At 42.1% G+C, this 425,393-nt stretch overlaps 1 protein-coding gene and 1 long non-coding RNA gene across 6 annotated transcripts; both read right to left on the bottom strand.

The window, feature by feature from the left end:
* Nucleotides 1-20,499: 20,499 nt before the first annotated feature.
* On the bottom strand, nt 20,500-22,355 carry LOC133365356 (uncharacterized). Its single transcript, XR_009758179.1, has 2 exons — nt 22,245-22,355; nt 20,500-21,057 (listed from the first exon to the last, which is right to left on the bottom strand). It is a non-coding gene; the product is annotated as an uncharacterized LOC133365356 (long non-coding RNA).
* A 25,383-nt stretch (nt 22,356-47,738) lies between these two features.
* Nucleotides 47,739-300,400, bottom strand: CALCR (calcitonin receptor). Of its 5 annotated transcripts, none has more exons than XM_061587208.1 (14): nt 299,879-300,400; nt 213,544-213,638; nt 174,440-174,527; nt 167,143-167,296; nt 163,552-163,662; nt 145,881-145,993; nt 139,276-139,367; nt 135,413-135,524; nt 100,914-101,067; nt 95,296-95,356; nt 95,137-95,203; nt 79,901-80,119; nt 71,753-71,794; nt 47,739-51,860 (listed from the first exon to the last, which is right to left on the bottom strand). In XM_061587208.1, exons 2-14 carry the CDS (start codon nt 213,546-213,548, stop codon nt 51,639-51,641), a joined length of 1,440 nt encoding a protein of 479 aa, XP_061443192.1. In that variant the 5' UTR covers nt 213,549-213,638; nt 299,879-300,400; the 3' UTR covers nt 47,739-51,638. The 5 variants fall into 5 exon arrangements, with proteins under 5 accessions (XP_061443192.1, XP_061443190.1, XP_061443191.1 ...); XM_061587206.1 differs by having other exon boundaries at nt 135,398-135,524; nt 299,879-300,398; XM_061587207.1 differs by lacking the exon at nt 299,879-300,400 and adding an exon at nt 234,727-234,797 and having other exon boundaries at nt 135,398-135,524.
* Between the last annotated feature and the right edge of the window lie 124,993 nt (nt 300,401-425,393).

Genomic DNA, 425,393 nt, shown 5'->3' with positions numbered 1-425,393 from the left:
ATAATTCACTTTTTTGGGTCACTGCACATTCCGATTGTATTTCTGTCCATATCAAGAAGGCAGCTCTGTGTCCATCAGTAGTGCTTGTTTCAATATAATATGGTGACTCTCTTCAATTTCTATAAAGAATATATCATTTATTAAAATGCTGTGGGCCAGTGAATTATAAGCTCACCATGTGCATTAATGTTCCTCCTCCTGCAAGCAACAGAGCTGTTTTTCATAGGTAGAGAACTCACTTGGGACAGAGCTTATTAACCGTTTGTAATCAGCAGCATATGGAAATCTTCAGAGTCAGATTTTGGCAGAAGTAAGCATCCAATCACCAACTAAATGCCAGGTTTACTAGACTACTATAGACCACTGACTTTTACATTTTAGGGAAATGCTCAAATCTGTAATAACAGCTGCTTTATGTTTCTTAGTGTTTCCGTATATCTGTCCAGGTATGCTAGATGGAGCCAAAGGGATTTGGAATTCAACAGGTTCTAGCATATTGGGGTACGGAGTAGCATAATGGATTTTTAAAAAATATTTTTTATTTTCACAATTACCAAAATAAAAGAAAGCAAAATACAACAAATGAGTACTAGTGATGCAATACATCATATGTCAATGTTGGGCAAATCATACTTTGCCTGAAAAATTTGATAAGAGGCATCAACCTATAGCATCCTTCCACAACAGTCCACGTGTAGGTGGTGGCCAGGGTAGCGTACTGGTTAAGGCCATGAATTATGAACTTGACTGTCCTCTGTTTTTCCATTTCAGCTAAGCCCCCCCACACACACATTCAGTCAAGTTACTCTCCCATGGCTAGTCCAGTATCCATGATATGGGAATAATACTGGCTTACTTTGCTTAAGAATAATGACCGGTGAACTTCACATCATTGGCAAGCTGTTAGGCAGAGGACACATAGATTCAGACTGGGTGCCAATCTCTTTCAGGAGAGTGGGAGGGAGTGTCTGGACTTATCCTCTTCCCCTGATAGAGAGACATAGCTGGGGCTAATGGAGGCTTAAATGTGTTGCAGCAGAAAAAATTGCCTTAAGCAGTTTTTACTGAGAATCATCAGTTTTCCCTTCATAAAAGATTTCCTTGAAGTATGTGGGAACAGCAGGGGGAGGACCATAGTTCAGAGGTAGAGCATGCAGAACGTCTTAGGTTCAATCCCAGGCATCTCCAGGTAGGGCTGGGAATGTGCCCTGTCCATTTTGGTTTCTCTCCATTTCTCATGTTTCCAATCTTAAGTTCAGTTCTCCACATTTACTCATCAGTTTGTTTTTATTTACATTAAGTCCATATGAAAATTTGTCAGCATTTTAATGTGTGTTTCTCCCAATATACATATTTTTGTATGTAGCTTGGACCTTGAGATTGATAGACAAACGGTCAAGGAATACCTAATCACTTTGAATGAGTTCAAATTGGCAGGGCCCAATAAACTGCATCCTAGAGTATTGAAGGAACTGGCTGAAGAACTCTCAGAACCTGTCTCTATTATCTTTGCAAAAACATGGAGGACCGTTGAAGTGCCGGATGACTGGAGGAGAGCTAATGTTGTCCCTATCTTCAAAAAGGGCAAGAAGGAGGAACTGGGGAACTATAGACCAGTCAGCCTAACATCAATCCCTGGAAAAACTCTGGAGCAGATTATAAAGAAGTCAATCTGTAAGCACCTTGAAAGCAATGCAGTGATTACTAGGAGCCAACATGGATTTATGAAGAACAAATCCTGCCAAACTAATCTCATCTCATTTTTTGATTGGGTAACCTCCCTTGTAGACTGTGGGAATTCTGTGGACATAATATATCTCGACTTCAGCAAAGCTTTTGACAAAGTGCCCCATGATATTCTGATTAGCAAGCTAGCTAAATGTGGGCTGGATGGAACAACTATTAGATGGATCCACAGTTGGCTCCAGAATCATATTCAAAGAGTGCTTATCAATGGTTCCTTCTCAAACTGGGTGGAAATAATGAGTGGGGTGCCACAGGGCTCAGTCCTGGACCCAGTGCTCTTTAACATTTTTATTAACGACTTGGATAAGGAGGTACAAAGCATGCTTATCAAATTTGCAGATGATACAAAATTGGGGGGCATAGCTAATACCGTGGAAGACAGAAAGAAAATTCAAAAGGACCTGGAGAAGCTGGAGCATTGGGCTGAAAACAACAGAATGAAATTCAACAGGGATAAATGCAAAGTTCTACACTTAGGAAAAAGAAACCAAAGGCACAGTTATAAGATGGGGGATACTTGGCTCAGCAGTATGACATGTGAGAAGTATCTTGGAATTGTTGTTGATCACAAGCTGAATATGAGCCAACAGTGTGATGTGGCTGCAAAAAAGGCAAATGCTATATTAGGCTGCATTAAGAGTAGTTTCCAAATCGCATGAAGTACTAGTTCCCCTCTATTCAGCACTGGTTAGGCCTCATCTTGAATATTTCATCCTGTTCTGGTCTCCACACTTCAAGAAGGATGCAGACAAACTGGAACGGGTTCAGAGGAGGGCAACAAGGATGATCAGGGGACTGGAAACAAAGCCCTATGAGGAGAGACTGAAAGAACTGGGCATGTTTAGCCTGGAGAAGAGAAGACTGAGCGGAGATATGATAGCACTCTTCAAGTACATGAAAGGTTGTCACATAGAGGAGGGCCGGGATCTCTTCTTGATCGTCCCAGAGTGCAGGACATGGAATAATGGGCTCAAGTTGCAGGAAGCCAGATTTTGACTGGACATCAGGAAAAACTTCCTAACTGTTAGAGCCATACGACAATGGAACCAATTACCTAGAGAGGTAGTGGGCTCTCCGACACTGGAGGCATTCAAGAGGCAGCTGGGCAGCCATCTGTCGGGAATGCTTTGATTTGGAGTCCTGCATTGAGCAGGGGATTGGACTCAAAGGCCTTGTAGGCCCCTTCCAACTCTACTATTATATGATTCTGATTCTAGCTTTTGCTGAATATACATACATTTTGCAAGCAATTCCCTCTCATTGCTTGCATTTTTATGAGTATGCATGTATGCGCACTTTCCTTTAGTATATGCCTTTTTATATAGCCATGAGAATGGCTGTGTACGGTAGCCAGCAAGGATTTTTCGCATTCCACAATGTAACCCCCCATGCCATTCTGATGCTTCCCATAAACTCATTTCAAAACAAAACCTTACAAAACTTATTGTCCTGAACTCAGAAACGCTTGCTTAACAACCCTCTGAGTTTTCATGGCAATACACAAAATACTCAGAGAAAACATGTTACCAAATTCTTCTGAGCTACACAGGAGGTGGATTGCACTGTGAAGGCCCTAAGTATATGACTGAGTTCTAAAGAGCGTTGGCTCAGTCCAGTTGAGTGTGGGCACACAGCACCCATGCACCCAGGAACTCATCCAGGCAGAACAGAGTCCTGCTTTACCCATCCCTGGCCAAGTAGAGGTGTATGAGTATAGCCACCAGAAGGGACATTGCCACCATAGTCTCCATAAAGGGTACCTCCCCCATTAAATGAAACAAAGGTATTACTGATGATCTCCAAACTTGTTTTATTGCAAAATTTTTGCATTTTGCTAGTTTGTCCCCAAAATAAAACAAGTGTTAGAAAATGTCAGACAGGAATCAGTTAATATTTCAGTCTTCTAGAAAGTTCTTGATGACTAAAGGTCTATAAAAGTAAAAGTGTCCCCGAACTTATAGTGTGAGTCATTTCCGACTCTTAGGGTGACATCTTGCGACGTTTGCTAGGCAGACCGTATATATGGGGTGGGTTTGCCAGTTCCTTCCCTAGTCTTTCTTTACCACCCAGCATATGCCGGGTACTCATTTTACTGACCACGGATGGATGGAAGGCTGAGTGGACGTCGACCTCTTTTACCAGAGATTCGACTTCCTCCTTCCGTTGGAATCGAACTCCGGCCACAAATCATTGAGACAGGCTCAATGAGCAAAGCAGATTTACTACATGCAAAAGGAGAACATCCTAGTTTGATGAACATGTGGGGACTTACTTACAAGGAATCTCATATGAGAATACTTCAAGCAGGTTAGTTTACAAATCTAGGAGTATCCTGAGGCTGTAATGACAGTGCTAAGCCAAAACATACGTTTGTGCATTTCCAAAATATTTTCAGCCCCTTCCCCCATACTCCTCTTCTGAGTGATATATCAACCCCTTTGCAAAAAAGATGTACATCTGTTTGCAACAGGGCAAATGTTGGGGAGGGAGAATATGTGTGTGTCTCCATTGCTGAGGCAACATGGCTGGGCTGCCTTGACCCAATTCGTGCAGCTGATGAGTTGGGACAGAGTGTTGAAAGGAATACACACCTGAATGTGCATCTTCTTAAAAGTTGCACAGTGCAGACAGATGACATTGCACATGTGCACATCCATGTAAGGGGGGGGAGGGAGTTGCAAATGAATAGAAGAAACTGAAATCTGTAGCATACAACACATGCTCTAATTCCAGAATTAATTTCAGAATTAATCAGAGGATTTCAGGATTAATTTCTGAAATTTTCCAAATTAAACTAGAGTTCAGGAAGGATGGACCACAGGACAGAGTGAATCCATGGACCACAGTGGTTTAGAGGTAAATGTTGAGGTACAGAAGTTGATCATGGCAAGCCTCATAGTCATCTCCCCAAAATGAGTCCATAGCCATGCCTGCAAGGAGACTCCAAAATGCAGGCAGCTGTGTTGCAACATATGCTTCTTCATGGTCATTATCAGTGTGAGTAGTTTTGCTGGAAAATAATACTTTAGACCCATTTATGTAAGTAAAAATGATTTTGTTTTCACAGACATATTATGGTTTTATGCTGTATGAAAAATTCCTATGGAATAATATGGTATGTTCTCATGATTTTGTTTACAGCCCCTGACGAAGGCCAAACCACAGAGTGGCCGAAACATGTTGGGCATTTGTCATAATAAACATATTTTTTCAAGCATTTTGGGTCCCCCCCCCTTTTTATTCTTTCTCTTTAGTGTGTTTGCCTACTGGCTTTCTTAAAACTGAGTTGTGGCTCATTTCACTGTTTTTTACTTGTTCTCCCCCCCCCCCCGTGAGGATAAGAATAGATCATCTCTGTGAATTACTTTGACCATTGAGTTGATCCATGGTCCTGAGCTGCCAACATCCTTTGGTATGTTTAAGGTAAGCCAAGTATTCCAGCTGCTGCCAGAACTTCTTGTGGTTCTTTCTTCAAACTAGAATAAACTGTCAGTAGAAATATTTTCCTTTGAATTGTAGTTTTCAAAACATCACACACACACACACACACACACACACACACACTTTCAAGCTGTTTACAAAGTCCTTTTTTTCTGGGAACTGACTCTTCAGAGCCTGGATCTTTATTGGCATTGTGGCAGCCAGTGCATTTTGCAATAAATGCTGTATGTGAAAAAGGAATGATATATGTCTTTTTTTAAAGCAAAAAGAACAAATGTTGATCAGGTATATTTGGCAACATTGATGATCCCAGCAGCCTTATATGGGGCAGTGGGGCTATACCTTGGTTTCACCCTCTGAAGTTATAGATGGTGCACAAAATCTATACACATCTTTAAAACAAAAGGCTTATATCTAACCAACATTCCCCAATACTGAAAAAGCAGAGGTGGATTGGATCTGCACCTTGAGAATGTTATGGCATTTGTCTTCAACTGGTGAACTGAAATCTGCATGTGTATCACGCCCTGACCTAAACTGGGTTACACCAGTGACACCATTATTATTTTCTCTCTCAGTTTATCTGGGGTGATGGTGGTGAGACGTAAAGGAGGACAGAGTTCATTCATTTTTGTAAAATAGTGATGTAGAAGAAAATAGTTTGGCTGGTGTGACTTTTTCACTCCTCTGTGTTAAGCTGTACCTGCAAATGACTCTCTTCTATACAATGATTAAAAATATAGCAGCTCCTCCTTCTTCATGTCTGACAACCCTAAAGAGAGAAAAAAGACAAATAGGCATAGATAATTAAAATAAATTTGAGTGGGTTCCTATGGTGGAACTGGCTGGATTTTTTTAAGTGTGTCAACTTCTCATACCAAGGGTATATTTCTAGGGCTAGGCATCTCCCATTTTCCAGCTGCCTGTTTACTTTGATGAATGTGTATGTACATCTTTCCTTTGGTACATCAGATGAAATGGACTCCCTCTACTCTATAAAAAGAGAGTAGGTGTGGTGTAGTGGTTGGAGAGTTGGACTACGATCTGGGAGACCAGGGTTTGAATCCCCACACAGCCATGAAGCTCACTGGGTGACCTTGGGCCAGTCACTGCCTCTCAGCCTCAGAGGAAGGCAATGGTAAAGCACCTCTGAATACCGCTTACCATGAAAACCCTATTCGTAGGGTTGCCATAAGTCGGAATCGACTTGAAGGCAGTCCATTTCCATTTTTTCACTCTATAAAAACTTATTCCATCATAAAATTTGTTGGCCTTTATAAGGTGCCACTTTTTGTGACTCAGTCTGTCACCCAACAGACCTGGTGAATGACTAGAGAATAATTTCTTTTTTGTGAACCAGAATCTGTCACCCAGCTTCAGAACATAGGAAAAGCCCTGCTGAATCAAGCCAAAGGTCCATCTAGTCCAGCATCCTGTTCTCACAGTGGCCAACCAGATGCCTACAGGAAGCCTGTATCCATCAGTGGAGTCAGAACATAGTTGTCATGGCTAATAGCCATTGATAGCCTTACCCTCCATGAATTTGTTTAATCCTCTTTTAAAGCCATCCAAGTTGGTTGCCATATGTGGGACCAAATTCCATTGTTTAATTATGTGCTGTGTTAAGAAGTACTTCTTTTTGTCTGTCCTGAATCTTCCAACATTCAGCTTCATTGGATGGCCACATGTTCTTGTATTATATGAGAGAGGCCTATTCAGGCACCTAAAAAACATCAAGCCCCAAACAACACTTCATTCCCTCCTGTTAACTGCTCGCCACTGGGATGGATGTACTTGGTTTTCTGTTGGAAGTTTTATGTCACACAAATACTCAGACTGTGGATTCAAGAGCAGAACCACCAGGTGAGACCAGGGCAGTTGAGGTCCCATAGACAGTTGACCAAAAACACCTATTATAACTTGACTTTTTAAAAACCTCAGCCTCATTGACTTTTTTCCCATCCTCTGCTTCATTGATTGGAGGAATTCTGGGAAGAATCAAATCCAGGGTGTTTCTTTTGTCTGGCCCTCAGTTGCTCAAACTGGTGAGGTTCCACTTTGGGGTAACCTCCCACTTTTCTTGCTCTTCCATCTGAGACTCCATGTGCTTATCTCCCTCTTTGGAAATGAACAAAGGTGTATTTTTTACAACCAAATTAAATTCTAGAACCTCCTGGTCAAGTAACATCATGGGGCAGTTAGTGAACGTAATTTGCACTATTATACTACTTTCCCCCCTATTTTTGCTTTCTTTTCTTTTTTGTTTACTTTTAATGTCCTGTGAACTTTAGTTTCCTTAAGTGAATTCAGTTTGACTTTTTAATTGCCTCCAGTGTCTTATGGGTTTCCTCGTGGCCCACACATGCTATACCTGTCTTGGCACAGGTGGTGCGTGGGCAGAGCAGCTAAGAGTTCACAATGGACAGTAATGGAATCACAGTCTGACATTCAAATCCAAGGGTAGCACAAGAAGCAAGGTCAAAGGCAACCCAAAGTCAAAACACAGGAGTAGCATGCAAAGAAAGGTCAAGGCAGCCCAAAGTCAAAACATGGGGTGGGATGTCCAGTGAGCAGCTAGGTAGGCCAGGATGCACAAACTGAGAAGCTGACAGAAAGATGTTAATCCAGCACTCTGTGTCTGGAACCTCAGGCTTGAAAGTCTGAGCCTTCAGAGCCCTGCCACTCCACAGAGGCAGGCCATCTAGATTGCCTATGGTTTTGGTTGACTTATGAGGATCAGCTTACTCATGAGTATGCCTTCACTCTGAGGAGTCTTAGTTCCTCAGGTGTGCACACCTGTGCCTACCCTTTTAGGTGCCTACACTTCTTAGGACTTGGTGGCCACTTGGTTTCCACCTCTGATATCATGCAGGGGCTATCTCAGTCTTGAGGAGGAAGGTTGCCGTGTCCCCTCAGGAGCCCAGGATTCCCCTGCTCTCCCTCACAGTCCCTGACCTGGGCTGCTCCACCATGATATTTGCCTTGGGTATCTCCAGGTCATTCTCCAAAGGGGATTCCTTCACCGAGGGCATGAAAATACCAGGTGCTGTTATGAATGAGGAAGGTTTCCTTGCCAGACCACTTTTGTGGTATGCATGGAGTTTTCTGAAATGGATGTATTCTGGTGTCTCCTGTGGCCTGATTTAAACAACTGGGGTTGTGGCAGCTAACTACTATTTTTATGGGCTCTATGGCATCCCAGAAAAGAATAAGGGCTTGGGCATAATCCTGTGTCCCTTATTTTGCTACTGTCCAGTATTACAGTTCAGGATTAAAGGTGGGCCAGGGACCTGGATGGCCTTGTACTGTATTCTAATGTTGTATTTTAGGCAAAAGACCTTATACAACCTTTCCCAACCCGGTGCTCTCCAGATGTTTTGGATTAAAATTCCTGTCCGCCCTAGCCAGCTGGTTGGAGCTGATGGGTGTTGCAATCCACAACATCTGGAGACCTGCCAGCTTGGGGAAGGCTTCTCTAAAAAAATAAATCAAGAGTGATTTTGGATAAAATGTAGCAACCCGCATTTCTGAAAGTCATTTCGGCATGCTGACATGATCCTCCATGGCACACTCAAGGGCTTCAGTGTAGCCTAGGGTTGCCAGGTCCATGGCCTGAGACTGATCCTATATCTTTAGGAGAAAAGAAGGTCAACCAAGTGCAGATGTTCTTGCAGCCCTGTAACGGGAAAAACCACAAGGTGGAATTCTCCCTCCCCCTTGCACAACTTTTAAAGATACAGAATACCTCTTGGAGGCTGGGCCTGGCAACCAAGAGGTCTTCTGTATCTTTAAAAGTTGTGCAGGGGGAAGGGAGAATTCCACCTTGTGGTTTTTCCCATTACAGAGTTGCAAGAACACCTGCACTTGGCTGACTTTCTCTTCTCCTAAAGATACAGGATCAGTCTCAGGCCAAGAACCTGGCAACCCTAGACTGTAGCCTGTTCTTTTTTTCTTTCTAAAACCCTATCCCAGGGGAGGGAAACTATTTTGGCCTAGTGGACCAGATCATTATCTGTCCCCCACTATCACGTACCAACTTTGAAAGGGAGGCAAGACAACCCATCTGTCAATCACCTCATGTCAGTATGACATTGGATGATTGACAGGTGTAGCCCACCTGTCAAAATCCCTTGGACAGTCCCTTGCCAGCTGGTTGCAGGCACTTGGGGAACTGCAGCACCAGGGGCTTTGCTAGCCCAGTGCTGAGCATAGGGCTGGCAAAACTGCTTGCTACAGGGTTTGGCTGTTTGATCAAGTTCCCTATGAGGAACTTTCTTGTACAGCAGATCCAGGAGGGGTGAAGCTACTGCCCGTCAATTGATAGGCAGTGACTTCAACACTGCTTTCAGCAGGGATTAGTTGTGAGATTGAATTTTCCAAGGAGAATTCAGTCATGCAGTTGATCCAGCCATGACTCTACCTGGCTCATACCTGACATCACATATGCCATGCTGGGCCAAATTTGGCCTGTGGGCTGGAGGATCCCCACCCCTGCTTTGTCCTTTAAAATGATTGCCACAAGATAACATGCTGAGAAGGTAACTTGCTTCCTCGCTCTGGTGCTCTGACTTTGGCATTTGTGCTTTGTTAATCTGACTCAATGAGCATTAGAGTTGCTTAGAATTAAGTAGATGGCTCAAATGGATTCAAATGCCTGATTTGCATGTCCTCGTTTTGTCAGGACTAATTTTTGTATTAGCTGCATCTTAAAGAAGCAAATTATACGCATTATTAGAACCTTCTTCCTGAGTCCTAATGAATCACTGTCAGGGTTTGAATTGAGTTTTTAAAAAGCTGGATGCTATGCCAGCACGGAATTAACAGAACCTGCTGAAAGTCCAAAAGGAAAAGGAACGCACAATTCATGGTATCCTTCATTAGCAGTCAGGAGGGAGGGGGCACATACCTGGCTTCCTGTCACCGGTGTCACTGCGGCTTACCAGGAGGGGGAGGGGAGGTGGGAGGTGGCAGCAAGGTTGGCACAGTGCAAATGCACCAGTAGACCCAATCTGACACTTCTGCTGGCAGTGTGAGCCACACTGACTTTGTTGCCCCTCGCCTTCCAGTATGCAGAGTTAGGAGGCAGGTCTTCTAGGCCACAGGTTGAATTTGCTAGGCTGTCTCTAGTTCCAGCACCTCAAGTTCCTAGCATTTAACTATGGTCAAAGGAACTTGAAGGAGTTCATGTGTATCCTTCAAGCACAATGTAGAAGCACTGACTCTTTTCTCCAGGTACTTTGCTTACAGCTGCACGTTTGTGGGCAAACATGAGAGTTCCACACTACAGGAACAGCCAACGTGGTGCTCCCCAGATGTAAAATCCCCATCCTCTTTGACCATTGAACTTACTGGCAGGGGCTAATGAGAGTTGTAATCCAATAGCATCTGGAGGGCACCCTATCCTACATCATGCTGGAACATTTTGGAATTGCCTTTTTGAAAACGATTGATTTCTCTCAGGTGGATCTGAAACATCCCATAACTTCCACAGAACTTTAGCTCTTCAGTTCTCCGAGTAAATCATGTCTATCCAAGTGCAAGTAAATGAGAGAGAAAAACAGAAGAAGTAGTCTGAGATGTGCGGGGGGGGGTCGGTAGACACAGGTGCTTAAAAAAATCCATTTGAAAATGAAAAATAATAAATCATAATTATTTCATTCAGCAGCAATTCAGGTAGCTATCCTATCCTTCTGATCTGGGTATGATTGGAAGGTCCTTTTCAGAACGGCATCTGTAGTGTCTGTTCTTTTGAGGGCCTCCACCCGCCTTTTGGAAGGTCACAGCTCTGAATTATTATGTGTGATAGAAAGAGAAGCTGTTAGCACCACATCATCCTATGAAATGACAAATTTGCTCTGGGGAAAAAAAGTGGTTTAAATTTCTGCCTTGCTATTACATGTTCAAGAGCAAGGTAACCTGAAGACTGACAAATCTCTTTTATTTTGTTGCCTGAAAATGTACATCAGCTCACATTCAGAGAGAGAGAGAGAGAGACAGAGAGACAGAGACAGAGAACTATCTATGATAATATACCTTTTCTGATGATGTTGACATTCATCCCTCTCCTTTTCTTTCACTTCTAATTAGTTTACCAAAAGGAGAATCAGGTTTTAAATCAGCCCAGATTTGGCGTGGTTGTACATTTATCCACCATAATGAATAATTAAGCTCTACAAAGATTATTTTAATTCGCTGCCCTACTTGGGGCCCAGTAAAGCTTCCAGCCCCTCCTCAAGGTTTTAAAAAAAATTCCTGTGAGGCATTTGAAAAAGGCTTTGGCTGAGCTGGGCCCAAGCAGTTGTTCTCCTAGAGAGGTTTTGGGCAGGAGGTTGGTTTCATCCTCACAGCATAAACGGATTGCTATATTTGTGGCTCGGAAGGAATCCTCCAGTATTTTCCCTCGAAGCATGGTTCTCAGAATAACAGTCACGAAGCTCACTCAGGCCAGTCACTGTCTCTCAGCCTACCTCACAGGGTCATTGTGAGCTTAAAATGGAGAAGGGGAGGACTATGTATACCACCCCGAGCTCTTTGGAGGCTGATGGGAGTTGAAGTCCCATCTGCAAGGCACCAGGTTGGGGAAGGCTGTTTTACCCAGGGTACCTTGAAAAAGAGTACATGGCCCTTCCTAAGGTGATGTCATTGGTTTATTGTTTACTAAATAACCAGGCTTTCTCTGTAGTGGCACCCTGCCTATGGAATGCCTTCCCTTCTGAGAGGTAGCTTGTTGGAACACCAGTTGCTGGGAATTGCAAGTGGGGAGAGTACTGTTGCTGTCAGGTCCTTCTTGTGGACATCCCATAGGTATCCATATGGCCACTGTGAGAACATAATGCTGGAGTAGATGGGCCTTGGTTTGATCCAGCAGGGTTCTTCTCATGTAGCTAACATTGCCTTTATTTACTTTTTGATGCCCGCTGAAAACATTTCTCTTTGTCCAGGCTTAAGTTGGGGTTTGATGTAATACAGCCTGCTATTGAGTGAGGTTTCCACCTGTGACAATATTCAGACAGTCTTAAAATGTTTCTACGATGTTTTACAACTTTTTTAAAAATTGGTTTTGGTAAATGTGATTGATTTGTTCTGAAACTCACCCTGGTATTGCTAATTGATTGAAGGATGTGCTAAGAATTGAATAAATGAATGAATTTCTATATACACTCCCTTCCATTTTTTAAAAAAGAGATACTAAAATATCACACTATGAGATGGAATTTCATGGTATGAATGTTGGAAGTTGGAACTCATGGCATTAATATTATTAAGGCACATGAATGCCTGATCTCTACCTAGCAATGTCACAAAAATCCTTATTTTTTTACATCCATGCCTACTCTCTTCTCTCTCCACATTTTGTTTCCTTCTCATTTTCTTTTCCTCTTTGATCTGTTCCCTTTTTCATTTCTCTCACTGCTGTCATTTGTGTGTGTGTGTGTTGCTGCTGAATACAGCACATCACTTTGGTCTAAATACAATACAATCCTTGCACATAGAGAGATCTGCTGATTCTGAAGCAGAGAAGACGGTATTTTTTTTACAGCCCAGCTGTCTACAAAGTCTTTTTCCCCTGTCTGCAGCTTTAACAGCCTGGCTGGAAATGGTTCTATGTATCTCCTGTGATTCCTCCTTTTCCCCCTTTCTCTCTTTGAAAAGTTCGTGTTAGCTGTGATTTCAGAAGGGTTGCACTGAGGCTGAAGGACCATGCTCTCTTTTCTCAGTAGCATCACACACAATGTGGTAGTTTGAAGAAGATTGTGCTATAAGGATTGGAATAAAGTACTGCACTTAAAAGAGTTCTGAAGATGCGTTTTCAACTGACTCCGGGTGCTAAGCGTGCTTTGCTTTGATATTGGCATTGCATCTGGATTTTCTTTCAGGAAGGAAGATTTTTTTGTGGGGGATGCTAATCTAGCAAGCATTCTGCAGGTTTCTGTCTCATCTTTTGCATTATTGGATTCCAGATCTCCCTCTAAAATACTATTTCTCCCATGGGCAGAAAAAAAGCAGGTGATCACTAGACCTGCCATTGGTAAGAGCGAAGCAACTGCCTCAGGTGGCAGGGGTGGGGGTGGGGTGGGGAGCAGTGACAAGGTGTTGGAGAACAGAGCTATGTGGGCCACCAAGCCTGGCCTGTGCCTCCCATACCAGATTGCTACTCTCAGGAAGTTGCAGTACCAGTACCAGTATTGAATAAGATTCGACTGTCTGTCTAATCTGCTTCTGCACATGGAATAGGGGTATGCAATCTTGTGTCAGGTGGGAAAGGTCTTAGACTAGCCCTGCTATTGATTATGATCCAGCACAGACATCACACCCACACCATACATGTAAAGTACATATTTATAGTCGACTGCCCCTACTCAGAGTAGACCCATTGAAATTAAGGCACCAAAGTTACTCATGTCTATTAATTTCAGTGGGTCTACTCTGAGTAGGATTGGCATTGAATACTATTTGCGGCTTCCCCCTGAAGAATCCTGGGTACTGTAGTTTATCTCTCACTAAGGATAGGCAAATCTGTCCATTTTGGTTTCTCTTTTTCCAGTCTTCAGTTCATTTCTCTGCATTTCCACAAGTCTGCATTTTTTTTTGTTAAAATCCTCATTATTTTCCTAATATGCATATTCTCCAGCCAAGTAGTGTGTATATAAAATGCATAAATGCATATACTAGGGTAAAGTGTGCATAGAAATGCATATATTAGTGAAAATAACACGCAAAATGCATTATATTATGGGATATTGCTTTGCAAAATGTTTATATTATGCAAAACTGCACACACAAACATGTATATTGGAAGAAATTTGTACTAAAATGCTGATGAATTTCCCCCCCAATCACAAACTGAATTTAAGATCGGAAAATGAGAGAACTGAAATTGACAGATTCGCCCATCCATGGTGAGGGACTGAGCTTAATTTATTGTTGTGAGTTGGCTGTAGGTGGTGCATTTTCTATTTCTCTTTCCATTAATCATTTCTCCCATGCTCTGCAGCCCCCTTGGCTGCCTTCACCTCTAATCTTAAAAGCCCCAGGGGAGGAGTTGATCTCATGGCATCTTCCCCAGGGATTTAGATGAAGCATGGAAGATGGGTAGGATGGCTACCAATTGCCTGAGACTGGGGCGCTTCACTGATTTGTTTTTAAAGGGAAGTTCTTCCATTAAAAAACAAAACTGCACTGATTTCTTTTTTTTAAGTGAAGTTTTTTTTACATTTAAGTAACAACAAATCTTCCTGCATTTATTGAAAAGCCCAGTTTATTACATCATAGGTTTTTCATGAAGGGTCAGCACTTGGGAAGGCTGCAGAATGGAGGCCAGAAATTTGCAGAAACGAAAGAAAATGTACTCACAACACCCCTTGATCTCAAACATGACAAAAAAAACCCCATGAGGATTTCACAATATTACCCTTCTCTTTGATATTTTTGAATGCAATTTTCACTGAGGGCGAATGGTTGGTGGGAGCAGAAATACAGGAGGCATTTTTGGCACAGCTCTGTGTTAAACATCTGAATTACAAAAGACAAAACTCTTTGCCCCAAAAAGATTTCAAGTGAAGATTTCGAACAACAACAGCATGGTTCGTGATACTATTGTGTGTTTTTACTTGCATTAAGTATATCAGGCTGCAATCCAATACATGTCTACTGAGAAGTAAGCTCCATTGGATTCAATGGGACTTACTCCCAGGTAAGTGTGTATTGGATTGCAGCCTAAGTCATCACCCATTAGATTGTACCCTTTTCAATATAAGGAGAAGCCCATCCTGATTATTTTTAGATGACTCTGTATATGTGTGTGTGTGTGTGCGAGTGAGTGAATGGGCTAAACAAGATCAATCAATCACATTTTTCTGTCAAGGCAGGCATTGTCAATGATTCCTTAGCAGCTCTGCAGGAAATAGGATTTTAAAAAGAAAATGAAGCCTGCTACGTCTGTATATATTTATCAGCTGTGTTGTGGGCTCTCTTCAAGATGAATAAGTACCACATTGGTCATTCAGTTTAACAAGAAAAATGCAACTTAATAAATTGCAACCTCTCTTCCCTTGATTATTTCTTCTTGTTGCTGTGGGGAGACTAAAGTAATGACAACAGAAGATTTATGTAACTTTAAAGTTGACAATGAGGACATTGAACTTGTCAAGGATAATCAATACCTTGGCACAGTCATTAACCAAAATGGAGACAATAGTCAAGAAATCAGAAGAAGGCTAGGACTGGGGAGGGCAGCTATGAGAGAACTAGAAAAGGTCTTCAAATGCAAAGATGTACCACTGACCACCAAAGTCAGGATCATTCAGACCATGGTATTCCTGATTTCTATGTATGGATATGAAAAAAGTGGATAAGAGAAAAATCAACTCATCTGAAATGTGGTGTTGGAGGAGAGCTTTGCGGACACCATGGACTGCGAAAAAGACCAATTGGCTGTGGCTTCCTTTATGGAATCAATCCATCTCTTGTTTGGCCTTCCTCTTTTTCTACTCCCTCCTGTTTTCCCCAGCATTATTGTCTTTTCTAGTGAATCATGTCTTCTCATTATGTGTCCAAAGTAGGCTAACCTCAGTCTCAGGCCCTGAACCTGGCAACCCTAGCATGCGTGCATGTTATTGTTTTTTGTAGTATTGGAAGCATCACCTGGAATGTGATTCAAAGTCAGCTCCTGAGTTTATTTAAGAATTTGTAGCAGATTTCTCTATTAGTCAGGCATAAAAGAAATTTTTGAGGTATATAAGATGAATATGATATGGAGCTCTGTTTGACGAATGGCAAGCAGTGTAATGATTTCTGGTGTTCTTCTAAGCTGTGAATACAATATCTGAGGTGGAGGCAGCAGGGATGAGAATGCTTGCTCTGCCTCCATCCCTCTCTGCTTTGAAAGTTGAAAGATGACTTGTCTGTGAGGGGCTTCCTATACCCATGGAAAATCTGGTTTCTCCATTGCGTAGGGAGCCTACATGAAGCAGTCTCCTACTTCAGACAGTTGTCCTTTATGTCTCGGGAGAGTAACAGGGATGAATAATGGGGAGAATTTGCACACCTGACAGATGGAACGTCCACTGCTGTTGTGGATACTCTCTCCATATGGTGATATGTGGTGCATACTACAACTGGGTATGAGGTGTTCCTATGCAGAAGCAGCATCCCATGTGGATAAGGTAGCGAAACCCTTGGTTGATTGTTTCTGTTTCTATACTACTCACTAGGAGCCTGAGAAATGAGACACATTGCCTCTATGATCCACCACCCTGTGGTACATGTGGTTGAACGATCTGTCCGCACTTCATTCTACACCCTTGTGTATGCAGAGACCTGACATGCTCTCTGCAAAGTCCATTGCAGATTTCCCTGGGCGTCTCCCAGCTATTGGAGTCTCCCAAGAAGTTGATTCTGCCTGAGTAGGGTACTATTGACATTCCCACACTTGTGCCAATGGCAGCTTCTCTTCCTAGGGATGCTGAGATGGAGGGTGTGAGCATTGCTTTCAGTCTGACTGTTCTTTTACTCCTTTTGCTCCTCAGGCTCCTGCTATGGTATATATCAAATAATTATCTACATAAAAAAGGGTCATGTATCCATTAACTCTAATTCTCTCTCCTCCCTGTTCAATTTTTCATATATTTATTTGGCTGTACTGTCAGTAAATAAATCATGCAACAGTAAAAAAAAATCCTTCTAGTCCTGGTTTAGTCTTAAATCTTCTTGGATTTCATCACACAGAAATATGAAGGGACAATCTAATTGAGCTGAGGAGGGATTCTTTACAAAAAGAAATGCTGGAGGGGGGAGGAGAGAACCTTAATCAGATCAGAATGTTACAGCTCTACATGTGGTTGCTATAATTCCTGCATGAAGCAATGGCGTTACACCTATAGAACTGGATGAAGCTCAGTTGTCACCATATTTGCATTCGCTTATACCAGGAGTGGGGAATCTGTGGCCCTTCAACTGTTGCTGGACTCCAGTTCCCATCATTGGTCATGCTGATTGTGGCTGATGGGGACTGGAGTCCGGCAACAGCTGGAGGGTGACAGATTTACTACCCCCTGTGATTGTATGTGGCTGTCCGAGGCCCCCCAAGAAATTACTGGCAGTGACAACACAACAAAATAAGTTATGGCCTGCATTGGGTCTTTGCAGACACTTGAAGGTCTGCCTCCTGGTCTAAGGATCAGAGTTTGTGACTGCAGCAGAGCTTGGAAAAGATACTTTTTTGAACTACAACTCCCATCAGCCCAATCCAGTGGCCATGCTGGCTGGGGCTGATGGGAACTGTAGTTCAGAAAAGTAACTTTTCCAAGCTCTGCTACCATGTCAGTTCACTTTTCTGAGGGCTTCCTGTATATGGGTGTGGGGTGTAGGTGGTCTCTGTATGAGACAGTGAGTGTAGGGTAGTCATACCCACTTTGGCCATGCCCCTTATTGCTTTGGTCATGGCCACTACTGGCCTATGGCCCTCAGAGGGTCAGCCAATAGTGAATGAGGCCGTTGGGCCAAAAAAGATTAGTCACAGCTTCATATATCAACAAAGGTTGGCTGCTTTTGCATTGCAAAGTGCTTATGTCTATGTCTATGTGTGTGTTTACATCTACATCATACCTTTAAAGCACATGATGCCCCCCCAAAGAATCCTGGGAACTGTTGTTAAGGGTGCTGGGAACTGTAGCTCTGTGAGGGGTAAACTTCGGTTCCCAGGATTCTTTGGGGGAAGCCACGTGCCTTATATGTGCCTTAAATGTATGCTGTGGATACAGCCTCTGTGTGTACAGAGCACACGCATGCACGCTGAAGATGCTGAAAATATTAAGACAAATCTGTGCCAGTCAACGATTGCTCGTGAAGGGAGGGTAATAACTGGCCATCCCTGCGTTGTGTCAACAAAGAGAAGAGTATCCCCTCACTTTGACCATAGATATTGTAAGGCAGCAGTAGAGGCCAGGATGCCTGAGTCAGCACCATGCAGGTATGTGACCGCAGCTGACTGGCCACCAGCATACAGTGTGTGTTGAGTGTGTCTTCACTTCCACTGGGGACTGCTATCCAGTTACAGGCCTGCATCCTGCTGATCATAGGAACATAGGAAGCTTCCTTATACTGAGTCAGACCCTAAGTGCATTTAGCCCAGTATTGTCTTGTCTATGCTAACTAGCAATGGCTCTCACATGGAGGTCTTTCTCAGCCCTACCTGGAGATACCAGAGTTTGAACCGGATATGTTTTGCATATAAGACCACTACTTGGCTATGACCTTTTCCCAACTGGGAAGGGCATGGGGGGGGGCTTGTCCTTGTATGATGCTGAGCAATTGCATCACCACACAGCTCTCCAGTTCATCAGCTGCCTCAATGCCAACATATAGTGGAACTACTAGAGAGCACTATGCAACTCATCAACATTTTATAGACTGGATTTTTATGGTCAATCAGAAGAAAAGTGTACACAAAATAAGGCTCACGAAAACAACACACATTACATGCTACACACATTACTCAATGTCTACACTGAGAAAACCCAGTAAATGAAAAAAATCGAGGTGCAAGAGGCAAGTGATGTCAGTGTTCTTCACATTAAATACAACACAAAGGCCACAGAGTAAACTGAATTTGGAACACACTGAAAATTATTTCTCCTCTATCTCATGACATTATCACTTTTGCACAGTCAATGTGCTCTTTGTGGTTTGAACCAAAAAGTACTTTTAGCAACATACAGATATATCTGTCTTTTGCCTTGTTTTTGTTTCCCCTCACAAATGAATCAATTCTTCCACTGTAGCAGAACAAAGAAAAGCTGGGGCGAGGGATGGCTCTGAAAAAATGCACCTGTTGGCGAGGGGATGCAGAAGCAAACAAAATGACCTGGGAAAAAAAATCTTACTAACTCATTATGCCAGCAATCTATTTTTCCTCCCACAGTCTTCCATTTGCTTTAAGAAGGCTGCCCTAGGATGATTGTCAGTTTCAGAAAGCTGGCATCTACAGCCTAAACATCCCAACTGACCATTTTCCACATCTTGACGAAAATAAGTTTAGCACAAGCTTCACAATTTTCCATTTGAACTGTAAGCACATGATTTAGATGCTAATTGAGTCAGTTGCATTGACTTCCATATACGCAAATGCACCCATGCTCCCAGGATACATTTGATGGTCTTGGGTCAATAAAGTACCGCACAGATTTCAATGAACGACCGATGCTGTCCACATAGTGAGGAAGCAGCTGAATGCACCAACCTGGTTCCACAGGGACATGAACGTGGAAGTCTTTGAGGGTGAAGGAACTGTGCAGACTGGTGTGTCAGCAATGATAAGAAATGACCTAACAAGGGCAAAGTCTTTCATCTCCACCCCTTCAAGAGATTTAACTTCTTCAAGGAGAATGGATGCTGGCTGGTCTCCAGTTTCATCATAATTTGCTTTTTGACTGCAGAATAAACAGATCTAGTCTTAGTGCAAGCGTAACCTGTTTGCGGATATTCCTTTAAGAAATATGGACAGAGGGTATTTCTGCACGTGCTCAGGAGAGAGCTTGGAGTGTGGAGAAGCCACCATTATGGGCAGTGAGCCTAGAGATGATGTCAGGCTCAGTGCAGTTAGGAACTGGAGGTTAGACCCCAGAAGTGGCTCAATGGATGAGGCAGAGCTGCTGTACTACTTTCCCAGCAGATGGGTTGTTGTTGCTTATCAGGAGGAAGAGGGGTGAGGTGGCAGGAAGGGTTGCATGGTGCAAGCACATGAGCAGGAACATCTGGATGGGCTCTGCTGGTGTGCTTGCACTGCACCGACCTCCCCGCTGCCTCACCCCTTTTCCTCCCGGTAAGCAACAGCAACCTACCTGCTGAGAAGCTAGCAAAGCAGCTCCACCCCACCCAGTGAACTAGTTGGACTAGGGATGCCTGGCTGCCTCCATTCTGTAAAGCCATGAACCCCTGGGTAGGACCAGGGCCTGGAATTTCCCTTTTTCTTTATGGAGCTATCGGCAGCCATTTTTAAGCTTTGGAATTGCATCAAGTGAAACAATGGCATCTTTTCCTCTTTGGGGCCAGCTAGATCAGGTGAAGGAAACCTTTGAGCCTCCAGATGTTGCTGAACTACAACTCCCATCAGTCCCAGCAAGCATGGCCAATGACCAGGGCTGATGGGAGTTGTAGTTCAGCAACAGCTGGAGGGCCAGAGGTTCCCCACACCTGAGCTAGATTAAGATGCAAGAGCAAAAGAGAAATTCCAGAACTGAGAAGAGTGAACCCAGCAGAAAAGATTCTGTGGCAACAGTCTGGAAGGGAAAACTGAAAGAGGACAGCAATGTCTAATGTTTGATTATTTTATTAAGGTATTTACATAGAATCCATACATCCATATATGATCAAGACAGGATATTTCTTGATGTATAAGTGTTAGAAGTTGTTTGCCTTTGCATTAGTCCTTTGCTGTCTCTCCAGAGGCTTGATTGGAAAATATATAAAAGCAGAGTAAAATTTTGTAAAGGGTTACACCAGGTCGTGATTGCTGGGGCTGGTCTACGATATTTTGCTACTTGCAATGAAGGACAAGATGACACCTCTCTCATTCCACACAGAGATGCTGACCAGCCTGCCAGTGGATTTTTACTGCAACATGGCAAAGGGATGGCATCCTCAAGGCCAGCAGAGGTGCAGAGTAGGCCACAGGGCACACACAGCTCACTGTCTCCCAGCATCTGCCACCTGAAGCAGCTGCCTCACTTTGCCTATTGGTAGGGCTGGACATGTTGAAGCATTCTCTTCCCAGCGCAGATTTGGTACACGTGCTTCCACTCTTCAGAAATGGCAGAGGGTACAGGAAAGACAAAGGTCTGGTCTTATTAGGAACATCACTTCAGATTTCAGCTGAAAGGCAAGATTCAGAGCAAGATTCAAAGACTCACTTTTCAATATAGTCAAGTTGATATTTTGCTATGAGTGAAACCTAAATTACTGTACATCCTGTCCTCAAAGCAACTGCTACCTCTTTGTTATTCAAGTTTGTAGCCCTTAACACAGGAATGGGTGAAAATTTCGATTCAGTTCGCATTTCAAGCCGGATCTGTCAAAATAGCACTTTCCGAAATGATATGAGCTGAAACAACGCCATCCTTCAAAATTCACAGTTATTCAAATTTTGTGATGCAGTTCGCCAACCAATGTTTACAAAATGGATATATTTAGGATTGTTTGCATAAAAATGAATATATGAGTGAAAATAATATGCAAAAATGCATTATATGATGAGGAATGGCTTGCAAAACTGTGTACATTAGTCAAAACTGCCTACAAAATGTGTTTACTAGGAGAAATGTCCACTAAAACTGGTGAATTTTCATGAGGATTTATATTTGTTAATTGCAAATTGCTGCAGAAATGTGAAGAACTAAATTTAAGACTGGAAAAATGAGAAGCAGAGGGAACTGGAATTGACATATCTTTTCATCCCTATCTTAACATAAACTGGGCCCATACTAGGCGCAGAGTGAGTAAGAGCTGCTGCAATTAGATAAATCACCTAATACAATTCATCAGTCATATATTTATGGGTCATGAATTCTGACACTCAGAATTTCTGGGTTAAAGGATTATTGAAAATTTGGCCAGAAATCTCTAATTGCATCAGCAGGGGCTTCACAACTAAAAGTGTTGAGTGTCTTCTCCCTGTGTTCCTTAAATAATTGCTGGAAGGACCACCATATGTGGTTATGTGCACTGCTCAGTTGATTCCTGGATGTGCTGTTGTAAGGCTAGAAACAAAAGGTAAAAAACCAGGATGCTGAAAAGATATTTATTATGTACAAAAGTACTATATTAAAAATAAATAGAAAATATGGTTGAAAATACAACAGATATCTTGTGAAAAATCAATATCCAAAAGATGCTTGGAAATATATGATAGAAATTCAAAGCCCAACGCGTTTCAGCTTGTACAACCAAGCCTTCATCAGGGGCTAAAACAGAAAAGAATTTTTTATGTATATTTACAAACACACAGTTAAAAGTACAAACATCTTATTTAAATCATCTAAAATTATATGAAAAATACTTACACATATAAATTCTTCATCTGATTACTATAGCCAACTTTCATAAGTAGTTTTGTTATAACTTCTGTTATGTGAAGAACATTCCAAGTTAAATATAGCTCTATACCATATAATGAGTATGACCTTTTTGGGCACACCTGACTGTGATTAAGAATACCTGTTTTTTCTGTATAAACTAAATTAAAGGCAACAGGTTGAATTCCTCATTCAATCCATTTGGAATCATGGTATCTAGTTCTGAAATCCAATATAATTCTCTACGTAATAATATGTCTGTATTTCTTCCATGCACCTTTTCCAGAACCCAAAACCTGCACTCTGTTATAGAATAAGGACACTGATTGTAATGGTCTACAAGAGGGGCCCCTCTTCTGTTGTTCCTTAAGTTACTCCAATGTTCCCCTATCCTTATTTTTACCATTCTTGTAGTTTGCCCTATGTACAGTTTTTTACAGCCACACTGTATAACATAGATAACTCTATCTGTATTACACGTAGAAAAATGTCTAAGATGATATTTCCTCTGATTGGTAGGATTCACAAATTCTGTCAACCTGCTAGTGTTTTTACAAAAAATGCAGTGTCCACAGGGATGACCCAGGGGAGAAGTTGCACCTGGGAGTAAATTCTGCCTCAATTGTACCCCACCTTTGAAATCACTTTTTACTAAAATGTCCTTAAGATTCCTAGTTCTTTTATATGAAATTTTTGGAGGTTCCTGACACCCTTCAACATGCTCTACTATGTGCCAATGTTTTTTTATACTGTCCTGTAACTTATTGGTAATATGATCAAATGTTAATATACAATTTAAACGAGTAGATGTTTTTTGTAATGGTTTTTTTAACAGTTCTTCCCATTTTCTATTAGCTACTTTTTAAAAATTATTTTCAATAACAGAGAGTGGATATCCTCTATTCCATAGTTGTTTCTTTAAGGACAAGGATTGTAACATAAAATCTTCTTCTGTAGTGCAATTTCGTTTTATTCTAAGGAACTGTCCATGGGGTATATTCTCTCTAAGTACCTTGGGATGTGAGCTATCGTATTTCAAATACGTGTTTTTATCTGTTGGTTTCTTATAAGTCCTAGTATGTAGACAATTATTTACTTTTTTAATATCTAAATCCAGAAAATTAATCTGATCCAAATTATATTGATAATCAAACTGAATATTGATATTTATACTATTAATCCATTCTACAAATATACCAAGGGATTCCAAAGTGCCTCTCCAGATCAAAAAAACATCATCAATATATCTCCACCATCCTATTAGTTGTTCAAAATACTGATTGGGTTCCTTATTAATATCTTTTTTGAAATCTTCCATATAGAGATTTGCTATTTCTGGTGCCATGGGGCAACCCATGGCTACTCCTTTAATTTGCCAATAAAATTGTTTATCAAATTTAAAGTAATTTCTGCGCATAGCTATTTCTGCTAAATCATAAAGAAAATGAGTAGGAGGATAGTTGTCCATTCTTAAATCCAAAGTTGTCCGAATGATTTCTAAAGCTTCATTTTGTGGAATGTTAGTATACAATGACCTAACATCCATAGTAACCAGAAAGTCCAAATCATCTATATGGATGTGTTGCGTCTTATTAATAAAGTCAGAGGAATCCCTAATATAAGAAGGAATAAGTGGTATGAAGGGTTTTAGAAAAAAATCAACAAACTGAGATAAAGGTTCTAGAATTGACATTCACTGTCTGGGCCTCATGAAGAATGTGTACATAATCCATCCATGAAGAGGGAATTGTGTGCATTTCCCAGTCAGTGTACATAATCTCCAACAGGCTTTAGAAAATGTGTATATGTCAACAGAATTTTGTACACTCTCCAGCCATTATGCATAATCTCCAGTGGCCCTTGAGAAATGTACCTATCTTGATCACATTTTGTACATTCTCCAGTCAGTATGCAGAGTTTCCAAGAAACATTCCTTTTTCTTATTCAGAAGTGTGCATTCTGCGTCCCTTGGGTTGCTTCTGATCCACTGTCTAATCTTACATGGTCCACAATATACCATCCCACTGAGCAGCTGGAAGAAGTGGTGGGGCTCCAGATAAAAAATAAGATTTTTCTGCAGTTGAGTCCTATTTTCACCAGTCAGCTGAGTAGCACCTGGTAGATCACAGGGAGAGGAAAGTGTTAAGCTTCCCCTTTAAACCTTAGTAGAAAGCTTAATAGCATCATGGGATCCATCATTTTCAGAATTGCACATCTGTGTGGTCTGGGGAAAATAGCCTTGTGGGCCAACTTGGATCCTCCTCACTCCAATGAGTACACCAAACTGGCTCTCATTCTGATATGTCTATTCCTGGATCTGTTTTGCACTGTTGTTACATAGCATGAAATTGTTCATTGATTATTATAGATTGTTAAAATTGTATTTTATATTGTCTTATTGATATTTATTACATGGAAACAGCTTTGGGATAATTATGATAAAAAGCAATACAAAAGAGACTCAAATAAATAATAAACACCGTGTTCATTTTATTTTATTTTATTTTATTTGTGCCACAACTGCCCAGATTGGTGGGGTCTTGGGGATCTCAGAAAAAATGTGTTTGGGGGTGCAGATCCAGCTCTCAGGCTGGGCGTTAGCCACCCCTACTCTAGACATATATAGTAAAAAATTGATGTCTGTTTCTATGTTGGCCCCTGCTTTAGAAATGAAACAGTCCCTGGGGATCTGCTCCATTATCCAAGGGTGACAGCATGCAAGGGCCCAGGCAAACACTATTCAGAGAAGGCATTGCTAGTACATAAGCTAAAATCAATTACTACAGTGGTTTGCAATTTGGCTGTCAGGTAGGTTTGGGGCTGTCAAAAGTTCTAAGCTATGTTCAAACTGTTTTAACACCCTTCTGTAGGAGTGTTCTAAATTTCAAGACAGCTTGACAGAAAGATATTAACACATTTTAAAAATACTGCGAAGGTGGCAAGGAAAGGTTTTGCTTTGTGAATTTGTAATGTTAGGTCACACTCCTTGCATGGCATGAAAAGGGCAGAAGCAGATAATGTTAACAAATTAAGATTTACTCCATGTATTATGGAGATACAGCCCCCTGTTCTTTCAGCCTCTAATCCATAGTTCAGAAATGAAACTGTGGGCAGGAAATAGGGATGCTGAGAGCAAAATGACTTGATCTGCACTTCCTGGGCCATGTGCAGGTTGGGATGGACTTGTGTGAATCAACCCAGACTTCTTTGAACTGCTACTTACAATTCTATGAGGAGGTCTAAGCAGTGGAGACTAATGGCTCCAAAGTCAGTGGGGCAGGTTTCAGCACCTTGGACAACTCCTTAAAAGTTAGGACTAAAATCCTTAGGGGGATTCACTGCCCCATTGACATTGGAACCACCAGTTTCCACTGGTTCAGAGGGCTGTTTTTCCTCTTCCGTCCTTTTTAAATAAGGTTTCTCTAGCCACTTGAATCACCCAGAGAATGCAGTTGTAGCCATGCCACACATTCTTTGAAATCTAGGAGGGACAGGATGTGATGACATCCCCTCTCTCCCAGGCACTTTGTATAGTCAAAAACATGGATGCTCCCATGATTCAGGAGATGGTAGGCTCTCTTCTTCTGGAGATACTTTACCAGAGGCTGGATAGCAACAGCAGCCTGTAGGATGGGGCTGTGTTGCTCTCCTGGCTTCCCAATGCCAGTCACTGAGAGGGAGAAGGCACCTGGTTGGCCACTGTGAGAACAGGATGCTGGACTAGATGGGCCACTGGCCTGATCCAGCAGGCTCTTCTTATGTTCTTATGTTCTTAAGGTGAGGCAGCAGGATGTGGAAAGCAGTGGTAGAGACAATCTGATGCTCCCTCTGCTGCACCCACACCAAGTTCTCCGCTGCTTTGCTCCTCCCCCTCTCAGTGATTGGCAGCGGCATGGGGCATTGGTGAGCAATGTCATTCTGCTTGTGCTGTCCCACCAGCTGCTACTGTTCAACAGCCATCTGTCAGGGATGCTCTCCTTGCAAGATCCTGCACTGAGCAGGGGGTTGGACTAGATGACCACCAAGATCCCTTTCACTCTAAACATCTATGAATCAGTTATTTAGTTTATGCAAAGTAAGTATGTGTCTCTTTCCATTCATTGCATGAGATCTTGCTTATTGCAGAATATGTTTCAGGCAGAAGGAGAAGTCTGGAAGAGCAGAGTAGATCCTTGTGCAGCACAACAGATAATGTAGGGCCAATGCTGTCGGGCTTGTCTAGAGATCCAAAAAAGGACATTCCATTGAGGAGGTTCATGGTGCCAAATCCTCAAACACCATATGACAGCAAAATAACTATTGTGTTTGCCAATACTGAATACTGTAGCAGGCGGAGGACGCCCATATCCAATGTGATGTGACTTTCAATTCCAGTACATTTTCCAGTTTGCATCCATATTCTGCATCAGGAGGTTTAGATGATTTGGTAGTCAAACTCTGCAGAATGTTGCTGGAGGAAATTGGAATAAAATCTGTCCTAGCTTCGACTGTTTATTTATTCATTGAAAACATTTGTTGTGCCTTTTGACCATAAGGTCTCCAAAGTGGCTTGCAAAATAAAACATGAAAAAACAAATGGCACACAAATGGCACAAATTGTCCACAATGAAACTACACAAGAGTGAGCATCAGTATGATAAAATGAATACCTCTGAATGCCTGGAGAATATGCAAACTTTTAATCTGGTACCTAAATACAAATGGCATTGGTGCTTGGTTAATTATTCTGGGGTGGGAGTTTCACAACAAAGGCACCACCACAGAAAAGTCCCTGTTCCTGGTAGCCACCCGCATAACCGCTGAAATTGGGGGCATTCAACATGGTCTCTGCAAATTTGCAAGTTGGACAGGTTCACAGGGTGTCATGCACCACATTAAGTCAGATATTATTTTGCAAAATAAGTCTGAAGATTTTGTGAATGTACTCATGTGTACTGTTGTTCTTACTAACTATACTATTTTTAATATCATCAGTTATAATTTCTATGAATTTCAGAAGGGTGAATGAATCTTTCGAAAGGTGGCAGTACAAGATTGCCAGAGTCAGGAAAAGCTAGTTCCACTGGTGGATGGCTATAAACAGGACTTTGTTTTAAGTAAAACATCGGTTTAAAAGAAGACAAAATTCCTTGGGAGATGTAACCGCACCTTCCAGAACAGTGATGCCCTTTTGCCTAGACCCTAAAGGCACCAGGATAAGGACTGAGATTATGAAGATTGAGTCATCTAGCCAGAAGACACTTTGCAATCCTGAGATCTAGAAGCATTCAGGTGGGGGTCTGAAAAGGATGCTCCACCATCTCTCTTTGTGTTATTACATTGGCCACGTTGTTAGACACAGCAACACCACCTACAATATCCCATCTACAATATCCCTACGGAACATATGTGAATGTATTGTATGACTAAACTTCTTGAATAAATGAAATTAATAAATACTTTTGAAAAATGGTACCAAATGTGGTCTCTGTGCCTTTCCCCTCCAATCCCAGGTTGCATTTATGACAAGAGATCTCATGGAGATGCTCTGGTCCCAGTCTGTTGGGCCCAGAACCAACTGGTAGTGGAACTAAACTACTACAACAGTGAGTGGGTCTAAACCAGGATAAATCCAAGTACTGTGGCTTAGCTGGTATTTGATTTGGATGCAGTGGGGTAGCTCTGGATGTAGGACAAATAATTCTACTTGATTTGGCTGTTTTATTGAGTTCATTCATTGATTACAGGTTTGATTGCAAACCTAATTAAGATTTCCTAGATAACAATCTGTGAAGCCTCTAAATGCTTTTATGCCTGATTATGAGAACACTTTTTAAATAGAAAGAATAGAGGAGCATGAATCAAAACAAATTGCTTTGAAGAGCAGCTCAAACACCTTTGCTTCTCTGCATGCTATACCTGGGGTTTGCTATTATTATAGTTGTGGGCCTCTTGGTGTAGATGCAAGTATACATGGAAAACTATGCATGTGTGCCTTGTATGTCATCATCATCATTGGTGATCACTCGTGGCCGAGTAAGATTGTCTTCCAAGATAAGGTCTTTAACGGTGGGTCCGTAAGTGACTGTGGAGGCCAATTCTGGATCCACACAGCTTCCCACAGTGAGGACATAGGTTTCCAGATGAAAGATGGTCACGATGAGGATTTGCTTGACGTGCCTTCCACTTAGCTCGTTTGTCCCTTTCGCTGTGTACTCGTGCTTCTTCAAAGTCCATAGCACCTTTGATAATGGCCAACCTCCAATTTGGACGCTCAAGGGCCAAGGCTTCCCAGCTGTCGATGCTTATGTTACATTTTTTTAGATTAGCTTTGAGAACATCTTTAAACCTCTTTTGCTGTACACCGATATTTCATTTTCCATCCTTAAGTTGGGAGTAAAGTAGCTGCTTTTAACTTTCTCATTTTTTCCTTATTTGTTCTACAGTTTATTTGCTCATATTCAGAACAAAACAATAGGTGTGTCTGTGATTTTCAGTGGGACAAAACATCCTCCCATATCACCATCCTGATCTGGATTCCCCACTCCATCCCCCTCTGGCTGCTTTTTCTAAAGAAAAAGAGTTTTTAAAACTCTTTTAAAAATGTCCATAAAGGTAGTAGTTTAAGGTAGGAAAGTGGATGACAATTTAAACAGCACAATTTAAAAGTTCATTTTTCTGGTTGGATACTTTTTTCTGATTAACTGCTCAGAGATAGACGTAAAAGAAAAAAACTACTGGGCTAGATGTTGCCCATTACGTTTTGTACACTTCACTGGATTTCAGTCAGGAAATATTTAATACAGCATGTGCAACCAGATTGAATCAGGTTCTCAATCCACAAGAAAATCCTGCCCCGAGAGTGTAAATGGATGACACAAAGTTTTTAGAATTTGAACATGGCTTGCTGTTGTCAAAGCACTGCTACAAATTCCTCGACTTCTGAGTTTCAAATGAGATTGAAAATTTAATATAGAAAGCAAGAGATGAAACCAGAAAAGCAATTCATCATAAGAGATAGTCAACATTGTTATTAAACTGAAGCTATAGTACATCCCTGTTTAGTACATTTGTTTCCTTTATGAACAGTTCTTATGTTTCTGACATTATATTCAATACAATCCTGTTTGGCTATAAATTACTCAATCTTTAGTTGTTTTTTTGCTGATGAAAAGGAAGCCAAATCTATGTTGCTTTCTGAATACTATTTGAATAAATAGCTGTATAGGTCAAAGTGAAAACCAGTAAGGAGCATTTGTTTACTTTTTTACATACTATTAGAGCTAGAAAACTGAAGGTATCAAATCATCACCCTCCGTTTCTTATATGATGCTTTAGGACAGGGTGGGGAACCTCTGGCCTGCAGGTCTAATTAGGCCCGGCATGGGTCCTCATTTGGGCTGCCAGGCCATTTACTCCAAACCACACCAACATCACATGTGAATTCCTGATGGTTCCTTTGTAGGCAGGGCTTCCTGACAGCACTAAACAGCTGATCGGCACTGTCAGCAAGCCCTGCTTTGTCTATTTGCAGGTATGGTTGAAGAGGAGGCAAGACTTAGGATGAAATCAAAATGGTGGACCTCCACGCTTTAATAAGGAAAATAATATATCTAGATTCCAAAAAAGATTACATATTTCATCCCACATAGGAAGCTTCGTTATACTGAGTCAGACCATTGGTCCATCTAGCCTAGTATTGTCTACACATTGTCCGAGCCCTACCTAGAGATGCCAGGGATTGAACTTGGGACCTTCTGCATAGAAAGTAGATGCTGTATCATTGAGCTACAGCCGTTCCCCAAAGTCCATTGGAAAGTCCTGCTACATAGTAACAGGGTTTTGGCATACACTGCTTCACAGAAGGCTATTCTCAGTAGGATGGTAGTGTTCTCCCAGCACCAGCACTACTGCAGCTTATCTGAATGAAGCTGGGTCATGGAGGGGCAGCAGTGAGGTTGGGCTGCACAGGAACCCCACTGGAGTCAATTTAGTGCTCCCGCTGGAGCACCCACACAATCCCAACCTCACTCCCATTGTGCCCTTGTTGGGATGGCGACTCTGCAGTTCTGCCCCACAACATGGGTGCTACTGATTGGTGACATCAACTCCTACAGCATCCATCATCTATTAGGGTGGTTGGGGAGGGTTGTTGGTCTGATTTTCAGATTGCATAACTGGAAATCATCAGCACTTTCGGTTCTGATGGGACCAGTTGTTTGGTCATTGCTGCACATGCAGTCCTGATCCAGGAAGAAAATTATGAGCATATTTCATAGCTCTCCAGTCTCATCATTATCTCATCCACTGAATGCAAAGACTAATGCCTTGTGATCATTTGGAAGGTCATCAGAAAGGATGTCTCAATTTGAGACAGAGGAATGTTTTATTTATTTATTTTATTCATTATTAGATTTCTATTCCAGCCTTCCTCCTAGTAAGAGCCCAAGATCGAATGTTGGCCAGTAGTGTTAGAAAAAATGCTAAGCTTGGAGCAATAAAGTTGCTATCAAAGAGCAGGAGGACAAGTGGGTGAGTCACTGAGGGCTGAGAAAGATATCTGCAGGCTGGGCATCTCAGTGGAGCCAATTAAAGGTGCCTTCCATCGGCCAGAGGACTAAGGGCTGCTGGGTTGGATGTTCATGTCAACCTAAAGGCAGGGAGGTCCACCTGTCCATAGGAGATGATATTGCTGAAATTATGCAACATCAGGAGTTGGTACCTGGATTTGCTTGCTATTTTTTCATGCCCATTTCCCTATTTTAATATTTTATTTTATTTTATTTCCAGTATCTGTTAGATTGTGAGCCTGCAGGTAGGGAGTGACTTTGTCCTTTAAGTTCTGTATGGTCCTTAGAAAAATTTAGGTGCCTTATAAGTAGGGTTGCCATATTCCAGTTCCAGAAATCCAGGCAGGCTAGTTTGCAAATGATGTAAATTATTTGCTAATTATGCAAATTAAGCATATTAATAGTTGCATTGTCCAGTTGTTTTTTGTGCCTAGTAATTACCATCAAAACTGGGAGAGGATGTGAGGAATCTTTTTTAACTTACATTTTCAGCCTTAAATGCCTAGACTCTAGTTCCCAACACTTTAGAATATTTATTTATTTATTTATTTAGAGGATTTATATCCTGCCCTCAGGACAGCTTACAAAAACAATAAATACATAGTCAGTAAATTAAAAGCAATATTGTGTCCGACAGATGTCTTAGCAACAATTAGGAAATGTGAAATGAAAGCTACAACCTGTGACACAGATAAAAACCAAGATTTCAATATTATCAGTTCAGTCAATAATCTTAGCTAGTTATCTTCAAAGTGAGCAGTGCTGTCATAGAATCCTTTCCAACACCAAACTATACTCCTGCATAAGTTTGAAGTACTTGAAGACAACCACATTTATGCTTATGGTGAGCAGTATATTGAAGATCAGCAAGTAAACAGGAATGATGTATTCTATATTTAGAGCATTTAATGTGCTACTAGAAGGAACAGAACCTTGGTGTGCAAAGTATTTTGAGGATACAATGTATATGGAGCCCTGCCAGGAAAAAATTCAAATACTAAATTGGATGGGAGTTGTAGTCCAACAATATCTTGTGGTCCATAGGTTCCCAATCCTTGGTTCATGCTATAGGAAATTTATATTAAATATACACATATATATTCACTAAGAGGCAAAAAACCTTGCGGTTTAAGAACGTACCTATAGCCAACAGATATTTCTATCAAACTTTAAAAAGAGAAATTGGGCAGCTCTAGTGAATGCACCAGGGGAGCAGGAAACCTGACCTCCTCTCTGAGATATTGTACTGCCCTACAAATTTGTCAAAATACAAACACAATTTGGGTTGGTCTTTCACAGTCCAATCCACTTGCTGTGTAGCTTGGAAGAATTTGGTAACATGTGCCTCTGAGCATATGGTGAGTGGTAGCAACACCTGCAATCAGCCCAAATAACAGAAGCCAGACATGTTCTGTGCTGAAGCAAAAATATTAAAATAGTTGATATAGTTCAATGGATGGACATTGTCCGCAAAAACAGCCCAAAATAATTTAAAATAAGTAAATATAAATGAGGCAGAATGAATGACAAACTTAAAAATTTGCTAGTTGTAAACTGACTGTAAAAGGTGCAAAGATATCCTCACAATAGATCAAAACCATACGACAATCCATTTATCTTCTCCCTTGAGCAGTTAAGTGTGTTAAAAGTTTCAGGTGCCTTCGAAATGGCATGCAAAAATGCAATTAGCAATGATTTCTCTCTTACTGCAATTCCAGCCTTGAGAATTTTATTTTTTGAAGAACCAATATTTGCTAAGTCTGCAAGTCGGCAATATTGCTGCTGGCTTCCTTCCTTCTGATTATGACAGAAATTCTACTCCCGCAAATAACAGACTGCCTATGTTGCATCTACTCTTCATCTTACTTAATAGCTTTTGACAGTAAAAGGATGGATACGTTTTAACAGAATGGATTCGGATTTCCGCTGTAAATCATTGCAAAAGTTTCTGTCTGCTCTACTCATATCCTGAGCCTTTACACTTCAGGGAATCTTTCCTCTGATTTCAGCTCTTGTGGGGCAGCTGAAAAATGTGGATTGCTTACTGTTCAACAGGGATGGGGAACCTAAGGCCCAGGGGCCAAATACACCCCCTAGGCCTCTCCATCTGGCTTTCAGGACTCTCCCCAGGCCATACACGTGCTTGAGCTGCATCTCTCACCAGCCCAGCTTTACACCCTCCTCCAATATTTTTACCTGGCTGAAAGGTGTCCTTGAACTCTGATCATTCTTGCTTGCCTGGATGGAGGATAGGGAGGGGTGGAGAACAAGCCTACTGCAAAAGGAAAAATGCACATTTGTTGGTCTGCCCAGTTTTGCCTCTGGCCCCCCAATGGCATGTGGCCCCCAGAAGGCTGCCCAGAAGGAAATGTGGCCCTTGGACTAAAATGCTTCCTCACCCCGCTGTGCAGTGCTGAGGCAGCCATCACTTAGCATTTAAGACCTTTGAAACCATTGTTCAGAACTTGAGTCCAGGCTGATGATTTGACTACAATGACTCACCCTTGTAGGTGTGTCTACAGGAGTTGTACAGGAGGTGGAGCTTGTGGTTGGATTTGGGTTGGGCAATGTAATATTGGGCTTAAGCTACAGCTTCATCAATTTAAAACTTTATCATATTTCACATTAAATGTATAATACTGTCTTATGTAAGCTCAAGTCACAGTCATACTAATGATTTGACTACAATGACCCACCCTTGTAGGTGTGTCTATAGGAGTTGTACAGGAGGTGGTGCTAGTGGTTGGATTTGGGTTGGGCAATGTAATATCGGGCTTAAGCTATGGCTTCATCAATTTAAAACTTTGTCATCTTTTACAATAAACATGCAAAACTCTCTTATCACTCCTCACTACACAGTCATACTAATGATTTGACTACAATGATCCACCCTCGCATCTGTGGTCAGGAAATGTACACCCCCTGTGTGAAGATCCAGGAATTGCCCAATAATAATAAGCCCAATAATGTGTTGCCACACCCAATTCCTGGACCTCCCGCGCAGGGGGTGTGCATTTCCTGACCACAAAGGCGAGGGTGGGTCATTGTAGTCAAATCATTAGTATGACTGTGTGGTGGGGAGGTCAGATAAGAAAGGTAGGCAGGTCTTGTGTAAAGTAAATAAATGGAATAGAGTATATAAGTGGAGTGTTTGTGGTGTGTTGTTTCATTGATCACCATGAGTGAGCAGGATGAACAATACAACGGGTTCAGGCTGTCGTCCACCTTCCCAGCGACCAGTTCAGTGACCAGTTCTTGGTCTACAACAGCCCTGGGAAACTTGACCGCATCTATGGGGATGCATTCCTGGACTGGGACACCTCCCGCTGTAGCTACAGTGGCAAGCTCTACATGGCTGCCGGAAGTGAATTTGTACTTGCTTATCGTACTGATACTCCTGTGGGCACTCGCTACTTTGTTCAACTGGAGAAGAGTCAGGGGCATTACCACCTCCATGTTATCAGCAGTGGTGTTGGCATTTCCATCTACAACTTCTCTCACTATATCCATGAGGTCACACACTGACTCATTCAGTCTGCCTTCACACTGGACATCGAACGAGAGGCTACCATGGTCCGGATCGAGAGGATGCAGGGCTCCTGAAGCAACACCTACAGTCTGAAGACCATCGTGCCTGTGCAGTTTGTGCGTGCCTATCTGTACTCCAAGCGGGGTCCCGAGTTTGGGGGAGTGCGGGCATCGTAACTCCTCCGAATGCCTGCTGTGGGCCTGGATGAACTATAGCAGCCTCTTTGCCTCTGCCCTGAACTAGTCCCTGCATCAGATCGAGTACGACGACATGATCCGGCCAGAGGCCGGAAAGATGACTCCCAGCCATTTGAAAAAATGTAAACCTATTGTAAATTAAAACTCATTCTGTCTCTTGCAGTGTTTTTTTATATAAAAAAACCAACTGTATTTCTCTTCTACTGAGTACTCATGATATTTTTAAAAAACTATTAATACAGATTCAAATTTAAGGCTTATGCTCTTTCTGGCTACTGCAAGTAGGGATGGTATTTTTTGTGGAATCACAAATGCCTGGTTTGCTGAGACATACTGAAAACGTTGTATCTCCCTTCATCAGATGTTCTAAAATAAAAAGGGGATGGGGGGGAAGAAGGGACAAGCACCACCCCCTTGTTGCTGTTCTGATTGCTCTCCATGAGGTGGAGGCCAAGCAGGGTCCTAAAAGCTGCGAGAGTCTCCACAATAGGAGTGGAATGTACAACAGAAGTAAAACTCTGTATGGAACACTTCTGTAAAATAGTATTGCTGTATCTTTAGGGGACAACTTCCTGTTTGTTTAGGCTAGAAGAATATGAGCAGTGTGTTTACAGCTAGCAGAGAGCAATAGGCCTCCTTTTAAAAGGAGTTACTGGTCCTCCTCTATTTCTTACACATTTATATTTTGTGGGAGTATGGCATAATACAAAATGGTTGTTGTGTGGGTGTGATATAATGGTGGATGGTAGAGAAATTTGGTTCAGTTTGCATTTAAGTAGAATCTATGAAATCCACACTTTCTGAAACAATTGAGAAATGAAATGCAGCCATCCTTTGAAATTTGAAATTATCCGATTTTGCCATGGAGTTATCCATCCAACCAGTGTTTACAAAACTGCATATATTAGAAGAAAGTATGCATAAAATGTGTATATTAGTGAAAATAACATACAAAATGCATTAGGGGAAATTGCTTGCAAACTGTATGCACTGGTCAAAACTGCATGCAAATAGGTATTTATTAGGAGAAATATGCATTACAATGCTGAAGAATTTTCATGATTTTTTTTAATTGATTTTTTTTGCAGAAATATGGAGACCTGAATTTAAGATTGGAAAAATGAGAAACTAAGTGAACCAAAATTGACAGATCCTCCATCCCTAGATATAACAAAAAAATGGCTGCCACAACTAAAAGAGCAGGAAATGATCGGTTCTCCTTCTCCCTCCCCCACAGCCCCCTATCAATGGGGGTAAAGGCACCTTCATCTGCTGCTCCCACACTCAGTCACAGAGAAAAAACTTTTTGCACCTCTCCTCTGTTCAGAATGGAAGAGAAGGTGGGTGTCCAGTCCTGGCATCTAATAAAATGTGGGCATGTTTAAGAGGGCATGCTCAATGTTGGGGAGGCCAAGCTCGTACAAATAGGAACTGAGCAGAAAGAGCAAGCAATCTCTCGTACTTTGTGGATTTTTGGGAATATATTAACTAATAGGCAAAAAAGCCTTGTGGTTTAAGAATGTACCTATAGCCAACAGCTATTTCTATCAAACTTTAAAAAGCAGGGAAATTGGACATCTATAGTGAATGCACCAGGGGAGCAGGAGACCCAACCTCCTTTCTGAGATATTGTACCGCCCTGCAAATTTGTCAAAATACAAACAAAATTTGGGTTGGTCTTTCACAGTCCAATCCACTTCCTGTGTGGCTTGGAAGAATTTGGTAACATGTGCCTCTGACTTCTAGGTGAAACAGACCACATGGGATGGGGAGGGGAGGAGGAAGAGCAGGGGTGAGGGAGGAACGACAGAGGGGAGAAGGGAGAGGGAGGAGGGGAGGACAGGTTTGATCATTTGCATGTTTATTTTCAGTGGGATTTACTCCCATAAATCATGCTTAGGATCGGTAAAACTGAACATGAGGGAGGAAGGGAGACAGGGCTCGAGTGGCAGGGAGAGAGAAAGAAGGGAGGAGGAAAGGAGAGGAGAGAGTAAGGAGGGGAAAGGCAGGTCTGATCATTTGCATGCTTATTGAGTTCAATGGGATTTACTCCCATACAATCATGCTTAGGATAGGTAAAACTGACCATGGAGGAGGAGGAGGGGGAGAGGAGAGGAAAGGAGGAAGGGAGGGGAGGGGAGAGGGGAGTGGAAGGAGGGGGAAGGAAGGGATTGGAAGGGGAGGTGGGAGGGGCAAAGGAAGGGGGATGGATGGGGCAAAAGGGAGGTGATAGGAGGGAGGAGGGAGGGCAGGTTTGATTGTTTGTATGCATTTTGAGCTCAGTGGGATTTACTCCTATGAAATCATGCTTAGGAGGGGCAGAAAGGGGAGGAGGAGGAAGGGGGAAGGGAGGGGGAGAGGAGGAGATTGGGTGGGTGGGTACTGGGCAGAGGGGAAGCCCCTTTCATTTCCAAAAGGAAAACACTGTGAACAGTACCATTGTTTTTCAGTTTTCCCCTTTTTATTCCATAGCAGGCACATGTAGCCTCCCACCCAAATTTAAACCAAAGCTGTCACTGGCCACATCCACACCAGACCTTTATTCCACTTTAGACAGCCATGTCTTCACCCAAAGAATCCTGGGAAATGTAGTTAGTGAAGGGTGCTGAGAGTTACTAGGAGACATCCTGTTCCCCTCACAGAGCTTCAATCTGTCAGTTCACTGTTGACTGTTAAACCACTCTGGCCACTGGAGCATTGTCAGGAGAATAGTAGTCTCTTCTCAGCACGCTTCCCAAACTACATTTCCCAGGATTCTTTGGGGGAAGCTATGACTGTCTAAAGTGAAATAAAGGTCTGGTGTGGGTGTGGCCCCCTGATTAGCCAAGCCCAGCAGCTCTGAGTCTGGCTTTTAGACACTGACAGTTGGTTCTTACTGAGCATGCCTGGGCTTATGATTGACTCCAATGCTAAATTTCTTAAATTAATTAAAAATCAGCCTGGCTTTTAAACTGCAGAAGATGAAGGTCAGCATATCAGGCAAGGTCAGTAACAGAATTACAGGTACTCTGTGAACATGGCTGAGTTTTAATTAAATTCAATGAATTATGAGAACTCTGACAGAAAAAAGTCCAAAAGGGATCTGGTTTTTTCCTTTGTGTTTTTACACTTTGAATTCTGGATTCTCTCTGACTATTTTGTGTATCACCATGAAAATTGAGATGGTTGTTAAGCAAGCATTTCTGAGTTCAGGATTATAAATTTTGTAAGGTTTTGATTTGAAATGAGCTTATGGGAAACATCAGAATGGCACTGGGGGTATTTTCAATTTAACATTGCGGAATCCATGCTGGCTATAGTATACTACCACTCTTGTGGCTGTATAATTTACTGAGTACTTTCATGGGTGCCATAGGAGGTGCTCACAGACGTGCTAGTGCCCACAGACACCACACTGGCAATCCCTGGCCTAAAAGATAGTGATGAAGGTGCTTCAAGGATATGAATCAGGAGAGAGTTCCACAATTTGGGTGCCACCACTTTTGAAAAAGTCTTCTCTCTGTTAGCCACCTATTAAATGTCCCCCAAGATATGGAGTCATTTCCCACAAGCATTCTAAATGCATAGTCCAGATTTGGCCTTCAACTTTCTGTGCAGTTCATGTATCAAAAGCAACTCTTTTGTAAGGAACTGTGAAAGAATTTCTCTCAAATGAAATTATTTACAGATGATTCCTAATGCTGAATGCCCATGCCTAAAGCAAAGTACAGGCAGAAAATATAAATGGAGGGTTTGAAGTCATATCTATCTTTTTTCTAGCCTCCATTAGCTTGTGCCACAAATGTCTTCTTGTTCTGACAGTGCTTAGTCAGCCTGAGTCTGCGTTCTTTCCATCAAAATCACAAGTGTACCTCTAGGTGCATCAGCTTTTAGGCAGCTCAGGAGTGGATGGCGTGAAAACCAATGTGCTGTTTGTTGGTAGAGGCATCCGTCATGATCAACGTGATCAGAACAGGGAAATCTGTCTGGCTTTTGTGCCTTTGTCACAAACCATCAGGGTTACTAGTTAAGCAATACATACAGAGCCATTCAGGGAGATCCCTTGGTAAGCATATTGGGCATGTGCTCTGCATTTTAAATTAAAATCACTAATTTCCACTAGCGGTTGGCAGGGGTGGGGCGGTGCTGCTTACCTCAGTTTTCCCTATCCTGGAGTTGCTGCCAGTAACTGAGAGAAAGAAGGGAACGGGTGAGATGGTGAGGAGGTTGGTGCAGTGGCCCCAATGTTGGGAAGCCAGATAAACAGCACTGCCCCGTGGAGCATTTCTGGAGTGATGATGACGAAGAAGATACAGGATGGGACCCAGGGGAGGGGCCGAGTGGGTTGCGATCAGAAAGTGCTGAAGCAGAAGGCTTCAGCACTTTTGACAGTGACAGCTCCTTCCCCTTAGCTCCAGTTACATCAGAGGGAACGCCAGCTGATCAGGAGGTAGTCCCTTCTTTTCCCCTCTTTCTCTGAGCCACAGCCACCACACACACCTCCTCTAGAGGAGGAGCATCTCAATGAGGTGCCACAACTAAATGAGCAGTCGCCTCAGACATGTAGATAACTATGTCAGCAGGCTTAGCTGGCCCTCACTTTTCCAATTAGGAGAAGCGCTTATTTATGCATGCATTCCCGTCCTGTGACACCTTCCTCATGCATGCCCACCCAAACATATTTAAGGCTTGTAGGGGTGTGTGTCTAATTGCTGTGACAATATCTTAGCTTTGAGTAGTCATGCCTAGTTATGCTGTGCAGAAATGCAGAATTTTGTGTGACTTGTACGCTGATCAATGAAGTGCTCTAAACTGAAGTTTCTCACTGTACATACTGGAGAAACATACAAACAACGAGTCTGAGTCTGATTCCAATGAGCTTGGCCAGGACACCCTGTCCCTCTCTGCCAACTGCTAATCTCTCTTGCTCTCTCTGGAGCCTTGATCTTATTTACAAGGCTCTTCTTAAGTTTCTTTTTGTTTTGTTTATGGGTTAGTTACTGATGGAGGTTTGGCTGTTCTTTCTCCAGCCAATCTTACTCAGTTCCAGCCCGAGACATTTTGCTGTCTGAAATGAAAAACAAGATGATGCCCTCCAGGGGTGTAGTTGTCCAGGGTCTCAGGGGGTCTTAGACCCTTTGCATTTTGGGGAGCCAGGTCCCAGCAGGGTCCCTATGTCTCCAGCATCCTACAAGCCAATCAGCATGAAAGAGTGTGTTCGCCACTGAGAAGAGTCCCAGTGAGTGTCAATTGCAAGCAAGTCTTTATTAGTTCCTACTTTAAAAAGCCAAGACAAGTTGTGCAGAAGAAGAGACAGTGAATCCCAATGATAGCATCCCATTGACATCATTAAGCAGTTTGACAGCAGCAAGATATAAATGTATAGAAACTGAATTCAGTAACTGAAACAATATATCTGACAGTGAGAAAGGGCAGTCAAATAGTGACAGTGATACAGAAGCGAAGCAGTATTCAAGCCTAGCCAGATTATTCTATAATCATAGATGCTTGTATAATAAAATAATAATAATAATAATAATAATAATAATCTTAAAATGAGACATGACTGTGACTATTATGAAGGGACCCTGCACTTCTAAATTTGCCACTACTCTACTGGTGCCCTCCATTCCATGTATAAAAGTCAACTGGATTACCAGTTGAATCTTACTTCAACATTGTGATAGGACAGAGTCCTAGGACAGAATTCTTTACTGTACCTGAAGGCAGTAGTCTAGCTTGGGGGGTACAGGACAGGCTGTGTGGCACACAACTATTTCTTCCAAAATTTTGTTGCCACACCCAGCACTCCCACTCTCATTGTCTGCCACCTGAGGCAACTACTTTAGTCTGCCTAATGGTTGGGCTGGCCTGCATGATTTACTTTAGAAAGCAGAAGGTGTGGATAAGTCTGAGATTTTCTGTGGTCCATGGACTGTCAATAAGACCCATTCTTTTAGCTTGGGCTTTATCTGTAAACAAACATTTATAGGTAAATTAGTGAATGGTTTAAGGAAAGGATCCGTCCAATTAAATCATTTGAATGCACTGCTAATGCAATGGAGTAGCAAATTTTACTGTCAGAAATTAACATTCCCCACATCAACATTTTGATGGGATAAAAGTAGAGCCATGTATTAATAAGGATAAAACAATTATCTTATACTACATGTTATAATTAGTTTTAATAGACTGAATATCAGCCTCTGAAGCTCAGTAACCTTGGAAATTTATTCAGTGCAGATGTATTTTACCAGGCTGCCCTGTACTAGAATTACAAAACCCTTTGCTTTTGTAATATTGACATTCTGCACGACTAATCTGGAGCCCGGAGACACCTAATTAATGTCTATATCAGGTTTGTGTGTGTTTCATTATGCTCTTGGTTTATGAATGACTGTTGAAAATGTTCAGTGTTCCATGCCACTTAACAGGTACTCATTTAGGAACCATTATACATAACCTCAAAAAATATAGCAATGTATTTTTTTCTTTTGTTGCTTTATCCCACTCAACATATTCACCCTCTCAATTACATGTTATGCATCAGACAACTTAAGAACATAAGAACTGCCTGCTGGATCAGGCCAGTGGCCCATCTAGTCCAGCATCCTGTTCTCACAGTGGCCAGCCAGGTGCCTGGGGGAAGCCCGCAAGCAGGACCCGAGTGCAAGAACACTCTCCCCTCCTGAGGCTTCCGGCAACTGGTTTTCAGAAGCATGCTGCCTCTGACTAGGGTGGCAGAGCACAGCCATCACGGCTAGTAGCCATTGATAGCCCTGTCCTCCATGAATTTGTCTAATCTTCTTTTAAAGTCATCCAAGCTGGTGGCCATTACTGCATCTTGTGGGAGCAAATTCCATAGTTTAACTATGCGCTGAGTAAAGAAGTACTTCCTTTTGTCTGTCCTGAATCTTCCAACATTCAGCTTCTTTGAATGTCCACGAGTTCTAGTATTATGAGAGAGGGAGAAGAACTTTTCTCTATCCACTTTCTCAATGCCATGCATAATTTTATACACTTCTATCATGTCTCCTCTGACCCGCCTTTTCTCTAAACTGAAAAGCCCCAAATGCTGCAACCTTTCCTCATAAGGGAGTTGCTCCATCCCCTTGATCATTCTGGTTGCCCTCTTCTGAACCTTTTCCAACTCTATAATATCCTTTTTGAGATGAGGCGACCAGAACTGTACACAGTATTCCAAATGCGGCCACACCATAGATTTATACAACGGCATTATGATATCGGCTGTTTTATTTTCAATACCTTTCCTAATTATCGCTAGCATGGAATTTGCCTTTTTCACAGCTGCCGCACACTGGGTCGACATTTTCATCGTGCTGTCCACTACAACCCCGAGGTCTCTCTCCTGGTCGGTCACCGCCAGTTCAGACCCCATGAGCGTATATGTGAAATTCAGATTTTTTGCTCTAATATGCATAATTGTACACTTGTTTATATTGAATTGCATTTGCCATTTTTCCACCCATTCACTCAGTTTGGAGAGGTCTTTTTGGAGCTGTTCACAATCCCTTTTTGTTTTAACAACCCTGAACAATTTAGTGTCGTCAGCAAACTTGGCCACTTCACTGCTCACTCCTAATTCTAGGTCATTAATGAACAAGTTGAAAAGTACAGGTCCCAATACCGATCCTTGAGGGACTCCACTTTCTACAGCTCTCCATTGGGAGAACTGTCCATTTATTCCTACTCTCTGCTTTCTGCTTTTTAATCAATTCCTTATCCACAAGAGGACCTGTCCTCTTATTCCATGACTGCTAAGCTTCCTCAGAAGTCTTTGGTGAGGTACCTTGTCAAATGCTTTTTGAAAGTCTAAGTACACTATGTCCACTGGATCACCTCTATCTATATGCTTGTTGACACTCTCAAAGAATTCTAGTAGGTTACTGAGACAGGACTTTCCCTTGCAGAAGCCATGCTGGCTCTGCTTCAGCAAGGCTTGTTCTTCTATGTGCTTAGTTAATATAGCTTTAATCATACTTTCTACCAGTTTTCCAGGGACAGAAGTTAAGCTAACTGGCCAGTAATTTCCGGGATCCCCTCTGGATCCCTTTTTGAATATTGGCGTTACATTTGCCACTTTCCAGTCCTCAGGCACGGAGGAGGACCCGAGGGACAAGTTACATATTTTAGTTAGCAGATCAGCAATTTCATATTTGAGTTCTTTGAGAACTCTCGGGTTGATGCCATCCGGGCCTGGTGATTTGTCAGTTTTTATATTGTCCATTAAGCCTAGAACTTCCTCTCTCGTTACCACTGTTTGTCTCAGTTCCTCAGAATCCCTTCCTGCAAATGTTAGTTCAGGTTCAGGGATCTGCCCTATATCTTCCACTGTGAAGACAGATGCAAAGAATTCATTTAGCTTCTCTGCAATCTCCTTATCGTCCTTTAGTACACCTTTGACTCCCTTATCATCCAAGGGTCCAATCTCCTCCCTAGATGGTCTCCTGCTTTGAATGTATTTATAGAATTTTTTGTTGTTGGTTTTTATGTTCTTAGCAATGTGCTCCTCAAATTCTTTTTTAGCATCCCTTATTGTCTTCTTGCATTTCTTTTGCCAGAGTTTGTGTTCTTTTTTATTTTCTTCATTCGGACAAGACTTCCATTTTCTGAAGGAAGACTTTTTGCCTCTAAGAGCTTCCTTGACTTTGCTCGTTAACCATGCTGGCATCTTCTTGGCCCTGGCGGTACCTTTTCTGATCTGCGGTATGCACTCCAGTTGAGCTTCTAATATAGTGTTTTTAAACAACTTCCAAGCATTTTCGAGTGATGTGACCCTCTGGACTTTGTTTTTCAGCTTTCTTTTTACCAATCCCCTCATTTTTGTGAAGTTTCCTCTTTTGAAGTCAAATGTGACCGTGTTGGATTTTCTTGGCAATTGGCCATTTACATGTATGTTTAATTTAATAGCACTATGGTCACTGTTCCCAATCGGTTCAACAACACTTACATCTCGCACCAGGTCCCGGTCCCCACTGAGGATTAAGTCCAGGGTTGCCGTCCTTCTGGTCGGTTCCATGACCAAGTGGTCTAGGGAATAGTCATTTAGAATATCTAGAAATGTTGCTTCTTTGTCATGACTGGAACACATATGCAGCCAGTCTATGTCTGGGTAGTTGAAGTCACCCATTACTACCACATTTCCTAGTTTGGATGCTTCCCCAATTTCATATCTCATCTCAAGGTCTCCCTGAGCATTTTGATCAGGGGGACGATAGATCGTCCCCAGAATTAAATCCCTCCTGGGGCATGGTATCACCACCCACAATGATTCTGTGGAGGAGTCCACCTCTTTTGGGGTTTCGAGCTTGCTGGATTCAATGCCTTCTTTCATGTATAGAGCAACTCCGCCACCAATACGTCCTTTCCTGTCCTTCCGATATAGTTTATATCCAGGGATAACTGTATCCCACTGGTTTTCTCCATTCCACCAGTCTCCGTTATGCTCACTATATCAATGCTCTCCTCTAAGACCAAGCACTCCAACTTAGTATTTGGTAGCTATTTTTGAATTCTGAAAAATACAATAAAGCAAACCAGCCTAATGGAGGTTAATCAGTACAATCTATGATTAATATCTTTATATACTTTGTATTGCTTATTGGTATAAAGTCTGGTAATCCTGCCTCTATAATTTGCTAAATCTGAGCTATCTTCCATGAGTTCCTGCTCAATTTATGATAAAACCAAAATAGACCTGGAGGCCAATGGGGGCAGCCATTCCCCTTCCCCCAGCCAGGAACAACCCTGGCAGCTACCCAGATGGTTATCTTCGTAGAGTCCTGTATCATCTGAAAACGAGAGGTCTGGTTCAAATGTTCAGGATTAAGAATCAAAGATCAACTGTATCCTGTATTGTTCCATCTGAATGTTTGAAGGAGCCACGTCAACCAAGGAGGATCTCTATTTGTTGCTTATATCAACCTGAATATGGAGGGTTTTGGAGCGGAGGGAGGCAGGGACAGAATCACATCCAAATCTACTTTTGCCATTACTCCCTGTCTTTATCCTGGTAGTATGGTGGAGCAAAGAGAAAGTTATGCATATACGTATACATAGGATCTGTTGCTAGAAACCAGCCTTCCTGGTTTGTTTAGCAGCATTGGGATACTTGCCAGTTAATGCTGAGGTGGTGGAGCAATACAGAAGCTTGAACAGGACAGTCACAGAAAGGTGTATAACAGCAAGGAGGAACATGTAGCCTTCCAGATGTGGTGGGACTCCAACTCCCATCAGTCCCAGCCAGCATGGCCAATGGTGAGGGATGATGGGAGTTGTATTAGCTGTGTATTAACTGTGATTTCCCAAATGCATTGACATTTAGGGCACTTCCAGGTGACCTGTTTATTGAGCATTCATCTTGCAATGTTTGCCGGGAGATTAGATGAGTTTGGGTATTTAACGAGTATTCATTTTGATATGTTTGTGGGAGGGCTGGATGAGAAATTCACATCAGTTTGCATTTCAAGCCAAATCTATCAAATTCTCACTTTCCAAAACAAAATGAGAACTGAAACAGTGCCATCCTTCAAAATTCACACTTATTCAAATTTTGCAATGCAGTTTGCCAACTAAATATGTTTACAAAAATGCATGTTATGGGAAATTTTGCATAAAAATGAAAATATGAGTGAAAATAACATATACAAATGCATTATATGGTGAGAAATTGCTTGCAAAAATATGTACATTCGTCAAAACTGCCTACAAAAGTGGGTTTATTTGGAGAAATTTGGACTAAAATGCCAGAGAATTTTCATGAGGATTTTTTTTAAATTGCAGATTGCTGCAGAAATGTGGAGAATTGAATTGAACATTGGAAAAATGAGAATCTGAGAACCAAAATGGACAGACCTTTCCATCCCTAGTTTGAGGGAGGTTTGATGATGTTGTGTCAAGCAAATGTTATCTCACACTTTCCAGTGCACTTTTCCATCACTTTCCTCATCAGAAATCTTTTGGGGAAGTGGGACCTCCCAATCAACTATAAATGTGCAACCCAAATTTGCCAGTATGCGATTGAATCTCACTCCAAATTAGCGACGGCCTGTAAGTGCCCTTAGCCAGCCTTGTTGTGGCTTTGCCCTCTAATTTCTACAGGGCACTGAGATTTTAGAAAATGTCTCTAATGTGTTAGATTATATTGGGACTGAAACAGCCCTTTTCCTTTCCTCTGCCAATATTTATCCTCTCTAGGTTGGTGAATTGTATGCTCACAGAAATATGGCATGTTATTATAGGTTCCCCCCCCCGTAAAGAAAGGTATTAAGAAAAAGGAGGGGGTTACTTTGTACATAACAAAAATGGATCACCTTCAAGATACAGTAGGGCCCCGCTTTACAGCGCTTTGCTTTAAGGCGCTTCACTAATAAGGTGGTCTCAATTAGACGCAATTAGACTAAAGCCCCACTCATACGGCACTTGTTCAGCTTTTTCAGCAGTTTTCGGGCATCGCGCGCCATTCTATTCAATGAGTTCCACTTTACAGCAGTTTTTGCTTTACAGCAGGGGTCCGGAACATAACCCGCCATATGAGTGGGCCTTACTGTACAGAATTATGATCATCCCTGTCCGCCAACATAAGTTGCACAGGTCTGCAACTTTGAAAACTGCACTTTGCGAAGTAAGTGCTAGCAAAAACTTCATTTACATTGCATTAATGACTCATAATGTGTTGCTGCCCTCAACTATACTGCATTATTTTTAATTATCAGTACAAAATTTCAGATGGGCCCAACCTTATCTGAACTGAGTGGTCAGTCTCCTGAATAAACAGATTGGAACAACTTTCAACTAAAGTATTTTAATACAGACAGTTTATAATACTCCAATATACAAGAGAGAGAATGAAGGTCAGGTAGTTTGTTTAATCTTTTTTTAACTGGTTCATGGGTTACACACAGAGCACTTGCAGGCAAGAGTTCTGAAGTAAATCCTTATTAAAACTGTACTTATTCCTGTCATTTTAAAATCAAGATGTATTAGTCCAATAGAAGGCATTATGCACCCATTTGTGTTCAACCAAGTTATTCAAAGAGCAGAACTACCCTTTAGGATGACATGGGGGACCACTAAAAATGACATCCCTTGGGCAAAGTTCTCCCCATCTCTGAGATGTAGGATCACTTAGCCCGTGTTGTGATGTCATCATGCTGTACATTTTCCTGGCTCTTCTGTCATATTATTGGCCACTAAAAGTAGGAGCAAATATTATGGGGGAAAGAACTGAATTAGGGGACCTCATTTTCAGCAGCATCCCTACATTGTACATAATTACAAGTAAATATGGGGAAGCTTATGGAAGGAGTTTCCTGCCCATCCCCTGTGACCCTAAAAAAGCCCCTCAACAGAGTCAAGGGGACACCTCCTGAACAACATAAGATGGGGGGGATGAGGTGGAGACAGGAAACGCTTTTGTAAACTTCCTTATGTTAACTTCTCTTAGGATCCTAGCCTGATTTTGGGCAATGCTCTCATCTCCCAGCAGCAACACATTCCCATTGTTCAGAAGGTCTGTTCCTTTTCTTTCTTTTTTTTGGCACCAGGGCGTGTGTGGGTGTGCAGGTGGCTGTAAAAGAGAGGAGGGGATGGAAAAAGATATGTTGGGTATGCTTTAACTTGGATTCCTGCATTGAGCAGGGGGCTGGGCTTGATGGTCTTATAGGCCCCTTCCCACTCTACTTTTCTATGATTCTATGAAAATGTTCCTTCTGTAAAGTTCCTTGCATTTCCTTATCTTGCAATCTAAGCCAATGTGTAGTTCTGCTCTATGATGCAAGTTCAGTTCAATAACACTGAAACAGGCATTCCTATTATCCAACAACTGTTCAGATCCTGACTGTGTCCATATATGAACTATTGGGATTTGGTGTTCCATCAATGCATACCTGACCCACCTAGATGAAGGCTTCTTCAGTGTAGGTCTATTTTCCCCAAACTGCAGTTTATTTTCCACATCCTCAATATGATGCATTGATAATGAAGGACAGATGTATGTAAGCATGAAGTGTTTGATCTTAATATATAGTCTACAAGAATACATCCAGCATTTGAAGATTTACATGATGAAGAGTTTTGGCCACGGTAACCTACAGAAGTAACTTTTGTTATACGAAAGGTATATTATACAAAAAAAATCTTCAGATGTATATTTTGTAATATGAGTAAAATTCAATGAGTAGAACACGTTGGTGAATCACAAAGCTGAACATTATTGTCCTGTACAAAAATGTGGCAATATTATAAATTTCCATGGATATAATACACTGTGTACATAATTCTGTACAGATAAATTAAACAAGTATGTTATAGGACTTAGGTCTCTTATGCATTATGTACATTTCTGTTTCAATAGCCCAATTGTTTGTACTTAGAAATCTTGTACAACTGTTGATATGATAAAGCTCAATACATAAACATTGTCAGAAATTTTTAGTAAAGGAAATGTGTTTTTTTAAACTATCTCTTCATTTTGTTCACCAAATATAGCAAAAATAGGAATAAAGTTTCAAAAACATATTGTTTGTCAAAAAGACTTCCTATTACTCGATATAGTTCAAGCAAATCTGGTCTAATTCTGTAATGTACAGTGTAATTATGCATGTAATGAACTTGGCAGACTAGACTTTCTTCACCAAGCAAGCTACCAAATTAAAATTCAACCCCAGTGACCTGAATCTTTGCAGATGTGATGGATTCTGAGCACAAATATCCCAATGTAATAATTTTCTGCCTGCAAAGGCAGGAATGAATTTTAAAAATGTAAGCAGATCATTCATTACATATTATGTATGTATAACTAGCTGATAATTCACAGGAGAGGAACTATGAACTTTATGGACTTTATGGCTGCAATCCAGCCAAAGGTAAGCATTTTTACTGAACACAGAGGGGTTTATTTATGAGTAATCTGACAAAGGATTGTATTGTTATGCATATACTTCAATGTCTTCCCCTGAAATAAATGGGATTTAAATAACATTGGTTGGATTATAACCTATCTGATTTCTTTTACCTCAATACCTCTGCATAGTCTTCCTTTTTTTTCTTTCATTAGACAAAGAAAGGTGTAGTCTAACAAATGTCACACTTCCAGCTGTTCACAGCATGGTCTGTGCATGTTTGTGACTGTAAATTTGCAAAGTTCAGAAATATTTTTGTGAGCTTTTGCTTAAGCTAGTTCACAACAGCCTGGTATGTGAGTTCTATTCGTGACACAACACAGAAGTGAGTGTGACTCATAATGCCCTCCTATCACCTGTATAACATTTGTGATCGAAGGCCTGCCTGCCTGCATCTGTCCACCAGTACTTTGTCCGTGTGATCTGTCCACCTTAACTGAGATTGTACAGGAGAGCAATGCAACACATTCAGCATGGGTTGGAGGGCGGGTCACCTATTCCCATCCCTTGTGCAACCTGAATCCACAGGAAATTTTTCAACCACAAAACAATTGTGTTGGAGATCATGTGTACACAAAATGTGTGAAATGTCTCGTTTCTTTTATTCTCAGCATTAGATTCAGGCACAAATCACCCCATTTAAATAGCTTGGGGGGCACTTTTCTGCATCCAATACTATTTCACTAACATCAGTTTGAAGCACACATAGAAATATGTATATATAGGAAGCTGCCTTATACTGAGTCAGACCATTGGTCTATCTAGCTCAGTATTGTCTACCCTGGGGGTGGGGAATCTCAGGCCTGGTGGGGCAAATGTGTCCCTCTTGGCTTCTCTATCCAGCCCTTGGGACATTTCCAAGGCCACGCTCCTTTCCCAAGGCTCCTCATCAGCCCTGTTCCATGCCCTTCCCATAAGGGAGCTTCCTCAAACTGAGAGGGGAGACAGACTGTGTTTGCCATAATGGGGATGGCTGTTTGCACCTGCCCTAACCCACCCTCCAGCCCTAGGAAGCCTATGCAATGGAGCTGCACCCATAAGAACTCTTGATGGAAGTTTCTTGCCTTTTGGGTTGAGGCACAAAAGATGGGGAGGAGGCAGGAAGAGTTATTAAATGTCATTAGCTGTGGGGTTAGTTTTGGATGTGAAGTTATTAGATATTTTTACTTGACCTACTGGTGTGCTTAATGTTCACTTAAATTTTGATGAATGTTAAATGAACTGTTGAGAGAGCCAGTGTGGCATAGTGGTTAGAGTGTTGGACTACGACCTGGAAGACCAGGGTTTGAATCCCCACATAGCCATGAAGCTCACCGGGTGACCTTGGGTCAGTCACTGCCTCTCAGCCTCATGAAAACCCTATTCATAGGGTTGCCATAAGTCGGAATCGACTTGAAGGCAGTACATTTACATTTTTAAAATGAACTGTTAATTATTCATTTTTTAGTGTTATGTTTTAGTGATATACTTTTTTGATGTATCATTACTGTAGTAGAGTATTTAGACTGTTTTTATGTGAACTGCTTGCAGCATAGGTGTATTCGTGGAAAATGCTGTATGCAAATATATTTACTATGACTACGGTGGCTTTTGACTGACTTCAATGTGTCCTTGAACTGTGATAATGCCTCTTGCATGTCTGATGCTGAAGTGTGTGCATGTATGTGTAGAAACCTCTGACTTTTGCATGGCTGGAATGTAGCTGTAGAAAGGTAAGAGTCACATCCATTGTTCTGCCCACTTCTGTCTCTGGTTCTGCCCATTACTGGCATATGGCCCCCAGAAGGCTACCCATGATGGAATGTGGCCCATGGGCTGAGAAAGGGTCCCTGTCCCTTGGGTTGAAAAAGGTCTACTACACTAATTGGCAGTGACTCTTTAGAATTTCAGACAAGGTCCCTCCCAGCCTGACCTAGATATGCCTAGCATTAAACTTAAGGCCTTCTGAATGCAAAGTAGATGCTCTTAACACTGAGCTATAGCCCTTCCCCAAAGGAACCACATGGGTAGGGTAGATCATATGATTCCAACCTATGAAAACAGTGTTTGGTCCACAGGAAGAGAAATGCAGGCGTGGGACACACCATGAAATTCTCTTCCCTCCTATATGGTTCTTGCATTTGGATATTGTGTGTGTGTGTGCGTGCGTGCGCTCGTGTGTGTGTGCATGCGTGTCTGAGAAGCCACATTGAACTGGCTCCCACACACATGCAATAACGTATGAATAGGTTCTGAAAGATTAAGTATATAATGGTCAACTCTCCCTTTGGATTCTTTATCCTCAAGGTTTATGACGTCATTGACAAAATAAATGAGGATTTAGAAGCAGAGAAAAATGTTAACTTTAAGATTAAAAAGAGAAAAACCAATTTCAAGTACATTTCACAGTTTATTTGTAGAGAAAAAGTGTTCCCTATATCTGATTGCTGGACTGAAAAATATGGCTGACAATTTCCCAGTAAATGATTAGTATGAAGCAATCAGCATATGGAATGCTGAACAAAGTCTTTCAGGTCTGCATTCTGTTTCTTAGGTAATGTTTAATCTACTATTTTGGAATGCTTGTGACACAATCAATATTTTACCTTCATTTCTGTCCTGTGCTTGATATCAGAATACTGCTGAATGAAATCTTCTTGAGATAGCGAGGATTAAATACCATGGAATTATTCTTGTTGTTTTGCTCTAAGTGCAACAAAACAAAACAAAACAAAACAAAAACTTGAAGGCAGTGTTGGAGCTGACTGAAATTCAAAGAATAAAAGCTTTCTAAGACACTGACAAATAACTCATGTTTATGGTTCCCAAGCTGAGTGTAAAAAGAACATAACTAATGCAATAGCTGTTGACCATCTCCTTTTGCTTTTAGCTCAACTTGGAGAACAAAGATCCATTTGGAGAAGCATTTGCATCTCCCAGGTTGTCATGGGATGTCTGATTGATGTTTTTATTACTAGTGCATCCCTTATTTCATATGGCCAAGTTCTGGAACTAGTGAAATTCCATGGTTCTCATTGGCTAACTCCACCCTTGGACCTCTTCACCCTTGGATCCATCCACCACATCTCTGTCTCTGTCAGACTCTTGTTGACCTGTTGCCATCTGTTGTTTGCATATGGTGCATCCTGTCACTTGACTGAGCACACTCTTGCAATGGCTTCGAAGTCTTCTCCTTCTATTCTCCTTGTAAGTTCTCCATTTGTAAGCTAAGCGGACGTCTCTCCAGATTTTAATGCAACAAGTTCAGAGTCTTCTATATACTTCCCATTAAACTGTTCACTATTGGAGTCATGATGGTATAGATAAATTGGAACCTCTGTGATAGAAGTGGCTGTGTAGGAGGTAGATCGGGTAGAGCAATGTTCTCGACGCCTTTGACCCCACTGGGTTTTATACTGCATCCATTGCCTCTTCAAAGCTCCTTGGACCTGCAGGTAAAAGACAGAGTTTGGCTAGTGTAACAGAAGGCTAGGCTAGAAGGTCTGAACTGATTAAAACACCGTGGCTGATAAATCTCTTCCTGCTAAAATGCAGCTGGTATAGTGACTCCTTTTATTACTGCAAAATATAATTATGGAATCTTGACAAGCTTAACACATTGGGGAGGATAAAAAAAAACAGCAAGCAGAGTTCTATTCATGCACCAGGACTTTCCTACTTCCTTCCCAATGCGGCCCTTTACACTCCTAGAAAAATGCTCCTGATGGTCAGGGATTCTCCAGAATGGTGTGGGATGGGTTCTGGGAGCTGCAGAAGAGGGAATTGATACCCCCTTTTGTGTGAGCCCATTCATGCAAGGGGCTTTCTGGATTCAGGACATAGTATACATTTACAGCATTGCATAAACACACACTTTTTAAATGTTTAAATGAGTGTGTTTAGCTTTTCATAAACGGGGGTCTTTGTGCTGAAGATCAGGCTCTGCATCAGCCTGTGGCATTCTTGGGCAACTGTTAGAGGTCCTGCACTATGAATTCTCTGGATCTGCACTGAGGCCTCCTTGCCCTTGTGCACCAGAGGTAGGACTGGGTTGTTGCAAACACTTTTTGTGTGTGTGGCAATCACCATTTTGTTTTCTCCACAATGCACTGGATGTTGTGTTGGTCCAGTGAATTGTGGAGAAAATAAAATGGCATCCACAAGGAGACTCTCTCGCACAGGAGATTTCCAATTCTTTACAGTCAGAGGCACACTGAGGTCACTGTTACCAATGTCCCACCATATGTTGAAGATTCATCTTTGTGATGTAATCATGCATCTAGAATCCTTTTTTTAGTGGATTCATCTCCTTCTTCTGTTACTAAAATGAGGCCCAGCCAAATAATACTACATGAATAATATGCTTCAGGAGTCATTTATTCAGTGCAGAGTCAGCAAAGTCTCTATGGCTGCAATCTCATGCACACCTACCTGGGAGTAAGCCCCACTGAAAACAATGGGACATGTGTCTGAGTAAGCATGCATAGGATTGTGTTGTAAATAAATCAAACTGCATTATGCACATGCTAGCTTGTTATACATATAAAATATTTTCTTAGATTAAACTGCTATAGTTCCGAAAACAACAAGTAGGCAACCATGTTGCTGGGTATAAACAAAGGCTGGATATCAACAATACAAAAGTAGACATATACACAAGAATTAATTTGGTCCAGTCAGCAAGTTTAAAAAAATTGAAATGAAATAGTTCCGTTTTGGTTATTTGGATAATAAATGGAAATCAAAATGCACTGAATTTAAAGCTGATGATGGGGGCAACCCTGAAATGTATTCAACTTTTTATTCTTAATTTTTTGATCTTTTTTAAAAAATGTTTGTGGCTATAACAGTATTACCATTGCCACTTAGCATCGTTAATAGATTTTTTTTCTACAATTGATAATACATATGAGTCTAACCATTTGCTATAAAAATACAAAATGAAATTTTTGAAGAATGTTGAAAGGACAGAGTATGAGGAATATGAAAGGGATCCTAATTTTCATATATTCAAAGTGGGTTATATGCAGATTTCAAAATGTGTCACTGAATAATGGCCCCTTTAAAACCATAGCATCACACATTTTATTTAGTTTTAAGCTTCATGAATCATTTCTCCATTTATTCTGTGTCATTCATGTATTATTCTTTGATAGGGAAGATGAAGATATCAGTCTGTTTCCCCCAAAACAGACCTTCAATTTGTTGACCAGATTTTTCATGCTGGAATTGAATCCCAAAACAATGGATGATGGTCAAATGATCAGCTCACTGCATAAGACTAGCAATAACATTACCTTCCTAGTGTTATTGTTAGAAAGGCCTACATGACACAACTGGAATCAAATTGCACATTATAAACATTTTTTTAAAAAGCTTTAAAAAACTGGCTATTTTTATTTTGAAGAAAAAGCAGCTTCAGTGCCACCAATCCAGAATGTGCTCCTGATCTGGATCAGGGTGTCATGCCAGTTTCACCCCCACCCAACCACCCAGATGGTGTTGTTTACAGTGAACATCCATTCTGAATGCATGGGGGGGCAGGAGACATAATATAGGGATAACAACATGATGTACTCCTACACATGACTGCTCATAAGTAAATGACATGGAATCCAGTGGGACCTACTCCTAGGTAAGTATGTATAGGATCAGAGCCTTAGCCAACATTAGTTAGAGTAGACCCACTGACCTTGTGGACATAACTAGCCTACGTATATTAATTTCAGTGGGCCTAGTCTGTGTAGAACATAGTTGGATACGACTCTACTGTTTATATGGCATGTTTTGGAGAGATGGAATGCCAACTCTCCTATGTTAGATAATTGGCTATAAAAAACATGAGATATAATTCAGATGGTCAGGCTGACAAATTTGGTTAGAGTGTGTGAGGGAAGACACTATAATAAGCAATTTATTGAGAAGTGGAGTCTGTTAGTTTCTGGTGCCATAAACTCAAGATAACATTGACCTGTAACCTTTGTTAGGAATCCTATAGAATTGAATTGAAACTATATAAATGTAATAAATAAATAAATTATAATTGACAAGTATATCTACATATATTTTCTTTACAATGATTTGTAGGATAATAGTGTATTACAGAAAATTGTATTCTTTGGAAATTCTCAATAAAAACTGACAAAAAATGTTTCACACACATCATCATCATCACCATTAATTTAATACTACTACTACTATACTGCTTATTTGCCAAAATGTCTTTTAAGTGGTTTACGAGTGTAAACGTTATCTTAGGATTTCTTACAGAATGCATAGACCTTATAGTGTGATTATTCCATATGGGGAACCTTTGGTCCTCCAGATGTTGCTGAACTACAACTCCCATCAGCCCCAGCAAGCATTGCCATAGTCAGGAATGATGGGAGTTGTAGTTCAGTAACACGAGCTCTTTATAGGTATGCCTCCATAAGTGAATCTCCCCAAAGGACTGTAGTCTAGTCTGCAATGCTTTGTGCTAAAAGATCAGAGTTACAATACAGTGTTTTTAAATAACCTGTGCATATAAATCAGGGGCCACTAAGAGACAAAAATTTGTAGTAGACCTGCAATGGTTTCTGGCTCACAATTGTTTAACAAATCAAGAAAAAGACTCTCTGCTCCTCTGCCCCAAATGAAGGTGCTGAAATAAAGAAAGCTTGGGGAGAAACCAGGAATGGATTTTTATTTGAAAGGACTGGGATGTCAGTTCTAAAAATGAATTCTCTGTTTGAGCCATGTTCTCAAAGGCATCTTGTTCCTTAATCCTAGATATATGTCTCAATATATCTAGTACCTCAAGCCACTATTTTGCACATTACTCCAGTAGGTGGATCTTGAGGTTCTAGCAAAAAAATCTCAAATCTCAGTAGCTTATTATCTCCCCCTTATAGTCTCTGTATTCACAGATGTAAAAGGTAAAGGTGTCCCCGCACTTACAGTGTGAGTCGTTTCGGACTCTTAGGGTGACGTCTTACGACGTTTACTAGGCAGACCGTATATATGGGGTGGAATTGCCAGTTCCTTCCCCGGCCTTTCTTTCCCCCCCAGCATATGCCGGGTACTCCTTTTACCGACCATGGATGGATGGAAGACTGAGTGGACCTCGACCAGCGGCATCACTAGAGGGGTGCGGGGGGTGCGGACCGCACCAGGTGACACCATCAGAAGGGGTGACACCCAGAGCTGCCCCTAGGCACTGGCCCTGCAGCGGCCATCTTCCTTCTTGGGGACTCTCCCACTCTTTGGCTGCAGAGCAGTTTTTTCCCCCATCCTGCCTGGCCTGCCTGCTCAGCAGCTGTGAATTTTAGGCGGGAGGTTTGAATCCTCTGCCTGCTCTTGGGCTGCATGCCTGAGTGGCTTCCCAGGAGTAGGGTTACCAGGTGTCCAATTTTCAGCTGGAGTTTCCTGTTTTGGGGGGTCCCCTCCAGGTCCCCAGCTAACTTACCTTAATCTCCGGACTCTCAGCTTCAATAAAAAAAACCACTAAGTTTCTAGGTCATCTGGTTCCCGAGATATACACCAAAATGTCAGCCCCCCCCAGCTGCTGTTTAATCTGTTTTTTAACCGATCTGTATTGCTTGGAAAAGTTACTTTTTTAAACTACAGCTCCCATGAGCCCCAGCCAGCATGGCCACTGGATTGGGCTGATGGGAGTTATAGTTCCAAAAAATAACTTTTCCAAGCTCTGGCCTCTAATCCCGCCCTTTCAGGATTGTAGCCAATAAGGGGAGCCAGGCTTGTGATCTGTTGACCCAGGCAGAGCTTAGGCTTCATTACAACATGAAGATGGTGGTTTTGAGGTCTTCAGTTTGAGTAAGTAAGAATATGGGTTAAAGTTTTTTCTCTCTTGTGTGTAGCAGTCAGACCCTGGGCTGTTGGAGAGGGCAGTGCTTTCAAAACCTTTCCAATATGAAAGCTTTAATCCAATACTTGCTTTTCTGGGAGTAAAGGAATGCTGATCCCATGTACCTGGAGTAAACCCCATTGAATTCATTAGGACTTACTTTTGAGTCGACATGGTTAGGATTGTGTTGTAAATTAATGGGACTTCTGAGTAAACATAACAAAGAATTGTGTTTGTGTTGTAAATCTTTCCCTTCTTTTCCAATCCTATTTTTAAAACAATTAGGCAGTTCTGCCATGACCAACTGGTTTGACAACAAACTATTATGTGGGGTGTATTTTTACAAGTGTGTGTGTGTGGAGTCTTTCCAACAACCCTGTGAGTCTTTCCAACTTCATGTGAGAGGAGCTTTTCAAAGCTGAAACTTATAAAGAACTTATAAAGAACTATTTGTGATCTACAATGGGACAGTCAAGGCTTTATCTTCCGATATTATCAATTTAGATGTAGTTCTTAAACGTTTTTACTTCGAATTCTATTGTTTTCTTACCGAATTTTCACTTTAACCATATGAAACTATGTTGTTCATGCTCTGGTAACTTCGAGATTGGATTACTGTAATGCGCTCTAGAGAGGGCTGCCCTTGAAGACAGTTCGGAAGCTTCAGCTAATGCAGAATGCGGCAGCTAGACTATTGACGAGGACCAGTCGGTCTTCGCACATAACTCCTGTTCTGGCTCGCCTGCACTGGCTACCTATTTGCTTCCGGGCGAGATTCAAGGTGCTGGTTATGACCTATAAAGCCTTACATGGCATGGGACCGCAATACCTGGTGGAACGCCTCTCCCACTATGAACCTACCCGCTCACTTCGTTCAGCATCTAAGGCCCTCCTCTGGGTACCAACTCATCATGAAGCCCGGAGGGTGGTTACTAGATCTAGGGCCTTTTCTGTGGTGGCCCCCGAGTTGTGGAATAGCCTCCCCGAAGAGGTACACCTGGCGCCTACATTATTATCTTTCCGGCGCCAGGTAAAGACCTTCTTATGCTCCCAGGCATTTTAATCATTTTAATCTTTTTATCTTTTTAATCTTGTAATACTAATTCTTTTATCATCTTATATTTTGTTTAATTGTATTTTGTTTTCATTGTGTCTTATATGTTTTGTGATTTTATTATTATGATGTATGTATTTTATCCTATTTTGTTTACCGCCCTGAGAGCTACTTGCTATGGGCGGTATATAAATGTAACAAAATAAATAAATAAATAAATAAATAATAAATGTAAATACATTTAGGCTGTGCATATGATATTGTAATTTAAAGGTGTAATTTTAATTTTGCTAGTTGTTTATGTCACTACTATTGCCATTACATTCAGTGATATATGGGAATTATGATTTACGAGTAACATTAGTACAAAAAACATTACTAAGGATTCTGTATGGTCTGGTACGGGACGAGGTCCATGGGGGTGACACCATGAGTTACCGCACTGGGTGACACCAACCCTAGTGACGCCACTGACCTCGACCCCTTTTACCGGAGATTCGACTTCCTCCTTCTGTTGGAATCGAACTCTAGCCATGAGCAGAGTTTCGGCTGCATTACCACCACTTACCACTCTGCGCCACAGATGAGCTATGCACAAATGGCAGTCTACATAAACTAATACCACCACCAAGGTACTCTAAGATATACCCATACAGGGTGTGCAAGCACCTTTTTTGCATTAGGAATGTCCTTGGTATGTTTTGTCTTCTCACAGTCTCTGCAAGCAGTAGTTAGCTGTGTACAGTTGACAGGCTGCATAAATCTGACACTATCAAAATGATATCATAAGGTATGCAGGTACCATTTTTATATTTTAGATATCCTTTTGCCTTCATTCTCTTGTGTTTGGTCCTTTCAAAATGATATCAGAAAGGGAAAAGCCAGCCATCATAAATTCAATTTCAACGACAATGGGAGCAATGCTGTTAAGAGGGCTGTGTGGATAGTGTCACCATATAGTTTAGTCACCAGCACTGGACTTAGGTATAGATGGATGATGTCAGGAGTTTCCTGTTCTGTTGTTGTTAAGAGAGACAATACAGAACTTGTCTAGTTTCCTGTGTCCTTAAGCCTTCCATGACAAGGGGCGAACACAAACACAATTATGTTTTCCTGTTGATTAAAGCTGCAATCCTAGCACCAATTACGAGAGAGTAAGCCCCACTGAATTAAATAAGACTTACTTCTCGATATACACTGTTTGGCTTACGCCGTAAGGCATGAAATGTTTGGGTTATTCTTTCACTGTTCTAGACAAAGCTTTTTTGGGACGTAACATTTGAGAACAAATGAGGCTGAATCACTTGTTCCAAATGCAGATGTGTAACATTACCCTGTTTTTGAAACCATTTATTTTGGATCAATTTCACCTGATTCTGCCTTCCTGAAAAAGAGACCAGTAATAAGCAATAAATCACAGAGAAACTGAGCTTCCATTGCATTACCATTAATGCTCTTTCTGTGCCATGGTGTAATTTCCCCTACCAAAAAATACCTCTTTGATCTCTCTGAACTTGGCAAGAGCCATGTGGACAATTTCACTGGAAAGAACCAGAGCTGAAGATTAGGCTCTGGCTTTAGCTAACGATCTAAGGAATGGCTGGAGTCCCCATAGCAATTTTGGTAGAGGAAGTCAGAATTCTTCCAGGTTCTCCAAATCTGGGAGATTAACTGTGATTTCATGGATATGGGACTCTGCATTTCCAGGGTTTATTTATTTATTTTATTTATTGTATTTATATACCGCCTCATAGCCAAAGCTCTCTGGGTGGTTTACAGTACCTAAAAACACATATACAAATTTAAAACACATCTTTCAAAAACAATTTAAAACACAATTTAAACATTTAAAGCAATTTAAAAACACATGCTAAAATGCCTGGGAGAAAAGGAAAGTCTTGACCTGGCGCTGAAAAGATAACAGTGATGGTGCCAGGCACACCTCGTCAGGAAGATCATTCCATAATTTGGTGGCCACCACTGAGAAGGCCCTCTCCGTTCTTGCCACCCTCCCAGCTTCCCTCGGAGTAGGCACCCGGAGGAGGGCCTTAGATGTTGAGCATAGTATACGGGTGGGTTCGTATCGGGAGAGGCGTTCCAACAGGTATTATGGTCCCAAGACATGTAAGGCTTTATAGGTTAAAACCAGCACCTTGAATCGAGCTCAGATACATACAGGCAGCCAATGCAAGCGGGCCAGAATTGGTTTTATATGTTTGGACAGTCTGGTCCCTGTTACCAATCTGGCCGCTGCATTTTGCACAAGCAGCAGTTTCCGAACCATCTTCAAAGGCAGCCCCACGTAGAGTGCATTGCAGTAATCTAACCTGGAGGTTACCAGAGCATGGACAACTGAAGCCAGGTTATCCCTGTCCAGATAGGGGCGCAGCTGGGCCACCAACCGAAGTTGGTAGAAGGCACTCCGTGCCACCGAGGCTACTTGAGCCTCAAGTGACAGAGATGGTTCTAGGAGAACCCCCGAGCCACGAACCTGCTCCTTCAGGGGGAGTGAAACCCCATCCAGGATAGGTTGGACATTCACCATCCAGTCAGAAGAACCACCCACTAGCAGCATCTCTGTCTTGTCTGGATTGAGCCTCAGTTTATTAGCCCTCATCCAGTCCATTGTCGCAGCCAGGCACTGGTTCAGCACATTGACAGCCTCACCTGAAGAAGATGAAAAGGAGAAGTAGAGCTACGTGTCATCAATGTACTGATGGCAACGTACTCCAAAGCTCTGGATAACCGAACCCAACGGTTTCATGTAGATGTTGAACAGCATGGGGGACAGAACTGACCCCTGCGGAACCCCATACTGGAGAGTCCAGGGTGCCGAGCAATGTTCCCCAAGCACCACCTTCTGGAGGCAACCTGCCAAGTAGGAGTAGAACCACTGCAATGCAGTACCTCCCACTCCCAACTCAGCTAGTCTCCCCAGAAGGATACCATGGTCGATGGTATCGAAAGCCGCTGAGAGTTCAAGAAGAATCAACAGAGTCACACTCCCCCTGTCTCTCTCCCGACAAAGGTCATCATACAGGGCGACCAAGGCTGTTTCCATGCCAAAACCAGACCTGAAACCTGACTGAAATGGATCCAGATAGTCGGTCTCATCCAAGAGTGTCTGGAGCTGGCCCGCAACCACTCGTTCAAGGACCTTGCCCAGAAATGGAATATTTGCCACAGGTCTATAGTTATTAAGATTTTCTGGGTCCAAGGAGGGTCTCTTCAGGAGTAGTCTCAATACTGCTTCTTTCAGGCAGCCAGGCACCACCCCCTCTTGCAGAGAGGCATTAATCATTTCCCTGGCCCAGCCGGCTGTTCCATCCCTGCTAGCTTTACTAGCCAAGAAGTGCAAGGATCCAGCACAGAAGTGGTTGCATGAACCTGTCCAAGCACCTTGTCAACATCCTCAAGCTGTACCAACTGAAACTCATCCAAGAAATTGGGACAAGGCTGTGCTCTGGATACCTTGCTTGATTCACCTTGATTTAGGGTTGGCCTAAAACATTTTCCTACCTGAGGCAAAGGACAAGATGGTGCCTCCTTCCCATTGCATGTACAGAAGCTGACTAGACTGGTGACAGAATCTTAATGCATTGCTTGGGAACTTCCTGGGGACATCTAATTCGATACAGGATGTGACGAACCTTCTGCCTACTCCATCAGGACTCTCATATTCTTATTGGGGAAGAGTCGGAGCTCAAGGATGGAACATATACTTTGCATGCAGGAGGTCCCAGGTTCAATCCCTGGCATCACCAGCTAGGGATGGGAATGTTCCCTGACTGAAGCCCTGGGAGAGCTGCTGCCAGTCAGTGTAGACAAACCTGAGCTAGATGGACTAATGGACTGACTTCATGTGAAGCAATTTCTTAAGTAATTAAAAAATGGGCAGGGGGAAGACTGACACCTCCTTTGCAAGTTTACATATTCTGTTTGTTCTCAAACTCATTTGCTTTAGGACAATTCCATAGTAATCTCCCTAAAAAAACTGGGATGAAGCTAATTGCTTAGGTAGAAGTAATATCAAACTTTTCTCAGGTACTGATTCCAGCAAAATTAGCAGTGCCTGTACCACTGGAGCCAGTGTAGGCAGGATTTCCAAATGCCACACAGTGAGTTCTACATAAAACTGGGATGTGAATTCTGTGGTTCCTGGATCCTGGTCTTGACCTCAGGGAATAAGACATCAAAGCAGTTCCAATAAGAAAGATTAGAGATCATTATGAAACTATAGTGCAGTGCTAAGTTCTGTATCACTAGTTTGAAATCATTGTTATGTCTGCGTATTGGAAAAAGGTAATGCACATCTAAACATGGTCTTAACTGATAAACAGTAGAAGAGAAATGCTTCAAGTAAGCCATTTGCTGGATGAGGCTGTTTTACACACTATACCAGTGGTTCCCAACCTGGGGGCCAGGATCCCCAGGGGGGCCGCAAAGTAATCCAGAGGGGGCCGTGAACAGTAAAGAAATGAATTATTTATTATTTTTTAAAAAAAGTCTTCACTCCTTCTACACTGCCTGCTTTCCACTGCCGCTGCAGATGACACCTCCCCCTTGCTCCAAATGAGAGGGGAGGCCTTTTGCTGAAGCACCAGAGCGTCTTTCAGGCGCACTAAGGGCAGGCATCTGCCTATAAAATACATGGCAGATGCCAAAGGAGGCTGAGGGTGGAGCTACCAGGAAGAAGAGGGGATTACTATCACTGATTCCCGTCTCCTTGCACTGCCGCTACTGACAATGCCCTTACTTAGAATGAGAGGAGAGGGCTTCTTGTGAGCAAAAAGAAGCAAGGCTGCAAAGAAAGGCTGCTTTCCCCCTTCCTTCCTGACAGCCAGCCTGCCTCCTTGGGGGGAGGGGGTCACAAAACATTTTAAGCTTATAAAAGGGGTCCCGTACTCATAAAGATTGGGAACCACTGCACTATACATTTAACCCAAAGAAAGTAGGAAACTGTAGTATATATCCATTTTATGCTTTAAAACTGGACAGATCCAAATTTGGGGTGGGGACTTGATTCTTCATATTTCTAAGTGGACAGGAAGGTTGTACATTATTGTTCATTCTTTCTGGGCAGCTTTTATAACAGGGGTGGGGAACCTGGGGTCATCCAGTGAAGCTGCATGGTAAGAAGTTCAGGACAGACAAAAGGATGTACTTCTTCACACAACACATGATTCAACTATGGAATTTGCTAATACAAGATGTGGTGATGGCTGCTACCTTTGAGGGCTTTAAAAGGGGATCAGAGAAGTTCTTGGAGAATAAGGCTCTTAATGACCACTAGTCATGATGGCTATAGTGCTTCCAGTACCACAGCCAGTGCATGACTGAATGGGGAACACAAGCGCGAAAGGATTGTTGTGCTCATATCCTGCTTGTGGACTCCCCATTAAGCACTGTTTGGCCACTAGACAGACCCATGGTCTCATCCATCAGGGCTTATGCTCTTAACTTATGTATCTTCAAAAAGCTGAAAATCTCTGCTTAATTATAAAACTCACTGGCTGGCCTTGGTTGAGTCAACTGTGCCTAACCTTCTTTACAAGGTGAAGATGAATGAGGCTAAAAGTGCTGCAGGCAATTTTGTCTGCTTAAAAGTGTTATAGGAATTATTACTAGTAATACATTGGCTGGCATCCATGCTCTTGTTCTGTTAGTGCTATGATTTCCATTTGCATGACAGAACTCCTCCCCTCCCCTCTCCCCATGCGCAACCTGCACTCTCCCCAAATCTCCTCCAGAGGGTCGGGGGAAGCCCCAGAACCGATTTAGGGGGTACATGGGGAGGGAGAGGAAGTCTTCGAGCAGTTAGATGGAACAAGTGTGCTGAATACCACTGTGGCTCTCTAGGTGTTGTTTCTAACTCTCGTCAGGGGCCCAGCCAGCATGTCTGACAGTCAAAGATCTTGAGAGTTGTAGTCCTACAACACCTGAAGGGCCACAGCTTCCCTCTCTTCTGTCATATAAGATTTTAGAAAATAATAAAATCTACATATACCAACACCCATGTCAAAAATCGGTAAAGCTGGGATACTTGAATTCAGGGCTTTTTTCCCCTTTTGCTTTTTTTTGTGGTGGCACTTCCTGGCACAGAGCACTAGCACCTCTTTTTTGGCTGCCCATAGTAGCCATTGGGCGCTGCCACCCACAGCACCTTGATCAAGGTATGAGTACAGCTGCCTCATTTTTTACCAAAACCAAACCAAACCACTGCTTGAGTTTAATTCAAATAATTTACACCCTAATCATAAACACATTTACTCAGATGTTAACTACCTCAAAATGCCATTGACTTTCTGACTAAACCATGTCAGCCCCATTGATAGTAAGCTTAATGTAAAAGACAGTCTTATTTTTAAATTGTATTATTATTGTTGTTATTATTATTGTTATTAGCATTTATACACCACCTTTTTTCCAAGGAGCTCAAGGTGGCGTACATGGTTCTCCCCCTCCTCATTTAATCCCAATAACAACCTTGTGAGGTAGGTTTGGCTGAGAGGAAGTGACTGGCCCAAGGTCACCCAGTGAGCGGCAAGGCTCAGTGGGGATTTTTAGAAGGACAACTCAATTTTGGTTTCAGGCTTTCACCAAAAAATTAATAATATTCACTTTTTTAATATGCAGATTGAGGTAACAATCCTATACACACTTTACTGGGAATAAATGCCATTGAACTCAGTGGGACTTACTTCTCAGTAGACATGCATAAGCTTGCATTGTAAATAGGGTTGCCAGGTTCATGGCCTAAGACTGATCCTGTATCTTTAGGAGAAGAGAAAGTCAGCCAAGTGCAGGTGTTCTTGCAACACTGTAATGAGAAAAACCACAAGGTGGAATTCTCCCTCCACCCTGCACAACTTTTAAAGATACATAAGACCTCTCAGTTGCCAGGCCCGGCCTCCAAGAGGTCTTCTGTACCTTTCAAAGTTGTGCAGGGGGAATGGAGAATTCCACCTTGTGGTTTTTCCCATTACAGTGTTGCAAGAACACCTGCACTTGGCTGACTTTCTCTTCTCCTAAAGATACAGGATCAGTCTCAGGCCATGAACCTGGCAACCCTAATTGTAAACACCTGACTGGATTCTGACCAGTGAAAGGAAACATACAGATCCCAAATTGAAATGTTTTTAAAGGCTTAGGAAACACAGTTGTATGTATATTTAATATTTTTAAAATGTCTGTGGAAGATAATGTATTCATGAATAGCTATGATCTCGAAATTAGGCCTTTGGGTTTCTGTGTAAGAACAGATAATGAAAAAATTAACAGCTGAAACAGGAATTCCTGTCTCCTAACTTGTATCCTAATTAATACATTGGTAAAGCTTTAGAATGAAGACATACAGTATTTTTTCCTTACTAAGGATGTGTCATAGATGACTTCATCATTATACTTAGAAAACATCAACAAGCAATTTTATTTTTTTGTTTTTCCTCTCTCCTCTTCTTAGCTTTCATGTTATTAAAGCATCTTGTATAAATAAAAGATAAAATGCATCTCTTTATGTCAGACAGCTGTTTGTTGGGATGCCATGGCAAAGTGAGTCCAATACATACAACAGCCTGTAAAATGGCTGCAAGGCATCTTCCAATCACAGCGGTACTAGTGTAACGCTAGTGGAATAGTGACTGCTGGCGCTGATACATTGGCAAACTCCTCTGTCCCAAATGTAGCAATGCTATGGAAGGGCATTTTTGCCAAATTGCCAGTTGTGAGAAGCCTATTTATGCAGAATATAATACCCCTTTCTGAGAAGAAATGACTTTTTGTCATAGGGAGTCCACGGCAGCTTGAAAGAGCTCTTTGGTGATGCCTTGCTTCTGGGTAGGATACTTCTGTGAGAGCAGTCACACAAGACAACTTGCCACTGTGGTTTTGCACAGGCAAACTAGTCATCTGAGCCAGGGGTAGATAACTTTTTCAGTCCAAGGGCCACATTCCCTTCTGGGCAACCTTCCAAGTGTCACATGTCAGTTGTGAGTTGGGACATAGACAAAGTGGGCAGAACAACAAAGGTAAATCTTACCTTTGTACCATAGCCTAGTTTCTACACACACACACACACACAAATGCAACTCCATCCTCCATCCAGACAACTGAGAGGCATTATCAGTTGTTATGTGCCTTCAAGTCGACTAAAACTTATGGCGACCCTATGAATCAGCGACAGCCAACAGCATCTGTCGTGAACCACCCTGTTCAGATCTTGTAAGTTCAGGTCTGTGGCTTCCTTTAGGGAATCAATCTCTCTCTTGTTTGGTCTTCCTCTTTTTCTACTGTTTTTCCCAGCATTATTGTCTTTTCTAGTGAATCATGTCTTCTCATTATGTGTCCAAAGTATGATAACCTCAGTTTCATCATTTTAGCTTCTAGTGATAGTTCTGGTTTAATTTGTTCTAACACCCAATTATTGGTCTTTTTCACGGTCCATGGTATCCACAAAGCTCTCCTCCAACACCACATTTCAAATGAATTGATTTTTCTCTTATCTGCTTTTTTCCACTGCCCAACTTTCACATCCATACATAGAGATCAGGAATACCATGATCTGAATGATCCTGACTTTAGTGTTCAGTAATACATCTTTACATTTGAGGACCTTTTCTAGTTCTCTCACAGCTGCCTTCCCCAGTCCTAGCCTTCTTCTAATTTCTTGACTATTGTCTCCATTTTGGTTAATGACTGTGCCAAGGTATTGATAATCCTTGACAACTTCAATGTCCTCATTGTCAACTTTAAAGTTACATAAATCTTCTGTTGTCATTAGTCTTTCTGACATTCAGCTGTAGTCCTGCTTTTGTGCTTTCCTCTAACTTTCATCAGCATTTGTTTCAAATCATTACTGGTTTCTGCTAGTAGTATGGTATCGTCTGCATATCTTAAATTACTGATATTTCTCCCACCAATTTTCACACCTCCTTCATCTTGGTCCAATCCCGCTTTCCATATGATATGTTCTGTGTATAGATTAAATAAATAGGGTGATAGAATACACCCCTGTCTCACAACCTTTCTAATTGGGAACCAATCGGTTTCTCCATATTCTGTCCTTACAGTAGCCTCTTGTCCAGAGTATAGGTTGCACATCAGGACAGTCAGATGCTGTGGCACCCCCATTTCTTTTAAAGCATTCCATAGTTTTTCATGATCTACACATTCAAAGGCTTTGCTGTAATCTATAAAGCACAGGATGATTTTCTTCTGAAATTCCTTGGTCCGTTCTATTATCTAATGTATGTTTGCAATATGATCTCTAGTACCTCTTCCCTTTCTAAATCCAGCTTGGACATCTGGCATGTCTCACTCCATATATGGGTAAGAGCTTTTGTTGTAGAATCTTGAGCATTACTTTACTTGCATGGGATATTAAGGCAATAGTTCAATAATTACTGCATTCTCTGGGATCCCCTTTCTTTGGAATTGGGATGTATATGGAATGCTTCCAGTCTGTGGGCCATTGTTTAGTTTTCCATATTTATTGACAAATTTTTGTCAAAATTTGGACAGATTCAGTCTCAGTAGCTTGTAGCAACTCTATTGGAATGCCATCGGTCCCTGGTGATTTGTTTCTTCCAAGTATTTTAAGAACAGCTTTCACCTCACATTCTAACATTTCTGGTTCTTCATCATACAGTTTCTCCGTGAATGAATCTGTCATCCTGGCATCTCTTTTATACAGTTCTTCAGTGTATTGCTTCTATTTTCCTTTCCTTTCATCTCGGTCAGTCAGTGTGTTCCCCTGTTGATTATTCAACATCCCTACTCTTGGTTTAAATTTCCCTTTCATTTCTCTAATCTTTTGGAATAGGGCTCTTGTTCTTCCCTTTTTGTTGTCCTCTTCTATTTCTATACAATAACTATTGTAATAGTTCTCTTTGTCCCTATGTACCAGTTGCTGTATTGTTGCATTTAGGGTCTGGCTGTGTTTCTGTCTCCTTTTGCTTTTGCTTTCCTTCTCTCTTTAACCATTTGAAGAGTTTCTTCAGTCATCCATTGAGGTCTTTCTCTCTTTTGAACTAGAGTATTGTCTTTTTGCATTCTTCCCTGATATTGTCTCTGACTTCAGTCCATAGTTCTTCTGGTTCTCTGTCAACTAAGTTTAAAGCCCCAAACCTGTTCCTTACTTGATCTTTATATTCTTCTGGGATGTTATTTAAATTATATTTTGGCATTATGATTGCTTTGTTGTTCTTCTTTAGCTTTACTCTGATTTTTGATACGACCAGTTCATGATCTGTACCGCAGTCTGCTCCTGGTCTTGTTTTTGCAGAAAGTATGGAAATTCTCCATCTTCTGCTACCAATTATATAATCAATTTGATTCCTATATCGACCATTTGGTGATATAAATGTGTACAGTCGTCTTTTTGGTTGCTCAAAAAATGTGTTTGCAAGAAACAAATTATTGGCTTCACAGAATTCAATAAGTCTTTCTCCTGCTTTGTTTCTGTCTCCAAAGTCCCATTTCCCCACAATTCCTGGTTCTTCTCTATCCCCTACTTTTGCATTCCAGTCTCCAATAATCATCAGCACATCTTGTTTTGGTGTGTGACCAATTTATTCCTGTACTTCTGCATAAAATCTCTCCAATTCCTCTTCTGCTGAGTTTGCCGTTGGAGCATAGAGTTGGATGATAATTATGCTAATAGGTTTCCCATTTAATCTCATTGATATCACCTGCTCAGACCTTGCGTTGTAGCTCCTAATTGCTTCTGCTACATCACTTCTCATTATTAAAGCAACCCCGTTTCTTCTTAATTTCTCATTTCCTGCATAAAATACTTTGTAGTTGCCTGATTGAAAGTGTCCCATTCCCGTCCATTTTAATTCACTCACGCCAAGTATTGTAATGTTGATACGTTCCATTTCTTGCTTGACAATTTCTGACTTTCACTGGTTCACGCTTCTCACATTCCGTGTTCCTATTGTGTGCGTCATACAACTCCGGACTCTCCTTTCGCATCTGTGTGCATCAGCCTCTGGGCTTTCTTTCGGCTTTGACCCAGTTGTGTCATTAGTCACAGCACTGATCGCACTTGGCCTTTGTTCTTCCCCAGTAGCTCGGTGAGTGCCTTCTGACCTGGAAGGCTCATCTTCCTGCACTCTCTTGTGTTGCATTTTGGATACTCTGTTCATAGGGTTTTCATGGTAAGAGATATTCAGAGGTGGTTTACCATTGCCTTCCTCTAAGTTTGGATGCATCTTAGTCTGGTGTCTCAGCTTTGAGCATTCTGCCTTGGGTGCCCCTGCTAGGAGTCTAGCCTCTTGGTCTAGACTCCTAACGTCATTGCTCTCAGCTTCTTAGACGTTCTCAACCCCCCTCACCACATTATGGTGTGCATCCTGGAGGGGGGCATTATCAGAGTTCAAGCAAACATTCCAGTCAGGCAAAAACCGTCTGTAGGTGAAGGAGAGCCAATGAGGGATACTGGCTTGGGGGAGTGGGCATGGCCTGGGGAGAGTTCTAAGGGTAAGACAGAGAGGCCTGGGGGGCCACATTTGCCTCTTGGGCCTGAGGTTCCCTACCCCTAATTTGAGACATCGACACAGGAATCAGACCTCAGTAATGAGCCAAATAGTGGCCGTTCTTATAGCACAACTTACAGAATTCAGGATGGTAAAGTGAAGGGTCAATATTAAGCTTAATGGGTCGTGCCAGAGTTCTCAACTATTCAATGAGGTGTAGTGGTTAGAGTGTCAGACCAGGAACTAGGAGACAAATCCCTGCTCAAGCACAAAGCTCACTGGGTGACTGTCTCTCAGCCTAAATGACCCCACAGGATTGTTGTGGGGAGAAACTCTTGAGTTGGAGAACCATTTTTGTATACCACTTTGAGCTCCTTGAAGGAAAGGTGGGATATAAATGTAAAAATAAAATAAATATAGACTCTATCTGTAGACAATAGCGTCTATTGTCACATTTTGCCAAATGTGCAGAGGCCAGGGGTTGGAGGCCGTGGTTGCAATCCTGTTCAGCTACAAAGATTGGATGAATGCATGGATGGGGGAGTGTGAGAAAATAGTTTCCCCCAAGAGGAAATAGTCTTGCAAATTCATGAAGTTTTCCCCTCCCTTTTTCTCAAATTGCCTTCAAGATTTGCTTCTAACAGGTATTAAAGGGATGTTTGACATGTTCTCCCAAGATTTTAAAAATCATTATAGAAGAGGAATGCAAACATGAAATCATATAAAATACTGATCCGACAAGATGAGAGTATGAGAGAACATAGGTTCAATGATTAAAACAACAAAAACTTTACAGGGACTTCTGGAAGTAAAGAGATAACAGTGCTAGTTATTAAATGTGTGAATTAAAAGATATACAATTTGCATGTTAAGTTACTGGCCTATTACTGCTTGTCAGAATATATATGCCCTGGTTCCATTAATACAAGCAGACAAAGTTTGTAGGCCACTGCTGAGTTACATAAATGACATATAAATACATTTTTGGTGCCATGATTTTAGGATATTATATTTCATAGCTAGGACCCAAACAGTAACGCAACTATTTTCAGATATGGAAGGGGATGTTGGGCTTGTTTTTCTCAATGAATTTCCCCAAGCTGCCTACCACAAATCAAGTGATTTTTGAAATTTAAGTGAGTTTAAAAAATGACAAGCACACAATCTATTGAAAGAACAGAGTGTTTTCTCACCCCTTGCATTTGCCTGGAGTGAGGCCAGATGTTCTTTTATGATGAAGTTGGATAAACAATAAAGTTTGACACCAGCTGTGCTAATCAATGTGGCTTTTATTCAGATACCAGATTATTAGCATTACATTAAGACCCGTCATAGCCAGTAACACTTTACCTATATCAGTTATGGGGGCGGGGGCTCAGGTGAACCAGTCCAGCTACCCTCTGCAGGCTTTCACGGACTCTATACCAGCCTTTCCCAACCAGTGTGCCTCCAGATGTTGTTGGACCACAATTCCCATCTTTCCTGACCATTGGCAATGCTGGCTGAGGCTGATGGGAGTTGTGGTCCAACAACATCTGGAGGCACACTGGTTGGGAAAGGCTGGTCTATACCATTGATGTGTGTTGATTGATGTCTGCTGCCTCTGTGCCTCTGGATCTATGTGTTTAGAGCCAACAAATGGATGAGTCAGCTGACTAATACACCAGCTACAGCTGGTGTTAGGTCAGCTTATCTCCCTCTGCAGGACTTCACAGGAGGATTCTTACTTCAAAGTAGAAGCATACTTGTTGGATGAGTCATACTCTTCAAAGGATATGTGACTCACTTCCTCTAGTATTGTGGCAAATGACCTAATAGGGAAAGGATGTGTGATCTCCCATGAGAGAGTTCACAGCTTTACTTTTGTGCACTTGCAGACCTTCAGAAGGGGTATAAATGAGGCATTGAAAGGGACAATTGCTGGATTTATATATTATCCAGACAACATAATTCCTTTGACAATATAGATTGCCAGGAGTTCTAGTATTATGATAGATGGAGAAAAATGTTTCTCTGTCCTTTTTCTCTATGCCATAAACAATTTTATACATCTCTGTCATGACTCCTCTTAGATCCTATGATCCAGGTCAATCTTGCTGGACAGGGCCAATATCTTATGCATACCTGAAGTAGCTCTTTGGATCCCAGGCTATATTGTTGTATTAATTATGAATTTTAAAATTTTGTAAAACAATTTTGAGATTATTGTAGCATCTTTAGGAACTTTTCTTTGCCAGCTAACAGCACAGAAATAGAAGAATGTATGTATGTATGAATGAATATATACTCCAGATAGAATGGGACCCTACACAAACTGCTCCCTTAGCAAGAAGCTGTTGGCATAAGATCTCTGCATCAAGCTATTCATTCACTCTGATGTGTGATCCAGGGATTGAGGCACACACAATGTATCTAGACATTTGCTCTTGATGTTAGAGGTGCTGGTGAAACTTGTAAGCTTGAATCTTGGGAGCTTGTAATGCTTGCAAGCATTTCATGGTCCCCGGATTAATTTGGATTACAGTCCTATCTGGAGAATATTTTCTCCGCTACACATCCAGCCACCAAACCCCTTCTCTCCCACCCAACCTTCCACAATCCCTCTTCCCTTTAAACAGCACTTACCTGCTGGAACAGCAGCAATCATGGTGTTGCTCCAGCCACAGCAAGAAGACAGGAGAGAGATCCCTCTCTCTGTCCAGTATGCTGGTAGCATGCCAGGAAGAAATGCCCCAGTGACCCTTGGGAAATGTAGTTTTCTCAGCAGAGACTTCTGAACTTGGACTGTCTTGGAACATAAGCTGAGTTTTTTCTGATATTTTTTTGAGGAAGCAGCTTGGCTTATTGTCCAAGCAAATCTGACATGATCTGGGGGAAAGTCACCCATGTCTCCTTATTATATTCAGAGGGAACAGCAGTATTGTTAATTGTCATAACATAAAGTTCAGCTGTTTGTATGCTTACCTCTCCATTGAAGAAACAGAAAATAGTTGCCACAAGTAAACCCTAAGAAGAAAAGAGAAAATGATTCAGATGGTATCTGTCATTATCTATGTTGTGTTCATTTGTGGTGCAAAGTAATGATACAAAATGTAATACCTACTTCATTTCATGCTGTAATAGCTAAAAAATACTGTCCTACAATTACAGTTTCTCATTGTTGAAAGACAAAACAACAGTGATGCTTGCCAGGTATTCTCATTCTCTTTCTTTTTCCATATCAAAACCAAGATTGTTTGGCAGGCAATGGCATATCCTCAACTAAGAGGAGCGAGAAAGTGGGGATCTTTGTGAGAAAAGCTGGAAATTAGTGGTACATTTATTTATTTATTTATTGCACTTGTATACCGCCCCATAGCCGAAGCTCTCTGGGCGGTTTACAGCAATCATTGATCTAAAAGCTGCTACATATTTTCAAAAAAGGACAAGGGACACAAGGAATCTTATAGCCCCTAAATGACAATCAGATCTACTATGGCATAAAGCTTCCATTAGTGACAATGGCAACTTCTCTCCAGAAACAAATTGCAGCTTTGGGTTAGTGGGTATTTTTGTCAGGAATGCATTTGTATTAGGAAACCTTCCATTCCCATCATTCCATTGTTCTGATGGACACGGGAAAAGACTGTAGTCAGTGGAAGAGCATCTGCTTTGCACACAGGAGGTTCCAGGTTCAACTCCAGGCATCCCCAGGTAAGGCTATAGGAGACACCTCTGAGAAATCCTGGAAAGTCGCTGCCAAGTCAGTGTAGACAATAGTAAACTAGACGGACCAATGGTCTTACTCGGTATAAGGGACCTTTCTATGTTGTTCCTGTGATCTTTATTCCCCTTGAAACTATTTTAAAAGAAAAAGATCCCCCTCTTTGTAATGGCAAGCTATGTGTTTAATAAAACATGTAGTTCAGTCCTAACAGGGAAATCCTATTCACGTGGACTTGGAAGCAAACTGTACTATATTCAGTGGAACCTAGTTCCAAGTGTGCATAAGACTGCAGCCCTAGACTCTTTTCTAACACTAAATACAGGTATTTCTCATTTGTGCTCCTATCCCTGGTAACAAAGACACTTTGGGACATGCAGGGTCCTCCATTCCTGTTCCTATCCCTCTAAATTCTGTTATCATTTGCAGTTTTATAGCCATATTGTCTTTTGTAAGATGACAGTTGAGATCATGGCTTAAAGACAATGAGTTTGCTCAGATGGCCTTGAAATTAGATTTTTGTTAACAATTCTGCAGAGGATGCTGTTATGAGGTGAGAAAGGGAGCCTGATGTGAAATATCCATAAGTGATGTTATTTGTACAAGACAGAAAGTAACGGCAGTAAATGGCTAATAATAATAAAAGTAATGCTTGCACAATAAAGAAAGTTTGCTATTATACAGAAGAGGGTGAAAAGAGGCTTCTATTTATAGCTTCCTTTAAAAAGGTGAAATGGGATGGAACAGAGATCCGTAAATGGTTGACAGTTTGACCCTGACACTACTGTCCTCTGCTCAATCAATAATTATACTGAGAGATTTTTTTGCTGTTTACGTTGGGGAAGACGGCAAAGAAATGTCAGATGCCACCAGTGAGAAATAGCAGGACAGTTCCCATGAGCCAACCGCAGGACACATTTTAATGATATTTACCCCAGGGTAAAATAGTGTTATTCTACAGCAGTTGTCATCTGACCCCCACTTTCTGTTACAGTTCAGCTGCATTAACTTTGTAGAAGAGCCTCACACATTTCCAGAGAATGAGATTTAGTCATTATTTTCATTAAAGAAAAACCCTGTTCAGATGCCAATCTAAACACATGGGAGACAAGTGAGATTGTGTGCACCCAACATCTATGCTCTGTGTGTGTGTGTGCGTGAACCGCCAACCTCCGGGACAACATGGCCCCCGAGGGGGGTCCATTTGACCCTGAGGTGATTTTTCTCAAACTACACCTACCTGACCACCAACTGCCATCACCAGCAAAATCAGCTCATGGGTGACAGGACAGGGTTTAATCCTGCTTTTCCAAGTCTCCTCCCTCCCCCTTTAAGTCCCTGATTGTGGAGACTTAAGGGCAGTTCAAGGGATTTTGACAGATGGGTGTACCAGCTGCTAATCATATGACATCAAATAGTGTGACTGTCATAAAGGCAGCTTCCTATGTCTTAATTAATACTTATCATTATTTATCTTTAATGTAATCTAAATAAAGAAACAACAATTTTTTTTACTGTAATAGGTCATATAGACTGTTAGGCAAGGTAGAGGCTGTTAATCAAATCTGTAAGCAGTAAGGACACGAGCGCTAATTAGGGATGAGTGAATCTATCAATTTTGATTTTTCTGCTTCTCATTTTTCCGAACTTAAATTTAGCTCTCCACATTTCAACATCAGTTTATAATTTTTTTAATTCCTCATGAAAATTCATCAGCATTTTAGTGCAAATTTAGTGCAAATTTAGTGCAAATTTCTCCTAATATGCACATTTTTATATGCAATTTGTCTAATATTTTAAATTGAGACCTATCCCAGTCTGCGTCTGTGTTGGAATTGCTTTTTAATATGTTTTTAAACCTTTTTTAAAAAACAATATGTTTTTAACCTTTTTTTAAAGATGTCTTCAAAGCTTTTTTAACAAAATGTTTTAAAAGTTGTTTTGTTTTAATGTATTTTAAGGTCTGTTTTTATGATGTTTTAAAGTGTTTTTAGTGCTTTTGTTTGCCGCCCTGGGCTCCTGCTGGGAGGAAGGGTGGGATATAAATCAAATAATAAATAAATAAATAATATAAACAGTTTTGCAAAGTAATTTCCCTTGATATAAATGTATTTTATGTTATTTTCACTAATAAATGCATTTTTACACACACTTTATTCTAGTATATATATTTTTGTACACATAATGTATACACAATGCATGCATAACTATTTATAACGCTGCAATGCAATATACAGCTACCTGGGAGAAAGCCCCATTGATCACAGTGGGACTGACATCTGACAAAACATTTATAATAACAATAACAACAATAATAATATTAACACTAAGAACATCAAATACTAATAATGCTAATGCCAATAATACAAAACATTTATAATAACAATAACAACAATAATAATATTAACACTAAGAACATCAAATACTAATAATGCTAATGCCAATAATACTAATAATAATACTAATAATAAACCATATAAAATTAATTTACAAAGCAAAATACATAAACACAATAAAAGTCAAAAGAGTTACAAAGCAGTATAACATAAATAACAACCAACATAACACATACTCATACAACCACTCACCATCCATTCCATACAACCATGACCATCATTCACTATCTCAAATACATCAATCAACCACTCATACATCAACCACCCACACTCAGCAATTTTACAATAACCCGTATAGAATCACTACGAAGCATATCCATGTAAGATACTCTCCCCATCTCTGAAGCACTAAAGGACTCATGTCCACCTGGATACTCTGTGCAACACCACCACAGGCTGCAGGAATGGGGGGAGGAGGGGTTGCTGTGGTCTACAGAACTTCCATCTCTGTCACCAGCAAACCACTCTGTCTTGGAGCTGGCTGTGAGGGCCTTCACCTGGTGTATGGCCAAGGAGACAGTTAACGAGAGTTGCTGCTGGTGTACTGTCCACCTTGCTGCCCAGCAACTTCTCTGACTGAGCTGGCAGAGGCCACATTGGCTGTAGTATTGGAAGAGCCCAGAATGATAGTCCTAGGTGATCTCAATATCAATGCTGAGGCTGCCTCTAGTGTTCTGGCTCAGGACTTCATGGCCTCCATGATGACCATGGGGCTGTTTCAAGTTGTCACCAGTCCGACACATAGGATGGTACACCCTCAACTTGGTTTATTTGCTCCAGATGGAGGAAGGGATGTTCTGGAGATGGGAGGGTGGATGTCACCCCATTGTCCTTGTCAGACCACTTCCTGGAGCAGTTTAGACTTACGGCTCCCCTGCAGGGTGGTGGACAGATTAAAATGGTCCGCCCCTGGAGACTAATGGAATCCACTGGATTCCTGAATGCCCTGGGGAATTCCCAGTAGATAGAGCAGATGACTCTGTTGAAGCCCTGTGGAACAGCGAGAAGTGAGCTCCCTCTCCAGCATTGTGGAGTCCAGTTTGCACTTTGGTACACCAGTAAACAAAGGGCAATGAAACAGGCTAGACGAAGGCTAGAGTGGCAAAAGATGTGCTGTGAGACTGATCGGGCATGAGTAAAACATCGTAACTGTGCCTACTGTGTGGCAGTGAGGGTCCACTTTTCTGCCACCACTGCATCCTCAAATAGCCGTCCAGTGGAGTTTTTCCGTATTGTCAGGGGTCTGTTGACATCAACTCAAGGAAATGGAGTTTTAGACCCTTTGGAGGCCCACTGTGAATTGTTTGCAAGGCCCTTTGAGGGTAAAGTTGCTTGTCTCTGTAGCAATCTTGATGCCCCATGCACATCTACTATAGTTTCCAGTGAGGTGTCCAGTACAATGTCTGCTGCAACTTCTCAGGATCAGTTTCAGTTGATGCAGCCTGATGATATGGACAAAGTGGTTGCGATGATGCACACTAGCAATTAAAGCTTGCCGAGGAGGTATGACTGGGTGGATCCAGGTTGTGGTCAACACATCATTGCAGGAGGGAGTGGTTCCAGCCACCCTGAAAAAGGTGATGATCTGATCATTCCTGAAAAAGTCCACTCTGGACCCATTGGTTTATGACAACTATGCCCAGTTGCAAATACCCCCTTTTTAGGGAAGGTGATTGAGAGGATTGTGGCGTAGCAATTGCAAGTGCTCTAGGATGAAACAGATTATCCTGACCCATTCCAATCTGCATTCAGGCCTGGTTATCGGACTGAATTGGCCTTGATCACTATTGGGAGAAAGACAGGCTACATCTCTGTTATCTTTTTGGTCCCTACTGAAGACCTTTTTTTTTCAACAAGCCTTTTAATAGAGACCTTATCCCAGTCTCTGTTGGAATTGATTTATAAGGTGTTTTTAAAGCTTTTTTTTTTTAAAAAAGATGTTTTTAAAGATGTTGTGTTTTAATATATTTTAAAGTCTGTTATTAATAAATATTATAAATTAATAAATATTTTTATCACAAAATGCTATTTAAGTGGTTATTTTATCTCTATGTATGCTTTTCAAAATTATTTTATAATGAAATATGCATTTTAAAAACACATTTTGGGACATTCTTTTGAGCAAGAGTTGTATCACAAAATTTGGAGAAGTGCAAAATCCAAAGGGTAATTATGTTCCCATCTCATTAGTCTGGGAGTTGCAGATCAGATCAGTTTGCACCAGAATTCACAGAAACTGAATTCCTCAGGCATCCCTAAATGGAGCTAAAGGATATGAATTCAGTATAGCTCCTACTAGGTATGGGCTCCTACTGGGAGGAAGGGCAGGATATAAATCTAATTAAATAAATAAATAAATAAATATAGGGAGGTGGACCTCCAGTTTGAGAAAAGATACTCTCTTGGTCCCTATAGTACCATATTGGAAAAGAAATACCTGCTTCATTTTTGCCACTCATTTTTAGGTGCCCACAGACGCGATATGGCAATTTTGACCCATTTGTTTAACAAAACTATCTCATGCTAGCGAAGCATTTATGTGCTGAATGAACACTGAGACAGGTTCATCATAAATAATTTTTAAACTTAAACTGTAATTGTAATTTTTATTTTAATTTGTATTCTAATTTTGTTTTTAAATATGTTTTTATAATTGTATACTGTAATCCACACTTGTTCGTATTTTAAATGTGGTTTTATCTTGTTGTACACCGCCCTGAGAGCTTGTTGCTATAGGGCGATTTAAAAGTGCAATTAAATAAATAAAATAAAATAATACTTTGCCTGAAACAGCTATGTTATGAGGACAATCTTGTAAAGAGAGCAGGACAGTTAGAGATGAACTGACTCCCACTGTTCAGATCCACTTCTAGTATGGGAAACCTGGCAGGGGATACTTCATTGTGTTATTTTCCAGCTGAGAATGCTACTCTGCAGAGAAAATGCTATTATATATATTTTTTCCAATGACAACCAGCACCTTCTGCTTCAGCACCTTATGTGTTCCTATTTAACTATGGAGTGCATAAGGATAGCAAGTACTTTTGGGCATATTCACACAGAATTTCTGATCTATATACTCACTGTGGATTGGCACAGAGTAATGTAAAAGGAGATACGCCTGGCGCCAACGTTACTATCTTTCTGGCGCCAGGTTAAAACTTTTCTCTTCACCCAGGCTTTTTAACATGTTTGTATGTGCTGATATTGTTTTTAATTTTTTAACATTTTAAACTTTTAATGTGTTTATATTGCTATACGTTTATTGTATTTTTGATGTTTCTTGTCTTGTGAACTGCCCAGAGAGCTTCGGCTATGGGGCAGTCTATAAGTTTAATTAATTAATTAATTAATTAATTAATTAATTAAATAAAAGGGACAGAGAACTACTACAATTCTGATCACTCATTGGCCATGCTGGCTGGGGCTGATGGGAGTTGTAGTTCCCATCGCTGATGGGAGACCATCTTGGCTGGGGTTTGTGCGTCCTTACGCCTAACTCTCCCATCATGTAAGTAGGGATAATATCTGACATAAGTTGGTAGGCTATTGCAAAGTGACAAAACATGTTGATGATACGATTATTACACATGTCAACAAGTGTGGAAATCATAGAAATGGACAGAGGTAGAGTAGCGAGATAAGGTTTTCCTACCATCCCTATCAGAATCCTTTTTCCCAAGAGGTCTGGGGAACCTGTTGGGTGAGGGGAGTCTGCCTCTAGAGTTCCAAGGTGTGATGTGGGGCCTTCTCAGTGTTTCCTCATCTGGTGGGCAGGCGAGGGACACTGGGAAGACTGATGGTGTATTGTAAGAGTTCTCCAGATGTGCCAATGGCCTCTCCACTATGGCCCCTTAGGCTGGCAGAGGCACAATGAACTGTGCTCACCAGCTTTCTGCCAAAACATTCTTCTTTCACATCTGGATTTAAGGGAAGCACCTGTGCCATGTTGAGTGTATACAAAGATATTCTCTATTGCCATTCACCACTCACATCCCAGGTACATGTTGAGGTTTTAATTTTGACCTCTCCCCCAAGCATTTTGCATACTGTTTCCTGCCCTCCACATTCACATGTTCTTTTTCAGAATTACAAGTAGATGAAGTTAATATCTCACCTTTACTCTGAAGACTAGCATTTTAGAGAAGCACTGATGCCGCATAATAATCCCGCAAGGTACGCTATGCAGACAGATTGTCACTTGCCAGGAAGAGGGGTCCTAACTTAGCCTTCTCTCCTTTTAGCTAGATTTCCTCTAGGTAGAGATTTTCATGTGTGTGCAAACATTGAAGCATGCCACCTCCTTGCAATCTAAAGTGGTACATCTAACATGTGATGTTCTAAGTGCATATGATCCTATCTCTGATTATCCAGAATGTCTCACTTATTTCAATGGGGTTTACACACACCAGTAAATGTGCTTTGGATTGCAGCCTTACTATAGGAAAAGAGCCTAAGATATTTTAAGCATGGATCATTTATCCAGAAAACACCAACACCCAAATCAATTAAACTGGTGCAAAGTTGACTTACTTCAGCGGCACTAATCAATGAGCTAAAATCAGCTGTATTTTCTGGGAAAAGATTCCTGTGCCAAGTGGGAATGAGCAAATTTCAATTTCTCTCAATTTCTCATTTTTCTAGTTCACCACATTTCCACATCAGTTTGAATTTTTTGTAAAGCCCACATGAAAATTTGAAGCATTTTCATACATTATCCTAATATGTGCAATTTGTATGCAATTTTGCTTAATATATGCATTTTTGTAAGTTACTTTCACTAACATACATATTTTGTGTGCACTTTCCCTTTCCATATGATATTTGTAGGCATTTTTTGGTTGGTGAACTGCATTGCAAAATTCAGGGAAGTACAAATTTAAAAGGCTAGCTCTGTTTCAGTTCACTTATTAGTTCAGCAAGTACGAATTAGATTCCTAACAAGTTTCTCCCCTATCTCCACACACTGAAATAAAATAGAATAAAATAAAAAACATAGTCATAGTCCCATACCTGGTAATGCATTAATATATGCATGATGTAATCATATACTTCTCCAGCAAGTTTGTTTTCTGGCCTCCATGGAATAATGACAAATTGAATTCCCAATAAGGGCACAAGAATTAAAGTGGCTCTGACAGCTTTCATGTACATGTTAGATTCGGCCCGGTGAGTGTCTCTTAGCTTCGTTACCAGAACTCGGACAATGTTAAGCAAAAAGAAAAAATTGACCTGAAAGAACAAATGTAAATTAGAATAACAAAAAATTATTAATCATCATCATCATAGCTTAATTTTTACAAAAAGCAGAATTTGTAAAACTTTCAAAGATATCTCTATACTAGGGGCTCCGCCCCTGCTTACTTTGCTTGCTAATCCTGCCTACAGTTGCCAACCCCCCCTTCCCCCTGGGTTACCAAAGCCCCCCACCTCCCCATGGTTTGCCATAGCTCTCCCCCATTCCCCTCAGGTGTCGGCAGAGCTCATCTCCATCTTCTCCCCCCATCCCAGAGGGCGCCAGAACTTCTCTCCCCCTTTTCCCCACCACTACGACAGGGGTTGCCAGAACTCCCCTCCCCTTCTCCCCCACCCCAGGGGTCACCAGAACTCCTCTCCTTTCAGAAGGGCAGGAGTGGCTCACCTGTTGGAGTGGAGATGTAACAATAGCCTGCCATTGCCACTGGGAGGGCATGGGGTGAGGTCAGAGATGTGCATGCACACTAGTGGAGCCAATATGATGCTCCCACTGGTGTTCTTGTACAGTCTCAACTTCATGGCTCTCTCACTCCTCCAGGTAAGTGGTAGCGATGGAGCCTCCAGGAGCCTGTTGCTATGGGTCCAGCCCACTGGGCAAGCCACTCCTACAGGAGGGACTATCCTCCTCACTATAGTGGCCTCTTGCAGAAGCCACCTTGTGACAAAAGTAACAAAGAGGGAAGGAAAATAACCTGTTTTGGGGAGGATCTGTAGGTCAGTGGCAGAGCATATTCTCTCCATGCAGAAGGTCCCAGATTCAACCCACACCATCTCCATGTAGGGCTGGGAAAGGCCCCTGTCTGAAACCCTTGAGAGCCACTGCTGGATTGGTTCTCAAACGTCCGACTTTCCCCGTTTCTGTGGGGAATCCCTGTGTATTTGCTGTGGTCTCTGACAAGGCACATTTCCAGATGCATTCTGTCTGCTCTGCGCTGAGCACTAAAGAGGCCTGTTAAACCACTTCACCACTTCATCCACGTGGAGAATGTGCCCTGGAACGTACCCTACAGTTTCCTGTAACTGCACTTTGCAAGGAAAGTGCACTCTATGTGGGGATGTCACTGAAGTTGGTTTAGAAGCCACAACAGGTGCAAAACATAGTGGCTAGGTTGCATCCTACTACACACACATAACACCTGTGCTAAAAGAATGGCACCAACTGCCTATTCACACTGAGCCATGTATAAGGTTTGTTATGGACTTGTAAAACCCTAAACCACTTGGGATTAGGCTAGCTGAGAGAATTCCTCTTTCTGTGAAGATCTGCCCATTCACCAAGATCTTTGGAAGAGGCCCTCTTCGTTCTACCACATCTAGCAGAAATGCTAGAAGACAGCCTTCTCTGTGGTGGCACCCACCTTACAGAATGACTTCCCTTTGGAGGTGGGCAGACATCTACAGTGTTAATGTTTTAGCGCTGGTTAAAAACATGTCTGTTTATTCTGGCATTCTCAGGCCATTAATTCTTAGTACTAGTTTTTAATTACCCAATGAGTATATTTTAATTTTATATTTTAATTTGTTGCAGCTGTATGGTTTTATTGCATTTCTCTTATACAATTCATCATTCCGTATTTTATACATCATCCTGGTGAAAGGTGGTATGTAAGCCATTTAAAACAAACAATAATAAGGAAGATTAGGAAGGGCGAACAAGATCTCATTCAGAAAGCTTGTCTTGCATGATGGTTCTTTTTATTGAGGAACCCACAATAAGCTTTCCAGGTACTCCAGAATGCAGGCTGAAAAACACGGTGTACATAATTCTGAACTAGATGGACCAATTATCTGATTCAGTATAAGGCAGCCTCCTAGGTTCCATATTTGTTGTTATGTGCTTTCAAGTTGATTACGACTTATGGTGACCCTATGAATCAGTGACCTCCAATAGCATCTGTCGTGAACCACCCTGTTCAGATCTTGTAAGTTCAGGTTTGTGGCTTCCTTTATGGAATCAAATATGGAATCCATATAGAGTTCCCAGGACCAAACTCAGCACCTGGCCTGAAAGATATTATCAGCCTTCTTGGTTCATCCTGAATTGGATGCTCCTTAACTTCTCTCAGCTGATCCATGGGGAATAGCCAACAGCAGCAGACGACCATCTAGTTCAGAATGAATTATCCCTAGGGGATGAGGGTTTCTGATTTGGAAAGAGTGAATAGGAAGACTTGGTCACCGTCCCATGGGGAAAAGGCAGATGCAGCCTTCCTCAACCTGGCATCCTCCAGGTGTTGTTGAAGCACAATTCCCATCATGCCTGTCTATTGGCCATGCTGGCTAAGGTTGATCAGAATTGTAGTCTAAAGCATCTGAAGGGCACAAGGGTGAGGCAGGCAGCAACAGAGACATTTAGAGAGGGACATCATGTCTAGGTAAGTGCTTTCCCACCCACCATCTGCACTGCTAGTAAAAAGAGCTGCTGATAGAGGCATTATTGCTTCTGCTGGTAAGAATTCTTCTCTTACACCCTGTCCAATATTCAAACACACTAATTGTTCTCTTTCTTTCTGTTTATTTTTAAATGACCACTATTTTAAAAAAACAAAACTGTTCCTTTCTCTGCAGTGCACCATTTATCTGGTGTGTTTCTGAAGTATAAACTCAATCCTCTGCCAAAAGTGCCACAGCTATTCAACGATACACTAGAAATTAAAATACTATTATAGAAGCTAGAGAGCAAATGTACATATTTCACTCCCTTCAACACTGAAACAATGCTAACATGTGTGCATGTGCATGTATGTAACATTTTGTATTATCTTTAAGTTGCCTAAGAATACTGATAATCTGTGTTCTTTCAAAACGTTCTACTTTAGGGCCAAACTAATTGTGACACTAGCAGCTGAACAATTTTTTTTTACAATTAATTAGCAGATGTGGGTGAGGGAGGATCAAGACTGTAGGTGCATGGGGAGAGTGTGTGATGCAGACCTATTGAAGGGGCACCTCCTATGCTTCAGGCTCCACTGGGAAATAAACTCAAAACCAAGTCCCAAACGAGGACCCAACAAGCCAAGTGCAGCTATTCCTGGTTTACTGATGTGTAGCATTAAGTGCAGGATCAGGCCCCCAAATCCACATAGCCTTCTTAGACAGTACAATCACAACTTTTAAGCTGGTGCATCAGAAGATCTCCGACACCCCTTTCCCCTAAGTTTTGGAGTTTGGGGAGTGAAAGGTCCGGAGGCTCTGTTGCTGGCCCCTGCAATAGATATCCTGGGGACACCCCCAGATGGCCAGGCAGGACCAGCACCAGGCAAGTCTGGGCCCACGGCACAGTAGCCCAACCCCCCCATATAGGTGGTGTGGGGCTAATAAGCCCGTCCAGGCATCCCACCTACCTCTCCTGTCCCTGTGAATGATCTCTGTGTTGGTCATGCATACCTGCCATCAACCAAGATGGCAGCAGGGACATCAGACCCTTAGGGAAGCCCCCTCATCTTGATTGATGGCAGGCATGCATGCACAGCGCACACATCATTCACAGGCACAGGAGAGGTAGATGGGATGCTCAGGCGGGCTTATTGAAGGCCGCACTGTCTGTATTGGGGTGTTTGTGCCTGGGAGCTCCATCTCCGTGGCAGGGTTGGGAGCTGATGCTACTGCAGATCACGGGACAGGAGAGCTACCCTCCCACCCTAAGGAGGGGCCCCTCTGGGCTGCAGGGGCCCTCAGCCAGGGCCCAACCTGACTGCCTCTGTTGCGGGCCCTGTGGCCAGATCCTCCTAATTCCTTGTTCAAGAGGGTTGGGGAAACACTGAAGGTCTTTGCCAGGGCTCCTTGTGCCTCCCTATAAATGGGTGAATACCTATAGTGGAGCCAAGAGACAGCAGTGCAGCTTCCTTTTCCAAGAAGTCATTTTCCACGTCCACCCCCCAATTGCTTTCTCTGGGCTATTTCAGTGCCTGAACCTCAAGAGCCCTTCATTAGGCCCTGATGATGGCAGCACCTTCCTGGTCCGCCCTACTTCTGCCTGTACTGGCTGAAAGCAGCTGGTTTGGGGCTGCTTTAAAGGGACAGTCACAGCAAAAGCTGTTCTACCAAGGGCGATCCCTGGCAGATCTTCACAGAGAGATTTAACCCTTTCCTCCAGTGCCATGGTCCCAACAGATCTGGCATAGGGTTGTAGCTTTCATAGCATCAGATATTCCCATTCACACAACAACACATTTAGTCCCTAAGGGCCAAACTATATATTGTGTCATTCATGTTGTTGTTTTTTAAAGTATGCTTCAGCTGGCCACTTTATGCTGATGACAAAGCAACTGTGCAGGGACTTGATCCAGAATGCACTCTCTGTCTGGATAGGGGCCCTGTACTGGATTCCAGCTGTAAATCATCCCCAGATGCCATTTGTTCCTGCTTTTGTCGAGAGTAACAGTGGAGTGGACAGTTAATGACAAGCATTTTTGTGCTGCTGTAAAGGCCTGCTGTGTTGATGGAAAACCGCTAACATAAAAATCACGAAGACGATAAAACCCCTTCTCTCCCAACTGCTGCCAAGGTATCGCAGCTGCTTTGGGCATAAACGAATAAACAGAGCAGCTGAGAATTGGTGTTGTATCTCTGGAGATGTTGTGCTAAAGGTTCCATCATCATCAAGAACAGGAGAGGAGAGAGTGGGCAGCCTTGTTTCGTTCCTCTATGGTTTGTGAATTGTGGAGCATCTCTGCCATTTATCCTAATCACTGCTGTAGAAGATGTTGTGCCAATGGCTCTATTGCCAGAAGGAACAAGAAGGGTGACAGCTGGCATCCTTGTGTGGTGCCAGGACATACGTTGATAAAATTGTTCTTATATTGTTTTAAATTTTAAAATTGTTTTTAAAATATGTGTTTTAAATTGTATATTTGTTTTAATGTTTTTGATTGCTGTAAACCGCCCAGAGAGCTTCGGCTATGGGGCGGTATACAAGTGCAATAAATAAATAAATAAATATAGTGCAGTTTTACTTTGCATGGCACATTCAGTGGCAAATAGCAGCCCCCCTACTCCCAATGCACACTGGGAGCATATCTTGGATCAGTCCCCTGCAGGGCTGCTTTCCCTTCAAAATTGGTTTTGTGAGCTCAGCTCCTCGGATTGCTTAAGCTGAAACCACATGACTTTGGAGGCAACACAGACACTGTACCAATTAAAAAAAAAAGACATGTCTGCTTTGAGCCCAAGTACCATTATCTCTTCTTCAATGCCTTCTGAGCTCATCACCAATGTATTTTTGGAAAGGCAAAATTGTAATGAGCAAGCCAGATTATAAAGAAGAGGATCTCAAGCCAGCAATCATCACACTTGGTTTTTTCTTTTCTTTTCTTTTTCTTTTCAGATAGTGATTAGAGTTCCTTTAAAATATGATGGGTTTTACTTCTCATAGTAACTGAAGTATACAGCTTGGGAAAAAGTTCAAAAATAGGAAAAGGTTTGCATATCGTCAGCTAATCTTGGCCTTTATGATCCCAGAGGGGAGAGGGGGAAAATAGACTGGTGCAATGAATCTTGAGCTGCTTGCAGTTCTGGAGAGGCCAAGGGGCATGCAAGGTATTCCCATCCAGATGATAAAATTTAGTATGACATTAAGCACAGCAGCTTTCCCCCCCCCCCACAGACCGTTACATGGATAATGATCGCCATGTCATTTCCATTCTAGTTAAATGAATTGAGTCATTGAGGCCTGAACACAATAAGCAACCTATTTTTCCAAACAAATTATTATTATTATTATAAAAAGGCATTAACCTCTGTTGGGCAACTGAAAGCTAAATTAACTTTGTGAAGACAGATTGAAGCTACTTTGTTGCCATTTCCATCTTTGTTGCAATTTCATCACTAGAATATTTGTTCTTATATTACTCATGTCTGCAGGCAAACATTTAATACCAAGTCATCCCATTTTGAATCTTCTGGGATGTTGACATCTTGATCTTATAGATATTTATATGAAGCTACTGATAAGCATACAAACTAGCTTGTGAAGAAAATCCTGCACTTGGCCAGGAAGCCAGTTGCAATTCCGTTATGAAAGGTTACTATCAAAAGCTAGGCAGGAAAGAATGTACAGGCTCACAAACAGCTTGAGGATTCATGGTAGGCTGCTCAATAGTTTTGCATGGTGGCTGCAGTCTATGGTCATGGAGGACAGGGCTATCAATGGCTACTAGCCATGATGGCTGTGCTCTGCCACCCTAGTCAGAGGCAGCATGCTTCTGAAAACCAGTTGCTGGAAGCCTCAGGAGGGGAGAGTGTTCTTGCACTCGGGTCCTGCTTGCGGGCTTCCCCCAGGCACCTGGTTGGCCACTGTGAGAACAGGATGCTGGACTAGATGGGCCACTGGCCTGATCCAGCAGGCTCTTCTTATGTTCTTATGTTCTTATGTTCTTATGTTCTTATGTGATATGACGGCTAGCCATTCCTAGCCATTCTGTCCTTCTGCTAGGGAGATTGCTGGCTAATGTCTCAGGCGGTTGATGCTTTTCAATGAGTGAAGGAATGGAAAGGTGACTTACTTTTGCCTCTCCCACAGCTAAGGGGTGGGAGATGATCTAAGGTTGGGTCAGGAACCTCTGGCCATCCTAATATCGCCAGACTATAACTCCCGTTACACCGTTTAAGTCTAGCCTCATGCCTGCTTTCAGCAGTGAAACCGCCTTGGTTGCTCCGCTTGACAACCTTTATCAATAGAGAGGCGGATGAGTTTTGTCCTGTTGACTCTACTTTGTATGTGGCTTTTGCCACTGTTGACCACAGTGTCCTCCTTGGCCAGCTCTGTTGCAGTGGTTCCACTCCTACCTATAGGGCTATGTCCCAAGAGTAGTGTTGGGAGCCCATGGCGTTGGTGCTGTAGGGCTCCACAGGGTTCTGTCTTGTGCCCCAAGCTATTTAATATCAATATGAAACTGCTGGGGGCTGTCATCTGGGGACATGGAATGAGCTGTCATCAATATGCCAGCTTAATTTCTTCATTCCACCTGAATCAGCAGATGCAATGCAGGTGGTAGGTCAATGTCTGAATGAGAGCCAATAAACTGAACCTGAATACTGATAAGACAGAAGTATTATACGTGGGTGGTTCTTGGGTCCAGGAGCTAGGTAGATGGTCTGCTTTGGATGGAATAGGAACATATGAAGCTGCCTTATACTGAATTAGACAATTGGTTCATCTAGCTCAGTACTGTCTAACTGACTGGCACAGGTTCTCCAGGGTTTCAGGCAGGGAGTCTCTCCCACCCTTCCTGGAGGTGCTTGGGACCAAACCTGGGACCTTTCACATGCAGCTAAGGTCCTTCCCTGATAGTATTCCCCTTGAAAGAGCAGGTCTGTAGCTTGATTCTAAGCTGTCACAGGAAGAAGGCCAGATGCGCTTGGTGGCAAGGAGTGCCTCTGCCCAGCTTTGGCTGGTGAGCCAGCTACAGGGGTAGCTTAGTGTCAGTAACCTATGCTCAGATAACCTTATGTCTGGACTATTGCAATGAGCTTTACATGAGGCTATTCTTAAAGACAGTCTGGAAGCTGCAGCCAGTACAGAATGCCACTGCACAGCTGCTAATCTGGGCAGTGTACTGGGATATTTCACCTATATTTAGAGCACTGTCCTTGCAGCCTATCAATTATTGGGCCCAATTCAAGGTTCTGGTACTAATGTGCAAAGTCCTAAATGTCTTGGGGCCCAAGTACTTGATAAAGTGTCTTCCTCAATGCTGGCTGGCCCGTATGTTGAGATCAACTGTGGAGGCCCTGCTTGTGGTGTCTCCCCTGAGGATACTTGTGGGGCAATGACACTAGACAGGGCCTTCTCAGTGGTGGACCCCAGACTCTGGAAATCCCTCCATGGGCAAATATAGCTGTCCCATAATTGCTGGACTTTAGTTATTTATTCACCTGGGCCTTTGAGAATTAAATGCTCAGGGACCCAACAATTGTAAATGTTAGATTGTAGTTTTAAAAGTTTGTGGTTTTAGATTTTTAAACGTTACTGTGAAATATTTTGTGATGATGGTTTTAACAGTATTGTACACTGCTCTGGGCTCCCGATTGGGAGCAAGAGTGCAATAAAAATCTAATAAATAAAGTAACAAATAAAATTCTTGACCATTGCTATGTCATGAATTATATAGGGTTGTTCATAGGTGGATATTCTGTCCCAGATTTCAAAAGAAATGCCATTGGGTTGCTATGGGCAGCCAATACGCTGCTTGAAGCAGCAGCAAAGCTTTCCAACACTCTTGTTAAAAAAGAAAAATTCCTCGGCCATCTCACCTTTAAAGGCAACCTCATTCCCACCTGAAAATTCTTCAGTTCCCCACTGCTTCTTGAATATTAATCTAATCTTTGGGCCTGTTTTCACCCACCCCTTGAAAATGCCAAGAAGATCTGGGTGAAATACATTGGCCTAGCACAAGTGATACATCACCGCTTAATCCATATAATCTGCATTGTTTCAATGGCAAACCAAGAAGCGTGACAATCTCCCTGCCACCACCTGTGCTTTCCAGCCATCTGGAGTCACCAGGAACCCTGGTGCTGCCAACTACAACTATTCAAAAGAATGAGTCAGTTCCTTAAAAACATCAGAAGGGGCTTATGAATTGGAAGATAAAGATTTGTCAAGTTGCAAGGATTATAGAAAGAGCTGAAGGCAAAAGTATAAAGAAAAGCTAAGACAGCCGTGCAAATTCTGCTGAGGGGTTGGTGGTACGGGGTGGAAGTCGGATGGGAAGAGAGGAAGAAGTGCAATGCTGATATGTAAAAGGGTGTTAAAGGGAGGGGAGGGAACACTGGTTCAGATTATGCTCAGAGCATTGTGCAGAGAATTGCCTCCAGCTTGCCACACAAAGAGTTTCTTGACACAGTTTTGTTTCCAAGTTTGCATGGATTGCATTAGAAACACAGGAACATAGGAAGCTGCCTTATATTCTGCTAGCGTAGAATGTGGCTGCTAGGCTAGTAGATGGGGCAGCCCAATGGGGTCACGTGTCACTGGTCATGAAAGCATTGCACTGGCTGTCAGTGAGCTACCAGACCCAATTCAAGTTGTTTCTACTAGTATATATAGCCCTAATTGGCTTGGGACCCAAGTATTTAAAAGGGCGCCTTCTCCAGTATCAACCATCTCAGACCCTAGGATTGGCAGGTAAGGCCTTGTTGGAGACACCACTGCTAGGAGCTGCCCATTTAGAAGTGGCTCCCCAGTTGGGAAATATCTTTCCTGGTGAGGTGAGTCTGTCTCTATCGTTAGTGACTTTTGTCAGGAATTTGAAAACATTCCTGTTTACCTAGGCATTTCATGGCTGAAGGATACAGTTCCTGGCTTGCTGGAGATCACTAGATGAAATCATGTTTTTAACTATAGCAGTTTTTAGAATGCTTTAAACTGCTTTTAGAGCTTCTGCCTATTCCTGTGGAAGTCTTAAAAGAGCACCACAAAAATGACTGAATGTGCACAGGGTCCTTTCCACATGATCAGAACTCTTGCTTTTCCAGGAGTCCCAGCTACAATCCTGGTACTGCCCCCTCTTCACATTCATTCTGAATGTTGACAGAGACTTGAGGCTGATTTCTCTCTCTCTCATAATACTAGAACCAGGGGCCATTCAGCAAAGTTGAATGTTAGAAGAAGCAGGACAGACAAAATCCTTCTTCACAGAGCACATAGTTAACCTATGGAATTTGCTCCCATAGATATAATGATAGTTACCAACTTGGAAGGCTTTAAAAGACATTTACACAAATTCATAGAGGACAACAATAGCTGTTTGCCATGATGACTATGTTTCTGCCTCTACTGTTGCAGGTAGTGTGCTTCTCCATGTTAGTTGTTGGGGAATCACAAGTGAGGAGAATGCTCTTGCACTCAGATCCTGCTTGTGGGCTTCCCATATACGTTTGGTTGGCCACTGTGAGAACAAGATGTTGGACTAGCTGGGCCTTTGGCCTGATCCAGCAGGGAACTTCTTATGTTCTTAATGATATGAAAAACTATCAAGCTGTGTATTTCTCTTTTCTTGTTTGAACTACTAGCATATCAAGCTTTTACCTACAACATCAGGCACAGAAACAAAAGTTCAAAGTATCAGGATACTGTGCACTAGGGTTGGGATGAAAGATGGCCAAATACTGCAAATTGTAAACAAATGATTGCCTATTTGACTACAGTCAAATATTCCATGAAACCAAGAGTAGCCTTGTGGCCAAGAACATAGGAAAGCTTCAACTATTGTTGATATTGTTGGGTATGGAAATATTACTGACTTGATATAAAGTAGATATCGGTTTATTTCCCAATGTTATTTAAATGTTTCAAACATATATTCAAACATATATGGTAATATTTCCATACCCAACAATATCACCACAGAATATCCAAACACGCAAGCTGTCCTCACAGTGGTTCCAATGCATGGAATTCTCATCATGGAGGGGGAAGAGGAGGGGTGAGTTTATTTGCTCTCCTCAACCAAGAAAAGCCATCCTATTAGAAGATCACACAGTTCCAATTCTTGATGAGTTGTTACCAGAGCTTGAAAAAGTTACTTTTATGAACTACAACTCCCATCAGCCCCAGCCAGCATGGCCACTGGATTGGGCTGATGGAAGATGTAGTTCAATAAAGTAACTTTTCCAAGCTCTGGTTGTTACTTCTATATAGTGCCTGACCCGAGGCGAAACATTAAGGATTGAATGGATGTCTTCTCTAGAGAAGGGCAGGCACTTTGACAGACAATCCACCTGCAGTTGCACTGTAATAGACTCCTTTGTATTTGCTACAATCAGAAGCAGTGACTGTTTCAGGCTCACACATATCTTTAGTTGTGTTTTATAGCATTAAGTCTAAGACACCAGCTGTCAACCATGGAAGGATCACCCAGTTAGCGATGGAACCAAACTAGCCATTTGATGCAAATCTCAGGCTTGGTCTAAATGTGACATAGAGCACCCTTCCACAACAGATGGTGCCGGGAACTTTCGCCTGCTGCCTGAAGTGGTCCTGTACATTCTGTTGCCTCAAAACCCAACTGCCTCTCTCTGCTGCTAGACCAGGGCTGGCATGCAAGACTATGCAATTTTGGATGAACTGTGTGTTCATGTGATTATTTATTTCTTTGCAACATGATTATTTTGTTCATATTTGAAAAACCTCAAAGTCAGATACAAGGAGTTTTACAATATCAAAACATAAAAGAACCTAGGAACCTAGGAAGCAGCCTTATACTGAAATGTTTACTTTCCTCCACATGTGGCTAGGACTCTAACACCTAACAATATCTGGGACCAATTATCAGAGTTTCTAACCCTATTGGAACATCAATATCCCACTTCTAAGGTGATCCTCTGTGGGGATTTCAATGCCCGGTTAGGTTCTGGCTGCCCGGATGGCCCTTCTACAAATCACGGTCCAACCAGCCCTTTCCTTTTAGGGGCCAGGATCTCCCAAGATCAGATACTAAATAATCAAGGTTTGAGGCTGATGGAGTTAATCTTCGCACACCAGTTATTTTGCCTACACGGGTCATACTTAGATCAAACCAATGGCCCCATCACATATTTCTCTAATCATGGAGCCAGCGTGATAGATTTCATGCTGGTCTCAAACTCAGTAATCTCAAGGGTCCACAGTTTTCTGGTATTAGATAGAATTGAGAGCGACCATTTTCCATCGTTAACGATTTTAAAATTGAGTCATTCGCTGAACCTCCCGGCTTTACCGTCCTTGGTAGACCTTCAGGTAGCGGACCGCAGAGTACGCTGGTCTCCAAATTTACAACTTTCTACTCTACAATTACTCGAGAACACCAGTTTAACTGAAGTTAGGCAAGCAGTAATTGACTCGAAAATAGACCCTATTAAGGCCTATCAACAGATAACAGCTCTGCTCAAACCTACGCTAACTAAAAAAGCTTCTCTCAATACCGCGTGCTCTAGGAGGGAGACTTGGTTTGACAACGAATGCAAAGTAGCTAAACGTCAACTTATCAAATTTTCACGTAACACGATAAGGGCCCCAAACACCCTCAGACATAACCAACTTATCAAGATGCGCTCTTCATATAAAACACTAATCAGACAAAAAAAGGTGTTACATGCGAGAACCCAATGGCAGCAACTCCACCAAGCTTGGTTGGAGGGCAACGACCGTCTGTTCTGGTCTATGATCGCTTCTGGGTCCGAGTCCTACACCCAATTCGCATCTAGCCAAATCTCTCCCTCAGTGTGGCAGGAACATTTTTCAAAACTATACACCGTTACGGGTAAATCTAACATCTTACGCTCAATAGACACCGAGATCAATGATCCTTACTGGCCTCCAGTAACATCATCAAATGTCAGAACTCTCATTTCCTCACTAAAAAAGGGAAAGGCCCCGGGAGAAGATATGCTCCCACCTGAACTCTTTTTAGATCTCCCTGACTGGTGGGTCCCTATTCTAGCTAAACTTTTTACCAAGATCAATAATACAGGTATAATGCCAGAAGGCTGGAAACAAAGTATAGTTATCTCGATTTATAAAAAAAAGGGAAGAAAGACGATCCAAATAACTACCGGCCCATCAGTCTGTTAGATATAGGGGCAAAGCTATATAGCAAGTACCTTCCCCTAAAACTGGAAGAATGGGAAGCAGAAAACTCTATCATTTTTCCAGAACAAGTAGGATTTCGGAAAGGCCAATCGACCATAGACCACTGCGCTACTCTTTACGTTCTGGCTAGACAGTCTGTGATGGGCCCTACTAAACATCTTTATGCCGCTTTTGTAGATTTAGCTGCAGCGTTTGACTCAATTGACAGAGACCATCTATGGTCCAAGTTGGCTCGAACTAACATCGACAAACGTCTTCTTTACCTAATTAAGGAAATGTATTCTAACAACACTCTTAAAATTAGAGTAGGTAACTACTTGACTGTCCCGATAAAAGTCAAAAAAGGAGTCAAACAAGGTTGCCTATTGGCGCCCATTTTATTTAACCTATATTTGAATGATATAATACCCGAACTGCAAGGCCCAAATTTTTTTCCTCCATCTGCTGGAAATAAGAAGATTTCCACGTTACTTTATGCAGATGACATGACCCTCCTTTCTCTCACTCCTATTGGTCTAAGAAGGCTATTGGTAAATCTAAACTCCTTTTGTAAAAATGAGGGCCTTCAAATCAACTACAGGAAAACAAAGATAATGGTTTTCGGTAAAAATTTTCAAAAACACAAATGGTCCATTAGATCCCAGCCGATAGAGCAATGTCACTCTTTCAAGTATCTGGGAATTCACTTCCAAGACACTCTAGCTTGGAAAAGTCACATCTCCGCTATCAAATTAACGGCAGCTACTGCGATAGGGACACTACTCAAATTTTACAGGACGGCAGGGGGATATTTGGTGGCTCCCGCCCTAAAAATCTATCAAAGCAAGATCTTACCACAGATCATTTATGGGGCGGCAGTTTGGGGATGGTCAAGTTATACACTTTCCTCACTAGAAGTTATCCAAAATAACTTCCTTAGACACCTTTTACATCTGCCCCCCGGCACACCTGCAGCACTTTTGAGAGCCGAAACTGGCTTACCTCCGGTTTTGGCCCGAACACATGTACTCTTACTACGATATTGAGCAACCCTGGCACACTCGCCCTCAAGGAGTTTGGCAAGAAGCTGCCTTGAAGCGGTATTAACAGACCCCCATTGGATCCAAAAATTCCAGACGGTTTATTCGTATTATCATATTCCGACACACTCAATCTCGGCTCTTTATAGGTTTAATATCCAAGACCATATTGTGAGACACAGCGCGTGGTTAGACAGAATGACAATTTCAAACTCCAAATTTTCCAGGTGGTATCGCCTTTTTAAATACGATCATAAAATGGCAAATTATTTAATGAGTCAATTCCCGCTACAGTTACGATATGCCTTAACAGCACTGAGATTTCAAACAATGCCAAACGCTATGCTAACCGGACGTTATCAACAGTCCCTGTATGAACAGCGTTTCTGCATTTGTTGAACTGGAAAAGTGGAAGATCTCCCTCACTATCTATTTGAATGCCCGATATATATGCATCCTAGAACTAAGTTCCTGGACATATTAATAAATCGCTCAGGCCCCAGTAATGATGAGCAGCTTATTACTTTTCTCTTAGCAGATAATGATTATCGGATTTCATACTATGTGGCACATTATGCCATCGCAGCACAAAAACTGAGGGCTAAATATTTAAATACACAGCCATCCTAGAATTTTAAGCATTTTAATTATGGCCTGTCTATGACCTTTTGATAGGCTTTTATTCTAAAAGTTTATTGTTATATCTCTGTAACAAATACAAATTTTATATCTGTGTACCATAATAGATGTTCTTCTTTTTCTTAATATTTTAATTCTCGATTTTGTATGTATGTATGTTGCGATGGCCTAAGGCCGGCAATAAATGATGATGATGATGAATCAAACCCTTGGTCCACCTAGCTCAGTATTGTCTACACTGATCTCAAGCAGCTCTTAAGGGTTTCAGACAGGGTTCTCTCTCAGTCCTACCTGGAGATACCAGGGACTGAACCTGGGGCCCTCTGCGTGCAAAGCAGATGCTCTGCCACTGAGCTACATCCCTTATTTTAAACATATAAAATGCATCCTGCTCTTTCATCCAGTAGGCATGGCCGGCATGCCTAAAGGCACAATCCTAGGCATGTTTACTCAGTTGTAAATCCCACTGTTTTCAATGGGAGCTTACTCACAGGGAAGTGTGCATAGGATTATAGTCTAGTAATGTAACTCTATACACAGGATTGCACTACACAAGTTTGATTGTAACCAATTTTTACTCAGAAATAGTTTTAATATGTAATTAATTTAAATTGTTAGCTGCATTGGGTACCGTGCAGAAAGGAAGGATAAACATCTAAATAATAATAATAATGATGATGATGATGATGAAGATGATGATGATGATGAAATTGGGGCAAAATGACAAAAGTACAGTGCAATGCAATAACAAACGATTTTCTTACCAATAAAGCTGCCATCACAGGTCCATGAACAACATAGAGCAAGTGAGTGTCAACACTAATCCAACAGCTGGAAGGGGAAAAATAATTTATTAAAAGAAAACCGTACCTTCTTTTAAAAAAAAAGCTAAGTGAACTGTAAAGAACAGACATGATACTCACTTATCATTGAAGTATTTGGCTCTTGCCACAGCATGAATTGATGCTGGCACTAAAGGAAACCCTAGAACAAATAATTATATATATCAGATTTCATATTTTGGAATACATTCTATGTTAGGCTGAAAAAGACCTTTTGAAAAGCACATAAAATTTTGAATGACAGAGAATTACAAATCTAACTCACCATGTAAAGTGTAATAACCTTGTCATACAGAATACTTCCACAAGGTAGCTGCTGCATACCTTTAGAGGTACAAAACCTGTGGTCTTCCTGATGCTGTTAGACTGCAACTCTCATCAGCCCCAACCAGCATGGTCAATGGGCAGGCATGAAGGGAGTTGAAGTTCGACAATACTTGGAAGGCCACTGGTTCCCCATCCTTGCGTTAGGGCATATATTTGCATTTATCATACTAGAGGATATCCATCTAAATCCTCAAAGTAGTAACAAAGGAGAAGCAGAAGATGCTGACAGCCTTTAAGAGCATAGGAAGCTGCCTCGGACCAGGTCTCATTACTTGTCTATCTAGCTCAGTTGTGTCCACCACAACTGGCAGTAGCTCTTTCTCACCTTCTGTTCTAGATCCTTTTTCTTCAACTGAAGATACCAAGAGATTGAACCTTGGAACCTTCTGCTGCAAAACCATGTGCATTACCACTGAGCTTCCCTTTCAGTGCCCCACTACAAAAGCTGTGGGAGATTTTGCCTAGCTGACTGCAGTCTCTTTCAATGGCCTATTAAGGTAATTCAGCCACTGTCTGCAAATACGCTTCTAATGTTTGCTTTTCAGGAGAATCTTTACAAGCCAGCCTGGTAATGAATATGCCTTGTCAGTGCAAGAGATGTTAGTGCTGGCTAAGGTCCCTCATGGAGTTAAGTTCTTGACAGTACATCCATCCAGTTATGATTTCAAAGCATTTTGTTTTAACACCAGCCTGACAAATCCCCCCTATTAAATTAGTACAATTCAGGGTGCCTCAAGGAGTGAACCTTTTTTGCACTAAGACCGTTGCTTTGGTTGAGGCAAGTCTTCTAAAATGCTGAAATAGCATAAAATAAATGTCAGAGAATTCTGTCTGAGGGACTGCTTATAGAAATTGATTTTAATAACATTGGGGGGGTGAGATGTAGTGGAGCATGGCCACTGATTTCCACCTTTTTCAAACCTGCCATTTTAAAGGGAGCTCCTCACTCTAATGCCTGTAATAATGTCCATAGCTATATGCCTCGAAATACTGGTGAAGTCTTCTACACCTTAGAACACTTTTAAAGTTAGCTCACTGTCTCAAATGGTTTCCAAGGCAAAATACTGATCTTGTAAGTATGCATGTGCTTATTAGTCATATGACAAAAATATTATTATTACTAAGTTTTTTCTCCCTTTTTCATTGAGCACAGTTAGACTATGGCATTCACTACCATAAGATGCAGTTATGACCACCAACTTTGATGGATTAAAAAGGGAATTAGACAAATTAATGGAGGATAAGACTTTCAGTGACTATCAATCATGATGGCTTTGGACTATCTCCAGTACTGGAGGTGGTATGCCTCTGAATACCAGTTGCTGGAGAATAATAGTTTGAACAAACCAGCATTCCATGAGTTTAAGTGTCACAAGAAACTGTGGTTAGTTCTAAATTGAAAGCGGAAGCTTTCTATCACCTCTTGTCATTTGTAAAGAAGCAGAGAAGTGAGGGAGTATGTGAATCCAAGGCTCCTACATACTTGTTCCCATAATACTAAACCATGGTACTAAACAGTACTTCTCAATTGAGCCTATGTCTTGCCATATTCTTCAGGTTTAGATGATCAGCCCTGTGCTCTTTTTGCCTCAACTGAAAATAAATTCATCAGAATTGGCAATAGCAACTGGGTTGTTCTGAGGATGAAGACAGAAAATGAATCTAACAGTGAATCCTACACATGTCTACTCAGCCCACTGAGTTCAATTGGATCTGTTTCCAGGTAAGTGTATAAAAGACTGCAGTCTAATTTCACATTTAAAAAAAAAACATGGACAGAGTAACCTTTTACATTTTGTTTTAGTTAGATTAATGTATAAAAATTTCAAAACTACAACATGTTTTTGATGATAAAACCAACACATAGTTGAGGTATGTAGGTTTAGGATGATGGTTTGCAAATGATTTCAAAACTACCCAAACACCAGCATTCTGCTATGTTAATGTTTGTGATATGTCATTACTGTTGATGATATTGGAGCGACATTTGAAAATCTCATGGAAACAATCTGTATTCAGATTTCTTGAACAATAACAAGATAGCTCTTTTTGCAAGCAGTTCTAATTTCAGCCTCAAATAACACTGATAACTCTTGCCTTTTTGCTCCACCTGAGTGGTTTTACATCCACTGAACTGAAACTGTAATGTGCAAATGTGTCAGTATGACAAAAACAAAATAGGCAAGGGTTTGTTTGCAGGGGAAGTATGGCAGGAATCGGCTTTGCATTTTTAACAGTTCTCCTTACTAAAATTCAGATAGTTCATTTAGTTCATCCTCTGATTAGCATTCTCATGGATATTGATTCATGTTAAATTCATGGGGCTGGCACTCATTATAGCTATGCACCAGACACAGGATTAAGTCAGTTACTGTCTCAGGGGTTTCAGTCAAATATATCAGCCCCAAAGTAAAAAATAAATAAATAAGTAGCATGGCTCCCTTTGGTCATATAGTGCAATCCAGTCCATTTATTGGGATGCACAATCCATTCACTCTCTCATTGTGAGGGACCCATTTTGCCAAGTCAGCTGCAAATGATTCATGTGGGGCACAATACATAATCAATATGGGAGGGAGTTACTATAGCTGGGAGCTGTGGTAAATTCCAGAAGGATATTCTTTTGGCAATCTGTCTAAAAAGCAATGCATGTGATGGAAAGGCTCTCCTTGTATACCATTGCTTTCTTCACCCCATCCCAGGCATGATCTTTGGGAGTAACACACTGGGGCCATTTAAGAAGGACAAGGGGGTCATTCCTCCTGATGGTTCAGACCATATGCAATTATTCCTCAAGAGCATCTATATTTCTGGCCAACTCTACTGGTTCTGCATGCTGATTGACCACGGTCATGAAGTATACAGATTGCAAAAAGAATATCCTTCTGGAGATTACCACATAGTCCTGTATAATTGGTATGTTTGCCAAGGACACCAGTTCCTTTAGTTAATTAAAAAAAGGAGGAGGCAGAGTTTTTACAAAGGTCAATAGCATCATTTACGTTATTATGGCATATAAAAAGGAGCCACAGCAAATGCTTAAAAAATATGCAACCATACATTCTGTTGTTGTTGCAATTTTATTTATTTTTTATTTTACTAATAGCACAATCCAAACCCATGATTCACTGGGATGAGAGGATTTCACTTTGGCAGATCTTGGGGTTCCCGACTCAGCTGAGGCTATGGTGGCATAAATCCATCACCCCGGCTGAACTATAGGTATACTGGCATAAGTCCCTCACCCTGGCTCAGTGGAGCTCAGCCAGCAGCAGAACTTAAGCAGTGTTATGCACACCAGTGTAAGTCCCCCCAAAGCGGTGTTCCAGGGCCATGAGAGATGCACACCTATTCTAAACCCCTTTCATTTCAGTCATATGACCTAGCAATTCAGTGGGACTTAATTGGGAAAAAGGGTGGGGTAAGTCAAATTCTTCATAAACAGAGTTTGGAATAGGGGTACCTAACACCAGTGTAACTTATGCCTGCCTTCTATAGTTAGGATTCCTTTGTTAGACATTTATTTTTTAACTTTTTTTTTAATTAAAAAGCCCAAGGCAGCTAGCATCAACTATTAAAAAAAACCCAAATTATAAAAATAGTTTTAAAACATACACAAACAAGCCCAGCAAGTAAAAGTAAACACCAATGATACATTAATCTCGAAACTATGCCACAGCAAGTCTTAAAACCTTGCTGAGAATCTTACTCCTTGAAATTTCCTTGTATTTCCCACTGCACTACAGTCTGAATTGATACACATGGTAGAAAAACCTGGTATGCTAGGACTATTCAGCATAATAAAAGGACCAGGAAGAACTCATTGGGAATCATTCTACTAACTCTCTGCCCTTGTAGCTAATACTGGCCTACTTTATAAGGTTGTGTGAGGTCTACTGAGAGAATGGATGAGTGCTTTGAATGCTTAGGAAAGGTGCTACATTAAGCATGCATGAGAGTGCCAGGATAGTTAAACCAGAGAGGTCAAATGGCATTGCTGAATGTTCTAAATCAGCCTTTCTCAGCCTTTGGGTTCCCAGATGTTGATGGACTACAACTCCCATCAGCCCCAGCTGGCATGGCCAATGGTCAGGAATTATGGGAACTTTAGTCCAGCAACATCTGGGGACCCAAAAGTTGGGAAAGGCTGTTCTAAATGAAGGGTGAAGAAGCTGTGCTCCTCCAGCTGTTGTTGGACTACAGATCCCAATGTCCCTGATCATTGGCCATGCTGATTGGGGCTGATTTCAGCAACAGCTGGAGGGCTATAGTTTCTCCATGCCTGTTCTAAATATCAATAAAACCCAACCTGCAGAAAATGAGGATTGGGGCTGAAAAAGTGAAGGAAAGTGTAGGCGCATGATGTAGGCGCATCAATATTGTGCAACACCTTGCCCCGTGAAGCACAGGCAACCCACAGTTTGGAAATCTCTTGTCACTTGGTACAAGCATTTTTATTCTGGCAAGCTTTTGTGGGCTAGCTTTCTGCTTCTTTTTTAAATAGTTCTGCTCTGCTTTTCTTACATTTTAATGTTGTTCTTTTAATGGTTTTGTATGATATTGCAATTTTAAAGTTATTGTAAATCTCCCTGAGTAATGCATAGGCACCAGAAGGGATAGAAATGTCTATATAAATAAAATAAATGGATCTATAAGCAAGCATAGTCTTTGAGACTTTAATAACAGCTTCCCGGATGGCAATCAGCTGTAATGGGAAACAAATTAATCCACCTACATTGGAGGGCTAGATTGTAAGGGTGTGTGATTTGGTTCAAATGGTAAAATTCACAAATATAGTTAGAGTAAGGTAAGGAAGTCAGTGATTGCTTTACCGAGAAATGGAGTTTATTTGTTATATACTGGTGTAATAAAATACAAGATAATGTTGTACTACACTCACTGTTAGGAACACTGTGATCAACCATACATAAGACCTGGCTTTACTAGTACTGCAACAGAGTTTGTAAATATATTGTAAAATAATATGAGAAAAAGAAATTTCTATGTGACTAAACTAAATACCAGTTTTTAAGCAAGTACTCTTTGAGACTATAAAATGTGCTTAGGGCTGAAACAGCATAGCCCTAAAGCCTGGGTGCCTTAACTTCCAATTTTGGTGCCTTTTGGTGCATAAATGAATTTTTAAGTGCCTTGAGTCTTCTCTTAAATCAAACATTTTCTTTTTAAAAATTAGAATGTTGGTACTAAGGTTTATGATTCATCAAGAGCAGTGCCTAATAATTAACAGAAGAAACCATGCTGTGCTTTTCTGGGGATTTTCTCCTACAGATCGAGGTGGTAAGTGATTCAAAGCACGGTAACAAGAGGAAAGGAGCAATTGGTAAGAATGAGAGGGGCAAAATAGCACATACCCCAACCTAAGAGGTAATACCAATGCAAACGCTGCTCTTCAGCAAATACTGCCACCACAATGAGAGTATGGAGATAAATGCCTTCACATAGCATCCAGAAGTAGTTGCAGCCCATCATGTACTGGTGAAAAAACTGGAGGACTTTGCAGCTTACCTGTCAGACAAATGGAAAAGCATTAAACTGTAGGCAGACAGACGCTGGACAGACAAACACTATGCATACCTTAGGTAAGCAAGCAAACAAAAAAATTGCTGCTAAGATCCAAAAGGATTTTCCATGCCTAATATTTGTTGGAATCTTTCAACATTTATTTATTATTATCATTATTTTTACCCTGGCCTTTTTCCAAAACTGGAACTCACGAACATCTGCCACTGACTGTGAGCTACTAATAAATCAGACATATTGAGTACATGTACCTTCTAAATCACCAGGCATCAGGTACAAACAGCCAAAATTCCAAAAGCTACTATCAGCAACTCACATTTTGGAATATTCTTTTCCAGTCTGATATCAGAGTGAACAAATAAGAAGACCTAGAGCCCAGCTAAGTCTTGCTAGCTGGATCCTCCAGAAGGTCACGTTAACCTGCTTTTCTTGATTCTGCCTTGAGTAATTGTAAGCATTAAACGGTGCTGTGCTTCTATAGCTAGAATGAATTTCCAGTGGAACGTAAGATTGGTTTGGAGAAATGTACTGGTTTCCAAAGTAAACTCTCATGAAACCTACAGGCTTCTTTTTAAAACATCAAAGCTTCGGCTATGGGGAGTATATAAATACAATAAATAAATAAAATAAATAAATCAAGTAAGGCAAATTGTGGATTCCCATATTAACAAGTTTAAGTAATTGGGGTACACCTATAAATCATACCAGCAACAGAGGATACTGTGTTTTAGCTTGCATATTGTTTTGGAAAGTGCAAATTAGGTACATTTCCTTTTAAATGTGAACTGCATCAAATTTCTCCCCCATTCCTAGCTGAACTGTGGTCTTTGCATGATTTGTCTTTCTTGTGAATATACACACCTTTAGCCCTTCCCATGTTAGACGCAGATACTTATTTAGATGTGTTTAGGCATTCCCCTTAACACGTGAAGGGTTAAACCAGGGACGGGGTCAGGAACACACATGCAAGCACAGATGCAACCCAATATATCTGGGTGCAGCAGCTACATTTTAGATTTTTGAGCAATTATTGTGAAAGAGTTTTTAAAGCTAGATTGATTGCACATGCTTAGAAACCTCCCTACAAGTGGAAACCTTGGCTTATTAGGCTGGTTTTTTTTAATTGCCTGGACACTTTCTAAGCATGTTCCATTGAACACATCTTAAGAATCCCTTCAGACCTTCATGCTAATCATGTGAAGATCTAAAAAACAGCTGGCTGTTCAGGACATGGGGGGGGTGAAGGTGTGTGTGTTCACCCTGTCTCCACCCTCATGAAGAACATGGATTTCATTCTTGCAGCTTAATTCACAGTGTGGGAAGCCATTAAACGTGTGTACAGCTCTAGTCAGCCCTTGGCTTTAACTGAAGATCACTTTGATAAAGTGACAGAGAATTTTTTTTCTCCCTCTCTCATAATACTAGAACCTGGGGTCATCCAATGAATTATTATTCTTTATTGCTACGGTCGTAGACCAGAATGTCCATGTATAAGGCCATGAACAATTACAACAAAAGTACAAAGACACAACCATAATAAATAAAACAGTAGAAAACTATGGAACAATAAAACAGTTACATGGAGTAGCGGGAACAATCATAATAAAACAGTAAAAACTATGTAACAATAAAACAATTTTAAAACTATGGAGTAGCGGGAACATCTGAAGGGATAGATACCCTCCGAGCTGATTGGGCCACAAAAATATATTTAGCTACTAGCAAGATAGTATCCCTGCTAGCCGCTGACAGAAGATAAAAGAGTAAGCGGTCAAGCGGTTTTTAAGGAAATTTATTTATAATAGGAGTTATAAATTTAGAACGAATATCATCATATAGAGAACACTCAAAGACAACGTGGAATAAGGTTTCTATGACGTTAACACCACAACGGCAATAGCGATTAGCATAGGGAATGCGCTGGTATCTCCCTTCTAATAGGGCGGAGTTGAATCTAGCCTTCATAAAGGCTAGAAGATATTTAGGGATCGTGAGATATTCCAAATAGGGGACACTGAATAATGGCGCAAAACTTAAACCAAAGTGAATAGGGGAACAGGTCGAAGTAGCAGCTGTGATGGAACTTTGAAAGTCCATGTCACTGATACGAGTCAGGATTGAAAGCTTAGCTGACTTTGGGTCCTGAGACGCCAGATGTTCAATTGAAAGGCCAATACTTGCAAGATAGTTTGTAAATGTTTGGGCCCATTTTGAGATGAAAGGATCTTCCCAAAGTAAATGGAGGTAACCAGAAGAATATTCATATGACATTTTAAGCCAGAAATTTAGGGCAGCCATCCAGGCTTGGGACTTAAGCGAGGCTAGGCCGGGGTCATCCAATGAAGCCGAAAGGTAGGAGCTTCACAACAGATTAAAGGAAGTGTTTCTCCACACAGGTCATAGTTAAACTAAGGAATTTGCTACCACAAGATATGGGGTATCAGCTTAAATGGTTTTAAAAGAAGATTAGGCAAATGAGGGATGAGTCTTTCAATGACTACTACACACGGTGGCTATATATTTTCTTCAGATCAGAGGCAGCATGCATCTGAATACCAATTGCTGGAGAAAACAAGCGGGAGAGGGCTATTGCTCTCATGCCCTTCTATTGGGTTTCCTTATAAGCATCTGGTTCACCACTGTAGAAAACAAGGTGTTAGACAAGATAGTCCTTTGGTCTGGTCCAGCAGGGCTCTTTTCATATCCTTATGACATAAGTAGAGTCCTGGCAAGTCCCACCAACACAGCCCTGCTCCTTCTCACACTCCACACTGCTCCGGCACAGAGGGTATGGCTCTACCACTGAACTGTGTCTGACTGAGTAAAAGGGAGGGAATGGACTCTCATGTAGTTGGGAGGAGGACAATTGCACAGAATGTTGTTCCTTGGATCTGACTGGTCTCCACCACTACAGATAATGCAACTTTCTTGTCCTGATATAACAGCTCTCAAACTTTGCCACTTTGCCACGTCTCTTGTAGCCACAGTCCTATTCTGATAAAGACAGCCCTCCCTGCAATCAATGGTTCTGGGGTCTTTGATTTGCCTTACTGGTCATGTACACCTCCTGTCAACAGTAGTGCCAGTTTTTATCCATATATCAAGGTTGGTATTACCTTGGCTCAAGGCTTTTAAATACTGCAACCTTAGACCCTTTGAGCACGTCATAACTATGAGAACCTATTTCAATTCCAGACTTTTCCAGATGAAGAACTACTTGCAGATACTGGAGGAAACTTTTTTTTTTGTCCTTGTCTTTATATCTAATTGTCAGAAGCAAAACCAATAGAGAGCACCAAGACTTATAATTGCTGTCTTTGTTACATACAGTAAACATTTATCTGCTAAACCAAGGACTGGCAACCTGTGATCCTCGAGATGTTGTTGGATTTCAACTCCCATCAGTCTTAGCCAGAGCATGGAAAAGTTACTTTTTTAAACTACAACTCCCATCAGCTCCACCCAGCATAGCCACTGGATTGGGCTGATGGGAGTTGTAGTTCAAAAAATTAACATTTCCAAGCTCTGGTCTCAGCCAGTACGGCCAATGGTCAGGGATGATGAGAGTTGTCCAACAACAACATCTGGAGGGCCACAGGTTCCCCATATCTATGCTAAGCAGATAAATTACTGTGTGAAGTTTTTCCTGTGGTATGTGTTTTATTTATTTTTATTTATAAAGTTGTATACTGCTATTTCATTTTTAAAAAAACATCAAAGCGGTTTACAACAATAAAAAGCACACAGTAAAAACCATTAAAAATACAGTAAAAACAAAGGTCAACTACTGAAAAAGACAGCTTCTTAACTGCCTGCACAAGTCTGGCGGAAGAGAAAGGTTTTCAGCAGGTGTTTAAAGGTTAAAACAGAAAGCACCTGCTGAATCTGTGTTGGCAGAGCATTCCAGAGAACTGGGCCAACAACACTGAAGGCTCACTGTTGTGTTGATGTTAAATGAGCCTTGCCATCTTGCGGGACAAGATAATCTCAGCAATTAAGCTGGGATATAAGGGTTCAGGTGGTCCCTAAGGGACCCTGGACCTAAATTGTTTACAACTTTGTAAATTAATACAAGGACCTTGAACCTGGCTTGGTAGTAGATGGGCAACCAGGGCAGATGTTTTAACAGTGGTGTTACAAGTTGTTGGCCATGTTCACCCAACTACCCGCTGCATGTTACACCAACTGAAGCATCTGAAACAGGCTCAAGGGCAGCCCCACATAGAACGCATTGCAGTAATCCAGCCTCGAGGTTACCAATGCATGGACTACAGTGGTCAGGCTATCCCTGTCCAGGAATGAACAATCCTTTGTAATAGGATTTGCTTCACTAACTTTCCATTGTTACTGTAGATCTATATGTTTGCTGTAAAAAGAATGTTCTGTTCAGTTTCAGTCCATCCATTCATCCACATACCCTTTAGGGCTCATAAAACCTCACCTTAAAGAGATCATGTATTTTTAATAATTATTTTTCTATAAGCTGCTTTGGAAATAATGACAAAATGGCTGCCCATATGGTGTGTGTAAAGTTACATTCTGAAAAATCCTTGTACACAGAGAGATGAGACTCTTCATTTTTCTCTCTGCCACCTAATATGTTTTTTTAAAAATATTGCAGACAGACTGGGACCCACCAGGATTTAGCCTTCAAGCCTATTTTTGTCCCAAGATTGACCTTGAGATTAGTGATATGCATGAAGTTTGAAAATAACATGAGTTTCCACCACCTGTTATAGGCAGTTTGACTATCCTTACCCCAAAGTGCTTGCTCTATTGGTAAATAATAATGATACCATTTTGAATGAATGTCCTGGTTTTTCACATGAATGTCCTGGTTTTGCACCTCTTTATTTACTACATTTCTAATCAGATCTTCATTGCAAATGTAAATCTAGAGCATATTATAGATAAAATAGAAATCCATCCAGAAAAGGCAGATAAATTAAATCAAGCAATAATAAAATTTACATCTACTCTGTCAAAGGCCTGGGCCGACAGACAGAACTTCAGCTGGAGTTGAAAATGCAACAGATTAGGTGTCAAACATATCTCCGAGTGGGAGTTTCAAAGTGAGGATGCCACCACCAAGAAGGCTCTCCGAGCCTCAGCAACATAGCTGGCATTCATGAGATCAGGCCAGATTCACCAGTAAGCCAGTGCTGGCGCATCAGTCAGAACTTGATTACTTCTAATTCAGTCTTGATGAGAAATTGTGCATTTTAGCCTAATCTTAGTACTTCTAATACTGGAGATGGTAGTCGCTTGCTAAATGAAATCCAAGTCCTGTTGCCTGCCCCAGTGATCCCTGATTCAACAGGGAACCTATGCTGTCACTTTCTGGCATTAGGCAATGTGTTGCATCTTATTTATTACTTATTATTTGATTTATATCTGCCCTTCCTCCCAGCAGGAGCCCATGGTGGCAAACAAATGCACTAAAACTTTAAAAGATAATAGAAACAGACTTTAAAATACATTAAAACAAACATCTTTAAACAATTCGCAGACTGGGATAATGTCTCAACTTAAAAGTCTTGTTGAAAGAGGAAGGTCTTCAATAGGTGTCGAAAAGGTAACAGAGATGGCGCCTGTCTAATATTTAAGGGGAGGGAAGTCCACAAGGTAGGTGCTGCCACACTAAAGGTCTGTTTCCTATTTGTGCAGAACAGATCTCCTGATAAGATGGTATCTGCAGGAGGTCCTCACTTGCAGAGCACAGTGATCGATTGGGTACATAAGGGATAAGACGGCATTTCAGGTATTGTGGTCCCAAGCTGTATAGGGCTTTGTACATCAAAACTAGAACCTTGAACTTGGCCCGGTAGCAAATGGGCAGCCAGTGCAATTCTTTCAGCAGCAGGGCAACATGTTGGCGATACCCTGCCCCAGTGAGTAGTCTCGTTGCTGCATTTTGCACCAGCTGCAGCTTCTGGACCAACCTCAAGGGCAGCCCCACATAGAGTGCATTACATCTATCGAGCCTGGAGGTTACCAGTACATGGACAACAGTGGTCAGGCTATCCCAGTGCAGAAACGGCTGCAGCTGTCTTACCAGCTGAAGCTGGTAAAAGGCACTCCTAGCCACGGAGGTCACCTGGGCCTCTAGCGACAAAGATGGATCCAGGAGCACCCCTACACTACAGACCTGCTCTTTCAGAGGGAGTACAATCCCATCCAAAGCAGGCAACTGACCAGTTATCTGAACTCGGGAACCACCAACCCATAGTGCCTCCATCTTGCTAGGATTCAGACTCATCCAGCCCACCACAGAGTCCAGGTACCGGTCCAGGGCTTGCACAGCCTCTCCTGATTCAGATGTTACAGAGAAATAGAGCTGGGTATTGTCAGTGTACTGCTGACACCTCACCCCAAATCTCCTGATGATCGCTCCCAAGGGCTTCATAGGGATGTTAAAGAGTATTGGGGACAAGATGGTACCCTGCGGCACCCTACAGCACAACTGCCAGGGGGTTGAAAGACAATCACCCAATCCTATTATCTGAAAATGACCTTGGAGATAGGATCAGAACCACTCTAAAACACTGTCTCCAATACCCATCTCACCAAGTCGGCCCAGTATGTGTCGGGCCGATGACAACTTGAGACAGCCCCATGGTCGTCAGGGAGGCCATGAAGTCCCGAGCCGGAACACTAGAGGCAGCCTCAGCATGGACACTGAAATCGCCCAGCACTATCATTCTGGGCTCCTCCAACACCACAGCCGAGACGGCCTCTGTCAGCTCAGTCAGAGAAGCTGCCGGGGAGCAGCGTGGATGGTACACCAGCAGCAACCCTAGTTTCCTGTCTCCTTGGCCTGACACCAGGTGCAGGCCCTCACAACCAGCTCCAAAACAGAGTGGTTTCCTGGTGACAGAGATGGAAGTTCTGTAGACCACAGCAACTCCCCCCCCCTGCAGCCTGTGCTGGTGTTGCACTGAGTATCCAGGTAGGCAAAGCTGGGTCAGATAAACTCCTCCCAGCTCACCCACTCAGGTTTCAGTACTGCACACCAAATCGGCACCTTCATCCACGATCAAATCATGGATGAGTGTGGTCTTATTGTGTACCAATCTGACATTAAACAACACACACAGGCCAGTGGGCACAGCAGATGAGCAATGAGAAACCTATCCATGAGAGGAGTGGCAGCAAGGAACAAATCATAGATTGCCTTGCCCTCATCTTCTATGCTAATTCACCCCCCCATGGCTATACTTCCCTCTACCCATGATCACTGAAATTAGGGTGGCATCACCCATGTCCCTCCTTACTAAGACTCCTCCTAAACACCTGATATAGACCCAACAAGAGCCCACCAATAAAACCTACCTGAGCCAATTATCCCAGTAGCCTCTGCGAGAATTGAGAACAGTCAGACCCACTCAATATTTTTCAAACAGGTCACATCTACTCCCCCTCTGTCTCACACCCAGGAAGGGCCAGCCTTCAGCCAGTTACAGACTCTCACTCTGAAGACATCTGGCGACTTTCTCCTATCATTCAGTTCACTGCATAGGCTCTCACCCTGCACAGGAACTACACATGAGCCATACACTCTCCCCACTATCAATCTTCTCCAGATTGGTTAGGAAAGAAAGAAAGAAATAGAAGAGTATAGTGCCCTCATCTTTGGGACTCCCTAAGGGGCGACTCCCTTGTCTATTCTTGTCTATTCCAACCTGACAGTCCCCAAGTGGCATTGTGAGATTATGCATATGCTATATGAGCAAATGTACAATTCTAGGGGGGAAATAGTCTTTAAAAAATGTGGAGGAAGCTCATAAGTTGTGGCCTAAACATTATTTGAACAGATAACAAAAAGGAATATAATAATAAGAGATATCGAATAAATCTGCCTTTTGAGCATGAGCATGGCAAACTAATTCCCTCCCCACTAAGCATAAAACAATCTACCTCTACGCATTTTGGAATAAGGCAGGACGGGCATTCTAAGTCTTAAACTATGACTTAGAACCTGTTACTGAACTATAGTAACCTTCTTTGAACACCAAGACAGAAGAACAGCATGTAAGAAGAAAGCAAATATCTGCATGTTCCTTATGCACTGACAAACATGTTCAGTAAGGTACCTAAACCTTCCTCAGACTGTTTTCCTAAAGCAGGGGTCAATATATTCTATGACTTGACTTTCGTATGCTTAATAAGCCTCTCAGCTGGTGTTCAAGACACCCTCTTTCTGTTCTTATTGATCCCATGGCCTGTTGAGCATTGCAGTGATTGGCAGACACACAGAGCTTTGTACATATTGCTCTCCAGTCATGATGGGACTGTATTGAACCAAAGCATGCCTGTCTCTAAAAACTGTCGATAAAACTCAGCTCAACTCAACAGTGTCTTTCAGTATAAAACTATAGTTTCCTATGTTTGACTGACAGCAGAGTGTGCCAGAAAAACATTGCAAGAGAGATTTTAGGTCTAAGGACTCACTCTGTCATCTATCAATATGTGCAGATCATGAGATGATTGAAAAATGTGCTTCGTCATTCCATGGACCTACTGAGCACAGATGTACGATGGTCCCCTATATATTGGCAAAAGGGAGCAAATGAATTGCCAAAAAACAAAAGAAAAGAAAAAAGAGAGGATAGATTTCTATGGTATTTGCATATGTTGATTTACATGTATATATGCAAACAGAAATACAGCTCACTATAATGGGGAAGTTCAGGTGACCGATGAGCCTGCTCAGTGTGCTGACCAGGTGCTATTGATGGAAAACTTCAGTGCCCCCTTCTGTATCTTTAAACTGGACTTGGATTAGACAGCCTTTCAAATAGAGAACATCTTCAAAGAGAACATTGTTTTCTGACAGCTCTTCAAACAGAGGACTGTCCTCTGAAATGTAGGAGGCATGGCCATCATTAGGGATGGAAGGATCTGTCAATTTCAGTCCTCTCTGGTTCTCATTTTTCCAACATTTCTGCAGCAATTTGTGTTTTTTTTAAAAAAAATCCTCATGAAAATTCTCTAGCATTTTAGTGAGAATTTCTCCTAATAAATACATTTTTGTATGCAGTTTTGACTAATGTATAATTTTGCAAGCAATTTCTCCTAATCCAATTCATTTGTGTATGTTATTTTCACTTATATTCATTTTTATACACACTTTCTCCTAATATATGCATTTTTGCAAACATTGCTTAGTTGGTGAACTGCACCACACAGTTTGAATAAGTGCGAATTTTGAAGGAGCCCTGTGTTTCATTTCTCATGTTGTTTCAGAACATGCAAATTTGATAAATTCGGCTTCAAATGCCAACTGAATTGAATTTCTCCTCTATCCCTAGCCACCATACACAGATGTGGATGGCTGTCTAATGATTCAGGCCTCTCTCTCTCTCTCTCTCTCTGCCAAGCATGAGATAGCATATATCAATATCAGCTAGTGTGCAGCTTCTGGTTCTGAAAACTGTACCATGGAGCAGACCAAATGGATGCCAGTTGGGATATAGCCAGCTGCCAATAAGAAACAACTGTAATTGTGCACACCATATGAAATACCCCATGCAGGTGATCTGATCTTATCAAAATGTCAGCATCTCTCCTCCTTAAAGGCAGTGCATTGGAAGCTGGACTCATCCATTCAGACACCGCATCTGTATTAGTTAGAGCACTCTCATCCAGAAAGTGACACTGAGAATCGGCAATCAAGCAGTCCAGCTCTCAAATGATAGGAATTTGGGCCCAAGCCTTCACTCCCCCAGATTTGATGGTCTGTAGCCTACTAAGAACAGTAGCTAAGAAGGTTACACCCCTACAAAGGATAGGGAGACCAGGTGCCTGCAGAAAACTGAGCACTGAAAAAAGGTCCCATCCAATATTCTTAGATGCCCTCGTCAACATTTCCTTTGCTCTTGATAAAACAATATATGAGAAGAAAATGAGCTGCTCAAATCTGTTTTATTGAGTGCTCATGGAGAAAGCCTCACATAACGCTGGGTGCTTAAGGTGAACACAGAGATATTATCCCAACAGTGATCACCAGCTGCTTTTGTGTGGTGTACACGCTAGCATTCAGAAACAGATTTGAACCAGCATTGTTGTTGCCACTAGCTACCACAATGAGCAGTAAAAGAGAGGAGTAGCTGCATGGAGTAAGAAGTTATAGGAAAGAAGAGAGTTGAATACATCAAAGCAAATACAGAAAGAGGAAGGTTATCTGTAAGACAAGTGCAGCTTATCTGAGAGTCGTTGCCTGTGGGAGTATGCAAGAAAGCACAGAAAAGGGGACTGAGGAGTTACTGCTATTCCTTTTTCATCTCATCCTTTTTTCTATGAGCTCAGAGTGGCATAGATGGGTAACTGCACTTTACCTTCACAACAACCCAGTGAGGTAGGCTGACAGCCTGACTAAGCTATTCATGGCATGAGACTGAATGGGGATCTGAACCCAGGTCTCTAGATTCCCAGTCTAATGATACCAAACTAGCTCTCTCTGCAGAACCGGGTCACACTGGACTCTTCTTATTCTAAAGCATCTCCTAAAGCAGATCCTGATTTAATTGGGACTGAGTGGCCTGCAGACCCAGTACAATCTACGCCAAATCAGACTTTTTTCTTTCTTTTTTTTAAATGGATGGGTGAAATTTTTTACTTAGGTCTAATTGGTTTGTGATCCTGGGGGGGTCTTTGCTTGTGGCTTAGCTCACTTACTCATGTCATGCAGTAGGACTTGCTCTCAATGTTCTTTAGGAAGATAAACTCTCCACTTGTGACACAGAATCATTTGGATTCCATGGCCTGATGTATTCCTTGCTGACAGTTCAGTGTGATGGAATTTTCTGACTTTTCCAGCAGTGCAGTTCAGTGACTGTGCAGACACTGTGAGGTTATGAGATACTTAATTTCATTACATTTCCCGTAGAACCACATTTCTTACATATCATCTATATTTCTATATTCCCAGTCACATGCAGCAATCACTATTTGTTTTCTGATTTAAATTCTGCAGCCATCTTCTGAGTTAATTCCCATGCATCCACATCAGTTTATGGCCTTCTGAAAAGCTTAGCCTCTTGATGTGTAATAGGTTTGGCAAAGCCATTAGACAGGGCATGAGAGATGACCCTGGGTAATGCTTAAGGTCGCATCTCATCAATTTGAAAATATATTAGAAAATATTGACATGAAGAGTTCAGACCTAGCAATACATCAAGATGAATAGTGCTGAAAAAATATTGTTCAGAAGATGGTAAACCTCAGTCTTCACTGGCAAACATTTATAGATTTTTTTCATTTATACAGAAGTGGCTTGAATGTGAATTTTATTTTAATTATTACATGCAGTATGTTTTGTAGCCTGTTTGGGGTCTCATAGGTCCAGTTCACACAGCAGCAGCCATATGTTAAGGAGCCTCCCTCCAAGCGTCTGTAGCAGCAGCTCATGAGACCAATAGCTAAAGGCACTTATGGAGAACCTTCTTCCAGTCCTCCCAGTGTCAGAGCCTGCTGCCACCATGGCTCTCTCACTCACTTATATTTCCCAGTGTCAGAGCCTGCTGCCACCATGGCTCTCTCACTCACTTATATTTCCCAGTGTCAGAGCCTGCTGCCACCATGGCTCTCTCACTCACACTATATTTCAGCTTCTTCTAACTGCACAGAGGAGCAAGGACGTCACAGTAAAGAGAGGTCACTGTAGCAACCTCTCTGGCGTAGTGCTCAGAGGCCCAGAAAGATCTCCATAAATGTGCTGCAATCATGCATCATATATAAACCCTAACAGATGAATTCTGCTTTTAGGGTGGGACATTGTGACAGCAGCATTTTCAGCAATAGGCAGTTATGTTGCAGGCAGAACCAGGATGTCATGCTGGGCTGGGCAATGTAGGTTGGCTGTGCTCCTAGATACCCTCCACCATCACTGGATACCGTATACTGTTATTATGCAAAGCTAGTTGTATGGAGAAAAGTCTCAGTCAGAGGTTCCCAAAGTGTGGTCCACGAGCTTCATTCAGGTGGTCCATGGCATGCCCCCATTAAATATTCATATTGATTTTTAATTGTATTTTTATTGCTTCTTTTATTTCTTAAGTTGTAATTTATTGTATTACCTTTTGAATTCTATGGAATGCAAATGGGAATACAATATAAGAAATAAAAGAAGCGGTTAAAAACCATACAGCATCCACCACAGGGCATTACAATTGCTGCAGCAGGCAGAAAAATCATTACAAGGTCCGCCAAGATCAGTAGTAATTTTCAAGTGGTCTGTGAGGAAAAAAGAATGGGAACTACTAGTCTAGCTAGAACATTTATGGGATTCAAAGTGGAAAAAGCAGAATCCAGGAGAAAAAAATGCCTGGCGCAAAGCTGGTCCAGCACAAATCAAGTGTCTAGTACAGTAAAAAACAATATGGCATGATGCATTTGTTGACTGCAAATCCATTGAGCCTATATGTGTTATAGGAATCTTCTTTGTTCCAGTGGGATTTGGGCCTGGTCTACACATGCAGCAGAATGAAGTGGGAATGTGATAGAAATGTCTCAAGGTGGTAAAATGGACTGTATTTCTGTGTGGAGGATCACTTTTTTAAAAAAATTGTCATTATTTTAACAAAACACTCTGCACGCAAATGAGCAGAGACAGAACCCTTTCCCTTGCTATGCTAGCTCTTCATTGCATGAAGCTTGTTACATGGGAGAGCAATAGAAAGGGCATTTCTCCATGGGAAAGACCTTTGTATTACCACAGGGATCTCACCTCATTCTACCAGTTGCTGATAGCTATTTGCTTAATCACAGGTAAGTTACCTGGTGTAGACCAGGCTTTAAATCATATGTAAGCTACAAATAGCTGTCAGCTGGGGATGCAACTTTTAAGTGTATTTTTGAGGCATCTGTTTAAGTCCTAGACATTCATATATTCCTGTGGACACTTTAATGTATAATTTTGTGCACTGTTTACAGTTCTGGTCACTTATCTAAAAAATCAGCAGTGTTGCAGTTGAAATACAGCAGTTGAAAATTTGCTCCTCTGTTACTACTGAAAATGTCTCATCATTTCATTACATTTGTCATTTGAATTCAGGCCATAGGCATTAGGAGATTTTTCTCAGACAATATAATTCAGTCTTAAATGAGATTGTATTGGGTTTGGGTGGCTGAGCTCCCTCTGTTTATTAGATCACTGCTCTATGACAGCCTGCTTAAATTCCAAGTGACCATAACTTCCAATAAATAAGCAACAGACCTTTTCCAAAATAACACTAGGCTCAACAGTGCAGCTTTAAATCAGTTTTCTGTCAGGACATATTATACCTGCTCATATGTCATTACCAATTTTCAGATTTTTCACTAAAACCTATTTCAGTCAGCAAAGTGACATTCAAGGTCTCTTCCTAAGAGTGATGATTTGTTTTTTTTTATCCATGTTAAACATCTCTTCCCATGGGGAGACAGAATGTCTTAGGGCATTACAGCTATTCACAACATTATCCTGAAAATATAAGTCAAAATAGAATAGTACAGAATGATGCCTACACATTCTACAGCATAAAAACACAAAAAGAGTACTGCTGGAGCAGACCCAGGTCTTTCTAGTCCAGCATACTGTTTCCCACAGTAGCCAATCGGATGTCTATGGGAAGCCCAGAAGGAGGATATGGGGAGTAGCCTTTCCTGCTGTTGTTCCCCAGTGATTGGCATTCAGAGATACACTGTCTCTGATCTTCTTTGCTACTGGATAGAACTGCTAGGGAAAGCGATGACATTGAGAGCCATACATGTGAGCCAATAGGAGTCCAGTGGGATATAGATATCAAAAAATAAATAAATAGGAAATTGCCTATTTTTTGTCTAGCTGTTCAAATATTTATATTATAATCTGTCCTCACTATTTTTATGAAGTCCACAGTATCCTGTTATCGAGTTCCATCACTGATGTACCAAGGATAGGGAGCAATTTTGTGTGTGGGGTGTGTGTTTACATTTTTCATTCTCCAAGCAATTGTTGGATCAAATATTCAAGTATATGCAGGTGGTATAAGTAATCTTTATTCACACAAGGATTCCCATCCACACACTAGGGCCTGGGCAGATGTTGTGCACTTCTAAATATTTGACTTTTATTATTGCCCTTCTTGGCTTCTTAAATATTGCTTAAATATGACCAAGTGGATCCAGGGAGTGGTCAGTGCAGTCATGCGGGAGGGAGTGGTCATGTTTAACAATGCTGTTTAACATCTATATGGAGTCCTTGGGAGCAGTCATCAGGAGATTTGGGATGAGGTGTCAATAGTATGCTGATGATACCCAGCTATTTCTCTGTAATATCTGAACTGGGAGAGGCCGTGCAAGCCCTGGAGCTAGAGGAGGGCCAATAAACTGAGTCTTAATCCTAGCAAGATGGAGGTGCCATGGGCTGGTGGTTCTCGAGTTCGGATAATTGGTTAGTTGCCTGCTTTGGATGGGGTAGTACTCCCTTTGAAGAACAGGTTCATAGTCTGGGGGTGCTCCTGGATCCTTCTTTGTTGCGAGGTGACTCAGTGAATAGGAGTGCCTTTTACTGTGACCATTGCTGGAATGGGATAGCCTGGTCACTGTTGTCCATGTACTGGTAACCTCCAGGCTGGATTACTGTAATGCACTCTATGTGGGGCTGCCCTTGAGGTTGGTCTGGAAGGTGCAGCTGGTGCAAAATGCAGCAGCATGAATGCTTACTTGGGCAGGGTATCACCAACATGTCACCCTGCTGCTGAAAGAATTGCACTGATTGTCCATTAGCTACTGGGCTAAGTTCAAGTTTCTGGTTTTGGTATACAAAGCCCTATACAGCTTGGGACCACGATACCTGAAAGATGGTCTTACCCCTTATATACCCAGTTGATCACTGTGCTCTGTAGGTGAGGGCCTCCTCCACATACCATCTTATCAAGAGGTCCATTCCACACAACATAGGAAGCACACCTTTAGGGTTGTGGCACTTACCCTTTGGAATTCCCTCTCCTTAAATATCAGACAGGCACCATCTCTGTTATCTTTTCAGCACCTACTGGAGATCTTCCTCTTTCAATGAGCCTTTTAAGTACAGACCTTATCCCGTCTGTTTGGGAACTGCTTTTTAAGATGTTTTTAAAGATTTTTTTTTTAAAGATGGTTTAAGATGTTTTGTTTTTAAGATATTTTAAATATGTTTTGCTTTTAAGATGTTCTAAGAATTTTGTTTCTTGTTTTGCTTTTAAGATGTTCTAAGAATTTTGTTTCTTGTTTGCCATCCTGGGAGGAAGGGTGGGATAGAAATTTAATTAAATAACAACATCAACAATACAAGAAGAAATCTATGTCATGAAGAAAAAGATACCATGCAATTACATCCATGGTACCAAAGGTGAGACCTCTTTCACTTCCTGATGGCAAAGGCATGTAAGTTTATTTATTTATTTATTTAATTTAATTTAATTTATTTAATTTAATTTATATACCGCCCTAAGCCCGGAGGCTCTCTGGGCGGTGTACATAAAAAATGTAAGTGAAGGTTATTCTTAGAGTATGGCATGGGAGCAAAGAAAATAACGCTTGAAGTATTAAAGTCTGAAGCAGGTTGGAGGCACATGGCTGTGATTGCTACTCCTGCCCCCTATAACCTTGAACCTTGCTTTGGAGAGAGGTCTGAAGGTCTGACTGAGGTCTGAGCAAGGCCTGAACAGGATTTATAGGTGTGCTGGCTTGAACATGGTTACAAGGCCCCGTCAGCCTTTGTGCATAGAAGTAGAGATGGAAGAATTTTTTTACTGAGTTCACATTTAAAGGCAAACCCATCTAATTTGCACTTTTAAAAACCGTATATGAATTGAAACACAGCCATCCTTCAAAATTTGCACTTCTCCGAATTTTGCAATGTAGTTCTCCAGCCAAGCAAGGTGTACAAATATCCATATACATTATGCATAAAATGCATATATTAGTGAAAATAACATGCAAAATGCATTATTAGGGAAAATTTGCTTTGTAAAAATGTGTATATTAGGCAACAAGTAAATTAAAAAATGTGTATATTAGAAATTCTTTTGCATTAAAATGCTGATGAATTTCTATGCAGACTTTTTTTAAATTGGAAGCTGATGTGGAAATGTGGAGAACTGAAGATTGGAATAATGAAAAATTGCAAAAACTGAGAAAATGGACATATTCACTCATCCCTGCTTACAAGCCCCTCACTTCTTTCATACTTGGTGCTTTGTAATGCCTGAAAGGGGACTAAAGAATTTGTTTATAAAAGGGCATTAAGTTTCTCCACTGAAAAGAAGCCTATAGATGAAAGGGAAAAAAAGTTCACTTGAATTTTTCTGCCTCTTGACAGATGCTGTCACAACAGGAGAATTTTCAAATGTAGTTGTTTGGTATTCACAGCATAATAAATTAGCTCTGAGTCACTGAAAACTTCATTCATGTGGGAGGCTTTGATTTGAAATAACAGATGATATATTACTTTTAAGGCATGAATTACATTCCACACTTTGTTTACTCTTGGGTCAAGTGTTTCATTTTTTAATCTCAAAGAAGTAAATGACTGCTATCCCCCCCCCCCTGCTGAATATCATAAGGACAATTATGGCCAGCCTTCTTCCTATTCTGGCTTTTAGTAAAGCCAGCACAAGAAAATAACAAGATGAAGGCTGTAGGGCAGGGCCAGGGAACTTTTTTCAGCCCAAGGGCCATATTGCTACTTGGGCAACCTTGTAGGGGCCACATGCCAGTGGGGGCTGGGGCCAGGGGTAAATGTGGGCAGAGCAATGTATATGATTGTTAGCTTTGTACAGTAGGTTACATTCCAGCCAAACAAAAGTCAGTGGTCTCTATACCCCGCTCTCCCCATTTCTCCATCCGGGCAAGCATGAGGCATTATTACAGTTCAAGGACCATTCCGGCCAGGCAAAAGCACTCAAGGAGGCCACAAAGCAGGTGGGTGAGGATGTAGTCTAAAGAGAGGGAGGTGAGGTCCGGAGAGCCACAGGGGCCAGACAGAAAAGCCTGGTGGGCCACATTTGCTCCTGAGCCTCAGGTTCCCCACCCCTACCATATGTAAATACCAAAAATGGGGATGTGGTACAGCAACTTTGCCAAAACTAAGCAGGTCTAGGTATCAGTGCCTATATGGGAGATGACATGGGAACCCAAACTCCATGATGGAAGAATATAAATGTAATAGAAATAAATATGAAAATCTTATGCAAGAAATTGAGAAACAGGAATATTTGAGGAAAAGAGTAATAAAAATTAAAACCAAACAATGTTTGACAGAATATGCTGTCTGAGCTCGTTCAATTTAGAAGGAAGTCGATAAAGCACAGGGGTGATATGCTCCCTGTGCCGCGCTCCAGTTAACATTCTGGCTGCTGCATTTTGAAGCAACTGCAATTTCTGAACCGTTTTCAAAGGCAGCCCCACAGAGTGCGTTCCAGTAGTCAAGCTTCGATGTCACCAATGCATGTGTCACTGTGGCCAAGTCAACTGCCTCCAGGAACGGACGCAGCTGGTAGACCAGTTTGAGTTGGCCAAAAGTACTCCTGGCTACCACAGCCACCTGATATTCAAGCAGCAGGGCAGGATCCAGGAGAAGTCCCAAACTGCGAACCTGCTGCTTCAAGGGGAGTGCAACCCCATCCAGAACAGGTTGCAATCCCGTCCCTGATGCAGTTTTTCCCTTGACCAGCAGTACTTCTGTGTTGTCTGGATTAAGTTTCAGTTTGTTAGCCCACATCCAGCTCTTCACAGCCTCCAGGCACCGGTATACAATGAGCACTCCCCCCTGCAATCAGGTGGTAGGGAGAGATACAACTGAGTGCCATCAGCATATTGATAACATTGTACTCCAAATCTCCAGATGACCTCTCCCAGTGGTTTCATATAAATGTTAAAGAGCATGGGAGACAGAATGGAACCTTGCGGTACCCCACAGACCAATGGCCAGGGGGTCGAGCAGTAGTCTCCCAGCACACTTCTGGGTCCTGTCTGTCAGGTAGGACCGGAGCCACTGTAAAACATGTTAGCTCAATGCTTTTTGTGTAACAAAGCTCACTGGGAGGGAGTACCGGCAAGTCATTTTTTTTACTAAAAAAGTGATGTTAGTTGCAAAAGAAACACATGATATCAAACATTTAAGAGCACCTGAAGCTGATGAAAAGGACAGTAAGTAAGTCTGTCAACACAGTAGATATTTATTTATTGAAAAGCATTTATATACTGCCTAATATTTCAAAAATACATAGCAAGTGGATTTTTGTCTGAATCTATTTTAACAATCCCTCTATTCCATGCAACACTTCTTGTTTTCAGGAGACTCGGTCTGCACAAAAGATTAAGGGCAATCTATATGTTTCTTGGTAAGTTTTCAAAACTATATGAGATTCCAGAAGGCTAACTTGAACTATGTTCTCTGAACATGTAATTCTAATGAGAGGGGAACATTAAAACAGATGCAAATGGAAAGACTAATGATGGCAAATAGGAAGAAAGTGTTGTCTCAATCAAGAGGCAAGAACAAACACAATGGCAAGTGACAAGCCAGGTCAACTGTGCTGATCTTTGAAACCCTGATCACATATTGTGTTCATTGATGGAGCTTAATAAAGCTTTACAGATTCCTCAGATCTATTTAGGCTTCTAAGTTTCTGTCTGCCAGGTTGTTTCCTAAATTCCATGACTCACTTAATGACAGCATGGGAAGAACAAAGATGCTATCGTCATGCAGCATTGTTGATAATATGGATGAAGTAACAGAGATTCCTCTAGCAGAAAGAAGGTAGATGGGGAGGATGTGCTTAACCATTTCCCTGCTGGCCATTTGTCTTCTCACAATAACCTGCCTCGAGTTACATTTTTCTCTGCTGGGGTAAAGACGTGGAGATCTGTATCTTTTCCCTTGCAGGGTAGAACAGCAGAGAAGCAACTTGGATGATTCAGAGGGGGAAAACAGTTGGCAGGGAAAAGATTTACCTCCACAATCACCCATCGTCTGCTCCTCAATGCAATCTCCAATACCTGTTTTTCATTAAAATCAAAAGGCAAATAAGATAATATCTAATCCATATAAACTTTTGAAGGCTGAGGGCCACATTCCTTTCTGGGCAACCTTCCGGGGCCCACTTGTCAGTGGTGGCCAATGCCAAAAGACATTAATGTGAAGTTTAAGGGTTGTATGGGAAAACCATTTAACTCTTGATTGACTATTTATATTGTTCTAGATTTGTGCAATGCCTGGTTTATAATTGCTATTTTTTGTAATGTTGGTTTTCATTTTCCCTGGGTTTCTTTGGAGGAAGGTGAGGGACATAAATCTAATAAATAAATAAAATTAATTATCCCCATCCAGGTAGGGGCATAGCTGGGCCACCAATCTAAGCTGGTAGAATGCATTCAGGTGCCTCCAGTGACAACATGGATCTAAGAGAAACCCCAAGCTACAGCAATATGAAGACAAAAGGAAGAGACAACAAAGTGAACAGGAAGGAGAGGAAAAGGAGTTTGTTGTTGGCTTTTTATTATTCTTATCTTTGGCCCAGAGGAGATGGTAAGGTCCTCCCACAGCCTATACCAGTATGGCAGGGCACATCTCATTCACAAGAGGGGAGGGTGATGATCTAGTCTTTGCAGATAGAAAACTTGTAACAATTTTCTATCATTTAACTTCAATGTGAACACTAAAAATAAATCATAAAAAGGTTTACATTCAGACAAAGGTGGATTGTATGAAGACTAATGGATAATGAGATATAAAGGGAACTATCTTTTTATCTTTTCCTTGCAAAGAATTTACATAGCTAGATCAAAAGTACATTTATAATTGGAGAGCAGCAAATTCCTGCTGAGGCATGCCTCATTATCAACCTGGATTCAAAGATTAAAAAAAAAATCTATATGGTTTAAAAAATGGCCAGTGGTGGTAGAAGGCTCAGTGTAGCTAGCACTTTACAAAGAAATATAAAAATATATCACTTTTCTTCCTTAATCTACAGAACTGTTTAATATTTTAATTTATTCAGAAATGTAATTTTAATGTTGGGCTGGAAGATGTGCTTAACACTTGCATTGAAATCAAGAGAATATTAGTCAATGAGAAAACCTGTGTTTAAAGAGAGCAAGAATTTGATTGTCATCAATTTCAATAGTGTTCTAGAATGTTTTATGTTGGGTCTAGTGTCACTCAGGTTATTCTGAGCTATGATGTAGCGGGTAGCACATGTGTTAAATTTTCAGGGAACATAAAAAAGAGTTGAACTATGAACAACTCGAGGATTAGTACCACCACTGCCAATAACAAAATAAATAAAAAGCTCTCAGTAACCTGGAAAAAAAGGAAAACATAACTATCAATGAAAATGAAGGACTAAGTAAAGAAGTTTAAAATGATGGATAGCAGAGCTTCCAAGAACAATTTTTTGGGGGGGAGCTGGGAAAAGGCATAGCGAACAAAGTCTGCCAAAGTCATCTTAGGTTGCATTAACAGTTGGATAATTTCTAAGACTCGGGAATATCAGCAGTGTTCTAAGGCCTAATAAGGTTTCCTTTGGACAGTATTTAAAATCTGGGCTTGCACGAGAACAGGGCTTGCAAGAGAACCTATGGCCCTCCAGATGTTGCTGGACTATAACTATTATCATCTCTGACCATTGGCCATGCTGGGTGGAGCTGATGGAATCCAACAACATCTGGAGGGGCACAGGGCCATCCATGCCATTGATTTAGAGAAGAACTGCCAAGATTTGTTTTTATCAGAGAAATGTTTTATGGGACTAGTCAAAAGGACCACAATATCTTCTGGAACGCCTCTCCTGATATGAACCTACCTGGACCCTTAGATCTTTTTCTGAGGCCCTTCTCCAGGTCCTTCCTCTGAGGGAGATTCAGAGGGTGGTGACAAGGGAGAGGGCCTTTTCCATTGTGGCTCCTCATCTGTGGAATACACTCCCCAGTGAGGTTTACCTGGCACCTTCATTGACATCTTTTTGGTGTCAGGTAAAGTTTTACCTTCTTTCCTGGGCATTTGATGAATTGAGATGATGCTGTTTGTTATTAGTATGCTGCCAAAGCATCCTATGGCTATATGGAGGTGTTACTATTTAATTGTTTTGTTTTATAGTATTTGTTTTTGCTTTTAACATTGTTGTAAGTGGCTTAGAGACCTTTAGGTAACAAGCAACTAATAAATCTAATAAACAGTAATAAAGAATATTTTACCTAAAGAAAGGGAAAAATATGGAAAGGGGAATATTTTAACAAGTAAGGATGAGGGAGTGTCAAATGACAATGGAGTTACATTAATGATGATGGAATTACAAAAAATATAGCACGTTAGCTTAGGTTAAACATGTGAAAAAACTTCTCACCAGTTAAAGGGTGATAAGAATAGTTAGTTAATGCAATTTCCTTTGTTGAGAAGATGTGAAAGCAGAGACTGCATAGCAGAAGGGTATATATAATTAGCAGGAAGCCTTGTGGAAATTCCCCCTCCTCTCTGGCTGAACCTAAATTCTCAGCTGGAATCACTTTATTGCAAATGGGGACATATCAAAATAGCTCACAGAAGCCATGAGAGAGTGATAAGGTTAGTTCAGCTTATCTGAAGTACCACAGAGCCAGAAAATGCCTTTGCTGAAAAGTGCATGCTAGTTATATTTTCTTACTTGGGAACTATGAAGAGCAGGGTGGAGATATATATATATCTGATCCAGCTAAAGTCAGTTGCGTCTAAGTCCAATTGAAAACTATATGACTTAAACTAGTCAGAACTACATTTATTTCTGGCACGTCTTACCTGCCCTTCACCCTAAGGTCCCAGGGCAGGTTACATAAACTAAGATACAATAAAAAAACACCAGTCAGCAAACTATACAACAACAATAAAAAGCATAAAATAACTACAACTAAGGGCACCATTTACAGGGAGGACAATTAAAAATTCACATTTCGCTTCCAAAGGGCAGGGTAAATGCATGTGCCCTAAGTAGCCAATGAAAGAGGTAAAGTATTGGTGCCAGACACCTCTATTGGGATGGAGTTCCACAGTTTTGGAGCCACCAAAGGGAAGGCTCTGTCACAAGCTGCTGCCTCCCATGGACCTCTAAGGGCAACGACACTACCAACATTGCGCCTTGTTGGTTGAGCCCAATAGTGACACTGGCACATACTTGTGCTATGGTTATGACAGAACTTAGCTGCAGCTAACTAGGGCTGAAAACGTTCAAAGAATGTTAACTTTTTTATCTTTTTCTGGGAAAAATCTAGGTACTGTATCCTATAACCTGATATATTAGTACTATTTCTCAGACAGGAGCAAGGCCACGTCTTATTCTTGTGCACTGCAGGTTTCTGCTGATAGACTGCAGGTCAGCAGTATCTCAGAAAGACTCGCCTGAATTATTCAGGTGTTTGAAGTAGCGTTGGCTGCCCTTTAGGAATTGTAAAAAGCTCCTTGCAACATGTTCGGCTTTAGCTATGTCCAGGAAAAAAAAGAGGAACACTGCATAGTTTTTAAACCACTGAAGCAAAAACGCAGATCAGAGTGAGATATCCAGTTTACTTTGAAGGGGCTTAGGATTCAGCCTTGCTCCAGATAAAAAGGGTTTTTTAAAACATTCTCACAGGCCTTTGTGAGACAGCGTTGAGGAAGAAATAAAAATAACAAAAGTTTCTTGCTGAATTTCTATTGAAAAAGTGAACATTTATTTACTGAAAAAAGGCTACATATTTCTGTTCCTGCAGTACTGTCCTTCCCCTTTATTTTCCTTGTACTAATTTTAACTGCTCCCTCAGGTAACAGAGAAAAGTCAATTTCTCTTTTGTTCCATAAATCATACAAGAATTCCTCTTTGCACTCTAACATGACAAACTGTATCACTTTCTTCCTGTCCTCTCATTCTCATCTCTTCATCATCAGATGTGGGCTGCAAAGACTTATTGTAATGATTACCTTATTTGTTATAAATGTCCATATGCTATTTCTATAATAATTTTGCATGTAAAGTATATGGGATGACTAATATATTACTGCTGTTCTTTAGGAGGCAGGCAAGGGAACAGAAGGAAATCCTCAAATGATGCAATCCAGTATTTACTAGAAAATCCTGATATGTTTTAAGCTTAAGGACCTTCTTAATTGGCTAACAAAGCTATGTTTTAGGAATACAGGAAGATGCATTGTACCCATTCAGACTATTAGCCCATCTAGCCCAGTATTGTTTACTCTGACTGGCAGTTGTCCTACAGACCAGCGGTGGGGAAACTCCAGCCATGGGCCTAAGTATGCTTGTCAGGCCTCCATTTTTGGCTACCAGGTAGGGTTGCCAGGTCGGAGCCATCCAAAAACCTGAGAAAATGGGGGCGGGCCCTAGTGACGTCATGGGGCGGGCCCTGGTGACATCATGGGGCGGGCCCTAGTGACGTCACGGGGTGGGCCCTGGTGACGTCACGGGGCGGGCCCTGGTGATGTCACGGGGCGGGCCCTGGTGACATCATTAAACATGATACATTGTATCAACCGCAGTTGCTTGGAGCATACCATTCAAAAAAAAATTATCTGATCGGAGATTAAAATAGAAATCTTACCTAAAATAGGGTGTTCTGAAGTGACAAGGTCATTCTTTCTCACAAGCTTAGGGTGATGCAAAATGGAAATGGACTGCCTTCAAGTTGATCCCAGATAGGGTCTTCATGGTAAGCAGTATTCAGACAGAGGTGGTTTACTATTGCCTTCCTCTGAGTCTGAGAGGCAGTGACTGGCCCAAGGTCACCCAGTGAGCTTCATGGCTGTGTGGGGATTCAAACCCTGGTCTCCCAGGTCACAGTTCAACACCTTTAGGGAACATTTAATCTAGCTTACTTGCTCCTGGCAAGAAGGGTTTACATGCCCTCAGGCCAGGCCATTATTGGAAGAAAGGAGCTTAGTGTTGCAGAGATGTTAGATGGGAGCACAGATGGATGCCCCTGAAGGCAGCAACTGTAAACATGCTTATTAAGGAACTAAGCCCCATAGAACTCAATAGGACTTACTTCTGAGTAGATATGGTTGCAGCCATGTTAAACAAATTAAACCAGAACTATCACTAGAAGCTAAAATGATGAAACTGAGGTTATCATACTTTGGGCACATAATGAGAAGACGTGATTCACTAGAAAAGACAACAATGCTGGGAAAAACAGAAGGGAGTAGAAAAAGAGGAAGACCAAACAAGAGACGGATTGATTCCGTAAAGGAAGCCACAGACCTGAACTTACAAGATCTGAACAGGGTGGTTCATGACAGATGTTCTTGGAGGTTGCTGATTCATAGGGTCGCCAAAAGTCGTAATCGACTTGAAGGCACATAACAACGCCTTCTTGCCTGCACTATCTAAAAGTAACGTTTGTAGGGATGAGAGAGCTGTTTTATGGCACCAACTATCCCAAATAAAAGGCACAATTCAAACCATGTCTGCTGCTACATACATGCTTTAATCTGCTAGCCCATAAGAGACTCCCATGAAAGCACTATAGTCCAGGAGGCCTCCACCTTAGAAAGTGCCCCCACTACATTCCAGATCAGTTCCAGCCTTGGGAGGGGACAACTATATTAATAGGTTGCTCATTGCTATTGTTGAGTGGCAGATGCCTACACAAAAGGCATCAATGTGCCAATTTTACAGTAGCATTAAGTTACTACAAACAAATAATGCAGCAGAGTTACAACACCAGGACTGCACACTGCTGCACCCATGTTACTGCTCCCCATATTGGTGTCTCCAATAATCCCTTTAGCTGTTTAGCAGGCAGGTGGGTGTTCTCACTTGTAATCTGCATTTCAGAAGATCATTAGATCCAGAAGTGTAAGCTCCGAATATTGCATTAAGATCCACAGACTACAAAAAAAATTCATTCATTCTATACCACGATTCAATCCACAGCCTAATCAATTTGGACAGATACTGAGATGGAAGGGGTATTTAAAAGCCCAAGTCTGTGGGAAAATTCTGCTAACGTCTGTATGCTGTAGTCCTTTAATCCAAATACTCTCTTAGTGTCATGGATATTAACTGAACTTGCTAAGCAAGTTACAGCATGAAGTCTTTTCCCCTGCAAGAATGAGATTTTGTAGGAGGGGAGAAAAAATGACAGGAATTAAGAGATTTCGAGGGGCATGAAAAAAACTGTCATCTCCTACTGTAGCCAGGCTTATCTGTGCACTGATGAACACTCTTCTAGTTGACAGGGCCTTAAATGTAAAAGCTTCTCAAAGCAGCTGTGGCCTAATGAGCAGTTTTAGCAAACAGCAAGGAACCTGCTGGTTAAAATATTACGAAGAATTTTAATATGGGAAAGGCTTACAGGGAGCCATTATCTAATATCTACATTTCTTAAATTTGGTTAAGCTACTTGACTCTACCTTTCCATTTTGATTTTTGCTTTGTGAAACCCAGCGAGGTTTAAAAGCTTGCTGTTACCAAATGGAATTTCTGCCTGCCAAGGTTGAACAAATTTTAAGAATGGAGATGAGTGCATTACAAAAACAAAGTAAAATACAAGAACCAGTCATCATCATATTAAAAAAATACAACATTATACATTAAAAGGCCTGGGAAAATAAGAAAATGTAATATTGGCTACCAAGCAAACTTATCTGGAGAGGAAGATCTATAAAGAGGGTGTCACAACTAAGAAGGCACCCTCTCTGGTCACCACTTGCTTCACCTTGTCATTTCGTAGTAATATTGTGAATTTACAGTGTAGCTTTTTAAAACTTAGAATTCTGAACCCAGGAACAGATGTTGCAGTAGGTCAGTTTGAACAGTCATTTGAGACTTCATAAACCCATGTTTTATGAACCTGGGAATGAGCATCCATTTAAAAAAAAATGTTAATCTTTATTAAGTTAAAATCAGTACAATGTCCAATTCGTTTTTACCTTCATTTATCACAGCAGGGGAACTGGCTCTGAGGCTGCCATGCCGCATGGGCGCCATCTCGGCAGCGGTTGCTAGCCTCAGCCAGTTCCCCTGCTCCGGAAAGGAGCAGTGTGGCGCCGATGGGCGGGAGCGGCCGCGATGGGGCTGAGGAGTCTGTGCGTGCAGTCGTTCTGAATCCGGTTGCGGGAAGAAGGCCGCTGGTGGAAGGAGCCGGTTTGAGGCCGGGTCGTTTGTAGGCCGTCGCGCAGAGGGAGAGGGGGGGGGAGAGAGATTTGTCTTGAGTCTGCTATACTTAGTGAAGCTTGAGTCGCCTGTATTTAGTGAGCGGCCTGCCAGCCTCAGCCGGTTCCCCTGCTCCAGAAAGGAGCAGCGTGGCGCCGATGGGCGGGAGCAGCCACAATGGGGCTGAGGAGTCTGTGTGTGCGGTCGTTCCGAATCCGGTTGTGGGAAGAAGGCCGCTGGTGGAAGGAGCTGGTGGTTTGAGGCCGGGTCGTTTGTAGGCTGTCGCGCAGAGGGAGAGAGAGAGAGAGGGAGAGAGAGATTTGTCTTGAGTCTGCTATATTTAGTGAAGCTTGAGTCTGCTGTATTTAGTGAGTGGCCTGCCAGCCTCAGCCAGTTCCCCTGCTCCGGAAAGGATGGCCGGCCGCTTCACTAAATACAGCAGACTCAAGCTTCACTAAATACAGCAGACTCAAGACAAATCTCTCTCTCTCTCCCCCCCCCTCCCTCTGCGTGACGGCCTACAAACGACCCGGCCTCAAACCGGCTCCTTCCACCAGCGCTGCGGCCTTCTTCCCGCAACCGGATTCGGAACGACCGCACGCATAGACTCCTCAGCCCCATCGCAGCCGCTCCCGCCCATCGGCACCACGCTGCTCCTTTCCGGAGTAGGGGAACCGGCTGAGGCTGGCAGGCCGCTCACTAAATACAGCAGACTCAAGCTTCACTAAATATAGCAGACTCAAGACAAATCTCTCTCACCCCCCTCTCTCTCCCTCTGCGCGACGGCCTACAAACGACCCGGCCTCAAACCGGCTCCTTCCATCAGCGGCCTTCTTCCCCCAACCGGATTCGGAACGACCGCACGCACAGACTCCTCAGCCCCATCGCGGCCGCTCCCACCCATCGGCGCCACGCGGCTACGGCCTCCACTCACCACCCTCACTTCTGTGGCCGGCGGGAGCATCCAGGCTCTGCTGCACAGGGGGGGCCGCGGCGGTAACTCAACTCCTCCTCTCTCTCTGCAGTCCCTCCCTCAGTTACAAAGGGCGGGGCGGGAAGGCGGCCAGCCACAGCCTTCACGCATGCGTGTGTCAATCACGTATGCGTGGCTGAGCGGCACGCTCAAAAGCCGGAGATTAGCCTTTTTAAAGGAACTATGGCCGGAGACGGCCCCCTTTTGCTGGAGACTCCGGCAGAAAACCGGAGACCTGGCAAGCCTACTACCAGGACACTTTGGCCAAGCCACACCTACCTACATGTGACATCATATGTGATATTAGGTATGAGGCAGGTCAGATGCTGATTGATGGTACTTGCAAAGCTCCTCGCACAAGCACCGACAATCAGCTGATCATTGGGGCTTGGTTGTATATGTGTTATGTTGGTTGTTATTTATGTTATACTGCCTTGTAACTCTGACTTTTATATTGCGTTATGCATGCATTGTGTATACATTATGTGTACAAAAATATATACTAGAATAAAGTGTGTGTAAAAATGCATTTATTAGTGAAAATAACATAAAATACATTATATCAGGGGGAATTGTTTTGCAAACGTGTGTATATTATTTATTTATTTATTATTTGATTTATATCCCGCCCTTCCTCCCAGCAGGAGCCCAGGGCCGCAAACAAAAGCACTAAGACCACTTTAAAACATCATAAAAACAGACTTTAAAATACATTAAAACAAACATCTTTAAAAACATTTTTAAAAGCTTTGAAGACACCTTAAAAAAAGTAAAAAACATATATTTTTTAAAAAAGATTTAAAATCATATTAAAAAGTGATTCCAACACAGATGCAGATAAGGTCTCAACTTACAAGTCTTGTTGAAAGAGGAAGGTCTTCAATAGGCACTGAAAAGATAACAGTGAGTGCCTTCACTGCCCAGATGGAGGATGTTCATCCTGTTCTTGATGGGGTTACACTCCCCTTGAAGGAACAGGTTCATAGCTTGGGAGTTCTTTTCGATCCTTCCTTGTCTCTCGAGGCCCAGGTGGCCTCGGTGGCACGGAACGCTTTTTACCATCTTCGACTGGTAGCCCAGCTACGTCCCTACCTGGACAGTGATGACCTCGCCTCAGTTGTTCACGCTCTGGTAACTTCTAGGTTGGACTACTGCAATGCGCTCTACGTTGGGCTGCCCTTGAAGATAGTTCGGAAACTACAGCTAGTCCAGAATGCAGCGGCCAGACTACTGACGCGGACCAGAAGGTCCGCTCATATAACACCTGTTCTGGCCCGTCTGCACTGGCTTCCTATTTGTTTCCGGGCTAAATTCAAAGTGCTGGTTTTGACCTATAAAGCCCTACACGGCATGGGACCACAATACCTGGTGGAACGCCTCTCCCAATACGAACCTACCCGTACACTGCGCTCGACATCTAAGGCCCTCCTCCGAGTCCAATCCCATCGAGAAGCTCGGAGGGTGGTGACCAGAACCAGGGCCTTCTCGGTGGTGGCCCCCGAATTGTGGAATAGTCTCCCCGATGAGGTACGCCTGGCGCCGACGCTGCTATCTTTTCGGCGCCAGGTGAAAACCTTTTTATTCTCCCAGGCATTTTAAAATGTATTTTAATAATTGTTTTTATAGTGTATTTTAAACAGTATCTTATTATTGTTATATTTTGATGTTGCTTGGTTTTTGTTCCTTGTTGTTTTGATTTTTGATTTTGTTATATTTACTGTATTTATATATTTTGCTTGTTTTATCTTTTATGTACACCGCCCAGAGAGCCTTTTTGGCTTAGGGCGGTATATAAATAAAATAAAATAAAATAAAATAAATAAAAATAAATAAATAACAGAGATGGAGCCTGTCTAATATTTAAGGGGAGGGAGTTCCACAAGGTAGGTGCCGCCGCACAAAAGGTCCATTTCCTATGTTGTGCAGAACAGATCTCCTGATAAGATGGTATCTGCAGGAGGTCCTCACTTGCAAAGCGCAGTGATCAACTGGGTACAAAAGGGGTAAGATGGTCTTTCAGGTATCCTGGTCCTAAGCTGTATAGGGCTTTGTACACCAAAACTTGAACCTTGAACTTGGCCTGGTAGCAAATGGACAGCCAGTGCAATTCTTTCAGCAGCGGGGTGACATGTTGGCGATACCCTGCCCCAGTGAGCAGTCTCATCACCTCATTTCTGTGCATAGAGTTATGCAGGAATTGACATTTGCAAGCCACGATCATCAGCTGATAGTTGGGGCTTCTGAGCACATAACCCAGTGCTATGCAAAAATGGGTCATAATGACATCAGGTGATTGATAAGTGGGTGGCTACACCCACCTGTCAAACTTGGTCCACAGGGTGGGGAGATAAGAATGAGCCCACCAGGTGGGTCCAGTTTCCTACTCCTGCTCTAGAGTCCCAGGAAGAAGTGATTCACATCACCTGCTCCCTAGTCCTTTTAACTGGAGAGGCCAGGGATTGAACATGGGGCCTTCTGTAGGCCAAGCTATCCTATAAGCAAAGGTCCCCTCACATTAATTATGATGACCATTCTAGTGAGAGTATTAGAATGAAAAAGTTATGTGTCTGGGGCTTAATCTTATGATGCCACCCTCTGTCTTTTTTCTCTCTCCTTTTTGGAGACCAAATTCCTTCAGTTTTCTGATGCTTCTGGTTTAGTGCACCAATATGTGAAATATGGCACAGGCAAACAACATGTGATGATAGCAGGACAGACTGATGCTAATGACCAGTTGGCATCAGATGTCTTAAAATGTGCAAGATGGTAGTGTTGGCTGTGAAGAATACAGAATGGCATTTTCAAAAGAAATACAATGGGCGCTGGGCATGCATTTCTGCTGTGACTGTGCTGCTTTTGAATACAGGTGACACCGCACTTTAAGAAGGATGCAGACAAACTGAAACATGTTCAGAGGAGGGCAACAAGGATGATTAGGGGACTGGGAACAAAGTCCTATGAGGAGAGACTGAAAGAACTGGGCATGTTTAGCCTTGAGAAGAGAAGACTGAGGGGAGATAAGATAGCACTCTTCAAGTACTTGAAAGGTTGTCACACAGAGAAGGGCCAGGATCTCTTCTCGATCATCCCAGATCGGAATAACGGGCTCAAGTTACAGGAAGCCAGATTTTGACTGAACATCAGGAAAAACGTCCTAACTGTTAGAGCAGTATGACAATGGAATCCATTACCTAGGGAGGTAGTGGACTCTCCAACACTGGAGGCATTTAAGAGGCAGCTGGACAGCCATCTGTTGGGTATGCTTTAAGTTGGATTCCTACATTGAGCAGGGGGTTGGTCTCGATGGCTTTATAGGTCCCTTCCAACTCTACTATTCTATGACTCTATGACTAGACACAGTCTAACCATCACATAAGTTGGAGCATCTCTTTTAGTAAAAACTTTACATATATCCGGAAATAATTGCCTTCCTAGAGTGCTATTTACTGCCAGAAGCCTGACATAATTTTGCTTTATTGTGAATATTTATATCCCACTTTGTAGCCCCAAGAGGTTCTCAGAGCAATTTACAAAAGATTTTTACAAAGAAATCACATTTTACCTTATGCAAGAACTTTTTCTTCAAATATCAAAAGTATTTTGATCCGACTATTTGCATAAAATGGAAACATACGATAATGTGAACAAATGCAAGCTACTTTTAGATAAACCTCCAAGGGGAAAATGTATCCTGAAACAAAACATTTTCTATAGCCTAATAAATGCAGACATACCAATGAATTTAATATGAATCGCTGGCCTATGCATTAACAGAAGATGTACAAACATTCATTGGCCTAAACTAAAGGCTAAGAAAATGAGCCAAAAACAGCTCGATCCTAGAAGGCAGCGGTTCCCAAACCTTTTTTTACCATGAACCACTTGAAAACTGCTGAGGCTCTTGGCAGGCCACTTAATGATTTTTCTGGCTTTTGTAGCAATTATAATGCCTTGTGCTAGATGCTGCATGATTTTTAATTGTATTTTTATTGCTTTTGTTTCTTATATTTTGTATTTTATTATATTACAACTTGAATTACATAGAATTTAAACTAATACAATAAAATACAAGATAAGAAATAAAAGAAATAAAAATACAGTTGAAAGTCATTATGAATATTTAATGCAATGGATGTGCCATCTCCATTGTGGTCTTCAACCACAAATCCACAGACACACCATAGATCACCTGAATGAATCTAGTGAATCACTGGTGGTCTGCAGATGACATTTGGGAACCTCTGCTGTAAGGCACTGTGTCAAGGCAGCAGCAAATAGTATTGGCTTGCACAGAGTCCTAACCTTAACTCTGTGTATCAAGCTGCCACAAGAGGGTTTTATGAGCCATACATCAGCCTTTCCCAACCTTTGGTTCCCCAGATGTTGTTGAACTACAACTCCCATCAGCCCCAGCCAGCATGGCCAATAGTCAAGATAATGGGAACTGTAGTTCAGCAACATCTGGGGACCCAAAACCTGGGAAAGGCTGCCATAGATAGTGGCATCATATAAGCATTCATGTGCCCCAAAACACGGAAGGCAAGTAGGTCTGAAAGAACAGAATGCCTCTAGCCTACTTGCCTCGTAAACAACGCAACTACAAATGTTGCAGCACTCACTGTGTAGAATGTTTGAGACCTTGTCCCATTGCCATGCAACCCCTCTCCCTTTAGCATCTGACTTTTTTTTTTTTAGTTATATAGGGGTGTGCGTGAGAAATGCTGCTGCTATCTAAGCCTATGCCGGAATACCGGTACAATTCTCATCAGGCAAAAAAAAAAAAAGCATACCTCAAGGGTGGGAATGCACTGCATGCTGGGATGCCTGTCACATGAGTGGCTGCAGCTAGCAAAAAAAACTCCCATGATTTTCTGGGTTCCCATGCTTGCAAATGGATTATTCTTGGTATTATCTATCCCAAAAATTAGCACTAAACATGCGCTATATTCCACTAGAATTCCAGAACTAGCTTATACGTCATGTGAAAGATCAAATACAATGTGCAAATTACCAGGTAAGAAATCATCAAAATAATGGAATAAAGTGCAGTGTGAAAGCAGCCATTATGTTTTTAACTGAGCTGTTGTTGTGTACTTGGAAGTAGCTGGAAGAAAAAGTATTCCACATTCAGACAGACAGACAGACAAAAAAGTTCATATGGTATTTATGTTGCATTTGTAACTATATTCTATACTGCTACATCATGTAATAAATAGGGATTATGCTTTTCATACTATACTGTGGAAAAAAACAAATGGTGGGAGCCCCTGAACTTATCACACAATGCAGAACACCAAGCCACAAAAACCTAAAAATTACTGATCTTCTAGACTTTGGAATTAAGGGCATTACAAGGAAAGGATGTCTTTACTTCACTCACTTCTAAATGTGGTAGGTTAACCCTGCTGTGTTTGGGCATGCTCCTTCCTGTTTGTTCTGCTGAGTGGGGCCCTGGGCTTCTGTCCCAAAATCCTGCCCTGATGGCACCACAGCTTCTAAAGGCTTTATATCACTGCAGCATCTGTGCATGGACATCCGCTTGGGAAAGTAGGGCAGTTGCTGGGGATGGATAAATCTGCCTTAAGTTCAGTTGTCCACTTTTCCACAACAGTTTGCAATTTTTTTAGAAAAAAGTCCTCATGAAAATTCATCAGCATTTTAGTGAGAATTTCTCCTAATATCCCCATTTTTGTGTGCAATTTGGCAGAATATACACATCTCTGCAAAGCAATTTCCCTCAATATAATATTTTTGTATGTTCACTAGTATATGCGTTTTTGCTTTACTTGAGTATATGCATTTTTGTACATATTGCTTGGCTGTTTAATTGCTTTGCAAAATTCATTGTGAATTTTGAAGGATGGCTGTGTTTCAGCTTGCATATTGTTTCAGAAACTGTGAATTTGGTAAGTTTACTTTAAAAGGTGAACTCAGTCAAATTTCTCCCACATCTCTAGCAGTTGCCCCTTTGGATGAATCATAACCTCCAGCTTTCTTTCTTTCTTTCTTTCTTTCTTTCTTTCTTTCTTTCTTTCTTTCTTTCTTTCTTTCTTTCTTTCTTTCTTTCTTTCTTTCTTTCTTTCTTTCTTTCTTTCTTTCTTTCTTTCTTTCTTTCTTTCTTTCTTTCTTTCTTAAAAAAAACCAAGTTTCTTGCATTTGTAGAACCTGAGATATGAGAAGAAATGTGCAGGCACTATTCTTCTCATTTTTTTTTGTGAGAAACATTCTCCTCCCAGCTTTCAGTGTTTTACTTTGCCCACCTGCTGAGAAAATTCCTGCAGATGGCCATGCAGGACGGGTGCCAGGCATGAGTGGGCCCTTGGGCACCAGCCTGCCCTGGGCCTGCAACACCCCTCCCATACAGGCAGCACGGGGTTAATAAGCCCACCCCTGCTACCTCTCCTGTCATGTGAATGACATGTGCATGCAGCATACATGCCTACCATCAAGCAAGATGGCTGTGTTGGCATCAGCCCCTTAGGAAAGCCCCCACAGCCATCTTGGGTGATGGCAGGCATGAGCACACAGCATTCACGCTGAAGGAAGAGGTAGGTGGGGTGTGCAGGCGGGATTATTAAAGCCCACACTGTCTATTGGGTGGAGGTGCCTGGGAGGTCCCTCTCTACAATCTGCTGCAGAGTCGGATTGCAGGACCTAATGCTGCCATGGATCAAGGGACGGGAGCACCACTCTTCCACCATAAGGAGAGGCCCTACATGGGCCCCTCTGGGCCACAGGGGCCCTCAGCCAGGGCCCAACCTGGTCACCCTCTGGTGTCAGCCCTGTGGCCATGATCTCACAAGATTCGGTTTCAGAGTGGAACGACATGTTAGAAAGAATATGAGGCCAGTACCAAAAATGGCAACCGCATGTCAGGTCCTTCACCCATGTCCTTGTACCTTTTAGAACCAGCACCACCACCATCAATAAATGACATGGAGCACATCATCATGAAAATGCACATCATAATGACATTACATTGACATCAGGGGCTTGTGAGATATTCTGAAAGAGGAAACAGAAACTTGATATGGGTCTGCTGTTTTCAGGCCATTGCAAAAATGAAATATACCCTAAATAATCCAATGATCTTATTTTAAAGGAAGATTTTGTGATGGTAAGATATTTGTCCTCAGCTTCCAGATCCAGAGTTCAAAATCCTTCTATTCATAACAGATTCTCTATTAAGTAATGGGAAAAAAATAAATGTAATACTTACTGGATCCTTTCTTACCAGGTCTCGATCAGACACTACTGCAATGAGGTGGGCGAGTGTAAACACAGAGTTAAGAACATAAGAAAAAAACAGATTCTTGTGCAGTGTTATCCTTTGACAGCTGAGGCTCCTGAAAAATATGCACCACAAATTGTAAATTAGTGTTTTGATTACTGATGTTACTTTATAACAAGCACATGCTCTTTCTGAAGAATGCAATCTGGCAACAGGCCGTTGGAAAACACATGGCTGGCGTTGAAGCCATGGGAGCTAAACATTTTTTTACACCTGTTTAAAGCTACATGCTTTCCAGATCGCACTTAAAGCACCACTCAGCTTGCATTCGGTCCGAGCCATATTTTTTGTATTTTTGTATTTATACAAATTACAAATACCACATTTATCATCCTATAAGGAGATGTTCTTTGGAACACAGAGATGGAAATTACATAATGCCATAGGAACGGGTAATGAACTAAGCGAGGAATCTAAATCTGGAATTTCCCTGGATGTCAGGGAGATTTGCATTCATATCCTGCATGGTTTTGATTCCTTCTTGGATCCCACAAGAACAAGATACTTATTTCCTGCTTAATTGTGGCCAACATAATCAAGAAAGTGACTTGTTTTCAAGATTTCCACACTAGTTGAACTAATCACAAATTATTGTGCCATTTACTCACTAGACACACTGACCATAGAGAAGAGCAGTGTTATTGTAAGTTTGAACTAGCCCTCAGTAGTAGGGATACTAAAAAATATCCTAAACTTGTACTAGGATGCGGACAACATGGATACTTACATGGAATTTCACTTCCTATTTTGTTGCCCATTCACCCAGAGTTCCTTCTGAAGTTTACTGTCTACTTTGGATTTTGCTAGCCTAAATAGTTTGGGGTCGCCCACAAATTTAGCAATTCACTGCTCACTCCTGATTGCAGATCGTTCAATAAATTAAACAGAAGCAATCCTTGGGGGAACACACTGCGGTCTTCCTTCCATTATGAACATCTATTTCTCCCCTCTGTTTCCTGTACTTCAACCAATTATTAGCTGGTAAAAGCCTCTGAAGCTTTTGATATATTTCACCATAAACACCTCCGAAGTAATGACATATTGTCCTTTGTGGTGATGCCAAAAGACGTAACTGGTGACCACAAAAATATAACATCACCCTGAGAGGTTCTAGCAGAGAAGCTGGCCAAAAATAAAAATGCAAATAATGATTTTTGTTTTTGCTTCTATACTTTTCTCACCACAGCCTCAGAGATAAATGCAAATCACATGCTTTCACTGCTGGCTAGTTCTCTCTGCTTCTCCATACCGACTGAGAAAGGTCAAGATAGAGAGCAAGACAAGAGGGAGTTGGGGACAGAGAATGAGAAAGACTGAGTGTGTGTTAAAGGGATTTTAAAAAATCATTTAACCGTGAATCTTCCACCAAAGTTTCTGAGAGTGGGAGATGGAGGGCAGAAGGAGATATGAGCCAGTTTTTTTCAATGTCAATAATTAGCCCTCTACTTCCTGTTTCTGTAAATAGACTATCAGGACAGATACCTGTGCCCTTTCTTATTTCTACTCGTGTTACTGGTTTCTGTGTCTGTAATGACTGCAAAAAGATGAAGGGGAACATACTAGAAGTAGCTTGCTGGGTGGTGGTGGTGAGCAGTTAATACTAGCTCTAGGCAGATGGGTTGCTGTAACTTACTGGGAGAGAGAGGGGTGAGTGATAGGGAGGTTGGTGCAGTGGAAATGGACTGGCAGGAGCCAAGCCAGTACTCCTCCTCCTCGTCACCTCCCCCTGCTTCCAGTAAGCAACAGCTACCCACCTTACAGGAAGTTAGGGTAGCAGCTCCACTGAGCCCAGTGAGCCACTTGTGGAACATACAAGTATCCAGAATATTACTCTCACAAGCTAAAAGGGGAGAAGACAGCAAGTTTCATCAGAGGAGCAAACTCAGCAGGCAAGCAGCAAGCTAGCTTTTAGCCTAATGCTAATCATGTTTACTCAGAAGTCAGTCCCATATTTAGGACTGTATGCAGCAAAAGGATTTAAAAAAAACTCTCAAGAAGAAACAACTGCCAGGACAACCATGGATGGCTAAGCAGCCCCTGAACTCTGGAGTGAATTTTGCTCCCCTCAAATCACCAAAATGCTCTCCCCAAATTAGACACCTACCGGTGAGTTGGTAAATTTTGAGGAGCCATTTTCATTTAGCCCTAATGTGGAGTGGAAGAGAATTTTTTTAACACTGATAGAGTGGAGCACTATTACTGCATTACATTTTGTGCATGTACCAAATGGATGCATCTGCACATCACACATAACCTTTGTTTAGCAAAAGAGAAGAGGAAGGAACTACAGTAAGTCTATTTTGATCTGAAGCCGGTGTATTTTGATATGTAGGATTTTCTTGATTCTGCCAAAATAGAAATGAGTAAACTGACAGTTTGATTTGGATGAACAGGTTAGTTATTTCAGATCAAGTCATAAAATATGGCGTACGAGGGAGTAGGTAGTGGAGGAGTGTGCTATGCAGTATGCCATCGCTTATTTAAAATATACGCTCTGTTAATTAATCTGGAAAAATTAACATTGCTGTTTACATATTCCCAATTACTATTCACCTGTTCCCATTTTTGGTTTGCTTCAAATTAACTGATCTTGCTTATGCACCCTTTGTGTGAGTATGAACCTTAGCCTGCAGTAGTAATCTGCCAAGTCACATCATACAATCAATAGTGCAATTCCTGGGTAAAATATACACAAGATCACCTGTTTTAGGATATTTCCTTCTAAATATATGTTCACCACACTTTTTTCAGATAAGCAACAGAGGTAAAAGAATTGATCAACAGCTGCAATATTTCAGTTTGATTGAAGAGAACCTAATATAGTTTTTTACTTGGAACAACATCAGTGTCTTTCCTGTACTCCTACATCCACTTTTCGTAGCCAAAACATTTATCAGTGTGAGAACATGTACAGTATCATCTAAATTTACAGAGGAGTAAGATTTCTGTATTGGGAAAGCACTGATGTTTTAATGTTCAGTACAGTAAAACGTTTGCATTTGTGAGACAACAGCTGAGGGGATTTCCCTTACTGAGCACATGTTTATTTTATTATTCATTTGTTTTGTCACATAGTTTATAACAGGTAAGATAATTAATTTTGCTTGCCTAGACATACTTACCTGGAAGTAAGCTCTACTCAGCACAGTGGGACTTACCTCCAAGTAAACAGACACAGGATTGCACTGTAAATATACTTTGATAGATGCAGCAGCTTGCAGTCTTCAGTTACACAGAACAGAATATGTCTGACTTGAAGGATTCTACATGTGTAGGCACAGTGGGGCATCTGTGGGGAACTGGATAAAATGGCACTTGGATAAGATGATTTATAGGCCATTGTTGGCCAATGAGAGGCTAATGTTGCATTTAGAGTTGCCAGGTCCATGGCCTGAGACTGATCCTGTATCTTTAGGAGAAGAGAAGGTCAGCCAAGTGCAGGTGTTCTTGCAACCCTGTAATGAGAAAAACCACAAGGTGGAATTCTCCCTCCCCTGTGCACAACTTTTAAAGATACAAAAGACCTCTTGGAGGCCGGGCCTGGCAACCAAGAGGCCTTCTGTATCTTTAAAAGTTGTGCAGGGGGAAGGGAGAATTCCACCTTGTGGTTTTTCCCATTACAGAGTTGCAAAAACACCGGCACTTGGCTGACTTTCTCTTCTCCTAAAGATACAGGATCAGTCTCAGGCCATGAACCTGGCAACCCTAGTTGCATTGCATAGACCAGAGAAGAACTGGCGGCCATACCTGTGAATGAATATCTCAGTCAAGTCATTGAAGAAAAGAAAGCTCGAAGTAATACTTACTTGAAATAGAAAAGTATTCCCAAAGAAATCAACAGAGAGGTTATAGACAAAGCGTGTCCAACTATAGTCATATAGTAAAGTATGAATACCATCTGAAATTTAAAAAGAAGACTGAATGAAGAAACAACATATAGCAATATTTTTGCTTCTTTTGAGACACAGATGTTAGATATGTATAGCCTAGTATGAAAAGGGCTAAATTTGACCTTCCTCTGTGTGCGTTGAAGATTCAAATGTATTTGTTAGATTTGGTTAGCATAGCTACAAGACTGTATGTACTCAAGTTTCAGAAAGAACATGCCCCTTCAAACAACACATTTGTTTCTTTGCCTTATCCCATCACATATCGTTATGAAATTCTATATCTTTGGGAAGGAAAAGGGAAGAAAACACAAAAGTTTTGTATTACTAAAAAAAAAATCCATGCTGCATCCATGATGATGTGGACAGTGAGGCTGAGGAAAACACTTCCTTCTTCACTGTAGGTACTTTTGAGGGGGGGGGGAAGGTGCCTGTCAGTTGCCAGGATTCCCAGGAATGGATGATTGGTCTTGGAGGTATAAGGATGTTGAAAGTAAAATTATTTTTGTCAATCTTAAATTGCCACAAGATACCACACAGATAGGGTTGCCAGGTTCTTGGCCTGAGACTGATCCTGTATCTTTAGGAGAAGAGAAAGTCAGCCAAGTGCAGGTGTTCTTGCAACCCTGTAATGGGAAAAACCACAAGGTGGAATTCTCCCTTCCCCCTGCCCAACTTTTAAAGATACAGAAGACCTCTTGGTTGCCAGGTCCAGCCTCCAAGAGGTATTCTGTATCTTTAAAAGTTGTGCAAGGGGGAGGGAGAATTCCACCTTGTGGTTCTTCCCATTACAGAGTTGCAAGAACACCTGCACTTGTCTGACCTTCTCTCTTCCTAAAGATACAGGATCAGTCTCAGGCCATGGACCTGGCAACCCTACACACAGATGGTATTTAACATCCACCCATTTAAAACTAAATTCTAAACTGCAAGAAGACAAATGCTGGAGATGTCATACATAATGGAACAGATACCCTGTTTCAAATATTTATATTCAGCCGCTCATTTTTCTCTCAGCTGAGCTCAATTTTGGCTCCCAGAGCTGGTCTAAGGAGAAAATCACCTGAAGGGACAGAATGTAGACGGGTATGCAACAATTTCCTGAGTGGTTTAACACTCAGTCCTTCGTCCCAGAGAACTCAGACAATTGTAGCTCTATGAGGGGAATAGGGGTCTCGTAACAAATCTCAGCACCCTTCACAAACTACAGTTCCCAGCATACTTTGGTGAAACATGACTGTTTAAAGTGGAATAATAGTGGAATAATTCTGTGAATGCAGCCAGAGTCTAGCTCAGCCTTCACTTCTTCACTTCACTTCTTCCATGCTTCTAATTACTTAGTCTTTTTTTTTTAATTCTTCATATAACCACGTGGGAGTTGGGAGAATTTTTTTCAACCACTTTTGCTGAAAGAAAATAATTAAAAAGAACAGAATAAATGAAAGGAAGAAGCAGATATGTGTTTTTTATACAGGGAAGTTGATCCCCTCTAGATGAATGGCAACTGGTTTCAGATGCCTGGAATCTGTGCAAAACAGCATCTCACTATGTTATTTCTGTTTTATTCGTCCCTACATTTAAAATCAACAAAGGTCAGACTTCTTTCCATGAATTCTTTGCTTAATAGGTACCACCCCACTCACCCCAACCTTAGCCTATGATCTGAAATAGAAATTCTATGTAGAAGTTTTCTTGAATGCCTCTGAGAATAGAATATAATTACTTTTTGTTTCAAAGGGTTACAGGTTTCATCGTAATATTAAAGGTCATATTTTATCAATCTAATTAGACTTTTTCCACTGTATTACATAATGAGTAGACCACAGCTCAATCTAAATGCCACACACACTTAAAGGGGAATGCCACACACACTTAAAGGGGAATTCATCTAACCAACAACAGCCTGTAAATTCAAAGGATAAAGAAAAAGAAAAAAGGATTAGGAATAATATTAAAAATAAATAAATAAAAGTGCTATGCAGGCAACATTAAGCAAGGGAAGAGAGGTAAGAAGGAAAGTTAAGAACTCTTCTAATGAAATCAATGAAACTTAAAAGTGCTAAATTTTGACTGAAACAGGCCCTATATTTCATTTAAACTTGAAAATTCCCATAAGAGTACAAAGCTGCAAAAGTGGATCAGCCTCCACAAACTGTCATTTGACACCTTCCCTCCATCAATGGAGGGAAGGGTTCAGATGGAGGCCAGCTGAGGTGGCAAAGAAAAATAACCCATGTCATTTCTCTTTGCTGCCTCAGCTGGGCTCCATCTACATTATATATATATAGAAGCAGTATCATACCACTTTAAACAGTCATGGATTCCCTCAAAGAATTATGGGAACTGTTATATCTTTGAGAGCTACTAGTTCTGTAACCCACACACACATTCTTATTTTGCCCATTATGGACCTAGTCTTGCCATAATAATCTGAATTTATCAATGTTTTGTGTATTGCCATGAAAATTTAGACAGCTGTTAAAGCAAGCATTTCTGAGTTCAGGACTCTAAGTTTTGTAAGGTTTTGTTTTGAAATGAGCTTATGGGAAGCATCAGAATAGCATGAGGGGTATTTTCACTCTCGTGGCTGTATAATATATTGGCTGCTTAAGAAGTTCTTTGCTTGAGGTGGATGCTCTCTGACGCACAGTTCACTATGAATACTCTCCTAACCTTTTAAATAAAAATTTGTTGTTGTTGTTATGTGCCTCCAAGTCAACTACGACTTATGGCGACCGTATGAATCAGTGACCTCCAAGAGCATCTGTCATGAACCACCTTGTTCAGATGTAAGTTCAACTCTGTGGCTTCCTTTATGGAATCAATCCATCTCTTTTGGGCTTCCTCTTTTTCTACTCCCTTCTTCCCTTTTTCCAAGCATTATTGTCTTTTCATGTCTTCTCATTATGTGTCCAAAGTATGATAACCTCAGTTTCATCATTTTAGCTTCTAGTGATAGTTCTGGTTTAATTTGTTCTAACACCCAACAATTTGTCTTTTTCGCAGTCCATGGTATGCACAAAGCTCTCCTCCTACACCACATTTCAAATGAGTTGATTTTTCTCTTACCCACTTTTTTCACTGTCCAACTTTCACCTCCATACATAGAGATCGGAGATACCATGGTCTGAATGATCCTGACTTTAGTGTTTAGTGATACATCTTTACATTTGAGGACCTTTTCTAGTTCTCTCACAGCTGCCCTCCCCAGTCCTAGCCTTCTTCTAATTTCTTGACTATTGTCTCCATTTTGGTTAATGACTGTGCCAAGGTATTGATAGTCCTTGACAAGTTCAGTGTCCTCATTGTCAACTGTAAAGTTACATAAATCTTGTGTTGTCATTACTTTATTCTTTTTGACATTCAGCTGTAGTCCTGCTTTTGTGCTTTCCTCTTTAACTTTCATCAGCATTAGTTTCAAATCATTACTGGTTTCTGCTAGTAGTATGGTATCATCTGCATATCTTAAATTATTGATATTTCTCCCTCCAATTTTCACACCTCCCTCATCTTGGTCCAATCCTGCTTTCCGTATGATATGTTCTGCGTATAGATTAAATAAATAGGGTGATAAAATACACCCCTGTCTCACACCCTTTCCGATGGGGAACCAATCGGTTTCTCCATATTCTGTCCTTACAGTAGCCTCTTGTGCCAACCAGCAAATGCCAGCTATCCTGCCTCCTCACCTGCAGGATTACCTTGCAGTTTTAATGGGGGCCAGTAGTGGCTGCACCTACACTTTTTTAAAGAACAAAAGAACAGAATCACCACAAGCATTCCTGCTGCAAGGCTACTTGCAGCTCCATCCATTATCAGAGTGGTCCTGGGTCCTACTTACAGAGGACAGTCTATTTGAAGGGCTATCAGAAGATAGAGCAAGGCCAGTTTAAAGAACCATAAGAATTAGGGTTGCCAGGTTCAGTCCCTGAGACTGATCCTGTATCTTTAGCAGAAGAGAAAGTCAGCCAAGTGCAGGTGTTCTTGCAACTCTGTAATTAGAAAAACCACAAGGTGGAATTCTCCCTCCCCCCTGCCCAACTTTTAAAGATACAGAAGACCTCTTAGTTGCCAAGCCCAGCCTCCAAGAGGTCTACTGTATCTTTAAAAGTTGTGGAGGGAGGAGGGAGACGTCCACCTTGTGGTTTTTCCCATTACAGAGTTGCAAGAACACCTGCACTTGGCTGACCTTCTCTTCTCCTAAAGATACAGGATCAGTCTCAGGCCAAGAACCTGGCAACCCTAATAAGAATAGAGATCTGGGGCCTTCAGCTTGTTCATCAATTATTGGCATCTGGATAGCAGACTGAGCAGACACACAAGTAGGGATGGAAGGATTTGTCAGTTTTGGTTCTGCCAGCTTCCCATTTTTCCCAACAAATTCATTTCTGCAGCAATTTATTATTATTATTTTTAAAAATCCTCATATAAATTTAGCATTTTAGCACTGATTTCTCCTAATAAACATATTTTTGTATGCAGTTTTGACTAACCAAATTTTGTCAAGCAGTTTTGCTTAATATAATGCATCTGTGTATGTTATTTCCGTTAATAGTTTTGTTTTTATGCACACTTTCCCCTAAACTGAAGCTCAATCCAGACAAGACTGAGATGCTGCTGGTGAACGGCTTCCCTGATCGGATGGTGGATATACACCCTGTCCTGGATGGGGTTACACTCCCCCTAAAGGACGGGGTTCGTAGTCTGGGAGTCTTTTTAGATCCTTCCCTGTCACTTGAGGCCCAAGTGGCATCGGTGGCACGGAATGCTTTCTACCAGCTTTGGCTGGTGGCCCAGCTACGTCCCTATCTGAGCAGGGAGGACCTAACATCAGTCGTACATGCTCTGGTAACCTCACGACTGGATTACTGCAATGCGCTCTATGTAGGACTGCCTTTGAAGACAGTTCGGAAGCTACAGCTTGTCCAAAATGCGGCGGCCAGATTAATAACAGGGACCAGGCGGTCGGAACACATAACACCTGTTCTGGCTCGCTTGCACTGGCTGCCAATATGCTTCCGGGCTAGATTCAAAGTGTTGGTTCTAACCTATAAAGCCCTATACGGCGCGGGACCACAATACTTGTCAGAACGCCTCTCCCGATATGAACCTGCCCGTACACTACGCTCTACACTGAAGGCCCTCCTCCGAGTTCCGTCTCATAGGGAGGCTCGGAGGGTGGTGACAAGATCTAGGGCCTTCTCAGTGGTGGCCCCCGAATTGTGGAACAGTCTCCCCGAAGAGGTGTGTATGGCACCGACATTGTTGTCCTTTCGGCGCCAGGTTAAGACCTTCCTCTTTGCTATGGCGTTTTAATATGTAACTTGTTTTAGTTTTAAATTTTGTTGTAATTGTTTCTGATTTCTTGTTTTTACATATGTTTATGCTGTATTTTATTATGAGATTTTGAGATGTTTTTGTATTTTTATATTTTGTTGTACACCGCCCAGAGAGCTGATGCTAGTCGGGCGGTATAAAAATCTAATAAAATAAATAAATAATAATAAATAATATATGCATTGTTGTAAAAAGGGTTGCCAGGCTCAGGGCCTGAGAATGATTCTGTATCTTTGATAAGAGAAAATTCAGCCAAGTGCAGGTTTTCTTGCAACTCTGTAATGGGAAAAACCACAAGGTGGAATTCTCCGTTCCCCCTGCACAACTTTTAAAGATACAGAAGACCCCTTGGTTGCCAGGCCTTACTCAGAGTAGACCAATTGATGTAAATTGACATAACTAAGGGTCATTCATTTCAAAGGGTCTACTCTGAGTAGGACTTAGCTGAATACAACCCACACACTTTTATTACTTTCCCTCTGGGCATTAAAAATTGTTGCGGGGGGAGGGCATTGTGCTGGAGATTATTACAAAGAAACAAAACCATTCACTGGTATTGAACTGGAAGTACTTAATGCATGTGATGCATTTTTAATTTTATCATCAAGCCCAGATTGCAGAAAGGCAAATGGCACAATAATAAATGTTTCGATCTATGGAAGATTAAATTGTGTAAAAGCAGTTTATTTTAAGTGCAATCTTGATTATTTTCTCTGCAGTAGTGCTTCACTGGTGGGCAACCAGCTTCCAGTGTTGTCTCTCTATACCATTCTGCCCAAGATTCTCATTGCCTGGGACTCCATTTCTTCTAGGGCAGCCTTTCCCAACCAGTGTGCCTCCAGATGTTGTTGGACCACAGCTCCCATCAGCCTCAGCCAGCATTGCCAATGGTCAGGAAAGATGGGAATTGTGGTCCAACAACATCTGGAGGCACACTGGTTGGGAAAGGCTGTTCTAGGGGGATTTGCCTTTGACATCCACAATTAGTACTTCTTAGACTAATTTGATTTTAAACAATAGCTACCAGCGTGTAGAACCTATGAACTGGACACAGGTATTCCTGAGACGTAACTGCATGTCATCTGAAACATAGCTAAGGGACTGGCACCCTGTATCATAAATAGCAAATGTGTAGGATAGAAATGTGGACAGCAGCAGTAGGATGCATTACAAGTTAAATAGCCTACCTTACGCTTTTCATTTGTGAAAGAATTGCACCGCGTGTAGTTGGACCAAGTTCGATTACTTTCAGGATGCCGGAACCAGGTTCCAGTCTTCTCACAATATTTTGTTGCTATTTCTGTGAATTAAAAATGCAGAGAGTTTGTAATTTGTTTAAGAAGCCTAAGTCCATATACTAAAGCACATCAGTGTTTGCACATCTAAATAATTTTAGGGTGATATTTAACATAAATCCCTTTATTTATTTCATTTTTAACATGTCTTTTACCAAACAAGTGGTCCCAGGTTGGGATAAATCATGTACATAAACTAACAATACAATAGTTCCAATAAAAAAGAGATCAAAACATTATAAAACCAATCAGCATAATTTATGTTCCTGCTTAATACAAAAATCAGTGGTCTATGCCAGTGGTTCCAAAAACCTTTCCCCCATGGAGCACTTGAAAATTCCTGAGGGTCTTGGTGGACCACTGAATGATTTTTCTACCTGCGGTAGCAATTGTCATGAACTATGCCAGACGCTGTACAATTTCCATAGAATTCAGATTGTAATACAATATAAAAAATAAAAAGCAATAAAATACACTTAAAACCCAATCTGAATATTTAGTGTGATGGATGTGCTGTCTCCTATCTTCAACCTCAAATTGACAGACACGCTGTGGACCACATGAGTGAAACTCCCCAGGTCTATGCATCAAGAACGCATACCAATACTTTAGTTTTTATTAGACATTTTTGTATCCCACCCTTCCTCCAATCCAAAGCACAGGGCAGCTTCAAATTAGTCAGTAGTTAAAACAACAATCTAAAATAAGCATAACCATAAAATCACTACATTATACTAAAAATACAGCAGAACAGGAACAATAAGTACCTAACCCGGGCGGGCGGGCGGGCGGGGGGGGGACTTCAGACAAAAAGCCTGGCTAAAGAGGTAAGTTTTCAGTATTTGTACAAATCACAAACCAAATTGGGCTGATTCAGGCCAATTTGTATTCTGTCCAGATCAGGTTGAAGCAAACAAGGAAGCAAACAGCAGCAGAGCACTACTAATGACTGCTGCACTGGCTATTGCTTTGGTGATGTCAGTACTAGCTCGGTCCTTGCAATAGTGCTGTCAGGCACCAGCCTGATGCTATAAATTGTTGCATTTGTATAGCAGCTCACAGGACTGAGCTTTAGTTAATAGCCAATGATATTCCTATCCACCTCCAGATTTCTCCACATCAGTCTTCCCCAACCTGGGGTCCTGCAGATGTTGCTGAACTACAACTCCCACCATCCTTGTCCATTGGCCTTTTAGTCTGGGGCTGATGGGAGTTGCAGTCTAAAACATCTGAAGGGCACCAGGTTGGGGAAGAGGGGAAGATTGCTCTAGTTTTTCCCCTCAAGTTCAGTGATACACTCTTGACTATCATTGCAGTTCATCACATAAATTTTTGTACAAAGTGAGAGAAGGTGGTTGAGGAAATACAGAAAAGCATGATACAATACCGGCTGTGAAATCTATTGAAGTAACCAAGAGTTGCTTCTGCATAAAGGAACTTAGAATAATATAACTTTAAAAATCAGTAGTTTAAAAACCATAGTAACAAGCACTATAAAAAATTCTAAGGCAGATAGGTTCTATTTTTAAAAAAACTTGAAATTTGGGTTCCTTAGAAATCATGATATGAATATTGACTTTTGAGTATAACACATGTAATGCAGGTAGTGTATACATACGGAACACTAAGCACTCCATTTGATTCTCCAGTACTATTTTATTAAAATAGTCCTTAAATAGAAAATCATCTGCAGAATAGAGCAGAAATTCATCTAGTGTTATTTTGTTCTGTGTGGTCACAGAACAGGGCCCAGTGTTCTGGGCCCATCCATATCTAACCTCAAAATCCAAGTTTTCCATATTTGGTTGATGGACTCAAGATCAATACATGCTCTGTTTGTGCTTGGATTTATTTTTTAAAACCTGAATTGTAAGATCCATATGTGTGGGCATTATTATTATTATTTTGCCTAATTCGTTTCTGCACAAGTCACACTGCTAAGTTCACCCCTTTACGGTGATTGGTCCAGAGCAATACTTTGCTTTTTGTGTGTTTTTCTGTCTTGCATGTGAGAGAGGCATAATAAGAATCCAGGTGAACGTAAAGAGAAGCGTTCTAGTTTTTCTCCCTCATTCCCAACTTGGTGTAGAAGAACAACTGCACTGTTCCATTTTCCACATACAACAGCAATTGATAAATGTCTCTGCAGGCATGCCTGCATATATGCCAGTATCAGTTGCACACCCCACACATGTATATATCCATTCTCTTGTGTGGTGGTGGCCATTGCCTCATGTGGTATCCAACATGGCGGAGAAATGCAACTGGGATTGCCTCCTCCTCTTGCCCACAGGTCATATAACTGGTCATGAATCTACTACTTCAGTCAAGCTGACACTTTTTCTGGCTCCCTATTTCCACTGGCTGGCTGTTCGGGGAACCCTTTTGTAAATAACCAAGGAATACCAAGAATGGGGAACCTGCAGCAATCCAGAAGTTGTTGGACCTCATCTGCTCCAACCAGTGTGGCCAATTGTCAGGGATGATGGGAATTGGAGTCATCTGGAGGACCATCATGATGTAGCTAAAATGACACCATCCATGCACAAGAATGAGGTATCAGCAGGCTGGCAGGAACTCCAAGGGTTCAAGTACTGAAGCCTGAAACACTGAAGAGCCATTGCCAATCTGTGTAAGCAATAGTGAGCTAGATGGACCAGGTTCTGAGTCAATACAAGGAGCTTCCATCTGTCGGGAATGCTTTGATTTGGATTCCTGTATTGAGCAGGGGGTTGGACTCGATGGCCTTATAGGCAGAGCTTGGAAAAGTTACTTTTTTGAACTACAGCTCCCATCAACCCAATCCAGTGGCCATGCTGGCTGAGGCTGATGGGAATTGTAGGTCAAAAAAGTAACTTTTCCAAGCTCTGCTTATAGGCCCCTTCCAACTTTACTATTCTATGATTCTATGATTCCTATGAAAAGCAGGGACAGATTGACTTAAGTCTTGCATGGTCTACCTAGCAGATATAACTAATCTGTGTTATGTGATCCTGAACATTCACTCCTGCTGAAGAACATAAGCAATGTCTTACTGGATTTGACTACGGTCCACCTAGTCCAGTAATCTTTGCAAGACTCCCAGCAATTAACAGGATCAAGGCCAGGGATATGGAACCTGTGGCCCTCCAAATGTTATTGGACTGCAGCTCCCATCATCCCTGACCATTGACAAGGCTACCTGGGGATGATGGGAGCTGGAGTCCAACAACATCTGGAAGGCCATAGCAGGTTCCCTATTCCCTATTCCACCTAGGTGGTCCACCAGGGACTGGCTAGGGGTTCTTTGGTGGACCAGAGTCTACCTTCTGCCCAACCAAAGTAATGTATATACTGTAATAAATACTGTAAATATTTGAGATAATGCCTTTCCCCATATGAGCCTTCTTGCACTCTTAAGATTGCCTGGGAAAGCCCTGCTTCTGGTGCCTTCTCTACCTGACAGAAAATAGGGCCTTTTCTACCGCAGCATCACTCTTACAGGATTTTCTTCATCAAGATCTTCAAGGGGTTCCCTAAAGACTTAGTGAGCAAGAAAAGGTCTTCTTGTTCTAGAAGACTTGAAGGGAAAGTCTCTCTTTTCTGTCCTTTGCATATTTGATTCTGTGAGGGATGGTTTCTAATATTTTAAAAATGCTTTAGGGGTTTTTAATCTGTATAAATGCTGGCTGTTTGATAGCATTGTGACCTGTTTTATTGTTATGTGAGCTGTCTTGTGTACCTAAAATGGCAGAAAAGTGGTATATAAGCAGTATGGCACAATGGTTACAGTGCTAGACTAAAACTGGAAAAACCTAGGTTCAGATTGCCACTTGGCAAAGAAACGTACTCAGTGACTATGGGTCAGACATTCTCTCTTAGAATAACCTACCTTATAGGCATGCTGTGAGGGAAAGGAAAGCCATCTTGGAAGCAAGGTGGAATATAAATGTAATACATTTATAAATAAAATAAGGAAATGAAATGGATTGAGTTATTCTCCAGGGAAATAAGTGGGTAGGTGAGTGGAAGTGCAGGAATTTAATACATTTTTTACTTTGGGTTCCTTTCACTCTTGTAATCCTATGAATCTATGTAATTATACTTCAGCTGTTTACATAGGTTTGCTCATCATTACAGATCCCATAGATTTCAATGGGAATTATTAAAGAGCTGTGTTGGAAGGCCACACAACTATTATAGCAACCAGTTATCAGCATTCCAAGTTTTTGCGTAGAATTATTAGTTGTATCATTCTTCTTGAATGAATCTATCTATCTACCTATCTATCTATCTAAAAACTGGGTTTATTTTGTTTTGTAAGTTTGATCTCTGACCGTATCATCTACCTTAACAAAAGCAGAAAGCCGACGACTGAGGGAACGTGCTCTCTTTCTATGACCAGGAACACAACTTTATATAGAAACACTTGGAATAGGCACACTCTAAGCAATCCAAAGGAAAATGTCTTTTAGAATAACTACAGTTTCAGCCCAGCAGTTCTAGGGATCCAATGTTCAAAAGTGAATACGTGCCCAAACAAAATAGAAGGAAAGAACATTGTCTTTCAGCTGCCCATCAATTTAACTTGCAGATCATCTTAGACTTGCTCTCCTACTATCTTCTCCATTGCATCCGTTGCCAGATACTGTCTAAAGCTGGAAAGCATCTGAAGTCTTAAACTGAGATGAAAGGTGACTCTGCAATAGAACACAATGTACCAAAATTTCACCTAATGTCCTTGCACTGCTATCCAAGGAATCATTACATTAACAATATATATTTTTCTCCTCCAATGGCTGGAGAGATCTATTGCTTCAGCTGCTTAGAAAAATTCCAGTGACTCCGGCAGGGGTGGAGGGGTGGGGGCGGAGAGAAAATATTTGGTCTAGTAATTATAAAATCTAACCAATATATCTCTTTTTCCCAGAACCTATTCAGCAAGCCTGACTCATTGGCAATGAGCAAGAATAATCAATCAGGGGAAAGTTTCTGTGACAACCCTCTGCTTTGCAGCACCATAAGAAGGAGCTATAAGATGGCTTTAACTACCTCAGTATGGAAGATTTGTCCCAATACACTGTGCAGCAATAAATGGTCTGCTTCTAATATTGTTGTTTCTTTAATGGGAAGCAAGGTCATGGACCTAAACCAGGATGGCTCTAAGCCAGGACGAGGCAACACAGGGGCTGAGGGCTTCTCTACCTTGCTGAATGTTTCAGCCTGTTCATGCAGCCTTGCACTTTGGTTGTTTTTTGGGGGGGAGGGGCTACTGGGGAGAGATAATTTTCCTACCCCTGATCTAAGCTAACCTAAGCCATTTGTTGATAAGAGAATGGTCACTTCTAATCACCTCCCCACTCCTGTCAGACATTTAGGGTCACAGGTGAATGGATCACAATCCACAGAATTATACAACAAGCTTCATCCCTCCAGCTCCCCTTTGTTACGTTCTGTGAGCCATGTGCTGACAGTGTGGGCACAGAGTACAGCTGATGATTAAAAATTGAGAGCTGAGCCAGGGCAAACCTATTTACGTTGCAGCCTTCTTTGCAGACTGATAAACTATACCCCTGCTTCGTTAATGCTTTTGGGAGGTTCATTTAGTTGCACTGTCCACACCCCCTCCACTCAGCCCTAAAAAGAGGGTGGTCAAATGACTTTTATGTGGAGTGGCGAAACATGGTTAAACAGATTTTTTTACACCGTAATATTCTGGATGTGGTTTGGAATTCCTTATTCTCTAAAGCAGGGACGGGGTAATAGTAGCCTAAAGGCTGCATGTGGCTCTCTGCCCCAGAGTAGATAACATGGGGGGAGGGGTGGCAGAGAGAGAGAGAGAGAAGGGGTGACAGAAAGAGAGAAAAGGGGTGCCCACCCACTTTTGGCTCTGACACCATCCACCACTAGAGTAGGCCCCAGGCTATGGTCTGAAGGCATATGAGGCCAGCATCCTGCTAAAGCTAAGCAGGGTCAGGTCTGGTCACTGCCTGGATGGGAGACCTGGGAACCATACGTAAGCTGCCTTGGGTTTCTATCATGAAAAGAAAGGAGGGGTATAAATGTAATAAATAAATAGAGTTGGCTGCTTTCCACCATTGGTATTCGGCCCCTGACAAATTATATCCAAGATTTGGCCCTTGACAGGAAAAAAAGTTCCCCACTTCTGTTCTAAGTGATGTCTTGATTTCCAGTTGGGTTAAAATGTAAGAAACATGGCTTTGTAATGGCATTATGCCATATATATAATATTATTTATTTATTTATTACATTTTTATACCATATTTACTCCAAGGAGCTCAAAGTGGTGTACATGGCTCTCCCCCATTCCTCCAAGGTCACTCAGTGAGCTTCATGGCTGGGTTGGGATTCAAACCTGGTCTCCCACTACTCTACTCTAGCCAGTAGACCACACTAGCCTTGGCATAATATAATGGTATTGCCATTTAATGGTAGGTGCTAGTATTGGGACAGATGATTCTCCATGGTGGTTGTGCTAGAGCAAAAATCATTTAGAAAATAGTAACAAAGACAATTAATGAACTATTACATCTGCACATATAATTATATCCCCTAATTTGTTTAGATCCCCTAGATTTTTCATTCCATACTAGTGGTAACCAACATGGTGTCTTCTAACTCCCACCAGCCCCAGCCAGTGGAGCCAATTGTCAGGGATGATGGGAGCTATAGTCCAAAAACACCTGGAACACACCACATTGGCTTCCTCTGTCCTTTACAACAACAACTTTTATGGTATGTTTCAGGTTGTTTAAGATCAGCATTCTCCAATACTAGTTCTATAGCAGGGGAAACGGAATAGCTGAGGAAACCAAGGGGAATTCTTTCTTGATTCTGGCATATGTGTTGGCCAGGGGGCATGGGCTAATCAGCATGACTCACTCCCCTTTAAAACTTCAGTCATTAGACAACACTGATGCTCCAGTATGGACTGTTACAAATTTTAACTCTTTGACTGATCTTTACCTATATTTTAGTAATATTTTCTATTTGCTTTTTCAGTTGGTGTTGCTTAGCCAAAGACGTGGGGGCAGGCTCTACATATGAAGTAATGACTGCATGCAGTATTTCAAAAATTGTTTTAAGACATTGCTCTTTCTCGAACTCTTGAGAGCATCACCCTTGTGGACAGCTTGTAGTAGATGTGCAAGCTGTGATATTCTCCTTACTGAAAGAATTGTTTTGGAGCATCTTGATGTAGTTAAGTTGACTCATAAAACATTTGAAGAAAGGGAGGGTACATGTGGAAGAGAATGTTTCAAATAGTACATAATGTCTATAACATAGAGTAGTCCATAAAAACGAACATAATTAATGTCATAAAAAGGGAGGAAAGTATTTAAGACATAGGAACATAGAAAGCTGCCTTATACTGAGTCATACTGTTGGCCCATTTGGGTCAGTACACTGACTGCTAGCAGCTCTTCAGGAGTCATTCCCCAGCCCTACCAAGAGATGCTGAACCTGGGGCCTTCTGCATGGTAAGACCTTCCCCAAAACTGTGGAGCCATGTTCACAACAAAACCACATTATTCATATGATGCAAAAATAACATTGTTAAAGCAAATCTGCTAAGCTGTGTGGCAGTGAACAGATGAACAGAAAATGAATCTGTTATCAGAAAGTGAATCTGTGCAGCCCAGTACACTTTAGACCAGTGGTGCATAACATGTGGCCTTCCAGTTGTTGTTGGACTCCAAATTCCACCAGGTCCAGCCAGTTATATAGTTGTTCACTGCCTAAAGCAACCTTCCCCAACTTGGCACTGCTCTGATGAGACTACAACTCTGGGTTCCTTTTGGGAGGAAGAGCAGGATATAAATATAATAATACTAATACTACTAATATCTCCCATCAGCTCCAGCCAGCACGGCCAATGGTCAAGAATGATGGGAGTTATAAACCAAAAATCTGTAGGGCACAAGGCTGGGACCCCTGGCTTTGAATGATTCAATTAATCAGCTATACCACCAAACTCCAGACAGGTTCATCATGTAACAAAGGGCTGGCTGTGTTTTTTTCTTGTGGAAATAATTACACAAAATAGTGATGGCTTCCTAATCAATGGTATTTCAGGCTATTTCTGAAAGTCCGAATGCATTTTCTTTTTAACCTAGTGCCTAAGTCTTATTGAATTCTGTGAAACCAATAATTTGTTTCTTGCGAACACATTTTTTGAGCAACCGAAAAGAAGACTGTACATGTGGACATCACCAAATGGTCAATATAGAAATCAAATTGTTTATATAATTGGTAGCAGAAGATGGAGACGTTCCATACTTTCTGGGAAAACAAGACCAGGAGCAGACTGCGGTACAGATCATGAACTGGTCGTACTGAAAATCAGAGTAAAGCTAAAGAAGAACAACAAAGCAATCATAATGCCAAAATATAATTTAAATAACATCCCAGAAGAATATAAAGAACAAATAGGGAACAGATTTGAGGCTTTAAACTTAGTTGACAGAGAACCAGAAGAACTATGGACTGAAGTCAGAGACATTATCAGGGAAGAATGTAAAAACACAATACCTCTAGTTAAAAAGAGAGAAAGACCTCAATGGATGACTGAAGAAACTCTTCAAATGGTTAAAGAGAGAAGGAAAGTAAAAGCAAGAGGAGATAGAAACACAGTCAGAACCCTAAATGAAACAATACAGCGACTAGTACGTAGGGACAAAGAGAACTAATACAATAGTTATTGTATAGAAATAGAAGAGGACAACAAAAAGGGAAGAACAAGAGCCCTATTCCAAAAGATTAGAGAAATGAAAGGGAAATCTAAACCAAGAGTAGGGATGTTGAATAATCAACAGGGGAACACACTGAATGACCGAGATGAAATAAAAGATGGAAGCAGTACACTGAAGAACTCTGTAAAAGAGATGCAAGGATGACAGATTCATTCATGGAGGAACTGTATGATGAAGAACCAGAAATGTTAGAATGTGAAGTGAAAACTGCTCTTAAAATATTTGGAAGAAACAAATCACCAGGAACAGATGGCATACTAATAGGGTTGCTACAAGCTACTGAGACTGAATCTGTCCAAATTTTGACAAAAATCTGTCAAGAAATATGGAAAACTAAACAATGGCCCACAGACTCGAAGCGTTCAATATATATCCCAATTCCAAAGAAAGGGGATCCCAGGGAATGCAGTAATTATCGAACTATTGCCTTAATAGCCCATGCAAGTAAAGTAATGCTCAAGATTCTACAACAAAGGCTCTTACCATATATAGAGCAAGAAATGCCAGATGTCCAAGCTGGATTTCGAAAGGGAACAGGCACCAGAGATCGCAAACATACGAAGGATAATGGAACAGACCAAGGAATTTCAGAAGAAAATCACCCTGTGCTTTATAGATTACAGCAAAGCCTTTGTCTATAGATCATGAAAAACTATGGAATCAAGAAATGGGGGTGCCACAGCATCTGATTGTCCTGATGTGCAACCTATACTCTAGACAAGAGGCTACTGTAAGGACAGAATATGGAGAAACCGATTGGTTCCTTATCGGAAAGGGTGTGAGACAGGGGTGTATTTTATCACCCTATTTGTTTAATCTATATGCAGAACATATCATACAGAAAGCAGGATTGGACCAAGATGAAGGAGGTGTGAAAATTGGAGGGAGAAATATCAATAATTTGATATGCAGATGATACCATACTACTAGCAGAAACCAGTAATGATTATTTATTTATTTATTGCACTTGTATACCGCCCCATAGCCAAAGCTCTCTGGGCGGTTTACAGCAATCAAAAACATTAAAACAAATATAATAATAATAATAATAAATTTTATTTTTCAGCCGCCTATCTGTCCGGGTTAGGGACACTCTAGGCGACGAACAACAAGAATAAAAACAGTACATATAGATCAACATAATCAAATTTTAAGCTAAAAAACCATTCATTAATTCAGAACATAAATTAATCTGTCCCAATCTTGTAGGCCTGCCTGAACAGCCAGGTCTTCAAGGCTCGGCAATAGCTGGACAGGGAGGGAGCATGTCTGAGATCGAAAGGGAGAGAGTTCCAGAGGGTGGGGGCCACAACAGAGAATGCCCTCTCTTTGGTCTGTACCAGCCTAGCTGTTCTCACCGGTGGGACCGAGATAAGGTCTTGCGAGGCTGATCTCATCAGGCGGCACAATCGGTGATTCTGGAGGCGTTCCTTCAGATATACTGGGCCGAAACCATATAGGGTTTTAAAGGTCAACACCAACACCTTGAATTGGGCCCGGTAGACAACTGGTAGCCAGTGAAGATCTAATAACACTGGGGTGATATGATCCCAACGACGGCTATGCGTAATCAAGCGTGCCGCCGCGTTCTGTACCAGCTGTAATTTCTGGACCGTTTTCAAGGGTAACCCCACGTAGAGCGCATTGCAGTAGTCTAAGCGAGAGGAGACCAGGGCATGTATCACCTGAGGGAGCAGGTGAACAAGAAGATAGGGACGCAGTCTCCGTATCAGATGTAATTGATACCAAGCTGCCCAGCTCACTGCTGTAATCTGAGCCTCCATGGACAGCTGGGAGTCAAGTATGACCCCAAGACTGCGGACCTGGTCCTTCAGGGGTAAACTTACCCCATCAAGCATCAGGTCAGTAATTCCTAACTTCCTTTTATCTCCCACAAGTAATACCTCAGTCTTGTCGGGGTTCAGCTTCAGCCTATTCTCTCCCATCCATCCACTTACGGATTCTAGGCACTTGGACATGGTATTCACAGCCAACTCCGGTGAGGACTTAAAGGAGAGATAGAGCTGAGTGTCATCTGCGTACTGATGGCACTGCAACCCAAAACTCCTGATGATTGCTCCAAGCGGTTTCACATAGATGTTGAATAGCATGGAAGAGAGGATAGAACCCTGTGGAACTCCACAATGAAGAGGCCAAGGGTCTGAAACCTCATCTCCCAATGCCACCCGTTGCTGCCTATCTGAGAGATAGGAACGGAACCACTGCAAGACAGTGCCTCCTATTCCTAATACAATTTAAAACACATATTTTAAAAACAAATTAAAACCCAATTTTAACATTTAAAACAATATAAAAACAATTTAAAACACATGCTAAAACACATCCTAAAATGCCTGGGACAAGAGGAAATGAATGCTGATGAAAGTTAAAGAGGAAAGCACAAAAGCAGGACTACAGCTGAACGTCAGAAAGACTAAAGTAATAACAGAAGATTTATGTAACTTTAAAGTTGACAACAAAGACATTGAACTTGTCAAGGATCATCAATACCTTGGCACAGTCATTAACCAAAATGGAAACAATAGTCAAGAAATCAGAAGAAGGCTAGGACTGGGGAGGGCAGGTATGAGAGAACTAGAAAAGATCCTCAAATGCAAAGATGTATCACTGAACACTAAAGTCAGGATCATTCAGACCATGGTATTCCCAATCTCTATGTATGGATGTGAAAGCTGAACAGTGAAAAAAGCAGATAAGAGAAAAATCAACTCATTTGAAATGTGGTGTTAGAGGAGAGCTTTGCGGATACCATGGACTGTGAAAAAGACAAATAATTGGGCGTTAGAACAAATTAAACCAGAATTGTCACTAGAAGCTAAAATGATGAAACCGAGGTTATCATACTTTGGACACATAATGAGAAGACCTGATTCACTAGAAAAAACAATAATGCTGGGAAAAACAAAAGGGAGTAGAAAAAGAGGAAGGCCAAACAAGAGATGGATTGATTCCACAAAGGAAGCCACATATGTGATATGTATATTTTATATTCTGTTAATCAGTTTTTATTTCCACTGATGGGACCTGCACTCTGACCTTAGGGTGAAGGGCAGGATATAAATTCCAAGAATAAATAAATACACACTTGGGGAAAAATGTGCTATTGACATCCAAAATAGTGCTGACATATACCATTTTGAAGAAATGAAAGAAAATGGATGGCTAAATCAGGTATGCTTTGATGGGTAAGTGTGAATTATATCTCATTAATTGAGACTGACAATCACTCCTCACACAACTCAGACACCACTTTGGCTATACTTACAAAATAATCATTGTATAAATGCAGATTTTTGCTGGGGGGGATGTTTCTGTGTGAAAATGCCCCTTGCTCTCACCAATTTAACACAGTTTGTCTCCAAGCTATGCCTAGATTGGAGAATGCCTTGAAAATAGTAGTGAAAAGCAAGGAACCATAGAACCATCCCAAAATCTATATGATTTTTTAAAATTAAAAAGAAAAGAAAACCAGGAACAAATCAGAGTTGAAAACAATTACCTGAGCATCAATGTCTAATACATTTCTTCAGTACAGTGAAACCTACTCTTACAGCCACCATCAAGTGAGAGCTATCTCCATTAGTAAATGCAGTCACCACATGCTTCCCCGATTCACCCCCTTTTGATTAAAACTCCCAGGGAAGATCAGTCGCCTGTGAAGTCCATTTCTAGCTACATGCTAACTTGCCCAGCAACTGTAATGTGTGCCTGTGAAAACAGATAAACTGTCCTACAGAGAAGCAGCTCCAGTTGAAACAAGAGTTAATGAGCAGGTCAGAGAGCAGAGGGAACAGTGCCAAATACAGGAGGGCAGAGGGTGCACTGGAAGGTGGAGGGAGAGTGAAGATCGATGACTGTGGGACATTAAAAGTCACTGACAAAGGCTTTCGTTTCTAATAGCAGCACAGAGGGGCAAGGGAGGGGTGGCTGCATTTATTTATTTATTTATTTATTTAATATTTTACCCCTCAAATGTAGCTGGACCATGGACAGCTCCTAGGGAGTAACTTGCTCCAACAACGGGTGGGAGCAGACTGAGAACCAAACAGTGAGGGAGGTCCTCAGTGTGAGAACAAACAAGGAAAGGAAATACCAGACCAACGAGGCAAAAATAAAGCCCTGTTAATATGAACTTGTACAAAAATTACAGTACTATGATTAACAACTGGAATACGTGAAGCATTTAATTTTATCTGTTTGGCAGCTAATTAACAACTGGAACAAGCAGAGTACTTTATGGTGGAGTACTTTATGGATATAGCTCATCAACTTGTCATATTCATAGTATTGTAATTTTTTTACAAGTTCATATTAACAGCACTCTATTTTTGCCTCATTGGGAGCAGACTGAGGCCTTTTAAGCCTCTGTCTCCAGTCTGCCTCCGCCAGTTTCCAACCCCCTGAGAGAATTTCAGAGCCTTAAAGGGCCAACCCTTTGGCCTGAAGATGGGCATGCCTCCTCTGTTCCACAGCCTCCCTCCTGGTGTGCTCTCTGAGCTGGTGATGTGTGGTGGGAGGCATGCGGTTCTTCAGGCTCAGGGGAAGGTGCCTGTGAATCCAGGCTCTAGCCCTATGTGCTCTGGTGTTCTGGAAGATTCCTCTGGGAGTTCCTGTCCAACAGGCTCAGGTGCAACAGTCTCTCTATCTTCAGCAATCAGCTCTAAGCTCTGACCCAGATCCCCATCAGATGCCCCTACAGCCTCTGATTCTGTGTCCAGATTACTGCAGGATGCGGGGGTCATGACAGGTGCTTAGTGGGAACAAGTATAACAAAGAACAAGTTGGTTTGGACATTTAGTGTGATAAGAATGAGATACAGAGAACTTGGGGTTCACATGCTCCCCTCTCCTTCTCTAGTACATCCATGAGGAAATTTGGGGAAGATTTAGCTTTCATTTGTGATTAACTACAGCTCACTGTCTCTCCTAAACTTGGCAAAGTGGTTCATCTTAACTATGGTTGGTTTCAGACAAGTCATAGTTTATGAAGTTTGCCTTCTTTTTGCTAACCATAGTTAATACTAACCACAGTTCTGGGTTTGGGAGACACAGCAACCACTGCTTAACAAAAAATGGAAGCAAAAGCTTAAGAACTGCTCCTCATGGCTGAACTGAAGGAGGAGGGGAAAAGGAGGAGGAGTGCACGAGCCTGATACTCATTGCAGCTTGCGTTTGTCTTGTTAAACTATGGTTGTCACCCTTTTAGGAAATGTTTCCTGGTAAACTTTAGCTTCCCTGTTTTGATTTAGTTGTTAGCAGTATGTCCAAAATGCAGCTAAAATAGCCTTTAGGAGAAAACTTTCCCTGAAGCCTCTAACAACACGCTCAGTGATATCTTAATTAAAACCTAGATGCCTTTCAGTCTACTACTTCTTGATGTGAGCTGTTGATGTGGATTGGGCCCACCTTCTCCCCGATGACGTGGTGGAGTGCCACCCTGCGCTCCTGCTGGAGGAAAGGCAGGGGAAAAAATCAAATAATAAATAAATAGATAAATAAATAAATAAAAGGTTGAAACAGCAATGAAAGGTAGCAACACAGAAAGCAGCAATCTCAGATGCCTCAGATGCTTTAATTTGGATTCCTGCCTTGAGCAGGGGGTTGGACTTGATGGCCTTATAGGCCCCTTCCAACTCTACGATTCTATGATTCAAGGCCCTGCTGTGCCCCAGTTGAAAAGGGGGGACTTGACCCAAAATTAAATGGGACATCCAGGCAAAGGAGACCATCCATTTCTATTATAGAGGACTAACATGATAAAAGGTTAGCTTGAATGATGTTTTCACTGTTTTGGCTGATTATTTCTAATGAATATGTGCAGTGCTGGCCTCCTTGGACTCCTTTTCATTCATTTACCAGGCTTTCCAATTCCATGTTGTTCTTCAGGCTCCCAAAACAATCTTCCACTTGTCTAAAAGCAATTGCACAGGTAAATAGCATTCCATGAGTGGCCTCCTACATAAGTGGCTAAGACAGAAGTCAAAACTTTACTGCCTTATTCATTGCTTTGATGCAACCATTTCCTAAAATATCTCAGCAGCCTCCCAGCCCCATAATTACCTGTGCATTAGATGGGACAAAGGAAAGATAATAGAGGCACTGGGATGCATTCTCTAGTCACTGAAAAAGCTCACTACAGCTTTCAAATGGGAAAAATAAGGGTAAAGGAAGAATTTATAGCACTATAGTATTTCCATGTCTGCTGGCCAGTTTCTGCTAGAACTGTAAATCAGATGTGGGCAGTAGCAGTGTGGGCGAGTTTCTACTGCTCTCCTGGCTTCCCAAAACCCTGGCTCACTGTGTGACCAAGAGGGAGAGGGGCAAGTTGTGGGGAGCTTGGCAAGGTGGAGCCAATGAGATGCTCCTCCCACAACACAACACACCATGCCGAACTCCAAGCATCTTGCACCTCTTCCTCCCGGTCAGCAACAGCAACCTAAAGTGTTGAGAAGTCCCAGTCATAAGTGTGGGGAACCTTTGATCCTCCAGGTGTTGCTGAACTATAACTCCCATCAGCCCCAGCAAGCAAGGCCAATGGGTGGAGAGGATGGGAGTTGTAGTTCAGCAAACATCTGGAGAGCTAAAGGTTCCCCACACCTGTTGTAAACCTTCTTAGGGATATTTCACACACTGTGGATTTCCCATAAAGGCCACATTCACACCATACATTTAATCCACTATTATTCCACTTTAAACAGTCAAGGCTTCCCTCAAAGTAAGGTTCCCCCAAAATATCCTGGGAAGTGTTGTTCAAGAAAGGTTTTGAAAGTTGTTAGGAGACTCCTATTCTCACAGAGCTACAATTCTCAGTGATTTGATTTAACAATCAGTCCCTCTTCCCAGGAAACTCTGGGGAACTGTAGCTCTGCGAGTGGCACAGGAGTCTCCTGAGAGCTCTCAGAACCCCTCCCAAATCTCACTCCCCAGGAGTCTTTGGGAGAAGCCATGACTGTTTAAAGTGGAATAATAGCAGAATAAATGTATAGTGTGAATGTAGCCAAAGACAGCACCTTAGCACTCAAATACCTGTCGGATCACCTTCTCCTGCATCAATCTGTGAGTCCAGTCTGCAAGCCTTTTCAAAGGTGAAATGGTGAATGCCCTCCCCAGGGTGGGGAGGGCACTCTCATTGATGTCATTCAGACACTAGGCAAAAATACTTGTTTTCCCAGGCTTTTAAAAAGGGCTAATGTAAGCATTCTTTAATTTGAGGCATTTTTTAAAAAAACAACTACTGTCTGTTTTAGCTTGTGTAAGTTTACATACTTAATTTATTATTGTTTGTTATTGTACTTTTATTGTTTCTTACTACTCACTTAGGTGCCCCGACAACATAAGAGTATTGTGATGATGGTGTGGGTAGAAATTATGTAAATAGACGTCTGCAGCAAAATAAGCACACAGTTATCCTTCCTGAGATTCAGCTTCTTTGTAAGAAATGTGTAACTTTGGAGGAATTAGGAGCTAGCTTTATAAGAACTTGGAAAGGTCCTAATGTTAAATGGACTTTTACTGCATTCTGTTGTTTATGGCACTGTTGTGTGTACCATATGTAAGGACTGGACACATAATTTTTGGGTCTTGTTTTGGTGCTGGGATTTCTGGAGAGAAACTGCTACTTTACATGTATACAATGACAAAGAAGGATATCTTTTGGGCCTTTAATGGTTGTCTAAAAATGGGCTTTGGGGCAGCTTCAGTTTCTGCATGACAAGTTGAAGTTGCTGAAGTTCCCTGCTCCAGGGAGACTGTTGAATGTTGTAGGACTCCAACTCCCATCAGCCCAAGTCAAGATCGCCAATTGTCAGGGATGATGGGAGATGGAATCAAGCAACATCTGGAGGACACCATATTAGTTATTCCTACCCACCTCTATACATCTGCTAATTATCAAAACTAGCCATTTCCTGGTCATTTTATTCCTGCCCTTCCCCCTACCACCCTCCAGCTGGTGTTTCAGGCCATGGCAGTGAAGGTGTATGATGGTGTATAACTCATGGGATGGGAGGGTCCAGGGACTGTGCTGACTGAACAATCTGGCAGTAGCACTGAAAAAACATACAAACGTTTGTGCTGTGACGCCAACTTCACTATGGTAGATCAGGCTGATGGCTCTCTTAATTTACAGATCTCTCTCTCTCTCTCTCTCTCTCTCTCTCTCTCTCTCTCTCTCTCACACACACACACACACACACACACACACAACGTTTGATCATCTTTTTTGAGGGTTGCAAAATCTACCAGTCTGTTTGGCTACATGTATTTCTATGAATAATTCATAGAGCAATATGGGGAACTCTGTGGCTTAAAGTGGTTTTCTTCTTCATTTTTTTCTTCTGTTCTTCCAAGAACTTTGCAAAGCTGTCTTGGACCATAAAATACAGGAGAGAGACCCTGAGAGGAACAAGATATGTTTTATAGAAATGAACCAGCTCTTTAGCAGCTGCTATTCAGATCACTACATCTAAAAATGGAATTATTATAAACAGCAGACCAACATTTAAAAACAAACAGTGCCATTTACGTTTTGCTGGTTTCAAGGGAGAGCATGGAAAAGTCAGACAATACACTATACTATAAAGCAAAACATTTGGGGGAGCACAGAGTTGCTAGAGAGACCTCTCAGGAAAGCTACGAATAAATGTTAACTATTAGTTAATTTTCAAAAGTTGTAACACCACCATTTAAATAGGTGATAGTATTCCACCATTAGTTTCAAATAGGTGATAAGTGTTCAACTTTTATCTCCAAACTCTAAACAGATTTACTAAAGATAAAAAGAAACTCTACCAGTTGGATCAAAGTCTGGAAAATAATCAGGGCAATTTTGATCAGCAAATTCTCCAGCAGGTGTGTCATCCCAACATAGCCATCCATCCCATGTCCGGTTACAGAATAGCCCTAGGAATTCAGAAAGAAGAAAGCTGCATTATTTAGAAAAATCACACTGAACTCTTTTCCTGTTGTTTTATTCTCTTCTCTGCATTTTTTGCTTAGGAAAATATAAGTAAGATCCACAAAAACTGTTCGTACTGTTATTCTTTTTCAACTAGGAGATACTATATTGTCTATTGTTACGTCTAATATTATATCCTTCCCTTTCTCCAAAGAGGCCAGGATGGCATGGGAGGGGATTACCTAATTTTATCTGCACAACAATCTTGAAAGATAAGGCCATGCCATAAGCTCTGTGGCTGAGTCTGCTCCATCAGATGCAGATCCTGAGTTACAGGGATAGATACACATGTTGTGTATCTATAGCTGTAACTTAAAGGGAGACTGTAACTTAAAGGAAGCTGTAACATCAAAACAAATTCATCAAGAGGTTGTGGTATCACCTGTGGCTTGAACAAAGAGCTTTGTTTTTAACTACGTTATCTGTGTCCCGTGGGGGTGTAATTATCTGTTAATTTTGGTTCTCTAAGTTTCTAATTTTTCCAAACAAATTCAATTCTCCCCAGCAATTTGTGATTTTTTTCAAAAAAATCCTCAAGAAAATTCTTCAGCATTCTAGTGTGAATTTCCCCTAATAACCACATCTTTGTATGCAGTTTTACTAACGTATACATTTTTTGCAAGCAATTTACCCAAATAGAATGCATTTTTATGTTATTTTCACTAATTCAGTCACTTTGATGCACTCTTTCCCCTAATATATGCATTTCTGTAGTTAGTCAAATATTGATTGTTTGGAGAACTGTATTGCAAAATTCAGACAAGTACAAATTTTGTTTCAGAATGTGCGAATTTGAGATTTGGCTTTAAATGCAAATTGAATCAAATTTCTCCCCCATCTCTAGTGTCAAGTAGCTTGCCAATGCCAGGATGTCTGTGGTATCCTTTTGTGATTGAACAATTCAAGACAACTGAAGAACCTCCAAAGATGTAGAACAAAAAAGAGAAATTTGTCTCAAGGATGCCAAAACAAGGAAGTGCTTTGTTGTTGAATATGCCCATCAGATTTTGGCATGATTGCCTCTATCAAGTGCTTATTCTCTTATTTCTTTGCAAACTGGTCAAAAACCTCTTTTTCAAAAGAACTTGCAGGGCAAAAGCTTTCAGTGCCACAAAACTCTTTGTTGTTTTTACTGCAACTGATTAAGAGAGCTCCCCCTCTAGAAGTCCATAAAGAAGCACAGCAGTCAGATTAACAGCTGTTTGTAGATTTTAGGAGATGACAAAGGCTACTGAAACTTGGGGCAGCCATTAAGGAACTTCTCCACTTTTAGATAACCAAACATTACAAGACAAATATTATTATATTAATAACGTGTTGTTTTTTTAAAAAAAACCTATAGATGTGTTTAGGACTTTCCTTTTTCAAGTGCATTATTCTTATTTTGTGTGTGCATATACACAGCCGGCTCCAGGAATGCAGGGGCCCTTGGGCATTAGCCTGCTCCGGGCCCCTCTGCTTCCCTTCCGTGATCCTGCAGATCGCAAGATGAGCTTCCGAACCGCCCGCCATCAACCAAGATGGCGGCAGAGGCTTCAGTCCCTTACGGAAACCTCGGCCGCCATCTTTATTGATGGCAACCCTGCGCGAACAGCAGAGAAAGGTAGGTGAAGCGTGGGGGATGGCGGGCGGCTCGGAAGCTCATCTTGCGATCAGCGGGATCGCGGAAGGGGAGCGGAGGGCCCCCCAGGGGCTCCTAGAGCTGCGGGGCCCTCGGGCCAGTGCCCAACCTGACCGCCCTTTGGAACCGGCCCTGTGTATATAAATCCCCCTTAAAAATCTAGAAGTGCTAAAATCTTTCTTCAGGTTATTAATACATCCTAACAGCATTTCAATAACAGCATTGAAGTTTGGGCTCCAATAGCACCCTTCCCCAGAAAATAATATTTCTTTCCAACATATATTCTGTTTTCTCCCAGCTTTGGAATGTGTTTTGTATGAGATGGAAGAATCCCTTTATGGATTCAATGGAAATTAGCAGGAGAGTCCATGTTCAATGAACACGTGGCAAGGTGGGCTACACAAGAGGTTGTGTTCTTAATGCTGAAAACATTTGTCATTCTGGAAAATGAAAAGCACTTGCATTTTTCAAGCCACTATACAAAGTGGTTCACCCAGGGGAAATAAACAGTTGTTTCCCCCTTCCCCGGCCATTATTCTTGTTTTATGAAAAAGATAAACTATTTTTTATTTCTATATAATGTTATTTAGGGTATGTATCATCTTCACACTTGTTGCCTCATTAAAATAATCACTCTCTTCATAATCAACTCTTGTTTTCTCTCCAGTGAAATCTTTTCAGTTTGGTTCTCTGCTGCACACAGTCTTGACAATGGCATTTTGCAATTGACAAGGCTGTGCTAAAAATCACTTTCAGTTACACAGAATTCATTCTCTGTCTGTCTATCTATCTTTGGGTCCATCCATACCTAACTGCAAAATCTGTGTTTTCCATATTTGGTTATTATTATTATTATTATTTATTTATACCCCGCCTTTCAGCCAAAGGCCCTCAAGGCGGCTTACAAAACACACAAATATAAAAACACAATATAAAATACATCAATAAAACAATACAATTTACAAAATACAAGTAGCCTTGAGATTCATACATGTCCTGTTTGTGGTCGGATTATTGTGATTATCAAGATCCATATGTGTGGGCTTTTTTTTGGTCTCAATTGCTTTAGCATTGGCGACTCCCCTAAATCCACCCCTGTTCAGTGACTGGTCCATAACCGTCATTTGCTTTTCACGTGCTTTTTCAGAAGAGAGCAGAATCATATATATAGATTTTTAATTCCTATGCATGCACAGATTTGTGGATGTACTGTTGGGTGGGAAGGAGACAAGGGGCTTGGCATATGACGGAGGAACGCCCATGGACTGCCTATTGCAGGAAAGTCTGCAGCATTGCGTCTGAGCACACAGACGTTAATGGGATTATTGGTTTAGGAAAGCACATCGGTTTGTCGGTGGTATTTCTAATGCAGATTTGTGAACGCGAAAATCTGTACTAGCCTGCAATGTCATATGGACGATGGTAAATTACTGAGGACACAAAGCTATAACACTGCAGATTATACAGTTGTATGGACAGGCCCTTTGCTGGGGGACATAGGCAGGGCCCCCTATATCATCAGGCAGAGTGAGGCAACTGATACAGTAGATAGAGGGACAAAGGTGAGTGGGAGTGACAGCAGGGCAGAGCTGTGTTTGTCATGTGACTGGCTCTGCACTCTTCAGGTCTGTACCCAAGTGCACTGGGAGATGGTGTCCAGTTACAAAAAAAAAAGTTCAACTCTCAGGCCAGCCGCCTTCTGCATGTGGAATAGGGTGATGATTCTTGTGATGATTCACACAGGCTATTTCCCCCCATTTTTTCATAGAAATGAATTAAAGGAATTTAAAATCATTTTTCTCACCTTTTTTATTGTAAGGAGGCTCCCTGTTCATCCTCTCATAGCATTTGAACTGGGAATCTACTATCTTCTGGCGTGCCGCTGATTGCTCAGTTGCTATAGGCTCTAATGTGGGGTCAGTATAACTTACAGTAGAAGAGAGACTTGGAGCCATTCTCTGTGCAAAGAGGAAAATCTGTTAATGTATGTGACTAAAACCAGGAGAACACAATCAAAAACATGATGCCCATCATTCCAACTTTTATCTCCATGTATACTTAATGTTGCTATGGAGATTTTGATGTTCTGCTAGCAAAATCAAATAGTGCTTTCCCTCTAGAGCAGACAAAACACAGGACTGAATACGGACTTTGCAAAGGCTTTGATTGCAAGAGCTTTATCGCATATCCTTATGAAAGTAATCCATGTGCTAACTGATGCTGTGGGACTCATGTGGGAACTTGGTGCAGGCCCCTTCTTTTTTCAGTAGTGAGGAATAGTGGATTTCACACGATCGCATAATTCTATACTACTCTCTTCATTTTGAAAGAAAAGTCCACTGTGAGCCTCTAAATCTTCCCATTGGTAAAAATGGAATTCCCTAGAATGAATGACTGAATTATCTGAGCGACCAGCTTTCATATTCACTAAGACATACAGCATGCTGCGCACCAAAGCGGTTACTACTGTGAGGTTTTGTGGCAGGGCAGCCAATTGTGAATAATCCAGTTTATATTTTCTATCCATATAATGCATTTGTATAGTGTGTGTTGCACTTAATTTAAATGCTATGATTTAAAGCTCTGCTGCCCAATTAAATTGTAGACAAAGCCACCCTTGGATTGGAGATCTCAAGAGTCTCCACTGCTCTAGCATACCTCCCAAGGCCTTCTTGAACCAAAGCTCTCGCTATTTTCTTGTGATACTGTGCATGCACACATGTACTGGTAACAAACACTGAGACTGGAGAAAGGGGAGAAGACAGAGAAGAGGCAAGGACTCTGAGATCCAATTGCTAGGGGAACTGATATGGTTCTCCAATAACATTAATAAACAGCTCTAGCAGAAATGGCTGCCAGCCCTTAAGAGTTTCCACAAAGTGTACTGTAATTAGCTAAATGTGAGCATAGGAGTTTTTTCCTATCCCGTTAGTCATGTTCAATATAATTTGGGCTGAAAAGTTCTAGGACAACCACTTTTAATTACATAAGGTAAACTGGCTCCAATGTATGGTCCTCCAGGTGTTGTTGGACTCCAACTTCCATCAGCTCTAGCCAGCATAGCCAATAGTCAGGGATGATGGGAGCTGCAATCCAGCAACATCTAAGAACGTATGAAGATAAGAAGAACCTGCTGGATCAGGCCAATCTAGTTCATCCTGTTCTCATAGTGGCCAACCAACAACATCTGAAGGGCCACAGGTTCCCCACTCCTAAATAAGGAGAATAATCTCAGACCTACATACAGTCATACTTCAGCCACACTGGAGAGTTGCCTGAAAATGGAAATGGACTGCCTTCAAGTCGATTCTGACTTATGGCGAGCCTATGAATAGGGTTTTCATGGTAAGCTGCATTCAGAGGGGGTTTACCATTGCCTTCCTCTGAGGCTGAGAGGCAGTGACTGGCTCAAAGTCACCCAGTGAGTTTCATGGCTGTCTGGGGATTTGAACCCTGGTACCCCAGGTCATAGTCCAACACTCTAACCACTATACCACACTGGCTCTCAATATAAGAGATAAATGGGTATAGCAAGCACTGTAGCCTAGTGTTAAGCACCAGGAACTGATAAGCCTTTATTTTTGTAGTGTCTCACTTCAATCCATAGACCCCATCCAATTCAACAGAAAAGTAGATTAATGAGTGCAAACTCTGCACATGTGAATCATCTTCCTCCATTTAAATGCACAGGATGCCTTTGTTTTAAACATTATATTTTACTGAATGCATCTAGGTATTGCATGCTCTCAAGTGGCAATCCCCTGCAGACCTGCTAGAGAGGAAGTCCCACTGAAATCAGTAGGTCGTACTTCCAACCAACTAAGTAAATATGCATAGAATTGCACTGTTGAAGTACCAAGTTATTTCCTTCCTTTCCCCTCACCATATCAGGGCAACTTGTCCACCCAAGAGTTTTGTATGTGCATCTGAGCACATCTTTACTCGGCAGACACATTCGCTGCTGACTTGTCTGTACCACTCTATGTCTCTTCTGAGCAAAGTATGTTTTTGGTTGAAAATTATTGTCAAAATTTATGTGGTTCCTCAATGGCACCAATTCAAGACCCAATGACAAATATGCATTAAAATAACATTTGAAAGATCAGGTGATTTACTGTTTACTTCTATATTTTGGGTACTTACTTCTTCTTTTCTTTTTAATCATAAGCAGGTGAATCTATTTCCAGTATTAAGATATTATCTTTTACTATATTAGTCTTGGCTAAAATAGGGGGTTAGCTTTTCCATGAAATGTCCTGGAAATACAGTTATCTGTTCCTGTCATAAGCCATTCATTTCACCGCTGCAATTTTATAAAACATTTAATGATTTAAACAGAGGCTTGCAGTTGTGCAAATAGAAAACACGAAAACTTTATAGAGTTAAATACCAGCTTCTTCAGAAAGAAGACTTGTCATCATTCTATTAGCTACTCTGAATTCAATTTGACTTAATAAAGTTAGATGACCAGGATAATTTCTTGAGGATAGAAACATGAGCTGGAATCACATTAACCCTTGTATTTCCAGTCTTACATACAGCATTCATAACATTTATTCAAAGCCTAGAGAAACCTATGCAGGTTACAAGTGTTACAGCTTTCATTCATTAGGGATTTTTAATAAATTTTCATTCATTCATTTATCCATTTAGAAAATGTATGTCTCATTCTATTAGACAATACCTCCTGCAGCAGTTGACATTTTAAATCACCACAATAATTCATAAAACACCACAAGGCTTCATAAAAATACCACAATAAAACAGTAACATGCTGCACCATAAAAGCCAGGTAAAAACTTAAAAACTCAACATCAAAAAGGCCTGGGCAAATAAGGTTTTCACTGGTCACTAGAATACATCAAGGGTAGGCAAGCTTTCCTGGGAAGAGCATTTAAAAATAGGAGGAGCCACTACTGAAAAGACCCTGTCACAGCTCATCACCCATCTAACCTCTAAGGGATGGGAGACAAAAAGAACAGATCTTAATATAGTGAATAGCTACAATACGTTGAAGTATATGGCATGCTTAATACTGGTTCCCCCCCCAATAATTCATAATTTGGGATGGCGTGCCCACACACACACAGAACATTCTTTGCATTAGTTTGGGCTTTAATAAGACAAGGAGTCTTGTTCAAAGTAGAGTGCACAGCTTTAATATGCACATTAACATCTTATTTATTTATTTATTTATTATTTGATTTATATCCTGCCCTTCCTCCCAGCAGGAGCCCAGGGCGGCAATTGGATATCTTCTGTATCCAATACTCCACAGTGTTGTTGTCACATAATAATCACATATATCCACCTAATTTTCAGTGCCATTAGTAGAAGCTGGGATTAATATAACGAGGTCTGGTGACACATTAAAAACTAATATAGTTATTATGGCATAAGCTTTCATGGACTAGAGACTGCAAACCTATGCCCACTTTTCCTGGGATTAAATCACATTGAACTCAATTTCTGAGAAGACATCAGATTGCACCATTACTCTTTTGAGATATCATAAATCTATTTGCTGTTTTTGCTGTAACACACTAATTTAGCTCCTGGAATAAATATGCCATTCCCTAAATACATCATTAAGATACTGAGTGCAAATCTAAATCTGTGACTTCAGTTTGGAGCTTATATCAGTTTGGAATTTATATTACTCAGAATGCAATGTCTGCACTATGTGTAACCATAGAAGTGATATTAATATATGAAAAGGTAATAGATATCACAAAGTGATATTATTATTGCAATCAACACACACATTTTTAAAAGAATATTTTTTTTAAAAAAAGCTATACACATTTTAACATCAGGATGGATAGAATCTTGTATTTGTACTTAGATCCAAAGAACTACTTTAAGTGTGGCATGCCCAGTTGATTTTTCTTTTTTACATTTTCTTTGAATAGCAGACTCCCATGCTGTAGCCTAAATGGCCCTTGAAAGTTTCCCCAATTTCAAATGCTAGTATTTGAGAAACATAACCACAGAGCCACCCAGAACTATTTGTGCAGTTCTTTGGATGCTGGCCACATGATCTTAACTTTCACAGTATATGAGTACTCTTTGAAATAATGACCATCCAAGGCAATATTTTAAATGGAGGAATAAATGATGTTATTGTGTATAAGAAAGTGGAATACCTTGAGCATATAAACAATTATTCTTTATTAAAGAAGAAATGGATGATTTACAGCTTCATAATTGCTATGTTTGTTATGTGATGATGAAAGGGGTCAATAATAATCCTCCTGAAGAGAACAGATTAATTGATGTCCCATGTGGCAGTTTAGCAGCCGTACATATGATGTCACTCCTAAAAGTACAAGTAAATGATGTCATACATACGACCACCAAGCCATCACGCATTAAATGATTGTTATAAAAGGTACATTACTATGGAATAAAAAAGCAGATTTGTTTGAATGCTGGCAGCCTCTTTATACCTAAAAGATGGTAATAGTGTCTTTTAGACAGAAGCACATTTTGTTTGAATTAATATCAAGACTTGCTATTGTACACTCTCAAAATAATGCACAAATAACAAGCAACCAGTTAATAGCAGAAGGTCATAATCTCTATGACCAAGACTCTGGGGTGATGCAAACGCCATACACAAATCCCAGGAAAAATCCCCAAAATTACTTTATGTGATGGACAAGCATCTGAAAAGGCGCTTCCATCAATAATACAAGCATAACACAGAATATGAAATTGTTTCGTCTCCAATCCTTAAAAAAAATAGAAAAAATCTGAATCTAATCTAATTTCAAACAGAAGTCAAATCTCAAATACACAGTATTGTTTGGTATATTGTGTGCATCTCGTAACTCCCTCTCCTCTCCCCGTGTAATATTTAGCGTGGTTAACAGTGAGTGAATCCTGTTCATAGAGTCACAAGTTTCCCTGCCCTCCGCCCCCAGCCACTAACAATGTAGCACAGGAGTGGGGAATTCCATTCCACTGTGCGTGGGATTCATGTACTGAATGCTGTACAACACTACATCTGGGGGTTTATAGGAAACCCACCACAGGGAGATCGATCCCCGCCTAAAAGGAACATGTAGTTCAGCTCTGGCATTCAGTTCAATCAGTAACAAGAACTATTATTTTTCTCAAATCCATGTAGCCTCAGCAAATATGGATACAGTTGTCTCAGCAGAAATGAGGTAGAAAAAGATTAAATATTTTAAGAACATGGCAGTCATGTTAGACAAGGCTTCAACAGTTACGGACCTTGTCAATTTTTAAAAGAAGGATGAAGCTATAAAACTTTCAGACAGATATCTAAAAGTGAAATACTATTAAAAATGCTGCACAATAAATAAATAAATGCACAGGGCAAACCCGAACACACTTAACAGGGAGTAAGCCTCATTGAGCTCAATGGGGCATATCTCTGAGTAAACACAGTTAGGATTACACTGTAACTTTCCCAATGTTATACATCCTGATTGCTTTTTATGCTGTCAGTTTTTGTTCTTTATAAATGGGATTAATTAGATTTAACACTGTGTAGATAAAAATGACTTAATATAGCTTGGGCAATTTTACCACAACAAAAAGAGATCACATATGGGTATATCAAGTACTACTGACAAGTCTGAATTATCTTGCAGGGCTGGCTCCAAAGGGCAGCCAGGTGGGGCCCTGGCTAAGGGCCCCTGGGGCTATAGGGGCCCCTGAGGGGCCCCTCCATCCCCCTTCTGCAATTCGTGGCACGATCACTGCCGCAGATCACATACCTGCCATGAACCAAGATGGCGGCAGAAGCTTCAGCCCCTTAGGGAAACCTCGGCCAGCATCTTGGTTAAGGGCAGCGCTGCACATGCAACCGCACAACAGCTGAGAAAGGTAGGTTGAGCAAGGGAATGGCAGGGTCTCTGAAGCTCTCACCGTGCGATCCGTGGCAGCAATCCTGCCACGAATCGTGGAAGGGGAGTGCCGTGGCCTGGGGCAGGCTTGTGCCCAAGGGCCCTGGCATGTCTGGGGCCGGCCCTGTTTGCAAGTGATTCTAACCAATTAGTGCTAGCTATTTAAAATCCAGTATTCATTACCTTGTACTTAGTTCTCTGCCACCAGTCTGATGCATATGTTGCTTTATCTTGTGATTGGCCCAGGACTGGCTGGGAAAGGAAGGCTAAGAATGAATGAGGTTGTTGCACTAAAAATAAGTGGTCTGATTAAAGGAGATACTTTTCAGATTCATTTTATGTCCCAAAGCCAGTTCAGTACTGTAACTCATATAAGAAGCCATGACAGTCTGAATTTCAAACAGAAGGTATTTTTCTTCCAACTGAAAATATACAGGATTGAACCCGTGACCTTCTATGTGCAAGGTATGCTACTGCCTTTCCTTAAGGAAGAGGGGTTGGTGAACTGAAGGCTGCAATCATAATCCCACTTACCTGGGAGTAAACCTTATTGAATTCAATGGGACTTGGCTCTGATTAGACATGCTTAGGATTGTGTTGTTAATCACCCAAGTGTTAATTACTCCATCACTGCTGTATTACCGGTTCTTTATCAGTCCAGCATTTTGGAGACCAAGACAAAATGCTGCAAGAAGGTCTCATCAATATGACAGACATGTTGGCCTCCTTTGCACATTATAGTTAACCAAACTATGGCTTACCAGGACCATGCCAAGGTGCTGTTTTCCAGAGTGGATCTTGTGTCTGCTTTGCTCCTCCCAAGCCGTTTTAGCACAGCATAGCACGGCAACTAGTGCGTCATCCGAACCTGGGATCATGTTTAGGGTGCCTCTCCTTAGTCATAGCCTGTAACCATAGGGCAAACCTTGGCTCCAGCAGCTATAGTTCAGCTTACCGTGATGTGTGAACCAGGCCATTGTCTCACAAGTATTTCACAACAAAGGTAAGAAAATCAAAAGACACCCCAGTTTGTCTGTTCCTTTTTTGAATTTGTTAGTCTAACTTTGTAAAACAACAACAAAACTCGTACCAGACTTTTGGTGTAGGATATGAATTAGATATTCATCTATTTTACATCAACGTACATTTAATTCTAAAAGCTTCCTGTTAGTTTTTATGATGCCCATGGAAGTACTTGGATTACTTTTGTTTGTTTTTACTTACATTTAGTAGAATAATTAGTAAGAAGCAGCCATTGCTTTTTTTATCCATTGCAGATCCTTTCTGGAGCAATATATCTTTCCAGGCCTTACTGGGAATTGGAAAAAAATAACCTTCATTAGATTTTATTTTATCAAGACAATATGCTTATCGTAATACATAATGTTTTTAAAGTTTGTTTCTTAACCACTGTAAGCATGTTCAAATGTCACCAGGAATGGCTAACACTTTTCATCCTGCAGGCCACATTGAGCATTGGCAAGCCTTCCGAGGGCTGTATGCCAGCAGTGGGAATGGCAAATGCACATGTACTCAATTGCACGTAACACACCCATCAAACATCCAGCACACAGACCACAGTTCTCCTCCTAGTCCAGCACTGCAACAGGGAGTAAAACCTGCAACTTACCTTGCAAAGTTGCCTCTTCTTCTGGGTTGGGCATAAGGGGGCACTAATATTACAAGCATCTCAGTGGGCATACCATATAGAGCGATGTTCTTCAACCTTGTGTCCCTAGATGTTGTTGGACTAAACTCCCATCATCCTCAGCCATATTGGCCAATTGTCAAGGATGGGGAATTGTCATCCAGCAACATCTAGTGAAGAACACTGATGCAGAGAGTGGTTTTCTATTTGCCTTTGGTCTGTATAATTCCAAAGGAAACTTGCAGCTTGGCTCTGACCTGTTCCTGTTATTTATATTGCACTCATCATGTGGGCTTGGATTCTCAGTACAGTCACTGCTCAGGAAGCCATACATGAATCATATTAGGTTATAGCCCACCTTAGACTGCATCTTATACCCACTTACCCGAAACACAATAGGTCTTACTTTTTTGTAAGAGAGAAATGGGATTCCTCTGTTACTCACTTGACTCTAAGGTACATAGTTATCCTAAATGCATAGTTTGCAACCACATCAGAGGATTTAAAAATATAATGCTAGGCATGAGGGTGGGTAGGGGTGATATTCATCAGAGCATGTTGAAGAACATCCTCAACCTGCAATCCCAGTGAAAATCCCCCACGTTGCAATTAGCCAAAGGAGGGGGGGGGATCCCATTGAGCCGGTTTTTGTCAGGATTGTGGCTGGAGTGGGAAGGGTTAAACCACCCTCAAAATGTACCAGGGCCCCAATGAAAATCAGGCCCACCATGCCTAGGATTAAATAAAATCTCCTGATGTAGTTGCTAAAGTTGCTATTGGTGTAGTTAAGAGGTAGCTGTTGATGTAGTCAAAATAATGTCTAGTCTGACCCTTAAAGTGTCTGACTGTGCTATTCAAGTCTTCAACTGTGTCCAGTGTGGCTTAAACACAGAGTGGGAGCATCAGTGCATCAGTAACTTGTGCATCCACTTTTCGGCCACATGATCCAATGTTCATGGGTTGCAGCCTTAATCAACTTGATACCAAATAATACATTTTCATCTGCTCCTAAGTAAAATATGGTGCTACTTTTTTTCTTTTTTAAAAGCTGTGCTATACGTCATTTAAGATCACTGGTGCAATAAAATAGTCTAGTAATGTACATTTTTATGTCTTTAAAACACAGTAAGTTCCACATACTTAATTTTTAAAACTGTTAATGTTCCGTTATTAAGCCCTTAAGGATATTATTAAATTAAATTACAATAATATTTCAGAACACTTTTTATAACCAGTTCTGGGAGGTGGTCCAGCCAAAGGTAAGCACTGCTAAGCCTCAGTGATTTGTGGGACAGCTTTAAGCACATACATAAAACTTCCAGAGAAATCAAATGGTTTTTTTCTCTTGAAAAATAGAGTTCAACTTCGAATTGATGTGTCCCTAGCTACTACTTGTGAAATTCTTATATATTTTTGTAGCAGTGAAGCAGACAAACAAAACAAAAATGTCACTTATTCCTGAGTCAAATGTACTCAGCAATGTACACAGAGTTCCTGTATGCTTTGGATCTCTCATTCACTTCAGACATAGACGTTGAGCAAGGATGGGGAACCTGTGGCCTTCCAGATGTGGCTGGATTCCAGCTCCCATCAGCCCAGGCCAGCATGGCCAATGGTCAGGGATGATGGGTGTTAAGAGTGCAGCAAAATCTGGAGGGCCACGAGTGCCCCATCTCTGAAGTAGAGGAAAGCATAAAAGATGAGATGGAATGCAGAGGAATAAATATTGTCCATCCCTGAGCAGGAATTGAGATCAATAGAACCTGATGCTCTTAGTGTAGCCATCATGAGGTGGCAGCAGAAGTATGAAAGCTCATTGGTCATCACTGCCAGCAGCACCCAGCACATCAAGTAACACCTCACCTGCCACCAGTACTCTCCTCTCTTCATGGAAGTGAATGGTGGAGGGGCTCAGGCACTTGTATTCATATCAGACTATCAAAACCTGGACTGAAACTTACAGCACAATCCTGTAATCACCCTTTGCCAACCTGGTGCCATCTAGATGTTTGGGCTACAACACTAATCAGCCCCAGACAGCATGGCCATGGTAGCTTGGGATGATGGGAGCTGTAGTCCAAAACATGTGGAGGACACCAGGCTGGCAAAGGCCACTATACATGTTTACTGAGAAGTAAGTTCCTCTGCATGCAGCTGGGCTTCCTCCCTAGTAAGTTGTTGACTGTAACTCCAAAGTAGATGTGTCAAGTAACCCTGAATCTATTTGAGTGAGAACAAATATACATTTGGGTTTGGGTCATGCAGTTCCTTCTTTCCCAACACAACGAGGTACAGTCAAATGTCAGGCCTGTAGGAGGGTGCTTACACATGAACATCTCCCCTACCCTATGTGGTGCATGCTGTAAATTAGGAGTCACCAATTTTTTAGGGCACTAGGCACACTGAAATTTTGAGAAAGTACCATGAGTGCCACTCACAAAATGGTTGTCATAGGTGCGTGGCATAACACAAAATGTCTGCCACATCAAAAAGAGCATAAGAAGAGGCAGGGCCATAAATGGGAAAAAGACACTAGCACTAACCAGCATCACATTCACTTACAGAAAAAAGCACTTTGCACCTTTCCTCTATGAGGAGCAGATGGGGAAGGGTGTCCTATCCTGGGATTCAAGGAAGTGTAAGTATTTAATCGGGTGTGTTCAATGTAGGAGAGGCTGAGCCAGTGCCACCACGAACTGAGCAGGAAGAGCACACAGTCTCTCTTGCATTTTGGATTTTTGAGGGGACATTTAATGAGATCTTTCATGGTGCCATAGAGGGTACTGATAGGCGTATGGGCACCTGCAGGCACTGCATTGGCAACCCCTGCTTTAAATCAAGCTGCAAGGAAGCTGCCTCAGCATAGCAAGCTGCTGACCTGGAGTGACCTGTCACACTTACAACCATGCTGCCATCAAGATATCTTGCATAGCTATAATTCTCAGAGTGATATAATAATCAATCCCTCTTCCCAGGGAACTCTGAGAATTGTAGCTCTGTGAAGGGAAAAGGGTCTCGTGACAACTCTTAGTCCCTTCACAAACTACAGTTCCCAGAATTCTTGGGGAGGGGGAATTCATGACTGTTTAAAGCGGTATGATACTGCTTTAAAGATATAGTGCAGATGGAGCCTGTGCTTGGGTCTGGGTCATCAAAGAACTTGTCCTATAACAGGACAGCCACAGGGTGTCAAGAGGTTTGTCTCAAAGGTAGATTCAAAATAAAGATGACCATCTCAAATCTAGTAAAGAGCATAGTTTGAAAAAATAATTGCATTCATTTAGAACAACTTCCTGACATATAATTTACAACAACTTAGCAAAATTTGATCTTTGCCTGCAATGTTCGATACATTTTTAAAAATTAGATGGTGAATTTTAATCCTGGTGCAGCATATGTATTCTGCCTGCACAGTTCAAACATTAACGGGGCGGGCTCTGTCAGCAGCTGTAAAAAATATGTTTAATGGAGCGTTTAGCAAAGTGATGATTTTGTCCTAATTGAATCTAGGAATTGTTGCTGTCATGTTAAATCAAAGCTCTGAGAATATGCAGGTCTTAATTCCTAGTGGCTGGGCCCACATGGGTGACAACAACTAGACCTGTGATGTGTTGTTCCAGTTACATTTCTTGCTTTCATCTCTACTACATGATAGGGAAGAAGCTTGAGCTTTTTACTAGATATCAAAAGATTTCCTTAGCTCAATTTCCCAGAGACAGAATTAGAAAGCTAATTTTAAAATTGTATAGAGAAGTGGCAATCTTAAAGCCATGGTATTTTGGGGTTCTTTTTCACCTATATGAGTTGGGGAAGGACGGTAGTTGATTTTTACATTCATTTTAAATTGCCTGATTGTGTTGTGTTTTTACTAGGAAATGTTGAAAGTTTCATTTGTGCCCCTGTGTGTGTGTACATACCTGTGTCTGTGGGCATGCACATGGAAACAATGAGTGCTTGCAAATGGTCAGTGGATGCAGAAGGAGTGGCTGGCAGGGTTGCCCTACCTTCCGCCCCCCCTCCGACCACTTCAAAATTGCTGATACTTTTGGCAGACTGTAATACAGGCTGTCTGATTTTTAATTGTATTTTTATTGTTATTTTTATGTCTTATATTGTATTTTATTATATTACAGTTTGCATTCCCTAGAATTCAGATTGTAATACAATACAATAAATAAAAGCAATAAAAATACAGTTAAAAAGCAACATGAATTTTTAATGTGGATGTGCCACAGATCACCTGAATGAAGCTCATGGACTACTGGTGGTCCATGGACCACGGTTTGGGAACCCCTACCCTAGTCCTAGTGAATTGTTACGCTTGAACAGGGAATTCTAATCGCAAAGAGAGGGCATGAAGACACATGCATTAGCCATGCCCCAAATATCCCCATGTACGTTGGTTCTAGGGATGGGCGAATATGTCAGTTTTGGTTTCGTTCAGTTTCTCATTTTTATTATATTTATTTAAGGCATTTACATACCACTTAATCATTAGCATTTCTGTTAGCATTTTCTAATCTTAAATCTGGCTCTCCACATTTCCACATCAGTTCATGATATGTATTTAAAGTCCTCATGGAAATTAACCAGCATCTTAGTGCAAATTTCTCCAAATATATGCATTTTTCCAGGCAATTGTGCCTAATATATATGTATTTGCAACACAATTTTAACTAATATTTTAGTATGCTATTTTCACTGATATATGCATTTATATGCACACTTTACATTAGTATATGTATTTTTGTACATATTACTTGGCTGGAGAATTGCACTGAAAAAACTGAAGACCTGTAGTTTGGTTTGCATCTTGTTTTGGAAAGTGTGAATTAGCTAAGTTCACATTTAAATGCAAACTGAACTGCATTTCACCTCCATCCCTATCTGACTCTTCCACCCAACCTTTGCATGTGAAGCAGGAAGCTCTGAAGCGGGACTGTTGGGACATCCAGGTGGACATGCTTACAATCTTCCCCATGGCTTTGGAACCCTGATCACGCTGGATTTTCAGTTACAGAGAGGACTAAATATTCATTCAGTTCTTCCCGCTCAACAGCCCCACTCCTTTCTTCCCAAGTTTGCAGGGCTCCTGTCTGGGCAATCTTTTGCTGATGATGGCCACCAGATTATCTCTTCATGCCTTGCTCCCACATCTTCACCATCTATATCCATATGAAGCAAGGCAGCCCGCTGTACATGCCCCATGAGATTTAGAACTCTGCATGACCAAAGCTCCAGCCTGCTACCTGCCTGCTTCCTGCCAGGCTTCTATTTGCCTGCCTTTCTGCTTTATGGCTGTTGGCCCCAAGATACCTGCCTGTCCCTTTAGCCTGAGCACCTGACAATGAATCACTTTTTTGCTCTCAATTTTGATACGCCATGGCTAGAAACCAACTGATTTCTTCAGCATACATTCCAAATCTACAGATAGCATCAGAACAAAAACTAAACAAAAAACAAGCCTGAATGGAAAATTCAGTATTAGGCCATCTTTATACATTTCGTAAAATGCATGGTACTAATCTCTAGGGCCATGAATTATGAAAGGCACTGAAAAAACCTTAAAAATGAGTAATATGTGTATTTTCCAAAAGGCCTAAATTTAAAGCTGGAATAAATGTTCCCAGCAGTCCACATACTAGCTGAGGGTGTGGTTCAGTGCCATAGGCATCTTTGATCCTGTCTCCAACACCCCATGTTCGTATGCAGGCAGGATGAGTGATACATACTAAAGTGGCTGCTTCTGTTCACTAAAACAGAATGCAAATGCTGTAACAGCAGAGCTCCGGCTATGAATGTTGACTTTTTAAAAATGGCAACAGTGTGACCTCCCAAAATGGTTGACACATAAGTGACACAATCCTGACCCAGTGGGTTCAGTTACTTATTTGGTTTTCTTTTTTTAAAAAAAACAACAATCTAGTTGAGGGGTTCCAAACCTCCCCCCCCCATGGGCCACTTGAAAATTGCTGATGGTCTTGGTGGACCACTTAATGATTTTTCTTCCTGTTGCAGCAATTGCAATGTGCTGTGCTAGAAGCTGTATTATTTTAATTGTATTTTGATTGCTTCTTTTATTTCTTCTATTGTATTTTATTGTATTACAGTTTGCATTCCACAGAATTCAATATGAATACTTGATATGGTCATGCTGCAGACTGTCTGAATGATGCTTGCAGACCACAGTTTGGGAACCACTGATCTAGACAGATCCAAAGGTGGCAAATAATAATAATACCAAAAAAAGCAAAACATCACCCATCACAAGATAATAGGGAAAAGCAGTGTAAAATCCTTAAAAACAACAGCAACAACAAAATGAAACAGACCATAGACAAAATTTAAACCTTTAAAGTGCCGGTGCAAACAAGAAGTCTTGATGTGGCACCCAAAAGATAGTAATGTCAAAAACAACAAAGCGTCTCCAAGGGGGGGTGTTCCAAAGTCAGCAGGATACCACCACAAAAAAGCTCTTCACCTTCATGCAAGCACAATGCACTTCCACAAGCTATAGCTCAGTGGTAGAGCATCTGCTTTGCATGCAGAAGGCTTCAGACTCAATCCCTGGCATCTCCAGCTGGGGTTGGGAAAGACTCCCTGTGCGAAACCCTGGAGAGCCGCTGCCAGTCCGTGTAGACAATACGGAGCTAGATGGACCAATGGTCTAACTCATAATAAGGCAGCTTCCTCTGTTCCAAGCCTAGGGTAGCTTTTGCAGGAAAGCAATCATGTCACTCCCATATATGATACTTTGCAGCCATTTGTCTCACGCTTTTCATAATCTTCAGCATACTCGCCTTTCATTCAAACATGTGGCGACATTATGGAACATTCCTGAAGAATCAGCTCTGTTCTGCTCTACATTCCTTTGTTTTTGTTTTTTTAACCTTAACGCCTGGCTCTCCATCACCACTCATATCCTCAGAAATGGCCTCCACTGCTTGTAAACCCCCACAGAAGAAGCCAACCACTGCCAAGGTCAGTTACCACCACACTAATTGAGATGAGATGGGCAAGTATCTAGTAACACAGGGGCTTTTTTGGTTGTGGCATCCAGACCACACCTGGCCTCTTCACTGCATGCTTTAGGGAGGTAGTGAAGACAATTTTATAGAGATGGGATTTTTTTCCAGGATTTTGATTTGTTAGGTGTCTGCTGCTGTTATAATCTGTGTGTTGTTTTAATTGGTGCTGATGTAATGTTGACTTTTTTCCAAGCCAATTTCTTTTGTTATTTTGATTCTATGTAAGCTACCTTGGATACACTTGTTAAAAACAAAAAAGCAGGATATATACAGGCATCTGTGTTTGCCCATAAGTCCAGTTTCCATCCCATTTCCACATTAATTGCACATTTTAATCCACATGAAAATTCAAACTTAAATACATATTTTACACAATATTTTCTCTCAAATTTGCTTTTCTAAATGTATTTTGATACATTTTTTTTGAGCCAAGAACTGTGTCATAACATTTGGGGAAGTGCAAAATCCAATGTATAACTATATATTCATTGTACAGAGTATGGATTTTTCATATTCTGCCATGTTAACTTGAAAATAACCCCCATGCCATTCTGCTATTTCCCATAAGCTCATTTCAAAACAAAATCTTACAAAACATATAGTCCTGAACTCAGAAGCGCTTGCTGAACAATCCTCTAAGTTTTCATGGTGATACAAAAAACACTCAGAGAGAATCCAGAGTTAAGAAAATTAACATTGGAGTATATGATAAAACAGGCATGCTCAGTAAGAACCAACTGTCAATGTTCTAAAAGCCAGCCTAACAGCTGTTTGGCTTGGCTAATCAAGGAGCCACATGCCAGACATTTATTCCACTTTAAACAGTCATGGCTTCCCACAAAGAATCCTGGGAAGTGTAGTTTGTGAAGGATGTTGAGATTTGTTAGGAGACTCCTCTTCCCCTAACAGAGTTCCAGAAGCCACAATGGTTTAACAGTCAGCCCCTCCTCCCAGAGAATTCTGGGGATTGTAGCTCTGTGAGGGGAATAAGGCATCTTCTAATAACTTTAAAAATAAAACACACATTGACTACTAAATGGTCCCTAGCTCTTATTTGATTTTATATCTCAGGATATCCTTCTAGAATTGAAATGGGGCATGGAGGAAACATGCTGCAAGAGCTTTGAAGAGATTTTTGTTCAGCAGGAGAAGACAATGCCAACGTACTCATTTCTCACATCAGTGGTTGTGAGGCTAAGCCTCGACACAAGGGATGGGCAAATCTGCCTATTACACTTATCTCCAGTTCTTGTTTTTCCAGTCTTAACTTCAATTCTCCACAATTCTTCATTTCTCCACAAGTTTGCAATTTCTTCTTTAAAGTCCTTATGAAAATTCATAGGTACTTTTGTGATTTCTCTTTAATATGCACTTTTTAATGCAATTTCCCCTAATATTATGCACTTTGTTATTTTCTGTAATATATGCATTTATATGCTCACTTTAATCTAGCATATGCATTTTTGCATCTGTTACTTGGCTCTTGAACTGAACTGCATAATTTGGAGCAGTGCAAATTTCAAAGGATGGCTGTGTTTCAATTCCCATACTGTTTCTGAAAGTGAGTATTTGGTCAGTTCGCATTTAAACGGGAACTGAATCAAATTTCTCCTCCGTTCCTGCTTGATACTGAAAAAAACAGGAGGGTTTGGGGTCTGTTTCCTCTCCCCTCCAAGCAACTCTGAACCACAGGTCAATGCTGCCAGATCCCCTGGCCATTCCCAAGAGAAAAGGTGAACAGGGAGAACATGTGCTGCTGGGCACTACTGTCTAATGATACACAGAGAACCTACAAGCAGCTGTGGTTGCCCCATCTGTCTTTTCTGAGGGAAAGGCAGGGGGAGTGTGCCCTGCTGGGCCCACTTCCTGGAAGTGCATGCAGCATCTACGGGCAGCAGTGTCCACTGCTTCCCCCCATTTGGCTTCAGGGAGAAGCGAAGGGGAAGCATGCACGGCTGTGTGCTGCTTCCCAAAGGTTCATGGAGCACCTTGGGCATCAGAATGCCAGATTTCCACCCACTTAAGTTTTTCTGAGGGTTTCTGAGGTGGGAGGGTGGATGGGGGTACAAGCAGTTTTTCGTGACTCTACCTGAAGGCACAAGTGGTGCCTTCAAGCAACCACCACAACTACTCCATCTGCCCTACCTGCTCTTATTTGGGACAGTGATAATGGTGGTAGGGATCACTGTGAAACTGCATGGATGATCCTCTCCACTTCTGCTGTTTCAAAGTTTGGAGGAAAGGTGGCCACTCGTCACACTCACTAGTAGGCACTGTGGCAAGGGTATTTGTGGAAATTTCTTCAGGACACCATATATGGTGTTTTGCTCCCCTCCCCTCCTCAATTTATCTTCACAACAGCTTTTTGAGGTAGAGTTTGTAGAGACAGAGTGCCTGACCCAAGGTCACCTTCATTACTAGATGGGGTTTGAACCTGGGATTCCCTGGTCGTAATCTAACAAGCCAACCACTACACCATAAGTGAGTCAGTTTTCTTATTTTCCTGTTAAGTATGCTTCACAGAGAAACATGTCTTTGACGAGAAAAAGAAACAAACACCACCACAATGGGAACTTTACTGTCGCTCACTATGGCAAGAGCTTTGTCTCCCCTGATGGTAAAATGTATCAAATGATAACTTATCAGTCCATAAGAACATAAGAAGATCCTGCTGAATCAGGCCAATGACCCATCGAGTCCAGCATCCTGTTCTCACAGTAGCCAACCAGATGCCCATGGGAAGCCCGGAAACAGGACCTGAGTGCAAGAGCATGCTCCCCTCCTGCTGTTTCCAGCAACTGGTATTCAAAAGCATACTGCCTTCAACCATGGGGCAGTCATTCTGGCTTCTTGCTGCTTCTGCCTGCAGATCTGATTTCCTCCCATTTTCTCACTTATTTTGGTTCATTCTAGCACATGGCAGCCATTCATACAGGATAAATACATACATTTAATATCTGTTTTGTCTCAGACCATGCATTAAGTCCTGGCATGCTGTTTGCCCTTTATAAATGTTCAAATATCATAATAGCAGTAATCAAAAGGTTGCCACCTGTCCCAGGCATTTTAAAAGATAGCTATTTGTATCTCCATATGGCAATTTGTATGTAGCAATTTGCCGCCAATGGCCTGATGTTCAGGTTTGGCTAAATGAGAACTGATGAGATGTGGCAGCAAAGGCAGAAACCAGACTAATGAACATGACACACATCTGTCAAGCAACAACTAACCTTGCAAGGTGACAGGGCCAGCCCCAGACAGTTTGCTGCCTGAGGAGAAGGACAAGATGGTACCCCCTCCTAGGGATGGAAGGAACTGTCAATTTTGGTTCTTGGAGAACTGCATTCCAAAATTAGGATAAGGGCAAATTTCAGAAGATGGCTGTGTTGTGGTTCTCATGTTATTTCAGAAAGTGAATTGGACAGATTTTGCCTTCCAATGAGAAGAAAAATGGAAATGGACTGCCTTCAAGTCGATCCCGACGTATGGCTATCCTGTGAATAGGGTCTTCATGGTAAGCGGTATTCAGAGGGGGTTTACCATTGCCTCCCTCTGAGGCTAGTCCTCCCCAGCTGGCAAGGGCCTGCTCAGCTTGCCACAGCTGCACAAGCCAGCCCCTTCCTTGTCCGCAACTGCCAGCTGGGGGGCAACTGGGCTCCTTGGGACTATGCAGCTTGCCCACGGCTGCACAGGTGGCAGGGCACGTAACCCCTGAGCCACTTACTGTGGGGATGATCTTTAGCTGGTCCTTGACACCCAGGAGACACAAGCGGGGATTTGAACTCACAGACTCTGGACTCCCAGTCAGGCTCTTCTCCCCACTGTGCTATACCAGCTCTGAATCTAATTTGTTCTCCATCCCTACCTCCTCCCCATTCCATATTCAGAAACTGACTATATGGGCAATTGAGTCTTACTTCAACTCTGGTAATGGGATAGCGACATACAATATACAAGGTACAGAGTGTTCTATTGATAATTTCTCAAACATATGCGTTAATTAACATTCCAATTATGTTCATGTTCTATAAAGTTAAAGAATTTGCTCCCACAAAAAGCAGTGATGGTCACGAACTTGGTTGCCTTTAAAAGATGACTAGATAAATATATGTAGATTTCAGAAACCAGAAATGTTACAAGGAGGCTCACATCCTAATAACACTTGGACATAGATCCCATTGAAATCAGTGTGACCATTAGGACTGGGGAACCCCAAACATTAGTGACTTTATATAGTTACCTTAAAAAATCACATCCATATGAAACATGAGAAGACATGATTCACTAGAAAAGACAATAACACTGGGAAAAACAGAAGGGAGTAGAAAAAGAGGAAGGCCGAAACAAGAGATGGATTGATTCCATAAAGGAAGCCACAGATCTGAACTTACAAGATCTAAATAGGGTGGTTCATGACAGATGCTCTTGGAGGTCACTGATTCATAGCATCACCATAAGTCGTAATCGACTCAAAGGCACATAACTACAACAATGAAACAAATCATAATTCTGAATAAAACTAACTGCATACATGGCTTCTGATTGTGAAGCTGTGACACTGAACTTTATTAGTTTGAATTAAACACATGTATTTTGCTTATTTGTTTAAAGTAAAAAGTGCTGGGCCTGTTTGAAACTGTAGCACAGTAAACTGACAGTTAATTTACTTGTGTGTCTGTTAGGAGAAATGCTAATTTGCTGACTTGCATTATCATTGTTTGTTTAAAGCTGCGTTTGCAGAAATAAGGTCTCAGGCTTTTGTTGCGATGTCCAGCTGTACTGTAGAAAAGTATCAAACTTTGTTGCAGATACAAGGTTAAACTGAGCAAAATAAGTGTGAAAAACAAGTCCAAATATGGATCGTAGGAAGAGAGGGGATGTTACCAGAAGGAGATGGGCAGGGATAAAGTGATGTAATTATGATCATGATGATGGATGCATAATTAGTAAAACAAAGTTGATAAAAGACTTGGCTGTGCCTAGCTGAGTCAGAACTAGTTTGCTACTTCTCCACGTGCACGTGTTAACAATAAAGATACTCCTCCTCCATCTTTGTTTCGTCGTTTCTGAGACTCTATTGGGTGAGTATCTGGGAGCAGACCCCAGCCACTAGGACCCCTAAAAGGGGCTAGGGCGTTTTGTTTATAACAATTTGGCGACATTCCGCCGGGACTCATCTTGCTGGCATTCCTCTTTGCCTCAGGCGTGGTCTCTACAGGAGGTTGGGGAAAGTGCGCACCAGGCTATTTTCAGCCTGCCCAAGCCTGTGAGAGCGGATCGAGGAGACGAGGCATCGCCATAATGACTCCCTTTTAAAATCGAAACAAGGTTGGAGTGGAGCAGGGGATTGAACGTTCCAACGTTACTGGTTGGCAGTGGTAAGGAGCCCAGTGGGCTTAAATGTGAAGAGAGTGGTGTGTGAAAGTGTGTGTGTATGAGACAGGGCGTATCCGCAGCGGTTTACCCTGAAGTGAGTGTGGACCTCCAGTAGTGCGTTTCCCACACCTCGCGAGAGGTTGGGCCACGAACAGAGGGAAGCGGGTGTTGTAAGTCATCTGTCTGTTGTTTCGTCTCAGACATCTCCCCTGGTAGACAGAGAGGCTACCCGAGTGTCACACGTCGTCTGCAGAGGGCAGAGGGGACTGGGCACGGGAGAGATGGGGAAAGGTGCTTCGAAGCAGGATGGGACAGAGGGGACTAGACACAGGAAAGTCAAGAAAGGGTCTGGAAAGAGTCAGAAGAAAAAGGGCGATTGGAAAATGACCCCCCCTTGAATGTGTTTTGCAAAACTTTCTTAGATTTAGGATGAGTGTTATGTCTTCTGGAGGGCTGGTCCCGAATGAAGAACAATTGTTAATGTTTTGTGATGAAGAGTGGGTGGTGGGGCTGTGAGGATATCCAATCTTGCTAAGGCTAGGCAGTTGGAAGCCACCCTTTATAAAATGCTGCCAGATGAGGCAACCTCGTAGTGGTATGCACGCGGTTGGAGAACCGTCTGCCTAGACCCACCATCAGAATGTGCGCTGGCCATGGCGCTGGCTCAATGTAAAATTAATGAGGGGAAGAAATTGAAAATTAAGCCCCCAGTTCTTCAGGCGGAAGAAGAGGAATGTTTAGTTTCACCTACAGCCCCACCCGTGATTCCATTACCGCCACCTCAGGCTCCGGTGATTCCTTTACCAGCACCACCAGCACTACCACAGGCGGTCCAATTGCCACAAGCACAAGTAGTGCTACCAGCCCAAGTTCAGGCTGCGTCATCAGCCCAACTACAGGTGGTTCAACAACCACCAGCTCAGACTCCGCCAGCTCAGACCCAGCCCCCAACATACCAACAGTCGACTGTCCCGCAAAGTCAGTCTACTAGTTTTGGAACTCCGTCTGGAACTGCAGTAGGGTTCCAGGATTTAAGTCAATCTTTAGGGCGGATAAGACAAGAATATGATATTTTGGACCGTTATACCCATTCTGTACTACAAAGTCAGGATTTAGGAGCCTTGCCTCAAACAATACAACCACGCCTTCATATAATTGAGGAAGTTAGGAAGGAGAATGAGGGAATGACCCTACGAAGTGGCACCCAGACTTCCACTCCAAAAGATACAGATAGAGGCAACTCTGGATCGGAAGATATTTTGGCTGGCGGTACCTTTATGGGGCCAATGAGACAAATGCTTGATGGCCATGGACAGATTGCTTATGTGCATGTGCCTTTTACTACATCTGATTTGTTTAATTGGAAAAATCAGATGCCAGGTTTGAGAGAAAACCAAGATAAGCACTGCCAGTTGTGGGAGACTATTTTTGCCAGCCACCACCCCACTTGGGCAGACATACAGACATTAATGAACACCCTCCTCAGTCCGAAGGAGAAGTCACTGGTACTTTCCCAAGCTAATGCTCTCGCATAAGAAGAGCAGAGACAAGGTGGCAGCGTGCCCGGTTTGGCCCCAGCACGTGTTTTACCAACAGTAGAACCTCTTAGGTGGATTCAAACCCCAGGAGTAGCGGCCCCTGAAATTACCACGTATAAAAGGCTGATTTTATATGGACTTAAGCATGCCATCCCCAAGCCAATGAATGTGGCAAAATTATATGAAATTCATCAGGAGAAAGAGGAAACTCCCTCTTCCTTCCTTAACCGCCTTACCACAGCTATGCGGAGATTTACTACCCTTAATCCTGAGGCGGCTGAAAATCAACGGCTTTTAATTTTTTTGTTTATTGGCCAAAGTTCTCCAGACATCCGAAAGAAACTGCAGAAGGTGGAAGGAGTTATGGGGATGGGACTTGGGCAGATAATAGACATTGCGTTCAAGGTCTATGTAAATAGGGATGAGGCAAGTAAGAAGGAAGAAGAAAAGTTGATGAAAAAGCAATATAGTATGATTGAAAACCAATGCGATATGATTGCGGCAGTGGTTGGCGTAAATCAAAAAGGCAGAGAAAGAAAGTCAAGAAGGAGACTGAAAAAGGATCAGTGTGCCAGGTGCCTGAAGAAAGGCCATTGGGCAAAGGACTGTAGAAGTGAGAGGGTTCTTAGGACCCGTCAAGATGGATGTTGGGATGAAAGAGAGGTCCCTGTTTCTTGGGACAACTATAGGGAACCCAGGACAGTCTTAAGTTCTGATCCAAATCCACCTCATGCCCGGATTGCGGTTGCTAGATGGCAGGAGGAGGAATCAGAATGAAGGTGGACGGGATATGAGGGTGGCGATACAGGAGTGGCCTTTTCTATAATCCCACGAGCAATGTCCCGTCTACCCTTGACCCTCAGCAAAGAAACTAAAGATGTAAAGGGAATAGAAGGACAGCGCCGTCGAGTCCCTTTGTCCCAACCCATACAGGTACACCTTCCAGGCATAGAAGATAAACAACAGTATTTTACACATCAGTTTTTGGTTTCGGATGGCTGCCCCATTGCAATATTTGGAAGGGACCTTCTAGCAGAACTTCAGGCCCAGATCACTTTTAGAGGAAACACCTTGGAAGTGGTAATACCAAAGCAACAAGAATGTGCTTTTCAAATGATCTTAAGGGGGGAGCCAGAGGCCAAAGAGAAACAACAGTGGGAGGCCCCAGAAGGAATCCACCCTGATGTTTGGGCCAGGAAGAATAATCCTGCTCGTGCGGTTAACGCTGAACCAGTGAAGGTCAGGTGGAAGCCTGGGGTAGGCCCGACTCCAGTACGCCAATTCCCTTTGAAGTCAGAAGTACGTTTAAGCCTAAAGGAATTAGTGATGGACTTCATGCAATACGAATGGTTACATTAAACTAGAAGGACGAAGGTTGTCAACTAACAGGCGAATGGCGATCTGTGGTTTACCAGCACCAACGAATGTCAGAGAACTACAATCATTTTTGGGTTTGGCTGGCTTTTGCCGACAATGGATACCAAATTACAGTAGTTATGCCACTCCCTTGTATGAGCTACTGAAGAAGGAAACAAATTGGAAATGGACTAAAGAATGTTACCAAGCTTTTGAAAACATCAAACGAGCTTTGCAGAAAACACCAGCCTTAGCCTTACCAGATGGGCTTAAACCATACAGACTTTATGTTTCAGAAAACAAGGGAAATGCGAGTGGAGTCTTGACACAGCAGTGGGGCCCTGACCATCTACCTGTGGGCTACTACTCGTCTCAACTGGATCCTGTAGCAAGAGGATGGCCAGCATGCCTACGTATTGTGGCAGCCATAGGAATCCTTTTGAAGAAAGTTGAAAAGATCATGATGGGGGCCCCTGTGGAAGTACTGGGACCGCATGATTTGAGAAGAATCTTGGGAGAGAAAGCAGCTAAGGTTCTCAGTCCAAGTAGGCTTACCCAGGATGAACAGCAGCTGCTAGGACGATAAGGCTTACGCCTGAGAGCTTGTAACACTCTGAATCCAGCAACACTACTGCCTCAACCAGGAGAATTGGTGCATGATTGCATCCAGACACTGGAAAGCTCATTGAAACCCCGAGTAGATTTGACGGATCAGCCAATAACTGGGCGACACTTATATATAGATGGAAGCTCGAAGGTGATAGATGGACAACAGTATGCAGGCTACGCCGTGTGTGAGGACCTGAAGGCCATAAAGAGTGTCAAGTTATCAGCCACCTATTCAGCACAAATGGCAGAATTGGCTGCAGCCATAGATGCTTTAAAGGAATTGGACCAGCAGGAAGGGAATATATATACTGATTCCAAGTATGTATTCCAAATGGCACATGCCTTTGCTATGTTATGGAAGGAAAGAGGTTTCATCAAAAGTGATGGGCACAGAATTGAGCATCAACAGATGATAAAGGAATTTTTGGAATGTGTTCAACTACCAAAGAAAGTAGCTATTATCCATGTGAAGGCCCATGGGAAAGAAACAGATCCAGCTAGGTGAAAAGGAAATCACCAAGCGGATGAGGCAGCAAAGGAAGCAGCGTTGAGTGGACTACCATTGGAGAAGAATTTAATGAACATTATGATTCCATGGAAGGAGTTGACTCCTCAAATACTCTAAGAAAGAGGAAGATGTTGCAGTACAACATGGGGCTCAGAAGTTACCTAATGGTTGCTGGCAGTTACCTACAGGATTGATCTTCGTCCCAGGAGCGATGCTTCGAGCTCTTGTATTAGAGACTCATAAACAGACTCATCTTGGAGGCAACGCTTTAGGGGATCTTCTAATCAGATAAGTGGTTGCACCTGAATTATATGAAGAAATAAAGCGAGCAGTATATGGATGTACTATCTGTGCAGCAACTAATCCTGCTCCAAAGCCACCGCTAGCAATGGGAGGAAGACCATGGGCCTACTATCCTTTCCAGCGATTACAAATAGATTTTGTAGAATTGCCAAGATGTGCAGGGTACAAGTACTTGCTAGTTATAATAGATCAGTTGACAGGATGGATAGAGGCCTTTCCCACGCGAACGGCGACAGTAATTACAGTAGCAAAGATACTGTTGAAGGAAATATTTCCGAGATATTCCATGCCAAAGACATTTGAGTCAGACCAAGGCCCGCACTTTGTGAGTAAGATAATTTGTGCTGTAAGTGCGGCCTTGGGGTTCAAGTGGAACCTTCATATTCCATGGAGACCACAATCATCCGGTCAAATTGAACGTGCTAACCGAACGGTTAAAACTTTGTTGACCAAACTGTGCCAAGAGACTAAGTTGAATTGGGTGACAGCACTGCCATTGGTTTTGACCATCATGAGAAATACTTCAAGGGGAAAAATAGAACTGACTCTTTTTGAGTCACTGTTTGGCAGACCTCCCATTGAGCCTGGGCCCCAGACAGAGATTAATGGGGAATTGGGGAACAGACAGTTATTGGAGTATGTTACTGCCTTGCAGGGTGTTTTGTCCTCTATTCACAGGCACAATCATGAGTTTCAGAGGTTACCCCTGGATGTGGCGATCCATCAATATCAACCCAGTGATTGGGTACGAGTCCGGAAGTGGAAGCAAGAGCTCTTGCAGCCCACATGGGGACCGCCTGAGCAGATTATCCTGATTACCGAATCGGCAGTAAAGCTCGTAGGTCACAAGCGATGGGTCCACGTTAGCCAGATAAAGAGAGCAGAGCCTGTCATTACTGAGGAACCAGAGAAGGGAGTAGCCAAGGACTCCCCACCTGGAGAGGTGCAGGATCAGACACCTGAAGCCAAGTGGCTATCGGGAACCGTATCGGGTTTCAGCCTGAATCTTAAACTCAAGACAGAATAACTAGATTTCATGTCAAAATGGGTCGAACCCACACAAGTACCAACTTCTTTGGCTTTAAGCCTATGCTTGGTACTATCTTGTGTCTTGCTTCTTTATATGTGGTACATGTCTATTTCTTAGCTTCTTTTTCCGCGCAAGAAACGGGAATATGCAGTCGTCAAAGGCGCTCATTCCAGGAGAAAAGGAAAAATGTGTTTGTCGAACTTGCCCAGGAAGTAGCTAAAGGATTTAACCTTAGCAATTGTTGGGTCTGTGGCAATCCAAGAGGGTTTCCCCAGTGGCCATGGATGGCAATAACTCTCAACCCCAAGTGGTTATTAAGTAACCTTAGTGAGGTACACAATGGAACGGGAGTTTGGAAAACGAGTCACTGGTGGTATTTAAATTGGATTCCTACCGGCCAGTATTGTATTTCACAGAACTCTACCAAGGCAACGCATTGGCTCAGAAATAGTAAGTGTAATTGGACTCTCCAATATGCTACTCGATATTATCCAGGACCTGGAGAGACCACCACTCCTTGTGCCCTGTGGAGTAATGGAACACATGTGGCATTAAAGAATGGTACTTGGGCACCATGTATTCGGATGAAAAAGGATGGGACAAACGATTTATATTCATGTCGTACCCATTGGAATAATTTAACTCAAGAGGGACAGTTATGTGCCTGGTTCAAAAGTAGAATCAGTCCCTCAATAGAAAAGAATGGGTTTGGCACCATTTAAATGGGACAGTAGTGAGTGGATTCCAAAACTATTGGGCAGTCACTAACCATACAAAACCAGGGTGTGTCTGCAAATGGAAAAATGAAACAGGGTTATGGAGATGTATGGTAACCCAGGCTAGTTTAAGCCCTCTTGGAAATGAATCATACTACATCCCATATCAAATTAATAAATCTATGTTTAACAAAGAAGCACTTCCGGCATTAAAAGGCCATTATCGGATTTGTGGATCTATAGCCTACTCAATTTTACCAATTAATTGGACAGGCATATGTTATATTGGGATTATACAACCCCAATATGCAATAAAAGGTGGAGGTTTGAATCCCTTAATCCCAGTGTTTGATGAAGAACAGTTTGAAAGAAAGAAAAAGGCACTTGATCTTTCTCTGACAAAGGGCCAAGGGAATGATTGGGAAGATACTTGGCCTCCAGAACGTATCATTGCAACTTATGATCCTGCCTCATGGGCACATGATGGCACAGTGGGATACCGTGGCCCAATATATATTTTGAATCGCCTCATTAGACTTCAGGCGGTATTGGAGATAATAACCAATCAAACAGCTAAAGCCCTAACATTGCTTGCTGATCAATCAACACAAATGAGAGAGGCTATACTCCAAAACAGACTGGCCTTGGATTATTTATTAGCCAAAGAAGGAGGGGTCTGCGGACTCCTAAATCTGACAGAATGTTGTTTGAAAATTGATAACAATGGCAAAGTAGTAAAAGAAATTGCTACAAAAATTAAAGTACTTGCCCATGCCCCAGTGCATTTCCCCTGGAAAGGAATAAATCTTGGAAATTGGGGTACTTGGTTCAACTGGTTTGGAGGAATGAAGACAATGATTGTATTGGTTGTTCTGATTTTATTGGGATGTATGCTTTTGCCTTGCTTATTACCTGTAATCATGAATGGTATTCGTAGCATAGCAGATAATGCAGCTAAGAATAGTATGCAAATGTATGGCAAAATTATGTATCAACATATTATTCAAAATGAAGAAGCTATATGATATAAATATCAAAAAGCTTCTAAGGGGGGAATTGTGACACTGAACTTTATTAGTTTGAATTAAACAAATGTATTTTGCTTATTTGTTGTTTAAAGTAAAAAGTGCTGGGCCTGTTTGAAACTGTAGCACAGTAAACTGACAGTTAATTTACTTGTGTGTGTGTTAGGAGAAATGCTAATTTGCTGACTTGCATTATCATTGTTTGTTTAAAGCTGCGTTTGCAGAAATAAGGTCTCAGTCTTTTGTTGCGATGTCCAGCTGTACTGTAGAAAAGTATCAAACTTTGTTGTAGATACAAGGTTAAACTGAGCAAAATAAGTGTGAAAAACAAGTCCAAATATGGATCGTAGGAAGAGAGGGGATGTTACCAGAAGGAGATGGGCAGGGATAAAGTGATGTAATTATGATCATGATGATGGATGCATAATTAGTAAAACAAAGTTGATAAAAGACTTGGCTGTGCCTAGCTGAGTCAGAACTAGCTTGCTACTTCTCCACGTGCACGTGTTAACAATAAAGATACTCCTCCTCCATCTTTGTTTCATCGTTTCTGAGACTCTATTGGGTGAGTATCTGGGAGCAGACCCCAGCCACTAGGACCCCTAAAAGGGGCTAGGGCGTTTTGTTTATAACAAAGCCAGCATGAATTTTTTCCCAATAAATTATAGTGGCATCTCCAAGATATAAAAAAAAATCTCTTTTTAACTGGCAATGTTGAATCAGAACATAATATTCTATAATAGCTACAAGAGAATTATCCCTCCTCTTCCATTTCTGCTGCACACACTCACACACAAAGATGGACCACAAAAATGAAAATCAAACACAGCTTTTGGCTGCATTTGCACCTCACATTAAACAATGGTTTAATGCAACATGCAAAAGCAGGAATGAGTTACAGAGACCCTCAACCTGGCACACTCCTCTTCTCCTCTTTCCCTTCAACATAACCTAGAGTAGTAGTGCATAAGTTAGTCAACTGCAGTTTGTCATATTGTCTGGTGTAACATACTGTGGTTTACTAGAGTTGCTAGGTCAGAATCATCCCAAATCCTGAGATTTCAGGGACAGGCCCCAGTGATGTCATAGGGTGGGCCCCAGTAATGTCATCAAGTATCAACCACAGTTGCTTGGAGCATACCACTCAAACAAAAACAATTTCTCTAATTGGAAATTAAGATAGAAGTCTTAATTAAATGAGGATGTTCCCAGGTCCAGTCGAAGTGACGGGATCATTCCTTCTCACCTGCTTAGGGAGCCTGGGTAGGGAACATACAGTCTAGCCTACTTGCTTCTGGCAAGAAGGGTTTAAGTGCCCTCAGGCCAGGCCAGGCCAGGCCCCAAAAGGCCACAGTAGGAAGAAAGGAGCCTAGTGTTGTGGAGATGTTAGATGGAAGCACTCAGGAGAAAAAATGAATGTCCCTGAACGATGCAATTCTAAACACACTTGCTAAGGGACTAAGCCCCATAGAACTCAATAGGACTTACTTCTGAGTAGATATAGTTGGATTGTGCTGTTGGTAAAGCTTGACATGTGCTGATACAAAACAAGCCTCCCCTCTGAATAATGAAGTTTTGTAGGAGATACAGTAAATTGTTTTCTTTAGGGGTTTGGGGTGTTAATGGTTACTTTTTTGTTTTTAAATAATTGTTTTATTATGTTCATAATGTTGAAAAGTTGTTTTTGGTTATTATATTTATGTCACTGTTTTATTATTTTTTGTTATTAGGAAATTGTTTTTGCAATTGTTTTTGACATGTATTTTTGTTCACCTTGTTGTAAGCCGCCTTGAGCACAATTTTATGTGGAAAGGCGGCATACAAATAAAATGATGATGATGATGATGATGATGACTAGGGATCCTCTGCAAATATATCCATATCAAGGCAGGGTTGGCAACCCCCTGCCTGGAATGCCCTGCCTGCATTTTAATGTGACTACTCCAAACATCTTTATAGACTTGACCCTTCACTGCAGAAAGAGGTTTGAGAAATGAGTACGTTAAGAAGATTCTCAACCCTTTCCTGCCTACTCTGTGGGCTACTGTACTCACTTTGACAGCCAACCTAATTCCAGTGAATAATAATTGACAGAGACAAAACACATATGGTGTGGTCTACTTCCACAGGCAGTAACTTGGGAACAACAGCAAATGAAGCCATACTTCTTTGACACAGATCTGCAGACTGATGTGGACAGTCATGGCTTCCCCCAAAGAATCCTGGGAAGTGCAGTTTCTTCAGGGTGCTGAAAGTTGTTAGGAGACCCCTATTCTCCTCACAGAGTTAGAGTTCCCTGGGAAGAGGGATCATTTGTTAAACCACTCTAGAAACCATAGCTCTGTGAAGGGAATAGGGATCCCCTAATAACTCTCAGCACCTTTTAACAAATGACAGTTCCCAGGATTCTTGAGGGGAAGCCATAACTGTTTAAAGTGGTATAATACTGCTTTAATTGTATAGTGCTGATGGGGCCTTATTCTGCAGGATTTCTATCCCTCTCTTATGAAGGGGGGCATACACTGTCTCTGTCTCCAAATCAATCCCACTCAGGCAGCTGTCAGTTTGAAAGGGCCCAGAGAGTGGGAAGTGTACTAATTTGGAGAAGCCTCCTTATCAAAACACAGCACGAAGCTCTGCAGATCCCAGAGGGTTTTAAATCAGCCCAGAGTACGCAGTCTGATGATAATGTCACTTCAAATATAGAAACGGCTTGTGTCTACGTGAATGCTCCTGCTATCACTTCCTTGAAATGTGATTCTAGAAGTCTATCTCCGACATTGTTACCTGGCTGCTTTCCAGGGTTTGGTATGCGAGATAACAATATTCTTGCTCCTGAGAAGGTGAGATGCAATAGCCTTATGAACTATGGATTATGACAACACACTAATAAAGCAGCAGATACGACTCCCGACTGAATGGCACAGTGCAAGATAAACAGCTGCTTTCTCATCTGTGTGCAAATTTAAAACTCCCTTCGCTTTGGTATCCTGGGGGAGTAGACAACTCAAAACCTTTTACACTCCTGTCTTATTCAGGTGTTATAATGGTTACACGCGAGAGGGGACTGAGCCATGCTAAGCTGTCTGCGTGCACATTGCTAACGTCTGCAGGGAGTAAGCCTTTGCATGCACAGCTCTGGAAGAACACAACTGGAAAAACCCTGGATCCTGATATTATGGGTCCAGCTCCAGTTAATTTCCCTAATAACAGAGAAAGCCAAAACCTGGATAGATATGTGGCAGAGGGTTTTCTTGTCAGTATGTCTTCTAGAAACCCAGTGGTGGCTGGTGGCTCCATGTCAGTGGGGTAGTGGAATCTGCTCCAGGTTTTAGTCTGAACTTTCAAGGAGCTGTCCAAGGTACTGAAGCTGGAAGAACCCTGGATCTCAGTATTATGGGTCCAGCTTCAGTTAATTTCCCCAAGGGCTGAGAAACCCAAAATCTGGATAGACATTTGACAGAGGGTATAAAGCAATTGGATAGCTCCTTTAAAGTTCAGACTAAAGTTCAGCCACCAGCCACCACTGCAGTAACCTGATTTTATGTCAAGGAAATAATGGCATTGCAGCTGTCCATGTTGGTACCTTTCTCTCTACCTGCTTACTGGTCTCCTATCCCTTACTTCATCCATGGTCCCATGCCACTAAAACTAGGATCACAGCCTGCTTGTTTGGTTGTGTCCTTTGTGCTTTCCTCTTTGTGGCTGTTTGGAGACACATGCTGTTGTGGTGATTAGGCACAAGGAGAGTTTGTGGAGTGCAGGCCTGGGAGGGCACCTATGTCTGATCTGGCTATTTTGTGCTGGAGGCCAGCCCTACCGTTAGGAAGAATGTGGCAGATGTCTCAGGTGGTGGATGTTGAGGGGTGGGGAACGGTGGCAAGGTGCTGAAGGCTAGGACTGTGAGTGCCAAGTGGACTTCTCTGCTCTCAGGTGCAGTGGAGAACAATGAACCTTATTTAACGTATTGAAATAAGATTCAACTGTCAGTTCAGTCATAAGTACATAAGAAGAGCCTTCTCTTTGACACAGATCTGCAGACTGATGTGGACAGTCTAGTTCATCATCCTGTTCACAGAGTAGCCAACCAGTTACCCATGGGAAGCCCACAAGCAGGACCTGAGTGCAAGAGCACACTTCCTTCCTGCAGTTTCCAGCAACTGGTATTCAGAAGCATACTGTCTCCACCTAAGTCAGCTTTTGTATATGAAATAGAAGGGGATGTCATCTTGACCTTGGCCTGTCACTGGTGGGGATGTTGTCTCTGTGTGTTTGGTGAGGTGCTGGTGGTGGTTTATTCCTGGCGCTTGTGGGCAGGCTGTTTGTTTTCACTGAGGTTAACCCGAAGCATTATCACTCATTTACTCACTTGTTTTGTATTTGACTTTTTCATCATCAGGCCCTCAAAGCCATTTCCAACATTTCAAAACACAATTTTGACTTCTTTCCTCCTCAGTGTCTAAAACCTCTACCTCCCTTGCCATTCTGTAATTAAAGGAAACTTAACACCATTATCCTATCAGCTCCAGAGTATACTTCCAAAAATGTAGTTACATGTTCACAAATAGTTGGTACTCTTCAGTACCACTCATTGGTAGCTGCCTGAAGGCCGGCATCCCACAGCACAGCAGAATTATTTTATTTCCCCCTGGAATCAAGCAGGGAGCAATCGGGTGCTGATCTGATTCAGGCTTATTCCATTGGTGGCTCCAGAATGACAGTAGCCCAGATGATTCACTCTCTAATCTCAGGAAAACAGGAAGCTGTCTTACAGCAAGCCAGAGCACTGCACTGTCTTGCCTGATACTGTCCGCACCAGGAGTCACCCATCTTTTTCGGTTTATGGGCACATCTGCAAATCAAAGAAACTGTTGTGGGCACCACACACACTCAACCAAGCAGACATTGAAACCTATTTTGTTGGCTGCAAGAGAATGTTGATTGATTGATTGATTGATTATGTTTAGTACAGTCATAGGTAGTGGGATATTTCAATTTCAATTTATTGTTCACAGTCAGTTACAACAGAATGTGTCTTTCAAGTCTAATTTTTTTTTGGGGGGGGGGAAATCCTGCAAGTACCAGAGAAGACCACTGCAGGCAAATGTATGCTCATGGGTGCCATGTTGGCGACAGCCTAATCTACACTGAACCTCAGTGAATCCTCCAGGTTTTCAGGAAGGGGTATTTTCCATTCCTACCTGGAGATGCCAGGAATTGAACCTCAGACTTTCTGAATGCAAAGCATGTGCTCTGCTCATCCACTAAGGCACAGTTCTTCCCCTTATTCACTTTTTCCTACCAGGAGTGTAAGCCTCTTTTATCCAGGTGTTTCATTTTTGAAGTGTAGCCTTACATAGGTGAAAGGTGGTCCCAGCATTATTGGCAGAAAGCTGAATAGCATAATGTCTACTACATCCTTATCCCACTTTGCCATTCCTCGGCTTATTGGGATCTGTGCAAACAGTGGTACAGTTAGGTAATTTTAGTGTTTGGACTTTATGTTCTTATGACCCTGAGATGGGGATGTATATTCAGGGGTGTAGTTGTTCGGGGTCACCGGAGACTATAGACCCTTTGCTTTTTTGGGAGCTGAGGCCTAGCAGGGACCCTTTGTCTCCAGCATCTTACAAACCAATCTGCATGAAAGGGGAGAGTGTAAGCCATTGAGCAGAACCTTCTAGAAGCTATCACTGTCTTCTTCCTGCCAAAATTCCAAAAAAATACCCTCATCCTGTGTTGATTGCTCAACAGCACTCCAAACAAAATAAGAGACTGAAATCTCATTTTATTGTATAATTGTAGTAGGGTGTATAATTTTAGAAAGGGGTGTGGCTGTGAGAGGGCATGGCGTGACTATCATGATGGGACCCTGCACTTCTGAATTTGCCGCTGCATTGTGGGAATTACTTCATTTACTTCAAAATATAGTTAAGTCCATCAAGCTGTGCTTGGGGGCACTCTTGCTCATTCTGTAGAGTGGCGTTTGTTGAAAATACCATTCTGATGGAATCAGCTCTTTAAGCTGCTGCCAAACCAGACAATTAACACAATTCAGCAAAAAGCACTACACCCTCAACTTTCACAGGGTTGGGAAATTTCATATCCTAGAATTCGTACTACAAATGGTTTCTCTCAGTTTCTAATTTTTCCCCTCTTAAATTTAGTTCTCCACATTTCCACAGCAATTTGTATTTTTTTAAAATCCTCATGAAAATTCATCAACATTTTAGTGCAAATACCTCCTAATATAGACATTTTGATATGCAGTTTTGGTTAATATACACATTTTTGCAAGCAGTTTTCCCCAAGATCATGCCTTTTTGTATGTTATTTTCACTAAGGTATGCATTTTATGCACCCTCTACCCAAATATATGCATGCTGGAATTCACTATTAGGTTGGAAAACTTCATCACAAAATTCAGAGAAGTATGAATGAATGAATTATTTATTTCGATCATAGACCAGCAAGAGCAATACAAAACAATTCACTTGTAAAATAAATATTTACAAAATACAGCCTCAATTTGCAAAACTGTAACGTTAAAACTAGTTGTCAATAAAAACTAGTGGGACGTTTTAAAATCTTTGACTAAAACCCTCCTACAAGCAATAGCAGCTGCACAAAATTTCACCACCATGTCTGTGACCCCAGGGCAACGATCGGCAAGTATTCCAGGAGAGAAAGTTGAGCTGGGCTTTGGGAGTAGTGCTGGATTTCCTATAGTCCCAAGAGCGAGGGGAAAGGCGGCCTGACGTTGGTCTGATTGAAGGATTGCCTTGTCAGCTTAGTTCTATGATCTGGTTGACCTCACCAGTCAAATCCACATAGACAGCACCAGTTTGCGCTGGGGGGGTGACAAGCTTTGTTTTTTTTGTTGTCCAGCATGCTCAGGTGGGGCGATGAAGGTGTAGGGCCCAGTTCCTCAGGACCCAGGAATCTGGATTGTAGCCAGCCAGATCCAGACTGTAAAGGTCTGGCCGGATGGTTCAGCGGATATTCCTTTAGGGGCCTTGAGCACCCTGTCGCAATGTCAATCGGCTTTGTTGTTAGCGGTCGTAGGATAGTAGGGGCTGTGATGTTCCTATATTAATGTATATATGGTAAGTGTTGGTTGTTTAGAAGATACATGGTAAGTGGAGTGAAAGAGGAGGGGGAGTGAATGGGCAGTAGAATGCTAGATGATTGGCTGAGTGTTTAAAATGGCTGAACGTATAAAAGGAAGAGTGAGAGTGGAATCTGGGGGGAGAAGAGAAAGAGTGGGTTGTTTGGTGGGTTTGAGAGAGTGGTTTACCAGGAGAGAGTGGAGAAGGAGGGGGGTGGAGTTCGGATTAGTATTGAGTAAAACCATATGCTTATGTGCCTTAAGAAGAAATCTTGTTAATCTTCTTAGCTTTGTTATCTTTAATAAATACTTAATTTGGTTTACCAAAGGCCTGATCCTTGGCTGGGGTTTCACAGACCAGAAGGGAGGGTAAGGTAATGACCAAGGCTGAAGGGGAACTGTAACAAATGGTGGCAGCGGTGAAGAGAATAACAATACCAGTATTCAGAGTCTCTGGGAATACTAGTATTAGGACGTGACTGGTGGTTGCCTAGCAGGGGGATCTGTTGAGATCTGTGCTAGAGCGGGGAGAGAAACAATAAAAAAGGACAGTCTGGACTGGTGGAGTCCCTGGTGGTGCCTAGTGACAGGCAGTAGCCACGCGCAGGTAGGAACCTGACAGGGAGAGCCAGGGAAGGGCGTCACAGGGGCCTCAGCGCAAAGAGGAATCCTCATATGCCGTTTAGGCTGGCAGGTCGAAAACTCAGATTTCCTAGATGCTGGTGTCATTGAAGGGCATGGTGATTTCAAATCTCGCTCCAGAGGCTTCCTGGCATTGTCCTGCATGGAATGAACGAGTGTGTCTCTTAAGAGAGTGAGTCTGGAGGTTATTTCTTCCTGAGACAGTAAAGGTAGTAATAAGAATGAGTCTAGGAGGTCTTTTTCTTCCGGAAGTTGAACTGATTTGAAATCGTAGAGAGAATTGGAAAGCATACATTTTGAGCTGAGTCCGAGGCTCAGAGAGCTTTGGGTAGCCTGGGAGTTGTCTGGATGAATAGGTGAATTACTCAAGATGTTATTTTCAGAGAAATGCATATTGTTGTGGAACAGGTCAAATCGATTATGATTCTCGAATACTCTAGATATTAAAATTCCGGCGTGGAGAAATTTGTCTTTTTCTTTGTAGAGGAGTTGTACAGATGCCCAAGTCCGAAAGGTTATCACGGCTCAGGCGTACCAGTGATTGTTAAATAGATATTTGATATCAATGATGTCGGCGATAGTGCCACACCGGGGGGCAATCTTTTTTGCCAGGTGAAGGAAATGAGCTTTACGGTGATCAAAGGACCAGGCACCTGGAGGCTTCGGCAAATTAGAAAGGATTAGGCTTTGGCGGCTGAGAGACAATTTCCAAGCCTGGCTGGTTATGGGGTTTGGAGTAAATCTGGGCTTAATTTGGTCCTTAAGCTGGAAGGCAGAGCCTGAATCAATAGCGTGTTGCCTTTGGTCCTGAGGTCCGACTGGTGAGTATATGGAGGCTGCTTTTTGTTCTAGAAGGGCCGGGGGGCTGGCAGGTATTTGTTTTGTCAGCTGAGGGATAGGATGAAGGGGATCCGGCTCTGCCGTGTGTTCATAGACATGCTCCACGTTAAGAAGTTGTGTGGTCTTTCCCTTCTGGGAAGTTTTGAATGGAACCTGTTTTGATTTTTCGAGGAGGTCGAAGAGCCTATTGAAATTCAGTCCCTTGATGTTTGCGGCTGCTTTCAGTCTTTTCCCCTTTGGTTTGATGTTTTTGCTCTTTTTCTGGGTAATGGGTTTGTGTTTTCCTTTTTCACAATGTGGCTTTGGTGGATTCGTGGGCGCTCTTTCTGCCACTGGTGCAATGGATGTTGCTTGAAGGGGCTGAAAAGAGGAGAAGCCTTCATTGCTGGATCTTTTGCTTTGTTTGTGGAATTCAGCTATGACCACCAGCAGATTGTAGCATTCTGAGATAATTTTTTTTATTTTGGCAAGTTCAGTTACGAGCAGCGCCGACACATTTTCCATTTTGGGAGGGGTTGGTTTGTCCTGGAGTGATGGCCAGGAATATTTGTCATAGGGAGGAGAAGAAAGGGAATTGGAGATCTGGTTGTTCTTAATACAGTAGGGCCCCGCTAATATGGCGGGTTAGGGACCAGGCCCCCGACGTAAAGTGGAAATCACCGTAAAGCAGGGCCCCATAGACTATAATGGGCCACGTCATGCGAAAGTGACATCAAAATGGCACACGATGGGAAAAACCCACCGTATTAGCGGAACAAGCGCTGTAAGAGCAGGGCCTTTCCCTAATTGAAAACCGCCGCATGAACGAAGCACTGTAAAGCGGAGCCCTACTGTATATCCAGGCATTATAGGACTCAAGAGGCATTCCTGGAGTGCTGAGGGGTTTACTTGAGATTCAAGATAGGTGGCGTGGTTACTTATGGGTTGTTTTGAGGCAGTTTTTTCTGGATCAGTCTGGTTCTCAGGGAGGTTAGATGCCAGGAGGGCTGCTTGCGCGAGTTCTGTTGCAAGGTCTAACCCAAGGGGGGGACCTTTCTTCTGGGTGAAGAGCAAGACTGTCCCTGGTGTAATCCACGGACCAATCAAGGTTGGTGGGGGCTTCGATTTCTACATCGTTGGCCTTGCCTACAGTGTTCGAGATAGGGAGAGAGAGTTGACCACCGCCTCCCCCAGTCATCTCTTTCAGTGAGAAGTAGGAATAGATTTTCATTTGTTTTCCCTTGTTTTTCTTAGGTGAGGCAGTGGGGGGGGAGAATAGAAACCCCCAGCATCTTACTTGTGAAGCGGGTAAGGACCATATTGTATCCAAGGGTTTGTTGGGGGAGAGACCTAGACTCGTTTGTTGTAACAACTGGGTGTAGAAAAAAGCCTCCAAGTTAGTTCTGAGGCATGAGTTATGAGACGAGGTCGTTGTTACACCCGAATGGGCGATTTATGCTTCTTGCTCTGAGGCGGTTATCTCACCGTGAGGGGGGGAGGGAGTAGCTCAGCAGTTCTCCTGGTGTTTTCCTGATTTTCTCCTCCCTAGTTGATTCACTGTCAGCCTTTGTTGTTCCAGTAAATGGACAGGCAGTTGGGGCTGTTTCAGATAATTTACAGTCTCATAACAAGGCCAGGGCTCACCTTAGTTAGAAAGGAAAACTCAGCAGCACTCGGGAGCCATTTCAGATGCAGCCAGCTGCGCCGCCACCATCTTCCTCCCCAGAGAAGTATGAAGGAACATTGTCTTTCAGTTTGCATATTGGTCCAAGAAGTTTCTCATTAAAATGCAAACAAAAATTCTCCCCCCATCTCTAATCCTCATTATGTGATTCTTAATAATTTTCCAACTTATTTGTTTCTTCACATTTCTTCCACATGCAATAAAAATCCTCCCTTTTGTCCTGACATTCCAACATGTGGCTGAGTAACTTTTATTTACTTTTTGTTTATGACCACTTGGGTAACGTGTACACATTTTTATAGCAATTCTCCTGTACAGCTATATTCAAAGAGAATTTAAGTATGCTATTCCACAGCTTTCCCCATACACCCATTGGGATGTTTTTGCCTATATCATGACCCCATCTAACTATTTAGTCTTTGTTCTCAGTCCATGTTGTACTTCAATAATTTATAGATTTTTATAGTTTAAAATTTCTATAACATATTGCCTATGTTATTTTCAAAGAAATTATTAGGCATGCAAGGCACTTTTTCACACCGTCATTCTGGCTGATTCATAATAGTCAGATGTTTTACTCTTATGACACATTTGTGAAGTGGAAAAGGATTTGCAATACGCAATGGAGTGCAACAAGGGTCCAGTTTACATTCAAGACTCTGCTCAGCAGGTGTTGTCAGGATTTATGGCTGAACTCCAGTTTTACTATGGATTTAAATCCCATTTATTCTATGCTCCTGTCCATTTATACACTAATATTTATGACATAATCATTTCTTTATGGATGTTCTAACTATCCTTTACAAGCTATGCCTCTTGTAGGGGTGGGGTGGGGTGAAACGGAACATAGCAAGGGGAAGAAGAAGACAATACAAATTAAGGAAAATGCTGCCAACTGGAGCAGGCTGTCAGTGTATAATTAAAATCAAATGCAAATTAGCACCAAAAGTTGGACATTAACACTTCACTGCAGAAATCGTAAGTACTGTTATGGGAAAACCTATTGACTTTATTCTTGTTAAAGGCTGAAGGAGGGAAAGGAATTTACATTTAATAGCCTTTCCTTTTTTAAAGAATTTGGGTCTGATCCAGTGAAAGTTAAGTGCTTTTAAGTCCCACTGATTTTAGTGAAAGTTACGTACTCTCACCTATTTAAGGCTGCAGTCCTGTACCCACCTACCTAGGAGAAACCCCATTGAACTCAATGGGTTTACTTGAGTGGACGTAAATAGGACTACTGATATCATTTCCAAATGACTTTGAATTGCTCGGCTAAAAAAAGAGTGCTGTTACAGTAAATGAATCCATTGTTTTACCATTTTGGTTATGGTGCTAATGTTTTACTGATCACAGTTTGGGGAAATGAAAAATATAGCTGATGTTCTTGAGGGGGGTGGGAACATTTTTCAGTAGGAAAACATGGCCCCAGTTTGGAACGGGCCCCCGTGGCTGCTTTCTGTAAAAGACAGGTGGCAGACAGTTGTAGGCATGCACACACATCAAAGTGCATGTTTAACATGACATGCAGTCTGACCCAGATGCAGAAACAAATGCAAGGTAGGCCAAGTGCAGTTGTCACAGGTGCCCAGCTTTAAAAGAGATGTGTATGTACCATGTACCATGCTACAGTTTTGGCAAGTAGATAATGCAGGCCTGCAAACTGGAGCATTTTTTTTTTAAATCATCAAATTATATGGCTGCCATGTGAAAAAATACAAAGCATGCACACACTCTGATGGAGATTAATTAATTAATTTTTGCAAGCACACACAATGAATTAGCTTTCTCAAGCATTAACTTCTGTGTTGCAACTCATCTTTAACATAAGCTCTTTTCATTTGGAGTTTCCGTTGCAACTCATCTTTAAGCTCTTATAGGTTTGAGGTCTGTCTGCGATCCAACTATTACCTAAAGCATTACACAACAAGCAGAAAGCAGCCTACTTGCTACCTTCCAGGGCTCCATCGGCCACAGGCACCCAGTCATTTGTCCCTTTCATGAGAGAAAAAAAATACAGTATTAGGCTGTATTTGCTACAGATGAAAGAATCACAGGAAGGAAAAAAGAATATGCTGTAGCCACTTTATAAATCACCCTTCATTATGGATGGATACTTGCAGCTTTCAGGTGTGACATTTCATCTAATGTTTAATGGGTATGAAATGAAGGGTTTAATCTGGTCTTTCAAGTGCACTTGTTAACAGCACAAGACTTGCCAGAGATCTGTACTTTCTAATGTCCATTTTAAGCAACACAACCTACTTTCTGCTTGCTTTTGTTACTGCTAGGAGAAGAGGGAGGATAAAGTAGCTGTGTTTGCATGCAATGCTAAGTATGGTTTAGCAAAATGCAGACAAGCTAAGCATGAAGCCTGCACTCTTTCCGCTTTCCATATAATGCCAAGAGAAGGGCTTCTGCAGAGACTAGTTCACTTTCAAGGAATGTTGGCCTGCCATGCCAGATGAAACAGGAGTCCTTGTTTAAAACAGATTCTGGTTAACTCCTTGTTTTGAAGCAGGTTTATTATGAAACTTACCAGAGTTTCTTGCAAGCCAGGATTCCTGGCTCCTACAACATGGCAAGCTGAAACCAAAACCAGTCTCCAAAGAAGTCTGCCTCTTCTGTGCTGTGCTGTACCAGAAGTGAAGGGAGGGAGCAGCATTCGAGCCTGACACTTTGCTTGGGCTTGCTGCAGCTCATCCACATAGAGCTAAACCATGGTTTAGCATTAGAGTGAATGCAGTTAGTATATCCTCTACTCTTCTCCCAGAAGTAACAAAATCAAGCAAAGCCATTGCTTAGCATTACCTGCTAATGCAGCCAGACTCTAGGCAGATTGTAAAGATTATTTTAATGCAATTCAAAAATCCTAGCAGCTGATAGGGTCCTTCTCCAAAAAAAATTGCACACACATCTAAACTAATACAGGTGATTATCAGCACTTCCTCTGTTAGCAATAATATTTCAAGTGTAGCAGACAAGTCCAGAATGAAATTATCTGAAGTACTACTTGTATTTATGCTGTGGGCACACTAGTCTCTTCAAAAGCAGCAAGAATGGTTTTTCTGGCTGCATTTTGACATGACTCTGTCTTTGGCTAGATACACCTCCCTTCCTAACTGCTGACTTCAGACCTTTTAGGGCTGCCCAGGGCAAGGTGGTGGGCCAATCATCATCTCTGCCTGAGTCTACGCAAAGTGTTCCCATCGCCTACACTTGGAAGGCAAACAGGTTGATCTACCAATCAATTTCAAAATCTGTCTGAAACTGAATTTTAAAAACACACATTCGAGTTGATCCAACCAGGTAAAAAGGGGCAGAAGCTGATCCCAGTTTCAGAAAACAGACGTAGAGATGCACTGGAACCAGCACAACAGGAAATGTGTCTCTGAGTGTGCCTCCCTTAGCTCCAACATCCAAGCTGTGCCAACCTAGAAAAACAAGTAACTCTACAAATATCCTCTTTTGGGGGGAAAAACCATCTGCTCCACTTTTCAAGTTGCCATTAAAATTTCAGGAGCCCCACAAGTACCCCCAGAAAAAAACAAAAACAAAAAAACCCAACCCAACACACACAAAGCCAGAGAAAACCAGATGAATGCACAAAAAATGTTGCATAACCCAAAAGAGCTCACTGGATTCTGTCTTGGTGAGGAAAATAGAAATGTTGCCACCTAATGCAACAAGGCTGGGAGAGATCTGGCAAAATATAAATGCATGAAGAAGGTCTGAATGTGTGTAGCATCTGTAAATCAAATAGATTTGCTTTTTGAAAAGCATGTAAAATCATAAGTGAATGTGAATTTGTTTGAAGAAACCAGAGTTCAGCAACGTAAGAGTATAAGAACAGCCTGTAGAGCATGTAGAAGATCCCTAATCAAGTTCCTTCTCTGTTTTGCAGTTATAGGTAGCAGAATCATAGAGTTAGTAGAGACCTCAAAAGTCTAGCAATTCTGTTCAGATACAGAAGTGCTAGGAATTAGTCCAGGGCCTCTTTAAGCAAGACAAATCGAATGAAATCAGGACCCTGGGCAGCTCCCAGTGGCCCCTGCTGGCTGAACTTTGGAATCTTAGGATGATGAAAGAGATACATCCTCAGGCTATGATGGTGAAGAAAGGGGTGCTGGGGTCTACTTCCTGAAGGGGGTGACTTGTGAGCTGAATCTGATTCCCTCTCAGGCCATCCTGGGACCCATATGCAAGGGACATGACATGATCTCCCTATTGATACAGGAAACCCACCACAACAGCGTCCCTAACAGGTGGCCATCCTGCCTCTGCTTAAAAACCTTGAATGAAGGATAGTCTACCACATTGTGAGGCAGTCTTTTCCCACTGTCAACAGCTCATATCACCAGGAAGTTCTTCCTAAAGTTTAGCCTAAATCCTTTTTCTTGCAGTTTGAACCCATTGGTTCCTGTCTTAGCCTCTGGAGCAATAGAAAACAAATTTGCTCCATCATGTATGTGAAAGCCCTTCAAATATCTGAAGATGGTTGGAAAGATCTATATCTTGAGACCCTGGAGACCAAGAGTTGACAGTGTGCTAGTTCTCCCAATGGCCTGACTCTACATCAAATATCTCTAAATGTTTGAGTCAGCCTTTAGATGGCTATGAACTAGAAAGAAAAACTAGATTCGAATGCTAGCTTCCTGTTGAGATTAAGACCACATTCATTCCATACATTTATTCCACTATGATTCCACTTTAAATAATCATGGCTTCTCCCAAAGAATCCTGGGTAGTGAAGCGTGCTGAGAGTTGTTAGGAGACCACTATTCCCTTCACAGAACTACAATTCCCAGAGTTCCCTGGGAAGAGAGATTGACTGTTAAACTACTCTCAGCATCCTTCACAAACTACACTTCCCAGGATTTTGGGGGGAAGCCATGACTGTGTGAATCATAGTGGAATAAATGCATAGTGTGAATGAGGCCTCATTTGATACACCTGATACCAAAGAGAGGTAGCTTTGATATTAAGAAGTAACTAAGATTCTTCAAATCTTCCATTGTTACTACATCTTTAGGCTGTTAATCCTATTAAAAAGCTTGTGCAATGCTTCTGTGACCCTTCCCAAGGAAGTGGGGGATTCCCCCCTGCACCCCATTTTCAAAAAATTACAGATATGATATCCAGACAAGTTCTGACTCAACAAAACAATTCTAACTCCCTAGCAAAAAGCAATTTGGGAAAAACAATTTCTGTTTTACTCAGAGATTGTATTTTTTGATTGCTATGTTAAAAATAAAAAAAGGTTTCCAGCATCTGGCCATTTTCACAATGTGGATTTTTTATTTATTTTGATACACAAAAAAAGCCAGCTAAACAGCTAAAATTAATGTTCAAATAAATCAGTTTGATGAAAGCTTCTCTTATCCATACAATATTGTGGGAGATAATAGTTCAATTAAAAAAAGGAAATTGCTGTACTAATGTTTACCTTTGTTATGCACAAAGTCTGTGTCCCACACTGACTTACAGTTTACTTTTCTAGCAGCAGAAGAGCTTAGGGGTCAATTCTCTTAATTTCTTCCCAGTGTCGTGGTGCTTCAAGAGTATTACATAGAAACCAATCTCTTAGCTATCTTAAACTAATTAGCACAGTCACTTAATGGTGTGTAGCAATGAAGAATTAACCTTAGAAGCATTCTTAGAATTTCCTTGTCCAATTTTCAGGGAGCAGATTTGGGCTAAGCATTAGCAGAATCTTCCTAATAATATGAGCTGTACTGAGAGCAGAACAGATTGCCTTGGGAGGTGGAGCTGCTCCTTCCCAGGAGCTATTTAAGCAGAGGCTGGACTGCCTTTTGTCAGGGATGCTGTATTTGAAGACTCCAGCACTGAACAGCAGGGCTGGACTAAATGGCCTCCAGGTTCCTTTCAGCTCTAATACTCTCTTCTTCTTTGTCTATGAAAGGGAGTGGAAATGGGAAGAGATGCACCCCTGAAACTAGTTGGAATACCCTAGTTAGAATTCTGAGCATTTGAGTACTCCAAACAGCAACTGGCTTGCCCGTGCAGTAGGAAAGATCTTTCCCTGTGCAGGATAACTGATCTATGCTCACAAACCTGAACTATGCACAGGCAAAAATTGTTGTTGTTGTTGTTGTTGTTATGTGCCTTCAAGTCGATTACAACTTACGGCGACCCTATGAATCAGTGACCTCCACGAGCATCTGTCATGAACCACCCTGTTCAGATCTTGTAAGTTCAGGTATGTGGCTTCCTTGATGGAATCAATCCATCTCTTACAGGCAAAAATAATGGATCCATAAACCTGCTTTCCACATTTGTCAATTTGCAGAGGTTTTCTCAGCATGTGGAGAAGCTAACTGACATGCATGGTTGCTGTTAGAGACTAACTGAAGTGAAAGTGCAAATTGTTTTCAATTGCGTCTATCCAGTGTAACATAAACTTCAGAGTGGGCATCCATGAGTGCAAACAAGTGCTACTGTGAGGCATATTCTCATATGCACCAACACCATATTGTAACTATTTCTAGATCAGGGACTAGTTCAGCCTTCCCCAACTGGTACCCTCCAGATATTTTGGACTACAGCTCACATAATTTCTGACTACTGGCCATGCTGGCTAGAGCTGTTGGGAGTTGTAGTCTAAAACATCAGAACAGCACCAGGCCAGAGAAGGCTGGCCTAGGCTATTATTTTATATGGATGTTTCTAGCCTCCATAGCTGCGGTACATTTGAAAACACTATTGAAAAATGCAGAGCTTGGAAAAGTTACTTTTTTGAACTACAACTCCCATCAACCCAATCCAGTGGCCATGCTGGCTGGGGCTGATGGGAGTTGTAGTTCAAAAAAGTAACTTTTCCAAGCTCTGGAAAAATGCTAAAGGTTGGAAACAAGGAGGCAAATGAAACAAAGACCAATTTCACTGGATGTCAACTTCTACAATTACTCAGCTGATAAAATCAAGAATTTTCACGCACTTAATCAGTTTTCTCCCTCCCCCTCATTTCAGAACATTACTTTATTGTGAGAACATTCTTTGCGGTGATGCTGTTACTTTCCAAAGTTTGAGGAATAGCTTCTCAAGGATCCTGAAATCATATAACCCACTTTAGATAAGATTCGAACATGCCACATGTCTGCCATTGTTACATCAAGTTCCTATGTCAAGAATCCCTATTCAGAAAATTACCCCTTTGATCCAAAATTCTATATCCAGCTGTGCTAGACAGCCCAGTGGTGTGACTTTGGATCAAATATATCCCTAAATATTTGAATCCGTCTTCAGAAGACTGTGAAACAGAAAGAATGCTAGTATGGACTAGAATACTGCCTTCTCATTTTTTAACTTAAGACCCAGATAAAAGTGTTTGAAATACATACAGTATGTTCTGTCTGAAATATTCATATTTCAACATCTAGTATAAATTAATTAGAGAAGAATGTCAACAATGCATATTTTCATGGACATAATTTTAGAGCTGTTTGCCTTGACTGGAAACAAGGCTACCTTTAACTTCCATGAATAATCCAGAGCAGCCCTTCAGATATACCCCCCCCTTCGTAATTAGGGGATGTCACACCTTGAGAATGATTGCAGGGACACTATTATACCCACAACAAACAAAAATAATAGAAAGAAAAAAGAGATTATTTCCTTTAGGACCAAATCATATACCCATATTGGGTCAGCCTCTGGCAGCCCACATTGTTCCTTTGAAATCTCATCTTCACATCCCTCCCTCATTTTTTGGTTTTGATTGGAATCTGGACATGCAATAAGTCATATTCTTTGTCCTGAGTCACATGGAAGATTTCCCAGTGTTCAAAATATGCAGTCCAGAGACCAACGTTTACTTGCTTAGCAGTCAGGTTAGAAAAATGGATTTGAAGAGATAATCTGCTTGTCTCATGTCCATTTCACTCCATTGTTTTAAGAATAATTCTGTAACAGAGGATATTTTCTCATGCATTCTGATAGCTGTCACCAGCATCATATGGAATCAATCCATTAGATATAAAAGTATTTTTAAAATGCTATGGAAAGAATGGTTCAGCTATACAGAAGTCTCTATAGCCGAATTTGCACACTCATATCTTGGCTTGATATACATGAGCTCCATGCACCCAAACATAGCCCTTTTGCTGCTGTTTCACTATTTCCTTTACATGTGTGAGCAAACAAAATATGACACTGCAGTTAACCATAGCTTCCCGTTCCATACACGTTGGGAACTTATATTTAATGGGTTCTAAATAAGCTAGGATCTGGAAGCCAACTTTAAACCATGCTTCATATTCCTGCTTGCATGGAAGACATTCCTGCTTGCATGGAAGCATAGTTTCTCAGTTTGAACACAACACAGATCTGCGGTTAACTGTAGCTTCCTGCCTTGCTTCACACCACTCATCTGACGTGAGGAGCGAGGTAGCTCCATGTGGCTGCCTGAAGCTTGTGCATAGTTTGGCTAAGGTGGCCACTTATACATCCCCCAAACAGAGGATAAAAGAGGATATAGCACTGTATAGGCCAATTTATATGTATATATGCCGATTTAGAAATAATGATGATAATTTAAAAGAAATATATCTCACCACAGTTGGGAGGATTGTGACCTGTATGCCTGCTCAGTGAGCTGTCCTGGGGCTAACTATTGATGGGTGACCTGAAGGCCCCTTCTTATGGTTCTTTATCTTTATCAGCAGCTTGGACAGCTCCTTGAAGGTTTGGACTAAAACCTGGAGTGGATTCTACTGCCCCACTGACATAGAGTCAGCAGACAACACTGCCCTACTCTCCGTTTATTAAACCAAGATTTAACAGTGTTAATACGGCCTACATCTTTCCACCCGTTGTAATTTCACATTTGGTAGGAGTAGAAATTAAAAACATTTAGAAGTTTACAAACATTTAAAGCAGGGAAGGGGACTCCCCCCCACACACACATCACAGCAATATCTACCTCATCCTCTCTGATCCAACGTTGCTTCCCTGGTGGTATTAAAGTCACCAACCCAGGACACGTTAGATCGGTTCTACAGCTGGGAAGTCATAAACCTGGGGAAGAAGAAGAAAATCCAAGCCAAATAAATTATTAGTATTAGTATTAGTATTAGTATTAGTATTAGTATTAGTATTAGTATTAGTATTAGTATTAGTAGTAGTAGTAGTAGTAGTAGTAGTAGTAGCAGTAGCAGTAGCAGTAGTAGTAGTATTTGAATTATATCCCGCCCTTCCTCCCAGCGGGAGCCTAGGATGACAGATAATACAATAAATGTGTCAGATAATGTGTAAAAGGCCTTTATAAGCATGGCACAATGGATGGATGAAATGCACAGGAAAATGAACGAAGAGAAAAACAAAATATCTTTCAGATCACGATTGGCTATATCATCACAAACATATAAAATCCTTGCCATCTCCTGTCCTGTCACATCACAATATACAATAGCATAAGTAATCTCTGTAGCATGAAGCCTTGCTTCAAACATTTGTATGAAGTACAGTTTCTAAAATAATGAACATTCTCCTAAAAAGGTAGCTCGATGCTTGGAAATATTTTGAGGCACTCTAAGATGCTGGGTTGTTAAGACATATGTGAAACAGTTATGTTGTCCTCTTCCATTATTGAAGAGAGCAAAGCAGTGATCAATACATCAGCTAAAAGTGGCAAAAACTTCACACCCACTGATGTGTGAAAAACACACTCTTTGACAAGAAGATAACACAAAGCATCAAATGCACTAAGTCCACTGAACCATCCATTAAGTTTAAAGAATCCAGCCACATAACTACATAAAATGCAGGAGCAATTGTCCATCAAGTGAGAATTGTTGATTTTTCTCAACTTTCTTCTTTGATTCACAATGATACCAATTTTCTTGTAGCCTTTAAAAGATATGGCAATAATTACATTGATATGCTCCATTATTACGTACAACTTAATGTTACTCCTGTAGCAGAGTGAAGATAGCACAGGTAATTGTGCCTTGTTTAACAGAACTTGCATGGACTAATAACACTGGCTTGTCTGTCTTCCAGCCTGAACTTATGCTGCACTGTACTGATGAGCATACAGGTGGGGATTCTGTGGTTTTACCTGCAGGAATCATATAGTTTGAAAATCCTAATGGATCTCTCCAACATCTAATGAATCTCTCCACACTGAAGATCAATTCCAAAAATTATCCTCCTTTCACACCTTAGGACTTTTAGAAGTTAATCACCTCCCTGGCAGGCATATAAAGTCAGAGCACCCTAGCGAGGGAGCCTGCTCCACGAGCTAGAGGGAGCCCCAGCTGACGAAGCGTCAAGGCCCCAGCTGACAAAGCGTCAAGGCGAGTTAAGCAGCAGAGCGAGTTCGGCAGCAGGGCGAGGAGGCCAGGGCCCCCCACTCTGCCCGTCTGTTCCCTGACCTCAACTAAACCGCAGTCTCCAACCCATTGACGTAATAAACCTTAAACAAAACTATGCAGGTAAGAAGCCAGCAGGGGTGTGGGGGCTTTCCAGTGTTTTGCACCGCCTGCAGCTTGTACGACTATCTGCCTGTTGGACAGAAGTCGTGGGTATGCTCTCGGTGCAATGAGCTCCTGGCTCTCCAGGAACGACTTCATTTCCTTGAGGCCAAGGTGGCGGACCTGGAAAAGCTGAGAGAGGCAGAGAGGTGTGTGGAGGAGGCCTTCAGGGACGTTATAGCTGTGTCCCACTCCAACGATGATAGCTCTTCTGCTATCATGGACAACGATGGTCTCAGGGAAGGAGAGCATCCAACTGAGGAAGAGGGAAACGATCCCTTAGAAGGGACCCATTCCTTGGGGGATGAGCAGCTATCCTCTCGTGCCGAGGATATATCTCCAGGGGGTGGAGGGATCCTTGTAGTGGGTGATTCGATCATTAGGAACATACACAGTGGGATGTGTGATGGGCGTGTAGACCGCAAGGTGTTTTGCCTGCCTGGTGCGAAGGTTGCGGATATCGCCCGTCGTTTAGATAGTTTGGTAGACAGTGGTGGGGAGGAGTCAGTGGTCATGGTGCACGTTGGCACCAACGACATTGGGAAATGCAGCCGTGAGGTCCTGGAAGCAAAATTTAGGTTGCTAGGTAGGATGCTGAAAGCCAGGACCTCCAAGGTGGCTTTCTCTGAAATGCTACCGGTTCCACGCGCAGGACCAGCCAGACAGGCCCAGCTTCGCAGTCTCAATGCGTGGATGAGACGATGGTGTCGGGTGGAAGGGTTTGGATTTGTTAGGCACTGGGGAACATTTTGGGACAAGCCGGGCCTGTACAAAAGGGACGGGCTCCACTTGAACCAGAATGGAACCAGACTGCTGGCACTTAAAATTAAAAAGGTGGCAGAGCAGCTTTTAAACTGACTGAGGGGGGAAACCCAACAGGAGCTGAGAAAGGTCCGGTTCGGAATAAACCTCCCCCCTGGGATAAAAACCAAAGAAATGATGAAATTTTAAAAGGGGTAGGCCTAGAAGTAGGCATTGTGAGAGCAGGGGCACAGGATATAAATTCAGAAGAGCAAAATTACCACAGGCCTAACCACAAGTGCCAAAGACACTTGAAGAGAGACACTGCTTACAAGTGCCTGTACGCTAATGCTAGGAGCCTCCGAACCAAGATGGGAGAACTGGAGTGCTTGGTCTTAGAGGAGAGCATTGATATAGTGAGCATAACGGAGACCTGGTGGAATGGAGAAAACCAGTGGGATACGGTTATCCCTGGATATAAACTATATCGGAAGGACAGGGAAGGACGTATTGGTGGCGGAGTCGCTCTATACGTGAAAGAAGGCATTGAATCCAGCAAGCTCAAAACCCCAAAAGAGGCAGACTCCTCCACAGAATCGTTGTGGGTGGTGATACCATGCCCCAGGAGGGACTTAATACTGGGAACGATCTATCGTCCCCCTGATCAAAATGCTCAGGGAGACCTTGAGATGAGATATGAAATTGAGGAAGCATCCAAACTAGGAAATGTGGTAGTAATGGGTGACTTCAACTACCCGGACATAGACTGGCTGCATATGTGTTCCAGTCATGACAAAGAAGCAAAGTTTCTAGATATTCTAAATGACTATTCCCTAGACCAGTTGGTCATGGAACCGACCAGAGGGACGGCAACCCTGGACTTAATCCTCAGTGGGGACCGGGACCTGGTGCGAGATGTAAGTGTTGTTGAACCGATTGGGAGCAGTGACCACAGTGCTATTAAATTAAACATACATGTAAATGGCCAATTGCCAAGAAAATCCAACACGGTCACATTTGACTTCAGAAGAGGAAACTTCACAAAAATGAGGGGATTGGTAAAAAGAAAGCTGAAAAACAAAGTCCAGAGGGTCACATCACTCGAAAATGCTTGGAAGTTGTTTAAAAACACTATATTAGAAGCTCAACTGGAGTGCATACCGCAGATCAGAAAAGGTACCGCCAGGGCCAAGAAGATGCCAGCATGGTTAACGAGCAAAGTCAAGGAAGCTCTTAGAGGCAAAAAGTCTTCCTTCAAAAAATGGAAGTCTTGTCCGAATGAAGAAAATAAAAAAGAACACAAACTCTGGCAAAAGAAATGCAAGAAGACAATAAGGGATGCTAAAAAAGAATTTGAGGGATTTGATTGCTAAGAACATAAAAACCAACAACAAAAAATTCTATAAATACATTCAAAGCAGGAGACCATCTAGGGAGGCGATTGGACCCTTGGATGATAAGGGAGTCAAAGGTGTACTAAAGAACGATAAGGAGATTGCAGAGAAGCTAAATGAATTCTTTGCATCTGTCTTCACAGTGGAAGATATAGGGCAGATCCTTGAACCTGAACTAACATTTGCAGGAAGGGATTCTGAGGAACTGAGACAAATAGTGGTAACGAGAGAGGAAGTTCTAAGCTTAATGGACAATATAAAAACTGACAAATCACCGGGCCCGGATGGCATCCACCCGAGAGTTCTCAAAGAACTCAAATGTGAAATTGCTGATCTGCTAACTAAAATATGTAACTTGTCCCTTGGGTCCTCCTCCGTGCCTGAGGACTGGAAAGTGGCAAATGTAACGCCAATCTTCAAAAAGGGATCCAGAGGGGATCCTGGAAATTACAGGCCAGTTAGCTTAACTTCTGTCCCTGGGAAACTGGTAGAAAGTATTATTAAAGCTAGATTAACTAAGCACATAGAAGAACAAGCCTTGCTGAAGCAGAGCCAGCATGGCTTCTGCAAGGGAAAGTCCTGTCTCAGTAACCTATTAGAATTCTTTGAGAGTGTCAACAAGCATATAGATAGAGGTGATCCAGTGGACATAGTGTACTTAGACTTTCAAAAAGCGTTTGACAAGGTACCTCACCAAAGGCTTCTGAGGAAGCTTAGCAGTCATGGAATAAGAGGAGAGGTCCTCTTGTGGATAAGGAATTGGTTAAGAAGCAGAAAGCAGAGAGTAGGAATAAACGGACAGTTCTCCCAATGGAGGGCTGTAGAAAGTGGAGTCCCTCAAGGATCGGTATTGGGACCTGTACTTTTCAACTTGTTCATTAATGACCTAGAATTAGGAGTGAGCAGTGAAGTGGCCAAGTTTGCTGATGACACTAAATTGTTCAGGGTTGTTAAAACAAAAAGGGATTGCGAAGAGCTCCAAAAAGACCTCTCCAAACTGAGTGAATGGGCAGAAAAATGGCAAATGCAATTCAATATAAAAAAGTGTAAAATTATGCATATTGGAGCAAAAAATCTTAATTTCACATATACGCTCATGGGGTCTGAACTGGCGGTGACCGACCAGGAGAGAGACCTCGGGGTTGTAGTGGACAGCACGATGAAAATGTCAACCCAGTGTGCGGCAGCTGTGAAAAAGGCAAATTCCATGCTAGCGATAATTAGGAAAGGTATTGAAAATAAAACAGCCGATATCATAACGCTGTTGTATAAATCTATGGTGCGGCCGCATTTGGAATACTGTGTACAGTTCTGGTCGCCTCATCTCAAAAAGGATATTATAGAGTTGGAAAAGGTTCAGAAGAGGGCAACCAGAATGATCAAGGGGATGGAGCGACTCCCTTACAAGGAAAGGTTGCAGCATTTGGGGCTTTTTAGTTTAGAGAAAAGGCGGGTCAGAGGAGACATGATAGAAGTGTATAAAATTATGCATGGCATTGAGAAAGTGGATAGAGAAAAGTTCTTCTCCCTCTCTCATAATACTAGAACTCATGGACATTCAAAGAAGCTGAATGTTGGAAGATTCAGGACAGACAAAAGGAAGTACTTCTTTACTCAGCGCATAGTTAAACTATGGAATTTGCTCCCACAAGATGCAGTAATGGCCACCAGCTTGGACGGCTTTAAAAGAAGATTAGACAAATTCATGGAGGACAGGGCTATCAATGGCTACTAGCCATGATGGCTGTGCTCTGCCACCCTAGTCAGAGGCAGCATGCTTCTGAAAACCAGTTGCCGGAAGCCTCAGGAGGGGAGAGTGTTCTTGCACTCGGGTCCTGCTTGCGGGCTTCCCCCAGGCACCTGGTTGGCCACTGTGAGAACAGGATGCTGGACTAGATGGGCCACTGGCCTGATCCAGCAGGCTCTTCTTATGATCTTATGTTCTTATGCTTTCTTCTCCAGATGTGCTTAAATAAATGTGTTTAATGTTGTTAGCAATTTGCTTCTCAAATTCCTTCTTGTCTTAACATTTTGCCAGAGCTTACAGTCATCTTAATTTTCCTAATTTGGACAAGACTTCCATTTTTTAAAAAGTGGCTTTTTACAGCCTCCTTGACATTGATATTTAACCATGCTGGCTTCCCCTTGGACTTGTTCATACCCTTCCTAAAACATGCTAAACGTTTTTATCTGAGAGTAGTGTGTGTGTGTGTGTGAAATATAGACTAATAAATCAATCAATAGAGGAAGAAACTGTACAAAAAGATTATTGGAATTCCAATACAGAAGACAAGCCAGAATGCTTTCAGGGTGGTAGATGAGGCCTTTCTCAAACAAATCTCTGAAATCTCAAGGAGGCAAGAAGTAGTAGTGTTGGGGGACTTCAACTACCCGGATATCTGCTGGGAGACAAACTCTGCGAAGCACAAAACCTCCAACAAATTCCTGATGGGCCTTGCTGATAATTTCCTCTTTCAAAAAGTAGAAGGAACAAGGGGATCGGCAATCCTGAACCTGATCTTAACTAACACGGACGAATTGGTCATGGGAATTAAAGCGGTCGGTACCTTGAGGGAAAGTAACCACGTAATGCTGGAATTCGTGATTCTGGGGAAAGCCAAAGAAGAATATAGTCAAATATGGACCTTGGATTTCAGGAAAGCCGATTTTAGCAAGCTCAGGGAAATGACGGGTAGTATCCCGTGGCTAGATAGACTAAAGAAAAAAGGAGCCCAAGAAGCGTGGGAGTTCATGAAGAACGTATTACAAAAAGCGCAATCGCAAACAATTCCAAAGAGGAAGAAAAACGGAAGACATCAGAAAAAGCCAATGTGGCTACACGGAAGACTGGTGGAGGAGGTAAAAGTAAAAAAGAGCATGTATAAAGAATGGAAGGAAGGATGCATCACCAAGGAAGAGTACTGACGAGCGGCTCAGGCTTGCAGGAATAGCGTAAGGAAAGCTAAAACCCAGAATGAGCTGAGGCTGGCGAGGGAAGCGAGGAACAACAAAAAGGGGTTTTTCAGATATGTTCGAAGCAAGAGAAAGACCAAGCAAACGGTGGGACTGCTGCTCAGTGAGGATGGCAAAATGTTGACAGATAACGAGGAAAAAGCAGAACTTCTCAACACCTATTTTGCCTCCATTTTCTCCCAAAAAGGGAACAGTGTGCAACCTTGCATCAGTAGCAATCTCAGTAAGGGGTCGGGACTGCAGTTCGAGATTGATAAGGAGATAGGAAATACCTAGTTAACCTAAATGAGTTCAAATCTCCAGGGCCTGATGAACTGCGTCCCCGAATATTGAAGGAACTTGTGGATGTACTCTCGGAACCTCTTGCCATCATCTTTGAGAAATCATGGAGAACGGGAGAGGTGCCGGAGGATTGGAGACGGGAAAACGTCGTCCCGCTCTTTAAAAAGGGTAAAAAAGAAGATCCGGGGAATTACAGGCCGGTCAGTCTGACTTCAATACCGGGAAAGATATTAGAACGGATAATAAAAGAGTTCATTGGCAACTATCTAGATGACAATGCTGTGATTAGAAGGAGCCAGCATGGGTTTGTCAAGAAAAAATCCTGTCAAACTAATCTCATCTCTTTTTTTGATCGGGTCACTAGCTTAGTAGATGGTGGAAATGCTGTAGATGTCATCTATCTAGATTTCAGCAAAGCGTTTGACAAAGTCCCCCACGACCTTTTGATTAGCAAACTCGTCAAATGCAGACTACATGGAAATACTGTCAGGTGGATTCACAACTGGTTGGAAAACCGTACTCAAAGAGTGGTCGTTGGTGGCTCTGCTTCAGACTGGAAGGAGGTTTCGAGTGGAGTGGCACAGGGTTCTGTCCTGGGGCCAATACTCTTCAACATTTTTATCAATGACTTAGATGATGGGGTGAAGGGAAGCCTTATGAAGTTTGTGGATGATACGAAACTGGGAGGGATAGCTAACACAATGGAAGACAGGAATAAAATCCAAAGGGACCTGGATAGACTAGAAAATTGGGCTGAAATTAATAAAATGACATTCAATAAAGACAAATGCAAGATTCTGCATTTAGGCCACAAAAACAAAATGCACGGGTACAGGATGGGAAATACCCGGCTTAGCAGTAGTGCATGTGAGAAGGACCTTGGAATTGTAGTGGATCGCAAGTTGAACATGACCCAGCAGTGTGATGCTGCGGCAAAAAAGGCAAACACAGTTTTGGGATGCATAAACAGAGCTATAGTTTCCAGGTCGAGGGAAGTAATAGTCCCACTATATTCTGCATTAGTCAGGCCTCATCTGGAATACTGCATTCAGTTCTGGGTGCCTCATTTTAAGAAAAATATAGACAAGATGGAGCGGGCTCATAAGAGGGCGACAAGGATGATAGCCGGTATGGAGAACAAGTCTTATGAGGAAAGGTTGAAGGAACTTGGCATGTTCAGTCTGGTGAAGAGAAGGCTGAGGGGTGACATGATTGCACTCTTTAAGTACCTGAAGGGCTGTCACATAGAGGAGGATACAGATTTGTTCACTGCTGCCCCAGAGGGTAGGACTAGGTCTAATGGTTTTAAGTTGCAGGAGCGTAGATTCAGATTGGACATTAGAAGGAACTTCTTGACAGTAAGGGCAGTTCGGCAATGGAACCGACTGCCTAGGAGGTGGTGGGATCCCCTTTGCTGGATGTCTTCAAGCAGAGGCTGGACAGCTATCTGAGGGAGATGCTCTAGCTGTGGATTTCCTGCTGTGAGCAGGGGGTTGGACTCAATGGCCTACAAGGCCCCTTCCAACTCTATGATTCTATGATTCGGTAACCATGTTCACAAATTTAAAGCATCTCACCACAGTTTTCCATCAGAGGCTGGCAGCTTCAAATGAGCAAGCAAAAAAATTGTCTGCCTCAGTTTTCCCTTTAGATGCAAAGAGTTCCTATATCAGTTTCTCAGATATAGCAACTTTCCACAGCTATTCGCAACGGAATTCAATAGAGCAGCCTTTGCCAACCCGCTGCCCTCCAGATGTTGTTGAATTGCAGCTCCCATTAACTCCAGCTGATAAGAGCTGTAGTCCCAACAACATCTGGCAAAGGCTGCAATAGAGAGTTCATTAGAGGTCTTCCACTAACAAGCTATCTCTAGTCTCACTGTAGCAAGCATAAAAGTAATCAGATCTTTATTAAGCAAATTAATTCTTTTTGGTTGATCAAAGATGGATAGGAAGACTGATTTGTCCAGTTGTTTTGAGATAACTATTTTAGAGCAGTTTTAAATGGGACTGAGTCAAAATGCAAGGCACATTTCATTAACATCCCACCCCTCATGTAAAATATGTCCCCTTTGCTGTAATCTTTTTGGGGAGCCTTTTTCTAATGTGACCTGCTCTGTCACTTGAGTAGATTTTATATCCAGGAATAAGTATATCCCACTGATAATTACTGTTCACTGCTATTCCCACTGTATCTATGCACTTTATTTATTGATGGTGCCAAAGTGAATTTTCCTCCCACTGAAATAGCAGGAGTATAGGAAGGAGATTCCAATTGGGACCATTGTGGAGGCAAAGGGTTAAAGAAGGGTTAGTGAACCTTTTTGACTGGATGGGCCAGATCGCTGTCTTTCCCCATCCCTGCAGGTGAACTCTAGCAGGTGAGTGGGGCAACCCACCTGTCAATCTCCTAACATCATGGTGAAATCTAATGATGTCATCAGTGGGTTGTCCCCCCCATCAAAGTCCCTTGTGCAATGCTTCCCAAGTGCCTGACAGCCAGCAAAGCTCCGAGCACAGGGCTAGCAAAGCTGCTTTCTGCACGGATTGACTGCATGGCCAAGTTTCTCATGGGGAACCCAGTTATAGGGATCTGTTGGCCAGTGCCAGTTTGAAAGCATTCCGTTGACCTGACATGCTGGCATCAATTCAAGTTCATTCTGTATCCATTAGCCACTGCTTTTACCAGTCCAGTTTTTTCACTCTGAAAAAATATTGATATTAATGTTGATGTTTTTAAAGGAAATATTGATAAATTATCATTATCACAATCAATGATTTAGAGGAAGATTTTTTTTAAAAAAATCCATTTTCAAAAATAACCATGGAAATTTGCTACATTAAAATCTGATCCTCAATGATTGAGAAAAGCGAATTGAAAAATTTTGTACCAAATCCAAATGCAGCAGAATTCTAGCACATTCCTACCTGGTCATGCAGCCAATCCAGCTATGCCTCTATCTGTACCACATCTGATGTCATATATGACACCAGGCGTGGGAAAGGTGATAGTGGTTTGCAGAAAACAACCTTAGTCACAAGCCAAACTGTGATCCATGCCAGGGCAAATTTAACCCACAGGCTGGAGGTTCCTCACCCCTGGGTTAAAAGCTCACATCCATCCTCATCTCTCTCTCTCTCACACACACACACACACACGCACACACACACACACGCTGGTTATTTATTACACAAAAACAATTAAACAGCAATGTTTAGTTGCTCTTCTTTTGCAACTCTCTTTAGCACTCTATCCATATTAGAGCGTCCCTATTAGCTTTTCAAATCATACGAGTTGGATGAAACCTTAAAAGGCCATCTAGTCCAACCCCTCAGCGAAACAGGGAATCCACCTTGGTTGACTACAGCTTGTAAAGGTAATCTACTCAGCACCAACCTTCCATCTTTTCCATCTGGGAAAGAAAAATATGTCTCATATTTATGACAACTAGCAGCGAGTGACTATACAATTAGCAAATGCTGGCTTGACAATTTCACCCAAATCCAAGGTGTTTGTTCTAGAATTTCCTTCCAGAACATTTCCCCCTTATTTCAGAAAATCTTTTTTTTTCTATATTTTTTCCCTGAATTCAAATATCACTCTTGCAATGTACAGAACAGCCAGGGAACAATCATTCCACTTTCCCCCAAAGCCCAAGCAAAACCAGATATGTATTAAGTGTATTTTTCAGACCAGAAGGAGAACAATTTTTTGGTGTATAAATTGATTTTATGAAGTTGGATAAAAAAAAGATGCTTAGCTTGATAGATCAATCACAGAGAGAGACATTTACTGATTGTTGATGGCTGGCGGGAAACATACTGCATCTTGCAAAATGTGAATTACAATGTCTTTGTAATAGCAGGGCAAATACATCAGATATGAAACAGACATATCAAAGAGAGACAGAAAGATATCTTTTTCAAGGTATAGCATGTAAAAATGCAATCATTTCATAGCCATTGCATGGCATCTGTGCATGCACACCCACCATTTTCCACATGCATTTCCTGGGAATTATTTTTGGGGAATGGGCAGGCTGGTTATAGGAGACAGTCCCTCAGGTATCCTGCACTCAAGTACACTGGTGACACACAGCTCTATTTCTTCATAACATCTGAATCTGGAGAGACTGTGAAAGCTCTGAACCGCTGTCTGAATGCATTGGTGGGATGGATGAAGACCAATAAACTGTATTTGAATCCTGGGAAGAGAGAGGCTCTTTGGGTGGGAGGTTCCTGTGTCTGAATGGATCCATCTGTTCTAGATGGGGTCACACTCCCTCTGAAGGAGCAGTACATAGCTTGGGGCTACTCCTCGATACGTCTTTGTCACTAAAGGCCCAAGTGTTCTTTGTGGCTCGGAGTGCCTTTTACCAGCTTCACCTGGTTTCTCAGCTATAACCGTCCCTGGACAGGGGTAGTTTGACCACTGTTTTCATTATTTGGTGTTTTTATTGTATTATAATTGGTGTAAGTTGCATTTTTATGAAATTGCAGTATACAAATATTTTTATAAACAAAGTCATTTAGGGATTTAAAGGTAATCACCAACATGTTGAATTGTGTCCAGAAACAAATGGGCAAGCAGTGCAACTGCTTTAAAATGGGTGTAATATGCTCCAGTGGGTAACTACTAGCATTCTTACTGCCACATTGTGGACCAAATGAAGTTTCCAAAGACTCTTCAAATGGTAGCTCTATGTAGAGTCCATTGCAATCACCCAGTCTGTCAGCATGGCAATTGCAAATATTATTTTCTTCTACAAAAAAAGGCAGATACTTTGGTATCTATGACCTCTGTTCAACTGTGTTCCACCTGTCCCAGTCTGTATTTGAAGTCTGGATAATAGACAACATGCATTTTTAAAAAATGACAAGAAATATGAGTTGATGACATCTACTTCTAACTTGCTGTGAAGCTTATCTGTGTGGGAACCCAGAAATGGGTCTTCTCCAGATGCTTCCATGCTTCAAACAGGAATTTCCTCTCTACATGATGCAGGGGCGTCACTACCGGGATGCGGAGGGTGCGGCCCGCAGCCGGGTGTCACCATGAGGGGGGTGACACCCAGAGCCGCCCCGCCCCATTGCCCGGCAAGGCTGCTCCAACTCCTCCTCGGAGGTGGGCGGGTGGGCGAGACCGGGAGCAGCATCGGCGGGGCGAGGGAGGCGCTCTGGCATTCCCAGGCCTTCTCCGACTGGGTGCCCCTCCGGTGCGCACCCTCCCAGGGGCATGGATGGGGTGGCTGGCCTCGAGTGTGCGTGCACGTGCACACATGCAAGCCCAGCCACCTCGTCCATGCCCCTGGGAGGGTGCGCACCGGAGGTCCGCACCCCCCCCCGCACTCCCGCTAGTGGCGCCGCTGACATGACGTATCATCGTTGGCCCCAAACACAACTCAGAAAGGGAAAATGGTTTGTTCAAGTGGTATAATATTCTCCAGCCTAAACACTAGAAATCATTCTAGCAACATTCTTAAGTGCTCAAGCAGCCTGTAACAGCTAGACACCTGGCTGCTGTTGGTTAATCGTTATTGCCTGCCCAGCATTACCCACATGATGGTTATCATGTTTTTGTCAAGAAAGTGGTGTCCAACTAATGGTAATGCCTCAATCTCAAAGCTGTCAGTGATAGCCAACTGCGGAAAAATGGCTTGGTTACTTACAGCGACGGATCTTCTGTGTGGTCTTTTGCGCAGTCATATATAATGGGTCCTGCACTTGGACAAAGCAATATTTGGAGCTTTCTACAGCTGGAAAAATGAATTTTGGTGGGAAGCCCAGGCTCACACACAATACACATGATCAAAGCATTAACACCCTTGTTCTAGTTAAAAGAAGAGTTTAAAAGAGTTGCTACAGTAGCTTCCAAACAGGTGGGTCAGTATTCCTTACCAGGAGGGAGAGAGGTGAGGCTTCTAGAGAGGTCAGCGTGGTAAAAATGCATTAGCAACAATGCCAGATTGGCTCTGCTGGTGCATCTGCACCACATCCTCCTCCCTGTCATCTCTCTCTCCCCAGTAGGCCACAGCAACCCAACTACCAGGAAGTTAGCTTAGCAGCTCCACTCCACTCAATGAGCCTCTTCTGCACAAGGGCAAGAGCTTCATTTTCAGCCATCATTAGACCCTAAAGTCCTACAACAGGAAGCTTCTGTTGCAAACTTCATTGGGGATCTTAATTTGATATGGCATTGGGGGTGTTGGTAAGCCTGATTTCCCCCCCCCCGAAGAATTCTCAGAAAAGATTGGAAAGAAGGTTGCTCCTGGTAGGTGGTAAAACCAACAGGAAATTGGTGTTTTGACTGTTCTGGAGGGGGTCAGACTAATGGCTATCCCCTAAGTGCCTTTTATTGATCTTGGCTGGTTTATAGCTGTGCTCCTGGGAGACCTTGCCTTTGTGGTAACCAACCTGGCCAAATGTTCTCTATAGAACAAGACACTTCAAAGCTTCCAATTGTTCAAAAATGTAGCAGCACAATCACGATCAGGCACCAATCATTTGAACCACATTAATTCAGGACTGAGAGAAAGTGTAAATCTTTGTCAATTAGTTTCCAGGTGAGATTCAAGTTGTTGGTGCTACTCTTTGTGAAGAATCAGGAAAGAAATGTAAAATTCATATTTTGCTAAGTGGCATCTTGAGATAATAAGTAGAACTGCTTCCTGTCTACCAAAAAGCAACAAAACCTTAAAAATGATCTCTGTAACAGCAAGGTTACCATTTAGTTCTCTCCCCCTGTAATATCACCCTCAGGAGACCATGGATCTCCTCAGTTTCATCTGCTGCACACTTTCACTTCCAAATAAGCATTTTTTTCATTAAGTGTGAAAACAGTAGTTTTATTTAAGTTTAATCTGAAGCATAAGATGAAGGTCCATTGTCTCATGATGATGTTTCTCAAGCCTTTTTAACTTGGACTCTTATGAAGTTGTTTCACATTTTCTGGGACATCCCACCCCTCTTCTCAACGCAGCATCCACCATCAGTTCCGTAAAATAAATATTCCCTTCTAAGAACTAATAAATGCCTTAAGTCATTGCTGCCCTGGGATCCTATTGGGAGGAAGGGCAGGATATAAATCAAATAAATAAATAAATCAAATAAATAAAGTCATGATGAACCTTGTAGTTGTTCGGTTTATTTAATTCCTTAGCTCTTTTCCCTATCTTAGATGAAGCCTACATTCACATAACTGCATTTCATCACATTTGTCCATTGTTAGCTTTTTCACTCCTACACACACACACACCCTCTTTCCTTTTTGTTATTCTAATCCCTACATTCTTTCCCCTCCTGCTGTCAAAATTTATATTTCAGACTCTTTGAGGTCAAAATTTATATTTCAGACTCTTTGAGATAAATCTATGTTTATCTTGTATAGTACCCCGTAGCTGTTTTCAGACAATCAAACCTCAGTTTATTAAGCCACAAAAAGCACAAGTACTTTTACTGGTACATGTAGCCCCTTTCTACAAGCTGTGATTAAACCAGGAAGCCTAGAGGTTCCCATTTTATCTAAATCACCTTTCAGGTTTAATTTTGGCAAAGGGAGTAAGGAAAGGGCTCAATGTGCAAGCAAAATACTCAAGCATATCTAGACTTAATAAGCTCATATGTGATCATCTGCATTTGACAATCTGTCATGCACTAACTACAAATGATGGCACAATTAGGGTCCATATCAGACCCTTGGGGACCCTTGGAATTATGCTACTGATGGGCCCCCACCCATTCCCACATCTACAACTACACAGTATTTTTTTCTATAGCTGCCACCACTGGAACAAGACCACTCATCACCTCTCTGGATGCCACCTAGATGGCATTTTAGTGCTAGGTGGGGGGGTGCCACATTTAATTGGGTGCCAAGCTCAGCTCTCATCTGTGGTGGCTAATGACCAGCTTAATTTTCCTAAAATGCAATGCCCGGGTCTATAGTTCTATAAAATTTCATAGCTCTATATCACCCTTCCTCCCAGTAGGAGCCCAGGGTGGCAAACAAAAGCACTAAGAACACTCTAAAACATCATAAAAACAGACTTTCAAATATATTAAATATTATATTATATATATTAATATAAATATATATTATATATAACAATATATATTGTTTAAATATATATTATTTTAATAAACAAAACATCTTTAAAAACATCTTTTTTAAAAAAAAACTTTTAAAACTCTTAAAAAATAATTCCAACACAGACACAGACTGGGATAAGGTCTCTACTTAGAAGGCTTGTAGAAAGAGGAAGGCCAAAAAGATAACAGATGGCACCTGTTTAATATTTACGGGGAGGGAATTGCAAAGGGTAGGTGGCACTACACTAAAGGTCCGCTTCCTATGTTGTGCAGAACAGACCTCCTGATGAGATGGCATCTGCAGGCGGACCTCAACTGCAGAGCGCAGTGATCGACTGGGTATATAAGGGGTAAGACGATCTTTCAGGTATCCTGGTCCCAAGCTGTATAGGGCTTTGTACACCAAACCAGAATCTTAAACTTAGTCCAGTAGCTAATGTGCAGCCAATGCAATTTTCAGCAGCAGGGTGACATGTTGGCGTTACCCTGCCCCTCTGAGCAGCTGTGCTGCCGTATTTTGCACCAGCTGTAGCTTCTAGACCAACCTCAAGGGCAGCCCCGCATAGAGTGCATTACAGTAATTGAGCCTGGAGGTTACCAGTACATGGACAACAGTGGTCAGGCTAACCAGGTGTCTTATCAGCTGAAGCTGGTAAAAGGCAATCCTAGCCACTGAGGTCATCTGGGCCTCTAGCAACACAGATGGATTCAGGAGCACTCCCCAGATGATGGACCTGCCCTTTCAGAGGGAGTACGACCCCATCCAAAGCAGGCAATTGACCAATCATCTGAACTCACGAACCAACAACCCACAATGCCTCCATCTTGCTAGGATTCAGACTCAGTTTATTGGCCTCATCCAGGCCACCACCAAGTCCAGGCACTGGTCCAGGGCTTGCACGGCCTCTCCCAATTCAGATGTTACAGAAAAATAAAGCTGCATATTTTCAGCATACTGCTGGCACCTCACTCAAATCGCCTGGTGACTGTTCCCAAGGGCTTCATACAGATGTTAAACGCATGCGGGACAAGATGGTACCCTGAGGCACCCCACAACACAACTGCCAGTGGGCTGAAAGACAATCACCCAATGCTATTCTCTGAAAACAACCCTGAAGGTAGGATCGGAACCATTGTAAAACAGTGCCTCCAGTACCCATCTCACTAAGTTGGCTCAGAAGAATACCATGATCAATAGTATCAAAAACCACTGAGAGATCAAGTAAGAATAACAGCATTGCACTCCTCCTGTCCTTCTCCTGATCAAGGTCAACTATCAGGGCAACCAAGGCTGATTCAGTCCTATAACCAGGCCTGAACTCAGATTGGAATGGGCCAAGATAATATTTTTGATCCAAGAGTACTTGCAATTGCTGCAACACAACCCTCTCAATCACTTTCCCTAAAAAGAGGCAGTGGTTGTCACAAACCAATGGGTCCAGGCTGGGCTTTTTCAGGAGTGGTCAGATCACTGCCTCTTTCAGGGTGGCTGGGACCCTCCCTCCTGCAACAATGCATTGACCATACCCTGGATCCACTCGGTCAACCCCCTCAGTAAGCTTTAATAAGCCAAGTAGGGCAAAGGTTGAGAGGACACGTCGCTGGCCGCATCATCACAAGCACCTTGTCCATGTCAGCATGCTTTCATCACACTCTGCCTGTTGTGGGGTGGGGAGGCTGTAGCAAAATAAAATTTCAGCTTCTAGATAACTAAAGAAAACATTATTGCATGCCACTTAGAAATAAAAAATAATATTCAGCCATTTGATTTTTAATAATTGCTGCTATAGTAATGCAATTCTGATCCATTTGTCATTTCAATGCTAAACTTTTTATTCCCATTGTTGCCATTTGCCAGTAGACATGTTTAAGTTATGGTCAGTGACTGTCACAGCCATGTGAGACTTGCCATTTGGACCTCCAGAAGAAGTTTCACAACAATGCAAGACATCAAACTGTACTCCCTAGGGTTTATGGCTGGGATGGGAATCTTTTTTGGCTCCACAGGCCCCTCATCAGGATCTGTCTTACAGGCCAAATTCAACAAGCTGATGGGGTCTCCCTGCACTTCCCTTTTAATTCTCTGAGATCAGGGAATTAAAGGGGGTGGGACACGTGCAAAACAATTACACTCCCATTTGAGCAAACAGGGGCTCAGGACCTATCTTAAAGCCTTTGCAAAAGCCTCTTTGAAGTAGCTCTCATGTGTGAGCTATTTCAAATGGCGCTTTGGCACAGGGTTTTATTCCCTGCTGAGCTGATACTCTAATCCATCCCAAATCTGGGAATAGGATTGCACAGCCAATGCAGGATTAAACCTTGTCCTCCTGCCCATCAACAGATGTTACTAGTGTATAGATGTCACGGATGAGAGGGTGGATATGGCTTGGGGAAAATGGCCTCATGAGCTGAAGTGGCCCGCCTTGGGGGTCATGACTGGCCCAGAGGTTTCCTACCCCTTGTTTATGGCATGGGTCTTGCAGCAACAGCACCACCAGATTACATTTTTGCTCAATCCCTGCTGTGTTCCCCAAAGTACACTGACAGAAGTTCTTCTAGTTTTCAAGAGTTTTAATTAGTAAACAGGGGTTGAACTGCTGGCCGGAAGTGATTTGCACTTCAGTTAAAATGACAGATCTCTACTGGGGACAAATCAAGCTGGGGAATGAATGCAGTAGGAACAGGTGCAAGATTGTTCATTTTGCCCCTGTAAACCTACTATCCAAGGTTTTATGGCTTGAATTAAATCATTTGTGGAAATTAGCCATGCTAAAGAATGCCATATAACCCACAAAACTATGAAGCATTAGTAAAAGGACACAATGTGAAGCGCAAACTTCTGGAGGATTATGGTGAAATTAAATATTATCCTCACACCAGCTAATATATTAAGGTAATAGATGGAAGACATGTATCTCTCCCCACCCTGCAACTGGAATATGCATGTTTAAAAAGATTACAGTTATATACAGTGTTCAAAGAGAAATAGGATGGAGACATAAACACTTCTGTTTTATATGTAGTTATCGACATTGTTCAGCAGAAAGGTCATCGTACAAGCAGACTGGTGTACTGGGGGAAGAGAAGTGTGTTTTACTTAGCAGCTACGGTGTAATGTTGCAAATCATGATATAATATTGAAATCTGCATATGGATGCACTAGAATAGAGTTTGAATGCTTTGGAGGAATACAAGCTGGGCTGATGGGCAGAAGGACCTGCAAGACAGGGGAACAGGACAACTCCCAGAGGATCCATACATTTTTGGAAGGTGGGGCAGCTTCCAAAAATCCATTGGGAATCCTGAGGTCCTGCAAGGATTTAAGATGGACTGGAGTATTAGAGACATTTCACATCAGTTTTGTACTCTGATACCAATGTTTGATGGCAAAATACATGTAGCACAGTATCAATAAAAAGAAAAGGATTCCTATGTGCATAAAACTGAGTCTTGCCAGCAAGATACATTTCATTGGGGCCTTCAGTCTGTCTAGATCTTCACTTGCATGTAGGGATGGAAGGATCTGACAATTTTGGTTCTCTCAGTTCATCTGCCTTCCTTTCTTAAATTCAGTTCTCCACTTTTCTGCAGCAATTTGCAATTTTTTGGTAAATCCTCATGAAAATCCTTCAGCATTTTAGTGCGAATTTCTTTTAATACAGGGGTTCCCAAACTGTGGTCTGTAGACCACCAATAGTCTGTGAGCTTCATGACGGTGGTCTGCAGCGTGTTTTTCAAGAGCAGTAGTGGCTGCTCCATCATAATCTATGTCTAGGCTTTATACATGGCTAGTAAATCAATCAGTATTTCCCTTGGCTCTTTCCTGAACTTTGACCCAGCTCCAGCTGCAGTAGTCTGGATTGAAATCAGTTCTGGTGGGCCTACTAGTGCTTTCTTTCTTTTGGTGTTTATGCATGTGTGCCAAGAGTCTGTCCAGGCACAGAGACAGTCAGACGAGGGAGGGCTTCACAAACACTCCTCTTAATTTCTTGAAAAATGGAAATGACTGCCTTCAAATCGATTCCCACTTATGGGCGACCGTATGAATAGGGCTTTCATGGTAAGCGGTATTCAGAGGGGGTTTACCATTGCCTCCCTCTGAGGCTGAGAGGCAGTGACTGGCCCAAGGTCACCCAATGAGCTTCATGGCTGTGTGGGTATTCGAACCCTGGTCTCCCAGGTCGTAGTCCAACACCTTGACCACTACACCATACTGGCTCTTTTAATTTCTTTCCCTATCACAAATGCATCGTTCAAGCATTTTCAAGAGATTTTTAAAAAAACAAAAAACCGCAAATTGCTGCAGAAATCTGGAGAACTGAATTTAAGATCGGTAAAATGAGAAACTCAGAGAAATGAAATTGACGAATCCTTCCGTTCCCCAGTCCCAGGTAAGCGGGTAAAGCATGACCATTGCGTAATAGGTGAATGTTGCTAATGGGGAATAAAAGGAAGACGTTTTTAAGTCATTTATATATTCCACTTGGATGCTGCAGGACTGCAAAAGTGTACAACAAATATCCAAATTATTCATTTGTTGGCCATAATTGCCTTTCTTATCATCCTACATCCTACTTACATTGAAGTGTACTCAAAATAAATCTCTTTCTAATGATGTGATTAAAATTGCTTTCATTGGATGCTTCAGTTAGCACTGACTCCCAGGGTTAGGGGCACCTTATTGACAATACATTTAATATTTCTAGCTATGCACTGGCCTGTCAGATATATAAGTACAATATATGGAAGAATGTAAACTGAAGATGTACTGGCTGAGTTTCAGGACTTGCTGCCTCAGCAGATGTTTGCTAGCCTTTTCTGGTCATGATGGAAGGAAAAGAATCTCCTTCATGCCTTTGGGAAAGTTCAGACAGAAGGAGACACAATCCTAAGCTTGTTCCCTCTCCCTTTCCTTTTTTAACTAGAAGACTAATGTTGATTCGGTTGAAAGTTTGACATGATTCATGGCCCAATGATTCTAGCAAGATAATTATGTGCTTAAAAAAGTGTGGGAGATTGCAAGAAGAACCAGATAGTAACATAGTGTTCATGCACAGGCTGCTATTTCATCATACACACTAGTGAATACAAGCTAAACATTGTTATACAACCAGCTGAAAACCAGCTTCATATGCCCAAACTGGTACCCTATGCTAGGGATGGAAAGATTTGTCAATTTCGGTTCTCTCCATTTCTCATTTTTCAGGTCTTAAATTCAGTTCTCCATATTCTGCAACAATTTACATTTTTTAAAAATCCTAATGAAAATTCTCCAGCATTTTAGTGTGAATTTCTTCTAATAAACACATTTTAGTATGCAGGTTTGACTAATGCACACATTTTTGCAAGCAGTTTCTCCTAACGTAATGCATTTTGGGGTGTTATTTTCACTAATATATTTATTTTTATGCCCATTTTCCCCTAATATATGCATTTTTGTAAACACTGCTTGGTTGGAGAATTGCATTGCAAAATTCGGATAAGTGAGAATTTCAACGCACGGCTGTGTTTCGGTTCTCATATTGTTTCAGAAAGTGCAGATTTTATAGATTCAGCTTTAATTACAAACTGAATAGAATTTCTCTCCCCCCCCCATCTATGGTGAGTCACTACAGATCTTGGCCTCTCACAGGCAATCCACAAGTTATATTAATACCGCCTGGTGTTCCACCATACAGTGCAATCTTAATCGTGTCTACTCAAAACTATGTCCCATTGAGTTCAGTGTGGCCAAGGGTATAATTCTGGATAGGCCGAGGCAAGACCAGCCTACCTTGTTAAGAATAGGTCCTGCCTACATGGTGGTTATTATACTGATGTCTCAGTATGTAACCTTTTGCTTGCATTAGGTTAACAGAAAGCAATACACACACACACACCATTAGATAGACTACAGTAGGCTCCAGAACACCTCAGATTTCTTTTCATGAGGTCTGAGGATGTGGACAAGGTGCTTGCAGCCATTCAACCCACAACATGTATCCTCAACCCTTGCCCATCATGGCTAATTCAAACTAGCCAAGGGGGGACTGGTCAGATGGGTCCAGGGTGTGGTTAACAAGCTTTTGCATAGGATAGTGGTACTTGACATCTTGAAGAAAGTGGTAGTATGGCTGCTTCTAAAGAAGCCCTCTCTGGACCCTGAGGTACTTACCCCCTGGTCACAAATACCCTCCCTTCTTTGAAAGGTGCTTCAGAGGGTAGTGGCAGTCCAGCTGCACATACTCCTGGAAAAGAAAAGTCATCATTTTGTCCCATTTCAGTCGAGATTCAGGCCTGGTTTGGGGATGGAATTGGCCATAGTTGCCTTGAGCTGCTCAGTTTATCAAAGAAGTTCTATGACTCATTGGCAAACTTTCTATAATTTGGGGAGCATTTTCTGTAAAACTAAAAGAATGGGCCAAAATTCCCTTCCCAGTTTCCCCAAAATATTATCCCTCTGTAAAAACTGGTGATCAATTTTCTGCTTCTTTCATGGGGGTGGGAATCTCTCTGAATTTTTACAGGGGCATTGCCATTTACCTTACTGGGTCTTAGTGCAGTCGGCAGGAAGCTATGCACCAAGCTTTATACCACTTCCCAGAATGCCCTGGGAGCAGCATGATCTGACATGGTGTTGCTCCCAAGGCACTCCAAGAAGTGTGGCCAATGAGAAGCTGTGGAAATAATCTTGCACCAATATGAGCAGTGCAGGGCCTTTGCTACAGTTGCTACAGGGCCTTTGCTACAAGTTGAAAAACCCAAAAGGCAACGTGTGGTCACCTTGTAGGTTTAAGAGGGGGCTCCTTTGGTAGTTCCACCAACCTCAGAAGTGTGGGAAATGGCCCAGAAGAGGACTTTCTCTTGGCAGCCCTACATTGTGGAAATCCCTCCCTACAGAGATGTGTCTAGCACCTTCATTGCACATTTTTTGCCAAATGCTGAACATGAACTTCTTTATCCTGACCTTTGACAAGTATGATATTTTGTTTTGTGGGGCCCACCTCTTCTGCTGAATGTATACAGTTCTATTCCATGTTGAATGGTTTTATGTGTTTTACCATTGTAACTTTTTTTGTTTTACAATTGTATATTTTATTGTTGTAACCCACTCTGGGACCTTATGGTGAAGGGTGGGTAAGAAACCTTATAAATACAGTAAAATAAAAAAGAGTAAGCAGCAAGCCCCTCCCAGAAATTTCAGATACATTTCTTCTCCCTTCTCTTCTCAGAAAGGTTCCATTTTGCCCCCTGCCCACCCACACGCCCAAAGTATGGTTAAAAGAAAGAAAGAAATGTTGAAAGTTTTTGGCATGGTTGTAGTAAAACAAGGAAGAACATCCATAGCTTCCATCTGTCAGCAATACCCAAAGGGGAGATGGTTGCTTGTTCAGCGTTCTTTGTTTAACAACTTTCTTTAGAAAAATGTTCTGCATAACTTATTTTCTACATTAGCCATGGAGACTAATGCATCATCACAGACATATTGACAAAGGTTGTGAGTACCTCTTGAAACTGAGGTCAACTTGATTGGCAGGAACTGTTTCAAGTACTATAATGTCTTGACTGGGGGCTTGCTGTGGTTATTCACCCTTCCTCTTTAAACCACTCTTTTCTATCTTCTTCAGCAACTTTACATTAGCCATCTGGATAACAATAAACATCCAAGTCAGGAACTTATTATTGATTTCTGCAGATAAACAATGTATAGAGCTGCTTCATACTCCAAGTCATTGGTCCAATTAGCCCAACACTGTTAAGTCTGACCAGCAGTGGATCTTCAAGGTCCCAGGCAGCAGACATTCCTAGACATGCTCCCCAAGACATTTATTTAATTTATATCCCACCCTTCCTCCCAAAAGAAGCCCAGGGTGGCAAACCAAAACACTAAAAAACACTCTAAATCATCTTAAAAACAAAAGACTCTAAAACATATTACAACAAAACCTCTTTAAAAACATATTAAAACAAACACTTAAAATAAAAATAAAAAAGGAATTCCAACACAGACACATATTGGGATAAGGTCTCGTCTTAAAAGTCTTGTTGAAAGAGGAAGGTCTTCAAGCAGGCACTGAAAAGGTAACACAGATGGTGCCTGTCTAAGGGGAGGGAATTCCAAAGGGTTGGTGCCACAACACTAAAGGTCAGCTTCCTATGTTGTGTGGAACGAGCCTCCTGATAAGATAGTACCTGCAGGAGGCCCTCACCTGTAGAACACAGTGATCAACTGGGTATATAAGGGGTAAGACGATCTTTCAGGTATCCTGGTCCCAAGCTGCATAGGGCTTTGTACACCAAAACTAGAACCTTTTACCTGAAGATGCTGGGATGGCACATGGGAGATGCTCTACCCCTGAACTATGCTTCCTCTCTTCCTCTCAACAAAGTTTAAAGAGGAACAGACATGAGAGAAGTGATGAGCCAGAGAAATTGGAAACCACCTTCTTCATTATGTGAATGGAACCCAAGGCTCTAAGTGGCTATCTACATATAGCAGTTTACAGGTCACTCACGGAAGGTAAGGCACATCAGGCTTTTAACACAAAAAAACAGACCACAGCCGTTTAACCCCCTTTTCCAGCACAATTATGTCCCACCTGTGCCAGCAACGCAGCTGGGACTGCCCGGCTGCCTGATCTAATGGAGAAGGGCTCTGGCTCAGTGATAATCTGCTATGTATGTAGAAGGTCCCAGGTTCTGGTTCACCTTGATCCTGTTCATGAGCGGTCCCTCTTGAAATGCTTGTGGCATCCCTATCTGTAATCAAGCAAAAAAACGCCTACCCTTACCTTAAATCAACTTACAGATCAATCCATCTTTCATACTAACAGTGGGTAGAACATTCAGGTACCGCTACAGAACATCTAACTTTTGTCTCTCTCCCACATCTAAATATTCTACTTTAATAGTAGGAAAGTGTTCAATAACCACATTATGGCTCTATGAAGGTAGCAGGGCATTTTGGGAATTATTATGGTTTAGTGACTGATCACAGCAGGAAAGGAGTGTCTGGCCACATAACTACCTTTAGAAAAGGATGCACACTTTATATTTAAACTTTTGTCTGTTTGTTTATGTAAGTCAAATTCAATCTCCTAAAGATTACATATCTTAGAAGAATGTTTGCATTTCGATTCATGCTATGGTTTAGATGCAAATATTCTAAGAGACATAAATTTATGATAGAATGTGACTTACATAAGTAAACAAGCAAACAAAAGCAGAATTAGACTTACCTGCAATGCTTTTTTTTTTCCTAGCAGTACTCAGTGGTACAAAGTTCCAGCATCTTTTTTTAAGAGCAGCACGCCATGTTCCCATCTCTTAGGAGGACGTAGTGGGACTTACTATTGGAATAAGCATGCATAGGGTTGCACTGCTGACGTATATAGGGTGGAAGTGGAAAGGAAGCCCCACAATGCCTTAGTGTGTGTGTGAGTTACAGAAGAGATGTGTTCCTTCCCTGGGCTGCAGAATAAGGCTGGTGGGTGAAGCATTAGGAAGCATTGGGACAATAGTGACCATGAAGAGTGGCTTAGTGCTGGGTGGCAGTGCAGTGGGCTGAGGAGGTGTTGGCCTGGGAGTCCTTCCACTTTTGGGCCTGGTAGCAGTGCTTTCTGGCTGGGATGGGATCCGTTGGCCGGTTCAAAAGCATTCTGTCAGCCTAACAGGTTGGTATCAACTAGAATTTGTTCTTTGCCCACAAGCCACTGCTTTTACCTATCCCTTTTTCCCTCTAAAATTTTTTTTGAACAATGTTGCAACTCTTATCATGTTCCCTCCAGAGTCAGTTTGATTGGCAGCCAACATAGGTGCACCCTCAGCCCTGCTCCTCCTCACCCCTACCCACTGCCTTCTTGGGCGACAAGTAGTTGAAAAAGAGAAATATGGAGCAACAGTGGCAGTAGCATCACAGCAGCCATGAGAACCGTGCCATGTTGGTGCCCCCCACTGGGTGCCTCCCTTGCCCCACTGGTTCCATCTTCCGAGGCAGCCACAGCATGGTCCTAAGAGCCCCATGCAGTGTGGATGGGTGAAAGGTGGCAGAGGAGCATCGAAGATTGAGGGAATGCGCAGCCAGGTGTGTGTGAGTGTGTGTAGAAAGAGGTGTAGAGGGAGGGAGGGAGGCAATTGGCAGGGGCAAGACGCAAGAGGGGTTTGTGATGGTGACTAAAAGAGGGGGTTTGTGCACAGAGATGATAGGGCACAAGGGACTGTGGATGTCCCATCGAGCTAGGGGAGTTCTGTGGTTTGAGTACAGCAGCAAGCAGGAAATAAGACGTGGATTCCTGGAAATGTCAAGATGGGGGTGATTTAGATGTAGAGATGCTGGAGAGAAAGAGAGAGACTCTGGGGTGAATGTAGAAATGTTAATGCTTACACGGCATCTAACTTTCATTATTTTTTTATCATGTGCCAAGTTCTTTAGATATATGTAAATGGTAATGCATGAGCACATAAAATGACTGCTGTATTCAGCAGTGGCCAATTGCTTTTTGTAATGCAATAGGTGAAGCAGGAAGGCAACCCCCATCCATGTGTGCCCCAACAATTGGTATTCAATGATATACTAACTGAATACATAGAGGTTCCATTTAATTGTTATGGCTAATAGCCACTGATGGTGCTGTCCTCCATCACTTTATTTAATCCCCTGTGCAAGTAATCTAAGTGAATGACCATTGCCACACCATGTAAAATTAATTATGCTTAGTATAACTCTTAGTATAATTCTTTTGAATGTCCTGAATCTCCCGTCATTCAGTTTTATTTCACCCCAAGTACTAGAATTACAAAAGCATTAAAAAAATTCCTCTATCCACTGTCTCTGCACTACACATAATCTTAGTAATTTTTATCATCTTCCCGTCTGTGTTGTCTTAAAAAGCTCACGGGGTGACCTTGGGCCAGTCGCTGTCTCTCATTCTAGCCTACCTCACAGCGTTGTTCTGAGGATAAAATAGGAAGGGGGGAACCCATGTTACCACCTTGAGCTCCTTGGAGAAAAAATAGGATCGAAATGTAATGAGAAAGAAAGTCCCCAAATTCTTACTATTTTTAATAAAGGAAGGTTCACTCATCCCTTGATCAATTTAGTGGCACTTTTCTGCACCTTTTTCAGCTCTGCAATATCTTTTTTGATACTGTGCAGCCAGAACTGCATGCAAAAAATGTGAAGATAATGACACAACTCTGCTTTTCAGTCCATTTCCTAGTCACCTCTGGCATGGAATTTCCACTGCTGTTGTGGTCTGAATTGACACATTCATTATTCTTTCTGTCATGAACCCCATACAGGTTACTCAACAGCAGATGCATTTATTGTGCATGTTAGCTTTGGAGATTTTGCCCCAATGTGTGAATGACTTTACATTTGCTTGCATTTGATCTTATTTTCCATTTTGCCTATTCACCAAATTTAGAAATATCCTGTTTGAATTATTGCCAATCCTTTTGGTTTTACTTTTTTCTGGCTCTGGGTTCTTGAGCAAAGTACTGTGGTTGTGCCTCTTGTCAGACTATAGGCAGAACCAACTAAACAGCTATGGTAGTGCAAGGACCTTTAGCTGTGCAATGTAACTCCCCTGCCCTCCCTGACTTAGGGGAGTATGGGAGCACAGAGGGAGAGCAGAGGACAGGTAAGTCCCATTGCACAGCTAAAATAGTTATGCTATTGTTTTTGCTCAATACTGCACCAGAGTTCATAGAATCATAGAATAGTAGAGTTGGAAGGGACCTATAAGGCCATTTGGTCAAACCTCCTGCTCAATGCAGGAATCCAAATTAAAGCATCCCTGGCAGGTGGTTTTCCAGCTGCCTCTTGAATGCTTCCAATGTTGGAGAGCCCACCCCCACCCCCTAGGTAATCAGTTCTATTGTCATACCACTCTAACAGTTCGGAAGTTTTTCCTGATGCTCAGCTGAAAACTGGCTTCCTGCAACTTGAGCCCATTATTCCTTGTCCTGCACTCTGGGACGATCAAGAAGAGATCCTGGCCCTCCTCAGTGTGACAACCTTTCAAGTACTTGAAGAGTGCTATTATATCTCCCCTCAGTGTTCTCTTCTCAAGGCTCAACATGACCAGTTCTTTCAGTCTCTCCTGATAGGGCTTTCCCCTGATCATCCTCACTGCCCTCCTCTGAACTCATTCCAGTTTGTATGCATCCTTCTTAAAGTGCCATGTCCAGAACTGGATGCAGTACTCAAGATGAGGCCTAACCAGTGCCGAATAGAGGGGAACTAATACTTCACATGATTTGGAAACTATGCTTCTGTTAATGCATCCTAAAATAGCATTTGCCTTTTTTGCAGCCACATCACACTATCGGCTCATATTCAGCTTGGAATCAACAATGATACCAAGATCCTTCTCACATGTAGTATTGCTGATCCAAGTATCCCCCATCTTTTAACTTTGCATATGGTTTCTTTTTCCTAGTTCTACTAGCATAGAACTTTGCATTTATCTCTGTTAAATTTCATTCTGTTGTTTTCAGACCAATGCTCCAGCCTATTAAGATCCCTTTGAATTTTGTTTCTGCTAACTCTCACAATTTTGTATCATCTGCAAATGTGATAAACATTCCCTGCACCTCCTCATCCAAGTCATTAATAAAAATGTTGAAGAGCACTGGGCCCAGGACTGAGCCCTGTGGTACACTGCTTGCTACCTCCCCCCAGTTTGAGAAGGAATAATTGATAAGCACCCTTTGAGTACAATTCTGCATTTCTACATTTTCTTTAGCTATCCCCCAATAAACTGTTGTGAAGTAATGTAATCATCCCTTACAGAAGAGAGATTGACTGCCTTACCTTGTCCATACAGGCAAGGTCTGAGTACCAGCATCTCATTTATTTATTACTATTTAAACAAGCACTGCTTATCTATGGGTATGGGTAATGATAAAGTTCACTAAAATGGTTGCCATTCAGAGCCACATATATATTACTTTACACACACAGGACTGAATTGCAGGAGCAATGGCAAGTTAATTTTCTAACAAATGAATAGTCCCTCCTCTATATAATAAGTTACCACTCTACATACATCCAATTTATTCTCCTTTTTAAAAGAAATATATTCCTGTGCTAAACCAGGTGAAGCAATCAGTTAGAAGACTTGTCTAGTAGATTCAATTGCAGCCCGAAATTTCCTATTGAATTGCCTCAAAGCTCAGAGATTTGAAATTTAATCCTGTAAAATTGCTATGGGGAAATGTAATTCTACTAGCAGGTCACAGAAGTCTGAATCAGAATTGTCCTAACTTCCTATTATTCTAAATTGCTCATTTTCCAAAAAGAATTAGAAATTTTAATTAAGGAGATAGTTTCTGGGCGGCTGTTTTGCATATTTCAGCAAAGTTGTGTGTAAATAAATTATGTGTACTATTCTAGAATGAATATCACACTCCCAATTTCATAGTCAATGAAAATCTCCATAGAGAAGAATTCACTTTCTCATTTCCATAAGAAAAGTAATGATATTCCCATACCACAGTGCATTCAAGTTTGGAACATCATTCACGTTTATTCATCTTTTAACACATAAGGTGGATAGTTTGAAATAAAAAGTATTATATCAAGAAGCTGGAGCCAGATCCTTATCTGGCTTGCATCACTGCAGCTTTGTCCACAGTCCTAGCACTAAAGAAATTTGCATCCACAAACCAAAAAGCAATAAGAAAAATAACTTTCACCTGATTAAAACTGTTTGTGCCTTATGCAGTATTCAAAAGTACCTGCATTGGAACATTTAATACAGGACTCCTATCTCCACTTATGATCCAGTGGAGCAAATGCTAGAATCCAAAAATGACTTTTGGTGCACCAAATGTGGAATTTTAATTTCTTTCTTTCTAAACAGCAGAAACCTCATGCTACAACACAAACTATTTCTGAAAGCAACTTGTGTCTGGCATAGGGTGGCTGCTCTTGTAAGAAACCCAAATCTAAAGCCCCTTTGGCATAAACAGTCAGATGGATCCTGGTTAAAAACAACAAAACTCATGTAGTTATCACATTATCTGTGTAATGCTGCTTATAGAATCAGTCAAGACATGGCAGTACAGCCTGCTATTTCACCATTTATTTAATACCGGCAACCAGGGCTGGCATTACTGTTAGGCAGGGGGAGGTGCAGTGAGCTGCTGGAGGACAGACCTATGTGTGCCACGTGCCCTGCCCTGCCTTGCCCTAAGAGGGGACACAGTAGAGGTGTCCAAAATTATGCATGAGGCGGGGAAGGTGGACGAAGAAAAGTTTTTGTGCTTCTCTTACAACACTAGACCTCAGGGACATCCAATGAAGCTGAATGTTGGAAGATTCCGGACAGACAAAAGAAAGTGCTTCTTCACACAGCGTATTAGCTAAACTATGGAATTCACTCCCACAAGAAGCAGTGATGGCCACCAAGTCAGATTTGGTTCGACAAATTAATGGAAGATAAGACTATCAATGGCTACTAATAAGAATGGAAAGATCTACCAATTTCAGTTCTTTCGGTTTCCCATTTTTTCAATCTGAAATTCAGTTCTCCACATTTCTGCAGCAATTTGCAATTCTGAGGGGGGAAATCCTCATGAAAATTCTTGAATCTTACTTCAAACACAGGTGATGGGGCCACACCCATCAGTGTATCTGAGAGCTGCAGGGTAGTTTAATGGCATATAAGCACATAAGTGCATAAGAAGAACGCTGCTGGATTCAGCAAGCTATTCTCACAGTGGCCAATCAGATGCCTATGGGAAGCCTGCAAGCAGGACCTGTTTCTGAATGGTTTCCAGCAACAGGAAAGCACATTCAGACCCACACTGCCTCTAACAGAGGAGGTACAACATAGCAGTCATGGTTAGTAGCTAGAGATGAAGGAGAAATTTGATTCCATTCACATTTAAAGCTGAATATATCAAACGCACTGGAAAATGTGGGATGAATGAATAATGGGAAGACATATACACAGCTTGCAGGCAAATCAGGACAAATGCTCATTGTTCTATAATCACCCTGCAAACAAATCAGAACGCATGCTCAGAAGACCAAACACAGTCAAACTTCTGCATAAGCTTTGTGAAAGCAAATCAGGATGAATGCTCAATAAACATGTCTGGAGCAGGTTATATGCAGTTCATTGACACCGCTAAATGTATCAGATCTTTTCATGGTACCACAGAGCTCAAATCAATACTTTTCCAATGACATACTAAACACCTTCAAACTTCTTTCAGACTTGCAGAGGCCATGAGGAGCTAATATTTCTTTTTTTATATTTCCAAGTATATTGCCTACTTGGATATGCCTACAGGGAAAAAATGGTATGAAAATGTTTAATCCTTACTATCTGCTGCTGCTAATGCTTTAACAATAAAACATCAAAGGCTGAAAAAATTTACTAGCTGGACAAACATTATTTTAGATATGGCAATGGTCAGAGTCACAAACACATCCTGCAGCAACAAAGCAAGTATATTAAAATAAATAAAACTGCTGGTGATGGAATGTAGAATTATCCTTATTCCATCAGAGGATTTGTCAGCCAAAGGCTTTCCCCAAAACACCTGGGGTGTATGTGTCTGGACTCCAGAAAAGGGGTGGAACAGTGATGGAGAAAAAAACCTTCATCACTGTCCTTGAGGCTGCAGTCTTCTTCACACTTACCTGGGAGTAAGTCCAATTGAACTCAATGGGACTTGCATCTGAATAGATATGCATAGAATTGCACTATAAATCTGCTGACTCTTAGTCCAAGCTTATTTATTTTAAGGATATAAATTCCACCTATTGAGATAATTCCTTACAAAGAAAAAAAATTAAAAAGGAAGGCATTAAAAAGAAATAAAAATATCAATAACAACAAATCTACTGATGCTTGGTATGTTACCACCACTACCACAGAGAGAGACCCAGCTTTCTCTATGGAGACTATGGCAAGATTTGTGCATTTAAGCTCCATGTGTGGCCTGAGTCCCACATGAACTTATACAGCAGATGTGGGAAATCTTTGGTCCTCCAAATGTTGCTGAACTACAGCTCCCATCATACCACATCTGGAGGACCAAAGGTTCTATGGACTGTCATGCTAGTCCTCATTGGAATTTCTAGGTCAGCAATACAGCTAATGTGGTTCCCAAACTGTATTTATGATCATGAGAACTAGAAACTTGCCTTTTTAAAAAGAGTGTCAAATTCTCATGAGTCAAATTCTGTGCCAGGTGAAAGAATTTTCATTCAGGCATTGATCCCACAGAGGGATGGAATAAACACAATATCCGTACACACATTTTTCTTTTTCTGCCAATTGTTAACAAGGCAATTAGAGTTTTTTAATCTTGTCCTTATTCTCTACCTTGTTTTAATGGCCCATAAATAATATTTATTTCATCAATATTTGCCATCCATAATTTAACCTAACAGAGTAATTTAAGGATTTAGGGATTGCAGAAATGTTTTGTTGTTATGTGCCTTCAAGTAGATTACGACTTATGGTGACCCTATGAATCAGCAACCTCCAATAACATCTGTTATAAACCACCCTGTTCAGATCTTGTAAGTTCAGGTCTGTGGCTTCCTTTATGGAATCAATTCATCTCTTGTTTGGCCTTCCTCTTTTTCTACTCCCTTCTGTTTTCCCCAGCATTATTATCTTTTGTAATGAATCATGTCTTCTCATGATGTGTCCAACGTATGGTAACCTTAGTTTCATACTTTTAGCTTCTAATGACAGATAGATAGCCATTGTTTTTTGAAGAGGACTAATTAATTTTAACGTTGTTTGTTCGGTGTGTGTGTGCGTTACTGTTGGGTGAATGATTGTATGATTGCTTGTCTGTGTGAGTTTGTGTATTTTTAACATGTGCCTGGGAGAAAAGATTCCATCCTTCGTGGGGGGGCTTTCGGGGGCCCCAATTAACATAGTGACGGGTAATAGGAGGTATGGCGTTAGGAGGAGAACAGGCCAGGTAAGGGGAACTCGTCCCAGACAAATTGTGTCTGTGCCTTGTTCCGGTTCTCCTCATACCCACAGGATTGTTGGTTGTCCTATCAGCCAGCTCTCGGATCTCCAAGTGCTGCTTTTGAATGCCAGGTCGGTACATAATAAAACCTCACTTGTCCATGATTTAATTCTGGAGTAGGGTGCCGACCTGGCATGTATAACCGAAACCTGGGTGGCTGATCAGGGAGGAGTTGCTCTTTCCCAGCTTTGTCCACCCGGGTATTTGGTTCAGCACTGTGGTAGATCTGAGGGCCGGGGAGGGGGGGTCGCTGTGGTCTATAGGAGTTCTTTCCCTCTCACCAAGCACCCTGTCCAGATGGCGACTGGTCTGGAATGTCTCCACCTTGTATTGGGCCAGGGAGACAGACTAGGAATACTGTTGGTGTACCGTCCACCTTGGTGCCCAACAGCTTCCTTAGCTGAGCTGACAGAGATAGTCTCGGAGGTGCTCTTGAGATCCCCTAGACTTTTGGTACTGGGGGATTTCAATGTCCATGCCGAGGCTGTCTTATCTGGCGTAGCTCAGGACTTCATTGCCTCCATGACAACAATGGGGCTGTCTCAATTTTCTACCAGCCCAACGCATGTGTCGGGACATACTCTTGATTTGATCTTCGCCACTGGACATGGAGATGGTGATCTGGCGGTGGGGTGTTTTTCATCTACCCCATTGTCATGGACAGATCACCGCTTGCTGAGATTTAGACTTACAGCGGCTCTTTCCCTCTGCAAAGGTGGAGGATCTATTAAGTTGATCCGCTCCCGGAGCCGGATGGATCCCGCAGGTTTTCAGAGGGCTCTGGGAGATTTTCCGGCTGATAGGACTGGTGCTCCTGTCGAGGCCCTGGTCGCACTGTGGAATACGGAAATGACCCGGGCTATTGACACGATCGCTCCCGCACGCCCCCTCTGCTGTAGAGCTCATACAGCTCTGTGGTATACCCCGGAGCTGAGAGCAATGAAACATGAGAGGAGGAGGCTGGAGTGCAGATGGAGGAAAACTCCCAGTGGATACAATCATGCCTTGGTAAGTGCCACCAATAAGTTGTATACAAAAGCGGTAAGGACAGCAAAGAAGCTTTATTTTGCTGCCTCTATTAGATCATCCCTATGCCGCCCAGCGGAGCTTTTTAAAGTCGTGCGTGGGCTCTTACACTCTGGCCCCCATGATACTACGGAAACATCGGAAGCCCGCTGCAACGAAATTGCTGGACACTTTCAAGATAAGATCGCATGTATCTGCAGGGATCTTGACTCCGATGTTGCGACAGATGAATCCATTGAAGTGTCCGGAGCATGGCCTTGTCCTTCATTATTGGATGAGTTTCAGTTGGTGCAGCTCGAGGAAGTGGACAAGGTGCTTGGAATGGTTCGGGCAACCACGTCTGTTCTGGATCCTTGCCCATCTTGGCTAGTGAAAGCTAGCAGGGCTGGGACCACCGGTTGGGCCAAGGAAGTGGTTAATGCCTCCTTGAGGGAGGGAGTAGTCCCTGGTAGCCTCAAGGAGGCAGTAGTGAGACCTCTTTTAAAGAAACCCTCCTTGGACCCAGATAACTTGAACAACTATAGACCGGTGGCGAATGTCCCTTTTTTGGGCAAGGTTTTGGAACGGGTGGTTGCCGGCCAGCTCCAGGCGCACTTGGATGAAACCGATTATCTAGATCCATTTCAATCCGGTTTTAGGCCCGGTTTTGGCACCAAAACAGCCTTGGTCGCCCTGTATGATGACCTTTGTCGGGAGAGGGACAGGGGGAGTGTGACTCTGTTGATTCTCCTTGATCTCTCAGCGGCGTTTGATACCATCGACCATGGTATCCTTCTGGGGAGACTCGCGGAGTTGGGTGTCAGGGGCACTGCTTGGCAGTGGTTCCGCTCCTACTTCGCGGACCGTCACCAGAAGGTAGTGCTTGGGGAACATCACTCGACACCATGGACTCTCCATTGTGGAGTCCCTCAGGGGTCGGTCTTGTCCCCCATGCTTTTCAACATCTACATGCAGCCACTGGGTGCAGTCATCAGGAGTTTTGGAGTGTGTTGCCATCAATATGCTGATGACACGCAGCTCTATTTCTCCTTTTCATCTTCTTCAGGTGAGTCTGTTGATGTGCTGAACCGTTGCCTGACTGCGATAATGGACTGGATGAGAGCTAATAAACTGAGACTCAATCCAGACAAGACCAAGACACTGCTGGTGAACGCCTTCCCTGCTCAGATGGTGGATGTTCACCCTGTTCTGGATGGGGTTACACTCCCCCTGAAAGAACAGGTACGTAGTTTGGGGGTTCTTTTCGATTCTTCCTTGTCTCTCGAGGCCCAAGTGGCCTCGGTGGCACGGAATGCATTTTACCATCTTCATCTGGTAGCCCAACTATGCCCCTATCTGGACAGGGACGACCTCGCCTCCGTTGTTCATGCTCTGGTAACTTCAAGATTGGATTACTGTAATGCGCTCTACGTAGGGCTGCCCTTGAAGACAGTTCGGAAGCTTCAGCTGGTGCAAAACGCGGCTGCCAGACTATTGACGAGGACCAGTCGGTCTTCGCATATAACACCTATTCTGGCGTGTCTGCACTGGCTCCCTATTTGCTTCCAGGCGAGATTCAAGGTGCTGGTTTTGACCTATAAAGCCTTACATGGCGTGGGACCTCAATACCTTGTGGAACGCCTCTCTCGCTATGAACCTACCCGTTCACTTCGTTCAGAATCTAAGGCCCTCCTCTGGGTACCAGCTCATCGGGAAGCCCGGAGGGTGGTTACTAGATCTAGGGCCTTTTCTGTGGTGGCCCCTGAGTTGTGGAACAGCCTCCCCGAAGAGGTACGCCTGGTGCCTACACTTCTATCTTTCCGGCGCCAGGTAAAGACCTTTTTATGCTCCCAGGCATTTTAATCTTTTAATTTTCTTAATCTTTCTACTTTTAACATGTATCCTTCTTAATTTGTGTTGTATTTCGTTTTTGTTGTGCTTTCTGTTGTTTGTTTGTACATGTTTTTGTGATTTTTTACTATGATATATTGTATTTTATCTTGTTTGTTCACCGCCCTGAGAGCTATTCTGCTAAGGGCGGTATATAAATTGAAATAATAAATAAATAAATAAATAGTTCTGGTTTAATTTGTTCTAACATCCAATTATTTGTCTTTTTTGTGGTCCACGGTATCTGCAAAGCTCTGCTCCAACGCCACATTTCAAATGAGTTGATTTTTCTCTTATCCGCTTTTTTCACTGTCCATACAGAAATGTATGCTATTAATTATGTTTTAACTACCTTCATGGTTAGATGGCTAATGATTTTTAATTAGATTGTGGGAGATATGAATCGAATCAGAGGCTGTGGTACATCTTTGATGTATTCACTGAAACTGATTTATCAAGTAGTATTCTCTGGGACTTTATGTGGCAGTGTTTATTTGGGCAAAATTCTCACTAAAGTCCAAGGAAGATTCTCTTCCCCCCCTCCTAAGTAAGCAGACCTAGAAGGGAGAACACTAGCACCAAATTAAGCCAACTGCACTTCAAGGTAGGGGCCTACAGACACTGGGATTGATCCTGGGACCTTCTGCATGCAAAACACATGACACTTAATATCAGTCATGCGAATCAGGAGATGGAAAGTGTACTATGTGCTCAGGTTCTGCTTGCAGGCTTCCCATAGACATCTGGTTGGCCACTGTGAGAACAGAGTTCTGGACTAGATGGTGCCTTTGGCCTGATCCAGGATGGATCTTCTTAAAACAGATTCTCTACCATTGAGTTACAGCCCTTCCCCTTCAGCTTAAGGGGCAAAGGTAAGACCACTTGGCACACACAACTTTGTCCTACCACAGCTCACTGCCACTCCCACCAGCATCCGCTGCCTGAGGTAGCTACCTAACTCTGTCTAATGGTAGGGCTGGCCAGACAAAAAACCATTATCAATTTGCAAAACTGTCATGGCAGAAAAGACACCGTTTTCAGCATGGAAATTTACTGATGTCAACACTGAACATCTTTGCATTCTCTCTTTCTCAAGGGAGGATGAAAGGATCAATGTCCGATAGAGCAGCCTAGGGAAATATGTGCATCTCTTCACATTATCACTACATATTTCAAGGCACATTTTATGTGACTACTGAGCTATTTTCCATATGGCAGAAAGCTACTTTCAGCATGCAGTAGCACTTTATTGAAGAAACATTCTCCATCTACTGAGATCCAGTGTGCAAACTGCAGAATCATTTGACAACTTTGCAGAGCACTATAATATTCCTGTCTCAGTAATTTACACCTGATTAAATAATAACAACTTTGGCTATAGGACAGAGGAGAAATGTTACACATTAGAAAAATCCTGAACACTTTATTCTAGTGGGGGGGGGAACCCTACACTCACTAAAAAGTATCATAGCTAGGATATCTGTAACCTATTCTCAGGAGAAAATTATTCCTATTGGAGTGGGATGGGGGCTTGGTTCCAGACACATAAAATTCCCCAGATGGTGTTCCAGGCTTTGAAAAGCTGCTACAATCTGTTAGGCACCAACAATCTGTTGGGCAGGTGGATGCTCACAGTAGCACCTATCCAGGCCCCTTCCCTACCAACTAATGCTGAATTAATTAGATAGATAGATAGATAGATAGATAGATAGATAGATAGATAGATAGATAGATAGATAGATAGATAGATAGATAGATAGATAGATAGATAGATAGATAGATAGATAGATAGATAGATAGATAGATATAGATATAGATATAGATATAGATATAGATATATAGATATAGATATAGATATATAGATATAGATATTACATGGAGCCAGCTGTGGTGGTTCCAACAGCTTGGTCTTATCCATTAGTATTCCTTTCTCATCCTTATCCCAGAGGCTTTGAGCAGCTCGTGCATTTTACGATTTTGCATTTGGAAAAAATAAAAGGGAAAAAAATGCAAAGCAGGATCTTCTACAGAGAAGCTGCCAGATGGAATGGAGTTCTTGCTGGGATGGAAGGGCAGAAGCTCTAATAGCCACTGGTCATCTGGTTAGTGGGTGACATTTAGTAACACTCATCAGCATTTAAATTAATACGGTTCCTTGAATCCTATCAGTGTATTCAGTGTAGATGACAAATAACATAAATTGATTAAAAAATAAATTATTACTTTTTAGAAATAAATTCTAAAAAGGTGACCTTGAGTAAAAACTATTGGCAGGCAGGCATCTAGTGAAATTAGCATTTTAATTCTGGGGGAGAAAAAGAGAGGCTACAAGCAAGAGAAAAAGTGTTAATTATTTCTGCATGCACTATTGAAAGCCAAAGATCATCATGCTTCTGCCAGAGTCTTGAGTTTTTCTATTATATTTCTTACCCATAATGTATCCTTTCCAACAATAGCTCAGTGGCAGAACACATGCTTTGCATGCAGAAGTTCTCAGACTCAGTCACTGGCATTTCTAATTAAAAAGGATCAGGTGGCAGGTGATGGGAACTAAGACTTTTGCCTGAACTCCTGGGGAGCCACTGCCAGGTATATCCTAAATGGAGAAACAGGATGATGACCTGGCATAAGGCAGATTTCTACTGAAAAGAGACAATGGACCCAATTTGTTTTAGCAGTCCTGGAGGAATATAGGCCAACAAGAGGGGAGAAGACACATGAAGTGACAAAATAAGAACAAGTCCATGAAATAAAGCACAGCCAATCTTCCAGGTTTGATTGGAGAAATTCTCCATCTTATAAACAAGAGTTCTATTTGTTCAATGTTGGTATTATGTACAAAAATGTACATTGCTGAAGTCGGCTAACTCCACTCGTAATGTTTATCCTTTACCCAACCACTTTTATTGACTTGTTACAGTTCATTTCGTCTTCCTAACAAAGCCCTAGTAAAAACAAAAGGCAAAAGTAAATAAACCAATATGTGTCTTGAACTTTATCATATTTATGACCTGAGCTATGATCTGCTCTTGAATTACTTCAACTGTCTGGCCAATACATGAGAATATGACAGGATTCAACAAGTGATTATGCATATATGGGTGAGAGCAATGGGTTGTATTCAACTAAGTCCGACTCAAAGTAGACCCATCAAAATTAATGACCCTAAGTTAGTCATGCTTACTAACTTCAATGAGTCTACTCTGAGCAGGACTAGCACTGAATACCACCCCATGTGTATAGTCAAAGATTTGTTGAGTGTTTTCTTCACAGCAGTTCTTACAACCTTAAAGGCAAGTCATTATTCATTTTAAATGGGGACTTGTCTCTGGTTATGTGGCCTTCTATACCAAAAGAAGTATACACAGACATAGGACATAGAGAGGCGCCTTATACTGAGTCCATCTAGCTCAGTATTGTATACACTGTCTGGCAGCACCTCTCCACAGTTTCAGACCAGTGTCTCTCCCAGTACTACCTGGAGATACCAGGGACTGAACCTTTCTGTATGCAAAGCAGAGGCACTGCCACTGAGTTACAACCCTGCCCCTTAAAGCTCCAGTTGTGCATAGGCTTCTCTCTCACATCACATCATTTGACTGGAGCCTAAGATGTGACAATGCATCTGGCCATGATAGGCTGGAAGGATGTTCCAAATATACAAGGCTTAAGTGATCAATTGCAGGAGCTGCAGTAGGCGGGGTCAGTCACTCTAGGGTACGGCCTTTTCTGTAAACATGAAGCAAGGAGCACAATTTATTTTGTGTGATGCACCGAAGACTACTCATTTCAGGATGCATTGGTTATTCAGTAGCCACAGCGCATGTAGAATCCATAGACTGAAACGGCTAAGAGTTAATTTAGCCTTATATTTATTCAAATAACCACACCATACAGTAATGGGTTAAACATTATGGGCTTGATTCAGAATTGGGCTTGGCTAAACAAGTATTTTATTAAGCCAAGAAATAGCTTGGTTACTTCTGAGCCAAATTGAAATGATGTTGTACTCCACTAACATCACTGGGGTTGCTATGGAATCCCAATTCCCTGCAAATGACATTCCTGGCATGTGGGTCACAGCTGAAGCAGCATGCTAGGCATCAGCTAGATAAAGAAGTTCTTTGGCTGAAATTGTTATGTGGTCTTGAATGAGATGCTCCAGAGGTAGTTCTGATTTCATTAGGAGGAAATAAGAGATCACTGGAGACTTATAGCATGCTATACTATTTGATTTATTTACACTTATACAAGTTGAGCATAAGTGGAGGTCAGCAGCACAAACGCTCCTATTATGCAGCACCCCAAGATGCTTCAAGCCTTCAGATGACTCTCCATGCCTCTTTCTGCTTATTGGTATGTATGTGCCCCCCAAATACACCGATTCTTTCCTCCCTCTCACGCACACACAAACACAAAGAGCTCACACATTGCCCCCTCCTCTAACTACAGGGGACAGGAGGTATGTCACCTTCTAAGGTACCCTAATAGCCTTCTCCATTCAAAACATTCAAGAGAGATCTCCCAACTATTTGCTAAGCCATGGTGCCCTCCAGATGTTCAAAGACTCCTGCTCTCATTAGCCCCTGCTAGCATGGCCAATAGTCAGGGAGTGGGAGTTGTAGTTCAACAACATCCGGAGGATATCATGTTGGCTATACCTGTTCTAAGCATTAGCTCCCATTGAGGAAACATCAATTACCCAGCCTGAGCCACTAGCCAGCATTCTCCCTAATAAAAAAGAATGGAAGGAATGGATGAATACCAGCCATAATGTTATAAGCTGAGTTGGAGAAGAACTCTTTGCGTTATAATGCAGATGAGTGGAGAGCACTGAGAATTGGAAGCATTTGTATTCCAAACCAAGGAATTGGGGACTTCAGCTTAACTACATAAAAGCATAGCCCTATGTACATTTTATTTATTTTATATACTGTATTTATATATCGCTTAACACTAAGACAGTCTCTAAACAGTTTACAAAATAAGAAATACAATATGTATATATGATTGATGATATTTATGATGTGTTAAAATGTTTTTAGTGCTTTTGTTTGCCACCCTGGGCTCCTACTGGGAGAAAGGGTGGGATATAAATCTAATAAACAAACAAACAAACAAATAATAACAAGCAATGAAACTTTAAAACTACAATAAAATGTAAATGTACTGCCTTCAAGTCGATTCCGACTCATGGCTACCTAAAAAAGCTACAGTGACATGCAATATAAAACAACAAAATCTAAAAACAGCAAACTCATAGCAGCACATTTTGAAAACATTTTAAGAGTGAAGGATCCCTTCCCTCTTCAGCCTACCTCTTGCCAAGACACATCCTGATTCACAATATACAACACTTAATATACACTTCCACATTTCTCATTTACTGATCACATCCCTCACCCCCTGGAATATCTCCATCAACAACTGGCATAAGAAAGGGAACACTATGGGAGGATATGATATATTTTTAGCTGCCATTTGTTGCAAGTGAGCAGCTGGAAGTAAGGAGAGGATTTTGCTCCATGGGAACACCACCATATTCTCCACAGTGTTCAGTTTGGGAAACTCTAGTCCTGATTTCACAGAGCCTTCCTACGCCAAATATGCTCCGGAGGAGCCATTAGAATCTACAGACATTCATTGTTCCTGTGCATTCCTTATATTTAAGGTCTTAACACTTGCAGACAGACACTCTCTCTCAGCTGCCAGCAGGAAAGTGCTCCCAAATGAGACATTAATTTGTGCGTGTTGCCAAACAGAAAACATACACAGTCAGTAGAAATAACATGAACCACTGCAGCACAGAAGCACAGGAAAACATTTAAGCTGCTGCTTTTATTTTGCTTGACTTTTATGTTTTGTAAAAAACAAAACAAACACACCAACAACAACTCTCATTGACCCTAAGCCCTGTGTCATTTTGTTGTTGTTAAGAAAATAGGCTCTTGGGACTTCCTTTTCTATGTGTTCTCCACCACCCATAAAGCAATACTTATACCAACAAGACCAGGGGCAAAGTATGCCACCATGATGCCACTCATGATGTGGTCGCACCCACTTTGAACTTCTGAAATGGGCTCATGCCACCATGGGCTGTGGCTCAATGGCAGAGTATCTGCTTTGCCTTCAGCAAGTCCCAAGTCCAGTCCCCAACATCTCCAGATAGGGCTGGGAATGCCTGTGGTGTGAAACTCTGGAGAGCCATCGCCAGCCAGTCTGAACAGTATTGAACTAGATGGACCAATGGCCTCACTTGGTATAAGACAGCTTCTTATGTCCCTTTGGGCACAGCAAGCTCATGCCTAGGGGTCTTTTCCTCAAAGCTGTTCCCTCAGACAGAGGCTTCTTGGCAGTTGGAATTCTCACAGAAAGAGGCTTAATGGAGTTGCCTTCCTCCCTCACCAGAGTCTGTCTTGGGCTTTGCAAATAGCAACTCTTCCTCAAAAACACCTCTCCCCTCCCCTTATATCCGATCTGGAGCATAGCAAAATACAATCTTTGAGCCAAGAAGGAAGAACTACTTCTTCCACCCTTCTTCATGAAAACAACTAACTAGCACTCATGCCCCCCAAATTCAACCGCAAGATGGTGGCGTTGGCAGAGCAGGGCTACCCACTGTTGTGTGGGTGGCTCAGCTATGGCACCTGCATCTCCATCTTCCATGTCAAGCTCACTGACTCGGCCCTGCGCACCTTCAAGGCCTACCAGGGGCACAAGCCCCAGGGAGCAGCAGCTGAGCGAGGACACGGAGATGGAAGCAAGCCTATCTGGACACATTGGATTTGCCTTGCCCACTGCCAGAGCCCAGCCCGAAGCCCAGCCACCTCAATCCACGGAGCGTCCTGCCGCCAACGGCAGCAGCATCTCCTCTCCTCCTCCAGCACTCCTCGCCACCACTGCCGCCTGGCACAGGGCCTCTGGCTCAACAACAACAACAACAGCAGCAGCTGCTGCTGCGTCCGCCTCCTCCTCTAGGCAAGGCCCAGGCACCTGAGCCCAAGCTGCCACAGCCACCGCCCAACATGAACCACCACCAGCAACAGCAGCAGAAGCCCAGGGAGCAGCAGAAGCCCAGGGAGCAGCAGCTGAGAGAGCCCGAGGACATGAGGATGGAAGCAAGCCTATCTGGACACTGGGGAAAGTCACTGCTACCAAGGAATCTGTTTCAGCCTTCTTTGAAGGGTACGGACTGTTATACAACGATGGGCTTTATTGTATATTTGTTTTTCTCTTTCTTTTGCAGATTGAATTGATTTGAGATTTCAGCCTGTTTTGTGATATTTTGTGGTGTTATTTATTGATACTGTTGTAGTTATTATTATTATTATTATTATGTTCTGAATTGTTTTTATTTTATTGTTTTGTTCTTGCTGTGGAAGCCGCTTTGAGGTCACCTGGTGATGAAAAGCGGCATACAAATATAATAAATAAAGCCCCGAATCTATTGCAAATTTTCTTTGCAGACGTGGTGTCTTGTTTCCAATGGGGTAACTGGCTGAAGTGCTTTTACTGGCAACAGTGCTAGCGGCGGCAGCAGCGGCAGCTGTACACCATCAAGACTAGCTGGGAGGGAGGAGGACCAGAAGGGGAAGAGGAGGAGCAGCCAATTGACAGCAGTTGCACAGGGGCAGTAACCGTCAGGCCCTCAAGAGGCTCTGTTTCACGCTTAAGTTGAAGCCAGTCAGATTCTGAGGAGGAGGGTTACCTGCCCACTGGCCACCTGCAGCATACAAAGTTTGCGTTTGTATTTGTTGTTTCAAGCCAGCAGCCACTAGCAAATCTTCCCTCTTGTAGCAGGTGAGGCCACAGCAGTAAATGCAACTGATCCTGCCTCCAAGAGAGCGAGAGAGGTTGATAAAGCTTCCTACCATAACTAAAGGAAGCAGTGGATCAAAAAAGGTGAGTTGCACAACTGATTTTCAAGTCTCTTCTAAACATAGTGGCATTAGCCCCCAAATTCCACAAAGGCACATATGCAGTTGTGGCACTCTGATTTCTGAAAGCAAGCAGAAAGGGAATAATGAGGTAGGGGTGGAAAGATCTGTCACTTTCATCTCTGTCATTTTTCCATTCAATTTAATTCTCCACATTTCTGCAACAATTTCCATTTTCTCCTAATAAATACATATGTGTAAGCATTTTGACTAATGTACACATTTTTGCAAGCAATTTCTCCTACTACAATGCATTTTGTATGTTATTTTTACTAATATATTCATTTTATACACACTTCCCTTAATATCTGCATTTTGTAAACTTTTTTGTTGGAAAACTGCATTGCAACATTCGGATAAGTGCAATTTTGAAAGCTGGCTGTGTTTTGGTTTTCATACTGTTTTAGAAAGTGCGAATTACATAAATTTGGTTTTAAGTGCAACTGAATCAAATTCCTCCCCAATCCCTAGATGGAGGGTGGGAGAGGATATTCTTTATGACCCCAGTAAGCAGCTCAGCTCCTCATTTGGAATTCCTATAGCTGCAGTTATAAATTAATTCATCCTGCATAATGGGAAGCCACAGACAGAATACACTATAAAAACTCTGAAATATAATAAATCAAGTTTTACAAGAGTCAAGCCACATCAGAAAACTAATTTTAATGTGGAATATCCGAAACAGGCCAGACAACATGGCTTGCCAATGAATGGCATGCTCTCCGGTTGATCCAATTTCTTTACAGGCAATTACATCGTGTATCATCCTTGAGAAACACATTCAGCCACGGTCTGAATTATGTATGGCTCTGTCCTTTGGTTACTTAAGGAGACATGGCATGCTGTGGCACATAAATGAAAACCCTGGACTTTAGCTTAAAGCCATTTTTTATAGGGAAGCCTCAGCATAGAAGCTGCAGTGCTAGTGGCACACCAAGAAATGTTTTCCAGATGCTTTTTGTTCTGATATCTTTGCACAGTTGGAGGTTTTTCCCCCCACCTGGAGCCATCAGTCACATTCTGTTCCTTGGGGACATCTGCACAACAGAAGGCTGAAGGCCAGAGTTATCAATGTGAATAGTCAGAGTATGTGTTGATCGTTACAAGGAATAGATATCCTTACTTTTAAGTAGGGGTGTCCCGACCATGTACTTAGGAGTGCCCCGCCTAGACTACTTGTGAGCAGGACTGCAGTGAGCATCCTCTCAAGCCCGTTCCTTGGTAGGAAAAAGTGATCCAGAGAGTTCTGTGACTGCCCACCAACTCTGCCTTCCCATGCCCCAAGGTAGGTTTCTTGGCCTTGGAGAAGTATATAGGTGTGACACTTACCTTTTGCACAGAAGGCTACATTCCTGCCACGTAGGTCACAGATTTTACACCCACATACACATATCTCTCCATCATCAAGGCAAGCAAGAAGCATTATCACAGTTCAAGGGCACATTCTAGCAAGGCAAAGCAAACAAGGAGGGCTTAGAACAGGACCAGGCAGGGGTGTGGCCTGGGGAGAGTCTTGAGGGCCAGATAAAACAGCTTGTGGGCCACATTTGGCCCAAGGACCATATATGGAGTGAGAAATGTCAGACGTCCAAGCTGGATTTAGAAAGGGAAGAGGCACCAGAGATCATATCGCAAACAGATGTTGGATAATGGAACGGAGCAAGGAATTTCAGAAGAAAATCATGCTGTGTTTTATAGACTACAGCAAAGCCTTTGACTGTGTAGATCATGAAAAACTACGGAATGCTTTAAAAGAAATGGGGATGCCACAGCATCTGATTGTCCTGATGCGCAACCTATACTCTGCACAAGAGGCTACTGTAAGGGCAGAATATGGAGAAACCGATTGGTTCCCCATCGGAAAGGGTGTGAGACAGGGCTGTATTTTTTATCACCCTATTTATTTAATCTATATGCAGAACATATCATACGGAAAGCAGGAATGGACCTAGATGAAGGAGGTGTGAAAATTGGAGGGAGAAAAATCAATAATTTAAGATATGCAGACGATACCATACTACTAGCAGAAAAGAGTAATGATTTGAAATGAATGCTGATGAAAGTTAAAGAGGAAAGCACAAAAGCAGGACTATAGCTCAAAAAGACTAAAGTAATGACAACAGAAGATTTACGTAACTTTAAAGTTGACAATGAGGACATTGAACTTGTCAAGGATTATCAATACCTTATCACAGTCATTAACCAAAATGGAGACAATAGTCAAGAAATCAGAAGAAGGCTAGGACTCGGGAGGGCAGCTATGAGAGAACTAGAAAAGGTCCTCAAATGCAAAGATGTATCACTGAACACCAAAGTCAGGATCATTCAGACCATGGTATTCCCAATCTCTATGTATGGATGTGAAAGTTGGAGAGTGAAAAAAGTGGATAAGAGAAAAATCAACTCATTTGAAATGTGGTGTTGGAGGAGAGCTTTGCGCATACCATAGACTGCGAAAAAGACAAATAATTGGGTGTTCGAACAAATTAAACCAGAACTGTCACTAGAAGCTAAAATGATGAAAATGAGGTTATCATACTTCGGACACATAATGAGAAGACATGATTCACTAGAAAACATAATAATGCTTGGAAAAACAGAAGGGAGTAGAAAAAGAGGAAGGCCAAACAAGAGATGGATTGATTCCATAAAGGAAGCCACAGACCTGAACTTACAAGATCTGAACAGGGTGGTTCATGACAGATGCTCCTGGAGGTCGCTGATCCATACGGTCGCCATAAGTCGTGGTCTACTTGGAGGCACATAACAACAACAAAGTAAACAAAGCTAAAAGCGTAGAAGCTGCCAAGCTTGCCTAATTTGTATTTGCCTAATTGTGACATATGAACTCAAGAAGTGGAAAATTTTCTGCGGAAAAATTAAGCACTGGAAAACTTTCCGCCCCACATCACTGGGTGCTTCTAGGAACTGATGCTGGCAACATGCCCACAGTGTTCCATAACATTGTAATTGGAACAGACTCAAATTAGGAGGCAGGTTATGAAGCCTCACTTTCTGATATGATTGCCTAATTTGCTGTCACTAGGGAAAGGTTCAAGGGTGTGATGACCTTCCTTCTATCTAGATTATAAGCATACATGTTAGACTGCTAAGTCTTTGTGTTTGTCCACTTGGACAATAGTATACCATAAGACCACACAACTTCCATATCAGGCACCCAGCTATGGGTTGCTTTGTTAACTTTTTCCAGTTGGAACTTGGAGAAAGTGGCAAAGAAATAGTAATGAGAGGCAAGATGGATGACTTGGACAAATGGTCAAATTGCTAATATACTCATCTGTTACACTTTAACACTGGGCTCATAGTGTGTCTCAAGAACATGCTAGAACCCTTATTTCAATAGTACATCCGTCTTCACCATGAGTTGCCTCCATCCACCAGTGGCATGTGGCTTCCAGAGGTTGCCCACAAGGGAATGTGATCTTCAGGCTGAAAAGGGTTCTTCACCTTGGTCTAAAGAAATCAAAACTCAAGCAGACTGTAGCCCAGTTTGGACTGTCTAATTCTCCCCCTCCCCTGGTTAAAATCATGTAAGGAAAAGTAAGGATAAACACAGTAGCTCTGCTGCTCATTGCCCTCCATGAGTAGAAGGCAAATATTTACTGATGGGAACCTTGCTCTATTCCTGTGGGCTCCCAGCTCCATTTGGAAACTGGAAGAACAGAGTTCGAAATTGCACAGTGAGCAATTTACATGAGCAGAAAAGTTTTCTTACTTCAGAAGTTATCCTTCCAACTCATGGAAGGAGACAGTGACTGAGGGGCAGAACTAGCATATTCACCGCTACTCTCCTGCCCTGCATGTATGCATGAACAGCAATTGAAACAAAGGCCTCAATAAAATACAACACTAAACTATGGTTTAACATTACATGAATGAGTCTTGGGCTCTTCTTCTCACCCTTCCCACTCCTGACTTCCACTTCTCTTGATCCTATTCTTGAATTATACCCCAAGAAAACAGGCTATTAAAGTAGGTAGGTAGTGTGAAGTGTGTATTAGCTGAATGACAGGGAGTCAGAGACACTGTCTATTTTTAATCTGAGCCTAATTAAATTAACAGCTATTCAAATTTCTGCAAAGTGTTTCACAAAGCAGTAGGTAGTTAGGGAAAATAATAATGCTGAATGGATTTCCATAGAAACTGGCTATTATCCTATGCCTAGTGAAAACCCTACATCAAGTCAGAGAAGCTACGTTAGACAGCTGCTTTAGAAGAGTTTGCAGGCCTAGGGCTCCTCACTAGGTTTTTCTGCATGGCACTCCATATTATTATTATTACTATTATGTCCTTCACCATTAGGTCCCAGGCCGGGTTATAAAAATTTAAAATACAGTATTAAAAACTATTAAAACACATTACATTCACAAGAGAAGGGGGAGAGGTTCCGAAAACATACATCACAGGTGCCAAAGGCCAGGATTAAGAGCTGTGTCTTTAGCATTCACCAAGAACTGTATAGTGAAGGTGCCACATGCACCTCTGTAGGAACTTAGGGGCTGCCATAGACAAAGCCCTCTCCGGGGCCACCATCCCCCAAACTTCTGAGAGTGGCACAATTACCAAGAAGGGCCTCTCTGCGGATCTTAATACCTTAGACGGTCTGTAGGGAAGGAGACAGTCTCCGAGATATTTGGGGCCTAAGTTGTTTAGGGCTTTAAAGCACCTTGAATTGCGACCAGAAACTGGCAACCAATGCAACTGTATTAAAATAGGGGTTCTATGAGTTATAAAAACAACCCCAGCTAGTTATCTGGCCTCTGCATTTTGGACTGTGAGTCATCTTCAAGGGCAGCCATGTAGAGCACAATGCAAGAATCCAATTTGGAAGTTACCAGAGCATGCAGTTTCATTCATTGGTGATGACTTGTGGCTGAGTAAGATTGTCTTCCAAAATAAGGTCTTTAATGGTGGGTCCATAAGTGACTGTGGAGGCCAATTCTAGATCCACACAGCCTCCCACAGTGAGGACATAGGTTTCCAGATGGAAGACGGTCATGATGAGGATTTGCTTGACTTGCCTTCCGCTTAACTTGTTTGTCCCTTTCGCCCTGGACTTGTGCTTCTTCAAAGTCCATAGCACCTTTGATAATAGCCAACCTCCAATTGGGACGCTCATGGGCCAAAGCTTCCCAGGTCTCAATGCTCACGTTACATTTTTGTAGATTAGCTTTAAAAACATCTTTAAACCTCTTTTGCTGTCCACCAATATTCCATTTTCCATCCTTAACTTGGAAGGAAAGTACTTACTTTGAAAGATGGTGATCAGGCATTTGAACAACATGGCCAGTCCAGTGAACTTGATGTTGAAGGATCATTGTTTCAACACTGGTAGTCTTTGCTTCTTCCAAAATGCTAACATTAGTCCATCTGTCTTCCCAAGTTATTTGCAAAATTTTCCAGAGGTGGAAATCTTTCAAGAAGTTGGGAGTGGTGTTTACAAATTGTCCATGTTTCACAGGCGTACAGTACGGTCAGTATTACAATGGCTGTGTAAATAAGCATTTTGGTCTCCCTGCAAATATCCCAATCCTCAATCACTCTGTGCTTCATTCGGGAGAATGCAGCACTCGCAGAGCTCAGATGATGTTGAATTTCAGCATCAGTGTCAGCTTTTACAGGGAGATGGCTTCCAAGATAGGAAGTTATCAATGTTCTCCAGCGTCACACCATTCAGCTGGATTGATGGTGCTACAGAGGGACTAGTTCGCATCTGTTGATGAAGCACTTTGGTTTTTTTGATATTAAGCGAGAGCCCAAGCTTTCCATATGCTTCTGCAAAGACATTTAGGATAGTTTGAAGATCTTTCTCTGAATGTGCAGAGACTACATTATCATCAACATACTGAAGTTCTACAACAGAGGTTGACATTACCTTACTTTTTGCTTTCAGCCTACTAAGATTAAAAAGCTTTCCATATGTTTGATATATGATTTCCACACCATTAGGAAGTTTCCCTTCAATAAGGTGTAGAATGATAGCAATGAAGATAGCAAATAAGGTCGGAGCAATGACACATCCCTGTTTTACACCTGATCCGACTATGAATGGATCACTCAGAAAGCCATTGTTATCCAAAATTGTCGCTGCCATGTTGTCTTCAAGGAGTCGCAAAATATTCACAAATTTATCAGAGCATCCTGTTTTCAGAAGGATGGTCCAGAGAGCGATTCTATTCACAGTATCAAAGGCCTTAGTCAGATCAATAAATGCCATATATAAAGGTCGATTCTGCTCCCGGCATTTTTCTTGAAGCTGTCGTGCAGTGAAGATCATGTCCACTGTCCCCCTGGAAGGGCAGAAACCATTCTGGGATTCAGGGAGGATATCTTCTGAGATAGGTAGGAGGTGATTTGCAAGGATCCTTGCAAGGATTTTACCTGCAGTAGCAAGAAAAAAGATGCCTCAATAGTTCCCACAATCTGTTCTGTCACCCTTCTTAAAAAGAGTGATAATTATGGCATCCCTAAAATCTTCTGGGATCTCCTTCCTCATCCAGATTTTTTTTTGAGCTTATGAAGTTGTTGTGGAAGGTCAGGCCCACCCTCTTTAAAGACTTCAGCAGGAATCCCATCAGGTCCACTAGCTTTGTTATTCTTCATTTGATTAATGGCTTTACTGACTTCATCCAAATTAGGGGATACTGCAAGCTCGTCTCTAGTTTGTTGTTGTGGAATTTGAGAGATTTCACCAACCACAATAGAGTTACAATTAAGGAGGTCATGGTAATGCTCTTTCCAACACAGTGCAATAGACTCTTGATCCTTAGGAAGTTTGGTACCATCCATTGAACGTAAGGGATTTGTACCATAATTTGTTGGTCCGTAGATGGCCTTTGTGGCATTAAAAAGCCTCGTGCATCATGAGCATCTGCAAAATGCTGGATTTCTTGAGCTTTCTTTATCCACTGGGTGTTCTTAAGTTCTCTAGTTCTTCTTTGGACCTCAGCCTTTGCACTGGCATAGATTTTTTCTTATCATCGCAGTTAATGTCTTTCTGCCATATCTGGAAGGCTTTTCTTGTCAATGATATCTTCAATCTCACTATCATTCTCATAAAACCAATCCTGATGTTTCTTAGTTTGGTTTCTAATAGTTTGTTCACATGCTGCAATAATGGAAGTTTTCAGTTTCATCCAGTGTTCCTCAACATTTTCAGGGAGTTCTGTACATATTTCTTCAGAGTTGTTTGAAAGCAAGCTCACCTAATAGGATCTTGAAGGGCATGGATGTTCATTTTACGCCTTGGTTTTCTTTCTTGGAGTCCACGTTGAGGAACAATATTAAGGGCCATAGTGGAGCGACTTAATCGATGGTCTGTCCAGCAATCATTAGCACTCATCATGGCCCTAGTAAGTACAGCATGATGATTTCTGGCACAGACAATTATGTAATCTAGGAAATGCCAGTGTTTCGACCAAGAGTGCTTCCATGATGTTTTAAATTTATTTTACTTGCAAAAGAGTGTGTTTGTAATAACACGATTATGCTCTACATCTACACATTTAGTCAGAAGTACAATTCCATTCAGGTTACTATTGCCAGCTCCTTCTTTCCCAATGGTTTCTGGCCATAAATCAAAATCACACCCAACTCTTGGACTGAAATTGCCCAGGAGGATAATTTTATCCTGCTTAGGTATCGCTGATAAGATGGTGTCCAGCTGGGTATAAAAATTTTCCTTGATGTCTTCATCGACATCTAATGTTGGTGCATAAGCACTTAGAATAGTTGCCTGCTGGGTTTTGGCAAGTTTTAACCAGAGAGTTGAGAGTCGTTCATTAATGCCAGTAGGAACTTCTGACAAGAGCTTCACAAGATTATTTTTAATAGCAAAGCCTACTCCATGTATTCATTGTTCTTGTTCAGGTAGTCCTTTCCAGAAGAAGGTGTAACCTCCTTTTTCTTCCTATAATTGTCCTTCTCCTGCTCTTCGAGTTTCTTGGAGTGCTGCTATGTCAATATTAAAAGATCTCAATGCCCTTGCAATGATGGGAGTCCTTTTGTTCAGGACGTTCGCTATCTGTATTGTCCAGCAATGTTCGTATATTCCATGTTCCAAAATTCAATTGTCTTTTGCAACTGCTAAGTGATGACCCCATTGAATGTGGTAATCCAATCAGGGAGAGAGATGAGGTAGACTATGTTTAGGGCACCTTTTCTAGCCCCCTCCCCATATGGGGTGAACAGAGTGGATCCTGAATAGGACTGGTCATGGATATAGATGCCGAACTACTCAACTGCCTTGGTCCTTGAGCCAGGATGACTGAGTCTGTATACATCGCCCATGTGCCGGTCCATGACTAAGGGCTTCCAGATTTCACAGTTCTGCCTCCATTGCCATTCACCAATCACCATGGGACTTTTGTTTTAGTTGGAAGACTCCTGTGCATGAATTTGCTTTATGTGGGGAGATCAGTGCACAATGATCAACACACAATCTTGACAGAAAAAGGCTTTGATCCAACAGCATGGATACCACGGCAATTGGAAGTATTTTATCTGCTGCAGCCTTCATCCGCCCTCACAGCCATTGTAACATACACACTGTTATTCTCTGCCTGTTCTGCCATTGAGGACATTCTTGGATCATTCTTTGTGGCCATATCATCTCTGTTCAAAAGGAGACGTACACTGGCAAACTAGCTGGAGCTGAAATAGGCATTCCTAGCCACCGAGGCCACCTGAATCTCCAGTGACAATGTTGGACTGAGGAGTACCCCAAGCTATGAACCTGCTCCTTCCAGGGGAGTGCAGCCACACCCAGAACAGGCCATCTCCTGGACTCAAGAATCTGGGACACATAACACCTCTGTCTTTTCAGGATTCAGTTTTAGTTTGCTGGCCCACATCCAGCCCACCACTGCCTCCAGACATCTGTCTAGCACCGCAACCACCTCTCCTGATTCAGATGGAACAGAGATGTAGACTGAGTGTCATCCACATATTGGTGATGTTTCACTTCAAAACTCCCAGTGGCTTCATATAGTCATTAAATAGCATGAAGGACAGGATGGAACCTTGCGGGACACCACAGGACAGCTCCCATGATGTCAAACAGAACCTTCCATAACTACTTTCTGGAAACGTCCCTGGTGGTAGCAGTAGAACCACTGAAGTACAGTGCCTCCAACCCCCACCTCCCTGAGCTGCTACAGAAGGGTAGTGTGGTCATTGGTATCAAAAGCCACTGAGAGATCAAGGAGAACAAGCAGGGTTGCACTCCCCACATCTCTCTCTTGACAAAGGTCATCAACCAGGGTGACCAAGGCAGTTTCAGTGCCATGACTGGGTCTAAAGCCAGAATGAAATGGATCCAAATATTCAGTCGCATATTCAGGCATGTCTGAAGTTGGACAGCTGCTACCCTCTCAAGCACCTTGCCCCAAAAGGAACCAATCCCGAAAGAACAACCTCAAAGGGATGACACCCTTTGGTGCTTCCACATCAGGGTGGACCCACCAGAGCCAGCCCACCACTCGATAGCTGTAGGCCTTAAATAGTTCCCAGGAGGACTAATTGAAGCCAAGTGTGAACTGTGAACTGGATTTGGCTGCAAGTGGAAGGTCACCTCCTCATCCAGTGAAGGCTGCTAAGAGCCAAAGGGAGCAGATGGGAAAATCTCCCCTCCTCTCCCACTCACCAGCAGGGAGTCACCTGGTCAGCATTCCTGAAATCCTCAGCACATGGATGCTTCTTCCACAAAAGGGTGGCTTCCAAAGGCCACCATGCAGTGGTTCTCATGTGTAGTTGCTCTAAAAGGAAATTGAAATAATACATAACTAATGGTATAAAAATAGTATCTTCTTTCTTCCCATAACTGACTTTTCTAAGCAGCAGGCTGTCCTGTCCTGTCCACCAGCCAAACAGAAACCAGTATTAAGATTCTGCACTTCTCAAAAGGAAAGAAAACCCATGCCAATGGGCAGAATCAGCAATGCTACAAGGTTTGTGACAGATCCATCCCTTGATTCAAGCCAGTATTTCAGAATGCCCTGACTTAAGTTTTACTCAGAGTAGACCCACTGAAATTAATGGAGCTAAGTTCTTCATTGCTATTAATTTCAATGGATCTACTCCGTGTAGGTCTAACATTGGATGCAGCTCTAAATTACAGGCTCGCTAGTCCAACCTAGGGACTGGAAGAATGGGGTCTAGAAAGAATAGAAGCCTACTCGTGGCTCCATGCAGGAGAGAAATCTAAAAAGTAAGCTCTACACTTGTTAAGCATATTCTGCATCCAGATTCTAATTTTTAAGAAACCCAGGACCTTTGGCTGTAACAATGCTCCTAGAATTTTTCGTGTGAATATCCCCTTGAAACAGATAAGAGTGACAGAGGGATACAGTGTGAGAGTCCCACTGTCTTATACTAGTTCCATTCCATTCAAAGAGGACTTCCTAGTCACTAGCTCTTAGTGCAGATGTGGGCAACCTTTTGCCCTCCAGATGTTACTGAACTGCAACTCCCATCATTCCTGGCAATTGGCCATGTTTGCTGGGGCTCATGGGAGCTGTAGTCCAGCAACATCTGGAGGCCCAAAGGTTCTCTACGCCTGACCTATTGGATTGTCACAACAGCTTGAACTTGAGCAGAGTTACATTAAACATCCAGTTCTCAAAACATTCTGTTCATGTTCTGATGCAGCTCTCTAAGAATAAACCTGACATCCTCAAGAGCTCACCTGCCTTCTTTCAAGCACTTTTGGAGTCAGCAAGTTCCAGGAGACTAGCAAGTGTTAATCTGTAGCATCAGAAAAGACAAGAAGTGGCATGGCACCTTCTGCAACCAACTTGCACCTAAAGCCCTCTCCAGTTAATAAGTTTTTCAAGTCTTTTCTCCAGGCAATGTTTTTGTTGACAGGAAAAACAGCATATTCCCAGCACTCGGATCACAATGTTTTGTCACTAGGAAAAGGTTATTTTCTCCCATGCAGTTAGAGCAGCTATTGCCATTGTGACTGCTGTAAGGAATGTGGTTTGCCTGAATTTCACAGGCAAATAGTGATTGTAATATAACTAGGGATGGAAAGATTTGTCAATTTTGGTTCTCTCAGTTTCTCATTTTCTAATTTTAAATTCAGCTCTCCACATTTCTGCAGCAACTTGCAAATTTTTTTAAAAATCCTCATGAAAATTCTCCAGCATTTTAGTGCAATTTTTTCCTAATACATTTTTTTAGGTAGTTTTGACTAATGTATATATTTTTGCGAGCCACTTCTCTTCATATAATACATGTTTTCATGTTATTTTCACTCGTATGTTCATTTTTATGCACACTTTCCCCCAATATATGCACTTTTGTGAACGTTGTTGGTTGGCGAACTGCATCGAAACTTCGAATTAGTGTATGGCTGTGTTTCAGTTCTCATATTGCTTCAGAAAGTATGGATTTGATAGATTCAGCTTGAAATGAAAATTGAATTGAAATCCTCACCCATTCCTAGATATAACTTGTGATAAGTGGCATAAGTCCCACTCTCCCTTAACATACCATTTTGAACCTTTGCAGAATAATTGGGGACAAAATATTTCCAGGCTTTGTGCTCATCTGACCCACTAAAATGACAAAGGAACAAATGGCAGCAAGATTAAACATTGTAATGGTTTTTTATATGTTTTTATATTGCTGTACACCACTCTGATATTTTACGAGAGGGTAGCGTATACATCTATTTTTATAAATAAATAGAAACAGAAATAGAAGACTGGGGCACAATTCAACTGTTATTTATGCCGGTCTGAGGGGAGTTTGATATGGCGGACCTCTGGCTGAGTCGGCTGGGTCCTGGCTCAGCTGGGCTACGCTGGCATAATCCCCTCACCCCAGCTCAGCGCAGTGTAAGGGGAGCTGGTGCAAGTCAGCACCTGCAAAAGGGGCATTCTGGGGGGGCATCAGAGGAGGAGCCAGGGGGACTTTCGCAATATCCAGGTCCCATTCAGCTCCCTCCCACAGCCCTTCATCACGGCAGCTGGTACACCGGGGGAAAGGGGTGACAGAAGGAAACGTGTATTTTCTTTCCTTCCACCACACCCTGTCAGTGCAGCTAGTGTCCTCCCCTCCATGAGGCCTCCGAGTGGCAGCTGGATGTGGCAGCCCCTTCCACCAGCTCCGCCTCCACCAACTTTGCCAGCCTCCAAAAAGTTGGATTGCTCTGTAGCACAATCTAGCTTAGATAGAATCTTTCACCCTGTTGCTCTGCCTTACACAATGCAAGTGTTAACTCAAAAATATACAATATCCCTCCTGCAGGCTGAGGATATTACCATACATTTTTGCTGAATGTGTAATTCAGTCAGACAAGTGAAGTAAACCAATAGTAAAATTGTCCTCTTCTTCTAAGATTTCTGCTGGAATTGAACTTTGAACAAATTTTCATCTACTTGGAACTTTTCTGGAACATAATAATGGGTCTTCTAGATTAGACTGTGGGCCTATCTGGTCCAGCATCCTGTTTCCCACAGCAGCCAACCAGATACCTACAGGTGGCCTACAAGCAAGACATCAGGCCCTCTGCCACTGTGGTTCCCCAGCAACTTCTATTCAATGGTATTCTGCCACTAATCCTGGAGACAGTACATAGACTTCATGACTAGTAGCCACTACAGCCTTACTTTCCATGAATTTATTCCCTTTTAATTAATCCCATTTTAAAATTGCTCAATTTGCTGGTAATCACATCATATGGGATTAGGGTTGCCAGGTGTCCAGTTTTCACCCGGAGACTCTGAATTTTTGGATCCTCTCAGAGTCTCTGGGTGAGTAAACTTAATCTGGACACTCAGCTTTCATTTTTAAAAAAATAAGTTTGTAGGTGGTCTGGTTCACAAGATATACACCAAAACATCAGCCGCCACCTCCCCCCCCCAACTTCCATGAAATGATCTCTTAGCTGGCTGCTCTAACCCCTCCCTTTCAGGTTTGTAGCCAATAAGTGAAGTCAGAGTTGTGATTGACAAGGGGTTTCTGGACCTCCAGGCAGTACCTAGACCCCATTGCAAAGGTAGAAAACTATTATTTTTTCCTGTTTATCTGAAAAGCTTATAAATTGAGTAAGTATATAGCTTTCAGCAGTACCAAAAGTCTTTTTTTCCTCTTGTGTGCAGGAGTCAAACAAGTTTAAATTTACCTGGGCTGTGGAAGATGGCAGTGTTTTGAAAACCTTCCCAATATGAAGCTTTATCCAATACTTGCTTTTCTGGGAGTAAAGCTGCAATGTAAATCCCACATACCCAGAGTAAATCCCATTGAATTCAATAGGATTTACTTTTGAGTAGGATGGTTAGGATTGTGCTGTAAATTAATGGGGCTTTTGAGTGAACATAGTAAAGGACTGTGTTTGTGTTGTAAATCTTTCTCTCCCCGTTCAGTCCTATTTTTTAAAGCAATTAGGCAGGGCTTACATAGATATCATTGCTTTTATTATGTAGGAAACTAATACTGATTTTATTTGTTAAAAAATGTTCTGCAATGACCAACTCATTTTGCCAATAAACTATTATACGGGGTCTATGTATTTTTACATCTCCAGTGTGTGTGTGTATATGGAGTCTTCCCAACAACCCTGTGAGGTAGGATGGCTGACTGGAAAACAAGGCAGCTCACAACAAGAAATAAATCCGTTTAAAATCCAATAACCACAACAAGTATAAACAGTTGTAAAATAGCTTAAAGTGTCATGATTCTGAATTTGGGGTTGGGTTGAGTGTTCCTTATCACTTGAGGCTGTTGTTCTGTGCATACTTCCCTGTCTGAGTAAGCCTCTTTGAATACATTGGGACTTGTGTCTGAGTAAACAATCATAGGATTGCACTACAAATATCTTTACAGGTTGTGTAAATAATAAACATCTTTGTCAGTCATACTTATATAAATATTTATTTATACCAGGTCCCAATAAGTATTTGATTCTACTTCCTCTACATTTTAAGTGTACCCTTCTTCCCTGGGGTTGTCAGGGTTCCCCTGTTTCATCCTGAGGAGCAGATTAGATTTTAAAAAAAATAATTAAAACAATTTACATGCAGGCAAAGTTTATTAAGTAGATCCACACAATATATTTAAAGTATATCCAACTCACATTTAAAGTGCATGACTTCCCCTGAAGAATCCTGGGAAGTATAGTTTCCCCCTCACAGTTATTGTTCCCACTACCCTTAACAAACTACAGTTCCCATGATTCTGTAGTGGGATTCACGTCCTTCAAATGTGTGTTTAATGGCTTTAAATGAATGATGTGGATCTGCCCTAGGTATGCTGTTCATTCATTAGTGAACTGAAAAGAATAATTTTAAAAGATTTTTTTTTAAACAGGGGAAGATTTTTTTTAAAACAGGGTAGGGCATATGCTTTGCAAGCAAAGATCCAAACTTCAATTTCTGGAAAAGACTATTGCCTAGAATCCTCAACAGCCAATGCTAGTCCACGTCATCAGTACTGAACTAGATGATATCAAATATCCTGAGTAGGTATAAGGTAGATTCCTTTGTTCCTAAAAGCGGAAAGAGACCAAGGGCCACAGTGACTCCAAAATTTATTTCTGTATTTTATTTACAATATTGATATACCGCTTTATTGTAAAAAATCTCAAAGAGGTTTATGGAAAGAATTAAAACATTAAATTATTGGCAAAAACAGTTAAGGACAGGTATTTAAAAACATTCAAAATAATAAAACCAACAATGAGTTAAAAACAGATAAAAAGCACAATAGCTTCTACATGCCTGGGTAGGCTTGCAGGGCTGTGGAGTCAGAGTCGGAGTCGTAGAGTCGGAGTCAGAAGCAATCTTGGGTGAAGTCGGAGTTGGTAGAAATGTACCGACTCCAACTCCAGCTTCAAAATAAATTTTGATTGACAAATTTTTTAAAATATAAATTCACAATGTCAAAGAAGCTTCCCATGAAGTCAGCTGTAGTTGAGCATTTCACCATAACTCAAGATGGAAAACATTTTGTGTGCCAGTGTATGACACAGGACCCAGATGAAGACAAATGCTGTGATGCCAAGATCAGTGCATATTCAGGCAGCGATAAAAATGCTCCTATGAGAGCTTCCAATTTAAAAAGACATTTACAGCCCTTTCCAGGGCTGTGGAGTTGGAAGCAATTTTGGGTGGAGTCGGAGTCGGACAGTAGAAAAATAGAGAAGTCAGAGTCAGAGTCGAAGGTTTGGCATACTGACTCCTCAGCCCTGTAGGCTTGCCTAAACAAAAATGTTTTTAGCAAGTGCTGAAAACAGTACAATTAAGGTGTCTGCCTAATGTCAACAGGCAGGGAGTTCCACAGTATAGGTGCCGCCACACTAAAGGACTGATTTCTTACAAGAGCAGAACAAGTACTATGTGGCACTTGTAGCATGGAAAGTACACCTTGAACTTGGCCTAGTAGCAAATTGGCAACCAGTGCAGATTTCAGAGCAGAGGTATTATGTTGTGACAGGGTCTCACTCTTGTTAGCAATCTTGCCACAGCATTCTGCACTAACTGCAGCCTCCACATCAGGTTGTGCTGCATGGGGATTTCTGTGACCTTTGCTGACTGGCTGTCAGGATTTTTTCAGTTTTGGTTTTTGGTTAGGAATCCTGACTGGTTGTGGGATGCTGAGCTGTCTGCCTTACCCATAGGAATTTTGTTGCTGGGATGGTATTGCATTTAGAAAATCATCACTGTCTTTTGTTTTTCATTTTTTGTTTGCATTACATTTACCTTTAACCCCACCCCCTTGCATCCATAGAAGCAACAACAGCGGTTCCATGCGCTCAGCTCAACCCCCTTAAACCCAATGACGACGCACCTTGTTGTTTGCATGATAGTTTGTTTCTTGGCCAACAGTGGTAAAAGAAAATTCACATACTGGGAAGTGTGGCTGCAATTGTTGTTCCCAAGCTGCTGTCTGTGAAGGTAGATCAAACCATATGTGTTTTCTCTCTGTCAGTTATTACTCACTGGAATTGAGTTGGCTGTCAAAGTGAGTTTATAGCACAAGGTAGACAGAAAAGGGCAGAGAATCTTCTTACTCTTATTGATTTCTCAGACCTCTTGCGGACGTGAAGGGTTAAATCTGTAAAGCAGTTTGAAGCAGCCATGTTGAAAGGTAAGGGCAGGGCACTGCAGGCAGGGGGTTGCCAACCCTGCTTGGATATGGATATCTTTGCAGAGGATCCATACTCAAGCTTTACCAACAGCACAATCCAAACCACACCTACTCAGAAGTAAGTTCTATTGAGTTCTATGGGGCTTAGTAAGTGTTTAGAATTGCAGCCTTCAGGGGCATCCATCTTTTCTCCTGAGTGCTCCTATCTAACATCTCCACAACACTAGGCTCCTTTCTTTGCAGTGGCCTTCTGGTGACTGGGCAGGCCTGAGCAGCGGCATCACTAGCGGGAAAGCGGGGGGGGTACGGACCTCCAGCACATGCACGCACTCACCACGCACTTCAGGCTGGTGGTGGAAGGCTATCCCGGCTTCACCGCCAGTGGGCGGGTGCCTGCTGTCAGTCTCACCCGCCCGCCTCCGAGGAGGAGTTGGCTGTGCCGACCCGGAGCACTTCTCGGCTCCTTTGCCGGCCAGCAGCGTGGGGCGGGGCAGCTCTGGGTGTCACCCCCCTCAGGGTGTCACCCGGGTGCGGTCCGCACCCCAGTAGTGATGCCCCTGGGCCTGAGGGCACTTAAATCCTTCTTGCCAGAATCAAGTAGGCTCAATTAAATGTTCCCTACCCAGGCTCTATCTTTTAGCTAAGATTTCTATCTTGATTTCCAATCAGAGAAATGTTTTTGTTTGACTTGTATGCTCGAAGCAACTCCGGTTGATGTTTAATGTATCATGCTTAATGACACCACTTGGGCCTGCCCCTGTGACATCACTACAGCCCTTCCCCATGATATCACTACAACCTGCGCCATGACATCACTAGGGCCCGCCCCTGAAATCTCAGGCTCTGGGATGCTTCTGACCTGGCAACTCTTTGTGGGATACAAATTCCATAGCTCCTTGTGTGATGAAGTACTTCCTTTTGTCTCCCCTGGATCTCCCAACATTCATCTTCACTGCCAGATGAGAAGGAGAAAAACATCTTGCTATTCACTAATGCCACACCACACATCTACTATATATTTTGGAAAGTTGTTTGTTCACTATGCATTTGGACACTTCATAGTGTGGTGTAGTGGTTAGGGTACTGGACTGGGAGTTCAGGATTCAAATCCCCAGACAGCCATGAAGCTCACTGGGTGACCTTGGGCAAGTCACTGCCTCTCGGCCTCAGAGGGAGGCAATGGTATACCCCCTCTACACTTACCATGAAAACCCTATTCATAGGGTCGCCACAAGTCAGGATCGACTTGAAGGCAGTCCATGTCCATATTTAAGCTATTGTAACCAAATTTTGCATGATGGTTCCTGTGATCAAGGAGCAGGTTTTCATCTATGTTTGGATACAATTGGATGCCAAGGTGGTGGACTAAACCTTTCAAAACTGCACTGATTTTGACCACTTTTTTAAATTTTCACATAATGCTGAGTAGAAGGCTGCTAGTAATTTTATAATTTTTAATAAAATTTTATTAATTTTATGTAATTTTTTTGCATAGAAGTTGTAATCTTTCCTTGTGGGGACATTTCTGCAGCCCCCTGATCATTTTAAGTGCCTTTTTCTGCACCTTTACTATCTACCTATTCAAAGGACAAATCCATACATCTATACAAATATAAATTTAGTACAGTGTGTGAACAGCTCCACTACATAGAAGAATTTTTTAAAATAATTATATCTAACAACTAATAAAAATATATCTGTTTCTTTAAAATCTTAACAAAATGCCCATGTAAATGCCAGGAGTCAGACTTCTTCAGTCAATGCATCAACTTCCTACTAGTAGTCAACGATGGCGGTGTACTGCCTCTACCATCAGAGAAAGCATGCCTCTGAATACCAATTTCTGTGCAGCACAAGTGAGGAGAGGGTTGTTGTGCTCATGTCCTGCTTATGGGCATCTCATCGGCCACTGTGAGAAAAGGACGCTGGACTAGATGAGCTTTTGGTCTAATCTAGCAGGACTTTTCTTTAGCTTTCCACAGCAGAGCAGATATGCAGCATCACACTCTCAGAGTATCACTTTAAACTCTTACCATATTTAAACCATCTTACCCTACAATAGCTCGTATTACCATAGGAACAAAGCACAATCTCTTTACTTGATCCTCTAAATTACACAGCTCTTGCTTGTCTTTCAAGTGTTTGTTCCATTTTGCATTGAAGTACAACTACAGAGATCAGCATACATGGCCCCTTACACACATACACACACACGGGCGCGCTTCCTGCTGGAGTTCAACCTTGAACCAATTTACATCTGCTTAGGATCTTTTTTTTTCAGCTGTTATTCTCTCTGTCCTCCCAAGTCTTTGCTACTATTATTCATTTATAGCACAAAAGTATGCCTACTTGCATGGTGGCCCAGCTAGTAAACCTAAACACACAGCTAAGAGAGAATAGGAGCATATGAAGCTGTCTTATACAAAATCAAATCGTTTATCCATCTTGGTCAGTGTTGTCTACACTGACTGGCAGTGGCTCTCCTGGGTTTCAGACATGTGTCTCTCTCATTCCTACCTCGAGATGCCAGGGATTGAATCTAAGGCTTTCTGCATGCAACACAGATGCTCCACCACTGAGCTGTGGCCCTTTCACATTTTCAGTCCAGATCAATTCTCTTAAATACACATTCTGCCCTCCATTCTTCCGATGTGAGTCAGTCAGATTTTTATTGTCTGCACCCAATGGACATTACAATACCTTTATACAGTCCTACCATTAGGAGGGACTAAGTTCCCAATATTATAGTTTTATGGCTAACAGAGCAATCCAGCTTGTTGGAGGCCAGCAGCAGCGAAGCCGGCAGAAGCAGAGCTGGTGAAAAGGGCAGCCACATCCAGCTGCCGCTCAGAGGCCTTAGTGTTCTATATACCTTCTTCAAATGCCACGTTTTTAAAAAATCACCCTTATAAAAGTTCGTTTTTATTATGCATAAATGTAAATACAACCCATCAATCAATCAATAAAAATGGTCGGTGACTGGTTGGCTTTAAAGAGGATTGAACAAATTCATAAGGATAAGGCTATCAGTGACTACTAACCCTGATGGTTATGTTCTACCTCCACTGTCTGAGGCAGCATGCTTCTGAATACCAGTTGTTGGAAGCGCCAACACTGTTATCTTTTCTACGCCAGGTCAAGACTTTCCTCTTCTCCCAGGCATTTTAGCATGTGTTCTATATTGTTTTAAATTTTTAAATTGTGTTTTAAATTGTTTTTAAAAGATGTATTTTAAATTGTATTTGTTTTTAGTTATTGTAAACTGCCCAGAGAGCTTCGGCTATGGGGCGGTATACAAGTTTAATAAATAAATTAATTAATTAACTGACAAGGTACCTGCTATTACTTTCCTCTGTGTTGGGCATTTCATTGTTTCACAAGGATTATTATTATGGTTTGATAAAGACTTATTTTTCTATACCATTTTGGGATTGCTTCTTCTTTTGCTTCCTGTCACTTTCCTCTGCCAAGTGCACCAGCAGCCTTAGATAGCTTTGGCTAGACAGCTGATCAACTCTGAAGTCATTTGACACATCGTTTTTGCAAAGCTGAGAATCATTCCCATGCAGCAGAGAATGCTTAGAGGCAACATCCATGTGCACAGCTATCAATGTCAAGCCACCTTCTGTGTGGAAAGGAAGGTACAAATATGTCAGAAGTGATTCAGGGGATCAGCAAAACAATACAGAGTAGGTGATTTATGAGAATTTTTAAATATGGCATTTATTTCATACATAAAATATGGCTATCAAGTGCTTAAGGAAATATTGCCAAAGATGTGGAAATTAAAATCAGGCAACTAAACCAATGCTTATGTATCTCCATAAAAAAGCATGGACATCACACATTCCCAGGACAACTGCCAATAGGCCTTTTCTTTTTAAAAAAAAAAAAAAAAAACTCTATGGCATCTGAAAATGTGCAATATCTGTTTTACAGGTTAATTTCTGACAAAGTTCAGTCCAAGTAAATTTGAAGGGAAATGAAGTACACGGTAAGAAAGCCACAATCCAGAATCCAGAATATGGGAATCCACTTAAATCCAACTACCAGTTTGCAGAGCAGGCTACAAGTCTGAAAAACTTTATTTTGTCAACAAAGTTTATATTAAAAAACCTGATACAATATAATCAACATCCTACTGGTTTGGTAAGCTTCAATGTTTATGTTTGATCCTGAAATATTCTTCAAGTAAAGGTCTGCAATAATACAAGAAAACTATGAACAGTGTGTTAATATGTTGCCACCTACTGGCCATTTTATCACCCTCCTGCAAGAAGAAATTGCAAATTTGAGAGGGTTATATTTATTTATTTATTATCTTTATTTTTACCCCGCCCTATTTTCCAAACTGGAACTCAAGGCAGCTTCCAAATAAAATACATATAATTAAGGACATAAAAAGGTAAAGGTGTCCCCGCACTTATAGTGCAAGTCGTTTCCGACTCTTAGGGTGACGTCTTGCGACGTTTACAAGGCAGACCGTATATATGGGGTGGGATTGCCAGTTCCTTCCCCGGCCTTTCTTTACCCCCCAGCATATGCCGGGTACTCATTTTACCGACCACGGATGGATGGAAGGCTGAGTGGACCTCCACCCCTTTTACCAGAGATTCGACTTCCTCCTTTTGTTGGAATCGAACTCCGGCTGTGAGCAGAGCTTCGACTGCGTTACCGCCGCCTACCACTCTGCGCCACGGAGGATCATAATTAAGAACATACAATAGTCTAAAATAAATAGAATTAAACTATTTGCAATATTAAAACCGTTCAAACATACACTTAATAAATCATCTCAGTTTAAAATGGTACAGTTAAACTATAACAATGCAGCACCCTCTTCAAGCCATGACCTTAGCAACCTTCAGCTCCAAAGGCCTGTTGGATTAAAAAAGTCTTTACCTGCGGACGGAAGGATTGCAAAGAGGGGGCCATTCTTGCCTCCCTAGGGTTAGGGATGTGTGCGTGTGTATGTGTGTGTGCACGTACACACACACACACGTGTGTGCACACAAGCTTATATGTGTATAATTTTTTGTAAGTCTATTTGGTTTACTTACTCTGAGATTCCTGAGAGTCTGGAGTTAGCTATTATTTTCACAGCAGCTCTCTCACACATATCTATCTCTTTCCTCTCTCTTGCAGCAGTTCTTTATGCAAATTTATTCATGGATATATATATTCATTTAACTCCTTACTTTCTGTTCTGTGAAGTTCCTAAGAAGATTTTGATTTACATATTTAAAATAAAAACTATTTTTTCAGGGTCTAGCCATGAAGGCTAAATGAGAAGTCAGAAATGTATTATATGGGGGATGGGGTCATCTTTCTGTAAAATAAAATACATTTATAGCAGGCAGAATGTTACCCTCTACATGGGGCTTAATCATTCATATTGATCATAACTCAGTGACAAAGTACCCTTTATATATATATATATATGGGCTCTATATTTCATTAATAAGTTTGAATGCATCCATCCCATCTCCTGTACAGCAGAGTCACACAGAGAAAGGTAGCACTCCTAATGTGATTTTCCTTCTGCATCTGAACCAGAACCAGACTGGTCACATCCACACCATATATTTAAAAGGGGGGGGCAAAACTTCTGATGCCAAGGGAAAGGGGATTATCTGGCTGCAAAAGCTAGACAGGATAGAACTAGAGGGACGGAATATTGAAGGTACCCACTTGTTCACTGGAAGTTGTCTGAAATTTCTGGAAAGACAAACAGTAACTATTTTTTTATTTTTCTCTCTAAAGCTACAAGGAATAAATATTGCTGCTCAATTTAAATCTAGGTGTATATTCTCAGGATACCAAATACAGGGTGCAAAGAATGCCACATCAGTCTTAGACCTACGATTAAAGCAGGCATGTTTTGACAAAAAGATACAGGTAGATAGATAGCACCACATCTCAAATTTCAACCATCTGTTTCTACTACTTAATATCTGAGATTTATAGGTGCCCTTCAAGCATTCTCCCAGTCATGTGGTGTCCACTTAGCTGTAATGGTAAATGACCCAGCCAAGCAGGTAATGACCAACAGCATAGATCTTTTCCAGTGAGTTGGAATCCCCTCTCCTGGAGCACTGACCATTTCCCACCCATACGGCTGGGTCATGTAAACGTTATCAAAACCACATGGAAGTGGCTCATGGATAGGTAGCTATCCATTTTAAAAAGTTCATGAAACCTCAGAATACAGACCTAGAGTTACACATGTGAATGCTTTCCTGTGCCAAAAAGTCCTTGCACCTGGAAAGCCAGCCCTTCAAAAGATGCGTTCTAGATCATGCTAGTGTTTGATGTGCACAGAGCTTCTGACATGAAATAAGGTCAAACAAATGATCCTGCATGTGAATTCTGAAGAGGTATCACCAGGGACATCCTGGATGTACATTACTGGTTTCCACAAGAAAGAAAAAAAGATCGCAGTGAGGTTTGGACTCCTAACAGAACTCACTTGAGTACATTGGGTGACACCCTGATTACAACATGCTGAATGTACTACAGAATATTTTTATACCTAAACCAAAATTGCAACAACACTTAACCAGCCACACGTTATTCTTATTTCTAGTGGAATCATGGGGGGGGGGGTCGTTACAGAAGAACTAGTTTTCATGTCCAAAAATTGTTTCCTAAAGTTGGACAGCAGGGAGCACACATGTTTAATCTCACCTATACCCTCTTGATGACTGCAGCTGGGGGGAGAGGAGCCTATGGTGCCTATCTTGAGTTATATTAGTAGTCCCTAGTGCCACACATGTGGAACCACAACAAGCAGACCTTCTTGATACACCATGCAGATAAATGCAAAATCTGGCTTATGGCAGCTGATAGTTGCTTATCCTAGAAGTCTTTCATTATATGAAGCTGATGGCTTCCACACCCTCATCAGGCTGCCAGGAAACCAATGATCTGTGTTACTTTTTGTGTGCCACTGGCAACCATAGTAACTTAGACAGCATCTAGGATAAGACTTTGGAACCAAACCAGCAGCAAGAAGCCAACACAGTATTAATTCCAATGAAAAGGCCTCCTCTGCAACCCTTTCCTGCTGTGCTCTATGAAACTAAGAATCTAGTTCCAAACCAGTATATGATGTGATATATTATCAAGAGACACAAAATTAGGGTGAGCTTGTAGAAGACAAATAGAGGTAGTTAAGCAAGCTGAAATGTACCTGTGACATACACTCCTTCCTCCACCCTCATCAGCTTTCATGAACAGGGAAGAAAGTCACTATTGGTGGTCATATATTTTATTCTATAAGAAGCTTAAGAATTTGTGCTGCTATGAACTTCAAGGATCAAGGCAAATCAGTAACATTAAACCAATGTACATTATTCACAAACCCACATTCTTTCATTCATTATAGAACATTACCATACTAGTCTCTCTACTCATTGAAACGAAGTGTATCTAGTCTTATAAATGTAGCTTTTTGGAAGAAAGTGGGAACACCTTCCTACACCGAGAAGTGAGATTCTCAAAGGTGGGCCGACCAGTCCTAAAGTCCTGCTAAGTTGGCAGTCACCATACCTGCACAGGTGTTATGGTGTCACTACACTGGTGTAGAATCATAGAATAGTAGAGTGGGAAGGGACCTATAAGGCCATCAAGTCCAACCCCCTGCTCATTGCAGAAATCCAAGTTAAGGCATACCTGACAGGTGGCTGTGCAGCTGCCTCTTGAATGCCTCTAGTGTTGGAGAACCCACCACCTCCCTAGGTAATTGATTCCATTATTGTACTGCTCTGTTCAGGAATCCAGTGTACAGCATGCCCGTGCTAGTCTAGGTGGCTATCCAGCTGCCTCTTGAATGCCTCTAGTGTTGGAAAGCCCCTAGGTAATCGGTTCCATTGCCATACTGCTCTAACAGTTAGGAAATTTTTCCTGATGTTCTGCCGAAATCTGGCTTCCTGTATCTTGAGTCTATTATTCAATGTCCTGCACTCTGTGATAATCTAGAAGAGTTCCTGGCCCTTCTCTGGATGACAACCTTTCAAGTACGTGAACAGTGCTATCACATCTCCCCTCAGTCTTTTTTTCTCAAGGTTAAACATGCTTAGTTCTTTAAGTTTCTCCTCATAGGGATTTGTTTCCATTTCCCTCCTCTGAACCTATTCCTGGGTAGGTTCACTACATCTTCACATCTTTGAGTTTGATTGGTACAGGAAGATTTTAGAGCACCCCAGTCTCCACCCAGCAGACATGATAGCAATCACACCGTCCTCAGAGGTTTATGGAGTACTGGTGTGCAATAGGTCCTTTTCTGGGGTGGCACCCAGACTCTGGAACTTTCTGCCTTAGATGTGCACCAGGTGTCAACTCTACATATGTTTAGAAGGTATACTCTACATATGTTTAGAAGGTATACTAAGGAGTATTTTGATTGATTATTCACCCCTTTGTTTAGTCATTTTATATTGTCTACAGTTTTAGTGACTTTGATTGTTTTGATGCTATGGGTGATATTCAGTGCTGGTCCTACTCAAATTAGGGCTGTGAACACACTAGTCACCTACATCAAAGCGTTTCCATTAGCTACACCTGAATGGGGAATGGGTTGATCTGCTGATCAGTTGTGAAATCTCTTTGAAGCTGATTTTTTTTTAAGCTGAGCTGATCCCACCAGGTTTTACAGTAAAAAAAGAGGAGGGTTTGACTAGCGTCATGTGCCCGTTTTCAGAAGAGAAAGCTGAAGATGCACTGGAACTGGCAGAACAGTGAGTGTGTTTCTACCCTAGACCCACTGAAGTTAATAGACATGACTGATTTAGGTTCATGAATTTCATTGGGTCTACTCTGAGTAGGACTTAGTTGAATATAACTTTTTAAAAATTATGACATCGTTATTTTCTATTCTGTAACCTGCCCCAAGATCTTTTAGTGAAGGGCCAGTAATAATTTTTTTAAAAATAAAACTTAAGGACATGTTCACACTATTCACACACCAGTGTTTTTAATTTGCTTTTTAAAGATGTGATTTTAAATTTGTATATTTGTTTTTAATGTTTTTAATTGTTGTAAACCTCCCAGAGAGCTTCAGCTATGGGGCGGTATACAAATGCAATAAATAAATAAATAAAGTCACAGGGGGCCCATTCCCCCTCTAAATATTTAACTGGGCTAGGATGGGAATAATATTCATTCATGAACAGTTTTATTTTTAGGGGTTTGTGAGGAACATCGCAGAAAACTGAGGTGCTCCGCCTACATGTCTTGCTCTTATGAGACATTAAACATTTATTTCAATTGATCAAAAGAAGAGAAGAGGAAGCACTTCTCCTCTGTTAGGTGGGTTTATTAATTAAGAAAAGAGAAACGAAAGGTGTATCTGTTTATGATGGACTAAATGTTTCATGGAGGAACAAGATATTCAGGGGCTCTCCCCTGTACACATATGAACAAAGAATAGGACATTTTGCTTTGGTTTTATGGGTTTTATCCATTCTCCATTATTTGTTGCACTTTAATATATCTTCAGAATACCGCTAACTATTTCAGCTGTAAAGCCACCTGTAATTTCTATTTGCTTAAGTGCAGTTTTTATAGCTTTTTGTATTTACTGCATCCTTTTTAATTTCCTTCAATTTGAACAGTAAGGGACAGTTTTTAAAAGCCTCAAAGCCAATTACATCAGAAGTTCTCTCTTTCTTTTTGTAATGTCAGGATCCATGTTTTCGTATACACCTTTTACAGCAGCTAAATGCCTGTTCAAAATGGCACTTCTCAGAAGCAAAGCAATACCAAGCACTATATTTTTCTCTGTAGGGCCAAATTCTTTTTTCTTTATGTTGCAAATGTTGGCAGGAAAGCAGCTGAGCAACTAAGGTCAACTAAATTAGAAGCATTTAAGATCCTGTTTATTTATGGAATTGTAGCATTTAAGGGCCCTGCACCATTATAAGTTTACAAATAGAGCCTAACAGTAGCTTTAACTACTATTGGTGTAGCTGGCTGAGTTGCCTTCAATTAACCAGTGCAACTGGGCCAACAGCATCTGCAGTAAGAAAAATAATAATTTGGAATTATTATATGTACCACTGAATATTGCATTTAAAACAGACCAAGTTGCATCAATCTGGGGCAAACAGAGATATGACAAAAGTGATGTCATATTTAAAAAAAATCGAAACAGCAGTGTGTAGGATGATGCTGTGTTTAAAACCTCCCTACAATGTCATTTCCTTGAGCAAAGTAATCCCTCCCCCACGAAAGCTAGTGTTTTCTCTAGAGGGGGAAAAAGAACAGCACAATGTAGGTGAACAAGCAAATTGTCTACCAGTGGAGTGAAAGGCAACAATTATACTTGCTAAGCCTAGGCACAGACTTCTACATAATTAGAACAGTTTAAAACACAAATGAGGAACCTGTGGCCCTTCAGTGGCTGCCAGATTACATCTCCCATCATCCCTGAACATTGGCCATGCTGGTTGTGGCTGATGGGAGTTGGGGTCCCACAATACCTAAAGGGACCCAAGTCCCCCCTGCCCCACTTTAAAGAATAAAATATCAAAAGGGAGCATAAGACATGTCAGCCAACACTGTACAAGTTTGACGTGCGCAGTGCAACACACAACCCACCTTGCCTAAATATGCCTTCTAATGAAAATGCTACCACAAGTTACTTAGCTTATGCAGCCTAGACTCAGTTAATCAATTATTATTAATAACAGTGGGTGGTAATCAACATCGGTCCTATTCAGAGTAGACACATTAGCGTTAAAAGACTTGTCTAATTTAGGTTCATTTATTCCAGTGGGACCATTCTGAGTAGGACTTGGTTAAATACAACCCAATATTGTTGAAGATTCCTAGGCAGATTAGAACAATCTAAAAACACAGTACGAAAATCAGCAGAATCAAAATCAGTTATAATCAATAGCGTAGGTCCTAAAAACATATCTCTCAGGTATCAAAGGTGAGGGTAAAGAGGTGCTTCTTCAGCATATGATGAAAACCATACAATGAACATGCCAGACGCACCTCTGTGGGGAGGGAGTCAGTTCAGGGGGAGACAGAAAAGGACTTGCTTTCCAAGAAAAGAAAACCCCAGCAGTAAACCACAGGATAGAGTGTTCTGTTCAGTTAAGAAAATGTTGTACAACTATTACAGCTTGGCTGCCAAGAGAGGAGGATGTGTTGGATGTGGAAATCGCAATTCTGACCCACCTATCGATGCAAAATAATTTTGAAACGTTCCTCCTGCTCTTTTATAAACCTATATGTAAAGCTAAAGCCATCAAGAGGAATTTAAACGTGGACATGACCAGAAGGAGGGTGGGGCTTTTGTATCCTGTTGCAACAAGAGCCACATGTGTGATGATTACCCATCTGGTAGGCAGAGATTATTCAGTGCAAAGAGCTTCTGCTGACTCTTAAAGATCAAAAGAGCTCTTGGAGACCAGGGTTGCTGAGGCAGAGAAGCTATCTAGGGAAATGCTTTATACCAGGTCAGCTATTTGTCCATCTAGCCCTGTGTTGTCTGCTCTGACTGGCAGCAGCTCACTGGGTCTCAGGGAGAGGCCTTTCCCATCATTTGCTTTCTGATCCTTCTAACTGGAGATGGCAAGAACTGAACCTGGCACTTTCTGCAGGCAAGTCATATACTCTACCCCTGAGCTATGGCTCATCTGCCAAGAGGGCAGAGATGTCCTTAAGTAGAACTGTCACAGAAAATGTGAAAGCGCCTTCCTCTGTCCCTCCCCACAAAAATCAGACAGCATCTGTACTTTTGTTAAGCATGAGCATCTCAAGGTATAAGGTGGTTATGCTGAAAAGCCAGAAAACAATTGTTTAGAAGGGAATTGGGCCTACTCAGTGATGGGCTGCAATCCTTGCAAGCCAAAGCGCTATTCTTACATTAGCGTTGCACCACAGTTGCTGTCAAAAATCACTTTTATCTCCCTTCACTGCTGTGTTATTGGTAGTTCGCTAACCACTCTGCACACTTGCACAGACGAACAATGAAAGCACTCCTAACATTTTACTATACTAAAGGAGGGCAAGCTTTCTCCCCAGCTCTTAAAATTTTTAACGCTAAAATTATTCCCCAAATGATATATGGTGCTCAAGCAAATGTGAATACAAAATTTAATGACTTTGAGGTAGTCCAAACTATATTCTTAAGAACAATAATGGCAGTACCTAAATGTATACCTAATTGTATACTTCGACTAGAGGCAGGAGTTCAAACTATTAAGTCTAAAATTTGGCTACAGAGAATCAATTTATGGCTAAAAATTTTCAGTCCAGTAGGTTTATCCCACGATATTCTAATAGACAATTTTCAATCGCCATGGGCGAAATTGATAACTGATAAACTTGCAAAACTAGGATCTTCGATATACAGTGTTCAACAACTTGGTTTTCAGAATGCTCTAACAAAAATACGCCAACGTCTGAAAGATATTGACTTTCAACACCAATTACTGCTAATTAAAAAACAAAGGTACAACACTAGATGTTTTACTCCAATGCCATATTTGTCTAATTTAAATATTTTTAAGTACCGTAAGCCATTTACTCTGATCAGACTAAATGTGCTTCCTTCGGCTCGTCTTGAAGGTCGTTTTGCGACGCTTCCTTTCGCAGATCGGCACTGCCCTTGTGGTCAAGGAATGGTTGAAAATAATAGTCATGTTTTACTTCAATGTCCATTTTATAATGCTGCTAGACAACAATATATATCATCTTTTCAGAAAAATATACAACACAAACCATGGATAACTTTGGAAGAATACCTTTTGGAAGATCGTTCTCCAAAAATTTCATTAGCAATAGCAAAATTCTCTGCAGTGGCTATAGCTATCAGATCTGAAATTATAAATAAATCTTTAAAATATACTCAAATTTGATAATAACTATAAGTAAAATTTTATATTTGTATATTCTGATATTGTACCTAAATAATGACTTTGAGGAATAATATTTTATATATCCTGTATGGAATAACATATCTTTTAGATCCCACTCTATTGTAATATATGTAATACATGTTTGTATTGTTTTTATATGTTTATCTATGGCCAATGGGCCGCAATATTAAATTACTTACTTACTTACTTCCTCTGTCACACGAGTTAGACCTCAGGCCCAAGGAAGAAATGTGACCCTCAAAGACTATCCAGTCTTTAGGACTCTTTCCAAGCCATGTGTCCTCCCCAGGCTGTGTCCTCCCTTGCCCTGCTCTGCACTGGAATGTGTCTTTGAACTGCGATAACTGCATGGTCTCTCTCTCTGTGTGTGTGTGTGTGTGTGTGTGTGTGTGTGTGTGGTGTGTGTGGGGTGTGTGTGTGTGTGTGTGTGTGTGTGTGTGTGTGTGCGTGTATGCACACACACACACGTGCATGTGTGTGTGTGTGTGTTGAAATCTCTGACTTTTGCATGGCTGGATTTTTCCACCTGGCCCTGCCCACCACTGGCACATGCTCACCCATCTCTGGAAGGCTGCTGATGAGGGAATGTGACCCCCAGTCTGAAAAAAGGTTCTCCACTCCTGCTCTATCAGATAAAGAGTCTAGAAGAACCATCACCCCCATAAATTTAGAGTGGATCCATGAAAATCCTCTGTTAGCATTTGACCCAACTGTTGTTTTTTCACTGCTGGTGCAAAGAAGGCCTCACCTTCCTCAGGAACCTATCGCTCTCTTGTACTTTGCTTGTGCATACACAGGTGTTCCATGCTCCAAGGGTGGATCTGCTTCCCAATTTGAGAAGAACTGCTGTAGGGTGATCTTTGTTAGAGCGGAAGAATTGTCTGTCCTGCCTTACGGCAATGGTTGGACTAGATCAGTCTTATATGTAAGCACAAGCTTGGTAGCCGCAGGCAACAAGGAACTGTGTACAAGCAGGTAGACCCAGCATAGAAATGCAGCGGGCTGCTTCAGGAGGAATGTAACTCCCAGTAGTCTAGTAAAAACATTAGCAGGCCAGTAACTTTTGTGGGATTCTTCACAAGGCTTCACTAGATAGTTAAAGAGAGGGAAGACTATGATTCTAGGTGGGGGTAGCAAATGTGGTGCTCTCCAGATGTTGTGGACTACACTTCCCATCAGTCTCAGCCAGCATGGCCAAAAATCAGGGCTGGTGGGAGTTGTAGTCCACAACATATGGGGAGCACCAGGTTGAAGACCCCTGTTCTAGATTGCTAATTGCTCAGCTGCTATTTTTAAAAAAGACTGATAAGCATCAATTTTCTAGTTTCAGAAATAGGGTGTCTGAATGCCAGCACATGGAGCTTCAGCCCTAAGAGAACTTCTGCACTATGATGCTGGATTGTTATGGCTGTAGTAAGTAAGCTCCATCCTAAATTTTGCTGGGAAATCTTAGGATAAGTGTAGGAAGAGTTCTAATTATGGGTTCTGTTTTACTCATTAACAAAAAAAACCCACCAATGTAGGCAGATTCCATTTTAGTTTTCTCAACCCTACTTTACTTAACTCTCCTATCCTGTCCACCCAAACACAATGTTCACTTCAACTCAAGGAATTGCCTTCAAAAAGGAGACACAATGATCCCCCTAACATTTCGTCTAGAATCGGAGAAGAAACCAAAAGCATATATGAATCAAGCACAATGCACCAAGCACAGCGTCTTTCTGACAACATTCAAGAGAGCTTGTGTTGAAGGACTCTTCAGAGAAGGACACCTACCATATATAAATAGAAGTAGGAGGATGGAAAGTCTGAAATCCAGCCCATTAAAAATATTAGAACGCATTTCCAAGGCTTGAGATAACTATAATACATGCCTGAAATGCGTATTAAAAGAACTTCTTTAGAGTAATACATTACAAAAACATAAGCAACTAGAAAAACAAGCATGAACACAAATGACAAAATCAATAGCCATATACTTTTTGAAGCAGATAGGTTTTACAGCTACTATGGAAGATGATGGGGAAGAAGCAACCTGACACTTCTTTGGGGAAGATGTCCAAGACTTTGGGGCAACTGTGGTCAAGACCCTGGTCCTCACAGAAGAAGATGCTCTTACCTCCAAAAGTGAAATTACTTGGTCTAAAAAACAGAACAGCTACCAAGGGGACTCATACAGGGAAATGAGGTCTCAACTATAAGTAAGCCCCAGGCTGTGAAAGGAAGCACGAGTACTCTGAATTCATCCTGGAAGTAAACAACCAAAAACATGCTCTTGCCCTCCAATATCCAGCAAGCAGCTTTATATTGAACAAACTGTAGGTTCCATGTTGTCTTTAAAGGCAGGGGCCTATGTGGAGCACCCAACAGTAGTCAATCACAGAAGTTATGGAAAGATACCTTCACATGGCAAGATCCTTCCTTTCCAAGAAGATTTCATTTTGCTTAAGTTACTAATAGTTGCTTCAAAAGAGTATCTAGTACAGAAGTCTATAGCAACTCATCACTCATTCTATTCCAGCCTTCGCGACATGCTCCTTTGGGCCCAGCATGCCATTTTGTGTTTTACAGTGTGCTAGTTCTATCATCATCATCATCATCACCACCATCACCACCTGCCATGAAAATACCTACCAAAACAGTGCATACCACTCAGTGCTTGCAGAGAGAAATATCTTGCCAGCAGGGTAAAACTCATTTTAATATAAACTGTTAGCTTCTTTTAGCCTAACTGTTAGAGAGTCTTAACTGAGCACTTGCTTAATTGTAGGCCTAATCACGGTATGGCAGATGAGTTACATACAGATGCTGTAAAAATGCATACTTGCAGTAGTAACTGTATTATATTTAATAATTTATGTTCATACTCTCTCACATACTCCAGCAACCTTCTGCTGGTTGGCTGTCCCCCTCCTGCACCAACTCTCCAATTTATTTTAATTTATTATACAGCCACAAGAGTGGCTGTATTTATTTATTATATTTACACTCACCTTTCTTCCAAGGAGCTCAAGGTGGTGTACATTATTATTATTATTTATTTAATTTGTATCCCGCCCTTCCTCCCAGCAGGAGCCCAGGGCGGCAAACAAAGTGCTAAAAACACAATCTAAGACATCATAAAAACAGATCTTAAAATACATTGAAACCAAACAGCGTTAAAAACATTTTTTAAAAAAACAACTTTAAAAAAGGGTTAAAGACATTATTAAAAAAACATTAAGCAATTCTAACACAGATGCATATTGGGATAGGTTTCAACCTAAAAGGCTTGTTGAAAGGGGAAAGTCTTCAAAAGCCGCCAAAAAGATAGCAGAGATGGCACCTGCCTAATATTCAAAGGTTCATGATTCTCCTACCTCTCCATTTTATCCTCACAACAACCCTGTGAGGTAGGTTAGGCTGAGAGGCCATGACTGGCCCAAGGTCACCCAGCAAGCTTCATGGCCAAGCGGAGATTTGAATCCTGGTCTTCCAGGTCCTAGTCCAGCACTCTAACCACTACACCACACTGGTACTCAATTATTCCAGAATGTCTCTGCTAAACTCCTCTACCCTCTTCAACAGCTACAAACATCACACCTGTCTCCTGCGTCAACCTTGTTCCTCTAACCCTCACTTTTAATGCTCTCCTCTGTTTGACAGCATCTCTTTACTCACACCATCTTAAACTCTTTCCCTCTTCTGCCCCTCAAACTCACCTATCAACCCTTTGTTGCTGTCTCCCAGCCTTGTAGCTATACCTTCTCATCATTTGCTTCTTAGTCTCCATTTCTTCCTCAAAAATCCTGCTCAAGACCCAGCCCTTCAACACAGCTTTTCCAAAAACACTTCAGCTGCTCCTTAATTCATCCCCCCCCCGATGACAGCCCTTGCTAGAAGGCTAGGGCATGTGATTTCTGTCTTGTACAACACTTAGAAATTGGTTAGATCAAAATCAGAGATTCCCAAACTGTGGTCTGTGGACCACCAGTGGTTCAAGGGCTTCATTCAGGTGGTCCACAGCATGTCTGTGGATTTAGTGGCTGAAGATGGGAGACGGCACATCCATCACATTCAGTATTCATACTAATTTTTAACTGTATTTTAATTGCTTCTATTATTTCTTGTACCATTTGTGGACAAGGTGCTTGGACAGGTACGTGCAACCACTTCGGTACTGGATCCTTGCCCCTCCTGGCTGATAAAAACTAGTAGGAATGGAACAGGTAGCTGGGCCAAGGAAGTGATAAATGCCTCTTTACGAGAGGGAGTGGTCCCGGGCTGTCTGAAAGAGGCAGTGGTGAGACCACTCCTGAAAAAGCCTTCCTTGGACCCAGACAATTTTAACAGCTACAGGCCAGTGGCGAATGTTCCATTCCTGGGCAAGGTCTTGGAACGGGTGGTTGCTGGCCAGCTCCAGGCGCTATTGGATGAAACTGATTATCTAGATCCATTTCAATCGGGTTTTAGGCCCGGTTTTGGCACTGAGACAGCCTTGGTCGCCCTGTACGATGACCTATGTCGGGAAAAAGACAGAGGGAGTGTAACTCTGTTGATTCTCCTTGATCTCTCAGCGGCTTTTGATACCATCGACCATGGTATCCTTCTGGAGAGGCTCGCGGAGTTGGGAGTTGGAGGTACTGCTTGGCAGTGGTTCCGCTCCTATTTGGCGGGTCGTCTCCAGAAGGCAGTGCTTGGGGAACATTGCTCGACACCGCGGGCTCTCCAATATGGGGTCCCACAGGGGTCAGTTTTGTCCCCCCTGCTTTTTAATATCTACATGAAGCCGTTGGGAGAGGTCATCAGGAGTTTTGGAGTGCGTTGTCATCAGTATGCTGATGACACGCAGCTCTACTTCTCCTTTTCATCTTCTTCAGGTGAGGCTGTCAATTTGCTGAACCGTTGCCTGGCCTCGACAATGGACTGGATGAGAGTTAACAAACTGAAGCTCAATCCAGACAAGACTGAGATGCTGTTGGTGGACGGGTTCTCTGATCGGATGGTGGATATATACCCTGTCCTGGACGGGGTTACACTCCCCCTAAAGGACCGGGTTCGTAGTCTGGGAGTCTTTTTAGACTCTTCCCTCTCACTTGAGGCTCAAGTAGCCTCGGTGGTTAGGAATGCGTTTTACCAACTTCGGTTGGTAGCCCAGCTACGTCCCTATTTGAGTAAAGAGGACCTTACATCAGTGGTACATGCTCTGGTAACCTCACGTTTGGATTACTGTAATGCGCTTTACGTAGGGCTACCTTTGAAGACAGTTCGGAAGCTACAACTAGTGCAAAATGCAGCGGCCAGATTGCTGACAAGGACCAAGCGGTCCGAGCATATAACACCTGTTCTGGCCAGCTTGCACTGGTTGCCAATATGTTTCCGGGCTAGATTCAAAGTGTTGGTATTAACCTATAAAGCCTTATACGGTGCGGGACCACGATACCTTGCGGAACGCCTCTTCCGATATGAACCGGCCCGTGCACTACGTTCTGCTACGAAGGCCCTCCTCCGGGTTCCAACTCACAGGGAGGCCCGGAGGGTGATGACAAGATCTAGGGCCTTCTCAGTGGTGGCCCCCGAACTATGGAACAGTCTCCCTGAGGAAGTACGCCTGGCGCCGACTCTGCTCTCCTTCCGGCGCCAGGTCAAAACCTTCCTATTCTCTGAAGCATTTTAAGTTACACTGATTTAATTTTAAAAATGTTTATTGTGTTGGATTGTTGCTTGTATTTTAGTATTGTTTTGTTATTTATTGTATTTTTATGCTGTTTTATGTTCACCGCCCAGAGAGCTATTGCTAGTCGGGCGGTATATAAATTTAATAAATAAATAAATAAATAAATAAATAAATTGTATTACTATTCTATGGAATACAGTAAAATATAATATATAAGAAATAAAAGAAGAAATAAAAGTACAATTAAAAATCGTACAGCATCTAGCTCAGTGCATTACAATTGCTACAACAGGCAGAGAAATCATTAGGTGATCCGCCAAGACCATCAGTGATTTCCAAGTAGCCCACTTGGGGGGGGGGAGCTTCAAACCACTGCTCTAGACAAATGCTTAATATTTGCATGTTCTCAGTATTTCTACAATCAATCTTGGGTGGGGAGCCCCCAAATCTCAGCCAACTCTCTTAACACCTGTTTATTAATCATCTGAAATAATCCAAAGCCTCTAATGAAGTGCCTGAAACTTAATTAAACATATTGAGCTTCAGAAACTGACTAAGTGATGCAGAGAATTACATAGGTATTCAGCTCCATCTCTTCATCTGCAGAAGTGGAATGTGATGTGTATTCAGATCTTATTGTAGATTATTAGCTGGGGAGCAAGATTCAGCAGTACTGCTTCATTCATTATGGATAGATGGTAAACACAAGGAATTTCAACTTGCTTGGTCTCAAGATAATTGACTTGGAAGAGGAATGTTGCTAGGGTTATCCCCATAACATTATTAGCCTTCAGATCAGGTCCATAGTGACATCTTGCTGTGACCCTAAGCATATTTGCTTAGAAATAATTTCCATGAATATCAGCAGGATTTACATCAAGCAAGTATGGTTAAGATATAGTACATAATTCAGTTTTAAAAAAAACAAAACCCAACATAAATAAAAGGGTGTTTCTTGCATGGAAGTACTTATCTTTTCCACACTCCTGCCTACTTCCCCAAAAGAAACAATCCAACTATCCTGCTGTAAGCTATATGCTCGCTTATATCACCATGAATGCAGCCTCTCATTCATGCTTTGAAGATATGGAGGTTGAAGCAAGTTCAAAGGTTATTATCCCAGGATAGCCAGTTGTACAAACAGGCCCTGAATGAATGGTTGGTAATAAGAGTATTCTAACATAAATTGTTAACAATTATTGAGTTGTTTTATTACTTTTGGGAGCTGAAGAACAGACAATTGTCTAACCTCTATGAAGTTGTTCTCATGTGTTCTTATTCATGACAGCCACTACCTTGTACAACTCTGGATAGTGTGTCGGACCAAGGTCGAGGAGACCCATTTTCAAATCTCTGCTTAGCCATGAGACCTGACCATGTAATCAATTACTATTTCTCAGCTTAGCCTACCTTACAAGGCTGTTTTTTTGGAGGGATTCTCCTCAACTCTTTGGAAAATGGTCAGATAGAAACAATTTTATAAATACTGTCATAATCACTGAGGCATGGCAGCAAGAAGTGTAGGAAATATAATAATTCATAAGTGGTCAAATTTGTCTTAAGGCTACAATCCTACAGCCAGCAATTTGGGAATAAGTTCCATTGAACTCAGTGGGTGATCTTCTGTGTAGAGCTGCATAGGATTGCATAACAAATCTTAATTTCTGTGTAATATCTGGTAGAATTTTACTAATGTCACCCTCACAAACAAGTGAGGTCAGGGAGTTTCATCAAACATCACTGCAGGGTTACTCTGAAAACACTTGCTGGAAAAGGGAACAAAATTTATGTTTCTACAGTGACAATTAACAAGTTTAGGACTAATTGCTAACAACAACTTGATGCTCTAGTAAACTTAACATCCTCCATTAAATAATTTCATTAGCCACTGAATAATTGCAGAAACTTAGATATGGTAGTGCAGTCCAAGCTTCAGCTATGCTTTAGCCCTCACCCACTTCAATGCCACAGCCCCCTCCCTGCAGCTGATTTTAACTAGCAAAAAAGACGTTTGGAGATCTGATTGTGGTTTTTGTACCCACTTTGTATCTTATTTGGTCCTGTAATGATTCTTTCAGGCATGTTATTAGATTTAACCTGAAATACCTGCAGACTTCAGTCGTTCTAATCAAATAGTATGGCTTTAATATGGCACAACTGAATATGGCACAACATGGCCTTCTGGATCTGCTGCTTATCATGGAGAGTGGTGGTGGTGGAGTCTAATTTCTTGTGTCTTAAAATGGAAAATTCATTGTGGTGAACAGAGAAGGCAGTTCGCAGGTCATATGGCCTAACTCCAAGCATTATAGGCAGATAGCTGTTATCACCAAAGTGCACTTCACTGCTTTTCCTCCTTGGGCCTCACAGGAGAAAAGGGTTCAAAGACACATCCAGAAAATGAATCTCTCTCTTTCTCATTTTATTCCTCTTGGTGAGCTCTTAATGATGACTCCTTTTTTCTTGATCTTATATCTTTGAAACAGGGTGGCTAAATCCCAGCTCAGGGACTTGATGTGCCTCAAAACCCCACCAATTTTGGCAGCAGTGGTAAAAAGAAAATAAAAGTAATAAAATAGACACAACACTGGGATGGGCAAAGATGTTTAAACCACCCATCAGTTCTGGTGGGGATGCAAATCAGATCGATCAGTTCATGTTGCTTATCAGATTGATCATTTTATGTTTGTTGGAGGGTGGGCCGTGAGGGTGGGGGGTGCGCATGTGCGCACACACAAGTGTAGGGGTGGCCACACTCATTTATGACATACAGCCCCCAGGAAGATGGCTAAGGATGAATGCAGCCCTCAGGCCAAAAAAGGTTAGCTATCTCTACTTTAAAAGGTACAGATTTCCCTATCCCTGGAAACCCTTGGTGAGAAAAGCTGCAGTGTTACGTTTCTGGCTAACCTTAATTTTTAAAAAAGGTACAAGACTCCTGCAAGGAAAACAAAATGGCAGCCTTGCTTGCTCTGTTCCCTAACAGTTAGCATCCAAGGCACAGCAGGGGTCAAATCCACAGAGATTGGAGGCTTTAAAGCAACACCGCTCATGCATTCATGGCTTTCGTTCCTGCTTGCCTGCCAAGGCTTTCTGGCGGGAAAATTTTGTGTGAATGGTCTGAGGTAAATTATTTCATTTAAAATACTTTCTCCTTCAAATGACTCCATATCATTTAATTGTTCCAACTGCTATAGGCGAATTAGTCCATATTGTTCCACTGTTCCAGCTGCTATAGGCAAACTATATTTAAATCAAAGACCATTCTACTTTTTTCTTTTTTAAAAAAGGTTGTTTTTATGATCTTGTACATGCTTCCAAATAATTGCTTGGGGTTGTTAATGGACCCAAGCAGTTATTTGGTAGAATGTGTGGCAAGGTAATAAAAAAAACCTTCAAAAGAAAAAAAAAAGTAAAATGGTCTTTGCTTTAAATATACTTGGAACGTGCTTCCAAGTAATTGCTTGGGTCCATTAGCGGCCTGGTTATGAGGCAATGCAAGGCAGCTGCCTGACAGCCAAACTACACATTACGTTAAATGAGTCTTCACACTGGTATCTGTGTTGTTGCTTTTTGAAAATAGCAGAAGCTGGCGAGTGTGTACATTTGTATGAGCAGATGTGATCCAGAGGTTTCGGACTATGGTGCAGGTGAAAGTGAGATTTAAATGCTTAGCACCTATAATAGTTTTCCTTGTGAAGCAAATAATGGGGGATGGGGGAGGGGGAGGGGGATGGGGTGAGGGGGAGAGACACGTGGTATCAGGATGGTGACCTGGGGAAAAGGCTCATCCTCCCTCCCTTACAGTGTTCCATCCAAATTAGGTGACCCATAGTTTCTGTTTTAAAAAAGCAAATACATTTAATGTAACATGTAGTTTGGTACAGCAGGTTTGGGGTGCCACTGCTGTTGCCAGAGTGACAGCCTGCCTCACGGAATCTGACTGGAGTCCACACTGCAGGATTTGATCCCCTGCACAAGCTCCGCTGAACCAAAAGAGAGGTCAGCAAAAGTGCCACTGAGCTTGTGCGCAGCTTCCATTCATTTCTGTGGGAGCTGCATGGGAGAAGCTCCCAAGTAGCTTCTACTTGGTGGTTATTAGGATGAGGAGGTGCCATTTGGGGTTTCTGGCTTAGTAGCAAAATGCCTTGGCCTGCTGAAAAGTAAGTGAGAAAAAACAGTACCAAAACAAAATGGCGGAGGGAGGGGAGATGATGCAAAAAACAAGAGGATCACAAGACAGTGTGTGTGTATGTGTGTGCACCCCACTTGAAAAAGCATTACAAGCAAATATGGAAGGTAACTAGTGTAATTTACAGTGTAGGCTGGTCCATTAGGCAAATGCGGCACTGCCCCACTAACTCAGTCTTGATTCCTTCAACCCCTCCCATTTTCTTACTTACAACCAATCCAGAGGGCAGTCCTGGCTGTCTGCTTCCTCCTCCTTAGTCTCAATTTTGCCCTTATAGGACTCAGCAGGGAGGAGGCAAAACTAGAATTACTTGGCTTTGCCTGTCATTGGCTTTGGCTCCACCTACCGTTCAGCTCCAACCATCTCAATGGGCACCAGCCACCACTGCTTATTTAATATGGTTTCCATTTAGGAATGCAGAGTATGTTCTCGGATGTGTATAGAAGCTTCTACAGTAGGGCCCCGCTTTACAGCGCTTCGCTTTACAGCACTCCGCTAATACAGCGGTTGTGAATTGTAGAAAGGCCCCACTTTACAGCGCTTGTTCTGCTTTTATGGTGTTTTTTTGCCGCTGGGCGCCATTTTGGTCAATGTAAGTCAATGGGATCCGCTTTACAGCGGTTTTCGCTTTACAGCGGGGGTCCAGAACGTAACCCGCTGTATGAGTGGGGCCCTACTATATAGAAATCAACAAGAATCTGGACTTCCTTGGGTGGGGGAGAAAGAGTATAACCTTATAATTGCAATGGGGGGATCTTGAAGCATGCGGGGAAAACCAGAAAGGGCTGCAGCAGGCAGGGCATTCTATGGTCAGGTGGTAGATCGGGAACAAATCCCCATAATATCCTCTTCCTCTGCCACTGAACACAGCCTACCTCTATTTATGTAAAACCTTCTTCCCAGTCTGGGCTCTTCCTCCTTCACACACACACACCCCAAGCTCCACCATACTGTTGAACATTTGAATAAAAATTCCAAAGCCAGTATCAACTCACAGGGCAAAATGTAACCATTTGAAGAATGTTGGTTTTCTAGTCCTCAGTTTAGACATCTTACTTTGAAATTACCCACAAGGCAGACCTGCCAAGAGACCTCTTTATTGTATTTATTAAATTGATATCCTGCCTTGTCTCCCAGAAGGAGCCCATGGTGGCATTATTAGCATTTCTGTACAAAGTCAATAATTTTAAAGATAAATAAATCCCTGTGCCTTGTAGCTACTTATGCTGTTGCATTCTGTTTTTATTCTTAGTGCTGTTCTGTTGTGAGGTTCATTAAAAAAAACAACTTTTGCCTGCTTCATTGTGCCTTTTCACAGCAATGCAATTAGCAAATTTCATAAATAAAATAATTCTAGACCAGAGACCCATCTTGACGTATGCTACCTAAGATCACAGAAGACTTAAAGCCTCAGTTTGGATCAGCGTTAGGAGTGTTGCAGCAAAAACAAAGAGTCAAGTTGTATCTTAGACTAACAAATTAATGATGCCATAAGCTTTCATAGGTGCGAGTCCACTTCTTCAGATGCATGAAGTGTTATCCCAAGATAGAGGTTTATGTACACATGGTTGGAGGGAGGTTGTAAACAGTGAGGTCAGAAGGAAAGGAAATGCAGAAAGCACAGACATCATTAACAGTGATCATTAAGTCATAAACGGTGATCATTCACAAAACAGTTGATGATAACAAAGACATCCTGGCATTGGAAAGCTAATTAACACACAGTGTGATAAAACAAAAAGAAAACCCCTTTGCCCCAGTTCAAGCCACACATAATGGCATTGAACAGCTTGATGAACTGTAATTCAGTGGTTTACACTGCAGTTTAGATAGGTTACGATTTAGGAGTACTTAACTTGATAATGCAGCATTGCTATAGCTAAGCTGGTATGAACATAGTTAGTCCCTTGGACGACTGGCCACTCCAAGCTTCCACATGAGTTTATAAAGAGACATTAATATTCTCAAGAAGAGTTTTCTCACCTAGGATATTTATCTTAGGTATGCATTTTACTTCCTCCTCTCTGCCGTTTTGTCTCATCTAGTTAATGTAATATACCAGGCAGGAATAACCTCTTTCCCAAGATTATTTGGAAAGATAGTAACAAAGGGTTATCCCAGTTGGATCTCCCAGAAATATAATCATATTAGCAGCAGGCAGCACCATTTCTAAGGATCATCCTTTTGTACTCCTGCAGCCAGTGTGAATTTCAGAATTGAATTTCTTGCCAACAACAACAACAAGCAGAGAAAGCTTACTGAGGTGGACTTTCTCAGTAAGAACAAACAGAAATGGTAGATCCTTATGAAAAAGTTTGCATATCATCTACTGACAGTATTATATAACCAAATGTGTTTTATAGTTTGTGTCATTTTAAGCAAAGGTGCACTATGTTGCAGGAAGAAGATGAACAACTTGCTGTTACAAAAGTCAGGACAGATCACATTTTGCTAATGTGGTTTAACCTCAAAAAGTTTGGAAATAGAAATAAATATTAAGTGCATTATCACAGAGGAGAGATGATTTTCTTAAAATAGCTATGTTATTTAAGAATTCAGTTCTGTACATGAAACACTGAGCTTGTACAGCATTACCAGCTATAAAAAAACAAGAACATAGTAGAGATCAGTTATGCTGAAGTTACCAAGAGCCGTGGGGGGGAGGGGAAATCAAACGCAAAGAGAGCTCCAGGGGAATGCATCTCCACAAGTGAATCAGTGCTGGACAGATTTGCACAATCCTTCCAGATGCTTGTACACAACCATCTACACCACATTTTAGCCACATAAAAGGAAGACCCAGTCTCATTTCTGCAGAGAACAAATATTCCTGGTAATAGTAGCAGGCACTCTGCTACTGTTAATTGACGTGAATGTCAGCAAGTATGTTCAGAAAAATGTGACACTGACTACCGAGCACTGGCAGAGAGTCTATGCAATAGCACAAGTCGTTTGTATGTTATTTTCACCATAAGCAGCCATGTGGGTCTGATCCAGATAGAAAGGAAGAATACAAATTAAGTAAATAAAATTTAAAAATTAGTCATTCATTGTTGCACCATGTCCTTATCTATGTATTTTATATAAGAGTATAATACACAACTATTTGCATAGTTCTTGCCCCTTCTAAAGCAACACACACTTTCTTAGAAACCACCTAAAATGCCATAAAAGAAGGAAGCAGGGGTTGGGTTTAGGCAAACAACTGGAAGCTGGGATCACAAAAGGGGTTTTCCTTGTAATTTGAACATGTAACGAAACACACATGTGAAATGTATTCACCATACAAACACACCCAGACTGCTAAAAATATGTTGTTGTTGATTTAAAAAACATAGCATACTGATGCTTCTGTGGCTGAAATATATTACACAAGAATAATCTCAGACTTGAACATCAACCCATTGTGCAGCAACTTGGACACCACTCAAACGCCCTGTGCTTCTAGGGTGGAGATTGCTAGCAGCTATGCTCCACTCTACATACATGTCAGAAAAGTGACATTAAAACTGTAGAGTTGACTATTGCCTCCCATTAGCTAAGTTATGGTGCCCTCTCTGCAACCTGCCAACACAACCATTGCTTTTCCCACTGATATCTCTAGAGCAGCCTTTCCCAACCAGTGTGCCTCCAGATGTTGTTGGACCACAACTCCCATCTTTCCTGACCATTGGCAATGCTCACTGAGGCTGATGGGAGTTCTGGTCCAACAACATCTGGAGGCACACTGGTTGGGAAAGGCTGCTCTAGAGCCTTCTTAATGGAGCAGTTCTAACTCCTTCTTGTGTGAAATATTTAACGCAGTCCCGACTGTACCAGTTGCTTACTAATGTTTCCAGCTACATTCTTCAATAGTGTGGCATTGGTGGCAGGTTTCTGGGAGGATGGTTCCCATCCCTGTATTAAGCACTGCAGAAAAATCAAGCAGTTTCCAACATGATTGGCACATGTCTCCAAAGATCATCTCCCGAAACGGATCGGAGTTAACATAGACCCAGGGAAATCCTCACCCAAGTTGGACTCCACGGAGAGGTGCTGAAGAGCTGCAGACCAAATGCTCAGGGCATCAAGGACAAGGTCTAAGTTTCCTCAGCAAAATTTCTCCCCCATCCTTTGGATGAACCCAGGAGCACAGGTCAGCCAGGTTCAGCAGCTGGCCAAGGATTTACAACCCTAGCAAACTTAGAATTTCTCTCTCTCCTGTCTCTCAGAATTGGCCTTTGAACAGACTTCCCCAACCTGGTAGTCCATCTGGAGGGCACAGATCCCATCATCCTCGACCACTGGCCATGCTGATGGGAACTGTACTCCAAAAGATCTGGAGGGCACCATCAGGCTGGGGAAGGCTGGCTTAGAAGCAACCAATTAGCGGCACATTGATAAAAGTCCTCTTCCTCCTTCATATTTGCAGCTCCAGCTTTCTCAAGGGAAACATGTTTCCTGCTAAAGAGCCCTTTTACAATCAGGTAAACTGAGACAGAAGCCCGAACTTGAAGACTCCAATTTGCTCTACCGCCTTTTCCCTGATGACCAATTGTGGCTCCCCATCATCATCACCACCACCAGGCTTCCCAAGGTTCATTCCCATCCCCAAATAAAGGAAAACCTCCAAACTTGCCAGGACTCACAGTTCGCGTGGATCCGTCGCGATGGAGTTGGTCTTCTCGCGTTCGCCGCCGAAGCAAACGATCCTGCAAAACACACCTAGGAAGCCGAGAAAGGGATCATCGCCCGGGTGGAGTCCTTAAATCCCATATAAAAAAAGAGCAGCGAGGGATCAGCAGCAGCAGCAGCAACAGGAGCTGCTTGGCAATCGCCCTGTCACGGCGCCACCAGCCCCAAAGTCCGACAAGGGGCAGAGATCAAGCCCAGCGGAGGGCGGCTGTGCTAGAGCGGGGTCTTCCTGGAGTGCGCTGCGGAATCAACAGCCCTTCCAGGCTGCAGCCAGGCGCCTGCTGCACGCCCAGCATGATGGTTCACTCCGGACGGGCAGAAAGTCCCTGCGTGAGAGAGCGGGCAGCGTCCCCTCGCCCCGGTCCCGCTGAAGAATCCAAGCGGTGAGGGCTGGCTTGCGGCTTGGCTTAGCCTCGGCTTTAAAGGAGCCGCACGCTCGGCGGTAGGCTAGCGCCGCTGAATGGCCCAGAAGCTCGAGGAGCGGCCGTCACGGGGGCAAGAGGGGGCGGGGGTTCCCTAAGAGGGAGGGACGGAGGGACGGAGGGGGGCAGCGGCTGAGCGCGCTCGGCTGTGGCTGGGAAGCTCCCCAGCACGGCGCGATCTCCTTTTCCAAAAAGGCTGAGGGGAAGGCCGAAGAAAGGGCCTCTGAGCGTGTACGAAGTGTCTTTCCCTCCTCGCATCAGAAGTCATCACCGTGGCTCTCTCCAGAGCGGTGGAAAGACTGAGCTGCCTTTCCAGCTCCAGCAGGCTTGATTGACGCGAGGGGTCAGAGGCTTCTGCGTGCTCTAACAGCAGTTCTCTCCCCTGGGACGGAGTCCTTTTGAGCGCTTTGGTGTCACAGAGAATGGACTGGATGCCAACTTTAAGACAGAAGGGATGCATGCAGCGATCAAATTGAGGAGAGGCTCGAAATCTTTCCTGGGGAGGGAGTTTTCCACAAACAGAAGTTGGAGCTAGTGACGATCCCCGCCCCGTCAAAGACCCCCGTCCCGTTAAAAAGAACAAAAACGAAAGAAAAGCGTTGAGCCCAAACTTACAGGGCAGATCCTCCAGAACGACAAATGGAGAATGCATTTGGCCCCTTGGTCCTGTTGCTCATTCCACACAACCTGGGACTACAAGAAAGCACTTCCTGCTCCCTCCTTGTCAGACACATACCGATCAGCTGTCGCCCTTGCAGAGAGAAGATGTTTGATGACCACCCCTATTGGTTTTTATGAGTGTGTATCCACAATTCAGTATTTATGCAAAGCGTGGTGTAGTGGTTAAGGTGTTGGACTATGACCTGGGAGACCACGGTTTGAATCCCCACACAGCCATGAAGCTTACTGGGTGACCTTGGGCCAGTCACTGCCTCTCAGCCTCAGCGGAAGGCAATGGTAAACCCCCTCTGAATGCTGCTTACCATGAAAACCCTATTCATAGGGTTGCCATGAGTCAAAATCGACTTGGAGGCAGTCCATTTCCATTTCCATGCAAAGTTCTACATCTAAGAAAAAGAAACCAAGTGCACAGTTATAACATGGGGGATACTTGGATCAGCAATACTACATGCGAAAAGGATCTTGGGATTGTCACTGATAACAAGCAGAATATGAGCCAAAAGCGCAATGTGGCTGAAAAAAGGCAAATGCTATCATAGGGTGCATTAAGAGAAGTATAGTTTCCAAATTGGGTGAAGTACTAGTTTCCCTCTATTTGGCACTGGTTAGGCCTCATCTTGAGTACTGCGTCCAGTTCTGGACACCGTACTTTAAGAAGGATACAGACAAACTGGAACAGGTTCAGAGGAGGGCAACAGGATGATCAGGGTACTGGAAACCAAGCCCTATGAGGACAGACTGAAAGAAGTGGTCATGTTTAGCCTGGAGAAGAGAAGGCTGAGGGGACATATGATAGCACTCTTCAAGTATGTGAAAGTTGTCACACAGAGGAGGACCAGGATCTCTTCTCTATCGTCCCAGAGTGCAGGACACAGAATAATGGGCTCAAGCTACAGAAAGCCAGATTTTGGCTTAACAGTCAGGAAAAAGTTCCTAACTGTTAGAGCATTATGACAATGGAACAGATTACCTAGGGGCTTTCCAACACTAGAAGCATTCAAGAGGCATCTGGATATCCACCTAGACTAACACAGGCATGCTGTAAGCTGGATTCCAGAACTGAGCAGGGGGTTGGACTCGATGGCCTTACAGGCCCCTTCCAACTTTACTGTGTTATGATTCTATGAGGCAAAAAAAGAGTAAACACAGGAGAATATCATCACTAAGGCCTCTAAAGAAGCAGGTAGGCCTGAGTGTGGAGAAACAGCAACATGCTGGGGCCCAGCAGGGCAGCTAGGTAATTTTAGACCTCGGACTAAATGATCTGGCAGTGCTCCAACCTGGACACACCTTTAGAGGACCATATGTATTACTTGCACATGCACAATCAATATTTCTCTTCTTACTACCACAATTATTCAATGTGTTGCAATTATTTCCATTCCTGAAACAAGCAAGCAAGCAAACACCAGTTTGCCAATGTTGACCAAAAAAAGAAAGAAAGAAAAGAATGCAGTTTTGCATTTTAAACTCACTCAGATCATAGTACCATCATGGTCCATCGGCATTAAATAGGATTTGCTTTTGCTGCCCTTATGCTAAATGCACCACCATCAGGGCATAGGCACTATTTTGTCATAGAAAGGGATAACATATTTGAACATAAAAATAATAAAATGGAGCATTTGTCGCAACGTACATGTTTGGTTGGCTGCCCCTTGACTATAATTTAAGAGAGAGAGAGAGAGAGAGATGCAGTGATCAGCATCAGTCCCAGTGGGCCCCACATGCCCATGCAAGTCAAGTTGCAGACATGGGGCCTATCTGCCACTGCCCCCATAATGTGCCACTCTCTGGATGATCATTTGTCAGAGAGGAGGAGGCTGGACTGCACAACCCTGGACATCAGCCCCAAGGTCCAATTCCAGCTGCACCCATATTGGGACCTTGTACCTGGCCCGCTAGAGAATAGGGATGGGTGAAAAATTCGATTCAGTTCACATTATTACCTGAATCAATCAAATTTGCGCTTTCCAAAACAATATGAGAACTGAAACATAGCTATCCTTTGAAATGTGCACTTATTTGAATTTTGCAATGCAGTTTGCCAACCAAGCAATGTTTACAAAAATGCACATGTTAGGGGAAAGTGCATAATGATGAATATATGAGTGAAAATAACATACAAAATTGCATTGTATGATGAGAAAAAATGGCTTGCAGAAATGTGTACATTAGTCAAAAGTGGCTAGAAAAATATGTTTATTATAAGAAATTCACACTATAATGCTGGATAATTTTCATGAGGATTTTTTTAAAAAAATGCAAATAACCGCAGAAATGTGGAGAACTGAATTTAAGACTGGAAAAAGAAGAAACCGAGAGAACTGAAACTAACAGATCTTTCCATTCCTACTAGAGAATGTAGGGGTATATTTTTATGAACCGAGAGAGATGCCAAAGACTTGCACACCTCCACACATTATGAGAAAATGACAGGTTCAGAAAATTCTGTTCTTGCCGGGATAATATTGTCCTAGAAAAGAACTACTATTATGCTAAAAAAAAAATTAAATCAATTTTGCAATTATGCAGCACAATCCTATGCATGTATACTCAGAAATACATCCACTGTGTTCAATGGAGCTTACTCTCCAGTCAGTGTGTTTAGGTTGCAGCCTCAGTCTGGTCAGAGAAAGAAACAAAATCGCCTGTGGCAAGCAATACTTTCGAGAAGTTGCAAAGCTTTGATACATTTGGGGGGCATGAGGGGAGGAGTACAATTGCCACTTTTCAAGTCTGTCTGCTCAACTACTATATTTGTAAATTACATAATATTACAAAAACACCACAAGTCTCCTTTAAAGAAAAAAAACAGATCCCATAAAAGGTCATAGTGAAACGTCCTAGCACTCGAGGAAATTGATAGCACAAAATTATTATTACGTGACAGATTTTTAATTTAATTTTTGCACAACTTGCAGAATCTCAAGGCTTGTCTGCTTGCTTCCCTAGGCCCGAGGACATCCTCAGGAAGGGGTAGAGCAGTGGAACAGAAATGACCCTTTTAAAAAAAAATAGATATGTGTGTCTCATACATATTCATGTTCACTGTATTTGCTGACACAGTAACTAGAAGAATCAAGCTGTTCAAGTGTAATTTCTATTAAGATGCACTGAATGATAAATACTATGGTAAGCATTATGTAATTCAGAATTTTCAGAAATGTTCACCTTATTTCCAAATGTGGTGATGTCACCATCACACAGTTAGGTGCTGGACTGAACAGAGGAAAGGAATGATGAGTATTTTCTTATTAAAGGGAGGGGGGAGAATTTCCCAAGAGATCTGTTTCTGATTGCCTCAGGATCTGTAGGTATTTTCCAGTTGTGCTTCAGAAAGCTAAGGCTCTGGACCCATCTAAGTCTGTGTGTGGGTGTGTATGACAGCCTGACAAAAACCATGCACTGAAGGGGGTGGGAGAGATAGCATTCTACAACAGAATAAAAAACAGGAGCCAGAGAATGAGTTGAGGCATATGCATATAATTAATTAACCATTACAGATTATAAACACCATTTATTGGGAAGACTTTTGCCAAACGCCCTTTGAAATTTGGAAGCACTGTTGACAAGCATGGTTCATAAATTAAAACACACTTACATGGATATACTAACAAGCTATGAATATAACATTAACCTTTGCCTTTAAAAGCATATACTCCCATTCACGTTTACTTGAAAATGTGTCTCCATCAGTACTATGCATTTAAAGCATCATCACACCACTTTAAACAGTCATAGCTTCTCCCAAAAAAATCCTGAAACTAGTTTGTTAAGGGTGCTAAGAATTGTTTGGAGACCCCTATTTCCCTCACAAGACAGCTGGTATAGCACAGTGGAGAGCCTGGCTGGGAGTCCAGAGTTTGTAAGTTCAAATCCCTGCTTGTGTCTCCTGGGTGTCTAGGGCCAGCTAAAGAACACCCCCATAGCGAGTGGCTCAGGGGTTACGTGCCCTGCCACCTGTGCAGCCGTGGGCAAGCTGCATAGTCCCAAGGAGCCCAGTTGCCCCCCAGCTGGCAGTTGCGGACAAGGAAGGGGCTGGCTTGTGCAGCTGTGGCAAGCTGAGCAGGCCCTAGCCAACTGGGGAGGACTAGCCTCAGAGGGAGACAATGGTAAACTCCCTCTGAATACCACTTACCATGAAAACCCTATTCGTAGGGTAGCCATAAGTCGGGATTGACATGAAGGCAGTCCATTTTCATTTCCCTCACAGAGGTATAATTCACAGAGTGGTTTAAAAATCAATCCCTCTTCCCTGGGAAGTCTGAGAACTATAGAGAAGTCTGAGAATTATAACCCTTCACAATTCTTTGGGGGAAGCCATGACTGTTTAAAGTGGTATGATATTGCTTCAAATATATTGTGCAGATGATGCCTTTGTCAAAACTGTGGGGATTATTCCCAGGAAAATGTGTATAGGATTGCAGCTGTACAGTTCAATCCCATGCATGTTTACTCAGAAATACATGCCATTGGGTTCAATGGGATTACTCCCAAGGAAGTGTGTACAGATTTGCAGATTCAAAATTCTGTACAACAGTTGGAACAGATGTATCCATTCCGTTATTCCCACTTCAGCCTTTTCCTCATGCTAATTCTCATTCAGATTACCGCAAGACTCTTTCATATTACATAGAGACGTGTCTCACCAGTGTGTATGTAATGTGTTTATACATACTATTTATAGACCACGCTATAACAGACATACTCTGGGCTGTTTGCAAGATAAAAAGTAGAATAAGTTAAAATAATCACAGCTGCAATAAAAAAACCCACAATAAAATGCATCAAATAAACACCACTATAGAGTCAAGAAGACCTTTAAATACAGAGAACAGAGAAACACAATGGCTGTCTGGACTGGTGATCCATTTATTTATTTTATTTTATTTATATACCACCCTAAGCCCGAAGGCTCTCTGGGTGGTGTACAAAAAGATAAAACAAGCACAGTGTATAAATACAATAAATCAAGAAACAAAAACAAACAAACAATAAAAGAACCAAACAACGTCCAAAATACAAAATAATAGTGAAATACTGTTAAAATACACTTTAAAATGCCTGGGAGTATAAAAAGGTTTTCACCTGGTGCCGAAAAGATAGTAGCGTCGGCGCCAGGCGCACCTCATCAGGAAGACTGTTCCACAGTTCGGGGGCCACCACTGAAAAGGCCCTAGTTCTAGTCACCACCCTCCAAGCTTCTCGATGGGATGGCACTCGGAGGAGGGCCTTAGATGTTGAGCGCAGTGTACGGGTAGGTTCATATTGGGAGAGGCGTTCCACATTGTGCACAGGGCATTTTGGCCACATGCCCTCTCAGAGGTTCAGAGAAGTGTGGATGGCTTCCCACTTTTGAGGCCCCTAGCCATAATCAAAATTAAAATGACAACTCCTGAAAACAAAGTAACAGTGAGATATAATATTTTTTAATTTAACAAATGCTTTTCTATCCTTTTTTAGTTGAGAGTGTGCATCACATTTCAGTCCAATGTATATAAAAACAAGTTGTGAAACTTATCAAATGGCAAAAACTTAATAAGCATCTACATTTGGGGGGCCCCTTTGAGTTTGAGGCACTTAATACCAAATGGCCCTCCTGACAACCCCTCCCCCAACAGGCCCTGCTTGCCCATGTTGTTTGTTGTAATATTAACAGATGGATTGATAGCTATGATTCTGACTGTATATTACTTTTTGTCTAATCGGTTATTGTATTTAAAATAGTTGTGACCTGCACTGATATCACTTGTGATGAGAAGGTAAAAAGGTAAAGGTGTCCCCGCACTTATAGTGCGAGTCATTTCCGACTCTTAGGGTGATGTTTACTAGGCAGACCGTATATATGGGGTGGGATTGCCAGTTCCTTCCCTGGTCTTTCTTTACCCCCCAGCATATGCCGGGTACTCATTTTACCGACCACGGATGGATGGAAGGCTGAGTGGACCTCGACCCCTTTTACCAGAGATTCGACTTCCTCCTTCGGTTGGAATCGAACTCCGGCCGTGAGCAGAGCTTGGTGCCAGAAAAACACTAAAGTAGGTGCCATGTGGACTTCTTTGGGGAAGTCATTCCACAGCTGAGGGGCCGCTGTTGAAAAGACCCTCTCAAGCAAGGCCACCCACCATACCTCATTTGGTGGGGACCCTTGTTGATGGGTCTCTAATGATTACTTCAAGGCAGCTGTAGGTATATGTGGAAGGAAGTGAGCCTTTGGGTACCAAGATCCCAAACCATGAAGGTCTTTAAAAGTCAAAATTAATAGTTTAAATTGGGCTTGTGAATATGACAAGGTACTGGTAACTGTAGAGCTGAAGGGATGTTCACTCTGACCTCTGCCACCAGCCAGGAGACCTAAGGCCAATGGAAGACTATACCCTCTGCCTCCCAGCAAGGACATCATGGCAACCTGGCTCTATCCATCAACCAGTAAAGGAGCAGCTTGAGTGCTTGATTTTCCCCTTCCCTGCCCATTCCTTTTTTCCTTTTGTATTGTGTCTATTAGACTGTGACTGTGCCGGTAGGGTCTGCCTTACCTTTTAATATATGTACAGTGCTTAGAAAATGCTGGGCACTTTATTAATGCAGCCACAGGTACCATGTATTGCTGTAATGGATGCCCTTCACAGGAACATCTTGTTGATGAGAAAACAGTGCATACAATGAGACAGAGTCATGTGGTAACAAAGCATGAGTAGGGTCACTATTTTCAGGAGGGATTCAACCACATACCAGCAAACAAGGTTGAACAATTAAAGTTGATTATGCAACAAACCCATTTCCCCCCCATACTGGACCTTTTGTGATAAGGAAAGTGATAGGAAAATGCACTGGATAGTGTAGAGTAACACTTCCTATAACCTCCCTGCAACATTATATAAGATTGGTGGTGAAGCCCCTCTTGAAGAGGTCCTCCCTGGATCCAGAGAGGTTTTAGAAAACTACTGTCCAGTCTCTGATATTCCCTTTCTGGGCAAGGTGATAGAGGGTGGTGGCCAACCAGCTACAGGCATGCCTGGAGAAAGCAGATTGTCTAGTTCCATTCCAGTCTGATTTCTGGCCTGGTTTTGGCACAGAAACAGCCTTGCTGGCCCTGAATAATGACCTTTATCAGGAGAGAGACAGGAGTAATGTGATCCTGTTGGTTTTCCTTACTCGGTGGCTTTTAATACCACTAATCATGGTGTCCTTCTGGAGCAACTGAAGGGGAGGTGGGAGGTGGTGGTTCTGCTCATACCTTCAAGGGTGTGGTCAGAAAGTAGTACTAGGAGATTGTTGGTTGGCTTCATGGCTTTTGGGATGTGGGGTCCCACAGGGGTTCATTCTGTCTCCTATGCTATTTAACATCTATAAGAAACTGTTGAGAGATATCATCTGGGGATTCAGAGCACAGTACCATCAGTATGCCGATGACATGCAGCTCTGTTTCTTCATTTCATCTGAATCAGGAGAGGCTATGAAGATGTTGGACAGGTGTCTGGAGACAGTGATGGGCTAGATAGGGGGGCCAATAAATTGAGGCTGAATCCTGATAAGACAGAAGTGCTGTGAGTGGATGGTTCCCATGTCCAGGAATTAAGTGTATGGCCTGTTCTGGGAACATAGGAAGCTTCCTTATACCAAGTCAGACTATTGGTCTATCTAGCTCAGTATTGTCTACACTGACTGGCAGTAGCTCTCCAGAACTTTAGGCAGGAGTCTCTCTCAGCCCTACCTGGAGATGCTGGAGATTGAAACTGGGACCTTCTGTATGCAAGGTAGATGCTCTACCACTGAGCTATCTCCCTCAACCCCAATAAGGGAGGGGTTGTACTCCCCCTGAAAGGAACAGATTCATAGTCTGGGGCCACATTCACACCATACATTTATTCCACTATTAGTCCACTTTAAACAGTCATGGATTCCCCCAAAGAATCCTGGGAAGTGTAGTTTGTGAAGGGTTCTGAGAGTGGTTAGGAGACCTTGATTGCTCTCACAGAGAGACAATTCCCAGAATTCTCGGGGAAGAGGGACTGACTGTTAAATCACTCTGGGAATTGCCAATCTGTGAGGGACTGAGAGTGGTTAGGAGACCTTGATTGCTCTCACAGAGAGACAATTCCCAGAATTCTCGGGGAAGAGGGACTGACTGTTAAATCACTCTGGGAATTGCCAATCTGTGAGGGAAATAGGAGTCTCCTAACAGCTTTCAGCATCTTTCTCAAACGGCACTTCCCAGGATTCTTTGGGGGAAGCCATGACTATTTAGTGGAATAATAGTGGAATAAATCTACAGTGTGAATGTAGCCTGGGACTCCTGGGTTCCAACTTGTCAGTGGAGTCCTAAGTGGCTTCTGTAGCTTGGAGTGCTTATGCCCGGCTTAGGCTGATTTGCCAGTTATGGCCGTTCCTAGACCAGGATAGCCTGGCCTCAGTTGTCCATGCTTTGGAGACTTTCCGTGTGGACTACTGTAATGCACTATATGTGAGGCTGCCCTTGAAGACAGTCTGGAGGCTGAAGCTAGTGCAGAATGCAGCTGCTAGACTGGTAAGTAGAGCAGCCCAATGGTATCATGTGTCACTGGTCCTGAAAGTGCTGCACTTGCTGCCAGTGAGCTACCAGACCCAATTTGAAGTGTTAGTACTAGCATATAAAGTCCTAAATGGCTTGGGACCCAAGTACCTAAAAAAGTGCCTACTCCAGTCTCAACCATCTCAGACCCTACAATTGGTAGGTGAGGCCTGGTTGGTATTGAACTGTGACAGGTTCTTTTCAGTGGTGGCCCCCTGGTTGTGGAATGCCCTCCCCAGTGAGGTGCATCTGTCTCCCTCATTATTGACTTTCAGGAGGAACTTGAAAACATTCCTGTTTACCCAGGCATTTGATGGTTGAAGGAGACAGTTTCTAGAAACTTGGAGATCACTGGATGGAATAATGCTTTTATCTGTAACTGTTTTTAGAATGTTTTTTATCTGTAATTGTTTTTAAATTGCTTTTTCTTCTTGTTGTTGTTGTTAAAATATTGTGTTGATGTGTTTGCTGCCCTGGGTTACTTTGGAAGGAAGGGCAGGATATACATTCAATAAATAACAACAATGATGATTTGCATAAGATGGCTGCTGTGCTTCTTGTTCCTAATTTCCGTTCCCTAAAGTCAGTGACAGACAAGCAATATCAGCATGCAAAGTGGTGATGTGAAATTGCTTCCATGTTAGGGTTGGTTGCTTCATGGCCAAACCAATATTGGATACTGATGGTGGCTCAGGCAGTTGACAGCCTGCTGCCAGTAAGTGGAGCGTTGTAGTGGTAGTAGTCTCTGAGTGTTGGTAGAGGTGGTGATGGTGGCATCATGGCAGGTTTGCATGTGTGGCTAGCAGTAGCAATGGATCAGCCTCACCCATCTGCAGTGTTGGTGAATTCCTTCTCTGCCAATGTCCCATACGTCTTGTTTCCTTTGTGTGTATGTGTCATCCACCTTTTGTGTATCTCTCTGCCTCCTCTCTGTCTGTTTCTTGCACTTCTCTCTCTCTCTCTCTGATTTCTGCACATCTCTCTCTGTCTCCTGTGCTCTTGTATTCTCATTGTCACTAGCTGTCATTTTTGAGTGCGTAAGCATGCTTTTCCACAGTTACTCTGGCTGCCTTTTGCCATTTGCTGTAATTCACCACTGGCATGCATATACACTGGCTTGTTTGGGCATGTTGTCCCTCAGCTGCAGCACTTCCCCATCTGTAAAATGGGTAGATGCTTTGTAATACATATTTTCTGTATATACTGAGTGCCTTGGGCATATAAGGCATATGTGCGATCTGACCTTCAGGCTATGGTTTGTCTCACCCTCTTGATGTATTTGCTTTGCCTGTAGGTTATTTATGGCTTTTTGATTGTGACAGGTTTGTTGTCTGGACAGTGTTGTGATCTGGGGTGACCATGTGTAGATGGTGATGCTTGTTGGCAGTAGCTTAGTTGCATGTGTGATAGCATCTTTGGACCTGTGCCTGAACTTAGTAGGTCTTGTCCTTGGACTCACCTCTGAGACAGTAGGCCCTGCACAGATACAAGAACGTTGAATATGAAGAGCTGGCAACCACTGGTGCCATCTGCCCCTCCCTCACCCCTGAAAAATCAGTTTGTTTCCACACAGGGCTCCTCGAGATGACATATTTATTGAACATTCATTCTGATCTTCTTGCACAAAGCTTACACAGAGGTTAGATGATATTCAGTCTTTATTGAGTCACCCCAATCTCCAGACTCTCAGCTTTTATTTTTAAAAAAGTCAAGGTTTTTATTATTATTATTATTGTTATTATTATTATTATTATTATTATTATCACTACTACTACTACTACAAACCTAAAGTTCAGGCATACATGATTTGCTACCAGGCCAAGTTCAAGGTGTGCTTGGTATGTTACAGGTGCCACATAGTAGCTGTTCTGCTCTTGTAAGAAATCAATCCTTTAGTGTGGCAGCGCCTATGCTTTGGAACTCCCTGCCTATTAACATTAGGCAGGTGCCTTCATTGTACTCTTGTTGGCACCTGTTAAAAACATGTTTTTAGACAAGCCTACCCAGGCATGTAGAAGCTATTATGTTTTTTATTTGTTTTCAATTCATTATTGGTTTTATTATTTTGAATGCTTTTAAATACCTGTCTTTAACTGTTTTTACCAATAATTTCATTGTTTTAATTCCTTCTGTAAACCATTTTAAGGTTTTTTTTACAATAAAGCAGTGTATAAATGTTGTAAATAAAATACATAAATAAATGTCAGAGTCACTGTGGCCCTTGGGTCTCTTTCCTCTCTTAGGAACAAAGGAATCTGCTTTATACTGACTCTATCTTAATTTCCAATCAGAGAAATGTTTTTGTTTGAACGGTATGCTCCAAGCAACTGTGGTTGATGCTTAATGTATCATGCTTAATGACATCACTAGGGCTCACCCCCATGACATCACTAGGACCCACCTCCTATAACATCACTAGGGCCAGCCCCTGAAATCTCAGGGTTTGGGATGCTTCTGACATGGCAACCCTATGTATAACATTCCCACAAACAAATCAGAGTGAATGCTTAGTAGCTGGTATTGCCTAATCTCTCCACACAAAGTGGGATGAATGCTGGGGTTCTTCTGGGAGGAAGGATGGGATATACATTTAATAAACAAACAGATCACAGCTGGAAGCGATCTAGATGTTACAGTGGAATGGTAGAAAACCACAACAAAGGATGGAAAATTAATGTCACAGATTAATTTAGATCCCATGAAAAGTAATAATTGAATGAGGGCCTTTGAGCATCTGCAGGGAGCTTTCACCACCAGTCCCAAACAGTTTTGAGCTGCAGCACTTCTCTTAGAGAATAATCAGGGAACACAATTATCAGGGTCGGCCCTACCATTAGCTAGAATGAGACAGGAGATGCTGGGGTCAGCAATGGCAGCTCCTCAGCTATTCCTCCTGAATCCTCAGGTTGCTCCTTTCTGGTGGAGGACAGAGCTATGTGGTCACATACAGTAATTTGTCCTGCAACTCCTAAACTAGCCTGATTTTCTCAGGTGTGGTGGAGTAGACTGTTCTTTTGCCACCATTGAAGATTCCATTGCTCATCCAGTTAGCTTCTGCATGTGGAATGTGTGCGTGAGAGAGAGAGGGAGGGAGGGAGAGAAATCTTGTTTTTTGCCTCAGGCAACAAAATGTCTTTAGCTGGCCCTGACATTTATCTTACTAAGAACTGGTGTGAATAAGATTGTGAGCCAGGAACTACTCATTTGACTCTGACAAGGCATGAATTCACTAGGTGATTCTGCCTTAGCAAAGAAGGAAAGAAAGAAGGAAGGCTGTCCTAATCAAACTGTCCCACCCCTGAGAAACTGTTGGAGAATTTCTCCTCCCTTTGGAAGAATTTGGTGAAATGTTGTTCCATTCCCCCTCCCCCATTTTCTCTGCTCACAAATAGGGTGGATAATTTTGAGAGGTTGTTTGTGAACAGCTCTAGTTTGAAGCTCTACTTGAAGTTCTGGGATATGCACGGCTTGGAAATGTAGCAGTACGGCCACCACAAAACCTTTATAGGCACAAACAGTATTGAAAGTGGGTTTACATGTGACTGCCTCAACAGCATCATGAGCACAAATCATCATGAATGTGCAATAAAAAAGATGTCTGGAGGGGCCCATAGATTCAGAGCTCCTTGAGGCTGGGCCCTCTCCTCTTGCCCGCTGCTCAGAGCCATGCAAAGAAGGACAAGGAGGAAGACACAGCACTACTCTCTGTCCTCAACCTGAATTTATTGGTCTAGCTATTGGATTTATTGCTCGCCTTGTATCAACAATGATCCCAATAAAATAACACATTTGGAATGTTTACACTTTGATTTGTAAATTAGATTTTAGTTTGTGCACCTACAGTATGTTGTTTAGCAGGGGAATGTGATTATTAACCTTATTCCCACTGTACTGGATTAGGGGGCTGGATCTAGATTTGTGTGAGGACGATTTCACTTTTGCAGCCTCCCCCTCTGGCAGCAGACCCTCCCTAAAAGTAATTCACAGATTAGAGGGTAAAGAAGCACCCCAATGAGGTCTAAGAGGCCCCACCTAGCACTTGGTGGACAAACTGCCCTTCCTTGCATCCATTGCCCTTGAGCTTCCATGCACTCAAGGAGAGGTTGAATCCAGCCCAAGGGATTGATATTGGAAACATTATTTTAATGTGTTTTTTCTCCCCTTGAATGTTAAAAATAAATGAAACTTTCAAAACCATTTATCAGGAAAATCTGTACTTTAAAACTGATTCTGCAATATAATTGCTTGCATTCATCTATGTTGTCTTCCCCTACACCAATTATCTAATTTTATTCTGGGTTTCTTTGGCGGCCTTCCCAAACCCCTTGAGTAACCTTCACTAAAGATGTTTCATCAGCATATGCTGTCCCCTTGAAGTTTAGTGCAACTCTCCCCTTTACTCATTCATATTTTGAGCACTGATCAGCCTTTTCTGCAAACATACATTCTCGAAGGACAGTTTCCCAATCTCCTTTCTAGGACTCATGGTTTCCTTTATGTGACATTCCATTGCCTTAAACGGTATTTTGTGGACTGAAGTCTTTTTCTCAGATCCAATGCACACAGCCTTCTGCATAAATTCATTTTATATATGTATATATGAGGACCAATCTTTTCTTTTTAAAGAGGCTGTTTATGATCTGCTAGGGAATTTTGGCATTTTAAGTGTGTTTATGTTACAATTTAACTTCTGTTGATGCCACCTTGTTGGCACATTCTTGGAAGTTATATTCTGCTTCAGTTTGTTCTGTGATGAACGTTACGTTCATACTTTTATAAACTTTTGTTTTGGGATGGTCTGATGATAAGATACAAATAAATGAATCTGAATCTATGTAGATGTCCTGGATAGATCAGTGACAAACCTGGTGAGGCATGAGCAAGTTCTGGTGCTGGACCACACTCAGGACATGGGGCTGCATGCCTAGTTCCTGATGATTAATTAGGAGCTATGCATTTTTGGTTTTGCCTCCACACCAAAGAAGACTCATGACACAGTTATGGAATAATGTTATATTTATTTAAAATGTAACAATTCTATATTGAATCCTATTTCTGCCAATTACCAAATTAAATCTACTTCGAGCAGGTGAGGATACCTAGCTGAGAGGGATTTATCCCTCCAGTTCACTGGGCATGTCAGCCTCTACAGACCATGACTCCCTAGCAAAGTATGTGGGTGAAATTATCCCTCCATGCCAGAAGAGTCAATCACGTGTTTCCAACCTCTGCATCCTGGCCCCGCCATACAGGCGTTTACCCTGATGCGCAAGTTGGTCCCACAAGGACACCCCCAAGATCCCCACCAGCCACACATGACTGGCGGTTCCCTAGTGAGTGCCCTTTAATACAATGCCTCAGTCACCTATTTTTGTACCCCACCTTCCTCACCTGCCCAAATACCATGCCAGACAAAGCAAAACAACCCAAATCCTCCCTTTCAGCCAATCAAATCAAATCCCAGCAGTATGTAGGCAAAATGAAAGGGATGCTGAAATCAGCATCCCACCCAAAAAATTCCTACTCAGCCCCAACTGGAGACTAGCAAAGCCCATACTGACCGGGGGAAGGGTGCTGCAAGGCAAAAGAGAGGCAAGATTTGAGGGAGGACCTGGCTTATATGCCCTGCTCCCCCCTTACTCGGATTGGCCCCAGGGGCCCCACGTGACACAATTTTGAATCCTTCGGGAATGTTCCCGAGCCTTCTGCAAACGTGGGGTGGTGGCAAACACGCCCCTGCCTTGGCGGGAATGCCATTGTTTTGCCCTTCTTCCAATAGGACTCCAGGTCAGCTTACAATCATTGCAAAATAATATTGAAAGACTCTCAAATCACAGTTAAAACCATAAAAACACAATTCACATTAAAAAACCTGCAATACACGGTAGAACACTGCAGGTACATCATTCACGTTATGTGCCAAAGGCCTACAAAAATAAATAGGCTTTTAAATGATGCCTGAAAAACACTAGTGTTGAGCTGGATATCCACAGGAAGGATGTTCCACAACTAGGGATGGAAAGATCTGTCAATTTCGGTTCTCTTATTTTCTCATTTTTCCACCCTGAAATTCAGTTCTGCAGCAATTCACAATTTTTAAAAATAAATCTCATGAAAATTGTCCAGCGTTTTACTGCAAATTTCTCCTACAAAACACATTTCTGTATGCAGTTTTGACTAATGTGCACATTTGTACAAGCAGTGTCTCCTAATATGATGCATTTTGTATGTTATTTTTATTAATATATTCATTTAATCCACATTTTCCCCTAATAGATGCATTTTTGTAAACACTGGTTGGAAAACTGCATTATAAAATTTGGATAAGTGCAGATTTTGAAAGATGGCTGTGCATTGGTTCTCATATCGTTTCAAAAAATATGAATTTGTCAAATTTGGCTTTACATGCGAACCAAATTGAATTTCTCCCCATCCCTATCCACAACTGGTTCGCTGCCACACCTTCCTATTTGTGGGAGCCCCATGGGCCACACTTTGCAAGGAAATGGCAAGCAAGTCCTCCCCTGCAGATCTTCAGCTTGGGCTGGTTAGTGCTGTCAGGTTTAAAAGCACAAGTAACCTGGGTCGATGGGCGAATCCTATATCAACTGCTTGGTCTTTTCCTCTCTGATCTTTCCTACCTTCTGGATGTTTCTCTCTTTGTAATATTTACTTCTGAAAACTTTGCCAAATAAAGCCACAGGAGACTGAAGTGTTGAACCAACAACATTTACTCAGCATGGTATGACTCCTGCTACCCACCACAAATTCAAAAATGGCTGATGCAGTCAGGGATCATGGTTACTTGCAAGCTTCCACAACGCTTAGCAGCAAAAAAAACACAAAAAACAGCTTTCAAACTGGATTCAGGAGGGAGGGGCTAGGAGAACCATTTTGGATTGACTTAGAAATAAACCACATTGGTAGCTTAATTCCTAGCTAATCCGACATGAGTCAAGATGACCTCATGCATCACTGGTGTCACCAACTCTGCTATCCTTAGAAGGCTATTGATGCATGTCTTCAATTTCAAGCTTCTTCTAGCAGCTTTACACCAGTCACACGATTTGTGAGTTTGAGTTCTAACAAATAATTTTTAATTATTTCAGCTACATCTCTCCTTTCTTCCGATAAGCTCAAGGTGGTTTACATAATTCTCCCCTTCCACATTTTATCATTGCAACAACCCTGTGAGGTAAGCTAGGGTGAGACGGATAGAGAGTGACTGGCCCATGGTATCCTGTGAGCTTAATAAGGGGAGATTTGAACCTGGCTTTCCTTGGTCCTAGTCTGGCACTTTAATTACAACGTAACACTGGACTTTCATATGTTGATTTTATACTAGGTGCACAGTATGCTTCAAATGTATCAATCAAATGCATTATTCAAATACTTAACTTGCTTTTTCATTTGCCGTGTGAAGAAATAGTGCTGCTGACTTAAGTCTGTCATTCATCTTTCTTATGAGTTACAAAATGTCAATCTTTGGTTTCACTTTTCCAGACTGCTGAATTTCCTCCCAACACCAACTTTCCTGCTGATCCATCCCTACCTCCTACCCCAGTTTATAGTCAGTTTTTTATCCAGACATCCTGTGACATTTGCTGCTTCAGACTTAATGAAATCATGTCACAGAAGGCTGAAGCACGAAACAAACTTTACAAAGCATTGTGTAACTGTGAAGAAGACTGTTGCTTTGGTGTTCCCTAGAACTCCTCCCTTTCATGCATCCACTCAAAGAATGCTTTGGGTTCCTGCTGGCACTGCATTCACTTTCTGTGGGGCTTGGTTTCCTTCCATCCACTGACTGCTACAGAGAGACACACACATAGACATATCAGTCTTCTATAATTTGATCTGGGTGGCCATAACCTTGTTCACAGGGCTTGCTTTAGATGAAGATCAGTCTTATTGGGGACTTTTTGTGGGAAACTATGTAACAGAGGTATACAGAAGTCACTTTATCAGTCAAATGTACTACTTTAAGGTCAAATGGGGAGAAATCTTTCATGTATATTATTAACTTCAGTGTCCCCAATTTGCTTAACTCTGAAGATACCATAAATCAAGTTCTAGGTGGCTGCCATGTATACGTAGCCTACAGTCTAGCTTGTAGTCTGTACATAAATATGTGCAGTGCATTAATATGTGCATAGATTTGAGGACAAAATTTAAAATATTAATTCCAATATTTCTCCCCCCTGCCCAAAAATTATTAGTTCCTTTATTGCCTGTGACTGTTCGTACAGCTTGATGTCAAAGAGCTTCTTCATCTTTCAACATTGCATTTCATACAATACACTCAAGGCTCTGAGAAACTTCTGTATCCAGAGTTCCCTGTTACGTCTGAAGTGGGGAACTTGGGCTTACTGTCTCTTAAGAACACAGGACAATCAGCCAGGTTCATATGTAATGGGGAACTCTGGCTTAATGAAAACCAGGATCCACACACTGAAGCTGGTATGCAATGGGAGGAGAAAGGGAGTGGAATGGGTGGGCCTGGGCAGAGCAGGCGGTTACAGTGTTTATCCACATTCAAAGACCATGGTTTATGAAGTGTGGGTGACTGAACATGGCTAGCGTAAGAAGAGACCAACAGTTTACCTTTCCCCATCAGTTAGCTTGATTTTCTTAGCAGCAGTGTCTTGCTATGCACTGTAATTAATAATCTGGTTAGACATATCTAGTTCCTATTTCTGTTACAATTGACTTATTTGCTACACCCCACTGTGGACAAGAAAGTAACTTTCTAGGCTTTCCCTACATTTCATTTCAGCTTTGCAAAGAAATGATAGACTATATCTATTACATTTTATGTAAACCATTTCATGGTTTTCAAGTTAATTATTTATATCTGTGTAGATAATATATCTATCTCTCAATCTCTTATTTTGTTGTCATGTGCCTTCAAGTCAATTACAAATTATGGCGACCCTATGAATCAGTGACCTCCAAGAGCATCTATCATGAGCCACCCTGTTCAGATCTTGTAAATTCAGGTCTGTGGCTTCCTTTATGGAATCAATCCATCTCTTGTTTGGCCTTCCTCTTTTTCTGCTTCCTTCTGTTTTTCCCAGCATTATTCTTTTCTAGTGAATCATGTCTTCTCATTATGTGACCAAAGTATGATAACCTCAGTTTCATCATTTTAGCTTCTAGTGATAGTTCTGGTTTAATTTGTTCTAACACCCAATTATTTGTCTTTTTCTCAGTGATATATCTACGAATTTGGAGTAACACATTTGATTGAAATGGGCTCTAATCCATGAAAGATCATGCCACAATAAACAGTTTTGTACATTTGCTTTCTAGACTCTGTTTCTAAAGAATCCATTTGATCAAGTATGCAAAATAGAAAGGGAAAATTGCCCTTAGGAAAATTCCATGCCAGAGCAAAATATCAAGAGTCTATACTTATGACCACTTGTGGGGTTTGTACTGACTCTAGGATAGGGATAGAAGGATCTGTCAATTTCAATTCTCTCTGTTTCTTGTTTTTTCCAATCTTACACTCAGTTCTCCACATTTCTGCAGCAATTTGCATTTTTTAAAATAAGTCCTCATGAAAATTCAGCACTTTAGTGCAAATTTTTCCTAATAAACACATTTTGTATGCAGCTTTGGCCATTGTACCTATTTTTGCAAACAATTTATCCTAATACAATGTACTTTTAATGTTATTTCCATCAATATATTAATCTGTATGCACACCTTCCCCAAATATATGCATTTTTGTAAACATTGGTTGGAGCACAGCATTGCAAAATTTGGATGGGTAGGAATTTCGAGGATGGCTGTATTTCAGTTCTCATATTGCTTCAGAAAGTACAGATTTGATAGATTTGGCTTTCGAGGACGTGGACAAGGTGCTTGGACAGGTACGTGCAACCACTTCGGTACTTGATCCTTGCCCCTCTTGGCTTATAAAAACTAGCAAGGATGGAACAGCTGGCTGGGCCAAGGAAGTGATAAATGCCTCTTTACGAGAGGGAGTGGTCCCTGGCTGTCTGAAAGAAGCGGCGGTGAGACCACTCCTGAAAAAACCTTCCTTGGACCCAGAGGACTTTAACAACTATAGACCGGTAGCAAATGTTCCATTCTTGGGCAAGGTCTTGGAACGAGTGGTTGCTGACCAACTCCAGGCGCTATTGGATGAAACCGATTATCTAGATCCATTTCAGTCGGGTTTCAGACCTGGTTTTGGCACTGAGACGGCCTTGGTCGCCCTGTGTGATGACCTATATCAGGAGAGAGACAGAGGGAGTGTAACTCTGTTGATTCTCCTTGATCTCTCAGCGGCTTTTGATACCATCGACCATGGTATCCTTCTGGAGAGACTTGGGGAGTTGGGTGTTGGAGGCACTGCTTGGCAGTGGTTCCGCTCCTACTTGGCGGGCCGTCTCCAGAAGATAATACTTGGGGAACATTGCTCAACCCCGTGGGTTCTCCAATATGGGGTCCCACAGGGTTTGGTCTTGTCTCCCATGCTTTTTAATATCTATATGAAGCCGTTGGGTGCAGTCATCCGGAGTTTTGGAGTGCGTTGTCATCAGTACGCTGATGACACGCAGCTCTACTTCTCCTTTTCATCTTCTTCAGGTGAGGCAGTCAATGTCCTGAACCATTGCCTGGACGCGACAATGGACTGGATGAGAACTAACAAACTGAGACTCAATCCTGATAAGACTGAGATGCTGCTGATGGATGGTTTCTCTGGTCAGATGGTGGATACATACCCTGTCCTGGACGGGGTTACACTCCCCCTAAAGGATCAGGTTCGTAGTTTGGGAGTCGTTTTAGACTCTTCCCTATCACTCGAGGCCCATGTAGCCTCGGTGGCCCAGAATGCGTTCTACCAACTTCGATTGGTAGCCCAGCTACGTCCCTATCTGAGTAAGGAGGACCTTACATCAGTGGTTCATGCTCTGGTAACCTCACGTTTGGACTACTGCAACGCGCTCTACGTAGGGCTACCTCTGAAGACGGTTCGGAAGCTATAGCTAGTGCAAAATACGGCGGCCAGACTGCTAACAAGAACTAAGTGGTCTGAGCATATAACACCTGTTCTGGCTCGCCTGCACTGGCTTCCAATATGCTACCGGGCCAGATTCAAAGTGTTGGTATTAACCTATAAAGCCTTATATGGCGCGGGACCACGATACCTGCAGGAACGCCTCTCCCATTATGAACCGGCTCTTACATTACGGTCTACTACGAAGGCCCTCCTCCGGGTCCCGACCCATAGGGAGGCCCGGAGGGTAGTAACAAGATCTAGGGCCTTCTCAGTGGTGGCCCCCGAATTGTGGAATAGTCTCCCCGAGGAGGTACGCCTGGCGCCGACACTATTATCTTTTCGGCGCCAGGTTAAAACCTTTCTCTTCTCTGAGGCATTTTAATCTAAGTTATTTATGTAAATGTTGTAATTGGTATTTTAGATGATGTACTTTTATATTTGTTATATTGATCTTGTAATTTTATTATTGTATATGTTTCTATGTTTGCCGCCCAGAGAGCTGTTTGCTAGTCGGGCGGGATATAAGCTGAATAAAATAAAATAAATAAATAAATAAATAATATGAACTGAATTGAATCCCCCCCCTTCCCTACTCTAGGAGAATATGCTATCCCAAGTTCGATAACTACTGCCACTGCAAAAAGATTAATTGTATCTTAGGAGGTTGTAAGGTACCAGCAGTTTATACTGCTGCTATCTTCCATGGCACATGAACGTCTGAACAGCAGACTTGATAGCTGTTGATACACAGACAACATCAATCAATCAATCAATCAATAATATTTATTGCGGTCATAGACCAAAAAGTGCACATATAAGTCAGTAAAATTATTCAAATACAGTAAAAATGGTTAGACAATTTTGCATTTAAAACTTCAGTAAAACCTAAACTAGGATTATCTCTAGCGTACAGCTGTCATAGATCTTCTACACTGAATAGCAGCAAAGCAAAAACTAGCAACCTTAGTTGTTATCTGCGGGGTCTGATCAGACAAAAGATAATTTACATAAAAGGCTCCATTTCTACCAGGAAGAGTTTGTAGTATTGGAGTAATTAAACGAAGTCTGAGGTCTCGATAGAAAGGGCAGTGTAATAACACATGTTCTACTGATTCTACTGTTCCTCCACCACATGGGCAAAGTCTCTCCTTATAGGGTATGTTTTTGTATCTGCCCTCTAAAAGTGCCGAGGGCAGGACATTAAATCTAGCCCATGTAAATGCTCTTCGGTATTTAAATACCGTCAGCGTATTTAAATATGTGGCCGATATAAACTGTCTTTGATTATACCTACATTTTGTGATTAATAATAAGTGGCCTTGTAGATCTACATCTCGAATCTGTTGAAGGATACTCTGTTCAGCTTTTACATAGCCCAATTTAAGAATCTCGCACAAGGAGAACCCAAGACTTAATATTTTAGTATCAATCATCTTCTTCCACTTAGATTGAAAGGCATCCATTAGGACATATGGAGCCAGACCCACAAAAACCCGCAAAAATCAATTTCAGCCATGCCTTAATTCTGCAAGTCCAGACCCGAGCTTCTATAGTAGGGAGTCCGACTTCTAAACGAAGGATATAATTGGGGACACAATGGGGCATGGCCAGTACAGATCGAAGAAAGCTATTTTGAATTATTTCCAAAGGAGAGTAGTTCTTGTAAGTGCTAGCCTGAGCCCCATACAATAGCTGTGGAATGATCTTTAACACAAAGACTTGTATGGCTGCTGGAAGATATTGCCCTCCTCTATTATAGTAGAAGGAAAGGAGCGCCTTCATAGTTCTTTGGGCATTACTCACAGCTGCCTTTACTTGGGGACCCCAACAGCCCTTTCTATGAAATATCAGTCCTAAGTATCTAAAGGATTCCACTTGTTCAATTGGGTAATTGTTTATCCTCCATAGATGTTTAGATCTTTTATTAGTAAACACCAAGACTTTCATCTTATCATGATCAGTTAGTAGGGACTCAGTATTACAGTAGTTTGTAAGTGCTATTAATAGGCGTCCCAAGCCAATACAAGAATGCTATATCAAGGCTATATCATCCGCATACATAAGGATTGATATAGGCCTTTCTGCTATTCTAGGCGAATGAGAACAAACCTGCTGTAAACTGTCCACAAGAGAATTAATATAGAAGTTAAACAGGAGAGGGGCCAATATACAACCCTGTTTAACCCCCTTATAGGTGGGTACAGGTCTTGTTAAATGCCCTACGTTGCTACATCTAACTCGTAGGCAGGTATTTGCATATAATCCACGTATTGAGCTTATTAGACGCTTATCTATATCTTTGGCCTCTAGCGTCTCCCATAACCGCTCCCTGGAGATTGAATCGAAAGCTGTCCTAAGATCAATGAAAGCCACATATAGGGCCCCTCCCTTATAAGCAGTGTACTTATTCACCAAATGCTGTAAGACAATAGCATGATCTATAGTGGATCGATCAGATCTAAAGCCAGCCTGTTCTTCTGCCATGATATTACCTTGTTCAGACCAGTCTTTCAGTTTATCATATAAATGACTAGCATATAATTTACTAATGGTATTAAGTAGACTGATAGGTCTATAATTCGACGGATTGTATCTTGAACCTTTTTTATATATAGGGACTATTATTGCAAGGCCCCAATCTGGCAGGAATTGCATAAATTGATCTATCCTTGTGAATCACGCCACTAATACCGCAGCCCACCAGTCTAGATTTGCTTTAAAAACTTTTGCCGGTATATTGTCCCGGCCTGGAGCTTTATTCCATTTCATTCTAGTTATGAGATTAACAATTTCCATAACAGATACTGTTAACCACTCCTGTATATCATTCATATTCATGTTACATGGTGACTTGTAATCCTGGTCTTGTGCATTAGTTTTTGTAAAGTAGTTCTCCCAGATAGTAGCTGTAATATGGCAAGTAGTATTAGAAGGGGCTACAGGCCATCCTTGAGCAACCAATTTCCCGAACATAGAGGAATCCTTTGATCTGGAAGCTTTTAGCAAGCGTTGCCAATTCTCTTTTAATGCGACTTTCTTTTTCCGGGCGATTAGGACTTTGTACCTTTTCTTCAATTCCAGATATTCCAGGAGTGTGGTCCATAAACTATTGAATTTATATTTCTTATATGCTGCTATTAGATTTTTTTTGCCTCTATACATTCGATATCAAACCAAGGTTTGGATTTAGAGGCTCTATTCCATTTCTTATTTCTATATTTAATAAGTAGTACATTTTGAAGGGCAATAGTCAGTTGTTGAAAGGCCCAAAATGCCGTTTCTACTGAAGTCGCACCAAGTATAAATTTTCGAAGAGAGTAGCATTGGCTGGAGTTCAATGTATCTTTTAGATCCTTTTCTGTTTTGGGAAGCCATTTAATGCGCGATGGTCGTATTTCCAGATCTGCTTCAATGGTTGGCTCTTGATCTGTATATACACATTGATTGCCACACTCCAAAGTAAGAATCAAGGGGAGATGATCACTCTCCGGGCGTTCCGCAACTGAACATGAGGACACCGCTTGGAACAATTCCTGAGATACAATGAAAATATCAATGGTTGATCCTCCTCGGCTCAATAGGTAGGTAAATTCTCCAATGGCGTCCCCTTTTACTCGCCCATTTACCAAAATTAGATTCATACTAGTAAAGAGCTGCATAAATCGCAAACCAGCATAATTAATGCCCTTGTCCTTTGAACATCTAGTTGGAATAATAGTAGGACTGTCTCCTTTAGGTGTTAACATATGGAATCTCGAATGAAGAGCTTTATCACTTGGGCCAACTCTTGCATTAAAATCTCCCGCCAATATTACCAGCGCTTCAGGATGATGCTCTGTCAATCTTATTTATTTATTTTATTTTATTTTATTACATTTCTAGACCGCCCTATAGCAGAAAGCTCTCAGGGCGGTGTACAACAAATAAAATCACAATTAAAATATGAGCAAGTGTGAAAAATATAATACAATTATAAAAACATTAAACATGATAAAAATCCAAAATAGAATTGCCATTGAGTTTATAAATTAAAATCCATATTAGGTTTAAAATTAAATTTAAAATGTTTAAAAAGCCTGGGCGAAAAGGTAGGTTTTTACCTGGCGCCGAAAAGATAACAAAGAAGGCGCCAGGCGTATCTCGTCTGGGAGGGCATTCCATAGTTCGGGGGCCACCACCGAGAAGGCCCTAGATCTAGTTGTTGATCTCCGGGCCTCTTTATGAGTTGGGACCCGGAGAAGAGCCTTCGACGTCGAGCGTAGTGAACGGGTAGGTACATAGCGAGAGAGGCGTTCCACCAGGTATTGCGGTCCGATGCCGTTTAGGGCTTTATAGGTAAGAACCAACACTTTGAATCTGGCCCGGAAACATATCGGTAGCCAGTGCAGCTGCGCCAGGACAGGTGTTATATGGTCAAATTTCTTTGTCCCAGTGAGAACTCTGGCCGCAGCATTTTGCACTAGCTGAAGTTTCCGAACCGTCTTCACAGGTAGCCCCACGTAGAGTGCATTACAGTAGTCCAATCTAGAGGTTACCATAGCATGGATAACTGAGGCGAGATTCTCCCTGTCCAGATAGGGTCGTAGTTGGGCTACCAGCCGAAGCTGGTAGAATGCATTCCGTGCCACCGAGGCTACCTGAGCCTCAAGTGACAGGAGAGGATCTAATAAGACCCCCAAACTACGTACCTGCTCCTTTAGGGGGAGTGTAACCCCATCTAGGGCAGGTCGAACGTCAACCATCTGGGCAGAGGGCCCTCCCACCAACAGCATCTCAGTCTTGTTAGGATTGAGTTTCAGTTTATTAGCTCTCATCCAGCCCATTATCGCGGCCAGGCAGCGGTCTAGTACATCAACAGCCTCACCTGACGAAGATGAAAAGGAGTAGTAGAGCTGCGTATCATCAGCATATTGCTGGAAACGCACTCCAAAACTCCTGATGACCTCACCCAGTGGCTTCATATAGATATTGAAAAGCATGGGGGACAGAACTGAGCCCTGCGGGACTCCATATTGGAGTACCCAGGGACTCAAGTAATGTTCCCCCAGCATCACCTTCTGGAGACGATTCCCGAGATAGGAGCAGAGCCACCGCCAAGCAGTGCCTCCCACTCCTAAATCCGTAAGTCGCTCCAGAAGGATACCATGGTCGATGGTATCAAACGCCGCTGAGAGATCAAGGAGAACCAACAGAGTTACACTCCCTCTGTCTTTCTTCCGACAGAGGTCATCATACAGGGCGACCAAGGCCGTTTCTGTACCAAACGCCGGCCGAAAGCCCGATTGAAATGGGTCCAGATAATCAGTTCCATCCAAGAGAGCCTGGAGTTGGCGAGCGACCACACGCTCTAGGACCTTGCCCAGGAATGGAACATTTGCTACCGGCCTATAGTTGTCCAAATTATCAGGGTCCAAGGAGGGTTTTTTTAGGAGCGGTCTCACCACTGCCTGTTTCAGGCAGGGTGGGACCACTCCCTCTCGTAAAGAGGCATTAATCACCTCCTTGGCCCAGCCGGCTGTTCCATTCCTGCTAGCTTTTATTAGCCATGAGGGGCAAGGATCCAGAGCAGAAGTGGTCGCCCGCACCTGTCCAAGCACCTTGTCCACATCCTCGAGCTGTACCAACTGAAACTCATCCAGTAAAACAGGACAAGACTGTGCTCTGGACACCTCATTAGGATCAACTGCTACAATAATGGAGTCAAGGTCCCGGCGGATGTTCATGATCTTATCACGAAAGTGTCGCGCAAACTCATTACAGCCGGCAATTGATGGTGTTATTGCGTCCTGGGGACCAGAGTGTAAAAGTCCCCGGACAACTTTATAAAGTTCCACTGGGCGGTTAAGAGATGACTGAATAGAGACAGCAAAGTATTGCTTCTTTGCTGCTCTCACTGCCTTCACATAGAGTTTGGTAGAGACCCTCACAAGTGCATGATTACAGCCATCGGGAGTTCGCCTCCATTTGCACTCAAGCCGTCTCCTTTCTTGCTTCATCACTCTTAGCTCCAGGGAGCCAATTGAGCTCTGCAACGGAGAGGGCGCACCGGGGCGATCGTGTCAACTGCCCGGGCCATTTCTGTATTCCACAGCGTGGCCAGGGTTTCGACAGGACCGTCAATTCTATCAGCCGGAAAATTCCCTAGAGCCATCAGAAAACCCTCAGGATTCATTAGTCTCCGGGGACGGACCATCTTAATTGGTCCTCCACCCTTGCAGAGGGGAGAAGACAATGTGAGTCTAAACCTTAATAGGCGGTAATCTGACCATGACAAAGGAATAGATGTAAAATTCCTCACTCTCAGATCACCATCCCCTAATCCAGAGGCAAAAATCAAGTCCAGAGTGTGCCCCAACACATGCGTAGGGCCAGTAGCAAATTGAGACAGCCCCATGGCTGTCATGGAGGTCATGAGCTGCTCCAGATAATCTTATTAGATATTCCTCCAGCCTTCTCGTGCTGGCTTTGTTTGATTTTTTTTTATGATATGGGGGGGAGTAAACATTAACAAGTAGTAGAGTCGCCCAGGAAAGTCTAACAATTACAGAATTTGCAAGCTCTACAAGAGGATCCAGGTTAGTAATTGTAGCACGAATTTTGGTGGAAATAAGCGTGCTTAGACCACCCTTAGCTCGACCCCCTTTGTTACTAGGTATAGCGTCCAAAGAATGAGCAATAAATCCATTTAGACTCAGCTCTCCTCTTAACCAGGTCTCTTGGAGAAAAACGATATCGTATTTTTTAAGATAGTTCATAAATGCTGGGTCAACTACTTTATTTCTCCAGCCTGCAATATTCCATGATAACAACAAAAGATGTGAATTAGTTTCCTTAACTCTTTGTCAAGGAGGGGATGCTTGCTGTGGTATTGGATCCTGGCGAATTGATGGTGTATACGTTGAGCCAGATTCTCTCTCCCAGCAATCAATTTTATCTAACAGTGGATCATTCCTGCTTACATTTGAGTTCTTCAGATGCAAATTCTTAAATGGATGATTCATAATACTACTTGGTTTCTGTGGAGAACCTTCTTCATTGGGTTCAAGCCATCTCATAGTTGCCCACCTTGCAGTTGTGCAGTCCGAAAGTCCGGTCTTAGGGATAATTGAGACCGAATTCTTCTTTGGGTTTTTTTGAGACATATCTGGGGCTAGCAGATTAATTTCTGCTACAATTTGAGTTGATCTAACATTACATTTATCACCTATCTCCCTGCAGGTTGCCATCTTCCTTTCTAATGAAACTGTTAGGTTATGGAGTCTTATCAAGATGTCTTTTTGTGCCTCTGTAGGTAGAGCAAGGAATGTATCGAGTAAGTTCTGTTCCTCTTCCATAAGTTGTTCCTTTCCCCCCTCTATCTTCATTGATACAGGAGGTGGCTCTAGTAACTCTGCTGTATCCCGGTTTTTCAGGGCCAGCGACTCCATATCTCGAATTTGCGGAGGGTCTACATCTGGTTCCAAATCAATAAAATTGTTGTCCAAATTATTTTCCCGATTTATCGGGAGTTCTATTACTTCAGCTTCAATAGGCAGAGTTAACAATTGTGGGGATGCTAAATTCTCGAAGACTCTTGTTATTAGAAGGCCATGGATTGAAAGTAGGTCTTTATATGCAAACAACAGTTTAGCTTTCTCTGTATCTATAAAGGATATTATGGCACGAGCATTAATATAATTGTAAAATAGGTATTCTATATGCATTATATCACCCAGATTAACAATACCCGGAATAATGGCGCACAGACAACATTAAGCTATAAGACACGTTTAACAAATTAGGGCTCTTTTGGTTTATGAGAGAGAAAAATCTGTTACTAAAGGGCATTGCAGTACATTTCATGTAACAGACATTGTTTCATTCATCTATGCACACATAAATGTCTACTGAATGACTGTTAACTTGTTCTCTAGTGTCTCTTGTGGTTATCATTTCCCATTGGGTTTATTGTTGTAGCAGTTTTCAAGTTTTACCAAATACATTATGGTGAGTGGAGCTGCTATGCTAGTTTGCTGCAAGGACTGAGCTCAAGGTGACCTTCAGGCTGCCATGGGAATTATTACGTTTGCTTGTGTCTGCTACCAACAATGTTGACTGGTTATTTGTCAGAGGTTGGAGTTGTTGGAGACATCTTCATATCTCTCCACCATTTATGAAAGATCTGTTTGGTGAAATGACATTGCTCTCCAGTAGGTGTCACTGCAGCCAATTGGAATGGAAGACTGGTAATGCAGATACACAAAGTGGTGTAAGACTTGATAACTTAATAAGAAGTTCTAGCATGCACTTTTTCCATTGATGAGAAGGAAATCTGGTTAGAGTTATTGGCAGGCAGTTTTATTTATGGACTTAGCAAAGATGAGCTGCACCCTTGTTCTTTATTTTCAAAATGGGATTATTCAATATATTTCAAAAGTGTACTGTTATACATTTAGTGCAGTAAGTCCTCAGAATACCAATTCAATTCCTTTTTGCAGGGTTCACCTGGAGGTCCCTAGTTCCTGAAGGAGCTCAAGACCCAGTTCATCGGTGGACTTCTTGGGCCAGTAGGGTTCTTTACAGTACAGTCACTTCTCTGGCTCACCACAGAGTGTATTGCTCAGATTCCTGCCTTACCAAGCAACCTTCAGTTCCTTCCGCTCTCCTTCTACTCTCCAGTGAGAAGCTTCTAGTCTAATTCTCCTGGTCCCTCTTGCACCAGGACTTTTTGCCAACCCCAGCACAAGTTCCCCTGTACCTTTTGTCCATGTTTGCTCTCCTCTACTCCTTGTCACCAGAGTTCTCTCTCTCTCTGCATCTCACATCTGCATCCTCTGCTCTTGACACACCATCTGTAGTGTTCCAAGCCAGCCCACACCCTGTGACTCTCACCCTGCTAGCTTTAAGCCCAGGCATTGTGTCATGGGGCATGCCCCTACAATGATCTTGACCCTAGGCTTCTCTTTCCAGCCTACCCTTTTGGCACAGGAAGAACGTGCCTGAAAATGAACTGAATGTAAATACCAATGTGGTACTCTCCTGATGTTGTAATTGGCCATGCTGGCTGGGGCTGATGGGAGTTGTAGTCTATAACATCTGGAGGACACCACACTGGATACTCCTGTGTGCTGTGCAATTGTGTGTATACTATACATGTGTGTAGACATCTATTCCCTCTTCCCCACCCCAGAACTGGAAATTTTATGGTTTTATGGTAACCAAACAATGGTTACCATAAATAAGGTCAGCCCCAGTTCCTTATTTAAGAAGTGTGCATTGAAGAAATCCCCATTTTCTCTCCCGTGGAAAACAATTTTCACTCACATGTAATCAAACCACTATATCCAAGCAAATTGATACTTCAGAGGCATTGTATTGCTTGCTTCACGTTCAGGGAATTGAATATGATGTGGTATATTAAACATGTCCTCTGTAGCATGAAGACATTTTATAGTGACAGTTTCTGCAAAATAAATAATAACCAACAACCAATTGATGCCCACAACTTTACATTCCTTTGTGAAGGTAGAACTGGATTGCTCATGTGAGGTGAGCCTGTGAGAAGCATCATAAATTTCAATGAATAGTTTAACTTCTAACACTGTAAGGATGGCTCATAACAATGATTCATCAAATTGCATCATGAGGTGTTATGATTTCTCCTGTTCCTCTAATGTAGATCTGAACTGAAGATCTTTTGCATTAGTTAAGCAGAATGTTGCACTTAGGTCCTGCTTCCTGTATTTATTACTTTTTCTTTCTGTCATCATTTTTATCAAGAGCATTTTTGCCACACATCACATTTATTTACACATTCTGTTTTCTTAACTTTTGTTTAAAACCAAGACATTCTAAATATTGTTTTTATAGAATTTCAATTAAAAATTCAATTTAAAATGAACAGTAACATTTTAACACTCGTGATTTTCCTGTAAACTGCCCCCACTGCTATGTCACATATCAGATGGGATTATTTTTCTCCTAATGCAGATCCTAATGCAGAATCTTATATATCTTCTTCATCCACATTCGTCCCAGATGACTGTCTGATTCATTTCAACAGGAAGAAACATCCTCTGCTTTTGTTGAAATGAATCCCTTAGGTCTTGTAGTTGAGGAACTGCATAAGGAATTACTGGTTTGAGCTGAGAAGCTTCATGAAATCAGAGTACCACTAGGCAGATCCAGAGTCTCTTTCCTTTACTGCACTGGGGACATGACGTCTAGCCCAATGATAGTTGCTTGAGGTCCAGCACCAGGTCCAGTAGATCACTGTTGATACAAAAGATAAGGGATTGGTAGTATCATAAAATCGCTTTGAGATGCTTCATAGGAAGCGATTCAGAAATGAAATGAAATAAATAATATTTCTAGTTTAAAGGATCTGGGGTAGCAAAGCTGGAAAAGACAACTGCATCAGACTTTACAACAGCTATGGAGAACCTTTGACCCTCAAGCTGTTGCTGAACTACAACCCCCATAATCCTTGGCCATGCTTGCTGGGGCTGATGGGAGATGTAGTTCAGCAACATCTGGAAGGCCAAAGGTTCCCCTCACCTGCCTTACAGAGACATACAGAAGGGCAGACAATAGCTAGCTAGTTGGAGCAATTGTCTAACTCAGTATAGAGTCAGTTTCATACTTTCATATGTAGGCATAAACATTAGAAAGACCCCATTTTTCACTCTATTCAGGTTTGGAAGGAAAGCAAGGCAAAATGACTGTAAAGGCAAGAGGGCAACAATTCTTTGTTTTCCTTTCAAAATTACATTTTTCTTGTTGTGATATTATTTTTCAGGACGTTATTCTTATTTTGGTTCTCGAGTTTTGTCTTCATTTATATTTGTATCTGTGCCTTTAAATGAGACAAGCTACATTCTGGTTCTATTGCTTTGACAAATCCTGTGATATATGCCACATAGATTTTCCTGTTTGTTTAAAGTACCTTTTAAATAACACAGCATGATTTATACTACTTCACCAGTACCCTAGTCTAAGGTCTTTACAAGATAGGAAAAAATGTGGATTATTTATAGCTGCTGGGCTAACATGGCTCCGGTAGTAATTAGAGCCTATCTGAGGAATTTGCAGTATGTTTCTCATGGCTATCCCAAAGACTTGCCCTTGTGATGAGGCATTCTCCTTTCTGTGTCAGTCTCTTTTGCACACATGATAGATCTGAGGACAGGGCTATTAAGTATCTTCCCTACATTACTGCAGAACTAATGTAACAATGGTGGCTTTTCCTAATGGAAATGTATCTGCTTTGTTAACATGCCTTGGCCGGGACCACATCAGAGATCACACCTCCTGATATAATTCCTGATGCCAGCTCCAGTAACCTAATGAAGCCCTGCATCATGTTGCAACTCCATATGAACACAGGAAGCTGCTTTATGCTTGGTTGGGCTGTTCGTCTATCTAGCCCAGTATTGTTCACTCAGACTGGCAGCAGCTTTCCAGGGGCTCAGGCAGAGGTCTTGCAACCAGCAAGACAGAAATGGATGCTACTCTTGGTTTATCACCAGGCCACAACTTTATTCATTTACAGGCATGGCTGAGTCAACTGAAGATTGGGGAGGGGGCAGAAAGTATCATTCTGACCACTCATGTTCACCGAGGCTGGCTGTCCAAGCTGCTTTTCACTCCTTGGGTGGTTAGCTGAAGCCTGAGCTTTCTGTCCAAGTAAGGCCATATGTTTAATCTAAGAATTGGGCTTAGCATGGTTCTCACTTTCCAGCACTTGCCTAAAATCTGCCAAGTAGTTCCCACATAGTCCCCATGCCTCTAATTTTGGGGTGGATGAGAAATTTGATTCAGTTCACATTTCAAGCCAAATCTATCAAATTCACACTTTCCGAAGCAATATGAGAACTGAAACATGGCCATCCTTCAAAATTCGCACTTATTCAAATTTTTCAATGGAGTTCGCCAACCAAACAATGTTGACAAAAATGCACGTTAGGGGAAAGTGTGCATAAAAATGAATATCTGAGTGAAAATAATATACAAAAATGGCCTTATATGATGAGAAATTCCTTGCAAAAATGTGTACATTAGTCTGAACTACCTACAAAAAGCTGTTTAATTAGAAGAAATTCACATTAAAATGCTTGAAAGTTACAGAAGACCAAGAGGTCTTCTGTAACTTTAAAAGTTGTGCAGGGGGAAGGGAGAATTCCATCTTGTGGTTTTTCCCATTACAGAGTTGCAAGAACACCTGCACTTGACTGACTTTCTCTTCTCCTAAAGATACAGGATCAGTCTCAGGCTAAGAACCTGGCAACCCTAATCAGGTTGGGCCAGCTGCCCCATGACTGTGCCGCGGCTGCACTTGGAGGGGGGCTTCTGGCAGCATAGCCTGGCTCATCCTCCTCAGCCAGGGATCCTCAATATCTACCTCCCCTCAGCCCAGTATATATACTACTTGGATTACACCCCAAGTAAAATTTATAGAATCATAGAATAGTAGAGTTGGAAGGGGCCTATAAGGCCATTGAGTCCAACCCCCTGCTCAATGCAGGAATCCAAATCAAAGCATTCCCGACAGATGGCTATCCAGCTGCCTCTTGAATGCCTCCAGTGTTGGAGAGCCCACCACCTCCCTAGGTAGTTGGTTCCATTGCCGTACCGCTCTAACAGTTAGAAAGTTTTTCCTGATGTTCAGTTGAAATCTGGCTTCCTATAACTTGAGTCCATTATTCTGTTTCCTGCACTCTGAGACAATCAAGAAGAGATCCTGGCTTTATGTGGCAACCTTTCAAGCACTTGAAGAGTTCTAACATATCTCCCCTCAGTCTTCTCCTCTCAAAGCTAAACGTGACCAGTTCTTTCAGTCTCTCCTCATAGGACTTGTTTCTAGTCCCCTGATCATTCTCATTGCCCTTCTCTGTACCCGTTTCAGTTTGTCTGCATCCTTCTTAAAGTGCCATGTCCAGAATTGGACGCAGTACTCAAGATGAGGCCTAACCAGTGCCGTATAGAGAGGAACTAATACTTCATGCTATTTGGAAACTATACTTCTGTTAATGCAGCCTAAAATAGCATTTGCCTTTTTTGCAGCCACATTGCACTGTTGGCTCATATTCAGCTTGTGATCAACAACAATCCCAAGATCCTTCTTGCGGATAGTATTGCTGAGCCAATTATCCCCCATCTTTTAACTCTTCATTTTGTTTCTTTTCCCTAGATGTGGAACTTTGCTTATCCTTGTTAAATTTCATTCTGTTGTTTTCAGCCCAGTGCTCCAGCCGGACAAAATGAATCGGGAAGTCTGTTGTCTCCCTGGGGCGTGCATCCGGGACGTCGTTGACAACCTGCCGAGGCTCATTGGGAAACAAGATAGGTACCCCTTTCTCCTCATCCATGTGGGCACGAACGACACGGCCAGAAACACCTTGGAACAGATCACCTCGGACTATGAGACTCTGGGTAGGAAGGTCAAGCATTTGGGGGCGCAGGTGGTCTTCTTGTCAATTCTTCCCGTGAAGGATAGAGGACTACAAAGGGAAAGGAAGATACTGCAGGTCAACGACTGGTTACGCAGATGGTGTCGACGGGAGACGTTTGGATTCTGGGACCATGTTCTAAGCTTCTTGGAGGGGGGACTGTTGGCAAGAGATGGGCTGCACCTCACGAGGACTGGGAAGAATATCTTTGGCAGAAGTATGGCAAAACTCATCAAGAGGGCTTTAAACTAAAGCCTCTGGGGGATGGAGATGATAGCTTAAATACCTATCCAAAGACAGTGGGTTGTAAACGCAACAATTTGAAGGGTACAGGAGACACTGGGAGAGAGAAAGGGATGCACGGCAAAGCTCACGGTATATTAATGGAGGAATCCAATCGGGACAAAAGAGACTTCTGGTGTCTATATACCAACGCGCGGAGCTTGGGAAACAAGCAAGGGGAGCTTGAAGTCTTAGTGCATCAAGGCAAATATGACTTCATAGGGATAACAGAAACTTGGTGGGATGACTCCCATGATTGGAATATAGCCATTCAAGGATATAAACTCTACAGAAAGAATAGAAGCAACAGAAAAGGAGGGGGAGTAGCGTTATACGTCAAAGACAAATACACCTCTATGGAAATCCAAGAGAGCGAACAAAGTGGTCCGATAGAGACATTTGGGTAAAAATAAATGGAGAAACAAATAAAGCCGACATGGTAGTGGGTGTCTACTACAGACCCCCTGGCCAAGAAGAGGTGGTAGATGAGGCCTTTCTCAAACAAATCTCTGAAATCTCAAGGAGGCAAGAAGTAGTAGTGATGGGGGACTTCAACTGCCCAGATATCTGCTGGGAGACAAACTCTGCGAAGCACAAAACCTCCAACAAATTCCTGATGGGCCTTGCTGATAATTTCCTCTTTCAAAAAGTAGAAGAAGGAACAAAGGGATCGGCAATTCTGGACCTGATCTTAACTAACACGGATGAATTGGTCACGGGAATTAAAGCAGTCGGTACCTTGGGGGAAAGTGACCACGTAATGCTGGAATTCGGGATTCTGGGGAAAGCCAAAGAAGAATATAGTCAAACATGGACCTTGGATTTCAGGAAAGCCGATTTTAGCAAGCTCAGGGAAATGATGGGTAGGATCCCGTGGCTAGATAGACTAAAGAAAAAAGGAGCCCAAGAAGCGTGGGAGTTCATGAAGAACGTATTACAAAAAGCGCAATCGCAAACAATTCCAAAGAGGAAGAAAAATGGAAGACATTGGAAAAAGCCAATGTGGCTACACGGAAGACTGGTGGAGGAGGTAAAAGTAAAAAAAAGCATGTATAAAGAATGGAAGGAAGGACGCATCACCAAGGAAGAGTACCGACAAGCGGCTCGGGCTTGCAGGAATAGCGTAAGGAAAGCTAAAACCCAGAATGAGCTGAGGCTGGCGAGGGAAGCGAGGAACAACAAAAAGGGGTTTTTCAGATATGTTCGAAGCAAGAGAAAGACCAAGCAAATGGTGGGATTGCTGCTCAGTGAGGATGGCAAAATGTTGACAGATAACGAGGAAAAAGCAGAACTGCTCAACACCTATTTTGCCTCCGTTTTCTCCCAAAAAGGGAACAGTGTGCAACCTTGCATCAGTAGCAATCTCAGTAACGGGTCGGGACTGCAGTTCGAGATTGATAAGGAGATAGTCAGGAAATACCTAGTTAACCTAAATGAGTTCAAATCTCCAGGGCCTGATGAACTGCGTCCCCGAGTATTGAAGGAACTTGCGGATGTACTCTCAGAACCTCTTGCCATCATCTTTGAGAAATCCTGGAGAACGGGAGAGGTGCCGGAGGATTGGAGACGGGCAAACGTCGTCCCGCTCTTTCAAAAGGGTAAAAAAGAAGATCCGGGTAATTACAGGCCGGTCAGTCTGACTTCAATACCGGGAAAGATATTAGAACGGATAATAAAAGAGTTCATTGGCAACTATCTAGATGACAATGCTGTGATTAGAAGGAGCCAGCATGGGTTTGTCAAGAAAAAATCCTGTCAAACTAATCTCATCTCTTTTTTTGATCGGGTCACTAGCTTAGTAGATGGTGGAAATGCTGTAGATGTCATCTATCTAGATTTCAGCAAGGCGTTTGACAAAGTCCCCCACGACCTTTTGATTAGCAAACTCGTCAAATGCGGACTACTTGGAAATACTGTCAGGTGGATTCACAACTGGTTGGAAAACCGTACTCAAAGAGCGGTCATCGGTGGCTCTGCTTCAGACTGGAAGGAGGTCTCGAGTGGAGTGGCACAGGGTTCTGTCCTGGGGCCGATACTCTTCAACATTTTTATCAATGACTTAGATGATGGGGTGGAGGGAAGCCTTATGAAGTTTGCGGATGATATGAAACTGGGAGGGATAGCTAACACAATGGAAGACAGGAATAAAATCCAAAGGGACCTGGATAGACTAGAAAATTGAGCTGAAATTAATAAAATGACATTCAATAAAGACAAATGCAAGATTCTGCATTTAGGCCACAAAAACAAAATGCACAGGTACAGGATGGGAAATACCCGGCTTAGCAGTAGTGCGTGTGAGAAGGACCTTGGAATTGTAGTGGATCGCAAGTTGAACATGACCCAGCAGTGTGATGCTGCGGCAAAAAAGGCAAGCGCGGTTTTGGGATGCATAAACAGAGCTATAGTTTCCAGGTCGAGGGAAGTAATAGTCCCACTATATTCTGCATTGGTCAGGCCTCATCTGGAATACTGTGTTCAGTTCTGGGCGCCTCATTTTAAGAAAGATATAGACAAGTTAGAGCGGGTTCAGAAGAGGGCGACAAGGATGATAGCCGGTATGGAGAACAAGTCTTATGAGGAAAGGTTGAAGGAACTTGGCATGTTCAGTCTGGTGAAGAGAAGGCTGAGGGGTGACATGATTGCACTCTTTAAGTACCTGAAGGGCTGTCACATAGAGGAGGGTACAGATTTGTTCACTGCTGCCCCAGAGGGTAGGACTAGGTCTAATGGTTTTAAGTTGCAGGAGCGTAGATTCAGATTGGACATTAGAAGGAACTTCTTGACAGTAAGGGCAGTTCGGCAATGGAACCGACTGCCTAGGGAGGTGGTGGGATCCCCTTCGCTGGATGTCTTCAAGCAGAGGCTGGACAGCTATCTGCGGGAGATGCTCTAGCTGTGGATTTCCTGCTGTGAGCAGGGGGTTGGACTCGATGGCCTACAAGGCCCCTTCCAACTCTATGATTCTATGATTCTATCAAGATCACTTTGAATTTTGTTCGAAGATATTAGCTATTCCTCCCAATTTTGTATCATCTGCAATTTGATAAGCATTCTCTGCACCTCCTCATCTAAGTCATTAATAAAAACAATGAAGAGCACTGGGCCTAGGACCAAGCCCTGCAGTACCCCACTCTTTACCTCCCCCCAGTTTGAGAAGGAACTATTGATAAGCACTCTTTGAGTACGATTCTGTAGCCAACTGTGGATCCATCTGATAGTTGTTCCATCCAGCCCACATTTAGCTGGCTTGCTAATCAAAGTTTCATGGGGCACTTTGTCAAAGGTTTTGCTGAAGTCGAGATATATTATGTCCACAGCACTCCCACAGTCAATCAGGGAGATTACCCAATCCAAAAAGGAGATAAGATTAGTCTGGCAGGATTTGTTCTTGATAAATCCATGTCGGCTTCTAGAAATCACTGCATTGTTTTCAAAGTGCTTACAGACTGACTGCTTTATAATCTGCTCCAGAATTTTCCCAGGGATTGTCAGGCTGACTGGTCTGTAGTTTCCCTATCTATATTAACCAAACCTGTGGTACCCATATATTAACATAGTACTTGTGTGGTATATTCTGAGGAGTGATGATGTACTTACTCTTCCTCATGTTCTACTACCTCATCACAACATTAATGTGCACCTGCTCTGTGATGATAACATAAACATAAAAGGGAATTGCTCTCATGATGAAATGGACCTAGATCCATTCTGGCTGCATCAAAGACCATTCTGTTACTTCTGGCAGAAAATAAAGTGGTGTGCCTCTTATTTATTTATTTATAAGAATATTTACTAGCCACCATTAAAAAATCATGGTGGTATACAATAAAATCAATAAAACATCATAACATTATAAAATATCATAAATACAAAATTATCTAAAAGAATTTATCTTGTTGACCTATATATCTTTTTATTGGAATCATGGAGCACAATCCCTCCCCCCCCCCAAAAAAAAACAACTAAGTCTCTGCCAGAAGATAGAACCATTTGTGGTTGGTTGAATCCCTGAACTGCATTAAACCCTGAAGGATTTCCTGCCATCTGTACAGATTTTCTATTATTTCAGGACAGCAGTGATTGCCTGCTGTCCTGCTTGGCTCCTGTTCCATTGTCTGGGATCAAAATGTTAGCATACAAAATACAAAGAAAGATGACTCCAGTTTTGCAATTTCATACCAGCAATTAAACTCATAAGGTAGTCAGGTTCAAGCCATTATCTTTCAGCTTCACCTCACTCCCCACAATCTATGAAATCAGCTCTAAAAAGAGGTTTAGCCCAAGATCTTGGTTCATCAACCACTGTAGAAATGATTTTTGCTGCTAGTCCTTCACTATAGGAACAGTGAGACAATGGGTCATGAGTCACAACACCTCTGAACTTATCAATAGGTTTTGGTTCATCTCCAGACCAGCAAAATTTTGACTTTTCTTACTACTTGTGGACTGCTACAGAGTATGTGCAAAAGTCATATTCTCATGAGTCTGACTGATCCTTCATGTTCTCCAGAGAAGAGAGATCTTCAGAGTTCAAAATCTCCAAAGGTGGCAAGATTAGATAGCATACAGAAAACAACTAATCTGTACATTTGAGATATACTTCACAGGTGGTGATTCAGAACTTGGAGGATCTCCTTTTCCTGGAGATTCAGATATGTTTGATGTCTGCAATATATTGACCTGGTTGGTTTCAAGTCCCCCCCCCCTTCATCTGTCTTAGATGAGTTCCTTCAGCATATCCAATCCTCTATCAAAGTTCAGAGTATTAGCTCACAACTCACACAAACCAGGAGTGCTTGATGATACTTGACTATGTGAACACTCCTGTTTGGTTTTTTTAAAGGAAGCCTGTTCAAGGTGGGCACAGCCCCCTGAGCAGATCCTCATCAATTGCCCAGTTTTCTGTGCATGAGAGGCTAGAGGGGGAAGCAGGCAGTGGCCAATCATGAACTCATGTCAAGAGCCCACATCAAGAAGACAGCATACAGAGCATTGGACAGCTCCAAGAGTCATAGAATAATAGAATCATAGAACCATATAATAGTTGGAAGGGTCCTATAAGGCCATTGAGTCCAATTCCCCCCTCAATGCAGGAATCCAAATTAAAGCATACCCGACACGTGGCTGTCCAGCGGCCTTTTGAATGCCTCCAGTGTTAGAGAGCCCACCACCTCCCTAGGTAATTGGTCCCATTGTCATACCTTTCTATTGGTTAGGAAGTTTTTCCTGATGTTCCGTCACAATCTGGCTTCCTGCCACTTGAGCCCTGCACTCTGGGACTCTGTTGGCTCATACTCCCTGCTAAGGCAGCTACCTGCGATGTTGTTTCTGCAGAAAGCTAGAGTCAACTGAAGCCTTATGTAGGCTGGCCAGTCCTTCAGATATCCTCATCCCAAACTGAAGAATTGAGCCCAGAAACAAACAAGCCAATGCAGCTGCTGAAGTACAGGAGTGATGTGATCGTAACCAGTTCAGAGTCGCTTGCCACTGTATTTTAGACTAATTGTAGTTTCCAAACTATCTTCAAACGCAGCCTCAGTAATAATGCATTGCAGTAATCTAATCTTGAGGTTATCAAGGCATGGATCCCTAAGACCAGGCAATCTCTTTCCAGATAGGGCTGCAGTAGGCACACCAGCCTAAACTGATAGAAGGTACTCCATGCCACAGAAGCAACCACACCTCCAATGGCAATGATAGATCAATGAGCACCCCAAGGCTGTGAATGTGTTCCTTCAGGGGGAGTGCAACTCCATCCAGTACAAAGGGAACACTGTAGTATCTCTTTGCATGTTGTCAGAAATCATATCTCGTACAAGAAACTGTATCTGTGGTTGGGGGACACATCCCTAAACAATACCATAGCTCTGGATGTGGTATATGAATATGCAAACCTACCCTATCCTCAAAAAGGCAATGTTGATGGGGGAAAGGCAGCTAACATGTATAAATGGCACATTTTAGAACTGCAAAAATCATGATTTCTAAAATAGCAAAACTATATTGAGCGAGCTTGTGGAATACATAAATTGATCGGATAAGACTAGCAAAGAATTTTAACTACAGAAAAGTTCATTCCTTAATTAATCTAGCCATTGCATGCAGCTTCCCTCCATGGATGTTCTTAACCCCACTTATCCCGTCTGTCACATACAATACTGCAAATGTTAAAAACCACTTGTAATATGTTTTAATAAAACTGACCTTCTGGAAGAAAACTGGCATTTGTTTTAGATTAATTTGTATTGCACTCACTATGCTGAAGAACAAAGGAACTGTATGAAACAGCCTACATAAACATGTCTCATTAAATACCTTCTTTCTTGCAAATCCCACCTCATAATAGAGCATGAAATGGATTGAGTTTTTTACTGTTGCATTTAATTGTATAATTCTGTCGCTTTTTCCTTGGATACAACAGTCTGAAGCCTTACAACAGGTTGCATCAATATCTGTTAGCATCCACTGAATAACTGTGGGGCACACTTGTGAATATAGGAATGCAACCTAAAATATGTACTATAGCAGAGCCAGACGATCAAAATGTTTTGTGAAAGCACTTCTGCTATGGCACAATTCAGGTCTACGTACAGTGCAATGCTATGTATATTTACTCACAAGTAAGCCCCACTCTGTTCAATGAATTTACTCCCTAGTGAATGCATTTATGCTTGCAGCCTTAGCTAAACAAACCTTCTCCTGCAACTTTAGCTATAAATCCAAGATGGTATATGAAAACTATTTAACTTGAAACATATTAGAAGACAGAAAACATAGTATCTGTTTAAGTGGTCTTAAGACCATTTTATGAGGACTTTTTCTCTTACTTAATGCCTCTAATGTTTTAGCTGTGATGCCAAAAGTCACTGGCTACTGGATTTAGTGAGTTTCCTTAAGTAGAAGGGATTGAATGGATACTGTCTCATCCACTCACAATGCATCACAGCCTGATGTTAAAACTCTGCATTCTAAAAGTGTCTTGCAGTGAAAAGGGCAAGAGAGCTGAAAAAGGACAGAGTCCCATCTAGGCATAAATCTGGCTGATTCAGAGGGAGAGGGAGAATGTGACCTAGGGCTAGTTCAAGTTCATGTCATGCATGTGAGATCCCTGCTCATAGACTCCAGGATTTCATGATCTGATGCATGGGGAATGTATGTGTGAGATTTGCCATTAATATAGCCACTGGTGCCAGGAAGAAGAAGAAAATGAACTAAGGGGCTCTTATGGGAGGCTTAGAGCAGGAATGGGGAACTGTGGACCTACAGATGTTATTGGACTACAACTCCCATCATCCCTGCCCACTGTCCATTCTGGCTGGGGCTAATAGGAGCTGCAGTCCTACAACATCTGGAGGGCAAGAGCTTCTCCATCCCTGGTTTAGAGGGTACACCAATCAGGAAACTAGACAAGAATTTATTGTTTGTCTTAAACAAGAACAGAACAACAACAGGAAACTCTTCTATCCATTTAGATACAACTAAGTCAAGTGCCACCTAGTGACTAAAGTATAATGTATGATGCTGTCCACACAAGAACCATGTCATTTGAACTAATGGTGAGAGAAAACTGAAAATCACTTTGCAAGACCTCATAAGTGTCACCGCCTTAGAAGTGCTAGTGGATGGATTGAATGAGTACCAAAGAGGTTTAAATTATTCTGGTAAGCTTACCTAATTCTGGCTCGCAGTGCAATTGGATCCCCAACTGTAGCTTTTATACACAACACAATTAATGTTTGGGGAATTGAGAAAGCAATTGAAGAAGCATATTTTATTTTGCAGATTAATTACACAAAGGAGCAGCATAAATTATCCAAAGCTCTTTTCTTATCGCACAATTATAAGTTAGTATAAGTACAGTTTATAACTATTAATTTAGCAGCCACAGAGAATATCTACTAATAATCCTCTATGATGGCAAAGAAATGTACATACTGCTCAGAGAGTTAAGATAAGTAACTGACTGTGAACCTTGCCAAAATGGAAATACCATTTTATATCCTGTCCTTCCTCCCAAAAGAGCCCAGGGTGGCAAACAGCATGTGAGGAAACAATAAAAACATTTTTAAAACAAAACATCTTCGACTTCCGGGAAGGGTGACTTCGCTTGTGCCTGCTTTTGGGACGGGCTCCCGCCTCAAAAGAAGCTTATTCAGATATAAATCAGTCAGAACATTTTTCTTTGACTGATGAAATTTGTCCCGGGCAGGGAGAAACGTAGAGATCAACCTCAAAAGCCTGTTTTTGTTGGGAGGACTGGATTTCATTAATTTATGAGATAAGGTCCAGCCAACAATGCCGGACGGACTTCCGAACAAGCTCTATCTGTTTAAGCGATACGTTTATCTTTTCTTTAAAGAGAGAACGGACTAACAGGCAAGCACCCTTCTTTCTATTATTTTTCTTACTTGGTTTAAATTGTTGCAGCAAAAGGAGATTTGTCAGATTGATCGGCTTTGGACAACTTCTGGGTGAGCTATAACTCTTCTCTGTTATTCACGAAATTAACAGCTTATCTCTGTTTCTGTCGCAAAAAGCTGTCCTGGAAGTGCATTCTAAAGATATAAACAGAAGAGGGATTTCTATTCCTGATTTCTATTCCGAGGAATATTATATTGTCTGGGACTATTCTCTTTTTGGTCTATTTTATTTTGACGAATCTGCTTCTTCATGACGCCACTAACTGTTTTGATGCTGGGAACTAAATTTGTTTTGCATTCTTGAACATAGAGAGATAAGGCAGGCTGCTCTGTTTATACTGTGATGTCATCAAGCCTGGAATATTAACCCAATTATTGCTGAAATAAGAAGTGGTTCTTCTTTATTTTTGTTTTGTTTTGTTTTCGTGGTTTTAAAAATGGCAATCAAGAAAGTGGCTGAGAATCTGGAAGTAACTATGTTTCAGAAAATAATGGATGAGATTGAGATAACGAAACAAACCCTGCGACAGGGTAGTAAGGAGCTGAAAATTGAACTGAGCAAAATGACGCAGAAGCTTAAAGAAATAGGGGATCCTGTGAGAGAGGAGAATGAGATCAGAGATGAGAAAAGAAAAAATAAAGGGAAGATACAAGCCCTGGAGATTGGAACAAATGTGGAATTGGAAAAAGATCCGGAGTTTATGGATTTTAGAAATAAAATCTACTGTTTGGAATTTAACGTTATCTCTGAAGAAATTAATGAAGATATTAGAGATAAAGTTATCAATGGCTTGGATAATCTTTTGGACTGGAATGACGTGATGGAGTTTGATATAGAGAAAATCTATGGAATTAACTGCAGCCATGTGACAATGGAAAAACTCTCAAGAGATGAGCCAGTGCATTTTGTAAAAAAGAAGAACAGAGATATGACTTTACAACAGTATTTCAGCAACTTATTCAGAATGGATGGCAAGAAAATATTTGGGATAGAGGAAATTCCCATCAGACTCTTATTATATGACTATGGCTACGACAGTAAGATTATTATGGAATACTGATAATGGAAGATTGGACACTGAAATTACTGGACTTAACAGGACTATTGGAGATGGAAGATGGAACTAATAGGGATAATGGAATAATGGCTATTGAAATTATTGAACCTAACAGATTTTGATGAGATGGATTAATCGAAATGTTTATTTGGACTATGGTTATGACACATCACACTATGTGATGTCATGATGGTTATGACAATAAGATTATTATAATTATTAACGAGATGGATTAATCGACATGTTTATTTGGAGAAAAATTGATAGATATATTTCTTAAAGAATTGAAACCTCTCTTTGACTTTTTGTGGAAAGAATAAAGTAATGTTTATGAGATTTGATGATTAATTAAGATAACTACTGGAGGAAAGTGATTTTATAATATGATTTAAGAGACAGGATTGTTATATATTGTAGACCTATAACTGATTTGATCTGTGACAAATGGGAAGTCAATATTTTATTTTTTTTTGTTTAATTATTTTTGTTTTGTTTTGTTTTTTGTCTTTGAATGTATTATGATTTTGTTTTGTATGTTTTATGAAAATTTGAATAAAAATTATTGTAAAAAAAAAATAAAACAAAACATCTTAAAACAATTCCAATGCAAATGCAGACTGGGATAAAGGTAACTTAAAAGGCTTGCTGAAAGAAGGAGGTCTTCAGTAGGTGTTGAAAAGACAAGAGAGACAATGCCTGTCTCATATTTAATGGGAGGGAATGGGAAGCCCTCATTTTTTTCTCTCCCAGAATCATATTTTCTGAAGTTGAAGTTGAAGTGGAGGAGAGTTCTCTTGCAACTGCAGCTCTGAGAAGAGATAGGTTCATGTCTTGGTCCAAACCATGTAGGTCTGCTGGTATTGGAGCCTGCCTCCTCTCCTTTGAGTTGTGAGGAGTCAACTCTAAGTGCCAAATTCTGATGGCTGGCCCACAGACTTCTCAGGGGATCAAGAGAGCTCTTAGGAGAGATCCCCACAGCTGGAAACCCTGTTACTATGAAAAAGCCACTGGCTGAAGAAGAAGGCACCATCTCTTCAACTGGCCTAGAGGCAGCACTCCAATAAATGACTACCTAGTCCTGCTAGAAAATTCAGCCACTTGTTCCTGAACCTTGCTGAGACAACTTGAATGTTTGGCCTCAGCTGTAGGTGTTTTAGCTATGATCCTGAAGCCTGGAAAACCAGGAACAATTTATTTGATTTGTTATTACATTTATATCCCACCTTTCCTCCATGGAGCTGAAGATGACATACATGGTTCTCCCTCTCCCCATTTTATCCTCATGACAACCCTGGTAGGTTAGGCTGAGAGACTATGACTGGCTCAACGTCGCCCAGCAAGCTTCATGGCTGAGTAGGGATTTGAACCCTGGTCTTCCAGATCCTAGCTCGACACTCTAACCACTACACACTACACCACGCTGATGGGCCCTTACTTAGGCCATCATCGCTTCTTGGTGGTGGGCATCCCTGTGGATCATGACCATTCAGAAATAACATTTGTGTCTGCATCTGTGAGGGTATTTCTTTTATAGATGTTTTAAAGTTGTTTCTTAAAGATGTTTTTAAGATGCTTTGTTTTAATATGTTTTAAAATGCTTTTAGTGCTTTGTTTGCCACCCTGGGCTCCTTCTGGGAGAAAGGGTGGGATATAAATCAATTAAATCAAATAAATAAATAAATAAAACATTTTCCCTCAAATTGGACGGAGATTCATTTAGAAGCAACATTTTCCCGAATAATGGAAAACTTCTGTTAGAATGAAAGGGTGGAGCTTCAACATTACTACCAGCGGCATGTCAAGTTTTGTTTGAAAGATGGTTTTCATTTAGGTATATATCATTGACATCATTCAGTACAATTGCTTTACCTTCAAAACCCTTTATGGTCTTGTCTGTCCACCTATCTCTCACTTTTCCATCCCAGCATGCCCCTGACCTTTGATCCTCCAGCTCCATCACCTTCCAATGTCCAAAGGACTTCTGCTTCCTCAGAAAACTCAGTCTTTCGTTCTTGCTGCCCCATGTGCCAGAAACTGCCTCCCAGAACACCTGTGTGATGCCACTTCCTTTCTTACAAATGCCATCTACCTTTTCATCACAGCCTTTGGCACAATCTCTCATCCCCCTCTCTAATTAACCCTAATATAAGTATGTGTAGGGGAAATAATTGCACATTGTTTTCCTCCTTAAACCTGCCTCCACCTTCATTCCCTTTCTTCCATCGCTTCTCCTGTGTCAAATTATGGACTGTAAGCTCCTCAGGGCAGAGACCTGTACTCTTATACTTTGTAAAGCATCATGCACATTGAGGGTATAATAATAATAGCCACCATTCTGCTCCTCCTTTCTTTTCTGTAAGAAAAACTGTAAGAACCAGCTATTTTCAATGTATTATTCCTTACCTTCTCTAAGGATCACCCCGTTGCATCCTACAGTTTCTGGAAGCACTCTTCTTTCACTAACTCAGTTATAATAATTTTGGGATATAATAATTCTGTCCTTCACAGCCTTCCACCAGTACTGGGACATCTCATGCCTGCCTTGTTTTGTGTTATTAACTTTAAAACCATTTTGTGCCCCATGAAATTTGGATGTACAACACACGTACTGCGATGGCAACAGATGTTCTGGAAACAATTAGTTCATACTTTCCTTCTCATCAAACACTTCACCGTGTTCCATTTAACAAGACAAATTACTGCTTTAATATGCTTCTTCCTATAATCATATTAGCAAGAAATACTAAAGTAGCATTCCATGCACATAATGATGAACATTATAAAGAGCTACAGTAGTAGTGGTAAGTGGTATTGGTGGGAAGATGGCAAGATATGACATCACAGAGCTCAAGTCAAGCTAGATGAGGTAGGGCCTGCAGGAAGGAGATGGGAGGCCGTCACTTGGCTCCAGGTCATACATTCTCCAGGAGTCAGTGCTGACCTAGCACAGTGAAAAAGCAGAAAAAGAAGTATAGAAGCTTCTCTATGGAAAGGCCATAGCTCAGTGGTAGAGCATCTGCCTTGTGTGTAGAGAGTTCCAAGTTCAATTCCCAGCATCTCCAGATTGGGCTTGGACAGACTCCTATCTGCAGTCAGTGCAGACAATACTGAGCTAGATGGGCCAATGGTTTGACTCAGTATAAGGCAGCTTCCTGTGTTCCTCTTTCCATCCCATCTGAGGGTTCCATGTGAGCACTGAATTGATCAGAGACCCATTTAGCAGCTATAACCATGGAGGTGGATGTTGATACTGCTCCTTCACTATGCTAATTTCTTAATAAATTGATAGCCAAGGAGGCTAGTATTAAGATTAGGGCAAAAAACATGATCTCTTGGTTTACCATACTGTTGACAGTATGGTTTTAAGCAGTGGTTCCCAACCTTTATGAGTACAGGACCCCCTTTGTAAGGTCAAAAAATTATGTGACTCCCCCCCACTAATTGTAATTTTAGTCTCTTTTAACTGAAAAAATGGTGCTTGGCAAAATCATATCTCCAAATATCCCTTCCATTAAAAGCTCCCTGCAGACAGGGAGGTGTTGCTTTCTTTTCTTAATGCAAAGATCCAATCAAATTGGTATCCCCCTTCCCCACACACACACATGCAGTCTGGAGATGTACAGTCTTAACTCTCAACACCAGTGGGTTATATTGTTGGACTACAATCCAGGTTCAAATCCTGACCCAGCCATGAAGCTCACTGGGTGACCTTGGACCAGTCACAGTCTCTCATCCTGACCTATCTCACAGGGTTGGTATAAGGATAAAATGGAAGGGAGGGGACCATGTGACCACCTTGAGCAATTTGGAGGAAAGGTGGAATATAAATGCAATAATAATTAAATAAATACATACATTTCAGCTGCAGTGTGTGGACCCCAGCCTCAGCCAACCTGCTGACCTTAATAATAGTAATAATAATAATAATAAAGGTGGGGATGCTAGATTGTGCAGAGAAAATGATGGATAAATTGAGGAGGGGGGTTAGTACTTTCAGGCCTTGATCATCAGAACTGATGACTTGGTTAGTGTGCACAGGGAATGAGAGTGGAACAGAAAACAGATCAGCACACAAACATACATAAACACATCTGCCCCTCCTGCAAGCATCTGCAGGCTTGCATTAATTTGGGCACATGGGAGGCATCAGTGGCATCACTAGGGGGGTGCAGGGGGTGTGGACTGCACCAGGTGGCACCATCAGAGGGGGGTGACTCTCAGCTTTAATTTTTTTAAAAAATTAAGTTTCTAGGTGGTCCAGTTCTCGAGATATACATAAAAACGTCAGCTGCCCCCAGTGGCATCACTGGGGGGGTCTGGGGGGTGCGGACCACACTAGGTGACACCATCAGAGGGGGGTGATTCTCAGCTTTAATTTTTTAAAAAATTAAGATTCTAGGTGGTCCGGTTCTCGAGATATACATAAAAACGTCAGCCCCCCGTTAAATCTTTTTTTAAACTACTGTATAGCACTTCGTAGCTTTAACCCCGCCCATTCAGGATTGCAGCCAATCAGTGAAGTGTTTGTTTGACCTGTGGCAGTGTCTAGTAAAGCTCATTGCAAGGCCAGAAAATGGTGGTTTCCCCCTCCCCGTTTATCTGAAAATCTCATAAATTGGGTAAGTATATATATTTCAGTTTTTTCCCCTCTTGTGTGTAGGAGTCAGATCCTGGGCAGTGCTTTCAAAACCTTCCCAATACTTGCTTTTGTGGGGGTAAAAGCATTGCTAATCCCATATCTCCAGCGTAAATCCCATTGAATTCAATAGGATTTACTTTTAAGTAGACATGGTTATGAATGTGTTGAAAATCAATGGGACTTTGGAGTGAATGTAAAAAAGAATTGTGTTTGTGTTCTCTTTCTGTCCCCCCCTCCTCCAGTCCTATTTTAAAGCAAGTAGGCAGGGCTTATTTAGGTATTACAGTTTTTATTCTGTAGGAAACGAATACTGATTTTTTAAAAACTAATACTGATTTTTCTGCAATGACCAACTGGTTTGACAATAAACTATTATATGGGCTGTATGTATTTATACATCTGCAGTGTGTGTGTGTAGTCTTTCCAACAACCCTGTGAGGTAGGGTTGGAAACCAAGGCAGCTCACAACAAGAAATAAAGCCATTTAAAATCCAATAACCATAAAGCAAGAATAAACAGTTGGAAAACAGCCTAAAGAGGCATGATTCTGAATTTTGGGTTGGGTGAATGAAGTTTATTTATTTATTATTTCATTTATATCCCACCCTTCCTCCCAGTAGGAGCCCAGGGTGGCAAACAAAAGCACTAAAAGCACTTTAAAACATCATAAAAACAGACTTTAAAATATATTAAAACATCTTTGAAAATATTTTTAAAAGCTTTAAAAAAACATTTTTTTTAAAAAAAGAAAAGGCTTAAAAACATATTAAAAAGCAATTCCAACACAGACTCAGACTGGGATAAGGTCTCAACTTAAAACAACAAGTTGAAAGAACAAGTTCCTTATCACTTGAGGCTGTAGTTCTCTGCACATTTCCCAGTTTGAGTAAGCCCAATTGAATACATTGGGACTTGCTTCTGAGTAAACAAACATCGGATTGCACTATAAATATATTTAAAAATTGTGTAATTCATAAACATATTTGATAGTCATGTTTATATAAATATTTCTTCATACTGTGTCCCAATAAGTATTTGATTTCACACTATGGTTGTAGATGATTTTTTCCTCTACATTTTAAGTGTGCCCTTCTTCCTGGGGGTGGTCATGGTTCTCCATTGTTTTCATCCTGAGGGGAGGATGGGCTGAGAGATGGTGAGTAGCACATTTAAGGTCTTTTCACCTCCCCCCCCCTTTTTTTATTTGTATTTATTTTATATTTCTCCAATATATTCCCCTGGCTGTTATTATGTATTTTAAATATTTTTAGATTAAATAAATAGGAAATCATAATTGTGAACCTCCCTAAAAACAATTTACCTATCCTTATGTTTTGGCAAAGTGATGGTATGAAGGCATGCTGGTAGAACAAGAGACCATGTTTGAGGCATGTTATAAGGTGTTTGAGGACTTTGTCACACATTACTTTTTGAGACCTGTAGATTCATGTTGGAAGAACACGTGCACGTATTGAATGGTGGCTTGGGTGCTGTTTTTTCAGTCTACGCTGCATGCGTAGGGAAAGTGATACATCATCTGGCAGCTAGCTTCATAACATGAGAATGAAAAACATTTGGATCACCATTCACTATTTCTCACTATTGAGACCACTTCATATATTACTTTTTCATACATAGAAATTTAATCTTTGTATAGGAAAAAGTATTTTGTAAAATGTGAAGGACAGTGGCTGCCCAGTCAGTATAACCACTGTACAAGATCTACTCAGCCACTGTAATTACCTTTTTGTTTTGAGTGCCCTTTTGTCTGGGTCTTGGTTCAGGTGTGTATCCAACTTTGATGTCCAGGCTGTCCATGGAGGCTCAGATTTCAGCTGTGAGCCGGACAGCTTGGTATCAATTACATCTTATACGTAAGCTGCAACCCTACCTCCCTGTTCAACAGCTCTCGCTCGTGGTACATGCCCTGGTCACCTCTCGATTAGACTACTGTAATGCGCTTTACGTGGGGTTGCCCTTGAAAACGACCCGGAAATTACAACTTATACAGAATGCAGCGGCGCGCTTACTTACCAACAGCCGCCGCCGGGACCACATCACGCCAGTATTACTTGATCTACACTGGCTGCCGGTTGTCTTCCGGGCCCGATTCAAGGTGTTGGTATTAACCTTTAAAACCCTAAACGGTTTCGGCCCTGCTTACCTGAAAGAGCACCTCCACCGCCACCAACTATGCCGCCCAACTAGATCAGCCACACAAGGCTTCCTCTCAATCCCACCAACCAAAACAGTTAGGTTGGTGGGTACTAGGGAGAGAGCCTTTTCTGTGGTGGCCCCCACTCTCTGGAACTCCCTCCCATGTGATCTCCGACATGCCCCTTCCCTAGATGTATTCCGCAAGGCCCTGAAGACGTGGCTATTCCAACAGGCCTACGAGGTCCTTGGGACGGGTAAATCTACATGATTTTGTCATCAGTCGTATGCTGCTAATATAACTGTTTTTATATGTATCGATGACTGTCCAATATTTTATTTATTGTTATTATGTGATTGCATTTGAAATTTTTGTATTTTATCTCATTTTAATGTACGTCGCCTAGAGTGGCTAATTGCCAGATAGGCGACAAACAAATTAAATATTATTATTATATTATTATTATGGAAGGGGTGTGCAAGTAGTGCCCCGCCAAGTGTGGAGGCTTGGACAAACATTGTGTTATGGAAAACCAAGGTCTGTGTGAAAGTACATATTTGGGAATGCCATCAGTGTAATCCTAAACACACTTAATAAATAATATCGAACTTGCACGTCACAAAATATATTATGGTCATGTCCATAAGCACCAGGAGGGTAATCGCCCAGGGGATCTTAGTCCCTCTGCTTTTTTGGGAGCAGGGTCCCTATGTGTCCAAGCATCCTACAGTCAGCATGAAAAGGGAGTGTGTTAGTCACTGAGAAGAGTCTTCTAATATGCTTCCTGCCTTTTCTGCAGATTGGAGCCAATCAGAGTGAAAGGAGGTGAGTCAGCCACTGAGAAGACTCTTCTCAGTTGCTAACGCTCTCCACTTTCATGCTGATTGACTCCTAGAGATGTTTGTTGTTGTGAGAGAATGCATTAACAAAGATCTCATTCTTAATCCAGGAGCAAAAAAGGGTGTATGTGGCTGTAACTATCATGAAGGGAACCTGCAGCTCTGAATTTTCTACTAAACAACTGATAAATACCTATGTAACTTTGTGTCTGGAGACTTATTATTAAGAATCACTTTCCATAATTGTAAGGAGGTGTGTCCACACGCATGCATCCCAGGCCCCTAAATGAGGGGAGAGAGCAGCATAGGGACATAAGCAGGTGTCTTATTCCAGGGGTTCCCAAACCTTTCTTCTACATAGACCACTTGAAAATTGCTGAGGGTCTGAAAGTATCTGAAAATTTACTATGGGCATATGCAAGATAATTAACTCCCATTAGTAATAAGAGCAAGAATTTGAGCTGTGCGTATGATATTGTAATTTAAAGGTGTAATTTTAATTTTGCTAGTTGTTTATGTCACTACTATTGCCATTACATTCACTGATATACGGGAATTATGATTTACAAGTAACATTAGTACAAAAAACATTACTAAGGATTCTGTATGGTCTGATACGGGAGGAGGTCCATGGGGGTGACACCATGAGTTACTGCACCGGGTGACACCAACCCTAGTGACTGGGAGGCATGTAGGCCTCAACTGCTGTAGCATCTTGGAGAGAGAGATTGGGGGGCAGAGTGTAGGTGGAAGAAAGGGGGGATTCTGGCACACATACTTAGCCTCAGAGATGGGGGACAAGTAAGTCCTGAGCTTCCTAACTGCTCCTTGGCTCCATCTGGGCCGAAGGTGAGATCTGGGTGGCCTCACCAATAAGAATAATTTTTAAAAGGACATGCCAAGAAAGGCAGGCAGGCTGGCTGCCAAGAAGGAAGGGAGAAAGCAGCCTTTCCTTGCAGCCTTGCTTCTTTTTGCTTCATGAAAAGCCCTCTACTCTCATTCTGAGCAAGGGCATCGTTAGCAGCAGTAGTGTGAGGAGCTGGGAGCTGGCAATAGTAATCCCCTCTTCTTCCTGGTAGCTCCACCCTCAGCCACCTTCAGCACCTGCCACAAGTTTTATAGGCAGATGCTCAATGCGCCTGAAAGATGCTCTGGAGCTTCAGCAAAAGTCCTCCCCTCTCATTTGGAGCAAAGGGGAGGTGTCATCTGCAGTGGCAGTGTGGAGCAAAGAGTCCAGGGAGTGAAGACTTTTGTAAAAGAAATTAATAAACAATTCATTTCTTTACTGTTCATGGCCCCCTCTGGATTACTTCAAGGTCCCCCTGGGGATAATGGCCCCCAAGTTGGGAACCATTGGTTTAGAGGTTAGAGTGTCAGAGTAAGATCTGGGTGACCATGGTACAAATCTCCAGTCTGGCACGAAGCTAACTGGGTGACCTTGGGCCAGTCACTGACTCTCAGCCTGACTTACCTCACAGGGTTGTTGTGAGGATAAAATGGGGAGAAACATGTACGCCACCTTGAGCTCTGTGGAAGAAAGATGGGGAGTAAATGTAGCAATATATAAAACAATAAGGTACAAATAAATATCCACTGTAACCTCTAGCATCTGTGGGCATTAACATTTGGTCATGGTCTCCTAGTGAAGCCAGGAGATGGGAAAGAACAGAGGAAGGATAGACAACCTATAGCCTATGGCCCATGTTTTGGTCCTTGGAGAAAGCTGGTAGCTGGTCCATGAGGGCGAATGCTGCAGTGCCCCAACAACCTCAGTTTGCCCTACCAGAGCTTGGAAAAGTTACTTTTTTGAACTACAACTCCCATCAGCCCCAGCCAGCATGGCCACTGGATTGGGCTGATGGGAGCTGTAGTTCAAAAAAGTAACTTTTCCAAGCTCTGCCTAATCCATTCCCCACCTGCCTAACTTTTTACAAACAACCAGTCCAGCAGGTGGTGCTAGCTGTTCGGAGTCCTCCTCCTTAGACAAAGTGCTCCAGCACAGAGGAGAATGGAGACAAAAGAAGAATTAGTTGGCTTTGCCTGTCACTGGCTTCACCTCCTGTTGGTCTTTCTGTCTTCTGCCCCACCAGTTCCAAGGGAAGAGAGGGCAATGGAGAGAAAAACAGGTAGCAGAGAGAAGGGGGGGGGTTAACCGATCCACTTTTACTCTGGCGTTATCCCCTTTAGCTCTGGTCCCACCCAACACCCACAAGCAGATACCATCTAATTACTCCTGAGAGAATGTGGCTCTCATCAGAAAAAATGGTTCCCCACCCCTGCTCTAAGGTCTTGCAAAGTGCATAGTACTCTTGCAAAGTGCACAGTCCTTTCTCCTGTCCCCTTTGTAGCTTCCCCCATTTCTTTTCAGCCTAATTCTTGATCTGTAACAGGAATGGAGAACCTTTAGCCCTCCACACGTTGTGGAACTACAATACCCATCAGCCTCAGCAAACATGGTTAATGAACAGGGTTGATGGGAGTTGTAGTGCAGCAACACTTGGAGGGCCAAAGGTTCCCCACATCTGTTCTATAACTTTAGAAGAGCAGAACATAGTGGGTATTCTCAGTGTGGGTGTCATTCTTGCTCATACTATCCCCACTGTTGCCAACCCAATGAAGTTTTTACCTTAGCAGACAGGCCACACCATTTTTATGGTGTTTGCTCCCTGGACACTCTTGTCGAAACCCCTTGTTGTGATTTGCTAAGGTTGCTGAGTAGAGGAAGTTTTATTTGTGGGATGGGTTTATTCAAACACACATACAGCATGCAATCTCAACTGGTACTGTGCAAGGAAAGGTTGCTCGTACGGTTTTGCATATTTTGTAAAGTGGCCTTCACTTTAAATGAGGGAGTTAAAAATGCAACCTTAATTTTAAAATAATAATTCTGACAATCTGATTGTCAATAAATTTCTACTGTGGCAAAGCTTGTTTTGGGGAAGGATTTGGGGAACACAAGTGATCAGACACCTGATTCATGCTGATCTTTCCTAGCCAATGTGCCCCATCCCTCCAAAGGACTTCTTCTGAGGGTTGGGGGAGCCTCTGGAACAGCAGGGGATTTGGCATAGGGGACTGCAATTGGTAGGAGGAAGAGTTGGGGAGACATTTGATTCAGTTTGCATTCAAAGGTGAAGCTACCTAATCCACACCTTCTGAAACAATGCACAAACCCAAACACAGCTAACCTTTGAAATGTGTTCTTCTCCAGATTTTGCAATGCAGTTCTCCACCCAATTGTTGTGTACAAAAAATGCATATTGATTTGGTGTGTGTGTGTGATCTGTGAGTTTCTTTGGGTTCTGGCTGAGAGCCAGGAGGCTGAGTGGGAGGTGTGCCAGGAGGCAAAGGAACTGATAGCAGTGTATATTTATTAGGAATTTGCATTACTAGTTTTATTGTGTATTTTTGCAACATCTGTTGTTTTAGTTTTCTGTACACTGCTTTGAGATATTTTAAGTGGTATAGTCATGGTGTAAACAAACAAACTGGGATACTGGGATAAAGTGTTCATAAAAATGCAGGTATTAGTGAAAATAGCTTTCATTATTTTAAGAGAAATTCCTTTGTATAATAGGCAAAATTGCATGCAAACATGTGTATATTAGTAGACATTAGCACTAAAATGCTGATGAATTTTCATGAGGATTTCTTTTTTAAAAAATCACAAACTGATGTGGAAATATGGAGAACTGAGCTTTAGATTGAAAAAAACAAGAGAGAAACTGTAAGAAACCAAAATCGACAGATTCAACCACCCCTAGTGGGGGACATTGAAATCACCTCGCACTAGTGGAAGCTTTTCCACTAATGCAAAGCTGCCATGGGATACAACCTCAAATCCCTGTTTAAAAAGCAAAGCAGCTTTAGCCACAATCACTCAGCACCCTCTGGTCAAAGCCTGTGCTGGAGAATAAGGCCTGAATTCTTGTCCTAAACCATGGGTTTTGAACATAATGCAACTTAATTTTAAAATGACCATAGTAATATTAAGATGGTAACTGGGCACAGAATTTAGATGCCTGTGGAATTTGTGAAATTATTGCCTCACTTCAGGTCAATCTAGTTCTTATACCGGCATTTGTCATTCTGCTCTCAGTAGGAACAATGGAACATGTCACCTTCCACAAGTCCATTATTTAGTTAGTGTCAGTGCTGTCAATTCAGTGTAATTTCTTCTGAGAGTCAAAACTTTGCCCTGTATGTTTTAGACTTTAATAGAGACCTAGCTGGGGGAAGGGGGACACCTGCATATAATTAGTCATAGTAGACATTAAGAGCCAATAGTTAAACTTTAATGGCTGGTTCATGGTCTCTTCATAAACTACCATGTAACACGGCACGGGATCCTGTGTTCCTGCAAAGCCTACACCAGCCTTTCCCAACCTTTGGGTCCCCAGTTGTTGCTGGATTACAGTCCCCATATTTCCTGACCATTGGCCATTCTGACTGGGGCTGATGGGAGTTGTGGTCCAGCAACATCTGGGGACCCAAAGGTTGGGAAAGGCTGGCCTAAACCATCACTGTAGGCTTTACACATGGGAAAAGGAGATTTTGTGGAAGCAGGAGCAAACAGTGGGGTGGAGTGATAACCCTTATCTGACCTAGTAGTGGAGTTGCTGCTGCTGCCGCCTAGGAGGGAGAAGGAGAGGAGGGAGGCAATGGGGAGGTCTACACTGTGCAAATGCACTGGCAGAGCCAATATGGCTCTTATGCAAGCCTGTTTCCACAGCACCATTTTCTCTCCTAGTAATCAGCAGCAACTCCGCTGCCAAGAGGTCACATAAATGCCCCCTTGTCCAATACGGTAGAGGAGAGAGCAGAAACAAGTGCTTGCCTTGGGGAAAACATGCAAGGATCAAGGAGTCCTTTCAAATACAGTCATCCTTTAGTACTACTTAATAGAGATGGTGGACAAGTTATTTCAGTTCACATTTTAATACAAACTTCCCAAACAATATGCAAACTGAAACACAGCTATGCTTTGAAACTTGCACTTCTCTGAATTTTGTGATGCAGTTCTCTAACCAAAAAATGTGTACAAACCTGCGTATAGTAGGGGAAGATGCACACAAAAACATGTATTCAGAGAAATGCTACCTCTATTCCTTTCATGTTCTCCTTGTAGACTTCCCATGTGGACATCTTTTATTTGATTTATATTATCTAATACAAAACATCTCTAGGTGACTTCCATACACAATTGAAAACAACCATCAAGCTTAGGGTTGCCAGATATCTGGTTTTTGCCCAGAGCCTCCGGTTTCTGGGGGTCCTCTCCCAGTCCCCAGGTGAGTCATTTTAATCTCCAGACTCTTAGCTTTCATTTTTTTTAAAAGTAAGTTTCTAGGTGGTCTGGTTCAAAAGATATAAACCAAAATGTCAGCCACTCCTGCAACTTCTGGTAGTACTGGCTGCTCTAATCCCTGCCCTTTCAGAGTTTTAGCCAATAAGTGAAGTCAGGGTTGTGAGTGACAAGATTTGTTGACCCCTCCAGGCAATACTTAAACCTCATTTCAAGTTCTGAGAACAGTTTCCTTTTCCTGCTTGTCTCACATCAGGCATTCAGTAAATATATAGCTTTTAGCAATATAAAGTACTTTCTCGTACAGGATTGGAACTTGCTTCTGAGTAAACATGCATAGGATTGTACTACAACAGAAGATCACAGCAGGATATTGGTGGGCATACACAGTAAACATTTTTAGTTACAATTATATAAAAGTGTGCATGCAGGTTTTTTTTAATTAATTGGAAAAATGGCATATTATACATTTGCAGCCCTGTGCATGCTTCCCTGTAAGAATACATTGAATACACTGGGACTTGCTTCTGAGTAAACATACATAGGATTGCACTATAAATATCTTTGCAAGCTGTGTAAATAATAAACATCTTTGACCGTCATGCTTATATAAATATTTGTATAAATAGTTCATACTATATCTTGATATGTATCTGATTTCACACTATGCTTGTAAATTATTATTTCCTCTACATTTTAAGTGTGCCCTTCTTCCTTGGGGTGGTCATGGTCCCCATCTGTTGTTTTCACCCTGAGGGTCAGATTAGGCTGAGAAATGGTGTGTAGCCCATGGTCACCCAGTAAACTTTGTAACTTATTTCCATTTTAAAATTTAATTGAAATGATTTATATGCAGGCAAAGTTTATGAAGTAATGCAGATCCACTTATTTCATTTAAAGTACATCCAACTCACATTTAAAGTGCATGACTTCCCCCGAAGAATTCTGGGTAGTGTAGTTTCCCCCTCACAGTTATAATTCCCACCACCCTTAATAAACTACAGTTCCCATGATTCTGTGTTGGGATTCATGTGCTTCAAATGTATGTTGAATGTGCTTTAAATGCATGGTGTGAATCTGCCGTGGAATGCTGTGCATTCATTAGTGAATTGAAAAGAACAATTTTAAAAGATACTTTTTTAAACAGGGCTGTAGCTCAGTGGTAGGGCACATGATTTGCATGCAAATGCTGAAAATTCAATCTCTAGAAAAGATTATTGCCTGGAATCCTGGACAGCCAATGCTAGTCTATTTCATAAGTACTGTGCTAGATGGCATCAAGTGGTTTAGGTTGTGCCTAAAAGAGGAAAGAGACCCAAGGGCCACAGAGACACAGAAAATTTATTTATGTATGCTATCTCCAACATTTATATACCACTTTTTTGTAAAAAAAAAAAAAACACCTCAAACCAATTTATAGAAGAAATTAAAACAATAAAATTATTGGCAGAAACAGTTAGACAGGTATTTAAAAACATTCAAAGTAATAAAATCAACAATGAGTTAAAAACAGATAAAAAACATAATAGCTTCTACATGCTTGCCTAAACAAAAATGTTTTTAGCAGGTGTCAAAATGAGTACAATGAAGTGCCTGCCTAATGTAAATAGGCAGGGAGTTCCAAAGTGTAGGTACTCCCACACTAAATAATCAATTTATTACAAGAGCAGAACAAGTACTATGTGGAACCCATAACATGGAAAGCATACCTTGAACTTGGCTTGGTAGCAAATTGGCAGCCAGTGCAGATTTCAGAGCAGAGGTGTTATGTGCTGATAGTGTCTCACTCTTGTCAGCAATTCTGCCACAGCATTCTGCACTAAGTGCGCCCCCAGGTCAGGTTGTGCTGCATGGGGATTTCGTGACCTTGGCTGACTAGCTTCCAGGACTTTTTTAGTTTTGGTTTGGAACCCTGACTGGTTGTGGGATGCTGAGTTTTCTGTCTTACTCATAGGAATCTTGTTGTGGTTGGTATGGTATTGCATTTAGGAAATCATCACTGTCTTTTATTTTTATTTTTCTGTTTGCATTTCAAATACCTCTGACTTACTCTCTTACATCCATAGAAGCAACAACAGTAGTTCCATGTGGTCAGCTCAACCCCCTTAAACCCACTGATGATGCACCTTGTTGTTTGCATGGTGCTTTGTTTCTTGCCCAATAATGGTAAAAGAGAATTCACATACTGGGAAGTGTGGCTTCAATTGCTGCTGTTGCCAATCTCTGGTGAAGGTAAACCAAACCATATGTGTTTTCTCTCTGTCAACTATTACCCACTGGAATTGGATTGGGTGTCAAAGTGAGTTTATAGCAGCACACAGAGTAGGCAGGAAAGAGTAGCGAATCTTCTTAACTCTTACTCATTTCTCAAACCTCTCTTTGCATTAAAGGGTCAAGTCTGTAAAGAAATTTGCAGCAGCAACGTTAAAAGGCAGGCAGGGCATTCCAGGCAGGGGTTTGCCACCCCCGCTTTGATATGGATATTATTGCAGAGCATCCCTAGTCAAGCCTTACCAACAGCACAATCCAAACCATATCTACTCAGAAGTAAGTCCAGTTGAGTTCTGTGGGGTTTAGTCCCTTAGTGTGTTTAGAATTGCAGCCTTCAGGGGTATCCATCTTTAGTCCTGAGTGCTCCCATCTAACATCTACACAACACTAGGCTTTCTTTCTATAATGGCCTTCTGGTGACTTGTCCAAAGCAAGTAGGCTAGATTAAATGTTCCTTACCAAGGCTCTCTAAGCAAGTGAGAATGAATGATCCCGTCACTTCAGCTGGACCTAGAAACACCCTCATTTCACTAAGATTTCTATCTTAATTTCCAGAGAAATGTTTTTGTTGCGTAGTATGCTCCAAGCAAGTGTGGTTGGTGCTTAATGTATCATGCTTAATGACATCACTAGGGCCCGCCCCTGAGGGTTTAGGATGCTTCTGACCTGGTAACCCTAAAACATGGGAAGCTACCTATACCAAGTCAAACCATTGATCCATCTAGCTCAGTATAATTGATATCTACACTGAATGGCTGCGGCTCTCTAGGATTTCAGGTGGTATATTTCCAGCCCTATCTGGAGATGCCCAGGACTGAATCTGTGCATTGCTGCAGCTGTTGCCATTTGCCCACAACTTTGCCCTATTCTTTTCTTCTGCTCCAGGTATATAAAGGGAAGGGATTGCCTGAGGCAGCACCTCAGCATCGTGCAAAGTGTGACACTAGCAACGCACTTGGAGTTGTCTTGGGGTCTGGAATCTATCACCTGCTAAGAAAAATCCATCTGCAAGCGCTGTAGAGAGAAGGCAAACCAACGAGCTGTCGTGATTGAAAGCCTGCCCTTCTTTAGGGTGAATATTTGAGATTTGAATAGTTTTTGTTCCTCATTTGAGAGATGAGGGACGTGTCATTGCCTACTATGTTGGAAAAAGTGGTTTCTATACCCCCAGGGTGAGAGCCTGGTGGGCATAGTTTCTGCCCCCTTGAGTGAGAGGCAAGGGGGAGTGTTTGGTATGAGAGTCTGGTATGAATGTTGTACTTAGTATATGTGTGTGCATTATTTGGCTGTATGTAGATTTAAGTGGTTGTCATGGTGATGTTTATGGTGTGTACATGTGAGTATGCTGTTTTTAGGATGTGAGGTTGAATTATGTGAGTGCTTGCAGAGTGTGATTTGAGGTAAGTGTGAGTGTGTTGGTTTAGAATGTTGATCTGTTTAAATATGAATGTGCTGATTTTGGGTAAACTAAATGAATTTTGTTTCTTTTCCCAATGGTAGTAAGACAAACTTCTGTATAATGAGGCCCGGCTGTTTAATTGTTTTGCTTTTTATTATACTGTGATTAAGAAATCTGATTTGTTTATTATGTTTAAAAATAAGCTTGTTTTAACATGTTTGTTTTTCCTTGAAACATAGGGAATATTCTGTTTAGTCTGTTATGTCTATTATGATTTTTTCTTGTATTCCTTGTACTTAATTTTATATGCAATGTTTATATTATGTTGATACTAAAGAGGATGTTTTGTTCAGTGAACTGTATTTTATTGATTGTTTTTTGCCATTGTTGTTTTAAGATGTTTTGATGTTGTACACTGCTTAGAGTTTTATTTAAATATAAGTGGTATGTAAATGGACTAAATAAATAAAATCTGGGACTTTTGGCATGTAAAGCAGATGCTCTTCCACTGAGCTAGGGCCCTTCCCCAAACAGCAATACGTTCTCAAAAGTACATCATAACCTGGGAGAAGAAGTACATCTTAACCTAACCTGGTGCCAAAAGGACATTAATGTGCAACATCAGTTCTCCTATAGTTTCTGTGAAATGAAATATCTATATTGTACGATGTCTTTTTAAAAAAGTAAAAACTAACCGCCTTCATAATATTTGCATCTTTATTCTTCAGTATACAAGAATAAAATGCATTTCAGCTATTTAATGGGCTGGAACTAAACCTTGATGGCTCATTGAATGCCAATTTACTGCCATCAGAGCTCTTAATGGCCCTTTCATCCGATACTCTGCTGTCAGTAATTTGTGGTGCCCTTTTCCCCATATGCTGCAAGAAAACTTCATCTGCTCTTGTTTATGTTATTGGGAGATAGCTTCACCACACATAGATATCCCAATAAAGAGCATTGCTTATAACCAATGCAGTTCTATTGCATGTACTTTGAAAGTGTGTAAAGAGCTTCAAGATGTTCACTTGATTTAAAATGACAGCACAGTTCTCATATTATTCCACATTTTTCATCTCTGTGGAATAGATTTGGTGCAGAGTGAATTAGAGTTTAACAATACCCCTCTCTTGGATGAAAAATCATGCAGGTGTTGAAAATTCTAGTAAATTGCAAACAGACGGAAGTTATTTTGTATAGAAGTTACACACGCACAGACACACACACACACACACCTCTTCGAATGCCTGAAAGAGGCAACTGAAGGAACTAATAAGGACATGGTATTCATTTTTTAAAAGGTTTTTAAAAATTAAATTGTATTTTAAAGCATTTAATAAATTAAATAAATGCCTCCAGTACATTAACAATAAATGAATAAATTTAGTGTGAATTTATTAGCTAAGAACATAAGAACAGCGTTGCTGGATCAGCCCATCCAGCATCCTGTTCTCACTGTGCCTGACCTGATGCCCATGAGAAATCCACAAAGAGCACATGAGCACATGAGCACTGTCCCAGTTGTGTTTCCCAGCAACAGTGTTATCCTTCATGAATTAGTCTAAGCCTCTCTTACAGGTATCCACGATGGTGGCCATCATCACTACCTTTCATGGGAATGAATTCTTTATTTTGTCTGTCCTGATAACTTGTTTTGGGTTGTCACTGTTTTGAACTAACATACGATGCCTCCCCCACATCTCAAACGTCCCTGCTAGTTTACTCTAACCTCATCATCACAAAAACATTTACAAGCCTACAACTAGATTTTCTAAATGAATCTGCAGCGTTTTTTTAAAAAGCTCCAAATGACGCCACAGTCAAAGCTAATTTATGCATTTTGAACTCAAGTGAGTATTATATATTTGAAACTTTTCTTGAGATGAAGAAAAAATATGAAAAATATGTAATATGCACAACAAGGAAATTGCCTCTGTTTGCATATTTTCTTCTCCAAAGCTTGCAGAGCATTTAGAATAATTCACTAATAAAAAACCAGGAAAGAAGCAAAGTAAGAACACCAACAAACATACAAAAATATAATTCTCCATCTTTGGAGATGGTAGGTGTTGCCACTCACCATATGCTCAGAGGGACATGCTACCAAATTCTTCCAAGCTACACAGGAAGTGGATTGGACTGTGAAAGACCAACCCAAATTGTGTTTGCATTTTGACAAATGTGTAGGGCAGTACAATATCTCAGAGAGGAGGTCAGGTCTCCTGCTCCCCTGGTGTATTCACTATAGCTGCCCAATTCCCTGCTTTTTAAAGTTTTATAGAAATATCTGTGGGCTATAAGTACGTTCTTAACCCACAAGGTTTTTTGCCTATTAGTGAATTTCTCTGTTTTTTAATTCGGAAGGTAAGAAATGGGATCCGGCAAATTTGCTGAGAATGGATGGATCATTTGCATGCTTATTGAGTTCAGTGGGATTTACTCCCCTGCAATCATGCTTAGGATAGGTGAAACTGACGACAGGGGATGGGGAGCAGAGGAGGAGGAGGAGGGAGGGGAGGGAGGGGAGGGAGGGCAGAGGGAAGAAGGGGGAGGGGACCAGGCTACTAGGCTTGCCTAATCAGGGGGCCACACCCACACCAGACTTTGATTTCACTTGAGACAGTCATGGTTTCCCCTAAAGAATCCTGGGAAGTGTAGTTTGTGAAGGTTGCTGAAAGGAGTCCTATTCCACTGACAGAGCTCCAATAGCCAGCTGTCACTGGTCACATCTGCACCAGACCATTATTTCACTTTAGACAGTCATGGCTTCACCCAAAGAATCCTGGGTAGTGCAGTTAGTAAAGGGTGCTGAGAGTTGCTAGGAGACACCCTGTTCCCCTCAGAAAGCTTCATTCAGAGTGGCTGACTGTTAAACCAGTCTGTCCAATGGAGCTCTATCAGTGGAATAGGACTCCTTTCAGCAACCTTCACAAACTACACTTCCCAGGATTCTTTGGGGGAAACCATGACTGTCTCAAGTGAAATCAAAGTCTGGTGTGGGTGTGGCCCCCTGTTTAGGCAAGCCCAGTAGCTGTGAGTCTGGCTTTTAGAACACTGACAGTTCGTTCTTACTGAGCATGCCTGACATTATAATTGAGTTCCAGCCAAAATTTCTTAAATTAATTAAAAATCAGCCAGACATTTTTTAAACTTTTAAACTGCAGAAAATGAAGGTCAGAGTATGGGGCAAGGCCAATAATACAATTACAGGTAGTCTGTGAACATGGCTGATTTTTATAAACTGGAAGGAAAGAATGAATTTCAACAGATTATGAGAACTCTGAGAGAAGAAAGGTCCAAAAGGGCTCTGAGTTTCCCCCCCCCCTTTTTAGACTTTGAACTCTCGATTCTCTCTGACTGTTTTGTGTATCACCATGAAAATTGAGAGGGTTGTTAAGCAAGCGTTTCTGAGATCAGGACTATAAATTTTGTAAGGCTTTGTTTTGAAATGAGTTTATGGGAAGCATCAGAATGGCATGGGGGTATTTTCAATTTAACATTGCGGAATGTGAAAAATCCAAGCTGGCTATAGTATACAGCCACTCTCATGGCTGTATAATGAAATCCAGTGTTCTGCTTCTTCTAGTTTAAAGCTAGGTCCTTCCTCAGACTATTCCTTCTATAGCATTTATCACTAACCTGGCATCTTTTGCTTTCCTGACCTAGATTAAATTAGTCATATCCTACAGATTGCCCAGATGGGCGGAGACTTATTTCCCCTGTTTGAGGTATTGACTGTGCAAACCTAGGCATGTCTAATCTAGTAAGCCCAACTGAGGATTGCAGCCGGAATCATTTTACTGAAGTGCCCCTTATTGATTTAACATTACATAAGAACATAAGAACATAAGAAGAGCCTGCTGGATCAGGCCAGTGGCCCATCTAGTCCAGCATCCTGTTCTCACAGTGGCCAACCAGGTGCCTGGGGGAAGCCCGCAAGCAGGACCCGAGTGCAAGAACACTCTCCCCTCCTGAGGCTTCCGGCAACTGGTTTTCAGAAGCATGCTGCCTCTGACTAGGGTGGCACAGCACAGCCATCATGGCTAGTAGCCATTGATAGCCCTGTCCTCCATGAATTTGTCTAATCTTCTTTTAAAGCCGTCCAAGCTGGTGGCCATTACTGCATCTTGTGGGAGCAAATTCCATAGTTTAACTATGCGCTGAGTAAAGAAGTACTTCCTTTTGTCTGTCCTGAATCTTCCAACATTCAGCTTCTTTGAATGTCCACGAGTTCTAGTATTATGAGAGAGGGAGAAGAACTTTTCTCTATCCACTTTCTCAATGCCATGCATAATTTTATACACTTCTATCATGTCTCCTCTGACCCGCCTTTTCTCTAAACTAAAAAGCCCCAAATGCTGCAACCTTTCCTCGTAAGGGAGTCGCTCCATCCCCTTGATCATTCTGGTTGCCCTCTTCTGAACCTTTTCCAACTCTATAATATCCTTTTTGAGATGAGGCGACCAGAACTGTACACAGTATTCCAAATGCGGCCGCACCATAGATTTATACAACGGCATTATGATATCGGCTGTTTTATTTTCAATACCTTTCCTAATTATTGCTAGCATGGAATTTGCCTTTTTCACAGCTGCCGCACAATGGGTCGACATTTTCATCGTGCTGTCCACTACAACCCCGAGGTCTCTCTCCTGGTCGGTCACCGCCAGTTCAGACCCCATGAGCGTATATGTGAAATTAAGATTTTTTGCTCCAATATGCATAATTTTACACTTGTTTATATTGAATTGCATTTGCCATTTTTCCACCCATTCACTCAGTTTGGAGAGGTCTTTTTGGAGCTCTTCGCAATCCCTTTTTGTTTTAACAACCCTGAACAATTTAGTGTCGTCAGCAAACTTGGCCACCTCACTGCTCACTCCTAATTCTAGGTCATTAATGAACAAGTTGAAAAGTACAGGTCCCAATAACGATCCTTGAGGGACTCCACTTTCTACAGCCCTCCATTGGGAGAACTGTCCGTTGATTCCTACTCTCTGCTTTCTGCTTCTTAACCAATTCCTTATCCACAAGAGGACCTCTCCTCTTATTCCATGACTGCTAAGCTTCCTCAGAAGCCTTTGGTGAGGTACCTTGTCAAACGCTTTTTGAAAGTCTAAGTACACTATGTCCACTGGATCACCTCTATCTATATGCTTGTTGACACTCTCAAAGAATTCTAATAGGTTACTGAGACAGGACTTTCCCTTGCAGAAGCCATGCTGGCTCTGCTTCAGCAAGGCTTGTTCTTCTATGTGCTTAGTTAATCTAGCTTTAATCATACTTTCTACCAGTTTTCCAGGGACAGAAGTTAAGCTAACTGGCCTGTAATTTCCGGGATCCCCTCTGGATCCCTTTTTGAAGATTGGCGTTACATTTGCCACTTTCCAGTCCTCAGGCACGGAGGAGGACCCGAGGGACAAGTTACATATTTTAGTTAGCAGATCAGCAATTTCACCTTTGAGTTCTTTGAGAACTCTCGGGTGAATGCCATCCGGGCCCGGTGATTTGTCAGTTTTTATATTGTCCAGTAAGCTTAGAACTTCCTCTCTCGTTACCACTATTTGTCTTAGTTCCTCAGAATCCCTTCCTGCAAATGTTAGTTCAGGTTCAGGGATCTGCCCTATATCTTCCACTGTGAAGACAGATGCAAAGAATTCATTTAGCTTCTCTGCAATCTCCTTATCGTTCTTTAGTACACCTTTGACTCCCTTATCATCCAAGGGTCCAATTGTCTCCCTAGATGGTCTCCTGCTTTGAATGTATTTATAGAATTTTTTGTTGTTGGTTTTTATGTTCTTAGCAATGTGCTCCTCAAATTCTTTTTTAGCATCCCTTATTGTCTTCTTGCATTTCTTTTGCCAGAGTTTGTGTTCTTTTTTATTTTCTTCATTCGGACAAGACTTCCATTTTCTGAAGGAAGACTTTTTGCCTCTAAGAGCTTCCTTGACTTTGCTCGTTAACCATGCTGGCATCTTCTTGGCCCTGGCAGTACCTTTTCTGATCTGCGGTATGCACTCCAGTTGAGCTTCTAATATAGTGTTTTTAAACAACTTCCAAGCATTTTCGAGTGATGTGACCCTCTGAACTTTGTCTTATTAATATAAGTAAATTAATATTTACTTATTAACCTGGGCATGTTTCAAAGTTTTCAGGTAGTTTTTCTGCTAAAAGCACTTGACATTGGTCCCAGTGCAAGACATTTTGCTGCCTGAACTGGAGCCCAAATGCTCCCATTTTGTGGATGGCCAGATGCAAAATGGCATCTGCACCTTTAATAGTTGTGTAGGAAAGGGGCTTTCTGCTGAAATTTCCTCTGATTCACAATTATTAAAGAGCAGGAGGATCTGTACTTTTTGTTGCATCTGGCTACACTAACTGAAAGTCAATCAAATGGAATTTGTCAGGAACTCTCTGGTTCATTCACAACAGGCCATTAGAGTGCTCAATGAAACATAAAGCAATGAATTCCATGCTTGAAACAGCCATGAAACCACATCCAAATCTCGCATATCACCCTACTGAAAATGAAGTATTTTTTTCCCAACAGAGGCAATTCCACATCTGTTGAATAACTGACTGATGCTACAGAGTGGGGTATATTCTGTGTATATGTGAATCAGCCTCTAGAGTTGAAAAATGGCTTTGTGAGCCTTATATGCATCACTGGGCCTTCCTATGCTTTCCCTAGTGCCTTGAGAAGGGGAGGGGGCAATGGAAACAATGGAAAACAAACACATTTTGTAAACCCTACAAAAATATTAAATAATGTAAATATATGTATTTTGCCTTGATTTGCATACATTATTCTAACAGCAGCATTTACAGTCTGCAGCAAGAACACCATATTTAAGTAAATAAGACATAAACATGCATCATTTTCACAAATTATTCCAACAGTATTATCTGGTCTAGAATTAAGAATTTTAACTCTACACACACACTTAATCCAGAGATCTCCTATTGCAACATAACCATTCAGTATGACAGGGGCTGTCAACAGTCTGTTGGGAAACAAATCTTGATGATCTTCCAGCTTTCAGAAATGTTCCCCTTGTCAGAGGAAAATGAATGAATAGCTGCAATGTTAGAAATTTATGGCAGGGGAAGAGGTTTCTCATCAGTGGATTGGCATTTGGCACATTGTCAGTGTTTAAGTGAGCTCCTTGACCTGACTGCTGGAAAGCCGGGAAGTGCATCTTTGTGAATGGCGTTCAATTATTCAGAAAAATTCCTACTGTGCTAACATACACTATTTTCATCAGTGCAGTTGTCAAGAAGAATCCAGATTCTATTATTTTTATTATTATTTGCCAAAAACTGCCCCAGTGAAATGAATGGAAGATGTACTAGGAATAGGTGTGAACTGTTGCTCTTATGTCTGTATGTTAAAGGAAACCCATGCAACACAGTGGGATGTATCCAACTAAGTCATATTCAGAGTGCACACGTTGAAATTCATTGACTTAAGTAAGTAATGCCCATTTATTTTAGTTGTCTTCCCCATTTATTTATTTAATAAAATCATTTCTACCCAAGGCCGGTTTTGCCGTCTCTCTCCAGAGGCCTTGCTGCTAGTCCTCAGCTCCACCATCTTGGATTTGGTCAGGCATGGTCCAGTCACTGACTGCCAGAGAAATGTTCTCATTAACCACCCCCCAGTTCTATCCCACTTTATAAGACCGATTCATAGAAGCTCACAACTGATCTATCAGTGCTCCAAACTGCCCCAAAGCACCCCATAACACAAACAGACTGTCCTAACATCAACCAAGGTTAGAACTTATACTAAATGCCACTGATATCACAGGACTTGTGTGCAATTTATATACTGGTACGGCCTTTTAGTTCCAGCCCTGTGAAGACTTTCCCATTAAAGAGAAGCAAATCTGCCCCTTCAGTAAGTAACTCAGCATACTGACATGCTATTTGTAAACTTCTCAAGATGTATATGGAATATAGACATAGTTCTGAATAAAAAGTCAAATGTCCTATATATCATCATTATACTGCCAGCTCCTCCTTCCAGCAAATACTTGAGTTGAAATGCTTGAGTTTTAACATACACCATCAGTCTTCTAAAAGTTAGTTTCCCCTTTCTTTTGTCTAAAATGATTCAGATCATTGTATAATACAGAATGAGCTGAAATGGCTTCTGCTTTGATGGTATATCAGTTTTGTTTACCTGATTCCAAACACATTTGGAGCTCATCAAGGCAACATCAAAGGCTGTTGCTGTTGTCAGTGCTGTAAAATTGTACTGATGGAAGGAGGGGTGATCTTTTAGGAACAGACCCAATGTTTTCCCACTCTTCATCTTCATGTTTGAAAGGATTATTAAGAAGCAGATTGGGAAAGTCTGTTTGTTAGCTTTAACACATGGAACACCATCAAGGGAAAGAAAAAGTCACCTTCCAAGACTTCAAATGAAATTTTTGTTCTTTCCAAACAAATAATTGATAGATGCATACCTACTGTCAGTAATGCCATTCTGCGAAGAACCATTAAAATAATGGCTCATTTATCTGCCAAGCCAGTAGGACTAGCAGTTCCTGGAATACAACCAACCATGTGTTGATGAATTTCAGGATATTTTGGAGCTGAACACTTGTTATAATAAACATGAAAATACTTGTTATAATAAACATGAAAATTCCACCTTTCGCTCTTAAAAATAATAGAAACTGCAGTTAAGTAATATGTCTGCTGCATTCAGGTCCCAAAGCCTGAGATAGTTGTTGCAGTGATAGAGTGATATTCAAACAAATTATACTAAGAGTAGACCCAATGAAATCAATGGACTTTGTAATTTATGCCCATTGATTTCAATGGGTCTACTCTGATGTATAAATTAGATACTAATAATTCTTTCTTAAAAGTTGGTAGTTTGTGGACATGTCCTAAGGTCACATCTGGCTGATGAAACAGTGAAAGGCCTAAAGTTGTTGTATAAGCTGTGGTTTGTCTCTGTATCATAGATGGGGAATCTGTGGCCCTCTAGCATTGTTGTTCAACTCCAGCTCCCATCAGTCCCAGTCAACATGGCCAACAACTGTGCATGATGGGAGCTGTAGTCCAGCAACATTGGGTGGGGCACAGGTTCCCCATTCCCGCTCTACAGATTTAAGGATGACTTTTATGCCAGTTCTCATTCTGTGATTTCATGAACCCAAACTCATTTCAGTTGCAGCCTTTGAACTTTGGAGAGATTCCAAAAAGAACTATGATGGGAGGTTGCTCATCCAGAAACTGTGGTCCTCTTTCATAAACTTGTCCATTAGATAAGTACTCATATGTGAGCTTTTGTTAAAGCATAGACCCCCCCCCCAAAAAAAAGTTGATGGGATTCTACCAAAATATAATGAGCAACAAACCTAAGAAATGAAGATTGGAGTTTTGGAACCTTTGGAGGCCCACTGTGAATTGTTTGCAAGGCACTTTGAGGGTTAAGTTGCTCACCTCCTTAGCAATCTTGATGCCTCATCCACATCTTCTATAGCCCCAATGAGGTGTCCAGTGTAATGTCTGCTACAACTCCTTGGGAATGGTTTCATTTGATGCAGCCTGATGATGTGGACAAGGTGCTTGCAACGATGCAGTCAGCAATGTGTCTTCTTGACCCTTGCCCTTCTTGGCTTATTAAAACTTGCTGAGGGGGTTTGACCGAGTGGATTCAGGGTGTGGTCAATGCATCGTTGTGGGAGGGAGTGGTTCCAGCCACCCTGAAAGAGATGGTGATTCAACCGCTCCTGAAAAACCCACCCTGGACCCATTGCTTTGCAACAACTACTGCCTAGTTGCAAATACCCCCTTCTTAGGGAAGGTGGTTGAGGGGGTTGTGGCGCAGCAATTGTAAGTACTCTTGGATGAAACAGATTATCTTGAACCATTCCAGTCTGGGTTAAGGCCTGGTTATGGGACTGAATCGGCCTTGGTCGCCCTGATGGATGACCTTTATTGGGAGAAGGACAGGGGGAGTGTGACCCTGTTATTCTTACTTGATCTCTCAGCAGCTTTTGATACCATTGACTATGGTATCCTTCTGGGCCGACTTGGTGAGATGGGTACTGGAGGCACTGTTTTACAGTAGTTCCGATCCTATCTCCAGGGTTGTTTTCAGAGAATAGCATTGGGTGATTGTCTTTCAGGCCCCTGGCAGTTGTGCTGTGGGGTGCCACAGGGTACCATCTTATCCGCAATGCTGTTTAACATCTGTATAAAGCCCTTGGGAGTGGTTTGGGGCATTACGCTGATGATACCCAGCTCTATTTATCTGTAACATCTGAATTAGGAGAGGCCATTCAAGCCCTGGACCAGTGCCTGGATTGTGTGGTGGGCTGTTTGAGGGCCAATAAACTGACTCTCAGTCCTAGCAAGATGGAGACACTGTGGGTTGGTGGTTCCCGAGTTTGGATAACTGGTCAGTTGCCAGCTTTGGATGGGATCGTACTCCCTCTGAAAGAGCAGGTTCATAGTATGGGGGTGCTCCTGGATCCATCTTTGTCACTAGAGACCCAGGTGACCTCCATGGCTAGGAGTGCCTTTCACCAGCTTTGGCTGGTAAGACAGCTGTGGCTGTTTCTGGACAAGGATAGACTGACCACTGTTGTCCATGCACTGGTAACCTCCAGGCTGGATTATTGTAATGCACTCTATGTAGGGCTGCCCTTGAGTTTGGTCCGAAAGCTGCAGGTGGTGCAAAATGTGGCTGCGAGACTACTAACCTGGGACAGGGTATCGCCAACATGTCACCACTGCTACTGAAAGAATTGCACTGGCTACCTATTAGCTACCAGGCTAAGTTCAAGATTCTAGTTTTGGTGTATAAAGCCCTATACAGCTTGGAACCAGGATACCTGAAAGACCATCTTATCCCTTATATATCCAATTGATCACTGCACTCTGCAGGTGAGAGCCGCCTGCAGATACCATCTTATCAGGAGGTCTGTTCCACACAACATAGTAAACAGACCTTTAGTGGAGTGGTGCCTACCCTTTGGAATTCCCTCCCCTTAAATATTAGACAGGCACCATCTCTGTTACCTTTTCAGCACCTACTGAAGACCTTCCTCTTTCAATAAGCCTTTTAAGTAGAGACCTTATCCCAGTCTGCATCAGTGTTGGAATTGTTTTTTAATATATTTTTAAACCTCCTTTTTTAATGTTTTTAAAGCTTTTTTAAAAAATGTTTTTAAAAATGTTTTGTTTTAATATGTTTTTAATGGTTGATGTGTTTTAATATATTTTGAAGTCTGTTTTTATGATGTTTTAAAGTGTTTTTAGTGCTTTTGTTTGCCACTCTGGGCTCCTACTGGGAGAAAGGGCGGGATATAAATCAAATAAATAAATAATTGTCTGTAGTTATGTATGTATATTTATAAAGATTATTATCATGCCCTTTACTGCTAGGCAATCCCAGGACAGGCAGCAACCATAAAATAAAAACCATCAATAAAAGCACATGGTTCATTAAATAGAACAAACAGATCTTTCCCAATTCAGATCAAGTGATTTTGGATAACTCACATTCCACTCAGTTCTCAAAGGCCTGAAGAAAGAGGAAGACTTTCAGCTGCTTCCAAAAAGTAAACCAGCATCAGTGCCAGCCACAACTCGGGGATGTTCCACATTGAAGCATGCCAGGCTTCACTTGGCAATAGTATCATAGGATCCCTGACAGATCTTAAATCATGGAAAAGCCAATACGGAGAGAGGGGCTCCCTCAGATAATTGGGTCCTAAGTAACTCATAGTTTTGTATGACAAAACCAAAACCTTGAACTGGGCTCAGCAGCATATAGGTAGCCAGTGCATATCTTTTAGGACTGGTGTTATGTGGTTCCAAGTAGCTGAACCAATCAACATTCTAGTGGCTGCATTTTGGAGCTGTCTTCAAGGGCAGACCCATATGGAGTAAAATTCAAGTAATCTAGCTGAGAGGTTACCAGAGATTGGGTTACTGTGGTAGACTATCCAAATCCAGGAACAACCATAGCTGGAGAACCAGTTGGAGTTGGAAATAGATATCCCATGCCTCTGGGGTCACTTTAGCAGCCAGTGTGGTTAGATTGTTGGACTAGGACCTGGAAGACCAGGGTTAAAATCCCCTCTCTGCCATGAAGCTAACTGGGTGACCTTGGACCAGTCACACTTTCTCAGCCTAATGTACTTAACAGGGTTGTTGGAAGAGTAAAGGGAGGAGAACCATGTACACTAACTTGAGATCCTTGAAGGAAAAGTGGGATATAAATGTAATAACAATTTTTTAAAAGTAACAAAACAGTAAACAGGAGTACCCCCAGACTATGGACCTACTCCTTCAGGGGAAGTGTAACCCCATTCAGAACAGGCTATCTACCCAATTCCTGATGGACCCAGAAAGCATGGACCCATAGCACTGACATTGTCAGGCTTCAGTTACCGCCATGGGGCCAAAGAGAATGGATTGATGGTCTGTAGGATGTGGTGCCACTAATATAATCTTCCCTGATGACCATAACGATCTAATGAAGGCAATCTTTCATCTACACTTATCACCTGGCACAATTTGGAAGCAAAGAAACACACAATGTTATGATGTCACAATGCTGTTAAAAGTTACAACTTAGTGGGAGGAGAATTTCACATCCATTTTTTGGTGGCAGCCCAGTGGGTTGATTGTATCTAATGTTAATTTAGAGTAAGCCCATTTGAAATGAACTTAAGTTTGTCATGTGCACTCTGAGTATGGCTAATGCCAGCTGCGATCTAATATGTCCCATAATGAGTTCTTCCCTCCTTACAGTGTTCACGCTTTAAGGTGTAATCCCGATTGTGCATGAGAAGTGAAAGCAGGCCAATGCTTGTTGAAAGCAGGCTTTGGCTCTACCCAAGTTGAAGCCTCTTTGCATGTTCTGCATGGTGTTTTGAAGTTCCGGCTTTTGGACTTCAAAGTATACAGTCACCTGACACTGTGATGATGGCCACCTGTTAAATTTGGGCTGCAATGCCATGGAACAGATAAGGATCTGACCTGCATAGTCAAAAAGCCCCCCCTTCCAGTTTATAAAATATAGAACTGCATCCTTAATGTTTTACCAAGTCTGGACAAAACATTTCTACAACTGGATTTTCTTTTTACACAAACAAAATAAAAAATAGCTAAAGAAATGGGCAGAGATTTTCTGAAGAAAGTCTTTCCTTCTTTCCTCTTTTGCTCTGTACAATAGTGTCTAGGCATATTCCATTGGAATAAGAGTGATTTCTTGTGAGTTTCCTTCACAAATTAGGATATGTAGCAGCATCTTTTGTTAAAGAGGACAGTGTTAACCTTTGATTCCTGATACTTGCCAGTTTGCTTCCTTTACAAGGGAATTAAACACTCAAGGGAATTAAACATTGGTCCACGAGCCCTCTTTGCACATGACAATAGCTCAGCTATTACAAATTAGTAAACACAAATGGGTGCCGTGGCATCCTTCATTTGGAAAGAGACTATACAGGTGAGCCCAAAGATTTCAGAAACCAGCTATCACACACCATGATTAATATTATAACTCTCACCATTTCCCTTGCAGTTGAACAGACGTCTCCAAGCTAATCATCTCTCAGATAGTTAGCATAAGGTTAGCTGGAGTCAATCTGTCTTTTCAGCTCCTTCTGCACTTGCTGCATTCCAATCAATTTGACTTGCCTCTCTCTTTTTTCAATTATATGTCTTGTTACTAGGGGGAAGGAAGTGCAAATACCAGTTTGTGTACAGTCATAATCTTCTCTTTACCTACTCACCTGGGGAGGTGGACTCCTCTTTATTGATGGACAAGGAAAATAATATCACTAATTTTTTTCATAATAATTATCACCACCACAACTGCGGAGCTACAAGGGAATGTGATGATTCTGCAAAGTAATGGCTATGTGCTAAGCTGCAAGCCATGCAAAATTCATCCTCCATCCAAGAGTTGTTTAAAGATCTGTCCAGTAGATTATTGTGATGAATGTGTGTAGCCTTTGCACAGGAGCATGCCTTCTTCTTCTTTTTAACTAACTAGTGAAGTGCTTCTTGATATGACAAAACTTTTTCTCTCCAGTTGAAATGGAGGAGTACTGTGGCATGCTAACGGGAGAGAGGAAAGAGCTTCTTGGTTGACTGCCCCAGGCTTAGCTTCCTTCCCTCTCTAGCTTCCCATCGCTAAATCGAGATGAGCTGAGACAGTGTATCATTGGGTCAAACAAATGAGGAGCAGAAGCCTCAGTCCTGTTTGGGTAACAATTAGAGTGGATGGTCAAAAAAGAGAAAATGCATCATCAAAAAAGAGGACACAGATTTGTGGGGGGGGAAATTGCCTGTGCTGAGATATATAACACATACATAAGGGTACAATATAATATAATATAATATAATACAATATAATTAATATAATACGTATAGATTCATATTTAGTGGGGAAATGTTATAAATTAACTAGAGATGCCTGATTTGGTGACCTGTGCCTGCAGTTCAGTCTGCTGTCCAGTTCCCAATTCTTGATGGGCAACTTCAAAGCTCCTGTTTTTCCTTCTGTAGCTAGACTTATAACCTCGGAAGGTGAGGGGCGAGGGCAGTTGATCTGAGAGAGTTCAATGCTTTATTGACCTGTTGCATATTGTATCTTGCTGACTGGAGGTGGTCTCACCACTCATATCATTATCTACTTCAGTTTTCTTGCATCTACTTGTGCCCCGGATTATCTATCTGAGCTATTTGTGTTGTAGTGTTGTGTTGTGTTGTAGTGTTGGTTTATTTGGTCCACTGTTTTCCCCTTAAATTAGCTGTACTTTTTGACTTGCTATCTTCAATACAACTTGGCAAATATAAAGTTTCTTAAAAAGACGAACCCTGATAAAGGAAGGGTCCACAATCATGAAGACAGCCTAACACATGTATAGTAATAAATGTACAGGTTTCTGTTAATCTGTTCAGACCTTCCATTGAATGTGCAAAGAGCGGGGGGAGGGCCAGCAGGAAATAATCTGAGCCCCCATCTTGCCTGCACATTCTTATCCATAGAAGGTTGCCTATGAGAGGATGTGGTGGGCCTTGGGCTGAAAAAGGTTCCCTACCCGTCCTAGGTGGTATGTCTAAAATGGCTAGGGCGATGGAGCAGTGGCAGATTTATGGTCTGCAGGGCCCTGCATACAGCCCTTTTGGGAGGCCCTATTTGTTCACCTTTTCTATTATTATCTTATTCAACAGTACTTTTTCAACAGTCCTGGCTCAGCTCTCCTTTTATTACTCCCTTGTTCCGATTTCTCGCTTGCTTAAAAACCCCTAGCAACTTTTCTTGGATTTTTCAGACACTTCTGAGAAGAGCTGTGAACACTGGAAAGTTCCGGCAAGTTCAAGAAAAGAACATGTCAGCTCTGTACAGCGTGTTGGCTTGTGCGGTGTCACAGCCACGGCACTTTAATTGGGGAGCAGGAGGAATGGAGAGTAGAAACAATGCAACAAAGTAAAACACTAGAGTTCCACCACGGCCATTCATTGTTAGTAGTCCCGTTTCAAAGGCATCCTCTCAGCTAATGATGTATACTAATGATGTTATTATTATTGTTTTGCTGCTTTGTTGTTTGCAGCCCTGGGCTCTTTTGGGGAAAAGGGTGGGACTGAAATAGTGGTGATGATGATGGTAACGATGATGATAGAAATATGCAAATAATACAAGAGAAATAACGCTATGTTTCATGTTAACACTGTCATCCTAAATATTTTTCCTTCCAAGTAAGTTTTGATGCAATTATGTTAACATTCAGGTATGCATGTTTACAATTCCAGCTTCATTCAATATGTGGTTTAGCATGTATGAGGAGAGCCATGGCTCCTTCAAAGAACCATAGGTATCTAGCAATGGGAGAAAGAGGTGGGAGGGAAGACGCTCCTAGTCTAGGTGAGGGCACTTTCCCCCTCCTCACCCCAGTGTTGCCTATGCCATAGAAGACAAGCGACTGGAGAAATAAAAGACGCCAACAGATGGATGGGATGACAGAGTTAACAGAGTAAACGGGAGCAGGGTTAGCCTTTTTGACTATACAGACTTTAAAACAATAAAACAGGGATTATGTAGCCGACTTGTTTCATTCAAGATGGAAGTCTGAGTCAGCATTTGCCTTGGGTGTTTTTCGGTAAACTTGCTGCTGTCGCTGCCAATGATGTACTTGTTTGTGGACAGGAGGGCTTCAGTGTCCCTGGATCCCACGCTAGCATGGAAGTCACGTAATGAAAAGTTAAAATCAGATAGTGAGCAGAAACAGAACTAAGTTTAGAAGATTAATCTTCCATATATGGAGAAGTAGACAAAAAGTACTGTAGTGCAAGCAAGGCACTGGCTGCTCCAGGTGAAACATTGCTACCACCTCGTCCTCTACCACTCTGTAAACACACACAGAAGATGGGTAACATACATCCAGCTGTCCAAGATTTGAAAGAAAGCAGAACAAAGTCTGAGGCCTGAGTGCACAGCAATAATAATAACAACAACAGCAACAATAACAATAATAATAATACATTATATAATAATAATAGTTCTTTTTAAAAAAAATGAAACCCTTTGTTTTTTGGCATCATACTCAGGGATCTAAGCAGACATGAGGAAACTTTCTTGGAAGGACATTTTCTTCTCGTTCATACAGGTATGATGTATTTGTATCAGACAACATAATTTAAGCTGCAATCCTATCTACATTTTCCTGAGAGAAAGTCTAATAGGATTTACTTCTCAGTAGGTTGGATAGGATGGCACTGTCAGACTTCAATTTTTTTTTAAAAAAAGTGAACATAGGAAGCAGCCTTATGCTGATTCAGACCATTGGTCCATCTAGCTCAGTATTGTGTACACAGTGGCTCATCAAGGTTTCAGACACGGGCCTCTCTCAGCCCTACCCAGAGATGCCTGAGACTGAATCTGGGCTCTTCTGTGTACAAAATGGATTATTGACCACAAGTGCTATTTGTGAATCCAGAAAGTTTCTCTTCCACTTGATTTAAATTGTTTTACTTGAAAAGATTTAGAGCCTACTCACATAATAAAGTATCAGAGCAAAAGAAAACCAAAAATAAGTATAAACTATATACCAGAAATAATAAAGTTAAAATAACAGTGCAACACAAGGAGATGATTAGTGGACAATAATTAAATAACAAGGTGTTAAGCACGCATCTGAAAGAGTAGATTGTTGGAGCATGCCTTATCTCAAGATGGTAATGAATTTCACATTAAAGGGGCGGCAAAGGTGAAAAGCTGCAAAGCCCCTTTGGTGACACAAGTTGAATCACAGGAGTTCTTAATGCTACCAAGAGGGCCTCTACCATGGAACATCATAGCCAGACAGGGATGTAAGGGAAGAGATAGTCTCTCAAGTTGGTTGGCCCCAACTTGAGAGGCAGCATGGTGTAGTGGTTAGAGTGTTGTACTAGAACCTGGGAGACCAGAGTTCAAATCCTGACTCTGCCATGAAGCTTTGGGCCTGTCACAGTCTCTCAGCCTAACCTACCTCACAGGGTTGTTGTGAGGTTACAATGGAGAGGGAGGATACAATGGAGAGGGAAGAAAGGTGAGATACAAATGTAATCACAAGTTGTTTAGGGCTTTGTACATGAGTGATCCCTTAACACTGTCATGCTGAGTACTGCATGGGCTGCCACTATTCCCACATCCAGTTAGTAGTGTCTGCTTATCAAGAGTTCACAATATGCACTAAGATGGATAACAATCATACAAAATATCATGGGTGAATGGATGGGGCTCTGCTTTATGAGAAGACTCCATCAGTGAAGAGACTGATTCAAACAACTGTCAAATTTGTGTGAAACTATAGTTCAGGTGTGAGGAACCTTTGGCACTCCAAATGTTGTTGAACTATAGCTTCCATCAGTTCTGACAATTAGCCATGCTGGCTGGGGTTGATGGGAGATTCAGTTCAGCAACGTTATAGTTGTTTAAAAGTCTTAGCTGGCCTCAAGACTGAGATAAAATCTATTTGGGCAATAACGTTTTCACAGCTGTTGAGACATGTCAGCCCTTATTGCTTTGCTTCACCACTGGTGCCTTTCTGGATCAGACCTTCTAAAACGTAAAAATGAAATTGACTATATCTGACAATAGAATGGCCTCAAATAGCAGAGTGCAGAATGATCTCAAAATGATTTACAATGTAAAACAAATGCTATTAAAGATTAAATCTCATAGATAAACTTGAAATGACCTCTGATAGACTTTTAGAAGTATCCCTGGAGAATATCTTCCCTCACTTTGTCAGAGGTTACATTCAAATGGAAAGATTTTTGCTTATTGTCTAGAATCCAATCTGGAAATTCTACCGTGCAGACTACAAGTCACTTTTTTTTTTTTTTGCATTTGAGAAATGCGAGTTTGCTTAATCCATGGAAGAAACTTCGAGTGGTTTTTTTCCCCATCCCTCATTTATGGCAGCAATAATATTGTATTGTTTGTATTTGGGACTCAAGTTAGATCTAGGGTGGTACTTAATAGTCCTACTCAAAGTAGACCCATTGGTTAATGGACATTACTAACTTAGGTCCATTAATTTCAGTGGGTCTGCTCTGAGTATGATTGAGTTGAATACAACCTTTAGTCACTGTGTGTTCTTTCTAGCTAGTTACCTCATACACATAACAAACTGTCCTGAAGAAACCCTCAACATAGTGAAGAATTCTCACTGTTCTTTCTGGTGTCTGACCACAGAATGCCATACATATGTTCCATATATTTCCTTCTAGATAAAGAGCCATGGCTTGATAAAGCACATATTTCTCTACTCGGAGTCAGTAAGTAACCCAGGCCATTTTATTTTATTTTATTTTATTAAATTATATATTTATTCTATACAATTATTTATATTTTTGTAATCAGTGAAGTACAATGTAAATTTTTTTTAAAAAAAGATACTCATGTCATACTTTGTAATAATTGTATAGAATAAATAGCCATAAAAAGAGTGGATAATCCAAACTGTGTTCAGCTCATTCTTCTCTAGAAAACTTTAATAAAACACCTTAATAAAACCTCTCCACAATGTAGTGGCGGGTTCAGAAGTGTGCATAGTACATACAGAAGCAGAGCCCCATGCGGATGAGGTCCTCCTGAGTTATAAGAACATAAGAACATAAGAAGAGCCTGCTGGATCAGGCCAGTGGCCCATCTAGTCCAGCATCCCGTTCTCACAGTGGCCAACCAGGTGCCTGGGGGAAGCCCGCAAGCAGGACCCGAGTGCAAGAACACTCTCCCCTCCTGAGGCAAGTTAATTGCATGGGGATCTCATACCACAATAAGGGCTTTAATACTATCTGTCTCATGGGCTAATATTATGTTGTCTCTGTAGATATGTCCTTTCACAGCAGTCAGACTGATCGGCCATTTCTGTATACACTGCAATCCTTTTAGGAAGCCTAATTAAAATAGATGTTTTCATACCAAGGCATCAATAGAAATAAGAAACAACACTTAATTCCTAGGGACTCAATTAAAATACCCCTTTGGTGTCACTCCCCTATGGATTACCATATGTTAAATACATTTACTAAGGTACACGGCTGAAGAACAGATAATCTTGTTATCATTATTACAAGCCCCTTCATGTAATGACATTCTATTATATCTTGGAGGTGAAACTAGCGCTTCATTATTTTGTATCTGTTTCATACCAGGGATCAATTTGTACATGCTGCAGGAGCAGAACTCTCTTGCTGACTGTTTATATAAGAATAGAGTCCTAATCCAGCTTCTACTACAAACAATTCATAAAACTTCATCAACAGACTATTTCAGTGCTTACTTTAATAAAGCTTGTCCATCTTTTGCAAATACATGTTAACATGGAATATATATGTGTGTGTGTGTGTGTGTATACACACACATATACATGTAATTGTGATTAACAAACATTGTTCTACCAAAATGTTTCAGCTTCCAACTTCATCAGCTGCTAACATAGACATGCTGTTACCAAGATGGCAGTTATAGAGCTTTGGGGATGGAATGCTCAGAGGGGCTTCCTTTGCAGAACCTAAGTTATGCTGGTACTGTCCTCCAGATTCGGGCGATGTGGTGCCAATGTGCCTAGAGAGCATATCCAAAAGTTCTCCCTCTTAGTCAGTGCTGCTGGATCTGTTGGCATCTCTATAGCTGTTATAGAAAAGTCCAACAGGCTGTGGCCCTCAGTGTTGAAATGTTTTGCAAGTGGTTTCTCCACCTTTTCCCCCTCAAGATTGCCGATTTGTGGTTTCTGAAAAGTGCGCATAGGTCAGTTGTAGTTTTCCTATGTATTGGATATGACATTCTGGTCTTTTCCATTTGATGACATAAATTATATTGCAGGACCTGCTGGTGATGTTCTGTTTGATGTAATATGTTCTGCCTGTCCTAGTGCTTTTGAAAGTAGCTGTCTTCCTGAGGTACACACAGGTGATACAGCATTTGGAGTGACAAGGATGAGACCTAGGATTGTGATAGGTGGCTTAAGCACAGCTCTCACTAACAGTCTGCATAAATTAGGAGACTGGTGAAATTCTACAACAGGAGGCTTGTTGATGACTCTAGCAAGATGCTCAGTTTGCTAGCAATGGGTAGCTGTCCCTGATCACTCTGTGATAGTTAGGAGATGCTGGATGGAAATCTACCACAAATGGAATATGTTGTTCTTTGTTCTTTGACACCTTATTATGATGGAGAAGGTATTCTCTGGACAGGATGGAGGCTCAGTGGATGTTACAATCAATAATATGTGGAGGATATCCTCTCAGAAGGTTTTCTTTAAGTTCACTGATCATTCGCTGGTATTTATTCTCATTGTTGCAAATAAGTTTGATTCTCAGAGCTAAGCTATACACATATATGCTTAGGATGGCAGGATTTCCAGTTAAGATAGGTGTGGGTGTCAGTAGGTTTGCTGTAGAGATCAGTGGCTATTTTGTTGTTTTCAATTTTGAGAAGGACATCAAGAAAAGGGATGTGTGAATTATCATTTGTACTGTTAAATGTAAACTTAATAGATGGATGGATACAGTTGATGTAATTTTTAAATTGTTCTAAACTCTCATTACCATTTCTTCAGACCATAAAGATGTCATCGATGTACCACCACCATATAAGTGGTTTGTTAATGGCCTTTTTGAGGATCTCTTGTTCCAGTTTACCCATAAATAGATTTGCATATGATGGAGCCATGTGAGTCCCCATAGCTGTGCCTTGTAGTTCCAGGTAGTGTACTCCATTGAAAGTAAAGTTGTTGCAAGTCAGAACTAGTGTAGCTAAAGTTGTGATGACCTCTATTGGAGGATAGATATGGGACAACAGCCAATGATGTCTGATCACTTGAATGATTGGAATCCACTTGCGCAACAGGATTTCTGGTTGTTCTTTTCTCTTCTCTCCCCTCCTGCCCCCAACACACCCCATAAAATCTGCTCTAGAGGGTCCCTTGACCCTTCACAGTAGATTTAGGGGAATGCAGGGGCTGTAGCAGGGGGAGCACAGAAAGGAGAAGCCCCACTGGATCTCACCCATGCATTGTACTGTTTTGTATCTCTTCTCCTCCTCTGTTCCCAGGGTGGTATACTATGCTGTGAAAAACAACATAAACAAGGGAGAGGGCCTTCTCAGTGGTGGCCCCCAAATTATGGAACGATTTTCCTGACGAGGTGCGCTTGGCGCCAACACTGTTATCTTTTCGGCACCAGGTCAAGACTTTCCTCTTCTCCCAGGCATTTTAGCATGTGTTTTATATTGTTTTAAATTTTTAAATTGTGTTTTAAATTGTTTTTTTAAAGATGTATTTTAAATTGTATTTGTTTTTAGTTACTGTAAGCCGCCCAGAGAGCTTCGGCTATAGGGCAATATACAAGTATAATAAATAAATAAATAAATAAATAAAAGCACCAATAAAATCATAAAATGATCCAACACACAGTTCAGTTACAACATAGCAGCAATACAGAAGTAACCAGGAGCAGCTAATATGGTGGATGGTGCTGCACTGCTTACTGGTATGGTGAGGCAGAGCAGGCATCAGCAAAGTCAGGGCTGCATAAACCAGACCTTGCTCTCTCAATGACCCGTTCCTGCCATCAGTGCCCTAGCCTACGTGCATTCATCTTAATATCTGAACCAAGCATGTTTGTGTGCACGCACATAGATCACAGGCAAAGCTTGCTGTCACGACGTAATGGCTGTATGCAGTTTAAATGTCTGAAATGGGCTTATACCAATTCTCAATGCAGAAACTGTCCACCACATGACATGGCTCTGTGGCAGGGCATCTGCTTTTCATGCAGAAAGTCCCAGTTTCAGTCTATGGCATTTCCAGGTAGTCTGAAAGTGTGGAGACCTGCTTCCAATTGGTGTAGACAATACCGAGCTAGAGGGAGCACTGGTCTGACTCAGTAAGGCAGCTTCCTATGAACCTGGGACCTTCTGCCTAAAAGGCTTGTGCTCTACCTCTTAGCTACTACAGCCCCTCTCCTAGGTTTGCACTGCAGAATGATGATATTCTTGCTGTCTTCCCTCCAAGTCTAGGTAAGTGGAATGTAGTTGGCTTTTTTTAATCCACACCGTCCCTTTCCCCATTAGCAGCTCTGTTCATCATTCATTAATAAATCAACGACAGAATGTGGAAATGAACAACAAGTATAACTGACCAATAAACTGCTATTCCACCTGGTTAAGAGCAGTCTCCTGGATTAATGAAAGGAATGCTGGGATCATCCATGAGGGCAGCAGAGAACATTCAGCAACGTGGCTCACTGTTTCCATACCGTTAAGCCTGTTTTATACATTTTATAATCTATGGAGGCTTCCTTCTGGAACCTTTGATGCTGCTTGGCTACATCAGTGGCTTTGGAACCCATAAATCCCAACTGAGTCATGCCTTCTGTTTAGGAAACAACAAATGCACCACCAGAGCTTCTGATTACTCATGAAAGGGTTTAGAATTTGGCCACTGTGCTGTCTCCTTCACATTAAGGTTTTCTTTTGCACTGCCACCTAGTGGTCCATTTTCTACCTAAGTTTACAGCTTGGGGTGGAATAGCCCCTGGAACTCCAAGACTGGTCTATACAAAAAGATCATATTGTGCACTTTCAAATAGGTTTGATAAAAAGCAGTGCAGATTTGTCACTCAACTGCATAAACGGTTTAAAATGTTGAGACTTTTTTTTTTTAATAGGGGTGTCAATAGGGATAGACTACAAATCATCCACATGCAAATTAGCATAAGGGAACTTCAAGGAGCAGAACTAAATGGTTTGTATTATGACGTTGGTTGGTAGAAGGCTGCCCCAGAGTGAACGCTATTTGGTACTATCTGGCTTGTCAATTGCCAGCCCAGATTCTCCCACTCCTCTTCTGCTTGTCGGAAGCTATTTTTTCAGGGAGTGAAAATAAGAAGGAAGATAAGAGTTGCACTTGTAGTGAGTGTATGAAAAGGAAGTAAAGGAAGACAAGAATGAGATCACATAATTATAGCCCAGTTCAGATGGATAGTTTTTACAAGCCACAGTTTCCTGAGTTTGGATGAAATGGGAAACTGCAATTTAGAACACACACCATGAATGGAAGCTTTAAACCTCCTAACTTATGTGTGAAAGAGAGGGTGAGCATGCAAGCCTAAGGTTTGTTGCTTATAACAACAAACTATCTGAATTTCATGTCTACAGTTTCCTGTGACAGAAAACCACTCTCAATGGTATCAGTCAGCATGTTATTTTGAAATTGTCCATCCACTTAAAAAGACAGGTGTTCATGAATATTGCAATAAAGATAAGAATCAGATTATATTTGTGGAATGTGCACAGTAATCTGCATACACGTGCACCCCAGTGGATCAGCATTTCTAGCCAGGCCTATTGGTCAACTTGCTTGTATCTTTTTTTTTTTTTTTACAATAATTTTTATTCAAATTTTCATAAAACATACAAAACAAAATCATAAAACATTCAAAGACAAAAAACAAAACAAAACAAAAATGATTAAACAAAAAAATAAAATGTTGACTTCCCATTTGTCACAGATCAAATCAGTTATAGGTCTACAATATATAACAATCCTGTCTCTTAAATTATATTATAAAATCACTTTCCTCCAGTAGTTATCTTAAGTAATCATCAAATCTCATAAACATTACTTTATTCTTTCCACAAAAAGTCAAAGAGAGGTTTCAATTCTTTAAGAAATATATCTATCAATTTTTCTCCAATTAAACATGTCGATTAATCCATCTCGTTAATAATAATAATAATCTTATTGTCATAACCATAGTCCAAATAAACATATCGATTAATCCATCTCATCAAAATCTGTTAGGTCCAATAATTTCAATAGCCATTATTCCATTATCCATATTAATTCCATCTTCCATCTTCAATAGTCCTGTTAAGTCCAGTAATTTCAGTGTCCAATCTTCCATTATCAGTATTCCATAATAATCTTGCTGTCATAGCCATAGTCATATAATAAGAGTCTGATGGGAATTTCCTCTATCCCAAATATTTTCTTGCCATCAATTCTGAATAAGTTGCTGAAATACTGTTGTAAAGTCATATCTCTGTTCTTCTTTTTTACAGAATGCACTGGCTCATCTCTTGAGAGTTTTTCCATTGTCACATGGCTGCAGTTAATTCCATAGATTTTCTCTATATCAAACTCCATGACGTCATTCCAGTTCAAAAGGTTATCCAAGCCATTGATAACTTTATCTCTAATATCTTCATTAATTTCTTCAGAGATAACGTTAAATTCCAAACAGTAGATTTTATTTCTAAAATCCATAAACTCCAGATCTTTTTCCAATTCCACATTTGTTCCAATCTCCAGGGCTTGTATCTTCCCTTTATTTTTTCTTTTCTCATCTCTGATCTCATTCTCCTCTCTCACAGGATCCCCTATTTCTTTAAGCTCCTGCGTCATTTTGCTCAGTTCCATTTTCAGCTCCTTACTGCCCTGTCGCAGGGTTTGTTTCGTTATCTCAATCTCATCCATTATTTTCTGAAACATAATTACTTCCAGATTCTCAGCCACTTTCTTGATTGCCATTTTTAAAACCACAAAAACAAAACAAAACAAAAATAAAGAAGAACCACTTCTTATTTCAGCAACAATTGGGTTAATATTCCAGGCTTGATGACATCACAGTATAAACAGAGCAGCCTGCCTTATCTCTCTATGTTCAAGAATACAAAACAAATTTAGTTCCCAGCATCAAAACAGTTAGTGGCGTTGTGAAGAAGCAGATTCGTCAAAATAAAATAGACCAAAAAGAGAATAGTCCCAGACAATATAATGTTCCTCGGAATAGAAATCCCTCTTCTGTTTATATCTTTAGAATGCACTTCCAGGACAGCTTTTTGCAATAGAAACAGACATAAGCTGTTAATTTCGTGAATAACAGAGAAGAGTTATAGCTCACCCAGAAGTTCTTTAAAGCTGATTCATTTGACAAATCTCTTTTTGCTGCAACATTTTAAACCAAGTAAAAAAAATAATAGAAAGAAGGGTGCTTGCCTGTTAGTCCGTTTTCTCTTTGAAGAAAAGATAAACGTATCGCATTAATCAGATAGAGCTTGTTCGGAAGTCCGTCCGGCATTGCTGGCTGGACCTTTTCTCATAAATTAATGAAATCCAGTCCCCCCAACAAAAACAGGCTTTTGAGGTTCATCTCTACATTTCTCCCTGCCCGGGAGAAATTTCATCAGTCAAAAAAAAAATGTTCTGACTGATTTATATCTGAATAAGCTTCTTCTGCGGCGGGAGCCCATCTCAAAAGCAGGCACAAGTGAAGTCACCCTTCCCGGAAGTCGTCAACTTGCTTGTATCTATTGCCATCCAGTTCTGCCTCACCTATGGGGAAGACATAGCTGGTCTATCGCCTGTACGTACACAAAAATCTTTTAGGAAGGCTAAGCCCTAGTCTCATAAGTAAACCAAATGCTGAACTGGGATGTTAGATTTTTTTAAAATTGCTCCCTTATTCCAAAATAACCCACACTTTATCACAGCATCATAGTTCATTTTTATTTTTGAAAAAAAACCCACAAATCTTTCTTTCCCTTTTTTTAAAAAAATGATTTTATTAATAAGTGGGGGGGCTCTGCCTCCTGCTCACTTTGCTAATCAACTCACCATCAGCTCCACCTGAATTCAACCTGCCAATTTAGTACACACACACACACATACGAGTCTGATGGAGGCAGCACAAGACAAGCCTGGGGAGGGTAGAGAAGTGGAGCATCCAAGCCAAAAGCTAACAGCTTCTCTCCTCCTCATAGCTGCTGACTCACAAGGCTTTGTGGGCACTTCTTCTGCCACTGCTATTGGGCTTCAGTTCCACTGGGAAAAGTGAGCAGCCAATCCCAATCCTGTCTTAGACACAGAGAACCCACACACACACACACAAGCTGTCCTGCTGTATCTCAGAGGTGGGAAAGGAGCAGAGTCCCCCTTTCCTACTGAAGGCACCTTTGCAGCAAGATGATTGGCTATTGCCCCCTCTCCCCTCAGGACTATTGCACTGCAACAGCAACTGAGCTACAATTCCTCAGCCAGAGTGGGGGAGAGTGTGTGTTTGTGCGGTTGAAGATTTTGCTCGTGTGTGCACTCTGCATGTGCTCCGATACACCAGAGGTTGGGAAATGGGCATTCTCCCTCCACACTGAATAGTGAATGGGGGGGACTGCTTCTTAATACACGTGTTTCTTCTTCCCTTCCTACATGCTGCTAGGTAAGGAGAGAGGAGGGTAATGACACAGCTACTTTAGTCCACTTCACTGGCTCTTCCCTCCATCCATCTCTTTGTTGGCCCTCTGATGTCCTTCAGTCCCCACTGCCTACCCTGTTTCCACCTTTAGATAAAAAAAACAAGCTAGTGCAAATAAAGTATAGAGAGACAAAACACAATAATAACAAACAGCAATGCAGTTAGCATTTGATCAAATATTAACTTTTCCATTGGGTACCTGTAACCTTACCTATTAACCTGAAATATATTTCCATGTTCCTTTTTGTTGCCAGCCATTTCTCCCTTTAACCCTTATTGCCAGCAACTTTCCTGCTCAACTCACTCCTGCAAACTATTTTTTGCTCCACAAAATCAAAGATACTTGTCTCCTCTTGGAGGCCGGGCCTGGCATCCAAGAGGTCTTCTGTATCTTTAAAAGTTGTGCAGGGGGAAGGGAGAATTCCACCTTGTGGTTTTTCCCATTACAGTGTTGCAAGAACACCTGCTCTTGGCTGACTTTCTCTTCTCCTAAAGATACAGGATCAGTCTCAGGCCATGGACCTGGCAACCCTATTATAATAGATTGGATATAATGTTATTTCCTTCACCGATGACCTTACAGACCAATTTTGTAAAGGCTGCAGGAGAAAAACACGTTAAATTGTCTGGATACTCGCTTAGGCAAAGAGAGTGGACTAAGAAGATTGGGTATTTGGAGTTATGAAATTTCTCACTATATGTAGCAAATGGTATTTATTTTCTCAGCCTCTTAATGTCCTGTTGTTCATAACTTGTTTTTGCCCTTGGAAACTTTAAAAGGAGCTTTGAACAGGATGTATTGTTACAGGCTAATTGTTCACTTAAAATGCTGCACCTAAAGTTGCTTTTTCTCAGACAGCAGCTGCAAAAATGTCTTCTCTCTCTCTCTTTCTCTCTGTGTGTGTGCGTGTGTGTGTGTCACACACACACACCCCTAAAGAGGAGGGGAGAGACAGGTAATGCATACAGTCAGATATTCAACATGGAAAACTACCATGTGTACGCTCATCAGGGATAGGCAAATCTGTCAGTTTTGGTTCCTCACAGTTTCTCATTTTCTAGTCTTAATTTCAGTTTTGTAATTTTCCAAATCAGTTTGTGACTTTTTTAAAAAAAGGTCTCCATGAAAATTCAGCAGCATTTTAACGTTAATTTATCCTAATATAAACATTTTGTAGGCAATTTTGCTACATACATATGCACACGTATTGTGCAAAGCATATTTCCCTAATATTTATATTTTCCCTAATATAATGCATCTTTGTATGATACTTATACTTATCACTAATAATTGCTTTTTACACACACTTTAACTTAGCATATATATTTTTTACAGTAGGGCCCCACTTATATGGCAGGTTAGGGACCAGAGCCCTGCCAAAAAGTGAAAACGGCCAAAAAGTGAAATATTGATCAGCTGTAGTGTGGGGAGCTCCAGCTGACAGCGCTTGGCCCCTGAAGCTCCCCATGCTACAGCTGATCGATGTTCTACTTTTCCATGCATCGCTGTCTCCCCCCACCCTCCTGCTCGCTCGCTCACTCACCCTCGTTATGGTGGGGGAGTAGTGCTCCCCTTCCATGGCAGTCTCCCTGCCACGGATTACAGGAAGGGAGCTGCCCACCTGCCTGCGCCTGCTTGCTCACCCTCTGCTGCCTCCCTCACTCATCCCCCCTTGCCCACTCCCCTTCCCCCTGCCTGTTTGCTTGCTTGCTCGCCCTCTGCTGCCTCCCTCACTCGTACCCCTTGCCTGCTCGCTCTCCCCTGCCTGTTTGCTCGCTCACCCTCTGCCACCTCCCTCACTCATCCCCCCCACCCACTCTCCCTCCCCCTGCCTGCTCATTTGCTCGCCTTCGCCACCTCCCTCACTTCCCCCCCACTTGCCCTCCCCTTTGCCTGCTCGCTCACTCCCTCACTCGCCCTCCGCCACCTCCCTCGACAATAAAATGGCACCTAATGCCCTTATTGGACTCAGCTGCTGAGCAAGTCCTCAGAGCTTGGAAAAGTTCCTTTTTTGAACTGCAACTCCCATCAGCCCAACTGTAGTTTTAAAAAGGAACATTTCCAAGCTCTGACGGCGCACTCAGCAGCTGAGTCTGAGAAGGGTGTTGGGCGCCATCAATTTGTGCACTCAGTGTCTCTCTGTATTCTGGCAATTTTCCACCGCAAAAACGGAACAAGTGCCGAACATACAGAACATGGATACAATTCAAAACCACCGCATTAGCGAAGCACCAAGAAGTGAAGCACCGGAAAACACGGCCCTACTGTACATGCTACTTGGCTTGGGAACTGCACTGAAAAATTCAGAGAAGTGCAAATTTCAAAGGATGGTTGTGTTTCAGTTTGTATATTGTTTCAAAAAGCGTGAATTAGGTAAATTTGCCTTTAAATGCAAACTGAATCAAATTTCTCTCCCACCTCTAATGCTCATTACCCCAGGACAAACCCTCCACCCTGGTTGTGGGAATGGACCATCAGGAGGGAAACAGAAAAAAGGGTTCTCCAGGAAAGGAAAGGAACGTTTTTTTCTGTGGCACATTATCCAGGGCAACTTCAGTGCTGGCAGGACCAAATGGCCTTGTGGTCTCAGAGGGAAATGGAAGGAAGATACCCCAGTTGTCAATGCCAAAGTCAATGTTATTTATATAACATCTTTCCATATGTGCTCAAGGTGGTTTACATCGAACTGACACAAATGCAACACTACAAAACATAAAAGTTAGGCTGTGATATCTCACAAGTCAAATTCATAACAAGACAATTCATAAATATCAAAATATTAGATAAAAACAATCCATGAAACAATTAAAGCATACAATTCATCATTACTAGAGTGCTACATTTCAAAACAGCTCAAAAGGATAAACAAAAAATTAATATCTTCCTACAGGCACAAAATACTCCATTAGTACAGATTACAGGAAAACCAATAATGGTTAACCAATCCACAAGCCAAACATTCATGAGCCAGTAAGACTAAAAAGTATATAATAGACAGATTTATTAACTTAAGCATCCTGTTCATAAATTCTGTTCATACTCCTCAGCTGGTTAAATATGCCATCATATTCTCTTCTCTACCCTGCTCTCACCAGGGGAAAGGAAAAAGATAGACATTACCTCCCCTTTTATAGGAGATAGCAGTTGCAGTATATTTCCCAATCCATCTCTCATCGGGGCCCAGTCTACTCTCTCATATCAATTGATAGGACAGATGTTAAAATGACCAAGATTAAACAACAATATATCATCCATTCCAATGGATAAGCTGACAAGTATACAGAAAGTTATCACTACTGTCCTTGACTGTCCTTGAGGGAAGATCCTATGCATCTTAATTGTCCAAACAAGTCTTTAGAGAATGATTTAAAATTATTTAGAGAAGGAGTGAGTGATGTTGTATGTTCTATGCTGTATGAATATTCCACAAAAAAGCCAAGACCAATGGGAAGGTCTAGTGGTCAAAGACTTGTTCCTTAAGTTTATATGCAAAAAATATCCAGGGATTCCTTTCACTTCCATATGGCCATTTGACATGAAATCCATGACTGCACACAGTTGTCAAGGAACATGAAGATATTTTCAAGTGTGATTGAAACATCCCATGTTTTTCATGTAAAAAAAGAAGGACCACATGGTTGGGACCTAGAAGGATTAGCACAACTGGCATTACATTTTGTGTAGCCTTGGATACCAACAATTCATTTCTACCCCCTTACTTGTATTGGATGTAGGGCTGTACTGAAATTGTCCCTGAATATTGCAGCCCCATTCATAGGTAGAGCAGACATTTAGATACCACCAAATAAAAAGGACAAAAGAGGGCACAGATTTGCAGAAAAGTTGCATATGCTAATTTATATGTATTGATGCACATTTAGAAATAATTGTTATAATTTAAATAGCAATACATTACATCTTACCATATGGGGAAGACTGGGACTAAATGTGCAGTGTGCCTGCTCAGTCCACTGTCCAGGTACTAACTGCTGATGTGCAACTTCAAGTCTCTTGCTCTCCCTTCTTAGACTTCTTTAATTTAAAGGGAACTTGGACTGAATAGCCCTTGAAATAGAGGATGCCTTCAAATAAAGGAATGTCATTTCTGTAATACAGGGATGGGGAACCTCTGGTTCATGGCTCCTCCCCATTTGGCCCTCCAAGCTATTTTGGTCAAGCCACACCCACCTTCTACTCACCTGATATCATATGAGGTAAAGAGGCGGCTGGGCAGGGCCAAAAGAGACTTCTGAAGCATTGCCAATCACCTGATTGGTGGTGTATCAGAAGCCCCATGAACAGTGCTTCTGAAGTCCCAACAATCAGTTGATCAGCAGGGCTTCAGAAGTGCTGTACACCTAGCTTCTGAAGCACCGAAAATCAGCTGATTGTCAAGACTTCAAAGCATAGTGTATAGCTCTTTGCAAGTCCATTGCAAACTCCTGTGGGGTGCTTTGAAGTCCTAACTGCGTTCAGTTCTGGGCGCCTCATTTTAAGAAAGATATAGACAAGTTAGAGCGGGTTCAGAAGAGGGCAACGAGGATGATAGCCGGTATGGAGAACAAGTCTTATGAGGAAACGTTGAAGAAACTTGGCATGTTCAGTCTGGTGAAGAGAAGGCTGAGGGGTGACATGATTGCACTCTTTAAGTACCTGAAGGGCTGTCACATAGAGGAGCGTACGGATTTGTTCACTGCTGCCCCAGAGGGTAGGACTAGGTCTAATGGTTTTAAGTTGCAGGAGCGTAGATTCAGATTGGACATTAGAAGGAACTTCTTGACAGTAAGGGCAGTTCGGCAATGGAACCGACTGCCTAGGGAGGTGGTGGGATCCCCTTCGCTGGATGTCTTCAAGCAGAGGCTGGACAGCTATCTGCGGGAGATGCTCTAGCCGTGGATTTCCTGCTGTGAGCAGGGGGTTGGACTCGATGGCCTACAAGGCCCCTTCCAACTCTATGATTCTATGATCAGATGATTGATGGGTCTTCAAAGCACTGTGTGACCTGATGTCATTGTGACATCAGCTGACTGGCAGATGAATAACCTCACACACCTGACAGATTTGACCCACAGAGGATAGGGGAGATAAGGATATGACCCATCAGCCAGATCTGGTTTTCCACCCCTGGTATAGTAGAACATAGCTAATGATTAGTTAATAATGTGTTTGGTTGATGTTTTTTCTTTTTGCCTCTGGTGTATTTTAAATGTAATATTAGATGCTTTGAAAAACTGTAGGTTGCTTTGAGACAAAACCTTTGTAGTAAGTGACTACTACTACTAATAATAACAACTACAACAACAACAACAACAATAATAATAATAATAACAATAATAACAATAATAATATAGGCACCTTATTCACAGGACACAAATCTGGGAGCCATTTCTTCAGTGACCTTTTCCCATGTGTGATCATTCTCTCCTATCTGATTCCACACTTGAACCACTACCAGTGCAGCATGGGATCTAACCTACAAGAAATATCAATCACATTGCACACAGGTATGTTTGAGCCCCATCAGAGTAGGACTGGTGGTGCAGCTACACTCACAGCCTACCTCCCCTCCCCTTCTGCACCGTTCCTGAATAGCTTATGTGGTAGTGGAAATAAAGAAATAGTGCTTGCTGAGGAAAGACATTTGTTTGGTCTCTCTTCAGGTGTTATCAAGTTGTAGTTAATTACTATTTCTAGATAAGAGGCAAATTTTAATGAGCTGTGTGCAAAAGGCAGCCAGTGTGACATTGATAAGTAGACAGCTTCACATCACAACCTGTAAGTGAAACATAAAGCAGGACAGGTTCTCTTCAGTTACTAGGCAACTGGACTGGTCTACACCACAAAGCTTTTACTCCTGAAAAGGTGGTTTCTGAAAACATCATAAATCAATGTTATGCTTCACAGATAGCTTACCACAAGAGACTCCTAAAGCTTCACGTTACGTCTGCTACGTGGTGGTACATGTTATCTCTACTACATTGTTCCTGATAAAAATGCTTCTCTGTGATTGTGCACCCAAGTCACGCTGGTAATGTGTTACAGGTAAAGTATCAATCTTGTGAGTTTCCCAAACAATGGCAGAGACCCCTGTGAAGCTGCTTGTCTCATGTGGGAAATAGTTACATTGGATGACCCACTGGATCAGAGCTTTTAGATGTTTTTCAAGTGATGTGGGATCCTGACTATAGAGAGCTTTCTTTATTGGGGCAGTGGGTGACAATTGTGCTGTACAGAAGGGATGGGGAACCTGTGACCCTTTGAGTGTTGTAGTCCCTTATCATTGGTCATGCTGGCTGGGATTGGAGCCCAACAAGATCTGGAGGCCCACAGGTTCCCCAATCATGGGTCAAACATTGATTCAATGTGAGGTTGGACTGAAGACTATTGGAACAGAGGAAGCTATTGGAACATAGTAACATATGACACCAGAGTATTTATCCATCTAGCCCAGTATTGTATACCCCAGGGACAGGAAAGCTTTTAGATGTAGCACCAAATCTGTAGAATACTCTCCCAAAAGAGGAAGCTCCCTCTGTTGGGTTCCTCAAAGCTTTCCTAAAAAATCAGTTGTTTTTGGATGCCTGTTTGGAATCTTGAATCTGTTCAGTTGCTGACTTGCTGTTTTAAACAATGGACTTTACATTTTGTTCTCTATTTATATTTTATTGTATTTATTGTATCTTGGGTTTATAAGCTCTGTAAACCACTTAGGGATTTTTGCCAAAAATATAAGTAGTATATCAATTTTCTGCTAAACAAATAAACCAACACTCTCTTCTCTCCTCTAGCCCCATGAGTTGTCACATTAATCTTTTCACAGGTTTTCTGTGAGTTCTTCCCATATCTTCACATATGGGGAAACATAGTGTGTGAATTGATAGTAAATGGGACTGATTTGCTGACAGATCTCTGAAATTTTGAGATTTTGAACACTGAAGTCTGCAAGGTGCCAACAATTTACACATTAAATTTACTTGCATGTACAGATGGAAAAATCGTATTTACACCTCCAAAATTACATCATGTGCACATAGGCCTGAAACAATGAGATCTTATTGGGAAACATGTATTTGTTAACTAGAGACTCAGCCTTGGCAGTGCAACTAACTGATACAATGGATGTCACAACCACGGGTCTAATAACCTGAAGTAGGTTAATCACTCACTGTTTCTCTGTTTAATAGGCTGTGGTGGTATAACAGGTCTCTTATCCATCACTTGGATGGTATATTATTTCATTTATTTAGCAGTGCGTGTCCTTGGTGTTGTTTCATGCATAGCTGACTCAGTTTGATCAGGTTTTTTTTCTCCCTTCCTCAATATTTAGTGCTTTATAGAAGCTTTGAGTTTCCTTTTCAAAGGAAAGGCCAGGTGCAAACAAACAGTGAAATGAAAAACAAGAGCTTGCTATTTTGCTTTGCTTTTAAGTCAATCTGTGAAGGGATTTGTTTTGAGGGGGGCAATTGCCCTGAGGCTTGCACATGAAGGGAACCACAACAACATTTATAAACTGTACAAGTGAGAGTGATGAGAGCAGATCATCTTCTTGGATCTGAAGAATCTTAACGCTTCCCCACTTCCATACAGGATCCCATACAAATTAACTTTGTTGTCACTGTTGAATTTGTATGCTGCTCAGTGGCGGCTGCCCCATTAGAATGTATGTGGCACTGTCCAAATCAAACTTGAGTCAATCTGCTCTCAGCCAGCCCCCACCTGCCTGCCTTCTTACTTACATCCAGTCCAAGGGGTGGCACTGCCTATCAGCTTCCTCCTCCTTAATTCTCAGTGTTGCCTCATAGAACTCAGCAAAGAGGAGGATGGGAGCAAACCTAGAACTAGCTGGCTCCGCCTGGCATTGGTTTTGGCTCCACCTTTATCAACTCCATCCACTGTTGGACTCCCCGCCTTCTGCTCTACTAGTCCCAACAGGCACCGGTCACCACTGCTGCTGTTCAACACTGGCTCTCAGGGCATCTTACAAATTAAAAAGAAATAAAACACTGGCACAACAATCAAAAGGGGTGGGGGAAATGGAATCTGGTTAGTCTTGCCATAGCCTCATAATTTGGCTTGTGGTGATGCAGGGGCAGGTTTTTCACTGGCGGCACCCACTGTTGTAGAATGCATTTCCTGCTGAATTGCCAGAGACCTCATCTTTAGGTTGTATCCAGTGATACTCATGATAAACCCACTGAAATTAATGGACATGACTGACTTAAGTAAATTCATTTCAATGAGTCTACTCTGAGTAGAATTTAGTTGGATGCAACTGTGCCTTAGCATCCCACCTGCTTTTGAAGATGCGCCTGTTTACACAGACATTTCCTTTATCTTTCAACCCGTCTCCTGTTTTAATTACCGTGTTGTTTTAATGGGATTGTTGTATTACATATTTTAATTGTGGATGTCTATATTTTAATATTTTATTTTATTATGCATTTTGATTATAGGTGTTCCTAGTTTAATGTTTTTGTCATTGGTTTTTAGCCTTGTAAACAGCTTAGAGCAGTGGTTCCCAAACCTTTTCCCCCATGGACCACTTGAAAATTGCTGATGGTTTTGGCAGACCGCTTAACTCTTTTCCTGCCTATTTTAGGAGTTGTAATGCACTGTGCTAGAAGCTGTATGATTTTTAACTGTCTTTTTACGCTTTTATTTCTTATTGTATTTTAATGTACTATCATTTACATTCCATAGAAATAGATGCTCTGCACGTGGCACCTTGCAGGACCAGGCCCCAGGTACTCGGCCAGCTGTGGCTGATACTGTTCCATCTGTCCCTTCTTTGGAGGGGATATATAGGCCGGCTGGCTGAGGGGGCTTGGGAGACCCACTGCCTGCAAGGGGAAGAGGACCATCACTGCCCAGGGAGGGAGAGCCATCTGCCTGCCTGCCTGCCTGCCTGCCTGCCTGCCTGCCTGCCTGCCTGCCTGCCTGCCTGCCTGCCTGCCTGCCTGCCTGCCTGCCTGCCTGCCTGCCTGCCTGCCTGTGCTGCTGCTGCTGCTGCTGCTGCTGCTGCTGCTGGATAACATCTCTGCTCTCTCCTTCTTGGGCTCCTGCTCTGCACGTGGCACCTTGCAGGACCAGGCCCCAGGTACTCAGCCAGCTGTGGCTGATACTGTTCCATCTGTCCCTTCTTTGGAGGGGATATATAAGCCGGCTGGCTGAGGGGGCTTGGGAGACCCACTGCCTGCAAGGGGAAGAGGACCATCACCGCCCAGGGAGGGAGAGCCATCTGCCTGCCTGTGCTGCTGCTGCTGCTCATTGCTTCTGAGCCCCTGACGTTACAGCTGCCACTGTTGCGATTCGTGGCTATTGGGACCCTGCTGTTGTTGCTGTGCTATTTGGGTGTATGAATGGTTGTATGAATGAGTGTGTGATTGTGTATGGAGTATGAGTTTTTTTATTTATTTTATTTTTATTATGTGCCTGGGGGAGAGGATAGGGTGTTGGGAGGGAGGACCAGAGGGGGCCCCAATCAGCGCAGTGACGAGTAATGGGAGGTATGGCGCTGTGAGGAGGACTTGCCAGTTAAGGGGAACTTGGCCCAGACAACTGGTGGCTGTGCCGTGTTCCGGTCCTCCTCACATCCACAGGATTGCTGGTAGTTCTACCAGCCAACTCTCGGATCTCCAGTTGCTGCTCTTTAATGCCAGATCGGTAAATAATAAAATCTCCCTCATCTATGATTTAATCATGGATGAGGCGGCCGATCTGGCATGCATTACCGAAACCTGGGTGAGAGATCTGGGAGGTATTAATCTCTCCCAGTTGTGCCCACCTGGGTATTCAGTTCAGCATCTGGGTAGATCCGAGAGTCGGGGAGGGGGAATTGCTGTGGTCTATAGAAGTTCCATCTCTCTTGTTAGGCACCCCATCCAAGTGGCTAATGGCCTGGAGTGTCTGCACATTACGTTGGGCCAGCGAGACAGACTGGAAATACTGTTGGTGTACCGTCCACCCTGCTGCCCAACAGCTTCCCTAACTGAGCTGACAGAGGTGGTCTCGGACTTGGTGTTGCGATCTCCCAAACTTTTGGTATTGGGGGATCTCAACATTCATGCCGAGGCCGCCTCTGGAGCGGCTCAGGACTTCATGACCTCCATGACAGCCATGGGGCTGTCTCAATTTGTTACTGGCCCGACGCATGTGTCAGGACATACTCTAGACTTGATTTTTGCCACTGGAATGGAGGAAGGTGATCTGGGAGTGAGGAATCTTACATCTATTCCTTTGTCATGGACAGATCATCGCCTCTTGAGATTTAGACTCACATCGTCTTCTCCCCTCTGCAAGGGTGGAGGACCAATTAAGATGGTCCGTCCCCGGAGACTAATGAATCCTGAAGGATTTCAGAGGGCTCTGGGGGATTTTCCGGCTGATAAAACTGACGATCCTGTCGAAACCCTGGTCACTCTGTGGAATACGGAAATGACCCGGGCAGTTGACACAATCGCCCCGGTGCACCCTCTCCATTGCAGAGCTCAATTGGCCCCTTGGTTTACCGAGGAGCTAAGAGTGATGAAGCAAGAAAGGAGACAGTTGGAGGGTAAATGGAGATGAACTCCCGACGGCTGTAATTATGCACTTGTGAAGGCCTCCACGAAATGCTATGTGAAGGCGGTGAGGATGGTGAAGAAGCAATACTTCGCTACCTCCATTCAGTCATCTTGTAACCGCCCAGCGGAACTTTATAAGGTTGTCCGGAGACTTTTACACTCTGGTTCTCCGGACGCAATATTACCATCAATAGCCCGCTGTAATGAGTTTGCGAGGCACTTCCAAGACAAGATCATAAACATCCGTCGGGACCTTGACTCCAATATTGTAACAGTTGAATCTAATGAGGTGTCCAGAACACAGTCTTGTCCTGTTTTATTGGATGAGTTTCAGTTGGTACAGCTCGAGGATGTGGACAAGGTGCTTGGACAGATACGGGCGACTACTTCCGCTCTGGACCCTTGCCCCTCGTGGCTAATAAAAGCTAGCAGAAATGGAATGGCCGGCTGGGCCAAGGAGGTAATTAATGCCTTGTTACGAGAGGGAGTGGTCCCACCTTGCCTGAAACAGGCGGTAGTGCGACCGCTCCTAAAAAAGTCCTCCTTGGACCCTGATAACTTTAACAACTATAGGCCGGTAGCAAATGTTCAATTTCTGGGCAAGGTTCTAGAGCGCGTGGTCGCTTGCCAACTCCAGGCCCTCTTGGATGAAACTGATTGTCTGGATCCATTTCAATCCGGCTTTCGGCCGGGGTTTGGTACAGAAACAGCCTTGGTCGCCCTGTATGATGACCTCTGTCGGGAGAAAGACAGAGGGAGTGTAACTCTGTTGGTTCTCCTTGATCTCTCGGTGGCTTTTGATACCATCGACCATGGTATCCTTCTGGGGCGACTTGCGGAGTTAGGAGATGGAGGCATTGCTTGGCGGTGGCTGTGCTCCTATCTTGAGAATCGTCTCCAGAAGGTGATGCTTGGGGAACACTACTCGAGTCCCTGGGTGCTCCAGTATGGGGTCCCGCAGGGCTCAGTTCTGTCCCCCATGCTTTTTAATATCTATATGAAGCCACTGGGTGAGGTCATCAGGAGTTATGGAGTGCGTTTCCAGCAATATGCTGATGATACGCAGCTTTATTTCTCCTTTTCATCTTCTTCAGGTGAGGCTGTTGCTGTACTGAACCGCTGCCTGGCCGCGATAATGGACTGGATGAGAGCAAACAAACTGAAGCTCAATCCTGACAAGACTGAGATGCTGCTAGTTGGGGGGCCCTCTGCTCAGATGGTTGATGTCAGACCTGTCCTAGATGGGGTTACACTCCCCCTAAAGGAACAGGTCCGTAGTTTGGGGATCTTATTAGATCTGCTTCTGTCACTTGAGGCCCAGGTAGCCTCGGTGGCACGAAATGCATTCTACCAGCTTTGGCTGGTAGCCCAACTACGACCCTATCTGGACAGGGAGAACCTAGCCTCAGTTATTCACGCTCTGGTAACCTCTAGATTGGATTACTGTAATGCTGTCTACGTAGGGTTACCTTTGAAAATGATTCGGAAACTTCAGCTAGTGCAGAATGCTGCGGCCGGAGTTCTTACTGGGACGAAGAAATTCGACCACATAACACCTATTCTGCCCCAACTGCACTGGCTTCCAATATGTTTCCGGGCCAGATTCAAAGTGTTGGTCCTTACCTATAAAGCCCTTAACGGCACTGGACCGCAATATCTGATGGAACGCCTCTCCCGCTATGTTCCTACCCGTTCACTCCGCTTGACATCTAAGGCCCTTCTCCGGGTCCCAACCCATACAGAGGCCCGGAGAACAGTAACAAGATCTAGGGCCTTTTCGGTGGTGGCCCCCGAATTATGGAATGCCCTCCCAGATGAGATACGCCTGGCGCCTTCTCTGTCATCTTTTCGGCGCCAGGTAAAAACCCACCTCTTCACCCAGGCATTTTAAAGTATTTAAGCTTTTAATCTTATTTTTTTAGTTTTCTTTCACTTTGTTTATATAATGTTTATATTGTCTGCGCAATACACACTTGCTGTATTTTAAATATTGTGGTTTTATCATGTTGTACACCACCCTGGGAGCTGCTAGCTATAGGGCGGTTTAGAAATGCAACTAAATAATAAATAATAAATAAATAAAATGACAATGCAATAAAATACAATGTAAGAAATAAAAGAAGCAACAAAAATACAGTTAAAGATCAATATGAATATTTAATGTGGCCACGCTGCGGACCACCTGAGTGAAGCTTGCAGACCACTGGTGGCCTATGGACTACAGTTTGGGAACTCCTGCTTTAGTAGCCTGTATTAGGATTAAGCAGTATATGAATGAATGAATGAATGAAGATGGACAAACTACTGTCAGATGCAGACCGGAATGCGATGGCAGGGCAGAAGGGAGTGAGGACCCATGACTGGCGTCCCCCCTTTTTCTGGTCTTTTTAAATAAAAAAAAAAGCATACAAATATTTCCTCTTCCATTGCTTTCAGTGGGAGGGAAAATACATATGCCAGTTCCAGGTCTGGCATTTATTTTTCTTTCCCTGCCCCCCGGGCATCTGTGCTGGAAGTCTGTTTTTGAGATGTTTTAGAGGGTTTTTAGTGTTTTTGTTTGCCGCCCTGGGCTGCTGCTGGGAGGAAGAGCAGGATATAAATTTAATAAATAAATACATAAATAGTTATTTCCCCCCATTTCCTCCATTTTGGAGGCATGTGAGGGAAGGGAAAAGCTTTGCATCCTTCAGACCCTAGCCTTCTCCTGATCTGCCCCCAATCTGCCCTCAGCACAACATCAGTAAGTTTCCCAGGTGACTGGGAGGGGCAAAGTCGGATCACCCCCTTCAAGGTCAGATCTAGCTCTTTTTACCCTCAGAGGGGAAGATCTAAGAGTCCTATGGCACCTGGGACACCCATCCAGGGACCATAGGGCTGCAGCCTAAAAACACAGTTGTAAATACATTTTGTACAATGCAGGTGGGGAACCTTTGTCCCTCCAGATATTGCTGGACTCTTAACTCCCATCATCCCTGAGCTTTGGCCATGCTGGCTGATGGGAGTTCGAGTTCCAACAATATGGGGGGGAGGACACAGCTTCCCCATCACTGCTGTAAAGCAATACATAAAGTATTTCTTCTCTTCCAGCCCCTGAGCCTCTCAGAGTCTTAAAAAGGCCCCTTTGCCCCTTCCTATTAAACACTGTGGGATCTTGTACTCCTTGGAAGCATTTGCTACTCAGCCTAGTGCCAAGAAACACCATCCAATCTACTACTTATAATTTAGAAAATATAACATAGATTGCCTATTTCCTCTGCAGCTGGCATCAGATCACGGCCACATAACTGCTGACAATATCACTGGAAATGATGGCTGAAACTCTGCCCTAAAGGAGGAACCCCATGCCCTCTTGAAGCTTATGAGCTTCTCGCTGTCAAGGATGCACTTGAAATGGCTCTTTGGATCCTGCAATGCTGTGTTCCCTGAGAGCAAAGAAAATGTCTTGCCAAACTAGAATTTAAAAAGGATGTGAACTCTTTGGATCCCACACCACAAGCTGCAGAGACAATGAGTCAGATAAGATCCCAAGCTAGGAAGCCCCAAAGGAGAAGAAATATATTACTAATTTGTATGCACAAGGAGTTTAGAAAAATGTATGATAAAATATCTCACTAATGCAACAGCTCCAAAAGCCCTTATAATAGTCCTTAAAAACTATTATTCTGTGTCTGAACATAAAGAATGTGCTGGAGCTGGATAACCCAATTTTCATTATATGTGTTGTTTTTCTGATATTCAAAAGCAGAAAGTGGCAAGCATCCAGAAAGCTGAGAATAAAAAAGGGGGAAAAATCCCAAGATGCTGGAAAATGTGGTTTATTTTTTTAAAAAGCCCAACACGTTTCGGCCACTATATTGTCTGGCCTTTGTCAGGAGATAGATTGATCTGTAATAGTTTTCTCTAGCAAGATTGCTTGAAATGACAAGGATTTTCCAGCATCTTGGGATTTCCCCTCCCTTTTTTATTCTCAGTTTTTCTGATATTCACCTAGTCTTACTAGTAGCCATGTAATGTGAAACTCACCCATCATTTTTTTATTTGCATTTCTAGACTTCATGATTACAGTCAAAGACACACACATATGCAGAGAGCTGGTAACGTATATTTGCCTATCGCCAGAAAAGATGATTTAGCATCTAGTTGCCCAATGCATGAATGGTTAACTTGACAGTTGCACTGTTTATTATTTGTCACTATTTTTAGTCATGCTGGGAAGTGGTTTTATTTCCCCCTCAGCTTCTAATCTTTATGCTGCTATTTGTTGTTTTATGATTGCCGGTGATTTTTGTGAGCTCCCCAGACAACCATGCATTGAGTGGCCTATAAATGCCATAAACAAACATAAAAGCTCAGATTTGGTGGAGATATAGTCTGGCATATGATTTTCTTGCTTTAGCTAGGCGCTGCTGGTGTGCTCCAAACCTGAGTGCCAGGAAAGTTCCACCAAAGTGCATAAAAAGCTGCTTTATCCTGAGTCAGACCAATGGTCCATCTGGCTCAGTATTGTCTACACTGACTGGCAGCAGCTCTCCAGGAGTCTCTCCCAGCCTTACCTGGAGATGCTGGGAATTGAAACTTGAACCTTCTACGTGTGAAGCAGATGCTCTGTCACTGAGTTACTGCCCTTTCCCCAGGTAAGGCTATGCGGAATAAGGCTATGAGGAAAGGTTCAGCATTTGGGGATTTTTGGGTTAGAGAAATCGTAAGTAAGAAGCAACATGATAGAGGTGTATAAAGGTATGCATTGCAAGGAGAAAGTAGACAGAGAAAAGCTTTCCCCCCTCTCTCGTAACACTGGAACGTGTGGGCATCCAATGAAGCTGAATGTTGGTGGATTCAGGACAGACCATAGAAAGTACATCTTCGTGCAGCACTTAGTTAAACTATGGAATTCACTCCCACAGAAGGAAGCAATGGCTACCAACTTGGATGTCTTTAAAAGAGGATTAGACACATTCATGTAGGATAAGGGTATCAGTGCTCTGCCTCTATGGTCTGGAGGCAGAATGCTTCTGAATTCCAGTTACTGGAAACTGCAGGAAGGGAAGGCGCTCTTGAACTCAGGTTCTGCTTGCAGACTTCCCATGGGCGTCTGGTTGGCCACTGTGAGTACAGGATGCTCAACTAGAGGGCTTTTTTTAAGTTCTTATGTATTGTTATGAGTACGGGGGTTGGAATGGATGATTCCGGTGGGTCCCCTTTCCAACCTCTGATTTGGAATCCTATGCCTTGGAATAAGGAACTCACTCTGCAGGTCAAATGAGTCCTTTGTTAAACAAATAAGAGTGGCCAGGTAAGATAATGGGCCTATCAGTTGCCCAGCAATGGTGAATGGGCCAGGAAGACCCTTTTGTCATTGAAACTCTTCAGGAGAGCCAACCCCCCCTTCCTGGAGCCCAGCAGAGGCTTGCAGTTTTGAGTTGTGGCTGGAGAATGCTTGGGGACTGAAGGCAGGCAGAGAGACTGGCTCTCTGCACCATGGCATTTGGGGTGCCTCCTGCAACCCAGATGGAAAAGCTGGATATTGTACTGCTGAAGCCTTGAACCCCCTCCATCCTTGAGCTCAGGTTGGAATGTGTGTAAACAAACAAACCATATTTCATAAAGACATTGTAGTCTCCGCTGACCTTCTTCCCAAAGGAAACCAAACCCTGGAGAAGTGCAGGGACCCCCAAAATCTCACTGCTCGGAGATTGGGGGAGGCACGCAACAGTATGCTTATGTCTAACATTGAATGACATCTTTGTTTTTTCCTTTGATTAATTACAGGTGTTGGGGCAGTTTTTACTGAGACAGCAATGGGGGCAGGGAGGGATAGATTTCTAATATGCCTCCCCTCCCCAGTTGCAATGGGATGATCTTCCCCAACCCCCAGGCCTCCCCTCCCCAAGTGCTGAGGTCCCAAGAACAATCTGATGCTGCATCTGCAATTAATTAAATAACCAGATAAGATGTAGCTGCATACTGTGATGCGTCCTTCCCTGGCTCTCCCTGTCAGGTTCTTACCTGCGCGTGGTTACTGCCTGTCTCTAGGCACCACCAGGGACTCCACCAGTCCGGACCGCACTCTCTTATGGTTTACCTATCCGCTCTAGCACAGATCTCAACAGATCCCCCTGCTAGGCAACCACCAGTAACGTCCCAATACTAGTATTCCCAGAGACTCTGAATACTGGTATTGTTATTCTCTTCACCGCTGCCATCATTTGTTACAGTTCCCCTTCAGCCTTGGTCATTACCTTACCCTCCCTTCTGGTCTGTGAAACCCCAGCCAAGGATCAGGCCTTTGGTAAACCAAATTAAGTATTTATTAAAGATAACAAAGCTAACAAGATTAACAAGATTTCTTCTTAAGGCACATAAGCATATGGTTTTACTCAATACTAATCCGAACTCCACCTCCCTCCTGGTAAACAACTCTCTAAACCCCAACAAGCAATCCACTCTTTCTCTTCTCCCCCCTATTCCATTCTCACTCTTCCTTTTATACATTCAGCCATTTTAAACACTCAGCCAATCATCTCGCATTCTACTGCCCATTCACTCCCCCTCTTTCACTCCACTTACCATGTATCTTCTAAAATAACAACACTTACCATATATACATTAATATAGGAACATCACATTTCCCCCCCCTTAAACAACGGCAGAGTATTATTCCTGTTCCAGGATTTATACGTCGCGTTAACAAATAAAAGTCTCTATGGGGAAAATGTCTTTCTTTGTTCCTCTGTCTGGTCACATCACTGCAGTCCCAGCCACTTGCCTGGAAAGTCCATCGGCCAGTACATTGTCCTTGCCTTTTATGAACTGGAAGTCCACTTGATAGTCCTGTAGGGCCCAGGACCACCTCTGCAGCATAGTGTTATGGTTTTTCATAGTCTGCAACCATAACAAGGCCCGATGATCCGTAGTCACTGTGAATCTTCGTCCCCACACGTATGGGCGCAACTTGTTCAGTCCCCACACGACCGCTAGGCACTCCTTCTGGACCGACGAATAGTTTTTCTCCCTCGGCGTCAGCTTGCGACTCAGGTACGCCACTGGATGTCTGGTGCCTTCTCTCTCCTGCAGCAAGACGACTCCCAGCACGAGGTCCGACGCATCTGTAGCCACGATGAATGGTTGCTCATAGTCTGGTGCTATTAATATGGGTCCTTGGCACAAGGCTTGCTTCAGTAGATCAAAAGCCTTCTGACATTCATCCGTCCATACCACACGCTCAGAACACTTCTTCTTTGTTAATTCATGCAAGGGGGTTGCGATTTCCCCAAAATTTCTCACAAACTTCCTATAAAATCCAGCCACACCCAGAAATGCCCTTACTTGTTTTTTGGTTAAGGGGATCGGCCACGCTTGTATTGCCTCCACCTTGCTCCATAAGGGGGTGATTTTCCCACTCCCCACCTTATGTCCTAAATAGATTACTTCCTTTAGTCCAAACTGGCATTTCTTAGCTTTTATTGTGAGGCCTGCTTTTCTTGAGGCCTCCAATACTGTTGTCAGGTGTTGGACATGCTCAGGCATCGACTTGCTAAAAATGGCCACGTCATCGATATAGGCCACTGCAAAATCTGACATGCCTCGCAACACAGTATTGATTAGTCTCTGAAATGAACTTGGTGAGTTCCTTAGTCCCATGGGTAAGGTCACAAACTCATATAACCCATCTGGTGTACTGAAGGCAGTTTTGGCTCTGGAGTGCTTGTCTAGTTCCATTTGCCAAAATCCTTTACAGAGATCTAGTGTAGAGATAATGGTTGCTGCCCCCAATAACTCTAACATAGCGTCTACCCTAGGCATAGGATACGCATCTGGGACAGTAATTTTATTGATTAGCCGATAATCAATGCAAAACCTGGTCGTTCCATCTTTTTTCGGAACCAGGACAATACTTGAGGCCCAGGGACTGATGGATTCCCTGATCACTCCTAATTCCAGCATATCTTCCACCTCCTTTTTGATCTCATTCAAAACTTTCCCATTCACACGGTACGGAACAGATCTGATTGGGGCATGATCTCCAGTATCAATGGAATGTATAACTATACTGGTTCGGCCAGGTTTGTTGCTAAAGAGATTCCTATAGGTTTTCAAAACTCTCAGAATCTCTTCTTTTACTTCCTCCTCTACCTCCTCTGACCATTCCACTTGATCTACCCCTCCTTTGTCTTTGCTTTCCTGTACCAAATCTGGAAGTTCAGGCCCACTTCCCTCAGGGAATAAGGTAACTTGCAACACCTTTGCATCCCTGGTATGGTAAGGCTTTAACATATTTACATGAACCACTTTGCTTTTGTTTAATTGGTCTGTGGTGATTACATATGTCACTGTGTCAAGCCTTTCTCTGATGGTATATGGTCCTTCCCAGTTAGCCTGTAATTTGTCATGTTTCCTGGGTATGAACGCCATAACCATATCTCCCACATCATACACACGTTCTCTGGCTGTTCTGTCATACCAGTAACTTTGCTTCTCCTGTGCATGACTCAAATTCTCTTTCACTACTTCCATCATTGATGTTAATTTATTGCGGAATTCCAATACAAAATCTACTACAGAAGTTTTGTACTCTCCCAGAGTTCCTTCCCATGAATTTTTTAGCAGTTCCAAAGGTCCCCTCACTTTTCTAGTAAACATTAGTTCAAAGGGTGAGAAGCCTGTTGACTCCTGAGGGACTTCTCTGTATGCAAATAAGAAGCATCCCAACCGTTCATCCCAGTCTTGTGGGTGATCTTGAACATAGCTTCTTATCATGCCCTTCAAAACTCCATTGAATCTCTCAGTTAGCCCATTAGTGGCGGGATGGTAAGTAGTGGTCTTTAGATGTTTTAGACCACAACATTTCCACATACATTGCATCACTTCTCCCATGAATACACTGCCTTGATCTGTCAGCACTTCATGAGGGAAACCCAGCCTCATAAAGATTTTTAATAAAGCCTCTGCCACTACAGGGGCTTCTACAGATCTCAGTGCTTCTGCGTCTGGGTACCTGGTGGCAAAATCCACCACCACCACTAGATATTTCTTGCCATGCCTTGTGGGTTTGGAAAAAGGGCCCACCAAATCTATTCCCACTCTATAAAAGGGTTGTCCAATTATAGGAAGGGGCTTTAAGGGTGCCTTGGTCTTTACTCCACTCTTTCCCACCTTTTGGCATATTCCACAAGATAAACAATGTTGTTTTACATCCTTGGAGATATTTGGCCAATAATAATGTGCAGCCAATCTCCTCTTGGTCTTTTTTATTCCCAGATGTCCTGCACATGGGACATCGTGGGCTACCTCTAGCAATCTGGTTCTGTATTTGCTAGGTACTATCAATTGCTTCACTGGTTCACATTCATCCTTTCTCTCAGCAGGCATCCACAGTCTATATAAAATCCCATTCTCACACACAACTTGATTCCTCAGTTTGTCAGTGAAAGGAATCTGTTGGGTCAGAGCTTGTTCCTTTATCTGCTTCAGACTTATATCTTTATGCAGCTCTTCCCTGAATTGATCTGCTTCTTCCCCAGAGACCACTTGATACAGTTTGTCTTCTTCAGCAGGCCTGCTAGTGGTTGCTATGGTGACCTGAGGCTGGTTAACAGATTCCACCCTGTTTGTTTCAGCCCCCCTTAATATGGCTTCTTTTTCTCTGCCAATTTGCTGTCTGGTCACTACATATATTTTCCCCTGTGCCCCCATAACATCTCTTCCCAGTATTACTGGTTCTTGTTGCTGGGCATTAATACCAACTTTATATTGGCCCTTTTGGCCTCTCCATTCCATTTTCACTAGGGCCACAGGCAAACTCTCTGGTTGACCCCTCACTCCTTGGATAGTCACTGTTTCCTGAGGTAATATTTCTTCAGATTTTATTAAATCTGGCCTCAGTAATGTCTGAGTGGCACCAGTGTCAAGCAATGCCCAATAAGTTGCCCCTTGTACACTCACTTCCTCTCTCAGACTTGAATCAAGGTCTGTTACTTCTGTCCAGTTTATCTGGCAAAACTGAACCTTTTTCGCTGCTTCTAAAGCCTTGGGCTCTGTTTTCACTGCCCTTGTCTGAGCAGGATTACTAATGGGGTTGGCAACCTCACATTGAAAACGTAGGTGCCCCGGTCTACCACATTTGTAGCATAATTTCTCCTCACTTTTAGGGTACACAGATCCACTCTGGGGTGTCCTGTGCCCTTCAGATTTTAATGGAGGACTCACTCGCTGTGGTACCACATCCCTTCTGCCAGCACTATATGGTCTGGGTTTAAACTCTCTTGATGTTTTCCCCACCCAGCCAGTTCTATTGGAGGCAAAGTGATCCGCCATCTCTGCAGCCTCCTGCACAGATGTAGGGGAACGGTCTTTGACCAGGAGCCTTATTTCTGGTGGTAACTGATGGTATAATTGATCCAGTATCATGAGGCTTTTCACCTCTTCCACTGACTGAGCTTTGGCACTACTCATCCACTTTCCAAATATATCCATCAACTTTGCTCCCAGTTCAACAAAAGACCTCCCTGTCTGTATCTGGCAGTTTCTGAAAAGCTTTCTAAAATAATCAGGCCCCAGTCTGAATCTTTTAAACACTGCTTCTTTGAATTCAGCATAGGTGACGGGCCTGTCTGAGGGGAAATATTGGTATACCTCAGCCAATTCCCCTTTAATCAGGTTTGATAAATACTGCATGTATTTATCTTCAGGTAGCCCCCACAACTGAGCTGCTTTTTCAAAGGTGCTGAGGTAAATTTGAGGATCTTGACCAGGCTCATAGACAGCAAAGTCCTTTGGAGTAATTTTTATTTTTGCTCCATCTCTGTCTTTCCTTGTCTCCTCAGAGTGAAATTTCTCTCTATCAAATTTTAACTTTTCTACTTGTAATTCAGCATCCAATGCTCGTTGCTTCTCCCTCTCCTCAAACCCCAATCTCATTCTCTCAATTTCCAACTCCCTCTGTTTTTCCTTCTCTGCACCTTCCATCCTCAATCTCTCAGCTTCCATCTTCAATCTCTCAGCTTCCATCTTCAATCTCTCAGCTTCCAACTCCCTCTGCTTGTCTTTTTCCTCAGCCTCCCATCTTAACTTCTCTCTCAAGTACTCTATATAAGCGGGATTGCTTAAATATCCTTCTGGGGTCTCTTCCCTGACAGGTTGTTTTTGCTGGGCAGTAGCAAATCCTATAAGTGCTACCCTCAATTCATCTACCCCTGTACCATCGTGAGGTAAATTGAATGTTATGCACTTCTCCACCAGCTCCTCTCTTTTCATTTTTATGTATTCAGCCATGGTGTTTGAGTTCACTCACTCTTTGCCACACACTCTTTGCCAGTCACTCTCACAAGAAATCTTGTTTTGTTATTTCTGTTTGCCACACCACTGTTCTGGATTCTCTAGTATTCGTATCTGGATTCTCTGTTGTTCGTATCCCACCGCTACTGCCACCACATGTGATGCGTCCTTCCCTGGCTCTCCCTGTCAGGTTCCTACCTGTGCGTGGTTACTGTTGGCGTGTGCGTGTATAGATCATACAAGGATGGAATCCAAGAGTCGCATAGAACAGGAATAAGGCAGGCCAGGCAAGTTTCTTGTAAGAGTCTTTACTAGGCAAAGACATTAGACACAGTTCTCTTCACAGACAGCTTTTCCCCCACACTGAGCTTTTCCAAGCATCCCACCTTATCAGGCTTCCCAGCCAGCTGCTGACCTTGGCAAACCTGGCGCTCTGTTCTCACAGCTTAACCCTTCTGCTTCAGGTTTCACTCTCTTTGCTAAAAACCCTGTCTGTGAGTCTCACAGCCTGCTTCACTGACCAACAGCCCCCACCTGAGACTCACAGATTACAAAACTTCATTGTTCATTATTACATTTCTACAATATTAACTTTTCATTACAATACATATCAGTACATGGTTTGTTTTCTTACAGTTTCTATTTACATTTTTCAATTCAGTTCTTGTTTCTTTATTTCTTTATTCACACAAGTTTTACAGAGTCATTTTTGTTCACTTTTATTTGATAATACATTTATATTTCATTCCTCAACACAAAACTTCCACATGAGATCCATTGTTTCTTTATCTATTGGTCCTTCTTTTTCCCATTCTACTGGATATTTATCTGTTTCATTATTCTGTTGTGTAACATTAAATGTGAATCTCTGAGGTGGTTGACCTTTCGTTTTTCTTTCTGATCTCCTAACATTATCTATTTCCATTTCTTCTTCACTTTCAATTTTACTTGGACCTGCACCTGTTCCTGCACTTGTACTTGGCATTTCTGTATCTTGCATTGCCATGTCTTCACTTCTCAGCCTTTTTACAGTACGTTTGCCACCGTGTATTAGATCAGTCAATGCAGTTCTTAATGGAATTTGCTGCCCAAAAGGAACATCTGCTGCTTCCTGCTTGCTTGCACTATCTAGGATAACTGTTTGACTGTCTCTCCAAGGTTTATCTATCACCTTTATGCTTCTGCTTAACACTACTTGTTGTTTCTCAGGCAACCAAACTCTATAGTATGAATTCTGAAATCCCAAAATGCGTCCTGCCTGAGCTCTGGAGCCTAATTTACCATGCCTTTTCTGTTTTTCAACATGTACCCAGCATTTTGCCCCAAAACGTTCTATGTGTTTCACCCTGGGTTTTCTTCCAGTCAGTTTCTCATAGGGAGACATGCCTATTGTTCTGTGCATAAGGCGGTTCTGAATATAAACAGTGTACAGAATACATTCACCCCAATAAGTGTTATTCATATCAGCATCTGCTAGCATGGCTCTCATTGAATCCTGCAATGACCGGTTCCTCCTCTCTGCAGTTCCGTTGGAGGATGGGCTGAAGGGAGCAGTGAGACTCTGTATTATTCCCTTCTTTTCCAAATATGTTTTAAATGAATTACTAGTAAATTCCCCACCTTGATCTGATTTGATATTTTTGATAACAACCCCATATTGTGTCTCTGTCCTCTGTATAAATGCCTTCAATTTCTCTTCTGCTTCACTTTTCTTTTTCAATAAGAACACATGTGTAAATCTGGAGAAGTCATCCACAATCACTAAATAAAACCTTGCTCCACCTTTTGAGCACTGGAAAGGTCCAGCCAAATCCACATGTATGAGCTGATAGGGTTCAGTGGTCGTGCTTTCACAGCTCTTATTTACCGGAGTCACAGTCATTTTTGTTTTATAGCATACCTCACACTCATCCACATGTTCACAATGTGTTAATTTCAAATCTTGACTATGCTTTGGGGTGTTTTGTACCTTTTCGAAATGTGCGTGTGCTAATTTTCTGTGCCATTCATGTAAACAATTATCATGTTTATTTTTATTAACTCCTATCCAAGCACACGTGGGTTTATCAAAATTGCACTCAACCATAAACATTTGGTTCTGTAATTTTCCTTGCATGCATATTTCACCATCTTTTCTCACAAAACATCTATCCCCTTCAAATGTAACTTTACAACCTATTTGAGCCAATTTTCTTACTGATAGAATGTTATATTTTAAACCAGAAACCAATAACACATCTGTTAATATAGTTCCCAAAGTACTCAACCTGAGCGTGCCTTTTGCAATCGCGTCCTGAGTCGATCCGTCAGCCAGATAAATCTTCTCCTGCACCGGCTCTGAAGTGTAAAATAAACTAGAGTCTGTGATTAGGCAATTAGACGCTCCGCTGTCGAGAAGCCACTTAGAGTTAATGAGTTTATGGTCCTCCTTAGTAACAAAGTTCACGCTTGTTCTCTGACTTCCAAAGTCCCTGTTATTCCTCTTCTTTAAACAATGTCTCTGTATATGTCCACGGGACCCACAAAAATAACATATTTTATTCTCTTGCCTGCTTCTTTGATGTTGTTGTACAGCCACAGTCTCTTTTAACTCTGTTTTCTTATTCTCTTGTCTTCTATTCCATTCTTGTTGAAGTTTCTGTTCTACAAAGTCCAAATTTAGATTTCCGTCGGGTAAAGTTTCCAGGCTAGAGACCATGACATCCCATTTTTGATCAAATGAAGATAACAGTATATAGACCATCTGAATGTCACTATGATGCACTCCTCTATCTTGCAGCTCAGCATTTAATCTACGAAATTCAGGCAGATGCTCTGTCATAGTCACTTCATCTGTAAAACGCATCTGATAAAGTTTCCGTGCTAAACACAGCCTGCTCCCAGCAGTTTGCTGCACATGAGCGGCCCTTAGCTTCTCCCACATCTGATTAGCTGTCGGCTCATTACTCACCAGCAACAGTTGAGAATCTGACAGCCCCAGAGTAATAAAAGCCTTCGCTTTCTCATCTTTCTTCAACCACGCTGCTGAAGGAGCTGCCGGAGGGGTTTTTTCTACAACATCATTCAATTCTTCTTTAATCAGAACTGCTCTCGTTCTCCATTTCCAGCTGGAGTAGTTTACAGCATTCAGCCTCTCCATCGGCATCCCGGATAACAGGTTTACAGCCATATTGCCCACTCTTACTTGCCTCTTTCTTGCACTTTGGTTCTTCTCAGCACCAACGTCACGTCAACGGCTCTCGAACCCGCTACCTTGTATGATAAGCTGGGCCCATAACCCCTGTTGGCGTGTGCGTGTATAGATCATACAAGGATGGAATCCAAGAGTCGCATAGAACAGGAATAAGGCAGGCCAGGCAAGTTTCTTGTAAGAGTCTTTACTAGGCAAAGACATTAGACACAGTTCTCTTCACAGACAGCTTTTCCCCCACACTGAGCTTTTCCAAGCATCCCACCTTATCAGGCTTCCCAGCCAGCTGCTGACCTTGGCAAACCTGGCGCTCTGTTCTCACAGCTTAACCCTTCTGCTTCAGGTTTCACTCTCTTTGCTAAAAACCCTGTCTGTGAGTCTCACAGCCTGCTTCACTGACCAACAGTTACTGCCTGTCTCTAGGCACCACCAGGGACTCCACCAGTCCGGACCGCACTCTCTTATGGTTTACCTATCCGCTCTAGCACAGATCTCAACAGATCCCCCTGCTAGGCAACCACCAGTAACGTCCCAATACTAGTATTCCCAGAGACTCTGAATACTGGTATTGTTATTCTCTTCACCGCTGCCACCATTTGTTACAGTTCCCCTTCAGCCTTGGTCATTACCTTACCCTCCCTTCTGGTCTGTGAAACCCCACCCAAGGATCAGGCCTTTGGTAAACCAAATTAAGTATTTATTAAAGATAACAAAGCTAACTTCTTAAGGCACATAAGCATATGGCTTTACTCAATACTAATCCGAACTCCACCTCCCTCCTGGTAAACAACTCTCTAAACCCCACCAAGCAATCCACTCTTTCTCTTCTCCCCCCTATTCCACTCTCACTCTTCCTTTTATACATTCAGCCATTTTAAACACTCAGCCAATCATCTCGCATTCTACTGCCCATTCACTCCCCCTCTTTCACTCCACTTACCATGTATCTTCTAAAACAACAACACTTACCATATATACATTAATATAGGAACATCACACATACCATGCAGATATCTTAGGGTATGGACCTAGAATAGATGACACATACAGTATTTGAAATATATTTTTACGCACTAAACATTAACAATACAGTATTGGTTTATTTGCTTAGCTCCAGAGACATAACAGTGCAAAGGATTTGCAACCAGGCTTTCCATTTCAAAAATGAAAAATAGTATGATATCTATGGGAGCTTATTTTGACTCTCTCAAGAAAAAATAAGTTACTGTTCAGAGGTGGCATTCAGAAACTTTGCAGTATTGTTGGACTGACAAATTTACGTGATTAAATGCACTGATTCCTAGATCTCAGCCTTCCTCTCTCTCTTTTTAGAAATTGGAAAAGAGGTAGTGAGTCAATTTCATTAAATAAAAGGACTCTGCAAAGGCATTTATTAATATATAATGTGGCCCCTGAGGATCCTGTCAATGCCAAAATGAAAACCCCAGTGGTAAAGATGTATTTTCCATGGAACAGAACACAATGTAGCTCTACAATAAGAGAATACGCTTCCTTAGGGCCAAACTAGATATTATTGGAGATCCATGATCAACTCTCTTATTTCCTTAAACACTTTTTTTTAAAGGAGCCACAGGGCACCCCATTTGGGATTGGGGCCATAGTACTGATGGCAGGAGGGGAGTGAACCCTTTGCTCTTGTAGTTTCCTGATGCAAGTTCCTCCTCTTCAGCTACCCATTAGGAGAAACATACTTGCACTTTCCCCTAGCAGAGCAAATGGCAGCTTCTAAAGGATGAGTCAATTTCAGTTAGGAAAATTGTTTGGCACAAGGTGCTGCACAGTGCTGTAGGCAGCCCAGATTCATCAGCAGCTCCCTCCACTGAAGTGAATGGTGACTGGGTCTAGGAGCATGGAGAGTGAATGCCAAAACTATAACTTGATTGGCTTGAAGCAATTAAACCAAGTTTGGCTTTAAAACATTAAATAAAGACCATCCTTAGCGACATTCTTCCATAAAATGCAGGCCATATGTTAGGGCACATCAGCATCTCCAGTCACTATCACTATCGCTACTAAATGTTTTATACACAGAAGTGGCTCGTTGGGTGGAGCAGAGTCGCCATGCTAGGTCCCCTGGAGGTGGGTTGCTGTGGCTTGCTAGGAAAGGGAGGGGCAAGGTAGTGGGGAAGTCTGTGCAGTGCAAACACATCGGCAGAGCCAATCCAGCACTCCTGCCAGTGTGAGCTGCTTTTGTTTATGCCACTGATCGTCAGCCTTGGGTCCCCGGATATCATTGGACTCAGAGCTTGGAAAAGTTACTTTTTTGAACTACAGCTCCCATCAGCCCAATCCAGTGGCCATGCTGGCTGGGGCTGATGGGAGTTGTAGTTCAAAAAAGTAACTTTTCCAAGCTCTGATTGGACTACTATCCCCATCATCCTTGGCCATTGGTTAAGCTGGCTGAGGTTGATGGGAGTTGTAGCCTGACAACATCAACACTGTCCAACTTTCACATCCATACATAGGGTTAGGGTTACGGAATATCATGGTCTGAATTATCCTGGCTTTAGTGTTCAGTGATACATCTTTATGTTTGAGGACCTTTTCTAGTTCTCTCACAGCTACTCTCCCCAGTCCTAGCCTTCTTCTGATTTCTTGACTGTTGTCTCCATTTTGGTTAATGACTGTGCCAAGGTATTGATAATCCTTGACAAGTTCAATGTTCTTGAGGTGGAATTTTTATAATAAACTAACACATTTTATATTCCTTAGGAATATTGAAGTTATAATAACTCAATATGTGAATCAAAGTTGAAAACCTCTTCTCTGTTATTTTGTTTCTTTAATGTCACTTGCAAGGTCTCTTCTTGGAATGTTCAGTGTGCTAGGACAGGAAGACCCTGAAGATTAGATTTTGATGTGCAAGGCCTTGTTATAGCAGACTCAGGGTCTCCATCAGGTCAGGAAGGCCTGGCTTTGGAATGTATTATGTCAAAGAAGGGATGGGCTGGTATTAGAGTTGCTGGCTGTTACCTGGTTGGCTAGTTTTAATGTAAGCAGCATCATAACTATGTATTGATGATGTATAACTTTTGGATTGGAAGATGCTAATTTCTTTGTCTTGGAGGGTATAAAATTGTGAACATCAGTGCCATGTGGCAGAGCTCCATTGAACATCATGGGAAACTGTCCACCTGTAAGTTTCCTTATTAAATAAAGGCCTATCTTTTTGCTACAAGACTGTGTCCTCAATTTCTTCAGGACCTCTGGTCCATTGGACCCCTAAATTCCCAGTCATTTTGGTGTTAGCAGTGGGATGGATGGGAACACCAGATGATTGCAAAAACTAGGCTAAAAATGGGGAGACTGAACAACGGAGGCCCCCAAACAGCTAGTCCGAGATCCATTTGAAAATCTCAATCCCCTGCCATTCTTCTCTTCCCTTTCCTCCAAGCTTTTGTCTTTCACTGGTGGTAAGTGTCCATTCCTATGTTATACTACGCCCCTATCTGGACGGTGACGACCTCGCCTCAGTTGTCCATGCTCTGGTAACTTCAGGATTGGATTGCTGTGGTGCGCTCTACGTGGGGCTGCCCTTGAGGACCGTTCGGAAGCTTCGGCTGGTCCAGAATGCGGCAGCCAGACTATTGACGCGGTCTTCTCATATAACCCCTGTTCTGGCTCGTCTGCACTGGCTGCCTATTTGCTTCCGGGCCAGATTCAAGGTGCTGGTTGTGACCTATAAGGCCTTACATGGCGTGGGTCCGCAATGCCTGATGGAACACCTCTCCCGGTATGAACCTACCCGTTCACTTCGTTTGACATCTGGGGCCCTCCTCCGGGTGCCAACTTATTGTGAAGCCCTAGGGCCTTCTCGGTGGTGGCCCCCGAGTTGTGGAATAGCCTCCCCGAAGAGGTACGCCTGGCTCCTACTGTATTATCTTTTCGGCGCCAGGTAAAGACCTTTTTATACTCCCAGGCATTTTAATCTTTGTAACATTTTATCATTGTAACTTCTTTGTCTGATTAACTTCTGTAATTATTGATTTTTATTTTACATCTGTCGGTTTATACATGTTTTGTGATTTTATTGTTATAATGTATATATTTTATCTGCTGTTCACCGCCCTATTTGCTAAGGGCGGTATATAAATGTAATAAAATAAATAAATAAATAAATAAATAAATAGGGACCCAAGGCTGAAGAACAGTGGTTTGTGCATTATGGGTGGCATTCAGTGCTAGTCCTATTCAGACTAGGCCCACTGGCATTAATAAACATTACTAAATGAAGTTGATTAATTTCATTGGGTCTACTCTGAGTAGAACTTCATTGGCTACAACCCTATATATCAGATGTCGGGATCTTCTGGCCTTCCAGATGTTGCTACTCCCACCAGCTCCAGGAAGCATGGCCAGTGGCAGGGGATGATGGGAGTTGCACTACAACCATATCTGGAGGGGTAAAAATTCTCTCACACCTGTTTTGCACACTATGGCCTTTTTTATTTGTTGATTTAGCCATCCAAGAGGACATGGCAGGAGCAGGAGGCAGCTAACTCCCACCTTCCGTTTTCTGGTTCCAAAATGTCTCCCCCAAGTGGTTTTAAATTGTCATTAAAAGGCATTAAAGATGGTAATTACATGTTGTGAAGAGAGATGTAACTATACAGCCATAAGAATGGCTGTATACTATAACCAGCATGGTTTTTTGCATTCCACAATGTTAAACTGAAAATACTTCCATGCCATACTGCTGCTTTCCATAAGCTCATTTCAAAACCTTACAAAACTTATAGTTCTGAACTCAGAAATGCTTGCTTAACAACCTTCTAAGTTTTCATGGCAATATACAAACACTCAGAGAGAATCCAAAGTGTAAAACAAGAGAAAAAAATCCAGACCCCTGTTGGACTTTTTTCTGTCAATGGTCTCATAATTTGTTGAAATTAATTAAAAATCAGCCATGTTGTTGTTGTTGTTGTTTATTACATTTATATACTGCCCCATAGCCAAAACTCTCTGGGCAGTTTACACCAGTTAAAACAATAAAAACAAATATACAAATTTTAAAACACAAAAAACAATTTAAATTACAATTACAGAGTACCTGTACACCAGTACCTATTACTGACCTTGCCCCATACTCTGACCTTCATCTTCTGCAGTTTAAAAGTTTAAAGAAATGCCTGGCTGATTTTTAATTAATTTAAGAAATTTAACATTAAAGTATATTATAACATTAGGCATGCTCAGCAAGAACCAACTGTCAGTATTCGAAAAGCCCGACTCACACCTGTTTGACTTGGCTAATCAGATGGCCACACCCACACCAAACCTTTATTTCATTTTAGGCAATCATGGCTTCCCCCAAAGAATCCTGGGAAATGCAGTTTGTGAAGGGGGCTGAGAGTTGCTAGGAGATGTCCTATTTCCCTGACAGAGCCCTAGTAACCAGAGTGGTTTAACAGTCAGCGTCTCTTCTGGGGATAGTAGCTCTGTGAGGGGAATAGGGCACCTCCTAGCAACTCTCAGCACTCTTCACAAACTACATTTCCCAGGATTCTTTGGGGGAAATCCATGACTGTTTAAAGTGGAATAAATGTCTGGTATGGATGTGGCCACAAACATCTTTGGTTTAAATTTGGGTGGGAGACAACAGGTGCCTGCTGTAGAATAAAAAGGTGAGGCAAACCTTGGAAAACAATGATACTATTCACAATGTTTTCCCCCTGCCCAGTGCCTGCCAACCCAATCTCCTCCCTTCTCCCTCCCCCTTCTCTCCCAATTCAGTTTCACTTATCCTAAGCATGATTGTACAGGAGTAAATCCTACTGAACTCAAAAAGCATGCACATAATCAAACCTCCCCCCTCCTATCCCCTTCCTTCACCCTCCCCCTCCTCCCCCTCCTTCCCCTCCCTTCCTCCTTCCCTGTCCTGTTCCCTTCCCCCTCCTCCTCCATGGCCAATTTTACCTATTCTAAGCATGATTGCACGGGAGTAAATCCCACTGAACTCAATAAACAGGCCGGGCCTGGCAACCAAGTCTTTTGTATCTTTAAAAGTCATGCAGGGGGGAGGGAGAATTCCACCTTGTGGTTTTTCCCATTACAGGGTTGCAAGAACACCTGCACTTGGCTGACTTTCCCTTCTCCTAAAGATACAGGATCAGTCTCAGGGATTGAACCTGGCAACCCTACTCTGCACCCACCCTGCCGTTTCCAGCAACTGGTATTTAGAGGCTTACGGTCTTGATCGGCAGAGGGAGAAAGTTCCAGGAGCAGCCTTATACTGCCTGGTACCACTCATGTTCTTTTTTTCACCATCACATGGAAACCTTTATGTTGCCTTTGACATCTGTGAGTTTGATATGAATGTTCACAATGGCATGTTGTTGGCTGCTCAGTTTCCTGTTTTAAGTGTAATGCCACACACACTTAGCTGGTAGTGAGAGCCATTGAACTTATAGTGATTTACTTTTGAGTATGTAATGTCACTTTGTCTATCAGCAAACCCCAATTGTGAAATAACGTGCCTAGGGTTCAAACTGTAGCGGAATTGACAGGTGGGGAGGATGTCAGGCCCCCAAAACAGTGTGCAATGCAAACTATAGAGCAGACCTTGGTTAACAGCTTGTGGTTTGTCTGAAAACAGCTAAACCATGAGCCTGGGTTTGGATGACATGCTAAGCCAAATCATGGCTTAGCTCAGCACAGTGCAGCGGCAGAACAACTGCAGGATAAGAAAAGTGGTTGCAACCACTTCTATAGGACCCCACATGTTTGCTCATTCGCGCTAAACCACGGATTGGCTGAACCGGGTCTATATTCTGATCAAAATTTACTCAAATTTCAGCCCAGTCAATGTTGATCAAAAAATGTGTAAGAATGCTGAATTTTGGAATTAAATCTAGATCACAAGCAAAACCAAATTTCCTTTTTCCAGCTTTTTATCAGCAAATAAAGAGAACTGTATGATTCTGTGCTATTGTCTTATATGTAGTTGTTTAAACAACTTTTCTGTTGCCCATGCAACTATTTCTAAAATAAGATCTCCAGAGAGTAAGATAAAAGGTGTGAGCCATTATCTATTCATCATATGAATCAAGAACGTGATTCATAGCCGTTTGACCATTGTATGAAATGCATCAAAGCTATTCTTGAATACAAAAGCTGTTACTCATAATTACTTGGTAGAAATTAAATATATGTTTAAACTGAAAGCTAAGTGTGATGGCCTTAGCAGGAGGCTAAGATTTGTATAATAATAGTAACATATTCTACTTGCAACTTGTCATGCAAAAAACAGCAAAACAATTTTGTAAATGAAGTTTTTGTCTAAAGTTTTTCAACCATTTTGGCATTTCTAGTTTCTAGCAAAATGGAATAAAGGTTATTTTTCCATTTCCGTTTCTTCCACACAAGAGGGGCTCATCCAAATGGAGCGGGATAATCCACGTTTTCCATATCCGGTTCGTCATCTGACAGTCCTCACTTTGCCTGTTTGTTCACTCTTTCCCAATAAAAAGACCTGCTTTTTTTGCGCCCACACACGCAGTGAGAGGACCCATACTTCTTCTTGCTTTTTCCCAGCTCCACCCATAACACTCCCCCTATCAGCCAATTGGTCTGCAAAAATATGACGTATGCTCCTCTCTCCCATTGCAACAAAGCACAACAAGGTGCATGTGCTTGAGCATACAAGTGCGAAAGTTTGAATTTCTTGATGGTTTAATAGTAGTGGCTGTAATGGAGTTCCTTGTCGCTCACCACTCTGGAGCAGCGCTGGCTGGGGGGGTATCTCCAGGCGCCCCTGACCATCCAGCGGGATTGTGGGCAGTGCAAGGGATCAGCGCTTGTAATTGGCGGGTGAATCCCCCCATTACCCTTGGGTTCATTCACTGCGGGGTTCAGCTCCGGACCATTATGTGGCTCGGCAACAGGAATGCTGCCCCTGAGGGAAGCAAACAGCCCCCCCCACGGGTGACCGCTCTTGGCTCGGGCAGGGAATGTGGGCAAACAGCCCCTCGTGCTGCTGTGTCAATCTGCACTGAAGTGACCAGCACAGGCTTTGCGGTGTTTCCTCTGATAAAAGAAACATGCAAACCACTTATATGCCTATAATTCCTGTATTTTTGTTTGTTTGTATTTGCAATATTTCACAAAACCAAGTGTATGCTTTTCTACCTTTACGCATATTAACGTTTCTGGAGATACACATGATTGCAATTCCACTTATTTCTCCAGAACAGCAAGTAATGATGTGACATTTCTAGGAAGGTAGACCACCAGTCTCTATGGTTGCAGGTGGCTGAGACGCTCTAGCAAACCACTTATATGCCAATAATTCCTGTGGGTTTTTTGCTTGTATTTGTGATATTTCGCATGGAGAACCTGCAGGCTGTGGTTGAAATTGACAAGACTCAAAGAGAGTAGCCTTGTAGGAAGGAAAGAGAAATTGACTAAGGGTGCATGAGTGTCTGTAATCCAAGAGAAAAGCCTCTATTTCTCTTCTGCCCCCATCTCCCTCGACTCTGGATGCCTGGAAGCAAAGACCAATACGTTCAAGAAGGGGATTTGATGCGGGGGGTGAGGGGTGGGAGGTGGAGGTTAGGCAAAGATAAATATTTTCTCCCTTGAAAAAGTTTACAAACAACCACAATTGCAGATCTCACCCTGAGTGGCTGCCCAGTTTGCAGGCTGGCTAAAAATTAACTGCTGTGCAGTAGAAGTTGCGGGGGGGGCAACACCACACCATTGCTCTGATAGGTTCCTTTTTCCCGGGCTTTCCCCAGACATTCACGCACATGCGCAACAGTGGAAATATGTGATTGGCTGAGAATGAGGGAAGGGATATGGGGAACCGCCCAAGAACCGCCCATCAAACGCCCACAGCTGTAAAGTCTGCGGTATTGCATCCGAGCGCCTGAAGGTACAGCGGATTATTCTCAGTTTAAAATCACATGATTTGTGGTATTGCAGGAGCGGATTTAACTGCGTGAAAATGTGCAAAAGCATGCGGCGTCATATGGATGACCGAAAAATAATGAAAACACAAAGCAATCATGTCACACATTTTACAGTCGTCTGGATGAGCCCTAGGATGCAGGAATCTTCTGGGTTAAAAATTCCACTTGGACTCAAGGATATGATCATGTTGTTGCCACCTAGTGCAGAAATAGGCACCATATGTTATAAATACGTTTGTTAATAAACTTTGGGCTAAAGGCATGAACTGATGAGGGAGAAAAATCCAAATACAATATGGCTCCCTCAGCTACCATGTTAAATAATAAATATATTGTAGACAAAAGGATCTCATTTCCCTGCCCCAAAGGCATGATTATATCCATACATTCTATGAATCTCAGAGCTGGACCAGTAGAAATATTTCACAAGTCAAATGTTCTAAGAACACAAAAAAGATAAAATATTTCATAGATATAGACAAGCCACATTTGCCAACCTGGTGCCCTCAGGATATTTTGGCTGGGCATGGCTGGGGCTGATGGACGTTGTAGTTCAAAACATGTCAGTGGCACTTGGCTTATGAACAGGGCCGGCTCCAGGAATGCATGCGCCCCCCATGCCCCCCACCTACCTGTCTGCTGTCTTTTACCATTGCCCTTAATGAAGATGGAGGCCATGGTTTCCCTAAGGTGATGACGCCTCCGCCGCCATCTTTCTTGATAGCACGCGTGCATGCTACATACTCACATCTCTGTACAATGGTAAAAGACAGCAGACAGGTAAGTGGGGGTGTGGGGGTGTGGGGCCCGCAGAGAGCAGAAGGGGAGCGGAGGGGTGGCCGAGGGGCCCCCTGTAGCTCCAGGGGCCGTTGGGCCAGTGCCCCACCTGGCCACCCTTTAGAACCAGCCCTGTTGATGAAGGCTGATCATCATATGGAATTTATTTTATAGACAGAGGAACCAGCTGTTGTTAGACTGCAACAGCCATCAAGCCCCAGCCAAAACACCCTGCCCAGCCAAAAGATCAGCCCTAGACAGCATGGTCAATTGTAAGAGATTATGGAAGCTGGACTCAACATCTGGAGGCCCAAAGGTTCTCCATCCCTGACTTATAGTCATAACTCATATAGAAGTATAAAGGTTTTATCTCCTTGGTATCTTAATCAGCCTAAACCTATTCTCATCCTCAACTTTGTAACTTCTGAGCAGTCAGAAAAATGGCGGAGGTGCAACAACTACGGACAAGGGAGCTCTACCACTGATGGCTTTTATGGGGTTATTTTCTACATTTTTCCCCTTGCCGGAGGCTACAACATATTGGAAATACGGGGCAGCCTCCCCCCTCTTTATGCTGTCTCCCTCGTACCTGACCAGGACACCAGCTGTTGGTATGGCCCGGGATGCGGCTTGGTGCTTACATCTCCGCCAGGCCGCAGCCACTACCTTCGCGAATGGGGGCGTCGAGCCAGGCTGGAGCTGGAGATGGGCTGGGGCTGCAGCCTTTTGGCAGGCCTGTCACCGCGGCCTGTCCCTGGGAGACGCCACGCTGTTGTGATGATCTTTCGGTGACTGCTGAGGGCAGGGGAGCGCCCCTGCAGCCACCGCTATTTTACCATCCGACCTCTCTCTGCTTCGCCTTGATATCGGCCGTGCTTACATCCTTGTGCCTTCATTTTTGGCTTCTCTGAAGAAAACCTCCCTGTTAGTAGCGACTTCAAGGGGTCTGTTTGCTATGCCCCACTCTCCGCTGAAAGTACTGGATACTGGATGCTGAGATCAAGAGGGGGTGTTGTTTTTCGGTCTTGCAAATGGATTGTCACCCACACCAGTCTTGTGCTGGGGTGGGAAGACTTACATCAGGAGTTTCCATCTGAAGGCACACTTTTTGGACTATACAGACGAGAAGCCTTATTGTAACTGAGTTGTTTCTATGTTATTGTTTAGTTTTATTGCTGAGTTTTTGATGTTCTTGATGTTTTATATATTTTTGCTTTGTACGTCACTCAGAGTGGCTGGGTACCAGCCAGATGAGCGACTAATAAATCGAATAAATAAATAAAAGTTTTCCTGCATTGGTACAAAGAGACATATAATGGGAAATAAGGCTGGATGTCCTGGTTCAGTTTCTAGGGACTCCTATTTGTTAGGCTTGGGCTGAGTATCAGGGTCTGGGTCTTGTACTACTGCAGGTGGTACTGATAACTTGGATCTGACCATCTCCTCCGCCATGTCTGAGTCCTGGCTTCTACTTAACGCTGAGGTGTCTCCAAGTTACATAGGAACTTCAGTATTACCTACACTAGCGTTCCCCAACCTGGTGCCCTCCAGACATTTTGGACTATAACTCCCAAAAGCCCTAAATGATCAGAAGTGATGGGATTTGTAGTCCCCCCTCCCAAAAAAACCTGGCAAAGCATGTGCTCTCCCACTGAGCTCTGGACCTTTCCTAACTTGCAACACAGAAAAGGCAACTAGTGGGTTCTTGTTGTTGTTGTTGTTGATGATGATGATGATAATAAAGATTTATGTCCCACCCTTCCTCCCTGTAGGAGCCCAGGACAACATTCTGGTATTCTGGGTTGTGGATAAAGGTTAAGAGCTGGGAAAGACAGAAGTCCAGAAACAATAGCTTTGCAAAGGCCCAAAAAATGTCTCAGAAGGAGTTTGCACACAGCTTAAATCTTTCACCTCTTCCTTATAAATCTTTGCAGTGAGCACACAGTTCCCTTTCCTTCTAAGGAGCTGAGACAGGGTTGACCCAAAATATTTTCATGCCTGACACAAAGGACAAGATGCTCCCCTCATTCCACATACAGAAGCTAACCACACTGGCAGTTGAACCTGGCAAAAGGACAACATCCTTCACCATATGTGAGAGCAACAGTCTAGTTTAGGGGTGTGTGGGCCAGACCATGTGGCACACAGCTCTGTCTACCCATACCTGAGGCAGACACCTCACTCTGCTTAATGGGAGGGCTCGCTCAGAACTATTATTCGTGAACAGTCTTTAGAATGTTTAGCAAGGAAAGTCTTACTCCAATACATGCAGTAGAATAACATTCCCCCTCACCCCATCTCTATGTCCAACCCCATTGCTAAGGACGTCATGAGGAGTAGCAAGAATCAGTATTGGATCAGCATGATGTCAACACAACTGCAGGGAATGGATGTGGATGGACAGCATGTCCCACTGAATCTGGATTTAACACACACCCCTTATGGACATTTCCCTATTAACAGCATACAGGCTATCTCTGAGATAGGTGCTGACATATGTGATGCATTTCTTTTGTTACAAATCATAACCAACATTCTGTAATACTTTATCCCTAGTTAATGAATCAAGCTGCGATGACAGTTTAAGTAAATTATGTCTTTGTAACTGCTTGGGGAAAATGAGTTCTGTTCAAAAGTAAGATGTCTTGTATAAATATTGCTAGATTTCACATACTTTGTTTTAGCTAGAACTATTTAACTCCTCTCATTTATCATCGTTTGCTATTTTAAGATGCTGAATTCCTGTGAAAACAAGAACGGGGCAGATCATTTTGTGGAGTCAGGTTCCATCTACAAAAACTCTCCAGGGAACTCCAAATCTGTTTGCTCTCAAGCCTCCGGAGTAAGTCAGAAGCAGTAATTTTAGAAAACATGTGGTAAATTATTTAGTTTGAGCTCCTGTGACCTGGTGGAGAGCCAATGTGGTGTAGTGGATAGCCTGTTTCACAGCTTTCCACTTGCTTCCCCTCCCCTGAGAAAATCCTATTGGTGGCTCTTCCACCCACCTGCCCATTCAGCAGGCATAAGCAGGAGCTCTGGGCCAGTAAAGTGCTGCTGGAGTCACAGGTGACAGTTGGCAGGAGGCTGATGGAGGCCAGCAAGGTTGGGCGTAGGGACACCTCTGCTCAATCCACACACGCACATACTCCTTCAGCCCGGCACAAAGGGGATTTGGATTGCTCTGCCATGCTGTCAGTTTTGTGGTATTGACTGGAGTAGCCAATGTAGTGCTCTCCAGATATTGTTGGACTCCAACTCCCATCATCCCTGACCATGCTGACAGGGGCTGATGGGAGTTGGAGTCCAACAACTTATGGAGGGCCCCATATTGTTGTAAACAGCCCAGAGAGCTTCACCTATGGAGAGCTATACAAATGCAATAAATAAATGAATAAATAAATATTGGCTACTCCTGGTTTATGATGTGCCTGCTTTATGTTTATTGGGCCACCTTCGTCTTCTTCTTCTGCAGGGGCGGGGAAGGC

Source organism: Rhineura floridana, chromosome 10 (genome assembly GCF_030035675.1).
Source record: "Rhineura floridana isolate rRhiFlo1 chromosome 10, rRhiFlo1.hap2, whole genome shotgun sequence".
In the NCBI taxonomy this organism is placed as follows: Eukaryota; Metazoa; Chordata; class Lepidosauria; order Squamata; family Rhineuridae; genus Rhineura; species Rhineura floridana.
This window is presented reverse-complemented; position numbering and strand designations above follow the sequence as displayed.

What these genes read in the sequence shown, in the direction of transcription:
- CALCR (XM_061587206.1), bottom strand. An exon ending in TCCAGACTTTGATCCAACTG is followed by an intron (nt 145,994 to 163,551) that starts GTAGAGTTTCTT and finishes TTTAATTCACAG; the next exon opens with AAATAGCAACAAAATATTGT. An exon ending in TCTGTTTCTTCAATGGAGAG is followed by an intron (nt 51,861 to 71,752) that starts GTAAGCATACAA and finishes TTTTACCTGCAG; the next exon opens with GTCCAAGGAGCTTTGAAGAG.